This window comes from Chlamydotis macqueenii, chromosome 1 (assembly GCF_036417535.1).
Source record: "Chlamydotis macqueenii isolate bChlMac1 chromosome 1, bChlMac1.mat, whole genome shotgun sequence".
NCBI classification, from domain to species: domain Eukaryota; kingdom Metazoa; phylum Chordata; class Aves; order Otidiformes; family Otididae; genus Chlamydotis; species Chlamydotis macqueenii.
In genome coordinates this window covers 133,168,361-133,716,258 of record NC_141556.1, presented here as the reverse complement: position 1 = coordinate 133,716,258, position 547,898 = coordinate 133,168,361, and the positions used below count along the sequence as shown (strand labels likewise).

The following is a 547,898-nucleotide window of genomic DNA, read 5'->3' as shown; positions in this document are numbered from 1 at the left end:
AGCAGCCTTCTCCACCCCTAAAGACCCCGCACTGTCCATCTTCATCTGGTGCTTGCCAGAGCCAGATCAGCACTCATGCTCTGCAGTAGTTAACCAACGTGGCATCTCTCATAACACTGCCAGCAGTGGGGACGATAAATGCCAGCAGTTTATGCTCTGCCTTGGGGAGAACAGGAAGGCCAGGGATCCATCTGAATCCTAACAAAGCCCTGCTCAGGACGTGCTCGCAACCCAGGGCACTGGCCCTGCTGAGCCAGCTCGCGGGAGGGGATCCCAGGCCACTGGTAGGGTCTCGCCAGGTGCCCCTCATAACAATTGGGAGGGCGTCCAGCACACCTTCCTACAAAAAAAATGGATAAAATACCTCATACGCTGCACTGTGTGATTTTAGCCATCTGTGTAAACACACATAGTATGTTCTTTGTCGCTGGCTATAAGCATTTTTCTACGTACCTGCTGAAGTATTGCAGGTAATGACTGCAGTATTGCAGGTAATGACATACTTGCATTACTTTCCAGAGTATTGAACCCAGGTGATTTTTATATTGAAATGACCTAAAGGGTAATGATAAACAAATGTTGCCAAATGACATTGAGATTAATTTTCACCTTGCCACCAACTGTCATCATCCAGGGTCTCAAGAGGAAACAACTTTGCCTTTCTCTCCAAACCCTCTCACTGCCCTTGACAGGAGGCAATTTTGTTTAATGAAGATAGCCATACTTCAGTATAAAAGTGTCAAGTGAATGATTCATAAGCTCCTTTATCTCCAAAGCATTCCAGCTGCTTTATCCCATTGTAAAACTCTAAAGAAAAATTAAAGTTTTTTGTTGACATGCAGCTGTTGCTTTGAAAAGCATCTGTTTACCGACTAATATCGAGAGACAGTCAGATCTGCAGCTTCTGCTGTCAAGCGGCAGAAGTGGAAGACCGAGAGAACTGGGCAAATGGATACACTGGAGAGAAACGAGCGTAGGGGATAACATCAGCACTGTGAGGAAATCTATATTCAGATATTTTTAGGTGCCTCATTTTCTGCAATTAATGTCTTGAGCGGCATTGAAAAAATGGAGCAGCTGAGACTTTTCCCTCCCTATATTCCCCTTTCTTTCACATATGACTGTTCTCTACCGTGAAGTATTTCATTGCAGAGCAGCCCTGTCATTAGCGCACTGTGTTGATGTGTATCTTTACTCACGAGGAAGCCAATATAGTCAGCACAGCTATACACAAGCACAACAGCCTTTGCATTTCATCTGATTTCAGAGCTGAGATGCACATATTACAGAGTATAATTCACCGCAGCCAACCGTGGGCCTTACTCTTATGTCACTGGCTACATAGTTATTTAAATTTGCACAGATGTGCGAAAGCATTGCAAAAGAAAAGATGATTTTTTTTTTCCTTGCTGATATTTTAGTATTGTGGAAGTACATGTCAGCTGTATTTAGAAATATGGTTAAAAAATCACCATACCCTTAAGAAGGCAGACCAGACTACGTATGAGCAGCTTGCTGAACTTATTATAGTGCTCTAGAGGTTTGCGAGAGCAGGCACACTGCAAGCTTTTGCCCTCTGTTTCACCAACTGCATCCTTCGACCTTGTGGAGAGAGTTCTGGTTTAAAAGACAAGTTACCATGATTTATACGTTCACCTCTTCTTCTTTACAATCTTATTGCTAACTATTTTTTCATAATCACATAATCATAAAGAAAGTGCACGTCTGTGCCTACGCATATCTTTACAGAGTGAGGTCACGTCTGCCAAATAGCAGATAATCTGCTGCATTCCATCACTTTAGCAAATATAGCAGATATTAAATAATTAATTTTTACCTTTCATTTATAAGCCTTTGTGCCCGTAACAGGACAGAAATAAGATTGTGTAGCCTATCTTACTTGGAACGTTTCCTAATTTGGGGGCACTTTATTTTTTAATCTCAATATTTATTTTTGTGTAGGCTGTTTTATCTAGAACAGCCCTAATACAATGGCATCTATCCTCAGATACCATCTTCAGTTATCAAACCAAAGTAACATTTAAAAATATGATTATAATCTTAAAGGCTCAAAAATAAAGATAAGAAAATACATAATCATAAAAAAACCTGCTCTCTTCAGTGCAGAAGTAGATTGCAATTAGTGCTAATTAATTCTGGTGCTGCTGAGATTGGTATCTGGTTTAATATAGCTGCCTTGCCAACTGCATGCTAATTTCTTCCTCCAGAGCATGAAGTTTTTTCTCAGTTTTAATTTAACTGATAACATAGGATTTGGCTAATAGCTGCTAGGGCAGCTGTAGTGCTTTTTCTCCCTGTTAGAAACAATGCTAAATTTCAGAGATGATCAGGAGAAGCTGCAAGGAAGTGCTTCTTGAATTTGAGCAATACTCATCTGCCCAGCTTGTAGGACAGAACTTCAGGAAAGGAAAGAGGGATCAATGGGTTGAATCTTTTCCATCAGTAATCATTGGACTGCAGAAAGCAAGAAAAAAAATGATGTATCTACCAAAGAAGAAGAAAAAAAAGTTTTAATAATCATGTTATGAGATCGCTGTGCACTGGCTTGAGTGACTGCACCAAGTAAAAGGTAACACCACTGCCTTCGGGTCTTCAGAAGAAAAGAAGCTTTTTGACTGAGGCTTTCTGCCAGTGTTGTGAAGCCAGGACAGACCAAAATAGACTTCTCACTGGGGTCAGTCTGTGGTGTGCTTTCAATCCCTTGTGGGCACCCAAGCATCCAGACAAGAGAGAAATGTAGGAAAACCATACTTCAGAAACCCTGCTTCTTACTTTTTTTTTTTTTTAAATTAGAAATGCCGATAACTAAATTACTTTCCATCTGCATATCTCTTCTGAGTTTTCTCAGCATAAGTTATTAGGATTTTTCTGAATCTGTAGGAACATCAAGGATTAGTAGAGCTGACATTAAAAAAAATCCACAAAAGAGAATCTGTCCTGGTGAACATCAGCAGCTGTAACGTTTATCATACAGTTCTGATTTGTGAGTACTCCAAGCAGCAGACTGCCTCTGAACATCTGTTCACTGAATGTCCCAGGAAGATTGGTTTTGTACTGCAAATTTCAAGCATCTCTAGTACTAGCATGCAATATCAGCATCTTTGCTCCCCTTGCTGAAATGTTTTTCATGTGGATAACTTAGAAGAAATGTATTTGTCTGAAAGCTGATAAATTCCTACATACATATTTAAATCTTGAAGGATTTTGCAGAACTCATACCCAGTCATCCTGCTTAGCTATTTTTTTTATAACTTTCTCTTTTCTTTGTATTTATTTTTCTTTCCATGGCATTTCTTATAACTGGGAAAGTTTTTTGACTGCTTAGATGATGACTGTTCAGGATGCACATTAAATCTTCAATGACAATTCACTAAAATAGAAAATTATATTTTAATATTTCAGATCAGGCCTCATCTGGCACTGTCATTTCTTGCAAATCTTTAAAGTGCTATCTATCTTGCATTAAATGTTTAGGCCATTGTCCTGCACATTCTTAACTTTGCAATTGTGTGTAGCCCTGTATAAATTCAGTATTCTTTCATGGATTTTAAAGTTCAGCAAGTACAGAGAGATCTGGCCCTCAGAGTATGGGATTACCTGACTGTGTTTATGTAGCCAAGGTAGAAGAAGAAAACCCCCACGACCTCTCTGAGCAAATCTTACTCTTTCAAATCAGTTACACTGCAAATAAGTACACTCATTAAATTATAAGAGATACACTGGAAATGTTCCTCCCTTAAACTATCCATAGTTTTAGAGAAGGCAAGATTTGCCAAATGTATACTATTTAAACTATGTGGAAAGTACAACAGTGTTCAGAAATACGATTGTTCAAAAATGCTTGTCTGCTTGCTAAAAAAAAAAGAGGGTACATATTCACTAGGAACCCAGGGATTGTAGTAGTGAGGGCTTTGCTTTTGAGCCATCCGACTTCAAAATGGTTCTTCCGTGGCTTCAGCAGATCCCTTTACTGCTTCTACAAGGCTACAAGACAGGGACACCGTTTAATTGTCTCATATGTTAAAGCAAAACCACCAGACATCCTTAGGAGTTTTTATTTAGAATAGCAATATTCTGTAAAACCTTTTGTCTCGTTATGAGAATGTTATGAGCAGAATTGGCGCATTGTTGTAGGAATCTAGCTGACCAAGAGCAAGAGAGTAGCTACACATCCTGCATCCCAACTTTACTTGTTTTTGTAACATTAGGGCCTGGAGCGGTTGTTGTACCACACCCAGAGGAGTAAACAGGAAAGGCTGCATCTATCGCTGTGTTCCACAGTGCTGCGTGACGAGGGGAGGCACAGGATCCGTTCAGGCGGATCCATGCAAGCAAACGTGAGCTCTTCAGTGCTGTGCTCAGAGCTGGCAGAGACAGTAGAGAGGAGGATGGTGGCACCAGTGCACCCAGGCAGCTTGCTGCTCCCAACTGCCTCCTGTCTAGGCTAACCTGGGGGAAAGGCAAAGAACCTAAACTCTACTTGCACCCCTATGCGTAGACATCCTTTGAGACAGACTGCTTTCCTTCCTTCCTCTCTTCCTCCCTTCCTCCCTTCCTTCCTTCCACCCAGCTGATCTCCAGTGCTACAAATTTGCTGCAATTTAGAGCTGAATATTCAAAGGTGGCGTCGGCCATAGATTCCAAAGGCCATGCTCGGGCATGGAAGCAGGATTCTCTAATCGAAGGGGCTGTATCCTCTGATAGAAATGGAGTCAAGAGACTGCTCGAGCACTTGCAAAGAGAGGGAAGAGGAGGGAAGGTACCTTGTGGGGAAAGGTCCAGCAAGGGAAGATAGGGAACATGCTGGTAAGTCATTGGCAAAGAGGATGAGAGAGGAACAACGGGAAAGGTCTCAGGTCACCCACGGCCAGGGTAGGGAAGAGTGGGATCATGTGAAAGAAGGAGAAGGTCCCTTCCAACCCTAACCATTCTATGATTCTATGATTCTATGAGATGAAATAGGACAGGGGCAGTTTGGAAGATGCTCTTTGCTGCTTTTATTTGAAAGATGCTTCTAAAACCCGATCTCTCCTTTTTACTGTGCCACTGATCATTCTTCCATCTAGGGCTCTCCTTGTAGGCGTTGTGTTCCTGTGCTTCTCCATGGAAGGCTTCTCCCATGTGCAATCTACTCCTGAAGCACATCTACGTGACACTCTGCTAAGCAACACTGGAAATCCTGTAGCTAGGACCAAAGAGTTGTTTTGTCACCACAGCCCAGCCCAGTGCTGTTCACAGATGGTAGTTCGGACTCTAGAAGTGTAACTTTGCCATTAGCCTTCACCTGACCTTGCCAGCTTAGGCATGGCCAGCCGTATCACTTTGATTTGCAAGCTGGCCTCTCTGTCTCTTGCAGGGGATCTTTGAACTGAACTGTACTGTGGAGCCTGGTTTTCTGCACAGAAAACTGAAATAACTTCTGAATAATGTAATAAAATCCTGCATTTCACAAACTTATTTCTTATTAGTCACTGTCATCATACCTGAAGTTGCTCCAAAGTCAGTCAGGAATAACCTCCTGATGGCTAGTCCTACACTGAGTTTATTTGCCCCCCATCATCCCTTCCCAGCATCTGAATGCCCAGCAATTGCCTGCATCTCACAAGAGGTCACCTGTATCTCACAAGACTGCTGTACAATTAGAAAATATTTACTTTGTACCACTAGCAAAGAATGTCTGCAGGGTTGCATGGCCAATGCAGCAAAGGTAGGAGCAGTACCAGATTTTTTTGAGTCTCACTAAGGTACAATCCTCAGTCACAAGACTCTGATTTATCTTCCTTACACGCACCTTCCTTCTCCACCATGATGAGATTTAATATCTAATCTCTATACTGAATAATAATATGTCAGCAGTCGACTGCCTGGAATTCTTACACCGGGGGAAAAAAATGAAGAACATACATAAACGGCAAAGCAAACAGTATTCTAACAATATTTAGTCTTTGCCAGTCAATACTGGCAATAACACATGTAACTAAAAATATAAGATTTTATATAATAATCGACATGATGTTGGCTCAATAACATAAAATGTACATATGCACAGACTAGCATTTATTTTAGGCCTGGTTCTTTTCCTATTTTAAATCCTGGCTTTAGATACCTCAACAGCAAATCTGTGAAGGACTTTAAGCACATTGAGTTGTGAACAATATAAGTAATTTCTTTTCTCACATTGCTGAAAATGAAGAAGAACTTGAGTGAAGCTGCTGTGGTGCCAGCGAAGGCCACTACGAGGGGAAACAAGGCGACAGTACCTGGAAGTCTGCAAGCAGGGAACAAAGCTTGAAGAGGGGCCTGGGAGGAGCATCTGGCTCTACGTTGCAAGAGGCTCCAAGGGGAGAGCAGTTCCTGAGGACATGCTGTAAACCGTCTTCTGCTCTGTCTTTACTGTGGCCCAGGTCAAGCTCTCTAAACCGTGTGGGATCTCTTGTGTTCAGCTCTGCAGCTCTGTCTTCTACATGAGTGAGGGGTAATAAATGACCTCTGTGATACCTTCCCCTGCTGACCGTGATCACTGACCATGAACAGACTGGAGATGACGTTTGGGCTAGCAGTGTCATTAAGATTCCAGCTGTGGTCTGTGTTATTTTTCCTGTAGAGTCTCCTGTCTGTGGCTTCAGGGGCTCTGATGGTCAGAGGCCGTCCCTGCTATAGGAGGGCTTTTGCCAGAAAATGAGAAGAGCTTCTCTTGTGCTGCTGAGAATTGATGCTCGATCCAAACTAACGCCACTCGGGTCTCTCAGGTTTCTCCTATTTGGAAGTGATATCCCAAGTATCTGTTGCGAGCTTCAAGAGGTGGGAGAAGGGAAAGGAGGTTCCTAAGTGATGGTGTAGCGGCTGTGCAACCAGGCTGCGGCTGGCACGTCTCCGAGTTGGGCCACCCAGCCCGTCCCTGCTCCCTCAGCCCTTGCTCCACCACCCTGTGCTGGGCACAGTCTGCCCAGTTCTGGACAAACCCAACCTTGTGAGAGGGCTTATGAAGAGGTAGAGTGATGCTGGGGATGAGGGAGATGCAGTTCCGGCTGCTGGGGAATACGAGCCAGTTTCTCCGTCTTTGCTTGGGAGATCTGAGAGTTGGAGGTTGCTATCACATGGCAGGCCTGGCTGCAGTCAGAGCGGCTTTTGCATAACGAGTGATGCAGAGAAAGTACAGCCCTGCTGAGGCTGATGCTGAATAGAAAGCTTCGTCACGTGCAGGTTCCCAGCTTTATGGCACAGTGCATGATCCTGCAGAAAATGCCTGCAATGATACTTACTGCAGTTGCAATGACATTGTTGAGGCTGTATTTGCTCTGGGAGAATCAGTTGTGAATAGAATTTATTGTTGGTGCATCTCCACCATCTGTGCGAACAGCAGAAGCCGTAGCGTATTGCCGCTGATTTGTTTGTGTTTTATATTGAGCTGATGAACTGACTGGAGGACAAGGTGGATCATTTGCTGTGTTAAAATGTAACTAGGAATAGGGCATAAGGGCACACTCTTTGCCCTAAAGGGAACTTATTTAGGTCAAAACTGTATACAAAGCATGAGGCTGCAGTAGCAGCACTGAAAGCCCTTTTTGGTCAATGGGTTATCTCATAACTGGACACTTAGAATTTTATTCCAAATCTGAAGCCGAATTCTTGAGAGGCAAATTAGCAGAAGGACACACAGGAGAGTGAATGTGCAGTGATTCTTTACTTAATTATTATGTCTTCAAATGGAAAATACGCATTTTGCTTTGCATTAATGGCTTCATTGTAACAATTAATGTCTCTGTGCCTTTCTGTGATTATTTTTCACTTAAGAGTGTGGTTGCCAGTAACAGTTTGTTAAAAGAAACAAGTGATGGAACATTAGCTGCCTCACCAAGCACTGAGAATTTTTCTGTAATTATAATCTAGGCTCTTGCAATAGCCCCTTCTGCCTGACACGCACTTCCCTCCTTGTCCATGAGAATACAGTTAACTTTTAGGATATACTGCAAGAGCAATCTTTTAACTTGTGTCTGTGGGAGGACAGAATTATAGGTCTCACTCTTTTTTTTTTCTTTTTAATTTTTTTTTTCTCCTGTGTAAGACTTCCAGGATCATGTAGATCTTCCCCTGGCAGCATTTCTTGGTTGAGGTGACATTTTCTAATGCTTAGTTTGTTGAGTGACCTTTTGTATCCACAGAACATAAAAGAGGATAATCTTTCTAAAATAAAAGTTAAAAAAAAGCAAATGTGCACCTAAAATATTTTTTTTTTTTATTTCACGTGAAGTCATTATTTTAAAAGAAATAAACTGCCAAGGGCTTTGATGGAAATTAGTGGAAATGAGGCTGTACTTTCCTGGAAGGTTACCTAAAAAGCAGCACACTATTTTTGGCCTTGCTCTTACAAACATATGTGCATGGGCTTAGCCTTCCGCCACTGAAGCTCACACTACATGCATAAAATCTTTGTAAAAGACTCTTCTAAACACAACTAGTTCTGATACCATTACAAGTTACAAAACTTTCCTGTAACTAAGAAACTCTACATGCCAGTAAATCAAAACATTTTGAGTATTTGTTGTTTGCTAGAAAAAAAATAATGTCAGTTATGTGAACTGGATTGAAGTTTGACTTACGGAAGTATGGTTGAGATCTGTGTGTGGTCCTCCTTCCCTTCCCACACAAATAACACATGGATATTTGTCAAGTATTTTATGACACCAACTGTTATTCTCCATCATGTACTCAGTTGCTTATAGAAAAAACTGACATGACCTGCATCTTCCACAATCTGCTCAGAGAAGGCAGTTTTCACTGACGATGCCATCTGATTTTTGAAAACAATGAATAGGTCAGAGATAGATAGGAAACAGCTACTATACCTTAGGGGCTTTTCAAGCATTAGAGGTATTAACAAGCTGGAAAACAGGAAATAAAATTTTACAGTTCACTAGCCATTTCTCCTGCTTTTCTTAGAAATGAAATGTCTTCGTGCAAGCAGCAATGCAAAGAATAATAAGAGTATTTGCACGCTGAATTGATACGTGAAACTACAAGCTTGTCAATTGTATGCTAGGCATGCCTGATGCCGTGGCTGGGAAACCTGTCCCACCAGCTGCTTGTCATCAAAGTCTTCTTTCGTTTTGCGAAGAGAGTAAGTAAAAAGAATTGTTACTAGGAACAATAAGTGAGTTTCACTTCAACTGATTTGGGAAAATATAAATTACGGTTTTCCATCCAACCATTTGTCTGTGTTTCCGAAGCTTCACTCGGTGATACACGGGGCGTTTTCACTGTCAACGGGAAGCAGCTGTCAGCCAGGTCTCATGCCTTTTGGGCTGGGGCAAGTTTGACAGGATCTGAACCTCAGATAAGTGAAATAACGTACAGATTTGAATGACTGGTCCTTGCCTTGAAAATAGTTCCCAGGATCCCCTAAATACTAAAATATTGGGTGGGATTTTTTACTGGTTATTGTGTATTATATGTATATGTATCATATTATACTTGACAATTTATACCAACAATTTCATCCTGAAGAAAGATATACTTATCATACATATTACTCCTATTCCTACTAGCCCATCTTTGGAAGTAGTATTTATTCTTTTTATTTTTACTATGATTTCCGTCTCCTTCCCACACGTGATCACACAATTGTTTGCAGGACTGCTGCTGGCTGGGTTTAGAGTAAGTCATTGTGTTATTATTTGGGTGGGGAGGGAAGGAGGAAAGGAGGACCACACACAGATCTAAACCATACTTTGAGAAGTCAGATTTTGATCCAGTTTACATCTGACATTATTTTTTTTCCAGCAAACAATAAATACTTGAATTGTTTAGATTTACTGATATGCAGCGTTTCTTAGTTATAGAGAAGATTTGTAACCTGTAATGACATCACAACTTCCCTGTAAACAGGAAGGTTGAAACCCTCTTCCTATCATACTCTTACAGCTTTTGTTATCACAAAGTGCCTCTCAGACTGAACTAATGTACCCTCACAAGAACTTTAAAGCACGCAAGGGCCACTGATATCATTGCACAGAGAGGAAACTGAGGCGGACTGGACCGTATAGAAAATGGCTCTGGCAGCCAGGGTGGATTTAAGCTCCCCGTAAGCACTGGGTTCAGCAGGGTAAGTCAGTGTGGTTGGCACCGCCGAGTGCCGAAGGACACCTGCAATTCAGGGGTGACAGGCCAACACCTGCCCACCCCCTGTATTCCCCTGTTAGGTGTGACCAGCTCAAACCTAACAGCTTTTGCAAAAATGAGAGGGATGGGTTTCCCTGCCTCCTCCCTCAGCCTGGGGGGGTTAACTTCTTTAGTGTCTTGGAGGCGACACTTTGGGGAGATTACTGGGGTAGACTGGGGTTTTGAACACAGCTACTCTGCCGTGTCTGATGAGAGCAGGACGTATGGAGAGAGGCATGCAAGTTTTACAGGTCAAGGAAGAAGATTAAATTGTTCAAAGGAAAAAAAAAACCAAAGAAAAAAGCAGCTGTGTGTGTTTGCGATAAGAGGTGTGGCTGGTAAGATAGACTATTGTGTTCTGGGACAGTGGGTGTTTCCAATATCTTCCTGCCATGGTCCACCTTAGAAATAGTTAGAACTGAGGCTGACACATCAACAAAGGTCAATCGACGTCTGCCGGGATCTTGGAGAAAAGAGTATTTGTTGTGATGAGACACTAGCACCACAAGTACTGAGCTGGTCAGTTATCAATGAGCATCTTCAGGCACAGGAAAACACACCGTTAGCACAACGGCTGACAGTATTTTCCTCTACTTGCCAGCATAACATCTCTCTTATTCAAATTCAGCTCTAAGACAGCTGGTATTCTGTAAGCTAGTTGGAAGATGTTATTCTATTTTCATGGCAGTCACATATTTAAATAAGGCATTTCAGTTAGGTAAAGCCCTCTGCCATCCCCACATGGCTGGTACCATGTCCTCTGGTATCCTGTGCCTGACTGAAGACACAGAGAAGGTCCAGTGACATTTTAGGACTCTCCAGGTGAAGAACCTAGCATAGAGGGGTCATTCACCCTCTGCTCTGCAGCGCCTTCTCAAGAGGACTCACAGAATTTTTCCGAGGCACGACAGCTCTTTGCCACTTTAAGTTGGACTACGTGATTCCATTTCTGAAATAGTCTTGCCCTCCTTCCAAACAACACATTTTAAAATGAGAGACTACTTTGACCATCCACTGTCCCTAAAGGAACAAAGATTTCTCTGTAACACTCCATCCTTGAACACCATCATCAATTATTCACCCGCCAACAACTGCAACTACCAACCCATTCAGCGTTCAAACGATGAGACAGCAGGCACAGATCTTCATTTTGGATCAGCGGAGTTAAAGGTTTGCATGTTTGGTGCAGGTAAGAAGGAAGCACAGATGCATGGTGTGGAGAGGATAAAGCAGTTTTTAAAAGAGGTAACAGGTCTTGGTTCACAAGGACAGAGGTGATGAGCCAGCACATTTTTTTTTTTTGGCTTTACAGACCATGAGTTAAACTGATAGCAATTTTAACTGAAGTAACCCATAGCTAATATTTTCCAGGAAAAACATTATGTAAAATTATTACATTTGCATTTTATATTCTGCCAGAATTAACAGTAAACAAGCACATAAAAATGAAACCACATTGACTTCCTAAATGGTTTGTGTTCAGGCTAACAATGGTAGCCACACGTTGCTAACGGCACGGGACTGCAAGCAAATAGCGGGCAGCCTGGTTTCTGCTGGGCCAGGCTGTATCTCAGCACCAGAGCCAACGTGAAGAGAGCTGTTCACTCTTCCATGGGTCACTGGCGTTCACACAGATCACCTTCAAATTGATTACCTTATCCCTTGAAATGCCTCAAAGAGGCGAGGCTCTGAAAACCAGCAGGAGACCCACAAACATCACTTTCGCAGGGATATACCCAGCCCTCCCACCTTGGGTGGTGACCTGCCTGACTTTTAAGCAGGTGCTTGAGCTGTAAGAGGAACATTTACAGTGTTAACTGCTGAAAGAGAAGTCCTAGAGAGGAATCTTGTCTCCATAGACAGGGGGTTCTTTGCCCTTCATGTTAAAGCCAAAATTATAGGGAACATGGTGAGGTGCTTCTCTGTTAAATTGTCATGGTGGGTCCATCAGGACTCACCTCAGCGTATTATGTTATTGCACTTCATAGAACTGTAGAATACTTTGGGTTGGAAGGGACCTTTAAAGGTCATCTAGTCCAACCCCCTTGCAAGGAGGAGGGACGTCTCCAACCAGATCAGGTTGCGCAAAGCCCCGTCCAACCTGGCCTTGAATGTTTGCAAGGATGGGGCATCCACCACCTCTCTGGGCAACCTGTTCCAGTGTTCCATCACCCTCACTGTAAAATATTTTTTCTTAATATCTAATCTGAATCTACCTTCTCCTATTTTAAAGTCATTACCCCTTGTGCTATCACAACAGGCCCTGCTGAAGACCTTTTCCCCACCTTTCTCGTAAGCCCCCTTTAGGTACTGGAAGACTGCTATAAGGTCTCCCCGGAGCCTCCTCTTCTCCAGGCTGAAAAGCCCCAACTCTCTCAGCCTGTCCTCATAAGAGAGGTGCTCCAGCCCTTTTATCATCTTTGTGGCCTCCTCTGGACCTTCTCCAACTGGTCCACATCCTTCTTACATTGGGGGCTCCAGAGCTGAATGCAGTACTCCAGGTGGGGTCTCACCAGAGTAGAGGGGCAGAATCACCTCCCTTGACCTGCTGGCCACGCTCCTCTTGATGCAGCCCAGGATGTGGTTGGCCTTCTGGGCCGCAAGGGCACATTGCCTGCTCATGTTGAGCTTCTTGTCCACCAGCGCTCCCAAGTCCCTCTCCTCAGGGCTGCTCTCAATCCATTCTCCGCCTGTATTTGTGCCTGGGATTGCCATGACCCAGGTGCAGGACCTTGCACTTGGCCTGGTTGAACTTCATGAGGTGGGCACGGGCCCACCTCTCCAGCCTGTCAAGGTCCCTCTGGATGGCAGTCCTTACTGCTGCACCTGTGCTGCACTTTGGGCGCCAGGTGGAACTTGTGCAAACTCTACTGATGAGGGCATCTGGGATGAAAAACGTCTGCCGCTGAGTTCTGCGAGTGCGGTCCCAAAAGCGGGGATGAGAGGCCGGTGCCTGAGCCCCTCGCAGGGGAGCCTGGAGGGCTGGCAGGGGCATGGCGGGGATGGGCACTGTGTGGCCGCGGCGGCGTGGGCGGGGGGCGATGGGTCATCCACCTTGGTGAGGGGTCTTTGACGCCTCTGCACTCGCCCGGCGGTGGCGTGGGCAGGTGGGTCTCTCCCGTGGCACGGCGATGTCCCACGCAGCACCCAGATCCCGGGGCTGGCGACAGGCAGAGGAGGTCGGTAAAGAAAAAAAAAAAAAAAAAACCAGAAAAAAAAAAAAAAAAAAGAAAGGGTGGGATCGGAGCGGGGGAGGGGAGGCCCCCGCCACACGGTGCGGCTGGGTGCGGGGCGGAGCTGCGGGCCCAGGCGGGGCCGGGAGGCGGCGGCGGCGGGCGCGGCGGGGGCACTGCGGAGCCGGAGCAGCGGCCGCCGCACGGGGCGGGGGGCGGGGCCCGCACCTTCCCCGCCGCAGCGCGGCACCGCCTCCCGCCCGCCCGCCGCACGCCCCTCTCCCCCCCCACCCCCGGCTCAACTCCCGCCGCGCGGCAGCCGGTGCCCCGCCGCGCGGCTCCGCCTGCGCCGCCCCGCCATGGAGCAGGGGCCGGCGGGGGGGCCCGGTGCTGCTGCTGCCGCCGCCGCTGCTGCTGCTGCCGCCGCCGCCGCCACCACTACAGCCTCCGCCACTGTCGCCACCAGCACCGCCGCTGTCGCCGGCACCGGGGGTCTGCTCCTGCCGCTGAACGAGAGCGAGCAGCAGCGCTACTCCGAGCTCTTCTCGCGGTGCTGCCCGCCACCCGAGGCGGCCGCCGCGGGCAGCAGCGTGGGCGAGCTGTTCCGGGCCTCCCAGCTGCCCCCGGAGACGCTGCACCAGGTGGGTCGGGGTGGGAGGGCGGCCGGCTCGCCCCCGAAGTTGCGGGGACGCGGGACACCAGGGGCGGGACCCGCTCCCTCAGCGCTGCGGGAGAGGGGCTGGCGGTGCCTCCGCCGGAAAGTTGGGGGCTGCCCGGCGGGCCGGTGCCTCTGCCCTGCCCGGGGGGGCCGGAGCGAGCGGCGGGCGGGGAGCGCTGGCGGTGCCGGTGCCAGGACAGCGCTGGAGCCCGGGGCAGGCCCCGCACCGCAGCGGCGGGGCTGCTCTCCCTCCGTTTTTCCTTTCTCAGACACCCCACGGACACCGCGGTTATCCGGTCCACGCGTGTTTCTGCTCCCCCCCCAGGTGTGGGCGCGTTAGGCGCGCCGTTTGTGCGGGACAGAGGCGCTGGACGGGGCGTCGGGCGATGCGCAGCACTTTGGCCTCTGCCTGCGATCTGCCGGGCCGGCTTGGTAGTGTGGTTACCTCCCCCAAAAGGGCCCCCGAATATCGTACGGACAGCTGTGGTCACGGAGTTGTACAGGACACGCGATACGTTTAATCCCAGATATTCTTTTTTTTTAAAGTCTTTCGGAGAAAAAAAGACCCGTCGGTATATTGAGGCGTTGGTGGTTATATCTCTGTTCTTGACAGCAAATACCTTCAAGTGGGAAGGAAGAGGCTCTTGCACCATCTCCGTCCCGGGAGAGATCCCCAGCAGAGGCTGTGAGGCAAAACCCTCCGTAGTTTTGAGGAAGAGTGTGGTTGGGGTGGGAGAAGGTTTGTGCCGTCCGGTTTCCAGTGACAGGGGAGAGCTGGACTTGGAGTCTTTTCCACCTGTGGATTAGTAATTTGGCTGAGGCACTGCAGTTGCATAATATTTCTGGCAGCAAACGAAACAGAGGTAGGGTAATCCTGCCTTTCTATTTTATTTTTATTTACAAGCTACAAGGATTTTTTTTTTTCAGTACTCTTTATTTCTCAAGCAGAAAACAGTAATGTCAAAATCGAGCTGAGGTACAGTTATCCCTGCCACCACCTGAGAGTACTCAACTCCTCTACTGTCAGATCGTCTCGTAATGACCTACGTAAATTCACGTTACGCAGCTTATTCTGAATGGAAATAATGATGTGTCAAGGATATTTTTCCCCTCTTACTTGTGCTGTTTACCAGGTGTGCAAAACGAAAATGTTGCTGAGCACGGTAGTACTGCTTTGTTTTGAGCCAGGCTGTGGCCTTGGTCTCGCAGGTGAATTGAGCGGTGAAAGTAGAGATTTTGCCTACATCTAGCACCAAGAGCAGGTCTTTTGCAAAGAGGAAGAAGAGGGCATTTAATTTCAAGTAAGGTGTATTTAAGAAACTTGTTAAAGCCCTGTTAGTAAATTTGTGTGACTTTGGTATTAGTCACTTCGTTTTCCAAAGAAGTATAGAAAAAACCTTCCAGTTTTTGCTATGTAGTTCCTTACCCTATCATTTAAGTGGACTTTATTATCGTGTTATTATCATAGTCTATTTGAGGGGTCACTTTGATTGTAATGTGTGACTTGAGGCTGGAAATGCTGGGGATTTTTTTAGTGTTCTTGTTGCTTTTCAGTATTTTAGATTATTTCCAGGTATACTTATGCTGTGAGGAGAATGTTACTGGGAAACAAGCCTGTAATTGCCTTCAGGGGTATTCGGATAAGACGACCTGTGGGATCTGGGGCTATTTCTCTTCCTCCTTCCTTCCTCTTGTTTATATGGCACTAATTGCAGTGATATTCCGCTCTGCAGCTAGAGCGTCCGTCCTCAAAACCCACCGCTGTCAGGTGTTCTTGCTAACATTTACCAGAACTTAAGAAAAAATTGAAAAAACATAATGTGTTTAAAAAAAAATACATTTGGAAATGTAGGTGTTCTGATAGGGGAAAACCCACAACATTATTTGAGATATTTGCTGATATTTTTGTCTTTTGTCATCCTCAAAAAATGCAATCTGATAGCTTCTGTTAAAAAAACCCTTCCATTCTAACAATTGTGGGAACAAGGAACAGAGATTCATGGCATATGTTTTCTGCTAGTACAGGGAACGCCGATGTTAGGCAGAGGCAGCTTATTTGGCTTAAGATAATGTATTTTCTTTGAAATAGTTGTTGACAGTGAAAGTTTTCTTTTTTTAAAAAAAGATTTTTAAAATCCTGATCTGTCACAATTAGTGCTTAGTATGCAGGCATCCCTACTGACCCACTGAGAAATGGTCATGCTGAGTTATGCCATGTCAGAAATGGGGAGATTTGGATTGGAAACTGGTCCTGGATTTCTACTAAGCAGAGCCAGCATAGTCAAGGAGGTACTTAACTCCTTTCTTTGACCCTTGTGGAGGCTCTAGCAAGAGGCAGCTATGGACCATTTTGTAAACAGTGTGCTATTTACAGATTCTTATTCTCAAAGTATTTGTTGAGGATCAGTGTGCTTCCAGAACTGGCATTCAGTGCCATGGCAAAGTCTTGAACCTGTGCTGTTGTCTTCAGGAATTTGTACTTGTGCAATAAGTGGGATAAATCTTAGAGAAAGAAGGAGCCTTTCCTTATACAGTCTTTGGTTGAGATTTCTTGTTGATGAGAAGAATGCTCACAAGCATCACGGGAAATCTCCTTCTACCTTCCTTAACTGTAATGGCAGGGTTTGCGGTCTAGGCAAAAACCGTGTGGGTGCATCTCGGCTGGAGTACTGCTGTTGAATGTGGCAGTTCCTGGGGGAAATGCAAAGACACGTGCTCCCAAGCAGCAAACAGACAAGGGTTTTGTTTGCGTTAAGGTTGGTTGTCAGGATCTATGAGGTTATTTAGATGAAACGGGCTGGGTAACGGGGAGCAGGTAGGGAATGTGACAGCGTGTGCCAGAAGAGGAAATGCTGAAATAAATGGAAAAAATCCAAGAACAGCCGGGTCAGTAGGAGCAGATGGTGTGCACCCGAGAGTCCTGGGTCTTGCTAAGAATGAAGTGATTGGACACAGATTCCTTACGCCCAGGCTCAGGAAAGCCAGCTATTCTGTGGGGTAAGAGGGTACAGCAGAGGCTGTACCTGTGTAACTTTCCGTAAGGAAGGGATCAAAGAATGAACTCAGCCAGAGTTATTTCAGTTCTGGAAAAATGGTTGAAGTTGGCACTAAATCAAAAACATCAGACACTTCACAGGACAGAGGAGGGCACAAGGACAAGGCAGTGTGGTTTTTGCGGACTGTATAATCGTACCTCCGTCGTGTACCAAAAGTCATCGACCAGCCATATACTGTGGTTAAAGGCAGAACCATTAAGATTTTATTTAGACTTGCACAAAGCCTGTGGCAGATCTTTCACCAGGGGCTTTTAAAGTAACTCTGTAAGATGTCTATAATCTCTTGCACAAAAGATCCATGCTAGGATTGGTGTTTTTTGTGGTTTTTTTTTTTTTTTTTAAATTTTTTACAATATTTATGGCAAAGGAGGAAGGAGCAGACTAGTCACGCACCATGCGCTTATGGAGATTGTCAAAAATAGAAGAAACTGAACAGCATCAGCTCGATCTATATTTACCCATGTTGGTCAAGTTGAAAATGGTGTTCCCTATGCTTTGGCTCCTAATAAAGGGAAAAAGAACTGCATTTGTGCAAAGGAAAAAAAAAATCCGGAAAAAATAACTGTTTTGAAGTCACTGGGGCCACAAAAATACCGCTGAAGCAAAGGTGATTCCACAGCATTCTTTGTTACATGGATCAGTTATTGGTAACACTTCTTCCAAGGGGAGAAGGCAGGCAGAGGTACGCAAGCAATTGGGAGGACGGGAGAAGGGACTGCATCTCGGGGCTGGAGTCATCATTGATGGCTGTCAGTAGATGACAACAACAGGTTTGTGTGCCCACAAGGACAAGCTCTTTCTGGGGTGTCTGGTCTTTTCCTTGGAACAATCGGTTTGATTATGCTCCCTGAATGTATGGGGATGACAGTACTCCATGCTAACCTCTGTGGCACGGGTATTGATGATGGCAGGTTTCCTTTGTCTCATTTTTGGCAGTCAATTTGTGACGCCATTTTGAAGCTGGCTGCTGGTGGGTACAGCCTATGTGCCTTGAGTCCAGGACACCAAACTGCATTCATTACGGGTACCGAGGGACAATGGGCTGATGTCTGCATGGATTTCAGATAAAATTGTGCTTTGCAAAGTCACCACCCGCTGATCAGCATAGGAGAGGTACCTTGTGCTGGATTTACTGTTTGTTGGTATTACTGTGGTCTCTGAAGATTTTGTCTTCAAAATTAGGGAGCAGGATTGGACTCAAGATTTACACTGAAATGCATATCTCTTTTTATTAGTTTCTGACTTATTTGATTAATTCTCCCTTGGTTCTCTGATGTTATCTTTGATTCCCAGTTTTATAAACCTTTATCGTATTTGTGGGCTTGCACTATGAGCACAGAGATCCAATTTTCTTAAGAAAACGCATTCTTTCCTCAGCAAACGAACACACTGTGTTATTTTGAGCTCCAAGGGTGACAAGTAGTAGCTGTGTGATGCTGGAGCTACACAGACGCTGCATTTTTTAGCTGGGACTCTTCTTCCAGCTCTGTGTGAATAGGGAACACAGACCAGCAATCCTGCTTTTCTTCCACAGGCTTCGTGAGTTAATTTGTGTTTATCATGACTTGTCTCTATAGCTACAACTCTACAGTTTAACTGTATTTTTGTGTTCAGAAAGTAGAAGTGTGAATAGATTAAAAAAAAAAAGCTAAGTTGCTATTTCTTTGGAAAAAGGCCAGTACATTTTTTATTCCATAAGCATAAATTAGTACCTGCAGTGGGATTAACTGTCTGCCTCAAACAGGCAGAAAAGAAAAAGAACTGTGGCAGCTAAATAGGAACTTTTTGAGTGAGGAAAATCTGGACTTATTGTTACTTTATGAAAGATAAAATTTGCTTTGTTGTGCCCCTTGACAGAATTTGTCATTATGCTAGTGCTGGAAATGTGATGTAAAAAACATAGTAGTATTAGATGACACCAAGCTGTGTGGTGCGGTTGATACGCTAGAGGGAAGGGATGCCATCCAAAGGGACCTCGACAGGCTGGAGAGGCGAGCCTGTGCCAACCTCATGAAATTCAACCAGGCCAAGTGCAAGGTCCTGCACGTGGCTAATGGCAATCCCAGGCACAAATACAGGCTGGGCGGAGAATGGATTGAGAGCAGCCCTGAGGAGAAGGACTTGGGAGTGCTGGTGGATGAGAAGCGCAATGTGTGCGGCCCAGAAAGCCAACCGCGTCCTGGGCTGCATCAAGAGGAGCGTGGCCAGCAGGTCAAGGGAGGTGATTCTGCCCCTCTGCTCTGGTCTTGTGAGACTCCACCTGGAGTACTGCGTCCAGTTCTGGAGCCCCCAACATAAGAAGGACTTGGACCAGTTGGAGTAGGTCTGGAGGAGGCCACAAAGATGATAAAAGGGCTGGAGCACCTCTCCTATGAGGACAGGCTGATAGAGTTGGTGCTTTTCAGCCTGGAGAAGAGAAGAGAAGGCTCTGGGGAGACCTTATAGCAACCTTCCAGTACCTAAAGGGGGCTTATGAGAAAGATGGGGAGAAACTCTTTAGCAGAGCTTCTTGTGATGGGATGTGGGGTAATGATTTTAAACTAGGAGGAGGCAGATTCAGACTGGACATAAGGAAAAAAAAAAAAATTACAACGAGGGTGGTGGAAGACTGGCATATGTTGCCTAAAGAGGTGGAAGATGTCCTATTCCTGGAAACATTCAAGGCCAGATTGGATGGGGCTTTGCGCAACCTGATCTGCTTGGAGATGTCCCCCCTCCTTGCAGGGGGGTTGGACTAGATGGCCTTTAAAGGTCCCTTCCAACCCAAACCATTCTATGATTATTTATTAACTGTCGGTGCCCCCCCCCCCCCCCCCCCCCAAATTATACCAAAGTAAAGGGTAAAACTTCACCTGCAGCACTCTTGATATATTCAATTAAATTTAAAAAAAGGAAGTCCTAGTACATCTTTAAACTGTAGTTTATCATTTAGTCTCTCATTTAGTAGTCACTGCTTACAAGATTAGTAGCTTTGAGTGCGTCAATGTTGAGATACACAGTAGAAGATTTGTAGAAGCCATTACTTCCCAAGTGCGTTTCACATCAGTCTAAAACCAGAGACCTAGACCTCCTTGTTGCAGACGCTCAGCATGGTCGGAATTAGCCTGGTCAAGGCCTGCAGCCTTCAGTAATTAACCCTCATTACAACCAGTTATGATTTAATTAGTTTATTTTCCAATAAAATAGTGCTTTGCTGTGCCAGTGATTTAAAATAATTCTACAAGAGGACGAGGAAAAAGATCCATTTGGATGAAAATGATTAACTTTCTTCATGAGAGATTGCTGCAGTATGAAGCAGTGATGATTAACAGTGCTTTTTGGGGTTGTGCAGTGGGTTCACCAAGCTGTTGAGCATAATGTCTTTTACTCACACGTGTATCTACAGCGATGTGCTGTTAGTATTGTGATGTTTATATACAGCTTGATCGAGGTTGTCCACAATCTGTTTTGCACAGGACATGTAATACGCAGAATTGACCTCCCTCAGTGTGGGGATCTGGTGCAGACACCCCCTGCAAAAGGAAGTCGGTATAAACTCTGAAAACATTAACTTAAGCTGAGCTGAAAAACTTAGCCAAGATAGATTCATGAAAGATGGAACAAGCATTTCTGTGACAAGGAATCAGGATAACCTATTTAAATTTACAATATTTTGAATTGAGAAATACGTTTGATGTAATATTTGTAAAGGAAGATTCTTTGATGTATTAACATCTAAACATACCAACAATATGGTAAAATGAAACATTAATGAGCAATATGTGCTAGCTCAACTTTTGAACACAGTCAGAGTTGAACAGCTGAGTTAGTGGATAATTAACTAGAAAAGGTTGCTGGAGTAGAAAACCAACTGTGGACAAGTAGTAATCCCCTATTACTGAGCAGAGGAAGTATTTTCTTTTTCCAGTGTATTCAGGAGCATGATTTGGTGGTGACCACTGCATAAAATTGAGAACTCTGTTGGGAAGTTTTGTGAGTATTTTTTTTTTGTTTTCCCCTGCAGTTTAGATATGATGATGAGGTGGAAGGAAGTGCGGGGACGAAATCCATTCATTCTGTCGTATGGTAGGACACAGTGGTCAGAAATAATCAGCTAAATCACTAATTGCAAATTATACTTAGTTTATTCATCAAAGTGTTTAAAAGACAAAACATGCTTTTATAAACTGCTACATGTTTGTATCGATAAGAAATGTGTGGTTTTCATTTACTGATGGTCTGCGTATTTTTAAGTGAATCCCAGTTTTAATCTAAATTTAACTTTGCATATGTCACACATACCTGCCCAAGTAGATGTATCCCTTATTAAAGGGGATAATAGAGCAAATTTCTTACAGAATAACAAATTAATATGTATATTAAGCTACATGGTTGCTTAAATATGTTTTAAAATACTACTTGTTAGTAAAAACAGAAATGTTACCATATTTTGAAAAAAAAAAATCTTCATTTTATGATGACTAACTGATGAGGCAGATGTTTATCTAGAAAAATAACTAGACAGTTCCAATACAAACAAAAAATGACATTAGCATCTTATATTTTTGGTCTTAAATGATGTTTTAAATAACTTATTTCTCCCATGAATCTGCCGTGCAAACACCAAGAGTGTTTGCAGTTGTTTCAGACTGGGTGGTACTTTTGGAGAGGAGTGCTGCAGAAGCTTTATCCGACAGATGTGTCCCCCCCCCACAGGTTGTCACACCACACAGAGGATGCCTGTGGTGTGCGGTGGGCTCTCTCCAGTTGGGAGTGGGCCTGCTGAAAGCCACCCCAAGGTTACCCGTTGCCTGTTAAATTGATGTTGTACCTGGATGAGTCATTCAGTGGCCTTCTTAATGAACATAAGTGACTGAACAGCATGATTAGCTTTGGTAGTCTGACTACCAAAGCATATCTTCAGTGTTTTCTTCTGCTTCTTTTTGATGTCTTTTGTTTTTGTTTTTTTTTTTTCTGCCCTGAGCAGTCTTCCCTCATCCAAAAAAGCTGCAAATAGTTCTAGTATCTTACCTTTGCATCTGCGTAGTCCTGCAATCCGCATGTGCACTCCAGTTAGTCCTCTTCTTTGTCAGGAGGTGGTGGGGAGCGTACTTGAACCGCTGGATTTGGACCTCATAATTTCCACTGGCTTGGTGGCACTGAAAATTTAGAGTTGGCTAGTGGGAAACTCTTGTCTGAGCTTGAATTTAAGCTGTCTGAACATGGCCCATGGTATCCGCTTGCTCACTACGGTATGAGTCATGAAGCTGAATTTTACTTTCAATAGCAAGTGTCTGTAGTGTTACATTATTATTATTACAAATGTCAAGTGATTTTTGGCATGAGCCTTTCAAATTCGTTTACATTTTGTTTAATCTTTTCTTCTTCCTAAAGTCTCTCTTTCCACACCAAGAAACATTAGATCAGCTTTGGCATAGGTAGCATTTCACATTTCATGCATTATTTACTTCTGGCATAACTTACACAATGATGTCCTATGGAAGCCGAGATGATGGTCTTTCAGAATGAAACAATGTGTGTAATCAATTGCAAAGCAGGATGAGAGCTGTGGGTTAACAAATACAGTCAGAATTATTTTGTTACCCACAGTAACAGCAGTGGAGCAGTAAAAGGTGAAGTACTTGGAGGTTTCAAATGCAAAAAAAAAAAAAAAAATTGGGGAGGGAGGCAAAACCAACTCAACAGTGTGATTTATGAATTGATTTTTTTTTTTTTCTTTCCTCCTCTTTGAATGATTGCTGCCTTTATAAAAACATCTTTTATGTTTTAATAGGCACAGGCTGCTTTTTCTTTACTATGTACAGATAGAAATTCAAATACAAGTTGTGATATTAAATGTACTGTAAAATGCTGGCGTACTCTGCATGGGCACTGGAGACGATGTCTTTGACTCTGTCTGATGTTGCTGCTTTGAAGTCCTGCGCTCTTTAGCGAAATTGAGGACAAACATTTGGTTTAGACGCAAACAAGTAGGTTCTCACTGGCTGAGTGACGCATTTCAACACATAAGGTGTGAGCATGTTAGGTGAAATTATGGTAATTTTAGGGTTTTGTTTAGTGATCTGGAAGAGAAAAAAATTAAGCTGCTTCTTCAAGCGATGAATTGATGCAAACTAGAGGTAAATGGGGTGTAAGATCAAGGAAGTGTCCTCTACACACACCATATGGAATGGAGTTAGCTACAAGGTTGCACCTTCAGTTAAGAGGTCTTTTGACTGCTCTTCAGTCTTGTAAAAATAATGGATAACTCTCCATAAAGAAGGATTTTAATTTGTGATATTAAGATAGCTGCATGATTTTAGAGGATAATGTTTTGGGTATTTGCTGCATTGCCTTTAGGAGTCCCTGCTATAGTTGTAAGTGCTAGGGAAATGAAATCAGGAAACATGCCAATTGTGATAAAAAAGGATGGGTATGAGGAGCATCAAGGCTTTTTTTGTGGTAGCCAGTCTAGAAAAATCACATCACAGTACTGAAGAAAGGAGCTCATTTTAGAAAAAAAAATGGTTTTGAGGTGATAAGTCTGTAAGAGATTCCAGTTTGTGGCAAAAACACATTTTATGTCACAGAATCTCTTGTGTCTGCAAAGCAGAACAAAACAGAATTACATTTTTATGGGAGAATTTCTTCTGGTGTTCTAGGGCAAAGTTAACTATGAAATGTTTGCAAGAGAAATTGCTTTGGAAATGTTCAAAGCCCTGTAATTTATTGAACACTTTTTGTTTTGAACTGCCTAGGTTTTAAAGCACTGTGACACCTTAAATACATAAATTTTGGGAAAGAGGTCATTCATGTACATCAGAAAGGAACAAGGGCTGTTCATGAGACTAATCCTGCTGTTACACATAGCAGCGATGGTGGCCAGGCACCTTGTTCAGAAGGGAGACTGTGGTGCCTCACAAGTGTCATCTGCTGAGGAACCGCAAGGGTGTGAAACATCAAAACTGCAGCTTCCATGAGACTCTATGGTACCTTTGTATTAAGGCAGGCTGGAGCAAAATATTTCATTTCTTGGCAGAAATTTAAAAGGCTTATTGGAATCTGAGTGGCTTTTTTTTTCAGGAGGAAACTTAAGATTTTGCAGTATTTTCAATTAGTTTAGTTCAAGATGACTAGATCTGGTGGCTGCCATCTGGCTGGGGAGGATTTTGTTTCTGCTTGTGGTGCTCATAACTTCTTGGATACTGGCTCCTGTGATTTTTAGCAACTTGAAGCACTTCCTGCCGCTGCTTTCAGAATGAGGATTCTGAGACACCAAGTGTCAGATCTGCCATGCAGAGCCATCCATAATGGATCTTTATTCTGCAAAGTGAGAAGAAAATGTTTAAATCTGAGGAATGAGTTTTTGTATCCTTGTTGGAAGTTGAAGAAGACCTAGGTAAATGTAGCTGCTAGAAATGTTCACCTGTTTTGAATATGTGGACATGACCCATATTCATGGCTGTCTGTTCTTTTCTCTGAATCTCTGAGTTCAGTATTAATGGTAAAAAGAGGTCCTGAAAATTTTCCCTTGGACCCAAAATAGAGTAATTCCCTTCTTAAACAGAGTAAGAGGAAGAAGCGGAATACAAGGCTACTCCCAAGTGATAGGGTGTTTCTGTAGGTCGTTGGGGGCTGACTTCTAGGTTACTGACCCGGTTCCTTTCTGGGTTTGGTGACTGCGACGTTCATGCCTCCCAGCAGCTTTTTGTGCTTCTGGTACTTATATGGGATCCCTTATGGTTCTGCTAGGAAGCATAAAAGAACAGGGAGGTTAAAACTAGTTTCCCGTGATAAGAATGAAAGGCAAGTGGAGACCTTGCCGGAGGATGAAGGAGCTGGGAGGTAGCAGAAGCAGGACAGCAGTGAATCTCTTTACAAGCAGTAGTTGTGAAAGAGATTGGAGAAGCTTGAAAGAGTCAGCCAGGTGGCCAGTGTGTGTATTGGGGTGTTACCTGGTTTGGGAGAAGATCAGAAGGCAAAAATAAATCCCAATTACATTGTTAACTGCTGTTCTCTGTTGTTAATAAAAGGCAGGAACCAGGAAACTGTTTGTTTCTGGTTTTCATTAGATGCTCTAGGTACTGTGGTGATGAGCAAGTTATAAATATAAAAGTCTGCTGCAGATAGAAGGTGAAGCAAGCCAGAACCTGGTAACCTTTAAAAAGGGATAATGTAAGGTTTAAAATTACACTGATGTCAGAAGTTTCCTACAGAGTCCGTGAGTAGTCTCATGAAAAGCCTGTCAATAGCAAAAAAAAAAAACAACCAAACACCCGAAACCAATAAACCATCCCCAGAACCTCCCCAAAACAAAATTACAGAGCCAAAATCTTATCTGGTTTTTAGGTTGAGTTTCTTGTGAGGTGCCACACGAAAGTGAGAAATGAAGAGAGCCTCAGCTTTCTGTTTTCTACACCTGATACGTGATGGAGATGTGCCACTGTAACAAATAGGATGCTTGGGGTTTTTTGCACTTGTATTGTAATCTGCTGATACCCTTGCTTAACAATGGACTTTTTAAAAAACAGCAGTAAGTTATTATTCTAGAGATGTAGTATACTTATAAAATAATATGGCTGTGAGGTCATGCCTGTCAAAACATGTTTGGAGTGTTGTGAGGGGAAGGAACCAGGATGGGGAGTCAGGATATGATGATGTTACAGCACCTGGTACCTCACAGTGTGACAGGTCCTGGGTTCACTGACCAGAGGAAATACTGTTTCAGGGTCAGAAAGAGCAGCACTGGGCAGTGCTAATGGCAGCAGGAAGATAATTCTTCATGTTATTTACACTGAGTTATCAGTCCCTTGTATTCCTTCTCTCTCTCTCTCTCTCTCCACCCTTTCCCTCCTCCCCCAGCTATATTATAGTAATTATATCTTTTATTTGATCTAATATAAATTAGAACTGTCCTTGAGGAGAATATTCTCTAGAGGAATATTTTTCCTTAGGAAATACTCATTAGCTGTTTTTAGACTGCATTATTTACCATGCGTATGTTTGATTGCAGGGGAACTGTGCAAGAGGTAAAGCTTTAAGTTAAGTGTAGCAAGGCACTTTAAATTCAGTAGTTATATTAAAATAAACTCTGCAACAAAACAGAGCACTCTGGAATTGAACTGAAGGTTTTCTGTTCAGATACTGAAGGACAGGTATCAAAGTAAGTATCTCTGAGTAGAGGAAACATCCAAAAGAGCAAAAATAGAGGACAAGTTTGTGAATTTGCACACACATCCCCCCCGCCCCAGTTTAAATTATTTGGCAATATCTAAGTGCAAATATTAGTAACAACCAAATGAATACTGAGACAGGTGCAGCAATACTTGGGTTGTCCTTCTAGTAACTTGGTCACTCAGGGTAAGTTAAGTTTCAAAATAAGAGTGTTTAACATTCTCATGAATGGAAAGAGGAGCAATGTGTCAAGGGCTGTTGATGTGAAATACATTTAAAGAAGTGGATGAGCAGTGCTATCTAGTTTTCCATGTTCTTGATGCCCTTCCATATGGAGAATTCTGGTGGTACATAGTGCCTTAAATAGATAGTTGCAGGATTGTCCTACGGTCAAATTGGAATTCGTCTAGAACAGCATTTCTACAGTTTCCACAGCACTATCTGGTTGAGTGCCGTGGTTTGTATGTCACTCTACAGAGCACAGAGAAGAACTTTGTTTGGAGCAGTGAAATTATTTGGGCCAACTCTAAATTCTTGAAATTTTGCCTTACTTTCTGATGGCCGTTGCAAGACAGCATATCTTACAAGCAACATTGTAGAGCAATTTTCATTTTTAGAAAGCATTAAGCCATTTCGGACTCGGTTCGCCATTGCTGTAGGATGGCCAGGGCTATAGTTTTATAATGATAGAGTGTACTGGAGTTGTGTAGTTCCAAGGAAAGGTGGGTTTGAGTCATAAGTCACATTGCCATAGTGAACCACTTCCCAAACTTAATGCTTAAAAAATTTTGACCTAAAATGACTTTTCAGTCCTATGAACTATAAAATGTTTCTTTTGCTCTGCTGCTGCTGTTTCTGTCCTGTTAAAAGCTTGCCTGCCCATGCTTTTAATACCTTGTTATGATATGTTTTGCGCTCAAACTGCTACAAGTGTAATGCCAGAAGTGTGATAGGAATGCTTGGTTTACTCCTCCGTGGCAGCAGTAGCTCATTTATTACCAAAGCTGCAGGGAGAGAATGAAAACTGGTTGTATCCTTGTGTGAGCAACCATCAGTCTCATTAGCCATTAAGTGGTCAAATGGCTGAAGGCATGTTTTGGTTTCCGCATATGTAATGTACCTTACAGGGAAGGCATCCTTCCTCTGATTCTCTATTAGGGGCTTGCTTAACGTGTCACCCTGCTCTTTATGCAACGCAGCGTTTCATCTCCTGCTGGGAATGACCTACCAACGGTTTTTGTGTCACCTTACCACAAGCCTGTATTCCTGAAAGGTCTTGCCATTTCCTACATAGCTGTGTGGTTTCAGCTCAGAAATGAGATGGTCTCCGTTATTACTGCTTATTCCGCTTCATCTTTCTTAATGTAATCTAAAATTTGGCAATTTCCTATGTCATGAGCAGGGTTTTTTTTTTTTTTGGCCTGGTTTTCAAAAGAAATGAGCCTTGTGCAATGATGCTGATAATTCAGCCTGGTAATAACTTCTGAATCTGTTAACTATTTTGACAAAATTTCAAGGATACTGAGAGACTTTGAAGAGTTCCTAAGAGTTAGAAAGACCCAAATAATTTGGTAAAAGAAAACCATGATAATTTTCCTGCTGAGGGAAAGGTCCCATGTTAAACATTAAAGAATCTGCAGAGGAATGTCACCTCAGGGCAAGGGTCCAGAGGAGGTTGGGATTTATCTGTTCTGCTGCTCAAAGGCATTTTCTTAGTAGAACCGATGTACTTATTAAACAGTGGTGTGGACATGAGATAAAAGATGGTTGTAGAATAGCATTTTAAAAGTTCCTGCGGGGAGGAGCAAAAGGGGAAGGCGAGTCTCTCCGTATGTGCTCAGTGTCACTATTTTTTTGTGCCCCTCTCTGCCCCCCTTCCATCTCTTCCCACGAGGCTCCACCTGCGGTGCTCTTTGTTCCCTTTGGTTCCAGCTGGCGACTTCCACCAGCCAAGAGAGCTGCTGGTTCAGCAGTTCTCTGCATCTGCCAGGAAATAAATACAGAGCGGGAAGGGAAACGGAAGGGATGTGCTCTTGCTCTTTTTGTCAGCTTTACTTAGGGCTTTTTTAAAAAATTGTATGTCTTGAAGAAATGTATTACTGTGAGAAGATTTCCTTGAAACTGGACCTGAATCCTATCGCCTCATTGGTTTCCTTAGTTTTCTGGCTTTAAGAAAATGCAGGCACTTTGACATTGATGCGTTGGAGATGGATTCTCACTTATATGGCTGTTAAATACACCATTGCCAGCGAGAGGTTTATTGAGGTCCCCTGAGGGCTTGCCAGGCATTGTTTTGTTTGCCTGCACCCCTAGCTCATGCAGTGCTGTGCGAGGTGTCCTGCACCTGCAGGTAGCTGCAGCCCAAATTTGATCGCTATGGGGCTTTGGGAGCTGTCTGCCTCTCTGTCCTATAAATTCCCTCTAACTTGCCGGGAAGCTGAAGACAATGTGCCAGCGCTATTTTCCTTTGTGGCTGCCGTCTGCCTGGGAGCTAGAGAGAACTTGCCCTTTCCCATTTTTTTTTTTTTTTTCTTTTTTCCAACTGTACTTGGGCTCAGATGTCCTGTCACCCCAACCGATGTCTCATCTTATGTTGAGGATTTGGATAAACAGGTGGATTATACTTGGCACAACAAGCAGGTGAGCCCCTCACGTAAAATGTGCCAGCTTAGGTTGTTGCAGTCGATAGCTGCTTCTAAATTAAATGCCCAACTTCATTGCTGTTCTCTCATTCCTCATTTGTTTGTGAAAGGAGGCATTAATTTCTTCAGCCGTGTCTAACAAGTCTAGATCATTTAGCAGTGGTTTCCCTTCAGGAAGATTTGCTGCTGGTGGTGCAGGACCTGCCCTCGTTGCGCTGGCATGCAGGAGAGGCTGCCTGCCCGATTCTCCTTTACAGCGAGGCTAGGTCTTAGTTCAAAATACTAATCTTGCCCTGGATATATCTAATGAATTTCTCCATATCTATTCCATTCTTAATTAAGAGGATTGTGTCACCTTTTAGAAGTATTCACAGGTTTTAATGTATATTTATCTTTACAAAATTCTGTGAGTATATATTTATCTTACGAAATTATTATGAGTAAAAATGAGTAATAGACTTTCTGTATTTTCTTACTGTGTCTCTCCTGTTTGTTTTTCTCAATTTGGAAGGAAAATTGGCCTTATTTTCAAACTTTCATTACAGAAATGTTTAAATATAAACACTGCAGGGAAATACTTTTTGTACAAAAACTGCACAACTATTTCCAGTGGAATTTAAAAATAACAAACACTATCTTTCATCTCATTGAAGAAGCGTTTCTGCTAATATTAAATCTTCTTTAAAAAATAAGAAAAAAAAACCAAAACCCCACTATTTACCAATATCTGACTATGAGCCCAACTTAGCCTGACCATGTCCTTTTTAACTTTGTAAACTTGTTTCAGGTCTTAAGCTACACAAAATGTTCGTGACGTAGTTTATTTGAAAGACTATTTGGGATGCTGAATCATTTCTGAAATGATACGTTGTTGTCAACATTCTTACCTTGGGTTTTGAGGAATATCACTCAATATATATGCTTTTGTTTAAGATTAACACACTTTTAAATTTTACGAAAAATTGCAGCAGTATGTTAGTCAAAGTTGCTATGAGATACATGTTGTCGTTCTGTTGGAACGCTGTGAAATCTCGTGTGCTTGGGTTTAACCAGGTTGCCCAGTCTAGAGTGAACTTTTTGCATGTTCTGAAAGCACCAGGGGCTGAGCCACTGCTGAGAAGTAGGACACAAGCAGTGGGCCATACACACCTTCACCCCAGTCAGATAGGTCTCAACATTTCTTCGTTCTTTGTTTCGTGACTGAGTCTGCTACTTTCAGAGCATGAAGCTGGTGAGGAGGAGCACCACCAGCACGTTCATCCCTTCAGTACACAAAAGAAAGCAGATTTGATCGTCCGTGAGAGAGGCTGCACAGTGAGGTGGGACTTTGGTTGTCATTTTTACTTTTCGAGGTGTAACGGGGAAAAAAAAAAAGGGTAATCAGCAAAAGTAGGTCTGATGGTTTTGTAGATGTTAGGTGCCACTCAAAATTAATGATATTTCTGTAGTTTTTTCATGAAACAGCAAGTGAGGTAGGGACCAGTGAACATGGTGTTGCCTTACAGTACTTAGGAGGATTCTTGTCCTAAGAGTTGCCCCTGGTGTGCCATCCCTCCTTCCATCGCTTCTGGCCTTGCATGCTGCCTTTTTTGTTGGAGAAAGGCAAGTGGCGACACGAGCGCTGTATAGCACTTTTCATGGGCCAGTGGTAGCACAAACATTAACTGGTTCAGAAACAACCCGTGCTGTAGCTAGCTACCTGACGGCTGCGTCAGCACGGAGAAGGGGCCGAGCTGCGTCAGCAATAGTGGTGAAAATCAAAGGCTGGAAATGCATTTCTCTGACACCTCTGCCCTTCTTTCAGACTAAATGGACACAAAAGCTAATGGGCTTTGAAAGGTATGGGGGAGAGGGTTTGGTGCGGTGTTATCGCACCAGCCTCATCTTTATAGGAGACTGGATTACCTACAGGCACGGAAAGGACTTCATACCATCCCTAGACACCCTCTCCTGTCCACAGCAAAATCCCATTTCTCTGTTATTCTTGAGCAACTTATTAATCCCTGGTGATAACTCTAACTTTTATAGGCAATATGCTCTGCTGCTGCCTGATTTTAGAAGGATCTTTTTAAGCCTTATGTTGTTTATGGCCTGTCTACAGAGGATGTGAAGAACAGATTATTCCTCTCCCTTTTTAGGCCAACTGTTATCATGCATCCTTTTAGTTTAATGTTGCAAACCATCACTTACACATTTAGACATTTCTGTAGCGAATCTTGGGGAAAATGTAGAGAAAATTTTTCTTCCAAGAAACTTGAAGCATCATTTGCTGATAGGATAGATAAGGGTACAAATGGTCGTATCGGACGTAAGAATAAAAAACATATGGGCATGATTCTTCAGAGCAGAGGGAATTTCACTGCAACTTTCCTTTGGGCTCTGAGCAGAGACTCCCTTGTGCCTGAGGCACGCCAGAACGTTTTCAAAGGCCCCTGGGAAGCTGCAGTGCTGGGGGAGGCCCTCCCTATGGACAGGGCTGTGCCACTTGGTCCCGGATCTACTATGTGCCCGGATGGCACTGCTGGCCACAACCCCCATGGCAGCCCAAATGCATGGACCGACTGACTGCAGGATCTTTGCCGTCCATTGGTGAATTGTGTTCAGGGTTGTTGCCTGCCCTCAAACCATCCCCTTGCCCCAATGGGCTAATCTATAAAGAAGATTCTGATGTTCATAAAAACATCTTAGTTTCCACCAAGGACGTCTTGAAGTTACAGTTCCTACAGATGCATTGAAATGGTGGATTGTATTGCATGGTGTGTTTGTCAGTGGTGTGGGGTTTTTTTTTTTTGTTTTTTTTTTTTCCTTTCCTTTAAATACTAGTTAAAAAAAAAAGGTTACTACTACTAATGGCTTCCTCTTGTGGTCATGTACGCTCTTTGCCCTGGAAACCAACCTTGGTTGTGGACCAGAAAAGAAGACCTGCTATCAGAGGCCAGTTTTCAAAGGGCCCTCATTGAAAATATTGGCACCACTCTGAAAAAATAAACAAAAACCAAATCGTAAAACCCCCCAAACCAAGCCCCTCTCTAAGGGAATGAATTCACAGTAAACGTCTTGTGAGTAGGAAATGTTTCTTACTCATTCCTTGAAAAATGAGCCAAATACGAAGCTCATGGGGGCAGGATATGTTGGATGGTTGCCATCTTATGTGTCTGTCAAGACTTATAGAAGACCAGAAATTACTGTGAAAACGATGTCATTACAGAATGCTTAATAAGATGTAGGAAAAAAATGTTAAACTCTTGTTTGTTTTGTAACCTTCCGTTCTGCTCCTCTGGGACTTTTATTCTCTGAGTTTCATTTGATGCCAACTTGTCCAATGTGTGTGTTTTTTTTTTTTTTTTATATGCTGTGCTCTCATCTGTGGTCCATGTTGTAGGTTTGTACCTTAATGGATTGTAAATACCTTTCGCAGGAATCCAAGTCAAATCCTTTCCAAAATTTTTGTAAAAAATCAATTTCCTGTGAGGAGTGTCAAGATTTTTAAGGCTAATACTGGTGCCTCCAGCTTTTTTAGCAACCTGGAAAAAAGTAAATCTGGTATTCTTATGCAACACAAAATGAATTTGTACTCTTCGTGTTCAATAAGTACAATTATGTGCCTCATTAAAATTTCTTGTTTAAAGGACAAAAGGTTTTGTATTCTTTCAGTTTGAATTAATTCCTTTTGACACTGTAATACGGAGCCAAAGTTTTTCAGTGTTGTGAGAATTATTATTATGAAAGCAATTATGAGGGATTTAAAAAACAATGAGAGCCTAGGCTATGATGCCCAAATATTGTGACATTAAAAAGAAAGGTACAGAATCCAAATATATTCCACTATAAATTGCAGTTTAATTGAATCATTTTTGCATGGCTTGTACATTGTGAACAAAAGGTTTTCCATATTTCTGAATTTGGAAGAATGAAATACACAGGTAAACCAATAGGTTTCTAAAAGGACATGACTACTTCAAGAAATCAGAGTTATTTTTCTGAAAAAGTATTTTTTAAATTGTTATTCCCAAACTGTTCATATTATTTTTGTGGTATTTTTCATGCTTTTACTGTTTAATGGAATATTTGCAATTGTCACCATTTTTCTATGATTTTTTGCATAGGAAGATACAAATAAACAGATTTGTATATTTCTCGTGGTTTATTTGAGAGAAAAAGATAGCACAGTTTGTCTTCATTGGTCAGAACTAAAATCATCATGGCTTTGTGCATACGTCAAGAAGATCACCTGAATTCCCATGCATATGTTTCTTCACAGCTGTATTTTATCTGTCAGTAGTAAATGCCTCTCTTTGTGCTAGTAAGGTATGTACAGTGCAGAGATTCAGAACTATTTCTGACATCAGTCCCAGTCATGGTTTTGAAATTGTCATGAGTTCATTCTTTCTTGTGCCTGCTGTAGGTGTTGAGATGAGACTTTTTTCCAATATTTTAAGAATTTGTACTGACCAGAAACTTTTCAGGGAATTAGGATCTTAGAATTTTTTTACTGTATAATGTTGTATTTAATTTTTTTGTTACTAGTTAGAGCAGGCAAGTTGTTTTAATTCAGAGCTAACATAGTAGCATAGAGTATTTAAAAAAAATTAACATTGATGTAGCATTTTCTATAAGAGCTTAGTCTTTGAGATAGTAATGGTTATGAAATACCTATACACTGTTTTGTTTTCAGAAGAAAAAGCGCTTGTAGGATAGCATTCAACTTTTTTTTTTTTTCTGCTCAGAACTGTTGTTTCTAGAGGCTGAAAATGCTTTGTACATGTATTGTAGAGCAGTTTTCTTAGAAAGTTGACATGGCTAAGGAGCTAGGGGAGGAAGAAAGACAAAACTCCCATTCACACCCGTCAGCAGCGAGCTGGTGACTGTGGTGAGGAGCAGGTCGCTGCCTAAGGTACTTTGTTGGTTACATGGTGCAAGTGTCATACTGGAGCGCAGATATAAAACTGGCATTTCTCCTCTGCCCCTGTACAAGCCCCTGCAACTTGCAAGGAAAAAAGAAAAAACAGTGTAAGCAATGTTTTACCTCAGCTTTCTTCCCGCCTTTCCTTCCCTCAGCCTACCCACAAAACCAGTGATGAAATGCAATCTAAATTTATTTTAAATATTCCCCCATATGAGGAAAAAAAAGCCTGGTTTTTTTGACTGAAGACCTAATTTCAACAGCAAAATAAAACTAAGCCATGGTTCAAAGACTTCAAGCGAAGAAATGTAGCAATAATGGGTTTTTAATGTTTTATTTAAGTATTTTTTTCTGTCATATTTAAACTTTCTTTCTGTAAGCTGTCAATAATAAGAACACCTCAAAGTTCACTTCCTGCTGTAAAATAAAACTGGAGGCATCCCAGGTTGCCGGCACTTTCTGTGGCAACGCTCTTGCCGGGCAGCATCAGGTAGGTGCCGCAGTACTTGTTAGGTAGGACCGGGGGGAAGGGGAGCGTCACGAGTAGGACTTTTCCTGTTACCTTGCTTCTCGTGCTTAACAAAGTGGTGGTTGTACGTCTGCTAAGCCAACAGATTCCTGTGCAAAAACACTGAGGGAATTAAAAGCTTAAGTGATTCCTGCACTCTCAGGAGTTTAAATGGTTTAGGCATTTAGGGGAAAGAGTATGTATTTGTTAAGTACTAAGTCTTTTGCTTGTTCTCTGTTAGGCTCCAAACTAACAAAGCAGCTAAGAAACTTTGGAGTTTTCAGCCCATGAGCTTTCCTAGTGAGTTCACATGGGGCTGTTTAATGTGAGTCTTGGAGAGAGAAATCTTTTGAATTGTACAGCTCTTATAGAAGAAAAGAATTTCTAGCTCAGTCATACAAAGAGTACGTGCTTATTAAAATATAAGTTCATTGAAAAGTCTTCTGTGGTTTTGCTATTTCTCAAGCTCCTGCACTTTGCCCCCTTTTTGTGAACGTGTTGGAGGGTTTAACTGCACGATAAACTATGTGCTCTGCAGGATTCCTGTTTCATTTAGTGCAGAAATTGCACAAAGTACAAGGCAAAGGGTTAGGAGGAGAAAAGGAGGCTGCTGCCTTTAAGACATGAACTGGCATGCAACACAAGCTCGGCTTTTGGTATCCAGCTTTCATTTACTTTAAGCAATCATTAGCCTAGAGACTTCTGCCTAAATATAAAACTTAGCAGTGTTAAAGAACAAGAAAGAAAATAAAGCAATTGAAAGGAAAAATGATTGCTAAATAGTTCATTCACTGTCCTGGTGCATAGGCTTAATTTTCAATAGTGGAGCAAAGTAATGCTAAAAATGAACAGATACTTAGAAAAGCTGCATGTGAAAAGCTTTTACAAATCCTTTTTATTCTAATACGTAGCAATGTGTACAGATGTCTTTTTGTTTTTCTAGATTAACTCCAGAAAGTCCTGTGAAAGAGTCATAAAAGCCTGGCAGCTGATATTTTTAAATACCTTGCCTGCTGTGATGTTTTCTCCTAATAATGGAGGTATATTTCAAAAAGCGTGTTGTTAATTGTATTAAGACCAGAGAAATGACAAACTCTGAGTAATTTAGCATTTCAAATACGTTGGGAGCTCCTCCTGCACGTGCCACGGTGCTGAAAGCTGGAGAAGGCATTTTGGCAGCAGCCACGGGTAGAACTGGCACGCAGCTGCTCTTCCACAGTGCATCCCGCTCTTTCCCAGTGCATCTCCACTGAGCTTCGTTTCCTTGAATGAGGGACCAATGCAAAATAATTGGTTAATATAGCCATTATTAGAGCAGATTGTAGATACTGGCTATATGCAGCACAACAGGCGTTGTGAAGAGAAGTACAGAGCTGTCTTCCTCAGGCAAATGCAGATTTATTGCCCTGTTTTTGAATATTAACCAAAGATGGGTGATGCTTGGATTGTGAATTGTCCTGTTTGATTGCAGGAGGATTTCTTGCAGGCTTCAAGATAAATGCTAGCTCAAGTGCCTTGTGTGAAATGAGAACCTGGGTCACAAATAGCTATGCTTGTATCCTTATAAAATTGGCCTATGGAAATGAAAGGCAGGAATAGAAGCTTTCATTTGCTTTGTGCAAAAACGGCAAAATGTTACTTGTGAATGTGTAGGAGGAGGAAGCACAGAAAGAGGAACTATTTTTGAAACAGTTGTAGTATTTTGTGTAGAAAAGACTGAAAATCTTTCTTAAAATCAGAGTGTGTGTAGTTTCCACTACTAGAAGAAAATTCCTAAGATTTTATTGGACATTTCCTTCTTACTTGCAGATAGTAGAATCTGGCAGTGATCATTAATGCCTTTGGGGGTCTGAAAATCAGCATGCAGTACCAGCCATGGATCACTCTCCATTTTTACCTGTCTCTTCAGAGTCAAACAAATCAGCAGTCTTTTCTCTGCCCAATATATTAAGTTCTTCCTTATTAATTTGCTGCTTTAAGCCAAAAGTGTTTGTTGAAAGTTGTGCCAAGGGCCTAGAAATTAAACGAGGATTTGCATACCCATTGCAGATCTCAGCCATTGGGTTGCTCCACTCAGCTTTGCAAGCCTGTGCAGTTCCCTGGTACGGTGCAGCAGATGCTCTGTGTGGATGAAAGGCCGTTGTGAGGATACTTTCAGTATGTGATTGAAGTCTTAAATGTCTGAAGCACTTTCTGTCAGTCTCTCGCAAGCGCAAATTACGTTGTCATTATCTTTATCTGAGGATGGGAGAGAGAGGTTGAGCAGAAATCGCTGCTGCAGTGGTGTGTGATGGATCATGCAGTATCTGCAATAGATGAGAAATAGGCTGTGCCAGTAGTGACTTTTTTTTGTCTTTCCAGAGTGAACCAGCCTCAGCTGTTCCGCACAGATTGCCACAGATCTGGTGGTTAGAAAATCCTTTTACAGAATTTCACTCCAAATTTACCCCTCTGTCAGTGGATTATGCCCATTTCGATGGAGTGCAATGCTCTTAATGACATGTCAATTAATTTTAAATTGCACAAATCTTCACTCTGCTACCAAGATTTGGAAAACAAGTTTCATCAATTGCTCCCTCCGGGACTTTGGAAAATACATAATTTAAAGCACTCTCTATTACTTTTGGTCCCCTTTTTTAATGTACAGAATCTGATTTTAAAAGTGGTTTTGAATTAAAAAAAAAAAATAGTTTTGCTAAGTAGTTTGCTGAATCTTTAAACCCATGTCACTAAAAGTTAATTCTGGATAATAATCTCTTTGTGTAGTGCTATGGAAGATTTTGCATGAGAGCTGTGGTTCTTAAGTGATGTATTATTTATTCTTTGCATATTTGGATATGTTAAACATCAATGTATAAGAAAAGCTTTATTCTTATTTTTCTTTACTGGAACCAAGACCCACTGAAAACAAATAGATCCAGAAACATTAACTTGAGTTTTGTTTTGCAGAAAAATCTTGCTGTGAACAGTCTTACATGAGAAAGGCCATCCTGCTTTGATCCATGTGCCAGGCTTTCTGCAATGAAATCCAGAAACCTGCAGCTAATAACTTTACTGCTATATTTTTTTGGCCAGCTCTGTTAAATGTCAGTCACCGGCTGGGTTTGGGTCCCTGCGTTTTGGTGGAGTCTGGAATTGTTTCCCAGGTGGGAAACATTGGAAGCACTGGGAGCCTGCCCTGTCCCCTTGCCCTGTTCCTGGACTATCTGCCTTCCCTGGGAACCAGCCGTGGAATGCCGAGCAGGTTTTCAGCAGGGTGGCCTGTGGATCCCGTGGGCAGCCAGAGCTAATGGCAGTCATGCAACTTTATCCACGGCTCAGCGTGGCTGTAGGAAATTCAAGTTTTGGCTCGGTTTAGAGTCACCACCTCTGCTTATTTTTAAAGGCTGTTCTTATTTCTTTGACTAATCTGTAGTTACCTCTCCTGCGTTTTAAAGGGTTTGTCCCAGAAGTCATGGGAAAGCTGAATCAATTAATCACATATTATTTTAGACCAAAGCGAAGCAACATTTGCTTTAACCCTTTGTCTGCGTGTCTCAAAGGAAGGGGCTTTCCAGGCTGCTCTGAAAAACCTCACCTGGGTGCATGAGCCCACAGAGAGGGAAAGTCTGTGGCCGGACAGACACTTTTTGGTACTGGCCTGCAGCTTGTCCCCTGAGCTGCTGGGGACACAGTGGAAGGGTTTCAGTACTGGCTGAATGGGAGGGAGAAGTGGGCGTCTCTTGAGCTTTGGGCAAGGATTTTTGAAGAGTTTGCGGGAGGAAACCTGAAGGACGGCTCAGCGCGCTTGCAGTCGGTGGTGCTACTGCTTGTGGCCGAAAGAGTTTGGCCAAAATGAGGTAAAATATTGATGATGACTGAGAGGAGTTTTGATTACTGCCTTGCCCAGTGGCCAAGGTGACTGCGTCTCAGCCGTCTCCGCCTATGGCTTTTTAGTGTCCCAGACTACCTTGTTAGTTGGGGTAAATTCCTGTGTACTAGATTTCAAACAGCAGAAATTCATAATATGCAGAAACTTTAAAGCCAAAAGATTCTGAATTTCCTCACAGGCTTTGTACTTTAATGATGTGAGCTATCACTGAAATATAAAAATGTAAACATTAGATGTTTCTCTGTAATTTTTCCAGTCAACTTTAGGTATCCTATCTATTCTGTCTCTTGTCACTTGCAGCCAATTTGATCCCATAGATGTACTGTGAGTTAAACCATGGCTCATGAGGCTCAGCATCTGAGTCTTCCCGCTCAGCATCCCCATGCAAGGTGCCTTCTTTGATTATGATCCGAGATGAAGAATTTATTTACATCTAATTCTGCTGAGATGTATGACTGGTTGCATCAGGACTGCGGTGGTGGCCGGAGGGGTTGCATCCTATCAGCAAGTAGAAGTGCACTCGCTGAGAAGAAAAGGCTGTTTGCCTTCCAAAATAAGTAGAGAAATGTTTTTGCCGGGATATGTAATGATAACAATATTTGTCATGGGATTTGCTGTCGGTTGCTCTTGGTATGCTTTCAGCTGTGAAAACGCCTACAAATGGAACAGATCGTAAAGTTATCCTGGCGTAGCATCTGAGAATGAAACTCCTGGAGTATTTCCTTGCTGTAGTTGCAAAGAAATGTGGAAATAATAAGGCAGCTGTTGTAGAGGCAGCAGAAGCGTGCTGCGGTACCGTCTGTAGGCGGTCCTGTAGACCTCTTGATGGTGATGGCAAGTTAAAATTGCTTTGTTTTCCGGGATTCACCCCTAACGATGCAGTGTACTCGGGCAGAAATGTTTAAATGTTGTAATTAAATGAGAAAATAAAGATTTAACTGTAAAGGTCCATATTTTGGGTAGCCTTGGCTTGAGTTTAACAGTGACCATATCAAAAGAGACTTGTGATAGCGGTTAATTTTTATACATTTGCAAAGGTGCTTACGTGCTTCTCTGCCTGTTTTCCTCATTGTACTTTGATTTCAGAATTCATCTAGCAGTTGTTTCAAGTGTTTTTCCTTAGGTGCTGAAAGAATCTCTGAATTTGAGAAGACATTTTGGTTGTCTATTCAGAAAATATTATGGTGTGTCCACAGGAGATATTACTTCCTTGCTGCTAAGCTCAAAGCTTGTCACTTTTTCAACCATTTCAAGTTACTTTTTGTGCCTTAGGTGGTATTGGTGATTCACCCTTTATGGGTGATGGGGAGGTGTTTTCACAAAATACATTACTTATACTAAAGCTTTTTATGATGGTATTTTAACATGAGAACAAAATGGAATTGTATTGCTGGGCTTAGTAAGTTAGCTCACTTATTGAAGAGGAAGTTTCAACAAAGAATTGATGTTAGCTTCTTTAGAGAGTAAGGTAAATCCTGTCTAACAATGCATCATGATGTATAAAAATGAAGTGGATTTTCCTGTAATACATATTTGTTTTGTATGCGTAATATTCAGACTGAATTTTTACTTCAGTGAACAAGATTACTCCAACCAAACCAATGTTTTTGTGGTTTGTTTTTTATTTTTTTTCCCCCCAAAAATAATAGATTTCTCTGTCCATGACACACTGTTAAGAGACTGAAATTTGACAGAAGGTAGGATAAGGATTCTCTGTATGAATGACAAACTGGAAAATGTTTTTAAGCAGGCTTGAGGAGTCCTGTGTTATGAATGGCTTCATGCTCCGTTATCAGCTTTCAGTGTGTGCAGTTTGGTGCTTTTTTTTTTTTTTTTTTTTTTTTTATAAAAAAAGAAGCTCCTCAGAGTTTTTGTCTGTATCTGAATGGCAGCAATGGACTGCATAAAAGAGACTTGGACAGATTGCAGAAAGCTTCCGTATGAAGGTTTAATTGTTAAGGCTGAGCTTCAAGTTACATTTAATTTCAGTTTTGTATGTACATACAGTGTTTTGAATGAATTTTAAAAAATAACCATATAGAAATATTTTTGAGTTCATAATTTCATTCTAAACAATGAAATCAAACTTATAAATGAGTGCCATATTTTAAGTCAGTGAAAATGTACTCTCAAGATGAAAATACGCTAATGGAAATGCTGCTTGTGTAAAATGTTCCTTGAAATAATTAACAACTTGGTTGCTGAAATGGTCTAAAGTGATAAAACCAGAAGGATATACTACCTTTCCTTAAAAATCTATCCTTGATAAAAATAGCATTGTCCCTTAATGTTCCTGTGGTCACTCTGTAATTTCATTCCCAAAGGGAGCTGGTGCAGCTCCTGTGCAAAGTGTGGCGTTTCCGCTTGGGCTGAAGAGGAACTATCGTTCACTGTTACTAATAGTAAGGCTTAGATACTATCTTCAGTTCAGCCTCCAGAAAATGAAAGTTTTAGGAAGGAATGCGTCTTTAGGTTGGCTCGGTGCCAGTGCTGGCCAAATTCCAGGCTGGACAGATATATCCTGCCTCTGTCAAGTTCCTCTTGCAATGTTGGTTGCTCATGGGTAAGCGGGTTCAGGGTAATGTCTCTGCTGAGTGGGTGGGAGTTGAAGGGTCTGGGCTCTCTTCTCTCACATCCTGGACCTTCTCTGTGTTACATCCCTAGATAAGCTCTTGAAAGAGAATAGGCGAGCAGGAAAATGAACAGAAATCCTTGGAATGGCTAGTGCCTTTAAAGAAGCGTATTTACAATGTATGAAATGTGTAGTTTGAACCATCTGTAGGATGGGCTCTGAAACTCGTCTCGTGTCCAAGAGAGGGAAATACTCTTGGCAGAGACGTGCGTTTGAAGAAATTCAGAGGAGCCCCATGGAAGCTTCCTGCTATCTACTTGTTTGGGTGGGATGGTGTGACAGCTCTGTACTTGTCATTTTACTTGGGACTCTGTGCTTACTCCCTTGCTTCAACAGTAAGATTTGAAAAGCAGATAAAATACCCATATCCCACTTCTGTGTACTCTGCAGGTTTCCATGGGATTTCAGGTCTTAATAGTGATTTTGGCAAGGCTGTGTGTGCAGCATTTCAGAGAGTGACCTGCAATATGTGCGTTTCCATCTCCAGATGCTGAGGAACTGATTACTTACAAAGAATGTGAAGCAGTTCGGTGAATACGTGGACTCATACTTTTGTAAAAATCTGTACTGTTTATTGGTATCTTTAGGTTAACTTCTTAAATCTGGAGTTTTTAGGGTTTTAATCTTTCTGTTGCAAATGTAATAAGCTTTATTAAAATTTCACACATAATCCTGTACAAATTTACTGGCACAAGCTGTCTTTATTGACTTGGATAGTTTTTTTTTAATATGAATTTGATATGAAACACAGAACAATTTTACCTAGCTGACTGTTGTTCTCTGAGCATTCATTTTCCAGATAGTAAGAAGAAAAAGGCAAGGAGGTTTTGCAAAGACTTTGGTTCATCTCTTTCACCCCTGCAGGCTTTTTGCACAGCCCTGAAGGCATGTGTTTAGTGAAGATGATGCTAAGTTTTTCTTTCAAAGGAAAGACAGAATGAAGCATCAGCAAATGTACATAACAACCTCTGACCTAATTCTGTAGGCACTGCTGTCATGAAAATAATTTACTTGGCATGGAGACTTGCAGATATTTCTCAGGAATGGTGATTCGTAAACCTCTCAATAATATTGCTATCAGATGAAACTATCCGCTGTTTCCACGTCACATGCAGATAAGATTCATTAGTGTTTGTATATTAAAAATAAAAGGTTGAGCACAGGAGATGGGATTTCTTTCAGGTATACTTCAGCGCTTATAAATGTTAGCATCCATCAGCAGCCTTTATTCCCTGGCAGTTTTTCTAGGCAACACTCCTTAATAATTGAAATCTTTTGATTAACAATATTTCCTGGTAGCTGCACAATTCAGATCAATATTTTTTTTTTTTTTTGGTAATTTGCGGTATGCTGGCGTTACCAATCTTCCTGTTTGAAGAGGAGGACTGCGTGCTTCGCATGCTTGAGTTGCTGCAGGCATCTGCAGCTGGCTGTTGCCAGGTAGAAGAGAGAGGACTTGACTGACCCGTGCACGGACCAAGCACGACTGCCCTGCCTGCTCACAAGGCTCTTTGCTGACTGAAAACAGTTGTGTTTGGGTTTTTCTTTTTTAACCTCTGCTCAGGAATCTGCTTATTCTAATATATAAAATACTTCTGCTATCGGGCTTCAGTGTGAGACTTTGAGTTATTTGAAAATAGTTTTAGTGCTTGTTTCGTGCAATTCTATCCCTGGCTGCACACGTGTGTGTATATATATATGTGTGTGTGTGTGTGCACGCGGGCACTCGAGTGTGCACTGAATCATAAGCCTTGGTTCTGGTGTTGGTATGAAATGTTCTACTTAGAGCTGCTGGAAAAGTGTTTCCGTGTTCCTGAAGTGAAGTGCTTTCCCCCTAGACGTGCAATGGTGTGACGGCACGTGGAGCGCCGGCACAGGCAGATGTGAAAATGGTTCTGGGATGTGCCAGGAGGAGGGAGTTTGGGGGAACCCTGGCAGTGCTACCAGCAACCTTTTGCCTAACAGATGTGGTTGCTCTCTGCTGCTTTTATGGCTGTGTTAACTGAAGTTGCTAAGCTTTGGCAGTTTCTCAGTAGTTTGCCTTGCAACTTAAGATTATGATGTACTTTAATGTGAAGTCATGATCGTGCAGAGCTTAAATGGTGAGAACGTTTTGCAGTTAGGTCTTTAAAAATATACTATGTATGTGCTGCCTTGTGTGCCGTAAAGCAAGCTGTTTTAAGTTCCTGCTGTTTTAGATGTTGGAACTCAGCTCACTCAAAACAGCTAGATTTTTAGTAAGCGTTTCAGGTGATGATGTTTTAAAAAAAGTCTAGCATAGATAAAACATTTGTTTTTAAAAGACAAGATGACAGAATACAATAAACAGTTACAGAAATACCGCTGATAATGAAGGAGCAGAGCTAAAAGACCGGGTCCGTAGCAGGGCCTCTTGCTCTCCGTACAGCTGGGTACGTAACTGCTCCAGTGCCTCTTCCTCTTGCCTTCCCTGGCAGTTTTCCTCCTGGATTCAGGGTGTGCTGTTTCTCACTTCGCTTTAAATAATGAAGCGATAGACATGTAGCCCTGAGCTCCAGATAGTGTTACAGATACCTGAACAAAGATCTGTTCAGAAAGAAGTACCTGTTTAAGAATGTAGCAAAACTCGTCAGTAACAAGCATATCAAAGACTCTGTAAACACAAATTAAAAAAAAAAAACGGGGGGTGAAGTGGGTCAGATGCATGACATAACTTTGAGATAAGCTGTTGATAAGCTGCCACTGCGGCTTATGTCTTTGAAACAGTTATAAGAGGGTGGCTGATGCAGAAGGAGCCTGGGGTTGCTCCGTGGTTGAGGTCTGAGCTGTGGTGTCACGGTGAGTCGTCCTCTGGAGAGCCTTGGACGAGGTGCGCTTTGGCTGACGGCAGGAGCTTTTCAACATGTTCCTTAAAATGCGGAGGCAGTTGATGAACTGGAAAATCTTTCTACCTCGTTATAGCTTGAGCTAGGACAAATAAAATAATTGTGCCTTCTGGGGTTGGGCTGAGATGGAAGGTGCAGCGAGAAAATTTCCTTTAACATAGGAGTCAGTGATGCTCATTTTCTTTTTCTTTCTGAATGAGTTGAATATGCATTTGGCTTATACATGTTTCTCGTGGAGTCTCACAACCTGCACAGAGATTTGAGCGCCTTTGGGCTCAGTTTGCCCACAAATGACAAGCAGTGAGCCTCTACGTGGCCAGTGGCAATGGGGGCAGAGCAGACAAAAACTGTGTGCCGGCTGGATACAGAGGGTGCTGTAGCAGCGTTAATGGCTAAAAGAAAAAGTGAAAATCCCAGCTCTGCCTTTACCTTACAGCTGAGAACCTTTCCCCTGAGGCTGCTGGATGGTCATCTCAGCCTGTCCATAGGATTATGGAGTAGCTGGTTCTGATTTTACCTCTTCTACTTATGTAAAACAAACTTCAGCTCTAGGCTCGTGTTCAGTTCCTGAAGTTTAGATCTTGCTATCTAAATTAGACCTGCCCAGGGTGTTTGAGAGGTCAGTGCACTTAGAGACTGCAGTGGAAACTTGTTTGGAGAGAACTGGGGAGAGCTGGAACAATGTCAGATTGTGCTGGGAAAAGCTGCTTTTTGTGGGATGTCTTCAAGGAGCAATTACAAAAATAACACTCGCTGTCAGCTGATAGCGCAGAGTAGTGAGTGGATAATAAATACAAAAATCTGTTTTGTGTTCCAGCATCTCAAGATGTAAGGCTTTTTTTTTTATTAGAAGTTTGCATGAGGAATGGTAATTTAAAACAGCCAGTCTTCCGAGCAGCTGGTAGCTACATTTTAAATTTTGATGTTGATGCATTGGAGATCTGTTTTTAAAGGAAAAAAAAAAAATGTATTTTTTACAACCATAGAAAAACTTCTGATCTGTCAGAAGGGTTTGCAGGCATCTAGATCTTTCTCTTTCTCCCCTTCTTATGGCTGCGTGATAGGGAAGGTGGTGTGATTTGTGTTCAGAACGTTTTAAGGCTATCTGCTGAAATCCCATTGAGCTGAGAGATGCTGTTCCAGGACTTACTGGGAACAAACACGAGGTTAAACACTACAGCTTTCCCTCCTTCTCAGAGAAGTGTTGTTTTCACATGTTGTGTGACGTGAACTTTTTTCCTTAACTGGCAAATGACCCATTAAATTGTTTCATATAAGGAGTTACACCTTGCAGTAAATTTAAACTCAATTTTAGTCCACTCAACATTGTGATTTTGCCTCGCAAACCATGGACTAGATCAATTTTTGACTAATTGCGTTTATCATCCTGAAGTTAGATTTGGCAGGCATCATCTGTAACCTACCACCATGAAAAACTATTTCCAACATGTTCTTCATTAAAATTTTGCTACAATTTTTGCTATTACTGGAATATTACAGTTTTCTGATGAAGAATTAAAAAAATTGCAATGAAAATTGACTGTCAATAGTTCTGTATTAAAATCCCTTGAAGTACTAAGGTATGCAAGTTGTTCTGATTTATATGTGTGTCTGTTTAGCAGTGCACAAATAGAAAATATCAGTTCTTCCCTTGCTAAGCTTGCTGAGAGGTATGCAACCCAAACTGACAATAGGATGAAAAGTATTTGTTTTTAAACGTCAGTTGAATGAAAGCAGAACTGATGTTTCCCCTGTATTTCAGGGGATATTTTCATATATCTTAATTCCAAACTGCTCTTTGTTTTATTAGAGAAAGAATCTAGTTTCAGCTTGAAAAAATACCGTGTCACATTCATATACAATGTGTTTAAATCAGATGGATCTTGGAAACTCTTACTAGTACGTCACACAAACTAGCTTACTTTCAGTGTTGCATATCATGAAATATGATCTACCCATCAAGAGGCTATGTGTGCTGACCCCGCGAAAGGTAAAACCGGGAAACAAAAAATAATGCAGTATTCAGTTTAAGCTGCTGTGGAAATTTGAGCAGGGAGCGTGTTCTGAGGAATTAATTTTGGGTAAAGGCTAATCTGCTACCTACCTCTGCTCCTGCTAGCAGCCCTAAGCAGGATCCTGATGTAGGTAGCGTGAAATGCTGTCTGGAGGGAACCGGAGACCCTCTCCTTTAGCTGTACAAGGGACCCGATAAAAGTAAATGTCTGTACCTGCAATTAATCTATACGAATACCTACGATTAATTGCATAATAAGTTATCTGCTCTGTTGGCTTGCGTCTTTTACTCTGGGCCATTAACAAAGAGGGCGGGATTTAATCGTGCAAATAACAGAGGAGCTTGTTCCTAGAAAATATATTTCTGTTGTTACCGCTGAAGAGCAGAATTACAGAGAAGCAGTTTCAGGTTGGTTGGCTGTAAGTGTACTTGAGAAACAACACCGCATTTTTGAGAGCTCGTGTGTCCTTGGTAAAAATTTGTATTCTGCTTGGTCAGAATAAAATGTTCATGTCTCCCTATCTGGAGCAAGCCGAGAATTTGCATCATTCAGCAATGTTAATATTTTGAAATATAGAAAAAGATACGGAAAAATTACCTCTCAGTATCTTTTCAGGAAGCTGATAGCATCACAAATTCCTGTGTGGAAGTCCCATTCGCTCGGTATTTCCTCTTTCCAGCAGCCAGCAAGAGAAAACGCAGATCATGGCAATCCTGTTGCTTCATGCCAGCAAGCATATGATGCCATGGCAAGGAAGGAGCCCAAGAGGACAAAATCCCTCTAGGGTACACCCCTCATACACCCAGGCATTTTGCATGCTGTTTTTGTGCCCCAGCAGCTGCCATCCAGGGCACTGTCCGTGCATCACGCAGGAGGTGAACACCTCCCCACAGGAGGGAGAGTCTGGGTGCAGGCAGATGCCCATCTTTTGCAAACTGCCTTGTTCAGTGCTGGCCTTTCTGTAACAAACCTCTCCCATAACGAGCCAGGGCTATGTTACCCAGACTGAATTTTGGCTTGGTTGTGCCCCTTCTCCACAGGATGCTGAACTGGTGTGCCTGGGACACGCAGCAAGCCCCTGACGGATGGCTTCCTGCGTGCCTGCCACAGCAGCGTTGTCCCCAGAGCTGTCGGAGTCCAGCGTGCCTGGGCCGTTGTGCCTGTGGGGACCCGGCTGGGCCACAGCCGTGGTGCATGCTCCGTGTCCCAGGTCAAACCCGACTCCCGAGTTGGGGCGGCTGGTGGGGAAGGGCTGTACAGGAGAAGGAGATGTGAGCAGAAGGATGGAGTGAATTAGGAGCATCCAGGGACGAGGGAAAGCGATCAGCTTTGAAGTTCAGAATATGTACCGATGCTCTGCTCAAAACAGTGCCAGTACTGTGATCGGCAGTCCTGGCAGCGTGCTGCAGCGCAGTGGGCATCCACCTTTGGTGTCAGCTTCTGCCAGGAGACCCCAGTAAGCTGCTGTCAGTGGTGCAGTGGGACCCCAAAGCGGACACTGTTGCTCCCTGTGGCAGTGGGGAGACCTCTGCAATGCTGGGATCTGCATAGTGCTGTACGCCGAGGTGGGTGCGATGTGCTCGGCTCCTTCCTGGGCCTTGGACTCTTCCAAAGAGAAGAGGCGCCGTCCACCTCGGGCACGTGTTCCCACTGGAAAACAAAAGAAGTAAGGCCAGCAACAGAGGGAGGGAGTAAAAAAAAAAAAAAAATTAAAAGGCTGGAGTGACTTCAGAAAAAAAGATATGTAGAGGAAAGGGAATGGCAAATGCTGCTGGTTAATTGAAGCTGTCCTTGTACAGAGAATCAATCTCCCTTTTCAGCAAGCAGGAAGAGAAAAGAAAGCTGCTTGATACATCTTGTGATGAAGGAATTAAGCCATGCATCTATGAAACTCGCAGGAAGAGAAGGAAACCAGAGCTCATTCAGTCAAAGCAGAAGCCTCATCCGGAGAAGAAAGAGTTCACTTGAAGATAATTTTCTTGATTAGCAAGAATTACCATTCCAAAACATTTGTTTTTTCAGTAATTGTTTCACCTGACATTTTGCCACTGTGTGTGTGTATATATATGTGTATATACATACACATAAAAATAAATTAGAAAAAATAGAGTATTCATTTGTGCTGTTTGTTTATACATGTGATAGGGGAATAGTTTCTGTCGTGCTGTTGTAGCTTGGGAGTGATCCATGGATGGGGTTTTCTGGGGAGTGGCACTTACCCATGAAGAACTGGCACGGCTCTGCTGTCATCCTGCACGCAGGCAATGCCCTTCACCGGCCAGGAGACATTGTTTTCCTGAAAATATATGTAGATTAATAATTTGGGGCTTCCTCTTACGTCCGGAGGGAATGGGATTTCATTCTGACCTCAACGCCTGGCTGCGGTTTGTTTGTGAACATCTGGGAGCTCCAGGCATGGGAGAATTGGCGCCTGTGCTTAAAACCTGCTGATAGCTGTTGCTTGTTTAGCTGTTGTGTGAGTGTGTGAACGTGGAGCTGCTTGTTTGAGTAAAGCAAACAGTGAAGTATATATAGAAATTAAGCTTCGGTGCTGAGACTCTGTTAATTTTTCACAAATAAGAGTGTTCCGCTCAAGCGGTGTGATGGGGTATTTCTTGTTGATGTTCCAGTTACACTCATTTTCTGAACTGTTGTTGTAAGGGCTAATATTAAGTATATTAAGTACAATTTTGTGTGAATACCAGAGTGTCTGTGATGGAAATGTTTTACTGGACCATATACTTAACAAGTTATCAATTCACCTGCTATTAAAACCTAACCTACTATGAAAACCTATAAGTGGTTTTAGGATAGCGGTGTTACCCGGCAATGCTTCTGAAAAGCTTAACAACTAACTGCCTGTCTCTGATCTACTAAGGAGAATGGGATCAGACAGCAGTGTCCTGAGTTGAAACAAATAGGCTTCATAGAAAACTTTAAATACAACAAGCGTTTTGCATTTTTTTCTTGGTTTATGTAGAGGTGTTTACATTCCCTGCAAGAGTGAAATGCATTTAACCAACAACGTGTCTCTTCTCTCTTAGATTACAGAAGTTTGTGGAGCCAAGCGTGTGGGTTATTTTGGTCCTGCTCAATTTTATATTGCTTTGAAGTTAATTGCGGCAGCGCAGTCGGGGTTCCCAGTACGGATTGAGAGCATTAAGAATGGTAAGTGGCAAATTTTGCTTGCGGCACTGCGCGTTTGTTTTTCACTTTCTTTAATGCTTGTCAGCTCTCCGTGGTGGTAAACTTTTCTTCTAACGTGTCTATGAAACAATTGTATTTTGAGGAGCAGAGAAGGAGTAGAAAGTGATGTTACATTCTCTAAGCGACTGGTAGAAAATTGCGGTGAATTACACATATGGCAAAGCTGTGATGATGTCCCCCTCTGGAAAAGGCGTTACCAAAGGAATGGCAGGAGTGACAGCTGATCAGTGCTAGGGATGCGTTTCTCTCTCACCTTCAGCTTCTAATCTTGACAGCTGTGCAGAGTGGGAGCCGATAGCTGCTTCGGGTGGAGGCACGTTGTGGGGGGCATGGGCAGGTCAGGGGTTCCCCTGTGCAGGGCAGCTTGCAACACTCGTCTGTTTTAGCAAATAATCCTGCTGAAATAAATGGGTAATGGTGACTAAATCACAATGCTTTCTATCAGTAGCTATGAAAATGTGTATTAAATGTAATTTAAACCAGCTTTGTTCTTCCCAGTGAATTGACAGTAATATTAAATGTACCATTTTTGATGGAGAAAAATGCTTCTTAAAAGAGGCTTATCAGACTCAAGCAATGAAGAGAGAAAGCAGGTCCCTTTTAGCTGCAAAACCTTGATAGCAACTAAATGGAAGAAATTTGATGTTCTTGCCTTGGTGATGCATGCTCTGCCTCAGCCGGGCTCAGTCTTCAAAAGATGTGGCTTTTCACTTGGGCTTGAGCCTGAGCAGATTTGAACCCTTAGCTCTCGTATCCCAGGCAGGCGTTCGAGCCGTGCCGTGAGGCTGTCCGCTGGCCTAGAGCACTTGCCACTGTCCTGCTGAAGGCAGCCACGCAACCAGCCACGAGGTCAGAGGGGAGGTAGGAAAGGGAGGACCTACCCATAGCCTCCAGTCCGGTCACTGCTCCCAGCAGAGTTTCTGCTCTGCTGTTCCTGCTGAGGGCAACAAAATGTAAAATTCACCGATGTTACAAGGCACAGGGAAGGGGGTTCCCAGGTCTGCCCCATCCTGGGGAGGGAAAGCCAGGCTGGGAAGCACATGCAGACCTGTGTGAGCTGAGCTCCCGCAGTGCAGAGCTCCTGACCAAGTGGAGGGGATCGGATGCAGCTGGCACGGTTCAGTTTGGTGCCTCACTGGTGTGGGAGTTTAAACTAGGGGTGAAGTGGGGCAGCCTGGATTTGTCTGACAATTTTCCTTACAGACCGCTTGCATGTGCTCTCTTGTATTGCTGTCCTTTTAAAGGATGTTAATTTGTAGAAAAAAAAAAAAAAAAGAACAACAAAACCCAACAAGCTAAATTAGAAACGTGTACTAAGTGAGATTTACTGTGTGTTTGACTAGTCCAACATCGGCAAATAATCCACAAATCTGAGTGAAGAAGGGTACTTGTGATCCTTGTATTGATATCCTATTTACTTACTGACACGCTTCCAGTGCTAATTACATTTTCTCTTGAAATGTAGGAGTGCCTTTAGAGTGAGGTGAGTAACATGTACCAAACTCCAATTGATTTCTTTTTCTTCCTGGTAGTAGCTGTAGGTGTAAATTATTATAGAGGTGATGTATGGCTTTGCTCAGTTTTGAGCATTCTGTTAATTTTAATTTATTGATATTTCAGGGTGACTGTGCACAAAAATAAATGGTGTTTCTTCAAAATAATAATGAATTATCTTAAAGAGTGACAAAACGTCGCTCTTCTGCTCTGCAGAGCAGATGCAGCATGGGACCTTTTAACACTGTTGCCTCACCAGGCCTTGGTGTGATCTCTGAACCTTAAGATTTTTAATTTGCTCCTTTTATGATGGCAGCATTGAGGATACTGTGATCCTGACTGATTAATTCATCAGTCCCACAGTTCCTGTGGGAAACTATTCTTTTCATTACAGACAACATTTTGAAGGCAGGAAATGAGTTTGCCACTTGCTTTAATAACATGCACAAGGCTTATTTCTTTCTCTTTGCATGGAGAGATTATATATTAAGCTAGTGAATGTAGCTGTGTGTAACATTCACATTTCTATTAAGACATAAAATAATCACAGGAGTTCTACACTCATGAACTTTACAAAATATAAATAGTACTCTTTTATAGATAAACTTCATTGGTTTTACAAGACGATACTACTTAAAATACTTTTAATGTTCTGTAGTCTCAATTGAATTTTTCTCTCTTTTAATGAAGAATTGCCTCTGCCACGGTTTATGGCGCTGAAAAATGACAGTTACGGGACTCCAGCAGAACTCCATGGAGTTAAATTTCAGGTTCCACATGCAACTTTGGAAAAAAATTCCTACAAAAGAACAGATGAAGGGGACAAACAGGTAACAGGCTTGTCTCCTTCAGACCAATATGTCATTATACATCCTGCTTTTGGGTCCAGTCCTGTAAATTATTACACTCATGTGGGTTTACTTTTGCAGTATTAGACAGGAGATAACTCCTGACATGCAAATAATCCTCATCAGGGCTGTGCTCTGATTTTGGTGCATCTCAGTTGCATCCCTGAAGGGAATTTCTCTATATGAGCTTGTATAAAGCTGCCAACTGTGTCATACTTTGTATAAATTCTTTCCATATTGTCCTCCTACTTAGTTCAGTGGTGTTTCTTGGAGAGAACTAGGGGAGGAGCAGCAAATAGAAGTCTGTCTGTGAAACAGGCAGGAAAGCGACCCATTTCTTATAGCCAGTATGATCCTTAGTCACTACAGAAATATTCAATTGGAGAAGAGGTGTTGAATCGTGAGCTACTATTTCTGGGTGGGATAAGGCCACCAGATTTTCTTCCATTTTAATCTCCCCCAGGAGAACTCCATAAGAAATCTGCTTTTCTTTTGTCCTCAGTGAAACATCATCCCAGCGTCTGTTGTTCTGAGTTGCCAATTTAATGAAGCTGTCTAAGGGAGATTTGTATTACCTGTATTTAGAGGAGAGTTGGGAGCACTTAGTCAGATACAAGTGACTTCACAGCGTACCCTTGATGTGTATAATTTTCCCCAGGCCTGACACCTTCTCTTGTACCGTATCAGGTCATGTTGTAAATGCGTGGTGGCAGGCACTTTGTCTTTCCGTAACATGCACACGAATTTATCACACGGTGCATTGGCGTGAGTAACAATGTTCCCAGCCTGAGGTCAACCAACAGGAATGAGCCCATGACAAGATACCTGGGTGGAATTGTGTGTACTGACACTGAAGCAGAACACTGCCCTCAAACCCCTGGCTCCATCCAGGTTATCTGTGTTGTATTTTCCTTTTTATACAGTAAACTGTTTCAGGATCACATCCTCTTCTTAAATAATCTGTAAGTCAAGGTAAAGAGAACGCTGTAGGATAGATACCCATTAACACCTACAAATCCACAGAGTGCTTAAAATACCAATTGGGAGATTTATTTTAATTTTTTTCCAAGTGTTTTCTATGAAGAATCCTCTCCCACAAAGAATGCACTCATCCTCACTAAATGTGTTATGTAAATTCAAAGATACCCACTCACATTGAGCATTCTATGTATACTTCTTCAGGCGTCTTTTGGAAGTAAAATACCTTAAGCTGCTTGTTGTAAAGTTTTGCTATGGCATTGCCATGCTTTACCCTTAGAAGGCTCAATACTAATTTCCGTCTTTACCAACTCTTGTTTTTTAAGGAGCTTTGTCTTGGTAATAAAGGGCCTCAGGGAACTACAACATTTGCCTTTTCTTTGTCCATCGTGCTGTACATGTTCAGATCACCGTGCAGGATTACTTGGTTGTTTTGCTGTCTTCACAGAATTCCATTTTGTGTTTGTGTGTTTTTGAAATAGGAACCCAAGTCTCCACCAATGTCTCCAATCTGCTCACCTCCTGCTTCTCCATCTACCTACCAGAGAATACCCTTAAGTTATGGATATGGTAAATCAAGAAGTGGGCTGGAACAGCAGCATGGAGGTAGGATAAAAACTGGGGTGTGCACACTGTATTAATTTTTTTTTTTTTTTTTCTCCGAAGCATCCAAATTTCAAATGCATCTGACAATCAGCTTAATGATTTTAACATATAACTAGATCTCTATTTTGGAAAATGATTCAGTCATCTGATTCTGTTTTGATTGTTCAATCCTCTTTGCTTTCTGGTAAATTAGTTAGATTTATGTGTCAGTGCTCCCAGATAAATGTAATGCCTAATCTCTGACAAGACTATGTGCAGTATATCCCAGTGACAAAGTGTTTGTATTTTCAGAGTGCGTGATGCTTTTGGTTTCATTAGAGGGGAAGAAAAGCTCACTCCTGATTTCAGTAGCTGCTATATTAGTTTTCACGTTGGCAGTGAACCTTCCTTTGCAGGAAAAGATAATAATCTCTCTGGTTTCTTAATGGAAATAACAATAAGATATGAATATAAAAACCGTCACACGATGGAACTTAGGCAAAACAGTCAAAAATAAGGGACTACATACGTGCTCTGTCCTTGATCTCTCTGGCATTAGAGTAGGTGGCAAAAGATTCTGATTTTAGTAAGAGGATAGTGGGGCAGAAGACGGTTTAAGCTTCTGTTAAGACTGAGGTTCCTGATGTTCTCTTAATTGCAATGTCTACTGACCTAGATGGTGGCAACAGCAGACACTGATGTCTGCCATCCCTCCTGCTTTCAGTTAGTGTGTGTGCAATGAGTGAGGAGCGGAGAGTGCTAGTCCTTTAGCTGCCCTCCTCGTGTACAAATGAGTGAAAAAAACAGAGCTATTGCAACATTTTGAAACTACTACAGCCATGATAAGTACGTGTTCGACACTATCAGGTGGGGTCCACCTGAAAAATCATACCAGTACTGAGTCACAGGCATTCATTCATTTGCTGGTGAGGTAGTCTGCTTTTTGTTCAGAAATGGGATTTTTACCCACACCACCCTTGGCATAACTGATTAAAACAGTGATGGTTGACTTCTGAAATGAGCAATGGTGGTGAGGTTGTCTTTGGGTCGGACGTGTGCTCTGCTTCAGCTGAATTTGGTTGCAATCATAACTTCAGTGAAATTCCTCATGGAGTTAGTGGCTGTGCAAGTGAGTAGAGGCAGCAGCCTCTAATCCAACTGTCAACTACTTCCAAAATTAGTTGTTCAACTGCTTGAATTTTTAAGATGATAAAATCCTAGAGGTGTAGAACGCTACGGTTATCTTCCAGGTAGGGTATTTCCCTTATTTTCCAGAAAGGGAATGTCTCCTATTTTTATCGCACTGGGGTACTTCAGCTGAACCTGTTCTCAGTGGCAGTAGGCGAGTAATGTTGTACGGCCAATGCTCTGCCAAGTGCTAGGCTCGGTGACCTGCTGGCTCTTCCTGGCCTTTAAAATTAGGACCTTTCCCAGTTTTCTGGAGAGCACTTGAAAGGGTGAGTCTGGAAGCCACCGTGTTGGTGGAGGCCCAGGAGGTGCTAGCACCACCGTGCTGACCTTGGTGGGCCGGACCCTGAAACTGGGCAGTGTGTCCTCAAGGGCAGCACTTCACACGACAACTCTGACTATGTGTTGTTTTTTTTTTTTTTTTTTTGGATAGTTTTGGAAGTTTTTCTTGGTAGCAGAGACACAGCAGTGTGGCCGTGTGCCTAAATCTTCTCGCCAAGGGCATCTGTATGTTCCCTGAGTTCCTTCCTGTGTTTTTTCTGTAATTATAAGTTACTTACACAGGAATAAAAGTAGGTACCAACATACTATAAGACCACTCACGAAAGCAACAGGTTTAGGGATATAATCTTTAAGGTCTTCCTGAGCTCAAAATTTTTAAGATTTATTGGTCTCAATTTCGTCAAGAGTCTCTTAACTTCTGTCTGTCTAATGGAGAGTGACTTTGTAGTGGTACGCTTTAAATAGGCTGGCAGCAGAAGTTCTCAGCTCTGTCAGAGTTTGCAAGTGAGTTGCCTCTGTGTTTGCATACTTCACCTATTTTTAAAACATTGTTCTTAAACGTGCTGTTACGTCACTGCTTACTATGTTTGCTGCAGTGGAACATAAGTGACTTATTTTAGCAAAAGAAGTAATTGTACTTTTATTTACTCCAACTAATGCAAAGTGGTGAGTCATGTATGTTGATCTTCAAGAGAAATTAGGGAAAGGGGAAGAAGAGTGTATGGAAAATTAGTGATTTACCTTTTGATACCGTTGTCAAAGCATATTTTTTTTGTGGCTCAGTTGAATTATTTCTTCTTATTTGTAATGCATTCTTTTACTGTATATGGCTATAAGTGTATAAAATGTTAAATATATAAACAGGCTGTGTAAATATATAATTCAATATAATGAACAATGATTTCTGTTATCTAGTAATATATAAGTGACAGTTTCTCTCAGTAATGTCTGAAGAAGAATGTTGTAATGTGAAAGACAAGTATGTCGCTGGAATCTTGTTGCAGAAGACAAAATAGAGTTTGACACTGTGATACAGAGTTCACAAGCTAGATTCTTGACCTTGCAGTATTTAATGATTTCCTTTAGCCTAGTAGAATCTTTTGTATTACCTTTTCATTTATACACTTTATTTTAAATGTCTGTAGCTCCTTATGAAGTCAGACACTCTACTCACCAGCAAGATGGACCATCATCAGGGAATTATGGAGCCAAACCCGCACTCGCCTGTTCAACTCTTAATCGGGTAATGAATTGCCTGTTTTTCTTTAGTACTACTACTACTAAAACAATAGAGAAATTAAAAAAAGAAAAAAGATAGAAGAATTCTCACTTCAAAAGTAAAAAGTCTTCTCCATGGTGTTTTTAGACTAGAGACTGAAGCACATTTTTTTTAGTATACGAAAAAGAAAAACAAAAGTGATGGGAAGGAGAAAGTAAAATAAATAATTCAGTTAATTAAATTGCTGAATCTAAGTAGAATGAGAAGCACCGAATAACATAGATTGGAAAACTAGACTGAGAATCTTCAGTTCAACAGTAAAAAAAAAAAAAAAAAAAATTGAGGTTATCTGAGCAAAAGATTTCATTTAAAATACGAGATTTCACAGGGATTCCTACTTGATTTAGAATGCCATCTGTAATACATGCGCAGAATTTATGGCCTAATATTCTGAGGATTCCGTTTTTCACCCAAAACGGTTAAATCACATCTCAAACAGAATAAATGAATTTCTGGATATTTGTTTGCTTTTATGGGATGGGTCCTGTGTTTCCCTGCTGATTGCAAAAGCACATCTTGCTTGTTCCAGTATGCCTGCTGTGCATTTATTATGCAAACAGGTAGTTTGCCCTAAGGAAGGACAAAGCTTTCCTAGGGGAGAGCTTTTCCTAAATAAGTAGTGCTCAGAGATTCTGTACCTTTTCCTGAGTGCTTAGTACCCCGTACCCATAATAAAATGTCACCTGAGCCTCAGGAAAAGATCTACAGGTAATGTTGCATAATTTGTGCTGACTTGAAATGAAATTGGGTGCATTTATGCAGCACTTTGAAATGAAAATTAATTTACAGCTTTATGATGTTGCCTGTTTTGGACATCTTTTGATGTATTTCAGCGCTGGTGGTTTGTGTTTGATTTTTAGGAAATGGATGGGTATGTCAGAGAAAGGGTTGCAGAGCTGGTTGGAGACTGGTTATTGTTCATTCTTGTCCTCTCTCTTTAGAAGTGGTATCATTCAGGCCTAAAGCATCTGAAGTACTAAGTCATTCCATTTTAACAAAGACAGTAAACATACCAGCAGCCCCCTTCTAAACACCACCGCCCAACCTACCAAACATACAGACCTCCCTTAAACAAGTCAATCAGAAATCAAAGACATAAATGAATAAAAAGTCATTGTCCTCTTCCAGAATATTCTTTTTCCTGAAGAATAATTTTTACCTAATCTGTGAGAAGTGACGGGAGGTTGAGGAGGTCTCTAGGGGTTTGCATGTGTCCCTGGCTCGGCGTAATGCATGCTAGGCTGCCTCGGAAGGGAGGGTCTGGAAGCGGTTTAGCTCTCTAGTTACAGCATCACTCCTAGACTAAATACGTAGCTTCTTACCAGAGCTCAATTTTCATGCACTGTGCTGCACAAATACAGCTTTGAGTCTTTCACTGGTTCCATACATTTCAGGTGTATAGTGTGCAGTTCAGGGTTGTAATGCATGGCAGCCAAAATGAAGCCCCAGATGAATCCAGAGGTAGTAAGGTATGACTTGGACTTTCCTTTTTGCAGTCAGCAGTACTAAGATTTCCTCTTTCTTTTGGCTTCAGTCGTGTAAACTTCCTTTAGCTGCCTGGGTAAAGATACCTAATATCAGCCTCAGCTTTAACGGGTAAGCTGTGGCATGGTAATCAGGGTGGCCATTTCTGCTTCTCATCTTTTAAAAATACTGTCTGCTAATAGAAGAGAGTGAATCTGGTTTCTTGAGGTTCCCAGTGCCCTTCTGGGCTACTGTCTGCAGCTGGTGCCAGTGTCCCCCCACTTCAGTCTCTTTCAGTGGAGCGGGAGCAGCTGGACAGCAGCGCCCACTACTCGGATGATCCTTGGAGGATAACGGACGAGCAGCGAGACTACTACATCAATCAGTTCAGGTCCCTGCAGCCCGATCTGAACTCCTTTATTTCAGGTAACTTTGCCAAACACTATGCGTGTCGAGTAGAGGGACCGGGCTGAGAGGTGTGAAGTGTTAAGTAGATAAATGTTTTTGTTTTTTTTTTTTTTTTTTTTTTTTTTTTCCTCTGGAGTGAGTTTGTGAGAAAGAGTTGATTGCATTTTCTTTTTAAAGGCAGACGGCTCAAGAGCAAACCAATACTGTGGGCATGATGTTTTTTCCTGAATATCCCGATTTTAGGAAAAGAATTGCATCTAAGGGAAAAGTGTTGTAATTCAGTAAAAATTAAAATGAGCTTCCGTTCTGAGGGACTGTATTTGTGTATCACACCTGCAGTGTATATAGAGCTGAAAAAACCCTTAGGCTTGTGCTTGCTTTCCTAGCAGAAATTTGGCAACATCCATGTGGTGAAAATGAAGCACACAGTTAACTGTCCTGTGTGGTCAAGCCTGCGTGTTTATGGCTCTGAGGGACTGAGGTTTTGACCTTTAGGTAATTAAAAGCAAAAGTTGGAGACCATGCATATGGTAAAAGTGATGTTAGCAGTGTATTAAGATTGCATTGCCATCCTGAATGGAACGATCAGGCTGCTTGTGAAAAGAGTCACTGCAGACTCTTGCCAGTTGGTCTAGCAAGGAAAATGTCACAAGTTTTAAATTGGGGTGGTTTTACTGAGCCCTGTTGTATTACTGGAGTTTAGGAGGCTCAGATCCAGTCAAAAGTTTAAATAAAACAGCTGCTACTGATAAGAATTAGTGCTTTACTAATTCTTTGCCTCAGTTAGGTCTCCTTCATATAATTTGCTTGAAAGAGAAAATGTTTGTTCAAAAACATTTTAATTCCTCACAGACTTACGTATGTCTGTAACTGTGTATGTGTGTATATGTGCATATACAGCCTCGCAGGTAGCTGTGCATTTTTGTTTATGATCAGTTTTGTTTATATTGCAATATTCTCAGAAGTCTTTGCACATCCAGAATTATTGTTTATGTATGAAAAATTTGATCTTCCACAGCATCCTAAAATAATTAAGCTGTAGAAATCCTTACTGCCAGGTAATACAGGTGCTAGAGATTTGTCCAGGTTTAGGAAGTTATTTGAGAAATCTGTGATTGAAAAAAAATCTGTCAGAAATTATTCAGTATTTAAGTGGTACCTCTGGTTGAGAAAGCTACATTATTATCACGTGACTTTGTCATGGTCACATAGTCCTCTCTTGGCATCCAGTTTGGGAGAGGATATGGTGTGCTAGGTCAGTCTTGGACCTGCCCCAGTTACAGCTTTTCTTATGCCCTGCAGTGGGTGATCTGACCTGAACGCGCAAGGGGAGCAGTAGTATAGACCTTAGGAGTCTTCTGCATTACGTTGCCTGGCATTTTGTAACACTATGTGCAGGAAGGGCCTCCAAAGTACAGGTATCCTGTGCTACCCCTACAGTCTGTGCATATGGAATGGTGAAATAATGGATTTATTAGCTAGGAGAAGAATGAGAGGGCTGCTGTGGCAGAGTGACTGAGGATGCCTGCAGCAGGACAGTACCTATGTGCTATCTGAATCTCCTGGGTTTTTTCTTTTTTCTTTTTTTTTCCTCATAACATTGGAGCCACTGCAGGGAAAAGTCATGGTTGAAGCAGCATCTTGGGAGAGCAGTGCAGACACTACAGCACTGTACTGCCACACACATGGCTTCTGGGTGAAGCAGAGCTGCTTGTGTCTGTTATTTCATCATTGGCGACATACTAATTATGCTGGTTAGAATCACTAGTACTGACGCGTGTTTGCCTTTATTTATTTTTCCCGTATGGAGGGAAAGGGGAAATGAGGTTAACAGCTCTGTCTGGCTTTCTCTCTCGCTTATTCACCAAGAGACAAATGGTCCAACAGCTACATTAGCATCCAGTTAATCTGAGCGTCTCTTGGATGTGAAGTAACCAGCTGCTCCTGGCGCAGCAGCCCTGGCCAAAGTTAAGTAGTTGAATTGATTTCCCATGGTTGATAAAGCATGGCTTCCCAACAGGTTCCGTGGCGAAGAATTTCTTCACAAAGTCAAAGCTGCCCATCCCAGAGCTTTCTCACATTTGGTAAGTACTGCAATAGCATTGGGGATGTCTATCCTGTTTTTCCTAAAAGACGCTTAATTCAAGAATTCTTGTTAAATCTTGAAAAGTGTCTTCAATTATAATCATTGCTCTTATCTCCAGAATCACTTTCAGGCCCAAATAGCAGGATGCTCGTTGATCTTCCTGACACACTTGTTTTCCTTAAAGATGTTTGCCTAATCAGCAGGACAGGGAAGGTTTGAACAATGATATAACTGAGAGCTGTTCTTAAGTATATTGTAAGCAGCATCATTAGCTCAACGAACTGACATTTTTTCATGAAATGACACAAAGGAAAAGCACCTCTGGAATGTTTTAGATGTGTTGTTGGTTTTCTGTTTCTGGCTGTGTTTTGTCAGAGGAGCCCTAATTAATGCCTAATTTTTAATAAGCACAACTACATAATTCATCAGTGCTTTTCTAATGAACCAGCACACTTACTTTTAATGAGCTTATTTAGAAACGATTGCAGATGGAACTGTACATGATAACATTTGACAAGCATTCTATTATATTTTCATAAACAACATGGTGGTGCTTTGTAATTCGGTGTCATCCTTGCATCTCAGATAGGAAGAACAGACAGTTTTAAACGCTGATCAAAAATGCTGATAGAGTTTTTACTTTCATATATGCTTTTATGAGGAGAGATGGGAAGAAAAGCTTGTAAGAAGCTAAGCATCTGTCAGGGTCAAAGAATATGTCTGGAATCTTTTCAAAGCAGATTGTCAGTTGTGAAAACAAAAAAAAATAACTGAAGAAACATTGCATTGGGGAAGTGAATATTGGAATTTAAAGTTATTTAAGAAGAATGGATTAACCCAATATGTTAACAAAACACATTTTATTATTATTGCTAATACAAATTTTTCTCTGTGCATAATTTAAAGAAAATTGTTCCTTTCTAGTAGATAACTAATTTTGTAATGATGTGATTTAACAGGTTGTGTTGCTGTGTTAAACACATGGGATGTTTCAGTCTGCCACTATAACCTCAACAGCTTGAAAAATGTTCATTACTTTCAAAGAGTTGGAGGTTATATGTTTATTTGTTTTAGTCTATGTGCTCATGATAAAACATTACTTGTTTTTTGCAGAGTTAATTTATGAAGCTGAATTATTGCATTTCTGAAGTCCAGTTTTATTGTTTGAGAAGCGTCCTAGAATTAAAGAGAGAATAGCTTTAGTGAGCAGTTAACAATAACATTTAAACTTGTTAAGAGCATTAATTTAACTCCATTCTTGAAGCTGGTCTATGGTGCTCAGTAAACATTTGCTGTATTCTATTTTTAACTTTTTCTGCTTGAGCTCGTTTAAGATCCTGCATGGATTGTCCAAAAGTGCTTCCAGCCATTGGAAAGTTAGTTTCACCCTTGGAAGGACCAGATATATATTTCATGCTATAATATTTACATGCCATCATATTGTATGGTATGATGTATAAAGAAAAATGTACTTTATTAAAAAAGAAAAATGCAGCAAGTCACTATTAGAAAATTTTCTTGCTTCATTTTCCCCAAGACAAATACACAAGTTAGGATCGAGTGTAAATGAGAGAGATGCTTGTCTTGTACTAAAATATCCCTTCTCAGAGCTGCATTTCTGTCTCCCCTGTGATTGCACAAGTATGTTTCCCTAAGGTAACGGCTTGGAAAATGTGTGTCTGTCGTACCTGCAGGGAGCTGAGTGATGTGGATTGCGATGGGGCGCTGACTCTCCCGGAGTTCTGTGCCGCTTTCCACCTCGTGGTTGCGAGGAAGAATGGTTACCAGCTGCCAGAGACACTGCCAGAGACGCTGCTGCCTGAGTACGTTCAAGCAGGTAATGTTCCTGCGGCAGGTCGTGTTCCTGTAGCCATCTTGGGAACCCAAGGTGGGTGTAAGGCAGGTTTCATTTTCCATCCTGCAGGTAGGATGGGGTTCTACGCTGTGTAATGGCTCTCCAGTTACTTTTTAACATTTGTGTTTCTAATTGGGCTTATGAGGTGATCACTGAAGAAGGAATGTATAAAAGCACAAAATAGTCATGCAAAATGTAGCATCATTTGCCTCTCAATGTCTGTGTCTTTGCTCTAGTGTGCTACAGGTGCCAGTATAGCTGAAGTGGCAGATGATTACCTGTAGCAAAGATAATCTAACAAGACGAATATGACTTTTAACTCCTTTGATGATTTTTCCCTTAAGTATCTGTCTTTTGAAGATGTGTTGAAAATGATACTGCACTGCTTTAGAACTTCTTATCCTAATAGATTTTGTTAGATGCGGTTACCAGTTGTATCAAAGATTTTTTTGTAATTCATTTTATGTAATCCACAGATTCTTCTATAAGTAATTTGCAGTAATGATGGGGGGCTTACAACAGTTTGTGTAGCCCAAGTGTAAATTAATCCAAAATACAACATACCTCAGTAACAGTGTGCAGTTAGATACCTGCCCTTTCATTTGTTCTCTTCAGTTATGTCTCTTTTAATTATAGATGAACATTGAAATATATGCTATTCCATTTAAAAAATGTGCATGACTTTCTAGGGCAAGGAGGATTAATCACAGATGATAATTACAGTGCTAAGGGATAATATTTAATATCTAATAAAATCTCCATTAAATTTGATGACACTGAATATATTAAAAGACAAGAAAAGAGCAAATCAAGCTGTAGTTAGGAAAATTAAATGTTCACCCTGTATCAGATTTGTGAAGTAATTTCTGGTGGAGTCATGTTCCTTATAATCCACTATCTTCATACCCAAGAGGAGGAGTTCCTGTAAAACCTGCACTTCCAAGTCTTCTTCACTTTTAGTCTCTTGCCATAATTACAACTACCCTTTTCCCTCCAGGACCACCACTTTGTTCACTACTCTCACTCATGTGCTCATCAGAAATTAGATTGTAAGCTGCTCCATGCAGGTTCTTATTGGTGTGTCTTCACATTAAGCCTTTTTGGGTAAAACTTCGATGGAAAGAACTGCCTCTAGTAGTAAGGGATCATTACGTCCGTGGGAGAAAGACCATGGTAAGCTGTGGTTGTTCCCTAGGAGTCCTCTTTTTCCCTAATTTGTCCCTTTCAGTGCTGAGGTCTTTACCATTTTCTTAGGTGATTATTGTTTCATGTGTTGCATACAACGAAGCATTTCAAGCTGATCTTTGTGGAAGAGGTGAAAGGACTAATTCTTTGTTGTGGGCACTCTAAATAACTCAGCTAATATGCTCATTCTGGTTAGCGTGAGGGTCTGAAAGAGTCTCGCAGTCCTTCTGCTGCCTAGTCAGGATTCAGAAATCTGTCTTTTGAAATATTTGCATTAATAAAAAGCGGAACATCTCAACACACTAACACCGTGAATCATAAGAAAGCGTCGAGCCCTAATTGTATCAGCTTCTGAAATGGAAGTATTGACAAGTAAGCAAGTAAGCCTCATACACTTACCTAAAATGTCAAAAGAAATTTTCAAGCAAAAGTGTTTGTTTTCATAATTTGATTTCTGTAAAACTTAAGTGATTTTTTTTTTAAACTTATTATGAACTCAAAGATTACTGGAAATGTTTTTCATTAGGCTGTTGTATTAATTTCAGAATGAGGCAGAATTTTCTTCAGGCGAAATACTTGTGTCTGATAGGAGTGTTAAAGCTTCAAATAAAATGGCTTGGAGCATAAGAGCATTTAAGGATGAATTAATCTTGCTAGTTTTATGGTTTGTTCTATAAACTACAAGTGCAGGGCCAAATACTATGCTGGCACAGCTCCATTGACAATTTGACCCACAACCTTTTTTTCTGAAAGTTTTTATTGAAACAAATTTACAGAATCCGTAAAGCTATTTGCCCTTTATGTAACCCACTGTATTGTAAATTAAGACAGATTTGTAAGAATTTAATTTATTCGGGTAAGCTAAATGCCAGCCAGAAATTAGAAATTTGACCTGAGAACTGTTTTTTCTGCCTTTCAGTACATTGATCTTAAAGAAAAACTGTTTTCCAGCTGTTAAGATAGATTTATCTCAGAAGAACTAATCCGAGAATGTTATCAGCATAAAGACCAGAGTTTATGGAATAGAAACAAGGTTCTTGTGAACGTTGCTGTGAGAAGTTAGAGTTGGTTTTTTTCCTTTTTTTTTTTTTTTTTTCCCCCTGCTCTTAATGCTGTTTAGTTAAAGAATACCAAAGATGGTATATACTGCTGCAACTACTGTCCTTGCTTTTTACTGGCCTTCAATTTTAGCATATAATATAGATTCTACTGTACTGTTCAGTATTCAAAATGTCAAAAATCAATTTGAAGACTTGGTAAATACCTTTAACATTCCTAAGCCAGCAAGATGTAAACTATAAGGCCAACTAATTTGATGCTGGACTATGAGGAGGAAAAACGCAAATAAACGCTTGCTTTTTGGCAGTTAATGTTTACTGACAATCACTCCTCCCAAATTTCACAATTATTTCTACAACAGAAATTACACATCATCCCTTCTGTGACACTGAATTATTCAAAGTAAAAGAGAGATTTTCTTCATGGTGTTAGATCAGTTCTAATATGTAGAAATGAAGGGCAAAATTATACTGGAACGGGTTTTTTTAAGAAGTATATATTAACTAAAGACTTGGCATGTCTCTGGTGGTTTTTTTTTTTAATTTCCTTTCTTTTTTTTCTTTCTTTTTCTTTGCCCTGCAGCTTCTTTGAAGCCCATGCGTGACTGCGCACTATTTGATTCTTATTCAGAGTTGTTGCCAGGCGGTCAGCAGGCTCGGGACTTCAGTCGGACGGAGGTAAGAAGGCGTAAGCAGAGCAGGTACCGGGCAGAGTAATAGCTCAGCTTCACAGTGACTGTGGCATGCGTAGCAGCAGAACTGCGAGTCTTTGAGAGGACTTTAGGAGTCTCTAAGTGTACTATTAAACCATCTCAGCCCCCTCTCTCAGCAATTCCTTCAGTCTGTGGAAAGGACTGACAGGTTTTTCAGAAGGTGTTCCCACATAACAGAGTGCAGTAGTCATCGAGGGACTTCAGCCTTGTGTGATGTTGGAGTCTGCAGAGGAATGCACCTTAGCTGTTTGTGTCCCACGGGGCTGCATTTGGCCCTCTGGCATTGGCAGCCAGCGATGAGGGGCAGAGCTCACACTGCAGGAGGGACACTGTGGCACAAGGACAGTGCTCTGGTGAAATCTGTCCTGCATCTGAATTGGTTGCAAATGCCAGGCTTTGGATGCAGGCCTTATTCTAGTCAGGCACTCCTGACCATGTAGCTCTTGCATGTTTCTTCCATTTATGTTGCTCCGTTTCCACACTCCTCAAATTTTGATGATGAGGAGAAAAATGTCTTGGCTTGTCCTGATTCCTTGTACTTTGCTCCTTTGGAGACTGAAACTATCCCAAATTTTGTACAGTATGGACATTCATAGTCCTATTCTAAGTGATTCAGTCTCCATTTTAATATCCAGCCTTTTCATAGCCTAAGGAAATACCATCTAGCAATCTAGGTATTAGTTGTAAGGAGCTGGGAAGATTATTTTGAGGGAAGAATGGAGATCCATTGTAGCAATATCACAATGGATACTAGCCTTGTAATGCAAGACTGTTGCAAGAAGAAAGCAGAACTAAGTTAAGGAGAAGAGTTTATCACTGAGGTTAAAAACGAAAACTTTAAAGACTGTGTAAATCTGAACTAACCATGGCCACTGAGTTGTGCCTGGATATTGCAACTCTGAATATATACCCTGTGGGATTTAAGGTAGCGAATCAGATGGCAGACTGACTACAAGAACGGGCCTTTCTGATGCTGCTTCCAAGTGAAAAGGTCATGGTATGTTATGGCAGCTGCGTTCTGACCCAGGAACTCCCCAGAGCAAGGCAACTCCGGAGAGTTCCTGAGTCAGAACCCAGCTGTTCCCTCGTGAAATGCAGCTTGGTAGTGGCACTACCAGCAGACTCTCCTAAGCTGCTACAGCGTGCAATGTTCACTTTGGACAGTGCTAGAGCCAGTGCTTTGAGCATCCAGTTTATCTTCTGGAACTGTTAAAATACATGTGGTCTCCCTGGGTGGTACTGCTCTTTGTACAGCAGGTTGGCCAAAGTACAGTAGTCACACTGGGTTTTGAAAGCAGTGCTGCTGTTCTGGTAGCGTGGGCTGCTGGTGCATTGGCAGCACAGGCAGGTCTTTTACCATCGCAGAATGGCCTTGTGCCTTGCATATGGCCTTATTTTGGGAGGGTGTTTTGCAGGAGACTGTGAGATTGCGCCACAGGCCACACAGCGCTAGCACTTCTTCACTGTGCGGTCGTGTGGCAAAGCTCAACGGTCCCTTGAGAGTCTGCCTTATTAGTCTGTGTATATATATGTGTGTGTGTGTGTGTATTGGTTTGCAATTTAAAGAAGCATAAGAGGCAAAATTCAAGGCGGTTTGCATTGAAAACTCATTCACTGATGTCAGCATGTGTATGCACATATATCCATACTCCATATCCAGACCGCCATAAGAGTCAACTGAGTGTGGTAAGTCACTGCATCAGCTTAAGATATTCATTTTTAGAGAGAATTATTTGTCTTCTACTTAAAAACTGTCACATCCCTGTTTGGATGCTTTTTTCTTGGTAGGCAAGACCCCTGAGTGTCAGCTTCTCTCTTTCACTTGCATTTTCATGTGCATATGTAAATACAGATCCATATTTTTTAAAAGATATGGCTAGAATATATAATTAAAGTATATTTAAAATATAAATAAATATATAATTATGTATATTTTACACACATAATTTAAAAGCTTCAGTTCATGTAACTTCTTGAGTTCAAGATATACTCTGTTATTTCTGTGTTCTAGGGAGCCCTTGTTTTTCTTAGGATACTTGTTTCACATGTCATTACCCAGATATGCAAAGTGGTCTTTGATTACTGCAGAGTTGTGAGGAAGTTTGCCTCCTTTGGGACTGTGAGATTAGAACGTTCTTTTATATGTTGCAGAAAGCTCAGAAATCTTGCTTTCAGAATCATCTTGTGCTTCTTAGAAATAAAATGTCATTCCAGTAACCTAACCAATACAATTTTAGAACCTTATTAAATGTCTGGGGTTTAGGCTCTCCTTCTTTGTGGTCCTTGAGTGTAAGTGCACAGTAAAGAGAAATCTAGGAGGAGATTTCCTGAGGAATTAAATTGTATGGTTTTTTTGCTTTTTAGATTTTTCTGCTGCAGTGGAGGTGATAGTAGTAGGAATATTATAGTAATAATGGAATAGCTGTAGAGGGTATGCAGCCCAAAATGTAAAAAAACCAACCAAGCAACAAATTTCCCATTTTATGTTTAATTTTTAATTCGATTTTCAGCTGTTAAGCTTTCGGATCTCCTCTGCCTTATCTCCTTCTTGAGACATTCTCACTGTAACTGACAATAACTTGCAGATTACTCTGCTGCCTTTGTAGTCAGATGATGTTCTTGCGGGAACAGCTGGATCTTCTGCTCCGTTCCTAGGTTCTGCAAGGTGGCAGGATGTTAGAATCATAGAACGGTTAGGGTTGGAAGGGACCTTCAAAGGTCATCTAGTCCAACCCCCCTGCAAGGAGCAGGGACATCCCCGACTAGATCAGGTTGCTCAGAGCCTCATCCAGCCTGGCCTTGAACGTTTCCAGGGATGGGGCTTCCACCACCTCTCTGGGCAAATCAGATTTATTTATTTATTTTAAAGCTAGGTTGTAATCAAAGAAGAATGGGTAGCATGATTGCCTGCTGGGTAAGCATAGTGTTACCTGATTATATCACAATTGTTTGACTGGTTTTGCTCCATTTTCTTACTGTCTGGCTCCTAGACATGCAGGGCAGAGCTCTCAATTAGTTTGTTTCAGGGCCTTGTTATTTTGGTCCTTTGTTATCCAAGATTAATGGACTACAAAATCACTTTTCAAAACTGATTTGAGAATGATTTTGACTTGATTTTTTTTTTCAACTGATATTTTTATGTTCAGAATTAATACACTGTATGAGTGTCATTTGGAAGGTTGGTAATTAATCTCCCTCTGTGGGAAGTGCAGTAATTCACTGTTGCAATTTAATTTGTAGCTTGGCTACTTGAGGAAATGTAGTTTAGATACTTGATCACTACATTAAAAATATTATATGATCAGTGCACTCAGTTTTGCATTATCTCCCTGTCTTTGTCTCCTTCCACCTACCATCCATTGAGGCTGTTTAATTTAACTTCAGAAGACCATTTCTACGGTGACTGCTGAACTACACTACTGCAGTACTATGCAAACAGTTCTTGAATGAATCCATAAAGAAAATAATGGCAGGAGTCAGGTCACCTGAGTCCTAGGCTTTGTTAAACTTAAAAAAAAAAAACCCAAACAACCAAAAAACAACAACAAAACACCAAAAAAAACCCACACAAAGACTGCCAATGTTATACTCGAGAATGACAAGGGTGACTGCTATTTGTTAACCAAGGAGATTTTGTCTTCCGTTTTTTTTGTTTGTTTGTTTGTTTTTTTCCCCCCTCAAGTTTTTGTCTCCCACTCTGGTTCTGGTCTTTTTTTCTTTCCCCTCCATTCCTTTGGCTCTTTTCCACAAGCTTTGTCACTGCCAACAGCTTAAAGATAAAACACAAGATTTTGCACTATGTACATAAAATGACTGGCTGGGGTTGCTCTAAACTCCTTCAGAAATGTCATGCTCACAGTTCATTGAAATTTGTGAGTCATTCCATCGATTCAAGCATGCACTGAATTAGATCTTTAGTCTGACACTCTTTACTTCAGAGTGTCAAGGCTAGCTATGGATGTGAAGTGTTTTGTTTATACATTTTCAGAGCCCTCAAGCTGTGTTTTTGCTGTGTTGCTTCCTCAGAAGCACTAGGGAATCCCACGTGCAACTTTAGAGAACAGATCTCAGCCCTTTACTCTGGACTTGGCCTTCTTGAAATACTGAGATTTTGGGGTTTTGGTTTTGTTTTGGTTTTTTTTTTGTCTATAAAATCTATGGTTTTGAATTCATTTTTTTTTAGGCCCAATGGATTTCAGGACATTTTTAGGTCCAACCTCTTCCATGCTCCCTGGGAAAAAAACAGCATCACTTATTTAGAGAAGCTTGGGGTTTCTGGCATTTACTTTAGTGTCGTTTTGGCTGCAGAGTATATCCTTGTTCTGACAGATAATGGAGGTAGAATTTGTTCCTGGTTCCTCCTTGTGAGCTATGCAGCTGAAGTTTCAAGAACAACAAATGCCTATAAGCTGCTACTGAAATAAAGGAAAGTTAAGGAATAAGACTGGGGAGAAGTTCCCTGTTTTTCCATCAGCGGCCTGAATAGGCCTCCAACAGACATGCTGATGAAATTTGTTTTCCCATCTCAATGACTGCACGTTGAAACAAAAGGGAAGTTCAAGGATTAGCCACCTCAGTCGGAACACTTTAAATGCAGAACTGCTGAGCGCTGCGGTACGGCTGGAGTTTTGGCTAGAAAGACTGTTCCAATGGAGACTCTTAACTGTTGTGAAGGGGCTAGAGAAGGTTTTTGAGGAAAAACCGAACACAGGTGTTGCACGAAAAGAGAAAAGAAAACACAGAACGACATTGCTCTGTTGTGAGAGGTCTCTCCTTGCATATAGTCCTTAGCTCCCTGTGATTTGCTGTTGAAGTGCTTCACTAACTAATTTCAGGTGTGGAACTGCTGTGTCTTGAAAAGCAGAGTTGTATTGTCTTTCTGTAGGTCCTCTATGCTGCTTTATCTGAGAAAGCAAGTCATGGTGCCAGAGAGAATGTCGCCTTTATTTGTGTTGATCAGTGTTCTTAAATATTTGACTGTGGAAATGTGAGCTATACCGATCAGTCTAATAAATAAATCTTCTTTCTTTAAGAAGACATCAGCTGAAGAGGTACCTGATAACTCTGCCTTGTTACAAGATGGAAAGAAAGATGACAAACAAGGTATTCAAATAAATAACTTGTTGTTTTTTCCTGTCACGGGTTAAATTCTTTGTATTTTTAGTAATATCATATATTTGCTGACAAAAGCAGTGGTATGTTTAATTTCCAAGCTGGCTAAGTGTTGCTGTAGATTTAAAGAGACAACTCACTGACAGAGCTGAGACAAATAAATGGATGGGTTTGCTCTGAAACTGGTTCTATTGTATGTGAATGATACGAAATGCATCTTCTAAAATATGTCTAGTCCTAAGGCAATTAATGTTGCACTTCTTATTTTAATAAGTTTTAGTTGTTATCAGGAATTCTGTAAGAGTAAAGGCTACATTGTGCCAAATTTTGGATTTCCTTTTTTTTTTTTTTTTTTCAGGAAATAGCAACGTTTCAAAATCAGTTTTTATTCCTGTTTTTAAAAAATCCCTATATTTTCTTGCAAAATAAAAGTTTTAGACAAGCCAGATTGAAGGTACTTGATTCATTTATTTCACTTGAAATCCATGAGCAGGAAGCCCACATGAAATTGAAGTGATCTTTTTCTTTCTTCCACTCAGTAGCTTCCAGGGCTTTCAGAATTGGCAGTGGATCATCACACAGTCATTCATTCCCTTTTCCCAGCCTTTCAGGTTCTCATCTGCTATCCCTTAGTTGTGGAAACAAAACAGTTTTGGGTATTTGGTTGTTTGATTCTCAGAACTGTGGATTATACATTAATTTAAAAAAAAAAATCTTGGCCTCCCAGCTGTCTGCATGTTAAGGTTGTATCAGAGCTGTGAGACCAGATAGTCTGCATTCCTGAGTCACCTTCCACACTCAGGTGTGACTGAGTTTGGCATATTCGAAGTGTCCCTGGTTCAAAGAAAGGTTGTCAGAGTTGAGGGATGTTTGTTAAACATTTTGACAAGTCAGCATATTCCAAGAAATTAATGTTTTGTTGACAAGGTTTGTGTTGTTGTAAAATTCATAATGAACCAGAGCAGGACTTGAACCTTGAAGGTTATTACTTTGAAATATCTAGGGAAGATTTACTTTTTACTAAGCAAATTTTTTTCCTTCTCTATGTGAAGACTTTGTGCTTTGCTTTTTGTAGCTGACATGCTAAGTCAGATGGGAAGCGGGTTTGGTGCATGCAGTCCTTCAGGGCTGAAGATTTGCTGTATTTATGACAAGATTCCTACATTTTCAGCCAAAGAACAAATGTGTTTGTTCTACCATTTATTGTTATTCTGACAAATGAAAGAGCAGATCGCTCTCCTGACTGAAAGAGGACATCTCCCCAGAAGTAAAGAACCTGTAGTTCAGGACTGTAGAAGCGAATTTTCCCATGTTTTCAACATTTTATAAGTAAATTAACTCCACTCTGTCGGGTTGTAATATAGTTAAAATATTGAAGATAATGTAAACACATCTGGATCCGAAGAACCAGACTTTTCCCACATGTTTTATTTGATAAAGGCAGATAGAGATGAGGGATTTCATTCCAAGTGGTCATTTAAAATGTAGTGTATCACACTGCATTAAAATACACTATAGTGCATTAATAACGCCTTAATAAAGGATGTGTAGGCATTGGTGGATGGGGAATAAGCACAAAGACTGAGATTTCCTAAATTCTAACCTTGGCTCTTTCGGTGACATATGACTTTCCCTGGAGCAGGCTGGTGAGGTTTCAGTTGCCAGAAGCAGCGGGTCTCTCATGTGCCCTGACTTTCCAGGTCTGTATCCTGGGAGAGATGAGTCCAGGCTCTGCCAGGTGTCGCTGGCTGCTGTCTCTGCGAGAGCGCTACATTTCTGAAACAGAAGTCAGCCTTGGTTTTAGGCACTCAAACCCTCAGTTCTCAAAATTTGAGATTATTTGGCAATTTGAGCATAGGCCTTTCTGTTCTTGACTTTTGTGCTCTTAGAAATTGTTACTTTTTTGAGTGTTTGGGTGTTCTGAGGGTAGTTGGCTACTCTTCTTTTCAAGTACCTTTGGCATTATTAGATGTTCTACCTAATACTGGTTAAGATGCTTTTTTTCTCAGTGCTGATACCTGTATGTTTTACCTGCACATACTTAAAGTAATTCTCATTGTTTTGTTTGTTTGTTAAGCTCTTAAAGTAAGCACTGCTCTCAAAACGATACCAAAGGAATTTCAGCACTTGACTGTGAAAACAGGTAAGAAGAAAAAAATCGACGTATTACTTCCATTAGAATTTCAATCAAATATTTTTATATCACGGTAAGCCAAAATGAGTGTGATTTGATAATTTATTTATTTTTTTTTTTTTAAGATCCTTTTGATCTCATACTATTTTACTGCTGAAATCAGCTTTTACCTCATAATGGCTACTAGTGCAAAGTTAATCTTAATTAGTGCTTCAGGTTGTCAAAAGGTTTTCTTGCTTTCTTTCCTTTGTTGTTAGTGTATGTACATTCTTCATGTGTAGGAAATGTTTTTAATGTGGCATTTTGTAAGGATTCTGAATTTTGTTTTTATGTATAACAAACAAGATGCCAGAGCACAAATATTGTACCTCTTGATAAAAGCTTTTCTCAAATATGGAATAACTAGTCGGTAAATATTCTAAAATGGCCCGTTTCTTTGTAAAAACTGAGCTTTCATATTTTCTGTCAAGGAGTTTAAGGGTGGTGTTGTAGTTGAGCCCCGATCAGGACCAGACTACGCAGTCTCTCTCTCACTCCCCCCACCCTTCGAGAGAACAGGGGGAGATGATATAAGGAAAACGGCTCGAGGTTTGAGATAAGGACAGAGAGAAATCCTTAAAGTTACTGTCACGGGCAAAACAGACTCGACTTGGGGAAAACTATTCATTTATTTCTAAAACTAGCAGGAGAATGAGACAGAGAACAAGATTACCTCCCTCCACCCCTCCCTCTTCCTGGGCTTAACATTATCTCTACTACTTTCCCCCCTCAAGCGGCACAGTGGGGAAGAGGGAATGGGGGTTACAGTCAGTCCATCACATGTTGTTTTATGCCGCTGCTTCATGGTTGGGGGAAGAACTCCTCACATTTCTCCCCTGCTCCGTTGTGGGGTCCCTCCCATGGGCCACAGTCCTTCCTGAAACTGCTCCGGTGTGGGTCATCTCTTCCATGGGGTGCAGTCTCTCCAGAACGGCTGTCCCAGCGGGCCCTCCATGGGCCACAGCCGCCTTCACGCATCCACCTCCCCCGATGTGGGGCCCTCCACGGGCTCCAAGTGGATCTCTGCTCCTCCGTGGACCACCATGTGCTGCAGGGGAACAACCTGCTCCACCATGGTCGTCACCATGGGCTGCAGGGGAATCTTGGCCAGGAGCCGCATTACTCCTCCCCCTCCTTCTTCACTGACCTTGATATCTGCAGCCGTTCCTCTCACAAGAAAAGTTCTTCACAACAGGCTGGCAGACGCCTCTCAGAATCTCTTCACATCATCCAGCTCATCTCCTCTCCACTTCTTGCAGCCAGGCCGGGCCGAGTTGGGCCCAGTCGGCTGCCCGGTGGGAGGCCAGAGGGTGAGGCCTGCAAGGCCCATGAGGCCTGCACCTCCCACTCTGCGTCTCTGCCCCCGCTCAGCTGCTTCACATCTTCTCTTCTCTTTTTTTTTGATTTTTTTTTTTTTTTTTTCCTCTCCTCCTGTTTTCCCCTTCTTAAATATGTTATCGCAGAGGCGTTATTACGGAACATTCTGCTACCAATCGGCTCGGCCTTGGCCAGCAGCAGGTCCGCCCTAGGCCTGGCCGAGTCCACTGAACAAAGGGAGGTGACTTTTAGCAGTTTTCTACAGAAGCTGCCACCTTAGGCCCCCTCTCACTAAACACAACCACAACAGGTAGGTAGTCTTTTGGAAACACAGACCTTGTGGCACTTACAGCACTGATGCAAGCTTTTGATTTGGAGGGCGTTTCTTTGTTGAAACCACCCCTGATTTTCCTCTCTACAACTCCAACATATTATCCATGTTCCTATCATACTGGAAAGTGTTGCTTCTGGAATAGCATATGTCAAAAATCCTTAGTTGCTCCAGAAACTTCCCATGCATTCAGTTTAGTTCATCCTCTGCCTTCTTCTTTGTTAATCTCTTTCCTCGAGTTGTAAGAGTGTCTGCAAGCCCTCCCTGGTCCCAGTCAAGCTAAAATCTGGACTTGCTTTCTTTTTCTCTTGCATAAATGTTTTCACTTGTGAAGATATCCTTGATAAAGGAAACTGACCCCACATGTCTGTCCTAGCAGTTTTGTCTTATAGCTTGATTTATTCATGGCTGCTCAACAGCTGCATGCTTCATTTCCCAACTGTTTTTTTTCCTGGCTTCTTCCCAAACACTTGGCAGCTGCCAGATTTCCTATCTTCAGCTCCTGTTCTCAAATGATTGCTGCTTTTCCTTCACACACACACACTCTTACGCTTCCCTCTCAGGAGGAGAGGAGGATGGTTGCAAGACCATTTTCCTCCTCCCTGGTTTTGCCCAGGAGCGTCCCGAGGAGTTTTATTTTCAGTTCAGCAATTCCATCTTTGGTACACCGAAGAAAAAAAAACCCTACTGTTACCTGCACATCTCCTTTGCCACTGACTTCTTTCATCTCCTAGTCAGGGAGGTCTTCCCAACGCTGCTGTCCACCTCCAGCAGCATTGCTGTGTTTGTATACCAAGGGAGATGGTGGCAGAGTTTCACTCCATCGTCATGACTCCTCTAACTGTTAGGGTTTCACCCTCTGTCCTGCACGTTGAGGGTCTGAGTGAGCACTTTCTTGGGTTGCATGATACGATTGATGTTAGAAGTTAAAATGTGTACCTATGCAGTGGGCTAGATACAGCGCAGTAATTGAGTGGTTGTTTCAGAATAGGTCACCGTTGTGAAAGGTTATTGTAATCATTAACCTTCAGGATGAAAACTCAGTTGAGATGAAGTGGGAGAAATTTTACATCCTTCTTGGGTTATTCATTTGGACTGTTTATGTAAATTCAGGTAATACTGCCATGCTTCGTTACGGGAAAGTTTTCTTTGCCAACAGAAGGACTAGAAATTTGAAATCAGTAAAAACTCTATATGTTTACCATCTCCTAATATCTGTCCAGTTTATTGAGGTTCCTAAGTGCAAGATCATTGCTGGCCTTAGACTTCTAAAGGATTAAGGGGCAAATTTGTGAGCCTTTAAATTGTTCATTTCTGCCTAGGCTACCATGAAGAGATGAATCAGTGGGGGAGATTCAGACTAGTGGGAGATTCTTTGTTTCTTTTTCTTTAGCCATGTGGCATACTTGCACCTTTTATGGTACAATTTTCCACCTGATCTTCAGCCTGTAAAGCAAGGAGGCACTAGCTGAGTATAAGGTACAGCCAAATGTTACTGAATCGGCATCCTTTGGAATGTTAAAATGAAGTTGTATTGGGAGAGGAGTGTGGAAGCGGTTAAACACCCAAAATGGAAACCTTCAGCCTCTCCTGTGAATGAATACATAAGAGTTCATGATCATGTATGAGTTCAGTTAGTGCAGACCAAGCTGTTCAGTTCATCAGGCTCTACTGCTCCAGGAATCGTACACTTTTAAATAATAAATGTAATTAATTTACTCAGTAGCTTTAATTTTCTTATCAGTTTCATGTAAGTTAGGTTTGTTTTCTTCTAGCAATAGAAATATGGAAATCTCATAAATTGCATAAATAGCTTTGTGTGGTCTTGAAGGATTATGTCCTGTATGTGTTTAAACCTGCACCTCATGCACAAAGTACGGGCAGACTGAGCGTACCAAAATGACTGCACATTTTACGGAAATCCTGCCACAATTATTTGTATGTCCTAATAATGAACTACCTACTTGATATTTTTTTAATTTTTTTTTTTATAGTATACTACTTCTTTGAAAGGTGAAGCTAAGTCTGGGTATTGTGTAATTGTCACCTTGAATTTCCTGTTTTTTCAAAAGCTTAAAAGAAAATCCTTGGCAGTAGCGTTCTATTGCTATCATTTTTTTATTAGTAGTCGTTTCAGGATTCTGTCTTCCTTGTGTGCTTTCCTGTTTACTTCAACAAGATGTCCTCAGAGAGTTTGAATGTCAGTTTTACCTGCAGATTTTTACACGAAAGTCTTTCTAAAAGAAGTATGAACAGAATTGCAGTCTCCATAAAAGAGGGAAGATGTGAAGGTTCTTAAACATGGCTTAGCTTGGAAAGGATTTCTACTTCCTGTTTCTACATGGCATATATTTAATAATCATGCATGTAATTTAATAATCAGTAATTTCAGCATTGGAAAAATTGGGTCATGTGGCTGTAGGGAAGCAGTGTCTAAAGTTGTATTCTCTGGGAGTTTGATACAGAGAGTGGAGGATTATCACCACTGTGTATTTTAGTAATGATTCGCTCTCCCTCCTTTAGTTGCTAGGAGGAGTTTGTTGCACAGGAATCACAAATTACTATAAGCCAATTTGGTGGTGACAATAATCTACCAGATTGGTAGATTAGATTATTACTTGGTTTGTAAGTGGTTGTTTGTGTCACTGCCAGCTGCATTTGGGTTTATTCCGTCCAAAGCACCAACTAGCACTGCGTGACCCTAGAAGCAGTTTCCTTTATGAGGAAACTGTGTGTTGCTATATATGGGCCATATGCTGCTGCTTGTCTTCTGTGAGCCTGAAGCCTCCTATGGAGGGTCTGTGCAGTAGTACAGTGCAAGCCATTAAAAGTCAGTATGGGCCAGCTGCTACCAGAGAGAGCTCCTGCTCTGTTTTGGAGGATCTGTCGTGTTCTCAGATAGTGCCCTGTAGTAGCTGGTGATAAATGTCTTGACTTGGAAGTAGGCAGAGATCTGAAGGAAGCTAGAAACTCTGAGAATTTTTTTTTTTTCCTTCCCCAACCTACTTACTTTTAAGTATTGTACCTTGATTAGCAGAATTGTGGGAAAGGTACAAGGATTCATTTTGTGTGTGCATTGGCGTCATTGATGCTGCTGTAATACCTTGAGGATATCTCAGTGGGCTGAATTTGAAAGCAATCACACAGATAAGTTTTTCTCAAAATTATCTGATGCTAGTAAGGAGAGTAATAAAAAAGTCACAAAAAGACTATATATAAACCAAGGAACAGCCTTGAGCAATTACCCAGAGAAGAGAAGTCAGCACTGTTGTTTTCATATCACACAAAACCTGCATGTGGCAGGATATTTGGAATTATCCAAATAAAAGTAGCTGATTGTTACATTGATAGAAATGTGTTTGATCAACACTTAGCCTGTAACGCTTTCTACCTTCAAATATCTTTCCTTCCTAATGTCAAAGGAGTCTCAACTTGATGCTTTAATTTTTTTTTATGGGTGATAAGAAGATATATGTTTATATTAATTAGCTAAAGTATTTAGGAAGGACGTAAACTTTTGGGAAGCAGGACAACTAATAGATATCTGGACTAGGAGCAAGGTGTTTGCTGTGGAAAGTCTATGCTATTCCATATGTTGCTTTGTCACAACTAGTACATCCAGGAGTACAGATCAGAGCTATCTGACCTATTGCTTTTCCTTCGTTCCACTAACCAAATTAAAAGGTGAAGCTCTGACTACATGTGGGCTTTTGAATTCTTAGGATATTCATACACTAGAAAAACAAAGGGGAAGAAGAAGTGAAAATCAATCCCCATTGCTCATGTGAGTACAATCTCACATCCACATTTGCAATGCTTACATTTTTAATCAACACTGATTCTGCAGTTAAAGACATTTATTTAAAATATGATGGTTTAGTGATTCTTTTTTTTCTTTTCTGTTCCAGCTGCTCAGGAATCTAATGCACTTAAAGCCAGACCACGATCCAGGTACTGCTTTCATTTCCATTTCAGGAGAAGACGTACATTCCTCTGGTGTTAGACGCAAGGCATAAGAAGCGGTGTTCCATTTGTTAAAAAAAAAAAAAAATTAATTGTTATTGTGCTGGAAGTACAGCTCAGATCAGACAGATTTACCAGGAGGAATGTGGAAGCTACAGACCCTACATAAGCAGTGCCCTGGGGCCCTGTGCTCTCTGGTTGTAAGGTGCTGGGACTCTAGCCTGTCTGCCCAGCCCCGCCGCCTTGTCAGGGTGCCTCCAGCCCAGCAATTTTGCACTGTTATAACCTGCGTAGTGCTTGCAGATGGGGGAAGACGTTGCACGTTCTTACAGAAAGAGCAATAGTAGCTCAGCTCTCAGATGTGGGTGAGTGAATCCTTTCATTGGCCTGTACTTGACTACGACTGGTTGGTGTGTGATGGAAGGGCTGAATTTGGATATTTGAAAGAAAAAGGAGACCTGTGCCAGAAAATATTGTGTATAAATGGATGATATGTTTGGTTTTGACTGTTCATCATTCTGTTGTATAGCCATCATGCATTCACCTTTGAACTTTTTTTTTTTTGCTTTTTTAGAGCTAGTTAGAGGGCTTCATTTCTCTTGGGTACTGAGAGCATAATCAGGAGCTCCCTCCTTACGAGCTTGTCGAAGGTCTGCTAATAAGAGAGGATCAGCTATGAGCATGGTGAATGAAGATGGAAATCTTATATTCTTAGGACATACATTCAGGAAGGCTGAACTGCCTTGTGTGCCTTTTTTCTGCTGCTAGTCGAAGCTTTTTAGTTTTCATACTGTTTTAAAATTTCTTGCTGTGTTACTGAATCATAAAATACAAATACTGAAAATGTGTGAAAAGTATTTTGTGCAAAAATGCATAAAATAGCAAATGCTTAAACAAGTTTGAAAAAGGTCATTTGAATGAGATAGCTGTGTCACTGCTTCAATGCAGAAGTTGAGACTAAAGATTCCTGAGCACCTTCTTGAACTCAGACCTTCTGCTGCATTTCTGCTGCATAACCTGGAGGGCTCTGTAACCTCGAGGGTCTCTGTCTTCACGTGTGCCTGATCACCAGAGGCTGTGATTCAAGTCTGTTACAACTCTCAGCTCTGGAGCCTGGCTTTCTAGCCTAAGCTGTGCAGATTCTTGGCTACTGACTTTTAGGTGCCAGGTCTGCCTGCTGCAAGCAACAATTCACTGTCACAGGGCTCTGTGTTGGCACTGCTGGGGCAGGCATTTTTTTTTTTGCCTGGTAGCTGCTATTTTACTCCATCTTTAAAACAAAAATCTCAAACTTTTAGGTTGTACAATTTCAATGCAAGTAAAATATACACTGCATAATATGGAAAATATAAGTACAAAACCTTAAGATCCTGATTCAAAGCTTTCCCATTTCTTTCAGGGGGGCTGGGTTAGGTCTGATATGGTAAGGGTATGGAATTCAAAACTCTACTAAGACAAAAAAATTCAGCATCAGCAGAAGTTTTTGTGTCGCACGTAAATTTTGAAGCCATTACGGCTTTCACTCCTGTGTTTATTAAAGTTTACATCAGAAACATAGGATCAGCGTTGCCAAATGTCTGTCCCACTAAAGAGCTGTTTTCTAACAACAGCCTGTTTGGCAAAAAAAGGATCCGTTTCCCATTAGTGGGAGTTATTTCTGTTCTACTCGAATGTGTTTTTGGTCTTGCCTGTCATGCATAATGTGTTACAGTAAGTGTAACATCTCACATTGTCAATGCTCATTTTGAATAAAGCTCTCGCTCTTGTGGAAAAACTGGTGACTATAACAGCTGAAAAATATTGGACGCTATTCAGCAAAATCAAAATTTTCAGCAAATGCACTGCGTTGGGATTAACGGGCTGTGGAAGAGCTTAGAAAGATGTACTGAGGCATGTGTTCGGCTAGTGTTCACTTTGGAGCCATTAAATTTTTGGGGTTTTTGTAGAATTTAGTGACTGTTTGCTATGAAAAAAATTGTTCTGACAGCATATTATAAATTACAAAATTTGTACTTGCAAGAGGTAGGTGGAAGCTGTACCTATGTAAACGCTACACTTGCAGTTGGAAAAGGCAACAGAATCTGTAAGCGGGAAGTATTTTTTTTTTTTTTTTACTCAAGTCTATTCAAAGTCATTGCTGCAATTATCCTGTTGACAGTTAGTTATGCAAGACAGCCTGAAACTGTGATATAAAAGGCCTTAAAAAATACTAGCCCTGTAAGCATGACCTATTCCTTTCCCCAGATGTGTAAGTCCCTCTGTTGCCGAATAAATCTATCTTGTTATAAGGGGGAACTTTTAGTCATTAGGCAATTTCCACCGCCAACCTGAGTTCTGGTCAGTGTATTTTTAGATACTATTCACTGTAGTTGTTTGAAATTAATTTCTGAAATGAAATATTTTCTGCTTTTTTCTTCCCCCTGTTCTTCCTCAGGTCTTATTCTAGCACATCGATAGAAGATGCCATGAAAAAGGGAGAAGAGCCCCCTACTCCACCTCCAAGGCCACAAAAATCACATTCCAGAGCTTCCTCTTTGGATCTGAACAAAATATTTCAACAAAACACACAAGGTAAGGTTTCTTTCTTTCCCCCTTTTGAGACCATTTATGTTAGCTGCATACTTGGCAACTTGATCTGTTTGCACAAACGCTTGACAATATCTGCATAGGCTTGCCTTTGTTATGGACAGTAACACACTACAGAACAGAAGAAGTTGCACTTTCTTGTGTTACGTTACCACTGAGGGGGAAAAAAAAAAATCACTGTTGCTATAATTAAGATGATTATGATGTTTTCTGGCATGATAATGGGAAGCTTAACATATGGTAGCCTGTGATCACTGACTGTTTATAACTAGTCAGGCTGTTTAAACAATTCTTGTCAGTAACTACAATATATTTGATTTTTGTTACTATTTATTTTTTGTAGTTCAGAAGCAGGAAGAAAACCCTTAATGTTTAAACTGGGAGAAAGTGACATTTCTTGTGTGCAAACATTTTTGATGTTAAAGTCTTCCATATGCTTAGGGGCAACCAGAAACCATTCTTTGAGTGGAAAAAAAAAAAAAACAAAACAAACAGGGTAATTTCTTTTGACATGAGTGCGTGTTGAGGGGAGGGAAAGAAAATATAGAATAGTAGCTGGAGTGAACTGAAAGAAAACGGCTCTCCAGCACATTAGCGTTTGAGCAATCCTTTTGACTTACACGGTGAGTGGTGGAAAAGAGGAGCTGTGTGTTCAGGGCAGCAGTCACCCAGCACCGCTGTGCTTTAGCGGTGCCCTTGAACCAGACCAGAGCTGTATGCGGTGCACACCAATAATCTGATTCAAGGACTAAGTTAAACATGGTCATGTTTATGCTTCAGAAGAAAGCCAGGGTTTGTGTCAAGGAATGTTTTAACTGGGCTCTCTAATGTGGTTGTTGGAGTATAAAGCAAAGAGTTTCACCTCTTGCTATATGGGGCTCTTTTTCTGTGCAAACAGCAGACTGAATTCAAGAGTCCTGCTATGTGTGCTGAACCCTGAAACGCAATAGGAATAAACTATTTTTTTTTTTTTTCTGCCTTACACAGAGAAGCAATTCCTGATTTTTGACTGTGGTTCCTGTTCAAGGATCTGTTGCTTCCAATTTTTCTTTCATTATACAACAAAATATAAACTCAAACTGAGCCAAGTACACATTTTATAAGGCAACAAATCTTCTCAGAGTCCAGATAAAAAGTATAACTGGAAGTAATTAAACCTGCATTTAAGTTTGCCTTGGAACACAAATGGAAAGAGAATGTAAATTCTCAAAGATGTAATTCTGTGAATGAAAAGTAACATCTTGCTTTTGAAATGGATCATGTTGAAAGTCACCATTACTTTTGAAGTAACATAACAATTTCTTCTGGGGAACTTAAACTGACAGTGTTATAGTGAGGGCAGGAAAGGATAACTCATCCTGTTGAGACTTTTTGGAGGATTTCCTCACTGGAAATGGAGCAATTAAGCAAGGATAGGCAGCTGATTGCTTGCAAAAAAAAAAGTGCTTTGGTCACCCTAAAGCTGTTCATTTATGGCTATTTATAGTTGGAACAAGAATTGGCTCTAAGTTGACAAAACCTGAAGTATAGTGTGCTACCAAACTGCAAAAATCTGTCAGGTCTCTGAGAAGTTCAACTTCCTCCTGTACCTGCAACATCTGCAGGAAGTTTTTGCTGTAATTCTTTTCTCTCTTGAATGTCCCCTTCTGGCAATGCTAAATATTTGTGATGACTGTCTTCTCTAATTGAGCTGTTGTATTTTGTGTCAAAAATGTAAATACTTGTTCTGAAAGTATAAGGAGGAATTTGTAGCCTTGGAGGATTTAAGGAAGAACTTTTTAAACAATTTGTAGCCCACCCCAAAGAAGGGTTTCAGTTCAAATAAATCTGCATCATCAGAAGGAGGGGATTAAATCAACCTATCCCAGCGTGCCCAAGTACCATGGTGCATTTACCTTGCTCTGTGTTGAAGTGAAATGTCTTAATTGGCAGTCATATTTTCAGTTCTTGTTCTATGAAGAAACATATGCATGCTCTTCCCTGTCATTAAGCCCCAAATAGTTGTTATTCTGCAGCATGCTGTTGATAATGTGATTTTATACAGCTGTTTTCTTCCATTTCTCTTGTTTTGATCACCTCACTTTTTTTCATCCTTTTTCCATCCTTTTCCCCACTGATCTTGCTTCTCAGTAGAAATTCCAATCTCATCATTTTCGGTAATCTTTTTGGTCTAGAGACAGTTCTTCCTCAGAGAGTGGTCATTGTTTCGGAGCCAAACTCTTTGCTGAGATGCACTTTGCACTTTCTGAAAAGATGGTTTGTAGGAGAGCAGAGAGATAGTGCACTGTCACCTTAAACCAAAGAGCCTTGCCAAAAAGAAAGTGTGTGCCGTGTTTGTGTGAAGTAAATTGCACACAGTTGTATAATAACAAGCTGTAGTCTTATTTCTGCTGACAGTGTAAAAAATGAAGTTAGAATAGTTTCCATCTGCCATCAGAAGATACAATTACAGATTTACAATACAGATGACGTGGTGGCAATGCACTATTCAGTACTTAGGTTTCTCGGCTATTGGGATAATACAGCCTGGCATAAATAGCGAACCTGATGTGTTTCTGTCCACAGGTCAGTTTATTACTTTATGTTTTAATGTGCTCTTGACTGAATTTTGCTTTACATTTTCTCCCTGCCTTCCTTCCTGGGTATTCAAAGATAGTCTCATTGTTACAGCTGAGCCACAACAATTAGCAGCTGGAATGACCGTCCCTTCTAACACCACTGTATTGCCTAGTGTTAGTACAGAAAACCAGACTGTAAAATTAACCATTTTAGTAGCTTTCAGGGTATATCCAACAGGGTTAGAACAGTCCCATTATTTTTTGTCCGACTAATTCTTGCTCAGAAATAATTCAAGTTTGGTGGATAATCTGCTCCCACACATGCAAAGGCATGCTCAGTAGTACTGAGTTTTATTTTCAGTTCCTTATTGGTCGTGTTGATCTCTAGGTATCACTCTTTAACTTGTCGTAGTTCAGCCCCGATCGGACCAGACTACGCAGTCTCTCTCTCACTCCCCCCACACTCCGAGAGAACAGGGAGAGAAAATATAAGGAAAAACGGCTCGAGGTTTGAGATAAGGACAGGGAGAAATCCTTAAAGTTACTGTCACGGGCAAAACAGACTCGACTTGGGGAAAACTATTCATTTATTACTACAAACAGCAGGATAATGAGACAGAGAACAAGATAACCTCCCCCCACCCCTCCCTCTTCCCGAGCTTAACATTATCTCTACTACCTTCCCCTCCCGAGCGGCATAGGGGGGAAGAGGGAATGGGGGTTGCAGTCAGTTCATCATACGTTGTTTTATGCCGCTGCTTCATGGTTGGGGGAAGAACTCCTCGCATTCCTCCCCTGCTCCGTTGTGGGGTCCCACCGAGTCGGGCCCAGTCGGCTGCCTGGCGAGAGGCCAGAGGGTGAGGCCTGCAAGGCCCATGAGGCCTCTGCCCCTGCTCAGCTTCTTCACATCTTCTCTTCTCTCTTTTTTTTTTTCTGTTTTCCCATTCTTAAATACGTTATCGCAGAGGCGTTATCACGGAACATTCTGCTACCAATCGGCTCGGCCTTGGCCAGCAGCAGGTCCGCCCTAGGCCTGGCCAAGTCCCCTGAACAAAGGGGAGCGACTTCTAGCAGTTTCCTACAGAAGCTGCCACCTTAGGCCCCCCCTCACTGAACAAAACCACGACAAACTGTAAAGCCATCAGTGGTTTGGGGCATTCTTTTTTGTTTGTTTCATTTTTAAAGGGCAGAAAAAGAAACATTTGTTTTATTCAGGTAAATTCAGCCAAAGACTGTAGTAGATCCTTTTTGTGGGCAGTTTTTTGGAGGGAGTATTTTTGTTTGTTTTTCATTTACTGCTGCTATATCATGTTTGCCACCATCTTACGATGACCCTCCTCTGGGATGTGTGTATTTATCCGTGGTGACTGGGATGTCCAGGAATGCACTAGCCACACAAACAGTGCTTTAAAATGGTTGAATTGGGACATAACTGCACTTGAAGGAGGAGCCTTCATTTGTACTCCATAGCTGCACTCTTCTGGATTGCTGTAACTGGTGTTAGCCAGGAAAAACCTAGCAAACCAAGAGAACTTATTGAAAAGCCTTACCTTCTGGAATGTTCATATGTGAATTTCTGTTAAGAGATGTTAAGAGACAGAAGTCTCTTCTAATTTTTTTAAATGATATAGTCTTTGCATTAGCATCTGAGGAAAAATTCAGTACTGCTAGATTCTCAATGTATTTCTTTTTGTTGAATATATATTCTCTGGCATTTGGCCTCTGTACATATTAAGAAAATACTTGGCTAGGTTTATGCATTCCTGCAAAGACAACAGCAGGTTTAAGGAGAAATAAAAATGCCAGTTTAAATACATATGTGACCTGGTTTACATCGTTATTTCTTCTCTAGCTCACTGTCTAGTCATACAGAAGCTAAGGGCTCCCAGAATCAGACCTGGGAGCCCGTGGCCCATGGAGCTTTCCTGCATTGTTCACAAAGGTCATTTGCAGAATTAGCTGCTCTCTGGGGCTCCTCATGCTCCCTTCTATCTGCCCTGTGATCTAGGTGAGGGGACAGGTGTTGAGGTGGCCAAAACTGCTGCAGCTTGAAACCCAGTGGTCCTGCAGCAAGGCCTCCAGCCTTTTACCCTCGATGGCAGCAGTAAGCAAGGGTCCATGTCAGGGTAACTCCAGGCTGGGGCAAATCTCAGCTTGAGTATTAAAATCCAAAAATGCATCCATTGTCTTCTGGCTTTCTGCTTGGTTGTTTTTTCTGCCCATGACAGATACTAAAGAATTTATTGCTGGGTAATTACAGGCAGTGACAGCAGTCTGGGTCTTGTTAGGTTGGTACAGACGCCTCTGGCATACATTTTATTTTCCATTTAGTTTAATTTCTGAATTGAATAATTTATTTTAATTAACAGTTCTGTGGAACAAAGGCTAATTGTTTGGAAAAGAGAATTTGTTTTGATGAAACAACATAATTGTCACGAACAGTGTAGTTTCATGTTGATATGGAAGGAAGATTGACTATCTCTGTGTAATTCATCAAAACAGCCACATAACTATGTACAAATGAATTTTGGACTGGAAGTTTTCAGCGCTCATTTGCTTTGGAAACTCGCCTCCTGCTGTGACTACCCCTGCAGCGAAGAACGCGTGGAATGCGGGCACCGTTTCTTACATGGGCTTGTAAGCAAATACTCCTCTATCCTGGATTTGCCCCTTTGGGGGTGCTGGTTTCAGCCAGCAATGCAGTGCTAGTGTTTTTTGGTTTTCTTCCTCTTTTAAAATGTGAGGTGTTAAGTACCACACTTGGTAAGGGGGAAACACACTATCATTTTATTCTAAGTGCAGTGTTTTCTGTTACGGGTGATGTTTTCCTGACTGCAGTCAGATCTGTAACCTCTACTTATCTCTGCTGGGGTAGTGATGGCTGCCAAGCAAGATGATGTTCCCTCTGCTCTCAGTGTAGTGTAAAGAAAAAGAACAAGGGAACAGATTTGTTGCTGTTCATCGGTATTCCCGTAAGTGGTATAAATGTGTCCCCACATCGCTTCTGTACGCCTTCATATACACATTTCCCACGCAGTTTGAAGCGGCACTTTTATTGTAAGACTCAGTCAGTACAAACTTCTTTTTTGCACTCTTTCATTTCCATTAGTGATAGAGGAATGCTGGTTTTCAGTGTCGCATTTTATCCTTTTTTTTTTTTTTTTTTAATACCTTTGAAGAGGAAGGTTCTTTGTTGCTTCCTTTACTTCATCAGACCTTCATTACTTCACTCAATTAGCACAACCTTTCCTTGAATGTACAGGCTTGGTGGGTTTTATTGCCAAATGTGGAGGTTTCTGAATAGTAAGCATGTGGTGAAGTGTCTTTGGTTTTTCGTATTTGCCCAACCACAGCCAAATTTTATGTATTTCTGAATATTTTCAGTCCGTATATCCAATAAAACAGTTCTGTAATGGCGTAAGAAAGAGGATCTGGAGAATTAAAATGATTGTTGCTACATCGTCATACACATTTTGATACAAACAGGTCCAAATAGTTACTCTAATACTGTTTCCAGCTGTTTTCAGCAATCTGTTTTCAACTGCGTCATATTTTTAGTTTAGTGGGCAAATGCAAGTGACTTCCCCTTTTGGGCACATGGAACTGGGTACTAAAAAACTTGCCAAACTTAACCTAGGTAAGTATGATTACTGCATCATCTTCTGTATTCTTTTATGCTTAATTTTATTTGCTAGGAAATACCTGTATCTATTGAGGTTAGCTATCTGCAGGTCTTAGTAACTAAAGGGGGGCTTTTAAGGGGTTATGCAGGGAGTTATGTTGATAGTCTTACCATTAATTAGTGTTACCAGATTTCTCAACTAAGTTTTTGGTTCAAAGCCAAAGTGACAAAGGGAACATAACATAGTAATGTCTTTTTTTTTTTTTTTTTTTTTTTTCCGCTGAATTTAGATCACAGTAAATTTAATTCAGTCATTAATTTTCAGGACCCCTTCCTGTCATTGCTCTTGTATTGGTCTTGATTTAGTAAAATGCAGCAACTACTTTCTTGGGTAATAGGGCTGGATTTTACTCATGCGGTAGTACTATGCTGTCTTGCATGTTACTGTGTTGTGTTTATTAATCAGACCAAAACATTAAATTAGGAAGATGACAATTCTGAAGGACCTTTATTTTAGAGTAGCAGTAATGGCAAATACTATCAGCAAAATATGCCATTTTGCTGGATATTGTTTGCACAGAATACAAGAGCTCTAACATTGCCAGCTTCATTGAGTCAAGAGTGCAGAGTCAAGTTAACATCTTTGGTTATAAGGGTTGTAACAACAATTACAATTTAAATTCAAAATGTCTTTTACACATAAACCAAAGAAGACACAAAACTGAGCTGCTGTTCATACTCTTCTCTGGCACTGTATCACTGCAATGAAAATACTGTGAAATGCTTTCTTACATAAATGTTGCAAAACCCTTTTTTTGAAGCAGAGAATAGAATTTTTTTTTTCTTTTGGGATTCAGCTTCTGATCTGTTGTTGGAGCTACTGTTTCCTTCTAGTCCTGTTCCCCTTCAGAATATATGTGATCACTGATCTGAGCTTATTCTGAATAAAATATGAATGTCTTCCCTCTGATTTGAATGGAAGAGTTTTATGCCCCTCGGCCTTTTAGAATTTTTTATGAAGGGTTTATGTGTTTACAACTATAACTTATTTCTTTGCCAAGCTGGACAAGGACATAATTAAGGTTGAACGGGCTGGAGAAAATAGTGAGGTCATAAAGGGATGAGTGGTTATTACATGATAGGAATGTGATGGGGTAACTTATTTCTGCAGTTGTAGGTTTTAAAATTTTTATGTCTGTCTCTAAGGGCTCAGTCCAGAGAGTACTTGCCTGCAAACTGGAATAAGTCTTACCAGCCTTTCAAATGTAACTGTTTCTTGACAATTTGTGTAAATGGAACTTCTGTTAATTTTTTTTCCCTCATTTTTCTAATCTTAGCTCTTGTCTTTATGGGATTGAGGAATGGTCTGTTTTCATTCTGTTGCAGGTTGTTAAAAATGAAATTTTAATCCAAAAACTCTTTCCTACTGAAAATTGTGAAGGTTGACATGTTCTCAACTGGCCCTACTAGCCCCACTAACCTATTTTCATGATCCCCTGTGGGTTACTCTGTTCCATTAAAAATTGTTGGTCTATCATAGAACAGCTTTACACGTTAAACAAGAGGGGATCTTCTGTGTGGAACACGGGGGTAAGTTGCATTCCGTGTCGGGGAGACCCTGGAGATGCAGGTGGCCTCAAGAAGAACTGTCTGAGCCACAGATGGGACTGCAGGGTTGGTGCGTGGTAGCCCACTGCTCTTCCCGTCTCCAGTGTGCCTGCTCCAAGTTGGTCTCTGTTGGAAATAGTCACAAGTGGCAACTGCTGGAGCCTCTACTACTCCCATGGGAATTCCTGGGGTGAGAAGCTCTGGCAACATGGATCTGTGGGAGGTAGGTGGAGGGACTGTGCCTCCCTGTGGGTGGAGAATGAAGCTAAACGTGAAGCGAGAGGGAACAAAATCATGAATAGTTTGGAGGAAGGAGGGAGAAACGGTCCCCAAATAAACACACAAAAAAGGAAGTGGTAGAAAAACAGTAACTAGAAAATGACATGGTTTAGGAAAAATGAGGGACAGGAAGTTAAAAATACAGATGATGTGGATATGTGATGCAAAACAGGAAATAAGTGTTAAAAAAAAAAAAGTCTGTTTTATAGATTTTACTTAAAACATGCTGAATTTCATGGATGGGGCATTAAAAAAAAGACATCATAAAAAACACCTGTAATGGTGTCTTGCTTGTTTGATTTGAATGTGACCCATCAAATTCGTAAGCGCACCAATGTCCTAAATCATTCACACCTGTGAGTTCATAGTGCAGAAGCATTAATTGCTTGTGGTCTGGTTATATGTTTTCCTGAGTACTTGGAAAGTACTTGGATCATTTCCCATGTAATTGCGGTACGAATGATGTTCTATGAAACATACCTGTCACAAGAGCGTGTCTGTGACATCGGCTGTGTGTATCACTTGCTGCAATGCATGAAGCTTTGCTGCTGAGCATGTTCCCAAAGCTTACTGTGAGAAGCGAGGTTATTCTGGCACTGGCGATGCTTTCTACAGCCTTTCTACAAACCTGATAACAAAATTAATATCAGGAGTCTAAAATCTTTTTTCACATTGCTGTTACCTTCTGAGGAGACATTAGTAAGAATTATTGAAACAGTTCTGTGGATGAATAGATATTACCTTACTGGAGGCCTTAATTAAATTTACATTCCTGGCTACAGCTTTATTTTTTTTTCTTTCTCGTTGCAACTTTCTGGTGACATAGTAGTGAGAATTAATAAATCAGATCTCTTGAAAAGCAGTTACTTCACAATTGCCTTACAAACACTGTTGTCAGGAATGTAAATAAATGAAGGAATGCAGAGAACGTTATCAGTATTATGGGATATCCAAGTACCAATTTTGGTGAGCAAGAAGGGAAAGCTTGTAAGATGGAGGTGAACAGAAACCAGTTTAGACGCAGAACTTTTCTGCAGGCTACCTTTCACAGCAGAAGCAGGGAAAGTATCTCAAAAAACTCTCCAAAATAGCATCAGAGTGGAAGGGTGAAAGTGCCAGCTTCCCAAACTACCTGAGAAATCGAAGCCTTTAGTAGTTTGGCGAACTGAAGAATAATTCATTCTGTGGGCTTGTCTTTTTTGAACTGTTTTCACTGTTGCAGATCCTTTGCTTCCTGCTGAAATGAATTGGTTGGTCTTTTGTCAAACCTGATCTGGGAGCTAAGCACTCTGAAGCAGCGTAAACTGCTGGAGATCTGCCATGCCACCGGTGTCTCCCTTGATCCAGCAATGGGTGTCATGCTGTGGACTGGCCGCAGCATCCACTTGAAAAATACCAAATGCATTAGCCAGACTCTACCGAGGAACCCTATCAGAGTGTTCTCCCAGTTTAACTGCCTGGATGGTCCCCACCCCATTGCAGGAAGTGGTGATGGTGGTGGGGAAGCAGAACAGAAGCAAGGACCTGCATTTAGGCCACCTAGATCCAGGAGAGCTTGGGTTTAGGCTGGGTTTGGTTAGGACTACACCCTCTGTGTGAACTGAAAAACACCAGACTGTTTCTCCCTTTGGGAACGGTGACCAAAATACAAGGAGTGGCCGAACTCTGGGTGCCCTTTTGCTCATGGGATGAAAGCTGTGTGGGGTTTTGACATGAGCTGAGGTCAGCCTCCTTTGTTGGGCAGTTCCTAGTTTTGCTTTGGCTTAGAAAGGTACGAAATGGCCCTTGACCCAGGAAAACCACCCTTCTTTCAGGGCAGAGCTTATGTATGTATTCAGATGAGAAAAAGGAGTATGTTTTTTTTTTTTCCACCCAAAGCGTTTAACTTGTCTGAGTTGATACCTAGGGTAAGGTGACAGACATATAAAACTGAGAAGGAAAGGAGGACATCTGCAAAGAATGGAAATGAAATAAATACCTGACAGGGAAATGTTTCAAGAATTATAGGTTTATGTGCTGCTGTTCCAGAATTAGTAACAGCATGCATCTAGCAGCTCATTGTATTATGGTAGTTTTCTTCAATAAAGAAACCAAAAGGACAGGTGGCAGCTTGGGTGGGAGAGGTGCAGCACGTTGCTTTTACAGGTTACTTCTGCATAAAGGATCCTGAGGGCCCAGATTGTTCCACCCTAGTTTTGGCGTCCTCCCCTGCTGCTGTGCCTGGTGAGCTAAAGACCATAGGTTTGACTGCACTATGATAATTTTATGTCTTTTCTTTGGTCTCCTCTTCCTAGGTCAAATAAGTCAGGTAAAGGAGCTACTTGGATGGTCACCATGATTGATCTTTTTAACTACCATGGGTAATGAGAGGGCTGAGGATTTGTGCTGTCTGCTAGGGAGGCTGGAGGCAGAGCAGCATGGCCAGATAAGATGGCATGGCCTGTTCTCGGAGCGTGGTGTTACAGCCTGGTGTTTGTTTTGAAATATTAATCTAGCTTCAGATTGGAAAACCTGCTTTTTTAATCTAGTGTGGTGTCCTGTTGGTGCTATCAGACCTTTGTGATTGCCAAAATAGGGCAGAAAAATGGTCCTGGAAGCTCTCCATGCTGATAATCTGCTTTGAAGTGTAAACATGCGAAGTAAAGAGGCATGATTTTTTGAACTGAAGGCCTTATCACTATCTTTGTGGGAGTAACTAGTGTGTGAAAATGCTACCATTTACAGTAATACATATGACACGGATGCTGGGTGTACTTACATCTTTGTTACTGGTACCTGCATGGCCTTTCCACAGTGCTCTCTCTGAAATCTGCTGTACGTTGCTCACCCTGGTGTGAACGCTGCCAAGCTGCATGGTGACAAGGTGACCTCTGCAAGATGCATCCTGCTCCCTCCAGCTCCCTCTGCTTTTGCGTAGAGAGTGAAGACTTGTTTTCAAAGAGCAATGGCATGCAGCTTATCCGAGCTCTGAGGTGCGCACCTCAAAATATGACGTTTGTCTGTTGGCTGCTTGGTCCCAGGATACTTACTTTCATTTTGGAAATGGGTCTCCCCCTCTATTTGGGTTCACTTGCAGAGCTAACGTAGCAATGCCATCTCTTAACAGCAAGAGCCAATCTGTGCAGGGCAGTCTCCCAGGAAGGCAGGCATTCTGGAATAGCCTAATATTACAAGTGTGCTGATTCACATAAAAACCCATGAGTATCTGTTAATATTGCCATCTTATAGGGCAGTGACACTAGAGAAGGCTGAAGCATGCAGAATCTGTCATTAGATTTTTTTTTTGATTGCCCTGTGAAGAAAAATGTGGTTTTTTTTAATGAGTCCTCAAAAGTCAACTAACTTTTGTCTAGCAATTGTGCTCACATAAGCATGATTTCCTTCTAACAAGCTGAAGATGTTCTGCAACAGCAGGAATTTCATGAATATTTCATGAGTAGCTTAAGTTAGAATTTGCAGGATTAAAAAGAGGAAACTGGGTCAAATGCACATGGTGTAAGCATCTAACTTATTTAATGCTAAATTAATGTATTTGAAAGCTGAAGAAGCCGTTTTTGGGGGGTGGGTTTTGGTTGGTTTGTTTTTTCTTTTTTAATTTGGCCATCTTAGGGAAAAAAAATACTTTTCCCTTTGGAATTTTGTGGGCCAAATCCCAGGAGACTTGTTGAAGTTTCACAATGTGCGTAACCGCTTCAGGAGATGCTTTTCCAGCAAGCCCAGCACCTTTCTGCATAAAGGCAACACTGCTGCTTTCCTGAGTACGTTGCTTGGTTTGAAGAATCGGTGAGCAAGTAAGTGCTGTATCCTCTAGAGCTGACATCAAAGCCAATTCCCAATGGATGCAGCTCTTGCCGTAAAGATTTTGAGGGCCTGCTGGAGCATAAGCCAGCACACAGAAAGATGATGGACCCAGGAGGGGGTTATGTATATTTGGAAGGGCCGAGAGAGCTGCTGGGGCTGGTGCCTGCCTGCAGCACTACTGACCCCAGCACACTGTGCTCCTTCCCTGAGACCCCCGTGCTCGTGGCAGCTCCATAGCTTTGTGTTTGAGCTGCTGAGGGTTCGCCGGGAAGCATGTGTGGTTCATGCTCCGCGTGATGTTGGAGCTGTTTGGAGAGCAGAGATGATAGCCTTGCAGTGATAATCGCTGGTGGTGGTGGCAGGGTAAGGTGCATGCAGGGTTTTCCTGGGAACATCAAAGCACAGCTCCCGAATGGTTTCCTGACGATAAACATCGCGTTGAGCATACGACGTTGTCTGCTGTGCGTGCAGCTGATGGACCTACGGAGCGCTGCTGTTTGAGGGTGTGTTATTAGCTGTAGTTGCCAAAGACATTGCCAGTGCTCAGATAAATGAAGTAATAACCTGAAGTTCAGATGAAAGGAAAGGAAGGGTTTTTCGCTCTGTTGTTCCTTTCTACAAATTAGTTGCACAGAGGAGATGGAGAATGTAATGACAGCATCACGTTGGTATTGCAGTGGCCTTATAAACAGAGCTAATGAAATGCAAAAGAAAGGATCCTAATGACCATGTTTTTTCAAATCTTTCCTACACCTGTAGGTGTTTTAGTGGCTCCCTTGCTTAACCTAAGTTAGATTTAATTGTTCTACATCTCTCTTTGGCACTATGTGCAGTGATATTAGGCTTCATTCTGATTGAAGAGATGATGATACAGAAGATACAAAAAACCCAATGTATTATAAACCTCTTCGGACCTGTATATAGTCAGTATGACTGTCCTCAATATTTTCATCCACACATTTTTGCTCTCATGTCACTGTTGTCCTTAATGGATAGTATCTTTTGTCTCTGTGTTTTCAACTATGTAGACATTTTCAGACTTGGTGTATAAATTATGTAAATGACTAAGCTGTAGCAAGACTCGTAATGGTATTTGTGGCTTTTAAAAATATATATGGAAATAAAAAGTACATAAATGTAATTGCTTGCTAGCATTATTGTGGTAAAAGGCATTTCTAAGTTTAATATTGCCTTTTTTTTTTACTACATAAATAACCACCAGTGCAAGATGGACTGTCTTATACCTTTGCTAGTGCAAGTGCTGAGCTCTTAATGTGACAGGAGCTTGGAGACGATAACCCACCTAAGGACTCCCACCAGTCCTGGTTGATGTCTTTGCTAGCCTAGTTCTCTTCTCTGCAGCTGCCTTTGGAAGCCATCATCTGTCCTGCAGTTTTGTGCCATGATGGGTTTTAGGTATTTTAAGGAAACCAAGAAATACAGTGGCTGGATCTATGATTGTTACCCTCCCTTTGTGCTGGCTCAAACTAAAAGCTGACATCGCCTTGTGTTAAGGGAGCCTGAACTGTCCATTAGGGTTTGTCTTCCTCCCATTATTTCTCTTCCTCCCTCCGAAACACCTCCAGTGAGTAATAACACGCAAGTACAAAACATAAAGCCAAAGAAAAACATTTCTTTTTTGTTCGCTTGAGCTTTTGTCCTATCAATTCCATGACAAATGTTTTCTTTTACGGCTGCGCTCTGTCATGTAGTGTGTTTTATCTGGGGTGAACGCTAATGCCTACCTTGGATGCTAAAGCATCACTTTTTTAAAAAAGGAAGTAATGTTAATGACAAAGAGCAAGGTCCCAAGGACAAGTAGACCCTGATCCTGGGGTTCTTTAACTAGAATGGGATTGCTTTAGCTCCAGCTTTTGTGGCTGACTGGCTTCCATCTCTGCTTTTTTTTGTCATAACATTGTGGGTTTTTACAGCAATTAAATCACTACTCAAGAAGTTATTTCAAGCAGAGTTTTGCTCAATAGAGGTCAAGTTTGGTTTCTGTTATTAAAATGTTGAATGTTGCCTCTTCACTAGGAACTGTAATGAAAATTAATTCTGATTTTATGTGGAATTAAATTAATGTGGTTTTGTTTGTGTGTTGTTTTTTGTTTGTTTTTTTTTTCCCCCCTCTTCTTTTCTAACTGTTCAGCTGTGAGATCTGGCTGGCTGCCCCCACCACCACCTGCACTGCCCCCTCGGCCTTCTGTATCTCAGGTATGGACAGCGGTTCAGCACTTTGCTGTGTATTATTCGCTTATTTATGTTCCTGTTGTGGTGGTTAGCACAAGTTGGCTTGGATGTGGCAGCTGTTCTTGCTTCTAAGTTAATGCAAATCTGCAGTTTGCTCTGCAGTTCCCTACATGTCCTTCTTCACTCGTCTGTCTAGCCGGTGTGTTGCAATGTCAAATTACAGGCTAATTAAATCTCTTTGTAGTAGAGCTGACATGCACCCACTAGAAAAAAACTGTAAATTAAAGTCTAGTAAGGCTAGTCTACTAATAAGAGTTTCATGCCTGAAAGGCATGGGCTTGATACCTGCTATTTGCTTCTCAAGCTTCAGATGCTCAGAGGGCGTCTGCTAAGGGAGCCACCCCACGTAAGTTTGTTTCACCCATGGGTTTAAAAAATAATGCTGAAATAATGCCATGTCAGTTGTGTTATTAAGTTTCAAACCATTAGTGGTGTACTTTTGTTTTGCTTTTTGGATAGGTTTTTGTTTGTTTGTTTCTAGAGCATCACACAACCACAGGACAATGCAAATTGACTAAATTGTGCGTGTCTGTGTCCAGATACTTACTTCATGTTTTAGGAAATGATGGAGGATCAGTGTCTTGTTCTTTTTATGTTGTTGGCTGTGTTAAATCTTAGGCGGCCGTGTGCTTCATATGTTACTCCTTTAGGTGAAGTGTATAATAGAAAAGAAGTCCATGGGGGAGCTGATGGCCCATTACATATAGAAACTTGGTGAGACACCTTCCTTGGGCCAGAAGCAGTCCTCACTTCAGTTTTGGATCTATTCTTAAAAGTCTGCTGTTGAACACCTCCTGCTGCACGGTGCTTATGATAGAAATTATAAAAGGCTTGTTGCCACCCTCCAGCTCCACCAGCAGCTCATTGCTCTCGTCCTCTCCCCAGCTGTTTTTAGCATCTGAGTGCAGCTTGTTTCAGCCTCGAGGACCACAGAACGTTCTGGTTTGAGCTTGCGTGCTTCCCCTGACTCAGTATGGCATTAGCCATTGCTGCTAACCCCACATGCTTCTTAGTGCACCCATCACGTTCCTGCTTTGCCTAACGCTCGCTGGAGAGCAGCGTTTCCCTCTGGCTTGCCTGGATTCCATGGTGTGACTCTCTGCCTTGGGCCCACAGCAGCTGCTGTGGCAACCCGTGCTGGCCCTCCTGCCGCTGCTTGGACTTGTAACAGCGCACTGGCTTCCTGCATTGCAAGCACTGCCATTGGGAAAAGCAGTAAATATAATAAATCCTGTTCTTAGGGGAAAACACCATTGTTTTCAAGCAAGGTTCTGCTAGTTGTTCATTTTCTTGTCCTGTGATAGATTTGCATTTCCCTAGCAGGACAGTGAGGAGAGATACAAATTTATTTACCTGTGTCCAGCAGCTTCCTTACCACATCGCAAATACTGAACCAGCTCTTCATCCTACACTGGGCCATGTAGAGTATAAGACCTTTCTAAAACTAAACACAAGAAGATTCTCCTGTGAAATTCTTGATCCAGTCTTCTCCAATACAAAAGCCTATTTTCTGAAAGAAAGAAAAAAAAAAAGTAGGTTCTGTGTCTATTTAGTAATGAATACATAACTGATGCTTTGCTTATATGCATCACTTAATTTACTCATTTCTGATGATTTTTAAAGATATTTAGTTAAATATCACAATATTTTTGTTCTGACATCTAGCAAAAATGTACATAAAACCAGTTCCTGAAAGCATAATAAATGTCACGCTTGTCACATGCGGTTTATTTTATCTCCAAGCATGCCTTTCTGTGATAAGGTAACAGACAGTAGGGAAATATGAGTGATGGGGTCATAATTCAGCTGAGCTGACCCTTACGAATAGCGTGTAAGCAATAGGAAGCATATGGATTACATTAGTCCAGTGGATTACATTAGTCCAGTGAGGCCCTTGATTTAAAGAGCACGAAGAACTTGGATAGAGCGATCTGCTTTCAAAACCAAGGCAGGATCAAGAACTAAAGAAAAGCCATGATGCTGAAATGACACATTCAGCTTTTTCCTGCTTCAGGATTTACCAAACTCTTTTAAAATTTATCTTTTAACTTATTTTTCAGCAATGTTACTGAAAATCCTTTTTTATTGCCCTAGCATTTTGCTGTATGCCTGCAGTTAAGCACTGTGAATGACAAATGTAGCTTGGAAATGAAGCGAACCCCACATATTTCAGGTGGCTGTGCACCATATGAGTATGCTCCTGGTGTGATTATTTTGGCTCAGCTTTGGAAATCAGTTGATGGAGGAGGAGAGGGAAATAATTTCTTCTGAGGACTACAATTTTTCTATGGATGGCTGAGAAGCAGCCTGGACCGGTTGGCTCTTTAGAGTGAGATTAAAGGACTCGTGGGGTGTAAAGGCCAAAGTGCGTAAAAGAGAGGTACCAAGGGGTAGGTATTACATTTCAGTGGAGCAGAAGTCCTTCTGTGAGCTTAATCAATAGCAATATAGAAATGGTATCTTGACTTTGGTCCTGGGTTGCTGATGTTTTTAGTAGAATTTGTTTCAACCTTTAGGAAAACATTATTTTTCCTGTCAGAACCTCCAAGGTAATCAAGCTCAGTAAGTTACTTAAACACTGGTTATTCAGAGTGTGCCAAACATCTCTAGTCATATCACAAACTTATTAAATCATGTCCATGTCCAACTCTGCCTCCATAGTGCAGTCAGCTGAATTATGAGGGAGAAGGACTGTATCCCTGGGTGAGTGGTAAAACTTGGAGCTAATACTGCTGTGGCCTTGTCTTGGAAGCTCAGTGGATGCACAGGCTTACTGTGAGAGGCTCGAGTCTTGGGATCCTACAGAGACTTGGCCAGTTTATGGGGAAATGGCAGTGGGGCTGGCCTCTCTACTCTGGGTTGTTGTTGCCAGCACGTGCTGTTCCACACCTCTGATGGGATAGGCACCTTTACAGATGCAGCTGCATCTCTTCTTACCTCTATAATGGGTTTAAGGGTTGGTGAATTAACTCTGCGTTTCTCTCTTATTGATGGCCTCTAAAAGGCTATGGTAGCTCCATTTCCTTGGATTTTTTTTCTCCATTGCCAAAGTCAGTGTTGTATAGACTTCATATCGGTCCACAAACTGCACTCAAGTTTTCCTTAGAGCTTTCACCAGACATTTCTCTGATGCAGTGGTGCTTTCATCTGAGGTGCCTATGGTAACTGTAAATAAATTTAATAAATAAAAATGGAGAAAAGGCAAGTTTACATAGTGTGGATACACCATTATCTCAAATTTGTCATCTTTTACCCAAATTCCAACCCATATCTCTCTGCACTGCAAGCCATTTTGAATTGATGTTTCCAGTAAGATGCTGTGAAATGCAATATGAAATGCTGTTAGAATACTGAAATCACATTGCTTTCCTATTAAGGAAAGAAAGTAATTCAAGTTTTGCCTAAATTCTGTAAAGGGCAGTTAGAAAGATTAGTGTAGAAACTGGCTCATACGAAGAGCAGAGTTTTGTTTTGGGTAATAGATTATTTTGAAGTGTTTTCCTTCTACTATTGTGCATGTGCCTATGTGTAACTTCACTGACACCTCCTGTAATCCCTGGTAGCACATCTCACACTTAGCAAGTCTGCAGTAGCTGCTTGAGTTTAAGTATAATTTTATCTGTATCAGTTTCCCTATTTTTTCAGACCATAAATGTTTAATATGCTGCAAGCTCCTGTACAGACAGGACAGTGGCAATGTCCTACCTCTCTTGCTCATGTCTCATGACACGCTATAGTTATGGCTTTTCCACTTTATTTTTTTTTGAGTCTTGGGGTTTTTTAAAGTTTTTTAAAAGTTTTTAGGATTTTTTGGTGTCATCCTCATTGCCATCCCCCACCTCGCAAGATGGTATATAGAACAGGTAACCTGTAGCTTGTTGAAATACCTACTGTGTTTCTTTCTGGGCTTGAAGAGGACTGGATTCAGTGGCTCAGGTAATTTTTGCTGATCCTGTGTTCCTAACTTAACAGTAAACTTAAGTCATCAAGGAGAAATGGCACAAAAGTGGCCTTCAAACTTTTGTGTGGACCCAGAGCTGTACATTGGCAATTTATGTAACTTGGAGGCAGTAAAAATCATGATAGGGACGCAATAGCCTATGTAGCTGATTTGCAGTGACACAGATTTCAGATAGGAAATAACTCTGAGTGCTCATGAATAACACTCCACTGAAACAAAACGTGTATGCATATCTGGTATAAGCCTCTGTTGTTATTTTTTTTAATGGAAAACAAAATAATACTTTATTATTGTTGGCTTTTAAGCCTACAGAAGTGATTTACCACAGCTGCTTACTGTGAGAGATTTAGTAGCATATTTATTGTAATAGGAATTACGGGTGAACACTGAAGAGCAAATAGAACTTCAGGATTTTATCCAACATCAGCTCACTCTCTGCAACATTACCCAATTATATCAATGTTCCTTTATTTAAATTACTCTATTTTGGTACCTTCCTGTCCAGTAATGAAGGCATATCTTCAATCCTGCCTGTGCTACATAAGGCGATATGAAAACAGTGAGACTGGAAGAAAACCCTGTGTATCTTGGCTGAAAAATCTGATGTTCCTAGTCTCTTTTCCCAGAGTCTAAATTTTAAGCCTATTGGTTTTGTAAATTCACACTGATTTGTGCAGGACTTTTATTTCTGGAGACCTGGGGAACTGGTTTTCCCACTGGTTTCATGCTGGAAGCTTTGACAGGTGCTGAAGAAATTATGGATGAAGCCAAAGCAGTGAAGTGGAGTAAGTAGGCAGCTGTTAACATTATCAAATTGAAGTATTCTGAGACACTGCAGCTCTGAAGATTAAAATCTCACTGTGATATGAGCTCAAGAGTTAGGCCATCAGTTTAGTGGCCATTGTTACCATTAGATGTCATTGATTTGGTGAAATCATGGAAGCAAAGTCCTGTGAGGGATGATGTGTGGGTCACCCTGCCCAATCACAGGCACCTGGTGGTGTTGGAAAGCGAAGACACTATTCTTTTTAACGTATCCAGTGTTCCACTCTCCAAATGTTACTCGATATTTCATAATTCCTTGAAGCTTTTTGGCCAGTCATCATCCAGAATTGCAAGTGAAAACCCTGGACCCAGTTCAAGAAATTGTCTCTAGTAACATACCTTCTGGTGAACCCACGGAGAACGACAAGCATGGAGCACGCTCAGGCTGGGGCTGTAACTTGTCAATTACGCATGCCCATGCTAATCTGCGGCCCTCAGGCTAAGAGGTGGGAAAGGGCTCCCATCTGACCTGCTGAGACCTCTCAGCCCCCCCGAGTGGGGTGGGCACTTGCAGGCTCCATGCTGGGAGCTGGGCCGGGGGCGTCTTTCCCCTCCCCCCACCAGCGTCATTGGGTAGGGCCAAGATAGTTGGAGGATGAGGTAGGGTTTGCTTATCACTGTTATGGGGTTGTTTGAAGAAAATGTTCAGCCAGCTGAGGCACCTTCTTACTCTGTAAAAGTCCTCTGTGAGGACTTTCCAAGTTCTGGCAGGACACCTGGAGCTTTACGGGAAGGAACTTTTTTGTTACAGAATTTTTTTTTTTTTTTTAAAGTGAAGATTTTGCTTTTGGCAGCACACTATTTGTATATATGGTGATATTCTCCCAGACAACTGTTTTACATTAAACCAAAGGAAATACCTCTTAGCTTGCATTTACAACCACTGTGCAAGTAGACGGTGGGTCTTTTTGATCATCTCCCCTCTTCTGGCTGCAGAATAACATATGTTGTATAATCCATGCAGTAGGTACTGAAGAAGCCTCTAGCTGTAATAAAGTGGAAAGTCTTCTATAACACGAAAGATTTTTGCCATCTGCCACTTTAATATAATACAAGTGGATTATCTTCCTTTCCTGAAAATTAGATATTAAATCTAAAACAGCCAGACAAAATAAATTACGATGTAAGAAGTGGTGGGAAGTAGCACAGGTAAAATTGAATTTAGGGTGTAGTTGATGGATGCCATAAAATCCTTTCTAAAGAGGTTTCTGGAAGAGTGGAAGAAGGGCGAGTGTCTTAATTAAAATGTGTTGTAATAATTTTTGAATTTGGCTTCACATTTATTGTAAAAACAACAATGAAAAAAGCTGAGAATCCAATGCCTGTATCTCTAGTGGAATGCTCATACCCCTTTCTAGCTTATGTTAATCTGGTTTTGTGGAAGTAGAGTATTAAAACAGATTGTTAATGGTTCCATCTGGGTCCTATTCTTTCCTTGCGAATGGGCTGAACGTTGCAGCAATTTGTTTGTATTTACTGCCTTTTTCCTCAACCTTATCGCCGTCCCTCAGATAGCTGGGGGAAAGAAAAAGCTTATCAAAACTTCAGGGCTGCACAGCGCTGGGAAAGCAGGCAGCACACTACGACTCTGGCAGCTTGTTGCATTTGCATCCCTATGGGTTTGTTTTTTTTTTTTTTTTCTGTCTTATCACTTTCAGTTTCTGTAACAAGCAATAAAAAGAACTGATGATTCAGTGTGAGATGCAGAAGACTCACAGAAACTGGAATTGAGACATCTTGACTTCTTAGAAATTGGCATTAAGCGCAAAAATATGAATGTTTAGAAAGGATCAAAATACCTCTTAAATGAATTTACCTAGAGATGATAGAAGATTGCAATGGGCACATACTGAGCGTTGAGCGTATTTAGTATCCCATTTTTTTCCTACAGATAAGTTGTTCTCAGTACTTTTTTTTTTTTTTTTTTTGCAAAGCTAAGCAGTGGCACTGTATAGGTGATGATTATGGGCTATTCCAGTGAATGCACAGAGATATAATTTCACTTTTGTGAGTAGTGCTATTGACTACAATGGGACTATTTCCATGTGTAAAGTTAGCCTGGAGCATAAGCGTGGGCGAGATTGAATTGTAGGAAAGATTGAATATATACTTCACCTCTTGCAAAAAGGCTCTTAGGTAACAGAAATATGAAAGCTCTGCATAGACCTTCTGTTCTGGAAGATCAGTTACAGATTGTCTTGAAAAGTGGGTGTGAAATCTACATATAATCCGGCATTGCAAAGCAAAAGAACTGGAAGTGTAAGCGAAGAACCAGTTGTAAGGTGATGCTTTCTCTTACAGTTATGAAAATCTTTCATCTGAGGCTTTCGAAGCACTTAGTGCTTAAGTGAGCATTACGTATTCCTTCAGAAAGGTACTGTTAAGTATCGTCACATGGAGCAGTGAGGAAATTATGAATGGCTGGTCAAAGATCATGTGTTGAAATAATGAGCATTTGCTATTACTAATGCTCTCCTTCATGATGAGGAATTATCTGTCCTAATGCTCAGCATTGGCCGTAGGCCACAGGTTGGTCTCTGGCCACGTCCGTTATACAGAAACTTTGTTGGATGGTTTTATCTTTGGCCTGAAAGAATGAGGAGGGCATGGCTATTCCTAGAAAATATGAGACTGCTGGGGAAACAGGAGATACAGCCTGTTAGTAACTGCACTTTGGTCTTTGCACAGAGAAGCTCTTCAGGAGATTTGGAATAGGACGCTGTCTTGTTCTTTTCTGTGGTCACTTCCTCTTCTTCCGAAAATCAAGATACTCTAGGGCCTGGTCTGCAAACTATCTTTTGTGCTGCTGGTTGTGCATGAGTAGGGTTTTCCTTGCCCAACTAGCATAACCCGGGAAGTGGACCCAGCCGTACCAGCACAGCAGCATGTCCCGTGTCAGTGCCTTACTCCGTTCTGTGGACATGAATGAGACGCTTCCATTTAGGCATTTTTACACTGCTATAACTGAATTTTCCTTTGGAAGGACGTATTGCATAATGTATAAACTCTCTCAGTGCTGAATTATTCTAAACCCTAATATAATGGTGGGAAGCTTCCTATGGCATTGCTGTGATGGAGGGAGGCAGTTTATTGCTGTGTTTCTGAATAAGTTGCCCCAAGACGATAGTAAGCATGAAGCAATGAAGAACTGAAGGGAGCCCACCTCAGCTGCTCCTGGTGAATCACCTTGTCCTTACACTCCAGTGTAGGAGCTTGGAGTGGGGTATCCAGGACCCAGTCTCACTCTGCCCATGACAAGAGGGGTACCAGGTCTGGTTTTCACCCCACATCTAAATCCGTGAAGGGAAGAAAATCGGTGCAGAGTCCCTCCAACAAAAGATTATTTTTCCTTTAAAATATGTGTGGGGCCAGTGTGGGGAGACATCAGCTTGCAAATGTGTTTGTAAAGCCTCTCAGGCTTTGGCTAGAGGACTTTGTTGGCTTAGCTGAATCGGCAAACCTTCTTTGCATTGATGCACGTTGCAGTTAAACAAAAGATTTTTGTTTTTGCCTGGGTTAAATGCTGTCAGTCCCTGAACAAAATCCCCTGCAACAGCACACTGATTTTTCTGTGCTTGGGCACTTATGTCAGAGGCACATCGCCCTGAGGAATGGAGATCTTTTGCAGAGGAGAACTTGCAGCATTGCTGGCAGATCAATAATGTGTAGACCTGGCTTCTGCATGAGAGAGGAAGGAGATTCTCCAAAAAGCTGAGCCTTACCGTGCCCTGGCCTGGCTCTCTGCCCACCCTGGGGGGCAGGCTCAGTCTGCAGGCTCTGAATAGTGCAGACAGCTATTTTTTGGTACTCTCCTCTAAGCAAAGCACTCAGAAATGGCCTGTCCCATATGCCACTAGGTGGCACTTTAGGGACATGGCAGTCACTTAGTTTTATTCATTATGCATGAGCTGCATCACCAGAACTAGTTCTTTTTTTTTTTTTTCTTTTTTTTTTTTTTCTGGTCAAATGCAACTATTTATTTATTTTTACCACCTGCCTGCTCCAGCCAGCCGCTGCCCCGCTGGCTGCTGAGCTTTGCCATCCTCACGTCCCAGTGACCCAACTTCAGCCCGTGGTAGCACAGCCCTGTGGCACAGCGGTTGCCACAGCTGTTTGGCTGACAGCCACATCACAGCACTTGGCTAGTGAGGAAAAAAAAAAGTGTCTTGCATCAGTAGGAAATGTGATATAAAGCTGTTGGAAATTTTGAAATCTTACCCTTTCTTGGCATCAGCACTCCAATTTATATTTGCTTTCACTAGAACACAAAGTTTGGCATTTTTTCCCTTTTCAGTTCCCTTCAGTTTAAAGTAATATTCTTTTTCAAGGAGGCCATTAAAAAAAAAAAGAGGTTTCTGCAAAAGTTTGGGGCCCCTCCAGCCCTCCCTTGTCCTTTTTCTTATTCTGACCTCAATTTTCCTGCTTATTTGCAATTGCCATTGTAGACTCTGTCTGTCTAGTTACTTCTACGCTGTTTGAACACATAGGCTCTTGAAAAGCTGCATTTTATCTATACATAAATAACATAGGGTTGGTTGTCTTTCTTTTTCATCCTGTGGGACAATTTACTGTATTCTTGCTTTTGATGCTGTCCCTAAATGAATGATTTGTCAAAGTGATGTGCTTTGGGCCCAAATTTATCCTGTGGCTCTGTTGGGTATTTGAGCTTCGCTACCCTCAAATCATTCATGAAAGCCTCATGGACTTTGCCAGGCTACTGTTACCAGTGCTTAGAGCCTTCATTTCTTTCAAATATATAAACAATGATTGTAGAACTCGGGGAGGTTTAGGGGCTATTCAGCTTGCTGATAAAGATATGCTCTGTTACATTAAATGGACTTTTAAAGGTCTTTGATTTTTCTAGACAGGAAAAAAAAGATTGCTTTTTCCATTTCACTCTGTTTTGTACCAGAAATCTACAGTTACAGAAGCACTTCAGCCCATGAAAAGCTTTCCAGAATTCATATGTCAGTATCCAATAGTTACTGAAATCCAAATATTTAAGATATTAATATTCAAATACTGGAAAACTACAGGGTGATTTTTTTTTTTTTAATCATCAGATAACACTACAGACGTAGCACACTTAGAAGAGGAGGGGGAGAGAAATCTTGTCAGCGAAAACACCTTTTCCTCATCACCTGAGCAATTTCACCTGCATTTTTTAAAAAAAGATCCCAAATCTCCCTCCTCTGTGCACATCTTCAACACCATGTGGCTGGAGAACAGCAGTAACCTGGCGGAACTGTTTTTCCCTTGCACTCTTTCTGTACAGCTCTTACTGAGTTTGCTATGGGAGAAGTGGCAGTGGTATGAAAAAGTCCCTCCTTTCTCAATCTATTGAATTCTGTGCATGCTGTAATTTTTATTTAACTTACAGTTAGGCACTGGGAATCTTGTGACTGCTACAGAGCTTGATGGGTCTGCGCAGAAACCTCTTGGCAGCAATGAATGAGGTTCTTCAGTGTGCGACAGGTTATTATCATTATGGCTAAAATCCTGGCCCCTTTAAAGTCTGAGGTTTGCCTTGAACTTGGTTTTAAACACAAGCTTTCACCTGTGTAGAAACAAGCCTTTTTTGAGGAGGGAGCAGGTTGGTGGGTTGCCCCTCCTGCCTGGGGAGCCCTTGTCAGCCTGGCTCCCACTTGGCAGAAGTTGGGAAAGAGGAGGAGAGGTCATCTGCCAGTGTCAAGTGCCCTCAGCCTCCCACTCCTGCCTGTCTTCCCCATCTTGCAGAGCCAGCCTGTGCCTTCTGGACAGAAAACAGCCCCACCATGTTTATACCATGTTCATTTGCACCATGTTCGCTGCCGAATGCCTGGGGACCAGCAGCTCCAAATCCTGCCTCCCTCCCCTTAGCTGATGGTCTGTGCCCTGTCCATTTGATGAAGCAAATGGAAAGATGCTGGGAGATTTCGGGAGAGGCGAAGCAAGGGATTAACCCTCTGTTTTAATTTGCTGCTTGGTCAGATGTGCTGGGAGGAGGGTGTTTTGTTTTGTCGAAGTGTAAACCTGTGTGGTGAGCGTTCAGCTTGGTTTATGCTTGAAACGTGAGGAGGGAAGAAGATTTATTTGGCTTCTTTTATGACTTGTATTTTCAGTAACTTTACTGGAATTTTTGGTATAATTCAGACTTTCTCACTCCAGCCTTGCAAACTTCAAAGACAGAGGCTTACTCTGATGAATTTGCATTGGTTTCAGGAGATGGTAAGGTGACGGTGCAACCAAGATCTTCCTGGCTTTTATCTACCCTGCTTAGTCTTTTCCTGAGTATTTAGGCTGTAAGGGTAAATGTAGAAGAAATTTGGGTACTAGGTCATTCATATTTAGAGACATGGTTCCTAAACCTCCACAGAAAAACTTTTCTCTTATTTTCCTAGCACAATAAAATGCAAGAAAATGTTTTGGTTTTTTTTTTTTTTAAATATGCAAGACATATGTCATCCATTCAGCTGTCATCCTAGATCTCTATTTCCCCTACTGTTGAATTGTTAAAGTAACTTTTCTTTTGTGTGTAACGTTTCCTTTCATTGACTTTATTGTATGTGACTGCTAGTCATTTTCTGGGTGTAGCAGTGACTGATTTGTTGTTGCAGACAGAGCAAGCATCTGAGGTTGAATTACATCCTCAGATGAATAGAGCCCCGCCGCAGGCAGAAGAAAACAGTTCAGCAAAAAAGGTGAGACCTGTGCACATCGTACCATTGTGATTTGCCTTCATCAACAAATGTGGTTGTTGTAAGCTTTAAAGCAATTAAACGGAGGTTTATGGTTACATTTTACATGTTAGCCTTCTCTGGAGGTCAAGGCGCTGGAGAGAACTGGGATCGCATGTGACATCAGCCCAGATAAATCATTAAGAAAGCTCTTAGTACATACACATCGGTGTACGGGCTTTAAGAGAGGCAGCTTGCCATTTGTTTCAAATCAATAGGGCCTCGCGGAGCCTTAGGGGAGACAAAAAAGAGGTTGATTGTACTTGACCCCTCTTTCGCTGTGATTCTTCCAAATTGTGACGCACTTCTTGCTTCCAGTTATTGAGGATTCAGTTTTGATGTAAACACACCTGTTTGCTAGAATCTGCTACTAAATGTACATAGGCTGGAAGAGATTTGCTCAAGATGTGCAGTTGCTAGTATGTTTTTGTATGACCGTTTGTATAAAATAATCACTGAAATTGCAATGGCACTCTTCACAGGGTCGTGCTTTAGGGATAGAGTGGCCTTAGGAGTGGCTGTGAGCCTGTCCCCATGCTCCCACTGCCTCCTTCCTCCTGCCCCAGCCAGAACAGCTTTTGATAGGAGGCAAATGCAGATAAGGTCTGCCCCTCCTGCAGCCAGGGAGCACCTACAAGACCTTTGCCTAGCCCAACCAAGAACTGTTAGCAGGTGCTGTGCCTAGTGCAGACCTTGCCCAGGGAGCATCATCACACTTCTTACCCTAACGAGGGGCACAGACAAATGTCTGGTGTAACTTCCTATATGTGATAGGGCTTTCCAGGCAGCGTCCTCGCTCTTCCTGTGCTCACTGCATGCTGCTAGTAGCCTGGCCTTGCTTCTTCCTTGCTCTGCTTTGCAGCCCTGCTGGGGAAATTAAATCCTTCTGGTCCACCTACTTCTTGCTCACCTTCGTCCCACCTGGCTCCCCAAAATGCAGAGAAGCCCAGGCTGTGGGGTGTGGGAAGCAGGTAGTTGATGCAGTGCTGACCCACCTTCCAAAGCCTGGTGTGACAGCAGCCAGCCAAAGAGCCCTCGCGGAGGGCTCTGCTTTTAGGAGTTGGATCATTCCTTCCCGTATTGTGTTTGAAATGGAAGAGGATTGGTCTGTGGATTTGGTCAGATTTGGCAATTCAAGGTAGACTGGGATTGTGCGTTTGGCATCCCACCGATTTATAGTTGTAGAAGGCATACATGAGCTCCTCGCTAGCCGTGTGTCATGTGTTCGCGGGGAGCTGCACATAGCGTAGGATTTCAGAGCATGGTATTAGCTGAGATCTGTGCAGTGCTGGTCAAAAGATCTCATAGTTTTCTTTTTTTTTTTTTTTTCAGTAATGGCAGAACTCCTTTTTAATGTTGGAACCTCTTGTTTCCTTATAATTCTAATTCCTCTAATTATAATCCCTGTAATACTAATTATTGATCATCTTATGTTGGTTTCGTTCTGTATCACTCATAGTAGTTTCTTCTGCTGAGTCAGGCTGCTTACTACACTGTTGAGGTTTTTTTCTTATCATTGCTGGGTCATTAAGTGCTTCCTCCTTTACTTTTTTTCTTATTTTATTGATATTTGGCCAAAACATAGTAATGAAGATAGTCTGGCCTGGTAAAATGTGCACTGTGCAAGTGAAAATAAAACTTGATCTCTGGTCTTGACTGTGGCACTAAATGTATAACCTTTGTTAAGTCACTTCATCTTTTTGAGTCTTAGCTTTCTTGTTCATGAAATGAGGCAGTAATAGTTATACTTCTTATTGAAGAGATATAATAATAAAATACACTGAAAAGGATATATTTGTATTTCAAATTTAAAACAGCTGTAAGGCATTGAAACTACTTCTCATTGCAAAAGGAAGGATGTCTTAATTTAAAATAATGAAAACACTTCTTACCACTGAAGTAATGAAAATCCAGGACTCTTTGTTTTACCTACAAACCAGACTATTTCCTTGATGTGACTTGTCAAGAGAAATAACCGGCCTTCTACACTTCCAACACGTTAATTTTGCATGGTTAATTTTATACATTTGTCTTTTTAAGCTATTTTCAGTGTTGCTTCATTTAAGAGAGGAGGGGAGAAGGAAGAGACTCTGTGCCAGATGGGTGAGGTAGTGAGTTGGGATGCAGGTGATTGATTATTGATTCTTACCAACTGAGCATAGTTTAAAAATAAATCTTGTTTTGGTTTTAATGCTTTTTGGGTCAACTAGAGGCTAGTATATGTATTTATATGCATCCCTCTGCGCTCCCAAATGCACACAGAGCTATACAATCCAGTTCTGCAGAGCCTGTCATCCAGATAAAGACAAAATACCAGTATAATAATTTCATTCGTTAAGGGGTTGCAGGAGTTATTGTTCCTTTTTTCAAAGTCAGAAACCTGAGAGGCTATTACCAAGCTCTGAATTAAGCTCTATACCTCTTTAAATTATGAAATCTTAGGCCAGCTGTCAGCAATTTCAGTGTCACAAGTATTCACCAGCCTAATGACAGGACACACATGGCCTGACTTAATGTTGCTGTGCTCTCCCTTGCAGGAGGTTGTTCTTGCTCAGCCGCCCTCCAAACCTGCCCGCAGGAAGCTCCGGACAGAGACGCAGGGGCTGGAGACCCCCGAGCTTTCTCCCACTATAAATGTGACTTCTTCCCTGCCAGCAGTCAAGCCTCACCTCCCAGTCCAAAAGTAAAAACCTGTACCAAGCATGCCAAACTGCACCATGAAATCTGATGTGGCAGGGTTTACTCTTTGCATAATTTTGTGCTTAATAGTTCTGATTTTGAGAATGTTTCGCAAGATACAGGTCTCTAAAATCTACATCCGTCTTCTCAAATGCAGACTAAGTCTGTAGTGACAGACCCAAGGCCTTGCGAAGACATCTGGTTCAGACTGAAAAAAAAAAAACGAGCTTCCCAAATCAGTTGAGCGGTTCCTGGCAAACTCTGTATCAGTAAACTGAATCTGTGCTGCATAATTGAAGATTAGAATAAGTAATAAGACTCCTAGGATGCCCCTAAAGTGCTATTTTGTGCTTTGGGAGTGCGTATTCTGTAGTGGTTCAAAGAAAAGATAACAGCATTTGTTAGTATCTCAACTTAATCCTGTCTTGTCTTTGTCTTTCATAAGATGTTTAAATGACCACAGAGGTATATTGCCCTTTTTTTTTTTTTTTTTTTTTTTTTTTTTTTTTTTTTTTTTGTCCCTGTCATTATTACTTTATTGCCTATGGAGAGTAGTTTGAAGCAAAATAGTGAAGCAGAAAACTGACAGTTCACTGGAAGATAACAGCTTAAAGACCTCCCTGTGCTGCAAAACAGATTCTGTTGCAAAGATCAGTGCCATCAGCTCTGTTAAGAGAAAAGAGCTAATGGGGACTGTGGCCCACTGTGGACCTTATTTAGGTAGGGCATCTGTGTTAGATCAAATTTGTCACTAAAGAGCTCTTGATGCCTCATGTAAAACTTTAAAATAATCTATTTGGAAAAGGGCTTGGATATTTGGCCAATATTTTCTGTATTCTCTTTCCTTTTTCCTGTTGTTACCTCTGTTTCTTGGAATAGGTTGGTCCTTATGTGCAGAGCTGTCTCTTTTTGTACCTGTCTGCCTAATTGTAATAGTTACCGTGGGCTACAGAGTAATAGTATTAATAGGAGAGAAATGTTTTATTTAAGCAGCAAAAGAAATTAGGAAATTCCATAAGCCATTTACCTGTTCCTGTTTGCGACATCGGATGGTTTTGGTGGAAATAACTGCTTTGGATGAAATGAAGATTAAATTTTAAAGTAAAGAAACATCAGAATCAGCAGTGCCCCAAAAAATCTGAGACATTGTTTTCATGCAGATGTCCTTTCTTTCCACATAGAATGATTTTTGTATTTTCTCCTGAATCTTTAAACTTTACAAGCATCTGAGAACAGCTAAAGCAAAGATGCTGCAATAAGCACGGCTATGGAGGGATTATTCTTAAGAGGAATCAGACTGCAGTGATTTAAAAAAAATTGAGGCAGCCTAAAATGTTTCTGTCACTCAGGTTAACAAGTGTGACCGTTTTACTTTCAAATAATCTACCTGATTCAGCCATCTCATTTCAGTGTTACATTTTTCAGCTCTTAAATCTGTAGTTTTACCTTGTCCTTGAAATGTAGTCCAGTGTGTATAGAGTACAGAAGTGCAAAATGGAGAGCTGGTCTTCTTGGATCAGCCACTGCTGAGGTTCTTAATTGAAATGTTTTCTATTTATCTGTCTGGCAGACAGTCTTCCAAGCAGAAAAGGGCTATTCAGACTGCTATACGAAAAAACAAAGAAGCCAATGCTGTGCTTGCCAGGTTGAACAGTGAGCTCCAGCAGCAGCTGAAGGTAAGGAATGCATTTAAAACAGGTGACAAAGCTCACTGCAGTCAGTTACGTGTCACCTCCAGCAGAGAATCTTGTTCATCCTCTCAGATGAAACCTACTGCATTGTTTCCTGCTTTCTGGAAGGGAATAACTGTACAGTGTGTGTGGGTAGGATGAGGTTTTCTGGAAAAAGTTATAACCTATGGGCCTACAGCTCCACTGGCAGTTAGTCTAAAGAGTGAACTTGGTCTTTCTGAAAGTTTTGATGATGCGGTGATGTCAGTCAGTGCGGAAGAGCAACTCAAGAGTAGTTTGCTTTCTTCTGGTCAGTTGTGCTGCTTAACTGTCTCCTGGAGTCAGGCATTTGGTATACATGGACTGGCTAAACCATGCTTTTACATGAACATCTAACACTGATTTTTAATGCCTACTGACTTTTCTTTTAACATGTTCTCAAGGGACTGTTTTCTTATAAGTATCAGCTCTATTTTTTTCTGTTGTCTCAGACCAAAGGTAGCACAGACTAGTTTTTCATCTGCTACAGCTTTTCCTTCCTTGCATATTATGAATACACTTGTCTGGAAAGGGAGATTAACCCCCATTTACATTTCTTCAGTCAAGGTGAAACTTTGACTCCATGTTCCACTTTAACATAATTTCTTGACTGGCTTTCAAGAATCTCCCAAGAGAAATGTAGGGTGGATGCTCTATACTGAAATCATAGCAAAATATGGGACGGTGGTTGAAATAAGCACGGAGGTGAAAGCTTTCAATGACAGCACATTGCCATCATTCCTTCGCTCAGGTCTTATCCGCTTCCATGTGCTATCTTCAGCGTGCTTAAACTCCCCAACCTTCATGAAACAGGCCAGTGCTGTTACCTGTATTTTACAGTAGAGTGAAGGAAGCACGTAAAGACAGAGATTTGCCTGAGTTCACACAAGAGCAGAAAACTGAACTTATCCTTCGAGTTTGTATTGCTGCCTGGAAGCTTTCTGATGGAGAAGGGCCTTGATGTTTTGATGGGGACTGGAAGGCTTGATGGGTACCCCTCAGGCGCAGTAAGCTTGCACTGAGGCGGGGGGAGCGTTCAAATGTGCCCCAGGCCTGGGGCTGTGAGCCTGGCCATATGGGGTGCCAAGGCTTGGAGGAGTCACAGGTCAGCCCGGCTCCCACGCAGGCTGAGGAGCCCTTTGATGGGAGGTCAGCGAGAGCCGGGTGCCCCACAGTGCAGGGATGGCCTCGAGACCAGGAAGGGCTTTCCTGAAATTGCTGATCCCCAAAGCCTTCATAGTTAGTTTCTGACAGAGACTGATGATCTTCCTGACACAGCTGCCAAAGAGGTCGATTGCAAAGCCTGTGTCACCTTAGAAAGGCTGGTTCGTTTCCAGAGTGAAAGAGGTTGGTTGTGTGAACCAAAAAGTCTAAGAAAAACAAAAGCAGTTTTGAGGGAAATGCGATTTCAAAATAACAAGATCTTTTCTTGTAAAAATGCCAAATTGTGGTCAGCTTCGCTGCATCCTAAGCTATTCCACTGGCCAGTGGATGACTGCTCCTCTCGGTGGTCACTCGAGCAAGCGATTGAGCCTCCATATTGCACAGCTGTAAGGAGGAGGCAGTAAACTGCGTGCGAGGCGGTCGTGTGGCATTGGTACGGTGTTTTGAGACCACAAGAAGAGTTACTTAGACACCAGAGCCCCAAGCTTCCAGTTAATACCAGTGGTTTGCCTGGCTGCTCTTCACAAGAGCGGGGTGGTACGTGTGAGCATCCCAAAAGTTATGGCACATCTCTCTCTCTCTCTCCTGCAGGAGGTTCACAAGGAACGAATTGCCTTGGAAACACAGCTGGAGCAGCTGCGTCCCGTCACAGTCTTGTGACCTCCTGCACCACCCTGCAGTGGCAAGAGCGGAGCACACAACCCGACAGCCTTGCAAGGAGAGGAACGCAATGCGGCTGGGTGGTTTCCACCGAGGTGGTGGTGGTGGGGGCAACCGAGTTGTCAGGTCTTCCTTCACCCTGCTGCATGCGTTTGCCTTTGCAGGTGAAGAAGGTACAGAAAACAAATATCTGGCTGACGGGTATTTCTGAGCAGGGGGATGCTTTGCCTTCTTTCCTCCCTCTTCCCAGCCTAATGTGTAAATGCAGTTTATCACTGAAATGAATAACCCGAGAGTATTTTATTTATGTAAAGAATTTCTGATTTATGCGCGTTCTGGCAGCACCTCCTGCCCCGATTGTGAAGAGGTACAGCATTCCTGAATTTTTGCTTAAATTTAAAACTCGTCCTCTAGATGGGCTTCTGGATGTTACTGATTCCTGTAGGATTGTGTCATGGTAGAGTACCTGTGGGTTTAACGTACTGCAGGAATAAAACTCATTAGACGTACAGAGTCTTTATCCTCAATCACATCAGATAATTATTTTCTTAGCACTGTTTATTATGCAATCACAGATGTATTTTAATGTTAGAGAACTTGTATTTTTTAAGTTCAAATCATGTGAGAGAACAGTAAAAAATACTAAAATTTAATTATTTTGGAAATTGAAAAAAGATATATCTGTTTTTTGAGCTATAACTGTTTCCTATCACCAGTGTTTGATCACTTGCTTGCAGCTCCCAGTGTCTCTGCATACTTTTAGCATGTTTGAGATCACTGGTTTATAGCTTTTTTCTTTTTTTTTTTTTTTTTTTTTTTTTTTACCCAACAGCGTATTTCTAACAAGAAGTTAAAAATTCATTCTGGGCATTTTTATAAAAGCTGTTCTATGTACATTTGTATTAGTCTGCTTTGTTGTCTTAATGGCTGCTGACTTGTTTTAAGGATGTGTACAAGAACTGTATTTCCAAAAGAAGAAAGGTAGCAAAAGTGTTATGTATGAGGTTATAAAATGTGTGATGGAATTAATTGCCTTCTACAACAGGCTTTCGTTAAGGTTCCTTTGCGACTTGCTGGAGATGCTACTGATAGGATGAAGCTGCTCATGCCCATCTGTTTTCTAAATGAAGAAGCAAAGATTAAATTTTTACCTGAGTGTGATCCAGGGTCAGCTGAATTCCGTGGGGATTTTTCCCATGGATGCAGTGGTCGTTCGCTTTGGTCTCAGTTCTCACAGTGGAAGCTGGTGACTAATAGTGCTTTATTTCTTGGGCTAGTACTCTTACATTGGGCGACTTCGGACATAACAACATCAGCCCTGCTCTCTCCGTGGATATGATGTGCGCTTCACTGCAAGGGAATGTCACCTACCTGTTATCCATCTTAAATGTGATGCTGCACGTGTTTCATATCCTGGTGTTCTCTGACCTGATTTAATTGTACACGCTTGCCTTGCAGAAACGGTGCAGCAGCCTTCTGCTGTTGTTGCTGTGGTGCTTTCTCCCTGTGGCTTTAGGACAGCCCTGGGGTTGAGAGGAAGGAGAAGCAGGTTTGAAGCAGCTGGATAGCCTCCCTTCAGGGTGTATCGTGGAATGGTTGCTGTGGGGGATCAGAGGACACCAGAGCAGCCAAAAGTTTTGTTAAGAGATAAGACAGACATCAACGGGAATGTTTGAAGTGATGAGAAAGCAGCCTACTTTTGCTGAAAGGGATGTGGATGTGGATGTGGGACATGGTTCTAGAAGTTCAAGCCCAGCTTGGATAGGGCTCTGAGCAACCTGATCTGATTGGAGATGTCCCTGGTCCTTGCAGGGGGGTTGGACTAGATGACCTTTAAAGGTCCCTTCCAACTCAAACCATTCTGTTATTCTATGATTCTAAGTCTGAAGGTGAAAATAAACTTTTGCAGAATTGTTACTGAAAATCTGTTTTTGTAACACATTGGTTTAAATTCAGCTAAACATCACTAGCAACAAGCAACGACCATTTATCTGGATTTGGGACTTTTTTTTTTTTTTTTTGTGCGGTTGTTGCATAGCTGGGGTCAGACAGCCATTCCTGGGCAGTGACAAAGTGTGAGAACTGCAGACTTTTCTGGGAAGCTGCTAAACAGCCACTGCCCTCTTGCTAGTAGTGGTACTGTTCAGAAGTTATCGATATTTGTTTCATATGTTCATAACACTGAGTAATTCCTGACATTTTAATGAAATCGTGCTCTTTCTTTCTTTGCTTTTTAGTTCTTGCATTGGCATTTGGTTAATAAACCCCTCTTATTCAATAGGAAATAATCATATGGCACCTTTGTTTTTTATGGGTGATTTTTAAGGAAAGCTTTTCAATGCTTACAAACAAATGTGCACATTGCATTTTTAAGGCAGTGGATGATGTATGTTTGATAGGGGCTCTAGCATAATCCTTCATTTATTTCACTAGGTTATTCATGTAATAGATGCTCTTCAATGGAAGAGTGGAGAAGTCTATTTTATATGTCTTTTTCAGATGTAGCCCTTCTAACATACAGGGTGTTTTTCATTCACGGGAAATTAGGGTACTTGGTTAGCCAACAATGAAATATTTACTTGTTTTTTTACTCTACCACAGGCAGGACTTAAATTTAAAATTTGGCCATCCTTGCATTTTTAGGGATGCAAACAAATGCCCCACTCAGCTTCAAGAGTGTGAGTTGATTTGTATTCTGTTTGGTGAAAGGTTGGCTATGACAGCGATACACTACTTCGCATAGAGAGTAAAGTGAAATATTCAAGGAGAAATGTTGGCGTGTTATACATACAAAGCAGGAAGTTATTCTTCTGTGTGTCTCGGTACTTAAGCATTGGTGATAGCCCATGCAAAATGAAGAAGTGTGTCTGGTTTTGGGAGATTGTTACCATTTTGAGAGGGAGAGAAGGCATCACAAAGCTGTAGTGCTTCTGGCAGTTGCTCCACATAGCCAGACTTGTGGCTACTGTTAACAGACGCTGGCTGGTCAAAATTCATATCTAAATCCAGTATCACAGATTTTCTCAAAAGATACTTTTCCTTTGGAAAAATGTAGGTACAGCACAATTATAATTTCTTGCAGAAACCATTACTTTCTGAAACTTTGGATAAGAGATGCTCCTAGACCCAAGGCATAGTCCTACCCATGCGTAGTCTGGTCCCGATCGGGGCTGAACTACAACAGCAGACCGTCTGGTCAGAAGGGGAAACCTCACAGACAGTTTGCTCGATGTTCGGGGCACTTTCTTGAGCTACAGGAGAGCAATCACCTTTAAGTGTGCCCTCCCATGTCTTTCTTTTGGTCATGCATTTCTTTATGGATCTGTTAATATTCATATCACCTGATGCCTTTTTATGCCCAGCTAAGTGTAGTGACTGATTGCCTTTGTGGATCAAGCCGTTTTTGTTTGAGCTTTTAAATAAAAATAATGACCTGATAATTAGGCAAGAGGAACAGTTTCCATTTCAGAGGCATTCCTTTAAAGAAACTGCCTGTGAACAAACATTAATCCTTAATGATCAATGTTCTTCTCCTAGTGATTAAATTTCTACTAGGATGCAGTGGAAACATTGCCACCTCTTTCCAGATCGTTCTCATTTCTCTCTTCCAGAGAGTTTTGCTGATGTAGCAAAAATGTTGGTGATTAGTGGGTTCAGCCCTGTTATTGGTAAGTTGACAAATAACCTTTTTAACTCAAAAGATTATCTCCAAACCATTTTTTACGTGCGTGGCAGTAGTTTTGCTGCTGGGAGTCCTGTATCCACATTGCGGAGAGGAACTTGTTTGCTTGTCGCCTGGATAGTCCCAGCTTGACAGTGCCGGGGCTAATCCGCGCAGGATGGTGACTACTTGCACTGTAAAATGATGCCAAAGGGACGGTTGGGACTTGGTACCCTTCACAGAAAGCACTTAGGATGGGCATGACAGGAAAATTGCCTTTTGGTGGTGCTTTTCTCCCAGCTGAGCTTCCAGATAAGGAGGAAGAGAGCCTGTAAAAGTTGCTAGCCAGGGAATGAGGGGACTCTGTTTTCCAGCACCATCGGCCCTTCGGCCTTCAGCGTACACAGACCTTGACAAGAAAATACATGAGGTTATAAAAGAAGGAAAAGAGGCCCTCATTAAGCCACATATTTTATTGACTAAAGAGTAAAAGTATTTTTTCAGGAAAGAAAACCCCAAGTGATATAGTACCTTTGAGAAGAGATGATGTATTTTGAAGCTTTTTTCAGCTGTCTCCATGATAATGTGCTATGAACATATGCATTGTTTTACTCTGTTACTGATTTTTTTTTATATAAAAAATCGTATTGGAAGCATTATCATTGTTAATCTAAAAAAAATACCCTGAGGCTATTATATATTTGAATTTTAACTTATAAAGTAGATAGCCAGATTTCAGCAATTTGTTTTCACAGCTGCAGACTGTCCACGTGGTAAGCTGCAAAATGTATAGTGTTCTATACTATGCCCATCTAATTTTGGAAAATGTATGTGATATGGAGCTGGGTGCTACATTAAAATAAAAGCATCCATTAACTTCAAATTGCCTTGCTTTTGTGGTTTATTTGGGATGTTGGTTGTGCGGATCTGCCAGGAGAGCAGAAACTGTGACTCGCTGTGGAAAAAATACAGCATTGAAATGGCTGACCTTCAACTATGAAAGATGAAATCACTTATATTGGGATTGTGTGTGTGCAAGAGAGAATTATTTAAAGTGAAATCATATTTCCTTAGGCTTCAGTTAAGTCACAGCTTCGTCTTTACTTTGTCAGGCCTCGCTTTGTCAGAATTCAGACGTCGCTCCATGATTAAGCCCAAAGAGGTGCACCCTTTTCTAACCTGGACAGCAGCACCATGAAGGAAAAGCCCTTCCTGGCATCCATCAGACCCTTGGCCGGAGGGTCCCCGGGCTGGAGGAGCGGGAGGACTCGAGCTGTTCTCCCCAGCACCCCTGTGGTCAATGTTTTCGGTCCCTCGTGAACTGCAAGAGCTGAAATTAAACTGGGAAAAGGAAGACATTTGAAGAGCTGGCCTTCGCGGGCAGGGAGCTGGAGGATAGTGTGATTTTTAAGAATTAAAAACTCTTCAACTAGTGTGATTTTTAAGAATTATGTGGCAGCTATGCAAAGAGCAGGGCTTTAAAAAAGGAAATAATTAGTGATAAATTAATTCTTACAGCATTAAGCCATGACAAGAGATGTTTTATTGGCCTGAAAGTCTGTCTCTGGTGCACGTGAGGCACAAGGCCAAGACGTTAAAAACTTGTAAATATCCTGTAGGGAGCTATTCTGCATCGGCAGCCGGATGGATTTAGATGGCTCCTCCGTTCTTAGTTTTTACAAGTAGATGGTACTCTGGGGTGCCTTCATGCAGTTCTAGATTGGCTCTCCATATTTAAATTCACATTCCCAATAATATTTCTTAAAAATTAAAAGATGTAGCTTCCTCTTCTAGAAAAATAGTTCTTTGTGGAAGTGGGAAAGTAATGAGAAGCTTCAAAAGTCCTTTCTTATCCTTCCACTGTTGTTAAGGTAGCACCACTTCACAAGCATGCCTATTTGGACTGGATGCTCACATGGCTCCTGCAGCAAAGTAGAATAAAGGAGAATAAATGAACGAACAAAATCCCTGAGTTTCTGTAGCCCATAGCAGACTCGGAGCTCTTTCACTTGGTATTCTCTTTGCTTGCCCCATTTTCCTCCCCTGTCAGCCCCCCGGGCAGTGTGTACCCTCAAGCACATGCACTTTGGAGCAGGAGAGGTTGGGTGCACGAAGTCAGTTTGCAGCAGGCTCTCAAGACCCCATTATTCCCTCAGCACACACCGTTCCGGGCACATGTCTGGAAGCAGTGGCATTAGCTCTGTTCCAGCTGTGTTATCCCGGTAGTGCCCCTGGCAAATGCCAAATCGGTATTCCCAGTTAAATCCTGAATTGGTTTACAATTGTTGATTGCTGACTTAAAAAGCATGAGGTAGGAAGAATGTCTTATCTGAGGACGTTTTGAGGATGCTTTATGCATCAGAAATGTGATGGGCTAGACAAGACCAAGGCTGTATATTGCATCTAGTCTGTTTTTTGCAGGAGGGAGGGAGGAAGAGGAGGATTTTTCTCCTTACTGGGCTATTTCCACAAGAAACATAATTTTTTAACTTCCCATCCTTGGTTTCTGTAGGAAACTTAACCATCACTGCTGTGGTCTTCAGTGAAACATGGACAGTAATGGCTGGCAAAGGCCCGGGTAACTTTTCTCTGTGGCAGGACTCCTCGCCCTGCGGAGGTGAGCGGCAGTGGAGCAGTGATAGCGTGTCCCGCGCCGTGACAGCAAACGGCATGCGGAGCCCGGCAAGGAGGAAAGCAGAGGAGGCAGAGTACCCACACAACAGAGTAACGTGCTTCAAAAAAAAGCTCTGCTGGATGCCTCGCTGCCAGGCGGCTTGGAGGCTGCCACTTGATACACGAGCTATTCGTTTCCAGGGTCACTTAAGGAATTCAGTAGTTCGTGCTGTCTGTCACAGGTTTAGGGTGTGTTAAGCCGTGATACTGGTGTTTGGCAGACCGACACAGAGCGTGCATTGTTTACTACAGCTTTCACGTTCTTATCTGAGAGGGAAAAGCCAGCACATGATCTTGCCTGGGTCTTGCTGCCCGGCCCCGTGCTCTTCCTGAAGTGCACCCTGTACTCCATGAGAAATAGTGGCTTCCTGTGTCATTAATGGGTTCCTACAGCAATTTATCTTCAGAGTAATCACCTCAGGTGATGGAGGTGCGCACTTTCAGAAGCAAAAGAAAGGAAACCTGCACTTGGCTCAGACTTCGAGTGCAGAAACCCAAGGGTGCTTGACAGAATTTGGGAAAAGTTACAGAAATAATATTTGAGACTAATAGCAGCACTAAGGCAGAACATGCGGAGCTGTGGCTCCAGGTTGGCTCGTCTCATCCAGGATGTCACTCTGCCATTGGGCAGTGCCAAAAAAGTGTTGGAGGAAGAGGGAAGAACCCTAAAGTTGTCAAAAGCATGGTTCAGTGAATAGACTTTGGATGACCACTGCTTTGGCTGACGTGCTGGTGTTTCTTCTGGCATCTGTGGAACCAGAAGCAGGGACCGCTGCAGTCTGCTCAAGGCCGGCATCTGCTTCACTTTTGACCACAGCAATTTCTCTCGTCTGTAAATCGAGACAGAGGAGTACCTGTAATACACACTCGGCAGTATAACCTCTATACAAACATATTTACAGAAGTTTCTGCTTTACTTTTCCATTTGCCATTCATTATTTGATAGGTTGGGTTTGTTTTTTTTTATCATTTCCTGTGTTATTTTTCTCCAGTGTAGACAGAGGAATTCCCATCTGTTCAACCTGTCTTTTTCCAGACATTTCTTTTTATCTAGTTGGTTTTGCTGCCTCTCTCTGGGACTTTTCTCCCTCCTTTTGTTATTTTTTTTTTAAATAGAGTAGCCAACCAAAACTGAGGCCAATTTGTTGTCACCTCATTTCTAAAGCAATGATTCCTCTCTAAAATCAAGCATCATGACACTCAGAATTTCTTTTTGAAGGGGTGTAGGGATGGGGGTCATTTTTTTTTTCCTTTTTTAATTTTCCTCCATCTAGCAGCCCTGAAAACATCGGCTGGCACCCTGGAAGAGTGGGATCATTGTACTGTACTGAGAATTTGTAAATAACACTGTACAAGTCAGTAAAAGAAGATGTGAATCTGTGTCTCTCACTCTCTTTTCTTGATTCTTGCATTGAACCTGAGGCATCATTTTAAAGTAATTTTTTTTTTTTTTTTTTAAACCACGAGAAGTGTATGTGAGCCACCCTGCCCTGTAGTAGGTACACTCTGTAGCTGTGCATTTCTCAGAGAACTACATGGAAAAAATTCTGCATGAGCCGGAGAGGAAACCTCAAGCCTTAGCTGACTGAGAGCCCATATCTGCCTGAAAAACAGTGCTAAAAAAGATGTCTCTTCAGACAGATAAAAATTGTTCTCTGACCTCATCCACTTTGATTTCCACTCCCTCAGATAACAGCATCGCTGTCTGCATCTCCTGAGAAGGCAAATCCCAAGCTCAGGAGTTGCTCTGCAGCTTATGGTAATGGTAACTCTGAGCTTGGGCTTGGGAAACTCCCAGGGAGAAGGAGAATTTTGCAGGTAGTTTTGCATCCGAAGGTGTCTCATTAGCAGTCTAATCTATTTAGTCTCCAGAAGAAGAAGCAGGATCAAAGGCAGGAGAGGAATGAGATATCAAAATTAGTTCTAATAAAATTAATAAATACCTCCATTTTTTATTTCCCCGAAATAGGTGTATTTACTGCTTCTCTTTGACTTCTGCAAAGCCTTTTGAGAGTGGCTCTCATTGTTGTGCTCAGACATCACTGCACATTTTGCCTTACGCAGCTGTCTTTTATCATCAGGAAAGAAGTAATAATTCAGGGCTCAAATTTAGCTTTTGTCTAAAAGAAAAACAGGTTGATTATTTACTGCCTACACAATAGGAGACCATATAATCCTCTCATCTGTTAGAAGGGCACAAGTTATTTATGTTAATCCTCAACCTAGATGTATGTGTCGGTGGCTGGGGGTTTTTTAGCAGTAGTTTCATTACACATCTTTTAATACAACGGAAGTGGACGACGTACAGGGGAACGTGAATTTCCTTGCTGCGTGTCTAAGTTTGCTGTAGGTGGGCGCTGAAGGTTTAAAGCAGTAGTTCTGCAGTTCACAGTAGCCACGGTGCTCAGTCTGTTTTCAGTGTCCAAGTTGAGTGAAATGCAAAAGTAAATACACATCGCAAGTGGTAAAATACATTTTAGAAGTTCTTCAGGGACTTGGGAAATTAGTAGGAAAAACAATTTTATCTAAAAGGGTTTGATTTTTCGCTTTCCCTGTGTCACGTTGGCCAAGGTGTTAGAAGCCCCGGTGATTGAAATTTATGAGTCCAGCTTTCAAAATCACAAGGTGGGCTTCAAAACAGCGAGAACTAAAAATGAAATGGGAAGTTTGTTCAATGTTACTTCTGGCTCCTGAATCTTTATTCAGGCCACCTTTTCAATGCTTGACCACAGATTTTTCAGAATTTAAGCTTACTTTTTAAAAATCCCTTTCTTCCAGCAGCTGAAACTTTAAGAAACACAGTCAGTACTCGGAGAGAGCAAACAGGCAGCAGCGGTGTTCAGCTGTTGATACACACATAACAGTGTTGCTGCCCTCCCAAAGCATTGTGTCTAATGTGTAAGTAATAGCCATATAAAAAAAAAAAAGCCTCAAACTGCTTTCGTATTACCCTTTTCATTCTCCAAAGCAAAGAAAAAAACTTTCAGGGAGTACGTAATTATTTTGCACAGTTTTTATTTACTATAAATCAAAACATCTGAAGTGTCAAAATGGCTAATATTTTACTCAAACCCGTCCTGTCTCTGGAATCAAGCACAGAGTGTGAAAGCTGTCAGACTGGCATGCCTGGATGTGGAGTTTCCATTGTTATAAATAGAAGGAGAGTTTCCAGCTTCTCTTCTAAACTTCCTTCCAGTGATGGAGGTTTCAGTAATTGTGACCTCCATAAAGGAGAAAATGTACACGAGCTGTATTTCCCTCTAGTGCCAAGGCTTACCTTCTCAGAGAAGACTGCCAGAGTGTTTCGGACTATTAGGTGCCTAGTGGCAGGACCAGAGCCAATGAACACAAACTGAAACAGAAGGAGATTCCCTCGGAACATCAGGAAACATTTTTTCACTGTGAGGGTGACCAAGCCCTGGCACAGGTTGCCCAGGGAGGTTGTGGAGTCTCCATCCTTGGAGATATTCAAAAGCAGTCTGGATATGGTCCTGGGGAACCAGCTGTAGGTGGCCCTGCTTGAGCTGAGGATTTGGACCAGATGACCTCCAGAGGTCCCTTCTAACCTCAACTATTCTGTGATGCTGTGATTAGCACAAGGTCAATGTTGTCCCATTAGAAATGGGAACACCAATTCTGTATTAAACACCAGCTTTATAAAAGAAATTAGAAGACATTCCTTGCTGTGTTTTGCTTATGTATTGTAGCCTGCATATAGTTCATGTTCAGGCAGAAGCTTGTCATTATTATTTAGCTGAGTGTGTCTATGGGGAAAATTCATGAAGCGAAATCCTTGTTTCTGTGCCCTGGAGAAGCAGGAGAGCAGTGGTCTTTTTTCTGAAAACGCTTTGGGGGCAGAGAAATCACAGCCTGTATTTCTGACAAAGCCAGCCTGTTACTGCAGCTCCTTCTTCTCCATCAGAAATCTCTCTCAACCCAACAGCCTTGGCCAGTACCACCAGACTTCCTTGAGGCAAACAGGATTGACCCCAGCACATAACCCACTTTTTTTTGAGGGCTGTTATTTCAGAAAGACTGAATTATTTAATCAGCAGTGACCTAATATCATGTATGTGACAGGTGCAACAGGGCTCAGTGAAGTAATGAAGTATGGATGGCCCTGGCTAAAGAGTCTGGGGGATGAATCAGGAAGCTAATATGGGATGAGCCAGCCAAAGAGATTATTTTCTTGCACAGGCAACTGGGAGAGCTCCACAAAGCTGTCTGAAATCCTGCATTCCTACAAATCCACTCCTTTAAGTTTGTGGACTGGATTCTTTGGCTCTCCAAAGGGAGCCAGGCCACCCTTCCCCTTCTTTGTAACTAGCTGACAAGGAAGCAGGGAGGCCTGGACTTCACTCAGCATTAGCGTGAAGACAACTGGAAAACCTCTACTGATGCAACTGATGGGGAGCAGGTGCTGAACCTCACCAGCCATCGTCCCGCACAGCGCACAGCAGTATAATCCCGTGACAGGCAGCCCCTCGTAAATAAAGGTGCTAACGGAACGGGTTACAGTTGCATTAATAAAATATTATCCTGAGGAAATAATCTGATTAATCCTGAGAGGAAAAAGTGCTTGAGGCTGTCTTTACTGTCATGGTGTTTGATTCTCTCCTGCTGACACTGCAGACGAGAGTCTGGCTCTCAGACGCCCGCCCCAGAAAGGAAAGATTGTCTAGGTGTTAGGGCATGAACCGAGGAAATCTGGATTCAAATCCTTCTCCACCACAGCCTGTTCCATGGCCTTGGGAAGCCATCAGAGGTGGGGTTAACCTTGCTTAGTTCCACCTAGGTAGGAGTTAAAGCTCTGGTGTCAGCGAGTCTCCTGGGCTCCCTCTGCATTAACAGAGAGCGAAGATCACTTCTGGAGGGCAGCTCCTGCAGTGCTACGGTGCTGGTGGGCACAGGAGGGCTCCTGGCACCTCGCCATGGCCCTGGTTGCACTGGTGCCTTGAGCTGCCTTGCGGCAGCGACGCCTTCTTGCCTTCCCGCCCTGGCAATGCCCTGCGAGCCCAGCTGCCGCTTGTATCAAGGAAGAGAAAGAAGAGAAACGGGTCAACACCAACCATGAAAAAAATGGGTCTTTTTAACCCAAACCAGTTCCTTCTTTTGGCTTGCTGTCAAGCCATTCATGCTAGCACCAGGGCAAGTAGAGGTGGGAAGTTGGTGGGCATATGGGGAGCAGGACTTCCAGAAATGGAGATCTTAGACTCCTGGTTTTTAACTGGTTGGCATGAGGGGAGGTGAGCCCCATCATCAGCGTCTTGGCCTTGGCCCTAAGCACTTCCCCCACCAAAGGGAGGATGCACATGCTGCTGGCGCGAGGGCAGGCAGGAGCCAGTTGGGCAGGCGCCCCAAGGAGAAGGTGGGAAAGGGAAGCCCATAGATCCTGAAATGCTAACACAGACTGGGAATGCCTGGGGCAAACTTGCTGCAGGTGAGGGATTTGCACCGAAACCATCATCAGCATCACCCTCCCCACTGGCCTGCAAATCCAGTCCTGGCAGTGTTGGCACCTCTGGCACAGCTGGATGGCTGGCCAGGGGCAGTGACCCAGCGGCCAGGGATGATGAAAGGATGGGCCTGTGAGCTTTGCACACAGAACAAAAGCTGCTGGCCTGGGCCATGAACGCAGGCAGATCCCTCGTCACTGTGCAGGTGGCCTCTGCTATGCTGAGTGGACAGGAGGAGCCAGCCACCCTGAGGGACAGCAACTACACCCTCACAGTGCCCAAGTGCACAGGCACACTTCTCATTTTTGAAAGGTAATGTCAAGGGTAAGCAAATGAGGACGCCTGTGAGGGAGCCATCCTATTTTAGCTCTTTTCCTCCAAACAGAAGCTTTAAAAGGTCATAAAATAGCATTTCAGCAGCAAACAAAAGGCAAAGTTGCATCTGAGCACATGCTTGTATTTTCAAGTCACCTTGTTAGAAAGGGTCCAACCTGTTGGACATGGTGGGGACCAGAAGACACACACACCCACACACACACACACCCCCCCACCCCCCCCCACACCCCCCCCCCCCCACCTGCCGTGATGGCTGTGGCATGGCTTCGGCAGACAAGCCAAGGAGCTCATGCTCTCCCCAACGTCTACACTCAATAGCCAAATACTCTTTTCTGCAAATAACATCATTGTCTGTGATGGGCTCCAGCCATGAAAAAAGCTGAGGGTATTTGACCACATAAGGGCAGAGCCGAATTCTCACCCAGCCCCGCAAAGAGATTTACGGCAGACCGGGGCCAAGCCTCCCGTGCAGAGGAGCCCTTTCCCTTGGCGTTTCTGCAGAGGCAGTGTACTGCGACACGGTGTCACGTCAGTGTAGCGCCATGACTCATCACTGCGGCGGCCCAGACGGTCCGTGTGTGCGCTTAATCCATCCCAGCCTGTTCTCGCATCGAGTTGTTTTGAAAGTTTGAGAAAGTTTGCTTTACTCTTCATTTCTCATTTTTGCACAGTTCATTCCATCTGGGCCCGAAAGTCGAAGCACTGAAATGTTGCAATAACAGCTGTGCTTGCGAGCTTTCCATCCCAGCTGATAATAAAATGCAGTATATCTCAAGAAAAACTCATATCTGGAGAAGACAAGCCCAGCTGTCAAAAAAAAAAAAAGCCAACCTGAAATAAACGTCGCAATCTGTAGCTGCTTGTGCAAACCAAAGCTGGCTCTCCTCTTCTCAGGTTGGATTTAGCTGAGGTCACAAAGGACTTTGGCTATTGTTCAAACCTGCTGGTGCCTAACTCTTGCCAGAGCTCGTAGTTGTGTTAAGCAGCTATTGGCAGGAACACACAGTATCCGTGGCCACGGCCATCGCTCCCAGCATCCATCATCTGAGAAGACCGGTTCTCCCTAGGCGCTGACTGAGCTTGTTAGCTTGCCCTGTGTCTGCCGCCTCCCGGCCTGCAAGCTGACAGGGCGGCACGGGGGGGGCGTAGGTTGGTGTTCGCAGTCTCAGAGCCAGGGGGGAAGGTCATTTGCTCAAGGCTGGCTGAGGTTAAGGCTTTGCCCAGAGCCAGCCTGGCCTCAGCCAAGGTAGGATTGATGGTGCCCACACGTTATCGATCGATAGGAAAAGACCCACTCAATTATAGATTATGTCTGTCATCTATCACTGCGGCTTGCGTGTACGGGGAGCTGAGAAAAATGTGAGCAGATCAGAGCAGCTGACCTGAACAACTGTTTATTTTTCCTCTGCTCAGTTGGGGCTTTTGTTGGTTTGGATTTGCCTACGAACCGTGGAGCAGCAAGCAATACCTATGCACCCCGAGTTTGGGTTAGTGTGGTGCAGTCCCCCTGTGAGCACTAGTGGGGGACAGTAGGTAGCGGATGGCCTTGTGTGGGTATGTCTTGTCTGGAAAGTACCCATGTCTCACCTCTGCTTTCCATGGTCTGGCTGGGGACAGCTCTGGAGGATCTCTAAAAGCTGGAAATGGCCTGGGACCTCCTCTCCTGAAAGACCACCTAGATTTCTCATGGGGTGACATGATGAAGTTTCAGCTGAAGAGAAGTGGCTTGAGTTTGGTGTGGGCAGCCTGGGGACCAGGTGGGAGATCAGGCTGCTGGGGACACCCAGGCCCCCCAGGCCCCCCCAGGCCTCCCCAGGCCCCCACCAGTCTGGAGGGTGTCCAGTGCCCCCCAGGGTGGGTACAGGCAGCGCTGCCAAGCAGAGGCGCTCCACCTTCTCAAGTGTAGATGAAAAGAAGACACCAAAGAGATTTCAACAAGAGGCATTTCTCTTCCTTCGGCCTCTAAAATCTTGATCTGTTCATTTTTGAATCATATTTATTCAGTAAGACTTACTAGCAAGAGGTGGGAAGAGGATCATTTAAAGGGAGGAATGGTGAGTGCTTGTTCCCAGGGGTGAGGAGGGCGTTTTGAAGGGGATGCTGCACGTCAGCGCTTCGGTGGAAGGTGCCGTGTTGTACATGCACTTGAACTCTTGCAGAAGCGCACTTCATAAATCAAGGAAAAGCTTCCCTGAAAATGAAAAGTTGTAGCAGACAGCAGAGGTGATGGGTAAACACTTACGTAGTTCATGGCTACCTTGTTCTTCACAGAATTAGCCATTTACCTCAGCATTAAAATGCTCAGCTGGAATTAAAATAAGCTGTATCTAGCCTTTGTAGTTGTGAAATTAATTTTGAAAAATGTGGATCAAGTGCAAACTGCCACTGGGTATTCTTCCCAGGTCTACAGAAGTCTTGAAACCACAGTTTTGAGAGAGGCAATTAACTCCTTAACCTAAAGATGTGCATCGACATGCAGCGTTGTTAACGGTTCCCTCGCTAATCACTTCTGTGGTCTTAATCAGCTGACACACACATTCCTTGACGGCAGACAGCTTCTCAGACTGCCAAAAGTAACGACCCTCCTCTAACACAACTGCTACAACACTTCCTTAATACTTTCCATGTTGCACATGTTTTCTTAATATACAAAGCTGTGGTATATTGAATTTGTGAGGGCAGCATAAAATTAATATAAAAACAAATAACATTGAATCTACCATGCTTATTTTATTACTCTGGTTTGTATTTTGTTTTTTAAAAACCCTTCTTTTTTCCTTCTTTTTCTTTTCTCTTTTTTTCTTTTTCTTTTTTTTTTTTTCCACTTCAGTGAGCTAGCTGACAAAGTCCCAAGCTCTTACGCTGGAGCTCTGCAGAACTTAGGGAATATGTTGGAAAATTTAGTTCGAGCTTACAACCCTCTTGAGACGAAGGGCCAAATTTCCCTTTAAATTATGAACTCTAGATGACAAGAGACTTCAGCAAGAACCTCAATCAGACTGTTATCACCTCCAGAAACTTTCCCTTCTCAGTGCAGCTCCAGGAGGTCAGATATCTATAGAAATAAAATAGTTCCCCTTCCCAATGATTAGCTTCTGGCTGTCCTGGCTTCCTTAGGGAAAGGAGGTCCATGGGATGCAGTTGCTGTCCTATGCCCGAGTTGCCTCTCCAGGAAGAAGGTTGCTCAGTTGATGCTTTTGCTGCGGCTGGTGAAAGTTGCCATTAACCAGCCTCACCAAGGCTGGAGGATGATTGATGTTTTCCAAGTTAAACATGGGGATTTAGTTGAGAAGTAGCTGCTGCCACAAATGTTAGCCCAGCTTTCAGCACCAATGGTGATGACTGGTGAGTAACGCCTGCTCAAGAGGAGAGGCCATAACCTTCTAGGGAAAAAAAAAGAAGGCCCAGTGGGTGTAAATGAGAAATGCACTCGTCTAGCTTTCCTGGAAGTGGCCTGTGCCTGTAGCTCTTTCCATTTTGCTTGCTCAATATGGGCCACCTTGAAAGGACTTGAATTTGAGAACTTTTGAAAATGAAAGGCTTTTGGTTTTTCTACATGGACAGATATGGAGGATGAAGTCAGGGTTTTATGATCTTCAGCAGGCTCATGGCTATTCCCTTTCCATGAGCCCATCAGCACATTCCTGTCTTGCCCCATCACCTGTCCTCAGGCCTTTGTTGCTCTTGATTTAGATATCCCCAAAGGTCATTAGGGATTTTAAAAAGCCATCTTTTCCCCAATCATGCCTATTGAAAGGATGCTCAAGTTTTGTTTGTCCCTCATTTTTATGCTCTTTTCTGATATTATTTTCCATTTCTCTCAGCTCACACATGAAAACAGGCCACAACCACATCCCAGTCCACCTGCCCATTTTCCACTGATCACACAGGTGTGATCTCCTGTCTCACCTGTGTGAGTTTTACGTACATGCTGACTCAAGGTGCTCCATGATTTTTTCTTATTAGAATTATAAATCCATAAAAAGATGTTTTACTTTTTGAACGAGAAGAGAAGAGAAGAGAAGAGAAGAGAAGAGAAGAGAAGAGAAGAGAAGAGAAGAGAAGAGAAGGGAAAGAAAAGAAGATAAAAGAAAAGAAGATAAAAGAGAAAAGAAGATAAAAGAAAAGAGAAAAGAAAAGAAAAGAGAAAAGAAGATAAAAGAAAAGAGAAAAGAAAAGAAAAGAGAAAAGAAAAGAAAAGAAAAGAAAAGAAAAGAAAAGAAAAGAAAAGAAAAGAAAAGAGAAAAGAAAAGAAAAGAAAAGAAAAGAGAAGAAAAGAAAAGAAAAGAAAAGAAAAGAAAAGAAAAGAAAAGAAAAGAAAAGAAAAGAAAAGAAAAGAAAAGAAAAGAAAAGAAAAGAAAAGAGAAAAGAAAAGAAAAGAACTTGGCAATGAAGTATGGTTGATGGTATCCTTTGAGTTACATCAGAACCGAGACTAAGAGGAAAAGGTTTGCAGTAATTGAAGACAGCACTGGATCTGGATCCACAGACTAAGAATTTGGCAGTGTTTGAAATCTCAACCTGCATTCTGTTCCTCATTTCATCTTACTTCCCTTACATCTGTTTTGCACAGATGGAAACCAAGTTCACGTCCATGTTCCCCAGCCTCCTGCGACCACCCTACAGATCTGCATTGTGGGTTATGCCCCGCAATGGCCAAATGAGTTCAAGCGTGTGCACATGTGTGTAGACTCAAGGGCAGCTCCCAACCTCCAGTGCTTTCAAACTGACCATGCTGCCTAGCACCCTGCGACAGAGCGCTTTTGGGAGCAGTGTGGTTCCTTCCCAGCTGCGAGTATGCTGCATGTGTCACCAGCTTGGGGACCTCTGTCATTGGCAGCTGACAGTAGCTGTCCTCTGCAGATCTCTACATTCTCGTTCTTTTCTTTGACTGACTCTTTAATGCCCGTGATCAATACTGAAGTGTCCTGTTTGACAGCATCACTGCTCGTGGCCCTCATTTCCTCTTCACATCAAAGAGTGATCTTCCTGATGTTAGTCCCCTCCCTGAAACTGGCTGGGTATTTTGCGTGCTTGGAAGGCAAGGCTGAGCTGACCTCTTCTAACTCTCCTCTTCAGTATCTCTCTGCCTCTCCTACAGTGGGATTCCCTTCCCAAAATAAGAAATGAGCCCTGAGAGGGGATTGCAGGATCAGGGAACAAAAAATAACTGTAGCAACAGCCACCATGCTCTTTAAAAACATCCACCTGTTTCTATAAATACCCATCATGTCAGGGGTCACCCAGCTTCTCTGAAGCCAAGTTCATGGTCTGAAACCAAGGAACTCTGCTCTCTGGGGGACATTTCCACGTGTAATCCACTACCCAAATCAACCACACCTTGACAGAATCATAGAGTCCTTAAAGCTGGAAAAGACCTCCAAGATCATCAAGTCCAAACATCAACATAAACAGAAGTATTGCTGTTTGAATAAAGCCCAAGACAGATCCCATGCCATGCAGATGGGAGCAGACAGCAGGAGGTAATAATAGAATCAGAATAATCTTGGAAAAGACCTTTAAGATCATAGAGTTCAAACCAGTCAGAGGTTTTCACGTGTCTTTGCTGGTTCCTGTTCTCAGTCTTAGACCACCTGCATATGGCAGAGACAGGTGGTAATGACATAGACAGCCAAATTTTTCCCAATCTATAATCTACAATCTACAACAGTCCTGGGACTTCTGTCACTGCAGTACCAGAATACCTAGGAGCCCTGAAGGTGAACCAAGCTCTATCGCCTCTGCTTCACCAGGTAGAAAACTGGGGCTTCCAGAAGCTGCACCCAGCCCTGCAGTCAGGTGCAAATCAGGTCTCAGCAGATGCAAGCCATGGCTGCGTAACCCTCCAGGTATCATGGTCCAACAGCAAGGGGTGGCCTGAGCACCCTTCATGGGGACAGGTACCCCAGGCAGCCCATCAAGGGCTGTGGGCGGCTGCTGGGTCAGAAGATGAAGGTTTACTGGACTCACCATCCTGCTGCTCTGGCCAGTCTTCTCTTGGCAAAAGGCACTTGTGGTTTTGAAGGAAATGAGAGATATTTAACACCCAGAAATGATCTTGCCTACGTAATTTCTTGCTGGAAGAGGTAGTTCGGCAAGGTCAACATAACTGACATAATTGCGTCCAACTTCTTTAAACACACTGCCCTGTATAATGAGAATAATGGAGGCATTTTGCTGCCAGGTTGTTGAGTCACAAGTGGGAAAGAAAGAAACCCAAAATAAACAAATTACTGAGGGGTTTTAACTGGCTAGTTTGGATCCATTTTTAAGAAAATCTTTAGCTGTAAGATTATTCAGAATTAAAATTCTGCCTGTATCCTGTATAAACAGCGTTCGGCACTTCAGTGGAGTTCAGCGTCCAAAGTTCAAGGAATAGCTTGGGTTAGGGCTTATCCATAGATATATTGTCAGCAATTGTTGATTTTTTTTTTTTTTTTTTTTTTGCAATGCCCACAGCATCTGCAGTTGTGTAAATCACGTGAGCTTGTGTTGGCCTTAAACAAAAGTGGCAGCTATAGCAGCCAAGTGCGGTTCGCAGCGCCAGCTCTGATAAACCTCGCTTTCTTCCTCGAGGGCAGCCCCACTTCCTAAAAGTGCAAACCCATACAGTTTGCATGAGAGTGTGAAGAGCAAACTGCTGCGCTGTAGTTGAAGTGCGCTTCCCTCGACCTTCTGCTGCTTCTCAGCTCCTTTACCAGAGGAGGAGCATGGGTTTGAGATGTCTCGGCCAAACAACTCAGTGCTGTTTGTTGAGCAAAACCTGACAAAATATTGTGAATATTCAGGGAGATGCTCAGATATGACCTTAAGTGAGATTTCCACACTTTCATAAACTCAGAGATGGGGGGCAAAAACATGTCCAGCCCATCTTTCTGCCATCACAGCTTTGTTTTCACTGTATTTCCTCCAGCAAATATTGTGTGAGTTGTCCTAGTTTACAGTCAAGGTGAAACTTTCCTGCCTGTGTAGGAGAATGTTGTGCTTTTTTTCACAGCAACAAGGCAATCTCACTTTGCAGTGGCGACACGGATGTCATCCACCACTGGCAACTCACACGCCGGTTCAACTAGCAGCGCTGCCAAGGTTGACTTCTCCCAGTTCCCAGTGCCGGCTGCAGGCCAAGGAGCCCCTGCTTCAAACCTGGAAGGTAGCTCTGAATCCCTCCAACTATTTAAGAAAACAAATCTTTAAATGCAATAAAGCTTGAAATGCAATAAAGCTTTTTTTTTTTCCTGGACTGGGAGCACTTCAGATGGTGAAAAGGACAACAAACAGCCCCCACAGCCCCAGCTTATGTGCACGTTCCCTCCCTTAGAGCTGTAGCAGTGGGGTGGCTCGCTGGTCTTGGTGAGATTTTTGTTTCATCTGGGAGCAGAAGTGGGTCACATGCAGCCACCGAAGCACCTGTGGGGCCAGGTGACCAGGACATAGCAGCCTGTCTCCTGCACCCACCAGGCTTAGAAGGGGCTGAGCTCTGCCCTCCTCTGGCAGCACCCTGTGGGGCAGTGGTCGTGCGCCCCATGGGCACCTCTCCCATAGCAGGGAGCAAATGATAAGGGGAACTGGAGCTTGCTCAAGTCAGAAAATGTCTACAGGGCTTGGACCAACATATTGAGGCAAAAAGCAAATGCTCCCAGATCACATAAATAAGCTGCTGCTTTGAGCAAATACGTAACTGAAAAGCAGGCAGATTGGAAAATTATCTAAAAATAGTGGAGCAAAGATTAGCAGCACAAGAATCAGCTCAGAAGCACCAGGACACTCCTGGGCTTATTCAAATCACACATTCTTAAAGGAGGATTGCAAAGATGTTGAAAATACACAACCGGCTTTACACATTTCTTGGGCTTGCCTGAACACCAGAAAAGCGCCGTGTTCCCAGCAGGGCACAGCAGCTACCTGGGAAGCCTTAGCATTTTTAATGAGTGTCATGAAGAATTTTATTATCATGGAAAGGAATATAATCATTTTCTCAATAAAAAAAACCTCCTTAGTCAGTAACCGCTGCCTAGCACTGAGAGGCAATTCAGCCGTCTTTAGCTGTCATTTCAGAAGATGTATGGCAAGAACAAGATCAACCTCAAATTGCCTTTCATATCAGGAAAGTTTCCCGTTAATAACGGGTTTGTCTTTATAATGTGTCTTGAGTGAAATCATTTGAGCTATGTGGGGTTTTATGAGACACTCTAGAGACAGAAGTCAGTAGAAATCTCTGACCCGCTCCTCCCTTTACCTTCCCCTCTGCAGACCCAGCTTAGGAATTTCACAGCCGTCCAGTTCCTTTCAGATGTACTTGCATTTTCTCCCACCTTTCCATCATCCTGTTTGGTTTTGCTTTGAAAGCATAATTCATTAAGTGCTTATTACTTTATTAAAGCAACTTGGCTCATGAATTCATGTGTTCTTTCCTTTATTTTTCCCTACTTTTTACAGTGTGCTCCTTCAAACTTGCATCCCTTGTTGTGGGAGTATGATACCAGTCTAATACTGTTACGGGAGCCTGATAGCAGGGCTGCCTTTGTTTTCTCCCCAGTAACAAGGCTCCCAAGCTGACACCTCTCTTGCAGTTGCTGTTTGAGTCCTCGCCACGGTGGCCTGAAGCCCCAGGCTTGCCGTGAGAGCCTTCAGAAGCTTTCCGCCTGCAGCTGTAGAAATGACTCATCTGCCCAGACACGGTTGCCATCTGATCTCTCTCTGGTCAGTAAGGGCTGGTTATGGATGAGCTGAATGTGTAGGTAGTTGCTGCCACAGGAGGGGAGAGCTCATTCTCCTCCATCCCTGGGTCCCCTATGTGCCCTCCTCCAGATTTTGGCCGGCACCACACACTCCCCACCTGCCTGACTCTCCTTGCACCGGCTCTGTCACTTTTCTGATTGCAAGATAAGCCAGTTTGGCCCACTAAAACAGCAGAGCCATGAGTTATTAATTCAGCTCAAGATGTCTTGTGAAACCATACCCTCCAGCTAAAAGCACAGCTGTGCATTAAGCTATATCTGGGCACAGTTTGCACCGTAACAAGAAGGAGTATACAACCTTTCATTTCTTAAAATTGGAGTTAAAGATTCTGGAGGGTATGGAAAAACATGTTGGCAGTGGATCTGAAACCATCCACGTTTGGACACCTACTAGATTGTGTGATAATTTCTCAGTGGGGCTCTCATGAGCCTGCATTGCAGTGGGAGAGCCTGGACAACTACACCAAAAAACAAAATGACCTGCCCCTTGGCAGCAACTCAGCTACTTCTCCTGCTCATTTGTCCTGCAGCTTCGGATGACTCAGCCCCTTTAGGCCTCCAGTGTCCCCAGCTGTGAAGTTGCTGCCTCCAGTACTGCAGGACGCTCCGCAGGCCACGCTCTACAGCAGACTGGGCACAATGCAGGTGGCAATTTTTAAAGAGGGAGATGTTGTAGTCCTTTATCTTTTTTGGCTTGCTCGCATTGTCTCTTACCCACGTCCTTAACTCCCTGGAGAAAAACATCCTGAGCTCTTGGAGTAATTAGTAAGAGAGCACAGCAGATAAGCAGTGGCAGTAAGCCTGAGCAGTGATTGTAGGGCTAAGTGCGTGCCTGGGAAGTTACAGAACTACTTTTTAAAAGCGCTTTACAGATGAAGCGTGCTTTTTCATGATGTATTCTCATTATTATGACCAGTCTTTCCATCTACAAAGGAGCAATGACACCTGCCAGGGCTCTATTGCTCTTCCCGTGTCGTTATTAAAGCTGGGGGAGTCAGTTGAGAGAGCCTGTGCTGGCAGTCCGTGCTGCTCCAGCGGCACAACGAGTGCCGGGCCAGCCTCTCCGCACCTCTCTCTAAATGGGGACAATAGTTACCTACAGCTTGTCTCCCTGGTGTCGTGAGGCTGGACTCATTAGCGCTGGCAAAGTACACAGCCACCTGGATAAAAGAGAGAGATAAGCTCTCGTTTTTGTTATTTGAAGACCCAGATCAAAGAGCCAAGGGCAGCCTTGATTTACCCCCAGAGGTACACCTGCGAGAAACGTCCAGGCAGAAATCAAGCAGTAAAACCCCTGACGGTAAAAACAACAATGAAGGCATGAAAAAAATTCTGCAGCTGGTCAGCTGGAACACAATGAAACAAGGAAAACCGAAAAACAACCATTGGTTTGTCTCTGACACTGTTTACCCTTGTGTTGCAGAGGCTTTTAAAACAAAACAAACACTCCACAGGATATATAACTTGGGGTTTTTTTAAAGGAAACAAGGAAAGGGCACAAAGGGCTTCCCCCGACCCCCTGTAATAACAACAGCTTTTGGAGGAAGGAGGTTCTACATGAGGAGTTAATGATTGAACAATAAATTCCTGGTAGTTAAGGCAGGGGCGAAGCAGAAATCCGTCTCTACCTCTATTCCCTGCCACTCTGACAGCCATCAAAGGTTGTAAGGCCTAAAGCCACCAATAAATTTTCCTTCTCCCCAGCAGCATACTGTAGTCTTCATGCCGCAGTGTCACAGGTAAGCACCTTCACATGGTATCACGTACAGGCTGACATGTTTTATATATCCCCTCTGGTTAGTATGCACTCACATGCTTGCAAGTTTAAGAAAGGGCATTCAGCCAGAAAGAAGTAAAAGGATGCAGAAAGGTAGGTCATGGTTATCCAGGGAGGGAGAAGAAGTGGCATAGACCATTCTGGGGAGCAAGTCCTGGATGCCGGGGGAGGTCTGCACCCTAACCTCGAAACAGTGAGCATGCCCCTGCCTGGGCTTGGGGAATGGGGAAACTGTTGTTTCCCACTTCCAGCGCCATCCATCAGTATGGCACAATGCGTTTCCTAGTTTGTAAGGTACCTCAAGACAGACATGATGAGCTGCTGCCTGGAAACCAGACACCTAAAGAGAGGGGAGAGGTGGTGGGGAGCTGCTGGTCACGTAGGACAGGAGCTGTAAATCAGAGCTGGTGTCAGGGAAAGGAATTTTTTTTTTCCCTTGGAGCAGCAAAGGGACACCTTCTAGCCTTACTCTGTCAAATAATCAAGCCTACTTCAGCCTGTTTCAGTGCTTACAAAGGGAGCACTGAAGATCTGTGGCTGAGTGGGTTCAAGGGGGTCCGTTAAAGATCCTTGCAGAAGAGTGAGGAATAGAGGCAAACAGGTAAAGCAGATGTGAAAGGGAGTGGTCAGGAAATGTAATGGAATGGCTCGGCAAATCTAGGAAACTTGTTTTGATTAAATTTATAAGGAAAGACTTTAAGAAAGGGGAGGAAAAGAGGCCACCAACATAGCAAATGCAAGTCGAGCTAATGGAAAGAAATGAGTTTTTGTTATTTTAGCAAACATTTGTGGGGATGGGATTGAAACAGCCCCCTGAATCCAAAATCCCCTCTTTAGGAAGCTGATCAAGCTCCAAATTTCCCTGCTGGCCTCAGCTCCTCTGAAGGGCCAACCCAAAGCCCTGGAGATGAACACTGGGAACATGAGGAACATCAGGAGCAGATCCAGCTCTGTGTGGCTTTGGCTCGTTTCCCAGCAGACATAGTAAAAGAGGGGAGAAATGAAACCTGTGGAGGCTGGAAAGGGTTGAGACACCAGTGGGGCTCCTCTCATCTAGCCATAGTCGTCTGAAAGTGGGGCGTGCAGCTCTGCCTGGCTGTCTTGGCTCTCTTTATTTTGTCTGGAGCCGCAAATGCCTCCAAAGGATGATTCATCCTAACAACTTCAAGTACCTCTGTGCTATCAGATCACATTCCTTACCAGTTTTCTGTCAGGGCCCAGTCCCCTCATCACCCGCACTGCCCACACAGTAATTCATGCTGGGAACCCCCTACTATAATGAGTTTCAAGAGGAGTGCTGGCCACTGCTGGCAGGACAGGTTGCCCCAGGATCTGCAGGGACTGTTCCCCAGTCCTGTTGTGGCAGACTTAATGCTCTCACATACCTCTGCACACCTCCCAGGCTCGCAGTGTCCAGCCTTAGCATCCCATGGTAAGAACACTGCTGTGACAGCCTGACACTCGTTCCTCCATGGAGCAAAAAGGGGACCTTGTCCTTTCACATGCCCATCTTTCTACTGATCATGGACCACATGACCACTGAGCATGGCTCCCTCAGCACAAACACCCTGCTCACTGCTGATGAACATCAAGTGATACCGCTTGGTCATGGTCCAGATAGGATGGAGTTAATTTTCACCTGAGCTGGAAGAGGAACTGGAGCTGGTGGCACCTGTGGCTGGGGGACACAGCTGGGATAGTTCACTAATTAGCCAAGAGCTGGGAGAGTTTACTCAAATTGGCCAAAGGGCTATGTGACATCCATACCCTGTGGATCATGCTCAGCAGATAAAGTGGGAACTGTGGTGAGGGGAGATTCTGCTACTCAGGAGAGAGCTGAGCATCAGGATCTCCTGCAGGCTATGGTACTGTAAATTATGTGCTTCAGTATTCTCTGTTATTGCTGTTTTGTTCTTGTTGTTTTCCATCTCTGCTTTCTTTTCCTCTGTTGTTCTCTTAAACAATTTTTTTTTTTACCTCAATCCATGAGTTCTGCCTTCTTTTCTTTCCCAGGTCTCCTCCTTGTCCCACTGGAGGGTGGTGTGAGTGAGCAAGAGACTGCATAGCTTGGTCCTGAGTGGGGCTAAACTACAACACGCTCCTACCCAAAAGGATAATGAGTTGTCCGTGGGCAGCCATAACTCACAGCATTGCAATGCTCTTTAATGAAGCAGCATTTCTGTGATTCTTAAAATAACTCTGTCCCTGAAACTAACAGTACCTGTAAGATGCTTATCCTTGGTATTGTAATAAACCCAGTGCTTCAGCCACAGGAGTTCCTGTTGCAGAGAAATTAGCATGGGCTGGGATTTCAGATTTTCCTGAAAGATGTCCATGTTTTAAGAAGCCAACTCACTGAACTCCTTCCACAAGTGAAGGCATCAGGGCTCCTATGGTGATGAGGAAGCACAGGGAACAAACCGGATGGCAAATGGTAAAAGGGCTGGGTAAGCTGCCATTCCTCTAGCTGAAGGACTGCTGGGTTCTTCTGTCTGATGTTGAGGTCTTACCAGACATTGATAAAATGCAATTGTATTGCCAAGATGGGGAAAGACTCTCTAAGGTATTCCTGCACCATATGAGACTAAATATGTCACATCTTTAGAGAGGAAGGATGTCCCATGCAGTCAGCAGCGTTGTTCAAACACTGAACACCCAGGTCTTTTGATGTGAGGAGCACGTCAAGGCCTGGGGAACTGCAGTATCTCTGGGGGAAATTCTTCATACGTAGCTTACCTGGCTTATTGAACACAGTTCAGTGAGAAGTAAGAATAGCTGGCTGAGAAAAAGGTCGCAGCATGAAATAAATTCCTAGAAATACCAGACACATATATAACTCTCTCCCACTGCAAACCTATCCCTGCTTGCTACCTCCCCACAGTTCTGCTAAACCAACCAAAACCAGGAAGATACCATATTTCAAGAAAAATAAAGTAGCATAATTAAGTCAGTTACCATATGTGGCATACTATTCAGGAAGTTACAGTGCAATGTTACTGTAAAAACACAAGATACATGTGCCCTCAGTAACTACCTGTATTTGTACCCTTGTCCCATGCTGAATTTGGCAAGAGCAAGATAGCTTCCACCTCCCCAGTGGAAGGTAAACTTCCTCACCTTAACTGAGGGGTAAGAAGTTCCCCTCAAGGGCCATGTTTCTGCCGCTGCTCTCCTTCTGCAGTAGCTCTGTGTCCCTGCCAAGAGCTGAGGATGCTGTTGGATCTGCTTCCTCCCTGGGAGACAGAGAGACCAATGCCAGCAATGGGTTATCAGCACCACAGCCATTTTTAACATCTGTTTTGAGAGAAGAGTGTTGTTGAAACAGTGTGTGTTATCTTAGTTAAAACACAGCATTTTTAGTAGTGAGTATTGCTCACTGATGGCCCTTGTGCTCTAGCCCCTTGCAGCAGAGACCTTGTAGCAGGTGTAAACACATCAAAAAGAGAGCTTACTATCCCTCCACGAGACCAAGAAGGACCTCTTTTGGCTTTTGGGTCCTGACAGCACTTGAACGAGTCTCTCCCATGCCCCAGAATTTTGTTCTTTTGGGTATTTAGCCAGAGATGGCAGAGCCACGTTTCTTCTTATGCACTTATTATTCTCCTTCAAATGAATACGAATGAAAACGAATCAGACCATTCATCAGGTCTGATAAGCTCTCCATGAGCAGGATAATGATCACCTCTGATGAACAAATGCCAATAAAAAACAATATTTGAAGACAATAGCAAATTCTCTTTTATATTATCAGGTCTGCTTTTATGTGCTTTCCATCAACATTCAAGTAGATGAATTTTCCTATCCTTTTTTTTTTTTTTTTGCCAGAAAATAAATCCGTAAAATGAAAATCATGTGAAAACACATCTGATAGTGATCACCTGGGGAGTCTCACTTGCAAGGCTGGTGGGACAAGACTGAAACCTCTTTTATGGTCTTGGAATTGTTTGGTCTGAGAGAGAATAAATATGAACGATACGACCAATTACACAGATCACATTTCAGGTAATAGCCAAATTGTAAATAGTCCCATAGTTCCTATCTGGTTCATGAATGAGAAAGCAGTTGAACTGCAAAAAGAAAATTGTGTCTTTCCAGATTCCATTCCCAGTTATGTTTGACAGCTGGAAGAGGAAAGCTTTGGGCTCAATTACAAGTACATGACACAGCCTGCAAGCGCAGGGCTTCTGAGCCTGTCCAGGAGTGCTAATAATCAGTTTTCATGAAGCAGTATTTTCAATGTTCAGCAGTGTGATCCGTCATCCATTTTGGACTGACATCTTTTTTTTAAAAAAAAAAAAATTCAGATAGCCTTTCTTAGTGAGAAATTCCTCGCCTATGAATACAGAAATATAAAAATATTAATGGCCACCAGATGAGGAGCAGATGAAGGATTCTTCAAGATCTACTGCCAAATATTCACATCCTTATGATAGGGATCTAGCCAACATAAGCATGTAGTTTGCATCTACATTTTTGGCACCTAATGAAATGTCTTTTAAAAGTAACCACCTTGTTTCCCTATGGAGAAGTACATGCCTTTGAAGGTCTTCCAAGGAGATAAGCTCTATGGAACAGAAGCACCTATATTTTTCTCTATCAGGTGGATAGGAAACTTTGGTAATAGTCATCTGCTCTCTGAGACATCTATTTGGCACTGACTGGAGCCTCTGTGGGAGGTGTCTCTCAGTCCACACTGACCAGGGAGTCTAAACTCACTTCAGGAACCACCTCAGCAGAAGCCAAAGCTGCAGGCAAAAGTCATGTGTTTTCCTCTATGCAGCCTGCAGCCCTCCCTACCCATTCACTGAAGTAATAGTGTGTTTAGGATGCTGCTTGAATGCACAGACATGCAAAACTTTGGCAAATGAAACATTAGTTTTAAATATGTCAAAATTCAACTGCTGAAGAGAATATGCTAACTGCTACCATAATGCTCAAATACATTAATATCTTTTTTTTTTCCTTTCACAGCCAAGAAGCTTAGAATACTCAAAAGCATTAAAAGAAACAGTGTGGGTAAGCATTACTGCCTTTTGTGCTTATAGCTGTCTATTTAAATGCCTATTTATGTATTTATAGGAGAAGACATAGCAAAATATACACAAACACATGCCCGCACGCACTCGTATATTCATATTGCTGAAATTACATAGCAAGTCTGGAGATTAGACCAGAAATAGAACCCAGATCTCCTGATGCAAAACCTTTTGCTTTAACCATGCGAGAATAGGTCCCCTAGCCTTACAGGCTGTCAGATTAATATGTAAGAAGAAAAGAATCACAGAAACTTCAAATCAAAGCATGAAATTGAAAATCTGTCAGATCCGTAAAATGAAAATTATCTCCAAAGGAAAATTCTGACACGATCACATTTTCTCATGAAATTGGAGCTGGAAATAAGGTCATTCTGGGAGAAAAAAAAAAGAATAATAACAATAAGAAAAAAAAATCCCAAACCAAAAAACACTCCGCATCAGCCACTTCAGTAAGAGGGTCTGAAGGGTTTTGACAAGTACTGTGTCTAAGCCAAAAAACCCCAGGGCTAGATCTTCCACAAAAATCAGAAAACTTAAAGGGACATTGTCAAAGGTGGTAGACTAAACATTTGAGCTACTTTAAACCCAGAGTAATACAGAAGGTTTCATATTTTTCTTTATTAAAAAGAACAGCTGAAAGATATTTATGAAGAGTACGGTGGCATAGTTTGCATATTTATTTTGTAACTAAGGATAACAGGCTTTGCAACATTTTTTGCTGGGTTTTAAAGCCTCGCTTACATTGTAGGTTGAAAGATTACTTTCTAATTAAAACATGCATTTTCTTTTCTTCGCTCATACAGAGAAAGCTATGGATAAAATTCAGTGGAAAACAGTAAGTTAAAATGGGACACAGAGAGGGGGCAGAAGGGGGAAATGTTTATTTTTAAGTGCAGCGTGGCATCATTCTGTTATAAAAATCTGGCACAAACTGATTTTCTAAAGTGCTGAGAACCTACAACTCCTTTGAATTCAACAGGAGATCTGAGCGCTCAGCAGACTTTCTGGGAAATCAGGCCACGTTTCTTTAGCTTTCCCAGGCTTAACACCGCAACAGTTTCTTCACATGTCTAGTTTGGCATATGTGATTATTCAAGCTGGAGGTGATGGGACACTTCATCCCCATTCCATTGATGTATGTGCAGAGATTTGTGGCTAGATATCTAATTTAGATAGCACAGATGTAGTCCATCTGACTAAAGATGAATAAAAACTAAAGCCTGCGGTGTGAGCCATTCACACCAGACTCCAGTTAATGGAGGAAGCAGGTGCTTGTCGGGCACAGGTCATCCATCTCAAGCAGAGCACACAAAGCACAGGAGCATTGAGGAGCACGGGTGTGCAGCACAAAACACTGCAGGAGGTCACAGTGGATCCCACTGACTTACACGAACGTCCTTCTGGGTTCCACCATGTTCACTGCTGAGGCTGCAAAAGTCCGGATGGAAAGAAAAGGGTGGTAGGGAGGACAAAACCAGTTAGTATCGAGGAGCCCACCACATCTGGTTCCTACATTACCGGCCACATCTGTTCACCAGGGCCAAGGGTTAGCATCACATGAGAGACATCCTGGTGAGACATTAGTTTTTCTGCAACATATGTAAGGAGAGTTAGCACCTCAGAAGGACTTCTCAAATGCCAGGACACTAAACAAGATCAGATAAGTATTTGAAGCTGAAAGTATTGCTAAGTCACTTGGCAGCATGCAGTTAGTCCAGAATATGAGTATGTTACTGTTGAATTAGCAAATACACAAACCAGCATTTGCATTGGTTGGTTTGCATATTTATCCATGTTTCTCTTGTGATCCTTTCTCCACTGGTGTCTCTGGAGCATTTTAAGATGTGAACCCAGTTGCATTGTGGTGACATTTAGGGGCTGATCTGCTAAGTAAGGAAGACCAAAGCCAGCTTTCATACTGGAAGAAGCCTTCTGCTGATACCAGGACACTGCAGAGCTGCAGAGCTGTAATGCTGTAAAGCTTTAGTGTCTTTTTGCCTTCTTTACTGTGAAGACAGCAGTTTCCTAGAAGATGACCTGGCACCAGCAGGCTGGGTGCCTGCATCTCCGCAAGTAAGTCATTAAAATGGGAGCTGGAGATGTAGGCAACCTCCCTATTGTCCGTGTCAGCTTCCCACTAGCTTCAACCTATAGACCTTGAGGTGATATGTGTGTGGTGTGAAGAGCAGTGCATCTTGCTGGATACTGCAATCAGCACTGAAGCAAGGCAAAGCAGGGCACTGGAGAGGCCGGCTACCAAGTTTGTGGCAGAGTGAGTAGTCCACTGAAACAACTCAGGCTGAGAAAAACGACATTCATGAAAAGCTGGGTGTGTCTCATCCTTCACCTCACCAGGACAGGCACTCAGGGAGCACCTCTGATCATTGAGAAAAAGGATGCCTTCATCTTTTAAACTCCAAAGCCCATCCTTTACCCCATCGACAGGCTGCTTGGAAAGGTAACAGCATCGCCCAAAGCTGTGACTTAAGGAGTGATGTCCACCAGCAGGAACACTTTGGTCCGTAGTACCTGCAGAGACAGAGAAGGCCGTTGCAGGCTCTGCACACAGTGGTCTTCCCAAGGAAACTGAGGCAGCTGACTGACACCCATCCCTTCAGTTTCCAGCACCAGATTTTTATCAGCAAAAGGACATATCTCTTACCAGCGGGAAAGCTGATGGAGGGGGCAAGTCTTACACTTGCCTCTCTCAGAGATGTTGGCTTCAACCTTCAGATTGAGACTCCTCAGCCCTTCTAGCAATAAGTGTCTGAAAATCCCTCTGCAAAACTCAAGAAGAGATCATTCTTTCCATCACCAATAGGGCGTTTGGTGATAAAACAAGATCTATTTAAGAATGTGCGACTTCCTGCTGTACTAAAGAGATTTAGACCACAACAGTATTATTGAATGACTTGGTGAGAAAGTACTTCTAAGAGAAGATCTCTCAGACTTGAAGCTGTTGCACTTTACATGTAACAATAAATGTTAATTAGGTGTGGAAGAGAGGAAAAAATACCCTCCTCATCATGGGCAGGGTATTTTTAAATTAAATTTACAGATACTTTTTGAAGAAGGGCCTGAATCCTCTTTTCTCTAGACAAATAAACTTCAAATTTTCTGCAGTGAGAAGAGCTATTCTCCCTCACATGGTCCATCTCAAGATAAAAATGAATTTCATTCCCTCAAGTTGTTTGAGAACAGAATTGAGTACAGATCTCCATTATGTTGAAGATGGTCCCCAAAAAGTGATCCTTTGCTGTAATTCATCAGCCACTGTGTAAAATATTGTCATTTCCAGCTGCACAAATGATCTGATTTTGGGGCAGATTAGATCCCATAAATTTGCTTGAGGCATGCCAGGCAGAGCTAGTTGGGAGACATAGCAAGGGAACACAGAGTCTGGGAGTCTTAAAAGGGTGTGAGCTGATCAGTTGCGATAAGACGTACAAGGGTGGACGTAAGAGAATGCAGATTTAAACTCACTGGGGAATGGGTGCATGTAGGTTTGTATGGCGTTTTATTTAAGGACTTTAGGATATAAGTATTGTTAGAGGTGAGTACGACCCTTCGTTGGCTTGTACTCAAGTCCCTGTAGGGTGAGATGTTCCTGTTTAGGGATTGGATTAATCGGTATATCAGAAAAAAGGACTGACCCCGTTCCTTAAAATATTGTGATCCAGCAGGCTGCCTGGCTAGCCACATGTTATTGTTTTCAATCACGGTAGCGTGATATGAGTGGTAAGGAGCAGCTCAGGGAAGTGATGTTCTGCTTGTGCATGGAGACGTAAAAACTGACAGATCTGACATTTGATTGCATACACTGTGTAAAACCAGGAGACAGCACTAATCTCTTATAAATCTCCCCTTTTAAATTATGCATACAGATCACTGTGTCTGCACTGTAGGTTGTTTCCCCCTGCAGAAACTAATCTTATAGCTGCCCCCATTCAAAGGACCCTCCAGCAATACCCAGGAATGAGTCAGCTTTTCAGGCAGCAGAAACAACTTTGGTTCCTGCAAGTGGCTGAGAAAGTCTTTAAACTTTGACTCAAATTTAGTGCAGCTCTGCTCCTTTTATACTAATTTTTCCTACAGCTGATGAACCCCTGCAGTTGGCTTCATAATGTGCTTTGCACTTTCACACTTTTGCAGTTCATTCTGGTTGAGTCCTGTTTTCCAATTCAGCCTGGTGGTCTTTATCTTATTCGTCATAGGGATCAGCAGCATGACAACATCCATGCAATGGGTTAATCATTCAGCTTTTTGGGCCTTTCATTGTTTACACAAGAAAAATAGTTTGAAAAAAAAAATAGGGACAGTAAGTCCCCAGTCTCAGTCTTAAAAGGGTTATGAGAAGATAAGGAGGGTTGTCCTGGTTTCAGTAGGGATGGAGCTAATTTTCTTCTCAGTAGCTGATGTGTTTTGGATTTCGTATGTGAAGAATGTTGATAAACAAACCAATGTTATGAGTTGGTACTAATCAGACAAAGGACACTGTCCAGCTTTCCAGGTCTCGCTAGTGTGCAGGTGCAGGAAGCTGGGGGGGATACAAACAGAATAATTGACCCAAACTGGCCAAAAAGAGAGTATTCCTAAGCACATTCCATATGCTTAGTACATAAGTGGGGGCTGGCTGAGGGGGTCATCTCTCCCTCTCGCTCCTTTGCTTGCTGCTTGTTTTTTTTGTTTCCATGATTGCCACTTGGGATGGGCTGTATTGGTCATTGGGACATTGGGTGGTGAGAAATCATGCATTGTTAATTTTGTATATTTTAATATCCTTATATTTTGTTATTATTGTCATTTTCCTTTGCTATTCTAGTAAATTGTCTTCATCTCAACCCATGAATTTTCCTTTCTTCCCAGTTCTCTCCCCTATTCCAGTGGGGAAGGGGAGGGAGAGCAAGAAACTGTGTGGTGACTAGGCCTAAAACACAACAGAGGTGACAAGGAGTGTTTTAATTTTCACCAAGACATCCTTGTTTCTTCTTCTGCTGCAGAAGTAAGAGTGCAGCACATGAAGCTGACTGTGCTTGCCTAATCCACTTTGTTTCACTATTGAGATTTGAGTGAAGGAACTTGAGGAGAAGGAATGTGTCTCAGAAACAAATCCGTTTCAGAGGACTGAAAATCTACCCTCAGATTTTCTGTGAGTCACAAGAATTAGTTAATGAAGCTGTCACAGATGTCAACACAAGTACAGCACATATTTCAGTTTGTTTGTTTGGCATCAGGAAGGAGATAAACTTGGTGGTTTGGTGAGGTCATCTGGAATGTGCTGTGACTATGTCCTCAAACATATAACTATATTTATTATTATTATTAATGTATTTATTATTGTTATATTTTCCTTTGCTGTCATATTAAACTGTCTTTATCTCAACCTACATGTTGTCTTTTCTCTCCAATTCGCTCTCCCATCCCACCTGGGACAGGAGAGAGTGAGTGAGCGGCTGCATGGTACTTAGTCTAAGGCTAAACCACAACACTCTCCTCGGAGATTAATGCGTTTTCTAAAGTCCTCTACCTTTTTTTTTCAGTTTATCATGTATACACCGCTGCAGTTTGTGGTCCCAAAACTGACTATGCTCGTTGAAAGCATCACTTACAAAGCAATGTGCTAACATCCATTTAAATTATTATTCTCAGGCTTTCCCTTTGAATGCCTGGACCTGGACTCCCTGTGCCTAAATCACACTCCTCCTTCTGCCTAAGCCAGTGCAGGAGCAGCTCCTTATCTCTCCAGGGGAATAGCCTGAGTATTCCCACTTGATGAGAACAGCTTAGTTTCGTGCCAGATACTAAAGATGCCACTATCACCTATTTCTACCCTGTCACTGGAAGGCAACCATACAGATCTCCTGTCCAAAGCAACTGCTCATATTCTTCACCCACTCAAGTCTCTTGGCTGGATTTACAGAAAAAAAAAAGGTGAGAAACCAGCTGTAACCGGTGCTTCTTGTCTTTCTAAAAAGTCTGGGCAAAGGGATCTCACACACAGATTTCAGCTTATAGGTTCTTAAGAGATTGCTTACAGGGAGGATTTGTCTGCTCTGTGAGTATTTACAAACAAACATGGAATCCACCTTAAATCACTTTTCTTCCTCTGTGAGACATAAATGATATGCTATGGACCACATTTTTCCCAAATGTAATTCCATCTGTAGAGACATGGGTGTGGATCACGATGTTGCTCACAATTCACACAACAGATAACAAATGGGTTTCTTTGTGCTGATCTAATTTGCTAGACTGTTTTAGAGGATAAATTCTGAAAAGTACAGAGCTACTTTTCATTAAAACATGTATTCGACCATCTTTGTTACACTGGAATTAATTACCTGCAAACCAACAAGTGGAGATCAACTGTGACATCATGGCCCAAATGGAAAAATAATGAAGGATGACAAGAGCAGTAGAGCTGCACCTAAAGCCACAGGGAATGCAAAGAAACCTGGATTTCCTAAAGCTCGAGCATGTTGGGATATCCTTCAGTCAGTCATATGTTGTCGTATTTTGACAATGTTTAGTGTAATCCTACCTATGGCTCTAGTTCAGGTTCACTTCCAATATAAAGATGTGAAACAAGTGTTTTGACTCCCAGCTGACGGGAGAAGTGTAGTGGCAGGGTATGTGGTGTCAAGCTGCTCTCTGCTGCACACAGAAGAGTCCTTTACGACACTATAATTATTTCTCAATTATTAAGATCATACCCCAGACACAAGGGAGAAGAACAAGCCTACCTTATAAAGCTGTTTTTTAGAAGTATGTTGGCTTCTGGAGCTTTTAGAATTTTTCTGTGGGGGCAGGGAGCCCTGCATGGGGAATTTAAGTCTGCTGACGATAGCTTTGTAGCTTTGCTTTTCTTTTTTCTCAGGGGAGGGACTGAGAAGTTGTTTATAGGCCTTCTGAGATCTGTGCATTGTAATCTGATTGTAATTTATTTATTTGAAGAAATACACAAAAATCCACATGTTGGTCTTGACCTACTGATCAGTGTTTAGTCTTCAATCAGTGAAGTCACTGACTGGAGTGAGTGGGAGCACAGCTTGCATGATGGTTTTATGCAAAATTTCTGTAGTAATAGATTTATTAAAAATGACTGTATGAATATTTCTTTTAAAATGCTATGCAGCAACAGAAAACACATGTTCAGAAATCAGAAAGTCATTCTGTGTTTTCCTCTTCTGAAACAAAATATGATTACACCTCTTTAAACATTTAAAGAGAGACCTGAGAGACCTGCACCTCTGCTCAATAGTAGGGTTTCGTAGAACAGAATACAATCATAGAATGGTTTGGGTTGGAAAGGGACTTTTAAAGGTCCTTCTAGTCCAACCACTCTGCAGGGACCAGGGACATCTCCAACCAGATCAGGTTGCTCAGAGCGCCGTCCAACCTGGCCTTGAATGTTTCCAGGGATGGGGCATCCGCCATCTCTCTGGACAACCTGTTCCAGTGTTCTACCACCCTCAGTGTAAAAACTCCCATGCTTATATTTAGTCTAAATTTATGCTCTTTCAGTTTAAAACCATTACCCCTTGTCCTATTGCAGCAGGTCCTGCTAAAAAGTTTGTCCCCATTTTTTTCACCGTCCAGAATCATAGTTTGGATGCTGCAGGTAAGAGTGGGGATGAGGAAGAGGACTTCAATCCCCCACTGTGGTCAGCCAACAGACTTCATCACTCTGAGAGTCTGGTTTGATTTTCTGTCTCTCCATAAAATGTGTTCAGACTTTCAGACTTGCAGCCGCAGAAGCCACGTGGTTCTTGACCTCGGAGCAGATCAGCCCATTTGGTCCACAGCCCGTGCAGTCTGCACTTACTTCATTTGCTTACAGGAAAAACTGCAGTTCAGATTTGGGGGTTACTGGGAGCCTTGTTAGTCTCCCATAGGGAAGCATGGCTAGCTCAAAGGTGATTTTTTGGTACTCCCTGGTGTAATATTGATCACAGGGCAGTGTCTTACTTGGTGCCCTCGCTTGCAAGTCACACCACCCCAATAGGGCGCAGGTGGATATAACGTTCCTACAGTTGTGAGCGCCCCACTGCTGGCCCAGGCGTTTGCAGGATAAAACCCACAACCCCAGTGCAACCCATACTGAGGGTTTCTGGACAGAGCACAGCCACTGTAGCGCCATGTCCTATAGACACATGTCGGGGCACATTTTGGGCTGGAGAGAGACCACAGAGTTTATCTTCCAAGGATTTCACTTCTCAGTCCTTGAAACAATAATTGCACACATTGCAAACAAAGTAAAGGCTGTGTATGATCCAAAATGCAAATGAACATTAGCATCATAGACAGTCAAAAGCTTCTTTCATTGGCTCAGGAAAAATAAAGGTGAAAACATTTTCTAACTTTTTATCTTGAATGGCCACAGACTGAGGCCAAAATCATGCCATTTGTTTTTGTGTGGGTAGGCTTCTGCAAATGTCAGGCAGCAAGGAGGTTTCTGCACAGATGATGTAGGGCTGAGCTGGATGAGACCATTTGAGAGGTCGTGATGTCCAGCCCTCCTGTAGGACTTCAAGCATGGTCTCAACTTTTCTGTACAGGGAGAAAGCTGTTCGCAGTACAGGGGTTTAAACATGAGTGTAAGCCTCTGCGTGACCAGGTCTGACGTTATTATCCGTGCAAAAGTGGCTGGCGCATTCTAACTAGCAATTGTTAAGAAAAGGGCTTAGAGATACAATCGTAGCTTTAACATCAAGGATTATGCAAGAAAATAGAGACAAAAGGGGAATTCTTTTCCTTTTATTATATTTCTCAGTACAAGTACTATGAAAGGAGTCTACATGCATTTTTTTTCATCATTTTCCCACAGTCATTTATAATAATCTCTTGGAAGAATCAAACTGAAACTTCAGTCCTTAAGGGAAAAATTTGCCCACTCATGCATTTGTTTTGTTACGTGCATATTCTTGTAAGCTCGAACAGTGCCACAAAATGGAGTTCATATCTGACCTTCGGAAAGCCAAGGCTTGTTTGGGGGAACTGCATACAAAGAGTTAAGAGTTGCACAAAGCAGATCCCCTAAACCAGGTAGTGAGATGCTAAGCCTAGCAGTTACAGCAAGTCCTCTACATCAGACTAAAGCCTGCAAGATGCATTTTAAAATCACCCAGAGGAAAAAACTGCATGCTCTTCTAATATGGGTCAGAAACACTAATTAGCTGGAATTGTTTCTCATGATCAGTAGCTCAGCAGTTCTCCTCCTGCCTCTTTGTTAGAGAATCTGCATAAAAATAGCAACAAACAGCCTCAACATCCTTCTAAACACCAGTCGGGCTTAAATTTATCTCCCGTAGTGCTTTGTGACACTGGCGATGACAGCGTCAATTAGATAGGGCTGCCGCTTCACACCGTTTGTCACCCCTCAGTATCCGATGAGAGCCCTTGCGAGAGGCAGGTGCTGGGGAATGAAGGATTAGGTGCAGCACATGTGATCAGCCTAAATCCCTCGCCACCTCCACCAAGCAATAACTAAATGTGAACGGCTCTCTGCTTTTCCACAAATTCTTCCCCGCTTTTGCCGTGCTCGTGAGTCTGCAGGTTTAATTACCCTAACCGGGGCTGAGAAACCGCTCGGCGGAGACCAGCGTTTCCAGGATGAGGTTAGTTCTGGACCGCAGGCTTGTATTTCAGATGATTTCTGTTCTCTGAGGAGTATGTGCAGCCCTAATTACGTAGCCTTAAACCAACGCGCAGAAGTTCCCCTCCCTTCCTTCTCTGCAGATGCTTAAGCTTTTCTTCCTCAGTTTCAGCAGATCCTCTTTTAATTCTCCCTAATGTCTCTCATGCTTCCTGCAAACAAGCAAGTGAATTTTGCAAGTGAATGAACATAATGAAAAAGCAAGGTGTGAGGCTTGGCAACATGGACTGGATTCTGACACTTGCTGCATGAGTTTTAATACCTCTTAATGTGCCAGTCAGTGTTCAACAGTGTGGCTGTTAGAAGTGAAGTTCCAGTAATGAGTTCTAGCAAGCGTCATGGAAAAAAGACAACCATTTTTCAGTGCCAATTACCGATGAGAACTGCTTGGGCTTTCTGCACGCTTTCAGAAACAAATTGCTCCTCAGATTTGAAATGAGAGCGTTGGCTTGCAGGAGAGAGCCAGGCCACGCTGGGTAAGACTCAGATACCTGGCTACGGGAAAAGATTCATGCACAGTGGCCACAGAAAAAAAAAACCACGTAGATAGCTTTGAGGAGGAATTGGCTACCACTTAGTGCCTTCCTGGGCTGTCCCAAATAGAGGTGGTCTGCAATCAGCACTTGTGTTAGGGATACACATGGGAAGCTATAAAGGAGGCAATTGCGTCTATGCATGAGAAAATATGGACCACAGGAAAGTAAATGGGCAAAACCGAAATATTCAGTACTTGCCATTGGTCACAGCTTCAGGTTACAGCTGGTGAAGTGGCAAGGGCATTGAGTGGAAACCTCTCTGTACTTCACTGAAGGGCTGGGGTGTTAATGAGGAAGAACAGCAGAAAATATTCCTGTCTGTCTACCAGACAAAATAACCTAAAGCCAGTGAGGGAGAAGTGTGGTGGTGTGTGAAGGGCACTATGTGTGGAAGGTGAAGGGCACTATGTAGTAGGGAGGTACAGTACTATGCTGGTGGCTAGTAGCATTCAGAATCACTGGCCGCAATCAGCACCTGTGGGCCCCCCTGCTCTGTCCTGCTGGCACAGTCCCACGCCATTGACTGTACGGTTTAATTGTGGCTGGACCAAGCAGCGGAGGACTCACTATGAGGAAGACTCTTTGCACTGCTGGGAGGTGAACCCCAAGCTCCCTTTAGCTTTGTTGTCATACCAAATGTATATCAGTAAACCCCACATAGCTGCCGCTTGGCTAGGTGGATGAAAGATGGTCCCCACGGTGTGCTGATGTGACACTGCAGTGCCGGGCAGAAGCTTTACCCCCTGGCTGAAAGACCTGCCTAAGCATGCTGGCCTTCCCGGGAGTCCAGATATGCTAGTGATCTCCTTCCAGAGACCGAAACCCAGCCAGGGGCTTCTGTTCTCTGCTGGTGCTCTAGGTATTTGTCTGAACAATAAAAGGATGCTCCTGTCTCACAAGGGAGAGGCCTGGGGAGAAGACCTGGATTCCAGCTCTGGCTGCATCTCCCTTAAGCTGCTTGAAAAAGCAGCCTTCGCCTCACTGTGTGCTGAGTTGGGTATGCATGGAAAAATAGTGTTTCCACTGCAGAGAGGCAAATAACTGCACTCGGTACAGTGCTGGGCCGGTGCAATTATTTGGGAGGAAGAAGAGTCTTCCGAGCCACTCTGAGTCACCTCAATGCCCAATTTAGTTGGCTCAGAGGAGCATCTGTCCCTCCTCAGCAACAGACCATGGCCTTGCGCTAGCTGGGAGGCAGGCACAATTTGGCAACAGCTGATGCAGAGTTCCCAGACCCCGGGGGGAAACATTTAGTCATACAAAAATCCCAGTTGGTTGCTTCATACTTAAACTACTGCCCCGTGCAACTGAAAAGTTAATTTGGGAGAAAATGGCCAGATGACAAAGTAAGGAAAATATGGTTAAATGGTCTTAACTTTATTTTTAACAATTGATGTCTCTGGTGGATGTAGTAATGCTGGACATTACCCTTATTTAGATCCGTACCATTTGATCTTTGTGGTTACAGAACACATGTTTCTGTGTACTGAACATGAGAATAGGGAAAAAAATCCACTGCTGACTATCTGCTCAGGAATGAGGCTTGAGTAGGAAGAATGCCTCAAGTGAAATGCATGTTTTTATAGGTAGCAATTTCTCCTTTTTTTGTTTGTTTTCCTGCATCTAAATCCAGCTGTTGTCTACTCTGGGCATGTTTGCTTTTCTGTGTGAAAACTGTAACCATGCTGGGTATTTTTTAGTGCTAATTCTAACCGACCTACAAAAAGAACATTTCTTGATTGGCGTTTATTAAATGTCACTGATTTTCCAGTCTTGCAACCTGACCCATGAGCTGAACACCTCTGAGATCCACTGAACCCTTGCGAGGTTTATGGCCAATTATTGCAACCTTCTCAAGATGAGAATCCACCTCTTCTGCATGTGCAACCACTGTGATACCAAAATAATCCCAGCCTTTGGAAACTACATTTGGGCTAGGCCGGTGAGAAGGCAGGAGCTACTTCTGCCCTAAGGTGTACTTGTTACTCTTCGCACTGATCAAGCTGAAACCTGACTCTGGAAACAATCCCCTAGGAAGCATTTTTGCCTCACTTTCCTGACATATCACATGCAAGCAGGTAGGTTCTTCTGATGACCTGATGGGTACTCTTGCCTATGAAGAACAGTTCACCATCATGGTAGGAAGGCAGAGTGGCAAGCAGGCATACAAATGCCCCAAATAAAGCCCCTTTTCTACTGTCAAGGGGTAGAAAAGGCAGATACTCACTACTCTGATTTCACTGTTGTATCATGACCCTAAGGGTGAATGTTTTTTAAGGATAAGTAATAGAGATCTTCAAAAGCCAGAGTATGGGAAAGGTAATGATAGTTTTGTCTACACAAGTAGCTAAGTCTTCTCTCCAGGTGTGAAAACACACCAGATATACGCACATGTTTGGCCACTCACAACCTGAAGTCATTCTGCTGTGCCAATGACGCTACAAGCTCTCCACAGGGTGCTTGTGGGTAGAAAAAGCATCCAAGTTTTGAGCATAAATGACATCGTGTTCACATGAAAGTCACTTTTAGAATAAGTTGTACCGATACACAAAACCTCTATCCCACAAACAGATGTTTGGGATCTTGGACAATGAGCTGTGACTCAGCATTCATTCTCATTACATGAGAAAGGAAATCCCAGAGGAACTGGGAGCTGGTGGCCCTCATAAGCCTCCTGGCATGCCAGGTGGAAGTAGAGTGTCTGTGATTTTCTAGTGGCCTCTTACAAAGCTGTGGAAGAGAAAAATTTAATCTAATGCGTACAAGAGAGCAGTGGAGAGAGTACATTTTACAGAAATTTTCTAAAAAGGCCCTCAAGACTAATTGTCTGAAGTGATTAGGAAAGTGTAACAGCCTTCAAGATATGCTCACTGCTTCTCAGAGAAGGCGGCATGAATTGGCTAGATCCAGTATAGTGCTCTGCTCATCCGCTGGGTAAAACCTGTTTTTAGCACTAGTACACCGTACATTGTCCACAGGATGGCTGTGCAATAGGCTATATATCATGTTATGTGCATAAATACTGAAAGTCAGATGAAGAACTGCAAGGCCTGACCACAGAGATGCACCTGATGTGCTTAGCAGAGACAGTACAGCCCCGCCACACGTTTGGCTGGCCCCAGAACTGCAAGGGTTTGGAGGTTTAAGAAAAGTAAAGTTCAGTCTGTCAGTCAGATTGAGAATGGTCACATATCTGGCCTGTTCTTTATTCTATCTTTTATTTCAGAGCTGGCAGATACAGAAGTGTCGTGTCCTTTGGAGGACTCCAACGTAAGAACCACCTTCAAATCTCCCTCAACATCCAAGGGGGAGGCAGGGAGGGAAGGACAGGATGGACAACATGGCATTGGTGTGTGAGTGAAAAAGTAGCTGGAAATTGCTATCCTCAGGGTCAATCCAAAGCACTGATTCACTGTACAACATTACCATGCTGCATCAGCTGATGGCAGCGTTGATGAAACCAGAATGTCACCACGTGAAGGGAGCACACCAACCTGACCCACGTGTTGCAGTGCTCTCTCTGTCTTACCCAGCTGGCCTTCCCAAATGGCTGAGGGGCTTTCATAGCCACCAGCTGTTTGTTTATTTGAGGGTTTCTAATTGCTGCTATGGTAATACTTAAAATTTACATCCCCAAACTTACCTTATTCTAACCTGCTCATTGTCTGGACAGCCCATGCTGGAGGAGAGAAATTATCCACGCTATAAAAACTGCAGCCTGAATTCCTGGCTTTTTTTCTTAGAACCAGGCAAACAGAAAGTACTTGTCCTACTTTCTAGTCAGCAAGCTGAAATTCTGCATGTTTAATTATAAATCAAATAATTGACTACAAAGCTATTGTGGTATGGCCTTCCATGCTGTTGATGGTTTTAATTGCAAACTGTTACATGATGTGCTTCAGTTACAAAGAATGAGCCCTGAAGTAGCAGAAGAAATGTCCTACTTTGACTCTATTTTTACAGTCAGGATGCAGGAAATTTTCCGGCATGCCATTCCTCTCCATTATGGACATAGACAAGAGACATGAAGGCCACACAAGATGCCAGCTGGGGCTATGCTGCTGGTGCATACAGCCCAGCATGCATAGGAACAGCCCAGGAGCTTGCTGTAGACTGTTTCAGCTGGCCCATTTTCATGGCCCACTCTCATGAGAGTCATATTCTTCCTAATCCCCAAAAAGGAGCTTGCATGGCTCACCCTGGAGTTGAGGATGAGGCAGACCATGGTGAGTGTGCTAAGGGCCTTCATCACATCAGACGGCACCCCTGGCTGGCAGTCAAGGATGGGAGTGATTAGAGGGTGATGCCAAAGCTTCTAGACTCATCAGTGCCCATGGTGCCACTCATTGCATGAGGAGGCAGGTGCACCTCTCTCCTCTCCCTGGCCACAAGGATTGTAATGGCCCTCACGATGCTGTAAAAAAAAAACAACCCAAAAGTAAAATAACCTTTGATGCCAGGGTGTGTAAACGGAGTCCCAATGGGAGCTGGAGGCTTTCCTTTGCAAAAACCAAAGTGTCACAACTTGTCTCTAGACTACCCCTTTCCTTCCCTCAGGCCCTCCACTGGGGTCAAGTCCAGGGCTGGCACACATTGAATCCTCTGGGAGATAGTGGCACCTGCTTGTCTCACCACTCTCTCTTGTTCTCCTACAGTGCACCTCAGTAAAGCGCTCCATGTTCTCAGTAACATCCTTGTAGGTACTGCAAGGTCTCCCTGAAACTGCTGCTTCTCCAGGCTGAACAAGCCCGTGTCTCCCAGCATCTCCTCACAGGGCAAGTTGCTCCAGATGAGTAGTCCTCCACTGAACTCCTTTCTGGCCAGAAATGACTTTCTTGAATCAGGGGCCCTTAGATCCAGTACTCCAGAAGTGGTCTAACAGGGAAAGAGTAAATGGAGATAATCACTTTTCTTGGTCTACTGGGGGCTGCCTCCAGTCTGGGCCAGGGACATCTCCACTGGTTCCACCAGATCCTTCTCCTCGCCCTAGCATCCTTCTCAGGCACAGAGTGGTGAGACAGCTTACCATGGAGGCATTGGCACTTCTAGGGCTGTTGATGGAGAGACTGTGTTGGAGGAACTGTGTCTCCAGTGTTGGACTCCAATCTGAAGGAGGTGTCAGCACACTGGAGAGATCTTAAAGGAGGGCCATGAAGGTTGATAGTGAGGGCAAGAGCACTTGTTGTATGAGCAGGAACTGAGGGAGCAGGATTTGTTTATCCTGGAAAAGAAACCACAAAGAGGGGGATCTATTTGCTGTCTGCAGCTACAGAATGGGAGGGTGCAAAGCCAGGCTCCTCTGAGAGGAACACAGAGAAAAGACAAGCAATGACAGACACACTTTGCAGCAAGAGAAATTTTGATCAGCTACAAGGAAAAAGTATCACAGAGAAGATGACTGAGCACTGAGCACTGGAAGATGACTGCCCAGAGGCATTGTGTTTTCTCCATCCTTGGACACACAAAACTGAACTGGACATGACCCCAAGCAACTTCTGATTGGACTTGCTGTGAACAGGGGACTTCCTGAGGCCCCTTCCAACCTGAATTTCTTGGGGATTTTACAACCTGGAAAATTCTTCACAGATCAGACAGTATGGGTGTTTTCACTGCATCGTGTCTTCCACAGTGAGAAAGAGACACAACTTCGTGTCCTTGTACACAAATGTACCAGGCAGAAGCCCCTCTGTCAGCTCCTCCAGAGGTCCTGGCTGCTCTTTTGCAATAATCTCATCCACTTATTTTCACCCTCCCCACCCAGCACCCTACCAGGTTGCAAAGGATTATCCAGAGGAAGGTTTTGAGAGGGTGCACATTGAAGTGAGAAAGACAAAGGAGATTTTCCCTCAGCACAGTAACCTGAACTAGGAACGACTCTCACCTGCGCTGAGGCCAGGATTGACCGTGTGCTCAGTGTGGGGCAATGAGTGCTGGTGAGGAAGGCTGATCGGCCCTCTGGTGACCCAGGAGGATGAGGAGGTTGGGAGACGCTAGCTCAGACAGAAACATCTCAGAAGTAAAAGGCAGTGCTGGTGGCAGGTGCTTGTTGATGGTTTGGACAAGTACAACTTCAACAGGTCAAGAGAAGGGAGGAGGGGAGAAAAAATGTGTATTGTATGACCAGAGATGCACAGAGACTTGGTAATGGGAGAGGGAAACTGCAAATCTGTTAAAGTAATTTTTTTCTCCCCTTCTGTCCACAACTCTGCTCAGCCCTGTGAGTCTGTACCTGCGTGGAAGGCATTCTCAGAAGCAGCTGTGAACTTCTTTGCTTTCTTTTCCTTAGAAAAGATATCTTGAAAGCCACCAGCGAGATGGACTGAAAAACACTCTGTCCTTCACAGAACAGGAAAATCTGGAGCCTTTCTTTGTTGAATGCAGGGCCAATTACCTGCAGCGACACAGTGTTACAGCAAATCTTTGGGCAGGATAAATGTAAAATCCTCCAAGTCAGCTACGACATCTTTCAGGCATATTTAGTCACTGAAGCTGAATATCCCCAGCTGTGTTAAACTGTTAAGCTGTTGAGTTTCCGTTTGCAAGCCACTAACAAAAAGTAAGCTAAAATAGTCTTGCTGTGCCCGCTCTTGCCTAGCATCGCTGGGGGAAATGAAACTTAAAGCCCAGACCAATTCAAGTTTCTTGGAAAAACACCCATGTCCTTCATGCCAGTGATGTGTTCCAGTACCTTCCTGCTAGAGCAGGTATTTTCTTTCACAAAGTCTACAGAAGTGGCTCCTTGAAAAGGGACAAGTGAGCTGCTGCTTTATTGCTTAACAGAGTCTCTCCTGACCTTGCTCCGCTAAGTGTACTGACGCGAATGTGCAGAACAGATCACCTTCGTGCTCAGGGAATTTTTTGGGTCTTGCATTTCTTTAAGGAATGAGAGAGATCCTTTTTCCTCTCTCTTGTATGCAACAGTAGTTCCTAGGCAGTATTGACTTAAAATCCTCTATTTTTCTATGACTAACTATAGCAGCATAAAGCTAAATGGTTGAGATTACTGTGAGAACTTGAAGTCCAGTATCTAAATTTTTTTTAACTGAACTGCAGCATACACATGCATGAAGACAAAAAACCCAGAGAATGTAAGGGGGGAATCAACAGGACCAACCAACTGACAAGTCCATGATTTAAGGCTAATATGGAGAAGTATAAATCTCCCTGAGCTGTTGTGTTATTTCAGCGTGAAGCATTTGTGGATGTGGTATGAAGAAGCAGTGAAGGTTGTTGCTACGGTGAGGGGCTGTTTAGCAGGGTCGCCTCGTGCCGGGGGGCGTCCAAGTGTGGCAATTTAGGGGGTCTGGATGGCAGCCCAGGACCACTGGCACTGTGGTGAAGCAGAGTGGCTCCTGGTGAGGAGGATGAGGATGAGGAGAAGGAGGAGGAGGAGGATGAGGATGAGGAGAAGGAGGAGGAGCAGGATGAGGATGAGGAGTAGGAGAGAATTCAGGCCTGAGCCCCACTTGCAGGCGGTGGTGGCATCCTGCCTGCCAGGGACCCGTCTAAGACGCCCAGCTGCAGGGGTGCAGGAAGGTTCCCTGAGAAGGGGGAGCCTGCACTCTAGCAGGTGTCTGGCCACTGCTGAAGCACAAGCCGCCCGTGGAGAAGTTGGCTCCAGTGGAGCAGCGGGTTTTTCTTCTCCAGTTATATTTCTCTGCAGCCCCAAGAGCAAATGATGCTGGCCGCTGTGTTGTGCGAAGCACTATTGCTGTGATCTGTATAAATAAATGCTGAAACCTTTGTTTATTAATCTCTGATTAAAATCCTACGTAATTTAGATGCAAATTAACAGCTTCGCTTATGATCCTGGCGAATGGCCAAGCTGGCCCTCAGCATGGCAGAGCTGGCTATTATCCCTAGCAGCTAGGCTGCTCTTGAGCCTTCCATACCCTGGTCAAATGTTGCTAAAAACTCCTCAACCGCATGCTAAACTGCCCCAAAGCGCAGACCAAGCCCATGCCAGCAAGGGGTAGGAGGGACCCAATGGCTCCTTGGCAGGGAGGGCTGGGTGAAACCTCCTGCTGCTTGGGTGGGACCAGGCACCCTTTCCCTCTTGTCACAGAAAAAGTCAGTATGTGTTTTTGAGGAGCTGCAGACCTGGCCCTGAGCACTGGAGGGTTCCCGAAAGATGATGCTCTTTGTACAGTGACGGGGGAGGGAGTTGGAGGGTAAGTTATCGCTTTGGTGATATTCTCAGCCATGAAAGCGAGTGAGTAGCCCAGCTTTTTCTGAGCTGTGTGCAATGATGGGGAAAAATACCCAGCTAGAGCCTCATGAAGGTAAAAGAAGCTATTTGCTTATTTATTTTTTTAATATTTGCAGCTAATGAGTTTAAGGTAAGCTACTGCTTAGATGGATTTGTGCGTTGGTAGCAGAAGACAGTAACACTTGCAGGCATTTTTCAGAGTAAAAACCAGGTTTTGAATGACAGGTTATATCTCTCCCCCCACCCTTTCGAGGGCTGGTGACACTTGGAGAGAGCTGATGCTAAAGACTGAGGCAAACCTGAGATGGTTGTTGCCATGTTTCTCCACCGCCTGAAGATTATTGTTCCTGCTCTCCCACCACGGCAACTCCATTTGTTGTTGTACTACTTGAAGTAATGACTTTTTTTAAAAAGCATCTTCAAAATACCAATTCAGTAAAATGTGTTCCTGCTCTTTTAATTTTTTAAAAATATATACAAAGTAATGTATACAAAGTAATAGACAGTGAAAGGCATTTTTTCCTGTTGTCCTTAAGGAGACTGCACCATGCCAACATATCTCACCAGCAGTGTAATGATCTGCTGGTGTCCAGCCAAACAGCACTTGAAAACTGCTGGGGCCATGTCCTGTGCAGTGCTCTCCCGCAGGGGTGCGGCAGCAGAGCCAAAAAAAGGGCTGTGCTGCTTGGATGGTGGGGTGAGCACAAGGTTTGAAAGCCAAGTACTGTTTTGCATTACAGATTGCCGTCTCTATTGGACTAATTCCTAATTAGAGTCCTGTGGTATAGGCGTAGGAAGGCACTTACACTCCCGAGACCAGCAGGGCTCATGAAGGATGCTTTCCTACAGAAGCCTGAGCTGCAAATCCTTTGGTGCCTAGTAGGGGCTGAGCGCTGATTGAGGGGTACGGGGCATTTGTGATTGTGCTGAGCAGAGACTGCAAAACCTTTTCTTCAGCGGGGCATTAGCAGCATGTCTCTCCATCACCTGGCTGCCTGGTTTTACGGCATGAGCAGGACTGGATTTCCTAGATGTCCACCCCTCCGGGTTTGGTCCAGCCCACATGGTGGGCTGTGAAACTGTGGAAGCCAAGAGAGGAGTATGGCCTTGCAGCACGCAGGCCAACATGGCTTTTGTATGGTGCTCAACCACTGCAGAAGCTCTTGCTCCTCATCGTTGTGGGAGAGTGTTGGTATTCCTCCACCTTCAAGTTGATGCACCAGCGGCTGAGGATACTTCAGCGAGTTAGACAAGACTGCTGGGTTGTACCAGAGCCTAAAAAAGGAGGATTAATTAGCTTTCAAGAGAACAGCTTGCTAATAGATGTCCACAGGAGTTCACGATTGGGCTGGGATGATAATTTTTTCAGAAAAATAATAGTTTATCATGCTCTCTAAGGCCAAACAGAATTGGGCTATGATATCTGCTTCAGGCCCAAAGAAATGACTTTTCTGTTTCTCCAAGGCCTGTCAGTAGCTCTAACAAAAGATGTTTCTCTCCCCACAAGCTTCAAGTCCTTAAAGCTGGAGCAACAATCCTATTCAAGGCTTGGTTGTTTTACTATTTGGTGCAATAACTTTTGTAAAAAAGGGAAACTTTCCTGCATTTTTTAAAGGAAAACATAGTGGTGGGAAGTAGCAAACAGAAACTTAGGCTTCTACAAATCACACTGCAAAAATATCACATTAAATCTTGTAGTAAACGGGCTCGGCTGTTCACAAATTCTGTCATATACTGAAGCGCTTTCCATGAAAACCCCCTGCTGGGCACTGGAAAGCAAATTTACAGAATTTCTGAGTGTTTGGACTTGATCCAAATTGTGCCACTGAGATACAAACACCCCCAGAAATTAAACCACTGCTATTATATCTTATGCTGATAATATGATCTAATTTGATTGTTGTTTTTTCCCTTGGCTGCATGAAGTGAATCAGGCTGCCTAAAAGGGAGGTGAAAATAGATCATTGGAATGAATGGAAGCAGGTACACCTTAAGAAAATAAGCTCTTAATTCCCTAGGCACTTCCCTGGGAAGGAAACACAGTAATACTTTGTGAGGGTTGAGTTAGTGAACAAAAACACGCCTTCCCCTCCACTCCCCCCCCCACCCTACATAGGCTCTGGATTGCACCACCAAACTAGAGAGCAGCTTGGAAAGACTTTTTTCAGAGCTGAGTTCCTTGATCTCCCACCCTTAGCCAAGGTCAGGGCAGTTCCTGGGAGCTACATGGCAGCTTGGAAATAATTGAGTTACGTTGAATAAACCTTTAAAAAATGATTTACGTGGAAATGTACGAGGAAAGGATATCTTCCTTCTACAATGTTTGCCTGTGTATTAAATACTTTCCACTGTCTCAGGAGAGTCGGGCAAGCACACACAGCCTGGTGCATATAGTTTGTCAAAGCCTAATGAACTCTTTAGTGGAAGTTCTCTGTGGCTTTGTGGGGATTAGGCTAGCAACCACATTTGTGCTTCAAGCTGAAATGAATCAGTCTCTGCAGGCAACCTGACTCCCAGAGTGTTTTCCTCTCAAATCTGTCTCGAAAAAAAATTATTCTCTTATTTTGCCTTCTTTCCACTCACCCCCCTCTCTCATGCGCATATCTGTACCTTTGGCACACCTATCCAGGTCTTTCAAGGGTTTCATCAAGTTGAGAAGCAGGAGACCACGTGGCAGCAAAAATATTCCCTGTAGAGGTCTCTCCACTGGACAAGTATTCTCCTGGGCACTTCTGGTCTGCACCGCTCCCCTCTCCTCAAAAAAAAAAAAAAAAAAAACAAACAAAAAAAAAAAGAAAAAAGAAAAAGAGAAAAGATAATTTCCTGGAAAAGGAAAAAATAATTGTCCTTTATGTGAAGGAAGGGAGCTCAAGCACAAAACACACATCTTGTAGAAATTATCCATTTTCCTCAGAGGCAGGGAACTTCACTGCCCCTGAAAATTTTGGAAGAAAACTCAGACGGTCTGTGTACACAGAGATAAATCTTCCACCCGCCTTTAGTCTACTTGACAGCATCTACAGTGCAGCTTCACACACTGCATGCATGCCTTGCTTTGGTTACTGGAAACCTGGTCCCTGTGTGGGTGTACTTTCTGAAAATCTCCCACTGTTGCCTACATTAATGTTTCTCTGATTGTCCTGTCTGTCACCAGAGCTGCGCTGGTGCTAGACAGAAAGGCAGCACCTTCAGGGAAAGCTCCAGCGTGCATCATCTTCCTGACATGGGACAGGTCTGAGATAGGTTAGGATTTTTTTTTTGCTGTATGACTTGCTCTTATGGCTTGTTTCTCTGGGCAGAAACATATGGTAAAGAGCAGCGTTACAGATGAGGGGCTGAGGTGTTGAGTGCATGTTCTCCAGATGTTTTGTATCCTCATGGAGGCCATGCAAGATCATTGCTCTCACTCTCCAAGACTGATCTTGGGCAAATCCTGTGGCATTAACAGGAGAGGTGTGAAGAGTTGCATGCATCTGTGATGCCAGGATAGTTGAGTAGGTATTTTTGCAGAAGTGTGATGCCAATGAGTTATTGCTTTTAACAGTTTCTGCAGCAAGCTGCAGCTGCAGTTAGCAGCAGGAATGTCAGGGAAAACCCAAAGTGGTTTGTGTCACAACCTGTCTCTAGACTATCCCTTCTCTGTGCTGTACCATAAGGTGACTGTCTCTCCACGGAGCAGAGTCTTCCTGTGTCAAGCTATAATGCTTAAGGAGAAAAAAACAAGCACTGTAGAGCTAAATACTCCGCCGTACTAAGGAACAGACAAGATGTCATAAGGCTTAATGACTGCATCTTACAGTGTGTCTTTCACCCTGGCAATTGCCCATGTGTCAGGTCCTACCCCAATAACAGTGAAATAGCTTCTGCCCCATTTGCAGGGTAAGATATGTACCACAGGAGAAAGCTGCAGAGTATCTGGGTAATCTTTCTCATCCGCTTGTGCCTTCAGTACCGGACGTGCCCATTCTAAAACTGTGCAGCAGCACCTACCACCGCTGAAGCAGGAGGATGCTGTGGCAGCCGTAGTCTCTCCCTCCTTATCCCACTCGAGAGGGATTTTAGGTGAGTAAGGCTGAGGCTTGAGTAAGACTAGAAATCACTTCTAGGATTTCATTTACTGTGATGCAGGTCTCTCTGCTTCCCACCCTTGTCATTTCAAACTTCCTCTGATCTGTGTGGTCTGACCCAAGTCTCCAAACCACAGAACAAATTTTGGGAGAGCACAAGCTCCTGGCTGTTCTGCATGTCTCCGGAATCTCTTATTTGTGTGCTTTTATAATTTGATTCAGTCTTGTACCAAGCTTCACTTCTCATCAATGTATGTGACCACATTTCCTGCTTTCCATTTCTCTGCTCTCTCTCAGAGCAATCATCTCTTTTTACCAATGCTGATTAAGTCTTACCCCAAACCGATATGGAAAAAACTGCACAGCAGAGGTGCCTTTGAATTTGCAAAGGAGATGAGTGACTGGGTGTCAAACAGGAGCGAGATTTTAAAGTCTGAAAGTCTTTGACTCTGCTTCCAGAGGGTGAGTGCCCAACATGTTCTCAAAAAGCTGCAGGATTGCACCAAACTTCAAAGCACTCAGAATCACTAGCCGCTTCCTTAAACTCCAGCATACGTACATGCTGAGGCCCCTAGCTATAAAACATGCCACAGGATTGATTACCTTCTACATGCCATAAATCTTCCAAACTAGATTTGATAGGCTTGTGAGAAATGGTCTTGCCTAGCACATCTCAAATTTTCTCACTCGTGCCTCTGGACTTTTTGTGCCCCACAGGCGAAGGCGGCTCTGGCAGGGCAGTTGGTGCAGTTCAGAGCACCCCAACGGCTGGCCACAGACCTGATCCCTTCTCTGTCCAAGAGCAGGATCAGCTTGTACCTAAGCCCTTCACAACAGATGTTTGCCTAAGCTCTTGTTCAAAAACGAACAAAAAATGATGGAAATTTAACGGTTTCCCCAGCCAATCTATCTAGTGCTTAATCATCTTTACTATTAGATTTTTTAAACGTTTATCCTAAATCTCTTTTGTGACTCCCAAAGCCCATTATTTCCCTTCCTATCATCAAAATTATTCCCCCATATTTGCAGATAACTTAGATGTATTTAAAGACTGTTATTGTCTCCCTTCAGTCTTGTATTTTCTAGACTAAACAACCCCATTTCCTTCAGTCCTACTTCATAAATCCTGTTTTCTAGATCTCTAATTGATTTTGCTACTTTGAAGAACTGGATTTGGGACATAGCTTTTTTTTTTTTGTTCTCTTAAAAAAAAATAAGATGTGCTTGAAACTGGACAAAGTATTCCAGCTGAGGCCTTAGCAACACTAAATAGACAAAAGGTATGTCAAACAGCTTACAAACGGTGGTCCTGGTGTGGTACCCCAGCACAATGCTTACAGTTTCTGCAGTATCAGGGTATTGTTGGCTTGTTGTGCCACAGTTACTCCTGGATCCTTTTCCACTTTGTGGTGCTCTATCCTGGTGTTTTGTATCAGTCCCGTCTTCATATATAAGCAATTTGTTATCCGACTAACAGCAGGACAAATGGAAAATACCGCATTAACAGCATTGCACCTCATCTTTTTCAGGCTGCAGCAGCTGAGCAAGATCCTTCCAAGTCTGTCCCTAATCCTCAGCTCGAATTCAAAGGTTTTGCAATTTGATAGGTGATGGCCCCGCTCTCCCAGCACGAGGCAAAGTGGTTGCGGTACATCAACTTCTAAACCTCTTCTGCTGATAATCCGTTGTCTCGTTTCCATACGCTCCCCCATGCTGTTGCCTCTTGCCATGGGGGCTTGGCTCTCTGAAGCAAGAACCAACCTTCTGTTCTCTTTCTGTACAGTGCCTAGCATGGCGAGGTCTCGATCCATGATTAAGGATCCTAAACATAATGACAATAAAAATAATACTGTCTATATAACTGGAAAGCTCCTGTTTGTGGCAAAATGAGAAAGGAGTGCGGTTTACCGATGCATTTAACTTTCCTTTTGTAGCTTGAAAAAATGTAATTGAAGGCAGCTCTTAAAATTGAACTGCTATTTCGTTAAGAAAATACTCATTTGCAGAGGAGAATGGTACATTCCTCTCTGTAAAAATGTCATATTTTCACCTGGGGCATATTAACGAAAATTAAAACTTTGCTTCTTGTTGTAAATCTTTGTAAATTTCCGTGAATTTGCCCTAGGTGAAAATGTGACATTTTTACAGACAAGAATGCGCCAGTTTTGCTGAGAGAGGCAAAAACACCTTTCTGTAAAAAAAATGGCAATGGCAACTTTCTGCTTCTAAAAAATAACTATCCCTTTTACTGAAAAAAAAAAGAAGAAAGGGAAAATGGAGCTTAGCTGTTGCAGAGCTGTGTTCTGTATTTTACACCTTCTGATCTGCTTTTGTCACTAAACACCGTGCTTAAAGGCAGGGAGTGAAACTTAACCATGTGTTGAATTTACAAACACACTTTGGAAAAATGACTTCTTTTTCGGGTGAGAACTGGTAACTTTGCTATTTAAGTGCCAGCTTTGCTGACGCTAATATTGTTATACATTCAACTGTTATCATGAGCCAGGTACTGCAACCCTTGTTCATTCAAAACTTCCACTAAAATTTATGCCAGATACATCCATGAAAGTATCTATCAAATAATGTAATTTCTGTAAGCTTTTTTCCAACTTAGTCATTGATGATTCAGCCTGTCCCAGGTACAGTGCAGTCAGCTGAAAAGATGTGTCCCAAGGTGCAAAAGGAGAAGGAGGGAACCTACAGGTCTGGGCTGCATGGGGTTGATCGTCACTTAGAGAGAACAAAGTGCCCCTTGTCATCCCATTTTTCTTGACTGCACTGCCTGCAGGGAAGAAGAGGAAAAGGAGGTGATCATGGTAACGCAGTAAAGAAGCAGCTGCCCTTGGGACGCTCTCAGGCAGTACTTCTCTGACAGTCTGGAGAGACCTAGTCTGTGGCCATTAATGAAGACATCCTAATCCTGGGTGGACTCTCAGGGTTTTCATGGGGCTCAGCAAGTCTCTCCCACCTCTAAGAAGTAATGCCTGTAATCTTCTCCCATAGCAGAAAATTTGCGTGGTCAATTTGTCAGGGGGAGAGGAAAGATTTGCTCCCGCAGCCCCTGGAATAGACCAGGTAGGTCCTTCCACAAACCAACAAGTTAGAAGCTACTGAGTCTAAACATCTTCAGAGGGGCTTTTCCTGCCCACTGGATATCTCACCTAGCATTCTTGCTCAGGCATCTCCAAAACGGTCTTGTAATCTGGGGCTGCTTCAATCTGAAAAAAAGTACAGGTGCCTAGGGCTGCTTAAAGGACATTTGCTTCACTGCTTTGCTGTCTCCTCATCCTCCTGCCCATGCTGTGCCTTTGATGGATAGGTTCCTAGGTGTTGAAACCTAGTGAAAGTTTTATGTAATTGGGGAAAAAAAAGGGGTGTGCATGTGTGATAACCTTCATGTTATCACCCTGGTCTTGGCTTGGAAGCTGTGGAGAAGGGTTAGCCTACCAAACAAAGTTGGCAAGTATACCTTGCTAACGGAGAAAGAAACTGGTAGGGACAATGAGGAAGGTCTGTTCCTTTGAGAGGGCTGCAAAGGTTGCAGTCTGAGCAAGGAAACTGCTGCATAGGAGAGGCAAAAGAGAAGAATCCAATTTGCAGAGGTGCTGCTAGCATAGGGGAACAGGAGAAGAGAAACCCGGAGAAATCCCTGGAAAGGGGAATTATGGAAGGAGAATAAGAAAGAGCAATAGTGGGATGCTCATTCAGCACAGGAGCAAACAGGCCAGTGTGCTAGCTAGTGACCCTGCACCAGCTTGCTCAAGGGTGAGAACCTCTTCCCTCTCAGAGAGAGCTCACAGCTCCTGGAGGAGCCTGGGCTGTCCTGGGCACTGGGCGATTCGGGGAGCCACTGGATGCAAACCAGTCACTCCACTTTCTCCTTGGTGGGCTGCTGTGCAAGAACTATGTGACACAGTACTGGACCAGGAACAAAAACGAGAAAGGGGACATTTCTGCAGCTTTTAGCTGGCACTTTACGTTTTTGTACTGTAGCTGAGGTCTTGGAAACCCAGAAGGGGGTTATTTGCTGTCTGACATCCGGCTGCTCTATGGTGAAGCTTCTGCTTGCTCTGTGTGCCTGTGAGTTTAGCAGCAGTCCCTGTGTGTCCAGGCTCTTGTTGTTGCCCACTTATTTGTGAGGAAATGAGAAGCTGATGCTAATGACGAAAAGGGGTCACTGAAGTGTAAAAAGAAAAAAAAAAATCCCAGCCAGCAATCTATACATCCCAGAAAAATGGCACCCTATGTTCCTAAACTGGTAAAGTTGTAAAAGATTTATTAAAACTGATATTTGATTTCGCAAGTAAGTTCACTCTTACTCAGTACAAATCCATAAAATGTATCAGCATAAAAATATCCTCTATAGAGGATTTGTCTCCTCACTCTAAGAACTATTAAAAAAATAAACACCGTAATTACCGGTACTCTAACTCTGTGGTATGTATCTGCTCAGTTTGCTCCACCATACCCTGCCAGGGAACGGGGCTCCTGTTAGCCCCTCCTCACTGGTGAAACTCACCTCTGGTAGCACAGGGGTGATCACACGTGGTGTCCCCAGTAGCCCCTGCCTTGCCACTGGGCAGGTACACCTGCGGCTGTAAGGGCCATGCCATGAGGCTCTGAAGCCAGTGGAGTTCGGTCTATGAAAAGGCTCACTGCTGGCTCTGCAGGTGTGTTCACAGCCCAGAGAAGCTGTGGGCCCTGAAAGTCCCGTGCTTCCACTTAATAGCTGTTCGTGATCGCCACGATGGCCATAAGGGGTGGGAGCCATTAATTTCCCTCCCAGCCCAAACCTCTGATGCCTGAACAGAGATGTGCTGGATTAGTGCCAACTTGGTGCTTTCTGTGAATATTTCCCACACTCGCTACAGCAGCAGGGCAAGAAGGCAAGCTTGATTTGGGCCAGAGCAATTTAAGAGTTAACTATACTTCTCATTGATCATGGACTTCTAAGCACAGATCCCAGGCAGGGTTTTTGTGCTGATCTCTAAATCAAACTAAGAGAAATCAATAGCATTTAGGTGTTAAAAGAAGAAAGATCCTTTTGAGGACTTAAGATATGAGTTTCTAAGCCAGCCACTTATTGCGTGTTCACTGGTGGCTAAGTAGAGCCAGCAGGTCTGGAAACCCTTGAGCGGGCAATATTTACAATCCATGGCTGTGGCGTTCCCATAGGAACAAAGGGAGCAGCAAGGCAAGTTTTCAGGACTTTCAGCACTGCGTTGCCTTGCTGAGCCTGGAGAACGAGCTGATAAGGTATGCAAGCCTTCTCTGCACTGCGCTGGCCACTGCTCCTTGCCATGGCTTGAGGAGTTGCACTGCAGCCTGTTACGGACCGTGACTTCCCTAGCGTAGATGGATGGAGCTGTGGAGAAAAATGTGTTATTATTTTACTTAAATAGCTTAAACTTCCCAGTACCAAATGCCCTCGGAGCCTTTACAATCAATCTTACAACACAAGAATAGTGACCACCCAACACTATAGAGATAAATCTGTCAGGCAGCGTGCACGCTCAACTTGCCAACAGCAGTAAATAAATGCTAATAAGTGAACTTCGGCAGTAAATCAAATCTACAGAATAAAACCCAAAACCAACAACTCTTTCCCCCCTTTCTTCTGGAATACATCCCCTCTCCCCAAAACTAGCTGTAACAAATGGCTTCTGCAATGTGTCTCTGGAAGGTTATTGAGTCCAAGTTATTTTGGAGCGAGGAGGCATTTAGAGAAAGTCGCCTGTTGGCTGGGAGAAACCACAGGAGCAGTTCTCAGGATCCAAACCGGCCCGTGGGGAGATCTTGCCTTAAAGTTCCCGTGGAGCTTCTCCAGCCCTGTGGAGACCAGTTCAGGGGCTTTCCTGGGTCCCTCAGTAGCTTCCTCATCCCTTTCTGTGTAGGAAAAATTCATTTGGCCTTGGCCTTGGCCTCAGCCATGAGCTGGGTTGGAAATCTGGGTGGGATTCACTGTTATCACAGTGTTGACTTTGGCAGTCCAATATTCCTTGCAAGGATTGATGGCTCTCCCCATTGATCTGGCACCAGATCCCTGCTCTCCACTGTCGTCATATTCATCCTCTTGGGATAAATGGGCTCAGGTCCAGCAGTAAATACATAAAGTAAAACATGAGGTATGCCGAACATTTTGTATTATTGTAATTATTTAAAAATAATTTATTTACCTGGAAAGGCTGAGCTCATGCTTAGCATCTGGTTTTCAGTCAACTCCAGCTTTTTTTTTTTTTAACCCAGTTTTCCAGCTGAGTAGACAGAGGAACAAACCAAGACCAAACGATTTGCCAAAGGTCACGCAGGGAATCACTGCCTCATGCAGGATTTATAAGGAGATTTGCCCTGGCTTCAGCCAGCAATTCATGTTGTCTCTGTTTGGGTTTGCTCTGACGCTAGGGGTTCCTGATTCAGCCTTGCCAGTTCATAAGACTTTCTCATGAGTCTATTAATATTTGCTGTCTCTTAGAAAGCCGACTAATTGTTCAAGAATTTCAGACTTGACTTGTATGAATTAAGCTTCCAGTTGTGGTGACAGCAGAGAGAAAAATAGCTTAAAACAAAAGAAGACTGGTAATCTTCTCCAGGCTTAGAAACCAGAATAGAAATTTCTATTCTTTTAAAACCTCATGATTTTCTAGCCTGACTTTTGAGCTTTAGAAACCAGCCTCGTATTTTGTGACTGCTTGGATCTCTCTTGCTGTTGAGTTGCTGATACTTCTGAGTTTTCCTGTATCTTGTATACCCAATGTTGTGAATTGCTTTCTCCACCTTCTGCTCCACCTAATTCAAGGGCATTGCTCTACTTTTCTTTTTCAATTGTTCTTCAATTTTGGATTGTATTTTTCTTGATATATTTAAAAAACAGGGAAAAGGGTGTTCTGTATTTAGGTTTATATTATTTTATTTCTACTCAAAAGGCTCCGTATTTCTCCTTCACTCACAGATCTCAGAAAAGCCTCAAACCCCAGACACAGCTGTCATGATATTCAGGGATACTAGGTACTCGCTAATCCCTTGCTGTCTAGGAGATACGCAGCCGCTCAGAACTTCTGAAAGTGAGGCAGTGAACAGGGTGCTTAGGACCAGACTTTTTAATAATCCAGCAAGCCAGGCAGCTTCAGCTATCAGCGTGATGGAAATCCTCATGCAAAGAAAGACATAAGTTTTTGGGGCAGATAAGGGGATAGAGTTAAAATTGAATCTTACCAGCAACAGCTATTTTTGCTTTTAATCAGGACTGCATTGAGTTAGATAGAGACTTGGGCTCAATGTCTATGCAAAACGTACCAGCAGGCCTGAAACTGCCCTTTTGCCCTGTGAACATTACACAATAACCTTCCATCCCCCTTCCTACATACAGGCAGACCTTAACATCCCTGCAGTGTTAACTGCCTACTGCAGCATGTAATTATATACAGAGAATTATCCCGACGCTGTGATTAGCCAAATGCATTCATATGCATGTGAATTACTCTTTGTGCTGACACAGTGAAAGGCTGGAGGCCGCTTTTTACTGGAGGGGATGGAGAGGAATGTGCTTGTGTGGTCCTCCAGGGGTACCCCTCTAATGGGAACCGTACTTCTTGCATCTTTGCTGCCTGAAGTAGGGAGAGTAGCTGGGGCTAGAGATGTGGTCTGGGTCTGCTCTCTAAGCACCATCAGCCCTCAGATGCATGGAGCTATAGAGGCTGCATGCTATGTTGCTGTTAAGTAGATGGTGATTATTTATTTATTTATTTATTTTCTTCTTATGCCCAGAAATCTCCTTGTGAGGGTCCCCAGGCCTCATAATGGTACAAAACAATGCAAATAGGAGGGAGCTGACAACTGATTGTGCTAGGTGGGTGGCTCGTCAGCTGCAGCCCTGTGGTTGCGGTGTGCGGATCTCAGTCATCTCAGTACGGCCGTCCATGGAGCCTGAAGAGAGAAACAGGAATGTATAAAGTCCTGAAACTCACCTGGCAGACCTGTGAGGTTTTGCTCCTCATGCTGAGGAAGCGCTCACTTCCTTTGCTTCACACAGTTTCTGCTTCCTGCTCCGCTTCCAGCATCTTTTACCACTTACCCAGGGTGAGGAGGGAGAGGCGTTTTGGAAAGCAAATTTATCCTCTTCCTGCTATACAGCTCTTAAGAAGCTGGTGTGGAGAGCTGTTGTGCATCCTTGCCCAGAAAGACACAGGATGGTCCTTCTGAGAGTCCCCAGGACCCTGGAGAAAGAAACTCCTTTCTGCTGAGGCTCCAGAACTGTCCTCCAGGGCTGGAGGCCGATGGTTGTGTGACTTCTGCTTCCTTGTTCACACGGTCTCCACGGGGCTGCAAAGCTCTGGCTGGATTTCCTGCTAGCTAGAACATGCAAGGAAGGGGAGGAGAACCTTACAGGTCTGATCTGGAGTCCTTCTCGCAGGGAATTAAGGGTCATGCAGCTTTTTCAGAGTACGATTGTCCTCTCACTTGAATTTTAAATCTTGAGGCTGGTCATTAGTGAGGGGAAAAGTAGATGCAAACTAAATAGAGTTCATGCTTCTCCGTGCCACCATGAGTGTGGAAGGCTGTAGTAGCACTGCAGGGCTGCGTATGTCAGAAAAGATACTACGGGGTTTACATCTGCTGAAGCTTTATAACCTCAGGTGGCTCTGTATGAACAAGCCCAAGGAACCAAGCCTGACTTCACTGAAGTGCTGAAAGTCTGCAATAATTTTGAGCAAGCTGCATAGCTAATTTAAATTTCCCCCGTAAGTGTTTTTTTCCTTGGTCTTTTCCTCTATGCAGTAGTGAGGCTAGGGGTTCACAGTTAAAGGTTATTAAAATATTAAGTATAATTTTCTGCTGTATTTAACTCTTTGGAAAGAATGTGCAGGAGGTGGCATGCCATGGGAAAGGTAAATACATGTATTGCAGGGCAAGCAGCTTCTCTTAGGAAATGGTGATCCCTGAATTAGGTGCCTGGGGGTTACATCTTTGAGTTAAAAGTGCTTTTTTTTTTCTCTCTCTCTTTTTGGTCCACCCTTGCTAATTAGCAAACTAATCACTGGCAGCCAGCTATTACAAGCAAGAGTGGAAAAGAGGAAGTTTGTAAGCTTCAGATGTATCAGCCAGATCCATGTAACTTTGTTGGTTTTGAAAAAATTCAGATGCAAGCAAAGGTGCTGAGCGTACAAATGCTGATCTGTATTTATCGATGAAGGCTCTAACGTTGCAGGCACATGAGGGTGCTCTGCAGTCGAAGCAAATACACGCTCTCCAAATGAAAGCTTTCCTTGTGCTCCAGCCTCCTTCTCCCATGGCCCATGGTGAGGGCCATTTCTCCCTCACCTTTTGGACACTGGTTCTGACTGGGGCTCCTTAACCGTTGTTCCAAGGATAAACTATCCACAACTAAGTACATGCAGTGATAAAAGAACTGAGAAGCTATTGAGTGCTCTAGAAATACAGAAAAATGAATTCAGTATGAAAAGCAGCTCTTGAAATTAATGTAATCTGTATTACTCATATTAATAGTCTTATGTTCATTTAATTTATCTTTACAGGGGCATGATTATTTCCCTATGACTTTCCTATATATGTGGTAAGAAAAAAACAGGTGATTTTGTAGAGTTAATTTAATGTTGTCCTTGTCTGGATTGGTTCTGTCCAAAGACTTCACAATTACCTTCAAAAATACCAGAAAAGTTAGTGTTTTGCTCTTGTGGCAATTTTTGATGAGTCAATATTTCAACACTGAAAGGAAATAGCATTCCCTAGATCCATCATACAAAGAACTTTTCCTATGATGACAGTGAAAGAACAAGCACATTTCTGCTCATGCTTTCATCATGAGCTCCCATGGGCAACAGTCTCACAGGCAAAAATAATCCGGAGAGCATCCACCTTCCCATGAGCTCCCTCTCACACTAGGAGCGCAGCCTTCTCCTCCCTCCAGCCCTTGGAGAGGCCAAAATAGAAGAGAATCACCGAGATAGTCTTCTCCCTCAATAACCACTCATCCCCTGGATGCCAGAGGGGCTTTTGGAACGGCTCTGATTTTGCATAGGTTTTACATGTTTTAAACAGGACAGTGGTTTTCAACTTTTTTTTTTTTTTTTAATTTGTGATCCCTGGGTAATGTGATCAGTGGAGATACAAACCCCTATGTGGACAACAGACATTTATTTAGAAACAGACTTGGTTTTTTTTCTCAATGGCTTTCCCTGAATTGCAGAAGTCATGTGGGCATGGTAGTGTTAGGTTGATGGTTGGACTTGATAATTTTGGGGGTCTTTTCCAACCTTAAAGATTCTATGATTCTATGATTCTATGTAGGTATGAGAGCAGTGAAAAGCTACTGGAGATGTTTGCTGTTGCAGTAATGGTAAACAGCATGAGGTGGTGCTGTTTTGCGTTATCTTTCCCATTTATTTTTTGGGGGTCTAACTCTGCTAGCATGTGTTCAGACACGCTGTGCTGTTACATTCCTGGGTTTTTTTTTTTTATTAAGGCTTTTGTTTCAGAAAAGACAGTGGAGCTTGTTGCAGGAGTTTTGCTTGTTGCAGAAGTTTGCTTGCTTTGGTGGCCCATCAGAGACAGCTTCTGAGGGAAAGTGGCTCCCAGAGAACCACTGCAGGCGTGAGCCAAGGCATGGTAAGGAAGGCATTGCCTGCACACTCTCTGAGCACCAGTCTTCCCAGTGGGATGTTTCCATGCATGTAGAGAAACTCCACATTATTTCTGGGGAGATCACCATCAAATCCTCAGAGGGCTGCATAACATGGGAGTGATACTGGCATGAGAACCAAAGCCAAGTGCCAGCGAGAAGGATGATGATACTTGGAGGGAGATTTGGGAACAGATAAGCATCTCAACAAACAGTCAGAAAACCAAAATCTTCCTGAGTACTGTTACAGGGCCTTTGCCTTGGGTCTGCCACTGGTCTTCTCCACAGTGCTGAGCTCCCACACTCCAGCTGACTCCTATCCAGGAGCTTCAGTCTGCTGGAAAAGAAGAGCTCCCTAATGCCCAGAATAGCAGTTTGAAGCTGATTGCCTGCCATCCAAATGTAAAACAGCCACTAAGTTTCAGATTCTGAGTTTTCTATTAGCCTCTGGACATTTTATTCCACTCATTAAAACAAATGGGTTATGTCACTGACCTCAGTTAAACCTACAGTGAGGTCTGACCTGAGTTTATTTACACATTAAGTGGAAGTAGTGGCATTCATTCGTAAGGTTTCAACTGCATCTTTCACTCCAGGAATGCACACAGCTGCAACATCCACAACATCATATAAACCAATCTCCTGGACAACAACATTTCCATCCCATTGCCTTAGACAAACTGGGCACATTTGTGGACAGCAGTTATATAGGCAAATGCTAAAGGCAGGAGGCTGGGATATACCCTCTGGCATCCTAAATACATGAGCTGTGGCTGCTGGGAGTACGAAGGGAAAGCGGGTAGGCTGGTCTGCTCTCTCTGACTGGCCCTTCCAACTGTTTTCACTGTTGGAGACAACACTGGGATAGGTGAATGGTTGGTGCGATCCTGTTGGGTTTTGCATATGCTCTTATTTCTTCCCTGCTGGGATGTTCAAGGGGTGTCTAGCAGATGTGATGCAGCCACGTGCAGAGATAGCCAAGATAGCTACAGACTTGTCACTCCTGTACCCCAGTCAGTATGTGCTCTGGTACTCCCGTTATTGGCAGAGGTGGAATATCATGCCATCATACAACTTCTGGTACCCGGGCTGGCTTGCACAGAAAGCAAAGATGAAAGCAGCCAGCCCTTCTACTCAGCCCTGCACAGCACTTCAGGGGCCTAGCTGCAGCTCCATCCACACAGAGCACCCACTACCAAGGCTGCCAAGGCTGCCCAGACCTCTGGGCTACCACCTGTAGATCAGCATGGACCAGAAAAGCAGTGCAGAAGTGAGGCCTCCAGCTGTGTGCACAGAGTAGTCTGCCAGGTGCTCCTGAATGACCTGGCTGTAGAATAAATAGGTTTTATTTTTCTAGAGGGACTGTGTAAGCAATAAACCTGTCATGTGGCCAGATGCCTAAAAGGGTCTTCCTGTGCTCAAAACCAGGATAAAGCCTCAGAAATGGGAAAGTGCTGCCCCAGGAAAATGCAATAAGTTTTTCACCGATAGTCATGTGTCTAACATCACCCTGACAGTGACAATGTTCTTCCTACGACATTGTTCCTTGAGTTCCTCAGGGTCAGTTCTCAGATAAATTTTTCTGTGCCATGACTCCATCTTCAGCAGTCCATGACTTACCTCTCCAACTGTCCCACTTCTGGTAGTGCTTGCAAAAACCGCAAAACATCTAGTCATCCAAGGAAGACTTGGCTGCAGATAATCAAGCCCATCCTGTTTGGCAGCAGGCTGGCACCAAGAAATGTGAGTGCTTTCATAGTCCTGCTCCCCAGTGGGATATGCTCCTCCCTGGAGATTTTGATCCTTGGCTGAAGAGCTGCTTCCTCTTGCTATTCAATTGTGCAAGCAGGCAAAAGAGGCCCCTGCCCACCTACCTAGAAGTTTTCCTCTGTGAACCCAGATTAAAGAAAACCCTCACTTTCCAATCCTTTCTGACATAACCCAATACAGAGTGTGACCAAAATTGGCAGGTTTCCCACTACTGCAATTCATTGATCGTTCAAGAATTAATTAGGCAATAAAGTAGAGGAGATTCAGCTCATTTGATCTAACAGTTTGCCAGGGAATGGTGGCTATGGCTCCATCTGATATACATACCTTAGAACCCAAGTACTGATTCCATACAGTCTCCAAAAATATATTAAAACCAGCTGTGAAATACAGAGCTGCCGTAAACCAAATTAAAGAGAAAACTGTTCTGAAACCTTAGCCTAGAAAAGCATTAAGAGATCATCAGGTCTGCTTTAAATAAGACTATTTATGTGAACCGTCAGAAGCATAAGTTGTATGTAATCAGCAGACAAGAAGCTAGGACATCAGAGGGATCTTTGAGCTGCCCGTGTCTTGATGGGAACAGACGCAGAGATGTGCACTGTCCAACTGGTGAATGAGCTCACCAGTCAAGTTGTTAGGAGAGTAATTTTAAAAGTTCAGTCAACTTGCTGGAGCAATTCCCTGATCCCACTGTCATAATTCCTTGCAAGCACGATACTATTGCAACAAAGGATGTTCAGAAATGTCTTTTCCAGTATAACAGGACAATCTCTTAATAGTGAAAATTATTGTTGCTCTATTAAGCACAACAGCTAAAAGGTTCTTTGTCTTTTCAATATCATCCAGTTCCTATCAGTGGCATCAACTTTGCGCTTACCAGTGCAGAGTTTTCCACTGACTTAATCAGCACAGAGTCAGGCCTACAAGTAGGTGTAGGCTGCCTGTCTCTGAGGAGCCTACTCCCCGCAGTGGAGATATCCACCACGTTTGGGGAGCTAAGATATGTGGGCCAGGATGCCACTTTATTTTGCCCCTCCCCCAAGCAGCTTCTCACAGATGCAGGCATTTCTACCTCCTGCTGCATCCCAAACTCTGGGGTAGCCAGGAGCTGCTGCTTCTCACCTATTTGCTTCCATTTGACATTTCTGCCAGGTAGCACTTACCAAAGGTGGGTTTTATCACAACCTACCTCTGGGAGGCAGGACTCTGGAGAGGACAGCCAGCCATCATTCAATCCCCGAGCTAATAGTTTTGCGAATAATACTTCTGTAGATAAATCAATACCTTTTCCTCTGGGAGGTGACAAGAACTGGGGACGCTGAAGACCAGTAAATAGAGATGTTGACCAATGTTACACATCCCACCACTGCAGCAATTAAACTCAGTTACACAGTTCTTAAGTTCTGCCTTGGCGACAGTGGCGTGGCATGTTTCGTCACATTTGGAAAGACCTTATGGTCTGAAGAATGCATTGGGCACCCACAGAAGAAGAGATTCCCCTTTAAGATGTATGAAGATGTTCAGTATAAGTGATGGATAACATCTTAGGGCTGAGATGAATCAACAATGTACATTTATTATCCGGCGTGTATTTCCATGTTGTTCAGCTTCTTTGTGAGACTACAGGGAAATGTTAACAAATTAATTGCATCCACTGCTAAAAGGGATCATAAAAACTGTTCTCAATCATCTGTTTTATACAGATACTGTGCGTAGGAGGTTGTGTTGTTTACTACCAGCTATTGTTTGAACTGCCATGGCATCTATAAGCCTCAGAAATAGAGCAGGCTTCATTGCAGGGATGCCATGAACACATAAAAAAAAAAAAAACAGTAACAGTCTCAAAAACCCCTCTCAGGTGTAAATCCTTGAAGACAACTTAAAGAAAAAATCAACATAACTCAGGTGTATTCACCTCTTTAAAACTTTCACCTTCTCTTTCTAGGTGAAACTACAACTCAGAAGCTTTTTGTTACTCATTTATTGTCCTTTCAAATCTTATCTACAAGCCCCTAAATAAAGTTAAGCCTAAAACTGAATATGTGTGTTTTTATTTCAACTCATATTGTGCTGCTGGTGCAATGGTGTTACCTTGATAACATTGCAACATGGGCTACATTGGACATATTGGAATTTTTTGTCCTTCTAACTATCCTGCAGCTAGATAAGTTTCAAGGGCAGGAATTTTTCCAGAGGATCTTGAATGCAGACAGCAGATACACAGATAATATCCCAGTGAGGTATAAAGCAAACCAAATGTGGTGTTCTGGACTGTGGTGCAGCTCTGTCAAGTTGGAACACACAATGTAATCAATATTTTTTTTTTAAAAAAGTAAACTAAGAAGATTGTTTAGTCAAAAGACAACCTTGCTGTAGAGGCCCTACTCATTCTTCAGCTAGGTAGTGTGAGCGTTCAGTCTCTGAGTGCAGTACCCTTCTGTGGGTGCACAGGTCACTGCTGCTAATGAGACTGGGTGGTTGCTTCATTTCTAAAGCAGCTTTCAACCTTGTATGATGAAAGATGGAAAAGAAATATCAATAAGCTCCCACCAGCTCTCCAGTGGTCCTCAAATCCATTGGAAAATGCTTACAGAGTCCTGTTTCTCACCTTCTTCCCCTAGGCAAAACAAAGCTAATCCTTCCTGCCAGAAGTATGCCTATCTACAGGAAGGGCTGGAAGAAGGATCCGGGGAACTACAGGCATCCTGGCTTGTATAAGAAGCAGAGTAACCAGCAGGAGTAAGGAAGTGATTGTCCCCTTGTACTCAGAACTGGTGAGGCTGCAGCTCAAATACTGTGTTCAGGTTTGGGTCCCTCGCTACAAGAAACATATGGAGGTGCTTGAATGTGTCCAAAGGAGAGCAACGAAGCTGGTGAAGGGTCCAGAGAACAGGTCTTGTGAGGAGCAGCTGAGGGAACTGAGGTCGTTTAGTCTAGAGAAAAGGAGGCTGAGGGGAGACCTTATCGCTCTCTACAATTACCTGAAAAGAGGTTCGAGTGAGGTGGGTGTTGGTCTCTTCTCTTAGGTAGCGAGTGATAGGATGAGAGGAAATGCCCTCAAATTGTGCCAGGAGAGGTTTAGATTGGATATCAGGAAATAATTTTCGCTGAAAGGGTCATCAGGCACTGGAACAGGCTTCCCAGGGAAGTGGTTGAGTCATCATCCCTGTGGATATTTAAAAGACATGTAGGTGTGGCACTTAAGGACATGGTTTAATGGTGGACTTGGCAGTGCTAGGTTTACGGCTGGACTTGATGATCTTAAGGGTCTTTTCCAATGATTCTATGATTCTATAAATATTCTTTCAGCTTCTGAAGATGTCTTTGGGCTTCACTGAAGTCAGTACAAGAAGGCTTTATAATTTACCAGGGAGACTGTTAACGTCATTGAGGACAGGCCCACATCTTCTCACTCTGCTCTCCCTGGTAGAGCATATCACTAGGCTCAGCAAACCACCTGCCTTGAGTTTTCTGCGTTTGCTGGCAAAGATCCGTGATGTCTTTTGCTCATTATTGTTTATAGCAGAAAATGGAACAAGAGGCAGAAATGTTGCCCTTTACAAGGAAAATCTGAGAATCCAAAGTGATCTCATGACTCCAAACAGAATCAGATGATAAGCCTAGGAAGCTTACCCAGCTATAATGGTGCCTTGTACCAATCAACAGCTCGGGATTAGTAGGATTAAAGTAAATCTTATTTCTGGCCATCCATGTCTGAATTTCAGTTTGGCATCTGGTCAACAAAGCAACTGCCTTTTGCAAGGTAGTGTGACAAATTTCTTTTTCCATAAACATTATGGAAAAAAAAATGTTCTCGAAAACTCTGTGAAGTGCTCTGTATTATCTGTGGAGATGATGCTAAAATTGGAGCAGAACGAAATGTTCAACTTTCATTTTAGAACAGACTGCAACAGAAGCACATCATGAAGTCACATGTTTACATCTATTCAGGTGAGGTAGAAGGAGCATTTTCTTGTGTCTTCGTCATATATATCTTCTTACACTGCACCCAAGTCCTCCAGATGAAATAGTTTGTATTGCAAGTAATGATTCCTTTTGTATCAAGAGTATTTAACCACAGGTGAACCTTGTCTGACACACTTAAATTCTTAGTCAGATGCAATGGAGAAAGGAAGTTCAAGGACATGAAAGGACACAGGTATGCACAGAAATGAAAGAACTGGTATTTTGCAGTTCAAAGATGCTGAGATTGCAAGCATTAAACAAAGCATGAGGCTTATAGCTTCATGAACACACTTAGGTTTTGAATGATCCTTGCCTGCAGTTTTCCTCTTAAACAGAGACTCAACTTCTAAAACCAACAATTTTAAGCCTGATTCTTCCTAGTGTTAATTTCCCAGGGTGATGGCATTTCTTAAAGATGTCTCAATGTCTTCCTGAAATCCTGATCTCTCTTGTGCTTGCAGCTAATAAAGTATCTCCTCTTCAGGTACCAGATGGAGGCATGGCCCATGTGCAGACATGTCCAGACCAGCGTGGTGCAGAAGCCAGAGCTCGGTCCCAGCTCAAGAACAAATGAGCTGCATTTCTCCTGCTCTCCGGGTTTCTCCTCTTACCATGGAGTTGCTGACTTTGACAAATACTAATGGCTAAAAAATACACAAAACGCTTGTAGTAAGTAGGAAATGCCATGTCTGCATTTTAGATGCCTCTGGCTCCATTCAACTTTGGTAGGACTGTTTGAAGCACCAAGTATGTACTCCCTGAAACCAACAGACCTTTTAACCTATGCCCAGTGAAGTGTTACTTGGGACAATTAACCGTGGTACGGGCTGCTCCTTGAACTGTAAAAAGCTGAAGTTCATAATCCCTTCAGGCAGGGGATTAACATCTTTGCATTTGGAGCTACTACTCGAATACCTCCTCCCTTCTTCCCTCCTGATGCCGGGCACAGGGGAGAGCTGCCTGCTCCCCATTTTACAGCTTGAGAGTTTCTGAGCTGGATGTTAGCGATTAAAAATGGCAGAGCTCTGGTGGCATCACTCCGATTTATGGGAGCAAGAGGTCTGACCCAGCATGTACGGTTATTTTATTCTATTAAAACCATGGCTTCAAGAGTAGATGTCTGGACATGATGTCTGCCCCTCTATCTGTCCCCTATCATCTGAGGCCCACTGCTGCTGCTTCTGTCCTCTGGAAGCAGAGACAATACTGGCTTTTTAATTTGAACACGACCAGGTAGAAAGATCATGCTGTCAAAAACCAGCATATCATGTAACAGTGGTGCTGCTCTAAAGGGGTATTTTCAGTTTTATGGGAGTTTTCAGTCCAGAATGGAAGCATTAGTGCAAGTTCACTAAGAAATCTAATATCAACAGTGAATAGTAGTAAGTGTCTTTTAAGGGGTGAGATTTGGGGCTTAAGTGATACTTGTGAAGATAGAGGCCTACATTAATGTTAGCAAAGTAGAGTCAATGGGCCAGGCAGTCAGCTGGTACAAAAGCAGACTAGCTACATAGAAAGGCAAGAGTACTGATTTTATTTATGGCTTATCATTATCGAATAACTCATCCACTAAGCCACCAGGGACATAGGACTTGCCCTCCAGTGCTTGTGGCTGGCTGCTAGCTCCTAATATCAAGGATTTAATAAGGCGACCTCCGACAATCATCTGGGATGAAGGGCCTGATGCCACAGAAGTCATTGGAGCTGTGCCACATGACACCGACACAGGGATGCAGCCCCATGCACTCTTCAGTTCACGCCAACCCAAACGTGGGCACTCACTTCTCACTTCACAGCTGCATTAGGCTCTTGCTCTTGCTGGGAAAACCTTAACACCAGGAAGGCTGGAGAACAAGGAGGCCAGTGTGTGTTGAAATGCACAGCCCATTTCCTAAACCCTTTCCTCCTTTCCCTGGGATGTTACTCCTTTGATGGACCCCAGTGCGAAAGGCTCTGGGTTGTGTGGAGAACTCTCCAAACTGCACCTCAGAGAGTCTCCGCTCTTCCATTTCTACTAAAAGGCAAGTCTGAGTGAAAAGGCTTTGCAGCCTTGAAATGTGATAACCAGGACCTGAAGGTTTCTAAATGCCACCGAACGGAAAGGAGGGCTGCTAGCTTTTCTTGGTGACTCCTTGTTCCCACCAAACCTCATCTGAGGTCAAACACTTCTCCTCAGCCTCCCATCTTTTTGTTTCACTTCTTTGTTATGCATATAGAGTGTCAATTACCCAATAATTTACTTCCTGTAGTCCACACACTTTGTCTTTACACAGGATTCACTTTGATAGTTGAAGTGAATTTTTCCAATCGAATTCCAACACTTTTGCATGAGCTGTATGGATTATTCCTGGCATTTGTAGGAGGTGTTTGAACTTCCCTAGAAGAAAAATTAGAGGCTATTCTTCAACAGTGACCCCACTCTGGAGAGTAAGCCTTAACCTTTGTTCTCCTCATCCAAGGTATTAAATTAATTATGGAGAGCAAGATAAGTAGCTCTCAAGAACAATTTGTGCTTTAGTAACTCATTTCATGTAACCTAAGACCTTATACTTGATCAGTGATGTTGCAGTGCATTTCTAATGTGTTCTGCACATGGATTTTTCTGAATTGTCACTTCAATTTGATTTTATTTTACACTGTTCAGTGTTGTATGCTTGTCAAGGCAGACTCACAGGACTGGAATTCTGCAACTAGTTTTGAAATGGAAACAACACTGTTGAGACATTTTGCCTGTGGTAAGATTTTAAGTATTGTGACAAATGTTAAAATAGTAAGAAATATAGGTAAAGTTGTAGGAACAAGGTTGAAAAATGTACTTCTTTCCTCATGCTTCTCCTTCCTCTTGACTGATTACCAAAGCTTTTTCTGAATGAGAGATCAGATACAATTCCAAAAGTGGTGTAGTCCTAAATATTCCGGGTCCTTCATCACTCATTTGAACAGTTGTCCTGATGCATCCTCCAGTCATCAACAGCCTCACTGCAACATCACTGCCCCCGCACAGAAGGGAGCCTGCTGTGGGTAGCATGGGCTATGCTGTAAAGAACCAGAGGGAGTGCTCCTGGTTCTTATGGAGGTACTGAGAATGTTTTTATTTGCCTGTACAGCCTTGGCTGCTGTCAAGATAGGTGTGAAAGGTGTGATTCCTAACTAAGCCAAAAGTTTTTACTAAAGTAGTAATAAGCACACCTCATTTGGAAACTAAAATTGATAACAGACACTATAGCGGCCATGGAGAAATCCACAGAAAACTCTCAGCCAATACGTCAATTACAATGGTCTGGAATAAGGGTATTCATGTTGTCCTTACAGGTAGAGTATCCAATTAAACTGCTGTTCCAGCCAATGAACAGAGGGGTGTTTTCTTGTTGAAAATAACGGGTGACGAATAGATGCTATGGTGCCTTCAAAAAAGTTACCATGCAGCAAAAATCATACATGATGATTCTGTACCACTTCCTGTAAACTGGTTATCCTACTAATTGTTCCTACCTACTTGGAATGGGTAAAGTCAGCAAAGAAATTTATAACCACAGTGGCTTTTATAATTCACTGTGGCCACTTTCCTTTTCTGATGTTTTCCCCCACATATCTCACACTGCCTCAAAATCTTCCAGGGGTCATTGTTTCTCTGCCTTCCAGATGAGAAGAGCAAGAGACTCCAGCAGGTTCACTGGAAACCCTGATATCTCTAATCTAATGCAGAAGGTGTTGAGATATATTGTGAGCATATCCTGCTCCAAAAGGGAGATTTGGGGGCCCAGACTCATTCCACCTGATTCTTGATGCTGGTTTGTAACTGAGGTGTCTAAGCTAGGAAGACAGTGCCTCTATAAACCAGGGGCAGGTGCAGACGTTGTTAGAGCACAATGCTGGTCTCAGCAAGATGAACAACTCACTGACCCAAAATATTAAGTAAAGAGCAAACACAGGGGTTCTAGATATCTTTCTTACATTCATAATCACAGTTAAGAGACTCATGTTAGGGTCACAGTCACCCCCAACCTGTGCTTTTTCTGCAAACTCTTTCCCCACTCCTTACCCCATCCACCCTCAAGGGCCTCTGCCCACAGGGAAAAGTCTGTGTCAGGGGTGATCTTGCACTCAACATCATTTTATTGTCACCCACAGGGAAATAAATCTATGCGAAGGAAATGAGAACTACAGCAAGTTATACAGCTCTGTTCAGATGCCCCACACTCAAGGTGTAGTCTTTTTATTTCCAGAAACATTTATTTCACTTTCTAACTTCTGGGTTTTTTTTTTCTTTGAGCAATAAATATTCTGTAACACCCAAGTTGTTTTAAACCTCTCTTCTAACAAAAAAAAAAAAAATAAATCTCCTGAGCCCTCTTTTTCTCTGAACAGTATTGTATCGGATTAAACTTTTCAGCAGGCGTTTTGACACATCTGCGTAAATGTCAATAAAATTAGAGCAATAAGGCCCAATAAGAGAAGCTTTTGAAAATCAAGGCACTTGTGCAGTCGCTTAAATGTGGACCTAGATGGGTTTTGTGCCTGCGTTTTGTTTGGGAGTTTTTTGACACATAGTTGTATAGTGTTGGTGATGCCTGTTTAATAATACTTCATTAATCCCACTTGCTGTCTTCGGCCATACTCCACCTCCTGTCTCAGCTCTCCCAGCTAGTTCAGAGAGCTCTAATTAAAAATATGTTTTGGAAAATACCTAGTTATTCTGGGTGATGAACCAAAACAGACAAGCCACCCTGGCCAAAATACTTACCTTGTCTCTTCACCTCTCTGTTCGTTGCAGGCTGACTTGAGATGGGAGACAAGCAAACATTCATTTCTGAACCAGTTTAACTCTTCAGTGTGATACCTTGTGGCTCTTTTGCAGTAGATACACACATGGCTCTACTAACAATTGTAACTGTGTCAAGTTTTCTGATATTAGGTGTCAGCACTGTATATCTGATGCTGCCGATGGCGACAAAATACACCTCAGAAAACAACCTTGTAAGTAATAAGAGAAGCTGCCTCTTACAAGCAAACACAAGTGCCTGTATACCATATTCAAGATCTCAGCAACACTTCAAAATACTTTCTTCAGGACAGAGGAAAAGTCCTCAGTGAAGTGGTAAGCTTTACTGTGTCCCTGTAACATTTACGTCCCCCAAAGTACAGAGACATGGGTCTCTGTCATTAATGATTGACTTAATGAACTAAGCTCCCATGGTCTCTTTCCTACAAGTCATGAACTCCAGTTGCGCCGTGGTTTGAATTTCATATCCCTGTATGTCTCCGCATTGAATTTATATGCAGCGCTGGTCAGAGTATACCTGAAAATGAACAGCAACAGAGCGACTGTTTGGATTGCTAGAAAACAGGAATAAGTTTCCTTGCAAATTTTTCTGCTACTCCATCATCTCTTATTGATTCAGGTGCTCCTTTTCAGGTTGCTAACTACTAAGAGCATCTTAAGCCCAATTATTTGACTTCAAGCAATTGGTTGCCATGGATACAGTGAGACATAGCTTTGGGCATCTTTGGGGCCAAATTTGAGGTGAAAGTCTCAGTGGGAAAATTGTCCTTGTGAGACAGCCAGGTTTTAAATCAAAGCCATAGGATCTCAGCTTAACAAAGGACTTGAGAGAGATGTGGCTGGCCTTGTCTCTTTTGATAACCAGGGACTTGTAACTAACAGAGGAGTTGGGATTAGCCATGGATAAAGCAGACAAAAACACACACAAGGGACTTTGTAAAGAAGATCCTAAAAGAGACAATATGTCAAAAAATCTCCATACTGATGTGAGGAGGAAAGTGGTGGGGAGTGATGTTTGTTTGCATGCTTATGGTCTTTTATTAGTGCAGTTGTTAACCTATGTATAGACACTGTTTCCACTATGCATTGCATTGGCTTTTCTGTTAGTTCCTCTGATGTTACTGATAATAGCAGTAAAAAAAGGCATTATTTTTCCTCCTAAAAAAAAAAAAAAAAAAAAAGAAGACATTACCTCAACAGACTGGCTTTCACAGTGAAGGAGATACACAGCTTCATGTAGGTTAGCCTCCTGCTCTCCTGCAATGCTGCTACATTTCAGTACACGTGTGAGGGATCAGGGAGTTCACCCAGGCTGGCTTGAACAGATGGAACCACAAGTCTAGTTGGGAAGTTTTTTGTGCATTACCAAAACTCTTTTAATACTGTCTTGTTTCTGCACCTGCAGGAAATACTGTGTCATCTGCCAAAAAACAAATTTCAAGGATTAGCTAATAACATTTTCTTTGAAAAAGAGAGCTGATTCTTAACCAGTATCGTGAGTCTTTGAAGTCTCTGTAATCTATTTTCCCTGGCTGCTTTTAATGAGCCTTTGAATGTTACCCTGCAATTTCTTTTTTCTTTTTTTTTTTTTTTTAATTTGGTGGGGGAAGGGAATATGCACTCATTTTTCTCCAAAGAATTTTAAAAATTCATTATTGCAAATAACATTCACAGTGCCAGAACACTAACTTATGCAGTATCCTTTGAGTTCATCTGTGGTAAATAAATCACAGCTTTGCTGGATTCTCCATCGCGGAGGTTAATGAGATGTAGAAGAAAATCCCAATTAACTCATAACTGCGTTTGAGTCTCTTTTCTCTTCATGTAGGCCAGCTATCAGTGGAGTTTCTTATGATTCTTCTTGATATCAAGTTCTCTGCACTACTCGATATTCTTTATGGGGTGACTATACAGTGTTTACAAAATTAGGAGAGCTAACCCTAAACTAGTTAGCTTTGGAATCTGTAACAGGTCAAGAATGGCAGCGTGGAGCTCAGCAGTGACTTTTATGTCAGGCTTTTACAGTGGGTTTTGCAGCTAAACTGCTGCTGATACTAAACTAGCAAGCTCATTGATCTCCATGCCGTGCTTCAGTCCCTGCTACGAGTACGTAACCTGGCTTTTCCAACACGAGTCTCCACTGACCTTGCCTTATTTTATGTCAGTACGGGCAGCTTATTTGATGACACGGGATAGATACCTGACTCTCACCACCCACTAGACATGACTTTCCCAAAGCTAGGCAGCAGCTCCTTGCCCCGGCTTGCAGCCCATAGCCAGGAATACGCTTGTAGGCACGTGCTGCGGTTGCGCTGGTACAGCTGCGTGCCTCACCTCTCCGAAGCACGGAGGGCTCCATCTCTAACCCAGCCTGGCTGCCTCTGAGATGCATCCCAGCTGAGGCTACCAGGGCAGAGGGGGAAGGAGCCGTTGATGGGCATCTCAGCCTCATGAATCAAGGCTGCAATCCTATGCCGGGCATGTGGACCTGAGTCTGCATTTGCACTCTTGAGTGCTGAACTTCACTGCGCACACTGTTGTGCCTGGCAGCCCCAGCCTCCTTCCCCATTTCTGTGCGACCACAACCACAGACTTGCTGTCGATGCCTCCAGACAAGAGAGAACAGGCCCCAGCCTGAGCAACTCCTTCATTAGTGCTGCTTGAAGCCATAATTAGACAATGTGAGAGGGTTTTCCTCTTGCCAGCAGACAGACTTAATGTACAAAATCTAAAGTAATAATTTTAAGTATATTACAGATCAACTGTAAACAGGATAGTGCTGGGGTTTTTTCTGTACACAAGGAACAGAGCCCACTAGGCAAAATACAGAAAGAGCAGATATAAAGGTGGGTAACTGTATAATAGCTCTGTTTATCCTTAAAATAAATGCAGACTCTAATGACATTCCATTACTTAACTTACTTCTGTATCTCTCTAAATCCTCAAAGATAGCTTTTCAGTTTCTCTGCTGTATTTTTCCAGTTTAAGAGCAGATGACTTATTACGCTTCTATAAACTTTGTTTTCCTTTGAAACGGTAATCACTTTCTTCATCAGACTTTTCCTATTATGGTGCATTTTCAGAGCACTTAACATATTACTCGTTAGTTAAACAAAACAGGAAGCCGATTTGACTGGCCATGAGACACAAGTGGTCTCAAACTAAAAATGATTTATATCATCAGATGAAGGTTCTTCTTAAAAGCTGGGCCACTGGCTCTGCTTCCAGTACCAGTACTGCCACATGGAGGAACCATTCAGCCTCCTCAAGGGTATGAGTCAGCCTCTGCTGCTTTATACAAAAATATTAATGTTTGGTGTGCCTTTCCCTTCTGTTGGTGGAGAATTGGAAGCACTGCCAAGCCACGGAGCATAAAGCTAAAGACAAAAAGAGTTTTTGTCTCCGTTGTGGACAAAGATGTGGAAGAAGGAATTAGCCCACCTACTAAGTAATTATTTATCTTTTGTTATTTTGATTTCTTTCAAAATCAAAGAGTTACTTCTGGCAGGCAAACTTTTATTCATCATGGAAATCATACAGCTGGAAAGAGTACGTGCAAGGTAGCATGAGCTTTTGCATTTACTTGCCCCAGTGGTCTTCAAACCTCACTTGCTCCCTTTTTTTTTTTTTTTTTTGCTATTTTGGACCCCTGGAATACGGGCTTTCTGACAAATTAAACTTCTGTCACACTGAGCTGGAATACGGCCTGCACACTGTAGGCCAGAGCTTGAAATACCCTAACATGCTCTCTGTCATGAGTCTTGAAAGGTGAAACCAGCCTGATTCACTCTCACTCTTCCTCTGCTGGAATCCACATCAGCAGGCTTAATGGCAGAACCTTGCCCAAAAACCACCGGGGGATAGCTGGCACAAGGCACTGCAAGGAAACCTGTGGTGTGGACCTACCCTCCTCTCAGACAGGCAAAGCTCACTTGCTCTCCTGTTCTCCAAGCAGCACCCAGGGCTGAGCAAGATAAGGTCCTGCCACAACACAGAAAGGTACAGGTGAGGCGAGCACCCGCCCGACCAAAACTGAGGTTCCTCCCCTCTGGGAGAAGCAGTGGGAAGCGTGGAGGCGCTGACCCGACCTGGCCTTTCCCAGAGCAGCTCCCTTCTCAGCTCCTCACCATGAACCTAAGGGGTGGAACTGACATTTTACTGGCCTTGTTTTGGTGACACGAAAGCTGGATTGACACCAGAATACAGAAAATGAAATTACTTCCACATTTAGGCTGTATGATAGAGAGCTAGCACACGTTCAGCATGCAATCAGCATGTGCCAAATTATTCTGAGAAGTGTAAAAATGAGTGTTGTTAGCATTGAACAAATGGTCATCTGTGGATGATGGGGTTTTCACCTTCTGTTTCCAATAAATCTTCCTTTTTCTGCACTAGTGTTGCTCCCACTCTCCTGACATGGGCAAAATGTCAGCTGAGGTCATCTGACTCCTGAGTCCAGACTGCAGACTTGGCTTATGTGCACAAACCACCTGATGCCAGCAGGCGAAATTAAAGAGAACAGTGAAAATACCCACAATGTGCAGGTTAAACCCCCACTGCTATCAAATCAAGTGTAATTAAGAAGTCAGAGCAACAAAGAGGGTGGATGGATCTCACACTGGAAGTAAAACATCTTCTTTCTCTGTTCTGTTTCCCCTCGGTGGATTACATTTCTTTGCAAAGAATACAGTTTATTTTTATCTGCCTCCTCTTTTATCATAGTTTCTTACGGTATAACCATCTTTGTTAACTTTTTTTTTCATCCTGAATATTACCACTGGGTACAGTAGAGGTCAAATTAACCAATTCTCTGCATAGGCTGAAGACAAACTTCACTGCGCTCCAGCTGAGGTTGCTGGCAATTTTGCCCTACGCTTCCCTCAACAGAGCTCTTCTACATAAGATAGAGTCTGACTTTGGTCTGAGAGCTTTGTCGTCTGAAGAAGCACCCACCTGCCCTTTCCTGAAACACGGCAGCACAGCTCACATGGCAGAGCCTCATTTCCCTGAAGTCCAGCTCGGAGCTGGAGGCGGCTCCAGCAGCGCAGTTACTCTGCTGTGTTCTGGTACGGAGTTTAGGAAAGGGATCACAAATGTCCTCCGCATAACTCCCTTCTTCTGACACAACAAACCAAGGATCAGTATTCTCTAGGAAGACGGCATAGATACTTATACCCATCATACCAGAGCAGTTGGAATGGTTTAATAGTTTTTGGAGGACACTGTAGTTTGCCAGCAACTCCCAACTTCATCTTGATTTGATTTTGGACTTATTACACATCCTTAACCATTACTATATTTAAAGGCTTCAATGATAATGGTATTTAAATAGCTTGCTTTATATCTTCCTTGACATCTCCCAGTGCTAGCAGTCAATGGGATATATGAACATGAAACTAGTATCGGTATCAAAGGAAATTACAGCGTTTGCGCTCAGGGGGATGCTCCAATGAGAGTTTTTTTCTGACTAGCAATGCCAGGTAGTAGTGACAGAAAACATTCAGTAGGTGTGCACTTAACACGAACTTGCTAGAGAGGTAAGGAACTTTCTTTATTAAAAAAGACATTTCTTACTAATAAAATCCAATTAGCATGTCAGCCTTGACTTCAGGCACATTTTAAAGGAAGTGTCAATTTAATAATCACTCTTCAGTTTGAAATGTCATCCCTGCTCTGATTACAAGTAAACTCTATAACAACTATAATTAAGGGAGTTTGGAGAATGGGAGTTAGTTTGCAGGTTTTTAATTCTGTTTTGCCTGCACTGTATGATTTGCATCACCACGTGGAGTCCAATTGCTCCTTTTGCTACAGGTACCTGCACTCCTGCAGGCCCTGCACTTTCCCCACTTAAACCAGTGACTAAAACAGTGAGGTCATAGTTTAAGAGTGAAAAGGTTTATGGCAATATAAATACTAACAACTACCAGAAACAGCAGTAGCGGGCTGGATCAGCGTCAGCTGGTGACAGCACATGGCGACCTGGGGAAATCCAGTTGGACAGGAGAGAGAGATTAACGCAGAGAAACACTCGCCGGTCTAACGCCTGTAACGCGTCCTCACCAGCAGGTGTGAGGGGAACAGCTCTACTAAGAATTATGAAATACTCCTCCTCAAAGAGCAGTGAGGAAAAAGGGTGCCCAGGCCTGGAGGAAAAGAGAAAATTCAGACTGCACGGCATTAGTGGTGATGGCAAAGGGGCAACAATGGTGCATTTGTGAGTATCATAAGTATTGCAGGGGCAGGGATGAACAGGGAACACTCATACCTGTACCTACTGCATGTAGCAGCTCCTAGAAGAGACTCATGGTCTCTTGTGTGCTTTGTCAACACTTGTATAGCTGCATGCGCCAATAAAGTCATATGGAAGCAGGAAGTACAAGTAAGAAGATGTGTGCCTCAGTATGTTAGCAGTGTTGCCTTCAAAAGATGAAATCACCTCTGTGTCCCAAACAGAAGAGCGTTTTGGGGAACATAGGACATCTTGTCAAAAGCTGAATTACCAGCCTTTTGCCTGACTAAGCCATTCAAACCCAGGGAGCCTCTTCAGTAAAAGTATTTCCCAGCTAAAACCCTCATGTCCCATGTTTTGGACATGATCTTAACACGGCCCTGCTGAAACAAACTAGCAGGGCTGAGAGTCTGAAATGAGCAGGTCTGGACTCACAGTGAGCTGCCCTGACTGTGCTACTTTCCTGCCTTACGGGCTTTTACCTTTCATGCGGCCTCGGTGTGATCAACGAATGTCGCTGTCAGGTCTAAGTGCAGAACGGCAGCTGCACCTCGAAGGGAGTTTCCGAACAAGGATACTTTTTGCTAGCCTAAGTGGGTACAGGCTTGGGAATGTTCTGGCTGTGACATCTTTGCTGAGAATAAATAAGTGATATACTTAGGAGGGGCTAGCATCAGTGATGACAGATGCCACATTATGGCCAAAAGGCCACAACTTCATTAATACGATGCCTAAAGGCATCCTCCTGCCAGCCGTGGAAAGAGGAGGAAATGACAATAGCCTACAGCGCTCGTCAGCCTCTCCTCCCTTTCTGGCACTGCAGAACAAGACATACCGCAGCAGGCCGGAGCACCCCTGCCAAGCCGGGGGTGAGGTTGCCTCATCCCACCTCCCTGCTTCCTGCGGCTCGCTGCAGCAGGGAACTGGATTTCTCCTCGTCTGCCAACGGTCCTGCCCTCCATCTCCACCAGCACAAATGTCCCCTAGCTGGTGTGGCTGTAAAATCACCTTGGCGAGGACATCAGGAGCAAACACACGCCAGGGGATGAGTACGGCTGTGGGAAGCTGCACAGCAGCTACTGTGGGTTATGACCACATGCCTGCCTACCACCAGCACCACCGGTGAGGGATCAAGCAGGATCGATCTTTCTTTTACCCTTTTTGCCCACTCTTCCACCCCCATATTGTAAGTGTCCCTAAAAGCAAACTGTCGTGCAGCCTTGCACTGCCATGGGTGAAAGCCAAAGCCATCCTCAGCAGCATCCCAACCTAAATTTATGTCAGCCAACACAGTGGATACAGCTTGCATGTGTGCAAAGAAGCAGTAGAGTCCAACAGGAAGGTTTTCCTGCTGTAAATAAATACATAAAGAACTGTTTCACATGCTTATCTCTGCTCATGACTGATATTCTTTCCATACATCTCAATCTCCGAGGTTTGTAAGCGCTTCTTGAAATCTAGTGATGAGGAAGGTTGGTCCAAGCAAATGTGATCACAAATTAATAGCCCAGGGAATTGCTCTTAAGGTTTAATTTCAGCTCAGGGAAGCTCTCCTCCCTGGGCTGCCCCTGCAGTGAGTGCAGAGAGACAGGCCCCTCTGAGGGGGACACTTCAGGGCTGAGGCCCAAAGTTAGGCTTTCAAAATCCCACATGGAAGATTTTTTTCCTCTCCTTTGGTGACAGAAATAGCCTCCAGAGACCCATCCCGTGAGGCTGAGGTTAACCTTTGGGACCACTCCCTGCTTACGCATCTGCTATTGAACAGACACAACAAGAGCAATCCCAGAGGCAGCTGAGAAGCTGCTGAATTTGGTTTGTACCACCTGATATTACTGGTGGAAAACATATAGCAGGTGCGTGACTGGAGCGAGGTGTTACTTGAGCCCTCTTGTGCCTGCAATGATAGGAGCGGTATTCTGTCCAAAGGAAACCAAGATGTCATCTCCACAGGCCTGGTGGAAAGCGCTGGCGTCCCACACCTCTGTATGGGGTCCGTTCTGTTTGCAGTGAAAATCCAAGAAAAATGGCAACACCTACACTCACAGAGGGAAGGATGGAAGCGCAATGAGACCTCCAAAATGAAGATACACTCCCTATGGTGGAGATGCACAGACTTGGCAGGGCCTGCCTCCTCTAAACAAGTTTGCTCGTGTGTGGCTTTGGCACCGTGTGTGCCTCATGCTGCTGCAGACAGGAGTCAGACAATTCTCACGGAGCTGGTCATGTCCCTAAGGCAAGCTGTACCTCTCCAAGCATAGGACAATGAAAGAGACCACGGAGCCAACAGTCATGTGGAGTAGTAACAACAGATGGGGAAAAGAAAAGGAAGAGCAAGCGCTGGCTTCTGTCAACTTTGCAGAGGATGAGTAGGGATGCACTGAAGGAAGAGAGGCGTTGTTTTCAAGCGAAGGAAGAGAGCTGCGCAGCTCCTGTCAGACATCACCTGCAACCTTCAGGCTGCTGCGGTAAGGCACAGTCTTGAATCCTGCCTCTTCCAGCTTTTACCTGTTATGAATGGCCCAACCCAGCGTCTCATCGGGCGCCTGAGAGAGAGGCAGGATGGATGCCTGAGCTGCTTTCCTCACAGGTAGGTCCTGCTCCTGCCTGGCGAGTGCTACAACACTGCTTCCAACAGGTTTGACTCCTCTGGTCCTTTCCTCGTCATCCCACACCCGTTTGGATGGCTGCTACCCTTCCTGGAGCATGAAAACTTAACTGCTCCCCCCCTCCCCTTTATGAATCTCAAGTGGAATATTAAAATACCTTTCAGTGGCTAATAAATAGTGTGCCATGACTCCCACAGGCGGGAAGTGCAGTAGAGTCCATGCTCCAATTCCAGGGCTAAAAGCCACCCTGCTGTGGAAGCAGCTCTGGGGTACAAATGGCACAGTGATTTTAATAGCACTGGCCCCGGGTCTGTGATGGCTCTCACATCCCTGCCCACCCCCAGGGGGTTGCACTCCAACTTCAGTCCCCCGAGGAGGCATGGGGAGGTGGTGCTGAGACGGGGACAGGCAGGTGCAGGCTCTGTGCCCTCCTCCCCCTCTGGGAACAGGGCTGGGGCTGCCCATTTCAAGCTGAGTTAGAAACTTGAGCTAAAGACCCGTCCTAACCCTGTGCAGTGGTGCCCCTTCCCAGAGGCACACCATGAAGACATGTAAACTGTCCATGCCAAAAGCCAGCAGCAGGGCCAGCCAAGTTTATCATAGAATCATAGAATAGTTTGGGTTGGAAGGGACCTTTAAAGGCCATCTAGTCCAACCCCCCTGCAAAGACCAGGAACATCTCCAACCAGATCAGGTTGCTCAGAGCCGCGTCCAACCTGGCCTTGAATGTTTCCAGAGATGGGGCACGCACCACCTCTCCGGGCAACCTGTTCCAGTGTTCCACCATCCTCATTGTAAAAATTTTTTTTCCTAATATCTAATACGAATCTGCTCAGACTTTCTGCAAAAGGAACCGTATCTGCCCTCCAGACCTAAGCTCGTCCTGGGAACAGGTCTCTGTGCCCGCAGAGCTTGGGGTGCGCCTATCACCGGGCTGGTGGCGATGCTTTCTCCAGCGCAGAGATCTGCAACTCAGATTATTTGATCAGAAGTGATGGAAAGTTGCCTGTATGCAGCCACGTAATGACAGACTGTATCACAACACCCGTGTGCAAGGACAACAAGTTAAGGTCAAGTGGACAAACTTAAGCTAACGTCTTCTAGCTGTGGAATGCCTGTGTTTGCAGCTGCTCGGCTCTCCTTCTAGGGCAGCTCTTTCTGTGGTATCTGCTCTGTGTATTTACTGCTAAAATTTTACAGTTTACGTTCAGATTTCGTGCCTGCTCACTAGGCGTGTGTGACTTTCGGGAGTGTATGCAAGCAAGCTCAGCTGTCTTGCATCAAAACCAGCACTCCTCGTCTAGACTGGAGCCCATTTTCCCTGATGCCTCCAAAAAAGCCGGGTGCCCAAGTGCATCCACCTGACTTGGGAAGGTGCCGTCTCCTCGGCGGTGCCCTGACAGGTGACACCAGTGGGCAAGCACCGGTTGGGCCTCGCTGACTCCAGTTCTCTTTTGCCACTCTCTCGGCCTCTTTTCCTCCTTCTTCCCCGCACCTGAGCAGCGCTCCCGCCACAGGGCAGAGGGGCTCAAGTGGTGGTGGGGGGTGGAGGGCGCAGAGGAAAAGGGCCGCTCCCGACCAAGCCGCGCTTTGCCCGCAGCAGCAGCCCCCGTCTGACCGGGCGCGGCGCGGTGCGGGGAAGGGGCGGGGGGGGGGGGGGGGTGGGATCCGCAGCGCCTCCCCGCGGCGGCAGCCGGCCCCCGCCCCGGCCCCCGCCCCGCCGCCCTCCCGGGCGGGAGGCTGGGCGGCTCGCTCCTCCTCGCGGCCGCGGGATTCCTCTCTCCGTGTTTTCGGGCCGCCCCTTCACACCCGCCGCCGGAGCGGGACGGCGGGCGGGCGAGCGAGCGAGGCGGTGGCGGCGCGGATGCGCCCCGGCTCCCCGCGGCGGCAGCGGCAGCAGCGGCAGCAGCAGCGGATGCTGGGCGGCGCGGCGGCCGCTCGGCAGCCCCGGAGCCCCGCGCAGGGAGGGAGCGAGGCGATGAGCCGCGAGTGACGGCGGCGGGGCAAGGAGCGGCGGCGAGGAGGAGGAGGAGGAGGAGGAGGAGGAGGAGGAGGAAGAAGGAGGAGGGCAGCGATCCCCGCCAGTGCCCGGCAGAGCCCCGGCCGAGGGCTCGCCATGCCCTTCGCCAAGCGGACCGTGGAGCCGCAGCGGCTGTGCCGGCGGCAGCCCGCCGCCTCCGTGCTGGAGGAGAGCTGGGGCGCGGAGCCGCCGCCGCTGCCGCCGCCGCTGCCGCGGGACCCGGCGCCGGAGGAGCCCGGCGAGGGCGCGGAGACGGCCGGCGGCGGGGAGAAGGAGGCGGCGGCGGCGGTGCTGATGGTGCTGGACCTCTGCTCGGTCAGCAACGTGGCCCTGTCGCGGATCCTCCGGCAGCTCTCCGACGTGGCCCGCCACGCCTGCACCCTCTTCCAGGAGGTGGAAGCTGACATCCAGGGCACCCACCGCCGCGTCCGGGCGCTGCACGGCCGCATCGCCGGGCTGCAAGCGGCTGTGCGCGGCCTCGACCCCAAGCAGGAGGCAGTGCGTAAGTACCGCGGGACGGGGCGCTCCGCCGCCCGACGGGCAACCCCGCCGGGCCGGGGTGGGGAAGGGGCCGGGTCGGGTCGGTGGGCGCCGCAGCGGTGCCGGCGGGAGGGATGATGTCACCGGTTTGTGCCTTACGTAAGGGGCTGTCGGGGCGCATCTCCTGCAGCCGCGGGTTTGGCCGAGGAGGAGGGAGATGGGGGGGCCGCGAGGTTTGTTCGCGGGGCTCCGGGGAGGTGGTGGGTATGGGGATGATGCCCCGGGCACCTCTGGGTGTTCTCCCTTTGCTGGCCTGTCCCCCTCCCCGGACAGACTGACTGGGCGTCCCCCTAGAAGTGTCTCTGACTTCCCGATCAAAATTTAAAGCTCTGAAGTAGAAATGATAAAGCTGCTTTGGTGTTGGCCAACTTTCATGGCCATAAAATAAGGAAGTTTGGTTGATGACTTCTTTCTGTTTAAAGAGTGGCCTTGAAGAGCCGGGGGTTGGGGTGGGGGGAGAGAGGAGGGAAGAAAAAGATGAAGGCGATACGCGACTTGCGTTATGAACAGTAAGTGCTTGAATCCTGCTTCTTCATCACCCAAACTGTAAAAGCAGTGACAGGCTCTGTAGTCCGAACAGCTGCTGATTTCTGCTGAATATGGCTCGTGTTCACAGCGGTGCAATGATTCCCTGCTCTCGCTGCCGCGTGTGCTTCCCTGGTGCTTGTGAATATATGTGGGGTTTTTTTTCGATCGGTAGGGCTGTGGATTGGAAGTCTGGAATAGTAGAGATAGGTGTTGATCCTGTCCTCTTAATATCTGGTTTAGGAAAAGCAATAGCTTCAAAGGGGAATTTGGCTCAGTTTTTGCCTGCTGCTGTTCCCTCCTAAACCCCAAGTACCCCCAGTGAGTACGGTGAAGTGAATTTACACTGGGGTAAATGAGAGCGTGCCCTCTTCTAGGCATTTTTAATGAACATGCCATGTAAAAAATCGTGCTCTGCTTTTCCTCCCCTTCGGAGCAGTGCGGAATACAAGTAACTCTTCTGGGATCAGTGAAGCTGTACTGATTAACAAACCAAGCCCGAGGTATTCCACGGTACTTAAATGACATCCTTGGCAGCTGTAGAGTGACTTTGCTGGTGATGTATTAAGATACATCAACCGGAGAGCAGACCGAGGGAAGGCTTTCTGCGGGTTCAGGATGAGATGTGTAATCAGAGCGGAGTGCAAGGCTGTGATTGGAAACTGCGGTGAGAAGGAGGCTTGGCCGATGTAGTGAGGGGACTGTCTGAGGAAATGAAACTCCTGTCACATTCTCATCTGTAAGTCTTTTGAGCTGAGTAACTGTGGGTATATACTAATGTAAGTGAGAGCGCAGCCTAGCCTTTCTATTCCGTACGGCTTTTTTTTTCTTTCTGGATTGTGCAAGTGCAGCTTGTTTTCAAATCATGGTGCAGAACTTTGATATTACAGCACAGTTATGTCATGCACTTAATTAGAGAGTCTGGCTTTACCCCTGTGATGATAAATGTGTAATCCACTTCCTTGGTGGTGTTCTGTTTTCTTTTAAATCCTTCTCTCTTTAGGAGGCGGGGAGACTTTTTGGTCGTGATCTTCCCTGAGTCCACCTGCTGTTCCTCCTCCCCCCTGTATAGGGTACGATGTACAGTGTGGTGCTGCTGACAGAGCCGCAGATGTCCCTCGGTCTGGGCAGCCAAGGGCTGCTCCACAACGCTGAGCTGTGCCGCTACCCATCCTGCAGTAGGTGTGCGCCTTGCCTCCAGCTACACAGCTGCTCGCAGGCACATTGCCCTGTCCTCATTGCTTCTCTCTGTGCAGCGCTGTGCTACTGTGGTGCTTTAAAGGTGAAAGTCTCCACACTGACCCAGTGTGCAGGAGCAGTCAACTTCTTTGCGTGCTCTGGCTGTTTTTATTTCCCAGCCAGTGTCGGACCAGCACAGCTGCATGTGCATAGCGCTACGTCTGGGCATCTCAACTAGGACATGGAGCCGAATGGCACCATTCTGCAGATCTCCTCGCATCCCCCGAATCCATACATGTCCACAGCAACACCTCCCTTTGGCCTCTGGACTGCTCAGTATTCCCAAGCACCAGATGAAACTGCCAGGCAGGAAACTGCCCATCCGTATAGTGATAGCGTGCTTTCTCCTTTATGGGCTGGCACCTCCTCCTTTGTTATTACTTTCAGCAAGACTATGCTAATGTTTGTTTTAAGTGTGAAGCTCCTACACAGTTCACTCCCGACAGTATTACACTCAAGTCACTGCACCCAGTTAGTTTTTGGAAACCAAGGGGGCTATCGCAGATGGGCACAGGTTTGCCCAGGACCTTACCAGCATCACATTAAGGCATACTGACTTCTGCCTCCTGTAGCAAACGTGGGAATGATGAGGTGGCCCCTGGGCTGCATTTGGCTGTCCAGCCCAAGTGACACATCTAAGAATAACTCAGAACTGGCTGGAAGTTTGGACTTGCATCCCAAGGAGCAAGTTGGTGACAGCCATGCAGCCCCTGCCCCCACGGCGTGACTGTAATGGTTGCATTGAATTTGTTGCATACCCACGGGAGTCTGGAGGTGCTGGGCTGCGTGGCGCATTGACTGAGATGCCATTTACTGCTGTGTTAGCATCACGACAGTGCAGCCCAACCACACGTCTTTTAAGTACTCAGTTTAAAACTACTAGGCTATCTTGCCATAGTGAGACATTCTTGATGTTCTAACACCAAATGCAGCACAGTGATTTGAGAGTAATGCTACCAGACGTGCCCTAGATACCGAGCTGTGACACTGGAAGGCCTTTTTCTTCATGCCTTGTAAGCTAGCTGGATTCTAAGATTCCCTTGTGAAGGCACAGTCTGGGTGAGGAAAAGGAAATAATGGGATAACACCATCTGGGGTTCTACTGGAGCTGGTGGTTAGAGGGGCTTCCTGACCCCCATCCCTTGCCCAGAATGCCGTTCCTTGGCAATCGCAGAGATGATACCGAGGGGAAGGAGAGCAGGAAAGGCGCTCTCTTGAAAATAGCATATTGTGCAATTTTGCATAATAATTTGTATTTTATATTGAAAATTATGTATTGTTGTATTCAGATAAAACATCTGTGTTGGGTTCAGGGAATACTAATGGAAAAAGGAAATTAATTAAAACTGCCATTTTTTCAGTAATGCCTGTTACTGCTGCTGTCATTTTCCTGAGGCCTTAACATTCTCAGCTCTGTTGCCATTGAAGTGAACATTTCCAAGACTTGGTATATTTTGCTTTAAGGAAAGAACTTAAACTCCTCTGCTGAGTTACCAGTAAAAGTATTTACCTATGTGTTGTTCTTTCGGTTTTTGCCACTGTTCAGAAAGGGTGGTTGGAAAATCTTGTTAGGCGCAATAAAGGACTAATTCTGGGCAGTTGCAAGCAGGTCATCTTCAAAAACTCAAGGTCCCTCGCCTCTGCCTTCCCAGATGCTGCTTGTCCTTTCATCTTTCTTAGAAGCCTCTGGCCAGCTAGCATCTTGCAAATACGAATCCTTTCCCACCCTCTGACTGGAAGAGGAACAAGGGTGAGAAATGTTTTCCTGTTCAGCTCCTGGACTAACTGCTTTGCCCTTCTGCCACTCCAAGTACTTTACCGCTTTTCATCACCAGCAGCTCCAGAGTCTGCTTCTAAAGCAGAACCATGTGGGAATAACATAATTGTTGTCAGTCTGGCTGTTGCCTAGAGTTTTCTTATTACCAGCAAGAGAACTGAGCAGTGCGATACCGCCCAGTTTTTTATTAGATGCTTGATTATCTTGGTAACAGAGAGATGTAAGAGAGGTGCTGGATTTGTGTGTAGACTTGGGATTCAGTGCCTCTGTTCTTATTTGGAAAGATGATTTCTCAGTCCAGGGGACTACAGATCTGGCAGTCTAAGTGGAATATTGTACTTTTCAGAAACTGATGATGTAAGCCATCTTGCTTTCTGAATAGTCGGCAATGACCAGGCAGCAGATTTTGAAAGCCCTAGTTAACGCGATCCTCTTTGCACCCTGGCATCCTGGAGAATTCCACACATTCCAGGCTTTTTTTTTCTGAACGCATCAATGTGTTACCAGTAGCTAGTCTTTCTAAAAGCTGTATCATTTCCAGCAATTGCCTGCTGTATCTTCATTGCTCTGCTTTTCCATTCCTGATTTTCCTACGTGCTTGCAGTTAGTGATTTAGCAGCTCAGAAGTGTGGGGATCTCTACAGGGAGCTCCCCTATGGGTTTTTCTTCTTTCCTGAAGTGTCAGTATTGAGATAAAAAAGACACCTGTGAAGACACCTCATTTTAGGCTCTGTGTTAATTTAGCCCATTTCATTGAAGTCGGTGACTGAGAACAGCCTGGCTAGTTTCACTTTTGCTTTTGGTCTCTATCTTTGTGCTTTTTAGGTGGTTTGGTTTTGATTTTGTTTGGTTTGTGGTTTTTTGTTTGGGTTTTTCTGTGGGTGGTGGTTTTTTTTAGTTTTTACACACTAATAACAATGCTCTTCTGTGTGGGTTTTCAGCACTTCAGGGAAATGTTTAATCAATTGTAAGGTTTTTATGCGGCCTTCTGCCACAATCCTGCCATTTTTACAAAACATATGTTGGACCCAGAGCTCAGCAGATAATGCCTCTCCTCCTCCTTGACTTAACGTGCTGAAGTCTCAATTGCTGCTGAAATGGAATCTAGAAACTTTAAGGCTTCCATCATAGGATACGGTTGCATGGTAAGGCTGTCCCAGGCTGACTGTTGGTGAGCATACTTGCAGAGATCTTCAGGCAGGTACATAAGACCTTAAGAGTCAGTGCCATCTTGAAAGAAAAAAGAAGCAAGTGCAGGCAGAGTAGATAAGTGTTGCCCTTGATCCCAGCTTCACAAAATCCTAGAGAATTTAAAGTGCAGTTTTCATTATATGGATTTTCTGTTGTGCTGAGGCACAACTGTAGACGTCCATGGGTTGGAGACTGATGGAGACAAATCAGAGTCAATTTCTTACTTCCCCTAACTCTGTATTGTAGTGCTTTATAGTGTAATAAGCATACCTAAGTGTATGGGTAGCTATGCTTTCAGAGGTACACACTAAGGTAGCCTGGGGGACAGGAGGCACAAGGATGTATTTGGAGCTCCCTTTGTACACTGAAATAATATTAACTTGCAAATCCTTGTTGGGTGCAGAATAAAACCTTCAAAGAAAAGCAGAGTTTTATGCTGGTGGTAGTAATCCATTGCCTTCAGCTTTGTGTCCTACACCTGCCCAGATAGAATGACACAGCCTCTTTACTTGTCCTTTTGGAAATGGCAAAGGGCTTTTGGCTTTACTTGCCAGGTGTGATTTTTTGGTTTTGTGCTGGTTGCTTCTTATTCGTTTGTGTTAGAGAACTCGCCTCTCTGGTGCACTTGACTGTAGTTTGCCCATGAATGCAAATAACCCAAGTTGTGGGTGTGGGAAAGCTGGAGAATTTCCTCAGTGCATTTCTGCTTCTAAATGCAGAGGGTTGACGGCAAGTTAGCAGAGTCAAGGAGCAGGAGGCCAAAGCACTGGCTTTCCTGCTTACCTTTACTGCTGTCAGAACAACAAAGGAACAGAGGAAGAAAAACCTGCTCACCTAAGGATCCCATCACTGCCTTACCGTAACATTGGTTAGAGCACCATTAGCTAGAGTGCCGTCATTTAGGAAAAAGATTCCTTATCTTTGTTTACAGAATAGCCATAGAAGACCTTTTACACAAGAACAGGGCCATTCAGAGGCTGGGCTTGAGAGTTTTTTTTTTCTCATCCATTTAGTAGTGATAGCAGGTAATGGGATGGAATTTGTCAGGTGGCTTTGGCAGGGGTATAATGCTTTGGCAGTCGGGGCTGTCACCTTCAATTGACTTGTGGAGAGCAGACTCTGGCCTCTTTGGAGATAAAAGCAGAGTGATAAAATCCTTTGTCCCTCTGAGGTCAGCGAGACCCTTAGGTCAGTGAGACCCTCAGTGGAAAGGCTGTGAGAGCCCAGTACTGAGGTAGACTCAGAGCCTCCATCTGAATAGCAGACAGGGGTGGTTTTTGTCCAAAGGCATTCCCTGTTATATAGATGTAAATCTTCAGGAGTTTTGCTGAATTTCATTTACTGGGTCTTCCATTGCTGTAGTATAGAAGGCCTTTGCCAGTTCCATGCTTTTCATGCCACACATGGTACTTAAACTGATGTAACAGGTTTGAACTGTTTGGGGGTTTTGTTGCTAGATGGAGAGCCTTAGAGTCAAAAGGCCTGATACAAAAAAATATTCAAAGCTGGATTCCCACCTCACTGCAGCTATATAGCTGTGCAATATATAATCATTAGTAACTTCTTTCTGGCTCATGCTTGAGAGCCAAGCAAGGGTTTTCTGTGCGTTTATTAGAAATCCCAGTGGAAATGGCTCAACTCCTTTAAGACTAGTGAGGTCTCCTTTGCACAGGAGTAAAACTGCAGAGAAAATAGAATCAAGCCCGTAAGTGACTTGCACTTACTGTGGGTCTGGTGGCTTAATAGAAATACTTCCCACAGCCCCTTTAAAATGACGTGCTTCTATTTAAGACCTTTTATAATTTAATGTATGCGTTCTTGTGGAAACATAAGATGAGAGTTGCAGTGAAATCAACGGAGTCATTCCTACTTTTGGTTGGGTCCCCTGCTGATGCAGGAGAGATCTGGAGATTAAGTAGTAAGTGGAGTCTGATAACTTACTGAGGGCATGGGAAGGTCATTCTACCTGTTGATTCACCTGCAAAAAAGATGGTAGTTTCCCTTTATGAAAGATGAAGGGCCTGGAGTGTTTCCAGAAAACTCTTGCGTACTTCTCAAATGTCCTTGGACTGAGGGAAGGACTTGCAGGAAGCAAATATAAATATCCAGGGTAATGGTGCCACTTCACTGCTGTTCTGGATCAGTAGAATCAGGTTCTGTTGGCATTTCTTAGAATCATAGAATCACAGAATAGTTTGGGTTGGAAGGGACCTTTAAAGGTCATCTAGTCCAACCCCCCTGCAAGGACCAGGGACATCCCCAACCAAATCAGGTTGCTCAGAGCCCCGTGCAACCTGGCCTTCAATGTTTCCAGGGATGGGGCATCACCCACCTCTCTGGGCAACCTGTTCCAGTGTTCCACCACACTCATTGTAAAAAAAAAATTTCCTAATATCTAGTCTGAATCTACCTCCTTCTATTTTGAAACCATTACCCCTCCTCCTGTCACTACATATCCTTGTCAAAAGTCCCTCTCCAGATTTCCTATAAGCCCCCTTTAGGTACTGGAAGGCCACTGTAAGGTCTCCCCAGAGCCTCCTTTTCTCCAGGCTGAATTGCCCCAACTATCTCAGCCTGTCCTCATAGGAGAGGTGCTCCAGCCCTCTGATCATCTTCGTGCCTCTCCTCTGGACCCTCTCCAACTGGTCCATGTCCTTCTTACGTTGGGGGCTCCAGAACTGGACACAGTACTCTAGGTGAGGTCTCACCAGAGCAGACTAATCCTTCTTATGCAGGATTACCCGTTCTGTGGCATCACTTTCAAGGACTGGATCATGGCTGGTCTGGCAGAGCTATGCGAAGTTGGGTAGAAAAGAGGGGAAGCCAGCCCTTACTACTCCCAGGCTTGAGCCCATCTCAGCCTCTCCTTCTCCGTTCCAGCAGAGGCAGGCTTCTTAAGCATCTCTGTTAAGAGGCAGCACCTGGCTCTTCCTCTTTCCCAACTGGATAGCAAAAGGGATTGAGTGCAGGGGAATGCCGGCTGTTTTAAAAAGCCCCTAATCTGATGGATTTCCTTTGCGCATGCCTAGAGATGTTGTACCCAAATCAAGCGGAGACCCCCAGGGAACTCTTAAAAACAATATAATGATGCCCAAAGTGGGGAAAAAATATGACCGGCCGAGGTGAACAATACACATATGCATTTTAAAAGCGTTGTTGCAGGGTTGTGTGGTCTTCTGAGTTGGAGAGCTGGGGTTTTCAAAAGCTGCTCTTTCCAATCGCTTGGCATCTCCCTGTAATCGGAGGCTGACATTAGACTCTCGACGGGAGCTACTTGAGCTATTAGGCTGTGAAGAGCAGAAACTCTCTGTGTTACCGAGTGCGTATGCGGGGGGAAGGTTTTTTTCACTTCCTTTGATGTATTAGCATCAAGAGAGGGAGTCTTCGCTTCATTCCTAATTGCTTCTCGTCTTTGAATTTATATACCAGTATGTAAGTAACTGCAAAGGCAGATAGCAGAATTTATAAAAAGTTCAAAAAGGCAGGGCTTAGAGCATGATTAAAATAAAAGATAGCATATAGTGTGTGCTGTTTTTAGCTGAAATATCTCCCTAGAATACTTTCCATTTACATTCTCATTATATCTAACTGCTTCTAATGCACTGCTTAGTTTTTAGGGCATGTTTTTAGGGTAGATTTTATAGTAGATATACACCCACTGTCTTCTTAACTCAAGACTTTAAATTGCAGTATCCGTACTGGACAATCTTTTCTTATACCTCCTTGGCTGAAGGCAGGAAGAAAAGCAGTAGTGATGGGAACCTAATTAAGCCTGTGGTTTAATTACACCAGGAGCTGTGTGCTTGAAATGCTGCTGGATTCAATGAGTGCTGCATGGCACTGCCATGTTAAGTCTCAGCAGAGAATGACATTTTTTCTTTTTTTTTTAATAGGGTCACTGTAATTCCTACAAAGCCACTATGGTTTTCTCTTTCTTTTCTGCTGCCAAGGCAGTTGGACTTTGAACTATAGCCGCTCAGACCGAGTCCCTGAGAAAGTTTGGAGGAGCCGTCTTGCTAGCGTGTGCATGTGATTAAGGAGAATGAGCGTAGGGCGGTGTGTTTGGGCTATAAATATGCATAACTTGTTCAGGCCTCCGCAGCTTTGCCCCCTGCCTTCTCAAAGTTTTTTTTTGTTAGCTTGAGGGTGTTTGAAAAGACCTTTAAGTTGGCCTGGACGGAGGGCCAGTTGGGGTGAAAAGGTGCTAATCCTTCTCCTTGAAGATGTGCGTATCAGGGGCTGCAGAACTGGGCTGTTTTTAGGAGTGAAATATGCAGGGTGCATTGAAAAATTCCTCTGTGTATACAGGCTTTGGATTGCTTTAAAGGCAAAATTGGCCTCCCTATGCATGCTCAATTTTGCCTGATTTTTTTTTTTTTTTTTTCCAAAAAAGGTATTGCCAAGCATTGTTCTCTTCAGATGGTCTGTGACTGCCTGTGGTCGCAGAAATCAGATGTTATTGATGATAAAGCTCAGGATAAGCAGCAGGAACTCACTGAAAGCTCACAGGCAAACTTTTGAAAAGATGGTATACATGTTTCACTGCATCCAGTATTTAGTGAGGGATGATAAGGGGTGATTTAATTTCAAGTAAAACGAGAGATTAATTATGATTACATACTTATCATGCAAATTGGAGTGGATCCAAAGAGCAGGTACTACCCAGCTCTATTTTTTTTATGTTTGTTTATTTACTTGCAGGAAAAAGAAGGCCAGTACTTGGCACAGGCATGGTCTTTTCTTCAGTGAAGTGTTTTTTGGTGAAGTATTGTGTAGAGGAGGATAGTCAAGAGATGTACAGTAATTAATTTCTCAGAAATAAAAGCATATGTAATGGATTGACCACTGACTTCCACATGCCCAGCTCTTACCCTGGAAGCGACATGCTTAGAATGCAAGCACCTTTTTTTTTTTTTTTTCCCCTCCTTGTTTTTTGAGGAGATTAATTTATCATCCTTATCCAAAACCTCTTTTTTTTTTTGCTGCTTTGAGCTGTGCTAAATACAGCTCCTCTGGCCTTCCTGTAGCCAGCAGTTAACATCATCACCGAGGCTCCTATCTCAGCGTGCTTAAGAGATCCAGCCTCTCCTCCCACATTGACTCTGTTCCGCTGCAACAAGTCTCGCTGCAGGAACCTGAAGTCTTGGTCTGGGCAGCAAATTGCCTGATGTCTTGCGCAGTTAACATGCCAAAGTTAAGGTTTCCCCATAGGATGGATTATTCTGACAACAGCATTTTTAGCTTGATTTCTTATCGAAATAAGTATGAAGGAATAGCACACTCTGTGTGTGTGTGTAGCAGGGGAGGGAGCGGGCATGCCTGTGTATCTCACACCAGCCATTCAGAAATTTTATCTTTGTTATTTGTCTACAATTGCAACTGCATTGCTATGGTGTAGAAATCATAAAAGAGACTGCCAGGTAAAGGAACGAACAGGCTATTCCTGCTGCATTTGAAAGAAGGGCTTGTTCTTTATTAGATACTAGAAAATCCATGGGGGAAGAAATGCTATATAAACATTCCAACCCAGTAAAAAAAAGTGCTCCAGTTGGAGCTCACATTTTCTTCAATGTGTGAAAGTCAGTCCTTTGCATGACATAAAAGCTGGAGAAAACCAGGCTTCATTAGTTCCGCTGCTTGCAAAACTGCTTGTTCGTATTCTTCTTTCCCCTCTAGAATTACTGATTGTTTCTTTTCAATTTTAATCTTTTTTTTTTTTTGGGAAACTTATGCCTCGAATGACTTTCCTTTTGGGCCATCCTATCCTTTGCTTCTCTTTTCATGATGATACATCTGCATCTTTTCATGGGATGCAGCTACGCTTTTACCTCTGCGTTAGCGGTAAAGGCAAACCCCCCTCATTGTGAGAATGAACAGTATTAATTTTTACGACTGTGGTTTATTCTCCATTGATTATCTTTAATGTGATGCTGTCTTGTTCAGTTAATAAAGTACCGATAACCTGCTAAGATTTAATTAACCCCCTCCACCAAACATAACCTGCTTTTAATAGATGTTGTAAATGCATTCATTGTTCCTGGCACATTAAAATCCCTGGTTTAAGTTCCTTTACTTTCCAGTTGCACTCTAGCTGAAGTATATTTTGTGGCAATCATCTTGTCATTACTCTGGTAATAGCCTGAAATAAGTATCACTACTTCCTGACTTCAGCAATATTTTTTTGGGCTCTGTTACAGCTGTCACAGGCTTGATTTGGCCTTGGTGCCCAGACAGAGGTTGGATAAGCTGCGTTCTGGACACAATCCTCCCCTAATGGAGACTAGGAGGCTCACCTGAAGATTTACCGTTAATTCTCTGTCGCTGTTAGCTGATGCCCAGAGCCCACAAGCTGTGCCTTTTTAAGCCAGACTGGCAAGGCAACCCTAGTCTGCACCCAGATGTTTCCAGTTTCATTCTTGCTTGTTCCTGGACCAGCTGACATGGGAGGTGAGCTGGGATGGCAGCCTTGACCATGGGTTGACCACAGATGAGGCTGACCTCCCATGTCTGACAGAGGAGGAGGAGAGAGGCAGAAGCAGGCTGGACCTGTGCTCAGAGGTCCCCTTGACATTTGGCTGCCTGTTTCAAGTAGGACCCAGGGTGTTTACCCAGCTTGCACTGACAGCTTTTTTAGGGACATCTGTCAGTATATGCAGAATTTACAGGGCAATTCTAGGGCAGATCCAAGGATAAAACCTACAAGTACGCAGTGGAAATGAGCACCCCTGTTTGAGGAGTGATTGGTCTGTAAAGGAGTGAACGGGTTACAGCTACCTTCGGCAGCTATAATGTGGCTATTCATTTTTGAAGTTGTCCAAGTGGAACTTAACACAAATTATTAATGTAGATGCAAAGTATTTTTCATTTATCTGCTTGTTCCTAAGTGCTGTGCTGAAGAACCCAGCAGAATGGCAATTTGTTGAAGGAAGTGAGAGGGAGCTGCAAAATATCGCAGCTCGGGATGATTATTTATTTCCTTTCTGGAATTTTGTTTCCTGTTTGGCTGTAGATCTGACCTGATAAGCAACATCTTGGCCTGTGAGACTAAAAGGTTCTGTTACCATAAAATAAATGAGTGTGCCCAAATTTGTGGAGACCTTTATAAACAATAGTTGAACTAGAAGAGGCTTGGATAGCATCTTCTTCCTCAAAATTTAGTGTGTCACTAGAGGAATGCCTTTTTATGTATCTATAGAAACATGTAGCTAAATGAAGGAGGAAGACCAGTGGAAGGATTGGACAAGATAATATTGATCACTAAGGTTAGAAAAGCTTAATTAAGGGGAGAAGAATTTTACAGCCAGATCAGCAGCAACCATAGGCCTGCCCAGGGAGGTGGTGGAGTCGCCGTCCCTGGCAGTGTTGAAGAGGCGGCTTGATGAGGAGCTACAAGATATGGTTTAGTACCTGTGGCAGCAATGGTAGTGGGAAGACGGTTGGACTAGATGATCTTATATATCCAACCATGTGATTCTATGATTCTATGAACCTGATCAAACGAGGGAGAAAATACTCAGTACTACAGCTCTCATTACAAAGGTAAAAAATGAAGGTAATTGATGTCTCTTGTTCTTTCCTTTTTTTGACTTTGTGTCTTCATCCAAAAGCATCTTGTGGTTGAGTTTCCTTTCCTTCCCATCCCCTCCCTCTCACAGTGGAAGATTAGTTTGGGCTCGAGAGGTTGTAGAGGTATCGATAGGAACTCTTTTAGTGGATGTAATGGGTGATCCTGCCCCAGAAGTGAGGTACATCTTGCTTGGGCATGTGGGAATTATGCTGTTTGGTTGTACTGGCTAGAATAAAGCCCTTGTTTTTGAATTAATTGCCCCTGCTATATTACAGCAAGGGTTGAAAGATAAAATAAAACCGTGGAAAACCTCAGCCAAGTTGATGAAATCGATTCTTCCCGGAGAACAGATGGGTAAGTGAAAGGTAAAGTGATGCAAGTCTACAGTGTAGTTTGCAGATTCACCCAAGGAATGTGTTGTATTTATTATTGCAAAGAGATGTCTCCCCTGCCTTCGTTCCCTTTTGAGACAGTCCAACCTTGGGCTCGTTAAGTATGTCTCTACAGAAGCTGGCACATACTGACCTTGTTTGCTGCAGTCTGCTTTCTGTAGCTTCTTGATTCTAGTGGCGTGAGCCAGATGGACGGAGCCCTAGAGCTAAATGCTGGATAGCGTAATTAATTGCTCTAGTACTGAAGGCTGGAGCTGTCTGAGTCAAACTTTGGCCAGTATTTCGGTGCTCCTTCATCCAAGATACATCTGCTGTGTCAAAGTAGTTCTTGTTTTTTCTTTCAGATCGTGTTCCTAGGGTATGAGAATGTTAAATTATACATCAACAATATTTTCATCTGCATAATACAGAGCTTTTTCTACTGCTTTGTGTCCTGATACCACTACAGGAACATTTTACAACCTTGTAGGGCTTGTAGAAGCCCACCTGAATTTTTCTTTCAAATCTGTACAGCTTTTTTCCTGCTGCGTTGTGGAGTCATGGTGGTCGGTTGTGAGTGTCATGTGAACCCCCGCTCCCTGGAAGCCCCATGCCAGCACAGTCCTGGCCAAGCACATTGTGGACACCGGAATGTGGCTCTGCAGCTTGTGAGTTTGGGGTCTGAGGAGACTGGTTTCGTACCGACCAGGAAACCACATCAGAGGTCTGTCTGCCGTCCTGCAGCCTTTTTCCTTCCTGCTTTCATATGCCATTTATAGCAAGCCAATTGTGTCTCCCACCTCCTCTTCTTCTCCCCTTCCGTGACGTGCTACTTAGCAGCTTCAGGGACGCGGAGTGGCTGATGTTTCTCCTCTGCATCCTGTTTGCAACCTAGCTGCTTTCCCAGGCAATGCATTCCCGTGTGTAATGCTGACGGGCCGCTCGTGCTGCCCTGCCTGGGCGCTGCGCAGCCTCCGGCGGGACAGTGTCGGTGTGTGGGAGAGGAGTCGGCAGCGGGAAGGGAGTGGGTGAGGAAGCAGTCTCTGTCATTCCTGACAGACCACTTGCTGAAGTGGTGTTTGTAGAAGCTGTACTACACAACACGGCTTGTTTAAAATAACTAGGATGCTTCTGCCTTGTACACCCAGTGGGCCTGAATCTCAGGATCAGGCTCATCCTGAACAAACTGCGTCAAAAGAAGATTATTTTTCTGCTGGTCTCTAAGTACCCTCCTCTGCTTCGCTTTCCATTTCTGCTGAAGAAACATTGAAGTTAGGGTAGTCATTTTTCCATAATATTACTGTATATGATGTTGTGTATACATAGTGGGGAGATGATTACCAAAAAAAAAAAGAGAGGATGAGAGTGCATGCTATCCTTGGAACAGCTGTGAGAAGAGCCGCCTCAGGCAGGTATTCAGAGACCAGGGTCTCCTTTTTCACTGCCAGGGAAGTTTTCCGTCGTGGAGCAGCACTGAATTCCTTCGTGTGCCTTATGGGCATGATGATGTGTGTTAGAGCAGAGTGCTGCAGGCTGAGTAACGCTGAAACTTGCTCGAAGGCAGCCATTCTTGGCCAGGATGGAGCCTGTGCAACATTTTAAATACCGCTGCAGCCCTTGGAATAAGTCTTACAGTAGAGGTCTTAGCTTAAAGATCAAATTGTTATCTAATTGTCCAGACTACAGTTTCTCTCTTCTGTCCTGAGCAACCATTGTGTTTCATGGGGCGTGATATGGTTTGGAAGAAAGTCTTGAAGGAGGGGGACCTTCAGAGGCATCCCTGCCTGGATCCAGCCCAGCAGGATGGCTGGCCTCCGGACGGTTTGGAAAGCGGCACGGGAATGAAAGTATTTTTTCTGTTTTTTTTTTTTTTTTCTGCGGGTGGGCCATGTGTGCACCATTTCATTTATGAGAAAACATAGCAGGTAGCTTTTAGGTGGACTCAGCTGCTCTCTGTAAATGACTGGTAGATGTGAAGAGGAGACCCCGCCCCATCCAGGTGCTGAGTCCCTCCTGAGTGAGCTAAGGATGTTCAGCTCTGCAGGCTGGAGCTGAGGAGGGCCCAGTGGCTAGATTATTAGTGCTTAGGAGACCTGGATTCATCTGCTGACTTGCCATGGGGGCTTGGGCAAAAGTTGTTAGTAGGATTCAGATCACCAAGTTTTAGCACTCTAAACTTCAGGCCATCCATCCCATTCAAAGGTGAGCCTGTCTCTCACTGTTGAGCACAGAAAGTTTCTAGATTGTGTGATTGCATGAGTCCCTTAACTTCTGTAAATGTCATGGTGTGAAGTGGGTACCACCACAGGCTCTGTGGGCCTCTGTTCCTCAGTTCTGTGGCAGGGTGATAGCTCATCTCTTCTCAGAGATGATACCACACAAGCAGCGAGGATGAGCTTGGTTGTGTGGTGATAGATACTGTACAGGTATCCCATGTACGCAGACCTGCTTTGTAAATGACCAGCGATTTGTGAGGCTGAGACCCTTCCATGTCATGAATGCTTGTGTCTTTCATGGGCAAACGCTTCCAGATGCCATATGGTTCTTCCTGGCAAAGGCAGTACCCCCAGGTGGGATTCTCCAGTCCTCCTTCAGTATCAGGATTTCTTATTACAGAGAACTGCAGGTCTTGCCCTGTGAAGACCAACCTTAGGATGGGCTAAATTTGCAGATGCCTATCTTTCTTTTGAGGCTTGGCTCATGGAGGAGATTGAGCTTTCTTACATTACAGGCAATGTGTCCTGGTTAATTACGGTTGTGTAAAGATGAGGTTGTACCTTGGGACTTGGTATAATTAAAAAACGGTGCTGGGAAGTTTAATGAATGTCTCATATGTTCTATCTGACTGCCAAGTTCTAATGCTGCAGTTCTCTTCAGGTGCTCTCGAAACTTCAGTCAGAAAGGGCCAGTTGAGCTTGACATCCACACTAATGACAGGGGAGGACAGATTGTCATTCTCTGTTCAGCCCAGCTAGCGTCTGGCAGCTCACTTTTCACAGCTTGGGCTTCTGTCTGGGCTTTGGGAAAAGGTTTGTGTGGGCAGTAGTGTCAGAGGAAAACTTGCGGTGCAGAATCTAAGGCTTTCCCTGTGTAGTGGAAAAATCATGATCATGCATGTGAAATGTGGACTTAGAGGAACTTTGTGTGGGTGGTCTTGTTTTGATTCCTTCTGCCTCCCTCCCTTTCCCTTCCTACTCATGAATGCTGAAGTCTGTCATCTATTTAACTTGAGCTTTTCTAATAATCATAGATAAAATACCACAAAAACAATAATAAAGCGCCTGCATATACAATCTCTCTGAACTGTAGAAGCCACAAGATCTCCTAGACATACTTTTTGTTAGTACTGGCTCGGGAGAGACCTAGGCCTCTGTGCTGCCCATCTGTTAGCAGCATGTTTAAATGTGATTAATGTGAAAGTTGCAAGAATTGCAATAGCTTTTGCTAGTCTACAACAGAATCTGTCACTGTTAATCTCTTGCAGTATTAAAAGCTTAATAGAGTAAATCTAATGCTATGGAAAGCTGTGGCTTTGCTTTTGCTACCATCACCTTATTGCATTATTCAACTAATACTTTCTTTTCCTCCATAGTTCACAAGCACAGTAGAAGCAGTGTAGGTAGCATTCACCTGCAGATGAATATTTAAATTTTCATAAATGTATGAAGTCTCTCAAGAAAGAGATACTCCAGCATAAAAGAATTTGGGGGAACATTAAATTTGATTGGGATTCCTGAGGGAATGTGGCCAGAGCAGGGTGTGTTAGAACTCAGCCCTTTCCCAAAATCCTAGTAAAGGCTGGGGAAGTGACAAGCAGTGTCTTGATGTGGTAGTGCTTTGCTGTGCCTGGGTAGACGTTAGAAATCCTTTTGACTTACCCATCCATGGCAGTAGACCTGCCTCTTTTGTAGCGCTGGTGGCATTTAATCAGAACTATGTCTTTAGAAGAGATCGTGCGTGGAATAAGCAGTGTTATGGCCCAAGTAGGGACTGACACTACGGGAAGTAAATAAGGGAGGACCTGGAGAAGGAAAATTGCTTTCTTCATATAGCTGCTTGTGTTGGAAAGGATCAAAGAAACCATAATGAGCCAGTATCTTTCTTTTTCTTTAAAGAAAATTTCAGAAGAATGAATCAATTAAATAGTAGTTTACTCAGGACCTGCAGGTGGCTTGTAAAGTGTAATTGGATCCCTCTTACCTTTTAATCCCAGATCTACAGCTTTGTTCATTTTAGTAGGGGTGGAGATCCCCATTCTTGGATTTACAGTTGGAGATTGGTAGAGGAGAGAGCTTGTTATGAAGCTTCTCAGTTTGTGGCATGATTACAAGGTGCTTTTGTTTCCAGCAGGGACAGCAATAGCGCATTTGTCCAGGCATTTCAAAACTACTTTTAATCCATGCTTGTAAGATCGTCAGGCACCACAGGACAAATTGAGACCTGCCTTTCACTGAAACACCCCCTCGCTCCGTCACACACAGCATCTTGTCAAGCCAAGCAGCTTGTCCACAGTCAGCCGTTGCAAAGAGTCAAAATCAGATCAGAGACGATAGTGCTGTCAAAGGGGGAGTTATAGAATATATAGGCGCAGAGATCAGACTGGCCTCTATGGGATTTTCTAGTTCTTTTGTGTAGCCTTCTATAATCCAGTCTTTGAAGCATTTAAGAGCTCAAGGTGCCATGATTAAAAGCTTCAAGGACCACGTTTTTTTCATTTATCCTCTAAGAGGACAGGCGCCAGTTCTACTGCTCTGAGCCATTAGGAAGACTTTCAGAGAAGACAGACCTTGCCTTTAGTAGGTTGTCAGTCAGACTGAGTACAGTAAAAGGGGCTTTCTCCCTCTTGTGGTAACAACACACGTTGTCAAAATGATGAAACTGTTCATTTCTGGTCCTCGAAGGCTGCTGTGGCACACCCCGTGCCCGTGGATCTCAGTACTGCTCCTGCCCTGTCGTCTTGTGGATTGGATAGTGACTCCATCCATCCATCCATCCATCTTCAACAGGAGGGTCATCTACCAAAGGCATCAAGCAGTGAGCTGAGGGGCACACAGCATGTTATCAAATTGGGACCCTGCTTTGCTCTGCCCCCTCCCCTCAGCTCTTTGACAGTCAAAGGCTGTTAGCTCGTACTCTGCAAGAAAGCCCAAGAGCTTCTAGGATGGTATTTCAAAGCTTCACAAAGCTGTGTATGATCGTGTAAAATCTGTTAAAGGAGTCCTCATGGATCAGCTCCACCCTGTACTCATGTTGCAGGGGTATCCCTGGAAAAGGGCATTTTTCCATGATTTGGGAGAATCTTTGAGACGAGGGAGTATGGGGAAGGAGGATTTAGCTGCATTTTGAATGCCTTGCTGTTGACTTAATATTTTCAGCTCACTTTTTAGCTGTTAAAACGTGGAGGAAAGCGGATTCAGTAAGCGACTCTGTGAGTGTGTGTGTTTGTCTTCAATGAGCGCCTGCTCAGGCAAGGCAAGCATGATTCAGCTACTAGTTAGTGCTGATGTACCAGAATTGGCAAGCGCTGAGCACTCCTGTTACTGGATCGGCCCCAGTTGCTTGATGTGCAGCGATGAATGGATGAACATTCACCAATGCTGTTGCACAAACAAATAAGTTAATAAAAAGCAGCTGATTGTGTCATTGTGCACTGTAGACACTCCAAAGCAGCCCTGAGATTATTTAAAAACAGATGTTCTTATCTGGAAACTCTTAGAAATGTAGAGCAGTAAGGTTTTTTTTCCTGGGAAAAAAAAAAAACCTGACAGGACAGACACAAAACAAACTCCCTACCTTGTCCTTAAATGATTTCATGGTGAGGACTTTTATAGGAGTTTTTCTCTTGAAGCCTTAGCCTGGGTCTGAGTTTGAGAGCGAACTTAGCTTTGGATTGTGTCACTGATAATTGGAGCTGTGCTGGCATTCTCCAGTAAGAGAATTAACTCACAGGGAAAAGGGTTTTTTTAAGGGGACATACTGGAAAGAAAACACTCTGTGAAACCTGGAATCATACAAACCAGCTGTCTGGCCGACTATAAAATTATACTGGCCTTTTGTACCTCCATGTAAGTGGTATTTAACCCTTGCTATCATTACTGCATGCCGCTGAGACAGATGAACTTCCTCAGCTGATGGCTGAGCGGGGCCTGAGAACAAAGTGCAGACTGATGGGATTGTGAAAGGACGCGGGGCTGTCGGCAAGACCAACCGTTAGTTCATTATTCAGGCAGACAAAGCTTCACGCCCTCATGAATCACTTCTGGGTTTTTTTTTTTCTTTCTTTCCCTCTCTGAGGGAGCTCACTAAAAGGAGCGGGCATGTGGAGCAGTCATTCCCGTGAGCGTTTTTTTTTGCCCTCTGGAGGCAAAAGCTGTCCTGTTGCTTGTGGCCTGTGTTGTACCAAGAGTGCCTCTTCTGCCCCATGCTCCCTGCTCCCCAGGCGCTGATGTGGTGTAGGATCAACCCCTCTACCCATTTACCTGGGGAGAACTTGGTTTTCTTTTCAACTGCGGAAATGTGCCCGGACCACTGGTCCTGTGTCCGCCCAGACTCTTTTTAGATTGCTTCTACAGCTTGAGGAAGACTCTGCAACTGTGGCCTGTGGCAGGAGACCTACACTAGCTTCCCCGTTTTATAGAGTCATAAAATAGTTTGGGTTGGAAGGGATGTTTATCAGCTGTTAAGAAAGACTGGGGAGCTGTGTCCATGCACACCCTCTCCAGTAGCTGTGAAAATGCTTGAGGATGACAGCCAGTTTGGGATGTGGTCTTCAGTCTTGCTGGAGTGAGTATGAAGTGCCTCTGCGGGGGTGTTCCAGGGCTGTGGAAACAACCACATGAGAATGTTAGTGTTCCTTCTGTAACAGTGGTGAGGCCTCCCCTATCGCATGCCTGGGCTGCTGTCGGCTCAGGTAGCACAGGGAGAGGGCCCATGGGGGATAAAGAGTATTCTTTCTACCGTGATCCCCGTTGCAATCCTGAAATACTCAGGGAAATAGTTTTGATCAGACAAGTTGTGGCTGGTACCAGATGGTTCAAGCAAAGCGTAAGAAGTACTGTAGTAAAAAGTAGTAACAACTGCCCACACATGAAGCTTTATCCCAGAGAAGGAAGGCTTGGCTTTGACAGGTTCCTTGAAGCATCCACTTCTTACGTGTTGTTTTTTCACTCTGTAAGTTGTCATTGCACTTTGAGTTTTGTTTTTAATTCTTTCTAAATTCTTGGCCTCAGTGATGAAACGTGGCCAGCAGCTGAGCAGGTTACCTGTGTATTGCCTGGGAACTCTCTGGAATTGGTTTCATTTCTCTGAATACCCACTTGTTCTTGCTTTACAACGCTGAGTGATTAAGGAATCCCAGAGTCCTTTCTCTGTGCTATTCATTACTTTGTGTACCTCTTTCATGTGCCCTTATATCTAAATTAAACACATCAGACCTCTTCAGTCGCTTTCCATCTGTAGATCTTTTCATGCCACTGATTATTTTTATAAGCTGTTTCTGGAACTCTTCTTTTGTTTCTCTGTATCATTCACCACTCAAAGGAGGCTGCCGACAGCAGTGTCCTTACGTGTATGTGTGCTGGGAGCTCCTTTCTCCTCAGTATCTTCCCCATCTCTCTGGGTTCGGTGCTGCAGCCTTTCCTCACTGTGCCATCTAATCCCGCTGACTTCAGCCACTGTAAATGAAGACCACAGAATCCTTCATTTATATTTATTAATTTGATAAGTGGCTAAAGCTACAGCCTTTAGCATCTTGGTTAGTTGCCATATTCATCTGCTAATCCTTAATACAGTTGAAAGACTTTTTTCTTTATTAAAAAACAAAGTACAGTCTTTAAAGAGCAGTGGTTTGCAAGAAGAGAAAGCTGTGTTTGTTTTGAAAGGAAGATTTATTGGGATGATATAATCAAACTTGCACTATCTTCTCACCTGTTTTTCCTCAGGGAGGCCGTCAATCTTTATTAACATTTCTAAATCAAAAGATAAAACTGATAGACAAATTCCAAAATGGGATGAAAATACTAACAAGAGCTGAAAGAGAAATCCCTTCCTTTTAATAGCTGCTGAAATTGAATTCAAAGAGGAGCCAGTTCACTATAGATGTGTGGAATCTGAGAGCAGTTTTGTGGCTTCAGTCCTTTGTAGCAGAGATCGAACAGAAAGAACAGTGGTGTGCGGGCCCCATCTGGAAGGATTTATCATCTGAACTCTTAATGCTGGGCTTGCTTTTTATTTTATTTTATTTTTTTTTTCCCCCCAGCTAATACTTCCCAATCTTTTTGCACTCCATGCCCCACGTGAAACAGCTTTGAGTGGGTCCTGGGCCTGGCTGGGTCCAGTTTCTCACCTTGCTCTACCACGTCCTTCCTTGAGCTGCCTGTAGCAAAGCTGATGCTTTTCTTATTCTTCAGGCTGACCCCGCCTCTGGCTTTAGCAGTGCTAGCTCCACCACAGCATTAATAAAACCAGCTAGATGTTGCTGATTCTGTGTCTGGAGATGTATGTGTGTGCTGCAGTTCCCAAGCTAGTGTACGTTTGGCAGAGCTTAATTTTTCAGTCCCCTCATTTGTGCCGTGCTTGCATCTGACCTGTGAGGCCCCCTCACTGCTTGGGGGGCCAGTGGGTTCAACAAGAGTAGGACATATCACACGGGAAAAGATGAATATGTAGTTGGTGAGTAACTTTCATTTTCTTACAAAAATGGGCTGATGGAAAAACTGCCCGGTGCACTTTGAGGGGCAGAGGAGGAATGCATTCAAGGAAAAATGAGGCTTACTAAGTGCTTAGAGGATGAAGGTTTGAGAGTGAAGTTGTTATGCAGGCCCCCAGCTGGCATTGGAGATACATTTGCTGAAAAAGCAGCAGTTAAGCCTGTAGTGTTGAAATCTGCCCTTATTTCAGGAGAACGCTTCAGCAGAAGTCATACAGAGATGTTTAATAGCTCTTCTGTGGCTACCTGAGATTTCTCCTCCGTGCAAACATTGTCTGTGATACCTGCCCTGTGCAGGCTGAAAAATACTTCCTCCACAAATTAGTGAAATCTGTTTTCAGTAGACCATGCACTAGTGCCTTTTTCTGATGGCAAAGTGGCAAATCAGGCTGAAAAAAAGAGATTATTTTCAAATTCACCTTCACTTTACTTTCTCGGCTCTCAAAAAAACCAGCCGTGTGACCCCAGGAAGGCGAAGAGCTGGGGAGCTGGGAAAGCATGCAGCTTGTCTGACTGTGGTCATAAACAGAGTTTGAGCATGGCAACCTTAGCTGTCATTTCTAACATCCATAGGTGCGTACATGCGTGTTAAATATCCATCCATCCATCCATATATTTAAATTGTAATATCTTCAGTTATTAGATTTATTCACACATTTCCATTTTTCTTTCAAGATTCTTTGCAGCCATTTGTATTTTATTGTATATGGAAAGAAAGGGCAAAAACTCAAGCTTTTTCATTTGCAGATAAAGGGTACTACTGTGATCCAGTGATTGATTTTCCTGCTTGACTCACTAACCATGAACTAGTCCACAGCTCTTTAGCACTGAGCTACACAGGGTCAGGGTTGAAACTGTGGGCTAAGTTAGAGAATCAGAGCAGGAAAACACATTTTCTGATTTGTTTTTCCTTTTTGATCTAATGCAGTACATTGCACATGTTGGAACGAAACAGAATGAGCTTTGTAACCTCTACTACTACTGTACAGTATGAACTTTTTTTTGAAAATAGGCTTTGATTAGCAAGATATAGTTGCTGTTGACGTTTCGTCACTGAAAATAGAGATGGTTTTTAAATGCCTAATAAATGTAAATGTTTGATAGTACTTATTTTTAATGCAAAAACTAAAAAATGGATGCTCATAAAGCAAATAAGAGCTATCTGGGAGCCCTGGAAGAGCCAACTGGTGTGAGGCAGTGACAGCACACCCTGAATTTGTGCCGTGTAACGAAACTGTTTATGGAGCAGAACTGCCATAAAACTGATGGACCTGGGTCATATCTTTCCTATAAAAGCACTTGTTGCCTGCTGGTTTGAGAGAGCCTCCTCCAAGGTGGTCAAGGAGGTAATTTCTTCCCAGACTGACTCTTCCAAACACCTTTTTGCATTCATGACCACACAGAAAATAATATTTGGGAGCAAATGAAAAACACACATAGCCATATAGTTTAGGCTTGATGTGCTTCCTTTGCCATGTCTTTCTAGCAAAAACCTTAACCCTAATGACTGGTTTTTCTGTTTGTGAAAGCATAGGAGAAATCAGCTGGTTTTAGCAATAGACATTTTCTCTCAGAGATGTTCACTAATGCTGAATTCTGGTCCAACAGCAGGAGATAGGTTGTTTTTTTTTTCTCTGGAGAGTTGTAAAATGTTCCTGTTCTGTGTGTGTGGATGTTCATCACAGGGTGACAGGCGAGGGAGGCTGTACCCTGGGTCAGGCTTTGCTGCTGTGGATTCTCTTGCCCGTGGAAAGCCATGGTGAAATTGGAGGAATTTCTGCTGACAGTTTGAGGGGTCCTACGGTGAGGAATGGGGCAAAGCACAGCAGTTTGGATTAGTCTCTTCCCTAGGCTTTTTGCTGTGGAAGGGCATGACCTCCAGTGTGTATGGACCATTGTGAACATGCTGAGTGGATACATAAAATGTCTCACAGGAAAGAAACAACTTTAAATGAAGTGTTCAAAGGCAAATATGAGAAAGAGAGGGAGATTGGAATAGACACAGAAGTCTCAGAGAGGGCAGGTGCCTTGTTTTGAATAGAGGATATATATTTGACAGAGGCAGCCTTGGCTGATCTTTTCTTTCAGTCAAATCTTAACGCAGTGTTGGTCTTTACACGACACTGCTTAAGGTTTAATTAGGTTCCCATGTTAGTCCCTGGTCTGACGGGAAAGGGAAGGAGTATTCAAAACTCCAAAGGATGTGATTAGAAATTGGACTAGTGTGAGGAGGGAATAAAATCTGCCCTTCCCTTTTGTCTCTCTCTGGAGTACAACGGCTGGTGGGGGAAATTCACTTCTCATGATTGAGTGACCTGATTTTGTCTCCCACTTGCACAACACAGCCTCTTGTAAGAAAATGACTAGTCTTAAATTCATACATAATTGCACAGCAGGGAGACCGAGTTTAAAAATGCAGATTTCTGGGTACTAAGCAGCAGAAATCTGGTTTGAACCCTTGAACTTCCTTTGTTGTTTCAATGGCCACCTACAGGACTTGTCTGCAGAGAGCCACGGAAACACAGTAGCTTCTTTTAGATGGAAAAAAGTATCTTTGCCCATCCTTCTTCTTCTCCCCTCCGTTCTGACATGAATGTATACTCTATCCTTATAACAGAGGGCACTAATTGTGGAACTCGACTATGTGTGTCTAGGCTATACAGTAGCAGTAAGTGAGGGTATATTCTGCAAATCAGTGCTACTGAGCTTGGGAACAGTGTTATCTTTCTTTTCTTGAGAAACTGGGCTACTTGTTTCATTTTACTTTCTTTCTTATTGAGTCTTGTGAGCTTGGTTAGTACGTACAAGCCTCCTCCTATCTGTGTCAAAGGGCCTAATGTTTGCATCTTTTCCCTCAGAAGTTCAAAATCACGTGCTCTTGCTGTATACGCACCCTACTGTTGCTGTCCTCTATATTAATTATATTAAGTGCTATAAATGTAAATTTGTGCTGTGAATATGGTTTTATAGAGCCTGTGTTTGTACTTTATCATACTTGCCAAAGCCTTAATGTAAAGGGAAATGTTTGACAAACGTGCTGTGAGGAACCCACGTGAATATCAGTGAGAAAATTAAACCAGTGTGGGATACTTTATTTCATATAAATGACTTCCTAAACCTTCAGTTTTACAATTTTGCATTTTTCATGTTAAAAACAAAGCTAAATAACTAAGCTCAAACAAATCACCTTAACTGTATGTGTGTGGAAAACCAAATTTTGTGGAATGGATGATTTGGAGATAAAAATACTTTATTCCTTATAGGCTTGGCTTAGCATATACCTGTGCTGCAGTATTACCTTCTTTTACCCCACTTAAGTTGAGGTAAAATGAAGAAAAATATCCACATTGGGAGGATTAACTCTTTCATGGTTGTATTCTTGTCCCCATGTTGATGCAGAACTGGATAAAGTGGGGTTCTAGCTCTGTTGGGGGGTTCCTTTATGTGTGACCTGCCTTTTGAAACATTTTGGGGAGATACTGCAGGGAGAAGGTGTCTGGCCCAACTCGTCATGGAGGCAAAAGTGGTGCTAGCGATGTCAATGTGGCAACTTGCTGCAGTACACAGCTAGGGATTGCTTGTGTAGATCCTGAATGGCCTGAACTCCTTTATGAGACCACATGTCCCCTGGCAGAAGAGCCACCAACTGGCCATCAGTCACCAGCATGTGTGGATTTTCCATTTTGATGACAGGAGACATGTGGGAGGGCTTTTCAAAAGGAGGTATTTGCCGTCAAAGGGTATCTTTGGTTGGAAGATTGTTAGGCTGCACGCAGCAGTTATGGAGGAGTGAGGATAATGTCTGCCAATTTTTGTAGCTGAGGAAGGCTGATGGTGGGCAGTTTTGGAATATGATAACAAGCATGGGAAGTGGGACTGTGTCCTCGTGCAGGCCCAAACCCAAGCTAGGACTTGAACTGAGCTTCTATTTAGTTTGGAAGCTGTGCAGCAGCCTTTCAGTACCAGGGTGTATGTTTGGTGTGGGTTGCCATTGTTTTCTGGAAGCTGGCCCCTTTGGATGACATTTCTTCTTAAAGACTAACACGATTATGGTTTTGTACTGGACTGCTGAGAAAATTGGTGCTAACTTTTATCCTTTGTGTGCTGTGTGTATGGCTAAGGTCATCTAGATTAGGAGTAAGCAAATCAAACAAATTGGTTCTGCACTACCTCGCGGTACTGGTACCTTGTTACCTCCTCCAAGCTTGGGGAAGGGACCGTATTTATCTTCTTTTTTTACCCCAAGGGCAGTGCTGCTAGATGTGAAATTCCTAGCTATAAATGTCTTTGCTTTGGAGAAAGCCTGAATACCTCGGCTTTGTAAACTGTGGTTTGAGAGCACTGTGTGATTTCTGCCTAGCTTCGAGCAGGCTATTACTTATCTTACATTGAACCCCCACACTTGACTTCTGCCTGCTGCTTCCTAGCAGCCAGACCCGTATTGCATACATATGTCAGTAGCATCCTGTGCCCGACCATATGTACTGGAAACGGCTTGGACTGGTGGAAGGGGATTGCTGTGATGCAGCTGGGGCTACGCTGCCTAACAGGAGACTTCTAATGAGAGGTGGGTCTGCTCAGTGGCAGGCCAGAGCCAAGGGCTGGGATGCCTCTCCCAGCAAGTGACGTAGTCTCTGGGACGCATCCCCTTTCCCATGACATGATCCAGGACTCTTCCACTTGTTGGGAAGGAAGATGCTTGAGAGGTCTACTGTTCTTGGACAGGCATAGCGAACCAGTATGGCCACTCTGCAACTTGTGGTGGCACAGTCCCAAAGGTTTCTGTGCCTGTGGTGTGACCTCCCCTTGGGTTTTTTCGTATGTTTGTTTTCTTTTGCAAGCAGAGAAACAGTTTTGTGCTCAAAGCACTGAGGCATTAAGAGAGATTGCTTTGCAGTAAGAAAGAAGCATGTAATCCTACTGCTTGCTTCATCTGCGTTGAAATTACAGTTTGAATGTTTTCTGACCCTGTGTCACTGCGTGACATGGGGAAAAAGTGGGTAGCCTCGGAGTAGGCTGCAGCCTCAGAAAGTTGAAAATGAGTGAAACATTGAAGCTGAGGGTACTCTCTAAGGCCTTCATTGCGTTTAAGTGAAAGCTGTGCATGGGAGAAATGCAGTGTACCATGCACACTGTGCTAAGTGTGCAAATTAAGCTAAAGCATTTTGTCCTCATCTTATTTGTAAGAATGTTGTTGTACCTGAATGAAATTAACAGCTATTTTCTCAATCTTTTTAGTTTTGTGCTAGCATAGGCTGTACTGTTTGAGAGATGCTGTTAGTAGCTGTTTGGAAAAACATTGGTGGAAGGGGACCTTGTAAAATGGTAGATGAGCTGTCACACTTGGTTCATGGCTTGCTGACAGCGTGGGCAGTGTTGCCAACTTGTGTGATTTTTATTGACCATCTTAGACTGCCAAAAACTAGAGTCATATGTTCATTTGAGCATCCCTGCTTAAAAAGAAGCAAGTTACTAGCTTGTCTGGTTGTAAACCTTAGTATTTTGAACTCTAGACGTTCACAGCCCTGAACATAAATGAAAAGCACTAAACTGCCATTAAAAAAAAGTAACACACACATCCCTGCTACTTCTATTTAATTGCTATGTATGCAGACTGTTTTAGGAGCCAAGGACATTTGACTACTGATCTTTAAATACCTGGGCTTGTCAATAATGGGCAGAGATTAGCATATGGTCTCCCTTTTATGGCGAATTTATTTGGAACTGACCTCAACACCTTAAAATAAATCCAGAACATAAATAAATGGTGGGTTGCCTGTCTAGAGGACTTCCTGATAGGCATATTGCTATGTTTTCTATGAGTGCAATAAAGACGCAGTTTCCCATGTTACTCAAAGGATTTTTGCTGCTGCATTCACTGTGTACTTCCATAGTTTCACTTCTCTATTTTTACAGAGGAGATCTTGGTAAATTTGGCTGTTTAATCTGGAAGTGGTAGTGATACCTGGCAGTGACAGTACCTTCTATTTTTGCAAAGAAAGTGAAAAATTATAGAAGAATAACAGTTAAACTGGTTGAATTGAGATATTTTTCTTTCAAAATTGGCCAGTGTGTAAGACAGTGGTTAGATATTTTTCTCTTGACATTCCTCCTGCTAACTTATTTCTAAATGAGAGGAATCTGGATAAATGCTAAGAGCCACCATATTTTTTTTTTTACAAAACTTCCAAGCTTCTTTAAAGCTTGTAGACTCTTAAGCTACTGAATAGACTTACTTAAAACCATTCTTCATTTTATGATTCAGAGGCTGAATATTTTATGACCAGCATTTTGTATCATGCATACCATGAATCTGGAAATAATGTGATAAAGGAAGTGAGGAATAGTTTTGATAGATATAAATTTACTTCTAGAACACAAGACTTGTAATGTTTAGGTCTCTATCTGAATGTATTTTAATAAGGGAGTTGGAGCAGCACCACCACCAATACCATTGTCCATGTGCAAACTGAGTAACAAAATGAGTACCTGAAGGATTAGACTTGTAAATAGATATGTTTGGGTATGTCCTTAAGTCTGTCCTTTTTTTTTCTATAAACCATATCCTTTGATCTAATCAAGCTGGCTTGGCTTCAGGCTTTAAAATACAGAAGGCTTTTAGCACAGCAATTGATAGTAGAAGAACAATAACCGCTTTGGATTCAGTGGAGTCCTCTGCTTCTTAGCATTAATAACCTTAACTTTATTCTGCTTTTGTGACATGTACTGCTTTTTTTTTTTTTTGTCCCCAGAAGAACTGCAGTTATTAAAGTCAGTTTTGCCCTCCTATCTCAAGATTAGTCTATGTCTTCCCTTGCCAAACCAGGATTTCTGTGATTTTAGTCATTCTGTTCAACCTCCTCATTCAATTCAACTATGGCAGGCCTTGTCTCAGAGCATTGCCGGCATATTCCCATGCATATCAGATCTCATGATGGAAATTCCTTACTTGGTGGGGTTTGCTTGTACTGGTAGGGCCTTAAGTGTTGTTGAGTGTGACTAAAGGCCATTAAAAGCAGTAGCAGGAAGCCTGCCGATTTCAAGAGGCATTGGATCCGGATGGCAATGGAAGGAGAAAATGCGAGGAGATGCGATGAGGAAAAGGGGACTGGTGCAGAATCAGGAAAACAGTAGTACTCCTCAGTAGTCAGCATATCTGTTTTGCTTTTCGTTCATTCAAGATGATGGATGCCTGGCTGATCACACGGTGTAGGATGTGTGGGTTTATCTGCTGTTAGGTATACTCTGCTGCTTTTGCCAATGTCCGCTTTTTTTTTGCTTTCATTGCAACGTGCACTTAGAAAGCAGTAAGTGAGTTTAAAAATAATCTACTTCGATGTGTCAAGGAATCATTGGAATGTGAGCAATATTTTCTCAGTGCTTAAATTTTTTTCACAATTATCACTTTCATTGGCAATTTAAAGTTTTTATAGCCCCTATGTCAGCAGAAGAGCCCTTTAACTACTGGTCAGGGGGACGCTTGGGGTTACGCTGGGGTATGAGTGCATTCATCCTGGGTTTGAAGTGTGAAGTCCCGGTGTCCGGGCCCTGAGGGCACCCCCAGCCCTGCCTGTCCCTGCCCAGCCCCCCGGGGCTGCCCCCACCCTACCCATGGCCCAGGACCCCATGTCAATCTCTGGGGCCATCAGCCCCTGCCCCAGCAGGGCTGGTCTCCAGGTCCTCACAGCCTTGCCCTACCCGGCCATGGCCCCTGCCAAGCCAGGCCCACCTGTGTGCCCAAGTCTCAGCCTGGCCTTGACCAGTCCCCATCCCCATGGAGGTGCCCAGGGCTGGGGCTGCGCGATGCCTATGGTTGCCTGGCTCAGGGGGGTCTTCTATGCTGTCACAAATCTTCTCTTCCATCATGTTCAGGAGCATAGATTTGGCACGGTTAAGATTTGGAATTGGTTTTACTGGACCCTGCAAGCAGAGAAGGCTGTATGTTGGTTCTTTGTTGGTTCTTGCTGCAAATGCAAAGGCTCTGGTTTTGCAGAGGCTCTGTTTTTTTTTTTCTTTTTTTTTCTTTCTTTTCCTAAACTGCTAACTGGGCTTGTTTATATTTTACAATATTATTGCTCCTGTTATGAGCTGCCTAAGGCAGCCACATCAAAGTACTGCAGAGCACATGTGGTGCCAGCTCAAATAATAGCAACAAACGCTGGTCTCCCAAACCTTGGTTTGATTTCATTGTTTAAGTAGGAAATGAGTTGGTGTGATCCCTCCGTCTGTGAGAGTCTTTGACTAGAGATCATTGTTCTGGCACTCAAATCCCTATTTTAATTAGAAAACAAGGAAATACTTTGAGCTGATGCTTAGATAAAAGCTGCAAAAGATATTTATCACTCTCTTAAGGAGTTTTCTTTTCTTTTAATTTAAGATCTCACAGCAAAATCCCCCCTTCGGTTTAATTTTTAAATTTTTTTTGGCGTCTCCCACTCTCCTTGAAGTGGCTGAAGCGATGGCACTGCTGTCTGGGCTCCCAGCAGGCACCCCACGTGTGTCCTGACCTCATGGACATCCACGGGAGTTTTCCCATTGATTTTGGTGGGGACATTGTTTTGTCTGTTGTCCACACAGAAGGATTTAAAGAGCGATCCCACAAGGGCTGTTGTTACTGTTGGGTGGTGTGGGCCTCTGGTACCCAGCTTTGGATGTGGTGGGAGTGGAGCTGCCCAATGAAGTCATCTTCTCTGTCCCAGGGCTTCTGCAGCCACCACAAGCCACAGGGCTGGGAGGAAAGGCTTTGGAACACACTGTCTTGGCTTATGTATCTGAACTGAAGCCATTTGGTTAGTGCTTACAATGGCAGGAAGTAGCATATTTAAGTCTTGACGATGTGTAAGGACACTGATTTGTAAAGTATAGGTTTTGAAGCGAAAACCTGACTTAATTCTGAATGAAGACTGTTTGTGTTTCATAGAATCATGGAATCATAGAATGGTTAGAGTTGGAAGGGACCTTCAAAGGTCATCTAGTCCAACCCCCCTGCAAGGAGCAGGGACATCCCCAACTAGATCAGGTTGCTCAGAGCCTCATCCAGCCTGGCCTTGAACGTTTCCAGGGATGGGGCTTCCACCACCTCTCTGGGCAACCTGTTCCAGTGTTCTACAACTTGCATTGTAAAAAATTTTTTCCTAATATCCAATCTAAATCTACCTCCCTCTATCTTAAAACCATTACCCCTTGTCCTATCACAACAGGGCCTACTGAACAGCCTCTCCCCATCTTTCTTGTAGGCCCCGTTGAGGTACTGTAAGACCGCTATCAGGTCTCCCCGGAGCCTCCTCTTCTCCAGGCAGAATGGCCCCAACTCTCTCAGCCTGTCCTCATAGGAGAGGTTCTCCAGCCCTCTTATCATCTTCGTGGCCCTGCTCTGGACTTGCTCCAACAGGTCCATGTCCTTCTTATGTTGGGGGCTCCAGAACCGGACGCAGTACTCCAGGTGGGGTCTCACCAGGGCAGAGTAGAGGGGCAGAATCACCTCCCTCGACCTGCTGGCCACACTCCTCTTGATGCAGCCCAGGACGCGGTGGCCTTCTGGGCCACAGGAGCACATTGCCTGCTCATGTTGAGCTTCTCGTCCACCAGCACTCCCAAGTTCTTCTCCTCAGGGCTGCTCTCGATCCATTCTCCACCCAGCCTGTCTTTGTGCCTGGGATTGCCATGACCCAGGCGCAGGACCTTGCACTTGGCCTGGTTGACCTTCATGAGGTGGGTACAGGCCCACCTCTCCAGCCTGTCAAGGTCCCTCTGGATGGCACCCCTCCCTTCCAGCATGTCGACGGCACCACACAGCTTGGTGTCATCGGCGAACTTGCTGAGGGTGCACTCTATCCCACTGTCCATGTCACCGACAAAGATGTTGAAGAGGGCCGGGCCCAACACGGAACAACCCAACATGGTTTCGACCTGGTTCCCACTGCTGTCCAAAATGTGATTAACATGGGAGCTGTAATTTGTAGCTTTTCCTTTTCTTATTATGCTTTTTCCCAGTTTTCCCTTTTGAAAAGATGGTGTATGCTGTCCTATATCTTAGTGGCTGGCAGCAAAACGTGCTTAAATGAAAAGGATTAACTTCCACCACAGACTTTAGTACCTTCCTTCCAGAAACCCGGCCAGCTCCTAGCAGGAATCTGACTCAGCACAAGTAGTCCCAAGACAGGACAAACTGAGTGCGTATTAAAATTGTTCATTTTTAGAAACCTGTGTTTCCATGGAGCAAAATAGATAATTGTCTATGAACATGCCATTTTTGCACAGTGATGCCACACCAGTCTATCACAACTGACTTTCTCTTGTCCTGAGCTCCTTGTGTTTAAGTTTCAAGTCTCTGAGTTTCAGAGCATGGCGCATCCACAGTCCCCATTAATAAAGAACTGTGCTTGCGTGGACCTCCTTGACTGTTTTCATTGTGTTCTGCCAACTGTGCCATCGTGCTTTGGAAGTTGTGAAGTCTAGATGTTCAATAAGAGCAAGCTTGAAAAAATATCGTTCTCATATAGGTAAGGAAGCCCTCAAGCCTTCACTTCTATGGATTTTTAGAAAAATCTTTGTGGCCAAACCATTAAAAGTAGTCAAGCAGCTGTACATGAATGTTTTATAAAAGTAATTGAAGACAGTCTAGCTTCCTGCTAGGAGCTTTAGCTGTGTGAGTAAGAACCAATGTTTTTCACTTGGTCTCACGCTATCCTTTAAAACAGAATACTTGGCAAACTTCTTTATATTGTAAAATTTTGTATAAATTTCTTCATTTTTATAACATGCATATGATTAAGCAAAAGAGAGGAGTTTGTTTCAGGGCAGAGGAGAGAATGAAAAGCTACTAGGTAAGGTTTTCTTCCTTTACTTAAATCAGCACAGTTTGGAAGCAGTGGTTTCACAAAGAACAGGGAGATACACAGTAAGTGGGGAAAAAGAACTGGACGATTAGGGTGTAAATTTTCTTACTGAAAATTCTGAAATTTTTGTGAAGTTCTTATAAAAAACTGAGATATGAAGAATAGAAAACAACAAGTTTTTAAAATATGTAAACATTTTACAATTTTAAAATTGTAAACATTTACAATGTAAAAAGTCACAAATATGTGAAAAATAAATTCTGAAAATGAAATTTTAATTTTTATGCTTTTTTCTTATAAAACAATAAAAAATATTTAAGAAGGAAATGTTTAACCTAAAGCTGTGTAGAATTTACACTATTAAGCAGCTGACCAGACCCCTGGCTTACTGTAGTTGTTGCCAAGGAAACCAAAGGAGTTGGGTACAGGGGACATAAAAGCAAACTAGCAAGTGGTAAGTTAAAAAATATCTCCTTGAGCAACTGGGGAGCTCTTCACCTCAACTTTTGGGATACTATAAAGATACATGGAATCTAAGCTGAGCTGAATGGGATGAGGTTCAACAAGGCCGAGTGTTGGGTCCTGCACTTTGGCCACAATAACCCCATGCAGCGCTACAGGCTCGGAGCTGAGTGGCTGGAGGACTGTGAAGAGGAAAGGGACCTGGGGGTGTTGGTTGATGCTCAGCTGAACATGAGCTGACAGTGTGCCCAGGTGGCCAAGAGGGCCAACGGCATCCTGGCCTGCATTAGAAATAGTGTGGCCAGCAGGAGCAGGGAGGTAATCATCCCCCTGTATTCGGCGCTGGTGAGGCCGCACCTTGAGTATTGTGTTCAGTTTTGGGCCCCTCACTACAAGAAAGACATTGAAGCCCTGGAACGTGTCCAGAGAAGGGCAACAAAGCTGGTGAAGGGTCTGGAGCACAAGTCTTATGAGGAGCGGCTGAGAGAGTTGAGATTGTTTAGTCTGGAGAAGAGGAGGCTCAGGGGAGATCTCATTGCACTCTATAGCTTCCTGAAGGCAGGTTGTGATGAGCGGGGGTTTGGCCTCTTCTCCCAGGCAACAAGCAGGACCCGAGGAAATGGCCACAAGTTGTACCAGAGGAGGTTTAGATTGGGTGTGAGGAAAAACTTTTTCTCCCAAAGAGTGGTAAGGCACTGGAACGGCCTGCCCAGGGAGGTGGTGGAGTCGCTGTCCCTGGCAGTGTTCAAGAGGCGGCTTGATGAGAAGCTACAAGATATGGTTTAGTAGCTGTGGCAGCAGTGGTAGTGGGAAGACGGTTGGACTAGATGATCTTATAGGTCCCATCCAACCATGTGATTCTATGATTCTAAAGCAACTGGATCCACTGAGTGTTTTTAGATACAGGGACATCTACTCTGCCCCAGGAGATCACAGAGGGACACGTTGCTGGAAAGCGCATACTTTGGAGAAGAGTCATGGCATGTTCTTGTACATTCCCTTGGTCAGCTGCTGGTGCCCTTGTTTGTTTTTTGGGAAGTGCTGCCACATCAGTTGTGTGTGGAGTGGATGGAGCAAGCTTCTGTGCTGTCTTGCAGTCCCATGTAATATGATGTCCTGTAGTCTAGAAGCCTAGTCAAAGGACTGGAAACAGGGTGCTGAGCTGGACAGACTGTTGGTCTGACTTAGTATGGATCTTCTTGTATTCTTTGGTTCACTCAAGCAGGTAATAGGAGGGCAGAAAATGGTGTGGCTTGCGCAACGAATCACACTTAGTCACTCTGACCTCCAGTTTAACATTGTATTTTCCCATTTCTTTTGGAGTTGAGAAGATCTTGTGGAATATAATTTACCCAAGTATAATTTAGATCTGTTTTACAAGCCTTGCTTCTGAATTTGGCCCAGAACCTATAAACCTCTTCTTCTAGGAGGTAATGAAATCACAAAAAAATGAATGAGTGGTGTTAATAAAGAATAAATCAGAGCATTGGCTAAGTTATAACAACTATTAAAATTGCTTGAATGAGGTAAATATGGTGTTCAGATAGCTAAATCTTGTGCCACTGGAGTCAGTTTCACAGCTTCCACTGACTTGTCCCTTAATCTTCAGTAAAGCGTTTGACAGTATCCCTCAAAACTTGCATGGAACTGATTTTAATTTATCTGGGCTTATGCACTGCCTAGCTGATGGAAAAAGCTGGCAGCGTTTCCTGACGTTGAAGCCTTATTACAGTAAGGAACGGGCAGTTCACGTTAAAGTGTTCTAGAGCCTACAGCTGTGTGTGTGTGTGTTTGCACACGTGCAGGGTGGGGACACCCACCCAGAGATCCAAGCCAGGTTTGCAGCTGAAGCGTGTCCATGATCGTGGGAGGAAGGTGACATGGTGTTCTTTCATGTATCTTCTCATCTTTGCTTTCTGAGACTTCCTCACATTTGTTTCGCTCAAAAGCTAAATAACAAATGGCTATGTCCTTGCTGGTAAAATGTCTTTTCCATTCTTCTGTTTATCCTTTCTTTGTGTCTTATTGAGCATTTCCAGGGTTCGCTTACGGTGATGGCCTGGGAGTGTGATTAAATCATGATTTACTAAACCCTGCCAAACCTAAAGTAAAATATGTTTAACATTCTCCAGCTGTTCATCATACATAATCCTTGACTTATTTTTATTTTTTTTTTTAAATATGGAGCTGGTGTCCTGTAAAAACACTCCTGGGAAAGCTGCTCATTTGCTGCTATGCCAGCAAGAGCCTCTTTACTTGCTCAATAAGCAGCATCATATGCTTGACACCTTGGTACTGACAGGTAACAAACATCAGCCAGTAGCTTCCCAAAACACAGACCACTTCCAGGATGGAATGGCAAACTCAGTCTTACATAGCAATGCTCACAGCACACACAAAATGAGTCCTGTAATGTTGTTGTGATGGTGTGCAGGCTTTCTGGCTCCAGGAACAGAGGAAAGGTGTTCATTAATTGCAGTGCATGTAGGTCATTTTATCATTTGTTAAAAGTTAAAAAATGCTTTCATGGAGGCAAAACATTGTATTTCTCTCCTGTTATTTTCCATGTTCCTTTTCTGTATTTTGAGCCCATGCTATTATATTTTAAGTTGTGGGAGCTCCAGGTACATGCTAAACCCCAGGCCTGTTTTTCATATGGCATTATTTACTGCATTCCTCAGCTGTGTGTGTCTGCCTGGATGTTTCCCCACAAACTGAGTGCCAGGTGACTACTTCCTTGCTACTTCCCTCCTAAAAGTAGCTATGCCCATCACGAAGGCTCTGGGACAAGCAGGCAAATATCCAGACTTGTAGCATCATCTTGTCAGATGGCTTTGGGGGAGACACAAGTTGTGACTACTTGTGAGGTGGCCTTGCAAGGTCTTTGCAGGATTTGCAGCCAGACCCTTTGGGTACTCAGTGGGAGCAAGTCCTCACTGTGGGATGGAACGTTTCATGGATTTTCCTCTAGGGAACCCTTCTGTGTGTACCCCACCTGGAGTACTGTGTCCAGTTCTGGAGCCCCCAACACAAGGACATGGACCAGTTGGAGAAGGTCCAGAGGAGGGCCACAAAGATGATCAGAGGCCTGGAGCACCTCTCCCATGAGGCCAGGCTGAGAGAGTTGGGGCTGTTCAGCCTGGAGAAGAGGAGGCTCCGGGGAGACCTGATAGCAGTCTTCCAGTACCTCAAGGGGGCCTACAAGAAAGATGGGGAGAGGCTGTTCAGTAGGGCCTGTTGCGATAGGACAAGGGGTAATGGTTTTAAAATAGTGGGGGGTAGATTTAGATTGGAAATTAGGATAAAAAATTTTTACAATGCAAGTTATAGAACACTGGCACAGGTTGCCCAGAAAGGTGGTGGAAGCCCCATCCCTGGAAACGTTCAAGGCCAGGCTGGATGAGGCTCTGAGCAACCTGATCTAGTTGGGGATGTCCCTGCTTCTTGCAGGACCTTTGAAGGTCCCTTCCAACCCTAACCATTCTATGATTCTATGATTCATGAAGTTTTCATCTGGTTCTCCTCCTGAGACTGTTGCTGTCAATAATCTTTAAAATCAAACTTGCTTTGGGACCCTCTTAACTAAGGTAGCACTGAGTGATGAGGCAGAGAGGCATGAGAGGGGGCTGAGCAGGAGGAGGGGGTATCCAAATTCTTTCCAAGGATGTGTGTGTTGCTGAAAGGTGTTTAATAGCTTCTGTTCTATCTTACTCATGGTGAAATAGAATTTTGTTTCTTAATATGAGGTTCACAGAGATACAAACCTTCTTTAAGCCAGGCACATCTAAGAACAACCCCTGAAAAGGCTTTCTCTAGTTATTTGGGTTCTACTTTGAAGGAGTGAAGCTCATTTTGAAGTTGTATGTTTTAAATTTGGGAAAGGGCCCTATGTCATCCAGGTAAGATTTGCAATTGCTCATAAGGTAATTGAAATCCCATTCAAACAGCAGACCACCTAGCACTGGAGCTTATTTACGTATACTCAAGTGCAGTATCTATCCAAGTGCTGTATATAGATTTCAGTTTCTTTACTTGCTCATAGTGTGAATGATTAATTTGAGGGAAAATCTCTTCTAGGGTAAAATAAGGATCGGCTTCTTATCATCTTGTGCTGTTTTAATGGGAAGTCTGGGATTTGAATGACTTGACAGTCAGCAAGACAGTCTTGCTTTTAACAGCTAAAGAATTTCAAACAGAGCAAGGAGAAAAGAATGCAAACCTGAGCAGGGGATGCAAGCCTCCTGCCAGCTGATTTTAGCAACACAGGGCCCCTCATAAACACAATAGCTTTCCTTAGTCTGTGGGTCAGGGGGCTGGTGACGCGTTTTTTCAATACAGATCGTCAGTGCCCTTTTATGTTCATTGGCATGCTTTTGGTGAGGAGGAGCACTTCCATTAGATCCATCTCTGCTATAGCTGTCTCCTAACCAGGTGGTGCAAAACCAAAGCGTGCCTACACAGGTTAGGAGCACGCTGGTGCCTTGAGGCTCGGGCAAGCCGACTTCACTCACTGGCATAGCTGCTGTAGCACTGCTGGCTTTAGTAGGACAGGACTGGAGAGTAAGTGGCCCCTCACTTGGCTGCTCATCACAGCCATCATGACTGCTTTTGCTATTAGAGAATAAAAGAGATTTTTTTTTTCCACGACAGTACAGCTAGGCTTTAATGTTCTTGCTGATTACCACTGACCCAAAAAGTCTGCCTAGCGTGCCTTTTATATGGAGTATATGTCAGTGAAGCTTAAAGTCTCTTCTCCTCCCCTAGGCTTCACTCCGCAGTCATGTCTTTCAGACAGCTGAAATGCCATGCCTCATTCATTGGGCTTTGTAGGGAAATGCTTGATCTAATCATGTCTGAATATTTTAAAAGGTTTTCGATAACGGGAAGCTAGAAATGTGCTTTAAAAAGGTCTGCATCCCTGAAAAATGTGTGCATATAATTTAAAACTCTCTCTCAGCTCTCTCCCAGATTTGTCCCTAACAAAGTATTTCCTGTTTCTCATTGCAATCGTAAAACCCTGCCATAGTGGTCCTCGTGTATCTAATGCCCTTCATGGTTTTATTTGAGTTTTTAAATGTGAATTGTGGCATTTGAAAGCCATGGTGACAAAGACCGTACCAGTCAGTGGAACAAACATTTCCACCATCACTCCTGCAAATAATTTCCATTAGCTCAAGTAATACCGTCATATGGAGCATGTTTTGTGTATGTCACAGTTCTGCTGTTGCTAAAAAACAAGTTTGGGGAGTTTTCTCTAGAGGGCAATTTCAATGATGTTTTTGTCCCTCTGCACTGAGTGTGTGAACTACTGACAACAAAATGTGGCTTTTGCTGTATTAACCAGATGGTTTCATGTGGTCCACTATTAAGCTAGATTTTACCAGTATAAAATTCCTTATAGCTGGGTCATTCCTGAAAATAAACAGCATAAGAAAGCTTGCATTCAAACTTTTGCTACAACTACACTGCAAAATAGATCCTGTCTGCTAGATAAAGGTGGGCTTGAGTTGTTCTTGGTGCTTTTCCACTTTTTACAGCGGGAGTGCTTTGGTCTATGGAAGCCACCTATGTGGTGTTACAGCAAAGGGGAAAAAATCTTGGCAGCAATTAGCGATCTTCTACTTCTGTTTTGCTGCGTGTGCTGTAACATGCAACAGAGCATTACTGCTGCAAATGAAAGTAGCCGGGTGTTATTTGAGCCTTACGTGGCAGGTTAAGGTGCTAGCAACGGAAGGGACGAGGAATGCAGTAGAGTGTGAAACCTGGAGTGCTCCTGGAGGGGAAATAAACAGGTAGGTCCCAGTACAGGCGTATAAGTGGCACACAAACCTATAGCTGGAGCTGAGCTTCAGCAGAGATTTCATGGGTGCAGGGAGCTGCTGCCCTTCAGGAGGGTAGGACATCTGTATGCCTTTGGAAAAGTGCTTAGGGAAAATCCACGTCCTTGACTCTGCTGAGAAGGGCAGTGATTACAGGGGTGAGAAGAGGAGACTAGCCACACTACACACATCAGTGTCTTGGGGAATGGAGATACTTGCTTTTTTTGTTGTTGTTGTTCTTGAGAGGGGGTGGTGTCAGGTTATTATTGTCCTCTTGTTACTCTCTAAATCAGCAGTTTACCAGAGGAGTATACAGGCTTTTCTCAGAAGTGATTTTAAGGGGGAAAAAGCCAAACATTTCCTCTCAATAAAAACCTTCTTTCAGAGAGAGAACACTTCAAAACCAAAGTTAAATGCCTAGATTAATAAGATATAGACTTAAACAAGCTCTCCTCAAATCTCTATACACACACTTTTTCTATCTTTTTGTATCCCCAGTTTAAATAAATATAACAGTCTTTTATTTTTTCAATTGTTGGTTGCAGAACCTCTCTTGAGGCATAATGCCAGCTTCTGAGGGGAAGAAAGAAATAGCAAGAGAGTATTTCATAGCTCTCCAGCTTCTCATATGCAGTGGAGAAGAGCAAGCCTTGCTGGGTCAACCTGAATCCCTAGCAGTACTGGTGAAAGCTATTGCAGAGCTTGCGGCAGTGTGGCAAGATGCCACCATCCCTGTCGAGGGGCAGGAGATAGGAATTATGTTCTGTGCCTGGCTAGTAGCCTGCTCAGTCATGTCAAGCAGGCTGGTCCACCCATTTGTATCTCTGCTTTTCATGAGTTGTTTAGATGATGAAACTCTAAAGGGAGGGGCAGTCTCTTTATAGATATTGGCTAGTACGTAGACTGAAGGGGCCCTGACATTAGTGGGAAGTTTAGGCACTTAATGTAAATCAAAATAAGTAGGCAGTGAAGGCCATTTAAGCTGCTTATCAATCAAGGAAGCACTTGTTTGAATCAATGATGTACCCATTCGTCTTGACTAGACACATTCATGGTTATAGTCAGAAATCAGAGCAGAGGCAGCCAAGGATTTTAATAAATAATTGATAGTGCATACTTGCTGTGGCTGTGCTCGCAAAGGAAAATGAAGATGGAGGGAGAATACATGCAGAATGTTTGAAAGAGAATAGATGAACTTAAGATATAAAATGTCATCTTGTCTTCATATTAGTATAGCTACTACAAGACATTTGATGCTTGTTTTCCTCAAAGCTGGCTCTCCACAATACCTTCTCCTCAAAATAATAATAATAGGGGAAAAAGGGAATCTGATATGCCAGTTACTGAGCAAAGTTATGTATGAGCTTTCTGGCTTGCTGCCTCTGCAGTTCTGTATGTTTATCTGTTGAAATAAAAAGAAACACTGACCTGAGATGCTTGTATGTCCTCCTGGCCTCTTCTTTCCAATGTGGCCATGTGTTAAAATAGTATGTTTTAGACCTGATCCTAGTGACAGTGGGAATCTGTATATGAGTGCTCTGCCCTCTCCTTGGGAGCATGGCTGAATGTTATTTGGCTGAGGTATCCGGCTTGTGATGACCCCGGATGGATATACATGTTGCATCTCTTCTTTGCATTGATGGGGGGAGCATAATGGAGATTTAGAGTAATCTCTCTGATTATGCAAAACCATTCTTCTGAAGTAAAGTCAGCTGTGAAATGAATGTCTGCAGTTTGAAAACAGGGCAAGGAATGGGTTCACCAGTGCTGAAGGAGGCTTTGAACTTTTTGTCCAGAATAATAATTAATCAAAAGCATCTTTAGAGAACCTGATAAATATTTCTAAAGAGAATAAAGATGGAGTCTGAATCATGTTCACCTGCTCAGCCCTTGCTGGTCAGGGTTTGATATCCATCGATGAGATGTGCTGAGAGAGGAGGGAAACAGAAATGTGTGGGAGGGCAGTCAGACTCATCAAAACACCCAGAGGGAATCGGCGCTTCTCCAGATGACCTAGCCCCCATGAACTTTAATACAGTTGAGCTTTAAACTGCCTTGCAGCTTCTCTCTTGGAAAAAAAAAAAAAAAAACAACAAACAAACAACAAACCCAACCACAAAAGTTACGTGAAATAATTTTGAATGATGGTTTCATTATTCAGCTCCAGTGGATAAACTTCCTCTGGGCTTAATTTGAAGTGTAGATTTCTACTAGATGGAAGTCAAGGCCCTGGCTAGAGTCTCTCCCTTTAGTTGGCCTTAAGAATTAATTCTCTTTGCTGGCTCTCTAGTGTGCTCCTCTGAATTACTTCTTTAATTTCTTTCCTTAAGCTCGAGCTTTTGTTGTGGTTGTGTTTGGTTTCCTGGCTCTCTTAATGCAGATCCCCAACTCTTCTTCCTTACGTCTGAATGTAGAGTTGGTTTCTGTAGACCCTTTGGTACCTGTGTGGGTTTCTGCTGCCCTTGGTGTTCACACATCCTCTCTCGTCTTGTAATCTGGCAGGCTTGGCCAAGGAAAAGCAAGCAGGGAATGTGTATGGTCAAGAGGGAGAGGAGGGAGCCAAGCACAGAGCTGTCTGTGGAAAATGGTTTGCCATCTCTGGTCAGTTTGCCAGCCCACCTGTGAATCAGAGAAGAGAATGAGAGTCAATGCAAGGTGCTGCAGGGTCTCACCTGTGAGTAAGACACCTCTTCGATGCTTTTCATACCTTCAGATGGAAGAAGATTGGTGGTAATAGTGTTCAGGCATTGGGTGTTTTATGCACCTCTCAGCCTTCCGTTGAAGGAAGAGATTCCTCTTCTGAGGAGTGTTTGGGATCCTTCGGTTAATGCGCTGCCTTTTAATGAGGGAGTGTTGGAAAGCACCGGCTGCGAGCACACATCAGAACATAGCACGTCCCCCAGCTTGCGTGTGTGTAACTGTGTCACGCAATATGCAGAAAATTCAAAGCGCTAGACCAATATACCTCGAGAGTTATACTGGAAGATTTCTCTGCTTTGTGCTGAAGGATGCGTGAATGAGCTAATAAATAAGTAAATACATCTAGGAGGGGGAAAGTCCAGTCCGCTGCTTCATAAACTTCAGCGCCATGTTAACCAGTTTCGCTCCTATAGCAGACCTGCTGTGCTATCACAGTGCTTTAATGTTTAATTCACTTTGATTTGGACTACAGAAATATCAAATGTTTCTGCAGGCAAACCGAGGCATCTAAGGAGCGCTGTTGGGAATAAAACTCAAGAAAGACCTTCAGAGGAATTAGTAGAAGGGGCCCTTTATTGGTTTTTATTCCAGTCCTGCAGTTCTGCTCTGTGGCTCTGTTTTTTAACCCTCCCTTTAAATGAGTATGTGGGGCAGATTGATTTTAATATCGTGTCCTCATTTCTGTGCGTGACCTGTGGAGGCTGTCTATAGCAAGATTAGAAAAACAAGCAAATGTTTAATTTTGTGAGGGGGAGGGGAAAGGACTCAAAGGCCTTGCTGTTGTTAGAGGCATGTCTGCTGCAAGACAGACATAGTGAAATCCGCTCATCAGGGAAAAAGAATCTTGATCAGCCCTTGCGTTCCTGCTACCTTCAGACATCCAGGTCATGTGCGTTTCATAAGGCATCATCAGGAAAAATCAACAACCGTTAACTCTTACATTAATGTCCTGTCCAATAGGTGCTCAAATATGAATGAATTGTGCCACAGAGACACTGCAGACTCTCCAGCGCTGCTTCAGGGAAGCTATTGATGCGTCTAGTCCTTTCTGCATCGCTGTGACAGTGTGGAGGGTTTGCGTGTTGCCAGATAGAGATGTCAGGGAGCTCTGCGCAATTAGACCTGCTACCTGTGCTCAGCACAAATGCCCAGTTCTCTTCTGAAGGCACAGTGTGCGATTGGAGGGGTAAAGGCCAAAGCTACCTTGGTGTCGCCACCTCCCTCGAGGATAAGGTGGGGTTTCTGAGCGCTCATGTGTAGAATCGAAGAGCGTGAAGGGGTATGCTGAAAAGACTGTTTTGCAGCAGTCCTTTAGCCCAAGCTAGGACGTTCCACAGAGGATGTGTCCGAGAGCTTTGTTTTGTGCTTTACCAAACTTGTTCAGCCCACACCTACCTTGTGGGCCACCACCGTGCTAGCAGACGATTGCATACTGAAAGCAGAGGGCGAGAGCCAGCAGCCCCCTGTGAGCGTGGGCGCACCTCGGAGGGGGTGAACCAGCTGGACTTCACTCCTGGAATGGGGAGGCAATGCCCCTTAGAGCCGACAGCAGGGAGGGAATGCCTGTGCCCACCCCCTCACCTGGAGACCTCTCTCTGCTTGCGTCAGCTCAGGGATGCAGGAACAACACCTCTCGGGGCTCTGAACCCTAGGAACAGCTCCAGGTCTCACATGCGTTTTGGGATGCGGTCATCTGAAAACTCTTGTGCCACAGGAACGGAATCAGAAAATCCTGCTGTGTAGGAAGTGAAATAAAGACCCAATAACAGTCCACACAATTACTATAATTCACCCTAGTATTTTTTCCAGGCTCTCTACACAGTTATCATGGCGTTGCCGGCAGACTGCAGAAATACATGTGCAAATAGCTACGTTGTAATTTGCAAGTGCAATTAGCTGGTTTTGTGAGTGCAATCACAGTAATTGCAGGAGCCTAACTTATGTGCTTCACTGTTTTTCATCTTCAGAGCAAAGACTAATTAAACATTAATAATAACATTAACAGCAAAATTAACATATATATATTTGAGACCATGAATTATTTGCTTTACTGCAAGTAACGTAAGTGTGACGGAGACAAAATGCATGTTGAACCAAAAGAAGCTTGCTGCATTTTTTTGTCGTGTTCCCCCCCCCACCCCAGCTGTTTCATTGCGATGCTGGTGTCAGAGCTGTAGCAGCAGACAGATTTAGGCATGGCTGTGTGAGGATTAGAGCTCTTTGTAATGAAATCTAGAGAACACGTGCTATAAGATGGCACGGATTGTGGGAAGTCATTCTCAGATTCCTGTTGTGTACAACGCTACATAAATGCCTGTAGCACTTTACAAACACTGGGGGAAATACATCCCTGTTCCAGGTAGTTTACTGGCACCGGGTCAACAATTTGGCCATGAAATGGTGCAAAGACACTAGGCCAAATCTGGCAGATGTAGAAGTCTTCAAGGGGAGAATAGGTTCTGCGGAGATTTAGGGCATTAGGTAAAAAGGAAACTGGAAGCTGTTCCAAGTGTTGGGGGTGGTATGGAAAAAAAGACACAGATCTGAGAGTGGGAGAACACTACAGCTGTAATAACCAGACTCAAATGTCTATTTTGTTCACAGGCACAGGAATGTACTTTTACATTTCTTATCTTGCTGTATGACAGATGCATATGATATGGTATGAGGATGTCGGCTGTTTCTGGTTGGCTTTCTACTCTTTGCTTACCTGCAGTGCAGCTCTGTCAGCCTGTCCTTGCTTTAAACAGCACAAGGAGTGATCTGTTGGCCAGGAACGACATCTTCTTTTCTTCAGATGAGTGGAGGTGAAGCTTGACTCACTAGTAGCGCTGGTGGTCTGTTAAGCGTAAGTCAAGCATAAACCAGCTGCTTATTACAAGCTTCCATGCATGTTTTTAAACCTGGAGATTTAATCTGACCAGTGGCCACCTTTGCAGCCTTCAGGTTCTCTGTCCTCTTTAATTAGCCCTTTCTGTTCATAGTCTGTCATTTACTTAGTTTCTGCAAAACAACTTAAAGTCCACATCGATCGGGACAAACTGTACCCGTCACTGGGGATTTTGAGAGGTACAAATGAGCCATAGTTTTTATAATGGGTGAAGAAGGAAAAAATAATAAAACTCGGCACTTGACATGTAAAATGAAACTGCAGAGGGAAGAGACAGAGACATAGAAATAGAATTCCTTAATATCATGCTATTGTGGTTGAGGAAGCCGTTATGACTCAATCACAGGCTGAGATGGCTGCTTTATCAGGTGTGAACCTCCATTTATCATCCGTTCTGTGGAAGTGTATGAAAAATGAGTCCTTGTTACTCCTAGGTGGGCTGGTGTGCTGCTGAGATCAAGCACCTCTGACATGCCAAAGCACAGGGGCTGTTCCCTGGCTTTGGCTTTTGTGAGTTGTTGGAAATCCTTGTCCAGATCTTATAGCTGAACAGTTTGGGTCACTGTTGGGTGTGAGAAAAGTGAGGTAGAGTACAGAGAGATGGATAGTGCAGTGAGGCAATATTGGGGAAAATGTAGCTTGCATCTGCTCTGGTATTTGTGTACCATGGCTTCTAATGTGTGTGCGCCCTAATTTGTGCACCCCTGCCTCTAATGAAAAGCTTCTTGTGAGTGCATGTGTCTGGTAGACCTTAGGTAAGCTGAACTGTAGCGCAAAGGGAGAGAGATGGAGCACTTACCACTATCTGCAGAAGCATGTAGGGAGGCAAGGCTTGTACCAGAGGCATCACCTTTGACAGCCTTTCACAATCTGGGATTTTGTACTTGTCTTTGTGAGGTTAATCGGCAGATGCTTGCTCTCTTACTTGGAGACATAGGCTACCAGAGGAAATGGCCCCCACTAATTGAGTGAAAGGTGGATTTTTGCTTCTCTTTGAACAAGTACGAGGGGGAGGTGAAAAGCAAGAGCCCTGTGGCTATGGGCAAAACTCAGCTGAGACCTCCACATCTTGGACAGCTGGTTTCTCCTGCAATTATAGGCATTTTGATGATGGGTTTACAGTTCCTATGTAAGTAATCCTTATCTCTTGTTTAGTGAATGCTCCAGCTGAGCCAACAATCTGGTATTTGTTGGTAGCTTATGTGAGGCCTAGGGCAAAACAAGAGCGAGGGAGGGAAGCAACCCTCCCACCTTCCCTCTCCCGGTTCTGCAGACAGCAAAGCTACTGGAAGGGGTAAGGAAGAGAGGAGGGTTGTTTTGGCTTTCCCATATTGCACAACTTGTAGCATTTTGCTATTGTGCATGGGGATGATGTGAAAAACCGCTCAAAGTTTTTCATAAAGAGAGAATCTAGAAGGGTTAGACGCTCTAGCTAGACCTAGAGACATGAGAGAACAGCAAAACAGACTGTGAAGCTGCGTTTCTCCTTCCTATGTGACTGCACTGACTGTCTTTGAAGTTAGTTATTAGCTCGGCAGCACACTTCTGCCTCCTCTTTCTCTACCAGTCTCACTGCAAGAGATTAGTACCTGCAAAAAAAAAAGGTGAAGCAGGTCGGGAGGTAGAGCAGTGGCCTTTGCCAGTGCTGCGTCTGGCCAATGGAGGAAGGATGCTGAGGTGAAATGCTTCAGGAAAAATCACCTGAAGTTAATGCCAATGTCCCGTTATTTCATTGCAGTAATCATTTCCCCCACACATACTTCCATTCTCTAGGATTAATAAGGCCAATTCTGCATTTTTTAAAGGTTGTTTTTAATATTTGATAACCTGTAATACCTGCTGATCTAGCAGGTGACATTACTTGGGAAAGCTTTTTCTGTAGTCACTTCCTTAGGTCAGGCATGTATTTTAATCAGAAAGCTACAAAAATATAAATGAACGGCATGAGACCTTCCTTGGGGCTCTCTACAAGTTGTTAGAGTCCAAAAGGGCACACCTTATTCAGAAAAAATGTAGTGCATGCTTCAGCAACCTAAGTACACAATGATTTCTTTGAAAACATTAAGGTTTATCCGGTCAGTGTGATGCCTTTGACACAATAATTCTGTTTCAGGTCTGTTGTTTCAATATTCCCTCAAGAGGCCATTTGTCTGAAGTGTACTGTCCTCCAAACTACCTCACAGGTACCAGATGTGCCCATTACAATAGGATGCAGAAGCCTTTAATAGCAATTTAAAAACACAATAGTAGTTTCCGCTTGCTTAATTCATTTAAATCTCTTCACTCTTTTCCCTGCAAGGCCAGCTATTTAGGAGCCCTACAATAAAAGTAACTGTATTCAAAACAATTTTTTTTTTTGTCGTAGGTGCAATGCATTACTGATGAACAGTGGGAAATAATCCTTACTGGTTGGTAGGCAGCATGGATGCCCTAGGAGATCTCCCACTTTTATAATCCTGCATACATTATACCATATTTTTGTAACCTCTGAGAACTCTCAAACTATTTGCTCCCAGACTAAAATTTGTTGTGAACTTGTGAAGGTGCTGGCATTTACCATTTCACATCTCTGATGGGGTATACAACAGCTTCACCTTTTGCTCCACGTGTTCTCACTTACGTTAAACGAATATTTTTCTCCAAAAGATCTTTCTTTTTGATCCTTTGGCCTTTTATGCTGCTTACATTTTGATGGCATTCTTGTTGACCACTGTCACTACCTGATCCCACAAGAACTTTGCCTGGGACAATAGAACTGGGTCTGATACATTGTCCAGGAGCATCCTCTCCCATACTGGTCATCACAAGTGTGTTTAAAAGAAAGGTGGTACTTCTTTGAAGAAAATTTGCCTATACGAGTGTGTTATGATGGGCAGAATTCCCCATTTCTTTTTCAGTAGAAGAGAGAGAAAACTGACAGCTTGTTGTACAGTCCTTCTGATGTTGCAGAGCTGAGCTGCCTATGGATAAGAGAAGTTTTCAGATTCATTTATTTGTCAGGCTTTGGGGAGGAGAGGAGTAATCCTGTAAAGGGAGACTTTGCCAACTTTGAGGGGTTTTGGTGCATTGTGCCATCAGTTCATGCTGCTCTTGTCAAATGCTCCCATGTGCTAAAAGGAGTCATGATTGCAGATCACTGTCTGGGCTTGAGTACTGTGGCATTTCCCGACTGTCTCCTTGAAAGTGGGATGAGTTTGCAACATATTCCTATTCTGAAATGTCATTTTTCACTGCCTGCATGATTTGCTTGTATTTTTCTCCTTTATGTCCATGCAAGCAAAATCTAGAGAGAGTGTTTTAGGGAGAGGCTTCATCAGCCCTCTGTCCTCCTCAGATGTGAGGGCTAGGGGAAGGTCATCTACATATGCAAGTGGGACCTAGCAGAGAGGTGGAAATGAAACTTAAGGAGATTTCCCTTGTAGTGTAACTGCTGTGAGGAGAAAGAGCATCTGAGACAAAGCAAGTAAGATGTCTAAAAGTGATCTGAAAATCAAAAGATTAGGGAAGGAGAGAGTAGTAATTTTAAGCTTTTGTTTTCATTAAAAGGAATGCTCTGTAGGCCTTTCGACTTGGTACAGGGTTGAGACTGGGGAGTAAATACTGTTGCTACAGTTTAAAGAAGGAAGCTAGAAAATTCCTCTTTTTTTTTTTAATGAAGAGGAATTATTTTCAAAGGAAATTTCTCCCCTGAACTAACTTGTTTTCAGAGGTTATTTCATATTATATGGCAGAGTAAAACATAGAGTTTCTAAAATGTAAGTAGCCTTAGTTTAGTAAACAATTCATGCAATCATAGACAGTGGGGCTGGAGGGGACCTCAAAGGATCATGCCATGCATCTCCTTGCCCTGAGGCAGATCAACTGTACCAACGTCATTCTCAGAAGGTGTTTGTTTAACCTATGTTGAAAAGCTTCTGATACTGAAGATTTCATGGTCAGCCTGTTCCAGAGCTTTGCTATTTTTATCATCAGAAAGTGTCTCCAGCTGTCCAACTGGAATTCTCTTCTCTGTGATGTAAGTCCTTTACTTACTTCCCTGTTTATCTTGAACATAGAAAATTGACTTTTCTTTTCCCCATGGCAGATTTTATATGTGTCAAGGCTGTTGTCCCACATCCCCTCTTTTCTCCAGACTAAGCAATGCCAGTTCTTTCACTTTGAACTCTCAGGTAATTTTTTCAGACATTCCATCTTTCTTATTTCTCTTCTTTGGACTATTCACAGAAAATATTTATTTCAGAGTGATCCGTTATCCAAGAGTCTGTAAGGAGGGGTGGTGGATAGAGCATTGGTTCTTGCTGTTTCCTTTTAATTCAGAGGGTCCAAATACTGAAGCTGAAGATTGGTGCAGATTACACTGAAATGTCAAGCTGGTAAGAAGTCCAGAGAAACAGAGTCATTGTGTTTGACCTTACTAATCTATCTGAAGTGAGTTGCAACATCCAGATAGTCACAATCTAGTATTAAAATACTCATATTGATTTAAAAAAAATATATTTTAAACATAGTTATGCACTAGATTTATTTAAAAATCTTCTCTACTCTGAAACTTCTGCTCATCTTTAAATGCTTCTCCACAATTCAAGCTTTAATTTTTAGTTCTCTTTTTTCCTTTCCTCTCACTAAAATGATAATCTTAGCTTCCAGTCAATCACCTGACTCCAGGAGCTTGGGCTGTAAGAAAAACACCATATGCAATTAATAAAGTTACTGGATGTGGTAACTGGATTTTCTTGGAAGGTGACCAGCTTGAGTAATGTGGTCTTTACCAGTATAAAATTTAAATCTGTTCTTTTTTTTTTTAATATTACAGATGTATTGAAAAAGATAGTTTCTGATAAAAATCTGCTGTATTCTGCTGGGTGTTCTTTTCCCTGCCAACAGCTAAAAGGCAAGGTGGAGTTACGAGTCACTGCCAATATTTGGCCAGTTCACTTCAGCTTCCCTTTCTGTCCTTTGTGGAAAAGCTTAGGGGGTAACTACAGCCATAGTCTGAGTTAAGATGTCATTCTCCACCCATGTTTGGAGCGTTGTGTTGCACTCTGTACGAAAATGTATTTTATGGCAATGCCTTGAATTGATTTGTTGTTTTAAAGATTGTCATCTTCTGAAAATCCCTACGTCCTGCTGCTGGTTTTTCTGCCCTGCCAGTCCCTTCAGCCTCTACTGTTACTGCTGACATTTTATATTCTTGTTGTTGCCTGCTCTGGCCAACGTAATCACTTTTGTAGTTTTGTTGTTCTTCTCCCCTTTCCTGCCCTCCCCCTCACTTCTGTTTTCTGCTCATGATATATTACACTTCCCAGCACAGCATGGCTGGAAAGGAAGATGGAAGGATTAATCAAGAGAATCTAAATTAAAAACTATAAAATCTAAAAGCCAGATTGGATGGCTTAGGATGGCCTTACTTTCCAAGTCGCTAGCATCGGCTGTGAAGCCTCCGATGAAATGGATGGATGGTCTTATCTGGATAATCGGCAGAAAAATTTGTAATTTGTACGCATTCCCCACAGTCCCATCTGGCAGCTCCTTTCTGGCAGCTGTGGCGAGGATGCCAGGATTGAGATGGCACATTAGTGTCTTCTCACCCTGTTAAAATGCATCCCTCTGAGCAGCTCTCATGCCTGCTGGTCGGCAAGCGTCTCCAACACCGCTCTTGACAGAGGGGTTTGCTCTCGTTTTATTGAATGTGCACACACCCTGCTTACAGCAACCAATCTCTCTTTAGACCAAACTGCATGTGCTCACATGTGTCCCCAAATAAGTGGCGTATAGCAGAGAGCCTAGGAGAAAAGTTTCCTTGCTCTCTGCCCCTTCATTCTTACACTGCCCGTGTTTGTGCTGCGGGGTGGAAAGCGTGCCTACTTGGCACATGGGAAAGGCAGACTGCGTTGAATAAAACCCACCCAGGGTTGTGGTCCCGCTGCTTCAGAGCAGGGGGGTGGAGGCCATCCAAGCAAGGGCTCTCACCGGCTGTGCTCCTCTCCACCTCTGCCTCACCAGATGTGTGACAGCTGCAGCTGCGCAGGGGAGAGCATTTGAAGAAGTTGCTGAGTTACACGGGGACTGCAGTACGGAGCAGGAGCCAGTACAAAGGGCCGAGGCAGACAACATTTGGACAAGAGTGCTCGCAGAGTGTAGGGTTTTGTTGTTTTTTTTTTTTTTTCACAAAGTGCTTTCATTATGTTGGTTTGAAAGCAGGAGTCTTAAAATGGCATAATCTCTTCGGTATGGATGTTCTTGTGCTAGTGAAAAGGTGTTTCTACTGCTACAGATACTCACAGCACAAAGGAGAAATAAATTACTGTGTTGTGAAATATTTTATATCAGTGTAACTACATCTGTGCTACCACTTTAATTTTACAGGTATAACATCACACCCCCAACTGAAGTAGTCAAGCCATTATGGAAACTTTGGGTAGAACAAGTCTTAGAGGAAATAAAACCCAGAGGGACTGGCTTAGCTTGAACAACCAAGTTATTTAAACTCACCCATCTGATTTTTGCCTGAAGCAACTGAGGGAGCTGCTTACCTTTCAGGATGGAGTAGGGAAGAGGAACAAGAGTGTCTGGTAACTGCAGCAGGGTGACAAGTAACTGAAGGCAATGGGAGGGGGCCTCTCCCACGAGCGGATGTATTCACGGGAAGATGGCTGTTCAAGGACTGAGCCATGTCAACAGGCGTTTAAATGCGTACCAAGCATTTATAGCTTGCTGTTTCTCAGTAAAGCTATTGCAGGATTTGTTGGCGGTACATTGCACTCTCTTGAGCAGAGGGGAAGTTGTCCCCCTACGTTGTTTGTGGTCCAGCATACAAAAATGAAGACTTATTTTCTGAGCATTATGCTGGGACTAAAACATGAATTGATAAATAAAACCATGCATGAGTTTCTGCTAGCACTTAGGGTCTTAACACAATGACCAGTAAATTGTAAATGCAAGTCCTAAGCTCAGTACACTGTATTTGGATTTTTGTAATGAGTAAGGTTGGAAGTGACGAGATGCATGCAGCTGAGGAGCAAGCTTGAAATTTTTAGCTCACCCCAAATAAATATGAATAAATCCATCAGCTCTTCACTCTTCTGTACTCCATTGTGCGTAGTGGCTAATATTCCTGCTCTGTTTTTATTGCTGTGGTGCTGTTAGAGGGTTAACATCAGTATCAGTTGACCAGTGGGCCATTCAGAAGCTTTTCTGCCATGCTTAGAAGAATTTTCCTTGCAGTGTTGCAGTTCACCAGATTATCCGTCTGCTACGATGCTGAACTAGTTGTGGAACAACCTTTGTTGGAACAGGTCCTACTTCTTCTAAGAGCTTTGGCAAACATTTGACTGGGATATTTTTCTCTGTAGTTATTAGTGCATTGGCTCAGTGCTGTGAAGCCGACTCGGTGCAGCGTGCTCGGTCTCAGCAGCAGGTGTGGCACATCCAGCTGCAGAACCTCTTTCCTCTCTCCTCTTTGTATGAGGTTGTACCTGCAGAGGAGGAGATGTGCCCCAGCCCCGTCCTTTCCTCCCATGTGAGCTGTGGTGGCTTCTCCGCTTTGTGCTAGACAGTCTGTGAGCATGGAGGAAACATTTGACTGTTGGGGCAAAAATTGCTTATTGAAACATCAATTATCCTGCCTCTTTTTTTTTTTTTTTTTCTGCAGAGAGGGAGCTGGATTTGGACTGTGCTGTTGTCTGTGAACATCCTTTCTTTGGTGAAAACTTTGTTATCCTAACTGTCAAGATGTCCTTCTTCCCAGAACAGCTTGTCATCTTGACATGGACCATAAGAGGCATGTGAATAAAGAACAATATAACTAAAGAAACAGATGAAAGCAAGAAAGAAATTGTTCTCTACTTCTAGATAGTAGGGAGGTGGGTGACTTGGGACTTCTTTTGCACAAAGGGGTGAAGACCTCTCTGAGATACTGCTGGCATGGCCTTATTTATCTTTTTCCAAAAGCTGACTGTTCTAAATCTGCACATTCACCTTTCATGTTGTTATGGGCTCCTAGAGTAAGGCGTTACTGTTAATGTTTGACTTAGATGTGTGGGAATGCATATTTATTTCAGAAAGCAAATCAAAGAAGCCCACTCATGTCTATCCATCCTCCCTCAGCTGTGAAGCTAGTAGGCAGAATCCTGAAAGGAGAACAGTTCTTTGAATCTTAAAACCGGCTCCATATGACCTCTGAAAGGAAATAGCCAAGAAACTCAAAGCTTTTTAAAAACAGCAGTTTGTTATTTTTTTAACAAAACTGTTTTGGATCCTGACATGGTTTGGGAAAGTTAATGTTCGGTAGGCTGAGTCGCTGAGTGCTAACTGCTTCCCCTTTTAACTGGGATGGAGGAGGAGTACCACGCCACCTGCAGTCTGCAGAGCCTGCTGGGACTATACCGAAATACAGCCAGGTCTTGAGTATCGATAGCTGTTTGCCTGTCACAACCCCGGTTTTGCCACCTACAAAACAGCCTGAAGAGGCTGGCCGGGTACTGCAGCAGGCAGCTTCACCCAAGCACCCTGATGCTACAATGAGTAGCTACAACCCTGAGTACTACAAGGACGCAAGCCTAGTTAATGCAAATCTTGCAGAAGGATACGTGTGACAGGGCAGTGACTGCGACGCGGTTGCACCCTGAGGACTGCGCAGGGCTGGCTTCCCTCAAAGGCTGCAGGTCTCGGGCTCAGCACCCGTCGGGGCAGCTCCAGGGGGAACAGCAGCAACGCCAGAAGCTGTAAAACAAACATGAACCTGTTTGGGGAAATGTGGCAGCCTGTTTCTCAAGGTCGTTATGATACATTCAGCTCTAAAACTGAAGTGGCCCTGTTTTCTGTAGACTGCTGTAGCCTTTGTGATTTTTTATGCACTTGGTACGCGTGCAGAGCTCATCGCCATGTTTGCTCTCCGTCGTCTGCAAGCGCAGTCAGAGGGCAGGCATGCAGGCATACAAATACAGGGATGGATACGCACACATACCACATACTGCTCTGTGTGTGTGCTCTTTCTGGCCCTGTTTTTCCTCTCTGGCTTTTCTACACCCAGGAGATGCATTACTCGTGGCTGGTCGGTGGAGGCTGAGTTAGCTTTGCTGTTGATCCCTGCATGGGATCAAACCCGATTGGCTTCCCTCATGCTGGTGCGTACTTAGGAATATGAGCTAGCCTGAGAGCTAATCTGTACATTTTGCACAAAGGTCATTTAGTTTAATGAAATGCCATCTTAAAACTGCAGGTGAGACACTTTAGGGGCCGAGACAATTACAGTGCTTGGTGGGTCGAGGGCTTGGATTGAGACCATTGCCAGGAGCAAGCTTCATTCAGCTGCCGTTTGGACACACAGAAAATCAGATCAGCTGTGGTCAGCGGGGTTTCTTCACAAAAAGTATTGCACTGCCATGGCACTGGTGTGGGGGATATTTTAGTCTGGGGGCTGACTTTTCTTTTTAATTTTTTCCCCACTAAGGCTAAACTGTCAGTTGCTATCATTTTGGCCTGTGTTTCTAAATATCCTTTTAGTGTTCCCAGTTAGCCAGTGTCACTGAACCAGGACTGTAACAGTCTTGCTCCATTAGCTATTACTGTTTGCTGAGGAGTTAATGTAAATGAGAGCAATCAGGAGGAGAAAAGCAAGAGGAATTTGACTGTTCCTCCTGTTACAGCTCTGTCTGGCACTACATATTTTATTGTAAGTCTGGCACTAAGGGAGATTGATAATATAAGATGAAAGGTCTGTGTGATCTCATGGCTGGTAATAATGACTGAGGGACCACTTATTTCCTCCCCCCTGTGCTGCCAGTCTCAGTCCCATTGTGAATGTTCCTCACTTCAGTGCATTGTTTAAAGCCCACAGGTCTGGGCTCCTTTACAAGGCTTTTTTTTGTGGTGCAATTTGGTCTGATTGAAACCACATTTTTATATGTGTCAAAACCAGTTCAGCAGTTAAAAATAAATCATAATATCGATTGGATCATATTTCCTAAGTGGATGTCACTGGCTAATTCTTTTGTTATATCATTTAGCTATACAGGATTAAGCAAGTGTTTACTATTAAGCAGTTACATATGGGTCCTATTAAACCACACATTCTGGCACTGCTTTTTGACTGATATCTTGTCAAATAGGCTAGAATTTGAACATGTCTCTAAGTTACTGAACTGCAGGGACCCTTCATTTCCAAAGCAAAAGGTAGTCCACTTAGAGGTCCACAGGTTAGATAAGCGTTGACATCTGAGGGACTTCTGTTTCTTAAAAAAATGGTTTGCAGAATAAAGTACCTTTTTTTTTTCCCTCCTCATTAGGCTTCCTGCAGTGCAAGAAAATGAATATATATGGTTTGCAAGAGGAGTTAAGGATGAAAAAGATTACTTTTGCATCTCCTGTTGTCTTCTGGAACACTTCTCCAGGAGTGAAATGCTCTCTTTCTTCCCAAACTTTCTTTCACTCTTTATAGATCGAGCTCCTTGTCTTTTTGTCATTTTAAATGAACATCATTTTGCCTTTAATGGGTATTGGGTTGATCTCTGCTGTCATGGCCTATGATGCGCCTTTGTTTTCGTTGTTCTCCTCCCTCCCAACAAGCTCTGGGGCCTATTTGAAAGTGCTCCCATCCTTTTTGGAGCCAGGGTTATAGGGTGGGGAGAAAGAGAGGAGATGCTGTGAGGCTTCAAAGCAGGGGGGACTAAGCAGTTTGAGGGATGCCTGCCCTTTTCTCTCAGCCCTTACTTTCTGCTGGGCTGTTTTCACATGGGTCCTCTGGAGGCCTTGGTTCTTTCAGCTCTTTCTGGTTGGGAGGACAATACTTCTTTGGAAATACAAGAGCTTGGTCAGGGTGAGGAGCAGCTCCAGTGTGGCCTATCTCACAGCCGTGGGACCTGGCACCTCTGTGAGGTCAGAGAGGAGCATGAGCTCTGCCTCTGGGGTGATGCTGCTGCCAAAAATGTGGTGGCAGCAAAAGGTGGATCTTGCAGCCTCCTGGTAGGGAATGGGAGGAGTCATCCCAAGTGGATAAGGGGAATGAAATGACACTGTCTCAGGACAAAGTACAGCAACTGAAGGAGTAAACAGAGGCACAGGTCACTGCCCATTTTGTCAAAGGAGTCTCAGCTGTAAAAAAATTAGGAGCCACTGACCTAAAGTGTGACCTGATGTTCTTGAGCCCTTCCACAGGAGCATCCATAAAGTCCTGCTTTGTCTGTTGGTTGTTGTGAATATGTTCAACCTGTAAAAACAACAACAAAAAAAAACCCCACCACAAACCCAAATAGTCTCCCTCTAGCTGCTCCATCTCCCAGACACCGCTAACATTCCCAGGGAGGAGGACCATCTTCTTCGGAAGGACCCTAAAAACTGCAGCAAGAGTATACTCCTTGTGCTCTGGCCTCTTCTGATTTACTCTGGGTTTTGTTCTTTTTTGAGATGTTTGTGGGGCTGAGGTACAAGCATGCCTTGAGGAGCCAAGACAGAGTTCATTTTCTCCTCTTGGCTGGTTCTTTAAAGCAGAGTTCCCACTGGCAGAGCTGCATTCCTTTAGCCTCCTGCCCAGCTCTTCTTCAGAAGAGAGCTTTTCTTTTCCCTCTCTTTATGGATTTTTAGTAAACATGCCGTGTTGCAACAGAGCAAGCCAATGAAAGTCAAAACTTCCTCTTTTCCAGTCTGTAAACATTTCCTGGAACAATATGCTCAGCTTTGAAATCCTTTCCAAAGAGTATCTTAAGACCTCCCTCCCTCTTTCTATGAGTCACTTGATCAGAGCAACATTCCCTTTTCTTCTCTTCAAGCCACTTCCAGGCAACCTTGTTAAAGCAACAAGGATTTAGTGTAAGGGAAACTACTGCCAGGTTAGCCGTTCCCTCGGGACATACAGCTTGTTACTGGGTGCTGGAGCTTCTTGGGAGTCTTCGGACTCCAGGCACAGGTCGCAGACTCTCGGAGCAGGAAATTTTTCTTGGATGCTATGTGTTAGTTAGGAGGATAAAGTTCATGGGCACAATACAGTAGGCTGCACTTTTTTTTTATTGCATACTCCTTCTAAAACAAATAAGTTAGCTATTTGCTCCTTCTGCCCTGAAAGTAATCTATTACATATTAGACCTTACTTCATTGTGTAGCAGAAGTGAAAACTGAAAGGGAATTTAAATAATACGAAGGAAATAAACTGTCTTTTAAGCTATCTGCTCTTACTTGCTAGGCGTGTGCAGGGTTTAGCCCTGTGACGGGATCATGCCAATAGCAAGGACCACAGGTGAATGAAAGGAGCTGGGAGGGTGCTGCGGCATCACTAACTGGCAAAACCGGAGCTTGCAGATCTTCGCGTGTCTGTGTTACGAGGACCCGCCAACGGCTGTGGCTGGGCCCAGAGGGGCACATGGGAGGTGCAGCAAGGTTGGCCTGACCACGTGGTCCACGGCCGTTAGAGCCATTATGCCGCTGCTCCCCAATGGTTGTACTTTCTGTTTGCTTACTGGGCCCAGCAGAGAGGTTCAAGTTCTCCATGCTCTCCCTGAGTCCCGATCTCCCACAGTACACGAGGACAGAGCTAACCTGGAGCTCTACTGAGGCAGAAGAAAACCCTCAGCCTGTGGCCCTGGTGCTAATTTAGGTTAGAGTATGATTAATATTATTGTGTAGACCAGAAGTAAGCTTCTGCTGTTAGGGATACATGGTGACTCCCCAGGGGTAATCAAGGCTGATGTTTACTGTAAAGGAAATTAGATTGAGTTTAACTTTCCAGATTTAAGGAGGCGTTGGGTGGAAAAAGAGTTAAAGCACTTCTGAAGCCTTACTCTTACACCTCCACCTTTAGGAAAAGAGAGGTGCGCATCAGCTTACAGCAGCTTCGTGAGGTTGCCCTGTCTGTATGTAGTGTTTCATCCCTGAAATATCACTTTCCATATTTATTCTTACTTGACTTGAGGAGAAAGGATGCTCCCTTTTTTTTCTCTCCTTCTTACTTCTCCTCGTGGTCACTTCAACCTGACAGACTGTGCTGCAGAGAGAGAAGAGTGTTGGCAGGACGTGCCTCCGTGGGGGCTGTGCATCTCTGGAATTTATTTCCCTGGTTTGGTCTCAGCCCAGGTCTGTGGGTATGGTGCAGAAGATGTCTATTCCAGAGAGCTGTGGCTGTGCTTCCCAGACCAATTAAGGGAGAGAGGATCTCTTTTTTTTTTTTTTTTTTTTTTTTTTTTTTTTTTTCCCCCCAAGGTGGCTGGCTGGAAGATTTTCTTTCTAATGATGATTTGAAGGCTCATGGGGTTTGGTTGTATGATTAATTATGCGTTAAGATGCCTAGAGCCTCCAAGAAGCGTACAATTATTATTTATTAAAGTTAGAATACCAGTAAATATAATGAAGTGGAGCTTTAAATAAGCATGGGAGAAAAAAGTGGAGGACATTTTCTGCTGAACACAAGCAATTTTACATTAGGCTGAGACTAAATGGAAGAGTGAAACTCAAATGTCAGCTTACCCACTGATCACCCAAGGGACTCAAGTCACTGATGATCAAGACACAGTGAGATGGAAAGAGAGACAGAGAGAGAAGAGGTCTTCCCATGGCTGATGCAGAGCAAGAGCCTGACTTTAGGAGGCCCAGTTCTCCCTAGGCAAACACCGGCCTTTGTGAATATTCTTCCCTTTCCTTGTTTCTGCTCCAGTTTAACCAAACACCTCTGACACCCAACAACCAACGTAACACCATGATGCTCCCAGATGCATTCCAAAGGTTGGTAGGTGGAAGAGCACAAGCAAAAGGAAGGTGCTTTTTGTTATTCTGGGGAGCTTTACTAGGCCCTTCAACCTTGAAGGTTAAAGAAAAACCCCAACAACCCATCTCCTATTTTCAATCTCATTTTCTTTTCGTACATAATAATTGAAATCACTCCCTCATTTTCACAGAAATAATGTAAGGGGTGTGACTAAATAGCAGCTTTGAGAAAGTAATAACACTTTGTTCTGCTTGACGATCCATCTGATATGGACTTTGCCCTCTTCAAGTGTGGCTGGAGTCTGTTCCAAGAGCTATAGAGTCTGAGAAGGCTTGAATGTAAAAACAAATACTTGAGTGCAGGAGAAGCAGCCTGGTTATTGTAAATGGCTTTTCCTGCCAAAAGCTGGTAATAGCATGTTGGCCAGGCATCTTAGCTTTCCTAATTGGAACCACAGGCTTTTGATTACAAACCTTAAGAATAACAGTACCTCCTTTAATTTAAACCCCTCTTCTAACTTCCATGGTGTGATTTCTTGCTGGAGTGCTTGCCAGTGCAGGCTGTCTGCCATTTGTCTCCCCTTTCATCCCTGGGCCCTCTTCTTTTGTACTTCAGACCCTTGTATCCTCTCATCAGGTCAGTTATTCTCAGCACCCAAGTTCTGCATGGGGTGACATTCAGAGAGAATCTGAGATTGATGTGAGAGGTGTATGCAACTTTGTGGAAAGATGCAATTCACTGAAAAGAGAAATGAGTAAGTAACTGGACTGGGATTGCTGCTGTTTAGCATATAGAGTTCATATAGTGATTTTTTGTTTGTTTGTTTAGTTTTCAGATGCTGATAGTGTCAACATAATCAGGGATGCACCAATATTGTGATGTTTTTATTGTGATGTTTTAGTTGTTTTGTCCAGATAAACGAGCTGTGCCAAAGGTAAAAAAGATTGATGCTAGATCTCTAGACAGAAATGGCTTTAAAAGGCTGGTGTTTTGAAGTTGATGTTGGGTTTCAGACTCAAAAGATCACTGAGAAATATGTGGAGCAGCCCAGGCTTTGCAGATAGCCTGCCCCAGGACAGAGTGGACTCAGGGAAAGTCCTTCATCTTTTTCTATTCAGACGTGTTGTTTGGGCATATTCTGATACAGCATTTTTTCCATCAGGCAATGCCAACTTGAAATCAGAGTCTGTGAAACTGAGTTGGTTATGATGCGATTTTGACAGACACCAGGCAGCTTCCTGAGAAAACTTCCTCTGCAGTGCAAGATCTGAAACCTGCCTTATTTGCTGCCAACACCCAACCTAGCCAGGACCAGGGATTTCTCAGGTCTGCTCCCTTCGTAACTCAGACTTACAGGCACCCAAGCTGTGCCTGTGAGAAGACCTAGGTGGTAGGATGCTCAGAAACCAGCCTCACTCCTGAAGTTCTGCAGGTCCCACCTCATTGAGCCCTTCTGCCTCCATCTGCCAGGGCTCCAGGGACGTACAGGAAGATTTTCAAGAAATGCTGATGTGAAATATGGGTATTTCATGCCTATGCCAAGCACTGACTATGCCAGCCTACTCTTGTGGCTGAGTGTGGCAAGTTATTTATCTTGGACCTGCAAGTCTCCACTAATATGTTTGCAGTAGATTCAACAGATAGCTCTTCAAATAAATTAAAATCAATGGTCCCTTCTTCACCCGTGGTACCAGTGTGTGCCACACTTGCTCTCTTTCTTTGCCAGTGCTGTGAAAAAATTTCAGTAGTACTTCTGCTTAGCAGTACCAGCCCCTAGTCCCCAAATATCTTCAGTGGCAGCACATATGGGATTAATTCCATCTATGATAGCAATGGTTAACACATGCCTTCCCGCTCATACCCACCCGACAAAAAAGAGCTGGTATGGTAACTGAGACAGTGGCTCTTTCAGGAAACATAGAGATTTCTGCCTTCCACTGGCTTGGCTTCTAGCTTTCCCAGTTCATTTTCCCAGGCTGTTTCATATTGATGGCTCTGCTTCTTCAAGACGGTAAATTTTAAATGGGCAAAATGGGAAGAGCAGTAAAAATTTCAGATTGCGAGGGCCTTTTCACAGTGCTCTTAGGAAATCTGTGGTACCCTGAGTTTAGGATGTGGAAGCCACATTGCACTGCTTGGTTGAGCCAGTGCATAGTTAACCGGTTGTAAATTCAGTTTCTCAATGAGTAGGAGTCCATCAGCTAGACTTGCATCCAAGTCGTCCATCTGTGCTGACTTAAGTTGATCTCTGTTCCTCTGCCTTCATTTTTTAATCATGTGTGTTTGTCAGCAGAGCCAAAAGTGGAATGTCTCTGCCTCAACGAAACCAAGGGGAAGGAATAAAACTTCTTTTTGTTTCTCCTGAGGCTTCCTTTCCCCACGGGAGTCTGTAAATGGTAGCAATCAACAGCTTTGAAATGCTGGCAGCAGCAGCTGGGAGAGATGGCATGCCGACGTAGGACTTGACACACTACCACCTTTTCTGCCGTCAGAGCTAAAAATCTCATTTTTAACACTTTGGAACAAATAATATGTTTAAATAGCCATTAATTTGTAGCTGACACCTTCTCTCAGTGCTTCTGACAGCCTGCGTATTTCCTTTGCGGAGTGTCATGCTGCTTCTGTTTAGGAGCTAATAATACAATTTTCATCGTTATTACACAGGCTGTTTGGCTCTGAGGTTTCCTGAGAGTCTAAGCAGTGCCAGAATTTCTTACTGGAAGCTTTGGCAAGCTTTTAAGTGAACGACATTCGTTTATCACTGTACTGGTGAGGGCTGGGATAGGGAAGTGGGCAAGAAGGGCTGTGAAAAGGGCTTGAGCTTCACTTAAATATTGAAATCTGAATGACACAAGGTTTAGTTGGAATGAAACCTTGTTGCTATCCTGCAAATATCTGCAGACCCAGTTAATGTTGCACACTTTGTCATTTGTTTCCATTTGAATCCAAAAGGATGTTTCATATTAGGATAAGTTATGAGCCTTCTTCAATCCTCCTTCAAGGAGGATTATTTGGAGAGTGATTGGCTGTTATTTTTTATGATGTCTCTTGTCTGACTGATATAGGAATTCCACTTAAATTTGAGACTGCCCTGAATCTCAAGAGCAATAAAAACTCAATGCAGATGCAAGGACAGAAAATACATTCTGGTAAAGTTTATATCCATGTCTAATGTAGGCAGGTGCCCGTCAAGTTTGGGAGAGCTTGAATGCCAGCCTCGCTCATGTTCAGGCTTTGAGACTAAAACCTTCCTCCTCCTTCAGCTGCTACTAGAAAAAAAACTGAGTAAGGTTGTAGAGGTGCACACTCAGAAGTTAGGAAATGCCCTTGTGTCTCTGCATTGTAGCAAGCTTTAATTACCAGAATAGTAGTAATTGTGGCATGGAAAATTTCAGCCCGCACACTTGAAAGTTTGAACGGAAAGCCTTAATAAGCAACTGAAAAGCTACACTGGGAAGAGTTGCTTTCTACCTCTAATGACATGCTATCGGATCCCATATGCCATATCAGATCTTCACATATTTTTGGTTCCCTCTCCACACACTAGTTAACATAAATGTTCCCACTCCTGCTCCCTTTGTAGCCTGTTAAGTTTTGGGGGCAGTTGTGTAGCTTGGGCTGTGGCAGTGTGTCCCTATAAGAGGGAAAGAATGATTTTTCAAATAGAATGATTTTTTTTTTTTTTTTAATATCTGAGACTGTGGACTTTAGCAAAGGGAGGTTGCTCCTGATGAAGCAGTAACTGGTTGCTCAGACTGCCTGACAGGTGACGACTGTTTCCCTAAAGAATGCACGTGCAAGTTTAAGTCCTCTTCTTGCTGAAGTTACGATGAGGACTGACCTAGCTTTCAGAACAAAACAAAACAAAACAAAACAAAAAAAAAAATCAGCCTAATAGTCCAAACCTGACTGCAAATCCAAACTACATCTGAAAAGGAGGTGAGACAGCAGCTGGGAGACTTATCCATGGATTTTTACAAATAGATAATGTCTGATGTTTGCAGTGTAAAGAACGCTGCCGAGGATGTGCCGTAGGGTACAAAAACAATCCACTTGTCCTTGAGGCTGCCTAAGGAGCTGTCTGCAATAACTGTCCGCCACTTTTGCAGGTTTTGAAACTCACTGTCTCAAAAGTTTCTAACCCTTGTGGGACCTGCAGAAAATGGAGTGAACGTGAGCCGGTCCCGCGCTGCGGCAGAGCAGCCGCTGATGAGCGCCTTGGCAGTTTTCACTGCTGCTATTTCAGATTTTGTGGGTGGCAGGGAAACAAGCAGGAATTAGGTCAATTTAGCTCTGCTGCTGCTTGGGAAAGCGAAGAGCAGCTGCTGAGACAACTGCAGGAGCTATTCCCTCTAGAAGAGCAGACAAAAATTGAAGCTGGGGGATGGGTTAGGACAGCAAGCAGCGAAGTGAGGAGAAGGGGGATCAGCTGCTGGAGTTGCCTAGACTGAGAGTGGGCATTGCCGCAGGTGGATGGGGCATGCGTTGGCTGCACACTCGTGTAAATAGGTCTGGAGATGTAGTAACAGCATCGTCTTGCATCCTGGGAAGGGAAAAGGAGGGAGATGTGTTTAGTTTCTCCCCTGCAACTGCCCTGGAAATGTTTCCTCTGCCCTTACCCTCTTCTATTTGTATCTGCAGTGTCGAGGCGGGGCTAAAATCTGTGTTTATGGAGAAACATAGATATTGTGGTTTGGTATGGGTTGGGTCTTTGGTAACTGGAAGATACAGGGGAGCTGGATTTCTAGCTGGACCATATGCAAAGGTACCAGAAGGACGTGCTCTCTGCAGGGCATTACAGAGATGTTGTAGTGCTTGTGTGAGGGGTGGCTTTTTGGGAAGGAGCTGGTACCCTGAACAAAACAGGCTGCAGTTGCTTTCTGCTCAGGGGGACTTACTGTTTATTTTTTCCCCTTCATCCATCCAGATGAGTTCTGTGGTCCGGGCTTAGCAAGCCTGCAGATGCAACTGTATCAGCAGGGCTGGAAGGGCACCGCAGCAGGGGACCACGGGCAGTGGGCAAGGAGGAGAGAATGGCAGTATGGAGAGCCTCTGGGGCTGCTCAGCTCTCCTCTGAAACCACAACCTAAGGAGGAAAGATTGCCTATAATAAATGTAAGATTTCTCTCACTTGCCCATATAGCATCTGAAGAAAGATCTTGTCTGGAACCTTGCAAAAGAGTAAACCCTGACTTTCATTTGCTGTCTCCCTGGTAGCTGGCAAGGCTACAGTCAAGCACCCACCATATGCACAGCCCCAAAGGTAGGCTCCAGGGGTTTTGCTAATCGCAGCAGCAGGAAAGAAAGGAAGAGAACTTGCTCTTCTGTTTTATCATCCATTGGCTTTCAGACATAGTAGATGGTAAAACAACACACTCACAGAAAGTCTGGGTTTACAGAAGGTGAAAATCTGCCACCAAGAATGGTAACGTTCTTTTAATTATGCCAGGGCTTGAATGAGGTCTGCAGGCAGGCTTTCTGCCTCTCGGGCTCGGTGGGTGCCAGCGTTATTCTCTTTGTGCCTCTTGCCCGGTCCCACCAGCTGCCAGGCCGCAATAAAGTTACATCTGAGTCACTGGTTCCCAAAAGGATGACAAGTAGGTTGTGTGTGGCTGAACAGGACAATGCTGGTCCTCCGCTGATCCTGCCAGCTCGCGTCTGGACTCAGGCCACAACTGCGCGATAGATCCAAATGAATGCCGTTGGCTGTTGAAGCGAGCCATTTGGCTTGAGGGGAGGAGGGGAGAACAAGGCACACAGCTAAAAAGTGGTCTGAGATGCCAACAGGAAAGCTACTAGCCCCGTTTCAGCTTTCAGCAAACAGAATGGGTCACTGAAAAGACACAATGGACCTTGTTTGCAGGCGGGCTGCGCAGGAGCGGGAAGATGCCTGTTTCAGACGCCATGCCAGGCAGGCTAGTAGCTGCTGACCTGGGTCACCGGTCTCTGTGTGCTTTGGTCCAGTTGACACCATCTGGTTTCATGTCACTGTGAATTGCAAAGTTTATTGTGCAAATAGTGAGAAGAAGGGTGCTCTTAAGTTTTTGGTTGATTTGTGTTTTGGTTTTGTTCTTTTACTTTGCTTAGACCAATAAACCAAACTTCTGGTGTTATGGGGAAAAATCTAGCATATATGTAGGGCAGATACAAGCATCCGCAGAGGTGGGCCTGGCCCCGGATCTGCTCCCTGCTAAGGGAGCACTCTCCAGGCCAGATTAATTCTTGTGGGGCAGGTAGCCTGCGCCTGCAGCTGCTCTCCAAAGCCCGCTGATGGCAAGCCCGGGAAGCCTCTGCTCAGATGCATGGCAGCTCCTGGTGACTTTATGTCCCATATGCCTGCGGTCTGGTTGCATATCTGGACTTCTCACATTGCTGTTGTGAAGGTTTTTGACTGTCTGCTTAGCGGACAATGCACCTTACCCCGAGGAGAGGGCTGGGCTCCACTCTTTCAAGGGAACCAGATAGTGCCCCAGTTGCAGATTGCTGAGTTTTTTGACTTCTTGGCTTTCCTTCCGCACAGGAGATATGCTCAGGGCTTAAGCACAGAAATCTTCCTTTCTCATGCTTAATGGTGCCCTGTTTATTCGCTGATACCACATAGGCTGTGCATGCACCAGAGTAAAATAGCGGAAGCGTCTCCTGACGTGATGCTGTATCTTTTTCCCATGGGCTAGATTGGGTTGCACAGTCCAAACACAAGTGATGTCTCCAGCCGTGACACAGTTGCTTTCTTCCAGCCTGCTTTTACATTAGAATGCATTCAAACATAATCATAATGCAATTATTTGTGACAAATATTTGCAGGATATTATTTGATAGTCAAGTTAGTATAAGTCTGGAATAACAGATGAATATATCTGATGGAATATTTAATTGAAAAAAAAACAGTGCTAGAATTTGCATAAAATATTTGCTACAAGTACATTGCAAGCTGATTTCTAGCTTGTAGCTCTGCTTTGAATTTGGCAAAGCAAAGGTATTTTGGTTTTACAGACAAAAGCAGTGGAGTTCAATCCTGGCTGATAGTTTGTAATGGTTGGCCTAGGTTATGGGAACTAGTTCATTTGCTGAGTGTGATAAAGGAGGTGAAAGATAAAGGTCATGCTATCAGTAGGATTAGTTGGGTGAATTAAAGGACATGTGGAAACACAGCTAATTAGGATAAGGGCCACACAAATGCTACCTTCTACTAATATCCCTCAGCACTCTGATGCCTTGAAATACAACTCTTGCACAAAGCAAGCAGGAGAAGTAAAGATGCCACGTCCAACAAGCCACAGGGCTGAGCACCAAAGATCAAAGGGATACACAAGTAAGTGTTTTGGGGTATTTGACTTTCAGCTAATTTCAAAATTCTGCACTGCAAGGAACATCTTCATGTCCCCTGAAAGCTCTTCCTTACAATTTTTCCTGAAAGCAGTATCCTACTCTTGCTGCCTGCAGTTATTAACTCCCATCAAGTGCAGCTGGATGTGCAGGAAAAGTACAGGTATTGCTGCGGTAAGTGTCAAGGTTAATTTATATACTACAAAACTGAAACATCTTTTAAGTAGTGACTGACAGGTTACCAGCTTGAATGAACTGGTTTACTCCAGCAATGCTGCCAGGCAGAGGCAGCTCATTTGGAGAGCACCACGGCGTTTGTAGCACCAAAATGAATATGGGTGGTAGAGGTGAGAGCACAGCTGGTGAACTGGAGAAGTGTGGGCTAGGCAACTGGTGAAGCCTGTCCTAGCCCCTTGCTCCTGCCATCCTCACCCAATAAATCTGTGCCCACTCCATCACCTCGGTGTTTGCCGTGGTGGTAGGGAGCTGGATATTGACTAACAGGAGTACTTTTGGCACACTGTATAAAAAATCTTGGGAAGCACCAAGAAAAACATGAATGATGTAGCACATTCACATTTGTAATTTGTCTGCATTTGGTGTATCCAGAGAGGAACAGGGTGTGTCGATCTGGGACTTAGACTGGCTTTTCCTGGGAAAGAATGCTGCTTACACAGGCTCTACATATACGTTGATGTGTATAGACATACACAATGTATGGAGCAGAGGGAGACATCGCCACGTATCTGACCATACCAGTTTGTAAGTGTGTTTATTTTTAATTAAAAACCAAAACAAAATGAGGTTTGCTTCAGTGTTCTGGCTGCCATCAGGCCCTCTTCATTTACTCTGAAGTAATAGCAATGGCGAGGTGTTAAAGCCATATAGAAGCACTGGGAAAATGGATGAGTGCAGTCTGGAAAATCCCAGTGGCTTCTCAAGGTGTAAGGAATATCTAAATAAAAAGAAATTACAAGGGATTCTCGTACACAAAGAAATGTAAGTGGTAAAGGCAGATTTGGAAGCAGGTTTGGTGTAGATCAGTGGGGCTAGAAATGATCTTGCAGTACTGCACTCTAGTCAGTAGTCTGTCAGTAACTAGGAAGTCAGCGCTTTGTGGTAAGAACGTTACGGCAGCGAGAGCTTGATTAGAGTCTGGTTTGAAACAGACCCTTGGCAGAATAAGAAGCACCAGAAGTACATAATCTCAGAATCTTAATTTCAGAGAAAATGATAGGTTGGAAAGGGCCTCTGGGGGTCACCTGGTCAAGCCTCACAGAAGCTCACAGCAGGGCTGATTTCAAAGTGCTTAGCTTAATAATTCAAAATATTAACGTGAAAAGCAGCACGGGAAATTATTTCCAGAACGTGCCATTTGAAGAGGCTACAACACAACCAAAATGCAGTGGCTATGGAGCAATGTTATGATCTAAGGTAAATCAGTGTCAGTCATATTTTTTTCTGCCTGGGGTGTCCACGTGAAGTGCTCTTGCTGGGCTTATACTTCTCACAGAAGTGAATCCCTTTCCAAAATCCTGTGCGCAGACTCTTAGAAGCACCGTTGTTGCTCACGCAGTGGGAATATAAGCCCTGCAGGAGCTTCTCCTCCCAGTAGGCTGTCTAGGAGAGAGCCCTGCACTTCCCAACTGCCGAGCCGGACCCATTCCAGGTACATGTCGGTGCAGCTCCACTGACTTCTGTGGAACTGCTGTGGCATAAAATGAGGATGAATCAGGCCTACAGTCTTTCTTCTGAACTGCGAATGTCAGTGCTAGCCTAGAGAAATACAATTTTTGGGCTACATCCTACAGCAGAGATACTGGACGGCCCGACGAGTGAGCGAGCTGCCGAGGGACAGCAATGAGTGATGGGTGGGCACTTTTTTCATACATGGAGGCATTCTCCATTCAGATTCAGTAACATCCAAACCCAATTGATCTTCCTAAAGAGTTGCAGTTTGGGCCCTGTGCCGCAGAAATCCCTCCCTTTATTTTCTGCATTACTCATCTTCCTGAGGGCCTTTTGCTCTCAGATTCACTGCTGCTGTTTCTGGAAAGCATCCTATTGTAGAGCCTGCGGAGAGCACGCACCTTCCGTCATGCCGTGAAAAAGGCCAGGCACAGATTCTTGTTGTCAAGTCCACAAGCAAAACAAATTGAAAACAGAGAAGAATGATACCTTTGCTAAATCCTTCTAGCATGTTAAGGTTTTTTTTTTTTTAATAAACTAGAATGGACACAGTACTCTCAGAAGGACAAGTGGTATTCTAATGAGACAAATAACTCCACTCTCCCCACTGTAAGGTTGGGGTCTTAGCCCTTCAGGCATCTCACAGGAGGGCTGTTCTTATCCATCTTGGGCTCCAGGAGGAGGTTAGGGCCATATGCAGCATTACCTGTTGTTACCTTGTGCACTGCTACCAAGTGCTGCCAGCCGCAAAGAGGGCAGCCGAGACCCTTCAGTCACCCTTTCAGGCTCCGCTTTAGAAAGGCCGTGCCAGGAGAGGGCATTTTCATGTCTCTTGTTTTCTGCTCTCCAAACCCAAGAGTGCTGAAGCACATTTTGTTTCGTGGGAGCAGAAAAACAGTTGTGGTTTTTTGGTTTTTTTTGTTTTTTTTTTAATTTGACCTCTCTTCTGGGTATACCCAGCGTAACCTGTTTGTGGCGTAGAGATGTGACACATGGTCCTGGAAGGTCAAGCAAGACGGTCATCTTGTTTCAGGCCAAGATCCTGCTTAGCCTTCAAGTAATAACTTTTGGCTACTAACGGCTGTGATTTGTTATGCGTACAAACTGTAATAACATACTGCTGAAATTAATGAAGTCCTACTTCCAGTACTCTAGGCTAACCATAACTTAACTCTTAAGAGGGCTACTTTGCACTTAACTATTTAGTAGAGTTGTTATGCTTCAGATTATTTAAAAAGCCAACCTCATAATAATAATAATAAAAAAACCCCACCAAGTGTTACAGAGTGAAATTTCATTATGGATTCTGTAATACTTGGTAAACATTTGTTGGAAAAGCTCATAATTCAAGCCTTTTTTAACACAAGTAACAAACAAATTATAGTAATTTTCAAAAGCATCTAGAAACAACAATTGTGAAACTGTCTGAAGCTAAACAGCTCCTAATGAGATGCAGTGGTAGCAATAGCAAGACAGACAGAAAATCTATACAGATAATTAAGAAATTAGCCATTTGGGAGAAGTTTAGCTATCTTTTACCTTTTCGTCTGTGGAAGCCAGTATGTGTAACTTGTTCTTCCTTCTCTCATCTTCCCCTCCAATTATTTAACAATAACATAGGAATAGCTACAGCGTAAAGAGGCATCTGGGAATAAGGAACAGGAGCCCAAGGATTGGTTAACACACAGCCTAGCTGACTGTTCCATTGGCAGAGCTAAAATCCCAGCACAAAATACTAGCCCCAGGGGTAAACAAACTCAGAAAAAGACTTTAAGAACATTTTTCAGGAATAACGCTATGATGCATACAATGGACAAGAAAAGCAGAATAATAAGTGCCAGCAAACTCATGAGTCTTGTCCTGATTTGGTTTGCAGGGCACCTAGAATTGGTTTTACCCACTCTGCCCTTTCATTCTTTCCCGATAGTGTGAAACACAGTGATTTTGTTATGCAAGTTTCACGCAGATAAAAAGTAATCAATAACATCTCAGCTACAGCTATCTGTGAAATAGAGGGATCTTTTAGTATATGTAAAAAAAAAGTAAGAAAGAAAGATTAGGTACCCTCCAATGAACGCTGTTCTTGGTAAGACGTGTAATGACCCTCGGAAAATTAAGTGGCATATACAATGCACACATGAGAGAGCTTCTGTTCTTCTACAGGTGATGCTGTTTCAATGGGGGCCCATCTTCTTTAGAAGAAGTATCTTTGGAACAAAAATAAGCCAAGATAATGAGGCAGTTGAAGCCCAGGAGTTGTCTGAGCTGTTTAGTCTAGAGCAGTTTGGGGACTGAGGAGAAAACAAAGGAATTAGTGACTCTGGGTTTGAAAAGAAAAAGATCAGACATTGCTGTGGGAGTGCCCGCTTCAGTCCCTCTGCCTGCCACGGTGGGACCTCAACTTCATCTCTGAAGTAGGTCATTCCATATCTGCCCTTCTAAGGAAGAGGGATCTGGCTGAGTGAAACATATATTTTAAAGACCAATTTTAACTAATAAACTCTGCTGCTTCACATATCTGCATAAAAAGCAAATACATTTTCTTTTGAGGGAGTGAATCTCATTGTGGTCCCTCTTCTTCCTTCTTGTCCTTCTCTTTCCCACCATCTCCCTTCCCTCAGCCCTCCCAAAATAAGGTACCAGGAACTGAAAGCAGTCAATTACATAAAGATAAATGATTGCATCACTTATGTTGGTGTTTGATTCCTTACTGCCAGCACAGTGAGGAGATCAGAGCTGTGCAGTGCAATACATATTGCTGGGATTGCACAGTGATCCTAAATTACCGTTCTAATGCAAATAAAAATATGTAAATTATGTCACCCCTGATGAATGTAAAACTGAGCCAAGCGAATATGGGAGTGCCAATAAAATGCTAGATGCCTTTTTCTAGCATAATAAAGACTTGCAAATTTGTCTCCGTTTTTAGGAAGTAAGAAAGAATCAATGTAGTGATACAGGCACATTTTATCTAAAGTGGTTCTTTATCAAACGGAATTATGCTAAGATATGATATATTCTGATACAGCTTAACTTCAGGAGGTTGAAGGCTTTTAGTTTATTGGTGAGAAGCCAAAAGAAAAGTCGTCATATGGTGATGTGAAGGAATGAATGACTAGGGATCCTACTTGAGATTTCAGAGTACAAGTCTTTCTCCTGCTCTCAGATTCATTGTCAAGTTCTTTGTGAGTAGCTCCACAGCGTTAGATGCATTAGAAAACTTAGGTGGGGTATCTCCTGATAATATATTCTTCAAAACAGTCAACATGCTCACCTGTTAATGACCTGGAAACAGTGAAGGAACTTTCTAAGTGATCTCTACAAAGTCTTCTTTAAACTGTGCTAAAAAAAGAATAGTGAAATATTGCTTATGCTGGCTGGGCTCAGCTTTGGTTTTCAGGCCTTTCCCTTGGTGCCTTGCCGTGTGGATCCTTTCAGTTGGGTGAGAAAGGGGAGCAGCACGAATATGTTATGTAGGTTGCATTATAGAAGTAACTAACTTTTTCTGCCTAGTGATGGAAAGCGGTGAACTTGGGCTGCTGGGATGGTTATGCTTTTTGATTAATAAATAAACTGTTCAATTTAATGCAGCTTTTTTCCAGACTTCACTGTAAATTATATATTTGCATTATAAGAATCAAGGAAAATTCAATCATGTAAAGGCTGGACCCACACTGAAGAGCGGATGGGAGTGATTTTCAGACATCTACAGGTCCAGAACTTGAGTGCTGCGTTTGTTACTGCAGTTTTATTTTGAGTAGGTAGTCAGAATCCCTGCTGCTGCCTTGCTCATCTGTAATTACCCTCCCCTTAGCGCAGTCTGATTTTCCACTGTAGGGCTGGAAGAAGTCATTCGGATCACCTCAATGTCTTCAGGCCACATCTGCGTCATTCCTGACAGCTATTTGTCTGTCTGCTTCCTAAAAGCCCCTGGTGACAGATCCCCGAGTCTCCGTAGGAAATTTATTCAAGTCCTTTCCTGCTTTTATTGCTTTTTCCCCCCTTACACTTAACCTAAATATCTTCTGCTACAACTTAATTATTCCTTGATTGCTCCCATTACTTCTTGTCCTTTCGTCTCTATTCATAGAGCATGATCTCTGTGCTGTCATCTTTCACATACTTGTGGCTTAACGTTGTGGAAGTTGCATGGGATATCCTAGTCTAATCCCGCTAATCCTCTGGCATTTTGGGGAGATAGAGAAGAGAGAAACTAGGGGCTTATGACTTTGGGAAGGAGTCTTCTAAAGATGTAGAAGTTGTCTTTAACCACTAGTAGGCTCTTGACCTCTTCTCTGAGCTCCAAAACCAGAAACATTTTGGACCGGATTCTTGTCTTGCTTATGCTGATTTTAGACAGAAAACTGTTCAGTGGAGCAATGTGAATGAAAAGGTTTAAGATGGTGATGCCCCTTGTTCTCCTCCACCTCAGAGAATGAGATCAGGACTGGGAGGTGGTTGTACCCTCAGCGTGACGTAGAAACAGCAACAATGGTATCTCTGACTTCTGCACTGGTGGTAAAATACTCTACCCCCTGTTTTGTGGTTTTAATTATGTCTGGAGTTTTGCTTTCCAAAGTTTTGTGTTATGTTGTGGCTTTCAAAGAGACAAGTAGTGGAAATGCAGGATCTCAAACATCTTTGTGTGGCTTGTTGCTGCATAAACAGGACCCAGCATTAGACCAGTCTAAAAATGGTGCAAGTGCAGGAGCTGGGGGGGAATTGGGAGGATGAGGGAGGAAGGTGGGAGTCTGAGCTTGTGGGAAAATGGGACAATTAAGCGTGAACCCAGAGCTGACACCCTGCCCTGATTAATTTAACAATAATTAAAGACTTTCAGTGGAGATCAGCGTTCTACTGGTTCCCAGCCGCGCGGAGAAGGATGAGTGGTGCAACGGTAACCAGCCCCTATTCATCACAGGCAACACACACAGCAATTACCAGTGCTGTCTGTAAACTGAAACAGACTTTTACATTAATTGATTTACTGGGACCTTTTATCCCCTTTCTCTTTTGTTTCCTCCTTTCGTCTCTTATGTTTTTATTTGAAGGGCTGGTTCATTTGGCCACAACATGCAGCAATGCCTGGCCACGGGGGATGTGTCCTTGGGATACAGGGTGGAGCTGCCTGGATTTGAGATGCTGAGCTCTGCGAATGTCCCATCCCTCCAAATCTATGTTTCCCAGGGTGCTGCCCGTGAGACAGTTTTTCTTCTGAAATCCACTGTAGTAAGCAAAATGGATTATATATCTGCTCTTTCTACCTCCCTTTCCCACACCTCTTCTTGCACTCCTCTGTTTTCGGCGGTGATGTCGTTTGCCTCTCATTTCACGCTGAATATGAGAGAGAAATCTCATTATTTCTGACTTAGGTATTCACATGTGTCTCTCTACAACATGTCATGCCAGTTGCCAGCTTGTTACAACATCAGAAGCAGAATTCAAAGTGCTGATTTATCTGCTATTGGAAATGTCTCTAGGGATGAAAGAAGATATGGGAAGGAGGGGGAAAGGGAGAGAAGAGCACAGGGGAGGCAGCACGGGGCTGCAGCTTTCCAGGGCAAAAATCTAGCCTTATCTTAGTTTGCTTGCTTGTTTGCTGCTGTTCTGCTGGCTGGACAGGCAGAATGATCAATGGGATGTGAAATAACCAAAGAGGTAATGGGCAGGAAGCTTTATATCTGTGAAGGAAAACTGTGGGAGAAAGATGCGACGAAGCCTGGCTAGTAGCTGTTGAACAAAAAGAAAAGAAAAAAAAGAAGAAAAATGATACTTAATCCCAGTCTTTTGTTGGAGAATGAACAGTAGTTTTATTTTAGAGCTGAAAGGCTTCCAAACACAGAGAACACCCATCCGCTCCTTGCACGGTGTATTGGAATCAGATGTCTCGGTTTGGTCCTCTGTGTATGTTTTTTGTTTCATGTGTCTGGCTCCCTGCAGCATTTATTGCAGGAGTGCGTAGCTGATGACATCTCTAGCTATGGGCATGACATTTCTGGCTGTACCCACAGAAAAGTAAAAGGCAGTGAAATGCTTTTATATCCTCAGACATTGGTATTTATTTTGTATGAGCACGTAGCAGTCCAAATGAGGGATCCCAACTCTATTGTGCAAAAGACAGAGAATAGCTGAGGTGAGAAAGCATCTCTGGAGAGTATCCAGCCCAACCCCTGCTCGGGGCAGAGACAGCTGCAGCAGGTTGCTCAGAGCTATGTCCAGATGGGTTTTGAGTATCATGAAGGATGGAGACTCTACAACCTCTCTGGGCAACCTGTGCCAGTGTTTGACCACTCTTACCATAAAAAAAAAAGCTTTTTTTCCCATTATTTCATTTTGTGCCCAGGCCTGCAGCAGGCAGGTTCTGTCCTTGTGTGGGAGAGTGGCGCGGCACAGGTAGCACTTGTCTGCAGGTACCACAGAGATGTGTAGCTGCTCCTCCAGCCTCACATCCTGTGGGAAAGGGGGCACTAGGAGAAGGCAGACAGTGGTGTCTCCCATCTCCTTCATGTCTGTGGGGAAGCAGAAGCTTTAGGTATCCACAGAGAAGGGCAGCACAGCTCGGTAATGCCGCGTGGCGGTTCCACTATGGAAACACTTCCTGGCTCTCTTCTAAAATGGGATGTAGTTGGCTTCAGTTTCATTTTTGGGGGCTAAAATATACTTTTCTCAGTCTTGTATGTAAAGGTTGTGTATCAGAATGTACACCTTTTGCGGGTAATATACTAAATGATTCATATGGGTCTTAAGCCATTCTCGAAACTGAGCTGGTGCCTAGTGAAATGGTTAAACTACTTACCTCAACACTTAAAGGGAGGTTGTGAAAACAAACTGATATTTATGCAGTGCTTTGAAGGTTTAAAGAGCGCATTATTTATTTACTGTTATCATCAGAGAAGTGATTGATAGCTTCTGCTTATGCTGGTATTGACATGAACCTGTGAATAATATATATCAGGAGAATGTCAGTGTGTCTGCAAATGGAAAAGCCAAATGGAGGGGATCCTTTGAAATGATAAAGAAATAAGACAACAAAGCTGTAGAGCAACCTTAAAAACATATTGCGGGGTTAAAATTTCTACTAAATGTGTGTTTTGTACTATCAACAGCCTCACACATTGGCTAGTGGGGTCCAGAAAGTTCATGTTTTAATACAGGGAGCATTTTTCATTCAGAAAGAGATTACGCTCCAAAAAACCCCATTAGTATTTTTAAATTAATAGGAGACCGGTAGTAACTCTCTGTGACATCTCCTTAATAAGCTGTTGAAGTGATTTAGTGATCAATGAGCGCTGACATTTCGAAAAGGGAAAGGCAAACTTTGGCACTCCTTTTGGCACTCCCTCCGCCCCCGCCTCTTTGCTCTGTGGGAGATGAGAGGGGCATCCCTGGGAACCTGGGGCTGCCTGAGCCAGGCTGCCTTCGCCACTGCTTGCAGGAGGCCACTGGGAAGAAAGATGCAACAGATCTTCTCCTTTCTTGTTGGAAAAGGAGAAATATATATATTCTCTGAAATGTTGATTCAGCAAAGCATTTAATCTTGGGCGTGAAGGATAAGGCTACTCCAATGTGGGCATATGTTTAGGTGCCTTGTATAGAAATGCCTGGTGTTTATTCCCTTTTTGCATCCCGACCACTGTTGCACTGGGATGCTGCAACACAAGGATGCCTAAAGTTGTGTGTAACTCACGGGGAGGGAAGCATGCAGGAGCTGGCTTTCTCCTCCCCCAAGGAATGGACTTCTGTATATGTGCTGGAAGCCCCCGCTATATGGATGTGAAAGGCAGACGTCACGGGGAGCCTCCGTTATACCCAGACTGTGTTGCTTCTCCTATAATGGATTTAACAGTTGGAAAGAAATTCTTCAGGTTTGTTGTTTCCCTTTCAAAACAGCTGGCAATGCACAAATAAATGGAGTTTACCATGTTAGCACAAAGCATTAGAAGGCACAAACGAAACATTCCCTGGGGGCAGATCCTTCTTTAGAGGAGTTTCTCACCTGGGGTTCAGTGTAGGGTCCTGTGCTTGTGGCTAACCCCCGTATCGCTCATCTGCTCTCACCAGTCCCTGCTCAGCCCCACTCTGGAGGGACGTGCAGGCCCGTGGTGGTGATGCTGGCACCGGCAAAAAGGGTGACCCAGACTCCAGAGGGGCTGGGGCAGGGTGGCCTGGGGCTGTCCCCCCGTGCACCCACTCAGGTGTACCCGCTGCTGCCGAAGTGAGAGACCTGCTGTGGCTCCCCTGCTCTTGTTGCCTACGGAAAAAGGCATAGGAAATGTGATGGGGTGAGACCTGTCAGGCCTTCCTGAAAGAACTCTGAAAATTCAGAGGATTTAGTAGGGAACTACTCTGTTTGGAAATCTTACTGGAGGATGTGGAAGGGCTGGAAATGCCTGCTTGAATGCCCTACAACAGTTGACCCTACAGAAAGGAACATTTTCTGTTCCACAAGGTCACTGAGAGACATTTATCCTGTTGCCTGCGGAGACCATGCCTGAAAGTCTGGAGGCTTCTCCTTGCCCTTTCTCCAGACATCTGTGCCATGAATTTCTGCATGTAGACATACAGGCCCATTATATACCATATATGTGTGTGCGTGTATGTAATACATGCAAATATATGTGTATGGAATATCCCATATATATGTCATACGCTGCATACATGGAATGTTTTTTGTATCTCTCCATACATATATATATATAGCCTAACATTTTTATTTTTGCACATGCCATGATAAAAGTGTGTTTGAAAAATGAATATTTTCTGCTGCTCCTTTTTTTTTGCTGAATTCAAACACAGATGCTTGACAGTGAGAAGGAAGTTTTTATTTTTAAAATAAAAAAATTCAGCCTATTTCCCTGAATCCAGTGAGAGAAAGTAAAACCCAAAGATGATGTTAGCATTTAATAGACCAGACGTTTAGCAGGAATAAATCGGTGTAACTTAACCAGTATCACTGAAGCTTCACTGATTTCCAGTGCCTGAGAACCTAAGCCCAGGTTTTTTTTGTTTGATTCGCCTGTTTTAATGTCCTCAAATGACTCTTGTTTTATTATTAGCGGAAGATACTGTGCTGAGGATCAGATCTGTGTACAAAGCCTTCTGCTCTCTGTGTTGGCACACACATGTGGGGCTGGGCAGCAGTGGAGCAGGGATGGGCCATACAGCTCAGAGAGCACAATTTTGCTAATTGACTGTTTCCTATCCCATCTTTTAGGTTCCTAGGTACAGAGGTAATGGGTAAAGACAATTCTACTTTGGAGGCACCTTTATAGATTATTATAAGGATTAACAGTCTCCATTGTAACATATTCATCAGCATACCCTTCAAATGATAATAATTACCTCTACCATAGATCAGTAGCTAGTCCCAGCTCTTCCGCTCTTCTGTTGTCCATCTCCTCTTCCTGACTTGGCTTGTTTTGGGGTCCCACCCCAACTTTAAATACAGCACTCGGGTTCCAAAATGGAGGCAAATGGAATAAAGCATCTGCTGTAAATTGGTGTTTGTAGGTCTCTTTAGCCAGGAAAGTATTTCAGGAAGCCCATCAAAATGCTTTGAGCACGTAGTGCTACTCTTGGGAGATCAGGTGAGGCTTGAAATGCATTCTGTACTTGGCTTTCCTTGTCAGGTTTGATTGAGAGAGGTTACGATGGGACTGGATGAGATTTGACTGGGATTTCCAGTCTGTGGAAATTGTTAGTGGGCAGGTCACTGTGAGCCTTCCCTGTTCTGCTGGCCTCCCGTTTAGATGGCTGGAGTGATGTGCTGCGAGCTGACAGCTCGGGGACATGCGAGCGAGATGCTCTCTGGAGTGCAGCTGCTCCACTGGGCATTGCTAAGGTAAAGTTTGAATCTGCTGAGACTCCATTGGCTCTCTGCGATGCGGCGAGGAGGAATTAATGCTTGGATACCAGTGCTGCAGCTCTTGAAAGGCACCCTGGCATAACACTCGCTCTGCTAGCTGCTAGAGGAGCTCCATGTCTTCTTTGGCTCTTTCTTCCCTTCCTTCAAACTCTGTGAAGCAAAGGAGAGCCTTTGGTCTGCATCGTAGAAATTGCTGCATGTACTGTCTTTTTAGGGAGTGAAAAGAGAGCATATATCTCTTCTTTCCCCTTTGCCTGAATCTTTTCTGTGCTTTCCACTGTCTTACAGTCCTTTCCCCATCTCCTACTAGGTAATCTTTGTCTTTTAGGATAAATATATTCTCTACTTTGCTGTCACCTTTGGGTTAAAATGCTAGCCAGTACAAATGTTACTGTGTTGTCTTCTTGAGTGTGTGTGATTTGGGGGGAAGGAAAACAGTCTAAGAAATGTTGCTGTGGAATTTTTGGGACCCTGGTAGCTGTGCTCGATTTTGTACCGGGCTATGTCTGAAACCACGTACTGACCTTCTGGATGCTTCAGCCAGCAGTGAATGTTGTTTCTCTGTCATGGAATGATAAGCAAAGACACATGGATGCTGAAATTTAACTCCTAAAGCTAGACTCTACCCTGTTTGAAGCAATGGTCTGGAAACATTTTTGAGGACCGGTTGTGGTTGCGTGAGCGTGGTGGAGGTGGACCAATGTCTGAATAAGCGTTCAGAGCACTCAGGGACCAGAGGGAATTGCCCTACAGACCACCAGTGGTACCTGGGATAGCCTGTCAGCCACTCCTGTAGCATCTGAGCATGAGGGGATCAAATCTGCTTTCAATAAATTTTCTTCATGCCATTGCTATATTGTCTTCCTGATATTAAGATTTCTGTCAAGAATAACTCCTGTTGATGTTTTCTTCTACTGGCATGCATTTATGGTGGCTTAAGAATCTGATTCACTGCTTACTTTCGTGCTGAACAAATTAAGTTAGGTGGCTACCAAAACAGGGGGTTTGAGAGGGAGGTCAGCGAAACCGTCTGTGTACAGTCTTAATGCATAGTCTGTTCTGGGCAGGTCTTTATATTGATCTCTTTTAGACCTTGGCATTCACTGCACTGTCCTTCATTTGTTTTACTTTTTGAAAACATAATGCCTATGAAATGAAGCAGAGTACCAATATCTGACAAACAAAGAAGATGGATTTGGGGTTTCTTTTCTACTTTTCTTTTTTTGCCTCCAGCACAAGTAATTACTTGCTTTAAAACTTTATCACTTTAGAGGCAAAAGTCTCACCAGGCATTCAGCCAGTGATGGAGTTTGAAGTGGCTTAGCTGTAGCAATGTGCAAATTATTCACTGGCCTGTTGCACTGCGTAAAGCTGCTAAACACCTGTAGAGCACTCAGTATCATAAAGATCACCAGCTTTACTCAGAGAGAGGTAGCACGATGTTTAAAACCAAGTAAATCGGCCCTGTTCTGCCACCCCAGGAAACCTACGGAATAAACAAAAAACCTTGAGAACTGTACAAGCGGCTGTTTTGTAATGGAAAATCTGCATTGAGGTACAGTACAAGATACTCATCTCATGCACCACGTGCCCCTTCGGCTATTTGAAGAGCACAACAACCCCTGTTACACCAGGCTGCTAATATCCAGTGCTGGCCTGTGGGGAAGTCTCACTCTTCTCCACCCCATTCTACCACTTCATCCCTGTGTCACCGCTTCGTAACAGTGAAGGCAGCTCCTCTCCACCTGAGCTTTGAGCTTTTACATGAGATCTGCTATTTGCAGCAATCCCAAGTGAAGCCTGTCAGGTTTCTGTTCTCCTGTCGTGGAGGGATCTGCGGAAAACCAAGGAGTTGTCCAGTCTTCTCTGCCTTGTCTGGTTGGATCAGCTCTGGAGGTGGGATTTTCAGTGAATGAGGTGAAAAAAAAATCCATCAGTTTCCTAGATTGAGGCTCCTGTCTAGCATCTATTATTAAACATCTTATGCATTGAAAAAAAAGCACACAGCAAGCAAAACAAAAAAAAAAAAAAACAAACTCTGGAAAGCACAAAGCTACAAATGTCTTTATTGAAAGAATACAATTAAGGTTGCAGAAAATCTGTGAGGAAAATGCCAGAGCTGATGTTGTTCGTGCAGCTTTACTTCAGCGAACACAGGTATGTGCCTTACGCTGCAGTCTTCATTCACATGATGATCTGTTGCACTCAGGAGGCTTAATATGAGTAAAGGCCTTTTATAGTGAATCCTTGGAAGGAGTGTGCCAGAGGGACATCAACCCACTCAGCTCTGTATGAGGCAGATAGTGAAGCAGTCCTCTGGGGCTCCTTGCGTATTCACTGGAAAGAGGTGGGTGTATCTAAGGGAGGTCGTCCCCGTCCACCCCAGGAGTTAAGGTATGTGTGTTAGGAAGGCTGGATCCTCCCCTCCGGTCTGCTCATTGTTTTTTCTCAGTGTGAATAAAAGATCACTTACTGTTTTTCTGTCCTCCTTCCTAACCCCACCTTCTGCTTCTTTGATGCTGTTGTGAAATAAAGCCTGTAAAGAGCACCGATGTCACGCTCTGCTACAAAGGCAATGCCCACTGGCCTTGAAAGCCTCCTGCATCTCTCTCCACGGCGTGACACAGATGGGTGCTGCGTTTTGGCTCAGCTTTGACCTGCTTCTCACAGCTCCCGGAGCAGGCAGCGTGGCGTGTCTCTCCATCGCTTCATCTCCAGCTGCCCCACTCCCGCCTGGCTCTTTTCTCCCCAGAGATTTGTGGCAGCGGGGCAGGAGCGCTGGTGACATGTTATGGGCAGCGGGGCGAGAGCAGGTGGAGGGCTGTAACTTCTCTGTGTGTTGAAACAGCTGAGGGAGGGGACCTGCACCTTTCAGGCAAAGTTGGGTTTGCAAAAGTTGTTAGCAAGTGCTTTTATGAGGAAAGCAAAGGGGAAAATCCCATTTCTCTTACTTCTAGAGATTTGAAATGAAATTAAAAGCTAAAGCTCTGAGTTCTGGTCCAGGGTGTTATCAACAACTCCACCCAAAATCCTGATGTCTTCCAAATAAGCCCAGGTTTCAAGCACGTGTCAGAAGACCTGACCAAGGAAATGAAATGTGAACGTGTATTTGTGTTAACCCTGGAGTGGCTGCCAGAGGACCTGCCTAAGAGTGATTTGGGGACCACCCATCTCATCTCCCTGAGGGCACTGCAGTGCCAGTGCTGCCACTGCCCGCGGCAGCCCAGGTCCAGTGGTACCAGCCTGGAGTTTGCTTCACAGTTGCGTTAGGAGCTGGGATGGGAGATGGCCCTAAGAAAGATGGGATGTGCTTTGGGAGGGAAGAGGATGCACCATCCCATGAAATATGTGCCCTCCCCACCCTCTCTTCCTGCTGGGAGTACAGTCCCGTTGTGATCAGGGCATTAGGAGGTGGAGGAGACTGGGTCTGGCCAAACTGTGGATTTACCCTGTGATTTTGGGCAAGCTGGTTCATCTCTCTGCACTTTCCCCCGGCAGGATCTGTCATACCCATTTATACAATCCCGAGCCATAGGGCTCTAAAGGGCTGGGAGAGCTGCTCCTGCAGTGTTTGTACGGTGCCTTCCTCCATGAGTGGGTGCGTCGCAGCTGCTGAAACTAATTGGCAGCACTAGACATAACAAGCAGGCCTGACACAAGCTGGGGGAGAGGAGGAGGGGTACACTGAGCCTTCCTTGTTCTCTAGACATTGTCATTTTGGCTTGTCAAGCTTTCCCATGAATGGATCTAATGACAGCTGAACTGTTGAGTGAGCTGTGTGAGCTGTAACTTCCCTGGGACACTCGTGTCACTTTGGGCGGCAGAATTGGGCTCTTGTTTTCTAGAATAACCTCCTTCTCAGTCATTCAGCAGCTTCTGGTCTCCTTTGGAGCAGGGAGAGGTGAAATAACACAGCAGAAGCGTATGAACAGCAAGAGAAATCTAGAAGCAGCTTTGTCATGAAGGCCTGAATTGTGTCTTACTGTTTCTTAAGCAGGTCCTTGGTTTTAATGCAATTAGTGTAAATCTGAGGTAATGGGAATTCACTCAGCTTCTTTGCCTTCAGGACTAAATTGGTTTCTCAGGGAGATCTGGAAATTCCTTCCTTCACCCACTGCAGTGCAAGATGCTGTGATGTGTATAAAGGGGAGCACTGCAACTGAGCTCGAGAGCCTACGCCCAGCTGCACAAAAATGCCTGTCTGTCCAGCTCCCACTTATCAGGTGTCTAAGCACACTTGCTTTCTGGGCTGAGGTGATGTAATTTGGAGAGAGAGAATAGAGGAAAGAAAGCTTCCTTTTTTTTTTTTTTTTTTCCTCAGGAACATCAGAACAATTACTTGCATTTATTAAATCATGCTTTTCTGGGAATGGCTTATCTCCTCTGCCGTACCTTCCAGCCTGCTGACCAGGCTCTCCAGATGGCCTGCATCCCCCTGATGCATCAGGGCCTGCGTGTGCACGAGGGGAATGGCATGGTGTCCTTGCACGGTCAGAGCTACGTAGGCTGGGCACAGAGCATGGGTCATGGAAAGAGACTGAAGTATTTAGATAAAGAATTATGGGCTGCTCTGGTGAGAAAGAAGGGAGAAAACTGGTTTAGAGCAAGAGTCAAGACCAAACAATGTCTTTTTGCAGGAAAGCTGAAAGTTTATTTTGGATCAAACCATCAAAACAAAATCTGTAGGTCTTCCAAATTGAAAATTTAAGTTTTTAGCTCAGAACTGAACTATTTCGCTTCCTGGATGCCAGAATATCTTTGATGGATTTCTATGAAGATTGAAAAATGTCAGCCGAAAGCAGACACTTCAGGATAAAACTCCGTTTGCCATTTTAAAAAGCAGCCTGAATAGGAGAACCATGTGGTCGTTTCGTGGCACCGCAGCATTTGTACAGTGGCACTGGAATGTGCATTGTGTGTATGAATGAAGAAGTGTTCATTTTAAAAGGTTCCTTAAGCTATCTCTTGGGACATGCAGGAGAAGGGGATACGCCAGCATTGATCATTCTGTAAAAAGCTAACTATGAAGATGGGGAGAGAATACTTATGCTTGTTTTACTGCGCTAGTAAAATTAAATGTACTTTTTTGTTATTCCCGTTAAGAAATAAGGGAGATATTTTTCATGCAGTCTTTTCATGAGGGACATAGGTGCCAATTTGCTGTAACAGAACATTTCCCTTGCAGTTCCTCTATTGACAGGGATTATTTATACTGCTTGCGCTTTCGTTGCCATACAAGGTTTCTGCCTTGAAAACCCCAATGGTTCCCTGGGGGCGAGGGGCTATTTCCTACTCCAGGAGGCACAGCCCCAGTGGGGCACTGGCAGCTGGGGCTCCAGCCCTCCTGTTCCCTCTCCCCATGTGCCATGGCAGGTGGGATGGAGAGGGAGGATGTTGTGCCACCAAGGGTGGTGTCTGCTTCCTGTCTCGTGGTCAGACAGCTGGTGGGATGGTGGGCTGGAGATGGTGAGAGGGAATGGCTCTGCCTTGCCTGCTGCTGCCCTTGCTACCTGCTGACTTGCAAGGGAACAAGGTGGCTTGGTGGCTCCAGCTTTCCCTTTCCTACACCTTTTCTCCCAGTTCTGCACAGAGGAGTGGGAAAGTGCCATCCCTTGGGACTCCTCTGAGCAGACCAGTCAAGCCTAAATAAGCAGTGAAGGGAAGTGGGAAAGGAGAGGAACTTGGACACTGTGACACAGTGGGTTCAGTTAAGCATCTATCTTGGGATATGTTTGTTTGTTTGGGTTTTTTTACTTTTTTTTTAAAAAAAACTTTGATAAGGCATTTGCTCTCACTGCTGTCCTTGGCCATCAGCCTACACATGCATCTAAGCAAGAATAGACTCTTCTGTGCTTCATTTTTTTTTTTTTCTTTAAAAGGAAGTCAGAGCTTTTTATAGACACTTACTGTAGGGAAACAAAAAATTTGGTGCAGACAGTTAATGATAACCCACCTCTTCCCACCTTCTCATAGCTCTGCTCTGCGCCAGGGTGATACTAATTCACCCAAGCTATATTCCATTTATGATGAAGCTGTAGAGGTTGCTTTGGAGGGAAGGGGAAAATCCCCATATAACCTGCTTCACTCTGCTGGGACCAAATGGTATGGAGGCTGGTGGGAAAGGGCAGCCTCCCAGCCCCAGGCTGCCTTTCAGCAGGCTCCCTGCCTGTTCCTATTTCTATCACAACCAGTTGGCTCCATGCTCTCCTGCCATGTGGTGTAGACGATGAGTTTCTCTGCCGGTTGCTATGCCAATATGGAACAATAAACTTTGTTCCTCCTCTTTTTCAAAATAGATTCATAGTTTGGAACTATATATATGTGTGTGTGTATATGTGTGTGTGCATTTTTACTTTTACATATTTGGAAACAAGCAGCTGTTACTGATGGAAATTGTGGTGAGAACATTACCTGATCATTTGAGATTGCAGCCCAGGCACCTGTCTCACAGCAGTATTTATCAAACTGTTTCTGGTTTGCAGGTCATCAGGAGTTTGTTAAGAGTAGCCTGGGGCATAATTGATGGTGACCCACCTATGCAGTTTTAGACGTAATCCTTCTCATCTTGTTTTACAATGTTTCTGTCAGTCCATCTGTCGGTTATATGTCCTTGATTTTGCTCAGTGGCTTAAACTGGAGATAGGTTTCCTGTTTGTCTTCCAGAATGACTTCTAGAAAGGCAGAAGGAGTGTTTCACAAGCTGTGCTTAGTTATGCAAAGCCTTCATGATTATCAAGATAATTTATCAGTGGCTAATTGGAACAGGAAAACTGTAATTAATCTCCCAGTCCTCGCAGTCAAAAGACATAACCTAAATAAATCTCAGATCTGAAGAAAATTTGTCACAAACAAGGAACAAATGCAAAATACACATTTTTACTAGAAATTACTCCAGAGCAACACATGTGAGCAAAATCACTCACACATGTGAGCCCATCACTCATTTCCCTTAGCGATTGCCTCTTGCCCTGAGTAATGCCAGTTGTCTTCTGTATGCAGCCAGAGTCATAAATATTTAATCTGGCCATCTTGGTAATATCACCTAGATGTGAACTTTCTAAGGAAGGAATGGATGGATTTGGAAGAGACTTGCCTACAGTTCTAAATAAAGATGTTCTTCTTCAAGGTTTCTGTAGTGTGTGCTGGAGCATAGGTGGAGGAGGCTGGCAGGGTTGACAGCATGCTCCAAAAGCCAAATTCTCTCTTCCCGTAAGTGGTCAAAACTCCATTTACACCTGCAGGGAATGTGGTCTGTCATTACCACAAATAGCGTTAATTGTTTTCACACCCTGCCTAATAATATTACCTTTCCCCAGAGGTCTCCATTTGTTATCCCTGTCAGTGATGGCCTGATGACTGGGGCCAGTTAAAGGCCTTTTCTGGGGAGCTGGGTGGGAAATACAGCTCTGGTTTGCAGGGGGAAAGAGAATACTGACTGGGCTTTTGAACAAGTGGTTGTTTGGATTCAGCGCTTGCTGAAAGAGATAAACGCACCCATCTGAGGGATATTTGAAGGTAGCATCACTAAGCTGTGGCTGAAGGAACAGTAACATGTTTCTAAAAAATACTTACTTTTTACCTTGTGACTTCTTCTAAATCCCATCTCTTATTATCTTTGTAGCTAGGACAGGATGCTCATGTTTGACAGGACAGTTTCTTCATCTACTTTAGTCTTCCTCTTGTATGCTGTTATTATACTCATGTTGCTATTTGTGCTTTTCTGAATAGCTCTGACATTTGCTTTTTTAAATAACACATTAAAATGAAATAAACACTAGGAACCAATGATTGTTGCCTGAGTAAGAAATCAGGGTCTCAGATAACAGAAGAAGAAATATCAGAAGAGAAAACCCATTTCCATCTCAGGGTTGCATGTTTCTATAACTAACAGCAAATATAAAATAAAATGGTGAAAAATATTTCCATGGTGGTGAATTCCCTGTTAGAAGCATGCGAGCGTTTCCAAAACAGTCACCTAATTTCTGCACGCTGTATCTCATCCAGGAGAAATAGCTTGAAGCTAAACTAGTGGGTGCAAATTTCAAAAACAGGGAGCACCATTTTTTTTTCCCTCTTAACAAAACTGAAGCTAATTCTGAAGTGGCCATTCTAAAATAAGGATGGAATTTAAACAGGAGGAGTTAAGATCCTTCTTTACTCACTTTTAATTAACCTGCTTACTTTGACATGACTCCAGTCCAAACTGCATCACGTAGCTGTTGGTATTGCAGGGCAGTTACTCTGGGCTGATGCCCAGCACGGAGTTGATCAGGTCCTGGCCTTGGGATGGGAGTGGGGAACGCATATCTTTCTAGAGTGCACATGCCTAGCCATTTTTTTCTTCCATATTTTAAATCGAACTGCAATAAAGAAGACAGGTAAACAGACTGCTGTTAGGGTCCCTGCAATGGATCCTCAGCAGTGGGGAGTCCTACGTGCCCCACACCATTAGGAGGCTTTGGCTGGGGCTGTGGCAACTTTGGGGTTTCAGGAAACCTGCCTCTTAAACCTTCTGACCATTTCAGGGCTTGGAAGGCTGAAGACCTGGGATATTCCCCCTAAAAAGTGAGCACAGGTTTGTTTCTGGTCGCTCCTTTCCTCCAACACCTCAGCTGGTGTTTCGGGGGGCCGTGCAGCAAATGTGGTAGACCTAGCCTGTGCTTGAGGAGGTCATTGCCGGTGGGACTTGGTGACACTCCTGCAGCTCACTTCTGCCTTTATTACAGCCTTGAGCTATTTGTAGCCTTGAGGTATTTGGGAAAAGGGCTCTTCTCCATTTAAGTGGTTTGGCCAAAAGAAGGTGCAGGAGGGAAAGTTTGTATGTGGAGATCTTTCTCTTAACCATGGCTGCGGGGTAAAGGTGTGGCAGCAACACAAGGAATTTTGCTTTACGGTGTGTGACAGTGCACACAACTGTAGGCACCCTGGCTTGGCTGGGTGTACCTGCTGTTTTACAGGGCATTTTAATCCCAGCAGTCTGGTTTTCACAAAAATCCCCGAATCCCTCTCTTCTCTTGAAACAAGTCCAGGTGTCTGTTGAGCTCATGTACAGCCTTTGTTTCGGCTGCCTCTCCTGATAACTTGTTCCACATGTTTACTGCCCTTCAGCTGAAGCAGTTCTGCCTGACGAGTTCCCTGTTTACACACAGTTGTTTTATTTGAAATGTTTGCGGCCTGTTTTGACATCTTTCCTTCCCCCTGCTCCTCCACCCTGGCTTGGTGGAGATTACCTTGATCACCCCTTTTCATGATTTTGAAAATCTTCTACTAGTTCACATCAAAGTATTCTCTTTTCCAATGAGAATAAACATAACATGCCCTCACTTCACCCACCTAATATTTTAGGGCCTGGTAAGAGCCAAGATCTGGTTTCACTTTTTGTTGCCCTGCTCTTGCACCCTCTGAGGCAATAATGTTCTGGCTGTGATATAGTGACTAATACAGAGCATCTGTTGAGCCTCCATCTCCAGAACATGCCATTGATTTCTAATACAAGTTTGTATCCCATTTTTCTTGGGTTTTTTTTTTCCCTTTTCTCTGATGTTCTGCCATATAAAATGGCTTTAATTATGATTTTTCCACTACGATCCTTAAAATCCTTTACCTCTACAAAGTGTCCTGTCGTTACGGTACTTAGCATATACAGCTTTGCCTGATTCCTTTCTCAGGGATTAATTTATTTTGTGCTTTTTGTGTTGAACTACATTTGCTGAGTGAACCAAATTCTTCTACATTGACTGTGCTCAGCCTAGATTTATTTCCTAACATGAGAGCTGGAACATCATCTGAAGATACTCTTTTCAGTGTTTCTGTGTTGATATCAGTGTACAAGTACAAACTCAGTTCCATGAACCAAAAGCAACTCTAAAGGCAGTTCATCACTGTCGTAATGTAAGAGCCCTAATCAAAGGTAGTGTAGGTCGTGAGGATGTTTTGATCTGGAAGATGCTGACCTGGAAACAGTGTTTGGGGCAAGTGGGATGGGATAACCCTTGTAAATCTGACCCCTCCACTCAGTACCCTTTTCCCAATGTAAAGCTCCCACCCAATATCTGATTTTCTCTCTTGTTCCGCAGCCACTGTTCCGTCCTTTTACTTTGCAATCCATAGCTTTCTGTTTGTTTCTGTTAGTCATCTCTGATGCTGGACCTTGTCAAAACTTTGTTTGAAAACTCTCACCTGGGTGTGCTATACAGCATCTGTCATGTTTTTCTTATCTGCCATGGCAGCGCTATCTTCAAAGGTATCCAGCAGGTTAGTTAAGTACAATCTCCCATGTCTAAATGTATGCTGTCTGTCCTTAACCAAATTGTCTTTCCACGTGTCACCTCCCTTAAAGGTTTTCTGTGCCAAGTGTTAATCCTACTGCTCTATAATTTCCTGATTTGGCTCGTAACATCTTTTGAGGGTGGGAGAAAGAAGCCAGAGTGTCACTTTTAGCCTTAAAAATTTCTGTCAGACTCAAGGTACTTTAGTATAGTGTCTTCCTTACTCCCTTTTTTATCACCATTCTTGCTCAGTCTCATTAACGGCAGCTCACCGTTAATGGGTGCTTAGATCATGTTTACCTTTCCAAACCAGTTGGTATTTCAGAGGCATGTCAAGTTTTTATAACTGAGAGGATACATTGATACTTTGCCAGAAAAGCAAAGGCCAAAACTGATGTACTCAAAATGGAACAATGTTGTAGCTGCCCTTACTTATTAAAGAGGAAAAAGCTTGAAGAAATGGCTCAGACCTCCTGCATCAAGATGCAGTGCCTTGGGTTTTCTTCAAAGAGATGTGTTGGTGAATGGCTCATTTCTTTGAATTGTAGTAGTTATGACAGTAGGAACAGTGTTGATACCTGTTTTTTTGGCCTTGGAGAAACAACCTGCAGTGCAGAGACTGTATTTCTTCTTGATGAAGAAGGTAAATTGTCCTGTATGTGATGAGTTTTCACTCGTCTGTGTGACACATAGGAGATCTTTTTTTTTCTACTCCAGAAAGCGATGACATTTCTTACTCCTCTTTTCTGATGTGCTAATGATCTATAGTACATGCAAGGTATTTTTTTCACACTGGTTGAGTTTTAGGCTGATGGCCTGGGTGGAGGAACTGAACCGAAAACCAGCTTCCTGGGCCTCCATTCACCTCTTCCAGTGAGTCAAAGATTCACATTTCTCAGCTTATCGCTGTGAGAGAGACATCAGCACCAAGAAGGATAATTAGTGTGAGTAGGTGTGGGGGAGCCTTGTTCTTCCTTGTGGCTCTACAGAAACAGAGAATAGAAATGAAATAGTAAAGTGACAGATAGATTATCTCATATCGTAATAGAAAATATTGAAAATATGTATTATAAAACATGTAAGTAAAGACAAATGCCATTCTTCACTGATTCCCAAATTCTATTCTTTAGATATTAGATTAAAATGGTCTCATTTTAGCTCCATTAGAAACAAAAGCATACTTCTATGTTTCTGTGCTAAACACTATATTCTTGAAGAGGCCATGATAATATTTAACTGATCCGCTTTTCCCTTTTTTTTAAATACCCAGAGCAATAGCATTGCATGCGTTTACAGGTCAGATCAACTGGAATTACCTTTATGGAGTGTCCTCATTTGCTTTTTAATTAACATCCATACTCTTAATGTTGTGATAATTAAGGGATATTTTTGAAGTCTCAGATCAGCAGAGCGCATATACTGCCATCAAGTACAGGAGATCTTCTCTGGATAAGGGAATTTGTTAAATCAAGGCCAAACAGCAGACCCTTTCTTTTTGGTCTGTGGATCAGTATGATAAATGGGATTTAATCTTTGTCCACACAAGAGCAAAAGCACATGGATAACTTCATGTATACAGTTTTTTGTATGGATTTTTGGTTTTTTGTATGGAGTTTTGCTGTTGATTTCCCTGCACGACTGGGTGCTGTTCATAGTACTTAAAGATAAGTGGGTACATAAGTGTTTGAGTCATTGGTGCTGTAGGATGAACTTGACCTTGGATAAACCAAGACTTGGTCTCTTCCCCTGAGTTCCAGTTCACTGCTGCTTCAGTCAGAAAGCTGATGATATTTCTAAGTCTTTGGGAGGACTATGCCTCCAGATCAGGCTCTTCAAAGCTTAAAGGGCGGCTGAAACGCCTAGGGGGTTCCCAAATAACCATTAACATTTTGGTCCCTAATCTCTGGGAATTAACTGCAGACTTTTATGTGTTCCTCTTATAAAACCTTTACAGACATTTTTTCAAGGGTAGGAAGGCTCTGCAGAGGGACTTGGAGAGGCTGGATTGATGGGCCGAGGCCAACTGTATGAGGTTTAACAAGGCCAAGTGCCAGGTCCTGCACTTCGGTCACAACAACCCCATGCAATGCTACAGGCTTGGGGAAGAGTGGCTGGAAAGCTGCCCAGCAGAAAAGGACCTGGGGGTACTGGTTGACAGCTGGCTGAACATGAGCCAGCAGTGTGCCCAGGTGGACAAGAAGGCCAACAGCATCCTGGCTTGTATCAGGAATAGTGTGGCCAGCAGGAGTAGGGAAGTGATTGTATCCCTGTACTCGGCACTGGTGAGGCCGCACCTCGAATACTGCATGCAGTTTTGGGCCCCTCAGTACATAGAAGGACACTGAGTTGCTGGACCGTGTCCAGAGAAGGGTAACAAAGCTGGCAAAGGGTCTGGAGAACAAGTCTTGTGAGGAGCGGCTGAGGGAACTGGGATTGTGTAGTCTGGAGAAAAGGAGGCTGGGGGGGAGACCTCATTGCTCTCTACAGCTACCTGAAAGGAGGTTGTAGTGAGGTGGGTGTTGGTCTCTTCTCCTAAGTAACTAGCAGTAGGACGAGAGGAAATGGCCTCAAGTTGCATCAGGGGAGGTTTAGGTTGAATATCAGGAAAAAGTTCTTTCCTGAAAGAGTGATCAAGCACTGAAGAGGCTGCCCAGGGAAGTGGTGGAGTCTCCATCCCTGGATGTGGTCAAAAAATGAGTAGATGTGGCACTTTGGGACATGGATTAGTAGGCGTGGTGGTATTGGTTTGATGGTTGGACTTGATGATCTTAAGGGTACTTTCCAACCTAAATGATTCTATATACCGATCTGCTTTAGAAATGTGCCAAAAAAAAAAAAGGCAGAAGCATGAATATACAACTGAGAAAACTTTCAACAAATATTATTACCACAAACCTGCATACCAGTCTGGTTTCGTTACTATCGCAGCAGCACTAGTGAGGTATGTTCTCATGCTGTGAGACCATAAATCAAGTGCAAACCCTCTTAGTTGTGTCCAATAGGATCTTGTCCTGTTCTTCAGTCTTCCCCTACCTATGCTTACTGTGTAGTTCTGGTTTGAATAGTGGAACATCTGAAGCATAACTTGTAGAGGAAATAACTTTCCTCTCCAGCTGCAGGCCAGAAATGCCAAATTTTATGTCTCCATCAGCTAAGAAGACATTTTCTCTTGCAAGTCAGCTTCATTCTTGTTGTTTAATAGGTATTAGTAAGTGTGGAGGCTTGAAAGCATCCAACTCATTGTTTTTAAAAATTAACAGAATATAAAGTTATATTCAAAATTTGTTTCAAAACAATCCAGAAGAATTTGGATTGCCTCATCATTGTTAGGCAAGTAACTGGATGAACAGGCTGCTTAGTTTTGTTAGATGAACAAATGTGGATTGAAATGACTGGCAAGACACAAATAATTGGTTTGGCCAGTGGCCTGATTTGGCTGGTTGGTCAGTTTGTCTGTCTTTGCTTCTTTCTCCAACAAAAATAAATGAGCTTCCCAGTTCATCTTTCCTTTTCAGTAGAGCAAGTCTAGCCAGTCAGTTTTCTTCCTTGATTGATCAAAAGATCCAGAAACGGAAATGCAACCAAACCATGTGCAGCTCTTGAAGAAAGGCTGTCAAATTATTTTTATTAAATTGATTAATTGCAGGAAATTCCAATTTCTGGATGACATACAGTACTACAGATGCTCTTCAGAGAAAGGGATTGTACTTTCAAGAAACCTGCCATGTGTTGGGTTTCTTTGGGCCTTTTTCTCCAGTGTTGATTTTTGCATCTGAGTGTTTTTGTTTTGTCTATCTTTTTAAAGCAGAGGAAAAGATAGGTGAGTAGAAAATTTTGTTAACATAACTCTTGGATTTCTTTGGTTCACAGCTATTTTAATGTGATAAAACCCAGTGGTGCGAACATGTTCTGTGCAGTGTTTTGCTGATGGGCTTGCCATCTATGCTGGCAAGACTTGCACATCTAACTTACACTGAAAAAAAGGAAGGCTAAACGTGGCTTGAGATGACAAACCATGAACTCGGTATGGATAAGAACATGCCACTCAGAAAATATCTCGAATGAGCCGCAGAACAATGGAGAAAAACCTCCTTTCGCAGTCCCCCTCATCTTCATTTGCTTTGATCTTGGGTAACTATCGAAGAGTCAATATATATAAATGTGTTTTTCTGGCTGACTACATTTTGCTAAAGCCACTGGTCAATATAGTTGCTGGTGGACAGTTTGTTTTTGCACACAGAGCAGTACGGTCTTCACACTAAATACAAGACTGCACTAGATGATTTGCTGACTTAACCTGCATACTGCTTTTGCCCTCTCTCTCTTGCTCTCCTCATCCTCGTGCCCTCTGTTTTCAAAGCACTGCAAATGAACTCTGCTCTTAATGAAGCTCCCTCGTTGCATGTTCCCTTGCCCACATCTGTGGCAGGCAGCGTTAATCAGAGATGAGCTTGGAGCAGGTAGCAACTGGACAGTGTCTGGCAGTCTTCAATAACCGTGAGATCATTCTTTCTGCAGAAATGGTTCACCTGGTTTCCGTGCATCCAAACAGCTAAAATTTCAGTATGATCTCATACATTGTTTCCCCTGGGCAGCTTGCAGATGGCTTATCTTCCCCTTTGCATTGGCTTTAATCCCCGTACCTGTTTACTTCCACTGCTTTGTATTGTTGCTTCACCTTTGGATGCTTAATGTTCCACCTGGGTTGTACTTTCAAGCTGTTCTCCTTTGTGTCTTGGGCTTTGCTATGGACGCACCCAAACGTGTCCCTTTTCCTACACACTTTCCTTTTTTTTTCAGTAAATGCTTTATTTAAGGATATGATGAGTTTAGTCATTTTAGCCATGTAGTTGTTCTCGTCACTTGTGCTGAAAGCCATCTATTACATACGATTCTGTGAGGAGACTAAAAGTTCGTACTTTTTACTGTGTTTGTTGTCGTAACTGCTTTTGCATACAGGTCAAGATTTGTGTGGTGGGATGTACATCTATGCATGTGAGATACTTGCATCACATGTGTTTATCATTACCTTGGAGCACATTCCTTGGTTTCTGCACCAGTGGAATAAATTGCATTTAGCTCGCAGTTCTGACCTTCTCACCTGCACTCTGCTCGCTATAATCTTACTCTGCAGGAATTGCTTTGAACACCTCAATTCAATAAGGCTGTTTTTATACAACACACTATTTCCTAATAAAAATAACCTGCTATAAAAATACTTTTCTTTTTTCCCCTCCACCGTCTCTTGCAGCCTCCGCTGGGTCACAGCAAGGAATGAATATTATGCTGATCTAAAACTTAAGCGCTACAGGCTTAGGACTGTATATATTAAGATCAGATTATCTCATGAATCAGCTAGGCTAGGCTAGGAGAGAAGATGTTTCACTGAGGTCCTTGAAAGTTTTCTTTTATAACTGGCAGGAATAATGAAAAGTTATCACACCTTAGAAATAAAAGAATTATGTAATTCAAGATGGAGGATAGAAATGATTTATCCTAGTAGGGCAAAGGAAACTAAAGCAAAGAACAAGGCGAAGCAGAAGGCCAAGAGATGAGCCGGGTTGTTTCTTTGCCTTTCTTTTCCCTTTGTTCCTTTCATTGCCACAAGGAGAAGGGCAGAATTGCTGTTCAGTGCCCTGCTCAAACTGTCTCACTTCTGTGAGCATCCCCATGTGAGGCACCTACAGCTTTTATTTTCTAGAACTTTATGTTTTTCCTCATAATTATCTGTAAGGGATCCGATCCAAGAAGTTTGAGTACCATTTAATTGCACCCAGTAAAAGATAACTTGTGCGATGGTTGTTTCAGAAAACTTCTTCTATTTTTAATCCTAATATGAAAATATTTGGTTACAAGCTCATGCTGGAATGGCATGTGTAGATATTGTCACCCAGACATTAGCAGGAAAACAGTGCATTTTGTCGTCTGTCTATGTACATGCTCCACTTTGAACACTCGCCAGTTTTCTATACTTGAGCTAAAAACTATGTTGAGCTCAATTAAAGCAATACCATATATGATATTTTAAAATGGCTATCACTAGCATGCACAGCAGATGTGTTGGGAACATGTTTTCAAGCAGAGATAGCAGCTGACAGTGACTGTTTTGGTGCAATAAAATAGTAAGCTGTGGACAGGAGGTCTCTCATTCCCCCTCCTCCTCCCGTATTTACTTTGATGGTGCAGAAACTCAACAGTAAAGTCACAGGTTAAATCACCTGTGTGTCAAGAGATGATCTTATATTTTTCCTTTATGCACCCAAAAAGGGTAAGACAATTTGTTTCCAAAATGCAGATGGAGGAGTTAGAGCATGGCTTTGCTTGCTCCAGTACTGGAGAACCACGGGACATACTCTGAGCAGACCTGGCAAGGAAGGAGACAAAGCTGAGAAGGCTCCATGTGTTTGTTTACACCCAGTCTAGGTGAATTTAGATCTTCCTAACTTGTGGGCCAGCTCTGCTGTAAGATCCGAAACGTGATTTGTCTGAGAGTAAGTTTGGTTACCCCGACTTCGTAATTCAGTCCGACTTGGTCCGTCTGCCTCCGACTAAGAGTAACTGCATCAGAAATGCAGCAACTGGTTTGTGTGCAGGGCTGGTTCCAGGGGACTGATGTGGCTCTGCCAGTTCACATTCGTTCCAAAAACAGCACCGGAGTAACTTTGTACTGGCAGGCTTTATGCGGGATCGAGTGTCGTTCGTACTCCCACAGCTGGCGCGAGGCCAGCGTAAACTCCATATCATGTGTTCTAGCTAATTCATCTTAAATGTGATTATGTGCCCCGGGCTGATCCAGATCAAATGTGTACTGAGAGTGAAGAGCTGGGATTAATGATTGTGGAGGCGTGACCTGAATTCAGCCATGGAAGAGAAAGCGCTGATATAGTCTGGTTGCTCCAACGGAGCTGCTCTGCACTTTCTTCCTTGGGGAGCAGGGCCAGGAGCGGGAAAGGACCAAGTCACTCACAGGAAAGGTTTTTCATGGTGGTGGTGCCATTTTGTTCCTCTCCAAAGGTGCCTGTGTTTATTCTCCTCCTTTGAACTATGTAACTGCACATGTGGATTGACATGGGAGTTAGGAGATCCCTCTATAAAAGACCAGCTTCTGTTTTGGTGTAGTCTCTCCAGATCTGATGATGAAGTTGCACCTTTCCATTGCTAATACAGTCCTGAGACCCTTTTAAATTCTTAATTTAAGAGCCTCTTGTTGAACAAAGCTGCTACAAGTTTCTCTCTTTCTTTCCTTGACTTGAGATCTGGGCTGCTGGATGTGATTCCGACACATCTCCACACTGAAATGCAGAGGTTTCTTCCTGAACCTCCTGCCCACCAACCTGTGGTGATCGTTATCCAAAAGTCCCAGCAGCACTGCTCTCCACTGCCCAGCTGCATGGTTCACGTCTGTCATGGGTGCTAGTGATGGATAAGTCTTTGGTGGAAGACCTGTTAAGACATGGCTTTTCCCGGCAGGTTGCTGCCAGGAGGGCAGGAGGGGGAAGATTTGTAGGTCTGATCCCCATAACCCTCTGACTACAGAGCTATTGCAAGGCACGGAAGTTAACGTCAAGGGTTCCCTGGAGAAAAGGAAAAGCTCTGGTGTTTTTGCTAGCATTGCAAGGACTACAGCAATGGAGAGCGTACAGCAATGATCTCCTATCACCTTACAATCCAAGTACAGCTGCTCAAATGTCAACATTGTAAACTGAAGCTCAGATGGTGGCTGAAGAGAGGCCAAGGTTCCTGCAGCTCAGTGTGGAAAGCTGGAGGTAGTTTTCCAGCGAGGCCTACACAAAGGTACCTATTTTGGAAACACTGGGCAGTACTTCACCATCCTGCTTCTCCACCAGTGTGACCCTCATACAAAAAGCCCTTGATCGCCTTTGACTCCTTCTGCTCTCATGTCCTAAACCATCTGGGGTAGAAGCTTTGGCCAGGCTCCCATCTTCCACCCAGAACTTACCTGTCTCCCTAAAACATACCCCTGTTCTTCCACAGCAGTGCTTCTTTCATCTCCCTCTCTGCAGCCATGTTGCCATCTACCTTGAATGTCTCCCTCTCTTTCACCCCATCATGCTCAAGCCCCCTCATCCTCTTACTGGTTTACTCCTGTGTGCATGCCTCTCTTCTACACTCGCCTGTGGCTTGTTTGCTTCACCAGCGCTGCTAACCTTGCCTGCAGATTTTTAATTTTTTCAACCAAGCATGCTTTAGATGTGAAATCTGCAGTTGATCTGTAAGTAAAGTATTTTCCTGGCCCTGAAGACACTCCTTAACCCTGTTTTCTACATAGAATTACGCAGCTGAGAGGCACCAGATGAGAGGAGTCAGCACTTTGTAATAATATTTCAGATATACAAATTGGAAGCATTTGCTTACATCTTTCTTACCATACCTTTGCATATTACTTTGGCAGACAGCGGTGAAATACTTAGATCACAGATTCCCCCAGGCAGGGAGCAGGTCCTTCTATCTGCGTTTTACCTGGCACTGGTACCGTCACCACATGAGCTTCTCATGACAGTAACTGGACCTGAAAATGAAGGGTTTTTTTTTTCCCCCCATATAAAGTTTGTGCGGTTTTGATGAAGTATTTTACCTAACACCTAAATATATTGCTTCTGAAACGTTGCCAGGGCGCTTTGTCTGTTTTATAGTTAGTAGATGCTTCAGGCTTCCACTCTTCTCTTTACCCTGGTCAAACCAATGGCTCCCCTGTGGTGAAGGACACAGCCAGTCCTGGACAGACACCGAATGTGGGGTTGTGAGGGATGCAGGACATGACCACGAGGTGAGAGCATGAGCAACACATGGAAATAGTTCCCCAGGTTCACTGCAGCAACGTTTAACACCTGTACTCTGGGGGATTTAGTGCACTGACATTTTTCGATAGAAAACAGAAGTTTAGTAGAAAATATTCCTTAAGCAGAAACACAGTTTTCTACATAGTTGTTTGCCAGAGGGAAAACTTCTATCAGTTCTCATCATAACAATAGTTGAACCCTGAGCTGCTGCTGTATTTTCAAGCTCTAGGACCTTTGGAGCTGTGCTGAAGGCTGTACGTAGCTGTACAGTGTTGAAGGCTTTACACCTCTTACAGTACATAGTGGGGATGCAAAGCTAGCTGTGGAGAAAATAAAGAGGGTCAGAGTATCTGTGTAATTAGCAACAAAATCAAAGGAGGTTTGGAAATTCATTCCACTGTCTTATTTCAGAACTGTTTTTAAAGTGACCTAGGAAACACCATATCTTAACGTTGGAGGCTGCTGGTGCAAACCACTTCTCATTCATATCTCAGATGCTGAAGGATGAGAGGTGGTTTCGTTTTTGCAAAATTGTATTAAAATATCTGTGTGTGCAACTACCAGTGGGCAAATTTAAAGTAGTGGATTGCTCTTCAGTATTAATCATGTTAATTTATGGCTAGATGTGACTCATTTGATTACTTATGAAAATCAAAGCCGAGTGATTTTCTTTACCATATGTGGGAAGAGGGCAAGTGTATGTATGTCTGTGTGCATTATCAAAAGAGGGAGTTACCCCACCAATCACACTCCTTTGCTACCTTTCATCCTTGCAATCCATGAAACAAGAATTAATGCAGAATCAGTTTCTAGTGCTTTTAATTTTAATTTTTTAATTAAGGACTGCCTGTCCCAGCAGATTGCTTCACTTTTTTCCTGGGGATTTCTCAACTCAAGATGCCTGACAGAACTACAGGAGGTTTCACATTCAGTGTTTTGATGGTTTCCCATGTTCTGTTCTTTATTTTTGGAAATTATCACAAGAATAGCTTGAACCAGTTTGACCTGTTTGTACATCTCATAGCACAATGGGGCTCTAATTGAGGCATCTCACATTACTGAGCTGATGCCATTATTGTTTAAAGGCAAGTAGGTACCTATTAGGAGTATTTATTCCCTCTCTTCTATCAAGAAAGCAATTTTCTAAAGAGAGTGGTGGTTTTGTCTTATTTAGGGTATTGATTACCTACTGCTTTGAAATAAAAGGAGATTTGTAAGCTCTGCTGCTAGGTAATCTGTGAAGGACTGTAATGGTAAGATCAAGGCCCTAGGCTGGGAGCCAAGAGGAGAGAGGATGTTTCCCAGCTTGGCTCTACCTTTCTCACATGATTAATCGGATGCTATTTAAATCTCTTTGTGCCTCCTTCAGCTCTCGATTTCACAAGAAAAGTTGTAATGGTTGTAATTGTCCTGATGCTGAGCTCCCTGGCTCCTGGGGCCTGCAGGGAACCTTCGCCATGATACAGAGACGATGTGCAGATGGCTCTTCCACTTTGCTCTGGGCCCCAGATGCTCAGAAGTCATGCCCAGGTCACCTGAGATTCGGTTAACTTTTTAAAATTATTACTAATTTTTAAAATCTTGAGCCATTTTGACGTGTTTCAAGTCTTTTTTTTATTAATCTGCAGTGAGATTAGCTAGAAAAATCCTCAGTTTTACATCAAAACTCTTGCAATCGGGTGATACCAAGGCCTGAGGCTTTCGGCAGAGCCGCAGATATTGTAGCTAAAATGGCGAGGGCTGCTGTACACCGGTGTGCAGTTCTGCAAAGGTTGCTCTTTCTGAGAAAAGAAACCTGGAGCTGCAGGAGGAACATGTTCGGTAGCAGCAGTAGTAGTTTCCTAAACTCCCCTGAAGAGGAGAAAAGGGCTTTCGATACATGGATACATTTGAGGGAATCTGTAGACAGAAAAAAAGAGCAGTTTAAAAAAAATTGCGGGGGAGCAAATTTTCATGGTTTCAGACAGATGCAGAGTTAAGGGCTTGAGAGGATGCTGAGGAATTTAAAATTCCTATCAGTGTGTCAGTAGGTGTGTTTTGCACTGCTTATATTGAGGAATATAAGGAAGCACTGAGTAACATGTTCCTGGTAGTAGCATTTGCAGGGAAGGAGGTGAAGGAGCACCGTCTCCCAAGCTGTTCTTGAAGTAGTAACACCATACTTTGTGTTGGCGGGAGCAGCTCCGAGCGCAGACTCCACATTCTCCCTATCTCCAGAAATACCTCCTCAGAGCTGCTTACTGATTGCTTACACTGAAAAGGTTGCTTCCCCAGCTAGTGGCATGTACAGTTGAGATCTAGTCCTATGTATTTTTTGGTTGTTTGTTTATTGTACATGTAGACTTTGACTCAGTGGAAGATGGGAGCAGAGCTTGTAAGAACTGCATAGTCAACAGATCAGTCTCAAAACAGAGGGTGATGTGATACAATGGGGCTGCAAGGGGGACATGAGAAGTGCAGAGGGGTGGATTTTCTGCTACTGTTTGTTTTCAAAGCTCCACTGACCTCAGCCAATTGTTGGCACCCAGTCGGGACACTGGAGTGAGGTTTCTGGGCACCACAGCGTGAGGGCAGGTTTCTGTCCGATGGGCTCCCCGCTACCTGCACGCAGCTTTGCCAGTGGCACACTCCTGCTTCTTGGGGCAAAAAGCTGAAAACTTCCAAAGGTGAAAGCTTCCATGAGTGACCTTTTCTCCAGGCTGCTCCAAATTTCATGTTTTCCCTGAGACGCCCTGCCCGAATTTCCAGTGCTGGCACACGAGGAGAGGGCAGCCCCTCCAGGAGCAATCTGCTGAGCATCTGCCCTGCAGCCAGCCCCTGCAGACTTGAAGCTACTCTGCACTATAATAAAACCCGTTTGGATTATAAAGCCCACAGGAGAGCATTCCAGCTTGTGGCAGCATCCATAGAGACCTTTTCCTATTTCCCTTCTGAAAATTAGATTTTGGATATTTGAGTGGTTGCTTTTTTCTTCCACTCTCTTTGCCCAAAAAGTGTGGCAGTGGGGCAGTGATGGAGTGGGAGGTGGTGCTGTAACCCTGACCTTGGTGCTTGCCAGCGATTCACTGCCACAACTTGTGCTTGGTGTCCACTGTGTCTTGCATTTTCGCTAGGGAAATCACCTATGGGGGATTACTGGATCTGCACAAACACAGTCGGGAGTCTGGGGAGTGATGTGTATTTAAAATGAGATAAATGAGGATGGCGCTTGAGTTCAGCCCTTTCCAGAGTTGTCGGAGATTAACGATTTATTTCAAATTCCTGACATAGTTCTCAGTCTCAGATTCTGGCTGCATCTGTTAATCCTTCTGGCTGTATAAAAATCTGGAAAATAGGAATCTTAAAGATTCAAAAGGCAGAACATAAATTAAGATATCGTCAGGACAATTTTCCAAATGTCTTTTTTTTTTTTTTTTTATAAATTGAGATTTTGAAATTACTCCCATTCCTGCTTGAAGTGTAAGTCATAGTTTTTTGGTTGCCTGGGGCAGACAATGCTGTGTAGTCTCTGTGTTTTGAAATTTCCAATCGTTTGCTATGTGTATGCATGATTGTATTAATTGGATTATATTCTGAGTGTATAGATACTGCACTATATTTATGGGAAATGAGTTTTACAAACACTAATCCTCAGAATATGCCAATAGAGAAAAAAGTGGTACATTATATGCAACTGATAAGACAGATTTAAATGATTTGCCCCCAAAGTGGTAGTAGAGATGGGGCTTGAACAGTTGTTATTCTCGTTCTTCAGAACTTCAAACAATCCCAGTCTTTCCATTTGGGATTTATCTTTCTCCTCCATGCCTGTTATTATGAACTGAAACTCCCATTTGTTTTAATTTCCTTCCTTTTCCTGTCTTTACGCATCTCCTTTTGAAAGAGCTGTCATAATCTGTTTCATGAAAACTCAATTTTGCATAATAGTGCTTAGATGTGATTGTTCTCACAAGTTTTGTAATGGGTTTCTCCAAACTCCAGGGTAATTCTTGGCTAGGCTGATCAGGTTTCAGATTTGCTTTTCTACTCAGTGCACATATATATCAGATTTTAAAATATATTTTGCAAGCTATAATCATAGAATCATTGAATAGTTAGGGTTGGAAGGGACCTTTAAAGCCATCTAGTCCAACCTCCCTGCAACGAGCAGGGACACCTCCAACCAGATCAGGTTGCTCAGAGCTGCGTCCAACCTGGCCTTGAATGTTTCGAGGCATGGGGCAACCACCACCTCTCTGGGCAACCTGTTCCAGGGTTCCACCACCCTCATTGTAAAAAATTTTTTCCTTGTGTCCAGTCTGAATCTACCTCCTTCTGTTTTAAAACCATTACCCCTCGTCCCCATTACCTGTAAGTGGCCTCTGGCCTGCAACAACTTGTCACCGTGTTTGCACCTAATGGAGCTACATTTTCCACAATTTGTGTGACACCAGTTTTTTTTCTGATTCATAACAAGCAGTTGCTGCTTAGTTGGGAATGTCTTTGGAGGGGATGAGATGGGGAAGGCTAGAAAGGAAACCACACTGGAAACAGCTTAGGCCTTGCAAGCCTGGGGTTTTGCCAGCGGAGCTTTGCTGGGTTTATGGTATAGGTTTGGACAGTATGTCGTCAAATAAGGTCTTCGTTTTCTGCACGTGGTGATGCCAAGAAAAGCTGCTGGAACAGGGCTGCAGGGTGTCGTTCACTCATCGGAGGGGCAGGGTTGTGCCCCCTCTGCGAGCAGGCTGCACCTTCCTCCTGCAGAGCTCACCTGGCAGAAAAGGCGAAATGGCCACATGCATTCTTTAGGGCAGCTTCTATGTTGTCTGTACCAGTGGGGCAACAGGCACCAGGCTGGGATTCAGGAGCGCCAAGAAACTCTTTCTGCCACTGGCTTCCCTTTTGTTGTGTTTAATTTCCTTTCTAGAACTGTCATAGCCTTCAAATGGGGATAAGCCTCTCAGAAGTAAGTCTTGTAGAGATACTGAAGACGCTTAATTACTTTAGGTTTGAGCAGCACACAAAACAGGTCAAACAACGTGCAAAAGTAATTTTTTCCTCCAAATTTTACAGCTCTATCGTTTCCTGAAATTCCCCACTTAATGACTTGGGAAGTTGAGGGGGGAAAGCAGCTCCCGTGCAGTGGAAGTATTTCTTCTGCTGCAGTTGTGGCACCTCATCTGAATTCATAATTCCTAGAGCCTTGACCCACACTAGTCACAAAAAGAAGCTGTCTAAGGATGAAAAACCTTTTATTTTTTTTAAATATAATTTGAATTGTGTTTTTGCTTGAAGGATGTTTGCCCTTTTTACATCCAGTGCATTCATTATATGTTTCCGTAGAGCAATCCCATCCTTTCAGTCAGGATGACCTTTATTTTATATTTAAATGCAACAGCAAAACAAGGATAGAAAAGAAGTAATGTGAATTCTTCTCCAGAGCTCCTTCGCTGGCTTGCTCTTCGCACATGAATGCAAAATGGCAGCTGCCACTGCAGTGCAGCCAAGAGTTCCCATTTAAAAATGCAGTGCTTACAAAAGAAACCCTAACAGCCATAAGCTACAAAACCCAACATCTGATAAATGGAAAGGGACAAAATCAGGTCATGGAGGCAGCGCATATCTTTTGCCCTTGTATCGTGTCTTTTGTCTATGGATCTAGAGTCACTAGGAGGCATCATCCTACCTCCCGAGTGAAATCATAGAATCGTAGATTAGTTTGGGTTGGAAGGGACCTTTAAAGGTCATCTAGTCCAATCCCCCTGCAAGGAGCAGGGACATAGAAATGGAAAGGGGCAGAGAAGATTGTGGATCCCAGGGAGATGGGACAGCTGTGTGTTTGAATACAGCACCATTTTTAAGAGGAGAGGTAAAGAATTTCAGGCCTGGCTGAAGCTGCAAGTGGCATTTCTTTAGGCACAGGTAATTAACTGAACTGGAATTAATGCTCCTGTGTGCTACAAAAAGCGCCCTAGGATTTTAATCAAGTCTATTAGTCAGCGTATTGGTAAAGCTACGCGCAATTCTGCAGCCCCCCTTACGTGGCAGCCTCAGCTGATTGCAAATTCACCTTCGTTGTTCTTCAGCTGCACCTCCAAAAGCACTGTGCAGCAGAAACGTTTCACCAGTTCCCAGCACTCTTGAGGAGCCCCCCTGTGAACGAGTGTCTCTGCCTGGGGGGAGATGCAGAGGGGCTCCTTCCAGCACGCGATGTGGGCGTGAAGACAGACTGGAAAGGAGAGCGTCCCTACTACCAGCGAAAGCAAATGGCTGCCTTCCCCGCTGGCTCCGCTCCCTATGCATTTCAGAGGATTTCTGTCCTGTTCCTGCCTGGCTTCTGATAGCCGGTGACGTCCCAGCATTGTAACCCAGGAGTTATGGTATTAGGGTTATTTTGCATTTCTAAGTCAGTGCCAGTGACTGCCAGTTTCTAATTTTGGTTATTTTATCATTCAGCCTGAATTTAAGGTATTGTCCAAAATTAAATTCGAACTCCATCGTGTACCCGAGTCACTGGTGCACTTGGGCTCTTTGATTTTTATTGAGCTCTGCTGCTTGAAGTCAGGAAACTTCCAACCTGCTGAAGAAGACTGGCCAATTCAAAATGTAAGTAGAGGTCAACCCATAGGTTTATTTTTCAGGCTTAGTAGATTTTCTGAAGAACAAACCGTGGTGATGCCAGTTTCCTTTGCATAGTATTTTTTTATCTGCTCCCTTACTCAAAGAGGAGCCTCCTCTGTGTGACAGGGTAGGAAGGCTGGTATCATCCCTAGGAGGTCAGGAGACTGGCCTGGACTGAATAGCATTAAAAGCTTTTAGAAGAAAGTCAGTTAATTCTTTTTGTCTCTGAAACTTCCATTAATCTCTGCTCAGATTCTCTCCATTCCTACTGCCACACCTGGCTTTTAAAAGCAAAACGCCCCTGGTCACTAAATGTAAAGAAACATGAAAGGGAAGCTGTAATTGCTTTCCCAAGAGTGTTTCTTCTCCCCCACCCCCTTTTCCTGCTCTTTGGTCACCTTAAATTTTCCCTCTTTCCCTGAGGTTTGATATCTTTGCTCATCATTTTAACTGTCAACAGTACACAGCAAGCTTTGTGGAGCAGGGACCTTGGGTCTAGTTCTGATCTCGTCTTCACAGATATAAAGGGTGTTACTCAAAGTTTCTGGTGGTGTAATCGATAGCAGGACAGAACCCTCCTCTGAGATATCAGAAACATGGCATCCACCCCCGGCATGGCGTAAGTGTTTGTTTCTTCCACAGCCACCCTGCAGAGAGCGCCTGGTAGGCCCGTGAGTTGACCGCAAACCTTCACACCTGCATGTGTCTGTGTTTGTCTGTCTTTCTCATTATCTTTTTATTCCCGTCTACTCAGTGGCATTTAATTTAGGATTAACGATCATTTACTTACACTATGTTGCAAACTAATTATCAGAAAATTTATTTTCTTTTCCTTTCTTCCTTCTTTTTTTTTATCCTTCTCTGCTCCCTCCCAATCCTTTGTCAAGCATGAAGTTTACTGGGGTGACCTTCCTTGTGGAGGTCACCTTGAACTGCCAGAGGGGCACACAGAGGTCTTAAACAGGCCCTCTCAGGGCATTTCAGTATTAGCTCCAGGGCATTTTTGGCTGGTATGGAGCCAGTCCAGCTTGATGCCAGTTCCCCTTGGCTCTCCCAAGTGGGGGAAGCATGTCAAGGCGAGGGATGGTGCATTCCAGCGGCTGAAGAGCGCAGCACTTGGATCTGCCTTGACAGTGTAATGGTTCCTGAGAAACCATTGCGAGTCAGCCCTCATTCACGGCACCCAGTTTGATCTGATGCCTGCCAGCAACGGATTCAGCCCCTGGTTTGGTGAAAGCAATGTCGCGGCTTAGAGCTGACCTGGGCGGAAGCGGAGAGACTGCAGAGCAAAGGAGACACTGCAGTGTTTAATTAGAAGTGGATCTAACTAATTTCTGCTGTGATTTTTTGGTAGCCAACATGGTTATACCACAAATGAACAGTCTTTTAAATTGGAGATGTTTGGAGAGAGAGATCAAAGGGTAATACAAGGAAATAATTTCTTGTGACTGATTTTGGGAAGACAGTGCTCCTTTCAGTGTTCTTAAAGGCTATTTACAAATGGCAGAAATGGAAAAAAAATGTTAAAATTCCTGCTGCTTTTTGCATTTGGAACATCAATTTGAATTTGAAGAAACGGGACCAGCTCTAGTTCTTGACTTGTACTTGCAGTGCTTAATTTTCTGTGGCAACTATGATGGATGCAGATGTGGTGGAGCTGGCATTAAATCAGGGCTAACTGTGTAGCTGCATCAGCACGGAGCTAACTGCTTGAATATTTACCCGCCTTGTCGAGCAGGCTCTGCTGCATGTGCTGAGCTCTGTGCTTTCTTTACTGCTAGCAAGCATCCCAGCCACTGAGCTTAAAGTCTCCCCGTGTGCCTGTGGCCACACAAACTGTTTATCCCACAATGATAGCAGCTGCGCTCGCAGGTACAGACTCTAACACCATCGTTTGCAGCCGGTTCAGGATGACTCCTCTGTGGGTACTGCTGCTGAGGGAGCTGATTTTGCCCTTCCCATGCCCTGGCCATGCATTCCTGCCCCTGTGCTGTAATTCATTTTTGCTAGATTAATTTCAGCCTGGATTAATTCCCCCGGTGCGGCTCACCGCTGAGCGGAGCAAATGCTTGTGCCAGCACAAGGCAGAGCAAAGGCGGGGATGGAGGGGGACAAAACAGCATATTTGAGAAGCAGGGCCAGGGAAAAGCAACTGTTAATTTGTGGCCTCTTGCTCTCACTTGTTCTCCTTGTTTGATGAAGAGATATTGCTATTGTGTCTCCTTGTTTGCTTTTAATTTCCTTCCTCAGGCTGATTATAGGAGTGGAGGAATGGCAGTAGGTATTATATCTATAGGCCATGTCATCTCTGGATGAGTCCGGCTGCTTTTAGTCACTGCATTTTGCTTCCAGGGCTTCATATAATTCACTATTGAATGCTTTCCCCAGTGTGCCTGGCAGGTTTGACCGAGCACATTTCCAGTAGTCTCCATACATACCTGCTGCCCGTCTGTGCCACATGCCCCCTCGTTGCCCTAGCCGACCCCCAGTGCTCAGCCTCCAGCCAGGGCCTGGTGCTGAGCCACACAGGAGCCAAATAATATTTCGGCGGTGATCTGCGAGTCTCTGAGCGGCTCTGCTTCCCATTTATCTGTCAGGAGTGCTATTGCCTTTAAATACCTAGGCTGCCGGGTGCTCTGGAAGGCGTGCAGGCGGGCGGCTCAGCATGCCGCTGCGCAGGTTCAGGTGATGGAGCGCTTTGTCTGGGGACTCCCAGGAGAGCTTCTTGCCCATTTCCTTCACTGCAGCACAAAAAACAAGAATGAGTTTTATTTTTCTGAGCACGTCAGGTCATACATAGATCAGGTCAGAACATCAGCGCAGCGTGATGTTCTGCCTACTGTCAACTACTTCGGGCTGCTTGTCAGGGAGGGGTGTGGCGTAAGCTGAAACGCTGCTCTGGTTTTTGCGTTACCGTTCCTGTTGCAAATGTCATTATTTAATTAGGCTGTACAGTGCTTCCAGAGGAAATATTTTGAAGGGAAGGCATGGATGTTCCTGCATCTCGGTGCCTTTATTACATCTGCGCTAGCTGAAGGCAACGTGCAATAAAAAAAGCAGAATCGGTGGCGTGGGTCCAACGCAAGAAATGGCTTCAGCGACTTCAGCCTGGCTCCATATTTGGCCATGGTGTGTTGTTCCTCTCGTTGCAGCCGTAGCCATAAAAGGGTAGCTGACCAGTTGGTTTCCAAGAAAGAGTGTGACCACCTATCCTGAAACATCTGGGCTAATCCCCGCAGGATCCTCACGGAAACGAGTTAACAGTTTTTAAATTCACTGAGTAAGTGGGTGAGTCTTTGCAGCACTGCACAGATAGTTGCTGCTTTTCTGCTTTTTTTTTTTTTTCATAATGGGGCTTTTGGCAGTATTGAGGGGAAGAGATTTAGTTCCACGTTATCCTTCAAAAATAGTCATACTTGACTCCTTTTTTTTCCCAAGGAAAGTCCCAACCGCTTATCGGACTGCTAGGGTGTTGTAGAAAGGGTTGTCAAATAAATCCCCACATTTTCCCTCTGTTGCTAGTTCATGCACTAACTACTTTCATTTTTCGTCTGGTGGCCCTTTGTATCTATCAGTGACTTCCTTTTCCAGAGCCCCAAAACGACTCAAGTCTTGCTCTGGTGTTGCAGTTAGGAAAGCCCACAATGCTTTGCTGTGTTGGCTTTGCGGTAAGGATTTATTTATTTTACCTTTTAAAAGGTGACTCTGAAGTCACTATTATTTAAATAGCAGTGTCTGTAGCTGCTGCCTGTTGCTTTTTTTTTATTGCCAAAGTATTTTTCTTGTACGAAAAGGGCCTGTGCTTGTTGGTAACAAGTATATGAGGTGCTCTGACATGTGAAGTACCTACTGGAGGAAGGACTAGGCTGTTCATATTGTGCTGTATTAAAATGATTTTTTTCTAAGTTTATTGCAGGAGGTAGACTCTGCAAGCAGAGGTTATAATAACCAGAGGCCTGTTGTTGCAAAGCTTTACACAAGTAATATTTAATATTTACGTAAATAAGATTTAATATTGATGCTCCTACTTGGCTAGATCCCACCAGGCTTGCTCAGGTTATGTGGGATGTTCACCTGGAGGACAGCTGGTTGCTTTCAGTGGAGTTGTTGCATTCTCTGCCTTTGCCAAGACTCATGACTCAGATAAGTCTTTGCAGACTGAGACCTGGTGTTGCTTTGACCTGACTTGTAAAGCTTCCCTGCAGAGCCTGGATGAAGAAGGAGGTTGCCCTGGGCTCCCCCCCTCACATCAGCACTGGGGCAGAGGCAGAGGTTCAGGTCTCTGGTGGACTCCTGTGAGATACCTCCAACAGGCTGTTAAAATCGAATGGGTTGAATCTGTCCCTCATTTCCGAGTTTCAAAAAAAATAAGTGTGTGCAGCTGCTCTTTTAGAAATTTACTTGCATAGACGGAGCAAGAATTTTCCAAGCTTTGCAAGATGTTACTTGTTCACAGCCACCTCTATAAAAACATTGTAAATGTTTAGTTCTGTAACTCTGCATTTCTCCTAAGTAGTGAAATAATAGCCAGCTATACTTTCTGGAAGAATTATCTGTATCTGATAGTTTTTTACTGAATCTCACCCTACCTTCATAGATCAGGAGTTTTTCTTAGAAAGGTGCCTCTCCTTGAGGATAAAGTCTTCATATGAAGAAATTCCCCAGCATTAATAGCAATTATTTTTACAGAAATAAAAAGATGAAATCCCACTAAATGGACTTCTTTCTTTTTTCTTTTTTATTTCTATGTAGTCAGACAAGGAAGATCTAAAGGGTTGGTATGAGACTTCATACCCTCTCACATCTTTGTACTTTTTCAGATTTTCCAAATCTCTTTGTCCATTCTGGAGCACTGTGCCTGAGAAGAGTTAAGGTTATTTTCTTGTTTGCCTTTGGCTTTCTTTTCTCCTGTGTTGTAACCCGATTAATTTAACAGTCCACTTAAGAACTTAATCTGATCCCTTATCTCTTCCCAGGTTAGCTGTCAACCTCTTAGAGAGTCCTGGAGGAATCCACCCACCTCCACAGTAGTCAGAGCAGGTACAGCGCAGGATACCTGCTGCTCTGCAGCATCACACATCCCCAAGGCCCAGAGCACTTAACACTTAGGCAGCTTGCAGGGGGGTCCTCCAACTTGCAAATGCTCAACAAAAGGAAAAGCAAAAGGCATTGCTTGGCAAGAGGGTGAGAGAAGGGAACAGTTGTTCTTCCAATGCATGATGCAGCCAAAGCCTGATGGGCACTATAAAAAAAACCAGAGTACTGGTGGATTGCACTCCGCTGGCTGGGGAAGGGAGAAGAGAGTTGTTCAAAAGCGGAGCAACCAAGAAAGATCAAAGTTACAGCAAGAGAGGGGAATGGAAAGAGGTACCCAGACACTTGAGCTGCTGGAGTGTATCCACAGACCGACTGCATTCTTTCAGGCTGAAAAACTGAAGAGCTGCGTTGGGCAAGCCTGTGTTTTTCCTCTGCCACTGCTCATCCCCTTATCAGCAGTGATGTGCAGAGTTGAGAGCTGTGACTCTGGCATCTCTGGCACACATGAGCTTATGTGCCAGTGAAAACCTTCTACCCGAGTGTGTAGTAATTGGAGTGATTTCTGCAATGCTGTTGGTAAACACAGGCTGGAGAAGGTCATGGAAAGGACAACATCACAAGCTCTGATGGAGGCTTTACTTTTGTTTCTGTATGTAAGGAAATATATACATACTCCTGTCTGTGTCTCCAGCCCCTCCTCCCCTTCCCCAGCATCCCCCTTTGCCAATGTCTGACACTCTTGGGGGATATAGATGTTAATGTAATGACTTGGTTTTGTTTGTCCTGGCAGCCAGTGAGGAATGCCACGCTTGGTGGCGTGTGTTTCAGAGGCATTTAATAATCTTCAGTGCCTTGTGTTTTCAAGCAGAGCGGCTGTGAAATGCAATGACATCCTTTATCCCGTGCAATGCCCGCGCTGCTGAACCTGAGAGAGTTTCCCAGCATCTGTGCCTGGGTGCGTGCCACAGGCGTGTCCAAACTCCACGTTGGGGCACGACCAGAGCATGCCCCATCCTTTCCCATTCTCTGCTGTGCCAAGGAGCCAGAGCGCGCAGGCTGGGTGGGAGCCACAGGTCACTCCAGCAGATCTCACCTATGTCCCCTGAGACTTGCTGGGGCATGCCCTACTGGGCAACCTCCAAACAACCACTGTGGCACACAGGGAGGGTGACAGAGAGTGGATTTGCAACACTATGCCTAAGGGAGTACTGGTCACGTATCGGCTTCACGCTGGGGTGCAGGGATAAAGGCGAGAGGAGAAATAAGGGATGCTCCCATGAATGGCTGTTTATATCCTAAAGACGGTGCAGGATCTGGGGACAGTGTGCACCAGCTCGAGTGAGCAAGTAGTTTGGCTGTCAGATGAAGAGCAGGGTGAGATGCCAGCACACTGGTTGCAAATGATGAAGGTATGAACTGAGCATTTGGAATGAGGTAGGGCAAAATCCTACAGTTACAAACGCTGTGCAGCAGAGCAGCATAAATCATAATTGCTAGGAAAAGCCCTGCAGGTAAAGGATGTGGGCACAGGAAAAATGCTGCAGCAGCTAAAAAAACCACCGTAAGGAGCAATGACTTTGAAGCTGTGGTTTCCACAAAGACTCTGTAAGCCGTGCAGAATGAATGCTGAGCATGACCAACCAGCTGAATCTCGGGTATGATTAGTGAGGAAGATGAGAGAAGATTTGGTGAGAGACATATGTACCGTGCTAACCTTATCTGCTGAGAGCATCTCTTAAATGAAATAGGTGGAAAACGCTTGCGAAATTATTTTTTACAGGGGAAAGGTTGGAAGGAAAAAAAATGTCATCCTGCCCGTAACGTTTTTTTTTTTTTTCTTGTGGAGTCTGAACTCTTCTTAGGGTTTATGGTACAAGTAATACAATACCACTGTCACATAAAGTGTTTGAGTGCTAAGATATTTATTCCTTCTAAGAAGGCAATATTAAACACATAAGCTGTGTTTCTGCCACCATTAGTCTCTCAAAAGTGTGTGCGTGGTTTCTGTGCATGTCCATATCGTTATTTTCTGGTACAAATAGTTCTGCATGCATAACCATGTACAAGTGTAGTGCAGTTAATTATTCAGACACCACCACCAAGTGCTGAGAGCTTTAAAAAAAAATGAGCACAAGGTCCTTGCTCTAAAGATTTTCTGCACAGAAAAGGGGAGGAGGGGAAGAAATGTGAAGGCCAGCTCTGATAATATAGCCTATAAATTTAGTGTGGGAAGGCTGCATCCTCCCTTCTAATATATTCTGAACTTTTGCGTTTTCCAGCTTGTCAAAAGAAAAATGGGATAAGTGTTTATCTTCACAAAATGATCTCTGGTTAGGCTTATCTTGACTATAGATTGAAAATCAAAATATAAATCATGGGCCTTTCTTATGCAAATATTCATTGTTAACATTTGTCAGATACAGAGAGAAAACACTCAAAGTCCTCTCTCATCTTTATGGAGGATGAAAACAAATCACACAAGTAAGTAATGCTTCTTTGAAGCCGTTGAGCAGTATTAAAATCCCAAGAAACCTGAAGGTGAACTGTCTATAAAAATAAATTAAAAAAAATGCTTGGCATGCTAATGACCCGAAGCCATCGTTTTGTAGGAAGTTTCATACAGCGAAAGGGTTGTCAAGCATTGGAACAGGCTGCCCAGGAAAGTGATGGAGTCACCATCCCTGGAGGTGTTTAAAAGACGTGTAAATGTGGCGCTTAGGGACATGGTTTAGTGGTAGACTTGGCAGTGTTAGGTTTGCAATATCTCAAAGGTCTTTTCCAACCTAAGTGATTCTATAATTCTAAAAATACTCCCGGCAAAAAAGGTGCCAAACACGATGGCAGCTGGAATCGTGGTATTTCATGTTTCTGTTGTAAGGCATGATGCTCTCCAGGAGAAAAAAATAGCAGAAAACAGGAAAGTTTACATTGGCCACATCAGGAGGAAGTCAAAGAAAAGCTAAATTTGCTAATTGAGGAAATATTTCAGACTGTTCTCTACCCCTGGAGGGCTCTAAGTTTCTTTTTTTTGAAAGCTATCACTTTGTAAATATGAGGTACTTGGAATTCTTGAGTTATTGTTGTCACCAGCTTGGAGAGGCTGTTGTGACTGGCGTACTTGGCTGAGAAGGGTTAGTGAGCCCATGAGGGCTTTTGCAATTTATTTTTTTTTTCTCATGATTTGGAGAACATTACCTAGCTCTCAATCACAGCTTCATAAATTTGTCTGACTAGTATCTCACAATCTCAATGACTATGGTGGGACAGGATAGTGTCTAGGTAAACCAAACCAAACTGTATTTACAAACTTGGCAGTTCATACCTTGCTAGCTTTGAATGTGTCTGATGTAATGAATCTCCTGTTTCTTTCTTTCTTCTTTAAAATCCAGCCTGGTGACTACTTTTTCACTTAAATTTGCTCAAATTTTCTTATATTTTTGATGTATCACATGGAAAAGTAAATCCCTGGACTCTTCAGAACCTCATTTATCTCATGCCTTTGCCATCAATCATGAAGTGTACATAGCAGAAAAATATATAGAAAATCGCCCCAGCCACAGTAGGCAGTTTGAAATGTGAAGTGAGGCTATGTCTGCAGGAGAAATGGGAGCCTGAGTCGTTCACAGTTCCCTCATCTAGCAGTAGCAGGTCTGGTGGCTTTCGGGGCAGAGGCATCGAAGTTGCTCCTGTGTGATTGTGTCAGTGGTCATGGGAGATCTCATGGACCTGTTATAGAAATGAAGTTAGAGAGTATTTCAGAGTCTTGAGGATCTAGTTGGAAGTAGGTCGCTTTAGTAGATCTGAGAGTTTGGTGAAGTGCTAGTTCAACATCTAGCTGTAGGAGATCCTCAGGATTTGTCTTCTTTCTGAGACCAGTGTGTGGTCCGTGTCTCCAGCGAAGAGGAAGCCAGCTCAGCTCCTTAGGCTTCTGGACAGGCTTCGCCAGCACAGCGTGAAGAGAGGCTTGCCTTGCACTGGGGCCCTGACCTGCTCTGTACATGGTCCAGGTGCTTCCTGTGGCCCTCGATGCTCTAGCCTGTGAATATCTTGCTGCTCTTAAGGTCTTTCATCTCTCAGAGGTCCTGGAAGATGCAGCAAAAGTAAATGACTTGTCCTGAACCATGTGGGAAACTCTTGATGGGTGAGATTTAGTATAATGTCTCTCTCCATCAAAACTGTGCTGTACATGTAGATGTCTACTATACATTTTTGTGTAAAGGCAGGTACTATTACCATCCCCACTGTGAACTAAGGCTTTTCTCATTTTGGCTGGAAATTCTTGTTTCTCACTGTAAAAACCATGATTTGTCTCAATTTTCTGTCTAAATCAGCAGCAAAGTGATCGTTATGTATTTGTACCTGACTGGCACAGTAGGTCCCGTGTAAGTGGGTAACCTACATTACATCACAGTGGAAATTAACAAAAATTCCCAGTCAAGGAAATAGAAAGTCTAAGCAGGCATCTATAATACAGAGTAAGTCTTTCCTGTGTCCTTTTTCAGTGCTTTTCTCTTCTCTATTCAAGTGAAAACCAGTTCCCTTTGGACAGTCTAAACTTTTAATATTTCCTTTCTGTACATTTTTTCTCTCTTTATCCTTAAAAAAAAAGAACTGCAGTCTGCAAGTGAGACCCCTATCTTCCGTCCTGTGTTTCCATATTGATGAGAAGAACTGAAGGATGAACACAGGGAGGCCATGTGGCTGTGCTCTGATCTGTCGCTGCCCAGCACGCAGGGATGCTGCTGCGCAGAAATGTTGCAGATCAGTTATGGACTGTTGTGGCTTAAGGATGTGCATCTCAATGTGCAGGGTACAGTGCCTCCCGTCTCTGGTGCACATAGTTGTAAAGATACTGTGGAATCACTGTGGAAATTTTCCTGAGGGGAAATCACCCAGTGCACTGGGAATGTAATCCCTAGGGAGTATCAGGGTCTTTCCTGCGTTGTTGTTTGTTGATTTTCAAGCTGAGTCAGGCCAGAAGGACTCGGCAGCTTTCGAGCTCCACCAGCCTCTTGACGGGTCCCAGTGTGGATCGGGAGGGAGCGTAGGTTGAGATGAGGATGCTCTTTGGTTCAGTGCTTTTTGACGCGAGGTCAGCAGTGCTGAACAAGTCCCAAAGAGCGTGGCTGGGGAGAAAGTCCAAGTTCAGCTGCCTTTGCTGTGGGGCTGATGTCAGAAGGATTTACCCAGCTCTGGGGACTTTTGTTTGTGGAGACTGACCATGTCATTGTCCAGAGACAATGGCCGTGCCAGTGCCGGGACTGGGAGCAGCGGGAGCCGTGCGCGCGGCCGCTGAATGGGCCCAGCCGCTGCGCAGATGGAGGGATCAGCCGACGAAACAAAAGTAAAGCTGCTGCCAGCACATTGCTGAAAAGAGAGGGGCAGGACAACGCGCCTGGGCCGGCGCAGGAACTGTCTGCACGGGTGCTGTGGAGTCAGCGGGGCTTAGCGGGGACTTCAGTTGCCCGAGAGAAAGGATGCAGCCCTTGTTTTAAATGGAGAGAATGAAAGCAGGCTCGCCTGCTGTCTCCTGGCATCAAAAGGGTCAAATCCCAACGGGGGCTGGCGTTGCCCTTGTACCTGCCCGGTTGCTTCTGTGGATTTAGTGATGAGCTGACCAGGTTTTCCCTGGATAACAGGGTCCCACAGAAATTGCTAGGATCTCTCCTTCACCATTTGTGCTGAAGCAAATCCTGTGCCTTTGTGGGTGTGCTTTGGCTTGCGAAGAGTTTGGGATTTTGTTCCAAATTGTATGTAAGGAAATTGTATTTTGACCAGGGCTGGTTGGAGAAGGCATCTTTGCAAGTGGAGTGGTTGGTTTCTTGCTGCTCCGAGTGAGTGGCCATGGCCACTGCAAGGCAAGGGTGGGGTGCATGCAGGGAGCAAATCTGTGCCTCTTGCAGGCAAACCACACAGATCTGGGGCAGGGGTGTGCGAGGAAGGTGCCAGGGCAAGGTCCCAACATGGCTGCCTGCTTTGGAGCAGTGAGGTGCCAAGCACAGCTGAGGGGTGCCATGTTCTCTGGCCAGCCCAGATGTTCATAAACATGCTTTTTCCTCTTGGAACAAAATCCTTCTTTTTGAAGACACCAACATATCTTCTTCTGCCCTGGTGATGGAGCAAGTCGTGCTTGTCACTAGCATTTTAAGTCTGCCAGTGGAAGGTTTGGCCCTGCCTAGCCAGGAGATGACTTTAAGGGAAAGAGCAGCAATGTAGGAAGTCTTCTAAGTTGCTTCGAAGTCTTTCTGGGACTTCACTGCTCTAAAACTTAGGGGGCTTCAATTTCCAGCCTAAATTAATTTTGACCAGTTCATAACAATTTGTTGTTGAACTGACTTCAATAGCTTGCCTTTGGTTTTGGCTTTTATCTCCACGATGAATTTAGAGAAGGCACCGATATAATCCCTCAGCCTTCATTTTGAAAGACTAAATCTGAAGTTTTCTGGCCTCCTCTTGTAAGACAGGTTCACAAATCCCCGGTTCCCACTAGTTTTTCTATTCTAGAGCTTAGCTTAAGAGCATTCTTGGAAATCTTTGCCCAGGAGGACTGTGGGATTTTATAGTGCTACATCCCTGTAGGTTTTGTGAGTTCTACTAGGCTACTGGGAAAATGGTGTGTATTTGTCAATGTATGTATGTATGTAGAGGGCATGCGCATGTGCATATTTCAGATGTGATATCTGGGAATTGTTATAAATGTATCACATTTTTGTGCAGGTAAGTCCTTATCTATATTCTCTTGAACAACTTGATTTATTTTTTACTCCTTACTATATCAAAGAACATAATAACTTTGTAATTTCGGAGAAGCCCAAATCCAAATTACATATCAGTTCAGTATAGAAAAGGCACCAAATACAGCCTTGGAAATCTCACTGATCTCCGGTTTTCATCTCTTACAGAGAAATACTTGTTGAAGTAGTTTAGCCCTGTCAGAGAAGCAAGCGAAAGAAAATGTTTCCAAGGAAGTTGGTATTTCAGTGGTACAAGGTTTCAGAGGAATTAAAAAAGGTTACTCTTTCAAAACAGCTGGTGCTGGCAAGCAGGAAAACAGGCTATTTTGCCGTTCAGTCTTTTTAATTTAGATTGCAAAGAGTATTGCCGGCTTGAATGATGGGGCATGTGGGAGTGAGTTCTTTTTGAACCGGTGTTGAAAAATGAGAACAGATAGAAGAGGAATAGGTTCATGAGCAAAGGGTAGCAGCTGCCAAAAGCACCCCTCCTTTCCAACCTGGTCCTGTGAGGTGGGCGCTTCTGACTTGCTCTGCAGTGCCTCGGAGCTACTGCCAGGCAGCCCGGCAGGGAATCCTGTCATTTTGGTTTCGGTGGGCATTCGGTATACTTCTTCTTAATAGTCCCTCCATTTGGAAGCTGAATTTCATCTCGCTGAGCTCTAAAGGCCATTTTCTTCCAAAGCTAGTCTCCAGGGTGACCTAATGTTATTTAGTGTGTAAAAATGCTGCATTTTCTGTCCCTGTTTTTACAATGGAATGGTTTAACTGGTGGCAAGTGTGCTGAACCCAGCCTGTGGTACATTTTAGTTTCCCAGAGAGATGCTGGAAATGCTTGTGCCAAAAGAACCAGATGCTGCTGTCTGCCTGCATTCAGGAGCTGGGCTGGTGATGGTCCCACGGAGCGGAGGCTGACAGTCACTCTTACGGGCAGAGACAGCTTATAGGGGATCTCAAAACCTCCATCTGGATGACAAAGTGAAACCATCTTGTCTTTGAAGAGGTAAAACAGGGTATTAAGGTCTTAGAAAAACAACAGTACCAGAAGGTGAGATCCTCCTTTGCAGCTGTGCAAGGGTCAGTGGAAAAACATATGGGCCAGAAAGTGGCCTGTGAGCTCCCCTTACACACTGAAGCTTAGAGCTGGCCAAGATCTAGCTTATCTCTTGTCTCAGGTCTACTTTCCCATTTGCTAGCTACCCACAAGTTCAAATGGTAGTCATGTCAGGGAGAGGGAACTTGGCCACGTGGAAGGATGCTTGGGCTGTGTGCTGTTTCCGCAAATATGTTTATGAGGGCTTTGAACTGCCAGACTCTTAGCAGTGACTCTAGTCCCAAATCTTCTTGTTATAAACATAATGATAGTTATTTTGAGATAACTAATCTCAGCAGTAAGGCAAGGGCCACTTTCTAAAGTTGTCCATCATGGGGAAAGTCTATCTGCTTCTATAAAACAGAAGTAAAGGCTTGTAATGTCCCCATATTGTTCCCCTGATGATTTTACCAAACAAGGACCTCTCTTTAGAGCCCTTCCTACTTCCCTGTGATATGATCCCAAGAGCTCTCCAATAAGCTTCCAAGCCTCTTGTGTTGCCAGTGATTTAATAGCTATTAGATTTGGAAGAAGGAGAGCATCTCAGCAGATTGATGTGTTCATTTCAACAGAATATGCTGGGTCCTCGGAGTGGAAGGTGTTAATGTGACCTTGACATGGTAGGGTGTTTAATGGTCAAGTGAGGTTTCGGAGTTTGAGCACGGCAACCTCTGCCTGCTTGGGCATACAGCCAACAACTTCCATTAAAGTCTCTGACTTATAAAGACTTCACATTATCGCATAATGCTCGCTTTACAATACTACATTGTTAAAGATATGGATGAAAAGGCAGGGGAGCAACTGAAAGGATCTGAAAGGTGGTGTATGGGCAGATCTCATTTTGCTTCTGAAATGCATTCTGTTTTGCCTCAGCTACAGAGGTTTACAAGGAAAATCCAGTTTGAGAACTTAGAATTGGCATTAAATATAGCATTAAAGACCATCTTGTTGGGAGGCAAGTCACCCGAGATAAGCTGGAGTAGTTGCTGCTGCTTTTTTGGAGAACAGTGTATTCTTGCTTAAAAGATAAAGAGGGAAAAAAAAGGCAAATAGAAATGATAAAAAATGCTATTTCTGTTTCTGTTGCTGAGCGTCCTGGCAGCCTCAGCACGGGAAGAGGCTGAGTGCAGCCTTATCGCTCACTCCAAGACTTGGCAAATTAGGACCAGCATTAAGCTGTTTATGACTGCTTTTAGCTGTCTTTTTGGTTACGAGCTCCCTACGAAATTGCCAGAGAAATACTGTTGACAGCTGACTGGGCTTCCTTAGACAAAGGGACAAAAGAAGGAATTGGAAACAAGTGGAAGAGCTTTTCCTTTTGTTTTCGCTCAGAGCTAGGACTAGTATTCATTGTGCGAATTTTGGTGGATTGATTGCTGGTCCTGAGGTCTTCTTGCTCATGAGACATGACTTCATGGAAGGCCTGGAGTTAGTTCAGCTCGTATGTGGACTTACTCCGGCCTTTAATTTTTACTTTGATTTTTATTTTCCTAAACAATGGCATGTAACAAACTAAGCTCTGTTCGTTTCCATGGAAGTCTGTGTGTGCTAGGAGCAGGGAGGGAAGAGGACAGAGTATATTTTGGTCTGGCCTAGACATGGAGTGAAAACAGGCAGTGGGGAGCATCCTCAGATGTGCAACCTCTTTGATGCAAACTCGTTTACAAACACTTCATCATTGAAACAGGGGTCTGGCTTCAACTCAGCATCAAGCCTTAGGGAAAACACTTCGGGAAGCCTGTCTTGTGTCATCGTCGCATGGCCAATAATCCATCCATTTGTTTGACATAGTTATGGTGCTGGCAAGAGTCTCAGTCTCAGGTACAGAGGCTGGATGAGGCCTGCCCTGTTACTGGAAGAGATTTTCTCTGGGCAGGTTCAGTCCCTTCATGGAAACTGTAGACAAGAGATATGTTGCAACTTTCAATCCATTAAAAAGATGTTCGTATTAGAGGATCTTTCATTTTGTCCCTATTTTGTTGTATTGATCCAACTTGCAGTTTACAGTTGGCAAACGAGACTTGCCTGCCTGGTCCGGGTTGATATTGAGTGGATTTCTTGAAGGTGGAAGAGAAGAGAGTTTGTTCCGTGGAGCACATTTGTGGCAGTGGCTGCCACGTTGCAAAGGAAACCTCTTTACAACCATTAAAATAACCTTTGCCTCGGTCCCCCTGCCCCTGCTTTTCTTAAATCACTACGACTAGGAGGCAAGCACCCAACATCCGTCATACTTACAGCCACAAGAGTTTGACATCATGTGCATTTTAAATTCCTGTTGGTTGAGAGCTGTTTTCAGGCACACTTTGGATTTCTTTCTCTTCAGCAACAGGCTTCTGGATTGTAATGTGTGAGAGAAACAGAGACGAAGATGCACACACACAATTTAATTTGATGGAATAATAATTTGTCAAAGGAAGAATGGATACGGCTATAATCTTTGACTACACTCCTAAGAAAAATGAAAGAAAATAAAAATTCAAAATGTGTGCCCACTGGTGCACCGCAGTTTCACACCTGTGCTGTCTCATGTATCTGTGCGTACACATTTTCAACCATAATGTGAATCTCACAGCTTGCATCTACAAAATCAGTTTGCATTTTAGGTTTCATTTACACAGGATTAAGCATAAAAATTACTGTCTGTCTGTCATCTTTCTGTCTCCCTCTGTGCACACACATCAATGATGAAATGGACTGCAGAAATTTATGAGCAAAAATCTCATGAAAATTGGAATGGGTTATGCAATAAACCTTTAACTGCATAAATAGAAGTTTATTGGTGCTTCATTGCATCTTTAAACACTGAATTTGAGGTTATAAAACATGAATAAACATTGTAATTGTGACATTTCTAAATGCAAGCAGTTGGAAGTTGATATTGAGGCTTGAGAAAATGGCTATTTGACTTTGTCACGAAATTGAATGGGCTAGTCACAAAAATCTGACGGGTTGTGTTCATTTAGGACTGAATTGTTGGTCACCAGAACAAACCAGTATATTCCTACATTTAAAGAGAGATTGCTAAATTTAATCTGACTACCGGTGTACTGACTATGAGAGGAAAATGGATCCAGACTCTTCTCGCTGGTATCTGGTGACAGGACAAAGTGAATTCACAGGAAATTCCATCTGAAAAGAAGAAAAACCTTTTCTATGGTGAGTGTAATCAAACACTGGAGCGGGTTTCCCAGAGAGGTTGTGTTGTCTCCATCCATGGACATATTCAAAACCTGACTGGACATGGCCCTAAGCAACCTGCTGCAGCTGCCTCTGCTCCAAGCAGGGGTTGGGCTGGTTGCTCTCCAGATGTGCTCTCCAGGCTTGGCCGGTCTCTGAGTCTGATTCAGAGAGTTTCTGTCCACTGCAGCTGACCAACACTGTACTGGAAAACCTTTCTTCTGAGGGAGCTTCTGGCTTCTGGTCTAAGTTTAAAAGTTAGACACCTAAATCTCAGCTGGTTATCTCAGCTTCTGTTATGGTCAGTGGCTGTTTATGGAAGAGCCACCTCTTCTGTGTGCTAGGTGTTTAAGGTGGACAAGATATACGTCATAGAATCATAGAATCTTTAAGGTTGGAAAAGACCTCCGAGATCATCAAGTCCAACCATCAACCTAACACCACCATGCCTACTAAACCATGTCCTGGAGTGCCACGTCTGCATTACCTTATGAAGGTCTCTGTTTCCCTTTCTTGACCAACTTGGACTTAGAGGTATAGCTTTTAGAGTGCTGAGTGATTCCTACCTTGAGTATTCTTTCTGTGCCTGCCCATCCATGATGTATGCAAAATTAGCAAGCACCTGTGAAAATACCAACCGTAAATGCACTGTGCCAGCTGCACTTTCTCCATGTGCAGAGTGGGAGTGGTGACACTGAGCCAAGTTTGTAAAGCAGATTGAGAGCTGAGAAGGGACATTCCCTGGGGGACTCTGGACTCTGTCTGCACATCAGTAGTGCAGGGCAGCAGGAGCAGGCACACAAAGAATAATAATAAAAAAAAAGGCATTGGGCATGTTGCAGGGCCTCACTACATCCAGCCCCAGGGACTGAACACCCTTTAGCAGCTGGAACATGCTAGATGTGTTCCTCAAGCACATCTTGCGATTTTATCTGAAAGAAATCCAGTTTGCACGCTCCCAAAGCGCTCTGTGGTGTGAACCAAGACACGGTGTGCAAGGACGAGAGGGAAACTCACTTCCAAAGCACACTTGTGAACAACACACGAAAATGCAGGTGTACCTCATGAAAGTTAGAGAAGATCAAAATAATTTAAAAAAAAACAAAACAGAAGAAATGGACAAAGTGCACTGCTGTTATATTATTAACAGAACCATTTGAAGCAATGTGATAACACAGCAAGAGGTGGTTTTGTCTATACATGATTCATTCTGCCTAAAATGTAATTTCAGAGGTAGTGGAATTGTTCTAGAAAATGGGTTAAATTTGATTAGTATTTTTGACAGAAAAGAGGAGGAGGTGAAGGTTTAACAAAGTCAAAACATTTCATTGAAGTATTTTTCTGAACATGAAAATATGTCATTTTCAGATTTGCTAAATCAAACTTTTCAACCTTTAATTCTGAAACAGTATGTTCATTTAAATATATGACCTGAATTTTGAAAAATCATAGAAGGCAGCTTTAAACTGTGCTAAGTGTACCGAAACAGAAGCAAGGATTTGGTTTTAGTCTAGTGCAAAAGAGTCTACTTCTTTTTGTGATATATTAATTCTTTTTTTTTTTGGCTGCGAGAAGGTGAAAAGAAAGAAAATTGGATGAATGACAGGTTCATGCGAGTGTTTAGGTTGGTCATTGAATGTGTTTCCTATCTGTACCACTTGAGAATTGCATGTCGCATTTATATTCCTGTAAAATGCAACTGTGAGTTTTGCAGGCAAGAAGACACTTTCTTTAAGTAAATTTTATCAGTCATTTTCTATCTTCTTTCTGAAAAATAATAATAATTAAAAAAAAAAAACAAATCAGAGGATATTACGTAGGAAATTCTGCCTAGTTCTGTGGCATAAATTTTGACCACATGCTTATATAGGTAATTGTGGCTTCTCTGCTCTTGTACAGCAGGGGTTTCCAGGAACGTCACTGCATTTAGTTGTGCCCTGTGAGTATTCTCTATGATGGTTTTCACATTTGCTACTGGATGTTGTTTTTTTTTCTCAGAGAATGAGCTACACTGACAGCCACAGCTCAGCCGCAGACCTGGCAACCTTAAGTTTAATTCCACTTTCACTGTAAATACAATAAAGCTTTTATTCCAACTGGATGCATGTAACAAAATAGGATTAATTTCCTTCCACCCTTTTTGTAGATGTTGCCATTAAGTTTTTCCTGGCTAAAAACTTCACCTGTGAACAAATCCACGTCCTGCATCAGTCTGCAGGCAGTTTGGTTATCACATGCCAGAAGGGTTTCTGCATGCAGGAGCTTTCCTCCAATTTAGCTGTTGCTTTTGGCCATTTTTCACCTTCCCTGTCCTGCCAGCTGCCCAAAAATTGAGTATGCAAACTTAATTACCAAAGGTGCCATGCTGTGAACCCATCCCACTGCAAGCAGCCCTGTCTGCAGTGACCTGGTGCCATTGCTTATACAGGGCTTATGGGAAAGACGGGGAGAAACTCTTTAGCAGGGCCTCTTGTGATAGGACAAGGGGTAATGGTTTTAAAATAGAAGGAGGTAGATTCCAATTAGACATCAGGAAAAAACTTTTATGATGAGGGTGGTGAAGCACTAGAGCAGGTTGCCCAGAGAGGTGGTGGATGCCCCGTCCCTGGAAACATTCAAGGCCAGGTTGGATGGGGCTCTGAGCAACCTGATCTGGTTGGAGATGTCCCTGCTCCTTGCAGGAGGGTTGGACTAGATGACCTTTAAAGGTCCCTTCCAACCCAAACTGTTCTATGATTCTATGGTGAGACCCAAAGTGGGGCACTCCCTGCCACTGTGAAAGCAAGCATAGGAGGTGGAGGTGGAGAGGAGTTACTGACAGTTACACTCTTCCCTTATAGTGAAACGGGTGAATTTACGCATCGGTGCAACCTCTCTTGGTCACACATAATACTTTCAAAAATACATTGAAGAGGAGATTTCCCTAGAAATGCCAACCGAACGTCAGAGACATTCACATGTGCATTTTGCATGTCCACTGCTCATCTCTTGGATCACCCAGCTTATCCAGAAGTGGAGGCCCTGGATCTCTAAGGGTAGCGTGTTCCATCCTGCCACGGAGGAGAAAACGCTGGCACTCACCTGGTGCTGTAATGTAGGTCATGCGTGTTGCGGCACAGCAGCTGAGCAAATGTGAGCACTGCTGAACGGGTCTGTGGATGGTCCTGAGAGAAACAACAAGCTGTTTGCTTTATTTCTACCTTCCTATCTTACCCTTTTTTCATTCCCCCCTCCCTACGTCGAAATCCAATGAGGTATAAAACAAATGCCACTGCTGTCAAAAAATGTGCTGGCTCTGTTTTCTGTCAGTTCCTACTCACTTCAGAGCCGGCAGAGTTTAGATACGTGCCAGATACACGAAGTTCAAAGTTTTTTGTGTGTCAGACTACTGACTCTCTGAAATGATGCACTGCTTTGGTTTCTGTCCTTACCTCTGGACGTTCTTGATATGTGCACGGCTGTTGGTGAGCTGGAGGGAGGAGATGCACTGGCCTGTTTTAGCTTGGCTGTATGTGAGGTCGAATTTTAAGACACTGAATACTTGGAGCATTCCTGTGAGGATTTGTATTTGAGTGTGTGTTTGTGGGGGTCCAAGCGGATTTTTTTTTGAGATTTTTGAAGGGTTTTGAGTATGGCTGGCCTTGTGTCAGAGCAGAACCAGAATGGTGGCTATGTAGAGCTCTGAAAGCCTGAGGAGATGAAACGACAAGGGATGATTCCATTTACTGGCAGAAATTAAGGAGACAACCATGTTATTCAGTCAGGGGACATTGTAGTCATGAAGGTGCATGGTAGAGGGGTCTTTACTATGTATGTGTTTCAGTGACTCAATAGCATGTTGAGTTTGGGACTTTCAGGGCAGATGACCTGGGAACAAGACACTGGGATGACTTGCAGGAAAACAAGTAGATGAAAACCAAATCCCTCACTGGTAGTCCATAGGAATTAGTGCAGATGTCCATGGTGAGTGAAACCAAGTCAGTAGCTCTGTCCCCAAGTTGCTTTTCCTCTGCTGTTCAGAAAAAGCTGGAGGAAAGGCAGAGAGATGTTGTGCTGCTCCTCAGCATTCATGTGGCGTTGTGAGGACCTGGGAATATGTGCTGTGGGTTGGTCTGTCACGAAGGCTTATCTTCACGGCATGCATCTCCTTCTCCCAGGGTGCAGCAGAAGTACAGGCCAACCCTGATGAGGGGGAAAAACCCACAAGTTAGCATCAAATGTCCTTTTTAATTTCAACTGCTTTCCAGGTTGCCATGCACCGAATTGTCTGTTTATTTGCCCCTGGAGCACTTCGTTCCAGTGTGTGTGATTACATACTACTTTTTTGGCCCTGTTGGGAGACAATGAGTGGGTGTGTTTGTTCTGGTAGCTTTAGGGTAACAAATAGCAAAAGAGGTACCGTCTCCTCCGTAGCTGGGAGGAAGGTGAAGGCTGATTCTGTTATTACAACAGACTCCATCTTGGGGTTTGCTGACTCCGTGCATGGACATGCACGAGTAAGAGGAAGAGCAGGAAAAGGAATAAATGGAAACAGAACAGCAGTACTGAGCACGTTTAAATGTTTAATGTTATTTTTCATTTCACAGAGGACACTGCCGGTTGCATGTTCATGGATAATTCACCCATTAAACGTAGCCCATTGCCAGGGTGGGATCTGCAGGTCACATTTTTCAAATTCTTACTTTTTTTTTAGGAAAGGAGAGGAAGTGGTTGTGAGCTTGGCGTTTGAAACTCTGAGAAGTGTGCTTTCAGCGAAAGGATAATCTTCTGGCACACAGCTAACAGCAGATGTGACATTCGGCCACCGAACTTGCTCCTGGAGTGTTCTGGGCCACAATGGAACAATTTCCTTTAAAATTGTAAGACGATAATATTTCCAGGTCCTGTTGGAACCAGCACCTAGGTGAGCAGTGGAGAGGAAAGCTTAATTTTCATATTTGGCTAGGGCAGCAGTTTTAGTTAAGTTTCTGGTAGCAGTTTCCTCACCTCCTTACCTCACCTGTTGTTCCCGTAGGAGGACTTGGAAAGTGTGCAGTGGGGAAGATGTTTATAATTCACTGCCCAGCCTCACAGGAATATCCATAGATTAGCACAAGCTATAAAACTAGGGCACAGCCATTTTCTTCTCCTCTTTCCTACCATCTCTTAGCCAAGACTGAGTCTTTTGCATCCTGTCAGTCAAGATCATATCATTTTCTCTGCTGGCTTTCCCTTGAAGGGGAGGTTCTTTCTCCAAGTCTCCAGAAGTCAAAGGAGCAAGACAATAAAAATGGGAAAAACAGCATTCTCCCTAAATTTGCCCTCAAGCCTGAAACAGACCTATAAAACACAAAGTCTTTGAAGACGGGGGAGCCCCTCGGTTAGAAGCTGTTGCCAGCATCTGGGGATGAGTGTACTGCAGAGGGGTGCAGGAGGGAGCCCATGAGGGGACCTGTGAGTGCGGAGGACACAGGGTGTCTGGGACCTACAGCTGCCCCTGGCGCTGTTTTCGGTGCAAAGGCAAACAGCGTTCGGCTCAGCCCCCCGTGTACCCCCAGACTTCTGAGAAACCTGCACCCAGTATTGCTCTCCCCTGCCCTGCTGTTCCCAGCTGATTGCAGCTTGTGCCCTGAGGAGCAGCATAGCTTCCCCCACATTTTGCGATCTTATCTGGGGAATGACAAATGTTTTCTTTCGCTGGGTTGGGTTGTTTTGTTTTGGTTTATTTTCTAGGACAGGACACTTCCTGAGAGGATCAAATTAAGCAGCATCACTAACTGCAGTTTTGTTTCTTCTTTGTTTTCTTCCATACCCCATTTTCTCCTTGTTTGGATCAAGGCTACTGCTTTTGTCTTTTAGTACAGAAAATATGCTGGGGCAAAAAAATTAAAGGATTTTCCTCAGTTCTTGGAGAGCAGATAGGAGAAGCTTCTTTCCCACCAAATAATTAAAGTCTTACATCTTTAAAGGAAATCCATACCCATATGCAAAATACAAGATAAAGAAGAATAACTTGAGGGCAGTAACATGCTTGTCGGCTTGGTCATATCTGTTAGAGAAATTCTGTGGTAGGGAGGTACTTATCCAGATGCAATGTCAGTCGTAGAAAAAGATAACAGTTTTACAACTTTTGGTTGTATCAGATTTCATCTTGTGTCATACATGAGTGAAAAAAAAGTTGGGTAGCAAAGCGTTCTTGCTTTTTCAACAGCAGTGAGAGGTCTAGTGTTTCATATGGAGGAGGGAAAGACACACAATTAGGGGTTTGGTTTGGTTTTATTTTAAGCTGTAACTCGGCAATCCCAGCCTAAGGACACCTGCATGGCTTTCCTTGTTCTGTGATGCACAGGAGATGAGACATGATAATGTAAGGATCTCCACTGGGTTAGTGAAACCCCCTGAGCTGCGTTTGCGCCAAGGGGAGTTTCAGACTCTGGGCTGAGCACACCCTTAGCCCCATCTGTCTGTGGGTAGTATCTCATTTTTCTGTGTTAACTGATTTTATGATTAATCTGGAAAGCTTTCACAATTTCAAGTCTTTATCCTCTTCCTATGTCCCGTTAAACCTTTCAGGAAATTCCGTCCCTTCCATTACTTTTGATCTTTGTACCAAGATTCTGGTTTTTTTTCTTTCTGGTTTCTCAACTTCTGTGATGCTGCTTGCCCAACTTTTTAGCCTCACGAGGTTCACATCCACTCGGTAGAGTTCATATATCTACATATCCAGGCCCTGTTCTGCTAATGATTTTGTTTCAAGGCATGGTGATCTACCAGTGGGGTGACCTAGAGAGTGACTGTATTATGCATTTCAGCCTTTAGCTCTCTGTGACAGAAGCACTGGCTTTTTGCTCCTATAATGGCTGAGTTAAAGAAGAAGGAGTGGTGGATTGCTTTTTTCTTTAACTAAAGATCTCTTATTTTCACCCATGTTCAGGCTCCGTATTGCCTCTTTTCCCCTCTTAACTAAGATGAGCAACAAGGGGCTTAGCAATGAGGGAAGGAATGGGATCAGTTTGGTGGCTCCTGTAAAACCTGTCTTTTTATAGTGAGGTAATTTACAGAGCCGGTGATTTACTGGGGAGAGTCTTTGGGTTACAGTAGTCTCCGTTTATGAAGTGGCTGCTGCTCCTGTTCGTGTTAACACATCAGACACATCATCATGAATGATAAAATGGTGCAGAGCCCCTTCTGTGGAGTCCTGAAGTGCAGGCTGCCTGTTTCTCAGCTGGCGCTGCAGAGATGTCTGCAGCAGCTACGCTGCCATGACATGGCACAGCTGCTCCTCTTTCGACTGCTAATTCTTCAGTCCTTCCTCTCCAGCAAAACCCTCCTGTGGAAGCCTTTAGGAGACCACATTTTCTTCAGTTGTGGTCTACTGTTCTTTTTCTCCTCCTCTTTTCCAAACAAATAAATCCCAGATCCCTGAAGGTATCGATTTGATGATATGTCTGGACAATGATGTCACTAGTGATGTCACTGATATAATACAGATATATGAATGCATAAAGCATGCTTTTCTGGCCAATTCAAAGACTTGCCCTGAGGGGTATGCTGTGTAGATTGCCACAGCTAAAGGATGGAGCACTTAAAGAAGCACTGAACCTAAACAACCTAGTGATGTAGTGATGAAGTTAATATGCATCTTGTTTAGCCTCCATTGGGCCTATTGAATTTCCTGTCTGTTTTACTCATCCATCCTGGAGAGAGAGATGAAGTTGGATAGTCCCTTGGGATACACAGTCATGAGAAAACTGAGCAGAGGAAGGACACAGTGCAACACACCAGGCTGGGGAGTTGCTCTCAAGTAAGAGCACTGTGTAAGAGCATCCTGAGTGGAGAGCAAGAGCAGGAAAGAGGCAGAGGTGAAGGCAGAGACGGGGGAGATGGAGGTTATGTTACAGCAGTGGATGGGGGGGTCATCGTCCTTAGTTTATTGTCTCATTTCTTCCCCAGGCTTTTTGTCCATCTTTGGGTGCCATTTGGGCTCAGAGGCTACATGAGTTTAGCTGCCTTCCCTCATTGATGTTCTCCCATATTCGCTTCCCTTTGTGAATGGAAGAGCATCTCTGCCCCGTTCGAAGTTTCCTTTCCTGCATCAGCTATCAGAGTGGGGTTAAGTCAGGCATCACAAGAACCCCTCTCTAACCCACAGATTCCCCTCCTGTACAACTGCTGCTGGCCCAGTGTTCCCTGTCATATATCAGTGCGTCCAATTCTTCTAGTCTTCGTGTAGAAGCTTTCCTTTATCCAAACTGAATTACAGTATGCTATTCTCAGAATGTTTTTCCAACTTGAATTGTAATCCTGTCCTCCGGGGCACGGGCAGCCTCTTCCAGCATGGTGTTCCCTTGCTCCTCCTTCCTTCTTCTTTTTTATCAAGGATTCATGCCTACCTGTTTCCAGCCTCTGGGCCTTTGCTCTTCTATGAGTTCTCAGAGATGACTACTAACAAGCCTGTTAATCGTTGCTTCTGTTACTTCTCTAAGAACTTTTGGATTAATTTCCTCAGAGTCAGGTGATTTTAGAGCATGTGTCCATTTAAGTGCTTTCTAACCTGATCTTTCCATGGCCCAAGCTGAGCTCATTCCCCTTTGTCAGTACTAGTTGTTATAGAAACATTATTTTTGCTGCCCCTTTTTTTTTGGTAAGTGCTGATGTGAGGAAGACTTTAAACACTTTTGATAGGTTTGTTCCTCTTCAGACACGTCCTTGTCTCCAAAAGGAGAGGCTGCCCCAGGACCCACAGCTGGCAGAGCCCAAGGTCTCGGCCAGGCTTTTCTCTGCAAAGAAGCCTTTTGATTATACGCTGGGCTCACCCAGTGCCCGTGCGTCCTGGCCCAGCTGATGGGACGGGCGCTGCGGTGTGCGGCCCGTTCCCTTTTTCACAGGGCTAGCTTTCTCGGAGCAGGAGGAAGGAGCAGACGGGGGACCGCTCGCTTCCCATTCCCACTCGCTGTGGTATGGGCTGCCCCGCAGACTGTTTGTTCAGGTGGTGCTGGATTATCATTATCAGACCTCACACTATAAAACCTCCAAGTTTCTAAGCTTTGGATTAAAGGAGTGATGACACGACAGATTAACTTTTTCCTACTCCCCCCCCGTGCACACACCTCGGCTCTTTTCCACAAGCTCCATCTAATAACAATAATAATAACAGAAAACAAAGCAAATCGACAGCCCATGCAGGAAACTGCTCAGGAGTTGCAGACTCAGTGTTATTTTTTATGTTATGCCTGCCAAAAACAACGTGAGTCTGCCTCAGGGATGTGAAACCATCTCAAATTTATTAGAAATGAGTCTTTTTTGTGGCTCCTCCCTCCTGTTCCTCTACCATTTTGACAACCAGCCAGTCCATAAAAGCTTGCCTGCAAAACTCCGCTCCGAGGGAAGAACGTGCAACAGCTGCAGGCTTGCACAGAAAGGCAAAGGATTGCCTTGAAAACCGCTGCTATTGTGGATTGGTTTCTGGAGAGGGGCATTCCTTAGTGCACACCTTAAAAACAGACCGGGTCCTTTCTACAGTGGTTGTTTCCTGGCTGAATAGAAGATGTGTGCCTGTGTGCATGTGTGTGTGTGCCTGTCACCAGTCTCTGAATTCCTGGAAATCTGAGTGGCAGCCCTAAGGTAAGCGGCAGGTAGAGAAACACAAAGTCCTGGTCCTGCGTGCTCCTTCCTGAGCTGGGGGCAGGGGTGTTTGAAGGACCGCGTCTGGCCAATCGCCATCAAACAGGGCCATGGCTTTGTGCAAACCGGAGAAGGCACGAAGCATTGTAGCTGCAGAGTAGAGCTGTGCCTTTGACCTACTCGCTTGGGCTTGGGGCTGAGGGCATGGCTGGCATGTGGGCCACTGTCTGCCCCTCTCACGGACACACTGGGGTGCTGTAGGGCAGGCTCCTCGGGGCTGCTCCTGCATGGCTTCTTGTGTCCCCACTGTTGGCACACCAGGCACACCGACTGCACGTCGTCTCCTCCCACATCTGTAACTCCAGGTAGGCAGGTTCAAGACGTGCTCTGAGATTTTTCTGCATTATTTTCAGCACTGTGCCTACTGTCGCTGCAGTGTTTTAAACACGGCGGGTGGATTTTCTTTGCCAATGGAGAATTGGAGAGCAGAATCTCATAGAAAGTGCATAGTGAGTATTAACAGGCAGATCGCTTCAGCCTTTGATGGCCGTAGATTTTTCATGAAGCTCATCATAGGAGTCAGAATTCTTGCCAGCAAATTGGCTGCATCAGTTTTGCCAACATCTGTCATATGAGGACCAGAAATTGACCATGGTTACTATATACTTCTTAAAAACAATTTGCTTTCAGATTTCTTAGCCTTATTTGGAGTAAGCTTTTGCCTGCAACCAAGAAAGTGAAAAACAGTTTGGTTTCCTTCACATATACCACTAACTCTCACTTAATCACCTGACTCCAGGAACTGGTGCTTTAAGAAGATCATCAAAGTATGAGCAGGCATGTGTTCACACTCGCAGCATGGAACAGCCAAGGCGTGGAATGTCTGGTGCACAGGTGTCCATTTGTCACCAGGAATATAGCTAAATGAGCTGTTTGATGCAAAATGATGTGTGACAGCTAATCAAATGAAATCTCAGGTTACACGTGGGCAGAGTCCTCGTCCTGGCCTTACGCGTTTGACCGCAATTGAGTGCAATAATGCTGAGTCTTCTTATTTTGAATGAACCTTATTTAGCTCTTGTTCCTTCTGATGTGGTGGCTATCAAAGATTTCTTCTAACTTTTTAGACACCTGGAGTTGCAGAGAAGTGTTGGAAAATATATCCCCAGTGTCTAAAAAAAAATAGAAGTTAGATAAAATAAATACCCTGATGCATTATGAATTGTTCAGGCCAATCTTATGAATGCTTAGGGTCTGATTTCTGAAATCTAAAATGTCATTTTAAAAATTATTAACAGAGCTCCCCATCCATGGCATTGGGACGATTAGTAAAACTCACTTGCCTTTAGAAATTGATGAGTTTCAGTGACTGAATTTATCCGAGCAAAAGAAACAGTAGACCCAACATGATTTATTAAGACGGTGGTCATCCTTTATCTAGAAAGAAGAGCAGCCAGCAAACTGCAAAAATGTAGGGTTTGCCCTTTGTCATTTATCTGTAAAATCACATTATTCCGAATAGTTTCATTCTTCCCTGTTCTCCTTTTCATGCCAGTATGAATGTGGTTGCCACTCTTGAGAAACGCACTGTGAAGTTCTGAAAATACCCTGTGGACATAGACTGCAAAAGCCTTTGCGTGGGCCTCTGTGAGCCCCCAACACGCGGGGATGGAGGTGAGGGTACAACCAAAAGAGGGATGTGCTTTTCAGAGGAGCAGCAGCCTCATGGGCTGACAGGACCTGAAAGCCTGGGTACCAGTGCAGTCCTCCCAGAGCAGCCAGCTTTTCTAAGCTCTTGTCATGCACTGGTGGCCAGAGGAAAAATGGCAATGTCCCCATCTGTGACAGATGGCATGAGCTTCAACTCAAAGTTTAGGAGGATACAAAGGTTAGGTGTTTATACCATTGGTTACAAATATGTAAAATGTGGTGTTTTAAAGAAGTATGTGTGTGTGTATCAGTTCGAACATGGAGATGACTTGTCTCATTTTGCCACTTACAACAGACAGACGTTTTTGGGGACTATAATTGGGACAGGTTGATGTTTTTGCAGTCTGCTGGTTGGAAAAGAAACATTTTTTTGTGCGTAGGATTGGGGTGGATTTTGTTCCACAGGTCCTTCTCAAATTAAGCTATCTATGACAGTGATTTGTGTCAGCTCAGAAGTAATTGGTGCAGGTGCATGAAACTCAGCCTCTGAAAGGACAGGGGAAGGTTGCTGAACCTGACAGATCTGGAGGCTGGAGTCTGTTAGCCCATTCAGGCAAATGCCTGAGTGCGAACCCAAAATACAGTATGTGGACTTTGATTACAGTGATGATGCAAGCTGTAGACACCTATAGATGTGTGTGTGAGAGAAAAGGTGGGTGTCTGTGCAACACATGTTGCAGTCCAGATTCGGGACTTCCGAATGCAGATCTGAACCTTTTTGGGTTGGGCTTGCCCAACTTCCGTTATTCTGCCCTTGATCACTCCTGGTTATTAGTAAAACATGCCTGTCTGAAGCACACTCTTTGCTAATCCTCTCTCAGAGATTTGGCTTCCTGGGAAAAGGAGAGCCTGCCTTTTGGTAACGTTAACATATTGTCTCCTTTTAGCAATGGAGACAATTCCTCAACTGGGTGAGCAGACCGTTGTGGCTGCCCGGCTGGCTCTTTGAGGGACCTGCGGGGCCATGTGGACAAGCCGGGCTCGCCCTCCCTACAAGCTTCTGTGTTTAGTTACCCATGCACGAGATGAAGAAGCGGGCCGGTAATGGGTACCAGATGGAGGTTTATGTGTTTAAACAAAGACACATTCTGGACAATCAGAAACAACTGAGTGGCAGTTTATACGTTAAACCCCAATTTAACAACAGGACTTGCTCGCTGACCTAGAAGAAACAGGGCAGACAGGCCTTTGTGTTACCCTGACTGGACGATTCCCCATGGTCCCTACTTCTGCCAGGGGGGCATGTGTATGTAAGGGGAGGGTGTATGTAGGAGCATCACTTTAACAGCTTGTGGAGAGCCTTCCTTTCAATGGGACATGGCCAAGGCCAACTAGTTTTAGAGTCAAGCCACTTTGTTGGCCGCCCTTGTCATGTTCTCGTATGTGTTTCTCCCTAGACTGTGACAGAGGATGTTGTTAAGTTCATTCCCACTGATGGGTCTCTGCTGCAGAGTGTAGGTGTGTTTTAAACCAAACCTTGACAGTACACGAGTGGTTGCTGTGGCTCCTGCCACAGAAGACAGCATGAGTTCGGTTACAGCTAAGCATCGTTCATCTATAGTTCTGTAAACTAAGCTGAATGAACAAATGGAAGATCTGTTCTGCACTACCAGGTGGATGTCTGTTGAATACAAGAATGAAACCGTCATCATCTCCACAAGCTATAACATCACCCTCTTGTGTATACTGAGTATCTTGTTTGCGTGTACTGATATGCTTTACAGTTTGACATGTTATATAAATAAAAAAAACCAAGAGAATGGTAAATTCCTAAACTTAATCTCTCAAAAGCCAAATAATAGCATTTAACCTTAACTCTGTCCGTTTGGATTATGGTTAAATAAACTTCCTTGCATGTTATTCTCAAATAATACAACCTGTCAGCACATGTATCTGTCAGCAAAGATAGTGTGTTATTTAAAAAGCCAGTTCTGTCAGTAGGAATTGAACATGCTCATCACTGTGAGGGGTACCTCTTCTCCCTTCACGTGTGGAAGCCAGTTTTTGTTCTCCCAAATGCCAAAAAAAAAGCATCTAAGTGTTTCTAAAGGGGAAAAGAAAGAAAGAGGAGTGGCCCTCACTGGCATGCTGAAGCTTCCTTACCTTGAAAGGGAGCTATCAGAATGGTGCACGAAGCTCCCAGCTCCTCCGTGCTTCCCTGTCAGTAGAGCGATTGCCTTCAGAACAAGCAGGGGTGCTTTGCCCCTCCAGTGGTTTGTGTTTTATTTGGTTTTGTAAGGTTTATTACACAGGATTTTGTACATATGGCTACACAATGAAAGTGTTTTCTCCACTGTACCTGTAGCAGCAGCCCAGGGTGATCTGTCTCTTCTGCTCAACCTGACCCCATTCAGGTTGTGTTGCGTTTGTGTTGGGGGAGAGGTGAAATGAATAGGCACCTTAATGGTGCACACGATGGACGTTAGCCTCTCTCCTGATTGCATTAAGCAAAGAGGTTTCTCCGTTTCTCAGGGATTGCCGACAAACAGAGGCAAAGGATGCTTGTCCCCAAGGTGCATGTGAGTTCATGATGGAGCTGCGGTCCCCGGGCAGCAGCCAGCATCCGTATTCACATAGCCTTGTGGTTGGGCAAGAGGAATGAAGAGAAAACATTCCTGTGAAATAAGTCCTCTCCAAGGGAAGGAAAAGGAAAACCCCACTCAGTCGATATCCGTTAACTGTATGGGGCGAGCTATATATAGAGTGTGGTTATAATTGACAATGGGCTATTGTGTACTAGGGACGGGCAAACCAAGGAAAATACCAGTACAGTATTAACAGGATAATCTTCCTGAAACTGTGTTACTGAGAAACGTAATGGAGTAAATAAAACACTGGCAGAACGTCTCACCTAGATGTCAGCGTCCCCAGCCGAGACCATTCTGATCATGAAAAACATGTGGGTAGCTCTGTCCTCTGCCCCTTTTCTGTGCTTCTTTTTGTCAACACCATGTCCCCCACAAGACGAAATGCACAAGTTCTACCAAGTTTTAAGAGAGACAGAAGTTGTGATATTTCTGGTCCAGCAAGAAGCGGGAAGTCTTAGTTTCCTATTTCCTCAGCAGCGGAAACCTTCACTTTCTCTTGTGGCCTCTTGCCATCTTTTTTTTTTTTTTTCCCTGACAATTATTCTCCCGCTTCAGTAGTTCTTCCTTTAGCTACCTATGAAGGAACTAAAAATCTCTTTTCTTGCATGGACTGAGAACCTTGTGAACCCAGCACTTCCAGTTGGGATACTGCTGCCAATCCTGTGATATTTTACAAATGTCTGTATGGTCCAGCTTCTGCATTTATGGGATAAAGTCAGACTTTCAACTTTTAACGTGGAAATGTGGCCCACGTATGTTGGAGCTCTTCCGCAGGCAGATGAAATGCAGAACCTTCAGTGCGTCCTAATCCCAGGTTTTCCAACAGTGTAATTAAGTGCTGCCATCTCTGGTCCGTTTGCCCTCTCCCTGTTGCAGACCGTCCCTCTAATGAGTGTAGACGCTGGGTGGATTTTCAAGTGCAATCGTGCTCTTCATCCAACTCACAGCCATAAGAGGCAGTTGGCCGCAAGTAGACTGTCCTTCCCCACTGCTAGTCTGTGGGTCCAGAATCCTACACACATTGCCCCAGTTGTTACCAACCACTGACTTTTCAAGACTCGTAGATGTCAGCTGTCTTCTTGCAGCTGCGGTGTTGCTGCAAATGTCAGGAGACTTCTGTAGAGAGCCTGGAACCCAGCTTGAGCTGAGCCCCTCATTTGTATTGCCTTTACAGGCGGTGATGGCACCCGTAGAAACCCTGGACCTCCCCAACCCCTTCCTTTCTTTCTCTGAGGACTGAATAAAATCCCAGTAGGATTTTGCACAAGGCAGATAACAGGTTTGAGGCGTCGCGTATTGTATTTCATCCGCTTCTCTTCCAGGGGGCCAGAGCCACTCTGAGACGGAAATGCGGGCCGCCGTGCTTTGGTGAGATCCGTCTCAGGGTTGGTTGCAGACCACAGTGAGCTTTTCCCCACTGAGGGAGGTCTGTTTAAAACCAAAACCAAACAAAACATAATCCTATGAATTAGGATCATGTGGAAGGGGGCAATGTAATAACAGGGTAGAACAACTTGTCAGCTCTGCAATTAACATCAATACGTGCTATTCAGCTCTCTTTATAGACATATAAACACACTTCAAACAGCCATCTCATTAGAAAAATCATGACTCCTATACATACAGCATAAAGATTTCAGGCTGTTGAATACTACTCACCATTATTTTTAGTTTACAAAAACAAAAGTCTTAATTATGTTTCCAATGACAACAGCATTGTTAGCAGCCAGATGTTTCTCCCTTAAAACACAAACAAAAAAAAAGATTTTTTGGGGGGCTTATCTGAAACAGAGGAACACTTAATGAAGTTGGCATTGAAACATCAGGCTCTCTACAGGTCAGGATGACATTGTGAAGCCTTTGAAGAGCTCTGCAAACCCGTTATCCGAGCCACGTGCTGTTCGTAGCTGTTTGTCAGCATTGCTTGGAATAACAGAGTCGTCTGAAAGATGGGAATCTTATGTTATCTCCCAAGGTACATCCACAGCAGTACAATAACCCGGGGCCGGGGCACAGGGCTTATGACTTTCGCGTTGTCTCCGTGGTGTTACACCATTGGTAGACGTTTATTGGTCCTATAGCAGCTAGCACCATAGTGTCCTGGTCTGTTACCAGGACTGCTACGAGCTATCCTGAGCCTCAGGGCAAAACGCTCACTGTGAGCAGCTGTCCTTAACATTTCTGGGCATCAGGAAATCCTGGAAAACATCCACTGTGCACAGAGAGTGATGCTGAGGTGATGGTGGGTACCTGTGCCTCCACATGCAGGACATTTTCCACCTGCCTCTTGCAAATCTGCCAATACTGGCAGGTGGATATCTGGTGGAAGGAGGGTTGTTTTAGCTCTTCCCAGAGCCTGGTAATGGATCCTCAAAACCTGGGAGACAGATCCTTGTTGTGCAGTTGGTGATGGAGCTGCCAGAGAGCCAAAGCTCCGTCCTTTCTGCCTACTCTCCGTTCCCTGAGGCTGCTCCTCTGTGCAAAGTGTGTTTCTTGCAGAAAAGTGCTGTGTGGTAGCCCCAGGGATCAGCTGCCCCCATGTCCTTCGGCCCACCCCCGCCCCGGGGTCTCCCGCCTCTCTCCATGTGGGTGCCAAAGCACAAGGCAAGGGAGGGGAGCCGAAACGTGGTGGCACGTGCTCTCCTTCCCCTGATTTATCGCTCTTGGCAGAATGGTCACAGTCGTTGCCTTGGAGGAGCGGATATCTTGATCAACGGAGCAGGCACGAAGCAAGTGACAGGCCCCCAGCCCCCTCTCCCTGCATCTCCCCAGCTTTTTGTCTCCCAGAAGATCAGAGACGCCCGTGTCCTCCGGCTGTGCGATCCCTGTCCCCCGGCACAGACACGCAGCATGGAGCCGGAGCCATCCCATCCCCCCGCCGTGCAGAGGACCCTCGCCCATGGCACAGCCTTGTGGCAGGTTATTTACACCAGCTCTGTTTCTCCTCAGTGTTTTCAGCTCTGAAGCACTTGTTTGCTTGTCTCCATTGGCTCCTGCTTGGCCCAAACTGCAAACTAAGGCTGCAGAGAGCAATTTTTGTGTCTGCTCCTCGTGGTGCAACCTATTTTTCGCTTGCACTTTACAGCACTTGCAATTTGAAGATTTATCTTCTGACCATGTCTGCAGCAGAAATGGTAGCTCTCCCGGTCTTTTCACTTAAGCCTGCTTCTAGCCCTGGCTCATTTTGCTGTTTACCCAATTTCTTTTATTTTGACAATATCTTTCTGATGCGGCACAATCCGTGTGAAAATCGTAAGTACAGTAAGAGCATCCCTTCCTGCTTCTTGCAATGATGTCTTTTAACACTCAGGCTCTTTTTTCCTGCTGCCATATCAAAATATTTACAACCTATCTTTTGCCATCGTCAGATTGTATGTTTTTAAATTCAGTTTCAAAATTAAGGGCAGGGAAAATTACGATCATTTCCGCATTAGTCACTCCATCCTGTTTCTTTGGAGTGATGAGTGAATCAACTCCCATTCTGACTTACTGTCGGGGTAAATGTGTAATTTGAGCAATTTTTGGTTGCTCGATAGAGTTGTTTGCTGCTGTGCTGCAACACGAAATGCGAGGATGTGTGAGGAAGTACTTGCAGCAGGCGCACGCTTCTTGCCTTTGGTCCCTGCCAGTTTCTATTTTGCGATGCCAAGTTTGATGGTAGCCTGCCTTCGGATGCCAGCGGGCTTAGCAAAAGGACAGCTTCCATTGCATCCTCTATACGTCACGTAGGGCTGCACGTTACAGATGGGATTTACTTTGTCCCCCCCCGTGCTGTTCACGGAGCCGCAGCTTGGTGAGAGGATGGGACATGTTGGCAGCAAATGCCGTGTTTCACCGCCTCAAGAGGAAGGGGTCCCTTTCTGTTTGGCGGTCGTGTGTCTGGCAGCAGCGTGGGTGCCGGCTGTCCTCAGTGCAGCTAGGGCTGGTGCGTTGCGGCCGTGGGATATCCAGGGAGCATGATGCACGTGGTGGCATTGCTGGGAAAGGAGCTGCTGCTGTCAGGATACCTGACTCTGTTCAGAGCAAGCCTAGAAGTGCGAAAATTTTGAGTCTTGGAATGAGTTGCAGCTTGTATGGCAACATGAGATAAGCTCGCTGGAGATGATGGGCCAAAAATGAGAATAAATTTCACTGGGTGTTTCTGTGCCGTCAAGTTGGTTCACTCCCTGCTTTGCCCTGGGGCACGGCTTGGCTCTTCACCCACGCTGTAGGTATGAGTTTACCTTCATGGCTCCAGTCAGAAACAAGCCAAATATTTCTCTTGGCAGGGAAATCGCTGGACCCCACATTGAGAGCAGTCGTGAACCAGTACATGCCGTTTGGCCCTGGGGTGAGGGCTGACTCACGGCATGGAGAATTGACTAGGACTGAACTTGCCACACTGATCACTGAGGCTTTTGCGCAAGGCTAGCGCACGGCAGCATCCCTGCAGACGTTACAAATTTGGCACGATTTTGTCTGCTGAAGTGGCTGCTTCAGTCACCAGTGTGAACGCTGTGGCTGCTGCTGTACTGGTACTTGCTCGTCTGCTTGCTGGGAGAAAGCCTCTTCCAGTGGTTGAGGATGCAATCAGATGAAGCAGATGAGTCAGGCTGATTTGGTATTTGTGTTTCAGGTAGACCAAGGGGCTGAAACCGTGCCAAAGTAGCAGCCCTGTCTTTTGAGAGAGGCCACAAAAGAGCTGGACTTCAAGGCACAGCTTTCATATCTGAGGGCTTTTCTAATGACTTCTTAACTAATTGACTTGACTTTGGCAGGGAGAGAGGTAGTGGCTGAAAAGGATTAAAACTGTTAGAGATGAACAGCTTTGAAGTGGCTGAAACCCTATTAAAATTTGGATGGCAGATTTCTTTCCAATGGTGTTTCTTAACCGCTATAACCTGCTCGGGTGAGGTATTCATGCAAAACTTAATGGAGTAAAAGGAAGGTCTAGGGAGTGGAGTCTCAGGGCTGCTGCCACTCAGTTATTTGATAGCTGTAGGATACCTTGTGTAACCCATGTATCCCACAGATTTTGTTTTCAAGAAAGAGTATTTTGTGTTACAGGAATATTTTCCTGTTATCATATTTCTGATCTGACATAACAGACACTGCGGTGGAGCTAAATGCTATATCATTTTCCGTGGCCAAGTGAAGCTTGCTCTGAGAAACAATCCACTGTAGAAATTACTCCAATTAGGACATTCTGCAGCAAGCAAACGGTGATCCAGTTCTGTAAGGCTGAAAGTGAGATTGTGAATGATAGCCATTTAAGTAGAAGTGACGGAAATTTTCCAAAAGAATGTTTTTATCTTAGAATATGCTGATTTTTTTCGGATGTAAAGCATCACATGGAAACATGCTCCTGTCAGCTGATTTTCTGTCAATCACCCTCTTTCCCCCAAGCTCCGATGTGACCTTGCCTGTCAGGCAGGTTTTGAAACTTTCCTGCCAGCCAGGTTTTCTCAGAAACCTTGCAGGCTTACTGCCGGCTTACCTGCCCAGTGACTCTGAAATCTGCCTGAAAGACAGCATCAGAGTGGGAAGTGCAGGGGCTTTTGGGGTCCTCAGCTCCAGGAAATCTCTGCTGGATATTCTGCCCCAAGGAAATAGACCTCATAGTTTCCAAACTCCCAAGCTAGCTGATTCCTCTGGCATCTTTATAGTCATTGTGGAGGGAGCCTCACTGTCAGACCCAGCCCTTCAACCACGTCTCCTCAAAAAGCTCTGAGGCTTTCTGCTTGTTTTGAGTCCCCCATCCAATTCATGGTCTGGGAGTCACTCCCGTGTCCCTGGTCCTGGTGTGATTTCCACCGTGGGACTGCCAGACAGCTGTAACTCCCCAAAGTCCTTAGCGCTCAAGTAGTTAGCTTGGCTGTTGGTGGAAATCTGGAAGACATGTTGTGTATTAAGAAGTAATTCTGGATTTTAGTCCCCTGAAAATGTCTACCATTTGTCTTTTGGCCATGTTAAAATGTGGAAAAAAAACCTTTGGATGTCCAAAAGTCATCATGGAGCACATATTTGGTTTCTCAGGCTGATCCACTTTCAGCTCTGGGTTCAGCAAGTATGTGCAAAGAGCACGGGTTTACGTTCATGAGCAGTTCTGCTGAGACAGGTCAGTTTATCTGCTAACTTAAAACCAGGCTTGTGCTGAACGCTACCCTGAACCAGGCCTGTGGGAGTAAAGTGTGTTTTCTACAGATCATAAGAGTAGGTCATAGTTTCCTCAGGGGCATTTCAAACCAAAACCTGATGGCTAATGAAAGGGGAATTGTAGGGCTTTAATTTACATGGGCACTCAGCTGCAGACCTCTGACACATGTTCGAGGAGATCATGGCTGGAACTACTTTTAATCAATCATAACTCCTGCTGGCATGAATGCGGAACAGGAACAACTTAATTAGTTCAGTGCAAATGAACTTTACAGCTACCATGTAATGAGAATAGACATGATATAGCTCTTCTCCATATAGCTGTGTAGTCACTCACATAAAAGCATTGTCATACCTACACACTGCAGCAGGCAGTTGTGTAGAATCATAATTTCAGTCTACCAGAAAATGACAGTGCTCTGGCCTGTGCTGAGTGTGTGTGGGTACCTCGGTATAACATACACATATTTTGTGTAGTTCTACATCATAGCTATAGATTAAAACCTCTTCTTATTCTAAAGGAAAAGTAGAAGTTGTTCCCATAAATAACATTATTGTGGTTTCTCATCTTTCACAACACTGCCTGCTCTCATTGTGAAAGGAGCTTGTACAGAGCTCTGGAAAGCCTCCATAGGTAAGGATCAGTAAGTGGTTCTACTGTAACTGCCTGTGTATCTGTTCTTTATGCAATAGTTTTAGCTAATTTTGGAAAGAGAAAGAAAGAGAAATTGAGACAGACTGTGGACCAGTTGGAGCGAGTCCAGAGGAGGGCCGTGAAGATGATCAGAGGGCTCGAGTACCTCTCCTATGAGGACAGGCTGAGAGAGCTGGGGCTGTTCAGCCTGGAGAAGAGAAGGCTCCAGGGAGGCCTTATAGCAGCCTTCCAGTACCTCAAGGGGGCTTACAAGAAAGATGGGGAGAGACTGTTCAGTAGGGCCTGTTGCGATAGGACTAGGGGTAATGGCTTTAAAATAGAGGGAGGTAGATTCATATTAGACATAAGGAAATTTTTTTTACAATGAGGGTGGTGGAACACTGGAACGGGTTGCCCAGAGAGGTGGTGGATGCCCCATCCCTGGAAACATTCAAGGCCAGGTTGATCGGGGCTCTGAGCAACCTGATCTGGTTGGAGATGTCCCTGCTCCTTGCAGGGGGGTTGGACTAGATGACCTTTAAAGGTCCCTTCCAACCCAAACTATTCAATGATTTTAAGAAAGGAAAAGAAAAGGAAAAGGAGCAAGGGAAAAAAGGAAAAGGAACAGGGAACCATGAAAATGTATCACAGTAGATGGGAAGCTCTCCCATTTCCCCATCATTTCCAGGGCAGATGGGACTGGCACTGACCCAGTCCCTTCCCGCAGTCCCCGTGGCATTGACTAACCCAGCTGACGGGCAAAAAGGGCTTGTGCAGCCTTTCTGGCTGTATTTTTCCAAATGTGGTTTCCAATCTTAGCCTGAATAATCTAGGTGACGTGGTAGTTCATTTTCTCTTGCCCTCTTGTTAAGGGTGTGTTAACACCCTTTTGGCTTTTGTCGCAGTGCCATGAGAAGACACTCCTCATAAACACTGGCAGAGCCGTTCCTGAGTGCCTCAGACCCCCTTGGCACAAAAGCAGAGCTGCTGCCCTCCTTTATGCAGGCAAGGTGATGCTCTGCTCTGACAGGCAAGGGAAACCAAGGGCTGTCACAGCACCGTCCTTGTCAGACGTTTCTCATGGAGACGCTCCTGCTGAAGGATGCAGAGTATTTGTACCAAGAAGGGCTCTTGACAGGTTTGCCAGTGCTGTGCAGGCTCATGGTAATTACTGAGGCATCACTCTGTTTTCAGACCATTATACCAGACCTCAGCCATATGAGTCCACTTGATTTTAGGGTGTAAAACTCCGTGAAAATGACTTTCAGGGCTTGCGTGTTCCAAGTGTAAGGAGGGGATCCATGTTTTTCTGTGATTAATTGCATGTTTACAGTTTTGCTGAACAAAACCTGGCCTAGCTTTGTGATATGAAATATGTCTACTGAAGAAAAGCATCCAATTAACGTGGCCCAATTAAAACTTTAAAAGAAATAATCTTCAGTTAACAAACACCAGATGCACTTGTCAGGATTATCTCGCTGCTGGTAAATTAATCATTTATAAGCTCTGTTCATTTGAGCACTTACTTGGTAGAGAATACTATTGCAAGATTGTCTTTCTACATATTATGCCAAAAATAACCACTTCCTTGATCCTGAAACTGTTAAAACATCAAATTAAAAAAGAGAGGGAGAGAGAGACTGGGAAGGGAAGCATACTTGATTTTTTTTTTAAATACAAAATAACCACTTAACCTATTAAACAGGTTGAATAAGAGACTTTTTACTGCCTAAAAAAGTCAGAAATGTTCATTCTGGAGCACATTAGTGCTTTGTGGGGAAAATTAAGTTATTCATCTGCTCAAGCAGCACATACGTGACAAGCGTAGAACTGATCTGCCCACAGAGAGATGGAGGAATTCTCCAATAAATGTAGACCATAGCCAAGAAGAACAAACCAAGGAACAAAAAAGTCAGAGATTTACTCTAGTCTTCTTGCATCCTGGACATTCATGTTAGGTTGGTGCAGAGTTGCAGTTTCCCTGTCCAGGATTTCCCAGTCCTTTGAGCTTTCAAAAGGTACTGCTAGACAAAGAGACCTGCTCATTTAAGACCTGGATTCGTCCCACCTGACACGAGGTCCCGGATGAGCAGTGCAGTCACCCTTGGCTTACAACCTGAGCTGCTTTCTGAAAGTCCCTCACCTCCAGCTGCAGGAGGGATCGACATGACTGTGTTTGTCACCACAGCCCATCGGGTAGATGTCTAACGTTAGGTCAGATGAATTTGTACGCAAAGCCCCAGTTCACAGAACTGAGCCTTCAAGTCAGTTGCTGAGTGTCTCCTCAGATGTGCAGTAGATGCGGGTGGCTATCATTTCTTTTAGAGACTGAAGGTCCCCTCTGCAGCGGGTGTGTGTATTTTGATGAGATCTGGTGTGTGGCAATGAGACTCCGAACACCCCCTGCCCCACTCAACCCCATCACCTTGGCCATGACTCCTCAGGTTTCCCCACTGCTCTGCTGGGGGGAGCTTCGTGGAAACTGCACATAGGAAAAGGAAAAAAAGCTGCTTTTTTTTTGTCCATCTCCAGTCTATTCAACATGGCCATGCAGGAGAAAGGAGGAGTATATGTGGGTGTGTATTTTATGTCCATATTGGATTTATGTTTCAGAGTATGTTACCGTGGTAGTTATTTTGCATTGTGGTAAGTCTATATAATAGATCTAGATCTACAGATGTATAGATCTATGTTTTGTGATCTGTTTTCCCACTTTTGACAGATGTTATTGCTATTGCACTGGGCAGCGCTGGGAAGGCAATGGGTCAGGAATGATCAGTCAAACAGGAAAGTAACCTTTCAAATGACCATGCTATATACCTGGATTAGAATGTCTTCAAAACCACAACAAGGGAGAGATCAACCTCATGAAAATGGGAGGGATTTGAAAAGAAAAGGTTCTCTGGGGAGCTGGAAATTATGTGGGAAAAATGAAAATTCAAACCTGAGTGAGGATGAAGAATTATTTCTGGAGCGCCATTGAGAAATGAAACCTGCAGGGTCTCTGTGGTCGGAGGAGAGATGTTCCTGGTTTTCCTTATCTTGCGCTGTGGCAGCTAGGCTGCACAAATCCAGAGCAGGCTCTTCAAGTGACGTCTCTTCACACTCTTATTTTGGGCTCTACGCCATTTCTAACAGCTTTGCCTAACCACCCATCAGCCTGAAATCTTCTTCAAAGATGATAAATACTGGATTATCTCACCTCCTCAGGAAACTGTTGTAATAACAAAAACTGGCAATTGCCTAGAGCGCGCTGGGTTTCTTTTCCCTGTATATTGTCTGAGTTCCTGCCTGCTGCCGCTGCCCCATTGCATGGGTCCTTTACTCTGTTTTGTCCCACTCCCTGGTGCCTCGGCCTTGATGGAGCCCATTCCCACAAGTCGGGGAATGAGACCAAGTTTTGGCAAGAGACGATCAGGGTACAGATGTTGTTTTCCTTATCTCCTTCTCTTTTGTCGCGCTGCTCCCCGCAGTATTTAGAGCACTATTTTACCCGTATGGACATTTGTCCTTTTTTTTTTAATCTCAACCCATGAGTTTTGCATTCTTTTCTTTCCCATTTCTCTTCCCCGTCCCACTGCAGAGGCAGCGAGGGAGGAGTGAGCGACTGTGTGGTATTTTAGCCGCTGAGGGGGGCTAAACCATGACATTGGTTAATAGTGATCCCCCTAGGATGGGGGACAAAGAGACTGAGCTCAGGTCACAGGTATTTTCATACAGTGTCTCATCAGCAAGACTAGCCTTCCTCCAACCTAATAAGTGAAACGTATTCTACATCCTTTTGGGGGGCTAAAAATACCTTGGATGCCTATTACTCTTGCTTTAAAAAATTACCATGATACCTTGTGCTGAACCAAAGTCACGGCATATCAAACAGGAGCCTGAATCGGGTGATTGTTTTCCCTCTTTGGCTGAAATGGAAGCGTTGGAAATTTTTCTGATCTTGCACAGTGAATTGAGAGAAAAAACTGATAGAGAGTCCATGAGAGAAATAAGGGCCTTGAAGTTGGTGGGACGCTGCGGAATGCGGAGGGGATTTCATCCAAGGAGCCTGGCCTGCCTGTGCCCCAGCCCTTTCCCACCCCCTCTGTATTTTCTGGTTGTGTCCAAGTAATATTCTAGTGTAAGCTTATGATAATTTAATTCATTATATTATTAATTATAACCTGTTATTTTAGATGACTGATGGACTCATTTGAGTTCAGAATGGGGTGTGTTATTGTTATTTATTCTAAATGTTACTTTTCCAAAGGGTCCTGGACAAATATATTTGTTCCTGATGTTCTCTCCCCTCTCATTTTTCAATATTCCTAATTGTTTTGCATAAACTGAATTTTTCATAAACAACAAATGGCAGTGGTAGAAGGCACTGCCGCATGCGTTATGGCACAGAGAGAATACATTATTTTTCTCACTGAACTCACGTCGGTTTTAGTGGCAGTCATACATATGCAGGCGAGGGATTGGCAGAGGGGTATGCAGGAGCTCTGTTGAATCTGTGGGAGTGTTTGTGTACATACTTGTGTGCAAGAGAGAGAGAATGTTGAAACCTGGGAACAGCATCATCTGACAGCTCTGTAGTGACATGTGTAGTCCTGATTTAACAATGTTCTTTAAAAGGCACTGTGGGATCCTGTTTGGGGATCCTGTGGGACCTCCAGCTGTGCACGGTGCAGGTTTTTTTTCCTCTGGTTTTGCTAATAAGCTGTAACATACCAAAATTAGTCCTACCTGGGCTGTTTGCTTTCAAATCAATTTTAAAGTGAATGTAGTGTTAATACAAATTACCAAATTGACAGCCCAGAAACTTCAGTCTTCTGGTTTATTGGTGTTACAGCATTGGCTATGGTAGGACATGCTGCCCCCTCGTACTCATACCTAATCATTGTTCCTGTCATGAGTCACGGCTTAATTAAGGCATTGGGAACCCTCTCTGTTTCTCATGGCACCCTTATGGCCCTGCTCTCTTGCTGTCCCCACATGTTCGCTGTGGTTGAAGTTAAGATGAACAGACTGCTTACACGGTCTCATTGAAACAACTTATTGCAGGTTTCCTACAGGTGGAGGCAGACACCTATTCTTTGGCTCATTTGTTTATATTTCCTTTACGACTGTGGGGAATAGGAATATATTTTTTTGGAAAATGAAGGTTATGCTCTCACCAAGTGAAGAAACCAAGACCTGAGACCTTTGCATGCCCCTGTGATTACTATGGCTAACTGATCTTGGTTGCCATACACTGCTTGCTATTCTCCTCAGTCGTACCAAGCCAGAATTGCTCAGCTCTATGAGTTATTAAGACCTATTGGAAAACCTTATTTTCATTTTGAGAACCTATTTGGTATAAAATGAGAAAATGCTGCTGCAGCTTATGTTCTGTGAAAGCCTTGACAAAGCCCGTTCCAGGGCAGGTGGTCCTACCTCACTACCTTCTAATTTCTTCTGCTAGATCCTTGCTACTTGAGGAGCAGCTGAGACTCCTTTTTGACATAGAAATCAGAATAAACCTGTGTGATCAGTTCTTTGACAATCTCATGGTGAGAGGTTACTTACCTTTAGATGCTGGGGAAGACTTGGTGTCTCTCTGTACTGCCCCTCTCTTTTTTCTACTGTACTCATTCATCATTTCTTCTCCGCATGCCATAACACCACTGAGCATGGATACTGCAAGAACATGTGCTTCGACAATGCCCTAGAAACCCAGAGTGATTTTTTACTAATCAAAGAGCAGCAGAAAAATGTCAGGGAATTCAGTAAAGCCTCAGTAAGAATGTGAAGACTATGAGTAAGAATTCACTCTGCTAAGCCATCCTGAACCCAAATCTTGATTTGTTTTTACTTTTCCAAGATATAATGTTTCCATAGTTTAGATGCTTTCAGTTATTACGAAGAGATCTGTACAGCCTTAAGCAATAAGGCAATGTTAAGAAAGCAAGCAGAACTACTGAGACACCCAACATCTACCAAGCCTCCTGAGAGGTAATTAAAATGCAGTCCTTCTGGATAGACACTGTGTAAAGGAGTTTCCAATATAATGCCAGTGGAACAAAATCTTCGAGGGAATATAAGAACTGTGACAGTGAGTAGTTTGTGTGATCTGCTTCCCTATTTCTGGCAACAGCTGATACTGGTGGGTTTTTAGTATAGCGCAGACCATGAGATGAACATAGCACAAATCATTGCATGTAACAGCATTTCCCATTGGTAACAACAGGAAAGTCAGTGTTTAACCCAAGTTTTTATATTACTTTTTTGTTTGTTTGTTTTCTGGCTGCAAATTGTAGCCTCTATTTTACTTTCTGTAGTCCCTATTTTTTTCTTTTTTCTTTTTTTTTCTTTTTCTTTTTTTTTTCCCCAAAACAGAAAGCTTTACTGCTTGTAGAAATAAGTATTAACTGCATAGAGCAATGGAAAGCCTTTAATAAAAAAAAAAAGTATGTACATTTTGTGGGGAAATAAAATTCACAGATGAAACCAATTTTAGTAGCAGAATGCTGCATGGTGACTATTCCTCCAGCATCACTGGTGTGTGTATCTGTAGGTAACCAATTCCTTTTATTCCCCGTTATGAGCGTAATTGTTCTGATCAGCAAAACAACCTTTATCTAAAACCAGAAAGGTAAAAATAAACCTTTTAGCCATGCACATTGTAAGTAATTTAAAAGACTTATTTTTAAAAATAACTTTTTATCCAGCTGTATTGCATCAATAATAGGATTTAAAAAAAAAATAATTGCCTTTTCCTCTCTTTAGTACCTCAAAAACCCATGCTTCCTTCCTGCTCACATTTTGTTTTTCATTTGCTAAGATGAAGTGTTTGATTTATTTTTTTCCTTTTCTTGATTATGTGGTTTCTGAAGATCCATGCTATTTCCATGTGCTCCTAAACTTGTAATTAATTTTTCAGACAAATAGATCCAATGGCAGATAGAAGTGTTAGCTTTCAAAAACCAAGACCAAGTGTGCACAGAAACAAAGTGTCCATAGAAAGAGTAACCAGGGCCTGGAGCGTGAGCAGGGAAACATGGGTCTGCCCTGCCTTTGGCCAGCCATGATCAGGTCTCTTCATTTCTTCTTCCCTTTCCGTAAGTACCTCCTTGGTAGTACAACGCAATACTCTCTTGGTGTGAGGTAAGTTGGAAACTGCTGCCTTGGGAAGAGTATGAGGCAAGCAGGGCCTAACATGATCAATGATGGCACAGGTAACCATCACATTAGGTTTCAGACTTACTGGGTCCATTGAAACAAAAGCATACTTCATGAGGCCAACATTGCTGACACAGCAGAACACAACTGTATCAACTAGGGGCAGAGACATCTTTCTTCCTTGTTTGCTTTTAAACTGGTTCCGTGAGAAGGTTTAGATTTCACAGGGAACTCTGTTTTCATGGCATGGTAGCATCATGGCATAACAGAGTCAGGGGACTCTGGTTGTTACCAATCCACCTTGGATAAAACAGATTTGAAACTGATTTTTGATAGAATAACTGCTTTATCACAATGATGGGAGGCTCTCCTGGATTGCAACGCATTTTCCCAGAGGTGGGAGTGCATCTGACCTGTTTTTCCATCTCTCTTGTCAATCGACAGCAGTGCTTTGCTGCAAGACACCATTAAACTTCTGGCAGCAGAGACAGAGATAGCTGCAAATTTCCCTTGAAGTCTGTCCAAGCCCCCTTTGACCAGGCCCATGAACTATGCACGCAGGAATCTCTGAGTCGCTTGGAAAGAGTAAGCCTGAAACAATCCTCCAAAATGTGTTAACTTTTTCTACAACTTCACATTTCTGTAGTGGCTTGGCCCTCCTGGATTTCACACTGCTAGCTTTACTGGCTGTGCAGAACCTTTCTAGTTTTGTGGTTAACATTAATAACAGAGCATAAAAATATCTGGTTGATGTTTGCAGCCTGTGAGTAAATTAAGACCACATCAGGCAGCTGCTCCACCTTTCTCGGTCCAGCTCCAGCACCTCAGTGTAGACAGATGCTTAACCGCATGCCTGGCTCCAAGCCCTCAGACCTTACATGTACATCACAGCCCTTGGCTTCTTCTCTTTCTCATATGAGCTAGGGTGATGCTGCAGGGCTTTATCCTCTCCTGGATGGGAGAGGGCTTACGTCCCCACAATGTTTGCAGAATAGGGATCCCCACCTGCTCAACACTGAGGGGAGCTCAGCTCCTTTCGCAGACAAACCTGGGCCACCCCTATCTGACGGTGCAAGGTGTGGGGTGAACTCTTGCCACAGAACCACCGTTGTGGTACAAATTGTGAACACTGCATTCCACTGCAAGAATGTCACCACTGCTTTTTTTCCTATTGCTCTTTTCTGCCATGTGACTAAGTGGGACACATTTGCTACTTGTCAATAGGAGAAGAGGACATGGATCACAGAAGGAGTGAGTTTATCAGGGAATGTATGTGACCATGTCCTTGGAGTCCAGGTGATGACAAAGAGCATATAAATATCTCATCTCCACACTTTTCTTCCTGTTTCCCATGACAATTGTTTATCCATTCAACTTCCCCTGAATGATACAGGAATTATAAAGGACGCTTTTTAGTTAAAAAAAAAGCACACTCATTTTTTCAGCATAAGCTAGATTTGTGAAAATTATAATTATAGCATTAAATTCTACTATTGTAGTCCTATATTAACTCTACAGGAAAAAATTGTATCCGAGCAACCCATAGGAAACTGATGCTAAACTGTTAATCTCCATTCATTTCAAACAGTAGTACATCTGTGCGTGTATCCTGTCCTGAAGAGCTGCTGGTTTCTGTAGTGCTTTCTCTCCTGGAGTACTCCTGACAAACCTTAGGAGCACAGTTTTTTTTTCCAGAAAGGGAAATAAAATTAAGTCAAAACTTTGCAACAAATTCATGGCAAGTTGGGATCAAATCATGTGTATCCTCCAACCACATTTTGAACCTCCTAGTGGAATGGTCTGTCTTCCACTCTGGCTTTTGTGTACCAGTCCTCTCCCCGAAAGGCCATGTTTTGGTTTAACGGCCAAAAAACAAGTTGAAGAGGGCAATGGGTTCCTTGCTGCCTGTGAGATAAATGGGAGGCAATATGCTTCAAGGGAGGTCCTGCAGTGATTTACAGAGGACAGCAATTGTTAATAGGCCAACATTAGCTTTCTACTTCTCCAATAAATGTGTCGGGTTGGAATGCAAGCGTGCAGCCCCAGTGTCAGCTTTATGGCCCAAGAAACTTATGCTATTGAAGGCACAACTGCTTTCTCAGTCCACTTGTGTTGGCTGCCTAACTTTCTTCTTGATCGATCTCTTCCCTTGATGACCCTGCTGAGGCTTGTTATTTTCTGTGCTGTCTCATTCTGATGTCCATTTATTGGTTGCGCTCAGGCCAGCAGGTCCGTGGCAGAGAGAAATATTCGTAAAGGGGCTGTGCAACAGCTTTCCTGCCTGCAAGCAGTGGCCAGGGATAGCCACAGCTTAGAGCTTTCCTCAAGTGGGGTGTGCGCATGCGTGTGTTTGTGTGTGTGAATACTGTTGTGTGCTTAATCTGAGTAAGAAATTACCACAACTGGTTATGAAAATGTTTGCCTACCAGGCAGCATAGATTATGCTGACAACCAGACTCCATGTTTTTCCATACTTCTTTTGCAAAGGAGGTAAAACTCTTTAAAATCTTTCATTTCTCTTCTTCATGGTCCAGTGGTCTGTAATGCTATTTATTATAGTGTGATACTGCTTTCAGGTAGGGGATGTTTTGTATCCCCAGCGTCCTCCTGTACCCTGGCAGTGGCTGGAGATGCTGAAGAGGCAATACCCTTGAAATGATGACTCCTCCCATGTTTGGTCTTTTGTTGTTACTGGGTTCCCAGCTGGTTAAGGATGGTGTTGGTGGAGATGGGGTTTGTTGAGCTGGACCTACAATAGCAGAATGTGTGAAGGAGTATAAAGGGAAAAAGATGGACACATGTCAGAGAAGGAATTTTTTTTTTTCTAGAAGCTTGCCAGTGAAGTGAGAGCAAGGAGTATTACAAGGAGCTTGAGAAGAACAACAGCAGCAGCAGAAGTCAGCTAATGCAAAATACAGGTTAAGAAAGTTCAACCAGCAAACAAAGGTGCTGTAAAAACATCAGACATGACTGATATAAGGTTGTTGACTGTTCCCAGCAACAGTGTCACCACTAGTCCAGGCTGGTTCCTACATACCAGTGACTCCTCCACCTGCCCATCCAAGCTCTGCCCACATGCGGCCTAATGTCAGGGCTTCCCCAGGAGGCCTGTCTTCATGTAGAGACTGGAAATGTGAAAATGTAAATAATTCCCCAAAACAACCCCCTACCAAAATGCTCGACTGCATGCACAGCTCTCCCCTTTCAGAGCAGCTAAGGGGGAAGATGAAACACACACACTGCATGGCGGGTGTGCTGTTGGAGGGGATTCAGGTATTCTGGTGATGGTGTAGGCCTGGAAGTGGCGGGGAAGTAGGGTAATGCAGAAAAGTTGTGAAAGCCAGACAGGACTTTTGGATGATGGATGTTTCTCCTTCTGCACCAGAATCAAAGCTCTGTATTTGATTGTCTTTTAGAGTTTTGATATCTTGGGGAAGAGATGTTTTCCTGTGAGGAGGAGGAGGAGCAGATGAATTTGACAGCTGGTTAAAGTGGAGCATGCATTAATTTTTAAAATGTTTCATAATTCATTATTTTTAGTCTATTTTTAAAAATAAAGTGTTGTGCCCACAGATACATTGAAGTAGTTGTGTTGATCATAAGATGGTGATTTACCATAAGAAAACAAAACCTAGTGTCTCTCATTTCCTGAAACTCATTGATGCCTGTATCACTGCAATTGAGGCTGAGAGAAGGGAAGGGAAAAATGTATATAAAACCACTGTTCAGCTTGTTAATGAGATAGGATTTTCTGATGGGGAAAATTCACAGGCTATAGAGGAGGGAAAGCAAGCTTCCCTTTCATATTCTTCATCTAGTCACCACATTAAATGGTTTGTGAGGGGTTGTTACTGGTCACAGCACACACCATTTCTTGTTCTCTCCATGTCTCCCGCTGCCGTGTCACACCCAAAGCACTATGTTCCCGTGTGCTCTCTGTTTGTCATAGTCTGTGAGGAGACTGGGTTATCCTGCCAGAAAACAGGATTCCCTGCCGCAGGTGCATTTGTGCTCTGGAATGACCATGCAGAGCAGACGTGCACAACTCATTCAGAAACAGTGTTCTGAATGGAGATTTTTAAGGAGTGTTTACTCCCATCCTTGGTGCTGCTCAGCAGTGACTTGAGTAAGGTACCGCTTGCAGCAGAGAAACTACGGTTCCAGGAGATCTCTTAGAAGATGACTGGTGATTGAGCAAAACCCAGAGAGAGAGGGAACCCCTCCTTTCCTCAGGAGGAAGTTGCTAGGTTTCCATGTACGCTTGCTAGTACTGCAGTGCCCTGAGGACATGCAGTATCTAGGAGTTAATGTGGAGTTGTATGGATTAATAGCTGTTCAGTTCTCTAATGTGGCAATGTGGGAAAAAAAAATTCTTAATGAGGATTATTGTCTTGATTGTGTAAATATGTAGTTAGCTATACTTAAAATGCATGTTATCAGCCTCTTTGGAATCTCTGCATTCTCTCATGTAAATATGTATTTAGGGCATTTTTAAAATACAGGGTTTTGCCCTGATTATGTAAATATGCTTGTACATTAAAAATGGTAGTTTCTTCTTCCCCCCCTGCCCTCCTTGCTTTTTCATTTTTAGAATATGTAAGTGAATTTCATGCTTAAGAAAGTGAGGAAGTACTAGTACAGAATGGCTAAGAATATTTAGGGCAGGTCCTATGCAGTCTTTCTCAAAGAGCCTGTCAGTCCACCTAATACAGCTATCTCCGCATTCCAGTCCTTGTTTTTTGCTGAGCCTGTTCATTAAGCCTGTCAAAACTACCAGACTGGAAATTACTAGGCTGGCATTTTGGGCACAATCGACACATTTTCTGTACCTCATGAACAGGAATACAAAGCTCTCTTTATAGAGATATAATGTTCTTCTAATGACAGTACAGATAGTAACTGTAAATTTCACTCCCTTACATCAGCAGAGAACTTGGATTCCTTTATCTTGTCTTGACTTCTATTAATCTCTTTTCTTCAATATTATCCTGAGTCTGTTCATTCCAGTGATTAATCATATCCATCAAATTGCAAGACTGGAAGGAGCTAGTTTTGACACCTGAGTGGAAATAATTTCATTTTTCTTAGCTGTCTAAAAGTGTCTAAGATGTCCTCTAGAGACAGTGGAGAAAGACCTGTACCTCTAAAGAGTGAGGAAGCTCATACTAAAATAGGTGGGATGAACTCTGCTGGGGAGTTGCGTGTTTCTATTGACTGTGGAAAGAACCTAGGCCGAACTTTCAGGCAGGTGAAATAAACTCCATTGCTTCTGCTCACTCAGTTTTGTAGTACCTAACTCTGTTCAGGGGCAAGGACTCCCCATGGCTACTACATGGGGAGGATTCCTTGGTGGTGCACTCAAAGGGTCTTTTGATGGCCCAGACTAGGAACGTAGACTCGACAACAGTAGAGTGTCTCTCCTGGTGGAGCGGTACCCATGTACACCTGGGTTTCCTCCCTCCTTCCCTTCCTTCTTTCCTTTAGAAACCAGAACCTTGGAAGAGGGAGAAGTGGGTGGTGAGTCAGATGGAGCTTTCCATTATCTCACTCCAGCATGCAGTCAGGACATCGCCAGGGTTTTGGAAATTACTTTGAATCCCACTGTTTATAAGGCAGCAGCTGGTTTAGGTCCGGCTTGAGGCTGGTCTGACCCTGCAAGCAGGGAGCAGTGTTTGCACAGTGCTATCTCTGAACCCAGGTAATTCCCACGGGACCCATGCTGGAGTAGCACAAGCAGCTTAGCTGGGCTGCCCACAGATGACTGAGTGCACTGTAGTTTGCTACGCTGGTTGGTGACTTTATAACCTGCCCTTACGTGAGAGGGACTTTTGGTGCAGCCCATCAGCTCCATTTCAAGGCTAACCAGATGATCCACAAGAAAAAAATGAGGCGCTCCTCCCATTCAACCCATAGCCTGCTCTCTATGCCTGCATACTTCATCTGAACTTGGCCCGGTTGCTAACGTGCTGTCTCCCCTTTGAACATATGGGGCTGTAGAGGGAGGGGAGAAATTTATGGAGAGAAGAGAAAAAGCAGAATACAGGAAACTAATAAAATGTTTATTAAAAAAACCACTGCAACAACCATAAATTCTTTTTTTTTTTTAAAGGAAACCTACTACAATAAGTTATTTAGAGACAGGCTTTGCTGGCATGTTTATTCACTGGGGTTTTTCATCATCGCTTCCATGTGGTGCATTCTGATCGCTCACAGTTTTTTGGGTATCTATCCAAGCCTCAGATAGCAAACGTTTAATTTAGGGAACTCCCTTTCTGTTCTCTCCTCTTCCCAATAGTATGGAATTACTGTACAAGATATATAAGATTTTGTTTGCATGCTGAAGAGGAAGGAGGGACAACAATTGACTGCATTTTGAGCCCTGCAGGCAGATCCTTAGCTGGTGTAAATTGTCACAGCTTCAGTGAATTCAGCAGAGCTCTAACAACATCCAGTGGCGGAGGATCTACCCCCTGGTTTTGACTTTCTCTGTTGAAGGCCTGCTGGGAAGCCCACATTAGCAGCCAGATGAGAGAGAACAACAGAGAGAAAGAGTAAGAGCAATGCCACTAAATCTTTTGTGCCATCTTAAACAGAAGAGCATTGATGGAAATGCCTTCATCCTGGAACATTTAAATTTTGTCACAGCTGTTGTCACTGAGACAAGCTATTCTGCAAAACGGGGCATATCTCCATTCTGGGTAGGTATTATTGTAACCACATGCACAGGGAAGTATTTGTTTAAAATAAGAAAATGATGGGTGATGAAGATGCTTCCTTTTAATTTGTTGTTTCTGTTAGGATGCAGACTGGAAATTATTCCCACAAAGCTGTGAGCACTGTCTTTCATAAACAAATTAATGTATATTTGAGAAACTCTAGAAATAAGAAAACCAGTTGACCGATAGAAGGTTCTTTCCGTTGGCTTTGGTGGCTTTTAGATGAGGGTAGAAGAATCTTTTTCTAGGGACAACATTCAGAGTGATAACTTCCTTGCTTCAAAGAGAAAAATTGAGGTTGCCATGGAAGTAAGGACCATTCCATTTGAATATCAGCTCTGCTAACGTCCTTGGAAATGTGTCCTTCACGTCCTTGCACACGTCCTTGCTTTACTGCACTGATTATCTTATTTCTGGTGGCTTGAGTTGAGATACCAGCTGGGAATTCAAGCTCATTTGGGTATTCAGGTATGGTTTTTTTTCCGAAATTTTAAATCTAACTACCACAGAGATTTTTCATCCTGGGAAAAAGCCTCATATTAAAACCCTTACTGTCCAAAGCAGGGAATGCAGTATCTACACTGGTTGGTACCTAGACTGGTTAATGGTTGGTAAACCCTGCAATTTGCAGGACATCTATTATGTGAAAATAATCTATTTGGCTATAGATTTCAAATGCTACATTTAGATTCCTTTGAGTCCTATAGAGTAGTTCATCACTGGATTATGGGAATCATTGGTTAATTTATTAGCAGGCACGTGTCTGAACATCACAAAAAAAACTTCCTGTAACTAATGACAACACGGCTTTGACAGTCATAATTGATAGTGGAAAGAGTATTGGCTCCATAAAGTTCAGTAGGATGTTGCTGGTGGCTTCCAGGGCAGGTGGGGAGGGAGAAAGGAATGTCAGGTTTTTTTTCCTGTTGCTTTTTTGGGGATTTATGCCTAGAAGTAATAACAAGTCTGATAATTTGTGTTTCTGACCTCTGTATGGCTCAAGTTTAAAGATTTTCTGGGGAAAGGAGTATGACAGGGTGAGTGGAGCAATTTGAAGTCAGGATTCTTCCTCTGACTCACTGCTTCCCAGCGGGCAGTTCCCCATGCCTCATCTGGGGCATCCGCAAAACGGGCATACAGCCAAGGTCAGTGGAGGGGGTGAGGCTTAACGAACATCTGTAAAGCAATTTGACATTGAAGAAGAGTTTTACAGAGGTGGACTGCCAGTTCGTGTGGTCTTGTTCCTGCATATCATTAGACATCAACAAGATCTTCTCAAGGAACAGGGGACCTAGATGTCGCTGTGTGGCTGTTCACCAGGGCTGCTCTGTACTGCGTCTAATCCCAAGATAGTTGACTTTAAGTCAACCAGTGTGCTGGTTCCAGCTCTGCCCACGCTCATGCTACTTTTGTGGCTGGGGTTGTGGGAACTAACCGCAGCTACTCCTCAGAGAGCAGGAAAGCAGCGAGAAATGCGAATTTTCTGCAGGAATTTTGGGAACATTGTGTTAACTCTACAATGTCTGGGCAGGGGGTTGGACTAGACAATCTTTAAAGATCCCTTTCAATCCAAACTATTCTATGATGCTATGCCATTCACTTACCACCTGTATCTGGACAGGATTTTCTGCCATTTGAGTGTCTTTGCTGTAAACAGGAAATGTTAGCTGAGTGTCAGATTAACTGAATTGATATGTCAGCTAGAGTATCATGTCAGATAAACAGAGTGAATCCTCATTCTAGCTGTTATCGCACACAGCATTCACACTGATCTGGTTGGTAGGTGCTGATTGCCCATCTGTGTTACCTGCTGGAGAATTTTTTTTTTGGAATAATGCCATTGCATTCAAAGTAAAATCCAAAGACGTGGATAGTGGCTGCTAACAGGTGCCTGTACAATCTAGGAATTGAGCCAGCCCTTATAAAACTGAGAGCCAATCTAATTTCCACCGAACTGTTAGAGAAGTCTTTCCTTGGGCTTGAGCTAGATTATTTAACTTTCAGATTTAAGCATTGTTTTTATGTTCAATCATTGCTCAATGGTTTCAGCTGGAACTGAGGGAGAAGTTCATCACACAATATTTCTCGTTTGGATAAAAGATAGTGGTCCTGGGAGTACTAGAAAGAAGCAATTCTCATTAAACCCCCAAGGATGTTGTGTGCTTGTGAGTGAACAGGGAAGTGCCAGAAGGCATTAGGCAACTGCCAGAAATTTAGGAGCGGATAGAGACTGCAACAAGAAGAGAACTTCAAAATGTTTGATCTCATTTGAACAGATTCCAAATTGTAATGCTTACCTGAGCTGATGCTCACCATCTTCCCTCATCGTTAATAGAAAATTCCTTCTAAAAGCCAGTTTCATAGAAGAGTTTGTTAGGAGAAATCTAGTTGCTTGTAGGTTCAATTCCAGCCAGCCAAAGTGTAGCTGGAGTCTCTGAGCCTGCAGTGTCCTATCAACTAGGTCTGTCCTAGATACAGGAGATGCTAAGTGCTGAGTCTGCCCTTTAGTGAGAGAGGAAATAAGCACATCACTGGAAATGTCTGAAGGCCACTTCTCTCCAAGTCCAATCAGAGCAGCAAAGGCATTCTGAATATTGCACAAACACAGTGGAAAAAAAGCTCCTTCTGGAGAAACTTCAAACACTTGGCTTTCATAAGGTCTCTGAACGATTGACGAAGGAAATGTTGTTGTGTGCAGTGGGTATCTGACCGGGAATGACAAGTTTTCTCTTTCAAATTACAGCCACGAGGGTGATGTCATGCTATAATAAGGCATGCAGACATGCTGTTTCAGATTTTGTGGCTTCCAAAATGTAGAAAGAAAGATGCAAACATGAAGGGCAATGTACTCCGCTGGCATTTTTATTCCAGAAACAAAGACGTGGGGCTTTGCCAGTATCCTAAAACTGATCGCATAGACAAGAGGCCTTTCAGTTTTAGGCAGCATTACCTTAAATCTCATTTGAAATGAGATTTGCTGATTGTTTCTTTTGCTGGTTTTCCCCCAGAAGATTAACTTGTGTTCCAGTCCTCAAAAGACGCTTTTGTAGAGCTGCTAATTGCAGAGCTGAGGAAAATGGGTCACATTTCCCACTTCCCTAATTAATGGGCAACAGCACATGCTAGCGTCGAACAGGCTGCAAATTCAGCTCTGGCTGACTGAACACTAATGGCAGCACCTACTGTAATAAGCCAATATCAGGAAAGAAAGCAAACCGGCCTGTTAAAATCCCAAATGGGTGATGAACGTTCTACATCATCCAGATCTTTTAATGTAATTGTGTAATGGCACAGACTGGCACTCCGCCTACCAGCATCTATTTAATTGGTAAATAAAACACTCTGAAGGCCTTGGCTGTATCATGACACACTTACAAATCCAGCTGAAGGTTCTTGGCTACATGCAATAAACTCAACCAGAACTTTATGGTTGGTGGTAAAAGTCGTCATGTGAAAACACATGGTAAATGTGCTTTATTCTCTATTTCTTTTATTTATAACACATGGTTTAGATACAATTTCTGCTGCTTTTTTGTATGTTTAAATAACATTTATTTTCATGGTATTGCTTTTGAGCCACTTGGAGATTTCTGTCTTGTGATGTCCATGCATCAGTGTGTGACTGGTAAGGAAGGGTCCTTGGGCAGCTATGCTGTCCTATGAGTTACGCAGTTCACAAAGGGGGACTTCTGTCAAAGGCTTTGTAAACCTGCCGAGGGGCCATCTCAAATGCTTTTTATGATGAATTCTAACAAAAAGAGTTGACTGGAGGATATTGCCAGCCCAGCACCTCTGACTGCAACTGGTCAACAATGATGGGTTTCCTGCAGTGTTTAAGCCTGGGTTTTCTTTTTGTCTTTAAAAAATTTATTTATTTGTATTTATTTTATTTATTTTTACTCTGTAAAAACCCTGTTGTGAATTTAGAAGATATTTAGCCTCAAACCTCAAATAAGTTTTACATTATGTTCTGCTGAACCATAAGCCAAACTGTTTTGTTTTCCCTTCCTCAAAAAATTCTGACCCTAAATAAATGACTCGCCTTTTTTTTTTTTGTCTGTGATCTAATTAATCTGCATTTTCCCCTCAGTACCCTGCTGTGCGTATACTCTTACAGTGCTGTTTCCCACCACGCTCTCAGTAGTGTTAGCAATAGGGAAGGTCAGTGCGACTGTCCCTCCCAACTGTCCCTCTCGGCTGCTCCCCAGGACAGCACAGTAGCTGAGGCATGAGCTGGCGGAGGCTTCTGCCCAGCTCTGGGCAGGGAGTCACCCTGCTTGACAGTGGCTGCAATACTTGATTTTTCTGCCAGAGAGATCCCTGGGCACCATGTCTCTATGGAAATGGCATTTCTGTGACCTGGGAGATGTTCCAATATAGGACAAATGTTTTGATCTGTAGAAGAGCAAGCTTAGTGTTACTCCTAGGATTAGTAGCATCCTGTCGTGAAAGTTATGGTGGGTTACTCTGCGAGCCCTGGGAACCCTCAAGCCCTTTCTGTGGGGAGCTTGATGACAACATGTTCCTCTGATTCTGTGTGAGCTATGCATTTCGGATTTTATCTACAGTTGGAAAGAATGGTTGACATAGGATCAGAAGAATGGTTGAAGGAACCTTTGGAGCTCATCTTGTCTAATCCTCCTTGCTCAAGGAGGGCCACCAGTTGCCAAGATTTTGTCCAGATGGCTTTTGAATATTTCCAAGGATAGAGACTCCACAACCTCTCTTCCCGTTAAGTCATATTTAGGGGTGGCTATGATTCAAGAGGCAGCTTCACCAGGAATGGAGTGTGAGGGAAGGGGCCACCCAGTCTTTCCAGATGCTGGTGGCTTTTTGCCCTGCACCTGTGGATGGAGCATTGGGGTTGCTGCCCAGCACTAGCACAGCAAACCCCTACCCAAGGAAGCTATAGGGAAAGTTAGAAACTGGTTTCAGAGGCTGTGACTACATTATCAAGCAGCACACTGCAAAAGTAGAGGACCAGATGGTGCTGAGGACTGATGTTCACACCATACGCATCTTGAGATTTTACTGTGGACTATGTCTAGTTTGGTACCAGGGAGCTGAATGTCCATTAGTGGTTGGAGAACTTTGAGTGCATTCTTGGCACGCATCTTCCTCTTTAATTTCAACATTAAAAAAATCTAGTTCAAAGTCTCCCACTATGATGTGACTCAAAATCTGGCAAGTGAAAATGATTGCTAGATTTGCTTCCAAACCGTACACTTGATGTGAGCTAAAACAATAATGTAGATGCACGCAGAGAGGACAGCATCTCTTTTAGACGCGTTAAGAGACGAGCAGAGAGAGTAACCACAGACATTGCTTAAGTTTTCCCTTCTGCAGATGGTCATCCTTTTGGGTTTGTTTTTTTCTTTAGTTTCTGAGAGGTTTTGAGCATCCGAAAGTGAAGGGGTCAAAATGCTGCTTGTTTGGGAGCAATGTTCCTAGGAGTCTGACTGCTGTAAATTAAAACTATGTCTACATTGTAGAGCAAAGAATTCTCAAATAGGCTGTAAAAATAGACACAAGGCATTAGTAAAACAAGTACAAATTAAGGCTGTGCCGTTTATAGCGTGCTCTTTCAAACTCACCGTTATAGTATACAGGACTTGAAGAATCTCACTGTCAGAGAACTGCCACATGCTGTGCATTGTATATAACCAAAGCCTCAGAAAAATGAGACAGGCACACCCTTTGTGACTTCCATTTCTTAAAAAAAAAAAAAGTTCCTCCTCACTCTTGGTAATAAAAGCTTAGAAGTTTGAGGTTTGGATCTGCTTATTATTGTAGGGTTGCTGACAGTCTTAATTTTTTAAGGACACTTAAATAGTTTCATACATACTATGTATGTATCTTTTCTATAGCATATATACTATATATACTTACAGATGGATAGACAGATACTACAGAAAGGATTGACTCATTCTAAAGTGGTTAATAGGAGGCAAACTGCCTCAGCTTCTCTTAGTTGCCTAGGCTTGACAAAGCACTTCCTAGAAATTTTCTCTTCTCTCTCTAGCTTAGGTCTTTCTGTGTCTTCTGTTGTATGACACGTACTCAAGTAATAGTCTTCAATTGCTGCTTGTGACTTGCCATAAGGAATTGGGGAAGGATCTGTCCACACACAAAACTGAACCTAGATCTCCAGTCCTCTATTTGTGCACTTGCTTACAGCTTACCTAGTTCTTCAGCTCTTCCCAATAAAGCCGGTGTACCGTTCCTAATAATAATCTGGCACCTTTCACATAAACGATCGCCCACGTGGGAGAAGTAGAAACCACAAAAGCAAGAGCCCAGAGGGATACAAGCAAGGCAGAGGAATGAAGAATGAGGCTTGGACACAGATTGTTAGCTCCGTGGTTTGTATTGATTTAGTGTCTTTAATTTTTAATTTGGAAGTGATTGCAGTAACATGTGAGCAAAAGGGGAGGACAGAGGCAGACTGAGAAAGCAAGAAAAGAAAGCAGGAAGGTTGGGGTAGCAAAGTGGAAGTACTGCCATGTGCAAGTGGAGTCTGGGCTTCAGGAATCCATGAGAAGCCTTCCTCTTGCTGCCAGGGGGGCGAGGATTTCAGCCATGGCGTTTAGGGGGATTCAGGAACAATGTCAAAGGTTGGCACAACTTAGAGAGTCTGCTCTATTTTTTTTTTCTTCCCCCCCCCCCCCCCCCCCCCGCAGCTGTTTAACGCTATTAAGAGACACAGTGGGAATATGCTTGCCTAAGGTTTGCCACTGTGGTATTTTAACTCACATGAAAAGAGCAATCTCTTGGTTGTTGAATCCCACTGGACAGTAAATTAACTAGAAGTTAGTTAATAAAATCTGCACTTCACCGTTTGCGTGGCAAGCTGCCATTTTAAAATACTCATTGGAGCTGTCTATCCTTGCTGGGTTTAATCTTTCTGAATTCTGAATGTGCTGGCTCTCTTGGGATGCTGAATGGCCTTTTTCCTGAATCCCCTGCAGAATATGAGTGTATCTAACTCGCTCCATGGGTGTCTAATGCCCAGGCCGGCCTCTTCTGTATGCTGATTTGACTGTTGCCCTGGGCAGCAGAACTGAAGGGCTAGCCCATGGAGTTGTGAGGATATATTAGTCTACATAGTACTTGTATCATAGAATAAAATAAAATTTAATGTATTTCTGCCTATGTGTAAATACTGTGCAGCACTAGTAGACATTGACAACTAGTTGTGACTTTTCAGCCACATGTCATACATGGGCTTGATTTTCTTCTATGGAAACCAGGATGAGTTTCACTACCACTTTTAATGAGCAAAAGGCAGATCAATGACAAATGAAAGTGCAACATTGGCTCTGAACAATTCAGGTTGGTTTTGTGTCGCTGCTCTGGTCCAATAGCGTATTGCCAGAGTTGGTACATTATTTCAGGACCCACCGGAATGGCTGGGATGTTTTAGGAGGAGCTGCCTTCTCAGAAGCTGGAGTCGCTGCCTTCTCAGGACCTGCAGTCATAACTAAATCAGAATCTTAACTAAAACAGATTCATCACTGAATTATGATATTTACTCCACTGTATCTCTCAGTAGCATCACCAGAGCAACGTAAATGGAAGTGGAGCAGGATTCAGCCCTACGCTTGCTTTTAAGTAGTTTTGCAGTTTACTTGTCAATCTGATGGTACAGCGGTCTACATGGAGAGCAGGCTATTTTCTCCAGTACTTTAACAGAGCCACACTAATTATGATGGGATCCTCTCGGGTATCTGTTAGCATTAATTAAGGGATTGCAACTTTCAGATGAATAATCTTCTGTCTTCAGCAGACCCTGAGCAGAGTTATCAGGTACATGGAAGGTAAAAAGCAAAGAAGAGCTCAGGAAACATGAATTTTTCAGTATGGAGACAGTTGCTGACCCCCTAGTTTTCCTGTCTGCTGTCATGCTAAGAGATGATAAAAGGTGAATTATTTAATTTCATTTTTAGTGTCAGATTCACATCTTTCTTTTAAAAAGCACTCAGTCCTAGAAACAGTCAATTAGCCTTGCTGAAAAGGTACACTTCCAAACAGATGTTCTTGCCAGTAGTGCTCATCTGCTAAACCTGATTATTTCATCCCTGCTGAAGAAGGATGTTGAAGGGTGAAGGAGACTTTGGCATAAGGAGGACGAGAAGATATGCAAGATGATTTCTTTAGTATTTCTCCTGAGTCTGTCCCCTTTCACTGTGCTGCTTCTTTTGCCCTGCTAAGGTTATACCTAATGGTAAAAAGCTGGGCTCATTTATCATAGCTGGCACCTGGTTTCATAGGGCTGTGGCATCCTGCCGGTAACTCTAGCAGAATAATGCTGCTGCCTTCTACCGCGTAGCTTGCAAGTATCTAGGTCATCGCATCCATGCAGTAAACCTTAGTGGGATTGTTCCTAGACGTGGCGTAAAGCGCGATTAGTATACTCATGGAGATCTCAGTATGTGCTTGGTACATCTGTTTATCTTGCCCAGTGGAGTCTGTAGGCTCAGACTCTGCCTTGGGGAAATTCTCTGACAGCCTTGCCAGCTGGATGCATCACAGTTATCTTACCCTCAACCTCAGGAAAATAAAACCTTCTTGCTGGGCCTGTGGTGCCGTGGTTAAGAGCAGAGCCTTTTTTTCTTTGTGGCATCCTTGAAGAGTATCAATCATGTCTTGACTTCTGACCTTTCCCTTTGGGTAGCAAGCTGTGTACTATGTGCAGTAAAAAAGTGAATTGTTTTTTGTTTCAGTAAGGGTGCCTGTGCGTGCTGTACCCTGGCTTACCCTGTGCTGACCTTGCAAAACCACCATTTGAAGCGTTGTTTATACAGCTTCCTTTTAGTGGGTCCTCAGCAATGCTGCCCACATCTTGCAGCAGGGATGTGATAGCATGTCAGGGGGTTTGTATGAGCTATGAGACTAGACTGACTTTGGGATCCAGCTTCAGCTTCTTCCGTCCTTGATGATTTAGACCCCTCTACATTTGAATACCGACTGGTTGGGAATCCACTGGGCAGCCCTACTTTGCCATTGTTCCCTATTAAACACATACAGAGCAGGTCATAACATGTAGAACAACCATTCCCATTGGCTATGTCACTCCTTTCACACTCGGAAGCATCCAAAATCCATCTCATTTTGTCCAGGGCTTTTTTTCAGTTTTACAGTTTATTACTTTACCTTATGTCCCCTTCCTCGCCCTATCCTTTCAGATCCTGTCAGTTAATTGGATTTGTTGCCCATTTTAAAGGATGTTCTGTTATTTGAATGTGTTCTACTTGCAGAAAATAACTTAATCAAATAAGAAGCACTTGAGTGCCTGAAAGCTTGTCCATTTTTTCTAACTCTGGTCTGTGGGACTAATTAATATTGCTGTTTCAAGCTGCTCAGCAGCAAGGCTGAAATGATTTTTGCTGCTTCAAAAGTAAAGGCTTGTGGCAAAAAAAAAAGAGGCTAAAGCTGGGTGAGGAGTTGAGATGGGGAGATCTGCAGATCTGCTACCCCTGTGGAGCCTGGAGCAACTCCATCAGTGGGAGCAGATGCGTCCCACTCCCTTTGGAAATACCTTATCTGTTTGCCCGTTGCTTTCCTGCGGCAGCAGCCACTCTGCTTTTCCAGTGCTCTGGCACGAGCAAGGTCAGTAGAAGGACTGGGGCCACTTCACTTCTGCAAGCAGTGTGTTGCCCTAGGATACCGTCCACTTTGCCTCAGTCCAGAGCCAGCCTCCATCTACAAAAAGAAATTACTTCTCCTTGTGAGCCTTACCTCTGTTGTATCTCAGCTACAAGAGCAAACTTAATCAACACTGAAGAGACTAGCTGAGAGCAGCTGTCAGCCAGAATTGATCTAACAGAAGAGCGAGAAAATTATGATCAGTACTTTAGGATCATTTGAGGCAAATCCTCTAGGTAGGTGGTCATGCCAAAGAGTAGTCTAAAAAGAGCAGGTTGTTTTACTGATGCTCCATGTATTGAATATATTCTGAGAGTGGAGGGTTAATATTCTGGTCGTAATACAGATCCGAAAACAATATAGTTGGTTATTTGTTCAGCTTCAGAGGGATTTTTGTCTCTAGTAAAAAGAAAAGGGAGAGGGTGAGGGGGTGTATTACATGTGTTGCATGGCATGCATTCAGTACTGTAATGATGTTTTAATATTCTTTGGCCTTGGAAAATAGCCTGAGGGATGCCATATTCAACTTCTAACTGAACTACAGCTTCCACATGAATAGCATGGCTGTATCTTGACTATGTTATTGATTTTCTCGGGATTACTCCAGTGAAGGAAGTGAACAAACTCGGCTTTCTTATTAGATGCTCAGCAGCAAGCAGTATACAAGCTACCAAAGTAGTTTGTTTATCCTAATACTTTCTAAATGCTGTAGAACTGATCACAGTACATGCTAAACCAGTCAAATCCTGGGCCCTGTATAGTGGACAAATGCCTCAGACCTTTGGGATGGCATCTGGGGAGAGTTAGAATTAATCAGTGCTTTCTAGCAGTGGCACAACCAACTGATTCAAGAGACATGACACTAAAAACACTTTAAACATTTCAGAGTGGAAGGTTCATCCTAAACATAGGCTTCTAGTTTGATATCTTAGCATTTATACAGCACATTGAAGCAGTTGATCTAATTTTAAACCACGGGGCTCTTAGAGGCAGTTGAAAGATGCTCTACGCTTGGAAAACTGCTATTGCCCTCATGTAGGCGCCTTACCGTGAGCATAGGCATATGTATTATGGTGTGCCTTGTTTGTAAAGTTTGGCTCAAATCAGACTGGCAATTCACATACTCCTGTCTCTGTTCCCATTGCTGTAGTGTTGTCGCTGACATTTCAGACTCATCTAATTCACACAAATTTGGAGAAAGCCAAAAGATGCTCTGGGCTACCAGGTGGAATCCAAACAAATCTTTGTTTCCATACACATCGTATGCCTGCAGTGGTAGGGTTAATGTCTTCCCAGGGTATCTGAGAAAACCCAACAAGAATGCTGCTTCATGGTTTTTTTTTTTTTTTAAAGGGCTGAATACAGTAATGTTTTAGAGCTTTTTTTTTTTTTCATTTTTCTCTCTTCTTTAGGCAGTGTGAATGAAGTGAGAGACAAAAAAGCTCTATCTGCTGTAAACTGTGATCTAAAAATTGAGGGGGCTGATGTGGATGGCTGCTGGCAGTGTGTTATAAATGTCATTTCTGTGCTGGAGTTATTCCAGGAGTGAGGGTGCTGCTAGTTCAGTCCCGCCGTTAGTCAATACCCACAATTGTAATATGCAAAAAAAAACACCAACCAAAATGAGATCAAAAGTGGGTGACAGGAGATGAGAATTAGTGAGGAATTTCACCTGCTGTCTGCTTGTTCCATTGCCTTGTCCTTGGTTGGCATTTGGGTTGAGTTATCCTGTGTTTTGGGTACCTCACTACCAAAGGAGAGTTTCCTTGAACCAGGGTCACTTTTCAAATGCCTTCCAGAGGTGCTGGGGAAGGGAGTGCTGGACCAGATGGGCATACAGGACCCCCCCAGCCCTGGGATTTGCTCACGGGTCTCCTTCAACACACCTCCCTGGCTCTGGCTCCATCTGCCAGAGGTGCCATCAGAGCGCTCTCAGGTGTCTCTATAAAGCTCGGTCTAGCTTTGAACCTTGATTTCCTTTGGCTATGACTACTTGTAGTGTGATCTTAATTTGGGAGCTGGCATCTTCCCACTGAAGTGTGAACTATGTCGGTAAGCGCCTGGGTAAGAGCATCCAGTTTGGGTAGGCCTGGAAATTTACTTCTAAGTTGGTAAGATGGGGCTTTGTCGAGTCTGAGGTTGGATTTCCAAGTCCTTTGGCCACAGATGAGATTCACAACTCCCTTTGTTATGAATGGAAACTCATAAAGTGCAACAAAGCACCTTCCTTTCTTGCACAATGTCAGCTCACGAACAGTGGTGTTAGGTGGGATGCTGAGTACAAGTGAAACCATGGACGTTGTGAAAGGCTAAGAAACACAGCAGATAATTTCTTCTTGTTTCAAACCCATTATCTACCGTCTTTGCTTATGTATATTATGCTTTCGTCGTGGCTGTCAAAACTGTTCATTCAGGAGAAAAGAGTGTTTATGTGGAATGTGTGTTTATCTTTCCCATCTCAGGTTATACTTTAGCTAGGCCTAGACTGGATTCGTTCAGATTATAAATAGATGAAAAAGGAGATGAGCAAGAGAATGGGATCTGTAACTGTGGAATGAAGTGGCCCTGCACTCAGAAATTTCCCAGTATATTTTTTCCAGTTGAAAATGCTTATTTCCTAGAAATTGAAAAGTCTCCCCCAGATTTATTAATTGCAATTTAATTTTATTGGATTGAATAAATTTTTAAAATTTCATTCTAAATTCCATCTTACTGAACAGCTTCATTTTCCTGTTGGAAATTGTTTACCTTTCAGTAGAAACATTTTTCTAAAGTATTGTTCCTTGGGAACAAGTGAAGTAGAACCGGATACCTACAGAAACAATTCAGTGGCTTTGAGCCCTGCAAGTGCCAGGCTGGAGGAGGAGGACCCAGCCGCATTGGACGTATTCCCTGCGAGCAGAGTCAGGGGAGACCCATCACACTGACCGAACATTGCCCGTTCAATCGCTGCTGGAATGAAAGTCTCCCCCTTTATTCCACTCTCCAATGTGCTGTTCAGATTGCTGGCAAATTTTTGGCTTTATTTTTAATAAATAAATAAATAAAGCAGCCTAACTTTTTAAAGCTGTTCCCTCCCTGTCTGTGTGCAGAGGACTGCAGATCTGTGTGCGATATAATGAAGGCCTGGGGGAGAATATTAGCACTTCTGAAAACAGCTCAGGGAATTCTAGTTTTTGCTCTGACAACGGAAGGCAGAGGAGAGTTTTTCCTTTCATGTTTGTTTTCAGTACATAAAGTGATTGAAAGCAGCTTCCCAAAGAGGAGGATGGGGAGGGAGCGCTGAAAATTTTTAGCATTTCTAATCTGCTGGCTTAATTTTGCTGCTGCTGCACTCTTATGTGGAGCTGGAGCGAGGAGCAGAAGATGGAGACGCTCATCTTGCAGGCAGAAGCTGAGGAAGCCCAGGCATTGCAAGAGAGACCGCTATGGGGATGGCAAAGTGGCTGCTTCGGCCAGACCCCGGCACCACCAGCACGCTGAGCCCCATGTGGGCGGGCAATGGCAGGGGAGTTGGGGTCATCCTATGTGGTAACACCACCCCGGTGACCACCCAGCTCCCTCCTACAACACCTCCGGCCATCAGCGGGCTGAGCACCACAGGGCTGGTCCCAGGGGCAGGGAAGGGCAAACATGGACAGGAGAGAAAAAAAAAGCAAAGCAGAGGATGGGCTGGCAGTTATTTTTCTAAGGAATGCTCTAATGTGAGCTAGGGAGTGGAGAGATGGCCTGGATTTGGATCAGTTTTGCATCCTTAGAAGAAAAGGATTCAAATTCATCAACACAGATGGAGGGGGTAAAGACTTGCTGTAACCGTGATAGCACATCAAAGCTAGGCTCCTTATAACGTGGGCACTTCTATAATGGCTGCACATCAGATTCACTTCTGGTTTTTTTAGTTACTTAAGTGGTAGTACTAGAGTGTCCTGTGCCCTGGGATGGCATTAACCTGAGCTGACCCTACAGAGAGGAAGGCAAAGCAGATTTCTGCAGCGCTGCTGCTCAGCTGGTAATGGGAAGGCAACAAACCCAAAAGCAAAACTTTGTGGGCTCTGTAGAGCCTGCCCAGATATCTATTCCTGTCTGTAGTAGTTTTCAGGAGAAAAATCAGTATATATATGTGCTAGATGGATGTCTTAGAGAAAATTATATTTTTATGATTGACACTATTAGGATGAGGTTGACTGGATCGTGTGCTTTGGCCATAGCCGCATAGGCCCTCCCCATTTGCGCTCTGCAGCATTGGGTGCACTATGGATATTTACTGGAGAGGGACCACAGACCCCAGTCCTGGTGCTGGCTCACCTGGGGCTTTGCCAGATCCTAATCCAAACAAGCATTCTGATAAGTCAACTTTTGGATCAAATTAGGACCTAACCCAAACACCCTCTAGGTAACTATGACTCATGCCTTGAGTTTTAGTTGAGCCTGCATCGGGCTGTCCACCCTGTTCAGCTACAGAGAGGAGCTCAGTTTCCAGGACTGTCCATCTGACACCGTCCTGGGGACAAAATAACTGAGAGGGGGTTGCCAAGAGACTGGAGCCCTGTACATCCCTCTGGCCTTGAGCTCTGGGTTGATCCACTTGTTTTGCGTGATGCTGGCTGGGATGGTTACAGCCCCAGACCTGCTATTGACAATCTCTTCTGCAAGCATCAGACAGGGTTTCCTCTACTTGGTGCCTTCTGTTTTATTGGGCTCTTGCCGAGAGCCCTTTCGCCTGCATACTATCGGTAGATACCACACCACGTTATTCTCTTCCACATGCACAATATCTATCTTTGGTATACAGTGCATTGGAAATGTGTAATTCTGGCTGTGTTTGAGGAAAGACATGACCAAAAAGCTGCGTGGAGTCACAGTTGCTCTCACCTTTCGCGTCAGGTTAACTTGTTGAATAAGAATTCAGAAGCAAGAGCTCAGCGTACTGAAATGCCTCCCTGCTTTTAGTTAGTTCTTAATGAAAAAGGAAGAACGGTCGTGTGTGTTGACATATGCATGGCACAGAGAGGACTAGCAGCAGCCAGTTAATAATCTTTGTCTCCCTCGCTGCTGGCACAGGTTTAAAACAAACGCACACAAAAACCGTCCCAGGCACGTGTGCTCACAGATGTCTATGCACGCAGGCATGGCTTAGCATGAAGAATCACATAAATTAACAGGATTATAATTACTCTTTTTAGTCCTTTCGCTTTGAACAAACAAGCTTTAATCAGCAGAAGGGAAGCCCATTTAAAACCTGAAACGTAATCCAAGGTCAGAAGCTAAGGGTCACCACCCTTGACTGTGGGCTGAATAACCAGATGTGACAAAAAGCTGTACTGAAAATCACCTGCTCCCCCTTACCCAGGCACCCAAAGGGCACCGTGGCCGAGCAGGGATGCGAGGTTTAGCATCTCGCAGCAGCCTGGCACTTACAGAGCCCTCGGCGTTGCCGTGGATGGGGACATGTCAGCGCCTCACTCCTGAGGAGCAAGGCAGGCAGCCGTGGAGAGGATGGTGGGAAAAGAGCAGGAAGCTAATAAAGGCAGTTCCCCTCTCCAGGGATAATTGGGGAGGGGTTAAAGTTAATTAGTTTATATGGGTAACAGAGGTTAATAGGGTTCTTGTTTTGGTTTTTCTCTTCCTTTGATGGAGCGTGTCAGTTGTTTAAAGCTAACAAGCTGATGAGATAAAAAGCAAATTAAATATGTGATCCAGGTGTTGCCAAAACTTGAGGCAGAAGTGTTAAAAGGAAAAGCTTACAGAGCTGGATAGAAAAAAAAAAGAATATGAAAATAAGATATGCATGTAAACAAACCAAACAAAAATCCAACCCAAGCCTTGCATTGTTTTTGACTCAGGTATTTAGCAAGTGGACAAAAAAATTACAAGAGCGAACAATGTAGGTATTAAGAACAGCCCTCCTCCTGCCCTCACGCATATATTTTTATTGGTATACTCCAGAGTACTGCCGTACAGCTTGCTGTCCTTGAGTTCCTCATCAATAAACAGGAGGAAAAGAGTTCAGTGGCTTGTTCCATGAACTGTGCAACAGCTTTTTCTGCCCAGGCAGAGTAACCCTCTCTCTGATGTCCCTAGACTCCTTCGCATACCTTGCAGCTGGATGAAAACATTTCTGACTTATACCAGGTCTTGAACAGGAGGCTTCCAGAAACCCTGGGTATGTGCTAACAATCAAAGCTCTGATTTTCCACATGGCACCATGGGAATGTGAAAACTGGCCAAAATTTCCTAATGATGCTGTATTCATATAAAAGCCAGTAACGAAAATCAAAACATCCATAACAGACTGGTCCACCACCTCTGCCCTCAACTCCTAGTGCCACTAAATTTTTGGTGAACGTTTCTAAGCTCTGTTCCTCCTTTTCACTGTGCTAGCTCTATTTAATTTTATATTTACTGAATACTGTTTTCCACTCCTTCAGGCATCAGCTTTTTAAACTGGAACTGTGAAAATGACCAGCTTTCAAAACTTTCTTTTCACAGATATACCCATAAGGTGTTAGGAGCAGTGGTTCCCCTTTCACTCCTAATGTTACTGGGTCAGTTTAGAAGGGAAATGTCCACACTGGAAAATGTTTAATGGGAAGGAAGTTTCCACACTGCATGGCTTGTATTTGTAGAGGTAACCAGCAGCCTTCCTAAGAGTTTGGGCCGGTTGCAAAAGCAGAAATGGCCCTTACGAAATGTGTGATTCAGTGTCCCACAACCAGCAGGAGAATTGCGCTGCAGGTTTTGGAGGGAAGCACACCTAGCTGGCCAGGCAAATAGCTTGTGTAATGAAGAAAATTACCCCTAAATGGCACAATGGTGTTTTATCCTGTGTATCATCAAGTTCTGGAGGTGTTGAAGGATGCCCTGTTTGAGCCTACAACATCAGGAGGGAAACAGCAGTATGAGAGAGCCAAAGTTACTGAAGGAAATCCATGAGCATACAGAGGCACTGAGAACCGACAACACCACTGTGGGAAAGCTTGTTAGGAAAACAGTCCTTTTCTAAGCTGCATGTACTGCTGGGTGCTTCTAGTTCTAAAATATTTTGCAGACAAGCCACTTGGCTGGTTTACAGCATTCATTAAGTTGGAGGCTAGCATAATCTGCTACTGCTTTTGCTGCTGCCTGGAGAATAATTTAAAAATATGACCCCGAGAAGGAGCAAATACAAGAGCTCTGTATGCATCCTGTTTGAAAAGTGAGATTTGCAGCATCAGCCCATGAGTAGCAGAGATGATTGTGGCCAGTGCTAGCTCTTTCCTGGGACCTTTATTTAGTGCAGTGGTATAGTTCAGGTGTGGACAAGGAAGAGATGATGAAATTCCTCTCACAGTCACCAATAACTTGAGAAGAAAGTCCCACCAGCCAGTAAAAGGCATCTGCCTGGTCCCCTGTGTTTCACAGCTCCCCTTGCTCACCAAGTTATTAGCAGAGCAGTACGGTCACTTCTGCTGCAGCCAGTCTGAAAGTGTCTTTTGCCCCATGTTCCTGTGGGGGGAGCAGGCGGTCAGAAACACTCCGGAAGAAAGTAGCCCTGAGATCGTAATATCTAGACCTGGGATATCCTTTGAAAATGCAGGAGGACTGTTTTTGCCATCAAGGGTAGAGGAAAAACATGGAGAGGTGATGGAGACCTTGTTGCCACCAACCATCTTTTCCCTTTTGTGGAGAAAGTTCCAATAGTAAATTACACCAACCCAGAAAAAAAGAAGGGACCAAATGTGCTAAAAAGCACTGCTTTCCACTTGCAAAAAAAAAAAAATCTGTTTAGTACATGTTTATGGAACTTGTCTTGGATGCTCTAAAAATAGCCTTGCAGAAGTGAGTCTCCAACTCCCTCCAGGAAACCCTACACATTCCTAGCATAGAAGAGCAGTTTAATCCTGATTTTCACAACAAAAAAAAACAATTATTTTTAGCACTTTTAAAAATAGACTTCAGTTCGCCAGTGCTGAGTTGTCAAAGCAAGACATGAAAGATGTGTCACTTTACAGGAGTGTGGCACAAGTTGCCGAATTCTGGATGACCAGAACAACTGACAAGGATATGATGGTTCAGATGTGTCAGGAGGTGTTATGATAAAGATTTCAGGCAAGACTTGCAGGGAAATGATAAGATGGAAAAAAAGGAGCCTGAGGAACATCCTGACAGTGATGAAGGGTGAGACAGAGGAATGGGACATACTAGGGAGCAGTGTTGAGCCTGCGCAAATGAGAGGAGAACCAGAGCATCGTGCCTTCTCCTGGCTGAGGCACGGGGAAGCCTTCGACAGGACAAATGTTGCACAGCCAGTTGCAAACTGATAAGGAATGTAATAGCGTCTGATTATGTCATGACAGAAGCCAGTTAAAACATGGTCCTAGTGAAATCAAAAGCAAATCTCTCATGGACTTGGGTCACGCACAGTTTTGTCAACTGGACTCTGACAGCACTGTCTCCTGTGGTTTGTAGGTGGGTCTTGGAGCACAAAGATTTCATAGGCATTCCTGTTGTTGCCCAGTGAAACTCAGTAGATTTCCCAGATTTTCCATCTACTCGCCAGGTCGTGAGCAGAGCTGCGCACACTAAAGCTTTTGCGAGGAAGTAAGGCCTGTTAGCAGCTGGCTTCTGCTAGGAGTACTAAAGCTCAGGTCAAGGTCAAAGTCTGGACTTGGTGCTGAATGCCTGGCAGATACACCACTAGCTAACTGGGAAGGACCCACCAGAAGATCATAGCCTAACAGAGCACCGCCTCAGCACTTCCTCCCTCCTTATAGGAGGGTTTATCTCCTATAATCACCTCGTTTTAAGCATCTTGCACTTTGATTCCTAGTGCAGGCTAGTCATCTGGGCTCCCTCTGTGGTCAGTGGAAAGGACAGGGTTTGCAGAGGGTGACTATTGCCTTTCTATGATGTCAAAGAGCCTGATATATATTGCTGAGAACATGGGGGAAGACAAAGGAACGGAAGAGTTTCCTAAGCTGGCTTTGCTCATACAGAAAACAGGCTGTGTAACTACAATCCAGCTATTATTTAGGATGATCCTTATCATATATTTGTAGCTAGCTCTTCCCGAGTATAAATATCTCCAGCGATGCCTTAGACAACTACCTTACTAGTGTATACATCCCATGCACCATTTTACTGATCCGCTCCAAAGGGTGCAGCTGGAAGATCTCAGTTTGGCTGATATGCCTTGAAAGTGATGGGATAGCGCTCATCTGTCAAACAAAGCGGGGAGAGAGAGGAGATGCTTATCTCCTACAGACAAAACACCTGGCTGGCTGGCTTTGTGAATGCTAATTTTGCAAGCTCAAACACCGCCCTCCCCTCCAAAAACCCCACAATTTTTCCTCAAAACTAAACTAGAAATATTTATATCACATTTCCATCACCCTGTATTTCAGTTATATAGTGTACAACTTAAAATCCATGGAGGAAGTGATGAAGAATTACCTTCTTTTTCAATGGTTCTGAATCTGTTTACTTAGTATTCACTTAAATATGTTTACTTAGTATTCACTTGTGGGCTTTTTCTGTTTTTCCCTTTTTTTTTTTTTTTGGTGTTTTGTTTTCAAGCATTTGTATTCACATCATTCAAACGAGGCTGAGTACATAAAATCCCCCTTAATAATCTAAGTTGTCAAAACTAAGAGCATTTTGAAAAATATCAGAAGAGCCTCAAATTGAATAATGATGAAAATATTGAGGTATATTTGGTCTGCTATTGTAAACATTCCTTGCGCATGACTCAGCAAGTGCAGTCTTTGTTATTCTTGCCTTCTGTTTTTCACGCAGTCCTTTGCTTCTGCTCCCCCAAGAAGATGGATTTTGAGATGAAGTCTTTGAAAAGTACAGTGCCTTATAAAAATAGGATTTCCTTGTAATAATAGGACTGACTTACTGAAACACGACTCTGTCCTAACAAATATGGGTAAACAGAGATTCCTTTCCAGAGGGAAGCAGATCATATGGGGAAGAAATCCCCCTGCTTTCAGAAACAGGACATTTTCCTTTGCCAGTTAACATGCTATCATTCAATGCACTAATTTGAATTCACGAGGGGTTCCGTACTTTCAGCTGTAATGCCTGTAACTTCTCCACCATCAGCTGTCAGTAAGATAGTTCAGTTTAGGCACACAGTTAATGGAAAAAATAGGATTTTGTGACAGTTGCTGTTTGTGTTTCTCTCTTTGCTTCGCATTTAATGAGCAAAACCCCAGAAACCTCTGGTACAGAAGTAGTGAGCTGTGGCAGTCAGTTAAACAGAAGTAACTAACACCGTCTGTGTTGGGCCACAGTCATGGATGTTGATATTGCAAGTGGGAACAGAGATCTATAGCCAGAGCTGACTTGTGCCTCAGGTTTAAAACAGCATGATATCTAAGGCTGAACATTAAAAATCACATGGCACTTTCCAGAAGTCAAAAGATAATTCTTTGCCCTGAAAAAAAACTAGGCCCCCAAATTCTTACTGGGTTTCATAGAATCATGGAATGGTTTGGGTTAGAAGGGACCTTAAGATCATCTTGTTCCAATCCCACTGCCCCACGACGTTCCACTAGACCAGGTCGCTCAAAGCGACATCCAGCTTGGCTTTGACTTTGGCAGATCTGCCTCCCTGCTCACTGCATGGCCGTGGGGCTTGGTCCGTGGGGATGCTGGGTGCACACGCCTCTCTTGGCAATGGTGTGGCTGATGGGCACTTGTTGTAACACGGAATTGGAGACACACTCTTCAAACATAGCTGTTTCCTTCCATCTTCCTGAAGTAGCTCATAAACAGTTACCGCCAAAGTTTTGGAGGCTAGCTAAATGTTAGATGTTTGTAAGCTTAATTGCAAGCTGGAGGAGAGCAGGCAGGAGGAACATACAGCGGTACGCTAACAAGCGTCATTGTCAAACCACTCCGGCTTTGAAAGGGAACATTAAGGTATCATTTACCCGGTGCCTTGGCTTCCTATAGAGTGCTGCTAATGAAAGACCTCTTTGTGTGTGCGGTCACTAACTACAGAGCGCACTCAAAGACTTCATGGACATAACCATAAAAAAGAGAGCCTGTAGGCCACAACCAATCCTACAATTATCTTCCGTCTGTGTGAGTGGAAGCACCTGCTTTTGCTGTGGTGCCTTTCAGAACTGGAGACTTCTAAACCTCTGTCTGCTCCAAGGATTGCTTTTGCCCTTTAGGGATTTGCCCGTGTTCCCACGTGTGCCTGGATTATATACCTAGTTCGGTGGAAAACACTCAAATTGCAACAGGATATTCATGCAAATACCCATCCACTTGCCGAGAGCAATATTTTGGAGAGGGGCCATGCAGACTTTGCAGATGGGACTGACAATCCTACAGATCCATGGCCGTACGGCATGAGTTTTTAAACATCTGTCTCTGTCCCTGTCCTTTTCCCTTCTGTATAAGAGGTTTGCAACTTTGTCCTTCTTATTGACTCTCCTCACTGTGGCAGCAGCAGCTCGTGACAGGAGCAGAAGGTGTCGAAACTGCCATGGGCGGCTCATACCCGTGCTTTGGGGCCGTGCCTTTGCAGCACGCTGCACTGCCTGGCTCAGGCGCCTCATTACAGAGCTGCCTTTCCCCCCGGGTGCCAAGCAGAGAGCGTGCGGGTGCTCTGCAGCTCAGGGTGGCATGTGTAGAAATGCTGGGGTTGTGAAACAGGGGGTTGTCAACCTTTGGTTGCACATGTATCTCAACACACATGAGAAAACAGATAAAGAAACTTTTACAATGAGAAATTATACATACATTAAATATAAGTAAAATACATGCAGAAGCCCATTTTTAAATGTATCTATACTGCACACAAAGGTGACTGAAGAGAAATGAGTGTAAATTTGCAGATGTTTTTGACTTTTCAGCTGTAGACATCTACTTTGATACAAATCTATTTTCACACTAAATCAATCAGTACCACGTCACACTTTCCTCATGTGTCTGAATGTTTCAATTGTTTCAACAGCATTCAGTAGATTTTCAGACTTCTGATATTGCTCAATAAGTAGTGAGCTGCATATTTTCAAAAAGTTAGATTGGTAGGAAAATCAGCCTTGCCAAAAGATATCTCATCTAAAAATCAGAATCAATTTTGAATGTGTCGTCAGCTTACTGAGTTATTTTGCCTTTGACTGCCAGGAGAATTTAATTTTCTGGTTTCAAGTGAAATTCCTCTAATCAAATCAAATCTAGGCCTTATCATCAGATAATGCCGTTCGTGGAAAAGATCTACGAATGTGTCCAAGGCAAATCTCTGTCTGAAGGCAGTGCCTATAGCTAGGCATAGTTAAATAGCACATCTGCCATCTCAGGTTCCCTTCCTTGCATTCACCGCTGGGCAAGCTGGACTGGGTGCAGCAAGTGCCTGGGTGCTTACATACACTGGGCAAGCTCACTTGCAAAGTTTAAACATTTGAAGATAAAAATGGGATAAAAAAAAACCCCACACACTTTGGCTTCATGGGAGATGATCTTTTGTTTACCATCGAGAATGCCTGAACTTGGCAAAAGCTCAGCAGAATTAAAAGTGAAGGCTTTCAAATTTGCGTTACATTACAGCCCATCTGACTTTATGTTCATTTAAAGGGATTTTTAAACATGTGCCATAACCCACCTGTCAGTGAGGTGGTTATTTCGCAATTTAAAAAATTAAGCCACTTCAACAAGGTGGTCTTTTGCCTCCAACAATAAATTGGTAGTGGAAATGAGGGAAGAAAGGAGGCATTTATTGCAGTAATTGCCTAATACAGTTGTTTATTTAGTTCCTGCAGTGCAGTGTGAATTAGAGGGCTGGTTGCTGGCGGTTGTCAGTCTGGAGAGAGGAAGGACCACCTCACGGCTGGTGGCCTTTCACCTCTGGGAGCGGGAGCTCGATCTGTCTCAGGGTGCTTCTCTGGACCTTAGCACGTAGGTCGGCATCTGCGCTTTGACAGATGTCTTCAGGCAGGAGAAGCCTTGAGTTAGGCAACCGAGAAGATGTAGGTCAAAGCCGAGGCAGCGGCAGAGTTTGCCAGAGGTATCTTGTATAGCTCAGAAATGGGCTACGTCGGCATGCGCGAGCACTAAAATGAATACTCCAGAAAACTCAGGGTGTTGGAAATATTCATGTTGTGCAGTAGATGGGAATTTAAACAGCCCCTTGGAGTCTGGGAACGTATTTAATCAGCATCATGAAAGAGAAACAAATCTGTACATATTTAAAAATGTACAGTGACGTACATCCCACCATAAGTCACATTATTCTGTATTTTCACAGTCTTCCAGTTATTCTCCCTTTGCTAGTTCATGCTTTTCTGAATTTTACCAGTATATTTTCCTGAGGTCAGGCTTTGGTCTCTCTTTGCTAGGAGTAAGGGAAAGAGGGGTAGGGAAGTACTGTTGGCAGGTCCTCGGTTGCAAAGGCTGAGTTAAAAAGTCCTGAACATTTTCTTCATGAGAGAGTCTTCTTCTCAAGCCCAGAGGATGCTTTAAGCCCCTCATGCTCCTTGCCTTCCTGAGCTGCTGCCTTGCTGACAGAACAGTCATGCCTGAAAGAGGGTTAAAAGACAGCAAGCCTGGGTATTTTTCATTTTAAAGGAGTAACCAGGGTTTGTATTTTGCAGCTTAGCTCAGACAGCTGACAGGCTGCTTGACCCTACTGCGGGCAGGATTGCAAAACCTCTGATTTCAAGAAAAACAATTCTATACTTTTTAAATACAGGAAAACTTTGCAAAGAGATCACAACCATCCTGCCACCGCAGTGGCTGTGCTCACGTCTTCTCTACAGAAAGGTCAGATCACTTCTAAAGCACATGTAGTGAAAAATGGCGTATATCTTGAGAAATAGCATGATGCTGTCAGTGCTAATGTGATCTCCATTTCTCAAAGCCAAGCAGCTTCCCAGAGCTCTTTGTCTGGGTACCATAACCAAATTTGTTGGCATTACAGAGTGGCAGGTCCCCGTGCCGAGCACCAGATAGACAGAGGCTCACAGATTAGGAGATGATCGTTGTATTTCCCCATCCCCTCTGCAGTGTTTTGTCCGACTGTGGGCAAAAAACAGCTCTAGGACTGCAACCATGTCTGGCTGTTTCAGCTCCTTCTCCACCACAACCCATTGATCTGTTGGATAGAAGTGGAAAACATTTCCAGAAATGAGCATGTTATCTGCTACTGTTTGCTGAAAGGCATCCCTCCACTCTAGAGGGAATTACAGCTTCCATCTGCTCCCTAATATGAAAAACGTGTTCGGGCCCCCATGCTGCAGAGTCACTGTGTTACCAAGCTGCGTAAACTTCTGGAGATTGGTGACTGTTGACATTTGATTCAAGGAAATCAGGCCGCCACTCTGCAATTACTTCATTAGGCTCACAAATAATCAGATGAAGGGTGGTCTGAGATTTGAAAAGCCGGGCTGGTGGGACTTTGAAAGACTTCCAACTCTTCACATTCTCTTTTAGCTCTGTTTAGATTAAGTACAGCATGTGTTTGAAGTTTTAAAATGCCGAGTTCCAGTGGGGAAATGTTTTTAATGTGAATTCAAATCGTACGCATGTTATCCATGTGGACAAACTGCTCCACGTCCTTCATCTCATGCACATGATGCCTGTTGAAAACCTAAGTGTGTGTCTGTACAGATGTAGAAAGGACATTTAGTGAGCAGATCCCAACTGGTTCCTCTGTGCGGGGTCAGGCTTGCCCTGGTGGAGTGGGAATGTTCAGCTCTATGTTACTGTGCATGGGAATTTGGTGCACTTTTGGGGCAGAGCTTGCTCCAGGACTGCAAGCTCTGAGCACCAACGGGACCTAGTTCAGTGCTACACAAAGCACTACAGAAGATAACCAGCACTGTGGGATGCAGGCTGTCCCATGACAGGAGCTATTTTGGCACTGCAAGCCCCATAGCTGTGTACCCACACGCCGAGGACCATATGCTTCTCGCAGGAGGAACTTCCCTATGAGACCTTGGGCTGTGATCCTCCCTGGACTCTTGGCATCCATGACCCACATCTGCCTGAAGAAGCAACCCCTGGAGTGAGAGAGGGACCAAGAGAAGAACTTTTGGCCAAGCATTGGCTTGGTGGCTGTAAGAAAGAGATCTAAAGGGAAGAGTGACAAGGGGCAGCTTCACACCATGCGCTTCCTCCAACTGTACATCTCTGTTCTCGACGCTCACAAGTGCCACTCTCTGCCTCTGCTGGGTTATTCATGGCATAAAGTGGTTTTATGGTGTCTGGGGCTTTAAGATAGGAGCACCACAGCAAATAAAGGAATTAGTATAATGAGGAAAAGCCACTATTTGGCCTAATAACTGTACAATTAGTAATACTAAGAAGCGGATGAGGGCATGCTTCTTGTTTGGCTGTAATCTTTGGCATATCATGTTTTAATTACAGATCGTGCTACCATCTGGAATATTAATCATCTCTTACTGTCATGCTTTGTGATTATTTTGTCCAGAGAGAATGAAGTCCACCTTTCTTTGTAGTTGTTTTATTTTTTTTTAAACTGGCTACATTGTTTTAAAAGACACTGCACTCGTTATTAGAGATTTTGCTTAAGTCAAACCTCAATAACCAGAACTAAATGATTTGCTCTTAGTTCAGACATGAAAAGAAATCTTGGGGTTGTTTTTAAAATTAAATTCAAAACTCATTCCTTTTCTTTAGCTTTGCTTCACATTCTTTGCAGTTGCTCATTTCATTACTCACAGCCACAGCCAACCAGAAATATATAATTTTTAGAAAATATGTCAATGAAACAATTTCACGAGCAATCTGAGAAGGAAGAAAGATCATAATTTTTGTTTTTGTTAATTAAACGCTTGCTAAGAACTCAGTACCATGAGAGGGGATTGTGTAACTAGAGAGCAATTAGAAAGAGAAATGAAATCGCTTGAAGTAAGATGAGATGTTGCAAGTGAAATCTTGTCTCTGAAACTAGACTGAGTTTGATTGTGGATTCTCTATTGCTTCAAAAGAAGCGTGGCCAGCAGGTCGAGGGAGGTCATTCTGCCCCTTTACTCCGCTCTCATGAGACCCCACCTGGAGTACTGTGTCCAGCTCTGGAGCCCCCAACATAAGAAGGACATGGACCAGTTGGAGCAGGTCCAGAGGAGGGCCACGAAGATAATGAGAGGGCTGGAGCACCTCTCTTATGAGGACAGGCTGAGAGAGTTGGGGCTGTTCAGCCTGGAGAAGAGAAGGCTCCAGGGAGACCTTACAGAAGCCTTCTGGTACCTATAGGAAAGATGCGGAGAAACTCTTTAGCAGAGCCTGTTGTGATAGGACAAGGGGTAATGTTTTTAAAATAGAGGGAGGTAAATTCAGACTGGACATAAGGAAGAAACTTTTTACAATGAGGGTGGTGGAACACTGGAACAGGTTGCCCAGAGAGGTGGTGGGTGCCCCATTCCTGGAAATGTTCAAGGTCAGGTTGGACGGGGCTCTGAGCAACCTGATCTGGTTGGAGATGTCCCTGGTCCTTGCAGGGGGATTGGACTAGATGACCTTTAAAGGTCCCTTCCAACCCAAACTATTCTGTGATTCTATGATTCTGTGTTATCTAGATATTAATTTTTCCTCAACATTTAGCTGAAATTCCTCAAACTGCAGTACACTCTTGAGAACACTGATACCACAGTCTAGAATCAAACTATATATATCTACATATTAAATGTAGTTTTCCTTTTACAGAAGAAAGATCAGGACAGCTCTCTGTGATTTTTTTTTCCCATATTGACTTGGGTGAATCCCTTTAAATATCCATGCCTTGATTTCAGTGTATAATGCCTGCTATTGGGAAGAACAGAGACATTACCATTTATTTTGAGACCTTTAACTAATTCTTTTACCTAGGTAAAAATAATCCTTTCGTGTTCACATTATTCTGTATCTGGTTGGTGCTCACACAGATGGCAAATTCTGCCGCTTCGAGCTGGCTCTGCAACTTGCTTTGCTGGCTTATTGCATCTCTTCTCTCTCCTCTCCTCTTTGAACCTCTCCGAACCTCTCCTCTCCGCACCTCTCCGAACCTCTCCTCTCCGAACCTCTCCTCTCCGAACCTCTCCGAACCTCTCCTCTCTGAACCTCTCCAAACCTCTCCGAACCTCTCCTCTCCTCTCTGAACCTCTCCTCTCCAAACCTCTCCGAACCTCTCCGAACCTCTCCGAACCTCTCCGAATCGAACCTCTCCAAACCTCCGCGAACCTCTCCGAACCGAACCTCTCCGAACCGAACTTCTCCTCTCTTCTCAAAGGCTCCTTTCACAAACACCAATAGAGGAATATGGAGCTGACACTCCATATTTCCCACAGTCTTGGGAAAAACTGTGAAAGTTAGTGAGAACCATGAGCAGTACGGAACAGGGAGACAGGCAGGCCTGCCAGGTTGGAAAAGTGAGCAGAAAATAACAAAGTGAGATTTGACTTGTTAAAACACAAGTTTAAGCTCTAGGGAAAAACATGAAACGTGGTTTTGATGTTTTGAAGTAGAACACAGTTGTGCGAAAGGAGCATGTGGGAAGGTGGGTAGCACTTCACTGACTGGCTTCAAAGAAGGTTTAAAATGTAAGGCATTATGGAGAGACTTCAGGTTCCGGGGAAGGAGACCGTGGTTCCTGTCTCCGTGAGACTCGATCTGTAACTGGAATTTTGGGGTTGGTTCTGATCCCTCAGTTGCTGGAAAAATAGAGGTAATTTGGCTAGAGTTCAGTAAAGGGCACCAAAGATGGAGCTGGAAGGGTGCTGGACTGTTGATTGTGCTTTGCAAGAGTTAAACCTGGCTTGCTTGGCAGTGCCACAGCCAAGGAGGAGATGCGATAGTCTGTGCCTGTAGAACATGTAAAGACCAAGGCAGGAGGAGAATTACTCACAGTAGTAACCAGCAACTCCTCAAAGGGAAAAATGTCCTGATTTTTCCTGTGCTGTGCGATAATTTCCAAAAGGAACAGTGAAGATAGGATTGTTGGAGCAGCTCACATCAGACTGAAGGAAATCAATGTGCACAGAGCCCCTTAGGCCGGTATCATCTCTGGTTTACTCCACTGAAAATACTAGAGCAGCTCCAGGCTCGATGGGCAAAACCGTGCGTGAGCACACATGCGTGAGTCACAGCTTGACCCATTTTCTCAGCTATTTACGGCAAAACAGCCTGCCACACCTGCCATAGCCGCATGCTGTTTATGGCCGTGTTGGGGATAGCCGTGGCATCCGTCTATACATGACTGTGTTTCCATGTGACATTTGGGCAGTGGGTAGGAGCCAGTTGCCTTTGCTTCAGCAGACGGGCAGAGCTGCGGTTACAGCGGCAGCAGCGAGGCCTGCCTGCTCTCGCCCGCCGCACGTGCGGCCCACCTTTCACGTGTTTGGCTGCCGTGAGGCCGTGCACCTTGTGCTTGTATGGAGAAGGCACCCAGCCTTCCTTGCCTCCTTAGCCAGCCAGACCAGATAATGTAACACCAGAACAACAGGAAGGCTGTAAACACTCAAGACCTTTTTTTGCTACTTATTTGTGTATCTGTCAAGTTATCACAATGCGAACACAGACGGCGCTGATGGGCAAAGAGGTAACGGAGAGAAGACAGAAAACCAGACATACAAATTATTTCAGATAACATGGGAGCAACTTCTGCACTGGAAAGAACATTGTCTGGAGCCTTAGGCTTTCATTTCAGCATGCTTGATGTGCATAACTCGTAATAACATATGTGGGATAACAGCAGTGATTTCTGAGGCCAGGAATAAATTTGGGATTAAAATGAGATAAGTATCCTCGGTCGAGGCAGTGGAGAAGTCTGCTTGTCTCTCTTCGCAGCACAGAGATGTCAGTCCCCATCCTGCGACCTCTGCAGCAACCCATCCGTAAATCCTTGGAAAGGGATGCTGTCTCCAGCGGGAGGGAGGTGCCTGCCTCTCCTTCTATGAGGAGCAGACCCCATGGCTGCTCTGTGTCTCCCTTTGGAGCAGGGCTGGGGTTTGGTGGGGTGGGGTTTTTTTTTGCTTTCTGGAAGCGGAGCTGGCAGCTTCTTTTGGATTATGTTTATAGTACCCTAGCGTGCTATAGCTGATGAAATATAAATGACGGAGTCAATTCTGAGGGCTGTAAAATAAGTCTGGTGCTGGAAGTGCAAAGGCGAGTGTGCTTTTGCGTGGTGAAATATTTGTTGCTTTTCCAAAGGGGTCATTATTTCAATTTTCATGTGAATTTTCGTCACTTAATGGAACATATTACTTTGCACATTTGCACGGCTTTTGAGGTAAGTGCTGGAACATAATACTGAAATAGGGCTCCTGCTTAATCCTTCCCATGAGCAGCACTGCCAACTTTGTTCACTCACACTCTGGAGGCAGGCAAAGCAAAGGTCAGACACCACCAAAAAAATGGGGAAAATGAGGATTTACACCAATGCAGAACCTCACAGAAATTGTTAGTTTCTTGCCTGAGCCTCGCGTTGCTCCATATCTGGGTCTCCTGAAGCGTAGAGGCTCAGTTTTGTTCAGACTTAAGTCGTCCGGGGCTGGTTTCCTTGGCACATCTGGATGCGAGTCTCCTGTTTGCAGCTGGACGATGGCTGAAGAGGGGATGGGTCGTCCTCCCATACCACTGAGATCCTGCCATAGTCAGAGGTTAGCAAGTATTAAGGGAATATCCTGTTTTTTTCCAAGGCAAACTGTTATCGAAAGGGGAACGCTTCTCCTCACATCCAGTTCCAGCAGCTCAGCTTGGACTTAATAATTTAAGAGGTAGATTGTATTTGAAGGATTTACCAGTTTACGCCAAACTCAGCGTGGGTTAATTCCCTTTGCTGCTGAGTGGAAAGCCCAAGTCAATCTTTTCCTGAGACACATGCTATATTTAGTCAGGAAATGATAAATAATGCTATTTGAAGTACATTCTGCTTCTTCCCCTTTCCTCCCCCAACCCTTCTTCCTCCAAAATAGCTACGAAGTATAAATAATTTGTACATTTAACCTGAATATTCCTTGCCTACTTAGGTGTGCTTGCTTTCTGTCCCTACACAAAAAGTCCCTAAGTGGGCTGAAAGTTGTTATTTTATTGATGCACAGTATAAATAAGTCACACTACGTAAGATGATTTGCAGTTAATATGTGCATGCATGATTCTCTGTCCTCTGCTTGCTTATCTGGCATGCCTTTATTGCTTGAACTATTCACCTTAAGAAGGGAATTCAGTGTTTGATATTTGAAGAGAAGCATTTCCACCACTGGCAGAAAAACACACTAGCTACTATTGTGTGCCTGCAGTTTCTTGCTTTGGCTTTGTACTTACTGAGATGTCTGCGGGTTTTTTTTTGTCCAAAATATATAGATTGCTGCCTTTCCTTCTTACCAGGAAGAATTGTTTACTTAATTAAACATTAGTTAATAATGACACAAGATATTTTTAATTTGTTTATCATCCACAGCGGTTTTTGAACAAAGCAAAATCTCTTCATTAGTAAGGATTTTTTTTCTGTAGAAACAAAACACCTTCCCTTTAGTGTGCCTCCAAAGTGATGGTATTGATTTGGAAATCATAAAAACATCTTTATTCCTCTCAAACCCCATCTTTTGCTGAAGGAATTTTTCAACAGCCTCCCATAGGCGCAAACATCTTGCTAACCATCACTTGAGAAATTCACATAAAACCTTGGATGTAAGATCTATGAAAATCTTTTAGGCCAGGTGTTTTTGATGGAAATCGCAGGAGACAGTCATATGAGTTATTCAATAAGGCTGGCCTGCAGGATGAGAGCAGCGTAAGGAGGTTGTAAATCAAAGGAGAGCGGGGCTCTGTGTCAGCAGCAAGTTAGTTGCCGAGGCCGTGTTCGCTGGGAGCTCTCACGCAAGGACTGGAGCTCATGCAGGTAGCAGGGGAGCTCGCTGGTAAGTGGTGCTTGGCACGCAGAGTCAAGGTTAGTCTCACAAGAGGGAAAAAACAGAGGAATCATCAGTTTTCAGTTTCAGTTTTTCTGCAAAAGTTGTCTTGCAAGCTTATTTATTTATTGTCAGGAAAAGACCCCCCCCGAAAGGCTGAAAGTTTCTGTACATCCGGAAAGGCACTGCCTAGCTGCTTGTTCTGAGCATTGAATGCATCTGTTTGAATTCATCTTTCCGAGAGCGAAATGGATTTGGGAGAAGGAACAGTGCTAGGGGTATGGGAACAGTCACTTCCCTACGTGAAACCTAACTTGGGGACTTGGGGATTTGAGAGCCAGGAATCCCTGCCAGGAAGCAAGGAGAAAGAGGAAAAGACTCCAGCTAATTTCCAAGGCTGGGATTCATCTTGTCTAGTAGCAGCTCCCTAAAAGTGAGTTGTCTGGTCCAGGGTGCTCTGGGCTCGCTCTGGAGTCAAGGCGGAGCGGCGGATGCGTGCTGGTGGGTGTTCACTCCACCGCAATGGAGGTGTCCATGATAAGCCATGAGGGTTGCCCTCTGAAGGTGCCTGTTTCTCTCCGTTGACTCAGAGGAGTCTGGACGACTGGACTGAGGAAGGCACTTTCAGACAACTGATGTTAGATGAGCTGAATTTAAACCTATTGGGCAGGTATTCAACAGCATTTAGTCCCATGGAGGTATATCTACCTCTTGGAAGTCTTCAGAAGTTCTGTAATGTGACACCTAAGTGTCACTGAAATCATGGGTAGCTGAAAAACTGTCTTTCCTTTAAGAGGGATTTATCTATATGGATATGTATGTATTCGCATCCTATAAAGCATCCATCAGGACCCTTCAGGATGCACCTCCAGTCCAACTGAAAATCTGCCTCTGATACAATTTTGCAATCATCAAATTATGTATGGCATATCACCTTCTACAGCATCTTTTATCCAGCACGATCAACTGCCTAAAACTGCCATGTCTGAAGGGCCAGCAAGGCAGAAGTAGCAGTGCAGATGTTTAACATAGGTACCAGCGCTCATCAGAAACACCATGTTCAGGAACTCCAGCATAGTTTTTCCGACTAAAATGAGACGAGTATAAGGCAGCTTGATTTGAAGAAAAAGACCAGTAGTCATTTTGTGAGATGCATCATCAAGATCGTTAATGACCACTACTGGGTGGGACATCAGCATTTACAGCACAGCGGTTCGTCCCTCCACTGAAGAGAGACCGATCCAGAATCATTCATTTAAATTCAGTGTCCCTGTCACAACCAGTAACTTGAATTAGGTATCTGAGCACGTAGTGGCAAGCACAGAAATATATTTTCCTCCACAGCCAAGTCTGAGAAGGAGCTGAACATTCACAACGGCTAGTGTAGAAAATGGAAGCTAAGAGGATTAATGATATGTAACATATGCTTGATATTTAGGGCTATTTCCATCGTCAGTAGGGCTGTTGTGGACTGATGGTCATCAGCTGTATGTGTGTCTATGTGTGTATGTATGTATGTATGTATGTATGTACGTATGTCTAGCAGAATCTCTTTGCACAGGTAATCAGTGATCCTGCATGTGAACACATGCGCCTGTGAGTATAGCATTTGTAAATGCCTAATTCAGTTTAAAAATAACTTCTGGAGGGGCAGCTGTGATCCGCATGTCTAGCAATCACCTGATCACAATGCCCTCTGCTGCAAAAAAAAAAAAAAAATCACCATTTTCACTTTCTTCAAATTTATTGCGCTTTGTCTTGGATTTTCATGTACTAGTGAAGGAAAAATCTTCTGCCTCTGCAGTTTCCTCCCCTTATCCTCTCCTACTTCCAGTAGCCAGAGCAGCACCTCTGTACTGCAGACAGGTACGGATGGTTGGCAGGAGGGTGTCAGCTTTGCATTGCAGATGACGCAGCTGCATAATCTCCCGGTGAAGCAGCGCGGTGATATGCAGTCAGTTGGAGGAGAGCTGGGAGCTTGGTATGTCTTACCTGTTTTCCAAATCTCTTTCGTGACTCTGAAGAGAGGCGAAGAAGGGTGTTAAAATAAAAAGGAAGCAGTTTATTCTTTCTTTTTTTTTTCTTTCCCCTCATGCTGCTGAGATTGCCAGTGAATATTACCTGAGCAGCAGCTAGCAAGTTTCTGCAGGAGCGTGTCAATGGAGCAAGTCAGGAGCGGTAGCTCTTAATAAATCATTTATGTGTGCGCTGCAGACTGTGCTTCGGGAATTGGCATTACCGGTGGTGCACTTTCAGACAAACAGAGGAAAAGGCTCTCACCCAACTTTTTTACTGAAACCTCAGAGGAATAAAACAGGTCAGCAGTGAATATTAAATTAACTTTTGGCCATCTTCCAAAGTGATCTGGCCTAGTTAGGAAACATCAAGAAGGAAGAAAGCTTTGCTTCTTCACATCCTGATTTCTCCAGGGAGGGGAGAGCAGGAGATCTGTGCGTGGCATTACAAAGGCAACCTGATTTTAGCAGTCAACAGTTCTTCCACACGCACACAAGCAACAGCCCCATGCAAGTCTGCGTGACACTTGCATGCGCTTTTCTTGCAATGCTGCAGCAATATTTAATCCACTTGGTAATTTTTAGGGCTAACTTGTATATTCTGATGAATATGGTGAGATCAAAAGGGTATTTATTCTGTTTTGCAAGACCATCAGTAAAGCCTTAGCAGATGGGGCATAATGTGACTTTGCTGCCCTTGCCTCCTCGGTGCAAGTGATAGGACTGGTCCCTCAGCGGAGAGCGTACGTCTCCTTCTCTCTGCCGTGTGAAGGCCTAGCAAGGCTGGCTCCGCTGGAATCCACTTAGCAGCCACAGAGATACTGCGTGGAAATACTGCCCTCCATTTTCTGTATTTTGGATGCTTGTCCAAAGCACATAATTTGTTTCAACATATTTTACTTTTTCGTGTAAGCCTGGATATTTAAGGATAAAGGAACAGTGGGGTTAAACTGTCAGTACCTGTTGGCCATCCCATGAAGACAATGAAGTCTCCGTTAGCTGTTCATAGGAAAGAGGGAGAGATGGGCAAGCCCTTTCCTAAATTTGCAGTTGATCATCCCATTCAGAGGTGTGCATAATGAGACATACAAGTAAACCATCAGAGTCACTGGAGAGCCCCAGCATCTCCCAGGGCTTGCCTGCAGACAGCTTCCCACTGATCCTCCCACGGGTCCAGGTTCAGTATGCCTCAAGAGGGGTAATATTCATGAGCCCAATTAGGTCTCCTGCAGGGAGCAGGGCTACTAAAATGGACTGCTAATGAATCTGCATGGCCACCGTTCCCCACCACTTAGGTGTTTCCGTCACAGGGCTTTACTTCAGGGGGAAGTGAGTCCCCGGCGAGATCCAGGCAAGGTGAGGCAGGTCGCGGTGGAGTGAAAAACCAGGCTGTGGTGAACCACGTTTGCCTCTTTAGCCTCTCGCCCTGCCCGTTTGTGGTTCTTCAAGCACTCAGTTGGACAGCTGTGGTTAATGCCGCGGGTATTTTTTGGGATGAGCTGAAAGCTCCCATGCAAAATAGGGAAAACACTTCAAGGATGCAGCTTCCTCTTGCTTCTGTGGTGAAAAATGAGATTAAAAGGTTTTAATAGAATTGGTCAGAAAGTGTTGTGATGAGTGGGTTTGGGTTGGTTTATTTTTTTTTTCTTCCTGTGAAAGTTTTCAACACAACTGTAGAAGCCACAAGGCAAGCATTTTCTGACACGCATCTCCAGCTCAAATTCAGAAGTGCTGCTGGGGCGCCGTATGAGAACTCTATTGCTGCGCATCTGCAGGGCAGACCTTCTGGTTGGGTATGTGCTGAGGGTACCTTCGTTGCCCCTCTGTGTTAGCAAGATCCCCACTCCCCGCAGTGGTGGTCCTGGGGGGGCAGCAAGGGAGGTGCAGCCTGGTTGGGAAGCCCAGCTCCCAGGGAGGGAGGTGACACAGAGCGGCCACCCTGACCTCCTGCTGCGTGTCCACATGAGTGCTTTCCAGTACTGGATCTTTCCAGCCCAAGGGAATTTCCTGAAGGGAGAAAAAAGCTTTACCCAAATGATCTTACTGAGTCAAAGACATTATTTTCTCTGGGATGGTAGAGAAATGTCAGATTTTAAAAAATTTTAATTAACTCTCAAGTTTCCCCAAGGAGGGCATGGAGATGCTAAAGCCCCTGGGAGTCCAGCCAGGGCTCCCACTTCTCACCCCCCGACACCCACTGGGAACTGGGTGGGCACTAATAGCCATGGCAGACAAACCCAGGCATCTCCAAGGCTTTTGGGCTCTTTGCGACCTCGACCAGGTTTAGGCAGTGGGCTATCTCCCCGAGGTTGAAGGGTGAGCTGCTGAGCCACCAAACCCTCAGTTATTTTCCACATCTGGTTTGACTCTCTGCAGATAAACAGCAGCCTTGCCATTAACAACAAAAACTTAATTCACCGAGGTTTGTTCAAGCACTGAGAGCAAATATTTCTCCTGTGCAGCTTGGGGTCATTTTAAGGGAAAAATAGGGCTGGAGGTATATCGCCCCTTTAAAAATTATTATTGCTTCCTAGAGAAAATAAAATGTAAAGCACCTCTTCCTTCCATTTGTGAGGTTATTTTTACGGAAAAAATTGCTGGCTTGGGAAGGAAACATTGCTTTGTGCCTGACTTGGGATCAGAGCAGGGGATTTGAACAAATGTATGGATTAATTTACTTTTTTCTTTTTCTTTTTTTTTTTTTTTTTAAGATGAAAACACTCATTCTTAAGTCATACCTCAGTAAAACCCTGTAGAAATGTTTCCTCTGCTCCCTCTCGGTGCTGGGGCTTACACACGAAGGGAGGGGACAGAGCAGCAGGCGAGCACCACAATTATAAGCATTTTGGGAAATATCTGTGGCTGTATAAGCCTCTGATTCCCCTCGCCGCTGCTTGGGAGGCTGAAGCCCCTATGTAGGTCACGTTCTCCAAGGCTGCCGCCTCCCTTACAGCCAGACCTGCTGTTGACTTGGGCTGTCTTAATGCATCAAAGAGCCTCTGCTATGCTTCAGCTCCCCTCCTGAACTCGAGCTGCACCGCTCAGCTCTTCTGGTAATCGCTGAGGTGGGTAACCTGACCAGGGGAACTCGAGCATTAATCACAGCCCTTCTGGTTCCCCGGGCGGAGAAGAAAATTTCTCATTTTACCGTCGCCGTTGTTATTTTTAAATCTTTGAAATCTCTCCCTAAATCTCCTTTCCCGCCTTTTCTCTTTTTTTTGCTTTCCATGTGTCATAATCCAGTTACTGTTATCAAAGATCATATGCAGTGATCCAGAGGAGGCAGTTAGGACTTTTTCTTAATTAAAAAATACTTTTAAGAGAACAAATGGAGCCCATCAGAAAATGAAAGCAGGAACGCTGCCGGAGAACGTTTCTCTCTGTTGCACAGTGATAATAATATCGGAGGTGCCGTGACGTGATGGAGCACACTATTGAACAGCCAGCGGGTTTGGGGTAGGGACCGCTCCTTAGCTGAAAATCACTTTTTCTTCCTTGCTGTTCTGCACAGCATCACCTCCAGACACGAGGATCAGAAGCTGAGAGGCTGGAAGTATGCGGCAGACAATTCCCAGGAAACCTAAGGAAGTATTGCAGAAAGGCACTGGCCGTTTGTCCCTCCTTGCCGCAGTTTCCATGTCCGACATTGCAATTCCAAGCCTTGTGAGCAGCGCCAGGTGGGGTCAGCTTCTGCTGGCCTCGACCTGGCCAGGAGAGCAGCATGTGTCTGCTACAATTGGGAATTGTCCGATGTGCAGCGAGTTGCAGCAGGCTGAGCTCAGGCAGAAGCGGATGCTGAGTGCACGCTGGTGAGGAACGGCTGGTTAATCACATCTGTGGGATTTTTCCTCTTTCTTCCTAGCAAATTTTACCAGTGGTGATTTTTCTCCTTTGCTGGCCGGGTTATTTCTTAAACACTCGCACCTCTCCCAGCCATGGCAGGAATGTTTCCCTGATGTCTTTGCTGTTAAGCCAGAGCAGAAGCCAAGTAAGAAACCCTAGCTTCTCTGGGGAAGGAAAGTGTTAACCCCCTCATAAGATGGCCAGCAGGAGCTGGGGGGATTACTGCTCCCCACTCCCATTTGCTTTCAGTGGGGAGATTAGGAGGACCGAGTCCCAGGGCTGGACCATCTGTGATCCTGGAAGGAGAGCAGGGAGGCTGGGTCCTTCCTTGGGTTCCCCACGCCCCTTCCTCCCCCGGGTTGAGCACCTCAGCGTCCCAGTGACTTGGTGGATGCTGTCAGGGACAGAGGAGCCACTTGGGCATCAGGCTGCTTTGCTGAGAGGCAGAGCAGCGTGTGCAGCCGTGGCCCTGAGCTGCTGTGGGCTGAAGAGCATGGGAAGAGTCCTTTTTCTGCCAGGTTTCCTTGCAGGCAGCTCTGGCAGAGGGAGGATGTTTTCCCCAAACTCCTGTGGAGCAGAGCTCGCTTTCCTGCACAGAGTCACACCTCATTTTAGGGATGCCTCCTCCCTTTTTTTTTTCCATTTCTAGAGCCAAAGAATGCAGTAAAACTTTCAGTAACAGGTACTTCTTATCAAACCTGATTTACGGAGTGCTCAGACTTTTCAGTGTTTGTCCTTGCTTTCTGCGAGCTGGCCCAAGTATTTCATTTTTATTATTTTATTTTTTGTTTGCACATGGCTGAGAGACTTGTCTGAGCAGGGGGTTCATGAGGTACCCAGAGCCCTCCCCTGCCAGCCAAGGGGCTGCGGGGAGGGAGAAGGGAGCTGGGTATCGCTCAGCTTTGTGCCTCCTGCCCAGGGCTGGTGGTTAATGGGTGGATGTTAGCCATTTGTCAAACACCATTAACCGACTACAGATATCTTCACAGAACAGTGGAGAAAGATGGGACTGGTCTTGGGGTAATAACCTTATCTGAAATTCAGCCAGCCTTCAAAGCCAGCTGATACACTTTTATTTATTTTTTTCTCCTCTCCTTGCAAAGCATCAGTGGGAGCGGAGTGGGGGGTCTCTGTTATTTTTTTTTAATGACAGCACTGATATCACCTAATTGGTTTGGTGATAAAATCTGTAGAAGAAGGTTGTAAACCCTTTCTAATTTGTTTGGCTCTGCTACCATGAAGAAATAGCTCTATTTGTCTGCTCCTTGCAGAAAAAAATGCAGACTGGGCAGGATTTTTTTTTGTTGTCAAATGAAACACCAAATTAAATAAATAAATGAATAAGACCCTGGGCAAAATGCGGAGTCAGTCAAACTTTTTTTTTTTTTTTTTTTTTTTTTGTATCAGATGCATGATCAGTTTAATAAGGGAGATCCAGCTAAATGCTCAGAGGGAGGGAGATGGTAGGAGAGAGGGCTAGAGAGGGAGCAACGGGATGAGACTGGGTGTTTTTGGCTGGGCAGTTAGCTCTTTCAGCACTTTTCTCCACAACTTGAAGGGTCAGTAGGATAGGGTTTGGTTTCGTTGTTTTTAAACCTCGTAAGTGTCAAATCTATTGATGCCTGGTAAAGATTACACTAATGTGTAAGCCTTTGGGGGTTTTGCGTGTCTGTCCGTGCGCATGTGACTGTATTGCTAGGAAATGCTGATCCTGATGGATTAAAGGGGAGGTCAGCAGCATACATCACTTCACTCTGTGGCCAGGGCTGGTCGTCTTAAAAGAGTCAGTGGACGGATGGCACCCAGTGACAGCAATGTCAGACATCCAAGTGTTAATGCCTTGATCACACACACACCCCTCCCTTTTTACAGTCCCCCTGGAAATAATGGGTATGCCTTCTGCTGTATTCAGCACAGCTCTTTTCTTTGCCCTGGCGCTATTGCTATAGAGTGACACCTCCCAGTGGCACTCTGCAACATTTCACTAGGTCCATACAGAGCTGCTCCTTGACAGGTTTAGGAAACAAAGTGCTTTATTCCTGCAAATGAAGCCTTATAAAATGCAATCTAGCTTTGCGTGTACATTCGTTACAGAAATCATCCCATTCATCCCTCCCTCAAATATTTGGGCCCCCTATTAATTAATAATTAAAAGCAAATAAGTGCTTTCTGTCTTCAGCAGTTTGGCATTATGGAACAAGTGCCCCAAACATAATCACGTCCTGTGGCTCAAGAAAGCAGTGTCCTGTTCCAGATGTTGCTGCTGTTGTGAATGGCTTCGTGTTGTGAGAGCGATCTCTCTGGTCTCTTGGTGTAACGGTGTGCAACCCCTGCTAGCAACATCCAGGGAGTCCACAGACCTGGAATATAAAATTTAAACGTGTGTCACTCTCTTAAATTGGGAAAAAACAGGCTTTAGGGAGATTCGGACAAGGTCTAATTATGGTGAATTGCCAGATTCCCCACCGTCGGCAAAGCTACCTCCCCCCATCGCTGCATTCAGTGGTCTCCATTTACCTCCGCTTAAAACTTTCCTCTTTTAATGGCTTTCCTGAGTTACAGGTACCACCGTTTATTGTGTGGGTGAGTATTTCTATGGTAGTGTGCACAGTGGAGCATCTCCACAGATATTACTTGCAAGCCATTGCAAGCCCTTTGTGGGTGCGCCCTTAACTGGAAACAGTCTGCGAAACCGCTTTTGTTTTGTACCATAGGGACTTTTTTGGTTCAGCTGAGCTCAATTCTAAGTCTTTGCGTATATCAAAAATAAGTTCTCAGCTAAATAAAGGTGTAATTATAAAACAATTAACTTAAAGGGATGCAGGCCCTGGGACAGAAGACAGACTGGGCAATTTTTCTTTAGCAGCTCATTTTGGGTTCAGCAGGAATGGGATAGATTCTGTCCTCCTGGGAAAGTGAAAGTGATGTATAGCGAACGCAGCCACGCTCTGACGATAGCAACTCTGGAGTAGCTGCCTTTGTGGACTGTCTTCCAGAATAAATAGGGATTTTAGAAATTATTAACATTGTGCTTCTTGGATAAACCTACTTTTGTTATGGAACAAAGAATCCTCATGGGAAACTACACAAAATGGCCAAAAAGAAGTACCCTGTGCTTGTCAAATTCACCATGTTAGAAAAGGCCTTTGAAATCAGTTTGCTCCAAACCAAGCAAGAACTGCATCTCAGTTTAACATGAAGGGTTTGTACCATGACTACCTACCAGTTAATAATGCATCTTTATGTTAATTGGTGCAATTTGATCTGTGGCCCATCCCTTAATCATAACAAGAGATGCCTTACTCCCCCTCTAGTGTGCTAAGTCATCCCCACGGCAAAAACAGTGGGGCCGGTCTGGACTAAGATAAGATATGCAAGAGAGCTTTCAGGATTTGATCAATGAAATTAAGAAAAAAAAAGATAGGCAAAATATGAAACACAAGGCTGCAGGGTCCTCTGTCTGGCTCAAGCCAGTGAGTGCAAAGAAACTCAGACTTGCCGTCAGCTAAAGCTCCAGCACAGCCCTTTGACATGACTATGTAATGCAGCAAATCTGTTTCTCGTCATCTGACGCTCCACTGAGACCTCTTGCTATGCTTAGCTGAGAGCTTTGAATGTCCTTGCTTTTGTTGGCCTCTGACGAAGTCCCTCAAAAACACAGTTGATCTGATATTTTACTCCGCTGTTGCCAACTACCCTGATTGTTGTTGGATAGCAGAGGGCTAGTAGCAGCTGGCGCAATGGTGGATTTCGTATTAAGGCAGTCCAGGTAGTGGGGCAGTAGTTGTGCTGCCCGTGGAACCCCTGGCAGGACATGGTGGGATGAAGGGAGGACCACTTTGCTCTCCTGGTGTCCAAGGAAAAGGTCAGCATGGAGGAAGATCTCCACTTCATAGCCGTTCTTGCACAGCAGGAGCGCCAGCTGCGGTCCTCTTGCTCCCTGGGGCTTTGAGGCAGTGTCCTCACCCCCTGGGGGTTTTTTAATGCTAGGTGCAGAATAGGAAGCCAGGTGCCTTCCTGGTGCTGGTGGTTTGAGGCATCTCCGCCAGTGAGTGCTAGATATGCTCTTGGTTTTGCCCCTGGCAGATCTGTGCTCACTTTCATAAATGAGCGGTAGATGAGGAATGGAGTTGTCCCCTCCCTGTTGTAATCTGCGTATCTGGCCTTCAGATGCCTCTTACAGGCCCTAGTTTGGGAGAGCTTCCAGCCACCTAAAGTGGGGATGCACGGGTTGACATGAACCTGAGGGTGAAGCGTTGGCAGTAGTGGCATCAGACCTGGGAGGAGGTGGTTCTAGATGGACATCCCGAGTGTTTGTTCCTATGTTCTTTACCCCTGCGAAGCTATCAGAAAAGGACACGGTACCCTTGTAGTGCACATGGTATCATGTGCACCTCATGATAAGGCAGAAGCCCAGAAATAGAGGAGTGTGCAGGAGTCACCCTGGCTTTAGGCTGGACTCCAAAAGCCAATTGCAATTTCTCAACAGCACAAGTGAAGTGCAAGTGTCAGACATCAATAAGATGGAGGAAACAAATGTTTTTGGAAACTGGGAGAAAGGAGGACTCCGTGGAAATGCTTTATTCCCCTTCTTACATAATTACACCCACAAGTAGTCAGGAGAAACTGTGATTTACGTTTTGAGTGCACAGTAAATCACTGTGAGAGCCAACGCCCTGTCTGTGTTATACTCACCGGGAATGGCCTCTGGCCACTGGCAACTGCAACTGCCAAAGTTTTCTGTCTCTGAAAGACTCTCCAGCAATTTGGGCTCGGGTGATGAATTTTGAAATATGATTGTGCTGTACAGCCTGCTGGGAGCTGTACACAGTCAAACAGCCTGTCCATGGCTGGAGGAGACGATAGCAGCTCCTGGCCTCATAGAGAAGCAAGGGCACTGCTTGGGAGTTTGGAGACTCTCCCTGTCATAAGGGATTAACCACACTGGACTAAATAAACTGGCCCATGGACCTCTCAAGAGGTATTATACAGGAGGGACTGAGAGACCAATGCACGTCTGCCAGCCCGGTGACTCCAGTCCCAGTGTGATCTGTGGGCAAACCCTGTGGCAGCAGTGCCCTTGAGGGAGAGGGAGCCCTGCTGCCTGTAATCTTCAGCTTAGGGCTACGGGGTGTACGGTGTTCCCAGCCCACCAGCTGCCGCTGCCTGATGGGAGCGGTACCCTGGGCCAGGGAGAGCGGAGCCTGACTAGAGCCTGCTTCAGGCCTAGCTGTTACCAAGTGATGCAATTCCAGCAGTGAGGAAAATAAAACTGTGCTTTGCGCAGCACAGGTCCTGAGGCATGAGGGTAATACAGCAAATGAGGCGGTCGAGGTGACAAGGGAGAGAGCACTGGTCACAGGAAGGGAGGATAACAGGGTAGGTTATCTACTGCTATGAGTACAGCAGGTTGGGGAACAGGCTTTCTCTGCCTGCTTTGTAGTCTGTAACCACGATGCAATCACTTACTGGAATAATAGCTGTTGGGATGGAAGAAAAGCAACATTAAAGGTGCCCTGTCAAGGTGTGAAGGTTGTAGTGGGGCGGACTTAAAACAGGGTTCACATCTAAGGCTCATCCCAGCAAATATACAAGCAGCAGGAGCAACGGTGGATTCCTAAGCTAGGAAGCTGTTCAGATATCAGAAATCTTTGATCTGGCCAATCTGGCCAATCTGATATGGCCAAGGCTGCTGCGACTCTTCAAAATCAGCAATGGGGGCATAAACCTACTCCGTCCTCTTCTGGGCACTTGGCTTTCAGTGCACTGTAATAACTGGACCACATTAAAGGATGTGTGGTCATTAGTCCCCAGTTGCTCTCCCAGTGTCGCAGGATGGACAGATCCTCAGGGCCTTACCCTGAGCTGGGCCAGCATCTCCGTGTAGTGACTGGTTGACCTATGACGTTATGTATATCAAGAGGCTGTGGCATCACAGTTGGTTGGCAAATGCTGCAGAATGTCGCTTGTCACAATGCAGTCTCCATACCGGGTTTTCTAGCTTATGCCTCGCACTCCTAGTAAAGCCCAACGGGTGATTGCAATGACAAATAAAATGAATGGACCACTACATTGTGTGAGGTGACAGCAGCTCTCATGGCCAACAAAGGGGCCTGTGGCATACATCCCAAACGCCAAGTGTGAGTGGACAACATGGCATAAACTGCCTGCACTCATCCTGGCAGAGCATAACCAGCTTTGAACTCTTCACTTTGAGTAAAAACCAGACTGTTGTGGGCAAGGGGGGAATGAAAATATGCTTTTTCAGAGAAGAAGATGGCCAAAAGAGCCATATGTTAATGCAACGTGTGGGTCATTGTTACAGCTTGTCGTTGACGGTACAGGACACCGGAATTCAGGAGAGGTGTGTAATGGGCACATTCGCTTGGAAGCTGCGAGGCTTGGAAAGCTGCATGAGGTATCTCTAGCAGACACTCAGAAGGCAGTACAGGATGCAGTACAGGTGTCTAAATCCTTCCTGGCCTCCAGCTGCTGCCCCAGGGTCCTATTTTGTGTCAATCAGCCCTGTACAGATGTGTTGGATACTCTAGGGCATCTCAAATGGTACTGGACACTTTTGTTTAAGCAACTGAATCCTACCCTGGGTGGTTTACTCAAGATCATACATAAAGCCTCTGTGAGAGCTGGGACCCAAGCCCAGACCTCTTCGCGTGCTATCTAGCATTTTGATCACTGGAACATGCCTTCTCTCAAGAATGTACATATCCATATGGTGGATTTGTTTGGGTTTATTTTTGCTTTTCACATTTTGGAATAATTTGACTAGCCAAGGGTCATTAAAGGACGTTTTGCAGTGGGTGACAAATGCTTCTGCACAGTGTATGTCATGTACAGGGAAGGGGTGAAAGTCCTCTCACCTAACCTTATTTTGCTTTTTGTATTTTTGTTTCAGCCTTTGATGTTATTATGTCTTCTGTGCTGGGTTTCGGAGGGAAATGCACATGCTGTTTTAATATCCCTGTGCCGAGTCTTGCCTAACTGTGTGGCTGTCTTGGGTTGGTTGTTCTCCTATTCAAGAAAACGTCTGCGTGAGCCTTTGGTACGAAAACCATATGAGACAGAATGAGAGGGAGAGAAATCCCAGATCAAAAAAAAATACACGTGGAGGTGGGCTGTAGGAAAGCAGCCTTGTGTGTGGCAGGAGATGAGTTGGAAGTATCAATGAAACAGTCCAAAAGTTCATCTGGTGTGCAGTGTGTAAAGTAAGGTCTTCAAACCAACTACTTAGTGCAGGGTTTTGTATAGTCAAAAAGATTGCCGTGTTGCGTATTTGGAGCAGTAGTTGACAGTGGGGAGAGTCTGGGATCTCAGCTGCCAGTTTGAAGACTTAATGGGCTGCTAAGAGAAGCAAGAAAATCAGAGGCCTGGGATAGAGAGAGAGGAATAAACTGAATTTGGAAGTATGAGATCAATAGTTTGTAAGACCAATTTGGTTGAGGCTTGTATCAAATAAGAAAACTGCTGAAAACAATTATCTGAAAAAATGAAGCTGCTCAGATTTCTGCTTTATAAGTTTCTCCATTGATTTAATCCCCTTCCCAATCCGTTCTGTGAGTGCTGTGTCTGGTCTAATGAGGCCCCCTTCGTTCTTCTCTTTTGGGCAGCCGTCCGAAACCACTCTTGTCAAGAAAGGCTTTTTCAGCCCCAGCGGCTCCTGAGGGATTTGGGGGCAGAGAAACACAGAGTTCAGAGGAGCAGCAACTACTTGTGAGAGTTAATGAGGGGAAATGAACTCATTTGTGATACTTGTAAACTTGAAACCCAGTTACGGGAAGGGGAGAACGCTGGGGTATCCAGCTGGTTGTAACGCAGACATACCGATCCGGGGAGAGGCGAGCTGCCGGCTCTGGAGAGCCTGGTCGTGCACAGAGCCCTCTTTCTGGTTTAGATGGGATTCCTTTGAAAGAGAGTCCAAGTCGTGATAAAGAAAACCTGCGCGCCCTTTCCAAATCATAGAATGCCCTGTCCCAGGGCTCGGATGCTGACAGTGTGCTTTGTGTCCCAATGGTGCTTTGTACCCTCAGATTGTGAAGCCCTCTGAGCCTTTAGCCTGGCTTCCCGCTGCTGCTGCCCTTAGTGAGATGGCACTGATTGACACCAGTCTAATCCCCTACCTTAGCGCCAGGTACTGCAGAGAGCAAAAGCGCTAACAAACTGAAGGAGCTTCTCAGGGCACCCCTCGGTCTCTCATGCTTTATGTACTTCTGTTGCCACATTACATTTCAGCAATTTGAAAAGCAAGCAGGAAGCAAAGATGCATATGACTAAACTGTACTGTTCTCTTCTCAGTCTTCCTCTGAACAGCATCCCCCTCCTATACGCCCTTCTCTTTGATCCCTAAAAAGCCAGCTATGGCTTTAAATAAACTATAAGTGGGGACATGACTCTGCTTGATGTCTGGCCTGCAATGGAAGTAAAGTGTCACTTCTAATTTTGTGTGGGTGCAGAACAAAGATGCCTGTGACCAATCCACTGTACAGTGCACTGGTTTTATTTGAACAGGGAGCTTTGGTGAGAAGCATATTTCAAAGGGCCAGGGAAGCAGATTTTAAGTGCTGTCAAAGAGAAATGATGTTACCTTTTTTAATTCCCATTCATGGTATCTTGTGTTCCTCCCTCATGGATGCTGTGCAATAACCTTGCATGGGAGGTAGAATAGGCAGCTGGAGCACCATGCCAAAGACTCGCTGGGCTCATCAGGTCTCCATCCCAGGGCAAGTATTGACCGATATTAAGTCAGTCAAAGCAGCTGAACACAGACGTGTTTGCAAATGGAGGAAGGGCAGAAACAGAAAAGCAACTAGGCAGTTTGCAGCACTGCTCACTTACAAACAGCAAAGCCTGACCACATTTATCTAACCAACTCCAATCACTGTTGCCAATACCAAATCGAAGGGCACTAGGTCAGTATGAGCTGATACTACCTATGTAGCTCTTGGCACGGTATTTTTCAAGAAGAGTGCAACAACCACGGCAGGGCTTTAATAAAATTAGTCCCAGATTTACTACGAACAGGGGTTTAGCCAAGTCTTGTAGTTGCTAGCAGGGAGAAGCCGTTTTCCTATCAAATAGCGATGTAGTTGAGTAAGGAATTGAGATAAATTGTTGGGATGACTTCCAGTTGTAGACTGTAGTGAACAAATGAGGTAGGTCATGCCTCCCCAGCAGCTTGGGTTTCAGTTTCACATCAGGCAGTTCCGTATCGCTGTGTCTGTCTCTTCTGCACCATTTGCTTCATATACTTTATGTACATCCTCCCCTCCCCATGCTTCCACTCTCCCTTGTAAATATTTAATCATAAAATCTCTCTGCTTTTTTGGTTCCGTGTATTTGACACGTGCTTTATCCTGGCTACTGCCTTTGACAGCTGGTCCATGATGAAAAGGGACAAAGCAGACCATCAAGCTATCATGCTTTGTACAAGGCATTATTTTTTCCATCTGTCAAAATTAAATGGCACTTGGGCTTTTCCCTTGGCCTGTCAATATTTCCACAAAATTCAGGACTGTCTAATGAAACTCGGGGAAAATAGTTGCACAATGACATTCCCTTGCATCTTGTCATGGTGTCACACAGCTCTGTGCAAACATTTTTTTTTTTTACTTTTTAAAGATTGATCCACAAAGAGGATTACCACCTCTGCTTACTGCAGCCCTGCCAGTGCTGTCACACACATCAACCTCAGCCACCACCCTGCCGAAGTAGGCTGCTGTCTTCCAGACTAAGCATTTTTAGCACCAGTTCAGATGTTTGATATATAGAAGGCACCTGGGATATCCATAGCCTTGGCCTCACTTGGTTGCAACTGGGCTTCTTGTTGTTGGTTTTGGCTGGGACAGGATTTCACCGCTGTACCATTTCCAGCTGGAGGTGACCACTGTGGCCTCTTGCGGAGAAAGCTTTGTCATGGACCGTCTCCCTTTCCTGTGAAGTGGTCCAGCTTAAGGCAGCTTATCTCTAAAAAAAGTAGCCATCCATTTCCAGGACATGAAGGCTCAAGGTTTTCTCCTTTTTTTCCCTCCTCTGAGGTGTTTGTGGCTGTTACAGACAGCACGTGGAATTACTTCAACTCATCTCTCTCTCCCATTTGATTACGTACATGCCTCTCTTTGTTTTCCCAAAATGATGATGAGGACAGGGATGAAATACAACTGTTCTCCCCTGTCACTGAGGCAGGCACAGACATCAGGCTTTTAAGCTATTTTTTAGCTAAAAGCAGCGGGCGGTCAGAGCTTGTCAGAAGGGACACCTTGTCCCTCAATCAAAGACACATGCTCAGGTGCTCTCTTCTTCCCACTTTCAGTCTGGAAGGGAAATTTCAGTAGCAGACATCACTTTTAGAGACACATAGCCAACCACAACAAGACTGAGAAATACAGGGTTCCATGTGTCCTTTCCAGGCTCTTTTCAGCCTGGCCTGTGCCACCACCGTGTCCATCTTCACTTCTTCTGTCACCTCCTCAACTGTCCTCTGCAGCAGAGCTACAAGCTTCAGATGTGTGGATCAGCCTCACCACCGCAGGCTGGTGTTTTTCCGGTCGTAGCACAAAGACAGCCTCCCTAGCTCACAAGGCAAATGATGATCGACTCCTCCGTAGCTGACAGATGAAGCAAACGGATATGGAGGAATAAGTATAGATTTCTCACGATCGTCTTAAATTCCATGTGTGTTGAAGGGAATTGGGGTGGTTCTCCTGGGGCAGCAGATGGCGAACTCACTGGGGGATAATTCCCATTGGAGTCTTGTTTTTGTGGTCACTGCTTATAGAGCTCAGTAATCCTGTAGCTTGGCTTCTCCCTGGGGGTCACTAAATGCATTGTTTTGGATTTTGGAAATCAAGCACAGTATGTAAGAGTGGTATGTGCGAAGTGCTCTAACAGGAAAATCATGTGTAGTATTTTAATATGGATTACATCTCAGCCTCTTGACAAGACAGGCACATAGATGATGAATGTAATTTGTCAGTAAAATTTAGCAGATATATCTTCAGGGTTTAACTCGATATCAAAGCAAGAAGGCAGCAGTGAAAGTATAGCACTGAAAATCAGGCTCCTCAATCCTTTTCCATCAAGTGATATTAATTATTAGATAAGAAACAGTGATTTGTACCAATGCAGTCAGTATGGAGTGACAGTTCCCTAGGCTGTTATTGGGGTAGAGCTTGCTGCAAAGTGCGCGATAAATGCTATAAGATTATTGCAGTTCTGCCTTGTTGTAACAGGTCAGAAAAGGGCAGTTCTTGCTGGATGGTTTGCAGGCTTTTCAGATAGAGGTTGTGCTAGGACAATGACATGGTTGCTATTTTAGGCAGTGGGTTGCTTGAATGTGACTTGTATTTCTACTCATGTTAAAAAACCTTACGGTCTTTCCAAGCAGTTATCAATCTGTGTTTTAACAACTGTGTCTTTAGCTGTTTGAAAAGCAAAGCCGTGGCAAGCAGAAGTATAGAGTTGCCAGGCTAAAAGCAAAATACATTAAGTCAAACATCAATATTTATGACAGAGTCAGTAGTTCTTCTGAAATAAACAAGACAAAAATCTTGTGAAAAAGGATGAGGAAGGCTGGAAATGCTAGTGAAAGACAATAAATATAATATAGTTACAATATAAAAACTCACATAACTCAGCTCTCGACTCTTCTGAAAAGCCTGACGATCACCTGTGGCTAAGCAAAGGCTTCAGACAGACAACGTGAGTGATGTGCTGTTGGGCCAAACAAGGGTCAATGAGAGGATCCTTTTCTACAATCCTTATTTTGGGGCTGGTACCCAAACAGCATGGCAGCTGAGGTGTTACTGGATTACATGGAAATGGATGGAGCTGCATATCCACATCTCTTAATTAGTGAGTTGTGAGTGAAGGGTACATTATGAACCCAAGATATTTATACTAGTACAATTCCTATTTAAAAGCACATTCATTCTGGTCCTGGTGATAAAAAATAAAACCCAGGCAAAGATATTGATCCTGCTACAACATCTTTTATCGTTATAAGACTCATCATCCACATAAGAATTCTCCCAAAGCATGGGTTGCACTCCCTGTCACCCTGGGGCAGCATGGAACTGCAATAGGATAGTGAGAATAGCAAACAGGTTAAAAGTTTCCTTATTACCTGGGGAAGGACCTAAGATTCAGTTCAAAGTTTTTTTTTTTTGTTTCCATGGTGATCTAGGTTCTATTTCATAGAATAGTTTGGGTTGGAAGGGACCTTTAAAGGCCATCTAGTCCAACCCCCTTGCAAGAAGCAGGGGCATCTCCAACCAGACCAGGTTGCTCAGAGCCCCGTCCAACCTGGCCTTTAATGTTTCCAGGGATGGGGCATCCACCACCTCTCTGGGCAACCTCTTCCAGTGTTCCACCACCCTCATTGTAAAAATTTTTTTTTCTGATGTCTAATCTGAATCTACCTCCCTCTATTTTGAAACCATTACCCCTCGTCCTGTCACAACAGGCCTTACTGAAGAGTCTCTCCCCATCTTTCTTGTAGGCCCCCTTTAGGGGGGGGAAGGCCACTATAAGGTCTCCCCAGAGTCTTCTCTTCTCCAGGCTGAACAGCCCCAACTCTCTCAGCCTGTCCTCATAGGAGAGGTGCTCCAGCCCTCTCATCATCTTCGTGGCCTTCCTGATGCATTAGTTAAACTAAGAGAAAGAAATTTTATGTCCTGGTGAGTAGAAAGTTTTGCTGCTTCTTACTAGATTTTGAGACTCCAACACAAAACAGGATGAGTGCTGAAAAGCAGTGCCACAGTAGTGTATTGCACAGTGGATGACACACTGTTCTCATAGGTAGGAAATTCAGCATCACATCCCTCTGAGGAGGGGAGAGTTTGCATCCGTGTCTCCTGGGCTCTAGGTTAAGAGTTATGGTCACTGTGCTGCTGGAGAGCTGGGAAAATATGGTTTTCACTAGGTGAGGGTGATGTGAAAAATCCCATCTTTTCTTCAATCTGTGAGAAAAATGATGTTTTAAAATTCTTATTTTGGAGCCCAATGTCATCTACCCACCTGGCTGTCGCTGTGTGGATTTGACCTGGGTTGGCCAGTGGGGCCGTGGTGGGCAGGGACCGGGGAAGGCACAGCCATGCAGGCAGCAGGCAGTGTGATCCCATCCCACTTGTTTCTGTAGGAAATGAGGCTAAAAGCTGCTTGTACAGTGTATGTGCGTGGCTGAGCAGCACCCTGTAATCACGGTAGGAAGAAGAGCAGAAACCTGTGATAATCTTCACCCTCAAGTACCTTGGTAATTCGTAGCTGCCTCTACATATAGCATATTTAGGACCTGGCCTGTGTAAACAAGATGCAAGCAGTTGTAGCTCTGGTAGCCTTTGCTTGGTGCCTGTCCCCTGGTGCCAGCACAGCCGGGCAGCCTGGGGCAGAGCAGGAAACCCCCAAGGAGGGCCTCTCCTGGTTGGCCACCCAGGGGCTGGACCTGGAGGTACAGAGAAATGGGTCCAGGAGGGCCTCTTCTCTCTGCAGCGAGAAAAAGATGCTCCTTAAGGCCCCACACGGAAAGCCCGGGTAGCGAGGAGTCCCCTTGAGAGGTGGGGCACTGTCTCTCATGTTGCTTCTGTCAGGCTCTCCCGTGCTTGGCTAGCAATGCACAGAGGAAGGAGCCACCTTCTCCCTCTGGTGACCATGTAACATGGGGCTGCAGCAGCCCCCTGAGAGCCCGGTGCCCTGGAGCTGCAGGAGCAAAGGAATGGGTGCTGGAGCAGCCCTGCCTCAGCCCCACTCCCTCCTCCAGCCGATGCTCCAGGGGCTGGAGGAGCGACAGCGGCTGAGATTCACTTTTTGCTTTCCACAGGTCGAGTCCTTTCATGCCTGGCGTTGCAGCTGTGCACTAGCAAGTGAAATGCTGTACATTTACATGTGTGTAATATACATATGTGTACATGTGTGTATATATACATACTGACTTGGTATGTATCTGTGTGTATGCTTTGATGTGTACGTATGTATGTGTGTGACACTTGAAGGGTGCTGCAGTTGTATGTGTTAACACAAGTCCCCAGAATACACACAGCAGAAAACTTAAATTCAGAAACTAGAGGGGAAAAATAATAACCTGTGTCCTTCTGATATTTCCAAACATGCTTCCAGTTTTAAAAATTATCTTCATTAGATACAAAACAAACTGGCCTAAGAAGCAGCAGGGAAGTTTTAAAATCTTCCAGCACAGCTGTGGAAGCTTTTCCCTTGTTAGCTCCAACACCATGGTTGCTACATCTGTGCTGAAACCGGTACTGAAAGTATGGGAAAATGAGAATGATGGCCCAAATCAGCCTGGTGGTCTGGTTTGCGTGCCAGGGCCCTGCTTCTGGAATGGAAGGTGCAGGGGGAGAAGAGCAGACACCAAGAAAGGCAGCTGTGAAGATGTTGTCAAGGCTGGCAGTGCACCTTGCAGGTGCTTCAGCCAAAAATGACTTCCTGGCAGCAGTGCTGCTCTGTGATGACAGGCACCCTTCAAGACTGGTGGAGGAACAGCGCTTGTCTTTTACCAGATACTCATTAATTTTGGTTTAAGAAATGACAATATATAGGACATATAATTTAATATAAGAAAGATCTGGCTTGTAGCAAGCAGAAGAGCTGTGCTTCATGAGCTGATGTTACGAAAGCGCCCTGAGTCAATGACATTGTAGCCTTGAAAGATGATTTTTTATGATGTGTAAGAAAAACACCTGCTATTTGATGCAACCTTTTAAGAAACAGAACCACAATGAGGAGATGATCAGTCTGATGCTTTCTGTTTTTAAGACAATAGTCAGTGAGGGTGAGAATGTGGGGCCGTGTCTGCATGAAGGTACCTGTGTATGCGGATGGGTGTGGAGAATGGTCTGAAACCTGATAGTGAAATCCTATCCCATTTGGTGGCAGTGTCCTATGAGTGCTATCCCCAAAAACCTCAAGATGCATCTTCGTTGTATTGCATTGGTTTTTAGTTCTTAATTATTTTTAATAATACATGAGCTATTTTGTCTCCTAGAAATAGTTTGCTTGCCTCCCAAATGCCAAGAGACCTCCCTCTACCCTGGTATAGTAAGATGGGAGTTGAGATTCTCAAAGTCAAGTGTTTTTCTTGATGGACAGTGCATATCTGAACCCTTCAGAACAGCTTTGCAATCTCACTTCCAGGCATGAGTGTGCTATTAGTTACTGCCATTTGCATTTTCTGCAACTTTACTTTTGGTATTTTCCATTGCTACAAGCATCTGCAATATGTTTTATGTTGCTTGTGACAAAGCAACGCCCATTTCACATGGATGGCAGCTAGAAGACTAGCCCAGAGTACAGCTACTGCAAAAGAGGACAGGCTTTCGAGATGATGTTATTACCCTGAAGTGTGTTTGCTGCCTCCCGTCGTCCCTCCCCGTGGCTCCAACTCTGTCACGTCCCCTCCTGCCTCCTCAGAAATGTTCAGCCCAGCATGTCTCAAATACACTACATTTTCTGTATTACAGTACAATTATTTTTTACTGTATAATTATTTTTTACTGCTCTTTCTCCCCAGTTTGCATCTCCTCTCCTGACGTCAACAGCTACCTGAGTTTACAATATTCATTTTGTAGCTTCAGAGTGCACAACAGAATGTGGACAGGGATGTGCAGTAACAGACAGGAAAGATCAGGGTTAAGAGGAACTGGGAGATGTGAGATAGGCCCTCCCCTGTCCTGCTTCCAAATTCTAGCATGGGGCTGCTGTGCCCTTGGTCTGGCTGTCAAGGCCAAAATGGGGACAGGCCAACGATACAACCAGGCCTTTCAGGCATGCAAGTAAAAGAAAGAGAGAATAGCCATGCTAGGGCTATTCCTCTGAGAGTTCTAAAAGCTTGGAAGAGGAATGTTAAAGTCAACACCAGCCTTTGCGAGAAGGCTGTCTGTCACTGAGGCCACTGCCTGCTGGGGACATGAAGCCCAGCAGTGGTGAATTAAGTGCAGCAAAGGTGTGGCGATGAGCACTTGAGCTGTGCCGTGTGCCCGGTGCGTGCTTGGCGTTAACTGTATGGTAGGTACATGGAAAGTGGAAATTGGCAATAGCCCCCATACTTCCTTTCTCATGTCTTTCCCTTCCAGATTTCTCTTTCCTTCCTCCATTTTGTCTCCATTTCTCACTTTCCAGCTGCACCTTGCTGGGCCGTGTCTGTTTATGAGGGCCTGATGGAGTAAGAAGCATAGCCCTGGTAAGGATCTCCAGAGCCAATCGAGTTGTCACTTGCCAAATGTCAGGATGCTCCGGCCTAGGACGGCCAGCTCCTCTGGAACGGGAGCAGCAGGCTGGAGCAGCCTGTTTTTAGGGCACCACACAGTCAAGTGGAGCAGAAGGGAAAATAGGCAATGAAAAAATGGCACTGAGATTTCCTCTCAGAGGAATGCCACACTGTTCTGCCTCCTCCTCTTGTGTCAGGTCACCAGAGCTGGTACTGGGTCTAATTTTCTTCTTTCTTTCCTTGAGAAGGTAAAATAGAGGGGAGGGAAGAATATTCACACTGCTCCTGCTTAAAAGCTAACTTTTATGTAGTCCAAGTCAGCTTTGAAATTAAAACCTCCCTGGGATAACGAAACAGAAGAGGCTGAGTTCCTGTTCAGACTGGTAATATTTGGCTGAGGGCAGTCTTAGCTCAAGAGTAATTTGGGAAAGTGACAGAGAGCTGTGACCTTGATTTACATTGTAACAGTTTGGGTTGAAATGGAAGAGTATTGAAATTTATATTTTTTTGTAAAATTGCAGGGATGTCATTAAAGAAGAGGACTTTCTGTTCTTCCTTTCAGTACACTCCATAATGTTAAAAATAGCAGAGGTTGTAGATGTGTGACGTTCGTCTGCTGATTTCTTCATGTCTTTTACCAGATCTGATGGCATTTAAAGACCAATCAAAGCAGAAAAGTAGTCCGAGGCCCTCAACTCACCTCTGAATGGTTCTCAAAATGGGAAACACCCACTTATATGATATAACACATTTGTTAAACTGTGCTCATGGGAGGCATAGTCCTAGATTAAAGAGGATATTAGAAATCCTGAACAAGGTGCATTTGCTAAGGCAAGTGGGGAGTTCGTATAGTATGGAGCATATTCCATTTACTTTGGAGGTACCCCAAGGTACACTGAAATGCACACGTAAAAGCAGTGCTGCTACCTGACGCTCATTTGTTTGAGCACCGATCTTCAACTCAGTCACCCAAATACTTGAAACAATCTGCATTTGCCAAGTGAAACTGTTAATTAATATCAGTATAATAGGAGGGGAAACGATGGGAGAGGTGGACAAGCTCCTCTTCCTTCTTGCTGGAAGGATTTCTGCCTCTTTGATCAGGAGTCTTGGAAGCTCTGGATGTAATTTCAGCCCTCATTTATTTATGTTGGGTTCTTTCCACCCCCCAATCCCACACTTTGTTTGCCTGATCTTTCTTACCGGAATGGGCTTGTTTGCTTTCCTGCAAAAATGTCTCACAACCGGGAACGAGCATGGAATCATCGGGTTTAAGAGCCATTAGAACCAACAGGCAGTTGGCAAATGCTCCTGGCTGTGAATTAAAACAATACCTTCACTGGGGAGAACCAAAGTACAATGAGGAGAGGGTGTTTCTTTAGGGGATAAAATAAGTAGGTATTTGAACTCCAAAGTGCTGTTTCACCTGTGAGATACAGATTTAGGAAGAGAAAATAGAACCACTAAACAAGTTGTCCTATTAACCAAACAAAACCAAGAAGTAAGGGCTTCCTGTGGATTTGTTGGCTTGTCGTTTGTTGTCTGAAGTGCTCTCTGCCTTCCCAGAAGAGCCACAGGACACTCTTCCCTCTCCAGGGCAAGGGGACCACCACTAGCCCAGGGCCAGCCAGCCAGTAGTTCCCATTGGAAAGTGCAGTATGCCTGGCTGGTCTCAGTGAGGATGGCACTGATTTGTTTGTTTCTTTGTTTGTTTTCAAATTTGTAGCAACTTAATTATATAGCACATAATTAAATTATTCTGGCAAATTTGGGCAGGGAAGTCCAAAATTATGGGGATGATAGGCCAGGGACAGACATCACATTTGCCTTCTTTTGCTTAAAAAGCTGGGTTAAACACTTCCTTCATTCAGAAGGGAAGTATGAAGATTTATCTGGTGAATTGGCACACTTTCTGCTTTTTTTCCCTTTTGATCTAGTGTATGATGTATAATCGATGTTACTCCAGAGGTGTTACTGATGCTGCTACGTGTACGTAGGATCCTCCTTTGCTAATGACTGTGATATCCCTATCAGAGCGGAGAGAAAACTGAGGTTTGATTAATGAGTGGTGGCAGAGGACACGCTCTTCTGTAGTTATCTGAAGGTTCACACTGGAGGAGCTTCAAAGATGGTCTTACATCCCTATCCACCACAGTCATCCCTCCTCAGTCTCCGGGTCTTTCCTGCCAGTGCCAGAGGCCTGTGCTTGCTACCTGCCCGGAGGAGATGGGTGCGGCCTGGCAGGGCTGCGATTTGGAGAAGAGGACCTGCAGGGCCACGCACTTGCTCAGAGATGGAGAGGGAGACTCTTTAGTGGAAATCCTATCCCAGGGTAACACCACCTACCCTTTGCCGAGCGTGTAGCATTCTTCTGTCCCAGCTGACAGGAGATGTCGGGTTTTCAACCCTGGCTCCTTCAAAAGAGCCAGGTGTTTGATACGAATGTGTTACCAGCCCACATGCAAAACATGGCTCTGAAGAAGGAGGAAAGGGAGAGGGAGTTATGAATAAACCCTGAGGCAGGATTTTTACTGACTTCCTTCGCCTTCCCGCGGGCTCCCTGCCTCTAGCAGGGATTTCTTCTGGGACGTGATGCACCGGCATGTTCCTAATTCAGAGGGCTGCTGGGGGTTTCATTGTTGAAAGACTTTTGCAGTCCGTCCCCCCACCATGGAAGACATTTCTAGGATGCAAAGAAGTACCGTTAGATGACATGTATGTGACACACCACTGTACCTCTTAGAGGAGCTTGCATGACTTTAGTGAAGGTTTTCCAGCTCTGTGGCAAATGTTCACCTCTAATCAGCATGGCGGTGGGGGTTGTATTTATGTGCAGTGTGTATGGACAAGTAGCACACAAACCACTCCGAGCACGTTTGCGAGTGCGGCCTTGACCCATGGGTCTTGTTACTCGTGTGACGATACATCTGCGGCATTGCCGGCAGCGGTAAGGGATCCAGAATGCACGCGTGTGTTTATATCTGCGTGTCGCTCTCTGTGTATGTAACAGGTATAGGAAGGCATATGTTACACATACGCACATACGCACAGACTCCTCTCTCCTGCCAGTGCTGTGGCTGCTACTGCTGCCGCCATGAGCATGGGAGCATGCCAGAGAGGCTGCAGAGGCCGGGAGCTGCTGTCCGTCTGTCTGTCCCTCATCGCGGCGGTGGTGGTGGGGCTCACCCCGGCCCCCCTGGTGCCCGCCAGCCACCCTGGGGATGGGCAGCAGCCAGCACAAGCCCCAGCGCTGCCCCGGGAGAAAAAAGACAGGTAGGCAAAATAAGACAGCGACTGCCCTTGGCAACAAACGGGCCTTGCGCCAGGGCTCGGCCATGAGCTGCTGGCTCCTGCAGCCGTCAGTCAGGGGTGACAGTATTTTGAGAAGGGTCCCTTCAGTGATGCCTTAGGCTGAGACCTTGGGAGAGTGGAGGAGCGCTGGGAGCCGGTGCACTGGGTGCCGCTGCTTTGTAGCAGCCAGGAGTGCTGGCCGAGGGATTTTGCTGCAGCGTCCTTCCCAGCGCTTTGGGGAGGGAAACAAATGGAGCTGTGAGGTGAATCGTGGGTACCAGGGGAGCGCTCCGGAGGTACCTGCTTGCTGTTGATGCTGGCAGAGACAGCGGGGATAAAAATGGACTGATCTCAGCCCGGGAGCTGGGCATCCTGGTCTGCAGCAAGCGCAGGGTTATTAAATCCAGGTGACACTGTGTAAGAGCAGAGTATTTTGTAAGAAGCGATGATTGCTCAGGAGCCAGCGGTCGCCTGGGTCCTCCAGATGACCTCGTCCCAGGGAGCTCTGTTCGGGATCCTTTTTTATTACAGAAGTAGAGTTGGTGTCTGATGATGTCACGCTCAGGGGGAGGGAAATTAAAAAAAAAAAGATAGATTGCAGTCCTAACGCAAGGAGGATGCAGCAAACCACAGAGAGGGTCCTTTCCTGTAAGGAAGATGAGGCAAAAGGCAGAGCCCCTCGGAGGGTCTCTCTCTCCCTCCTGCTTCAAAGAGGAAGACGGTTTGCCTTCTGTAAACGGAGCTGGCTTGTAATGCATTATACATCGCGAGGTTAGACCTCTTCTGCTTTCTTAAGGGAAAGGCTGTTTTATTTCTCAAGTGGGTGCCAGCGGGGATGCTGTCAGAGCGTGTAGAGACGGTGAGTCCTCCATCCCGCACTGACACCAACCCGCACAGTCAACCACAGACCGGGGGGAACTTGGCGAGGAGCAAGGACCAAATCTGGAGCCAGTGCAGGGGGGAGAGGAGCAGCCTCAGCTTTTTTAGCAAGTGAATGGGGAGGGGGAGGAGGGTAGTATGAGCAGTGATGTCATTTTTAACTAGTTCCTCGCAGAGCTGGGGAGTGAAGTTAGAGGAAAAACCTGCAGTCTCCGAAGGGCTCTCAGCCTTGACTGGAGACTCTAAATGACTGAGGGTCCCCACAATGGTAATTCATTTTCTTTCCTATGCAGAACTGTTCCGGTAGACCTTTATTTTGGGTCAAGCAGAGGGCATTTCTTTTCTCTCTCTCGCTGTCGCTGTATGCTTTGAGGGTTTGGCTTCAGCTTTTGCCTCCGGTTTGTTAAATACCTTGCAGGTTATTTGAAGTTTTGCCTGGGTAGTTTGAGAATTTCTCTCTGGTATGGGAATTCGTGTCATTACAGGAGAGAGTTTAGCATGCAGCGTTTCTGCTGCCCGTCAGGAGGGGAGATGCAGAGGTTGCCAAGCACACAGCTTTCTGCACGGGAAATGTACTTTTAGAATTGCAGGTGGAAAGAAAGGGACTCGGCTGGCATTTGTTGCTGTAATGGATGGCATTTAACATTGCTTGTAAGAGGCAGAAAGACTTCTGGTCGACTGTAGAGATAGAAATGAATCTTGCTTTGGTGACAAATTCTTTGCTTTCATTGCCAGTTTTTTTTTTATTATGAGCATTTTAATTCTAGTGGAACTGAATGGAAAATGTCAACATGAGAGGTTCTGGCTGTTTGAGGCAGTATATGCGTGTGTATTTCTTGGCGGCATGCATTAACCACTCGTGTGCTGCTCCTTCCACTGCACTTGCCCTGTTGCTGTCTCTCATAGAAATCAGTGGGCTGCCAGGCTGCACCATGGACAGCCAGCAGCACAGAGGGCAATGCTGCTTGCTGGTTCCTGGGATCAGCAGCAGCAGCAGCAGTCAAGCCATTTTTAGATAAATAAGGTTGTCACGATAGATCCGTCAAGGGTAAAGTGGCTTAGCCAAAATGGCGGGTAGGGAAGAGCATCCCCAGTTTAAATTTCCAAATATTCAGCTACTGGTGTCACTGGCACAGTTTGGGTTTGTGCTTGTTGTGCTGCTGCTTGGTCCAAAGGCAGAGGCTGTAACACCAAGAGCCCAGTTGGCTGTGGAAGGCTCACAAAGTTCCCTTCTGGGCTCCTGTTTGCCAATGGTGAGACTTGCTTGTCTTCTCACCCAGGAGAACATCTGAGGAAGCCAGACCTCAGTTGTGCTTACTGGGAACTTGAGATGTGCATGTGGTAGCCAAAACCCTTCTGCTGTAGCCTATCATGGCGACTGTGAGCTCCAAGATGGGAGATCTGGGCTAAAGAATGAAAGAGGCAGAAGGGAATTGGGGACATTGTGATACTTTCTGAATACAGAATGTTCTTTCAGGAGATTCCTGCTGATGATGAAGTCTTGGGGAATCCATTGCTCCCCTTAAGAAAGCTCTCAGTGAAGAGTACCTGGGAGGAATAAGCCTCTCTTTTAGCAGCTATCATGAAGATGCTGGCAGCTGTCACAGGGGCCATTTTTAACTCCTCCCCCTGCAACACGCCATGCTGCAGAGGAAGATTAAATCTGGCAACCTCTTTCTTCTGCCATTCCTCTCAACGGTAGCCTTAATGTTGGAATACATAACTCAGAGCCTAGTCTTCCTCCTTTGGGGGCTCAAATATTCCCCCTGCCCACTGCCTGGAGTATTCCAGGGCACTACTTGTGTCATGTTTCTCTCAGCTCAGTTCATTTGAGGTGAGCAATTGCAAATTCATGGCACTAGAGATGGAGTCCGCTACCCAAAGAAGAGGGGAGCTGCGTGTGACTGCAGCCTCCCCCCTTAGGAACCAGCTGACTTTGCAGCAGGGAAGGTTAGGAAAAGGCTTTCCAAGTGCAAAGAGGAATAAAGCACTGGGACAGGCATCCTGCGGAGCTTATGGGATGTCCTTCTTTTAGGCTTTTTAAGAACAAGTAAGAATAATGTTGGGGTGGACTAGAAATGCTCAGTCCACTTTAGGGCGGTGGAATTACGCATGGCTTTGCATTTTGGCATTTTTAGGACAGATTCGGTCACACATTAGTCAAAATTCACTATAGGAAACATCTTCTTTGTCTGGCAGTGGGTGCCTCATTTGCTGTTCATAGCATTTTAGCTGTGTTTCAGGGTTGGAAAAGTCATGGACCAGACAGTTCTCCCATGGTTGCTTCCTGCCCTCCATTTCTGCTGCAGTATGACTTAGCCCCATTGAGGTCCTACCACCAAGAGGATGAGAATGGTTCAGTCCTTGAGCCCACTTCTACTGCCACTGCCAGCAAAAGCATTACTGATGTGTCAGTGATGGACATGATTTTTAGGAAATGGGAACCAGTGGAGAGAAGTGACTGCAAAGATTGCAATATCTTTCTGGACTTCATTGAGCTTTGGGTCTTATTGTTAGTTGGCAACTGTGTTCGCTTACACCAGGCTCTGGTCAAAACTGCCCTTGGAGAGGGTTGGGGCAGTGGAGTATGAAGGAGTGATCACTTGAGTGATGTAGTTGACTGCTGCCCACGAGGAAGCACATTTCTCATACTGTAACTCTGACACAGTATGACTTTCAATCTACAGTGTAATCCTTCTGTATGTTTATGCAGTAGAATTTACTTACTGTTTCAGTTTTTCTCACCTTGCATGGTCTTCTCAGGGGAGGACAACATAAGTTCCATGGGGCTGAATTAGAGAGTGGTATTTTATAGTGATGCAGTAATGATCAAAGTTATAGAAGCAGATAACAAAAAGGAGGACTGAGGCTGGGTACCCAAAGGCCCCATGGAGGTGAGGAAATCACTTTCAATGGATGAGATCACCTCTGTCCTAGGAAAGTATCCTTATCAGGACTGCAGAGAAAATGCAAATAACTCATTGTGAGGGGGGAGGAGAAAGAAAAGAAGACATTCCCAGTCCCAAATTTAGCAATGAGTTCAACTCTGTGCATGTGACCAAGAAACACTAAGGTCAACTGTCTAATTGCATTTGTGCCATTGTCATCCAAGTAATTATCTTTTCCCCCTGGCATTTCAACAGGGTAAAACTGAAGTGGGTTTGGACTGCTGTAGTCTGATAAGTCAAAAACTAGGTAACCTCCATGGCTTGCCTGCTGGGATGTCTCATCTCCTTTGGGATCTGTTGGTAGAGCAGGCATTGGTCATATTCTTCTGGGATACCTTTTTTAGGCTACATGTTTAAGTTTGGAAAAATCTTTGCAGTTGTATCAATTCTTGGAAGCTAGAAGAGCACATCCCCATGCAGTAGTATGTCTTTGGTAATAATGCTCGATCAAAGTGATGGGATTTCCAACTGTATCCTCATGTGATTGTATATAGAGGTTGATTCTGCATCTGCCGCAGATGGGAATGGGATCAAATATAATGTATCACTGTAACAGTGCATAGTAAAGACGGATGATTCTGGTCTGTTGTGATACATGCATGAACCCTAATACCTTCAGTCATTTTGAGGAATAAAAGATGTTGGCTCATGTAGGCACATAAGTGAAGGAACAGCTATTTTGTGCCCTATGAAGTGTGCAGACGCAAGTAGTCTAGGCGGTGGCAGGCTGTATACAGAGAACTCTACTATCACTGCTGGAAAACAGCCCCGCTTTCATTCAGCCTCCTAACAGCCAAGCTCTTAATGCCAGAAGATCTGACTGGAATGAATCAACCACAAAGGCTGTTCTTAAGAGTGCTTTTAAAAGCTGTCAGTTAGGTTTAAAATGAACACTAGAACAATTTGCTGAAATCTGAAGCCATTTTGTGACCCTTGCATTTTGAGAACCCTCTGGATATAACTATAAAACACTGTGCTGCTTTCTGCTGGTGTCTGAAGGGGGAAAAAAAGCAGCGGGAGAAAAGGCGAGTTCTGCACAATCTCCTCTTGTTTCGGGAAGGGCTGGTGTTTTCTTCCAGGTTTGCGCAGCAATGCTGCACATCGCTCACCTCGTAATGATAATAGTATATAATCTTCATAATAGTGATAATTTTGGTGTGCAGCTGCAGATTTCAAATTCCTCCCTGTTTTTAGCACAAATTCCATTTGATGGCATCAGGAGACTGGTTGTTCATGCCCCTGCCTATTTACCCCTCCGTAACCTCACTGCTAGCTATCAGAGCCTGACTTTTGGTAACAGGAAAGGTGACGCACCAATGTCAGAATATGCAGATTCACGTTTTACAGTTGTACCTCAGCTCTCGTGTACCTGACAATTTTTTTTTTTTTTTTTTTTGGCACAGCACAGGCAATCAAAATTTATCTTCCAAATTAAGACTGTAATTATATTTTGATAAAGATCTGGCAATTCAGTGAGAATGAAATTTTAAGGGTTGCCGGGATACAGATGACTCTGGGTTATGGGGAAGTGTTTGCATGTGGAATACTAATAAGCCAAGGTTGTTCAGCATCCTTATCTAGACTTTTCCAATAGTGTGTGATAACACAGGCAATCAAGTGCTTGTTTCTTTGCTATTCTTCTGGCAAAGTGATTAAAGATACAGGCTGCCTTTTATGAATGAAAAGGCGACATGCTCAACATGGAGCGACACAGATATGTCCCCCTGTTTGTACACCAGAAAAGTGGAGGGATAGAGTGCTGACCATGCCCACGTTATTAAGCCTGCCAAAATAAACCTTCCCTGTGGTTTCCCTGGGTCACGAGGATGCCAAAAAGCCTTTGCAGGAGGCGTGGGCCCATTCCTGGGTGGCGTGAGCCCTGCCCAAGACGGGTGCTGCTGGGACCCCTCCTTTCACAGACCCGGGTCCCCAGCGGAGAGTGGGAACTGGGGAAGGTCTCGGGGATTAGCATGGGGTAACCAAATACACCAGAGCTTGCTGTCCAAGCAGGATGGCCGCAGAAGTAACGGCACCATAGGGCTGGGGGAGTTGGCAAACCGCGTGATTCAGCCCACGGGTGCCAAAGGGGAGGCCCTGGCTCACGTGCGGGTGCTTCCCCGGGCCAGGCCAGCTGATGAGCACAGCTCGACCTCAGCGCCGCAGCCCGATGAAGGAAGAAGCACTATAGCACTTTCTCTCTTTTAAGTGTCTGGTCTGTATGTGACACTAATTAGTTATTATGGAAAGTTATAGCTATTCAATAATGTGGCGTTGCTGACAAGGCATTATTTACTGCCTGTGCTGTGGTAGCACTTGCAGACCTCAGAGGGCTTCGTCTCCAGCGCTCCTGGCCTGCTGCAGCCCTGAGCCCTGCCCCGGCCCAGCCGAAAACCCGCGCCTGTCTCCCAGGGTTTCTGTTGTGCAACTGGCCAGCAGCAAGGCCGGCGCGTGGATTGTGTTATCACCTTGCTACAGCTCTGCTCCAGACTGCCCGCTTCAAGTACGGCCACGGTGAGGGAGGCCGGCAAGAGAATGATCTGTTTTCCCTTGCGCTTAGACTGTCCCAGACTTCCTCCACCCTACCAAAGCCTTTTTATTTCAATGCCTAACCCCAAATGTTGAGCAATAATTATTATAAGCTATTCAGCAACGGTTCAGGGACTTAATTACAGCACATGGTTGTATTTTTACTACAGATCAGAACAATTCTGTGACTTTATGGTTTTTCTTAATTAACTGTGAAACAGTGAGTGTGTCATATAACAATTTTTTTAAAAAAAAAAATTCTGGTGGGATGTCAGCTTCATCAAAATGCATAGCTTTACTTCCCTGCTGGTCTGAATTCCTCCCAGATTTTTGGTGACTAAATTTTATTCTCAAGATATTCTGTCATTATCGTTAAGAAAGGGACTTGGCTTACAGTGGTGCAGTTTGAATGGCAGGTAGAGCAGATGTGATTTAGGAGGCCGGGGTTAATGAGCATTTTGGGAAGGCAGGGTCCATTGGAGATGCTGCAGCTGTAATATGAGGCAAACGAATCAGCTCCTTCCATAATACATTGAAAGGTCTTTTCAACGTGAGGTGTGCACTTAAATGGTAGACTCCTCAAATTCAACCTGCAAAAGCAGTAATGTGCTTGCTTTCTCCTTCTGTAATGCATATGGACATGTGGTACCGATCTTAAACGACTCCAAAACTGCAGGGTTGTGCCCCAGTCCAAATCTTGTGATTTGCTGTAAGCTTTGAAACTGACCAGAGAAGACTCAGTCACTGGCTTGGTGTCTCTAGCCTGGCTCTTGCAGGGCCTTGGGAAAAGGGTGTTCGTCCTGGCAGTGTGCCTCAGGATCCTCAGTTCTGGCACATACTGAAGGCTCAGTCCTGGTTCCTGGAGCAGTCCAGGGCTGTCCATTGGCTTACAGCCTAAACCCCAAACCCTGCTTTGGTAATTTCTCACAATTTCAACTTTGGAGAAGTCCAGCAAATACCTGAGAGGAAACTGCTTCTCCCAGGTTTGATAAAATCTCAAATTGTTTCTATATCAATATATGAATGATTGCTGTCTTTTGCTGCCTTGGTTGTGCCAGGTGCCTAGTCATATGAGGCAAAATTTAAAAATAAATAAATTTGTAAGTCGGACATCACTGCATAAATGTACCAAAAAGTGTCTAGCCAACCTGGATGTATTGCCCTATTCAGTGGTTGGCTGATGTAATTTACTCCAACCCCATTTTCTGAGCTTGCATTGGGTTTCCGCTTACTGCACACGTGAATTTTACATTTCATTCAGTTTTCTTCTATGTGCTTTACAATGCCTATTCATAACACCTACACCTAGTGGGAACTTTGCACGAAGTCATCTTCTCTGCCCTGATCCTTTCAGTCAGCCTTACTAATTTTCCAGACCAGTCATGCCCACTGGATCGGCCTCGTTGTAGCCTCTGAGCCTCTCTGAAGGAAAGTGATGCTGGAGGTGGGTGTCTGGGCTGCTCCCTCTTCTGGTGTGGACACGGCTCTCCAACCATTCCAGTGCCCAGGGGCGAGCTGTGGCTCCTCTCCTGGGAGCAGGCGGTGTGTTCCCTGGTGGCTCCTTGAAGCATTTTCCATAGGAAAGCAAGTTGGGAAAGGAAGGGGAGCGGGAGCAAAGGAACTCAGCTTTTTTTATATTTATTGCAGCCTCAGCAGAAGCAGTGATGGCGCAGAAGCTCCATGGCTATGCTGCAGGCAGGAGCACAGCAACTATTTTGTTCTTTGTGGTCTCGTTTTCTGGAGTGGGTGGCCATGTGATATCCTCTTAGCTGAAAAATGGAGGAAGGAAATGGTTGTTTCCATGGCCTAATCGGCTTGCAGATCCCAGGTTGTTTCTAGTGCCAGCATCACAGTGAAGGCTTCTTGGGATTATCAGAAACTTTTTTGGAGGCAGGCAGAGCCCTGCCTTCATCTTCTGGCAGCCACTGTTTAAACAGAGGCACTGTACAGTCAGTGATGCCTCCAAGATATGCAATAAAGATTATTTATATTACAAATTGTGGTCCATGGGCTATCAGAATAGGATTTGGTACACAAAACAACCCTGAAGACCTCGTGACATCAGGAAAAGGGTTTCAGCTTCACTGAGTGGAAATCCATACTGCCTGGGCAGAAGAAGTATTTACTCAGTAGGTCAAGTGGGGAAAGACCAAGGCAGGAAATTGTAGTCTGTGGGGGGTAAAAACTATAGTGCAGCAATATCTCACACTTTTACATCCCTTTTATGTCCTACGAACCTAACAGGTTGTGTTCCCCATGATGAGTCTGAATGAACATATTGAAGCTTATTTTCTTCACTACTCATTTCTGCCTATACAGAGGTACGGGACAAAGCTCAAAAAGTGTATGATCTTTGACCACTCAAACTGTGCCAGCCAAAAACATTACTACCTTTTATCAACATAACATGTCTTTTTGATGAATGTGGGGGTGTGAAGAGTAGGCTAGCTGCTAAACTGCAGTTCTGTCAGCCTGGCTGCAGCTGTTTGCCAGTATAATATATTGTAGAAAGGCAAGAGTCATTTTGTTGTGTTAAAACCCAAAGAACCTTCATCATTTGAGAGCAGAAAATTACCCCAGATAGCACAGCTAGAGTTAGTTAGACCTTGAATTGTTTCCACAGGTTAATTAGCTCGTATGCACAATATAGTGCCTTATACTACTCAAGACCTCCCAACACCTGTATGTAGAATCATAGAATCATAGAATGGTTAGGACCATGGTTGGAAGGGACCTTCAAAGGTCATCTAGTCCAACCCCCCTGCAAGGAGCAGGGACATCCCCAACTAGATCAGGTTGCTCAGAGCCTCATCCAGCCTGGCCTTGAGTGTTTCCAGGGATGGGGCTTCCACCACCTTTCTGGGCAACCTGTTCCAGTGTTCTATAACTTGCATTGTAAAAATTTTTTTCCTAATTTTTAATCTAGATCTACCCTCCGCTATTTTAAAACCATTACTCCTTGTCCTAACCATTACTCCTTGTAGAGTTCCTGCATGCAGTGAGTTGTCAGGCTGGGATATGTTATGAATTTGAAGCTTAGAAACAGAAATAGCAGCATGAAATGTGACTATTCAGCATCATGTTGGTAGAAAAAATAGGATAGGATAGGATAGGATAGGATAGAATAGAATAGAATAGAATAGAATAGAATAGAATAGAATAGAATAGAATAGAATAGAATAGAATAGAATAGAATAGAATAGAATAGAATAGAATATTTTCAGTTGGAAGGGACCTACTGTGATCATCTAGTCCAAACAGAAGATTTCTAGTACAAAATTCAGAATGAAACACTGGTCGTCATCGGCTGTAATTGTAAAACAAGTGTTATGTTATGTAGGCACTTGACTGGAAAATTTAGAGCTGTGGTTCACTGGGGCTTCATCTCGTGGGTGTCTGGGCTGAGTGTGGAGTTGGCTGGAGGAAGAGACATTTTCCTCCCTGCTGGGATGAATGAATTGTCACAGACGAGGCAGTGACTGTGCTGTTGTAAAGCTGTGTTTTCTGTGGTAGGCACAAATTCATTTCAGTTTGCCTCTAAAAAAAGAATTTCTGAATACAAAATGTTACCTCGGGGATTACTGGAATAAGCTCAGCTCTGGGCATGTACCTGTCTGAGTGGTTCATGAAATGGATGAGAAAGTGTTTTCTGCCCACAACCCTACTTCGAGGCTTATTTCTGTGGGTGATGAGTGGCACTTTGGTTATCATTGCTTTGTTCTAGCTTCAGTGCTTCTGCAGCAACATCATCCTCCACTCACTGAGTGTCCATAGATAGAAGGGCATTGAGGGGAGAGGAAGATGAGTATCTTCTAGCCATCCCTTTAGCAAATATTTCTCTTAGTCTTCAGTTATCATGGATGTGGCTGTAACTTCAGTAGCGATAGAACTGGAATTTCTTAAAGGTTTGAAAATTATTCCACTGTCCTATAGAAGTATCTGCAAAATAAATTGTTTTCTGAATCAAAATACTGTTTGAAGATGTCCCTGCTCCTTGCAGGGGGTTGGACTAGATGACCTTTAAAGGTCCCTTCCAACCTAAGCTGTTTTATGATTCTGTGATTCTAAAATGAGAATCTTCAAAGTTTAGATATTTTCTTCTGACAGGCTGAAGTTTTACTGTAGCTTTTCCATCCTGGAAGTACATGTAAAAATTTGCAGAAAACAGGGAGAGTTGTGCTAGCTGCGGGGAGGCTGCTTTGGCCCTTGTAAAGTGAAGAAGCATTGCAGCGTTTATAAAATGTTGCTATTGCACAAATATTACAAAGACAAAAGGAATCAGGATGCTAATAGAAGGGAAAAAGGGTAACCCAGATGAAAAGCATCCAAATTAATCTTTGCCTGACTGCCATTTTCATGGGTAAGTAATGGCTGAACATCTAGATAATTTTTCTTCTGTGCTGTTGCATACAATCCCATTTTTTTAAATAAAATCAAAGTGTGTTAAGTATGCCAATAGCTGAACTTCAGCAATAACTGTGAATAACAGAAACATTGCCAAGCAGTGACCTCACCCTCGCTCACTACACGAAAATGTACAGCATCCCGCAGGAAATCAATACTTACTAATGTGAACAAACATGAAGATGAAATTATCAAACTAGCAAGTCAAGGAAACAATCTTGATTTATGAGAATTAGCTGTGATTTAAACGCAGTAGTTAGAAAACCTCAAGTGATAATGAATATGGCAGATGAATTCATGTGTCTCCTCCTGCCGTGTGGGTCTGGGCTCTGGTGGGAATCACCTAGGGTGCCAGGCTGGTTCTTTTGACTTTACTGACCATGGCAGGTTAGTTCTGAATAACAACTACCCGTTACTTGCCTAGTCCGGTGTTTTGGAGCTGCTTGTAAATGGCAGAGGTTGGTTGTGCTGCAGGGGCGTGTGGGTCCAAAACCCCAGCCCGGGCAATACGAACCACAGTTCACCTGCAAAGGTTTGGAGGATGTCCTAGCAGGGAATAAGCAAGCCTACATTTATCTGGAAGAATATAATGCTAAGAAAATCACCTAGTAAAGTATTCTTGGACTAGGAGGTGAAATGTGAGGCCTATTATAATATGTGTAAATGCTTAGTGTAAAGGACGATTTCTGCCCTTAAGACACAGAATTATAAAGAACACAGAAAAGGATGTCAGGTCCCTGGGAGGACAAGAGATGGCTGTGACGGTCAGAAGGTGACTTGCCCTGGACTGGAGCAGGCATGTGCCAGCACATCCACCTACCAGACCAAATTGCATCTCCAAACAACAGCAGCCCAGGCAACCACCATTTGAGAATGCTGTCTTAATTCTTTGCTTTTCACTGCATGCCAACTCTATATTTTCTTCTTCTTTTCTCTTTTTTTTCTTTTTTTTTTTTTATTTTCAGCTCAGCAGCAGAGATAAGAGCTTGTTTTCATATTCTCTGTAACACCCTTATGATACTTTAGATGCTACATAGAAAATAAGCAGATGGTTGTGAACTGATCTGTGTTTGTATAGAAAATGTCTCCAACTTAACGAACAATATCCGTATTACAAAAAATGTTGGCTGGGGTGGCTCCCCCTCCCCCTGTGCTGGCAGATGATACAGGAATTGACAAGATGTGAAGATTGATTGCCACCTCCCCCCCGACAACATCCTGCCAGATCAGGGCTGGGGTATATCTGTGGGTGTCGTCTGCCTTTCCCTGTTCAGCATGTAGAGCATCTCAGCCTCTAGAGCAGTCTGGCACCTCTTCCAGCACTTCTTTTTTTTTTTATTTAACGCCACTTGGAAGATCCACACAGAAAGAAGAAAGGCAGTAAATCCACACAGAAAGGGAGGAGACGGCAATAAAGTGCCTTAGGACCAGACCTGATGTCCCGGTGTATCCAGAGGGGCCAGAGGAGTCAGGCAGAGCTGCGACTGAGAAAGGACAGAGCAAGGACAGCAAAATTTGACACCTGGTCCAGCTTCTTGTGTCACGTTTCTGAGCACTTCTGCTCCTTTCTTCATAAAAACAAATGTATTTGTTCAGTTTGTCAACCAGTGCTTCACCTTTTGAGTTAAAAGTCACCTTGCTTGGCTGTGACCCAAATCTGATTTTTGAGTTTGCCATTACATATATGCAGCAAGCAAATGCAGGAACCCATCCATACCTTCGCAGACACACGCTTGTTTCTGAGTAGGCAATCCTGCTCCCCTGTAAAGGCAGCATCTCCCCTCATGGTGCCTGGTGGTGCTGGGGCATGCTGGCTCAGCGCAGTGCATCTTCTCGTGGTCCTTCCGTGGTGAACAGAGCAGGACACGTTCTGCCAGAGGACTATTCGGAGCTCTCTGAGGTTCATTCATGCTCAAAATCAGCGAGGAACCTATCTGTTAGTTACAGAAATACTCTAGGGTGACAAATCTCCCCTGGGGAAAGTTACTTTTGCGATTACTTTCCATTGTCTGCTTCTTTATGCTTGGAAATGTTGTCAACTTTGCTCCTCGTGAACAAATCCGAGCACCCAGGAGTGCTTTCTCCCCTGCTTCACCATTCCACTTGATATGTGATATGTTAAGGTCAAATACTGTCTGCTACTCGACAGCCCCATTTTTTAGTTACACTTTCTGTATGATGATTTTGATGACGATGCCCTTCTCCTCACCTCTCCTTCTTTTCTTTCCTTTTTCCTTTCCTGAAAGTATTTCCTGGTTTAATTTATTTTCCTGTGGATTTTTTTCCTTGCAGCTTATTTCCTGAGGTTTATTTTTATTCCATTTTCATCACTGCTTACAATCGAGAGTTTGAAGCTTCCTGTCCAGTGTTGCAGCCAATATCATTCCGCAGTGGTATTTCTGATAGTTACCAGTAGGTATTGACACCTGACAATTCTGCTCTGGTTTTGACTGGATGCAGCACAACGTAGCCATTTCACCATGCCTTTTCATCATGTGCAGTACTTGATACATGGTTGTAGTAAAAGATCTGCTAACACTTAAAACTTAAATCATTTTATATGTACATTAAGTGAGCAATTGTTTGCCACTCTTTGTATTTGCTGTGCAAAGGCAATGTGTGGAAAACTACCTTGTACTCAGTCCAACGCGTGCACAAAGGCAGATGAGTTACAAATGTGCAAGAATTTGCTGTTTGCTATTATGTTCTGGATGACAGCTCTCACCAGAGAGTGGTCCACACCCCTGCAGCATCTGACAAACCCTGTAGCTCTTCAGCAGTTGCGGCTTTTCAGAAATCCCATCAGAACTCAATTAGGTTTTCTGCATAAATATGTGGCTTAATAATATAAATGTGAGTACAAACAATAGGATATGGTTTTGGCTCATAAAGCCGTACTAGCTGTAACAATAAAGGACAGTCTGTATTATAATCTCTATTATAAACACCTGACGAGACTTTACAAGAAGTAAATGTTTTTAAAAGTATTTTAGCTTAAATGTTTTCATGCTGCATTTGGTGTGCTGGTTGCCGTCGGCCGCGATGTCTCAATCCGAAGTGGGGGTTAGCATGAGCTGCAGGGGCTCTCTAGCTGGCACGGTAACAGATTTGCATCCTCTGCAGGGCCGTGCAAGGGGATACAGCTAGCAACAGTCACCTCTCAGTTAAATTTGCAAGCTAGCATTTACCGTTTGAGGCTTGTGGACCATTTTAGGTAAGCAAGGACCTGAAATACCGTAGAAAAAAAACAGTGCGACTCAGCAGAAAAAATATTAGTGCCTAAGGTGAGCAAGCTGAGAACATGCTGTTCAAATAATAATAACAGTGGGAAAATAGCTTATCTTGCCATAAGTTGTTCATCCTAGGTATACAGTATCACTGACAAAGACAGACAGTTTCCAAACGCTCTCTGGAAGGGTTCCTTCTAAAAAGTAATCCAATATATCTCAGTGGCTTTGTATACATATATACAGAAAGTATTGTAAGTCCATAACACATCTATGCTATGCGGATTGATAAGGGCTAATTTCAAGCCCAAGGCCCAGAGGGGAGAGGCTTCAGTACTCTGGTAGGAGCTGGAGTCCCGCTGGGGAGTGCTGCTGGGACATGTTCTTGGCAGCACAGGGCAGAGTGGAGGGGACCAGCCCCAGCGCTGGTTTCCCTGCGGTGCCTTTTGGAGCCTGTGATGCCGCTGCACGCGCTGGAGTTTGTGCAGTTACGACGTGCTGCAGATCGCAGTGGACTTTGTGTAAGGAGCAAAGAGTTTGAGGAAGGGAAATGTGCTTTACCCTCTATCCATCCCCACCTTACAAGGCTAACAAGAATCCATCCTTAAGCAGGTTTCTTCGTTGAAATGAATTCCTTTGAGGAAGCATAGAAGGAGGGGAAAAATCTAAATTTTCAGGCAGCAGTTCCTTCCCCTTGCAAAACAACAAGGACTACGTTCAGTATTGTTTCAAGAAGTGAAACTCAGCAAGTCAGCTAGCCGTGTTATTTCATCCTAGCTAGCTTCTCAGCGTGGGTCTCTGAACCCTTGCAGCCCTGTTTGCTCTAGTGTTTTCCACAGGTATCTTGTCAGGAGTGGGACTGGAGAAGGATATTGCTGGACAGTGTTGGAATAGGACGCCACTCCTGGGCCAGAGCCCCTTCGTGGGCTGGGTGCTCTGGTTGCTCTGCAACCTGTGCTCTGCAACCTGTGCTCTGGTTCACAGACAGTTGTCTGAAACTGGGCTTCAGGTAAACCACTTGGGAGGCTGGGGCCAAAAGGAACATCTGAGAGGGCTGGTGATGGCGGACTTGGGTGTTCACTGAGTTCGGGGAAGAGTTTTATTGAAAGGACCCAGGAGAAGCTACACAGTGAACTGGTTGTCTTTAACTGCATCCCTGTGCCTGGACAACCCTGGGCCATCATCAAGGTGACACAGAGTAATCTTGTAAAGCCATGTGCATGATTTTTGTTGCCTGACCCAAGAAACAAGCTGCCTTACTATTACGGGTGGAAAGCTTCCCGGGACAGACATGAGCTCCAGAGCAATTAGGGACCTAAGACAAAGCCAAGTCTCGCAGTCCCTCTCCATGAAGGGGCTGATGGAGCTGCGGGAGGAGCAGCAGCAAGAATATTTCCCTGGGGAAGAAAAAAGAGATGATGGACTTTCTGTTTTCTCCCAGATGCCTATGAGTTATTCAAAGGAACACGTGTAGCAATAGTAGCGTAGTATTTACTAAATATAATTGGAAGAAACTGTTGTTACTTACCTCAGCTTGCAGTTAGGCGGCGTTCAGGGCAACTAGCCAAGCGCGCTGAAAAAGACTGATGGGGAGGGAGAAGTGTGAAATATGAGCCACCGTCTCTACCCTTAACACATGGTTTGTTGTTCCTGACTTTTGGGGGGTTGATTTCTCAGCCTACGTGTGGTGCCAGTGGAAGGGAAGATGGGCCCTACTTGTTCATTTTCTGTGTAAACTCTTCAATCTTGTTTTTTTGCTTGGGAGCAGCTTCTGACCTCAGATACTGGCTTCCCCATGCAGTTTGCTGAAGCCAAGAGGGTCAGACTCATGCCAGAGAGGAAATTCATTCACAAAAAAAACCATCCCTAGCACTTTTATACTAGATACAAAATGTAACCTGTGTCTTTGGTTTGGCTTTGCTCTTCCCATTTCGTAGTGTTTTTCCCCTATAGCATATGCGTTGCCCTTCCAACACAGTGACTTTGTCACTACCCGTGGGGACCTACATCAGGGACTAAGAAGATGAAGTGGTGGGGCTATAGGGCTTTTTTTTCTTACAGGTTATCATCTTGAATGAAGGGCAGGTCAGTAGTAAACAGAATGCTGTCACTCGCTGATGGCCTTCTGATGCCCTGCATAAAATAAGTTGGTGCCCTCAATCTGCCACCCAAGAGACAGGTGCATGTATCATAGCGCCACGGCATAATGGATGCTAAATGCCACTTCTGAGACCCACATGGAGAAGGCACGGAGATTGATGGGGACTAACTCTTAGAGCTTTGATAGAAGGTTGTAGTTTATGAAGATTTCAAGGAAAACAGAAATATATTTGCTGTACTTGGAATAAGTCATCTGAATCTTATCTTCCAACGTGCCAAACACAGCATATTCTGTGTCGAGTGTCATCTTCCAGTGCACTTTTTCAAGGCTACTGGTGTTTTACAGCTGGGCTGCACGTTCACAAACGCGGAGTTGTTTGTGTCGTGGATGCCGAAGTGGAAATAGATGCTCCGAGGTGCAAGCTTCTGTTCTTCTTGAAAAGAGAATCCTCAACATAGACTCAAAAGACTATTACTGGAAAATTACCACTTTAGGTGTTAATGTTCAGATAGAAATATGTGGGGGAATTTAATGTTTTGAGTAGGAGAACAGGCAAGATACATTAAAACTGCTGCCAAAACACTGTTTGACCTATCACTAAAATGTCTGTAGGCTGGGGAATGCAAGGGTGTTTTTTTCACAAGATCCTGAAGGTAAGTATTAACCAAGGCAGGTAGAATAGTAAATGAATTTTATAAAGCTTTGTTCCTGAGTGCTGGTGTGTGAAACCAGGGTGACTGCTCTGAGAGCAACATCACAGTGAACCACACACTTTTCAGCGGTGAAAGAAAGAGCATTATAGTGACCTGCTGGGGCAACTTGGGCAAGCTTAGTAGTGATTTGGGATGAGTCAGTACAGGAGAAAAATAGCAGAGCAGTAGAGAGAATTGCAAAGGATGTCTAAAAGTGTGCTTACTAAGTGTTTTATAGAGACCACACACTACACTGCCAGAGATAAGAGACTTTATCTTGCTGCGTGTTGAGAGTGGGAGTAATGCGAAGGGTCAACGTGGGAAGAAATCTGTGTTGACAAGCACTGAAAGTGCGTCAAATTGAAAGAAGTGCTTTCAACTAATTAAGGATTGAAAGGCTTGAGACATTGATTTCAGTTACATGCTCTGGGATGTGTGTACACAAACACGTATATGTGTGTGCATGTGTGTGATGTCATACCATCCCTGCTATAACAATCCGTCCTTACCATTGGGCCCAGTAACCTTCAACTACTTCAATTCGGGATTTGGGATTCTTCTTTGACACTGTTTATGCTTTCACTATTTTACTGGCTGATTAACTTGTTGTTTTCTCATGGAGCATGGTAGCGAACTGAAATGAATACGGACTCATCCTGCAGAATAATTGACCTAAGGGCAACCTTAAGACTCACCTGTTGTTTGCCTTTTTTACCATTGCCTGCAGGCAACACCAATGCTGCCTTTTGTACCATCTCTTCCACTCACTTAGCTGCGGCATGAGTCACTTCCCAGCTGGGTTGTGGTCTCTGAAGATGTAGAATTGGATTAAAAGTTTAATTTTATGCATATACATACACAACTGGGAAAACTTTTGTCTAGTCATATGTCTCTAGCTGCCCTGGGAACAAAGCCTGACCTTACTGGTGGTTTTCTTTTTAGTTTACTAACCTGCTTTCCCTGATGGGCTTCCTGCTCTCTCTGACTGAACAAGGACCGTAGAAACACCATGGCTGCACATACATTATTGAACATTTCAGATGTTTATTAATAGATTAGTATGTTGCACTCCCTCCAGTGTTTTCTGTCACCATGCATTAGGAGAGATGTGCACTGGCAGGGATTTCTTTGCTGCAGAGCTGGGTGTGAGAGGGTGGGGGTGTACGCAGAATTGCATATATTCACGGATATGTAGAGTACGTAGACGTGTGCACCTAAAATAAAAATGTCATTCACCTCTCATGAGTGAGAAGGGCAACTAATTAATGAAACCCTTCAACAGAAACCTTCTGTCTGTGGCTGCATTTGCTGCTATTTTGTAGCTGAGAGCACAAAGCTATTTCTCTCCCAGCCACTCTTGGAGGCCATGTAAAACGTAGACCGGGGAACGGGAATAAAAGGAGAGGAAGAAATTGCCAGCTAGAGAAACTTCACAGGAATGAAGGCTTGAATGTATAAAACACTGTGTATTTCTGACAGGTTATTGTCTATCCTGCAGTGACAGCTTTGAAATGCTTTGAAATATCAAGTCTCATTCTGGCCGCTGTAACTTGTTTGACAGAGTTACGAAAAGCAGTTAAAAATATGTTCAAACACCGCCAGCAGTGACTGAAAGCAGCAAAGCCAAGAATGGGATTAGCATGTGATACTCTTCACATAAGTGCATATTGCTTAACAGCCTAATCTTCTTACGTGCATCAGAACCACACACTTCCCAGCCCTCTTGAATTATGTCTGTTGTTGTGCCAGTCAAATGAACACCAGGTAAATGCAAAACTCAAGGATCTGCACGTGGAAATGACATCCAAATCATATGCTTTCCAATATGGTAATCTTTCCAGATAACTGAACACTGAATGCAGATAGAGTTCTGTCCACTTGTCCATTTTTCCCCTGAATAGCTGTTACTTCCATGTGTGTGGCATAGTGGGAGGCAGCAAAATGTCACCGGGATGTGCTAAGAAGCCATGGTGGAAACATGGGAAATTTCAGCATCTTGGTAAGAAATAAAATTATACAAAGAGCATAAAAGATCATGGTCGTTGTCAGCAGTTTCTGCTGCCAGTGAAGTTTCTGCCTTTTTGCTTGAGTTTGAAAAATTTGCTAAATTGTCCATCCATGAGCGCAGAACAGAATAATAATTGTGTTCGTGTTGTTGCCCATACAGAGCTAAAGACTTAGCTTGTTTTGTCATGTCTCCCCTCCTTTTTGTCCAGAGGGCAGCTGCAGCCCATGTAGACGCAGTTGTGCTGGCTTTGATTTGCACGTACAACTGCCGATGGCAGGGCAGACGTGGTGATTCAGGCTTCAGGTCCAGACCAGTTGCCCACAGTCTCGGGGCCTGTGCTGCTGGAGTTTGCTCCTCACATCCATCCTGGACTCAAGTTGCACAGTGCAAAAAATGCTCAGAAATAATTTTAATTTCTGCCCTGGTAATAGCCATAGTAAGAGATGATGATGCACAGAGCTGTTACAAAGCAGGTTTTCCAGTGTGGACTCCCAGAAGGAGTAACCAAGGAGCAGACCACCTGAAATGAGATGTCAGTCACTCACAGCCCTGTGACAGTGAACGTTGGGAGAAAGAAAGGGAAATGTCTTCACTGAACAGTACCTTCATGAACGTTGGAGTACGCCAGGAAAGCTGGAACAAAAGATGTGACCAAGGATGGGGGAATCCCATCCAGATCCTGAACAAATCCCAGAGATGCACAGGAGTGGTGAGGAAAAGGAGACAGGGGTTTTGGCATGCAGTTTTCTGTGTCACTGAGAGTCGTCTTACGTGAGAAATGTGCTTAGAAAGCTCTGTCAAGGCCTAGGTAGGACCTGCCTCAGCCCTCACATCTCCTGGGGGAGCTGGACTGCACACCACCCTGCTGAGGGAGAGGAGGACAGGGAAGCACAGGCAGGGTCCTCAGCAGCCACTGCAGTACCAAGGGGGTAGAGTGTCTGTCCCATTTCCATTATCTGATGTCCTCCATGGCAAAAGGGTTTCAGAAGAGAAAGCCATCACTACCAGTTGTTGCTCTGGCATTGACATGGTCAGAAATTATCACTTCCCCTTGGTGGGGAAAGAGCATGGCATCCTGCCCCTGCCAGGGGGAACAGCGTTCCTGAGGGCACGAGGGTGTATCTGAGCTTCTGGTTCCAGTTACTTGAAATTTTTTATCTAGAGGTGTGAGGGAAGTTGTGTGCATGCCCTTGCTTGTAGATATAGTTGTTGAAGTTATGGTGAGGTTGTCGTTGCTCAGCTGGGTGATTGAAATGCTGAAGAGCCCATAGCCTTATTTGCAAGGAACAGCAGCCCCTTTGCACAGGCATTTTTCAGTCCTTGCTAAAGATGGGATGGGGAGGTGGCTGATCCAAACAGCTGTTTGTGGTTCCAGTTGCTGGGGTTTGCCATTGGCAAATAGGTCAAGACTGGGCAAAATGTTTGGGTGCATACACAGTTGGGAACAAGTGTGATTGTAGAAAACAGGATCGATTGTCCCGCCTCCACAGAGCTCCAGGGTCTTGTCTTCCCACTGGGTAAGCCCCGGCACCCTCCGTCCCGTCACTGTGAAGCAGCAGCCGCAGAGGGAGCTGCTTGGAAAGTACTGAGCTGGCTGATGCACCGCACAAAATGTGGGACGTGTAGTGGAGAAGCCACTGTAGACTTTCACCAGCCTTGTAGGCTTAAACCCCCTGGGTGTTACAGCGGAGACACGAATGTACATTGGAGACATCCAGGGCTATAAATAAAATTCACATCAGACTCGGCACTTGCCTCAATAAAACATTTATGCACTAAAATGCATGATGAAGTTGGATATCTTGCCAGACTGCCTCGTCTTTGAGATAATCTGGTCTTCCTCAGGATTAATTTTCTTGCGATGTTTTGCACACAAATTTAGCAGGCAGTAGCTCTCTCTGTTGACCTGTGCAGTAGGTGTGGAAGAGCTTGGTCAGGTTGAACCCTGCTGCTGCTGGCATAGGCCTATTTATGCAAAGCTGGGTGAATATGCAGCTTTCTTATTACATTGAATTTCACAAGAAAAAAAAAGTCACTATTTTAACCTGAAATGGCTAGAAAAATTGGCTAGAAAATATGGCATTTGTTAAAATAACAGGCCAACCATCTTAACGCTGGAGGAGAAGGGCTTCCCGAGCAGTTCCTGGCATGATGCTACAGGCCACGGCAGCCTTCGAGAGCATCCCGCACCCCTGCGGCACGGCGGGGAGAAGCAGTGGGTGCACGCGGTGGGTTCGCAGCCCCCAGCTTCTCTGCCTCTCGCAAAGTGCCTGGGTCATTAGTGCCTCTCATAAGATAACTGAGCTCTGGAATGGGCTTATTTGCTAGGCTGATCCTTTTTAATTGCAGATTTTGTCTTTTGGAATCCAGATACTTTAATCATGATTCAGCAGCCGCCCGTTCGGCTTCACTTGTGCAGGAGTTCACGGAGTGACAGCTCTGGGCTCTGTCTCTTAGCACGTAGGCACCTTCCTCACTCGCTGCTTTAATCCCCTCCAAGCTCCGCACTTTTTCACACCTTACATCAAATCGTCTTTTCTCTTTGAACCAGGAAGCATAGGAAATTATCTTTTGCCCCCCCCCCCGACACCTAATGGCAACTATAATACAGACAGAAATAATAGAAAGTTGAGAAACAAAAGGAGCTCGGGCGGGGGGGAGGCAAGCATCTAGAGAAGCAGACAGAGCTGGGGGGGGAAACCCCTGGATCTGTTAAATAAATAGAGCAGAAATCTTTCTTGCTTGGCCTTTGTGGTGTTATTATTAGAACAACCACGCCTGAGTGCACTAAAGCCGCGCAACCTTCGAGCATCCGCATCCAGCTCTGCTACGGCAGGATCCTTTTTCTGCTTTGCTAAAGGAGGACGGGAGAGTGAACGAGAGGGCGTGAAGGCAGGAAGGGTCTATAAATGATAAATAGGATCAACTTCAATAAAACAGCTATTTGGAAACCTTCAAAAATCTTCTCATGAGAACAGTCATTAGTGTATGTCTGTTTGACATTGCTTGTCAGGAAACCAGTCAACGTTAATGGATCCACAGAATGTAATGGAGAATCCATTTAAATGGTCTTTTGTCGTTTTGTCATCCCACAAGACAAAAAAAACAATTACTTTAACTCGGGAATGAAATGAACATGATAGTTCATATGATTCACTTGTATCTTCTAAATTGATCAAAGCACATACTAAAAATATATTAACAATCTGTGTTTGATGCCTGAAATGCAGCATTTCCTATATCTGTACAGGCTTTTTTCCTCATTCAGTTTGGTGTCCAGCTGTTAATAATTTAAAGACTGTGGCTTTATAGTTTCTGTATTGCTTTATTATGCATGTTACGAGGATGCTGAGGGGCGATGGTCACGCGCAGGCTCGGCATTGTAAAAACAGCCTGCAGTGTAAAACACTGAGTGAGAGGGATTGCTGGCTGGAAGAGGTACCTTACCCCCATTTTACAGAACCAAGGCGTAGGGAGTGTTAGTATTTGACCCAGGTTCTTAGCAAGAGTATATGGCGAAGTTTTAACTGAGCAGGTCTTCTAGATCTCAGCCCAGTGATCTTTGAATTAACTCCCCACAGGGCTGGCTTTTTTTTCTTTTAGTGGAGGTAAGAGATTCAACTCTGTGCAGAAAATTAGACATTCAGTGATTCTGAAAGCTCACGGTCCGCTCCGGCCCTTGCAGCTTTCGTTCCCAGCAATGGTGCCCAGCTCCCAGGGGCCCATGCCCAAAGAGCAGGGGCCAGGCAAGGTGCCGTTGCAGGAGCACAGGCAATGTGCGAAGCACATGGAAGGACATGTGCAAAGGACAATGTGCAAGGAGTGAGGTGGAAGCAGGTCCCTCTTTTGGCAGGCAATCACATCTGGTAATCCCCTTCAGAAACAGTGCAGGCTCACTCAGTTACCAGTGAGCTTCTTCCCTCTCTTTCCCCTTTCCGGGAGGTTTTTCCAGAGCTTCACTGCTCTGAGTTTGGGATGCTGTTCTTCAAACATCCAGCCTAATTGCATTCATGACCGATTTAAACTCATTTGTCTTTGGGCCAGCATTGTCCTCTACCGTACCCAATGCTTCTCCCTCCCTCTGAGTTTCTCCCCCACCGCAGGCTGAGAACATTCATCCCCTTGCGGCTTTTTTTGCCAGCTCTTTTAGTTTCTATTCTGAACTGCCTAGAAAATCCACTCCAGCTTTTGAGTATTTTAAAAGACTGTTAGGTTCAGCGCGTACTGTGCAACATTCCTGCTTTCTTGGTGTCAGTGGGGCACGTTCCCTCACGCGGCAAATCAGAGCTCCTGCAGGGAAAGGCAAGAAGATACGGATGTGTGCTGGCTGGGCCGTGGCACAGGGTGCTGTAAGCTTCTTAGTGCCCTATCATTTGAAGATAAGCAACATATCTGTACTTTATTTTTCTTCTGGTACAGCACTATGCACAGCTCTGCCAGGTCTGCCGGCTAAGGGAGATCTGTTGGATGGCCAAGAGGTCACGTAATTTTATCTGCAAACAGCAACGCGTGGATACAACAGCAAGCAAGCGTGTAGCAGTATGTAGTATTTGCTTGGTTTCATTTTTAAGTCTCATGCAAAGTATATTAACCCATCTCCTACTCTTCTTATTTGTAAAACGCTGCTGCCAAAGCCGGAAGAGCTTTCTGCAAGTTAAATTTTACAGTGAAATCTATTCTAGTCTAATGAAATGTCTGAGCACCCCGTAAGTAGGTAAAACTTTCCACTCACTTACTGAGCTCCGTCACAGACAACTACTGGAGCTCCAGTCTAGACAGTTTTTTTTTTTCCTGGGAGAAGGAAGGAACTGTTTGTGCCTGCCATTTCATTAGCCTCCAGGGTACAATTTGTGATCATGAATATCACATATCCTCAAGGATATGAAGAATGGGTGGGGTATCATTACCATCACTTACACATTTTTGTCCTGAGATGAGCTTCCCAAGGAGGCAGTGCAGCTCGGAACAGGATCGGGGCAATTTGCTTTGTGTCTCAGTACCTTGTCTGTAAAATAGACATAGTGCTTCCTTACCCTCAAGGGGTAAAGGAAATAAAAAATCGGCTCATGCTAGTGAGATATTCACCTACTGCAGTGGTGACGGACAGGCAAGCCATCAACAGCTCTGCTTGGATTTGGCAACATTATGTTATTACAATGTCCATAATTTATTTAGTAAATCCTCATGATGAACATCTAGAGGTTGCCATCATTCATCCTACAAACCCCCCCCCCCCACTATCAATCATATTTTTCTCACCCTTGTGCTGGTCCTTGCATTGCCGCTATGATCAGTTGCATGGAGCAGCAAACACACTGTAAACTGTGTGAAACTCCACCTGCAAAGATCCACTGAGAAGCAAAGCAAAGCTGCCTACTGGACACAGGGTTCCGGGTCCCTTTGGTGGTGCAGAAGCTCTTAGAACCTGAACTTCAGCAGGTCTGTCACCATGTTATACCACCACTTCCATCATGACACCCACAGAGTTTTGTGAACTGTTTTTTTTTCTTATGAAGGAAAATGCTAAAGTGTGTCAGCATCCCGCAAGTGGCAGCATGGTTCCCAGGTTTCTCCCCTTGTGTCTTCTCCCTCCTTCTTCTTCTCCTACTGTCCGTTCCCAGTTCCTTTCTCTGTGCAAAGCACTGATATGCCCTTCAGCCAGAGTGAATGTTGTTTTGCATTGAAGAAAGCGACAAAACCAGAAAGAGCAAAGCATCGGCACCAGAGAGCAGCTTTCTGACACGTTGCGTGGACTCCTCCTCAAAAAAGGGCAACTGCTTCTGCAGGTTGGAGAGAGCAAAAGCACGAAAAGTAGATGGGAGCCCTGAAACATGCTAGTTCCTTGGCTGTAGACAACATATTGCTGCAGATATCCTGCCGCCAACTCCTTTCTCTGGCCTGGCCTCCCCCTCAGAGGTGTCCCACAACAGCAGCATGTCCCTTCTTCTCTTGTGGAAGCGGTGAGGGCCCTGCCAGGCAAGGCATGGGGACTGCGCTTGCCTGGAGTGGTAAAAACAATGTCAGGGGATGGCCTGGCTGCAAAATACCCGTCATCTCAGTGGGCAAGATGGAGGCTGGACAAGGGGGCTGGCACATAGACTGGGTCACTAACACAGAGTTACAAATCCCTGGTAATGTTATCTATGGAAGAGGGCTCTGGCCATCAGTGTTGCATGGGAAACTGTTGAGATTTAAGCCACTTCTGTTCTGCTCATGGCAGCTCCTCCAGGCTCTCCTTTCAGAGAGGGGAGATCAGAGGGAGAAGAGAGCCAGAGTGTTCTGCCCTGCTTGAGAGAGATAAGGGCAAAGGAGAGGAGCAGGTGGCCAGTGGCAGGGACCAATCCAAGGCACTGGCTGTTTAGCCCTTTGCTGGAAAGGGAACCACAGGAGGTACCTCCACCACCCTTCCTCCTGTGTGTGAGAGACCCTACCTGCATCGGGCTGCTTTGTCCTGGAAACAAAACAGCTGCAGCAACTCCTTGGCATTACAAGAGGAGATGATTGTTTGTATCGATGCCTGCAGAAGAAGGAGAAAGGCCAGTGCTAGACCTGAGGATGTGCCACATGCTCTGATGGTTTACGTGGGCTGTTGAGCACAGGTGGGACAAGCCAGTTCCATGTGGTTGGCCAGGGCAGAGCACTGGCATCCACCATGGCCCTTCTCTTTGGCTTTGGCCCTTGGAAAGCTGGCTACTGCATACACCGAGGTTGGGCACATCTCCCCTGAGTCCAGGTGCTGCTGAGAAACTCTCTCAAACCTTTAGTGGACTTGTTTCATGTGACTTTCAGAGGCAGACTTCTGGGATTTCTCTGTAGAGGAATTGAAGTGTTCCTGTCCTGCAGAAGTCCCTGTCTATTAAGGGAACCTCTTTTGATAGGTGACAGTTAAAGTCGCACAGCAAGGTGGGCAGTTAATCTTAGTTGTTACGCGCTGGAAGGCGACGAGCTAGCAACCTGTGTCAGAAGTTAGTCGTGTGTAACGTGATGTAGTGAAAGAGCATATTGGCAGGAGAATGAGTAAATGGGAGACACATTCCTCCCTCTGTCCTTGCTCAAAATGTCACTGTGGGAAGGTTGCGTAGCTTCTTTGGGTTTTCATTTTGCTGTCTATAAAATGATTATCCCTTTAGTCCGTATGTGTAACACCAGTATAGTATAATTGCCCCTATTTGCCTCCATTGAGCCATTTGCAATCTGGCAAAAGGGCATTGTCTAAATGTTAAGTGGCAAAATGTGGTTTGGAAACACAGAGAAGATAATGGTCGCTGATATTTGGTGGGAGGAGAGGTGCTGTAACATCCCCAGTGCTTGTTCTTGGCACTGCTGTTCCAAGCTAGAGCCTTTGCTTTCCCGCTACGTTGATTTAAGAGAGGCTAGGAGTCTTACCTTGCATTCTGTTTTTATTCTACAGCTGTCTCCAATCTGGATGCAGAAAGCAAACTGAGTGTCTATTACCGAGCACCTTGGCATCAGCAAAGAAACATCTTCCTCCCCTCCACCAGACCACCTTGCGTGGAGGAGCTGCACCACCACGCCAAGCAGCACCTGCGAGCCTTGCGCAGAGGTAGGTGCTCACACACGTTCTGGCTCCGGTTCCATGCACATGACACCTCTCCACGATCTCCTCCAGGCAGTGGTGGGGGCTCAGCCACAGACACAGGGCTTTGGGCACTGGTCTCCACTGGGACGTAGGTACTCAGGCTAAGAAATAAAGCTGAAGATGTAATTTTAGTGGTAGGAAAGGCTTGTGTCCTCATTGGCTTATTTATTATCACTAAAGTAGAGCTGAAAAGAGCTTTTCCTTTTTACATTCTTTGTTTATATGTTTTTGTGTTAAAGTGAGTATGTCTGAATTGTGTGAGCAAATTCACACACTGACTGTCGCAACCTGAAAGGAGTTGTATGGGATGACCTCCCTCCCTGTGGGACCACCGACAAAGTTTATGATTCTCTTGGACTGAATTAAGGTGAAACGACACCAACCAACCAGTTTTATGATTTATTAATACAAAACGCAAGGCATGTGGTTAGATACAAAAACTCAATGGCAACTATTTAACTGGATAACTTCACTGGATAAACAAGTCCCATACCACACGTTCTTACTTAGATCTAGTCCTAAAAGAAAGAGAAGGGGAGAGAGAAAGAGATATACAGAAGATACTACCACCTGAGGATCCAGTGGCATCCCGTTGGTCCTTCTTGCTCAGGGTGTCTTGGTGGTGGGGGTCCCACCCTAGCCTCTGATGGTACCATTTTTATACAGTCCAAGTCCCAAAATCTCCGCCCAGTTCCAAGAAAGTTCATGCATATGCATGGTGGGCATGATGCCATGCAAGGGTAAGCATGGTCTGGTTTGGCGCAGGCTCGGTGTATCCTGGGTGGTCACGGAGAGACTATTTTGGAGGGGGTCGCATCAGATGAGACCCTGCCAAGGTCGATCATCTAGCACCCTGCACCACAAAATACCATCTCAGTCCCGCTTCTGCAGGGCTGGAAGCTGGTGTCTCATTCTTGCAAAGTCTGCAACAGTCGCAATTACTTGTTGACAGGCATCAAAACCACAAAATACCGTTGCTTGTGGTTATAAAACCTAGTATGCACATGAATCTCTTGCGAAGTCTGAGTCTCTTGTACAATGGTCGCAGCAAAGCTCACATCTTCTGCACCAAGAAATGTTTAAGGCAAATGTCTACTCATCTGTCCCCCACAACTGACCCTTGAAGGATGGAGGTACTCAGTGTTTCAACAAGACCATCTTGTCTCCCTCTGCTAAACAGATGTTAAACTGTTCGTCAGCTCCAGGACAGATAAGATTTAACTTCCCAAGGGCTGAAACTGAAGCCCAGTGGTGTTACAGAGTCTCCACAGAAATGGAGCTGTCTGCAAGGAGTTTCCAAGTGCAGTACTGGAGGAAACCTGCATTCTTTGAGGGTGGCAGCTGAAAGCCAGGTGATACCCCAGACAGCTTGTAAGGATCGGGCAGGTGTCCCCTCCCCACGCCGGGGAACATGTCCCGACATCGGCTAACAAACCGGAGAGCTGTAGCCTCAAAACCAAATCATGTGACACAGGGAGGAAGCGGGAGCAATCAAGGTCGTAACCAGGCTCCTGGATCCCTGCCATAAAGGGAATTTCCTAGGTGCAAACATCTGGATGGTCCTACAACAGCACAGGAAAGGCAAAAGATGAGGAAAGGTCAGTTTTCACTGGGAACCTACCCAAGGGAAAATTCGTATTGGGAAGCATGTAAAAGTAGGGAAAAAAAGTAGAAAAATATTCTTTCTTCTGTACCATAAGGAAGGAGAAAATCCATGCAGGTCACCCTTAAAATGTTCAGCCATAGCCTCCTGTGTTGAAAGTGTTTTGCACCAACAGCTATCATTGCCTTGCTCATTTATTATTGTTACCAGCTTATAATAATAATCGATTACTCGGATCTGCAGAGCATCTGTTAGCTGGATAAAACGTTCCAATTAATTACTGCGTTTGAAACTCTCTACAGATCTCAGCTCAAGCGCACATGGAGGGTGCAGTACGTCTTCATAGCACTGCAAAGAGCGGTCCAGCCGAATTGCAGTCACAGCAGTGCTGGAGCAGAGCAGAAGCTGGCTTTGCTGCTCTTCGCAGCTCTGCGTTGCAGTTGTCCCAGGACCAGGCTGGTCTCTGCCTGCCATCTCGTGGGCAGGAGAAATCCCAACAGCAGCGCAGGAAGGCAGCTGTCAGAAAATGCCTCATCATTTTAAAGTTACAAATCTCTGTTTTGGCAGCTTCCCGTCCTCCACGTTCAACAGCAGCTGTGCAGGTTCAGCAGGCAGCTTGGCATGTGCTGCTTTATTTTATTTGCCAAAGAACTGCATGTATTGGAGTGAAATTATAATCAGAAATTTACCTTAAACATGTTTATTGTGTCTCCCCTATTTCTTCTATTGGAATTTCATTATTTCTTTATCATTTTAACCAGAAATAATTAAAACTAAACATTAGATCAGAAAACAGCTATGCTAGCAGCAAACATTGTTGACTGGACCATAGCTATGTGCATCAGGTGAATCCATCATCCCCTTCTAGCACCACTCCGTGCAAACAGGAGTTGCCTGGATGTCACCTAAAATTAAAGACTGGAAGGCCATGAGCATTCTCCCATTCGCTTGAAATATTTCAGAGGCTTCACTGATGCTGGAAGGGGACGGAATATTGTGAGCCCATGGTGAAAGAAGACTCCTCTGGGCCTGGGGTGAACAGATCTCACCTTTTCCAGGATGGTCTCCTCCATGCCAGGACACAGTGCTGCTGCTGCAACAACCTTTGTGCTGCCAAGCCAGTGCTCAGGACCAGACAGTGCCCTGCAGCTAGGGAAGGAGATCCTACCTGGGGCTATGTTTTCTTCTTTCCCCTAGAGTGGTATAGTTTATACAGGTAGAGTGCAAGTGTTACTACAGCTCGATTCTTCAAGGCAACAGGAGTTGTGGGTTCCCATTGGGAATCAGGCCTCAGGTCCCAAACACGTGGAAGGTAGCTCCTTCATCACTTGGGATAAAGGATATAAATCCTATTTGGGGATAATTCAGCTTCAGTGCATACGATGGGGTGTGTTGTATGTTGTTGCTCTTCCAGGGGCTTGGATGTCCGGTGAGTGCTTGTCTTCCTCATTTGCAACAGGGATCATAGGTACCAGTCAGTGGAGAAGAGGAGGACCTTCATCTTTGGAGTCGACGTCCTGTTCTTGTCTCTATTATACTGTTAATAGAGATATTTATATGTTTTTAACCTTCTGAAATACTCACGCCTTCTTTCTCCTCCAAAACAGAACATCGAAGCCGAGGTGATAACAGAGAGCAAAAAGTCCAAGGCCCCATCGCTGTGGTGGCTCCCCCCTTTCCTCCCTTCCCTGCAATCTCCAGTCAAAAGAGGCAAGCGATAAAGGACCGGCACTTCCTCCCAGTAAGTCTTTCACTACAGCTATCACACATGAATATGTTATTGGCATTGTGGGACTTAAGCGTGGCAGTACTTCACGAGTGCCCCCCGCCCCGAGCCTGTGCAGGTACAACACAGCTGACCTTAAGGGCTATCAGCAGCATAACTCAAGTCGCAGCTTCCAGCAGTCAGCCCCAAGGTGGACATTTCCGTTGAGAAACCCCTTATTTTCACATGTGGCCAGCACACATACGCACTCATTCATGCACTCCTCCACAAGCCCTCACATTCTGTGCTCTTGCTTTAGGTAGCACTTCCAGGACCCTCCTGTAATTTCAGTAAGTGCTGTAATTTCAGCCCTGGCATTAGCATTGCCAGGAACCAAGAACTCAAGGGCTTTTGAGTGCTGATTTGAGGCTTGCGTGTGTGCAGATAGGCTCAGCAGCACTTCTACAGCTAAGACAGTTTCTGTGTATGTATGGGCAGTGGTTCTGTTCTGCAGTGTCCACCTCCATGCAGTTTTTTCAGATGCTTCATGTCTCACAACACGTGCTTGCAGCTAGCCGAGCGGGAGGTCCAGCTGAAGATCTGGTCCTGTATGTCTGTGCTGACTTGTCCTTGCTGCACTAACTTGAAATCAAATTAGTGTTGACAATGTTAAAGGAAATGCACCCAGATGCAGAAGTTTAAGTCTGATTGTGTCCCTAATTCCCACTGATTTCAGCAGGACTTTGGTGCCTCTGTGGCTCAGGGTATTTGATAGGTGAAAGTACCGTAGTAGGCAAATTCTGCCCTGTGCTGAGAGCCATTGCATTCCTCAAATCAGTTTAAACTCCAGAGGTCAGACCTGGATTTGACTTGCAAGTGATGCATATGCCTGGTGCCAGCCCTCAGCGTAGATTTGTCCTGCGTGTGCAGGTACAGGGACCTTGGCATCTACAGAGATGTTGCACCCATGAGAACATTGTAAGTGTGTAGCTACTGAATCATCACCTACTTAGCTTAAAAATCCAAGCACATTCATCCTAATCCATTTTATTAGCCATATGGAATCCTGTAATGGTAAAGAAGTCACAGTGTAAAGCACCTGTCCAGGGACCAAAACATCTCAGCTAGCCAGTCCATAGGAGGAGATTTGTTTCTCATTTGAAAGCATGAAATGAATGATAACGTTTCAATTAGTTTAACTATTCTGGCTTTTTGGCTGCTTATCTGGATAATTTAGAGGAAAGTATCACCATCACTGCAGGCTTTGGACTGGTCAAATTTGCAGGTCTTATGGTTCAACTGAAAGAAGATATCTTGATGTTAAGGGAGCACATAAAAGAGTAGGAAGGCTTACCTGTTTCTTCTTTATTTGTAAGTCATCATCAAAGCTAGTTCTGTTGTAGGGTCGTTGAAAGGTAAAGGAGAGGTGACCCCACGTTTTGGATCAGAACTAGTTACAGGTGAATAATTTGGACAGTATATTGAGCATAAAACTGTCTTAGTATCAAAAGGGGAGCAAGGCATGTCTTTTGAAATTGCATACTCAGTGGCAAAAGGCCTGAATCTTTGCTGTGTTTGGAAAACAACCAGTGCATTTCAAACATTATTTCCATGTGTGGACCACAAAATCATAATAAATAGTGAGCAACCCTCCGAGTCCTATATTAGTTGGCAAAATTAAGTCATGCTGAATGCAGATGTCTTGGCTTTATGAGCAAGTCCACCTTTTTATTTTCAAAAGGGAAGATATTAAGCTTTGTGCCCATCCATATTGGGCCTTTTCTTGGAAGCTGATCAGGTTCAGTGTTCCCCTGAGAAGGAGCAAAGAAAAGCTGCTTGGAGGTTGTCGTCCTATTGATTTCAAGGCATCTGGCAATGCTCTGCTTTGATAACTGCAAATACTCCAAGGCCAGAGTACTTCAGCGTGCCTTGACCCATGAACCTATGAATTCCTTGTTCATAGGGCAACTGTAAAAAGAAAGAACAAGGCGAGATGAAGCTGTACATGAATGCTCCATCTGGCAGAAGTTTAATTGGCGATTATTACAAGACACCGCAACAATGAGTAACTAATTGATATTGTGCCAGCCTTCATGACTTAATGATATCATTACAAGAGAAAGCTGAGAATACTGTTGTTGGCTAGCTTGCCTTTTTTGGCATAAGCTTTTTGACATCTGCAAAGGTGTATATGCTTCAGATGCTGTTGGTAATGTTTGATATCTGATTCCAGTCAATTGTATCATCTATTCGTAAATGAACTAAAGATGTTAAATCTCACAAGAATTTTTGTTCATGGCATAGTCTTTTCCGTATTCCACTTTTCCTATGCATTGGGAAGGTGCTAGTGAATACAATACTAAACAACAGTAATCACGCCTTTCCGTGCTTATAAATTCAGAAAGTGATCTACAGGAACCTGGGAAATTTTTAAAAGTTACAGGATCTGACTTTTCCAAACTGACTATCTAAGTTAAACACATGCATTAAAGTGCTGAAATAAGTGACTTGATTTTGAGAAATGTTCCCATTACCACTGTGAGGACTGGGAGAACTCTTACTACTGAAAGCTACTGAAAAACGGGTCACCTATGTCTGAGACCAGCCAAGGCTTCCACATTTGTACTTTTCGGCTGCTGTTTTATTGCTACTGTTTAGGTGGCTATGAGCTTTTCCAAAGATCTTGCATATTGTATGGTAAAGCTAGAGAAAAATCAGTCACAACAGATGAAGATTCACTTATATGCATGACTGTTTTTACAAGGAGGAAGATGGCAAAGTCCCACAAATTCCAAGAAAGACCAAATTAATTCAAGTCCAAAGTGATTACTGCCAGTGTAAATGTGTCTGGGGGGATGTTTTGGACTGTTCCATCACAAGATCATGTTGTCGTGGAGAAGCAGAGACCTAGAAATGACACCGGATCTATTGTGTCCCAGGCAAGACAAGTTTGGAGTTAGCATTACAGCCTACTCTTCTTACAGGAACTGCCCTGATTTGTCTGATGAAAGGTCCACTTAGCCCACAGGCCTGGATCCTCCAGGAAAGAGTATAAGACCAGGGCAAGGTTTATGCTGTTTATTGTCCCGTTATTCGTCCTTCCAGTTTCATACAGAAATTTGCTACAGACTTCTTGAGCCAGAGATCAAACACAGAATACTAGCCACCAAGGAATCTGTCTGCCTTGATTTTGAGACTTTTAAAATCCATTTTTAAGCATATTTACACCTTTGACCTCAACAGCATCCTGTGACAATAACTTTAACAATCTATATGAAGATGTACCTTTTGTTTGTTTCCTGACACCTCATAATTTCATCACATCCCTTCTAGTTCTCTGACTGTGAGAAATAGTGAGCACTGCTTTCCCATTCCCTTTCTCCATGCCCCTCCTGGTTTTGCAGACATGATTTTACTTTCCTATCCATCCCAGACATTCATTTCTAAAGCTGAAAAACTCTAGCAGACTTAGTCTCTCTCTACACAGAGGAACTATAGGACAAAGCACATTTGTAAGTGCCATTCATTCAGGCATTTTTGCCAATGGGGAAAAAAAAATAATCTGAGGAGAGTATGAGGAAGGTGTGGACTTGGGAAAATGAGGGAAATATTCCTTACACATGTTCCCATGACAACCCTGACTGTAGCACTGCTGAGGCCAGCCACTGAGTCTGAAGATGCTGTGTCATTCCAACTGCATTTCAGCCTTCTCTTTCATTTTCTCTGCATTTTTTCTTTCTCTGATTTTCCCAGGTCCATCCAGCCAGGTTCTGAAATCTCAGTGCTCAAGTTCAGAATGTCAGGGGACCGCACTTTCTCAAACCCCTTGTATCACAGCTGTTATGATAAAATAAGGGAGATGGGGCAAGGAACCCATAATATTTGGAAATTCACACTCACAACTGCACAAAGTTCAGTGTCAATTTGTTCATAATTATACTCTGAGCAGAAATCTAAGGGACAAGAAGCAGGAGGTGGTTTTCTAGCCAGGCTTTGCCTCTCCCTGAGACCTCAGCTAGAGCAAATGTGAAGAGAAAATAATGCATCAGGTAATTTTACTCCACCTCCCTGCCATTTCAAAAATATTCCCTGTGGTCTGCCTTAGCATGCTTTATACAGCCAAGGGAAACACAATTGAATGTACTAACTTTCACACAGTTTTGTGCTGAAGCCACTGAGTCAAAGGCCAGACACGAGCTGGGCTACGCACTTTCTGTGTGCAAATCCTGCCTGTAGCTGATAGAAATAAAACCTACCTGACATTCCTCAGAATAACTTGCATAGCACTGTTTGTGCAATGAGCCTAATACCTACTACGCTGTATCGTGGGATGATTATTTTGCACCTTTGTCTGCTGGAATGCTCTGTGTGGTATGACTTCTGTCAGAAAACACATCTTACTTTTGTCTTTACCTTGTCAAAACATTGAAGCAGAACATTAATCATTAAAGCATTGTCAGTACTTTAACAGATCACATTTGTGATGCTCCAAAAGAAAAGAAAACACTCACAAGTAGATAAAACAAAAACTTGAGGAGAATGAAACATATGGAGATATAAATGTTGGGAGCTTGCAGGTGAGCAGGGCTGTGTTTTGCAGCAGGAATAGCGTGGTCAGAAGTATTCCCATTGTTTTCTCTTCAGCATCAGTTGACTGCATAAGAAAGCTACCATATAGGTACAAATTTAATTAATTTGTAATTAAGTAGTCAACTGTGCTGTGAAAATGCTGGAAAGTTGCTAGCTTTTTATTAGTATTTCTTCTTTTACCAGACCTTTAATTTTTCCACCATGTAAATCAATACCATTTGATTTAATTCAAGAGAACTCCTGTGAGTTAATGAAGCAGCAGGCTCTCTGTTTTACAGGCAGAGAAACAGGAGACAGGGAGGTTTCACCCAAGGGCACAGGAGTCACTTGTGCTCGAATCACATGAGTGTGGGATTAAACAGTAGCTCACACTTACTCTTCAGGCTGTTCAGCCTGGGGAAGAGGAGGCTCCGGGGAGACCTGATAGCACCCTTTCAGTACCTCAAAGGGGCCTATAAGAAAGATGGGGAGAAACTCTTCAGTAGGGCCTGTTGTGACAGGACTAGGGGTAATGGTTTCAAAATAGAGGGAGGTAGATTTAGATTAGATATTAGGAAAAAAATTTTTACAATGAGGGTGATGGAACACTGGAAGAGATTGCCCAGAGAGGTGGTGGATGCCCCATCCCTGGAAACATTCAAGGCCAGGTTGGACGGGGCTCTGAGCAACCTGGTCTGGTTGGAGATGTCCCTGCTTCTTGCATGGGGGCTGGACTAGATGATGTTTAAAGGTCCCTTCCAACCCAAACCATTCTATGATTCTATGATTCTGCATGTTACCTTTCCAGTATGTGAATGTTTGCTTTCAACACAACGTTAGGATGTACTGTCAATAAGTACATATAATTTCTGTGCTCACATAGGGTGAAAGCATCCTGCGTATGTTCTGTTCACTGTTGGAAATAGACCATATATGAAGCCTGCAGATGCTGAAGCTACATATTAATGCTCTGCTGGGGTGAATATTGCCCACTTTATTCCTAAGATCATCCTGGGAAGGAAATTTCCATCACTCGGTGCCACAGAAGCCTGAAGTCAGAAATAATATTGATCCCTTATGCTTTTTATTAGCTGCAACTTTTAAGCAGTGGGAGTGAAAAATAATCCTCTGAAGAACACCCACTGCTGTGTTGCTAGCTGCCTCCTGCCCTCGCCAAGGCTGTCTTGGCACTGCCAGCACTGCCCCTGTGCTGCTGGGGGTCGTGACCCAGCCATCGAGGTGTCCTGAGAGGTAACACCTTGCCTACATGGTCAAACAGAGCTGAGGGGGAAGGAATCCACTCAGCCATGCCTAAATTTAACAAACATGTTGAGGATAAATGCTCTTGATGAGGCTTTAGCATTCTCAAGACATCTTCAGTTACCTGAAGAAAAATTAGTTCTTTATTCTTGGGTTTATGGTTTTCCCCTCACTGTTGCACTGTGTTCAATTTGTCCTGTGCACTAACTTTGAAATCCCAGTATCTCCTGTAATGCCATCACTACGGGTAAGGCAGGCTAGGTACGTGATATGACGCAAATGATGCTTCTTGCACTAGTCTTCTCTTATATCTTGAAGATCCCGAACAACAGTGGCATCTCAAAGCTCTGGGGGATGGAGAACAGAAGAGGGGCTGAAGTGGCATTTTTGTCCTGTCATTGGCCCATTCATTTCCTCCTCCAGATCCCAACTCTGGAACAATAAGTGGGGCAGACTCATAAATTGCCAGGCTAGCAAGTTTGTTGACTGCTAAATTGCTTCGTTGTCACTGTACTGATAGGGTTTAAGATTTTCATTCCCTAAAATGGTAAATCGTGCTTTCTGACTTGGGTACCTAGTCCCTAAAATCAGTGGGGAGGGTGTTCAGGGGCGCTTCGTCTTGCCCCAAGTTAGGTGCTGAGGGACAGTGAACTGAATTGCTCTGCAGCAGTGCTGCTTACCCTTTCTCTATAGGGGAAGCCTTGTTGACTGGTTCAGACTTAGATATCTGACCTTTTTGTAGTGCACAGAAACCAAGGACTTTCACGTTGAAGAGATGCAGAGCACTAAGAAATCAGATCACGTGCATATGCAACCAGGATTTTTACTGCAAAGCAGTTTTGCAAGCATGATGGCACCTCTGCAAGTGAAGTTGATGGGATAGCTGAGAAAATAAAGACATTCACATTTGTTAGTGACTGCAGAATAAATCCCTATTCAAGCAATTACACACCGGTTTGGTTTCAAAGCAATCTCAGTCCATTAAAGAAAAATGCCTATTTAAAGTATTCTGGCTTTGTATTTAACAGATTGATTATCACCGTTGCTGTTTGCCAAGCACACCCACACAGAAAAAAATCACTTTGAAAACTGCCTAACTGCAGATTTGCCCATCAGACCAGAACAGCCTTGGGTATATAATAATAATTTCTTGCTTAATTACGTGTTTACTCAGGACATTTAGAGATGTTCTGGTCTTCTGAGTGAATGAGAACAGTTGAAGAGCGGCAGCTTGCTCTCTCCTCCAGCATGGAGATGTTGAAATGCTGAGGTTGCTGCTATATCCTAGTGTCCCTCGGCTGTTCGGTGGCGGGACAGGCAGCAGGTGACCTCAGGTCCCTTTGGTGAGGTAGTGGTGGCACTGGCTTTCTCGGGAGCATCACTGTGACAGCAGAAGCTGAAATTCTGCCAGTCACCTCCATTTTTGTCCTGCCTCTTCATGTAGGAACCTACCTAGGAAGTTTGTCCCACTGTGCTTAATCAGAGACCTGAGAGTTCGGCCCAACAACAATGGCTGTGGGTACGCATAACCAGACGGGTGTTTTCTCAGAGGAGTCGGGCAGAGTGGCACACAGGGGAGGTAGGAAAGCCCTCCCAAGACAGATAGATGCATAGCCAGACCTTGCTCGAGGCCAAAGTCAAGGTCCTGCTCTTTCCAGGAGGTTTGGCATGGAGCAGCTTGTACACGTAGCTGTGCTTGGAGCTGGGGGCAGGAGGTCCTCCTGTCCCCTTCTCCTTGTGCAGTGACTAAGACCATCACAGGCCTTGGCAGAACATTGCAAAGAGTTTTGTATTCTGAACTCTTGTCACCTCAGCAGTGTTTGTCTCCCTCTGTCTCACCCCTCCCCAGAGATCCTCCAACACCTGCCACGGGGAAGCTGAATTTCAGCTCAAAGCCTGATCCCATGAACTGCTGTCCCTCTGCTCGGAGCAGGTGACTGGAAACTCAGCCAGAGGACCAAGGGTGAAATCACCCTGAGTATCTGCAGAGTAGACTTAACTGGTTGACGTGTTAGTATCTCCGCACCCTCCATTGCACGAACAAAGGCATTTGTCCTGCGATAAGGACTTTTCCCAGCTTGGGAGAACTGTTTTTTCACTGACCTAGGTAGAAACTAACCTGCTGGAAATGTTAACTGGGAACACTCCCTTTTTGATTTCCCCCTCTCTGCTCTCCTGGCTGATGGGCAGCTCATTTTGAGGATTCCCTTGCTTTTAGTCCTCCACATGGGACCAGGGCAAAGCAGGAGGTGCTGCATGTCTAGGAAAAGAATAGGACGAGACAGAGAATTAGGCCTTTTGAGACTCACCGCAGCTGGTTTTTTTTGAGAGGAAACCATATAATGCAGTCTTTCAAACGGAGGTCTGTGGTTCATCCATCATGGCACTGTTGATAACAATTGGGAGGAAAAATGTTCATGGGATTATTTGGCAGGTCTGCTAACTAATGCAGGCAGAGATAATAACCCCCACCAAGAAATGCTTGCTAAAGCTTCCCACGGTGATCAGCAGACCTGTTTTCTTTATCTCCTTTTTTGTTTTATTTCCCATTTCAAAAGAAGTCATCCTCCGGTCCTTGGTCTTGAAAACAGAACATTGCAACACACAAACCAGCGTTTCCGTCAGAAGAGGATTTCAGAGGTGCAGGGATTCAGCAAGACCTAGCACCTTCTGGGCATCGCTGTTTGTCCTTTCAAGTGTTATAAAAAGTGACAAAAAGCCAATTGGCCGTTGTTGCCCTGACACAATGATTGCAACCTTAGAGATGTAAAGATAACATCAGAAAACCTTAGCAATCGATGTATGTGATAAATCACCCTCAGGACGAGCATTATTTATATCCATTCCTTAAATACCTCCTGCAAAAAAAATTTCCTTATATTATGAAATAGATCACTTGTGATGTAATTGGATAAGTACCTTGTGCTGCTTCAGCTCCAGGCAGTACACAGCTTGAGTTACCAAATCAATACAAGGCATTCTTGGGACAATTTAAGCATGTCTGTACAAGGAGGCTGGACCAATTTCGCTGCAGTTTTGTCTAATCCGGGTAAGCAAAATCAGCACAGACTTCACAGGGGCCCAAACCACTCTGCGGGCACAGTTGCTTGAGCTGCATTTTGTAGAGATGTAGTTTGTTTTGGGAAACAAACCCATCAGTAGTTTATCCATGCTAGTTTATCCAAATGTGTGTGCTTTTACCAGAAACGTTTTGTGTATGTTTTTAATTTTAATTTTTTTTTTTTTTTTTTTTTTTTTTACATTTCACATTTATAGTTTAACAGCACCCGTTCGCCCTCCCCAATTGAGTGTTGCCACATGACCCCCTGGAGTAGAAAGGTACTGGAAAAACAAGCAATCCTCAACTAACAGCCCTGTCTCAACTCTTCTCCCTTCCAGATCCTAACCCCTTCTCTTGCTTGCTTTTCACTTGCTAACTTTACTGTGCTAAAAGAAGCCTTTTCTGTTTTTCTCTTGTTGGTAAGACACAATAATGGCTTTTTTTTTTTTTGGCCCCCTCTTTCATTCTTCACTTTAGATGGGTTTCAGGCGCTCGTGGCGACGAGGCCACCTCCTCCTATCACCTCCTTTAAAAGGCCTGAAGCAGGACAGACTCGATAGGGTTAGCGGTTGCATTTCATTCTCTTGCAATGTTTTTGCCAGACTGCTCCTTTTCTTCTTTTTTTTTTTTCCTAAATGGTAAGAAACTGCTCGGGCAATGCCAGCATGACAGCGGGGATTTATTCTCTGGCCATTTGGTGATGCCACTGTTGGGAGAGGAGGAGCTCTGGCAACCAGGGTCACTTCGCCCGCTTTGTCCAGCGCTTCATTGTCATCCAGGGGAGGAATCGGCAACAAATGCGGCCTCTGTGTGCGTGTGTGTGTGTCCCTGTGTCTGTGCGTGTGCGCGAGAGGTTTGGGGTTTTTTGCATGCATGCATCAAACTTTTGGGGAGGGGGGAGTTACCTAGGAAACAAAGTCTTTTGTGCTGGAAGTTTATATGAGCTATTCACGATCGGCACAAAAGCTGCAGGCAGAAAGAAGGGCTGCGATGTTTGACGGAGATCCTACGTGGGAAAAAGGGGGTTTTCTGCGGGTGGGAGGAGGAGGAAGCGTGCGTTGTCTTGGGCCTGGGGGTGCAGCAGGAGGTGATGCTGGCGAGGTAAGTGCGTGCCCTCCGACAGTTTAAATAGTAGCTGCTGAGTTAAGATCTTAAACCCTTTTTGGGGCCGGGGCATAAATGCTGTTTGGCGAGCTGGAGACGGTTAATTCCCCTGGGATTTGTGAGGAGCCTGGGCGGAGGAGTGGCAGAAGTACAATGGCAACCCGGGCATGATCCTGCGGTGTTCAACACCCACCTGCTCAACGCCCTGCCAAGGAGCCGGAGAGCAATATTTTATCTTCACCATGTTGGCTACCGAAACTACAGCTGGCAAATGAAGTGTAAACAGCAGGCATGAAGGGGAAGGCTGGTAGTTAAGCAGCTGGGAATTCAGGAGTACAGAGAAAGCCGGCCTGAAAGGAATTGAGCTTCATTTTTAAAAACCGAGAGGCAGACGGACATCCTGGCTGGTCGAAGAGTTGTCACAACTTATAGAAGAATGTATTAATGGAAAAAGGGAGGGAGATTAGGCAGAAAAAGGTAAGTGTTTCTCCACTCTGTCCCTTCCAAACAAAACAGAAACTTTTTTTTGGAAACAAAGAGATCCCCCCCCCAAACCAAAGTTGGTAGCCAGCACCACATGAAAACGCGCTTAATTTATTTCTCTTCTACTAGGTGAAATTATAGCAGCTTTGCAAGACAGGGTGTTGTTGGGGGATTTGTTATTTCTTTCAAAATAAAACAAACCATCCCTGTTTCTTTGATGCGGTTTACTGCTCTCTCTCTTTCTTTATCTTCTGTATCTAGCGCTTCTTGTAGCATGCTGTAAAAATATGCATGGTTTCTAAATAACCCTTTGAATTTCTTCTGGTGGTGGTTACTCTTCTTTTTGGCCACTGTCGCCCTCCAGCCTTGGGAACTGTTAACGCCTGCCACTTCCCACCGCATAGCTGCTGGGTGGCTGTAACGTTGCTCTGCTCATGGTCTGGGTCTGTGAAAATGAAATGCAAATGGTTTTCTGAAGAATGGAGGGGTCTTCTGATGCTTATCCTTAAATGAATGGTTATATGGGCCCAGTCCTCGCTAGTTATCAGCAGACCCGGCTGTTCAAAAGGTTGCGGACGCAAATGAGGGCCCACGTGTCTAACACCAGTGCTAATTGAGGGCACACTTGCAACCGCTACCCACAAATGCGGGACGTGCTCCTTCTGATGGAGGAGAGGCCCTGTAAATGTCACTGTAAATACGCTGAGTTCCTTCCAGTATGCTGAGGTATTTTTCTCCTATTAGCAGGATGTTATTTTTCCATCGGAGAATAGCTTGTGTTGTGTGACTTAGCCAGAATGGTTCCTCCTTGCATCCCTGTAATTGATTTCTGATCTGTGTGTCTGCTTTGTTTCCAAACTAGCCTCATGTGCCTGAGTGGGAGACACTGATTTTGAATGTATTCATTTGCAGTCCCATCCACCAGAGGACGAAGATACAGATGTCATGTTAGGGCAGAGGCCGAAAAATCCAATACATAATATCCCTTCTACACTGGATAAACAAACCAATTGGAGTAAAGCACTACCTCTCCCAACTCCAGAGGAGAAAATGAAACAAGATGCCCAAGTGATTTCTTCTTGCATTATCCCCATCAATGTCACTGGTACAAATCTCTTCTATTTCTTTTTGTATTTATTGCATGGTTCAAGGGAGGTCAAGTACTTATTCTGTTTAATTTATCTGAAGTCACGGGATTGTGCAGTCTAGGGGAAAAGACCCTAGCTTGAGGATTTAGTTTCTGGAAGACAGTGGGCTAAATTCATCCCTCATACGTGGCCGCTGGAGTCCCTGAAGCTGCATCTAGGATTAATTTGGCCCATATTTTCAGAGTCATGTTATACAGTGTAAGATAACGCTGCTTCCCTGTATAAACAATGTACTTTTGTTGTGTATATAACCTACAGTCTGTATTTACAAAGACCTCAAGTAACTTTTTTCAATGTAGCTGACTGAAATAATGCAGAAAGCCACCGAAATTAATCATATGATTATCATGTGTAGCAGGAGAAGAGAAACTAGAGAATGTAGGCTACTATTTGCAGTGCTTTAAACATGCGAAGCATGGCTGTGTAGCATGCAAACCATCGCTCTGAGATCTCTTTACATGCAGCTATGCTGAAGGTATAGTAACGGCATTTTCTTTTACTTGGATACCTTTGACTAGATTTATTTGAAAGATTATTTGTTTATAGAAGCAGCAGGTATATTGCTTATTGAATGTGATAGATGGTTTATTTCCAGAATCAAAAATCAGGCTGTTTTCTCTTTCTCTTTTTCTCTCTCTTTCCTTCCAGAGGGCTATGGTAAACATAAAGTTGATCTGAGTTTTCCTCAATAATATTTTGCACCAAGTTTTGATTAATGTAAGAGCGTAAAGTGGGCTGATTTCCACAGTTATAGACTCAATATAAACAATCAGGGAAAAAGCAGGGAGCTTTCAGTTAGCCTTTGTTCCCCAGAAAAAAAAAATATTTGTATTTAATTCTATTTTCCCAGTAACTGGGGGGTTGGAGGGAGGTCACAGCCCTTCACATCCCATTGCTCTTTCCCATGTCTATCAGCAGTGCCCAACCTTCCTGCAAGACAGGCTGTGGGGTTCACCGCGGTGTCAAAGAGGGCTGTGTGCCCACAGGCCAGCTCCAGCCACGGGCATTTGCTGCCCACTTGCCAACCAAGGGGCTCTGGGTTTTTTTGGCTTGCAGCACATCTGTCCTACAGCATCACAGTGACAAGTCCCCTTGTGCTCCACCATCAGCTGCATGAATCTTGCTGGTGACGGCAACGTGGTCCCAGTTCACTCCTGCCCTGACAGCGGAAGTGAAGCCGCTTGGTGCCGCCAGCTCTGCCCATCCAGGAAGGTGGCAGCCAGGAGTGGTGTCCCCACCTCCAGGATGGTGCTTCTGGCCAGCCGGGCCCCCATGGGCGGAAAGCTGGCAGGCTGGCAGAGCTGCCTGCATAGACCCTGCCGGGCCGAAGGTTGGGAGTCCATTGGTCAAGGTCGCAGGTTGGGCACTGCTGATAGAAATCCCTGTGGAAAGTCATAGGTAGCGTGGCACGCTTCCATGAGGTAAAGCTGGTGTTAAAATGATGCTCTTTCTAGATTCAATATAGGACCCTAACCAGTGTAGGCTTTCTAACACAGCTAAAGACACCTAATGCAGTTGAGAGGAGAGTTAAGTCTGGGACCAATGTTAACTTTTCCAGTAATAGCCATTTTTGCCTAGACTCCACCTGCCATACATTGGAACCAAATTTCCACTGATCAGTTTTACAGACCAAGAATGGTATGTAATCTTCTGGATGTTTATGTGTATCATTCTCATTAGCACTAATGGGAATAATTTGTATGCGTCACGGGGAGGACATACCCTCTTCCACTTTCCTCTCGGAGATGACCCCCGTGCATCTGGCACACAGAGCATGTTCAGCTAACTCACAGTTGCTGGAAAACCAGCAATGATGCTGATTGATTTTTCGTTTCAAAGAGTTTGCTTTCAGTTCTCTGTTTTTTGTTTTTTAAGCTTCTCCCAACCCTGAAAAATGTTCACTTTTTTGAAAATGACTGTTGTTGGAGTTTACAGCACTTTCGTTCCATATTAAAGAAAGTTCTTCCTCTGCTTATTCCAGGGGCATTGGTGGTTACAGGACATCTGTCTGAAGCCTCTATTTCACTGTAGTAGATTTCAAGAAGAACTTTTACAAGAAAGTTACTTTTTAATGTTTTACATTGTTATGTAGTGTAATATGTATGTGTATGTCTGTGTATAATTATGTTTTCTATAATTATACGCTATTAAAATAGAGCTTCTTATCAGGATTTTTTTTTTGTTTTCCTTTGGTTTGGTTTAGTTTGTTTGTTTTTCTTAAGATTACAAACCACTGTACCAGCGATCCTAATGTTAGTGTTTTTATGAACCTGGCACATTTTTTTCCGACCTGTCCCTTATCAACTTTAGAGAGCATGCGTGTACAGTTGTGCAAAAAGCCTACGCAGATGGGCACCGGTCTTCTGGTGGGCCTCCTTTTAAATTTATTTTGACAACACAAGGTAAAAACAAAGTGAAAGACACTTCCCTGTGCTAATGCCATGGAAACATAGAGAAAATGAGCAATGCCTGCCTCTTCTGTGTGCCTGTGGTCGTAAATAAGTGTTCCTGTGGACTTGGGCTCCTAAATCCAAACTGAGGATCTTGATTGACTGTGTGACCTGATTCCCAGAGTGGACTCCCATGCATCCCACCGTGTGCTGAGCATTTGGGAAAATCAGGCCACTTACTGATGCACACAAATAAATAGCAGCTGCCTGTTTATGTCAACCTTGGCCACATGTGATCATCACGAAGAATGCTCTCTAAACTTGCATGAGTACTTGGCCCCATTTTAACTGTCTCCTTCCTTTTTGAAATGTTAGCCCCCTTGGCATATTGGTCTCCTAAGAATCACCCAACTACTGCAATATGGCATTATAACCTTAAATTGTTTTCTTACTCTTAGTTGCTTAAAATAAGTCAGGCTATAGCTGAACAGATTACTCTTTGTAGACAAGTTACTGTCATTGTCCCTGTGACAGATTGATAAATAGCTATAAGAAAGATGCACTGTTACCAAGAGCTCTCACCTCTATTTTCTTTCCTGATTTTCTTTTCTTTTCTTTCCTTTTTTTTTTTTTTACTCCTTCTGTTATTTTTGGCAGACCAGGCTGCTGAGGGGGAGCTGGAATTAGATGTAAAACTGTGATATACTGTGATATAATTTACATAAGAGCTACATAAGGGCTCCCTTATGTTTATTCACAGGCTTAATCCAAGCTCACATACCTCCACTGTGTTCCAGCCATGAAAATTTGTTTACTATTTCTAAAGGCTAATGAGACCTATTTATGGGTTGCAGGAGTTGGTTTTGACAGAGAGGCTAGTATACGCTGCTCTCTTGTTCATTCACAATCTGTACTACAGCGGAGACGAAAGTTGAGGAGGAGGAAAACCATCTCTGGCATCCCCAGAAGAGTGCAACAAGAAATAGGTGTAGTATAAATACAAATCTTCTGTAGATAGCTTTCTAACCAACTTAAATTGCAGAGATATGAGCTGGTAGCCAGCCTTCCAAGGAAACGAAACCTAGAAAGTGTAAATGCTTGTGGAGTTTGGGAATGACATGGTTTGGTTTTTTTATTTATGACAGTAAGCAAAGCTATATTACTCCATATGGCCTTGACGGACCGGGGGCCTTACCGAGTAATATAGATGTACGTGTTCAGCTCTTATCGTGTAAATGTTAATCAGTTCTTTTTTTTTTTTTCCATTTTATTTCTGTTATGAACCCATAGTTATGTGCATAAAAAGTAACTAGATTAAGTGAAAGTTTTTTCTTGCGTGAGGGGAGCTTAGGGTAAAGAACTGACAGATGTTGCTCAGCAAAGTGATGATGAGCTGTCGCAGCAGCTGGATAACTCACTCAGATGAGCAGTTGGATATCTGCCTTAGAGACAGCTGCTGGTACCCTATGGGAAGCTTTGCTAAACATTCCTTTTATTTATCACGCTCGTCCTCGATTCCTTCCTGTCATTCTTTATTATCAAGGATATTTGCCCAAAATCGAGTGGCTGACCTCATTTTTTGTCCCAGGTAAATTAGGAGCAACTCTGTTGAGGGCAAACCCAGTGTAAAATTGGTATTAACCCAAAACAAAACTAACAGGATCATTATTTCTTAATGTTCCTCTGCACCTGAAGATGGCTCTGGTATCTCAATCCATTGCTGTGAAACTTGATGGGAAACAGAAGGAATGTGTTTATCATAGGGAATAAGCAACCAGAGAACCTATGAAAGAAAGATCCTGTTGCCTTGCAAATATTCTTGGTAGTAAAGAAGCAGATAATGGATAATTCTGAACAGACAGGTAGTCAAAACAGAATTATTTTAAAAAGCTGACAGAGTGTTTTGTCAAGCAGCCACTCCTGAATACTGCCTTTGATTTGCTGAAATAGAGTGACAAAAACTGAAAACGTAATATTTATCTTAATATTCACCACGGCAAGATCAGCTCTGCGTCAGATCACATTACAGAAATAGGAGAACTGAGATCACATTGCAGGACTAGGAGAATTTCCCCACCTCACCAGGATGAGCTCTGCCTTATATACTCCTTATAGCAAAGTTAAATTTAGACCAATGCTCAGCAAGATTAAAAAAGAAAGAATACGGCAGATAATGCTTCTTGGGTTGCTCTGCGGGTCGGCTCGCGCCAGGAAATGTGGATCTGTCTCCCACTCACCCGGCTTTCCCTGTGTCCTAGATTCAGATGAGTCGCCAGTGGCAAGAGAGCGCAATGTGATTGTGCATGCAAACCCGGACTTCTCCAGCTCCAGCAGCAGGAGGTCGGGGACCAGGGACTCGGAGTGCCAGACGGAAGAAATCCTGATAGCCGCTCCCTCTCGGCGGCGGATCCGTGCCCAGAGGGGGCAGAGCGTCGTTGCCTCCCTCTCCCACTCTGCCGGCAACATCTTGGTGCTGGCAGACAATGGGGATGCTGTCTTCGCTGCTGCAGTCAGCAACCGCATCCGTTCGCGGAGCCTTCCTCGTGAGGGTGCCCGAGCCAGCGAGGGCCATTCGGACGCTGCTACCAAGAATGCAGGGTACGAAGCAGAGCACTTCTTAGCCGGCCAGGAGAGGATCACAAAAAAGGGGAAGGAAGTCTTAGGCAAGCAGGGTTCTCAAGAGCACCAGCCCATCGGTTTAACTTGTCCTCAGCACCTGCACAGCCCAGAACACAGCATTGGCGAGAGGGGGAGGTCACGGCTGTCAAGGATGGCCGATTCGGGCAGCTGTGAGATCTCGTCCAACTCAGACACCTTCGGGAGTCCCATTCACTCTATCTCCACAGCAGGAGTCCTGCTCAGCAGCCACATGGACCAGAAGGATGATCATCAGTCCTCTAGCGGCAACTGGAGCGGGAGCAGCTCCACGTGTCCCTCCCAGACATCCGAAACCATTCCTCCTGCTGCCTCTCCTCCGCTGACAGGCTCTTCGCACTGTGACTCTGAGCTGTCGCTCAACACTGCTCCCAACGCCAACGAGGACTCCAGCACTGAGCAGTTTGGTGACCATGGGGACAAGGTCAGGGGCCACAGGGCAAGTTCCTTTACCTCCACTGTGGCAGATTTACTGGATGACCCCAACAACAGCAACACGAGCGACAGCGAGTGGAACTACCTGCACCATCACCACGACGCCTCCTGTCGCCAAGACTTCAGCCCCGAGCGCCCGAAAGCCGACAGCCTGGGATGCCCCAGCTTCACCAGCATGGCCACCTATGACAGCTTCCTCGAAAAGTCCCCCTCTGACAAGGCAGACACTAGCTCACACTTTTCCGTGGATACCGAAGGATACTATACCTCCATGCACTTTGACTGCGGTCTCAAGGGTAATAAAAGCTATATTTGCAACTATGCAGCTCCGGGCTCCGAGAGCGGCCAGATGGGGAGCATGACCTCCAGCCTGGCTGACTGCGTCTGGCAGGAGTGTGTGAGCCACAGGAGGCAGGGACGGCAGAGTATCTCGCTGAAGAAACCAAAGGCAAAGCCAGCCCCACCAAAACGCAGCTCGTCTTTGAGGAAATCGGAGGGCAGCACCGACCTTCCTGACACGAAAGAACCAAAGATCAGCGGTGGGCAGTATGTCCCTCATACTGCCAGGGAGATGAAGCTGCCCCTTGAGTTTTCAAACACACCTTCCCGAGTGGAAGGACCCAACCTGCCGGCCAAGCAGGAGCTCCCCTGGGTGAACCAGGGCGATGGCGCATTAAAGGACACTCCATTCGACACTGCCGATATCCCCTCCTTTAAAGATGAAGGTGCTGAACAACCTCACTATGCAGACCTCTGGCTTCTTAACGACTTGAAATCCAGTGATCCTTACAGGTCCTTGTCCAATTCGAGCACCGCTACGGGTACTACAGTCATAGAATGCATCAAGTCACCAGAGAGCTCCGAATCCCAGACATCCCAGTCTGGGTCACGAGCCACCACCCCATCGCTCCCTTCGGTCGATAATGAATTTAAGCTGGCCTCCCCTGAGAAGCTGGCAGGGTTAGCCTCGCCCTCCAGCGGGTACTCCAGCCAGTCGGAGACACCCACCTCTTCTTTTCCGACAGCTTTCTTTTCGGGACCCTTGTCTCCAGGGGGGAGCAAGAGGAAGCCAAAAGTACCGGAGAGGAAGTCGTCGCTGCAACAGCCGCTCTCAAAAGACGGCACCGCCTCAGTGAGCAAGGACCTCGAACTTCCGATTATACCTCCTACTCACCTCGACCTAAGTGCTCTTCACAACGTCTTGAGCAAGCCCTTCGCTCACAGGCACCAGCTGCATGCCTTCAGCCACAGCAAGCAGAGCGCGGTCGGGGAAGCCCTGCATCCCAGCCCTCCTTCCGCCCTCGCCATCACGCCCTCCGTTCTCAAGTCTGTCCACCTCCGGGCAGTCAATAAGCCCGAAGGAGGGAAACAGAAAGGCAGCACCCCAGACCTGCTCTGCATACAGGAGACCGCCTTGATGGCAACCGACATTTCTCCAGGCAAAATGAGGCCGCTCTTAGCTAAAAAACCAGTATCACGCCAGTACTCCACAGAGGAGGCCATAGTGTCGTACATCGACACTTCCCCAGCAGAAGCAGGCTCCGGCAAATCGCCTTTAGAGAAAAGCTCCTCTTTCAGCGGGCAGAACAGCTGCGAGCGAGAAGCTGTAACTTCAGCAAGCGTGGATTTGGTTGAAATCAAACCTGGGAAGGACCAAATGCACCCGGCCACTGAGCGCTTGCCAGAAAGCGCTCTGAATCAGACGTGTGCCATCTCCATGGATGGGTTTCAGAAGGGCTCAGCTGTCCTCATAGGTGATGACGAAGCAAAGAATCTCGGCCAGGGAGCAGAGCCAGAGTGTGACCTTCAGCAAATGCAGGCTCAGCAAGAGCTCTCCGGCGGAGGCGAGGGGAGGCTGGAAGCTGGGCCTACAGGCGAAAGCCCAGCTCAGGCTGAGGGAGCAGCCGTCACTGATCAGCTTAAGCACCAACTTGATGTAAGCCACCATGTGCCTGGGAATATCAGCTACGAAGCAGAGACGGCAGCAGTGAATTCATTCAGCGAAGTGAGTTGCAAGCAGGATAATGATATCGCATCAGGTATCCCAACCAAAAGTGCCTCTGATGACAGCAAGGCAGAGGAGACAGCGGGTGGCGTGGATGAGCCTTCGCTGAAAGGTCAGTGGCAAACTCTTTCTGTGTTATACCAAATCATGCAGCTTCAGATGTGACTGGTGGTGGAGTCAAAAAGCAGGCGGGAGGTGCCTATCAGAAAGCTTCTGTAGGTTTAAGTACAGAGCCCCCCAATCTGTTAGCTCGCCAGCCAGCCCAGAGATATTTTACGCTTTTTCAGTGTATTCAGAGTGTATTTCTCTGATATTATTTCGTCCTTTGCGCTGCCTTTCAGCTGAAAAGAGAAAAGGGGGGAGCACTGACCCTTATTATCACAGCTGCACAGTGAACGGGAGATCCCAGTTTCGGTCCCTAGCGATGTCCCCTTAATGGGCTCCAACATGCGATGTACATGATGTTTAGATCAGAGGATAAAGTCTGCATGGCAATATCGGCCGCTCAGTTGTGAACCGAGCTGGTGCCTCGCGTTGGGATGCTGTTGCAGAGCGCGGCGGGGTCTGACTCACAGCGTGGCCTCTTTCCTTCTTTAAGAGTCTTCTCCAAGCGACGAGTCCATCATATCTCCGCTGAGTGAGGAGTTGCAGGCTGATGCTGAGGATGTCTTTGTGTCTCCAAACAAACCCCGCACTACGGAGGATCTGTTTGCAGTCATTCACAGGTGACCTAACCTTTCGGCATCGAGGAATGGTAACATGCAGCCCTGCGCAGTCGCCCGCAAACGACAGCTGCAGGATGGTTATTTGGTGGTTTAAGTCTTGTCCTGAAACTACCTCCTTTAGTTTATTGAGTTTAGTTTTCTAAAAGGCAGCTTTTAAAGATGCTTTATTATGGTCTGAGTATCTTCATGGCACGTGCAGAATGCTTTACAGATAACGACATCAGGCCATTCTTTCTAACAAACATACGTGTCTCCAAAGAAAACTACCTGCAGTCGTTCCTGGCTTCTGCCCACCACCAGCTCTGTTCTGGTGAGCGAGAATGGGGAGAAAGCATCTCTTCAATTTTGTTTTGTATTCAACTGAAATTTGCAATTGCAACTGAAATTACAGATTTCTGATATTGAATAGGTTACACTGAGTACTACTATTACCTAAGACACTGTACACATTGTTGTCTCTATAAAAAAGAGCTGGTTGTGCATACATTGTTTTGGAAGAGCTGAGCGATGGTGAGAGGGACCTTATGGCTCAGTGCCTCATTGATTGCACAGAAGCTGTCACTGTTTAAAGTGCTGTCAGCCACTGCTAGCCTCCGATATTTGACAGAGCGATTACAAGAACTCTAGCTAATATGAAAGCACGGTCAATCTGTGAAACTCCAGACCAGCATTAAGTGTTATTCTACAAAGATAGTGTATGGAAGAGTGTTCCTTTGTGTTTTTACAGATCAAAAAGGAAAGTTCTCGGGAGGAAGGATTCTGGAGACCTTTCAGTAAGAAACAGATTGAGAGCTTCATCTGGAACTAGCAGCCAGCCCCCCACCAGCAGCACACTGCCTGCCAGCAACGTGCCACCAGCCGGCAGCGTGGGCACTCCCATAAGCAGTCAGAGGTCCCCCGGGCTCATATACAGGAATGCCAAAAAGTCCAACACATCCAATGAGGAATTTAAACTACTGCTCCTTAAAAAGGGCAGCCGCTCCGATTCCAGCTACAGGATGTCCGCTACGGAAATTCTGAAAAGTCCTATTTTGCCCAAGTCCCCCGGAGAGCTGATGACAGATGCCCCTCAAAGCCTGGAAGAGTCTCCCCCCGCAGTGAGCCCCGATGCATTGTCCCCGCTCTCCCCCTGCTCCCCTAGGGTCAATGCAGAGGGCTTCTCCTCCAAGAGCTTTCCCATGTCCGCATCTTCGAGAGTGGGCCGCTCCCGGGCGCCCCCGGCAGCCAGCAGCAGCCGGTACAGCGTGCGCTGCAGGCTGTACAACACGCCGATGCAGGCCATCTCCGAAGGAGAGACGGAGAACTCGGACGGCAGCCCCCACGATGATCGGTCTTCTCAGAGCTCAACGTAGGCTGCACGGGTGCCAGGGCCAGGCTGCCAACGCCACTCGGGCTCTGTAAGGAAGTGAATATAAGAGGCCAACGCTGTAGCAGTCAAAAAAAAAAAGAAGAGACAGAAATTGCAGGGCAATATCGATGCTTAAATGTGTTTGTGTTTGTAAGATGCTGGGGAAACAGAGGACTACAGCTGTAACTATTTATTACGTTACATTTTCTAAGAGGAGGAAGATATGCTATGTCTGTTCTGTTTTCTTTTGGCTTCATTTGGTTCATCCCAGTCTGATTTCCATTGTCACTGTAGATTCCAATGCTATACACTTTCCATAGAGTTAAAAGTGACTTTGGGGTTTTTTTTCCAGAAGCTGCCCATCTAGAAACAAATCCCTCACTGTAGTGCTTCCCTAGGGAGAAAAAAAAAAAAAAAGAAAATGCTCCTGAGGATTGGTATTTTTCTACACTAAAATGAGCTGAAACAAAATTTAGAAGAAATTAACAAAACATATGTAAATACCATATTTTTGATAAAAATTTGTAAATAGAATTATCAAAAAAGTGGACGTGGCAAACAATTTACTGCATAACAACTTTGTTTATAGAAGACAAAAGAAGTCAAATGTAATAACTGTATTCTGTGAATACCATTTTCATATCAAACATAAAAAATCCACATGGCCACCGATAACCACTTTCAGTGCGACAGGCCTGAAGGACGACATTGAGCGGTGGAAAGGAGGAATTCCCCGCCTTAGCTAAGGAAACGGAAAGGCTGAATGCGATGGGATTAAAGTAACTGTTTGTCTTTCTGAGACAGCTCCGAAGAAGCTAACCGGAAAGCACAGCTGGGAGGGTTACCGTGAGGATCGGTGGGGAAGGAGAGCGTGCTTCTGACAGAACGGTCTCGTGTCTGATGCAAAGCCCCAATGGGTCCCATCCCACAGCCTCCCCTGGGCCTTTATTCTTGCAGGGATCGCTTAGAGAGGAAAGATGTGAGAAGAAATAGTACTTAACTTTCATATTCCTGTTAGGCTATTGGGATACATAACATGGTCATAACCGGGTAACTATAATCTTTAACACGATTAGTTGCTGGTTCGTAACGGAAACAAATAAATTATAAGCATGCAAGAAGCGCTTTCGATTTATCAGTAAATATCCGCGATGAGTTTTCAGTGAAGCTTTCTCTTTGTGCTGATGAGATTCATGCTACCTTAATATTTCAGAAATGACACTGTGAAAACGTAGCTGGGAATAGGTATGTGTATGCATTATTTATATTCATTGCTGAGCTGGGAAGGGGAAAGCTCTGGTTCATTGTGCCAGCCACGTACAGTTGGGATCTTGTCTGGGTTTACCAGAAATGCGTAACAGGGTGGGGGACTGGGGTGGGGTGGGAAAGGAGACAAATCAAAGCAGCTGCTTTGATACAAATGAAGGCAGGGAAATAAAAGCTGAATTACTTGAAGTTACTTGAATTTTCTCGTCTTAAAACTGCAAGAACGTGTACTTTTAAAAATTAACCCGTGAGTCGCTTTATACTTTTAATTTTTAAACAGAATAAAACCAACGGGCCTGATTCTCCTTTGGGCCACCATGGTTTCCATCGATGTAGCCTCATCCATGCTACTTGGAGAAGGCCCTTTTTTGTCCAGAATTGATGCAGTTGGTGTTGGTTGCCATAGGTTATGGTTTGGAGTAGAGGAAAAGTTAGTGCAGAGAAAATAGCGCGAGGAGGAATGTGGTGTGCAGTAGGACAGGGCGAGTAGGATGGCAGAAGGAGCGTACTTTGGTACTAAAGAAATCAACCAAAAGCTGGCTTTAAGCATAAGTAAAGGATAGGAAAGTGGGATGTGTGAAATGGGTTTTTACTAGTTTTTTTGCTTTTAATCATGTAATGCATAAAGCTGAGAGTTTTGAAAAGCAGGCAGAGCGTGTTTTAAAGAGGAAGGTTCTACCTAAAACTGTTACAATTTTAAAGAGTCTGAGCAAGTCACAATGGTTTAACAAATCCCAAATGTTATTCCCCATAAGGTTCACATCTGATTTTGTCTAGCGCTTACCACAAGAAATAGATCATTCAGGGTGTCCTACCGTCCTCCTGTGTAGTCTGGGTGCGTTCAGTGTGCGAGGTAGAGTTGCTGTGCATGTAGTACGTGTGTTGGGAAGAGGCGTGGTCCATCAGCTGAAGGGCTGCAAATTCGGGAAGTCTAAGTAATCTAAAAGTCTAAAGTAGTTTTTGAAAATGTAATGGGAGCAAGGTTTTGGAAACAAAAGGCTAAGCACATTAGTAGCTTAGTTAAGAAAACAAGTCTGAACACAAGTGAAGTGAATGAATGAGAATGTTTTAAGAGGAAATGTTTAGCATATGACAAACCACTTTCTGGAGAACAAGAGTAAAGGAAGTTTAGCTATTGGGCAGAAAATCCTTAGTTTGTCATCTTCAGTCATTTTCCTTAAAAAAATTACCAGGAGCACTTTTACAACATGTTTAATAGTCCTGAATTAAATAGTTATTCAAAACTGTAAAGAGAATAGAGCTGAATTGACTTTGATGATATCACTTTTTATTACCAGTCAATAATTTAATGGAGACCATAAATAAATATATATACACACTAAAAATATTTTTTTACTGGAATGATGAGGCAATACTTCACATCCAAAACGGCCACAGAACAATCGCATTAATATATAGTCTTACTTCTTTTGCTTGATTTCCTAGTTTCTATTTAGCAGATTCAAGCCCAAATAAAGAGAGATTCGAAATCCACTATGAAGAAAAGAGTTCCTAACAAACGTGGGAGTCAGAGGAAGACGAATGGCGGGGACCCCTGTAGTGGTGCAGGCATGCCATTAAGGCACCAGAGGCCAAGCTGTAGGGTGAAGGGCACATTACTCCCCTTTTGAGACAGGGTACAGTACGTGCACCAGGGAACCGCTGAACCGTCATCTCAACCTGCTGTTCCGTTGTTTGCACTGAGGTTATGGAAATAATTGCTGAAGTTATACAGCTCTGTGTTCTGAAAAATAACATTTTCCCCCTTTTTTCTTTCTTTTTTTTTTTTTTTGTCGTGGCAGCATAGAGGACTTGGAATAGTTGTAGCAAATAAAGCATATGTTTGCTTTTGCCAAAGGTCAGTGATTGAGTGCATTTGCTGCAATGGTGGCAGATAGAGAAATACTGTAGGTTATGACTTAAAGAATTAAAAAAAAAAATTAAGAAGGTTACAGTGTAACTATTTTGGTACTAGCACCAGTTCATGCTGGCAGAAAAGACAATGGTTTATGGACTTGCATCCATTTTGTATTTTTGTAATATTTGTAAATATGAACTTTTTAAATCGTTGCAAAGATGGTTTCTTTTGTAAAATGTTTTCAAAGTTTACATTAAATCCAAGCCTTTGTATATTTTAGAGCTGTGCAACACTTTAAGTCTTGTATTTATTTTTAGTAAAAACGGTGACAGTTTCATTGTGAACCCCTCTCAAAAAATGTGTCGGAAAAGTTTGATTACCTAGAAAGTGTGTATAGAAACTGCAAATAAACGTGACTGCAATTAAATCACACCTTCTCTTCATTTTCTTGTAACGGGATGTGAAGTCTAATCTACAGTCTACAAATATGCTATTTCCAAAGGTAAGTCTCAGCACATTACATATTTCAAACCATTTAATCATGTTTTCTCTTCAAATTAATTTTTTTAATAAACTGCATGAGGGGAAATCTGTATCCAGACTGTTACTGATTTTAAGTGGAATTTTGCCCACAAGTACAATTTTGCCCTGTGTCTTTTACAGGTAATAAAAAAGTAAGAGAAAGGAAGCTGGGATGAAAAATAGTGGAAAGACCACTACTTTATCTTCAGCTGGAAAACAAAACAAATTGCAACACTTCAGACCCAAGGCATAGAGAACCCAGTGTCTGAACCTTATCAGACAAAGCAAGCCGTGGGCAAAAGGCTGGCCATAAATTACGAACACAAACGTAGAAGTGCAAACACTACTTTATTTTTAAATTATTGTTTATTTTAAAATTTGGTTATCAGGAATTTGAGAAGTTAGGACATGGAAGCTAAGTGATTAAATGACAGCCCCTGCATGTCTTTTTGAAAATTGCATACCTGCAAGAAAAGGGGAGGGGAAGATGCACATCATGAAACTTAGATTTCAGCTGTCACTTTATCAGTAGCTTTGCAGCATTGTATGTGGTATTTAAAAAAAATGCATCTGGAAAAAAAACCACACCTGAAAATGTGCAGGTCTGGTGCCTTAGACCATGTGGAAAAAATCAGCTCTGGGGTGTGATGCTGGGCTGTCTGCAGTCATGCTTCGCAAGGACCTGCGGATTGCCCCCGATGGGAGTGGTCTCAGAGTAGTCTCCAAATGGGAATCAGTTTGCATAACATTTGTTTTAACCAGATGGTCAGGCAGTTAATGATTATGTAGATCATTTCCTGTTGGCTTGTGTGCCTTTCCCAATCCAGAAATACAGATAAGCAAGATCTGTAGGAAGAGCTTAGCCCCTGAAGGCAGGCACAAGCTTGTTAACATCTGCCCACTGTTCGCCTCTGTATTTTGTTCATGCTCAGTGGAAAAGATTAAACATTAGACTACATAAAATATACCTAGTGCTTTTTTATATATACAAGGTGAAATCATTGTAACTATTTACAACATATGTGAAGTCAATCTTTGTAAGTCTTTGTAAAAGCCAGGCTTCAGTGTGTACCTTTGGGTATATGTACATGGCATACAACTCAGACCCATCCAGTGATAATATAGACTCGATACTGTAAGTAGTATCACTGCGTATACAAGCTTTTCTTAGGTTGTACTACCCTGCTTCTCAGCAAAGCATTCAACCATGCTGTGTAGATACATGTAAGGAATGTATATAACCATGCATGGGAAGAGTTACAGGTTTTGGTTTGGGTTGGGTTTTTTTTGAGGATTATAAAGGATAATAAAATGTTAAAACTTGGATGCCACACTGAAAATGTTGGCACCTTCTTCCCAGAGTGGAATTCAACCCCCACCCAACAGATCTTCCTATACGCTCTTCCTATAGTGTTCGCAGAGACTTAGTAACTCAGGCCACACATGCAGCTCAGTGGGATCCTCCTTGAGCCAGCAAGCGTGAGGCATGTCTTAATTTCCATCTCTTGCTTGAGCTTTTATTGGACTTAAAAGAGAGGCATTGATCCACAACAGAAATCCTGTTTCAGAGAGGGGACTAGCGTAGGAAGTCATTGCAAATACTGTTAGTGCCTGGTCCAGAAGCACTGCTGGTCACTTCTGTCTGCTGCTCTGCGTAACATGGATATGGCCTGGGAAGCAAGGCATCCTCCCCAGATACGAGTCTGCTCACTGGATGGGGCAGCCACTCACCATATCCTGGCACCTGGCCCTTCACCCTACCTGGCACAGCACTGCAGAGTGGGCAGCAGGACAGAAGGCACCATCAGCAAACAGCTTCCCTCCGGGGAGGGCAGCATCCGGGGCTGAGCCCCTGCTCTCCCAAAAGGCTGCCTGCCATGGGGCTGAGCCCCCACTATCCTCACAGGTTGCCAGTCACGGGGCTGTCCCAGGCAACGGCAGGAACAGGCAAGACTGACGCTGTAACATTGCAGTTTTCAACTCAGGCTGTGAGAGGGCCAGCCTGCACAGGGACGGATGCTCCTGTTACCGCACCAGTAAGACGAGGCATTTGGGAGAGGCCCTTGTACAAACGCAGGCTGACAGCCTCCGTCCTTCCTAGGAAGAGGGCAGCTGAGTTCTGGCTGCAATCCTAGTATTGATTTCTACACGCATTTCTATGAGCGCTTACTTAACAGACTTTGTTTTCCATAAACCTGGTTTTGGTTGCATTAATTATATTTCCCTCCTTTCATTCTCTATGTGGTGACAAAAGTGTGTCTTAACTGTTCCAATAGTTTCCTGGGATTAAAGTCAGGCTGACAGGTTTTTAATTACCCAGCTTGTCCCATTTGTACTTTTAACTACTGGCACGTTAGCATTCTCCTGAAATTTTTCTAGTGCCCAACATTATTGATCATAAGAACCCTTTAACAGGTTCTCCTAACTGGATAATACTGGTTACCCAGTTCAGCTGACCGAAGCTGGCTGTCTTTAATTACTTCAGTATGAATGGAAGAGGTTTCACTTTGTATAATCTGTACTCCCCAAAGAGAAAACCAAGGAAGCATATTTGTGAGGAATCCATATCCTCCAACATAGGCTCAAGGTCAGGACAGCAGAACAGGTAAGCAGGTAAATACAGTCTTTCCCACTAGATTCACCTGCATTGCCATTTAAACTTCCTCAGAGTTAGAAAGTCAGAAAACCACTCTGAATGTTAAGAGAAACTTACCCTATAACAGATGTTGGCATTCTCAGTGAAGTTTACTGTTTTCTTAGCAGATAAATTAAAAAGCTGTGCAAAACAGCGATGGCAGTAACAGCATCATAGATAGGAGTGGTAGCTCTCACGCACTTTCACTCTAAATAGGTTACTGCCAATTTTTTTTTTTTTTTTTTAACAGAAGATTATTGAGCTCTGATAGGAGTACTTCTTACTATTGCTACTTCAAAAAAGGCTGCAAAACATAAGCTATTCCTGTCAGGAAACAACTGCCCCTACATCTCCCTTTCGAGCTCACTGGCATCTTCAGCTGGGGTGAAGTCCCAAAAGAAGAATAACAAAGGCCAAAGAAATTTCTTAATCAATTCATAGGCTAAGTCAGACTTTTCATCAATATTACAGCAACATTCTTCATACCAAGCTGTGAGGTACTAATGAGGCAGGAAAAAAAAAAAAAAAAAAGCCTTTTTGCTAACGGCACCTGAACAAATAAGAGACACCTTGCTCTCTAATAACAGTTCTGCGGTAGTTGTGATTTAATATTAGGCTTCTTTTTTTTTTTTTTTTTGTATCACCCAAAAAACCACATCTACAAAAGCAATCTTCCAGTAAGTTTTCTGTGGAAATTCACACTATGGTTTTCACTGAGACTGAGAAAATTAAGTAACAAGACTGAACCTGTGGCTTGGCCAATCTGTTAATAAGTCATGTTGAATCTAAGTTGGGCGGCTTAGTTCTATTACAAGCCTCCAAAGCTGAAAACATAAATCATCAGATAAAAACATTTTTATGAGTAAAGGACATTCAAAATCTGTAGGAACGTCACATTGAGATCCTAAGTAGTCAAGTTTATTTATATATTTAAAAGGCTGGCACAGGACTCTTATTACTAGTATTTAGTGTTCATCATTGAATGTTCTCCTTTCAAAAAATACCTCCTTTTGGTATTCATTAAAGGCTTACTCAGCAGCAGTTGGGCACCCTTTACATAGTTTCTTCATTATGAGTAGTGAAAACAAATGGCTTTATGACCATTTAAGAATGGTCAAAAATGAATCCTCTAGCCTGGGCTTCACACTTTCACTGTTTTCTTCGGTTTGGTAGATAATTTAAGAAATGACCCAAAATAAAGTGAATGAAATATAAACCATACCCTTCAAGTACTGATGCCAAACCATATAAGCGTAATACTGTGATCTGTTTCTGTGCATTTCACTTTGCCAAGCCAGCTGAACCATCAAACAAATCCTGATAACATAAATTTGGGCTGTAATTTCTGTTACTTTACTCAACTTAATGCACAAAACACGTTTTGGGATTTATGAAGACCAGTGTGTAACTGGAGTTAGTCCACAACTTCACATGTCATTTGAAATGTCCAATTCTACAAAATGCCAACTTTCAAACCTGAAATGAAGACATTACAGAAACAGATAAAGTAGGTAAACTTGTATTTTTATTTTATTGGCTCCAATAACCATACATACCAGGAAAGATGGTCAACAAATTAATTTCAGAAAATTCCTAGTGAAAACCGATCCAAGAAAAAGAAATTCTTTATAGACTGGGTTTTCTCACTCATTCTGAAACTATGATTCTGCACTCAAATGCATGATTAGCTGACTCCTTTCCCTGTGACAACTCCCCGCCTACCTCCACTTCCTTCAGTTTTCTTTTCAAATCCATCCTGCCTTCTATACGATTAGTAAGCCACCGAAACAATATTTGTAGAAATACAGAAATATACAATATACCACTTTATCTCTTCAAGACAAAGCTTTCTAAAACAGCATGCTGTAAGTCAGGAAAGAGATGTTACAGTCTCTAGCGTATCACATAATTCCTTTTAATTTAGCTTCACTTCCTGAAGACTGTACTCCTCTGAGCCCTACCTTAAATATCTGTCTTCTCTTAGCTCCTCCAAATACCATTGCCCCACAAGACTATGGAAATCAGATATCCAGCAAATTTTCTCAATCCGTTTCCTTTCAAATCCAACATTTCTTTACCCTTGTCCCAAGTGCCTCCTTTCCACAGTCAGCACTATCCCCTATCCCTTGCTCTGGCACTTCACCTCTTAGTCTGTGTCTCAGTACCCTATTCAACCTCTGCCGCCTCCCGAGACCGACCTGTTCCGAAGTCATTCTTTTCAGGGATTGCTTCCTTACATCCATACCAAACGTAGCCCTGTCATTAAAAAGTTCCTTTGTTTCTGCAGGAAAAAAAAAAAAAAAAGGGAAGATAAAAGCTGATTTTCAATACAGCATCACTGGCTGGGCTCCCTATTATTCTGGCATTCTTCCATCACCTCAAGCTTTACGGGAAAGTGAAACTCAGCTTATTCAGTGCTCTTCCAGCCCTGTACTTTAACTGGAAAGCATCGGAAAATTCTGATGTGTTTTGGTGAAGAAACTTGTGCAAGAAACTGGAGGTACTGCACTGATTTGGTTCAAGATGGGTCTTGTAGATGTTGGTCTTCCACCTGCTGTCTATGTCAAAGAGAGAAAAGCTTTTAAATACTGCCAAAGATCAGAAGGTGATAAAAAGCATTGACTCAGTTTGCCCAGTAGTTTGCCCTGGATCCCAGGCTCCCCAGTTGCTGGAACATACGAGCCATGGGCCGTAGCCCCACTGCAGTTGCTGGCGCAGACCATCTCAGCCCTCTGCCCCCTCAAACACGCAGAGCTTGCCGGGACTCCCCTGGTCCCAAACAGCCAGACTTTCCACGGCTGCATCCTTAGAGACACAGAGCCACTCACAGACCCAGTGCTGGCTGGGGCACTCTGATCTCCCAGTAGCCACCACCTTTTGGTCTTGCCCTTAGACACACACACACCCCGCCCCCCCATCCCTTGAGACCCCTCAGACCCTACGGTCTCTCCAGCAGCTAGCCAGGACTCCCCTGGTCCCCAGCAGCCAAATCCCCCATGGTCTCACCCTTAGAGACATCCTTGACTCCCAGGCCACTTCACCTACAGTCCAGCTTGACCTTCATTACTGCTGGCACACTCACACGCACACCCACACTCGCTCCAGTTGCTGCACCATGGGCACACAGGCCCTCTGACATGTGGTCCAACTCCTGCTGCCCTCAGACCAACCCCTGTATACACACATGTACACAGAACAGAGAACTCTCATCCCAGAAAAGAGCTAGACAGCAATTAGTACAATGCTAACACTTGTCCCTCCCCAAAACACCTCCATCTATCCCTTTATCTGCTTTCGATTCCTCCCCTAAACATCTCATAGCAAGTCCTGTGCAATCCTGAAATGCTCTTCCCCCATAATGTGCCCCATAGCCCCAGGCAACAATGCTCTCTCAGTATGAAAGGCATTCTAGTGTTGACTCACTTGATGGGTTTCACACCTGGATGCTGAGCATGAAACTGCTGGGACAGCCCTGGGAGGGGCTTGGACAGAGTGGCTGCTCCTCTGAGTCCTCAAAAGCCCCACCTGGCTTTGTGCCCCTGTGCTCCTCTGGGCACATGGAGAAGGGCCTCTGATGAGCCAATAGTCCGTGGGATGGGCCTGGGAATAGTCGAGACAGGGCATAAAATGAGTTCCCTCTGCCATTGGCTCTCCTGCTCCTTTGTGGCTGTGCAGACCAGCTTTTAGTGGGGGAATATCGTGTTACACAATAAAAGATACACCCAGCGAGGATCCCACCATCCTCTCTCCTTAAGCAGCTCTTCCCAGAGACCTCTTTCACCTCCTGGTAGGGCTCCTGGCTGGACCTGCAGGGGTTGCCCTTCCGTTGCCTTGCTTTTGTATCTCCATGGTGCTGCTGAGCTTTGCTTTGGTCCTGCAGGCTGTCGTAGGGCACTTCATTTCCTCAGGCCATGAGGAGATCAGGTCCCATCACCATCCTGGATCTTCTTCCGATCCCTCCCCAAACATATTCCCCCAGAGATGCCCCTGTGCCTCCAGAGGGGACTGTGAGGTCACCCAGGGGGTGTCTTGGACAGGGCGTTCAGGCTCTCCAGCCCCCCTATTCCCAATTCTGAGTTAAAAATGGGGGCTGGTATATAGAGATGAAGGAGGCAGTGGTAAGGCAAAAAGCACAAAATTGTTAATATAGGTAGGCGAGGCTGGAATTTCTACCTTTTGTCCCTCCCCATAGCGTTCCTGTACGAACTGGAGCCCTGATACCCAACTTCGTACAGTTTTGTGAGGACAACCTTTTGCAGCCATTCATACCCCTCTGTAACTGCATTTCTCCCATTACAAGAAGTGGTTTGTGAAAAACCAAATCCAAATCCAGTGGTGTGGGAAGATACCCAGACGTTATTGTATGCTGAAACCCGGGCCTGTAGATAGCATGCACAAGAGGTTCTGCAGCTTCAAAACCACAGAGGCCGGATCTGAAGTTACCCACGGCTTTGCCCTCCCATGGAGACTCAGAGAGCAGCCCGGCAGCCCTCCATCTTCCTGGGTACAGAGGAGCCCGCATGAAACCGAACCCGCTGTCCTCAGCCAGGCCTCAGCCGGCAGGGAGAGCGGCAGCACCACGGAACCCAGACGAGCACAGAGAAAGCCAGGGCACTTTCCCTAACGCGAGGGCCGGTGCCCGGCATCGCACCTCCGGGGTTGCAGCCCAGGCGGCTGCGGCGCCGGACGCGGTGGGGTGGCTGAAGGAGAGGGCGGCACCACTGCCCCCCCCACCCCGCCTCGCCTGCCAGGCGCGCCCCCGTGCCCAGCGCGCAGCCGCAGTGGTTCAAAACAGTTTGTTGCTCACGTCGGAGAAACCGCTTCCGTTTCCAACGCCGCATTCCGGCCACACCTGCCTGTGCCGGAGCTCCGGCTCGCACCGCCGCCCGACTCGCCAGAGAAGGACCCCGCGCTCCGCCGCCCCAGCCAGCCATGTCCGAGGAAGGTAAGGCTCCCGGCCGCCCCGCCGCTCCCCCGAGGGAGGGGAGACGGGACGGGGAGAGCCGCCGGAGCGCAGAAAACGCTCCCTCATCGTTCGCAACGGCCCCAACGCTCTCTGCCGAGCCGGCCGAGCCACGCCCACCCCGCCCGCCGCTATTCGCCGGTTCCGGCGCGGCGAGCCGCCGCCATTGGCTTTCGCTGCTGTCCGTCGCCGTCGCGTCAGTGGCGGCGGGGGTGGGGGGGGGCGCGGGGGCGGGCGGTTGGAGGAGCTGCGGGGGTTGAGGGTGGTGGGGCCGGCAGAGTTAACGGTTTCCGCGCGCGGCGCGGCGGATGCGAGGGGCTGGGGGACTCCGGAGGTGGGCGCTGCTCTTTCCCCTCGGGGCGTTCCTGCACCGGTGGGGCTGCCCGGTTGTCCGCCGCGCTCCGGTTTTCCCCTGACGGGGGGGACGCGTGTGCCCGAGGCGCCCTGCAGTGTCCGCCCTTCCGCAGCGAAGCCAAGGGCAGAGGGGCGGCTGTGCCGCGGCAGAGCTGGAAGCAGGGCACTCTCGGGGAAGTTACTGCTGGGAAGAAGCCATGTGGCCCTGCCGCAGCTTGATGTAGAGACAGAGGGTGACAAAGGCAGTAGCGTGGTTTGTGGTGGGGAGAGGCTTTCGCTTTCCTTAAGGTCTTCAAATGGTGGGTGAGTGTAGTGGCAAAATGTTGGGGAGACCTTGCTGCCGAACAGCGGTGTCTTGGCCCTGGCAGGTCCCCGGGTGCTGTAGTTAGACATACAAAATCTGAGTACCAGCAGAGGTGAGTAACACTCCTCAAATGAGATGCCCGACCTAATGATTCATTCTATTCAAAGAGATAATGTGCATAGTGCAACCTCTGTATCTTAGAGGTATGGGCATCATTTACTTAGGATTAAAACAGGTGCATTCCTGGCAGTTCTGTGTTTCACCTTGCCCTTCCAAGGACTCGTGTTTATACAGTCTTACATCAGTTTAAGCTCATTTAGCCTGTCATTGCTGTCACAGACCTCTACCCTTTCAAGAGGTTCCAGTTGTCTCTTGCTTAGATGCTCAATTTCCTTGTGTGTCTTCATGATTCAGGGAGTTTTTCTGACTAAAAAAAAAAAATTTACTTTTGGTGTGATTAGGCTTTGAGTTTGCTGTGCAATTATACAAGTGTCAGCATGAAGTAAAGGAGTAGGATTGAAATGCGGGAGGGTATGAGTGTAGCAATTCTGATATATTCCTGATTAAGCATTTAATTAAGTGCAGGATAATGTGTTGGGCATCTGTTCCTTTTTCTTTGTCCTTAATTTTTTGGTCTCCTGATTGGCTTTATCTATAACTCTGTAATCTTAAGAAATATTAGGGCTGTTCTAAATTCCTCAGCAATAGAAAAGATGTACCGTTAATATAATATTCCTCAGTCAAAAGGTGCAGTGTGAGCTCAAATCTTATTAAATATCAGAGGCCTCTTTGTAAGACTTGTTTTACCTTGAGTTTTGATTTTACTAGCATCTCAGTAATCCAAATACGAGGCCTAAAGCCATGGGAAATCTGGTTTATTATTCTACTTCTCACTGTAGTAATTGGTTTGTATTTACTCAATTTACGACCCTATTGACTTAATGTGTTGCAAATTTCACTTGTGCAAATTCTGCGTACAGCATTCTAAATTAACTATTGTTTCAGTGTTCAGAGACTGTTGATAAGCATTTTATTTCTGGTGGAGTATTCCAGTGTCTCTGATCTGTGACAACCTATCTAGATTAAGGACAAAGTTAGAAGTATGCTAAATTCTAGGATGTAACTTGAGGTGGATGGTACCGAATATTTCTGGGTGCAGTATTTAAGCATCTTTATAAAACCTAGTTTGTCTTACATATAGCTTCCATGGCTGGCCGTTGCACCTGGAAGTATTGAGATCACGTTTGCAGAAATAGAGTTGTGTCTAACTGAACTCTTAGAAAATGAAGAAAAAACCACTGGATTTCTGTGAAAAGTTTGATTTTTAGTTTCAGTGGTTTTGCTAGCAGCGCCCAGGAACTCTGTAGTAGAGGCTGGGATAGGATTTAGTACTACTCGGTGCTTTTAGCTCTCTCATCTGCCTCATGGTTTACCTACATTTCTGTTTCCGCAATAAGTGAGAGCATTCATCAGGTAATGTCTGACTCGGTACAAGCCCTCCCTTATCCCCCTGGCTTATGTGGTGTATTTAATTAGTAACGTACTTGGGGAATGAAAAGTCTGTCAGCTTGGCTTCAGACTTCAGCTGATGCATCAGATCTGGTTGTATTTCTCTGCTTATAGCTTTGATTATCATAGTATGCAGAAATATGCTTCAAACTCTCAGTTATGTCTGCAGTGAGGTTGAGTTAATATGCAAAGGATGATTGAAGCTGGGATGGGATGATACTACCCCTGAAAGGCATCATGACACTGGTGTCCTTGTGCTCTCCCTTGTGTTGGTTTCTTTTTTTGTGTATGTTAGCATGTCAGGCCATAAATAGAGGAGGATCTAGTTGTGGTCCGAGTTAGTGTTAGCTGGCTGTCTTTTCATGACTTAGTTTAACTTCACATAAGTTCCTTGATATCTCTTTTATTTGTTTGTGTAGGGTTGCTTTGCTTGATTTGCTTTGTCATGTAATTCACAGTTGCTACAGAGGGGTGTTTTTTTTTTTGGCTTTTAAGTTTGTCATTTCTTTTTAACCCTGGCTTTGAAAGAGTTCATGTTTGGTTTTGGGTTTTTGTTTGGTGGGGGGAGTGTTTGCTTGTTTTTAGTATTTCTTGGTGTTTAATATCAACATCTTTCCATCTCCAAATTATTTTGGTGGTCTGTCAGTCACATCCCCCCCCACTCACCCGACTCCCCAAATTTTCTTTACGTTGCAGTTTTGTTCTGTTCCTCTTTCATTCTTACATTTCATGTTTTTCTTCTATTTTCAGCTCTTTTCACCAAAGTCTATACTACTATACTATTTGGGAATACGTGACTGAGCAATACTAGAAAGATAAGCAGTTGTTTAGTTGCTGGAATATATTGATCAAATGACAGTTTCAAAAGAAGAGAGAAAATTTTCAAGTCGTAATTATTTTTAAATATATTTCTCTATTGATTATTGGAAATAAATCCTTCATGATGCTTGGTTTTACTTTGCTGCATAAAAAGCTGTAACTTAACATAATAATGTTACTTCTCATGCAGGGTTAGACACACAGTTGGACATTCTTGCATGTAAATCGTGAAAGCTGGACTCAAGTTTAAGTACCTGCTACCTGATGATACTGTGCAGAAACAAAGAGCTGCTGGTGAAGGAACTCTAAACAGTGAACATAAACAACTTTTAAGTTAAAAAGAGCACCTCTAGTTTTGGCTTGCTAATTTGGTCATTTCACAGTACTGCTGTGCCTGGAACTATCTTTCAGTACAATGCATTTTTTTAAAGAACTTCTGCCTTACATTATAGCATATCATACTGCTTTACTGAAAATAATAAGTCATCGTTTATACCATGTAACGCAGAGCATGCATTGAGTCTGAGAAGGAAATTAGTTTGCTGATGTTTTCTGATTTTAGATGATTGTCACTCCAGTTTTCAAACAGAAATTCAGAGTTCTCTTGAACTGATAACTTGTTCCAATGATTGGATAAACCAGCCTATTTATTAAGTCTCACTATAATGTGTAAAAGCAAATATATAAACCTAATATATTTTCTTAATCACACTTTTTAAATTTATAATTTCCTTTCAAGCCTTACCGGAAATGTCTAAATATCTATGTCATGATATTTTGTGTCACTGGAGCTAATTAATACAATTAAATTGTGAACTTGGTACAAGAAATGTAGTTGCATCTTCATTCAAGTCACAAGTGAAAAATATCTTGACGGCTTCATTTTTTCTTATTTATTTTCAGGAGCAGAAATTAATCACAGAATCTGGCAGTTGGTGTTTTATACTTGAGAGAGACAGATACGTATTTCATACTGTTTGGTGCTCCATATGTGGTATTACTCTGTATTGCTAGCACTTTTAAGAACCATCGGAAATATTCAGAATTGCTTACAGGACTAAGTTTCCATTTCTTTAAGATTATGAGTAAATAGCTGGAATTCTTTTGTAACAAGTTTTTGAAAGTGTGAAGACTGTAGTTGAATGAATGAAGTTGTCCTCACATGTAAGAATGACTACAGTGGTGACATTAAGAGTTGTTTTCCCTTACCTGAATAAGATATGTATAGGACTGTAAGATGACGATTACTTCTTCCTCCCTCCCCTCCTTTTTTTTTTTTTTTTTAAACTAAATAATACTTGTTGATAAGTCTTCTAAACAAAATATTTCTGAGCACACACATTTGATGATGAATGTAATCCATCTGCAGGAAAGACATTTTAATTTGTCTGCTGACTTCAGAGGCAAGGCAACTAGAGTACATTAGGAAAAGGAAGAAGTGCTTTGTATAAAGCAGATGGGTCTACATTTCTTGGAGCAGCTTTCCTTATTGTTGCAGTGACCGATCATGTTGATAAACCTTCATGGAAATGGGTCACGTATTCTAATCTCAAAATTTCCCGACTGTCCATACGAGAGTGCTGTTCTGAAGAGGGAATAATTTCCTTTCCCTATATGAGAGCAGCCATGTTCAGCAATCCGTGATGGAAGTTAAAAGCCCTGGGGATGAGTAGGATCCTGACCACCATCTTAGAGTTTTAAAGTTTTGAGAGACTAGTGCTCGTTGCTGCATTGCTTCTACATCATTGTAGCAATGTTTGGTGATTAATTAGGTATTTTTTGTAAGTGCAGTGTTTTTCCCTTTCAGTATTTTCCTGTTTGATTTATGATTATCCTCCAGCTGTGAGTTGCTGTAGCTACAGATTTTGGAAACACTTTCTGCCCAGAGTCCACTGCACTGGTGAAATTCTGATTTCGAAACTTAGTTAAGGGAGAGTGGTGACGGGTATGGAAGACTGAAGGCTTTGCTTTCAGTATCAATCAGTTGTAGAAACTCTCATGGCTTCTGATCGTACTGGCCTAGTCCACATGGAGCTGCTCTGTTTTTGCTACATGCTGGTTCCACAGAATTTTCCCTCTTTTATACCTGTTTCTCTGTCTGCTGTAGAACTGAGTGATGTAGTTGCTACTCAGGTAGGCTTGCTTTGCCTCCCTTATTTCCCGTGGGCCAAAGTGAAGCATGAGATTTGTGGCAAACATGAATACATGTGTAAATCCTGTGCATTGTAGGGTTCTGTGGGTAATGTAAAACTTGTGACACTTCCTCTAGTTAGGGATAGAAAGATGATTGCAGGACAGCAGAGGCTCAGCTCTAAGTAGGGCATTTGTCAAGCCTGTCATAGTTTAGCCCTGCTCGGGACCAAGCTACACAGTCTCTCTCTCACTCCCCCGACCCTCCAATGGAACAGGGAGAGATAATATAACAAAAAGGCTCGAGGTCTGAGATAAGGACAGGGAGAGATCCTTGAAGTTGTAGTTATGGGCAGAACAGACTCGACTTGAAAAACTATTTATATATTATTAAAACCAAAGCAGGAGCAGGATAATATGGAAGAGAACAAAACAGCTCCCCCCCTGCCACTCTTCCCTCTTTCCGAGCTTACCTCAATTTCTGTTATTTCTACCTGTGTCCCTCCCCAAGTGGCACAGGGGGGAAGAGGGGAATGGGGATTATGATCAGTTCATCACATGTAGCTTTACGCTGCTCCTTCCTCCTCGGGGGAAGAACTCCTCACTTTCCTCCCCTGCTCCAGCGTGGAGTCCCTCCCCTGGGCTGCAGTCCTGTATGAAATGCTCCAGCATGGGTCGTTTTTCCATGGGGTGCAGTCCCTCAGGAGCAGCTGCCCCAGCATGGGCCCTCCATGGGCCACAGCCTCCTTCAGGCATCCACCTGCCCCGGTGCGGGATCCTCCATGGGCTGCAGGTGGATCTCTGCTCCTCTGTGGACCTCCATGGACTGCAGGGAGACAGCCTGCCTCACCATGGTCATCACCACAGGCTGCGGGGGAATTCTGGCCAGGAGCAGCATTACTCCTCCCCCTCCTTCACTGACCTTGGCATCTGCAGCCTCTCACAAGAAATTCTTCACAATCAGGCTCAGGCAGGCGCCTCTCAGGATCTCTTCACATCTCCTGTCTTCACTTCTTGCTGCTGGCCTGGGCCATTTGAGTCAGGCTGGTGGGAGGCCAGAGGGTGAGGGGCGCAAGGCCTACAAAGCTCATGTCTCTCCCTCTCTGCCCCCACTTCAGCTTCTTCACATGTTTTTTTTTTTAATTATTTTTCCCCTTCTTAAATACGCTATCGCAGAGGCATTATCAGGGAACATTCTGTCACCAATTGGCTCAGCCCTGGCCAGCAGTGGGTCTGCCCTAGACCCAGCCGAGTCCACTGGACAAAGGGGAAACAACTCCTAGCAGCTTCTTACAGAAGTTGCCACCATATCCCCCACCACTAAACAAAATCAACACAACGCCATACAGTAAGTTAGCATACTGGTTGGGAAAATTGGCAGAGAGGATTCAGTTCCCACCTGCTTTGTTGCAGGTTCCCTTCTCCTGACTCTCAGTTAACTCTCTCCCAAAGTAGATAGAATACTGAATAATTGTCAACAAAAATATTTGTGCCTGTGAGGCAGTTAAGAAATTCAACACGTGCAAATAACTCATGTTAGCCTGCAATGAACTTCAGTCAGTGAACCTCACTGAAGTGTTTTGCTAAAAGCTGTACCTAAATTAAGTTAATGAGTAGTCCTGTTGTTTTATTTCTATGCAGTTAATTAAAACAGGCCAAGAACTGTTCTCTGACTTTGACCTTAAGCTGCATATCCACCTGGTGTCCATTCAGCAAAGCTCCTTTTTGTGAGGCAGCTATGTCCTAAACTAGCTTTTTGGATTCATTTACGGCTATGAACATAGCTATTGACTGCATGGCAATTGATGGGTGTTTCTGAACAGATCCTCAGTTTCATGAAATTTTTCCTAATCTTACGACAGCCAAATCCAAACCCTTCTGTATTATTTCTTCTGGATTAGATGGGAGTACTGACCAGAGGGAAAACTTTGTGACCTATGGAATTCGGCTTCTTTCCCACCTTTTGGTCTCTTAAGAAATTGGAACAAAGGGAAGAGAGCAAGATTTGGGGTGAATTGTTTGTATAAGAGTAAAGAACCAGGCCACTGTTACACTCGTACAGCCCTGAAGCATTCCTGGAGCTCAGTCTATCCTGTGCACTGAAGAGGGTAGAGATCCAGTGGAAAATACAGCATGTGTTCGTATAGTTAGTGTGACAGTATGTATGTGTGCTGGCTGAATTTAAGTTTTATTTCCTGACTTTAGTGGTTCGTGGTATGATTTTTTTTCCATTAATTTATTTAATCAAGAATAAATTCCACTCCCTCCACTACCCTCCTCAAACCGCCAGACCTAGCTATAATAGCTATAATACAGTTATTCTGAAACCGGGGTGTTTTTTCTTGATGTAGTATGTTTAATTGGAGAAAAAAAAAATGGTACTGGAGACTTACCGTTCAGTATTTCTACAGAGCGTCTCATTGGGAGTCAATGCTTGGTTTTATCTGAATACCAAATATGCAGTTAGGATCTGTAGACTGATTTGTTTCAAGTGTACTAAGCATTTCTTATTTATGAAAGTAAACTTTCAAAACCATATTAATAATGTCTTGTCATATGCTTGAATGTAAATAGTGGAGTTCTCAGTAGTGCTTGTTACTGGCTTGTAACTGTTCTGTTGAAGGTGGATGCTGTAAGAAGAGTTGGGCACTGAATAGTTTCAGGAATCCCGCCAACTAAGCAATAGTAAGCTGCTTCCCTTCTAGTGTGTGTTAAAACCTCAATGTCTCTGTTTAAAAGTGACTTTGCATTTAGATGCTAAAGTGAAACTGGTTTTAAATTAGCCTGTGGTACAAGTCAGATAATGCTGGACGTGAGATGAGCACTACAGTTGTCATCTGATACGCAGAACAGTGTCTAGTCTTATCTGTTTCTCTTTCTGCATATGCTGATAGATTATATATCTGTGAATGTTGAGGATGATCTTGAAGCAGTGATTATTGACCATGGAGAAAATGGACTGTCTATACAAAGCTGCGTGTCAGTGGAACAAAACTCTGAAATTCACCATGTGGGTCAACTTGCCTATGGTAATTACTGCTCATTTTTATTGTGATCTAATAGTTAATGGCTAGTCTTAGTGCTGTATGTTCAGTGCTGCTGTCTTGAATGCTTTCTGTATTGCCCATATCTTTAAAATAATTTGATTAGAACGCTACTTTATAGAAATTGCTTGACAATGCATTTAAGAAGAGAGACCTTTTTAGTTATTACTTTGGAGGTCTTTATCAATAGTGAACCCACTGAGATATTGTGTTTTTTAAAAAGCAGTTTTTTACTTCCTTATAAAGTAAGTATACCTAGGAATGAATTAGCAAGCAATTTGGAAAATCAATGTCATGAAAGATCCAAACACAAAAAAAATGAAGTTTTTTAGGTAAACTGTCCTGTGTAATTTAGTGAAGCACTGAGGATACTGATCTGCAATCATTGTTGTTTAAGGTGATAAATTATTAGCTGTAAGTAACCTTTGGTGATTGTCTATAATTCATGTTATTTATTTTAACATGCAAGATCAAAGTCTCTCAGAAATCTTACCCAATTCTCCATTAGCTCAGACAAAAATTAATCCATTACAAGCATTTGGTATGTCCAATAGCAGTATTATCAAGTTAGCAAGGAAAATTACTGTAGCTAAGTGATGGCAGTTGTTTTTATTTTTTTTTTTTTTAATCCGACTTTACAGTTCTCTGTAAAGTTGACTTTACAGAGAATCTCAGCAGTATTTGTCTTCAACAGAGTCAAGTGACATCTCTGTTTCCTAGTGTGTTATGTGCTTCTGAGAACCTTTAATCTTTTTGGTCCTCTACTTAACAGTAGAGTATACTGTATTTTTTTTTATACATTTTTGTCTAAAAACATATTTGGGAGAGGAGGATGGTTTGGATGGTTTACTTTGAGTTTTGTCTCTGTTTAAAAAAAAAAAAAAAATCCTGCCCAAGAAACTGTCATAGAGAGTTGCTGACCTTCGTTTCAGGACACAAGTAATTATTTCATTATCAACAAAGGAATCATGATGAGTGGGTATGATTGTTTTTTAAAAGGTAAAAGGTGGTTTTGTCTTTATTTCTTAATTTAAGCTAATTGGTTTTGTTGGAGTTTTGAATTTTGTGACTTTGTACAGTCGAACATGGAAATGAGAACAGAGAATCAACAGTGAAAAGCATGGCAAATGAAATGAAAGCTGGGGAGAGTTTGGAAGACAGAATATTAAATGGAATTTGTAATTTCAGATCTAAATAAATGGGATTAATAAGTGTTTAATAATATGCTAGTAAATGAATTTCAAATAAACAAGCAGTCTGAAAATAAATAAATAAATAAGGCTGACTGCATGATTTTTTTTGTAGTGAAATTGTTAATGCAGTGGGAAACCTGCTGATGTGCTTTGCTTTCTCTCTGCTTTTCCAGGAACTGAAGATTTATCAATGCTAACTGAACCAGTGGCATCACAAATGAGCCGTTCTGCAAGTATTCAGAGAGGAAATGGTCACAGCCCTGAAAAAATGGATTTTGTGTTTTCGCATAATAAAAGAAAACGACTTGCCCCTACACTAGTGGAACAGAATGTGGTATGTTTCACCGAACAGTAGCCCTTTGTTTTGAGGCTGGTTTCAGTGTAACTGGGAATGTCATTTTTCCTTTGCTTTTGCATACTCATTTGATGACATCCCAGTGAAGAAGTGTGGGTAGGATATCCCTGTAGTGCATGAAAGCTTCTAGCAAGAGCAAAACCTTATTGTGCTGAGTACTGTACATGTGTATAACAACAGCTAGTGTACAGCAGAGAGTAACTTATACTAATTTCCCATTGTTGTACTTTAGCCCTACTTGGGACCAAGCTATGCAGTCTCTCGCTCACTCCCCCCACCCTCCAAGGGAATAGGGAGAGATAATATAACAAAAAGGCTCGAGGCTTGAGATAAGGACAGGGAGAGATCCTTGAAGTTATGGTTATGGGCAAAAGAGACTCGACTTGGGGAAAACTATTTATTTTCTTATTGTTAGTAAAACCAAAGCAGGATAATGAGAAAGAAAACAAAGCAACTTCCCCCCCGCCCCCTGCCACTCCTCCCTCTTCCCGAGCTTACCTTAATTTCAATTATCTCTACCTCCTTTCCTCCCTGAGTAGCACAGGGGGGAAGAGGGGAATGGGGGTTATGGTCAGTTCATCACATGTAGCTTTTTGCCACTCATTCCTTGTCAAGGAAAGAACTCCTCGCATTCCTCCCCTGCTCCAGTGTGGAGTCCCTCCCATGGGCTACAGTCCTTTGTGAAACTGCTCCAGCGTGGGTCATCTCTTCCACGGGGTGCAGTCCCTCAGGAGCGGCTGCCCCAGCACGGGCCCTCCATGGGCCACAGCCTCCTCTGGGCATCCTCCTGCCCCGACATGGGGTCCTCCATGGGATGCAGGTGGATCTCTACTCCTCCGTGGGCCTCCATGGGCTGCAGGGGGACAACCTGCTCTACCATGGTCATCACCACAGGCTGCAGGGGAATCTCTGCCAGGAGCAGCATTACTCCTCCCCCTTCTTCTTCACTGACCTTGGCATCTGCAGCCATTCCTGTCACAAAAAAAAATTCTTCACAGTCAGCTCAGGCAGACGCCTCTCCGATTCTATTGGCTGGCCTGGGCCAAGTTGGGCCCAGATGGCTGCCTGGTGGGAGGCCAGAGGGTGAAGGCTGCAAGGCCCACAAGCCTCCTGCCTCCCCTTCTCTGACCACGCTTCTGCTTCTTCACATCTTCACTCTCTCTTTTAAATTATTTTTCCTGTTCCTAAATACGTTATCCCAGAGGTGTTGTCAGGGAGCATTCCATCATGAATTGGCTCGACCCTGGCCAGTGGCGAGTCCACTCTAGACCTGTCTGAGTCCACTGGACAAAGGGAGAACAACTTCCAGAAGCTTCTTGCAGAAGCTCCCACTGTAGCCCTCACCCCCACTACACAAAACCAACACATCCATGTGGATGCTCTTTTTTTTTTTTTTTTTTTTTTAGTAAAAATCTCATCATGCAATTTAGGATAATAAGAGTTGAAACTCAGTGTTGAATAAGGATTTGCCTCCATTAACAATTCTGTCCAAAGACAGACTAAGTACATTTTTAACTTGAGACAGTCTGAAGCATAGTTTCATGTTACCATATTAAATTCTTAAATTTCAGTAGTCAGAGTGTCTTTAATGCTGTAAAAACAGTTCCATTCTCTTTAATTCTGCCTGTTGTAAAACAAAAAAAACAGTCCCCACGCTCCCAACATTTATTTTTTAAAATAAGACCTGATTAAATATGGTTTATTAAAAAAAAAACAAAAACAAAGAAAAAAAAAACAAACAAACAAAAAAGCCAAACCCAAAACACCCACAGACTCATGAAATCGGTGATGTATGCTGGACAGGAACTGCTCCCATCCAGTAAAAGAAAAATGTCAGAATTGTCCAGGTGGTGGCACTGTTGATTCCTGCCTAAAAGCAGTTTTCAAGCGGTGAGAAAATCACAGCTTTTAGACTTTTTTACAGCTTCTGCGTGCAGAGTTATACCCACTGAAATAAGTACACTTTTTTTTTTTTCAAATTGATTTATTTAAATTAGTGTAAAAATCTACATGGAGTCTCATAATTATACAAGCCTGACTATACAGTGCCTATACAGTTAGATGAGAAGGTTCTGGCCTTAGAATAACCAAATAAAAATACACATTATTATATAAATTTGCAAGAGGTTTATGTTATACCAGCATAAGATACTCGTAAAATAAAAGTGAGGTGAGTATTCATATGAGCTCACCACAGCCACATAAGTGAGATGATTGTTAAGTCTCACTTTCTTGGGCCCTTTTGTAGCCAGGGAAGGGAATATAGCTACAACTGAAAGTGTCCAAGTTGGATTCCTAACAGGTTTTCTCTGTAGTTTATATTTTGAATTCTTTCATTATTCAAAACATTGAAAGTTCTTCATGTTCTTTCCAAGATGAGAGCCAGCGAAGGAGAATATGAAGATAGTGACAGTGTCATTTATGAGTATGAACCAGACTATGAATGCGTAAGTTAGTTGTCTTTTGTTCGGCTTTCAAAAGCTGCTTTGGGGATGCATGTTTTGGGGAAGACTAAAATAACACTTCAGGTTTGAAGTTGGTATTGGCTTAATGTGATATGCTAATACTGTGTATATGTTACTAGCTTTTTTTTTTTTCCTTTTCTTTTTCTTTCTTTTTTTTTTTTTAATGAAAAAGGGGAGTATTGTATCTGAAGCTTCCTACACTAGAGATCAGCAGAAAACTCTTATGGAGGTCCTCAGTTATTGCCAGGTACTCTTTTTTTGTTTATCTCTGAAATGGCATTTAAACAATTTTAGTTAAATTTCAGGAAGATTAGCGTTCTGTATTTGATAAGCTATGACTTCATCCTTTCCAGTTGTTCATTTGTTAGTTGCCCACTCAACTTCAATATTTTCAATTAAAAAATAATTCTCTGAACTTTTCACACCATAGCTGATAAGAATACTTTTCAAATATTAAGCTTTAATAGAAAATGTAAAGTCTAGTGATTTATTGGGAAGGGCTTCACAGTAATGGGAAATACCTGACTGTCATACACACCCAGCTTTTGAAAGTAGATGAGACTTGCCAAAAGCGTACCAAAGTCTTGGAAGTGTTGTTTTGGTGAGTTCTTTGCTTTTTACTTCTGAAGCAGTAGCTGGCAAGATTGAAAATCACTGCGCTGAGAATTAAAAGCGTATTTATTGAGGTGAGCACTTATGTGACTCTGCAGTCATAGTACTGTCTATAGGGTGAAAGACATTCAGGCCATGCTTTAGGGAGTGTGAATGTGAGTGGCTTGTAGTCAAGTATTAGTGTCTTTTAAGTCTCCTTAAGCATATATTCAGCAAAGCTGTGGAAGAAAATTGACTAAGATTGTGTGACTAACATTCTTGATGCTAGTCTGGGAATGTGTGCTGTTGCACATAGAGCTAATGAGAAGCTGTACTCTCTGTTGCTGCCTGCTAGCCTCTTTCCATCTCCTTCACCTCACTGTTATCCCCTCTCCCAGTAAATCTACCCTAAGGCTACATGAAGCCTCTTAATAATGCCTGTACTGCCCACAATGATTTAAGGTCTTTTAGTGCTTCCTTGAGATATTTCTAAATTTTGGGAAGATTTATAGATTCTTTTGTATAAGGATATTTAATTTTTTTAAAAGATAGCTATCATGAAATCTAAGTGTTAAAATTGAAAATTATTTATATTTATATACTACAAATCCATCTAGCTTTTTTTTTTTTCACAGCCATATGTATTTTTTTAAAAATTCTGTTATGCTATAGATCAACAAAATAAATTGCTTTAATTAGTTGAAGACGCATTTCCTCTTTGTAACTCATAGTTACAATGTCCTTCTGGGGTTTTTTTTTTCAGTAATAGCTGCTGGTATGCGCCTGATACGTATTTTTGACTTGACAGTGTCCTTTTGATACTAGATTAATATTCTGTTATCTAATTCCTTTATACTGTTGTGGCAAAAAGTGTATGTCTAAATTGCCATGTAAGCATCATGTTTGAGTTGCTAGATCTAAGAAACGCTGAAGAAGGAACTTTCTATATTGCACAGTAACATGTGGTAATAAGTGATGGACTTTGAATGCTTTGATTTAATCATACAATCTTTAAGGTTGAAAAAGGCTTCCAAGATCATCAAGTCAACCATCAACCAAACACCACCATGCCTACTAAACCGTGTCCTGGAGTGCCACATCTACACAATCTGGTTTATGTCTGAAAATTTGGGCCTTTACAATAATACTTTTTCAAATTCTGTACCTGATTGCTTTAGTAAGGCAACACAAATTTTTAACATCTGAAAAAACACTTGACCTGCAGGATTGACTGAAGATCTGACACTTTCAATAAAATAAGCATTTTTTTCAAATTCTTTATAATTCATTCTGTGATTATTAAAAATGTGGATGGAATTTATTTCAATGCTGTATTTGTTCTGAAAGGCATGGCTGAGTTGATTTCTCCATATATCATTTACATCTCATTTTCACAGAATCATAGGATGGTTGAGGTCAGAAGGTACCTCTGGAGGTCATCTTGTCCAACCTCCATACTCAAGAAGGGCCACCTAGAGCTAGTTACCCAGGACCATGTCGTGGTGACTTTTGAATATCTCCAAGAAAGAAGTCTCCACAACCTTTGTGGGCAACCTGTGTTAGTATTTAGTCACCCTCACAATGAAAAAGTGTTTCATGGTGCTCCGAGGGAGCATACACTGTTTCAGTTTGTCCCCATTGCCTCTGGTCCTGTCACTCGACACCCCTGAAAAGAGCCTGGCTCTATCCTCTTTGCTACCTTTCTTCAGGTATTTGTATGGATGGATGAGATTTACCTCTGAGCCTTCTCTTCTCCAGACTGAACAGTCCTAGCTCCATCAACCTTTCCTCATAGGACAGATACTCCCATCACTCCATCATTTTCATGACCCTTTGCTGGACTCTTTCTAGTATGTCCATGTTTCTATTGTACTGGGAAGCCCAGAGCTGGACCCAGAACTCCAGGTGTGGCCTCACCAATGCTGAGAAGAGGGGAAGGATCATCTCCCTTGACCTGCTAGCAATACTTTGCCTAATGCAGCCCAGGGTACCATTAGCCATCTCTGCAACAAGGGCAGATTGCTGGCTTATGTTCAATTTAGTAACCACCAGCAGATCCCAGGTCCTTTTCTGCCAAGTTGCTTTCCACCTGGGTGGCCTCCAGCATGTACTGGTGCCTGGGGTTGTTCCTCCCCATAGGCAGGACTTTGCACGTCTCCTTGTTGACCTTCATGAGGTTCCTGCCTGTTAACATCCCTCTGAATGGCAGCGTGACTCTCCAGTGTATGAGCTGCTCCTGCCAATCTGCTGTCATCTGCGAACTTGCTGAGGATACATGCTGCCCATCATCCAGATCATTAATGAAGATGCTGAATAAGACTGGACACTGACCCTTGGGGTACTCCGCTAGTTACTGGCCTTCATCTAGACCTCGTGCTGCTGATCACCACTCTCTGGGCCCAGTCATTCGTCCACTGTCCAGTCCACCCCACTGCCCGCTCATCAAGCATGTTCATCAGCAGCTTGTCTGTGAGGATCTTGTGGGAGACAATGCTGAAGGCCTTCCTCAAGTTCAGATAGACAGTATCTACTGCTTTTCTCTCTTCTACCAGGCTAGTTGTTTCATCATAGAAGTTTATCAAGTTGGTCAAGCATGACTTCCCCTTGACGAAGCCATGCTGTGAGTACTCATGGTGGTATTCCTGTTATTCGTGTGCCTGGAAATGGTTTCCAGGATAGCTGCTCCATCACCTTCCCAGGGATGGAAGTAGGGCTGGCTGGCCTGTAGTTCCCTGGATCCTCCTTCTTACCCTTCTTCAAGATAGGAGAAACATCTGATTTTGTCCAGTCTTTGGATGCTTCTCCCATTCACCATGATTGATCAAGGTTATTACAAGTGGCCTCACAATGACATCAGACAGCTCCCTCAGCACTTGTGGACGCATGTCGTCAGGCCCTTTGGGCTTAATGTATGTCTGGTTTGCTTAAGGATTCCCTAACGAGATCCTCTTACACCCAGTGTGTATTCGCTGCTCCAGCCTTTCCCTCTGGTCTCTGGGACCTGGGATTCTGGAAGGAGATAAAGGTGGCATTTTCCATGTCCTATGTCATCAGATCCTCTGACTTACTCAGCAGTGGGCCCACATTTTTCCCTAGCCATCCTTTTGTCATCTGTGTACTTATAGAAGCTCTTCTTTTGTTTTTAACATCCCTGGCCACATTTAATTCCAGTTGGTACTTTTACTTTACAGATAGTATTTTTGTAAATATGCTTCCCATTGGTGATGTAGAAATCAATATTTTGGTAGCTGCCTATAAGACTTTTACCTGTGTAGTTGGAAACTTATTATGACTTAAAATAGCATATCATAATACCCAATTTACATTAGACCTTGTCAGTAGCTTTGCAGTGTAAAACAAACCATGCCGAATAGGTAAAAATAAAACATCTGCTGGAAGCAGGAGGAACAGCCTTTAAGTGCCAGCGACATTAAAGTCACAAGAGTAATCTTCTCTGACAATTCTTTTTACTGTTATATTTACCATTGGTATTTGCATTGCGTATCTAAGTTGATCTTTAATACGCTTACAGAATACATATATTATCTACAGATCTTACCTAGTTTTAGGGAGGGAATTTTGCCCTTAATTTAACTTTGATTTCTTGAGATTTAAATTGGGGTCCAGTGAAACAATACTCTTTTCACTCATGTTTGTTGTCAGGCCATGTATGATGCCATTCAGAAACTGGATAAAAAATTTGACCTACTTCATCGGAAGGTCTCAGAAATGCAGCATACTCGTGTAAAGCCACTGTTGCTCAAACCTGTGAGTATTAAAGACCTAAGACATTTATCTTTCCTTTATTCTCTCACTTCCTCTGATGCTTATTTAGAAAAAAATCCTCTTATTTCACTAAGATTACAATCAGTAGCAAAGTATTAGACTTAAAATCCATTTCAGTTTAATTATTCTAGATTTCTTACTGTATGACAGGTTCAGTCTCCTGTGTTGTTATTGACTAGTGGTCACAGAATGGCCAGTGGCCTTCATCAAATTCAAGATACTGTGGTAGGTGCTGTAAAACTGTATTTGTATTGGAACGAATAGAAATGAGTTGTGTAGGTTATGTCTTAAACTTGGGTGTATTGGTGTTGCTGCTTTACGAGATGTGGTGTACTCTCTCATTGGTTTCTGCGTTTAGGAGAGAGTTTATGCATCACTCACCCAGGCTGATTCAATTGACTAAGTGATTTTTATATCTCAACTGTGTGTTGTACTATCCGTTGTGATATAGAATTGTATTTTTTTTTTAACAAAATGCCTTTTTTCACAATTTTTAAGAGTACACACTGTCCATTTTGTCCCTATGTGTTTAATCTGCTGTTAACTAACACAACAGAATATTAGTACTTGTAACGATGTTCTTTAAAAGGAAAACAATAGAGATTATTTTTGAAGAAGGTCGTAAAATCCATAATGACCTTTCTTTGTCAACAAAACTGCAAAGCTTTTAATGTGGCCGAGGTGGTCCTGTTGTCAGGAGATGTCAAGACATCAGTAAGGCCATTTGCTTTAGGGGTGGGTAAAAGTGATTACATTCTCATGCATGTCAGTTATCAAGAGGATACTAGGTTTTATTTGAGAATGGATTTTTGTTAACAACTCCAAGCTTGTAGTGTCCACACACCCAAAAATATGAGATTCAGGGAACAAACTGGTCTTGTCAGCTACGCGTGGACTCTGTGACCTCTGCACTCTTACCCTCCCCTCTGATCATGTGGGATGGCAGCTGCTTTAATGTTCAGATTAAAAGTGACCTGCACAGTTCTTAGGGTGTAAGGGGGAAGTCAGTCCTTTTTTTTTCCCTTTTTTTTTCCCTTTTTTTTTCCCTTTTTTTTTTCCCTTTTTTTTTCCCTTTTTTTTTCCCTTTTTTTTCCCTTTTTTTTCCCTTTTTTTTCCCTTTTTTTTTCCCTTTTTTTTTCCCTTTTTTTTCCCTTTTTTTTTCCCTTTTTGTTTTATTTTTTTTCTTTTTTTTCCTTTTTTTTTTCCTTTTTTTTTTTCCTTTTTTTTTTCCTTTTTTTTTTTCCTTTTTTTTTTTTTCTTTTTTTTTTTCCTTTTTTTTTTTTCCTTTTTTTAAATTTTATTTTATTTAGATCAACTCCAATAGCTGGGGAAGTGGACAAACTTTCAGGCACATAAACCTTTCTTCAGGTCATAGATTTTTTTTAAAGGTTACAATGGTGGAATATAGTCAGATTTCTGTTAACAAAAATAATAATAATTAAAAAAAAACAAATAAAAAAAAACACAAAAAGAAAAAGAAACAAACAAAAAACTAAACCTGAACCCAGATATGTCAGTTACGTTCGGTAGCTCCTGCTCAGTGACTTGTATTTTGAACTTGTAGACTTGTAGAACACGTGCTTTAGGGTGCATATGTTTCTTTATAGAAGTGCTCCAAGTGGTGGAAAGCATAGCCTGTTTCTCAGTTTCTGTCTTAATCTCTTTGGAATCATCCATTGTAGACAAGATTTGAATGTTTAATTTTTTTCAACTAGCAAGTAAAGAATGAAGAGGCAGCCAGGAGAGAAAGTGAATTGGTTTTCTTCTTGTTTAAAAGGAAGCTAATGTAGCAGTGGAGACATCCCTTGAAAATTCAGCAGACTGGGTCAATGGCTGACAATTGTTAAATTCTATTTTGCCTATTCTTTTTTTTTGTAGAGCCCTTTTTAAGAGCCTTTACAAAGCTACCTTTCTCATTATATATTTCTCTGGCTTTTTAGAAAGCAATTGTGCCAGCACTCGAAGGTGGAAAAAACTTGAGAAACATTGAAGCTGACCAGATAAACTCTTAGTGTTGGAACTACAAGTGAAAATAAAAGCAGGTAGAAGGAAGGCTAAAAAGTAATAGCACTGGCTTCATGGCAGTGACTGCTTCAATGAAGAGTCTGTTGCCAATAGCATAATTGCTAAAATCTAGTCTTTCTGGTTTGCGAAAGAAAAAAAGAAGACTAGATATGTCTAATTTAACCTTTTAATTGTTTTCTGAATCACATTTGCAGAAACCAGTCGGATTTACATACAGAAGTTCCAGTCATTTGCCCCAAGGAAAAATCAGAGTACAAAAATCCACGGAAAGGGAATCGAGCCTTCATCTCTCTTCACCAGGCCAGGGAAGGCATAGCCCAGTCATAAGGGTTGCTTTACAAAATGGCCGTGCTCAAGCCAATTCTACGATAAAACATGTTCAACAGAGTCTTCAGCTTGTATCGCAGCAGCCTGTTCATAGGCAGAGCCCGCCACTCCCCACTATAGTTTCTACACATTCGTTGCATTCATCATACACAGCAACTAACAGGATGCCTGACCTTTCTCCACAATCAAATCTTGTAGCCAGCGTTGTGGAAAGTACTGTCAACACTGCATCTTCACCAGTGGCATCGTCATCGATGCCAGCACCATCTGAGACCAGTTTGGGAAATAATGCTGTGCTGGTAAACTACAGAAATGCATCTGGGAGTGTGAACATTAGTAAAGAACTACCATCTTCTTCAGTCTCCATCAATCCCAGCTTTGGTGAGTTCCTTTGTAATAAATACTCAGAAACAAAGGCTAAAAAAATGCTACTAGCATTAAAAAAAAGCCTTAAGGAATCTCTTCATCGTTATTTAGCAAAAGTAAAGGAGCAGAACTGGCTGCCTTACAAGCATTTACATAATGTAATACTGTTTAGAAGTCTTGAAACAAAGGTAATGGGAATGTTTAATATGCCAGAAATTACTTTAAAACCTCTGCAGTTTATATACAGTTGTATAGATTACCACAAGCCTTTGATTTACAGTACGTGCTTTGGGTTCTCTTCAGACTAGGCCCTCTTTTTTGCTCTTGATAATCCTAATGTAACCTATTTTAACTGTATGTATGTTGTAAGTAACGTATGCGTGCCGCGCATCTGTTTAAAAAGACAGTAAAGCTAAGTGAGGCGTATACATGTGTTGCATTTAAGAAAGCAAACCTGATTTGTATGAAGGAAATACCTGTTTTCTTCTTTTATCAGTGAAAAATCTTTTCTATGCTGAAGTCCTCCAGTGTTTGGTTTCTTTCAAAAAACTTACTTCCACAGAAAATGAAGAATTCCATAGATCATTGCATTATAATAAACAAGCACATAAAATAGCACCGTGTTTTAAAAACTAATGCATTTCTTTATAAATGCCCTGAGTTATGTGGTAGAATAAGTTACGGCGTTTTGGTTGCTTTTGGTCTAAAAAATAAGTTAATACAGCTGAAGAGCTGCACCAATACTAGGTGAAATACTCAGATGTCTATCTACAAATTTGTAAACAGTGTATGATTTAGCAGTACTGTATACGGATATGCCATTCTTCATGGGTCATTGTCTCGAAAACATACATGGTATCTGCACATGTGTAAAATAGGCCACTTTCGGGACACTTATGTGTCTAATGTATTTTCTTGGATATTATTATTTCAGTTAGTTACATTAGTGGTTAACATGAATCGAAAAGATATTTCTGTTACTATTCCAATTTAAAGCTGCTTTTGTAAGAGCAAAGTAATACGTAGTAGAACTAGCTGTAGTGAGAACAGTATACCAAGAGTACCACAGAGGTCAAGTGAAAGAGTTTGAGAAAGTGTTCTTTTTTTAACAACTTGTTTGGGTTTTTAAAATATTGTTCTTTTTTCTTTAAATGCTTTTGTTTTATGAAAGAGTTTATTGGTGACCCAGTGAGAAACGTAAAAGTTCTTGGGAACTATTTGATGAAAGCTCGGCAAAAGACTAAACCAAAGTATGCAGCACGCTACTTAGTTCGTGTCTTGTTCCCCAAGGAAACATTATTGTGCAGCATTATGGGAGTGAGTGCACGAGGGCGCAGAACACTGGATCCAAACAAAATTGCTGCAGTAAGAGGTATGCTACCTTTCAAAATGCGCAGATTTACTTCTTTAACACTTAACAAAGTTTTTAACTTAGAAGGAGTCCTTTTCTGTATGTTTCTGCTAGTCATTGTCAAGCAACTGGTGAACTGATAAATGCAGTAGTGGATGTGCTCCGCTACTGTGTCTTTTGGTTTTGAAATTTCTGCTTTGTAATTCTCAATGTTCATTTTTCTTCAATGTGGATAAAACAATTCTGATTTCTCCTAGTTTTGTGTACATCATGTTCATGAATCATGCTGACTGTTTCCAAATTTTTCATTGCAACTTATTTTGTGTTTGTGTGTGTCATGGGATTTTTTTACAGGATTTTTTTTGTTTGGGTTCTTTTGTGCCTGTGATGTACTTGGGACAAATGTTTACTGGTGATTCTTTAAATACTCTTCTCTTTCTCTTAAGCTCACTTCTCTTGTTTGTTTGAGAAATGGTGACGATGGGGAGGGCATTTTTTTTTTTTTTTAAATGTCAAGCCGTTTACACAGATTCCATGGCGCACATGCGTGAACCTACATCTCCTTCCTGTTTAAAGGGTAGGAGATTATTTAAGCCATGTGAAGTAGTTGCAGCATCAGCATTACACGGTCTTTGGTTTTTTGTGAAGGTTTTTTGTTGCTGGTTTGGTGGTTTTTTTTGTGACGTTAGTATGATAAATCACACCTTTCCTCTAATTCTATAAGGAAATACTTAATAATAAAAGCATTATTCACAACACCTCAAAAAATTATCACTGCATATCTTAAATTCATAGTGCTGCTTAGCTTCAAAACATGAGTTTCTCTCTCTCTTTAATTAAAGCTGGAAATCTAAAGCTTGTAAGTGGAGAACAGTAAATGTGAAGCATTTCTTAAACTTATCTCTTTCTAAATTAGAACACTTTTAAATACCACTTTTTGTCACAAAGCTTAAACATTTTTCTACATTTTATGTGCAGAATTTCTTGCAACTAATTTCCCGAACTATGATTTGAGTGAGCATGGAAAAGACTGGAAAACCTGTATCACAAATGTCAACGCTATGATCCGCTGTCTACGCTCTGAAACAAAAATAAACCCCGTAAGTTGTCTCAAGGTGATAATTTATTAAGTACTGAGTTTGAGCACAGACTTTCTCAAATCAGTTCTTAGAACTCCTCATCATATGAGTGCTCTAATTGGAGATTCCTTGGGTTCTGTCTTTGCATTGCTCAGCGTAGGCCCGGTGACTGCAGCACTAGTTCCATATGGGGAATACTGGAAGTATTATCACTTTCTTTTGCTCTGCCTCCTCCTGCTCCTGCGTCCAGCATTCAGTTAAGAGACACATAAACACAGGATACTAAAAGGAAAGCACTATAAGTGTTGCCCAGAAGTAGTGTCGAATTTGATTGCAAGCTTAAACATGTAGCTGCCAGCACTGTTTTCACAGGCTTTCCTTCAGATGTATCCAGCTGTGCATTTCGACTCTATATTGACTGAAACATCACTCCCAAACCAACTGTAACTCCATTTACCTCTGCTTCTAGAAAGCTTTATGCAGATCTGTGAATATTTAGTATCTGTTTCACCTGTAGTTTTCTTGATTGAAATTCAGGAGTAACTATACTGTAAATATCTGAAATCTGATTTATACTAAATGGGCAATGAACTGGAACACTAATTAGAAAACTAGTAAGCTTTTCCCAGTGCATGTGCTTAACTTTGTTTAATATTTCAGGAGACAGCTGAAGGGAAAGAAAAAGTGTCTGATGCTCCGGATACATCTCATTGTGTAGATGTAAATTATAATGAAGATAGTGAAGGCATTTCTCAAAACTCTCAGAAAACGACCAGCTCCACAACTGACACATTGCAGAATTCAGGATTGGATAAGTTTCCAGCAGCTTTCCACACACCTTTGGTCAAGAAATTGCAGTCTTTGGAACCTATGGGTAAACTAAGAAATTTTCACCTCGATTTGTGTGTTACATTTGAAATGGTCAGTGAGAGGCAGAAGATGCTACTGTAGGTAAAATTGTGTAGTAAAGGGATTTGCTGAACTATGTGACTCTTCTTTTCCTCCTAAGGCAGTCACTTGGTGTATATATAGTGAGTCTTCATGGGAGCAAATAAGAACATCATCTGGCTAACAGAACATGTGTTTGCATCTATCGGTGTCCCATAATGCATATCCACTGTAAGACTGGAAAGTTCAACTGTAAGATATTCTGTTCAGGTTCTCTGAATAATAATTTTTCAAGAATTACTTCACAGTTACCCTATTTTTTTTTTAATTTGATAGATATTCTACCTTAATGGAGTAAGCTAGCTCAGAATATCTGTTGAATGGTGTGGTGGTTTAGCCTGGATCACCACACAGTTTCTTATTCACCCTCCCCCTACCTAGTGGGACAGGGGAGAGAAATTGGGAAGAAAGAAAAACTTGTGGGTTGAGATAAAAACAGTTTACTAAAAATACTAAAAACTACAAAGCTAACAGGATATAAGGATATTAATATATACAAAATATACAAAATGAACAATGTACAATTTCTCACCACCCGATGTCTGAATGACCGACGCAGCCCGTCCTGAGCAGCGATCACAGGAACAACACCGAGCAGCAAGCAAAGGGGGAGAGCAAGCTAGCAAGGTAGAGGGAACGATGCCAGCAAGCAAGAGAGAAGAAAAGGATGCCAAGGGTGCCCGAACGGATACCTGACAAGAAAAGGAATAACTGAAAAATGATGCCCCCTCCCATGGGCAACCCCCACTTATATACTGAGCATGACGTTTATGGCATGGAATACTCTCTTTGGCCAGTTTGGATCAATTATTCTGTCTGTCTTTAGCCCAGCTTCCCGCATCTGCACGTTAACGAGACTTGGAAAGCCAGACAGTGTCCTTGGTCTCATTCACAACAACTCGTATCATCAGAATGTTTTTATCAACATTCTTCACACACAAAATCCAAAACACACCGGCTACTGAGAAGAAAATTAACTCCATCCCTGCTGAAACCAGGACAAATGGTATTGCAATTCCAGAAGAAAAGCACACCTTTCTGTAAAATCGACAATTTCAGACAATCTAAAAATCTTAAAGCGGCCTTTATACTTATTTTCTTAAATAAAAATGCACAATATACAAATGCATTGGAAAAAATTCCATGTACAGCATGTGATGTCTCTGGAGAGCTTCAAGGAAAATGAGCTGAGACTAAGTTGCCCTTGGAAATAATTTATTTGACTAGAATCACTTTCAGGTTCTATCAGATCTGGTCCTGCACTCGAGATTTCTTAGTCTGATCCCACAGGCCTCCTGATTCTCCTGATTTACTATACTTTTTTTTTTTTTAATGTTTGCAGTGCAGTCAGGTTGAAATAGTTAAAAAACACTCATTCTGTTTTTCAGATTGCACTTACAGGATCTGAGCACTATTGAAATAGCAGAACTTTTATTTACTTATGTAATTGGAATAGCATAATCTTTTCACGTGAGATGAAAACAGTTTAGAAAGCAGTTATTAATAATGCAGGTTACATTGCTAGCATTGCTGAAAGCATATCAGAAGCGCTGTTACATTGTTGTAAAACAGCCAGGGTTTTTTGGCTACTTGGAGGTTTGTCTACAATACGTTGCCTTTTTATTATTAGCTGTAGCATTATGATTTTGCTCTGGTTTTTCCAAGCAAGTATACTAGTTTTGGGGAGAACTTTTTGTGTTGTAGTTTCACTGTAATACAGCCACTTTGAAGCACAGTCAGTATTGGATAAGTAAAATCTCTCCCTCTCTTCATCTCCTCCCTGTTTCCTCCCTCTTTCCCCTCTATATCCCCTTCCTAGAACTTCTTGGAAGTCCATGGCGCAACGTTCAGTTGCCTTTCTCAGTCATTTATGTAGCTAAGGGGAAGTCTCGGCCAGAGTTGTCAGCCCGCTACCTAATTCGTCATATGTTCACTGAAGATGTGCTGGTAAAAAGCAATGTATATGGTAATCTTGAACGTGGCGTGAGCCCCCTGGACTGCAACAGAATTAATGCTCTCAGAGGTAAGTAAGAAAATCTCTGTTCAAATGATAATGTGGGGAAATTAACTTTGTATCCTATGAACAAACCATGGAGCTTCAGAGATAAGTCTGTGAAACTGTTCTGACAGGTATTAGTGCAAGCAGTGGAACAAGTTGAGAGAAAGTAGATGAAGTAACTTGAGGTCTCCAGATCACAAGCCTAGTTCATATGAGGAAACTCAGTCTCCACAGCATCTGCTTGAAAGGGTGACACAGTGGGAGACAAGCAGTCTCAGAAGATTCTGGAGGGTGTCAGGGATAATTTCTTAATACAGGGGCCAGGTAGGCCAACTAGAGGTAATGCACAGCAGGTTATGGCACTCTTCACAAAATGGATTGGGGTGTGATAATTGGTGGCAGTATTGCCTGTAGAGACTGTGAAACAATGGACCTCAAGATCCTGAGTAGAGTTTAAAAGGTCTGAGAGTACAGACCCTGTAGCTCTAGGAGACTGGACTTCGACTTATTCGGGAAACTTGTAGGTGGGAGTTTGTGAGAGACAGCTCTGAAGAGGAGAGAAGCTCAGGAAAGTTGTCAGGTCTTTAAGGACAGAATTCTGCAAGCACAAGAGTCCATCCTGACATTTGGGAGAATGGGTAGAGTTACGAGGAGACAAGTTTGGCTAAGCAGGGAATCCATAACTGAGCTCCAGTGCAAAAAAGCAGTATACAGAGATTGGAAGCAAGGACAGCTTATGAAGTGGAATTTAGCAACTTTGCCTGGGAGTGTTGCAATGGTGTCATTAGTTAGTCTCGTTTGGTCACTCCTGCAAGGCTGGATAAAGCAAATAGAACTGTGACAGCAGAATTAGTGTAACAGTTATGTAGCAAGTGAGGCGGCATGTGAAGCAGGTTGCACGTGGAAAAGGTGGAGGGTTATCACACAGAAGAAAAGCTGGCATTATCTGGTAAGATTTAAGCATGACCAGCCCAAACAATGGTGTTAGGGGAAAGATCATCAGGGTTTTGGTGGCCATTTGCTCTGTGGCTATTACAGTATCTTGGAGAGATATTTGAAAAGGTTTGGTTACGCAATACAGAAATTTTCCCACCTTTTCTTTAATTTTCTGTGCTCTTGTTGTATTCTCATTGCAAAAGTTGGCTTTTTCTGGAAGAAATCAGAAGAGAAAATACTTTCTCAGGAATTGTTAAGTTTTGCTTGTGAGATGTTATTTACTGGGCTGGATCTCGGGATGAAGGCAGTGTAATAGTGGAATGCCTTCAATATTCCGCAACACCACTGGCTTGATGTAGGATTTTACTTCTTCTCCCCGTGTCCTAATTATGGTATCACTGTGTGATAGTGCTCCCTGGTTGCGTATTTGACGAGTTACCCTTGTCTGGATGACACTTAGTCATACAATTTAATTTTAGGTAGTCCTGTGAGGAACAGGGAGTTGGACTGTATGATCTTTATGGGTCCCTTCTGACTTGAGATATTCTGTGATTCATCACGCTTTTGCAACAAGCAGCTCCTGACAAATCTTGAAACTGCTGCTGCTCCCTGTCTGAAGTGTAGGGAGGCTGAAAGAGTTGCCCGACAGCTCCACAAGTGTGGCAAGATTGCCTCTGAGGATACAGCAATAGTGCTAAATAAAATGGAGTTGGGACTTGCACCCTCTGGGGTGATGTCTGGGCATGCCTTGAGGCGCAGAGCATGCCAGAAACCATTCTCAGTATGCAAGACTGTACATAAGAGTGGACTTTCCCAAACTACATAATCCTTCACCACTAGCCTGGGAAGCTTTGCCACTCTAAGTGTCTCCACATACTCCCATAGTACACATATTTTGTTTCAAGACATTTTGAGCTTAAGAAGCATTCCAAAAATGTCTTAAGCGTGTCTTAGGGCTGCAGGAACACCACGTAGGCTTCAGAGCAGATGAGAGACAAAGTCCTCTGTGTTGTGGTTGCAGCCAGGCTGTGTCACTTGGCTCTGGGGCCAGAGGGCAGCCTGATTGGATGGCAGCATCAGCTCCCTAAATGTAACCCTGCAGAGCAGGAAGAGGCCCTGCATAGCCTTACTGTAGTCCTAACAATTGGTCATTTTCTGTGAAAGAAAAGGCATAATGTAAAAGCTGGACCATGTACAAAGGTTCTGTAGGCCTGGTAGTAGGAATTGCTGTTCTGTGCTGTAGCTCTGAGGCCAAGCATTTTCTTGAATTTGCCGTCAGGGATGGAGGGGGAGAGAGCCTGACTGCTGCTTCAGCCAACCACTTGTGTATCCTTTGTCAGCGTAGTTTATTACAGGAGCATACTGAGAATGAAAGAACCTAAGGCGCTCTTGCTCCCTCTCCCCATCCCCCCTGGAGCAGCTTAAACTCAGAGAACAAGTTTTTCTCTCTGATATGTTCTTCCTTCAGACTCATGCTTTTCTGGCAAAATAGGTTTCCAGGTTTGGAACTACAAGTTAAAATATCAACTGTAAGCAACTATACTATATTAGATTTTTAATTGCTAGTATATGTGAGAGTAATGGCAGAACAAAACTGATATAATATCAGCTAGCTATACCTTTCATTTTACTAAGGTAAATCTATATGTTAATCAGAGAAGTAAAATAGTATTGCTTCTGATTTTAAATTACAACAGAGAATTCCTTTTTGGTGCTCATTTAAATCTTTCAGGGGCTTGCTTAGAGAAAATAAGCAATTCAGCTAAGCTCAGAAGGACAATCAGTCTTCACTAATTAAATAAATAAAAACCCCAAATCTGTATTTAAAGCTACTCATTTTACTTGCTGAAGGGGAAACAGGTGCTACAATCTTACCTTATTTATCCCATTGCTACCGAACTCAAGTATTTTTTTTACTGATCTTGTTGCAGAATGATAAGGAACAAGCTTTTGCAGTTTTTCTGTCATTGTTGTTCCTCTACAGCTGTTATGTTGATTGCTGTGTTTGATTTTAGTGCATATAGTTGTCAGAGATCCTCTGAAGGAGGGCTTGGTCCTGCCAAATACTGGTCATTCTGAAATGGAGCCTGAGATTTCTTTACTTTAGTTGACCACATTAGAAGCTGAAGTTATTCAGCACTTCAAGGGATCAAGCCCACATACATGGTTATGTGCTTTCTTTGCATATTTTGGTTTTATGCTTTGACATTTTTTTACTCATTTTCAAATTACACCGAAAGAGAGGAGAAAAATAACTGTCTTCTAGCTTTGCTCTTCAAGCTTTGTAATATGCCTAGCTGTCCTGTTTTGGTAGCATGCACTTGGTTTTTGTTTAATTACAAACAAAGTAAAAAACTATATAGCTTGCATAAATAATTGATAACTCACTATTATATACTTGTTTATTTTTAGACTTTCTTCAGGAGAATTATCCATCATTTGATCTAAAGGAAACTGGATATGATTGGAAGGCATGCGTGGCTGCCATAAACAGCACAATCCGCAGTCTCAGACATGACCATAAAAAAGCTACAGTTGGAATCCGCCAGAAAGTCTTGGCAGTGCCACCGAGTGCAAAGAGTCCTCCACAGAGTCCCACTTCAGTAAAGCCATTTGACAGTGACACTATCAATCTCATGGACTGAAGCTCTCTAACATCTCAGATCTTAATTTAGCAGGTTTTTATAAATCCCATGTAGAAGCCTATTACGTTGAGTTGTCCTATTATATTGAGTTGTCAGCAGCACTAAAAAGTATTATTTAATGAGTCCAAAGTTAGCAGAAGACTTGGGAACCCTAACTCCATGTATAAGTAGTATTTGTGCTCCTCAGAAACTACTTCTGCTGTTCCTTGTAGCACTTGCGATGTGCTCTCCCCTAAAAGCACTTTCTTGTGATTCATTGACTCTGAAACATTAATCTTGCCTATGAAAGATGCACTGCACATCAAGTCAGCAGAAGCAGATAGAAATGTGGAGAGGAAAGAATGGTCCTCCTTGGAGGAACACTCATAGCCAGCTAAATTGTCTCATTATGTGAGAGGAATAAAACTTGCTTTGACAATTGGATATTTTAACAAAAAATATCTAATGCAGAAAGGAAAAAAAAATATTGCATCTAGCTAACTTGTTATATCTCTCTCTCACTTTTTTGCCTCCTGTAGCAGTCTTTGTTGTAGGATAAGGAAAGAGGCAGACAACAATGTAAGTACAGTTGGTGATATTTTATTTGCTTTGATTTAGCTCTACAAAAGCACAAAAAAAAGCATCCAGAACAAACAGTCCAGTGGTTGGTTCTGTTTTTTCTTGATGAAAATGAAAGAAAATACTTCTTCAAGGGCTTGGCCTGCTGTTCAGTGGCATATCTCTCATCCACTAGTGTGGATGTCCACAGGATGCAAATCTGCCGCAACTTTTACCTAGAGCGTTTGGGTCCTGATTCAGATTTGAGAAATAATAATTTCCATCAGTTTCAAGTCATTGGTCCTTCAGTTAAGACTTAGGACACATGCTGTACTGTTGGTATGCAGAGACTATTGTTTTCTGATGTTCAGAGGGAACATCCTGTGTTTCAGTTTGTGCCCATTGCTTCTGGTCCTGTCACTGGGCACCACTGAGAAGAGCCTGGTTCCATCCTTTTTGCTCTGTCCTCTTCACAGCCTCCCCTCAGGTATTTTTATACATTGGTGAGATTCCCCTTGAGCTTTCTCCTCTCCAGACTGAACAATCCTAGCTCTCTCAGCCTTTACGCATGGGAGAGATGCTTCAGTCCTTTCAAAATCTTTGTGGCCCTTTGCTGGACTCTCTCCAGTATGTCTATGCCTCTGTTGTACTGGGGAGCCCAGATCTGGACTTAGGACTCCAGGTGTGACCTCACCAGTGCTCAGGAGAGGTGAAGGATCACCTCCCGTGACCGGCTGGTAACATCCTCCATTAGCCTTCTCTGTGGCAAGGGCTCATTGCTGGTTCATGTTCAACTTAGTGTCCACTAGGAGATCCCAGGGTACGCTCTGCCCTGTCATCCAGATCTTTAAGATGCTGAACAGTACTGACCCCTGAGGTGCACCACTAGTCACTGGCCTCCAACTAGACTTTGTGCTGCTGATCTTGTTAGCTTTGACATCCCTGGCCACATTCAGTTCCAGTTGGCCTTTAGCTTTCCTAACTACATCCCTGGATGCTCAGACAACGTCACTGTATTACTTCCAGGTTGCTTGTCCTTTCTTCTGCCCTCCTTATGCTTCCTTTTTGTGTTTGAGTTTGTCCAGAAGCAACTTGTTCGTCTGCACAGACCTCTTGACATTTTTGCCTTACTACTTATTTGTCAAGATGAATCTCTCTGAAGCTCGGAGGAGGCAATCCTTTAATTTTAATATCTTCTCTCCAGGGCCCTAATCCCACAGGACTCTTCCTAGTCTCATCAAAGATCTGCTGAAGTCTGCTCTCCTGAAGTCCAGGATTGTGAAGCCTACTTTTTAGCCTTAGGATCCTGAACTGCACCATCTCATGGTCACTGCAGCAAAGGCTGCTTTTGACCTTTACATTCCCAACAAGCCCTTTGTCGAAGGATGGAACCAGTCTAACAAAGCACCTTTCCTCATTGGCTCCTGTGTCACTTGGAGGAAGAAGTTATTGTCAATAATAAATACTCATGCCCTTGCCTTTCCTTTCTGTCCACAGAACATTTAACATTTATTAGTGCACTAAATTATATATTAAAAAACCCACAAATACAAACTAATTTTGAAAACTACTTGGATGTTGACCTCATAAAAATAAATAAAAATTAATTACTATATATTCAATTTCACATCCCCCCTCAGTTTCGTTTGTAAGCTGAAATTCAACAGCAGTAACTGTACAGAAGTTAATGGCTCTTTTTGCTGGGTGAGTTGTTTGTTGTTTGGGGTTTTCTGATGTGGGGTTTTTTTGTTTGTTCTGTTTGTTTCAGAAGAGGAAATATTCCATATATGCCTTTCTATTACTTGTTTTTCCAGCGTCAGTCACACAGTTCTCTCACTTTCTACATATTAGCTCACTGGTGCATGAACTTGCCTTGCCACTGGCATTATGGCTGAGTGTAGAAAGAGGCTTCTCAGAAAGATGACACAGGGAACCGTTTCCACCTCTGAAAGCTGATGCAACTGCAACTTCCAAAATTATGCCTGTATACATAGCAGAACAAGATGATGGCCTTCTTCATGGCACATAGACAATATCCACTGCTCTCCTCATCTACTGAGCCCTTCGTGTTATATTTGACATCTCTGGCTGAATCTGCTGTCTCCAAGGCAAAAGTTTCATGGTTTGTGGGGGGGTTTTTTGGTGGTTTTTTTTTTTTTTTTTGTTAGCAGTAGGATAAAATAGTGAAGTTACTTGTTCTCACTTCTATTCATAACAAACAGACAGTGTTTATTATACACAGTGTAGGATCAGCTTTTTTATTGCAAGTTAGGATATGCAATGGCCTTATCAAATAGGAAATTAGTAATTTAAGTTTCCCCTACCACCTCCTTGCAGAAGTCCTCTGTAGGATTTAAGAAATAGGCTGAATTTCTGATATTTTTTATTAGAAATGTTGTACTGCACATTTGAGTGTTCTGAGTTACTGCTAGCAAATTTTGCTGTTACTGTTCTGTACAATCGTTCTTGCAAATGCCAAGAACTTTCTTGTGTATAGATATTACTAGTTACAAACCTCAGAAAAAGCCAAAAATGCTTATATTTTTTCAGTAGTTTTACAAGACTTTTTCACTGTCCTTCACAGAATTTAATGGTAGAATTATATATTTATTGAATGACTTGTCTGGCACTGAAATTTGTTAGTGTGCTGCATACCTATAGCTTCCATTTTGAAAAGAAAATTGAATAATTGGATAAAAGTAGAAATAGTTTTCTTGTTTCTGTTTCCAATGTATCAATTTTTGCTAACTTTTATAAAATAAAAAAAAAATTACAGTATTTTGCTGTTAGGAATAAAGTATTTTACAAATAAAACTGTTATAGCTTCTTAACTACATACGTGTGTGTTACATATTTCTTGCACCATGGGTCTACAGTTCAGGTACGGTTTCACCTGAAAAGATTCTTTTGATCTCCTTTCAAGAACCAGGGCTTTGTGGAGATGTTCTGATTGAAGTGAGATGATTTCCAAATTTAGACTGCCTTAACTGATTCAGTAAACCAAAGCAAACTCTTCTGGACTGTGTTGGTCACTTACAGCTCTGTGTGAGCTATCTGAAACAGATTTCCACAGAAGGGCAGGAGTTGAGTAAAATTTTTAAGAAACTCCTTTAAATGGTGCATTTTTAGTAGACTAGGCCTTATGCATGCAGTGTATTAGTCCTTATTCAAGGAAAACAACGGGGCTGGAAGGTAATCTGCTCATTTGAAACACTGAGAATTCACTCCTTGTCCTCCATCTTTGTAGTCCTCGTACTTCTCCCTAATGCAATACAAGTCATTCCTCTGTATGGTAGAGCTGGGCTGTTTTATTCATGCATGATTGACATCTCTGGATTTGAGATGATATTTCATCGTTCATCTGGTACTGCTGGCATCAGCCTTGACAGCCCTCTAATCTAGTACTGTTCAGATCCAAAATCTGGTGCACATTTCCTGATAACATGTAAAACGTTACGCTTTCTTGATGCATCGGTTACAGTCTTGTGAATGGTGGTGCATACAGTATATTGATATGTTACAATAATAAATACATGTGTAACTCTGATAGGCAAAAAGGAAATATATTTTTATGTATATTACCCAAGAATTAAAATACTTCAGTATTAATTTTCATCTTAGGCTTGACCTTAGACCTGGACAGTGGTATGGAAATAAACACCATGGCAGAATTCCATCCTTATCTCCAGTTCTCACTTGTGGATTTCAGCAGAGATTTTGTGTACATCAGAGCTGTATTACTGGGTCTTGCAGTGTTAGTGGTCAGATCCTTGTTCCTATAAGTAAATCCTCCTGCGAGAACATTTGTGTCATTCTGGTTCCAGCATAACATTTCCATAGCAGTTAGAAAAAATTGCAAGGGAATGCCTTTCCCTTCCTTCTACAATATGAAGAGGATGGGGGATTGTTTGGGGGGGGGGGGGGTGTCTGCTGGGGTTTTTGGTTTTTTTTTTGGTTGGTTGGTTGGTTGGGTTTTTTTAAGTTTAGATCCTTGAAGCTCTCAGTATCAACTCCTCTGCTCTTGGGCACTGTTGCTTCAAATTAGATATGCTGCTAGAAACTTCTCCAGCAGATTTCTTAGCGCGTGCCCCTGCGTAGCTGGAGAAGATGATAGGCTGATATGTGAGTGAGTGAAATGAATGGAGCAAACGTTCATTGGTCCTCCTGAGCCCGGCAGTCGCTTTAAGGGTTTCCTGTAGGAGCTGGGAGGTAAGTCTCCATGAATACTTCCGTTCCTCCTTCCCTGTCTGTTGTAGTGTGGATAACTGCACTTTATGTCAGGGAGCAGCTTGAGCGGCGCTCCCCTGGTGAGGGAGAGAAAGCCGGGATCAAGGGTACCCAGAGCACAGGCGGCACCGTGCCCTGTCTGACAGGGTGCTCTGGTCAGGGTTGGGGTGGTGACAGTGGCAGGACCACTGACAGTCCCAGAGGAGACAGGGTAACAAGTCAGCTCTGGAGTCCAGTCAGCAGCAGCCACGCTGCTGCAACATGGGTCTGAGGTTTGTACAGGGCCAGGCAGGCCTGGGAACACCACAATGGCCAGCATGCCCTGGTCCCCCTCCCTTGCTGAGGGAGGCTGCAGGGGACAGGGCTTGGCGCAGCCAGCCTGTGGCACAGCCCTGCAGAGATGAGGTCAGGGCTGTGCTTGCAGGGAGGTCCCAGGCCCATCCACAGGGGTGGCCAAGAGGGACGGGTGCAGGCTGCTCAGGGCAGTGAAGGCCTCTTCGTGTCCCTCGGGGCTCTGATCAAAAATTTGGCAGGTTTCACAGCAGGTATGTAAATAATCCATTTCACAGACCTGTTCAGCTTTAATAGTCAGAACTCATCCCTTAGAAAAATACCAAGATAATGATTTTCTATTTTCTCCAAGTGTTTGTTTAGATTGTTTGATGAAAGTGCTCAGAGGATTTTAGAGTATGACGTAGAAAGGGCTAAATATTTGTGCAGTTCTTTATTTCTAATTTTTAATAAATATGGCAATGTGATAATTTTGTAGATCTTGTACGATCACTGTTTTCTTTTGTTCAGTATACGTGATACCTGTGCATGAAGTGAGATGAGAACTGCTGACCTTAAATGCTGTCCAAACTATGACTTTATGTAAGTATTTAACTTACAAGTTCAGCGTGGATTTTTCCCCTGCACCTTAAGTGGTGAGGTGACATTGATTATACTATTCCATGAAATTCACTTCTGCACTGGGAACAGGGCTGCCTTTTACTGCTGAGTAGATGAGAGGGCTCTAGCACCATCTACCGAGAGCCGAAAGTTTTTCTGAGAAACAGAAAGCCTCCCAGACTGAAAGAAATATTAAATACTCTGACACAATGATGCAGTTCTGAGAATTTTATTTTGGTGCTCTCACTGAACAATTGAAGTTTCACTTTTAGCTGAGCTTTATCCTTTTAAGTTAAGTTTTTTCCTTTAAAAACAATATAATTTGAGTTTGGCATTGCTTGTTCAGTGAGATGCTATTTTTGTTTTAGTTACTTTTAACATCATAATCTCTAACACATGAGGAAACTGTTCACTTAGAGTTTTGTATGAGTAGTAAAATGCTGGGGTGATGGAACACCAGGATCTGGATCCTCTTTTCAAACAGCCTTAGCAGATTCTTTGGCATTTAATCTGCTAGCATGAACTTTCCAAGGGTGGCATCTGCTTTGTAAACCCCATTGAGGAAGAGAACTCCAGAGCCATAGGCAGACAGGCAAGTCCACAAGGCTTGGGAAATTCCCAAAACTGTGTGAAGGGACCACAGGTTGTCCAGAAGGATATCTTTCTCATTGTAGTGGCAAGATTTCAAAAGGCAGTATAACAATATGATCAGAAGGCTGGAGCACCTCTCCTATGAGGACAGGCTGAGAGAGCTGAGGCTGTTCATCCTGGAGAAGAAGAGGCTCCGGGGAGACCTTATAGCAGCCTTCCTGCTTATAAGAAAGACAGAGAGAGACTCTATAGGAAGGCCTGTTGTCATATGATGAGGAGTAATGGTTTCAAAATAGGAGGTAGATCCAGACTTGATATGAGAAAAAAATTGTTTACAGTGAGGGTGGCAGAACACTGTAACAGGTTGCCCAGAGAGGTGGTGGATGCCCCATCCCTGGAAACATTCAGGGCCAGGTTGGATGGGGCTCTAAGCAACCTGATCTGTTTGGAGATGTCCCTGCTCCTTGCAGGAGGGTTGGACTAGATGACCTTTAAAGGTCCCTTCCAACCCTAACCCTAACCATTCCTTTCCATTCCATTCTATTCTCCAATAGGCAAGTAGACATTTAAAAATATTGACTCCCTAGTTCGAGATAGGAAAAGTTGCAGTTATGTGACAGAAAGTAAAAAGCCAGCCCAAATTGAGGGCATTTTCAGATGTGGAAGGTCACTTTATCCCAAAGTGCTTGAACAGGTGAAACTTACTGAAACAAACTGGTGTTCTAGCTTTGGGGAGACTTCAGAATGATGTGGCAGTGAAAATGTACTGAATAAGTACCAAAACGACTTAAGAAAAGGAGGGTCCTAACCAGATGTGAAATTCTTGCAGGGGAGTTGGACTAGATGACCTTTAAAAGTCCCTTCCAACCCTAACCATTCTATGATTCTATGATCTTCTGTTTGGGAGCAGAGATTGCTAACCAAAGATGAAAAACTATACTGCTAGTAGGATGCTGTGCATGTCTTTTCTATTGCATGGCTGAAATTGCTTAGTTTAGGTGTTGTGTGAACTAATACAGAATGAGATATCCAATGTTTGCTGACCAGTGCCTTTCATTATGCAGGTAGCAGTCCACGCTTCTAGTTAGTTCAAGCCATAGGAGTTAAAGCTCAGGTTGCTGCAAACATGGCTTTTTGGCATACGCTTTTCTTTTGCCAGTCAATGCCTGCTAGTGTCACATCTTTTAAACTGCATATAGACAAAGCCTGAGCAGCTGTTGGAGTTCAGAGCACTATCTCATTTGAATTGCTCTCTAAGGTTTTGACTCTGAAGGCTGTTTGAGGGTTTGATGAAAGGAACCAGGATAACATCATCTTGAGCAAGCCCCTTGTAGCCAACCGAGCAACACAGGGGGAGGAAAAAGTTGTCTTTTAAGTTCTTGACTGTTGCATACTATGCTTATTTTAAAGACGAAAGGAAAGGAGTGACTAGAACAGTCAGGTGCTTGGGACATTAAAATTTTTTTCCCCCAGTTCTCAGAGAAAGGTGAAAACACTGAGAAATTAATAGTAATGCATTACTGACATGACTGATTTTGTTTAAATGTTTTTACAGTTACTGACTCCAAACTGAGAAAAGTGAAAAAAAAAAAAAACAACGAAGTTGGAGGGCTTTTTTTAAAGAAACTTAAAAAAAAAACCAAACAAAAACCCAGACACTGCAAAACAGCAACACAAAACTCCAACAGCATTCTACCACTTCCTCTAAGAGATCACAGATAACTTTTCAGTGTCGCTATTTTTGGTTCCTCTTTTGCCATTGCTCTGAAGAAAGAGTTTTCTACTTTATGATCATGACCTTCTTGGAAATAAATTCAGTCATTTAAAGCAGCAATCTATTAAAACAGATTTGTTTTCCACACATTGCAGAACTCTTCTTAAATTCCAGTAAGATATTTTTCCATAAAACATTCTTTCCATCCTTCCATGTATTTGGACTGTAAGTGAGGATTATTTTTCTGCTGTGTGATCTCATGGAGGTGCTAGTTGAGCACATTTTGTCCCCTTTTTTTTAAAGGATGTAGTTCAAGAGAGCTACACTTTCAGTGTTCACTGGGAGCAGAGATAAGCAAAAGCAAAATCTGTAAAAATCTTTACTTTGCTCCGTGTAGCCAGCAAGATGTTTTTACATGGAGATCTTATTTTGGAATGTAATTTCTTTTTCTCTCTTGTAACTGTAGCAACAGTAAAAGATACCTTTCCTTTGACAAGACAACAAAGAGAGCATATTCTTTATAAAAGGAAAAAAAAACCAAAACTCCACACCTCAAGCATTGAAACCTTTTGAATTTTTGTGGCTTTTTTCACTTTCATCTTAAGTTTGCACTTGTCCTAAGAAAGCCGTGTCTCAGAAACTGTGGCCAAAACCTAGTCTTGCTTAGCCTGGAAACTAATCTAGTCAAGCTTTTGCTTGGCATTGAATTTATTACACTGATACTTGAGCCTATGGCTCAATTCTGCAAACGGCATCTGAGTGTGTAACTTCCATCCTGTTTATGACTCCTCAAGGTAGCAAAGATTAACATATGGAAACATGTTTGAAGGGTCAGGATGTAGGTTAGCAAGTGAGAGCTCCATTCAAATTAAAAAAAAAAAAAAAGCAAAGAAATATAATAATAACTCATCAAATGCTTCCAAGGAACAAATGTAGGAAATTGATGTTGTGGGCACTCAGACAAGCTGTGCCAATTTAGCTGTTCCATCCTTCTCCTGGGGCTTACCGACCTTCTTGTGACTGTGCGTGTTACCTGCTCCAGTTCAGAATCTGGCATGGGAGCTTGCACGGCACAGGAAGGTGAGCTTGCACGAGTACCTCAGACTCTGAACAGCAATGGCTGAGATGCTCTTCTGCTGGCTTCTGTGAAGGCAGAAAGAAAGCCCAAGAGGAGTGACAATGCCTTAGGCTACCACAAATCTCTGCTGAGGGAATTGGAGCCGAGCCCCAGCTTCCCCTCTGTCACAGAGATCTAAGAATATGGTCACAATAGCAACCAGTGAATCCTCACTGCTTTGTAAAATGCAGAAACATAATCTTCAGTACTTTGGATTATGGAGATGTTCCCCGTGTCTGTCTTAATTTCTCCAAAGAAAGTCCATTCAGTTAAATGTCAGGAAAATGACACTGATCATTAACAAAAGCCACTCCTTCACAGAGTAGAGGGATGCCGAATCCATGACAAGTAAGCTTTCTGGGCCAGGGGTTACTTTATTTTTTTTTCTATACACTATGCTCTGTGCAAAAGGCTTTCTGAGCAGAAAGCCCATCAGCGCTACAGTAATTAAGTAAATTCTGACCTCTATTTGAAGGCCTGACTCAAACTCCAATGAAACTGAAAGTAATCTCTCTGCAGATCCTACTGGAGGTAGGCAAGATTTTTTTAAGTGTAGCTATATAAAATTTTTAATTTTATATGGGTTATGTGTGAATAAAATAGTTTAATCTAGAACTGCTTTGAAATAGCTTTTGTAATGAATATTAGGTCTTCAGCCAGGGGAACAAATACAAAGGCGTCTCATCTTCAACTGCAGTTGAGTTGAAATGTGGAGCCTCTAACCCTACAAGCACACTTTGAACACTTTTTTTACTTTCTGCTGACAGCCTTTTAGCAGTGTCCCCTCAGGAGGCTTATATTATAAAGTGTAATCTATCTTCTGTTTGGTGAATTCCAGGATATTTAAAGAAAAAGTGCTGAAAGAAGCAGACTACTGCTGTACGCCTTGTCCTGAATCAATTTCTGCGTCCTATCTGCCTGTTCACTGGTGAAGCCCTGCTTATCCTTATTTTAGGATTGAGTTGAGTATACTGTGTGCTAGCACGTAGATATTTCCTTTGTTTATATAGTGCCTCCATGGTTTGCCTAGACCCTGTAGCCATGAGCCACCCTTCTCTGCCCCCATTTTCTTGCAGAACGGAATCCATCCAAATCGGCTCCAACTCGAGTGGTTCCCCACTGGGACATCCATCTGATTTCCTTCTTTCCCAGCTCCACAGCATACCTGGCTACAAAAAATCACTTGGTTTTTGAACACTGAGTAGTTTTTTTTCTCTTCATATGATTTCTGCTAGCTTGGAAAGGTCAGCTGGGAGAGCTGTTGTTTAAGCAAATAGAGCTTAGTGAGTGGTGACTCAGTAATTTGTATTGTCTGGTATCTCCTGACATGCATCAGAAATGGAAGAACAATAGCAGAGTCTGACTCCCTGGGGACTCTGTGGGTTTGGTTTTTGTTTTGTTTTTAATAAACCCAAGAACATTTGTTGGTGATCGGAATGTCTTAGGATATTACACTGAGATCATGTATTTTAGCTGAGCTTTTGTAGGCCTTCTAACTGGAAGAACTGCACAAAAAAAAAAAAAAAGAATTGTTCTGTGGAAGAAGAGGAACGTTTTTTATGTCTGCAAAAGGCATTGCATTTTGTACGCGAGCTCATGTTCTGAAATGCATTGTGAATGTAACTGAAAATATACTGTAAAGGGCTGTGTAGAAAGATATCACCTCAAATAAGCTATGTAAGAGATTTTTCTTTAAGAGGGAAAAGTTTATGAAAGGGAAAATAAAATACCTCCAAGCCTCTGTCTTGAAAGCAATGCAAATGTTAGAATACATTTCATTTGTGTGTGTCCTAGCCATCCCTTTCACTAAAAAGAAAAATTGATCCAAACCTTTTCTGCAGTTAGAAATGTAGTGTTTCAACTATCTGTAATAGGTACCCTCCTCACTTCAGCCTTCCTGTAGCTCATCGCCAGAGTCCATATTCTGATGTGCTGCAGATGGGAATTAATCTCCTTAAATATTTTTTTCTTTTTTTTTTCTTCCTATATTCATATGACATTTTCTGTGAGACTGTGAATCTTCTATCTGTGCGCGCCATAAAACAAATACTGGAATTGAAGGTGATTTTAAAGAAAGCCTTTCGAAGAAAAGTGCTTTAATTAACATTTACTTTTATTTGCAAAGGAACCTTGAAGATCCTTTATATCAGAATATAGGTCACGGCTCCCAAAGAATACCAATGATGTACTGTAAACTATGCTATTGATATATTAGTGCCAGACTCCCAGGCATATTAAATCTGCATGATTGTGAAGCACTAATTATTTCTATTAATTTCTATTACTGTAATGTGTAGTGACTACAGCGAAGGGTTCAGCCTGCTGTAGAAGGTGAGGGACGCACAGAAGAGCTGGTCCTTGCCAGGCAGCACTCCCAATCCAAGCGGGTAAGAAGCGGGCGCCAGGCAGCGTTGCTGTCCTGGCTGCAGAGGGGGAGCTGAGGTGCAGGCACTGTGCCTTGCCCAAAGTCACTCTGAAGCTTGTTGCGAGGCTTGGCCTGGAAATCCAGGAGTCTTCAACCAGTGTGCTGGTAGGGAAAAAATGCTACAGTGCCTCCATTGCTTTTCTAGCCATGAGAACTGGTAGGTCATTAGAAGCAACACTGAAAGGGACAGGCAGGGCTGAACAAAAATCTGAAGTGTCCCCGCAGTGCAGCTTTCCCTGCTGCTGTGTAGCCGGGGAGGCAGCTGCCTCGGCCAGGCTTTGCTGGGAGCAGGCTCTGCTGAGGCGTTGTCCATGCACACCCGCTTGCTCCTGCATGTGGAGTGGGGAACACAGGGGAGTCCATGGAGGGAGCCCCAGATTCGTCCCCCGTTGCCTGCATGGAGCAGAGATTTTTTTTCCAGTGTTTGCATTGAAGACCTGAACCTGTGAGGGTTTCTTTCGTCAGGTGTTGGAGATAGAAAGGTTAAAAGTAATGAAAATCTGCTAAAGACTCAAAATAATAGAATTCCTTATATTCTGCCCTTCTTCTCCAGCCCCCTGGAGCATATGAATTCATTGGCAAGATAAGCCAGATACTTTATCCATTTGGCCATGCAATGTTGGTTTGTATCCAGGGGACTTTACAGGTGTAAAATTAACCACAGGAGAGCTCTGCTATTGTTCACTGACTGCAGTGCAAACATATGGAGGACTACAAGTGAAAGATAATTAAAACAATATTTGAGTGCACGCCTGTTCTCTGATTCTATATGTACAACATGTAAATCTGTCCTCTTTTTTGGTTTCATTATCTTAATATGGAAAAGTGAAACTTTCTTGTTTAAAAATAGTTTCTCTGTGAAATAGGGCCTTTTGGAGATAATCTGCCTGTCCTGTGAGCACAGCGGCATCCAGAAATGCACACAAAAAGAAAGGTTTTATTGCTTGGCATGAGCAACAGAATACCTTGGATTGATCCTGTGAAAATACTGCGGCAGACTTCTCTAACTTGGCTGCCAGTGCCTTTCAATAGCATACCTCTTAAAAAAATAAATCTGGATTTAACTGATACTAAAAGGTCATGATCTATCAGCTATGCTAAAATGTTTTTAAACTGGTCCCAATACACACCCATCCAATAAACCAGGGAGATTTTCTCCTATCTGGTACAGAAAATGTATTTTAAAGTTCACCTAGACACACACTTACTAAGCAGACTGGAGTGATTTCAAATGCAGTGGTTTTTTAATTAAAAAAAAATAAATCTACCTAATTATATATTTTTCCTCAAGAGACAGGAACAGCTGCAAAGGTGCCATTCTGATTTCTTTGATAAATAGCCTGCATTTTATTTACTTATTAAGACCGTTTAGTGCTCCTGAAAGTTGCCGGTTTGAGAGCCGGAGAGCATCCAAGTCTTTTTTTTTTTTTTTTTTTTGAAGTGGCCAAAACAACTGTGGCACAGGCAACTGTATTATTAGCTCCCCCCGCTGTGCCTGGCGATCTCAAAAATAAAAAAAAACAAAGAGAGGGGAACTCACTCAAATTTCTCCCTCAAGTGAGAAGGGTGGCAGAGTGACTGAAACTCAGGTGGGATCAAAGGGGGAAGGAAATTAGAAGTAATAGGGACAGCAATGTGCAAGGGAGGAGAGTGTGGATGGACAAACAGAGATGAAGAATTCCTGAGGAACGCAAGGATGCTCCTCCAAAGCAGGAGAGGACCACACAGCAGCTAGATGCGTACAGTGAGATGGCAGATCTACTCGTACCTGAAACACTACTCTGTTGTCTCCGTTTTCCCCCCAAATCTTTTTTCCCCCACCTGAACACAAGCAAATCACGCTTTCCTTTCTGACAGCACGGTGTATTTGATTGAGCATCTAGAATATCATGTTGCTGTTAAAATAGATTAATATGCGTATATCTCATTGTATTTGTGTGCATAGAGACTGAGGATTTCTGCCTCAGAGTTTGCCATCACAAATTAAAGTGCAACCGCTCCAAACTATTAGTAATCCACTATCGGCAATTGCTTGGGCGGGGGGCCAGGGGGGTGTTTCATGGCAATTACATCTGCAAATATGGTATGTGTTATGTTCTAGTAATTCTTATTTTTTTCTAAAGCAGCAAACAAAAAGAAACTTACAATACAAACCACTGCATGGTTAAAATATGAAATCCATTAGATCAATTAGGAGCAGAGGGAGGAACATTTGGGTCCATATTTGGGGTCATTATCAAATCTGCTTCTAACGTTTACACAGTCAGTTTAATCCAAAACCCCTCCTCCAGCTGTGTGTGTGTGCATGTGTGCATGCACAGGCACAGAAAACACGTACAGCAATTATTTGCACGTAGAAATAGAACAGGTTAGCATTATTAGGTTAGCATTGTTTCAATAGCATGCAGGCACATACAAACAGGCATGTGTTAAACGTCATGTAGAAAGAGACTGACCTCTCCAAACTATTCCCCTTGGCCCGACTCCCTGCCATGAACATCAGTGGGAGCAGGTTTACAGCTCAGCTGTAGCCGAGCGCAGGTTTGCGGCAGATTGCAGCTCTCCTTTAACCTGGATTTAATTTGCTCTGCCTGTACCTGGTGGTACAGGACGGTGTTGGGTGACGGGAGCTGAAGCCTGGGAAGAGGGCAGGTCGGTACAGCTGCGCGGAGCCCGAGCGGGTGCCAGCACACCACCACGCTGCCGAAGACAAGGTGCCCTAAACAAAGTGTAGGTCCACAGCACCCTACAGCTGTATTCTCCAGTCCGTTACAGCCAGCCCACACCTGGGACTAAACTCTTTCCTCTCTCACCTACGTCAGGTCTGGTCACCCAGCTTTTGCGCATCTAGGGAATGAAACCCCCATTCTTCAGGCTTTCCCAGGTTTCTGTGCCGGGCCCCTGTGCCTGTGCCCCCTTCCTCCGCTTAGGGCGGCTTCTGGAGGGAATCATTAGAGCAGCCACCGCGAATTGCTTCATTATCCTCTTCCATTGTCTGCGGTGGGGGGAGACGGCAAAATATCTTAGAGACAGCAATGCTAGCGATGATCTCAGAGTGCAAGTGGAAAAAAGGCAGCGGCAGCAGGCAGTTGGAGGAGGAGGAGGGCCAGGCAGCCCTGTCCCTGCCCCAGAGCAGAAGCAGAGCACCAGGCTGTCAGGGCAAGCGAAGAAGCAAGTCATGCACCATCCATCCCTGGCTTTAAGGGGCCAGTGCAGAGTTCAAGGCTTCTTCAGAATGAAGCAGCTGGGCAACACCTGCAGGCAGTTTACTTAAGTCCTTACTGGATTATTTTGGGAATCTGAATGGGTGCCAAGCTGGCTGCTTCTGAGGAAGTAAAGACTTAAAGACAAAATGTTCAAGTGTTTTGCCTAAGCTATGTGTGCTGGCAAGGGAAAAAAAACATAACAAAGCAAAGTGTGCGGTCAACAACAGCCCAGCGAGACTGGAATGTGGAGCTCATAAAAACAAGAGATGCCTGAAGCCTGAATGGGGCACAGCGGAGCGAAGCATCCTCTGTCAGGGCATCCCTGCCGGGATACATCGCTGCGGACCCCTTACTCTCAGCTCAGGCATCCCCCTACCTAGCAGCTTTGAACAACACTGTCTGATGACACACATGGGAAAACGTCAAGCACCTGCTCTTCATGAAACCCAGCTAGTGATTTGAGTGGATGGAGAAAATGGGAATGATTGAGACCCCTCTAAGTGGGGCATTACCCTTTTTAGAGCCTGAGTAGCATGCGTGAGAGCAGCCACCCTGGTCACTACCAAGCAACAGAGTGGTGCTGGGATGAATGATGGGGCCACAGGTGCCAGGTAACATCAGCCAAAATTAAAGGCTTGCATTATCAGGACTAGTGAGCAGGGCTGGATTTTAGCAGGCCATTTGCCATAATGAAAGACGCCTTGGATATGGAGCACTCATTTTTGACATCGTCACAAGAGAAGAGGTGCATTTACTGTCCTCAAGGGAGGTGAGTTTGAAGCAACATAAGGCCAAGGACATGCATGCAGCTGAGCTGGGGAAGGATGCACCAGTAAGGGTCTGATGGAGGAACAGCTGGTGAAAATGATCCTTCCAGCTGAGAGTCTGCTTTGCCCAGGAGCCCATTCACTGGCAAAGAAAAGCCCAGCCCTTCTGGCCATGATCTGAGATGGAACGATACAGATGGTGAAGAGAAACCATATGGAGTTAGATTAGGTGGTCTGTCAGCCACTGGAGAGCTCTTAGCATCACGGGGGCTAGAAACATTGGAGGAAAGAAGTTTGGAGGAACCACTGCCAGCCTCCCACCTCCACAGCCTTTGGGGGCAACAAAGGCAGATTCTGTCCGGGCATAGTTAAACATGGCTTTGCTTTTTATGGTTTTCTTTGACCTTATGAAACTGAAACAAGCAAAAGCTCCTCATGGTGGTGCGGTCACATAAGGAATGTCCCCTCCTGCAGTCCTGCAGAAGGCAGCTACCTTCTCATTCCAGGATTCAAATCCCTTGCCTTTGGGACCCAGATAGGGCTTTCTGCCTGAAGACCTTTATTGTGACAACCCACAAAGTCACAACATCTGCTGGTGGCAGGGGTCATGCTCAGCTCATTTGGGAAGCTCTTGTGTGCCCAGGGAAGCTGTGGGGCTTACTCATGGCAACATGGCAAGTCAGCAGTGGAAGGATGTGATGCCACACAGGGAGAGCTGAGGCCCCAGCACAGTCCTGGCACCTCCGGTACCAAGACACCACTATGCAGCGCAGCAGCCATTTCAGTGACCTTCCCCTTCTTCCCCTGCTGTGCTTATCAATGTTGCCATCCAGGGCTGTGACAGAGGTGGGTTCGCCTAGCTGAGCAGAAAGCACTGTGAAAATCACAGCCTGGCTGCTTCAAATTCCTGCCTCCAGCAAGCTTTGCTCTCTGTTTGCTCCTCCTGGGAGCTGCGCTGCTTGTGCCTGACTCAGGAAGACAGATTCTCCATCCCCTGAAAGCAGATTTAGAGCCAGGAGCTGCTGCGTGCTCCCTCCCCGTTCCCACTTGCTAGCTCACGGCAAAGCTCTCCCAGAGGCCCATCGTCATGCCAGCCCCCCGCCAGCCCTGCAGTGCCTTTCTGCTCGATAATATACATGTCGTGTGTCCAGGGAGGAATACCAATAAGCTCTGACCTATTTCTGTCTCGCCCTCAGATCTGTGGCTAAGAAGGGTTTCCTCTTTCTCTCCTGCTGGCCCTCAAATTGCTGGTTCTTCATGGCACTGCTGGTGGTTGCTTATTTGAAACGGAGGAGGGAGGTTTCTCTTTCCCATTTGTTTGTCTGTTTCCAAGCCTTTTGCGCTGTAGCCCAGGAGGACAAGACCACTACAGCACTGGCTCATCTGCTAGACCTCTCTTCAGCAATGTCATTTGGACAAAATATCTCCTGTTAAAATGAAAGGCAAAGCTGGGAAAGAATGCAGGCTGTTAAACACAGTGCGGTGAGCTTGAGAGCCCTACCACACGTTTCTCCAGCCGGGCTGCCCACCGTAACTCTTCCCGAAACACAGCTTTCCCAGGCCTACCAGCAAAGTTAAGGCCCTTCTTCCCCTATTGCAAGTGACATCGTCCGGGAATGTCACGGCATGAGGAGCACAAACCCTGCAGCATGGAAAGGTTCTGTTGTTACCCTCGCAGACAGGGGTAGAGCAATTCATCAGAATATGTTTCATCATCTTTCTTTTTCTGTTACCGAGCCCTGTTAATGTAATTGCCGAAGAACAACGTCTGGCTTTTCAGTGAGCTCCTGTGCTATTCATCCAGTCTTCAGGGGATTTAAATGGCTTTTTCTTGTGTCAGCACAGGGAGGACTACACATGTGTTGATCTTGGGGAAAAGACGGTGACACCAGCAGTGGGGTAGGAAGCATGACAGTAACAGGGCCAGCAATGGATGCGTTGGGGACACCTCTTTCACACTCTGCTGCCGGCAAACACAGTTTAGACAAGGACAGAAGATTTTGACTGGCACAGCATGGACAGACATGGCCAGAGACATCTCGTCCTTTCTAGGCATGTCCATCAGACCTGATCCCAGGCCTCTGATCAAATGGGAGAGTTCCCTCTGGCCCTGGTTTGGGCTTTTGGGGGGCAAAACACCAGGGGAACAGGCTCCCCTCCTGCTCAGTTGCTATGAAAGCCTGTGCTGCCAAAAGCATGGGCGTTACTCGCTTGGGTGCCTCTGTGGGAGCTGAGCTCCTTGAGAAAAGTCTCATCCTGACCATGCACTTGAAAACGCGGCCCCTCGGTGCTGCCTGAGCAAACCACCTGCGATATGCTTGAATGGGATGCAGAGTAGGCAGTCACCTTTCTTGATCAAAGGAGGGTTTTCCTTAAGCTTGTTCTTAAAATCTGCAGTTATAAGCCTGCTTCAGCCACTCATGCATTCTGCAACAGTCAGCAAAATATGTTCAGATTTAATGTCAACAGCTCTTGGCGTAACACTCCTTTGGAGCAAAGCTGAGCAATGGGAAGAAGAGGCAAAATCTGCTCAGTCGTGATGACTCGTGTCCTGTCCTTGAGCAGTTCAGCAGAGCACAAAATACCCATGTCTTCAGTTAGGCAAGGGGGTAATGAAGCAGTTGCAAGCGCAGGAAACCAAGCTGGAATGGGGACTTCAGATGTTAGTACAATTTGCAAATAAATCAATGCACCATCACACCCTGTCCCCCCAAATCTCCCTTCACTTAAAACTGAAGCCACATATCTCGCCTCCAAAATCAGCACATTGTTACCTGGGCAAGAGTTCAGCTCCTGATTTCACAGTATGCTTTCCTATTTCGAATTTGTGTTTCTCAGTTGCACTGGCCCAAATAGTTGGGTTGCTATTGCTGCTGCAACTTTAATAAAATGCTCTTCAATACACAGAAAAATCCTACATTTTGGAGGCTAGGAAAAAAAACACTGACATATGATGACTTTTCCGAGAAAAATGAGGAGAACGGAAAGCATCGACAATGATAATGTCCCCCTGAGACCTGACTGTGTGTGGAAAGGTATGCAGAAAACCTGTTGTGTCCCCTATAGGCTGACACTTGGACCCTCTGTCAGTGACACCAGCCTCCTCCTCCAAGTCACCATAGTTAGTGGCTGCAACATGCTAGTTTAGTTGCTCTTGGTCTGTGTAAACTCAGTTTTTCCATCAAACTGGCAATGAGTTGGCATGCCTTGCCTTTTTCCTCCATCTTAAGAGAAGACAATGAAGCTATAGAGCATACAATAGTGTTTTTTTTTCCCGTGGGCAGATATTGTTTCCTGATGAACCAGTGCTTTGTTTAGGAGTAGCTTTATTAAAGAAGAAGAGATTGTGGGGATTAACGCTACCTCTTGCCATTTCTTGAGGTAGCATAGCCAGGGTCCCACAATGGGGGCATGGAGGTGGCATCCTTTTTCACCTAAGAGGTATATAAGAACATAACTCTCACACCCTCCCTGAAATACAGTATCAGACCAAAGGTTTATCTACGTCAAGACCTACTCTTCCACAGTGGCCAGAAGCAGACACCTAGGAAGAGTATGCAAAAAAAGGCTAGTGCAGTGTCACTATCATCCTGGCGTACCTTTCTAGTCTCCACCAGCCAGCTATTTCAAGACTTGCCAAGCTGGAGGTTGTGTTTGCGATTTGGTTTCATAGACTCTCTCCTGGGAACTTTTCTAATCCCTTTTTCTGTTGCTTTGAGCCATTTATGGCAATGGGTTGCACAACTGTAATTATGCACAGTATGAAACCATCTGCTTCTCTGTTTTGGTTTTCAAATCTGCTCCCTCTTTATAGCATGTGGTGTCTCCTAACTCTTGTGGTAAGAGAACAAAGTTTGCTCCTTGCCCACCTTCCCCATGCTATCTGTGGTTATATAGCCCTCAGGAATAAATCACCTCCATCATCTCTGTAACAGCTGTAGGGGAACAGAAGAGTCTTCATCTCTTGAGTTCTTCTTCCAGTGTAAGAGGTCCCATGCTTCTGATCACCCACTTCATCCTTCTCTCTATCTTCTCTAATTCCTTTATATCACTTCTGGAAAAGACTGACCAGAACTGCATATGGTAGCCATGATGTATGTGTTCTATTGATGTCTGCACCAGCATTGCTAACTTTTTTTTCCTGCTGAACATACACAGCACACTAGCAATGCTAATTATTCCGCTCTGCCTCAGCAATGTGTATTTCTCAGGCTGCTGAAAGCTAAGCTTCTGAGATAAGTGGGTAGTCTGTCCTCCAATGCCCACTCACTCACTGAGGGCATTCATAGGAGTGGGTCCTGGAAGAAGTTGCAAGTTTGAGATGTTGGTATGCACTCCCTGGATACTTGATTCATTCTGGTAAGTCACTGAGGAGGGGATCAGGTGGCAGCGATTCTGTGTGCTACAGTGCAGGCTGGCCTCAAAAGCATCATCAAAAATCAGTGGAACAATTTGCTCTCCAGCCTTAGCTCAGAGGATCTCCAGGATATACACAGTATTTTCAAAAGCTAAAAAACTCTGACCTTTCTCAGTAAGGTGCTTGAAATTTCCTGGAGAAATTTAAAATCTTTCTGTTAATAAATTTAGTCTAAACCCAGCTCAGTAAAACATTAAGCATTAAACATCCGCTGAACTTGAAGAACTACTAAGAATGCTAAAAATGTGTAATCCCATTCCTATTTAGGTCTTTATTCATTATGGCAATTAAATATGTGCATTAGTGCTCTGCTGCATTAGGATCTAAGTACCTGCATACAATTAAACACTGTGCTGAACTGGGTCCCAAAGCCAACATCGCTGTACAAGATTTTAACCTGTATTTCTATCTACTGTGCACCTCAGTTTAGTGCAGAGAATATTTATTACTTTAACAGATATTTTTCCATGAAGAGGGATTTACTTTAAAATATGTCACACATGCTATTTTAATGATTCCAGCTTGGGGAATTATTTTGTGATAGGAATAATTAATAAGGTTTTATGTATATGTATATTAAAAAATAAGGTTAATATCTCGATTAACCATTTCAAGACCATTCTAGACAACTGCACATTTGCAGGTTTGGCTATCTATAGAATCATGGAACAGTTTGTGTTGGAAGCGACCTTTAAAGGTTGTCTGAAACTGAAGAGTTTCTCCCCATCTTTCCTGTAGGCCCTTTAGGTACTGGAAGGCCACTATAAGATCTCCCTGGAGCCTTCTCTTCTCCAGGCTGAACAGCCCCAACTCTCTCAGCCTGTCCTCATAGGAGAGGTGCTCCAGCCCTCTCATCATTTTTGAGGCCCTTCTCTGGACTTGCTCCAACAGGTCCACGTCTTTCCTGTGCTGAGGACTGCAGAGCTAGATGCAGTACTCCAGGTGGGGTCTCAGCAGAGTGGAGCAGAGGGGCAGAATCACCTCCCTTGTCCTGCTGACCATGCTGCTTTTGATGCACCCTAGGATGCAGTTGTCTTTCTGGGCTGCAAGCGCGCATTGTTGGCTCATGTTGAGCTTCTCATCCACCAGTACCCCCAATTCCTTCTCCTCAGGGCTGCTTTCAATCCATTCTCCACCCAGCCTGTGTTTGTGCCGATTTGTGTATACATCAAAACATTCTGGGGCTATATGTACAGTAAACTAATCAGAGATTCATATTGTTTTATGTAGAGAGATAGATAGATAGATAGATATGAGATTTATTATAAAGAATACCTGAAAAATAGGATACAAACAATTTTAAATCTCATCTAATCCAATCCATTGCACTTTGAGCTATGAGCTTGTATGACCAGTCAGATCCATGAGAGCGCAAAGGCTTCAAGAGACAACACAAACACTGCTGTTCAAACTGGTGCCCCCAGCTATCCCTAGTTTCTTTTGGGTTTGCATTGTGAGCTTATTTAGCCAAGAATGCTTCTTTCAGCAGTGGCATCTGCAGCATATTGAATATTGGAGCGTACTGCCATCCATTCCGCTTTCATCCAGTTGAACTGCTGGAGTGACTGAGATGCAAAGAAGGCCCAGGACTTGCCCGCAGCCACATAATGAGTCAGTGGCCCAGCTGTTTTTAAAAAGAGAATAATTTTCCTGTCTCTTTGGTTTAACAACTTTATTGCAAGGCATTCTTTATACACATTAGACTATTTCTCTTTTTCAGAAGGGATGGGTCTTCATGGATACCACTTACGCTTCCACTCGCATGCCTGATCATCACCTTTCCTGATTGGAAAAAATCTTCCCTAGGAATTACTAGTGATTTTTTTTCTCCTTATTCTGTGAAGTCAGTGGACAGATTAAGCTAAATAGATGAATTTTCACAAACAAAAATACCCAAATTGCTGACAGCATTGTCTATTATACAGCCACACCTCTCTCACTTTGCAGACCTGGTGTTATTCTCTTCAAAAACTTTTTTTTCTCCAAGACCTGCCAGTTTTTCAAATCAATCTACATGGTAGTTTCATTGAATAATTGCATAACATCTGTTTATGCCTTGTAACTACTCAGCTATTCTGATTTTACTTGATTTCTTGTATGATATTTAGTTTATTATTATTATTATTATGTCTAAGAGGAAACCAGAATGTTGTTCTATTTATGGGTCTTGTGTCTTTATATATTCTATAGTCAAATTTTTTTAATGCGGCTGGAATTTCACAGAGGTGATGATAGACTCATACTGATGGATGGCAGTGTCTGCATCCCTGGAAATACAGCAGCAGCAGTATAAAACATCATGTGCTGGCATGCCAAAGTGCTCAGATTTAACTCGATAACCTGATAATGCCTCAAGAGACATGAGAGTACCCACAAACACAGTAGCTGCAAATGTGCTTTTTTCCCCCCATAGTTCACAGGCTTCTTAGGACACAGGGTTATTTTTTTGTCTTTCCAGAGTAGATTTTGACAAAATTCATCAAATGCCATCAGGAGTAGAGTTCAGCTGCAGTATATGTATGTGAACTTGTGGTCTGACCCATCTTTGGTTGCTCCTTTGCAGGACCAGCCATGCTTACCATTGTCTTCACTCAGTGGTAAGGTCATCTCTGCTCTGTCCTTGGTTGTGTCCTCACTGACTTACTCCTAAAGAGAGCAAGAAACAGGTGAAATTTAAACTGGAATTTTCACTTGAAAGAGTCCAGTGAAGAGGTATTAAGTTATTCTGAGCTACTTGGTCATTGCTATTTTGGGTTACAGTGAGTGAACCCTCTACATGTTAATACTAGTAGCGTTGCTTGCCATGCAAGCTGGCAGAAATGAGCTCACGCAATGCACTTGTCCACCCAGGATGTCCTATGTTTCTAGTCTCTCACTGGCTTCCATGGGAATATATTAATAAATCCAGTTTAAACACTTTTTTACTCCTTTTTGCTCCCATTCTGTTCACCAGATGTGCAAACTCATCCCGAGCTTTGGTTGCCAGCTGGGCTTCCTTTTTTTGTTTATTGACTTACCCTCAATAATGTGGCTTCCCTCAGGGCCAGATCCTGGTTTCACTTAGAGCCCTACAGCCTGTGGCCCTCAGCGGGTGTTTGCACTCACGCATTGGGTGGGTGTGGAGCTGAGAATATGTCCCTGCCCACGGACAGTCAACATGTCCACGCTGAGGCATAAAGTGGGCTAGAGCCGGTCACCCTCCCAGGCTGTTGCGAGTACTTGGCATAGCTAGCAAAAATTAGCACAACTGAGATCATATTAATCATTAATTCATTAATCATCGTGAGCCTTAAATAAAAGCAGCACTGCTGGCAGCTCTGATTAAGAACTTTCCATTGATCACAAAAGCCTAACGCTAAAATGAATTGTTTAATGTTGAAGGATTGAGATAACAGCCAAATAATTTGATTTATCTCAAAATCAAGACATAAGAAGAAAGAAAATATTTCAGAATAAGAATGCTACAGTCTCTGTGGCAGGCTCTGAGCTAATTTCAGGCAGACTAGGAAAACATCCCAGCCTTCATGGCCAAGTCTGTACCACAGTGCAGGGTGGTCACAGCCCCTCGATGCCTGATGGGTGCCTTGGCCAGCAGTAATGTGGAGGAAGGAAGCTCGAGATGCCTTAGCTCTCCTCTGTGTGTGTGTGCTTTCACGTGTCCCCACTATAATAGATACACATTTTTATACAAAGCAAGAAAATAAGTACAAATATTATATATTGTGAGTGGAATTCACCTTGCCTGACCACTTCAGGCATCTGAAAGCTGGGCATTTGGGCTGGTTATTTATATTTAATAGCTCTATTGTTATGAGAAGGAGAGAAAGCATCTCCTCAGTGAATACCTATTTGAGGGCATCTGAGTCATCTTCTGGGGTTGTTTGTTACTGTTCACTGTCTAGGAAGGGAACCGAGACTCTTAAGTTAGATTAGATACCTAGTTTTTAGATTAAGCTAGATACTGGTACTCCTGTGTTTGTGCGCAGGATGATAGAAAGTGTGAACAAATAATAGAATCATAGAATAATTTGGGTTGGCAGGGACCTTCAAAGGTCATCTAGTCCAACCTCCCTGCAAGGACCAGGGACATCTCCAACCAGACCAGGTTGCTCAGAGCTTCATCCAACCTGGCCTTGAATGTTTCCAGGGATGGGGCATCCACCACCTCTCTGGGCAACCTGTTCCAGTGTTCCACCACCCTCATTGTAAAAAATTTCTTCCTTATGTCTAATCTGAATCTACCTCCCTCTATTTTGAAACCATTACCCCTCGTCCTATCACGACCCTGCTAAAGAGTTTCTCCCCGTCTCTCTTATTAGCCCCCTTTATATATAAATACATACATTTATATAAAAATAACGCCATATGTCATCTTTAGACTCTGATGAGTCCACAGAACTCATTCACAAGAAGCAATGTGTCATTCTGGCGTGTACTTGAAGGTTCCCACAGAGCTTACCAACCCAGGCACAAAATGCACTTGCAAATCCCCCACCATACTCTTGATAATGAGTGAAAAAACAGAGCCCCTCTTCTAATCCCCATACTGATTATGTTCATGCTGCTCAACAACATGGTTTTCTTTCAGGATGGTGGACTCCTTGGAAGGGTTTTGGCCATTCATCATCAGCCCTGTAGTCTCTGGGAATAAAGGAATAGGGAGGTGGTGGACAAGCTGTTTGGAAGAAATGAGACATCCAAACTTCCATATGCCTACTTAGCTACCGAAATGGCTGCTCTGGATCTGTTAGCTAAAGCTGCTCTGCTTTAGCCGAAGCATACTCTATGGCCAGCCAACTGCAGACCGGGCAGTGGAGGTCTACCAGGGCTTAAGGCAGGGAACTGTGTGAGCTGTGCAGAAAGAGTTGGAAAAGCCCCAAGACTAGCTGGCTCCTTCACTTGTCCATCAGAAGACAACACTTGCCCCTGCATGGGCAGAAGTTTGCAAAAGAAGTGTGGTGTCTAAATGTGTGTGCCAAGCGTGGGGATGTACGTGCTGAGCATGAGACATCTTCAGGAAGTGTGTCCACCTCATCATGGCCTACAGTACAGGAACTCTCACTTAGGGGAGGGGTGTGTGAGTGGAATATCCTCCTAACCTTCACTAGATTATAGCTAAAGTTCTTTCAGTGTGCCTTTTTTAATAAATGTGTATGTGTATGTCTGTCTGCTTGTGAGCATATGTCTTAAAACGGGTGCATGTGCTGCTGAAGTCTGCCACCCAAATCCTCCTCCCAGTCTCCCACCTGGTTTATTCAGGACTCGTCCTGCTTTGGTTCCCACTTTAATGGGTGTACTCCTTTTGCTTTCTCCATATGCATGAGCATGTCTAAAGGCCAGATAGCATCAAAGATCCTCACATTAATTTCCTCCTGGAGATCTGCCAGCAAAAAATAGGACGGACAACAGCTCTGTCCATACGGCTTTGCAGTGGAATTAATCTGTTTCTTTGTTTTTCAGGGGAGGCTGTGGTGTGAGTCAGCCTTGCTCCCACCTTCCTCCGCAGGAGGAAGAATGTTCCTGGGTTTCACTGTTCCCTTGCTTGTTGTTGAGCATCAGAGCTGAAGCTTTTTCTTCGAGTCACAATTTTCAAGTATTGACCCTCTAAACTTCCCAGCCTCGAATCACTTTAATGTCTTTGTGCTCTTTATTGCCCAGCAGATATTAACTCTTACAGCACCAAAATGGTTATGGCTTTGCTTTTGGTTATGGCTCCTTAAATGTTTTAGCAAGGCTCAGTCACAGGCAGATAACCATAGGGGAAATGCCTGTTCAGTGTTAGTGCCCTTGGTTTGGTGTCTGTGCCATCTCGGGGCAGCTCACCATGGACGGATTTGCATTTGTCAATTAAATAAGTGAATATTTAAGCACAAAGAGAGCATTCTTTCCCCTCTGTTGTTGTTTCTTTGTCTGTTTTGAAGTTTACTCAGAATTCTAATGTGATATGCCTGTGTGAAAGGACCATTTTAAGCACTACTCTCTTGCAGCAATCCCAATAAACAGCGGATGCCACTCATGGAGTCCCATTTTTGGAAGAGGAATATAGAAGGCATATGGTACAGAAGAATAATTTCATAGTGGGAAGCAAAAGCTGGTTATTAGTGAGACACTGCTTTGCAGCTAATGGCATTACAGATAATGGGAGTGGTGAAGGAGAACCTGTTCCAAGTGCTGGGACATAGACGATTGCTCCCCTCAGCAGACACACCACCATTTCTAAAATGCCCTTGATCCTTCAGTGGACTTTGGGGGAAGCTGTCACAGTACTCAAAGGTGAGCCGCAGCACAGCTTTGGGACTGGGCTGTACTGGGAGATCTTGCTGCCATCTCTACTACAAAGGTAGGGCCAACCTGAGCAGCAGTACAGAAAACCCCACAGGCAGCATGACCGTGCAACCATTGCCACTGTGCTGCTTTCCCCATGCATTCACGAGGAGCAAATGTTTGGGTTCCTGAGCACAGCAGTGGCAGCTTGTCAGAAGTAAGAGGCTGAATTATTTTCAGGTTGTTTTGGGAGAGGATTGTTGGTTTAGTAAAAGCAGTATCTATCTAAAGGGTTTGTGTGGCAAGGTTTTGATGGGGGGTGGGGGGGTGCGGTACAGGGGTGGCTTCTGTGAGAAGCTGTTAGAAGCTTCCCCCATGTTCGACAGAGCCCATGCCACCGGCTCCAAGATGGACCCATCACTGGCCAAGGCCCAGCCCATCAGCAACGGTGGTAGCGCCTCTATCATAATGTATTTAAGAACGGGAAAAAACTGCACAACACCAGCAGGAGCCAGAGAGAGGAGTGAGAATATGTGAGAGGAACAACTCTGCAGACACCAAGGTCAGTGAAGAAGGAGGGGCAGAAGGTGGTCCCGGCTCTGGAGCAGAGATTCCCCTGCAGTCCGTGGTGCAGCCCATGGTCAAGCAGGCTGTACCCCTGCAGCCCATGGAGGTCCACAGAGGAGCAAAGATCCACCTGCAGCCCAGGGAGGACCCCACGACGGGGCAGGTGAATGCCTGAAGGAGGCTGTGGCCCTATGGGAAGCCTGTGCTGGAGCAGGCCCCTGGCAGGACCTGTGGTCCCCTGGAGAGAGGAGCCGAGGCTGGAGCAGGTTTTCTGGGAGGGCTTGTGACCCCATGGGGGACCCAGGCTGGAGCACTTTGATCCTCAAGGACTGCACCCCGTGGAAGGAACCCATGCTGGAGCAGTTCATGAGGAACTGCAGCCCATGGGAAGGACCCACGCTGGAGCAGTTAATGAGGAACTGCAGCCCATGGGAAGGACCCATGCTGGAGCAGTTCATGAAGGACTGTCTCCTGTGGGAGGGACCCCACTCTGGAGCAGGAGAAGAGTGTGAGGAGTCCTCCCCCTGAGAAGGAAGGAGTGGTAGAGACAATGTGTGATGAACTGACCACAATCCCCATTCCCCATCTCCCTGCACCACTCGAGGGGAGGAGGTAGAGAAAATGAGGAGTGAAGTTAAAGCCTGGGAAGAGAGGAAGGGTGGAGGGAAAAGGTTTTAAGATTTGATTTTATTTTCATTATCCCACTCTGATTTGATTGGTAATAAATTAAACTAATTTCCCCGAGTTGAGTCCAGTTTGCCCATGATGGTAATTGGTGAGTGGTCTCCCTGCCCTATCTCAGCCTACAAGCCTTTTGCTATATTTTCTCTTCCCTGTCCAGTTGAGGAGGGGGAGTGATAGACGAGGTTTGGTAGACACCTGGCATCCAGCCAGGGTCAAGCCACCACACCACTGAAAGAAGATCAGCAATGATATGAGTTAATGGTTTATTCTTATCCACCAGCAACTTTGCCAGTATATCACACTTCTGGCTTGCAAATAGGTTTTCAGTTCTGCACAGCCCCTGAAGGGTACACTGCTTATTTTAACAAAAAAAAGAAAAGGGAAAAGAAATAAAGAAATAAAGAGGGAGAGAGAAAGAGAAATAAAGGAAGGCAGGAAGGGAGGAAAAGAAAGAAGAAGGAAAGAAGGAAAGAAAAGAGGAAAGAAAGAAAGAAAAAGGAAGGAAGGGAGAGAGGAGGGAGGGAGAAAGAAAAGGAGGGAGAAAGAAAGAAAGAGAAAGAAATGAAAAATAAAAGAATGAGAGAAAGAAAAGGAAGGAAAAAGTGGATCAACTAAAACAAGCTGAAAAACCATACTGTTTGTGACCTAGATTTTAGGGAAGGAAAGGGCTGGCACTTGAGGATATGCTAATACTAATTTGTAACCATGCATGATGGCCAAATTTCTCAAAAGTGACTAATGATTTCAAGTGCTTTGGTTCCAGCAACTGAAGTGAGCCAGGCTTGCAGAGCGCTGTGTGCTCAGAGTGCCCCATCAAGCCACAGGTGCCCCACATGCAGCCACGCTCCTCTCTGGACAGCCCTGGTCCACCACCAGCCTGGGTCGATGGGCCTCCGTGGCACCTGCGGGGCAATGGTGCCCTTCCTGCCCCTGTGCTCACCAGGCCAACCTTGATCTGCACCCCTGTCCTTCCAAAATAGCCCAGCCCTTGCTGCAGTGGGGGAGTGGGTTCAACTCACACCCACCCAGCCAAGCAGATCCTCCTGTAGCAGGAGGCATGGCGGCTCCCCAGATCCCCATCACAACACTGACACCTCCCATCAGGAATTTGGGGTTGTTTTTTTTTTGTTTAAAAATAAAGCCAGCAGTAGGCTCCTATGGCAGCCGTTCCCACATAAGCCCCCATCTCAACAGTTGCCATGCAAGGGGGCCTGCGGGGCCAGCCTTCCCATGCCCCCTGGCCACCCACATCTCCCCACACCCTGCTAATGGCAGCGCCTCCCCTAGATTACCAAGGGCCACATGAAATTATCATTAATAACGGCAGGAGCAACAGTGGTGCCAGCGCCCCTCGCCCCACGCGCGCAGGCCTGGGTGCACACATCTGCCTGTGGGCCCCTGTGCAGCGGCAGCCGCCCTCAGTGGCCATAGGCACTGCCCTGCCGCCCACCCCGAAGGGTTTCCCCAAGGATTCTCTCCCCACACCCCTACATAGATATGGTTCCCCGTGCATTGAAATACAGCCGCCTCTGGAGCAGCTGTCCTGCAGCTGCTGTCACCCAGATATCTCTCCAGAAAGCTGTTTCCAGCAGCACTTGCCTGGGGCACAGAGGCACAGCAGGCTGCCCGTGCCCCTTGCCTGTGCTACCTTCCTTGCCAGCCGGCCACGCTCAGCTGGAGAGCTGAAATGTCGCTGATGGGGGCTCACAGGGTGGGGGTGGCAGAGAATTTCGTTCCCTCTCTCCAGAAAGTGCGGGCCAGCTGGTGAACGTGAGCCAAGACAGCTCAGCAAAACCCTCCCCCTGGCCGCCCACCATCTTCCCCTGATGAATGAGCTGCAACACACTCAAAAGGTGAGAAGGCCCAGCCATACCCGTCTCTCACAAACCTCAGCAAAATGGGGGGTAAAACATATGAAATAGGCGGTTTTTTTTTTTCCCTCTCCCATTCTGTTTTGATTTTTGTTCTTGCTTTTGGGCTCCCTGCCCCTGCGCAGCATGCCCGAGCGGGTCAGGGCTGCAAGGACAGGGCTGTGGCAGAGCCCGGGGCCTTACTGGGTGGGAAGGAGGGCGGGCGTCAGGCTGAATTGTTTGAGGGAACACTGTGCTTTTCCTTGAGTGACGTCAGGCCACCTTTTCTGCTCAGATTGCAGTAAAAATAAATATGGCGAGAATGTGCAGGCACGATTTGGAAAAGGATTAAGGGGATATTTTAGCATTGGTCTCACTGAAGTGGAAATGATTTCTGATAGCCAGCTGGAAGCTGGCAGAGGCACTAGGCTGAAGCTGAGAGTTCGTGCAGCTGGGGTTTCATAACATGAAATTGCTAGTCTTTCATTTATTACCTCAGAGTCAGATCCTAAAATCTTATTTATATGATTAGTCCCTCTGGGCCATATCCTTATTTCTCTTACACCAGACTGACTCAGGAACAGAGGAGGGGACATCTGAGAGGCAAAGCCTCCTCATTAAAAGGCCCCTCTGGAATGGAAAAATAAAAGCTATGGTAGTGTCCTCTAGCCTGCAGCTAGGAGGCATGGATCAACACAGAAATAAGCTACGCACAAGGCAGCTCTCTTCAGCAGAACTAGCACAGCCCTCCAGAGCTCTCCACTAGCTCTCCTTTGTCAGATGAGGGTTCAGTTCAAGTACCTGGTACTAATCATCCAGGTCATTAATTTTTTGGGGTCCAATTTACCTCAAAACCTGCTCCCCCCTCCACACTGAGCAACACAGCAGCCATTACTAGGGAAGTATTTGGTGCAGAGATGGCTGGCTCAATAGCCTGTCTCTGTTGTTTGAACCCACAGCCAGCTGCCTAGGACATCTTGGGGTTCCTGCTAGTTTGCTGCTCATTTGGAGTGAGCCAGCCCCAAACTTTCTGGGACAAAACTTGGGTAACACACTGGGGTAGTGCCATACAGGCGGTGTCGACCAGACCATAACAGGTCTGACCCTGCTGCACGGTCCTCCTATGCTATCCCAGCAGGCCTGGCACCTTACACCTTCCCTCAGGCCACATCCACATCCCCACTCCTCACATCCCTTTGGAGCCAGACTACAAAGCAGCGGTTCTGGGGAGCAACAACACAACCCTCTCATCACTTCAGACTGCCCCCCACCACCCCAGCAATGCCAGTAATAATGATGACAGGCCAGTGTGTCACATAATGTGAACTCAGCCATTTTGCTGCAGATAGAGCCAGCCTGGAACAGTGTAGGCAGAAGATGCTGCATCGTGCTTGGCCTGGAGGCCGGGGGCCACTGGCAGGGCAGGTTCCCTTAGCAGTACAGTATCACCGTCATTACGAATTTAGAGAAAGGATATACCAGGTGGGACCTCAGGCATGAGAGACCTCTCCAAGAGCAGAATGATGGGCAGAGGGCGGGGAGGCATATCTGCTCCGTGTGTTAGCCTGGTACAGAGATGTCTGAGGTCATGCAGACCTAAGCTAGTCCATCCATATGGTGAAGGATGGGTTTGCTAGCTTGCACCCACATACTACCTAGGCAGCTGAGCCCACTAGGCAGGATTTATTAACACAGGGGGAGTGGGAAGACAATTCCTCCCAGCTTGATTCTGAAGCTGCAGGAGTCCATCATGAGTGCCCCTGTGCGTGCCCCTCCTGCATATCTAATTCTTTATGTATCTCCCACACAGAGTTTGGGGCTCCTTGCACCTGGTGGAGTAGACTCTGCTGTGTTTTGACTCCAAAGACTGCACCTTTATCAGCAGCCTCTTGCAACAGCAGTTGTGGAATGAAAAGGACGAGGAGAAAAGGCAGGAGGAGGAAGATGAGGAGGAAGGAAGTGGCCAAGCACTCTGGCACACAACATGAACTCAAATGAAGGCAGCCTGCTTTCTGGACTGTGTTCATGCTGTATAAATATCCTCAACAAATAAAGTCCAGAAAAGACTCTGGAGCAAGAGCCTGCGGAATCAAGGCTGCAGGGGCATGTACAGTGCACTTATTCAGGGATGTGAGAGGCTCCAGGATCCAGGGAAGAAATTCCCCAGCAGAAATGTTATGCTGGGGGGGAATCCACCAATTACTCTTGTTAGCACCTGCAAGCATACTTTTTAACAAAGCAGCATTCTCTCACTCTGTGGAAATGCACAGCCCATCCCGCAACCCCTCCCTTACAAATAAGGGCACTGCAGTGGGTGTGCATGAGCTCAGCCCCTGCACACAAAGGGCAACCGTTCCCAGGTCGGATTCCAACAGGGACATAAAACTGTCCAGCAACAGGGATCTGCTGTGTGCGCCTGATGCCACAGCTCAGCTTGCTCGGCAGAGCAAGCCCTCCTCCGCCTCCCACCCAGCCAGAGCAGCTGCACGGCGCGCTGCCCCCACCGAACCTGCATCCGCCTGCCCAGACTTCATGGGAGCAGGCAAGCTCCGCCAGCTTCTTGGCTCGGCTTCCCAGGCCCTGCCTAATTGACAGCCAAGGTGCGTGTAGGGCCATGTGCCGCGGAGCGGTTATGTTTGTCAACCTGGAGGGCTTTGTGCAAGTCCTATAAAACACAGGCAAAGTATGTCCAGCGCAGCGTGGTTCGGTGTGCAGCGCAGTGATGTCGTCTGCACCTGGACACCTCTGGGACCCGTTACTGTTGCCCAGGGTGGGATAAAAAGTACTTTGTTTCTTGACTGCATTTTTGAAAACTGAGAAGACTGCTCAGGGATTTCTGAAGCTTGAGTTGATTAGCAGTTAATGATGTGTGTCCTGAAGAAAAAGCAAGATTAAATATTGTGCTGGTATTGAGCAGGGCATTTTAAGCTTAAGATTTACAGCTATTTCGTTGGTATTTCATGAAGTGTTTAGGTCTGCTTCAACTCTTGGTTACACAGCCGCTTGGTATTTTGAACACTCATTTTATGCAGATATAATTTAAACAACCAATGATGTATTAAAGTGTAGTAAGTGTATGTGTTATAACTGCATGTTACCTCTCAGGGAACCCTGCTGGAAAACAGACACCCAGTGGGACAGAAGTCACTTCTTCGGCAACCCACACAGATCCATGCTGAAGAGCTGCCAACTCATCCCAGGGCCATGCCAGTCCCAGCGCCTGCTGCTTTGCAGCTCGGGCCCTGTTTGGGAAACATGCTGGTCCTCTTTGCTCATCACCTCAGCCCCTCGCCACTCTCTCTTGACTCTGTCAGCTGGAGTTGCCTTATACTCACTTTTCAAGCACTGCACAGCCCTGCCATTTCCCACGTGTGGTATTTCTGAGTTATGTTGCCCATCTGTGGCCTCCACCCTGCAGGCCCATCCCAACTCAGCTGCCTGGGTGTCACCCCCGCACTGTTTCTGTCCACAGCCCTTAGGATGTGGTGCAGCTCTCCCACAGGAAGCTACCATGCTCTTACTACTTACCTGTTTTGATGCCTTCCTTCCTGAAGACCTGCTTCTGACATGTTTCCTCCAGGGAGTCTCATCCATATGTATATCAATTTAAAAGAAAGGCAAAGAAGAAGGAGGTGGTGTTACCTAATCTCTTAGGAGAGAAACAAATCATGCTTTCTCTCCCTTTCTAGGGGTTTGTCTCCATAACAAGATGAAAGTGTGCTTATAAAGATGTACAAGAGCAGCAGAGATGTGGTGGAACAGGCTCCAGGCCTCACTGACAAGTCTCAGGAGGGCAGTTGGGTTGCTGAGCCATCCTGATTTCTGTACACCATCCTTTCACTCCTCCTGTTGCCTGGGCTAAGTAGATTCAATGAGGCATAGATATGCCCCCCCATGCTACATTCGTAACTTCATTTTGCTGAGGAGATAACACTGCAAGATCAACACCTAAGACATCACGCTTAGCAAATGGTGACAATACACTGGATAAAATGAAGGCACTAATTTTTTTTCCCTCACTCAGGGAAATTTCCCTCACACGGTACCACTTGTGCAAAAGAGTAGTTATTTGCCAACATATGAAATGTGGCCAAACAGGCTAAGCTGGACAAAAGCTTCACATCCTACGTGGCTATTAAGATTTTCCAGATAATTGAACACTCGACTGATAAATGCACACAGCCACATTTGGATAGGTATCTTGTTAAAAGCAACCCTTCTACCCTAGGGAAGCCCTGGGAAAATAATTTATAGTGCAAGCCTGTGGTGTACTTTACAATATATAAAATGTATATCTCAGGCTAAAAAAAGGTGTGGTGGCTTAGCCTGAGAACTCTGAAAGCAGGACAAAGGCTAAATCTAGAGCTGGCTGAAAGAAATGAAGCAACACATCTCTCAAAATTTCTGAATCTGCATGTACAAAGTCGTTTGTCTTTAATACATATGAATTGATAAAACTTGTGCTCCCAGTTTTCGGCACGTACAGACACAAAAAGCAGAGTAACTAAGGTTGCTCGGTAGATGCTCTGTGTCATTAGTCGGTGCCGGTATGAAGCTCATACAGATTTTGTTACCAGGATAGCTGTGAAACCTTTCGACTTCCTCTCCCCCTCTCTCACTTTCCAAACGCAAAGCTGAATTTCTATCTTGCAAGAGGTACTATAGCTCATGTTATAAATTGGCTCTGCTCCCCAGCCTGGCTGAGCCCACTCTGTGTGGCCAGGGGGATTAGCAGAAGTCAGTTTAAGTGATTTTTTTTTTTTTTTTAGAGGAAATAGGATGCATTGTATGTATGTGAGCCTTCCGAGGCAGCTTAGCAGAAGCACAGCAGCGCTGCCGACAGGGATAATAGCACTGCTAGTAGGTATGGCACATCTTCCAAATGCATTCAAAATACTGATGGCTGCATCTCTTTTTTTTTTTTTTTTTTTTCCCCAAGTGACAAACACCAATGAAAACCTAAAAAATAATACTTTATTTCCAGTGACATCCTCTTGAAGGAAATGTGACTTAGTGTAGAATTATCTGTTAATTTGGGAGAGAAAGGTTGTTTTAATGCATTGTAAAACAATCATTTGAATTGTGTTTTAGCATTGGTTTTCTATAAAAGTCTAAAGGTCATGTTCCTACTTACTGGGGACTATATCTGGTGTATATCCAGATTCACAAATAGCTAAAGAATAAAAATTCTTTCTTTGGCAGCTGGAACAAAGTGTCTTAAGCAAAATCATGTGTTTGAATCTACGTCCAGACACGGGTCTTACTAGTACAGGTCTGGAAATTTCTCCTACAGTCAGATGTACGTTGCAAGCCCTGTATTTTAAACAGAGCACTGGGCTTAATTTGGATTGCTTTGTCGATACAGAAACAATTATAGATATTCACAAACATGACCCTTGGATCATTCTGACCATAAAGTTTGAATCTAGAATTATAAACTCATTTGCCTAGTTTAATTGGGCCCCCTTCCTTAGGCAGGCCTTTCTACCCCTAGAGCTGGGGATGGGACACTTCCTCAAACACCAAACTGTTGTACACATCAGAGCTTGAAAAGCATTTTGAAAGCAAAAGAAAGTGGAATTGCTTCAAATGCTATCACAAAATCCCTTCCTTTTGGATTAAATTGTGGGTTCTTCTACCTGAGGACTCTTTGTGTTGCACAGATTTCATAGGTCATAGGGTAAGATTTTTTTTTTCCCCTGATTGGATGAATAAAACATCTTATATAAGAAAAAAACAAACACCACCAGTGAATGAAGTGCTTCTGGCACAAACACTTGGAGGACTACTCATTCATTCTTAAAATTCATGCCACTTTCCCACACAAGGGTTGTCACATAGTTGGCAGTGGTCCAAATAGCATAAAACATAATCTAGGAATAAAAGCAACTGAATGCAGGTCTTTTAGCTGCAAAACATCTACAGATCAGATTCTGAAAAAATATATTTTCAGCCATTTCTATTAACAGTGTTTGCTGTAAAACAAAACCTACTTACACAGATGGCTGTGTGTTAGTCCTTCTGGGATTTTATTTTGGTTTTTTTAACCCTTAACTCCTGCATTTTATCTTCTTTTGTGAGTTTGAGTCAGACCATCAGTGTTATTTTCATAGAGCTGTTTGTGTTCTAATTAAGCAATAAGGAGCAGAGCCTGTCCTGGGGATTAGGAGCGACTTGGAGTGTTGACGCAAAGCCGAGAGCCATTAGCGACACCTGGCCGTTAATTCCCCAGGAGATGCGAGTGCCAAACTCATCATGGCTATTTCTAACAATCCTTGCTGCTTTTTTAATGAGGAAAAAAATATATTTTTTTTACTTTTGGAAAGTACCAGAGGGCAGGCGAGATTACTGCAGTTTACCGTCTAGGAGATGTCAAGAATAAAGGGAATATGGATGACTACAGCCATGTCTACAGGAAAATATTTTCTTATTTGTCAGCCCCCACGCACATTCCCACAGCAAGTAGTATTCAAAATACAAATCTGAGAGAAGAGGTGGGAGATATTTTCAGAGCTACCAACTTCCAATAAACCAAATTTCATTAGACAAACCAAGCTGACTTTCAAATGGCACAACGCTTGCTGTTTATCAGTTTTTAAACCGCTCCCATTACTGTTGCTTGATAACCATATAGAATAATGATATGAAAAGCTTATCCAATTAACATATTTATGCTTTACTTGGCAGAGAGGGAATGGTGGGGATACCCATCCAAGCACTTTTGCATTCCTGCTGAAAATACATTAACCATTCCCATCCCTCCCCCTCTCTCTCCTCCATGCTATTACAGCACCTTCATCTGAGACAGCTTTGCATCGCTTCTGGGAGAATACTTTCACTAAATTCTTACAGGATATTAATGGACATTCATGTATAGTATTGCCATATGAATGTTTCAATGACCTAGATAAATGTGCATAATTTCCTTTGTGTGTAATGGGCATGAGTGTTTAATTATGACAAGTTGTGACTTTTGTAGTTTATCTCAGCCCCCCAGGGAGCCCTTGAAAATGAAATTTCCTATTCCCTGGTATGCAGCGAGTGCAATTTTACAATAGCCCTGTACTAGAATATCATAATCCATATCGCTTCCTCCTTTTTCCTCCACTTAGTGTATTCAGAGGAATACAAACACTGAAACTGAAGTTTGTGTGAGATGGTGGGTTTGTAGAGAAAGCAGAAAGTTACAAATGAAAATAAAGATTTAATGGGAAATGGGCTGCAAGACAGCAATCAGGATTATTTTTTTCACAGGTCACTTAAATTACTGACCACACATTACTTCTGAGGTTAACTCCATTGGCTAAGCTAATCACTATTAATCAATGAAGCTGTTAATCAAATTGCTGAGAGCATAGGGCCGAGTAAATTGGACAGTCAGGTAATCTCTTGGGCTGACCACAGCTGTAGAAAAGTTTATGCCCCCCTCAGCAAAATGAGCAATGAGTTAACTACTTTGCATGCTGTGTGCAAATGATGTGTTTGCAACAACATTAAACCCTGCAATGCCTTAGTTTTGGGGGTGTCTTTTTACCCGTCTCCTGCCTTTCTGCCAAATGCCTGCTTTTGCCCCACGCTTGCACGCTCTCTCTTTCACAAATACACACGCAAGCGAGGGTGGAAAAGGCTCGCAATGGAGAGGTTTCAAGTGGAGGATTGATGGCTGGTGATTGTGAAGCCAAATCACTCGCTATAGTTGCTTTGCACTACATGATTTCCTGCTGTTGTTTCTAGTTACAGTAGATAATAAAAACTGTTACAAAACCCTCTTAACAAGAAAACAAAACACAGATGGCATGTTGAATGTAAAGCATCTGGGGATGGCAATCGACTCTGGCCTCAGAAGCTATTTTGCTCCATCTCGGTTTTCTTGAGAAAGCGGGACAGGGACGGCAGGAAATGCTGCGCAAATTGCTGGAGCAAACTTTGCCAGCTACCAAGGAACTAACCCTGTGCTGGGAAGTAACTGGGTCTGCAGGGGACTCGTGGATTTCAGGAATGCTTAGGGCTAATGCGTACTGTTATTACTATCCTCTTATCTCTTGAGGCCTTGGCTAGGAGAGCCATCTCTAAGATGTTCATTCCTCAGATTGATAGCCAACTATTTGAGGACCTGGGTAGATACTTCTAAAAGAAAGAAAATGTGGTTATTATTTGTGCTATATATTCTGAAAATGGAATAATAGTCAAGGCTTAAAGAGCAGATGATGCCTTACAGAAAACTTTTAAAAACATCTCATTGAGAAATATTTTTGTCTTGTATCATATTTTAAGTCTTTCTCCTCCTTTGTTCTTTGGTAATACAGATAGCAAACCAAATCTGGAAATCAATTACACAGCATATGTTTGGCATAACTTCACTGACCCCTTTTGTGTTCATTAGCCTATCTTTACAGCCCAGTGCCACGGAGAGCAGCCGAGTTCAGTTCCAATGCAAAGGTCCCTGCAATTAATGCATTCATCTATTCCCGGGGGCCAGCCTTGGAGAGTGCTACCTGCTAGGGGAATATTACCCATTTGTTTGTGAGAACTCGAAAACAGATAATGACAGATAACAAAACGGCTATGCCCTCGTCCTTGTTGGCAAGCGAAAAGCAATGGAGCATATCTCGGGGAAGATTTACGCCAAGATGCTTTGGTTTTATTCCCTGGTGTGAGCTGATGCAGGCCATGTGGGCTGCTGCAATTTATGCTGACTGCTGAGGCCTCCTTTTCCAGCGGACATGAATTTCACTAAGCAAAAAAGAGGCTTCCACATTTGCTGTGCTGAGTGTCTTCAGGCCTCCAGGGTCTGGATGGAAAAGATTTACTGAGGGTAGGTGTCAGCGTTTGCATTTGGCCACATATTTAGGTGGCTCTTTCTGGCTCTTTTTCTCCATCGGGGCTGCCAGTATTGGCCTCAGGTGGTCCAGAGTCTGCTCAGCAAAAGCAATATGACGCAGAGTGGACTGAAATCCGGGGAACAAACAAGAGGCTCGACATCGCGTATTTCTTTGTTTCTAAGGACAGAGGTAATTCCTGTCTCATCAGACATGTCCTGAATGCACCGCCATGTCTACAAGTGGCTTGCCATGCAACAGGGGACAACAGATTAAATGCAAGTCACAAGGGTGGCTTTGAAGCAGCTTTGAAGCTGGTATGGATTTTGCTTGACTAATTTTGGGTATGGAAAGTTCATGGTAGGTATATGGTAATGTGCTGGGCATAGCAGAGAGTGAGTGGGTTTCACATTTTGCTGAGGACAACTGATGCTTGGCAGGCTTTCTGTGTCTGGAACAGCATCAGCCTAGAGTTCACAGTTATTTTGAAGATGGTGGTGTTAACTTAATCAGCTACCTTACTCACTGTGGTGCTACTCACTACTTCCTAGTGACTCCAAAATATCGGAGTTCAGCACAGTTGCTCTGGCTGTGGGACATATTTTAGGCCCTGTTGATGGAAGACATTCATTGCTGGTCTGTTGCACTTGCCTGAAGGTGCCACTTACCAAAATTTTCAATGATAATTACATTTCTGATGGTCACAGTAGCCTCCCATTCACCGAGAGGCCAAGCAAGGGTGTCATCTGCCAGAGGGAACTTCTGAGGGGCTGCGTGGAATGTCATTGCAGCAGATGCTGAGCAGTGCAATGAAATCCAGCAAGTCTCTGTGACTCTTCTCCACCATGTCCTCTGTAACCTGGTTTCACTGAAGTAGGTAACCCAGATGGCCAAGTGGGTTGTGGTTGAGAAAATTTGCTCCTGTCAGTTTGTAGCAGGGCTCACACCCACTGGCAGCTCTTTGCGTCCTGTCTGGGATGTCACAGAAACTGGTAGTCAGAAGGGAAATGGCCTCAGGATATTCAGTGGGGGCTGTGGCACACGTGTTCAACATGGTTGGTTGGTACCTCACAGCTTCCCTGCTGAGACAGGGGTCTGTTGCGAGGTGATGCTTGCCCCTGTATGAATTGTGTGAGGGTGTTGTGCTTTGCTGCTGACTGGACTCCGGTGTTAAGCTATGAGAGCAGCTGTCTGAGAGTCCTACAGCCGTGCTGCAGAGAGGCATAGATGCGAGCTGGGGCAACAGATAGCAGCGTGAAGAAGGTTCTGTCCATTTGTCCACTGTTCCCCATGAGATGGCATGTGCCACTCAGGGAGCACTGGAAGAGCACTGATCACCTAAAAGGGTGGTTGCACCCTCCCAGGAAAAACAAGCCATGGACAAGCCTCAGGCCAGGCCCTCTCTGATGCCCCAGCACTTCCCACGGGGTGTGTGTTGTCACAAAAGCCTTTTCATGTTTCTTGGCAGGCAAAACATTTGTGAGCCTGGAGTCACAGAAGGAAGCCTGGGTGAACAATATGAGCACAGAAGGAAGCCTGGGTGAGCAACATGAGCACAGAGAGGCTTTGATGGCATATGCGGCCAAGCAGAAAGGTTAGTGAAGGCTTCATCTTCTCTAAGAGTTGCTTTTAGAGGTGGGGTGAGCACAGTTTGGTTGGTGACGAGCTAGGAAAGAGGACAGAGAGGTTTTGGTCTTTCTTCAGCAAGGCATATCTGGGTAAGAAACAGTTACCAGAGAGTCCAGAGCCCGTCCATGCCTTCATCAGGTGCGTGCCTGCACAGGGCTTTCTTACAAGCGGTGAAGGCCCCTAGGCACTGCTGCAATGCACAGAGCAGCCTTCCTTGGGACACACAGCGGGTCCGCTCTTCTTATGCCTTTGGTATAAAGTTTCTCTCTGTGCTTTCACATCAGCCATGTGAAGTTGCACAGGGAGCGTGATGTATCTGGTGTCAGACCTGCTGCGTACTGGTAGAAGGCCTTTACAACATGGGGGGGGCAGTCCAAGGACCTGGCCCTGTGGGCACAGCCCTCTTATACTCTGCAGCACCAGTGCAGCAGGGCTTCCTCACCAGAGAACAAGGCCAAAAAGTCTTTGTGGAGGTTAGCAGTGAGGATGGGAGGTGCAGCTGACCTCAGGCATGGCTCTCAGACACAAGTGCAGATGATTGCAGACATATCATCTCACTCATGTGGAGGACAAAGGTTTGAACCTGAGTCTCTGACATGCTCTTGCCTCCTCCTTATCCTTCAGATTCCTTTTCTCTGCCTCCTCTGTCTGTCATTCTGGATCTTTTATCTCTGCCACTGCCACCTCGACTCTGAAAAACATTTCAGACACAGTTTCATTGAAGCCGTATGTGTGGTTCACAGTGCTCCGGTTGGTCTGATCGAAAAGGTGGAGGTTGCTGGAGAATTCAGAAACATTTCAAGGGAGCGTGGACCCGTGGCTTTTATTCTTCCTGAAGCCAGACTTAAAGCCTCACCTGTCCCTCAGGAGGCAGGTACTGCTTTCTCCTCCCTCTCGTCTGCTTCTCCAGACTGCCAAGCACCTGGCCTGTTCCTGGGAATTACCCAATGCTATTAGATGCATCGCCAGCTCTGCTCTCCTGTATACTGATGTCATGGGCCCAGATCATAAAATTATAGTACTTACACGAAAAATACAAAGGTTGGCATGATGACAAAGCGCTACATTTAGTACTGTAGACTAGACATTTATATGCATACATATAAATATAAAAACAAAACCAGACCTAGTGTTTTGTGGCGTGTATTTTCAGCTGTCTGCCCACAAAATCAGAGGTGGCAGATGGTTGGTCTCTCAGCAGGATAAGAATTAGGATTATTTGGGTACCTTGGCTGTTCCTTGATGCATGTGCAGTTCAGTTTAATGCTAATTTTGATAGCTTTTTAAACCTGAAGTATTTTATGTTCTTTGATGTGAATGCAGGGTTCATTCTTGACTTTGCTTTTAAAAGCGCTGTGTGTGTGTGTGTGCGTGCGTGCGCGCATGTGTGTTTGACGAGGATAGCAGCACAGGCTAAGAGAGAAAATGATAGCGTGTGAACATGCATTACCCTCCTGGCAGGGAAATGACTTGCCCCTCAGGGTCATGTCGGCCTTAGGCATTTAGAGAGTGAGATACCTGGAAATTTTACACTGGAGTGCTATAGAGACCAGGAGGGATAACTGGAAGGGGCTGGATGCCTAGACGTGGGCTGAGAAGCAGACAGTTGCGGAGTAGGCAGACCTGTCTGCTGCAGAGAGGCGTGAAGCACATGCAGGGACACCCCTCCTGCCCCATCTTCAGAAGGCTGTGATTGTCTCTGTAAGGAGTTATCAGTCCACACGCTCCAAATATTTCGCTGGGGACTATGTTTGACTTAATTGAGCGGAAAATAAAAACTATGTGGACAATGGAGGGTTTATAACAATGCAGAGATGTGGGGGATGTGTGCTTCTTAAAAAATAAAAGCCAGCAGTCCCATTGCTACATCCAGTACTCAGGGTGTGATATGGGCAGGCATTGCAATGGCAGGATGCAATAGCAACACATGAGCTGAGAGGGAGAAAAGACCCTCCCCTCCAATTTGCAAAATACATTAATTTTTCTCTCTTTCTACCAGAAGGATGAGAAGTAGACAGAGCCCATTTTGTAATCTGAAAAACTTATTATGTCCTAAAGATTCCTTTGTGGGTGAAATTCTAGCCATTCCCTAAAATATTGTAAAGCGGTCGTATTCCTAGTGAACTGTATGCAGCAAATTGTACTTGGTGAATGAAAGAGCAGAGCAGCGCTGCACTCAAGAAGGCGACAGAACTGTCTCTCTGCTCCAGGGTCTTTTATATAGACACTGTCTCTTTTTTTTCAGTTCTTTCCTGGATAATAATGTCCTACACAAGTGGCTCCTTAAGGTGCTGCTACATCTATTCTCAAGTGATAACCATGCATTGTACCTTGTCTGTCTGAGAGCTGGCTTTACGGAGAGACCAGCCTGACCATTGGTGGTCTGGCTCTGCAAGGAGGCTGCATTAACATTGCTGGGGGGGCTCAAAGTGCTTGAATGCCCAGCTGCTGTCATCTTCAACTAAACATGCTGGCGCTGCACTAAGAGGGCTCTGGATTTTTTACATTTCATCTACCTTATCTGTTTGAATGAAAAATATACCTTTCATCATGTCCTCTTGCACTCAGACTGTCGTGATCCATTTTCCACTGTGTGCATCCAGATGACTTTCACAGGTTAGATTTCTCCTACTGATTTTTTTCTCAATACAAAGATGTCACTGTTTACTTTAGGCACTAAGAGTGCTTAACTGGGATATTATTTTCTGCTGAAAGTTTCACTTTCCTAATCATGGCTGAGTGACTTTCACAGACACATCCTCAGCAGGTTATCAGTTGTCTCCATCCCTCTGAAATATGCAGCCTGCCGTGGCTGCTCGCAGAGGCTTCATGGTCCTCTAGGACGCCCGCAGACCCCAGCCCCCTCCCTGTCTGAGGCATCGTGGCAGGCGAGGGACGACATCTCTTGACATGCAGCTCCAACTCCTCACTGCACATTCGCAGTATCACAGGGCCCACCGATTGCTACCTGCTCGCGTCTCTGGATCAAAGCCTGGGGGTTTGGTGATGTGCTGTTGGTGCTGCAGGAAGCTTGGCAGCTCTGCCTCCCTGTAAGAAGGCCATCAGCCAAAACCCAGCGGGGAGCCTGTCTGAGGACAGGACATTTGTTCTCGTTGTGTCCTCCTATTCCATTAAGTAGTTACTGAAATCTATGATGCATTCAGGTTTTTTTCATATTACACTCCATAATTATATTAATAAAAGGTATTTACCCTTCATTATTTTCATTCTCCAGAGGATTACTGAAGACAGGATATAATTAATCCAGATGCTCCTAGGAATCCGGGGAGGTTGTGTGCAACAACCACTGTCTTTACTAAAAGTAATTGCACACATTCACCACAGTCCAACCTCTGTGGCATTTTAAGAGGAGCATGTCTAATTCATGAAAGGGAAGAATTGCTTATTATCTGTATTATCTGTAGCACTCCAGCTTAATTAAGAGTGTTAAAGAAAGATAAAAGGTAGGAGAGAAATGCAGGAAGATGAAATGATTTGCCCAAGGTCACAGAATGGAGATTAGCACCTGGGTCTGTACAATCCCAGCCTAGTGCCCAGCCCATTAGATCAGATGGCCTCCCAAATCACCCTTCCATAAGATCAAGTACCTTGAACACCCGTGTAAGCCTATAAAGGAGAAAACCAAAAATGTCTCAGCGTGGTCTGATAAAATTATAGCAATGCACAAGGCATCACTGGAATTAATGTAAAACAATATTTATTGAGAAGTAATGTTAAAAAGGAAACATTCATGCTTTAAAGCAGTCAAGGCAATGAAAGCTTCCACCTTGCTTCAATTTGGAACTCATATTTTTATAAAATTAATCAATTAGATCATGCTCCTAATTTAGAGTACTGGTGCTTTCAGCTACATTTCTGAGCTAGGAACAGGCATTCTAGGATTCACAGCTTCTGAAATAAAAATAATTGGTTTCTGAGGAATGTAAAGTGCTAAGGAAGTAACCACTTAACAACCTATTAATCTGAGAGCAGTTTAAGGAGCAACTTTACATCTCCAGGCATCTGCAAGATAAAAAAAAAGATACAGTTCATTAGCAGACAACAACGTTAACATTCTGGTTACAGCTGAAAGGAAGAAGCAAATTTCTTGGGTGTTTCAGTAAGGATGGCAGTATGAGCATCGTCCCTTCTGAACAGCTCTTGTTCAAACAAGAGCAATCCCTTGGCTGTGTCCTTTGCCCAAGCCACCCCAGCCCAGTCCTCCAGGAGTCCCCACTCACTGAAGCAGCCAGTGCCTCTGCCTCTTCTCCCCTACCCCTACCCCCATGGGGGATGCCGAAGGGCTGTTGGAAAGATTAGACCCGGGTCTGTGGCCAGCTCCTGCGTCCCTCTGAAACAACATGGTGAAGGGAGCAACTGAGGGATGGAGCACTGGTCCTGATGGCAATCTCAACACGGACAGTAACCTCTAAAAGCTGTAAAGAACCAAGCCTCTATCCTCCAAATTAAAAAGGCGACAACTAAAACAGTGTTTGCATTAAAAGATCAGTGCTGTTCTCAAGCATCTCCAAGGAAATCCAGGTGGTAGTTTTCCAATATAGAAATTTTTATTAGAAAAAGTTGCTTTGCTGAAACAAAAGATCTGGAGGTGAAATCTGCCACTTCTGGGATGGAATTTCTGCCTGAACCGTGGAAGGTCAATGCCTTATGAGGTGAAGGTCATATCTAGCTGGGATGATGGAGTGAGCTACAGACTGTACCAAAGCCAGCCTACACTGGCTAATCCAGAGTACCTGTAGAGACAACAGGTGTGATTTGGCTTGAAACTGTCAGATAGACCTATGTGAGCTGGGTATCTAAGCTCCCATTTGTAATCAATGGTGATCCAGGGCTTGGTACACTTGCCTAACCATGGGTGTCTAAAGCTGTTTGCAATGTCATAGGTTGTCTTAGGCATTCACAAGAGATTGGCAGATGTGGCAACACATCTGTAAGTGACCTGTGCCCTTCGGGACCACCAGCTGGTGTCCTGCTCTCCCTGTGGCATCTCAGCTCATAATAAACACTAATGCTTAGACAAGAATGGAGCCTTTTGCTGCCTTTTAGACACTTTGAGGACACTTGACGTCAGACCACCTTGGCCTGAAACACAGCCATGGGCACACCTTCCTCTCAAACACAGTCCCGTTTGATGTGTCTCTCTTGGCAAGCCCCACCGCCCAGCAGGGCCAGCAATTTGGGTGCAGCTTTCTGTTGACACAGCTGTAAAACCTACCCGTTCTGGCAGCGAGGTAGATCCTGTTGGGCTGGGGCTCTCTGGCCCACATTTCATGGCACAGTATAGACATGTCCTTTGTTTCAAGCCTCTTGTTTGAATCAAGTGAAGCCTGAACTTTGGGCTCCCTTATCCTTGGCACTACCCGCTTTCTCACATCTTTGCTTCTGCAGGGTCTCTGGAGAGGGAAGGCACCTCTGGCACTCAGGGGGTGTGATCCTAAACCCTGCCAGCCACTTCTGCAGTGAATAGCTGTTCGGTGGCTCCAGCCCAAGGTGTTGTGTGCCATCTCAGTGGGATAGGTCGGTCTGTCTCGAGCCTCTGGAGTCAGTGGAAAGAATCCATTAAAATTTATCAGGCTGTGGAATTCCATCAGGTTTTTAATTGGAAATGCAAAAGAAAGCACAAAGGGTAGGATTCACGTCGCCTGATTTTAGTGGCTGTCTAGTGTAAGTGACTGTCAAGGCACTTTATACTGTATGGGAAGATAAGTGCCTCCAGCAGTTAAATCATAATGTTTCTCTCTCCCTTACGTTATTTTTTATGCTTAAATGGCTATCTATTTCAGGGGAGGGGAAGAAGGCAGGTGATGGGAGAGTTCATTTGAAACAGACATCTCATATCTAATGGGCTGGGTAAGCTAATTCCCTGCCCTGCTATAGCAGCAAGCCCGCGGCTTTTCCATCTAATGCCTCATCGCCGCAGTGCAAGCGAAGGCTGCCCTTGAGCCTGCTAAAGCCAAACTGCTTGGCAACACTGAACAGCCCTCACTTCACGGTCCGTATTTTGTATGATCAGGATTCAGTTCTCATTAAACTTACCGCTCGCTTGACTTTAATAGGAGGCAGACTTGAGTCCTACAAGACTGCGATATAAAACTGTACTTCAGAGCTTGCCTCTGTTTTTGAGTACTCTGTGAATGTCTTCCTCCTTACAGAGTGGATTTTAAAATTCAAAAGAAAGAAAGATTAATTTGAAATTAAATGGGTTCAGCTGAACACTCTGGGGATTATGCTGACCTTGAGAAGATGATAAAAGAATTGCACTTTTCCTTAGCCACTTTTCCTGTGCTCCAGACTCATTTTGTCACTTCTGTGCTTCCCAAAAGATGTAAACCCACTTCCTGATGTTCACTGTAGCTCCCATTTCAGATCCACATATACCCAACTCGGGATATTCTCATAAGGTCCAAGGTTTCCTAACTCCACAGAAACTGGCCTAGAAAACCCAGCAGGCTGTCCTCAGGAATGACTTTTTAAATGCATCTCTTTAAGAAAAATCCACCTGAACCAAAACATTGTAAACAATTAGAAATGACGGTAGGTACACAATACACCAGTACTGATCTTGCCCAGGACTTTGCTTTTCCCCAAATGTGCTTTTGTGATTCTTTGCCAATGGGTCATTTTATTCCCATGTCTCCTGGTTAAGTTTTCCTTGCTCTTCTATTTCCAGCACTAATTTCTTTAAGCATTTGAAATAGATCTGACAAGACTGTCAAGGAAGTGTTTGCGTTTTGCAGAGTCCTGTAGTATCATAAAGTACCTCAGGCATCTGGATGCTAACCTGAGGCACCTGAGGCATCCTTCCGCCAGAACCAGGTTCCAGGTACCAGCCTCTGCAAGGGGAACGGTGAGCAAAGGATCCTAAAGACAAACACTTCAGAGCTTTGGAGTGGGCAGTCAGGCATGCACTGAACACAAAGAAAAAAATTGTTTCCTCTAGCCAGCACACGTTTGTCTCAAACAGGGGAGGTGCCTTGCTCAGGCCTGGCCTTTCTGTTGGTGTGGAGTTAGGTGTGCACGCTGGATCAGCCCATCTGCTTCTGAATGAAAACAGCAGAGAGTCTCCGGTGCAAAATAGCCAAGCACCCTAAAAGTGGGAGCATCTACACTTGTAAGAATACTAGGGACATAGGGGCTAAATGGTGCCCTTGAAAAGGGGATACATATCTGGCTAGCAAACTTACTTTAGATCTGTCTCCAGGGATGAGAGCTTCAGGTAAAGAAAGACTACAAAGATACATTACAAAGAACACAAAGGACAAAAAAAAGGAAAATTGTGAGAAATCTGGGAAATATAGCATGAGTGGGTGCATGGGTGGGTGGATGGATGGGTGAATGGATGGATGGATGAAAGAGAGGGAGGGAGGGAATGAGAGAGGGAGGAAGGATAGGAGGGAGGGATTGAGTTGTTTCCTGAAAGGGAATTCTGAAGGGAAGACAGGGATCTCAAGAGTCTCCTAAAATGTGCATAAACTTGCTACAAGTAGGATGTTGCCCATTTCTTCATCATGACCAAAGGCAAGACAAAAAATTAGCAGCTTAAATTGCAATGTGAGAGATTTAGGTTAAATGTAATGATTGTTAAGAATTGACATGGGCTACTGAGACTGGCTATGGAGTGTTTTAGGGCTACACAAGACACACATCTCTCACTAATGGATGTTCACTCCGGCCTGAGGACAGAAGGATGGATTAAAATTAGCTGACCTCCTGAGGTTTGAGCTAAGCCTACATTTGTATGATTCTACAAAATCAAAAGCAGGCAGTTTCCAAAAAGAGATATCATCTCAAACCAGGTATCTCTGAGGATGCTTGCTATTCCACTGTTGCTATTGGTTGGTAATATTTCCGGCTAATTAGGTGCATCTGCAATTATTTACACAAGTTAAGAAGACACACAAAGTGGCACGTGATGGGGGTTTTTTTCAGTGTAGTCTTTGTTTTGAGCCAATCAATTAAGTTGGCATCTAATCTTTGTTCCCCTTCTTCCTTGGGATTAGTTTAAATATTTGAACATGTTAATAAAGAATTTGAAATAAAAGCTAGAACACACATTTCCTTATAAATCTCTTTGTTTTGCAGAAACATACTTTGACATTTTGTCAGTTATTAAACAGCTTTTCCCAGGTACTTTATCTACTGCAGTAGTAAAGGTGAGGTCTTGTTGAAATAAGAAAAATTTACACAGAAGTATGGAAATCCACTGCATTTCCAGATACAGCTCCTATCTCAGAATGGAACTCGGAATTTTATTTCAGAAAGATATGTTATTTTTTCTTGAACAGTAAAACTAATTTCTTTTGCAGCCTTGGGAGTGTGCGGTGGATTGTTCCAGAAGGGTTTATAGAGATGGTTACAGCGGATACTATTTTTTAACAATTTATTTTTGTTTCATTTTTGAAGGAGTGGATTTCTCAGGTCCAAGAACTCGGCAGCTCAGATAATGAAAAGTAATTAAATCATAACCCATGATTTGATAACCATAACCTGATAATCTTTAGGAAATGCAAAAATGCATTCAATGTGTGGTCTCACATGGCTCTTCCTGGAGTGTTACAGATCCAGGAGCAGCATTCTTGCTAAAAAAAAAAAAAATCTAAAACCGCAAGATGCGATAAGATATTATTGACATTAAATTCACTGGAAAATATATAATAATAGAATTACTGAATACTTTCTACTGGAATTGAAAGCACCATTTGCAAACCCAGCAATATTTTCAGTAATCACTGTTCTGTCATGTCTCATGGGTGCCTCTGTTCCCTAGGCACCAAGCGTGTAAGTGTCAGATCGTTGCGACTACCTACCTGGAGCTCCAGCCAGCAAGTACATGTGAGCATTTGAAGTTCAGATATTCTTTGCCCTTTCCTGCTGGTAGGACCTTTCATTTAAAATCCTCTGAGGTCCTTCTGATTGTAGCTTTAACAGCCCTGTGGAACAAGGCAGTTTGAGCTGAAGGCACCTTGAGCTGAAGTGCACCTTGGTGTCTGCATGAGCATGAGGTTTCTGCACTTCGTTGCAGATTGGAGGGATCCAAGGTGGGAGGCGGTTTGGTAAACACAGCTGCTCCATGCCCCCTGAGATGCCTGAGGTCCAGCCCCGGGCTCCAGAAAGGCACCCTTGGCCACGTCTCATATGTCAGCCCCGTATGAACACTCTGGGCACCCCAAGGAGTCCCAGATGGCACAAGATATCCAAGTTTAGATGCTATTATATGATCTGGAGATAAGTTAATCTAATTCCATCGGTGTCTACTGTGGGATGAGGCACATTGCTTCCTACCCTCCACTGACTGGCTCTCCACTGATGAAAATGGAAAACTAGGGACCCAGCTCTGAGGTGGATGTCTACCATCTAGACCTTAACCTGGACCCGAATCCCAGCTTTGTCTCTGAATTTTCCCTGTTCCTGTGTGAGCGCTCAAAGGTAATTGCTATCGCTTCTGAGATTTCCCCAGGAACTCCTTCTGCACCTCGACCAGCACTCGGCAGACACTGCTGCTCTGCTGAGGACATCTAAGTGATCTAAATGTTCTTCAGCACTGTTTTTTTTTTTTCAATAAAGGCAGAAATTGCTTCACTGATTCTCTTCCAAAGAAGCAGGAGCCTGGTTATGACTGGCAGACAAATAACAAAAGGAAGCCTTTTGAAATGAAATTTAAAGCCAAGACAGTTACATATCCACAGCTTTTTTCTTCAAATTAATTAGAATTAGAATTTCCAGAATGCCTTTCCACACTCCTGTATCTATTTGTTTTTGCTTCCTGAAAAGCTCTGTGTTGTTTCTCTTCATTATTTAGCAGTTGCTGTTTTCCAGAACAGAACGGCTGTGCTTCAGGTTTTGGCAGGAACAGCCCCTTTTTCTACACTTTGTGCTGTTTGTGAAATGCTTTGGGAAACTTTCCACTGCAAACCATTGTGAAAATGCAAGCTTATTATTCTTGCAGCAGGGAATAACAGGTTCGGCTGTCGACTCACTCTGTGAGCAGGTGCCAAAATCCTGCCGGGAAATACTGATGGATTTTGCTGATTCACTGCGGCAGATGGGATGCGTTAGCTGGGCTCTGCCTACTGGGGAGGTGCGAGAGGCTGCCGCGGCTCGGCTCAGGGATCTTGGCCTGGAAGTGGGGAAGTGAGCAAGCCTGAGATTTATACTACAGGAGTGCATAAAGCTCAGGTTTTGAAAGCCCAGCCCCCAGGAAAGCAGATGGATTTTGGCTTTCCTCTGTGCCTTGGAGCTCAGTTTCGAAGCAAGCTGAGAGAGCCATCTGCTTGCTGACTGCCACAGAGCCGAGCGGTGCTTGTCTCTCCTCCACCTCCCTGTAATTGTTTGCGGCATGCTGAGATTATCCCACCTCTCTGCAGGAGCACAAGGACCCGGGGCCAAAGTTTAAAAGATTTGCAAGTGCTGCACTTTGCAAGACCTGAGCAGCTGGCTGCCCGGCATCATTAGCATGGGGCGGTGGCAGTGGCCTGCTTGTCTTGGAGAGGTAAAGGATGCTGCATGGCTAATGTGACCTCTGCAAGGCAAATCTGAATCACAGAATCATAGAATAGCTTGGGTTGGAAAGGACCTTTAAAGGTCATCTAGTCCAAACCCCTGCAAGGAGCAGGGACATCTCCAGCCAGATCAGGTTGCTCAGAGCTTCATCCAACCTGGCCTCAAATGTTTCCAGGGATGGAGCATCCACCACCTCGCTGGGCAACCTGTTCCAGTGTTCCACCAACCTCATTGCAAAAAATTTCTTCCTTACATCTAGTCTGAATCTACCTCCTTCTATTTTAAAAACATTACCCCTTGTCCTAGTGTAACAAGCCCTGCTGAAGAGTTTCTCCTCATCTTTCCTGTAGGCCTCCTTTAGGTATTGGAAGGCCACTGTAAGATGTCCCCAGAGCCTCCTCTTCTCCAGGCTGAACAGCCCCAACTCTCCCAGCCTGTCCTTATAGGAGAGGTGCTCCAGCCCTCTGATCATCTTCATGGCCCTCCTCTGGACCCTCTCCAACACGTCCATGTCTTTCTTATGTTGGGGGCTCCAGAGCTGGACACAGTACTCCAGGTGGGGTCTCACCAGGGCAGAGTAGAAGGGCAGAATCACCTCCCTTGACCTGCTGGCCACGCTCATTTTGATGCAGCCCAGAAGCAAGGGTGGCTTTGTTTCATAGGAAGTGGCCCATCCAAATCGAGTGCTGTTGGCAGTACCAGGCTTCGCTGCCTCTGTAAAGGCAGGATACCTGCAAAGTGGTGGTGGAGGTAGGTGTTTTCGCTGATGCACCTTCCTGGTCACCCTTCCACCCACTTCTGTTAGACTGGATGGGATGTGGTCAGCAAGCTCTGGAGGTGTAAGCCATGGGCTAAAGCAACAGTGAACTGTTGTACCCTGCTCTGTTAAACAGCCCATGCTGGTGAATCCCAGGGACTGGGTGTGAGGAAGGGGATGCCTCATAAATGCATGCCAGTCCTGGCTACAGGAGCCAGCAGCACACAGCAGCAGCAAGGGCACCTCGTGTACCTGCAAAGCTCTCGTCCCATGCGCCCATCACCTAGAGAAGGCTCCAGCTTCACTGGCAGAAAGTGCCCTAAAAGCAACCCCCTTCTTTTGCCCTGAGAATAGTCACTTCTCTCATGTGATGTGTCCCTGGGGCCGGGCTGGCCCCAGCGTGGCTCTCAGGGGAGGTGCTGTGCTCTCCAGGTGCTGTGTAGCTCCCCTTGTCTCACTGGGCCACCGCGAGGATTTGGGCTGGGAAGACGCTCTGGGAAGCGGCAGGTGCTGCGGATGTGTAGTTCAGACCTGACAGCGATGCCCAGCAAAAACACCTGAGACCTTGTGGAAAGGGGACACTGTGGAAATGCTCCAGAGCGCACCTGGGGGGGCTCAGGTGACAATTGAGCAGCAGATCTGAAAACGTCACAATGTCCCCAGAGCGCTGTGAAACGCTGTCAGCACCTTTCCTAAGGCGCAGGGAAGAAAGAGACCCAACGCTGTTTCCTCCTCCCCTGTTGTTAAACTGCCAGTGAAACTGGTGGTTTGCCCCTAGATCATGTCACTCCTTCTGTTGGCCTCCCAGCCGGACATCCAGGGGACCTCACAGGCTGGGTACCCCCTGCTGCCACCCAAACTGTCCCAGGAGCACAGTGCTCTGCCACTGGCTTCACTGGCAGCCAGCGCTCGCTTGCCAGTGTCGCTCTTTGCAGCAGGAGTGAGTTGTTGTAGGGCTGCTCCACTGCAGAGCAGATAAGCCTTGGAGGGGTTTGAGCTGCCCACCCCAGGGGTGGAGTCACTTTTTGGAGACTTGCTGCTTAACAGGTCAGCAGACAGCAAGGAAAGGAGGAGGCAAAGGGTGGTGAGCAAATAAGAATCAACAGCAGTATAGATGGGTGCTGGGCCAACGCTAGAAATTGCATCCTAACTTGTTAGTCAGCATTGTTGAAAGTACTTTAAAATGAATATAAAAGTAAGAGGTAAAAAAAAAAAAAAGATGCAGAAAGCAGTTAGTGTGATATTTGTGGACTTAAGGTACTCTTTCCAAGAGAGGCTCTGATGGTATTTTTAAAACCCCTCTGATTTTAGCAGTAAGATTGTTACCTCCATCTCTCAATTCATTCTCAAGAGAGAATCTGCATTACTAATGTTAATGTAACCAGCCAGAAATAAACCTAACAAAGGGACTAAGCGTTCGTTGGCAAGTAAGAGAAAATCCTACAAAAATGGTTTTTCCTTACATTACTTAGGTTTGCCATTTTTTAAAGGAAAAATAGTAATACCAAAACATCCAGTAATCCCCTCAAAGTGTCCTGTACGTGTCTCAGCTGTGCCCTTGCTGTTCAAGCTTCCTTCTCCTGGCAGGTCACCCTCCCCTGACTCTCCCTCCCATTTCTTCACATGGATGGAACAGCCAGCAACATTTCCACATCCTTGACTATTCCACTTTTAGCTGCCATTTCCTCGTTTTTCTTCATAAGGAAGCACTTTTCTTGCTCTGTACTTCCATTAAGAAAATGTACAAGCATAATAGTTACTAAAAAGAAAATGACTAAAGCTATCCTAATGTTTTTATGGACTCATTAAAGGTCTTATTAATTTTTCTCTGTATTGGAAAAAATCTAATTTTTTACTTGTGACATAATCAGGAGCCGTACCCGGGTTTTCAGGGGTGAAGCGCTTGCACGTTAACCTTTCCTTTTGCTTCAAGTAATCACTCTTGTGAACTTGCTGAACTGCAAATCAAACCAGGGCTTTTAAAGGAGGCCCTTCTCCTCCCGATGTCTGTTGTACCTCCCCTTCACACTTCTGTTTCTCTATGTAGCCGAGCTGGGACCAAGGTGACTTCTGGAGAAGCGTTAGGTTAACCTCACTTTAGTCCATCTGTCCCTGGGCTCCCCATGTCCTGGGGCTCCCCTGTGCCACCATGGGGCTTGCTATTGGGGCCACAACCTTGCTGGCCAGAGGTCTTTGGGGCTCATTTCCAGCTCCTGCTCCCTTTTTTTGCTTGCTGCACTTTGCCTCCTGCTTGTTGTCCTGGCAGGAGCTAGAAAGGGGCTCCAGACTGTATTCGGGGCCTGGGATAGCCCTGAGGAGCCCATGTGCCAGCCCAGGACCTTGGTGAGCAAGCCACGGGTGAGGATGCTCTTTGCCGTGCTGCTGAGATGGGGTGGGGAGATGATCCCCACAGCCAGCCCCACGTCCCGGCATTGGGGAGGGAGGGGAGTATCCACATGTTCCCTAGCCAAGGGTGATACGTGATAAGTAAACTTTTAATTGATTCAGTTATAACAGCTAGCGGCTAAAGTAAAGCAATAAAACTACAAAAGCATAAAAGCAAGGGTACAGCAAGTGATTTACGGCGCGCTATATCTGCTCGCCACTTACCGGGGCTCCAGCGTGAGCGGGCGATATTTAGTGATGCGGCAGTGGCGGTGTGAATGTTAAGCACGGTGTTTCACAAAGCGCCCCAACCCTCCTGACAGCCAGGCGTGAGTTATTTCCAAAAAAAGTGGCATGTCTGTCTGATCTTGATGCATCTCTTAACAATAATACTTCATGAATCCTTGGTTTATAAATTCACTGCCAACGGACGAAAAAAAGTGTCAGTCTATAATCTGTTGTCATGGAAATAGTTGGGAAGTTCAATGTGCAAAGGTACGTAACTGGGATGGGAAAATACAAGTGTGCTCCTCTTGATTTTGCCTCCTGGAATTTCGTAATCTGGAAATAAAGGTAGAGGCTACACCAAAGCCGAAGGGAAATGCATTTGCTTTCTGGACAGATGCATTTCACTAGCCAAGAAAATAATCCAACCCAATCCCAGGCATCCCCATGAATCCACTGTAGTGCAGCACTGCATTTTCTCTTGGATGTCATCTCTCACCTGATGATCATTAAAGTCCTGAGCTTTCTGTCCTGGGAATAAAATATCTTTTGTAAAAAATCCCACACAAGATGAAAAGTGAGAAAAGGACAAGCAGAGATAACACGAAGAATAAACATTAGAGGAGGTGAGTGCAGGGAAGTATATTCCACTTAGGTTATTATGGAGGTTTTTAATTTCCTGAAAACATTTTATTTAGGCCAGGCAGGGACAGGAGTGGAAGGCAATTACATTATCAGGTCTCTTATCAATGTTGATTTTGCTCGGCCTTACCTGAATGGATTGTTTTTTCAATAGTTCAGTGACTAAATTAAAAAAAAAAAAATCACACTTTGGTTCAGGATGATATATGATGTGTTATTTCAGTATTTTTCAGTTCAGGTGAATTTTAGAAGA

At 44.0% G+C, this 547,898-nt stretch overlaps 3 protein-coding genes across 8 annotated transcripts; all 3 read left to right on the top strand.

Moving 5' to 3' along the window:
- Positions 1–13,711: 13,711 nt before the first annotated feature.
- REPS2 (RALBP1 associated Eps domain containing 2) lies at positions 13,712–116,145 on the top strand. Its single transcript, XM_086753861.1, has 18 exons — positions 13,712–13,993; positions 48,699–48,822; positions 51,046–51,185; positions 52,664–52,787; positions 55,382–55,479; positions 57,267–57,405; positions 59,408–59,471; positions 61,168–61,310; positions 64,155–64,249; positions 69,318–69,387; positions 71,474–71,539; positions 77,126–77,168; positions 79,615–79,751; positions 93,787–93,851; positions 105,270–105,353; positions 107,927–108,072; positions 109,639–109,744; positions 111,533–116,145. The coding sequence occupies exons 1-18, from the start codon at positions 13,712–13,714 to the stop codon at positions 111,599–111,601; spliced, it is 1,995 nt and encodes a 664-aa protein (XP_086609987.1). The 3' UTR covers positions 111,602–116,145.
- A 77,644-nt stretch (positions 116,146–193,789) lies between these two features.
- On the top strand, positions 193,790–454,042 carry NHS (NHS actin remodeling regulator). The gene is made up of 9 exons (XM_086767625.1): positions 193,790–194,263; positions 429,261–429,413; positions 432,660–432,793; positions 441,863–441,925; positions 444,147–444,339; positions 447,627–447,758; positions 449,031–451,979; positions 452,466–452,592; positions 453,320–454,042. The coding sequence occupies exons 1-9, from the start codon at positions 193,858–193,860 to the stop codon at positions 453,942–453,944; spliced, it is 4,782 nt and encodes a 1,593-aa protein (XP_086623751.1). The 5' UTR covers positions 193,790–193,857; the 3' UTR covers positions 453,945–454,042.
- An 11,035-nt stretch (positions 454,043–465,077) lies between these two features.
- BEND2 (BEN domain containing 2) lies at positions 465,078–496,754 on the top strand. Of its 6 annotated transcripts, XR_015261187.1 has the most exons (15): positions 465,078–465,166; positions 473,195–473,329; positions 474,711–474,871; positions 477,268–477,339; positions 477,530–477,604; positions 481,612–481,716; positions 481,885–481,959; positions 483,954–484,467; positions 485,624–485,824; positions 486,782–486,903; positions 487,543–487,756; positions 489,650–489,853; positions 493,178–493,443; positions 493,929–493,968; positions 495,152–496,754. XR_015261187.1 is itself a non-coding variant. In XM_086767589.1 (14 exons), exons 1-13 carry the CDS (start codon positions 465,154–465,156, stop codon positions 493,408–493,410), a joined length of 2,124 nt encoding a protein of 707 aa, XP_086623715.1. In that variant the 5' UTR covers positions 465,078–465,153; the 3' UTR covers positions 493,411–493,443; positions 493,929–496,754. The 6 variants fall into 6 exon arrangements, 5 of the variants coding, with proteins under 5 accessions (XP_086623715.1, XP_086623705.1, XP_086623725.1 ...); XM_086767589.1 differs by having other exon boundaries at positions 493,929–496,754; XM_086767579.1 differs by lacking the exons at positions 493,929–493,968; positions 495,152–496,754 and having other exon boundaries at positions 493,178–493,833.
- Positions 496,755–547,898: the final 51,144 nt, after the last annotated feature.

Bases quoted from the DNA above. Each gene is read 5' to 3' on its own strand.
- REPS2 (XM_086753861.1), top strand. From the start codon at position 13,712: ATGGAGCAGGGGCCGGCGGGGGGGCCCGGTGCTGCTGCTGCCGCCGCC. The intron at 55,480-57,266 runs GTAATGAATTGC...CCCCCACTTCAG, and splicing joins CCTGTTCAACTCTTAATCGG to TCTCTTTCAGTGGAGCGGGA. The intron at 77,169-79,614 runs GTACTGCTTTCA...GTTCTTCCTCAG, and splicing joins AAAGCCAGACCACGATCCAG to GTCTTATTCTAGCACATCGA.
- NHS (XM_086767625.1), top strand. From the start codon at position 193,858: ATGCCCTTCGCCAAGCGGACCGTGGAGCCGCAGCGGCTGTGCCGGCGG. The intron at 444,340-447,626 runs GTACAAATCTCT...TATGGGTTGCAG, and splicing joins TATCCCCATCAATGTCACTG to GAGTTGGTTTTGACAGAGAG. The intron at 452,593-453,319 runs GTGACCTAACCT...GTGTTTTTACAG, and splicing joins CTGTTTGCAGTCATTCACAG to ATCAAAAAGGAAAGTTCTCG.
- BEND2 (XM_086767589.1), top strand. The intron at 481,960-483,953 runs GTAGGTGCTGTA...TCACATTTGCAG, and splicing joins ATCAAATTCAAGATACTGTG to AAACCAGTCGGATTTACATA. The intron at 486,904-487,542 runs GTAAGTTGTCTC...TTAATATTTCAG, and splicing joins CTGAAACAAAAATAAACCCC to GAGACAGCTGAAGGGAAAGA.